Consider the following 576,716-nt stretch of genomic DNA (forward strand, 5'->3'; position numbering starts at 1 on the left):
GTAGTTAGCATTTATAACATACACTCATTGCCTGTACACAAATATTAATAATGCGCTCAATTCCTCTACGCACCTATGACCAATCAGGAGCATAAACATTTTGCAAACACTTAATACTTTATACTTTACACTTACACCCTAGCAGCAAAGAGGTTGTACAAAATTAGGTACAGAGCTAGAATGATAATGACCTGCTACTATGCAAAGTATAACATAAACTAACCCACTCATTGGATGATGGTATCCATGATGTCATTATTGATGTCATGAGTGATGTCAAAAATGATGTAATAGAACATGTCATAAGTGATGTAATATATCAGGTCATACGCAGTGTATGGTGGGTTGCAACTTATAGTTAGCTCTGCTAACTATGGTGAATATCTTTCCTTTTATTTAGTTAAAACGTTATGCTGAGACTGACATTTTCACCTAACTATAACATCACTTTAATCTTTGTTTTTTTCAGAGAATTTCTATGTTTTTTGTTTAAAAACAAAATCAGATCTTATTGTCACACCTAACCATAACATCACTTTAATCTTTGTTTCTTTCAGTAAATAATGGCAGAACCTTGGTCAAAGGGAGGCCAATAGACATTCCCCCTTGAAGAAGACCTAAAAAGGTGTGCATATTCACTAATAATTATGTTTCTACTATTGCCAGACGCACAAAACCCATATGGAGAGGGTGCTCTTTAGACCTCAAAGCACCTCTTTTGTGGTCTCAGCCCACATTAACAGGGAGAAATAAACACATGCCACTGAGGAACTAAGCATGTAATGCTCAGATGCTGGCCTGGCAGGAAGGAAACAATTAACTATATGAACTGGGCCACTTCTTTCAGGTATATTTTAAAGTAGTCCACATCCCATCTACACTCTCAGCACAAGGTACAAGTGAGGACTAGAGTTGTTCCTATTCATGTGCAGAGACTTGAGTACTATGTAGGGCACTCTGTTTATATGTAATTCTGTGAGGCATGTAAAGCCTGTGGTCGGAAAATGCAACACCCATTAAGGTCTAGTAGAGAGGTGTTAGAGAGAATAATGTAGAATTAAAGACAGCGGACCCAGGGTTATTACTCATCTTCATGCCATTCATTAAGTGTGACAAATAACAAAGTAAGGAACCCTCCATTCATCCAAAAATTTAGCCTAATCTTTTACTCTTACTAATGCGCGCAGACTATTCCTACATCAATAAAAAAAAAATTGATAACCTCATTTACTACTCAAGTGGGAACACGACTCATGTTGCCATACATTCTGTTTCCTTAAAGGAATCTGTTATGATGTAAGTTTGGAATGGTTCTAGAGTGGAAGGCGCACAGGAGAGACAGTTGATAGCTGACTCTCAGGGAGGACCAGCACCAGGTTGTGTTCAGGAATAAACTACGTGAAAGGACGCGATTGCGTGTAATCTTTACAATAGTTACAACAATAGCCATAAATTATTGGTACTAACGTCTAAATATACAACTTAAGCAACACCCCCACACAAATATTTGTGCAATTCCTTTACACCTTCCCATGGTAATTTTGTGCAAAATATTTGTGGCTAAAGCATCTTTTTCATCAAATCACATTCTTCTAAAACATCAAATAAAAAGGCATCTATAAATGAGCACCCTTTCCCTTTGAAGGGGAGCTCTTTGTATTTATAGTAGATCTCCCAGCTCACAGGAACCTGATAATAGACACAAATCGTTTTAGCCCCCCCCCCCCACACACACACACACAAGTTGAAATGGGAATTTGCTATGTATGCTAAATCATTAGGGAGTTCATTAGGGAGTAGAGTATGAACAGACATTAATGTAAAGAATGTTATTCTAATTATTTTTACAGTATCTATTAATGAGCTTGTAGAATTACAGCCCCGATGAAGCACTCATGAGCAACCCTTCTCCACAGAGGGGTCGAAATGCAGTGCGTCGAAAATGATCACTAACACACATCGGGAGACAGTAATATTCAAACGGGACCATAATGGAACCATTCTGAACCGCAAACAGTTTCCAAGCCCATTTTAGGACAAATTGGATGAACTCATAGACAGAGTCCCTGCTCCCCAAAAAAACAAAGAGCCTTTCATTTATAGATCCTATTATGATTAGACTTCTAACTTGAAGAATATTTTATAAGTTTATTTCGTCTCTAACATTTTTCATGAAAGCATCTTGGGAAGATTTAGGCCCATATTTATACTTTTTAGCATGCATAAGTGGCGCAAACTTACAAAATACAATTGTATTTTGTAAGTTTGTGCCACTTTTGCGTCAAAAGATGACGCAAATGCGGCACTAAAAAAGTATAAATCAGTCCCTAAATTAGTAAGGAATTACACAAAAAGCTAGCGTGGGGTTGCTTACATTTTGTATTTCGATGTTCTTAATAATGACTGACTTTCATGAAGTAAACACAATATATGGCAAGTCAAGCTTTGTTTATGCTTTAGTAGCAAATTACATTTTACTGACACACTAAATGCCCTGGTGTCAGTATGAGTAAACCATAAGGCTCATATAGCTGTAGGAAAGGCAGGTCAGTTACAAATATATTCCTTAACCACAGCTCCATAAGAGCTCAACCCATTTCTTTACCAACCACGCAGAATAAAATCATCATATGAAAGCAATAACATTCTCTTTGTGGTCACCTGGTACCCGTGAGTGAATGAGGGATGTATTTTGTTTTAGATCGCAGGAGAGAGTGTGGATTTGTATAGTGAGAGTTCCATGTATGTCTGAAGCCTTCTCGCTCCAGGATTCAGGTTCTGACAAGACTTTCATGGGTAGTTTTACCTTGCCTACCTAAATGGCAAAATGAGAGGCAGGTGGGACTCTCGGCAAGGGCCTGAATGCTAGTAAATATGGTGTGCAATTGTGATTGGTCAGGAGACAAGAGAGATATCTGTTCCCACTCTGCATTCATAGACTGAAGGGCTTTGTGCTTTGTGAATGACACAGCACAGTAAAACAATCACTGGATCGGTAAAAGGGCAATATGCTTTAACCACCAAGCAGGTTGTGTAGTTTAGGAAATTTGACCGGACCTCCATATTAGCCTCATGTAAGTGATGCCCCCAGAGACTGTAAAGTATACAAAAAAGTGCATATGGCTGATTCCAAACTGAGGTGGCATGCTGTGCAAAATAGCAATGGATTTGATTGCAGCCTAAGTAATTACCAGTGGCTGAGACTAATTTAAACATCACTATTACATCAGGCATGGTAGCTTATAAGCATTATAGGCTGTTGCCCGGAGTGGGTAAACAGATCAGTGTCCCAAGCAGGGGCAGAACAGGACTTCTGTCCTACTAGATCTTAAAGAAAGCTTTTTTTAATGGAAGGGGAAGCCTCACACGCTTATTTGTGTCATGCTTCTTCATCGGTGACCTCTCCCTACCCTGGTAGAACAATGCCACTAGGGCAGACTCAACCGCCTGACGGACCAGGACAGCAGGGAGTTCTTAATTAAAAGCCATTGGACAGAGGGGGATCCAGGTTAACTAAAAATACCTTGTGGACAACCAGTATACCACCTTTAATAGTGGTGTCCTCAAGTATGTCTAAAAATAAAATGCGACAGTGCTGCTGAGGTAAATGGTTCAGCCTCTCTTAATTAGCCAAAATGTTTCTGTCCTCACAAGTAACCTATACAGGTCTGGGGCATTCTTCAGGCTGAGGATCCCTATCTGGAAAGGCGTACTAATACTAAATTAACTATTTCATCAGTTCTCATCCTGGGCAAGTCCTGAGTGATGATACTGGTGCGATAACACTGTTTATAAATAGAACAGGAGATTAAAAAAATTAAAAATATTTAATGACAATAGCCTTTTCTCTCTAAATTCATATATGCCACAGTGCCTTGGTCATGCAAGTGAAAAGGTCACTGCAAATAACTGCAAACCAAAGCATGTTTAGGTGAAAACAGTGTACGCACATAATAGACATGCCTACACCTACAGCAATTTCCTATTTCTATTGGTGCACAAATGTTTACATGAAGTTATGTAATTAACATCCTTCTACACAACGTATCACTAGCCTGTCAAGTTAATGTCACAAGTATGAATAAATAAGAAAATAGGCCTATCCCTTATCCTAGATTATAGGGAATATCGGCCCCTAGCCTGGGAAGGGGATGGTGTCCTTTGTAGTCACACATTAGTAGCACAGTGATAAATTGAATTCCGTCAGTCCTCAGTCTTAGTTCGGGTCAATTGCTAAGCTAAGTGGTGCTATTACACATAGACGTCTGTCTCATATAAGTCATTCATTTACAATATCAAAGATTCATGCTGGCCAGTGTGGTATCAGTTGCAAGTCGGTTAATCAAACAGTACTCAATGTCATAGAATGTTGAAGTCAGAAAATCATGTACCTACGTCACCGAAATGAAGGGGGCAATAGCTGGGTCATGGCTATTTTAATGGCGAGTGAGTGGAGACTTCATGGCATGCATGTGTGTTGCTTATCATAGCGGAGAGATAGTTCCTTTACACCCACATTTCTCCACTTCCTTCACACATGAAATTAAACACAAACAACATATATATACATATTCACTTAAAAAACCAAAGGTTACAGGGACGTTATAGTTAGGCTCACATTTTAAACGTACCAAACCACAGAAATTCACCTGTTTTAGTTAGAGTTATCTCAAGTAACTCTAACTCGTGTCCGAAGGCAACTATATCTTGCACCCCTATAATGCATAGTTTTTTGTCAAACATGTTACTGCAAATATTACATTGATATTATCAATGATGTTATCAAAAATGACATGAATGCCATATTTTGTGGGGTAATTAGCAGTGCATGGCGAGGGCGCGAGTTATAGTTAGCTTAGGGCCCGGGTGATCCAGCTTAAATATATGTATTTTTTTGGGAGAGGGGGCCTCCCCATCCCTAGGATGATCAGGGGCCTGAGACCCCTTTCCCCCGGCCCGGTCTAATTATTTTTTGGGGGGGGGCACGTGGCCCCCTCCCCAGGGCCTATCTCAGCCCCAGGCACACCATCCCCCAGGGCACAGCCATGTGACCTGGGTGCCCCTGAGGGCAGCCAGTCACAAAGTTGGGGACTGCTGGGAAGCCTGAAGGCCCCTGCGGTCCCAGCTGGCTCCCCACCTCCTGTGGGAGCCAGTATTAATCTCAAAGAGAGGGAGCTGCTATAGCAGTTCCCTCTCTGTGAGAGCAGTTTCCTGTTTCACTGCCTACATCTTTGCAAGCAGGGAAACAGCAAACCTCTATTTGGCAGCTCTCTCTCGCTGTGAGTAGAGTGTTTGCTGTGACTTGGTGGCAGGTGTCAAAGTTGCTGCCAAGCCTCAGCAAAACAGTTATGTCCCGGGGATGGGCATCCCGAGACATAGCAGGATCCTGCCATGGGGGGTGGTGGTCCCCAGGGTTCAGGGGTCTGAAACAGACCCTCTTCACTATCTTTTTGTAGCCCCGGGAAGGTGGTGGTCCCCAGGGCTGGAGGGGCTGTGTGCCCTCTGGTCTGTGTGTAATTACTGCCTGGGGAGGTGGTGGTGGCTGGACCAAAGATGACTTTGAGAGACACCAACCCTGTGGCCAAAATCACCCCACTAGACCATGGACTGAGGAGTACCCCATGAAGACCGCCATTTATCATACAACATCCTCAGCATCCTACAGCATCTTCAGCATTCTGTATCCCTTGCATCAGGACCACCCCATTAAAGTCTGGTGGTTTGCACATAGACCCTAGAACTAGACTTGATACTGCTTTGGTGACAAGTTAACTGTCCTACTTCTCCTCATTGCCCCCTCTGACCAACCGCTTGTCAGAGTTGGTTACCCAAAGTGGGCCGGAGTAGCCAAACACAACTCTTTAAAAGGTTTACAAAGTTTCCAGGTTTTGCAGTTACAATTTGTATTTTTCAAGTGAAAGGCTGTGATTTATAGTTTACTAAAAAAAATTGTATCTCCATAACCCTCCAGTGGATTTTGTTCATTGAGTTTAAAAATTCAATAAAATATTATCTATTTTTATAAATTGGTTTCAGATTTATTTTGTGTTGCGTGACTTTCTTATTCCATTGCCTTGATAATCCTAACTGCTTTACACTTGTTCCTTTGTTTAAGCTTGACTGCTCAAAACCACAGTTTTAGACCAGACACACTGAGGTAGTGTTTTCCCAAACCTTTTTGCTTTTTCCTGCAGGGTTTTGCTGATTCTCTTTTAGTGGCCTTAGGGCCCTGGGCACTTTCCCACTGTAAGGACAGTGTGGAAGTGTGCGCACCTTCCTACATATGTTAGGAAGTGGTGCTATCCCATGTGTGCATTTGAACAAAAGTGTCTTCACATGTTTCCCACCTGCCATTGCAGGTCTGTTTGTGTGGTGTCACACATTAGTGTTTCAACATGTGTCCAACCTGCCATTAGGAGCCTGTGTGTGTGCCCGCTTGCACGCTGGAGTTTAACATGTGACTGGCCTGCCATTGTAGGCTTGTACGTGCAAACTTGCACCAAGGGTGTTTTTTAACATAATGAAGACTACCCATGTGTGTTCTCACTACCGCTGAGTGCTGCCCTCCCCATGGGATAACATGGGGAAATTATTGAAATCACTCCCAACTGCAATAGTGGACTGCAGTGGAGCAGCCTCATGATGTTTCCTATCATTGGATTTGCACTGATAAACCCTTCCCTATGGTAAGGGTGATTTTGTAACTAATTGCTGAGAAGTGCCACTTCTGGAATGTGGGCATTTCTCTGCTTTAATGTTTGTGTGTGCCTTTCTACCTGACTCGAATTGACACCAGCGGTTGGGGGAGCACATCTGTGCATTCCCCAGTGGAAGCTATGAACAATGGGTATGCAACTTGAATGACAGACCTCTGCCATTTGAGGGCCGGGCTGAATAGATTAGAGGGAAAGATATTGATACTTGGCCTCTGGGAGCCATATCATGGCCCTACTAAAGATTTAGATCTGCATTCCATGTCCCATGGCAGATAGGACTGAAATTTAGGGGAGAAATCTGTGGTTCAAAGAGAGAACCTTTGAACCACCCCTAACTTCAAAGGCACTCTACAGTATAACTACTGGTTCCATACTGCAGCTGGGTGGAGATATACTTGCAGGGACTTGGGACTGGAGACCCTGGACCGCATGGTGCACACTGCCAGAGCAATCCTGCAGAACGAGGATTACTGCCTATGGAAGGTACCGTGCACCCTCTCTGAATTGTGGCTGGTCTGGACAGACTGCCTGCTGCTGTGTGGCATCCTGGAGTGTGCTCTCCAAAGGCTTGTCGGCTTGACCCCTATTCTCTATGTGGAGGTCACAGGGACATCAAAGACCACCCGCAAGAGACCACACCATCTGCTTGTGACACCTGGAGAGTGGCGCCCTCGTAAGTGCCCACATCATCCGCTGGATTCCAACTGACAGCACAGCATGAGTGTGACACTAAGAATTGTGTCTGGAGACTGGATTGCCGGGAGCGGAGCCCCAAACATATTTCCAACATCTAAGGAGTGTGGCTGCTGATTAATGGGGCCTCAGCATACATAGGCATCCTATTAGTGGTGAGCAGATTCACCGGTTACTGTACCCCGCGTGGCAAGCTAAGTTGATTGTGCCGCATCTCCCTCATGCTCCACGCAAAATGTATGCTCATTGTGTGTGGTGTCCGATTCACAGGTTGCGACCCCCATAGCCTCATTCTACCTTGTGCAGCACTACTGAACCTGTGCCTTTGTGTCTGGTGCGACCTGTATCAACGCGCACTGGGTGTTGTGCCTCATTTCCGGGAGTTACTGAATTTGTATTGCTTCAATTGTGTGTTATTGAAACTTACTGGTGTGACTCGTATCAACTCGCACCAGGCATTGTGCCTCATTTCTTAGGAGGCATTGAACTGGTAACTCTTCACAGTCAATGATTGGAACTGGCTGGTGTGACTCATATTAAAGTGCACCAGGCATTTGTGCCTCATTTCTCAGGAGGCATAGAATTGGTAACTCTTCATCGTAAGTGATCGGAGCTGTCTGGTGCGACCAGTATCAACATGTACTTGGCATTGTGCCTCCTTTCCAGGTAGGCACGGAGTTTGCAACTCATCGTTGTGTGTGAAACCAGAATTGTCTGGTGTGACTAGGATCATTACACTCTAGACTTTGTGCCCGGATTGCCTGGGTACAACTTTGCTCAACGTGTACCTGACAGGGCGCCTCTACATTCTGAGAGGCTCCCCTGCCACATTCCCCTCTTCATTGATCATTCCTTTTGGGCCCTCTGAGTAGCGAACTACCTACCCTCTCCTCATCCAGTCTCAGACAATAGCATGTGCCTGGTAGTATTGCCTGGCCTGGGTCTGAGTGGAGAGAGTAACTGATTGGGCTGAAGGATCGCTTCAGAGAGTGATCGGAAGTGGGTCAACAGACTGCGCAACCCTTCCTTTCCCTCCCAGTGCTTCGCAGCATTGGCCTGGTGCTGGAAGGCATGTTGTGGAATCTTTTAATTGAACATACTATTGCCCTCAGATGCTTATCCTCCACATTCTGTGGGTGAAGTCCTGAGTGGTGGCCAACCCCCTTTTGTTTGTCAACTGCCTTCTAATTAGACCTGCTACCTACACCCCACCTTCATCCATGAATCCTCAGCTAAGTGCGGCTCTGGCAGTGAGCGGCCTAATTTCAAAGGAGTAGGTGATCTCTCTTTTTAATTAATCCATGGGTGTGAGGTAGTCGGGTGAGACATAGGGTGTAGGAGTGTTTAGGCCAAGGGGTCTGCATTGTGCTACAAATTGACCTGCCAGATATCAGTTGCACTGCATCACAGTGCTGTGTGCGTATGTGTATGTGTGCTCCATCTGGACCCTACTGATAGCCATAGCACCGCTCTGCGGTGCTGAATGAACGTGTATATGTGGGAGTGCCTGCATAAAGACAGCTTGCTAGTGATTACATCAACAGGCAGTGTTGCTTTACAAATTGATTTCTTTCCAACTGGATATTCAGTTTAACATTGGTTTTACCTGTTGCATAGAAACTTTGTTTATCTACCACACAGGAAGTCTTATTTGTGATGCTCAGTTTATTTATTGTGTGCTGTGCCAATGCTTTACACATTGCCTGTATGGTAAACCTGACTGCTCAGTGTCGAGCTACCCAAGGGTGAGCTCATATTATACAGTTAGTGTAATCACCCAACCCTGACGTGAGAGGTAGGTTCTGCATGACTGTGGCCCCCCCACAACCAATCAGAACGTGCCACCTCCAACACACAGCTACCCAGAGTTGAGGTAAGAGTTAGCAAATGAGCCTGGCTGGACTCAAGTTGGTTTTGTGAGTGAATTCCACTATGAGTTTGCACAACCTCTCATACAATACACCAGATTTCCTGACATTCACCAATTATTTAGCCACTCAGTGGTTATTAGTGACATCAATTTAGCTTCTCTACAGATCTTGAGTGGACTCATCCCTTCAATCACAGATTCTGTATTGATCATGTCTACCCAAAAGACATTATCAACATCATTAGTGCTCAAGCTGAATGTTATTCAAAGATATCTTTATGGACTAAACATTTTACATTTCTATAATAGAATGGTAAGACAAGAAGAGGCACAACACAATGCCCCATTTGAATTTAACATTCTCCACACTGGAGGCAGGAAGGAGGCTCCCTCAAAACCAATTTAGCATGTCTTAGTGGGTCTTGGTGTATTGTGACCCATGTTTCCATTATAGCGGGTGATGTTACTGAGGCTGTGAGAAATTTGTAATATAGTAAGTGCTGTTTTTCAAACTTTTTCTCAGAAGACTACAACTGATATTATCCAGTCTTTGGAGTTGCTTAATACCAAGGCTGCGTACAACCTCAAGCCTCTTTCATCCACCACCATACACGCCCTTACCCTTTTCTGACTATTGTAGGTTGTGTCCATCTCTGCTTTTTCCATTTATCATTGTTTTCTGTCATTCTCTTTCGTTGCTCTTTTCTGCTTTTCTCCCTCGTTCTAGGTTAAAGTCTAATGTGGCAAAATAAGTTCCAGTCCCCAAACAAGACTGCCTGTGGGCTCCACCAGCAACCACTGACTCAAATTAAGCACTGTACTCAGGGCAACCAGTAAGGGAAAAAGGGATTTATTCGTAAAGAAGAAATAGTTCTGCTGCTAATAACTGCATTTTAAATATCGTGGTGCCTAACTTCACAGAGGCAATGAGTAAATGTAATACTGTGTCACACGGAAAGTGAAAGTAGAACAATGTTTTTAGTAGCTGTCAAAAGTAAAGATCCTGAATAGCACTGGACTCATTCATGAAGTCTTTTTTACCTTGTGTTGTAGAAATAGATCTGTGTAAACCTGAGGCAGAAGCCTCAGTGAACATTGAACCACTCTGTTGCTACGCAGGAGTGAAGGGCAGAAGGGAGGGGAATTTTCACCTGAATGTTATGCGGGCCTCCATCTCCCTGCTTGATGACAAGTTTGAACGCTGAATTTTCACTAATAACTATTCATGTATTTTGGATTATGAATCTGCATAGAATTTGACTAACATAGAAAATAATGTGCGACATGGAAAATGTGCCCACTTGAGTGGCCGCCATTAAAGTACAAAGTGGCAATAATAAATGCATATTACTATTCATTGAAGTACATATGTTTAGGTTTTTTTTGGTAATATTAATGATTTTGCAATATGTATTTGCTTTATTAATTATAGGCCTTAAGTTAGCAAGGTTTGGGCCTAGTTTTGCACAGCCTCATATTAAGCTGCCCTGTTTAAATAATATTGTGGGAATGTATGTCTAGAGAAATCAATGCATGTATTATTTTCACTTAGCTAACTAAATGTTAGCAGAGGTCTTAAACTTTCTCATGAGAACTGCTTGCTAGAATGTCTTGTATTAGTGGTTGATACATTGTATAGTTTGATGCATGAGACAGCGATGTTCCCAGGAGCTAACAATGGATGCACTGACTGGAGTGGAATGGATGGATACAAAAAATGGTCTCTAGTGAGCCTGATGCTTGGACCAGGAGAAGAGGAGCCAATCACCGACATGTGAAAGACAGATTAGTTATATCTTAGATTTTAGCTTTAAGGGCCATATGTATGAAAACTGGGGTCTGCGAATCGCAAAATGCGAATTTTAAGAAATCGCAATTTCCGAGTCGCAATTGGCCATGTAACAAAATTGCGATTCGTAATTAGCGATTTCGTAAAAATCACTATTTGTGGTTTGCGAGGCCCATTTTCCGAATCGCAATCTGCATTCTCGCAAATTGCGATTTTTTTGCGATTCGGTAAAAAATCGCAAAATGCGAGAAAGTTCGAGAATGCACACCTGGAGGTGATTGATGACTCATCAGCAGGAAATGAGTCATCCCAGGCAGGTACAAAAGCCACACCCAAGCCAGCATCCAGAGTGAGAGCAGCCCAGCCACTGTGAGGAGCACTGTGAAGGAGCAGCAGCATCTGAGCCACCATGGAGCCCCAAGGTCCTGGAGCAGAGAAGCAGGAGAGGAAGTGCAAGCTCAAGTTCAGTGAGCAGGAGCTGGAGATCCTAACAGAGGAGGTGGTGAGGAGCCATGACCGCCTGTTTGGCAAATCATCCCTCCAGGTGCCAGAGAGCGAGAAGAGGAGACTCTGTCTGGATATCCAAACCAAGATTTGCGCCATTGGAGTGGCCCAGCGCTACATAGATGAAATCAAGAAGCGCTGGTATGACCTGCGGTCCCGGGCAAAGGAGAGGGTGGCAAGGCGACTTGCAGAGGCCAGGAGCACAGGAGGTGGACCACCAACGGAGCCACCTGCCACACCACTGGAGGACCTGGTGGAATCAACCCTCCTACCAGAAGCAGTGACAGGGGTCACTGACATAGACACCTCGGCCCAACCAAGTACCAGCCAAGGTAAGTGCAAAATCTGTTGTGTGAACACTGTATGTGCATGCATAAAAGCCCCTTAGGAATTAGCATGTAATGTGAAGTAGTGTGTGAAGTAGTCCACTCCACATCTCATTAGCAGCAAAAACATGCATTATGGGAGTCGTGGTACACAAACTAGAACAGACAGTGGCATGATAATGTTAGCAAGCATAGGGACATCCAAGGTAACACAACACACACTACACCATGTACAGCAGTATGTATAGTATTATTGCCATTTCTGGACAGATAATGTAACATACAGAACTGACATGCTGAATATTGTTGTTGCAGGTGGGCCTGGCACAGCAGCCACAGCAGTGACGGGTCTAGCGGACACTGACACGCAGCTGCCCTCAGACAACAACACCAGTGGGTCCAGCAATCTTCCTACTGTGCGCCGCAGGCCTAGGCCGTTACCACTACCACACCTCAGTGGTGACTCTGATGTCCAGCAGGAGAGTTCCGGCACACCATCTGCATCCGGGATGCGCAGCCAGGTACCGGAGGACAGGGGTCCTGCTGCGCGTCGTCCACATGCCCCAGTGTCAATACAGCAATTGCAGGAGGCAGCTGAGGGTACATCCCTGTTCGGTGGACTGGAGGCTGCAATGTTGCAGCAACAGCGGCAGCAAAATAGAAGGATCCAAAGTTTGGACAGGAGCCTCAGAGTCCACAATAGGAACACGGTCAGACTGCATCGGAGACTGGACACCCTCAATGATAACATCAACCAGCTGCGTGAGGGACAGGTACAGGCCTCCCAGGACACTCGTGAGTTGACCACTGCTGTGCCTGACCTGTGCGAGGAGCTGCAACAAGAACACCTGAGTAGACGCAGACATGAGCACCGTTTCCGCACAATGTTTGCGACATACTGCTGGTCCTCCAATCGCATGGCCAACTCCACCGCCCTCATCGCCTGTCGTGCTGTGGCGGCCCAGGTCGAGGCTTCACACACCAGTAGGGATGTGGTCCAGGCCCTTGTCCAGATCACCACTGTGATCGAACAGGTAATGGGACAGAGGTCGGCCACTCCGAGTGAGGTTGCTTTGGGGGACACGGAGGACACCTCAAGCCTCAGCAGTGTGCACTTACCAGCTCCAGACCACAGACGGCTCAGTGCGAGGCACAGCACTGCCACAGAGCCTGACATTCAGGGTGCCAGTGATGCAACTGGGCACCCCAGTGGTGTGCGAGGAAGGAGGAAGTGACTTCTGCCTCATTGACTCTGGTGTCCCCACTATGGAGTAATAGTGTGGGACTCTGTTCATTTGTTCATTTTCGTTTTGACAATCCCCCTTTAATATTACACATCACAATTCTTAACCTGTCGTAAAGGAATACATTTAATTTCTCACTATAGCTACAGTAGTCAGTAGAGTTTGATTGTACATACTCATGTCTGAAATGGTTGTGTGTGATGTCAGCAGGCCTTTGCCGTCCATCTGCTGCACTGGTCCTGTCTGCTGGCTGTAGAGGTGGTATGGGATCGTCATCCTCAACTGATTCAGACGCCAGAATACCTCAACAGACACCTCAGCTTCTACGTCCCCACCCGCCTCCTCCGCTCCTCTGGCCTCGCACTCGCTACTGTCCCTCGCATCCGCCGCTCCACGTCGGGTGGGAGATCTTTCTCCTTCCTGGCGGCCAAGACCTGGAACTCCCTTCCCACCAGCCTCAGGACCACCCAGGACCACTCCGCTTTCCGGAGACTCCTAAAGACCTGGCTGTTCGAGCAGCGATAACCCCCCCTTTTTCCCCTAGCGCCTTGAGACCCGCACGGGTGAGTAGCGCGCTTTATAAATGTTAATTATTTATATTATATTTATATTATTCAGTGTCACTGATTTCTATAGCTATGCCCCTGGTTGTACCTATATTGTGCAAGATTGCACAAGTATCCACTATCCTACATGTGGTTTCTGGACTGTACTGTAGTGCCCCTCCACTCTTGTGGTGGCAACGGACGCGACTCTTCAGGAGGCCAATTTGTGCGCTCCACCACGTTGCTGGTTGCCATGTGTGCTGCATTGTATCTCCGTTCTGCCGGTGTGTTGGGGTTGAGGTAGGGTGTCATCATGTAGGTGTGCACTGCATAGGCACTGTCTCCTGAAAGGAACAGAAGGTTTGTTGGGTACCTCAGCAATCTGACATGGGTTTGTTACCTATGCGCCAGTGTAAGAAGTGACAACACCTAGTAGATATCCTTCACCAAACTCCCCAGCTAGCAGTCTTGTGTGAATGCCGCTGTGACGAAAGATGTATGAATCATGTGTACTCCCTGGGTACCTGGCCACGAGATCAGTTATGATGTAGGTGGCATTGCATATCTCCTGTTTATTCATGGAATGTTGGTGTATACGGTTTCGGTACACATACTCTGTGACAGTAGGTGGACATATTGCCACATGTGTGCCATCAATGGCACCTAGGACGTGGGGGAACTGTGCTATTTGATAAAAGTCATTTTTTGTCTCCTGTATTTCCTGTGGGGTGTGGGGGAATCTGATGTACTGTTGGAGTTTGCTTAGCATGGCGTTGATAAATGCATTGACAAATCAGGAGAGGGTGCTCTGTGTGACCCCCCCAGCTGCTGCTATAACGCCTTGATAGCTCCCTGATGTAAGTAGGTGGAGGGTGCATGATACCTGCACATGGGTGGGTATGCTATGTGTCCTTAGTGTTCTGCGCTGCAGTATGGGTTGTAGCTCAGCTATGAGATCAAGAATCATGGCTGAGTTCACCCTATACCTCTCAAATATGTCCTCCTCCGTCAGGTCAAATAGTGTAATGCGCACTCTAAAAATGCGCTCCTGTCTCCTCCTCCCTCTCCTCAAACCTGCCAGGATCCTCATCCTCCTCGCCATGACGTAGAGTGCAGCCATTGTGGAAAACAGTCTGAGGCATTCTGGGCCACTTCATATAGGTTGCACCTGGCTACCACCTGCTTTCACTTAGTGGTATTTTGCATGTGCAAAATGCCATTCTGCGAAAAATCGCTAATTGCGATTTTTTTATGCATCTCTGCGATTCGGATTTTGCGATTCTCATTTTGCTCCTCGCAATTTCTTCTGGAAATACCGAATCGCAAAATGCGACTCGCAAAACCAGGTCGCAACGCAAGAAATCGCTAAATTTGCGATTTCTTATTTTTGGTCTGCGAATGCCTTTCATGCATCGCAGACCACGTTTTTGCACTTGCAAACAGACGATTTTTGCGATTCGCACCGTTTGCGAGTGCAAAAACTTTTCATACATCTGGCCCTTAGTTCTATTGGACTAATTGTAAACGTACGATCTTTTGACCAATGGTAATGTGGGAAGTTCTTTAGATGATTTTAACTTAGCCCGACTGCAGAGTTGAGAAGCACTCATTCTATTCTGTCTGAGGAGCTGAACAGTTCCTGATGATTTTAATTCTATCTTTAACACTATTGCTTAAACTTTGATGCTGAATGCTGATCCCTTAGCATTGCTTCTTAAATGGTTCAGATAGCTTAGAGTCTCCTGTTTCTGAACCATTTCCCTTTCACTGCCCGTTGCTGATGCTGAACAAACTGATATCCAACTGACTAAGATAATCGCAGCTTGCTGATCCATTTAAGGAGAGGTATAACAAAATGCTATTGTTCTTGTTGTAAGCTTGTCTTTTGTTTCTAGGTAACAACCACTATTTTGACACAGCCATAGCTAGATGTTTTCCAAATTTATGTTTACTAAATTGTTTTGCATGAAGCCCAAACATGCTATTCTAATCAAAAGGTTAGTCAGGGGGACCCTGAAATGTTAACAGGTTGCTAGTAATGAAAATTGATGTTGCTCAGTTGCTGAACCAAGATGTGTGCTGTTTCTATTGCACGGTTATTTCTGCTATTGCTTTGTACTGTGTCTCTCGAATGTTTAGTGATCAATGAGTTAGTTAAATTGAGATTCTTCAGAAAATATGGTCAACCAGTGTTGTTTTTGTATGTTTACCAGATGGTTTTGAGACTAATTTACATGATATTAGCATTGTTAATCTAGGGGAATAAATATTCCAACTTTACATAAAGGTGTGGTTATTCATGGCCATATGGGTCATGCTGTGTAAAGATTTCTGACTCCAAAGGTATTTGATGTTGTTTATTGATGTTATTGAAATATTGTGTTGTAATTTGGATTTATGGTGGAATCACTCTAAGCGTAGTCAAAAGATCCATCGAACCTCTAACGCGTCCCCTAATAATAAAAGACCAAATAAGGATTGACACGCTCACACAAGTGCCCATTCCATGACAGCGAAAGGGTACTTTTACTGCCAGTAATTTTTCTCAATATTTTCATCAGACTGGTTTTACATGAAGCACATAACTTGGTCAAGTAATAATTAAAGTAAAAACAATTGTAACACCCGCACAAGTTTTCTCATAAAGTTTGCAGTAACTTGCCATGTCACATAATGTTCTGATGTTTGGTTGGATGGTAGAAAGGCATTACCTCAGAAAAGACTAAAATACTCAAGGTCGGTTGCGCTTTGAAACGTTTCTTCTCACTTTCTCCATTTTCTTTCAGGACGCCGCATCTGCTTGGGGGAGCAGCTGGCCAAGATGGAGCTCTTTCTCTTCTTCACCACTTTTCTTCAGCAGTTCACTTTCTTCATTCCAAGGGATCAGCCGCGGCCCAAAGAAGAAACCATTGAGGTCACCATAAAATCCCCCAAGCCTTACCAGCTATGTGCTGAAGTGAGATGAATGAATATCACGCTACATGTCAAAGCATCTCATCGTGAAGATATCTAAAACATTTGGGCCCCAGGTGGCTTTTTCAGGAAATTATGGCTGAAATTTAACAGAGACCATTAATGCACCCTAGATGAAGGCGTCACAAACTAGCTCATGATATGCCATGTAAGAAGCGTGTGCAATAATATCAATTTTTATGATAAAGAACACGACCTTTTCACCCCACAAGGCTCACTCAATCCCAGAATGCCTTATTTGTGCAGCAATTGTGACACAAAAATCTTTTAGCTGGCAAAACCCCCCAAAGGAACAAAGGTTTGCAGTTTTATTCTATGCCAAACCAACTTTTAAATAGCGTTTAAAAAAGATTTTGTGAGGTTTTCAAGATTTAAAAATGTTTCACAAAAAATCTTCCTGACGTTGGAGTGGACAAAGTTTCACAGTTTTCGCCACTTCTAGTGATTGTACCGTGATTTCTATATTTCTGATATTTTTTAGAATAGAGGAAGGTGTGTGTTTCAAAATCATTCTAGTGTACAGTTGGGGCTGTGGAGCTAACACAGAGATGCTGTGTTATTTAATACATCTCTGCTACTTTATACCCTTTCTTTATGCTATTGTAAAAAGGACATGCAAAATTGCAGTGATGATTAATTTCACATGTGCAATTACGTCATTTCTACCTTCACTGTTCACATGGTCAAACATATTAGTGATTACATATGCCCCCTCTGACCCAATTCATCCATGTCAGTATCTGTGCATCTATATCTAAAACAAAAATTTACAAATCATATAAGTATGTTTTTCTTAAAAAACACATCAGTTCTTCATGATGATACATATTCACAGGCAAAGGAGTAGAAAAGCTTTAACTCATTTAAAAAAAATACTTATTTTTGGGATACACTAATGTAAATTCAATTTAAACTATAAAATTGCGTATAGATTTTTCTAAAAATTGAGTATACATTTTTTCAATCTGTGATAATGTCATGATGAATTGTTGACTTGTGTATGATTTGGATTTCATATTGTTCCACTAATAGTTGGTCTTTCCAATGTTTTAAATACACCTAGAATTGATGAGTAAAAAGTATCCAAGGTTTTCTTACAGGGTATAGTTTTGTTTAACAATAGTTGCCATGCTCTGATGCGGATTACATAGGAAAGTCCAATTCATTGTCTTAAGTTTGATTCAGATTTGGCATTTGTTAGGAGCCAAATTCATGTCATCAATATCTGGGTATCTGGGTAACATGCAGTGAGTTACAATATACTAACTTGCTGAAAACGTTAATGGCAGTAATATGGTTGAAACTAGAACATAATAAAGCTGTTCTCCAAGAAGCATCATCATGTGACCTCAGCATCTGTCAAGCCACATGTGTCTTTGCGGGAATCAAAAGTTCTTTTTGGGGATTGGTCTCTTCCCTTTTCAACCACTTTGAATGCTATGTCACTACATGACACTTGCTCTCCACCCACCAAGTATCTCATTGAATTCTAGAAATTCTCAAACATGTGCACATAGAGCTAGATTTTCATTGTGAAGCCTGTAGCACACTGAAAACCCATCCCCACTTTCATTTTCCATAGAAAGAAATCATCTGACTTACAGAAGGATTCTAAGACCTTGGCTGCTCAAATAGTAACTCGCTTCTCATCGAGAAGCAGAGGGAGATAGTTTGTGTTTATCTCAGCAGAACGTTGTGGAGCCTTGTTGGGCTGTACGAATTGGGTAGCTAATTAGCTTTGACCCACATTAGGCAATTGTAGTAAAAGGATGAAATTCCCTCATTCACACTTGGTGATTTGTTCCATTATAGGGGCGCTCCTCACCTGCAACTGCTGTTGCTCAGTAGGTTAGACATGAGCTTTGTTTTGTGGCTTTGTAATACTAGTCAGTGTCAAATTGTCTGCATGTACGAATGGGCATATCCCTGTTAAAATTGTTTATGTATAGGTCACTGCGCTTGTGAGAAATTGGGTTGATGGTTAACTGGGGTATTAGCCCTGGTCAAGCAACAGTCTTTATCCCTGGCAGTGTGAACCACAAAAAGTCACTAGATTAACCTGTACTTTATCCTGGGTAACTTACCACAAAAAGTAGTCAAGCTCAGATTAAAGCTAATGTGTAAGGTATTTATGCAGCATATAGAGAGTAATAAGGTGAAAGTACAACACAAAAAAGATCCACACCAATATAGGAAAATAGGGCATATTTAATAAAATATTTGACACCAAAACCAGTGTGACTGAGTCACAGTCAAAAAAACATGGCTTACCATGATGGAGCACAGGTCGCATATGAAAAGTGGATTAGGCCTGGTTGATGGTACAAAAAAGTTCTGAGAAGGTAATGTTCAGAGGGCAAGGCTACAGGCAGTGTCCTAGGAGCAAGCATCATTGTTCAGGATGTGCTCGATGAAGATGCAGTGAAATTTCTACATTCGGACTTAGTCACTTTTATGAAAGTTGAAAATCTCTTGCGGGATGAGGCAGGAGAATATAGCCAATGAGAGTTCCAGGAGGCAGGATACCCCTTTGGTGAAGGACCACTGAACAGTATTTGCTGCTGCGGAGAAAAACGTAACTGGAGCAGCCTCTAATTCAGGCCAACAGGCCATGCAACATGGGCAATAGACAAGCAGGTTGGTCCCTATCTTCTCTCAGAGCAGTTTTTAGCCAAAAATATTTTAAGTCCCAAGGTTTGGATTTTGGCTCTCTGGTCAGCTTTAGCACCACTACCAAGGGTCCAGGACTGGAGGGCATCACTTGGGGGGTTATACCACGGCATGTAAAACTTAAACATACTTTTCCAACCTTTTAATTGCAGTGCACCATGTCCTTTGGGCTACCTAAGGCCTACCGTAGGGGGAACATATATGTAATAAAAGAGGAATTTAAGGCTTGGCAAGGGGGTTATATTGCCAAGTCAAATTTGCAGTTTAAAACTACATTCAGGCTGCAATGGCAGACCTGGGGCATGTTTTAAGGGGCTACTTAAATGAGTGGCACAATAAGTGGTGCAGGCCCACTAGAAGCACATAATTTACAGTCTCTGGCTAGATGATATACCACTATACAAGGGACTTATAAGTATATTAAATTTATCAATCAGGTGTAAACCAATTTAACCATGTTTACAGCTGTGAGCACAAGAACTTTAGCACTGGTTTGCAGTGGTAGAGTCCTAAGGCCAAAAAACAAATTTCAGTGAAAAAATGGAGGCCAACAGGCAATACATTTGGGGGAAGACCACCCTAAAGCTGACAGGTTTAGCAGCCTTAATACATTATTCCCCCACTATCACAAAGTTAAAAACAGTGTTGATATGCTTGAGTAATTATGGTATTCTCCAGGGGTGGCAAGGAATTCCGCTCTGCTGGCGGAGGTCACAGAGTTTTCCCTACTCTGCGCTGTGCCTAGCAGTCTGAAAAACTCAGCAAAGTGATGCAGAGTGGAGTTTTTTCTCTCGCTCGCCAATGTTAAGTTGGTGAGTGTGAGTGAGAGAAATTGCTAAGTTGGCGAGCAGGATTTCTGAATGCAAGCAGTCGCAGTAGGCCTCAACCACTCATGATGAGAAAGCTGCCACTTGGGTTGAGGAAGCTGCTGCTCGAGGAGAAAATCTGTTCGAGTGGCAGAAAGAAGTAAGTGCCCTCTGGGGCTCCGTGTGATGCCGTTTGCACTCATTTTACAGCACAAGAGAAACTCCTGGCACTGAAAATCAGCGCAACCAGCACGACTTACCCAAACTCTGCTGGTGTCAGAACTCTGCGAAGCGTGGCAGTTTTTTCGGCACTTCGAGGAGTTCCGCAAAGCGGATCTCCGGGTACTCCACCCAAGCCGGGTATTCTCAACTATACTAATCTGTGAATATGTTTCTGACTCTGTCTATCACTAACATGTACATAGCATTCTTCACCAATTCTAGACATTTAGGCACATACTTATACTTTTTGATGCTTGTTTGCGTAAAGATTTTTACCGCCAGCTAATGCCATTCCTACGCGCCAGGTGGGCGCCTTATTTAAGAGTAAAAATAAATGACTCAAACCAGGCAGCGCAGGCATAGGGGAAAATGGGGGTTGTGCGTCAAAAAATGGTGCAAGTGAGGTTAGAGTAAAAAATCATGGCTCAAACCAGACTTGCGCCATATTTTGACGCACAGCCCCCATTGAAATGACTCCTGTCCTAGCAAAGACAGGAGTCATACCCCCTTGCCCAATGGCCATGCCCAGGGTACATTCTGCGCAACCAAAGTATAAATATGCCCCTTAACTTTTTTCTATTTTTTTACTCCGACTTAGGGCCGTAAAAGTTGTGACTGAGTACTCTTTCCACCAAAATCCTTGGTCGGCCTGATTTACAAGAGGCAAAACTTAAGTATGTCAGTGACGTAGCCCACTGAGGCTCCATTGCTGACATACTCCCATTCCCCATCAGAGTTCAGGTGGTTGGATGTATACACATAACACCATCCACCTGGCTTGGAGTGGAAGGTATTATGGTGGTCATTATGACCCTGGCGGTATTACAACTGCAGGGCCAAAACGACTGGAGCACAGCCAACAGGCTGGCAGTGCCTCCCGGCGTATTTTGACCGCGGCGGTAGCGCTGCGGTCGCACTGCCGGGGCCGGCGGTTTCCCGCCGTTTTAGCCCCGGCGGTGATAATCAGCCAGGGCAGCGCTGCCCTGGGGATTATGAGTCCCCTACCGCCAGCCTGTTTCTGGCGGTTTGCACCGCCAGGAATAGGATGGCGGTAAGGGCAGTCCTGGGGCCCCTGGGTGCCCCTGCACTGCCCATGCCACTGGCATGGGCAGTGCAAGGGCCCCCTAACAGGGCCCCGTGCAGCTTTTCACTGTCTGCATAGCAGACAGTGAAAAGCGCGACGGGTGCTACTGCACCCGTCGCACGGCCGCAACACTGCCGGCTCCATTAGGAGCCGGCTCCTATGTTGCGGCTGCATTCCCGCTGGGCCGGCGGGCGTAAACTAGGTTTGCGCCCGCCGGCCCAGCGGGGATGTTGTAATGGGGACCGCGGGAGTGCGGCGCATTGGCGGCCGCACGGCGGTTACTGCCGCCCGCCAATGTTGTAATGACCCCCTACATGTTTTTGTGCTGTTTATCACTGCCACGTCTACCTGGCAGTGAGAGACAGTCATCAAAAAATAAAGACCCTTACGCTATAGAAGTCAACTAATATGGTGTAGGAAGTCATTAGTTTGTGACTTTTTAAAAACGAAGACTATATTTTAGATTTTGTTTTAAAAAAAGCAAAAAAGCAAAAATGTGTTAAATGTTTGATGAGTGGTCATCATATTTGACAGAGCCACCTGTCAAACTTTCAACACATTGACATTAACTGCTGTGACAGTGGTTCCTGGCAATGACTAGACATGTCTTCAGGGCTGGTGCACATCTCTAAATGTGCAGTACGGGAACTCCATCAGGGTGATAGAATATTTTACTCTGTCACCCTGCCATAGTGAATACTGTACGCCGCACTCTAGATTAGGCCCTTCTTCTGTTAATTGGAAAACAACAGTTAAACAATCTGATCCTCCATCCTATTCAATCATTATGCCACTTTTATGTGAAGTATGATGACAAAAGCAATCATGTGTAAAACAAATTCATATCTATATGTATGTCTCAAAACAGTCACATTCATATCTCCATATGTTGTCCCCTCATATTTATTAAACAAAAGCACTTTCACCTCAAAAACATGTTTACATTGTTGTTTTTTACTTTCTAACATGCACTCATCTATCTTTCATTGTGTTTAAGCCTCATGGTCGAAGAGGCATCTAGCTAGTCACTTTGAGGTAATGGTATTTCCCTATTTTTTATTGTAAGAACATATAGTCATGCCACTAGCATTGGTTATGCCTCTAAATATGATCCCTGCACCCTTTCAAGTGTTTTCAGTCACATTCAGGGCCTTGACTTTCCTCTCGTCCTAGTACAGTCAAGAGTAGACATAAGTATTTTTGTTTCTATGGTTTTCGTACATTCATACATCAATCACCTCATTGTGTTCTGTCACTGAGCTGGCAGCAAATATCTGAGCTTCTCCCTATGGGTTTCTGGAAAATGTAGCACTCATATTTATCCTTGTAACTGATCCAAGGATCTTTCTCTATTTTTATTTGTGTTTCTCATTATATCATTTCATAATTACTACCAACTTGGGGGCGGGGGCGGGTGTACTGTGATTTCTCTGTTGTGGTATATCAACTCCTCTCTTCGAGTATCTGTGAAGCCCCAGCTAATTCAAGATATAGGTGTGTGACTTTGTTTTTAATTTTCTATGTCACATCTTCATTAGATCATTTACGCATCCTAGCAGGTAGTGTGTTCTCTAACCTCCATGATCGGATGTCAAGGCTAATACTTCGGATACCAATTGTCTCTGCAACTGGTACCTTAAGAACATTTTTAGTGATTTTATATGCCTTCTTTGGTATCATGTATGTAGTACGTGTTCCTGTTTTAGGCTATGTATAAGTGCATTTTTTCTATAGTCCTCTCTGTTAAAACCAGTGAATCCCGTTATAACAATTAATAGTTTGATTTATTACCCAAACATTGATGTTAGGATTGTGTGCTAGATGGTATATCTAGGTTGAAGGAATGTATAGGTAACTTTACATGTTCTAAACTATTTAATCCTTATGATCTTTGAGTGGACAGTGTGAAAACCTATTGTTGTTCCTTCACAATAATTTGGTGTTTGCTTCATTCTCTGCTGATGTCACATGTTCAGTGATTGTTCAAATCAATTGGCCTGCTGAATGTCCTAATGTAACATAATGGGACACTAGTTTGGTCATTATTTTAGCAGAGTTGATAGTAGTTTTTATGCTGTGGGGTTTGTGTCCTGATCTTTTGTGTGATCATGTCAATGTAATGTAAATTACAAGTGTGTGTAATTCTACACATCATGCTGTTACAATTGCAATTCTTTTAAGTCCTTATTTACCAATAGATTGTAAGGCTTATGTTTATCTGAGGAGCCTGTTTTGTGTGTTTGTGGACACCACTTAAGCCACATTGGAATCATCCTTTTTTAGTTTGGCCTGTTCAACAATGTAACTTGTCTTTGATGTTATTGGGGTCTTTGCCTCACATGTCTGATTTGGTCCCATATGTTATAGCCTCTTTTAAATACAAATCTCAATTGACTTATATTAGGCATGGACCATGTATACCCTTATTTGATAGAGATGGAAAAGTGCAAACATGTCATTTTTTAATTCCAAGGTCTTTCATAAGTGCACTGGAGGGCTTTATTATGATTTCTTGCTTGCCTCTCTGCTTCTGTAATTAACTTCTGTGGATAATGGGTTTCTTCTTATTTTGGTATGATATCTCCTGTTTGTCTATTATATGTAGTTATATCTCAGCAATTTCTATTTGTATGTATGAACTGCATGACTGGTAGTTTATCACATATGGATTTAGAGTAATATCTTCCATAATTTAAAAGGGAACTTTTATTGGTAGGCTTAGAGTACACTTCATTGTGGATCTTGCCATCTTTTTGACATTACTTTTAAGTCCATAAATGTCAATTCATTTACTCTTTTTCATTGTAAACTAGAGATGTGGGTCTTTTTTATTCAACGAATGATGAAATTATTCATTTCCTGATTCTGTACCTTCCAAAATCACTAGACTACCATCTCTGTAGAAATGTCATATGTTTCCCACAAAATAGTTTTACTCTTTAAATATTATATCTGCTTCAAAAGTATGTAGGTAGAGAGCTGCCATACCTGGCATATAGGAACATCCCATGCTAGTACCCCCAATGTGTAGAATCAAATCTTCTTGAAAACAACTAGCCTTGCATACTTTACTATGAACTTTATTGTTCTTTGTTGAATTAGTCCCATTTTGTTTGCCAAATTTCTAAATAACAGTTGAGGTAACTTCCTATGGAATATTAATACATGATGGTTTGACATCAAATGTAAGTATTATTTGTGGTTTCTGATCAAATTCTAGTTACTTGATGAAGTTTAGGGCTTCTTTTGTATCCTTAAAATAGGATGGCATATTACTCAATAATGGTTGCAGCAACAGTTCTCGGATCAATCCAATACTTGATACTATGGGCCTCTGAAGTAGAAGATTCATATTCGTGTGTATTATTGAAGTGTATTTGACTGTCTTTGGCTTACATGAATTCACTTTCCTTTTTCAGCCAAAGTTAAAAGTCTAATTGTCTCTTTCTTTTTTTATTGGATCATATTGGATTTTTTCGAGTTGTTTCTGTCTGCAAATAATCTTTCCGAGGTGGCAGATTCCCATTCTTGTGTATTTTTGAAGTGTATAAAATTGGGCTATTTGAGGGTCTTCTACTTACAGGAATTCACTTTCCTCCTTGAACCAGAGTGCTTGTTTTATGTTATTATTACTAGATAGATCTGTAGGAAATTCTCTATTGTCTATATTTTTCTTAGCCTAAGGAAAAATCTGATAAGCATCTGGCTCCTTTCTGGAGAACAGACACACAAGCCTGGGTCCACTAAGGATCCAGACATTGTATGAATTATTTTCTTAACTTATTAGCAATACTGTTTGTACTTGTTTTAGCCCAACAACAAGTCCAATATTGTCTGCCTCTTTGCTGGGATGCTAACATGGATCTTGGTGTCCAGCAAGAAGTCAAACTCTGATTGACTGTTACTTTTGGTTGAGACTCATGCAAAAACAACAGATGATGGACAGAATGCAGAACAAATCAAATATTCACCCCCGTCAAAGATCTGGGTTTAATCCTTCATTTATTTTTGCTTGCCATGCCATTCCAGTTTGGACCCAGCCAAATGCAAATCAGTCTTGACTCTGTCCTGCAAGGCTCCAGCCACTGTTTGGAATTTCTCATAGTTTAAGAAAACAGAGAACATTTCTATTTTTGTGTTTTATACCTGCTTGAAATCTTTAGAGAGTACAGGTGTTAAATTCACTGGACACCCAAACGGCTATAGACCACTGACAAGTTGACAACATTCATAATTAGGCAAAGGGTCATTTCTGTAGATTACGCAATGGTTTCTCAAATAATCTAACCATTGAGAAAAAACAAATACTGACTACAAGAAGAAGAAAGTGAGGAACAAGGTTGTCACCATTTTGCACAGAACTCTGATCCACAAAGAAAATATACCATTATGTCTTGTAGACACATTCCGTCTCAGACATATATAGTGTTTTCAGTTTATTTGAAAGGTATGATGCCCAGAGCCAACAATCAGGATGTAGTTTTAAATAATTTTTACTTTGTACCAACCATGCATCACTTGATAATGAAAACTCCAGTGAATACCAATTGGAGGAGAATAAAAGCTATGTATTTTAAATGTAAAATGTCCCAAAAATCTGAGTTTATACATATGGCATCATTTTAACCACTCCATACATCTGCTGGTTTCATAAAGACAGTTATGATACCCATTATTGGGAGCAGTTTAGATTATACTAACAGCATCTATTTAGAACTGCCAGAAGGCGACCTGCAGCGGATTCAGCTATGTCAGAATTCAGTGCCAAGGATGATATGTAAGGCTCCATTAAGGACACACACTCGATCACTATTAAAGCAACCTTATTGGCTCCCAGTTGCCCAACGGATTCAATTAAAAAGTGTTCTGTCTAGTTTTCAGGTTTCTCCATGGCTCAGCACTAGATGTCCTTGCTAAATGTTTATTTAGATACACCCTTAAAAGGTATTTGCGGTCTTCTAAGGCCTATCTGCTTGTTGTACTTCAGTTTTCTAAATCTAGGATTGGTGGACACAGTTTCTCAGTCTTGGCTCCCAGAGTAGTGAACTTGCTTGCTTTGCATATTCGCTCATTGTCTTCTCTGGGTGTTTGTAGGCGCTGATTGAAGACCTGACTTTTTTGATGGGCCTTTGGCTTGGACACATACCTTCTTCAGGTTATTTTGCTATCTGTCTTTTGAGCTTTAGCCTCATGATACCTTCTGGTCACTGTGCGCTTTACGAATCCCACAACCATAAACCATATTCTGTGTTAACCATAATGGCAGGCAATTTTGAGGACCTTTTTTGAAAAACTGTTTTTTCAGACTCTAGCTTTCAATTGTTTGCTACAGCAAAAGTATTGGGAAATCCAATTTATAATAACAAAGTGCATACAATTCTGCATTCCCACATTTTCCTTGATTAAAATTGCACTCCACAAGTGTGAATGGGTCTATCCCACAAGACAGGAAAGGCCCTATAGTGTGACCCTGGAAAGTGCATGAAAGAAGCTTGGGATTAGGTTGTTTTTTGGGATGTGAGTAGCTACTGCATTTTGGCTGGCACCAAGGGAGACCTACTAACCCAAGACATTTCTAAAAGCTGCACACCTGGGAGCATTCTGGGTGGTGTAGCTTGTGTAGCTACCACCACTTTTTCTTCTGCAAACTGCCATGCAAACTTCACATTTTGATTAAAGAAACCGAATTCCATTTCTGTGATGGAATGTTCTGCAAATTATGGGGAACACTATGTCACACTACTCAGTGTTACTACGTTTCTACAGAGAAAAACAGTAAATCACATGTTTGTGGGCCCATTGTAATGAAGATGTCTAAAATGTGACCGTGCAAATCATTGTACTGTCAAAGTGCCTTTATACATTGTTTTGGTCTATTCTTGTCCCATGCAAGAGGCCCAACCACAGATGTGGGGTATTGTTTTTATAAGGGGATGTGTGGGCACATTGAATTAACTTTTGCCATTTGCTATGCGTCCCACTGTTTTCTGTGATAAAAAAAGTCAAGAAAATGTGAATTTTGCTTACAAAACGTTGCTATTTGCAGGTCATGCTTTGTAATCATACATGCTGAGACTCAAACAAACCACATCATCATGGCTTTCTGGGAAGCTGTACCTTTGCAAAATCACTGCACTTTGCAGTATTCCCGGGGTGTGAGGTGACTCAGAGTCCAAATACTGTAGACATCTCCTATGGAAGCATCCCTATTAAAGACAGTCCCTGGTGTCTATTGTATGGATTCCTGCCCAACCCCATTGAATACCCATGTATATCTGATTTTCCCACACTCAGAAAACCAGGGTTAAACACCGATGTGGTTCTAGCCTTTGCTGAGATATCTCCTGTATGAGGATACTGTAAGGAATCATCAATTTTTTGCGTAAGAAAGGTTGAAAATCTGACAACATATTCAACATGTTGTGTCAGCCAGCCAGTGAACGAGAGGGAGGTCTGGCACCCAGCAAAATAAATTGTATGATTGCAAATGTGATCTGTTTCACTTTAAGATACTTTCCATATTTCTGTTATGTGCTGCACCCAGTTTATTGCCCATTAAAGACCCACATATGCCTGGTACCCCAAAACTTAAGAGACTGAGCCAAACAAATTTGATGAAGTAGCCTTTGCTTGTACATTTTCCTTCATGAGAGGCAGCAGGGAGATACCATGTTTTGTACAAAATGCTATAAATCTGCCATTTGGTATGTTCAGTATGATCCTACCGATCTGGGTGAGTGTGGTCTGGCATGCGGTGATCAAAACGTTAGAAGAGGTAAATGTTAAAAATATAGGGTTTGGATATCTTTACATGCAGCTCAGAGGGGAAACAAAATACAGGTACCCTTACCTACTATTTTGCTTTCAGTTGCTTTACAAATTTCCCAAATGCACTGCACTCAGTTTACTGATGGACACTCTGCACCCATAAAAACATACGTCTGGTTCCCCGACACTCAATAAATAAATCCACCCAAATAAATGTAGCGATCAAGCTTTGCCAGGTATTTGTTGTTGCGAGAGGGAGACTAGAGGGACTTATGTTTTGGAAAAAAAATCTAAAAATCTTACTATTATTATGTTCAGTCTGATCTTCCAGCCCAAGGAATGTGTGTGTGGAAACGGTCCTGAATTGTGAATTGCATACAGAAATGGACAAGGTAATCCAGAGTTTCACTTGTTTCCCATAGTCCTCACCTTTGGACTCATAATGGTGAGTAACCAGGGTGGAAACATGAAATATTAGCCAGAATTGGTAACTCCAAACGTGTAATCTTGTCCTACATTTACAGGCCAACTCTTAAGGACCACTCCATAGTTTAGGGAAAGGTTATCACTGATTGGCGCTGTTTACACAGGGGTCAGAATTCAAGTTGTGTGGTATTTACCACACCCAGTAAATATCAGTTACAATAAAAACATCACTGTCAGCACCTGTTCAGGAGGCCACATGACAAGCAGAGGCTACTGGGAAGAGCTGTGTGCACTGCAGTGGTTTGCCTGCGATGTGCTGGGGTTTATCCTACTATGGCTGTGCAAACTGGTCCAAGTGCAACCCTTTAGCACTGGACTCACAGTAGTAGAGATGGTGAACAGACACAGGCTTTTCGATGAAGTTAGTGTGGAAGCACATGAAGCTCATCAATCAACAAGCATCCAACAGCATAATGATTTTCCAAACCAGTACTTTGCTTTGATAAAATAAATTAGCTTTCTTACACGGTAAAGGTCAATACTACGCACTACACAAAAGTATCAAATGCCTGGATAACGGGTGCAAAGCTAATTCATACAAATAAAGTTGTCCACCTCCTCACTCTGTCTCCATCAATCTCCCTCCTTATGCTATGATGCACTGGTGTAGATAGTTGTGCATGTGCAGCCCTTTTCCCCCACTTAGAAGTCTTTAGGCAGTAAAAACACTCAATTTTTCACCATTGTTCTAGGACCACAGTAGGTCTCCTGTCGGCCTTCCATGTTTCATTCTGTGATCCTCCCTCACTGTTGACGAGTTGCACTGGCCATTGTCAGTCCAGTCAGCTGCTCCACTTCAATCCGTTGTCCCGGAGACAGCTGAGGCACGCAGCTGTCTTCATAGAGTGGCCCTCTTCTGGGCTGATAATGTCAGCAGCAGATGGGACTCCTCTGTCTAATGAGGGCCTCTTCCTTCTGGATGAGTGGGTCTTGGGTCAGTCCTCAGGCTTACTGAGGATGAAGAACAGATGCAGTCCTCTCGCAGGTAAAAATTGTCCCAGTAGCTCTCTAAGTTCTCTCTGCTGTCCAGGCATGCACTTCAGGAAGTATGCAGCAAGCCAGGAAGAGGCTCTCTGTCTTTCTTAACTTCCTCTGCCAAAACCATGATGTTCACTGTGTAAGCTATCTTGATGTTCATATGGAACACCCTCCTGGGTAACCTTGTGGCACTTGTTGTCCACAAAGTAGTCAGTCTAACCTATATTGGTTCTTTCTAATGCCAGTTTCCTGCTAGGGGCACTTTGTGGGCCAGCGACAACAGGAAGTTCTAGTCCTAGTCTCCCTTCTGAAGTCTAAGTGGGGCACTCGATTTGTGCTTTGTGGAACTCCTCCTGAGTAGGTCCTTCAGCAGGCATCAACTCCTGCAGCTGTGGCAGTGATCCAAACTCCAAGCTCTGGTAAACACAGCTGTTGTGATCCAAGCCATCTAGTCTTCTGGGCCCAGCACTAAACTAGGCGCAAGCAAATCATTGCCCAACAGACCGCACCTTGCTTGTCTCTCACCCCTACATCAACCATGGCTGAATTTCTATTGATTTCCACTGGAGATGAAACTATTGGATACTTCAGATCTTCTCCACAGGCTACTAAACCTGTGCCAGTGATAGCTGGTAGAATCATCTTGAATTTGAGATACTTCGTCTCAGCCATACTTCTATGAGCTCCTGTACCCCTCATAGCAGGAACCTTCTACCCATTGATACTGTCCTCCAGCACAAATCCCATTGGGTGAGGTGAATGTGATTCAGAGCATCTGGAGCCCTCTCTCAAATGTATGTACCCATTAGATTAAGTACTACAGGGCTCTCTCAAGTCCCTTTCCCCATCCTCACTACACTAATTGTGATTGGTGCAGCTGATACAGTCTTTCACCTGACAGTCTTTTATGTGACTTGTGATACAAAACAAGTTATCACCTTGGGCTTGGAGGAACATTCCTATCCTCCCTTCTCCTTCCTTTGTTTCTGACATAGAATCCAATTCCTTTTGTGTTTCTACCTCCCTTTGGAACCTTGGAAATTGCCCTGGCACTTATCCTCTAATTTAAACTTGTCTGTGAAGAGTTATTCTCCCACTTTGGCATAGAGGCATACCTCTCCCGCATCTTGTTAGCCCTGTTACATAACCAACCCAGCAGGCCTCTCTGGAACCCACTTTGTCAGATCTGATAGCTACTGCCTAAGCCAGAACACTCCTCCATAAGTAGCTCGCTAACCATCAATTAATTCAGGACATGAAAATGTTTGGCTTCCATCACTATTACCCATTAGAGCCAATCACACAATACTTCATGAATCCAAGTCTTAAATGGTACGACACCAGTTTACTTGCTATCTTTAAAACTTTACTGAACTGCCTTCACCCCAACCTACTGATCAGTGTTTCCACAAAAACTCAGAATATGCAATAATTATTGCACCTCATACAATCCAAAGGAAACGCCAGATTTTTAGTAAAAGCAGTTTATTATTGCATCCGACTCAGGCGCTCCTAATCAAACCCAAATAAGAGAAAATGCATGACAAGAGAAAGCATGAAAACCCTGTGCATCAAACCAACAGCCCACAGAGAGCCGGCAGAGATAGCTGCCAGCCAGTTTGTTTACACAAAGTAATCAGAGGAGACATAAAATGTACTAATAGGAGTGTGTATCCCACGTTAAATATGTGTATATCTTTGTATGAATACAGAAATATTTAAAAATTTCATATTTGCTGTTTTGTTCATTGGTTATATTTTCTGTACTAACTTTCGAAATACTGGTTTAGTGCTATGTTTTAGTGCATTTTGCGCTAAAATAAACAGTGCAAAAACACAAGTGCTGTGAAAATCAGAAATGTGTTAATTGGTTTTGTTCCTGGGCGCCCGCAATAGGATTTTAAATTGTGCCGCATGGCATAATGGCATAATTACAAGAATTTAAAATAACAAGATTATTGTGAAATCCCGGAAATTATACAAGACTACACTGATATAACATACATTTTGCTTGGTCTTAGTGGATTTCTAAAGGAATCAACAGAAAGCGTCAAAATGGATTCAAGAAATCCCAGCAATGTGTTTCTTCTTTGTAATGTTACAGGCTCTAGCAGTTAAGCAGCCTTCTCTGTTGTTGAACCTGTATAATACAAAAGCTGAAGAAAAACGTCTATTATTCTCTGGCAACTTTGTACCATGCGCGGTATTTGTCACATGGAGAACGTTTCATGATTCCTTTTAATCAGATGCACTTTAAATGATTATTTTCCTGAATAGTTAAACTGAACTGACTACTTTGTTGACATTAGGTACCTATATGGCCCAGCTGGGCCCAGCACATAGAGATTACCTTTTGTGTCTTTCATTTATATATTGTATTTATTTAGTAAGGTTTTAATATAGCTCGTAAAAATTGCACGAAATAAACATTAGGTCGGTCACAGGAAAGAGAACTATTGAAAGAAAGCAATGATTCATCAAAATAAAATTCAAGAGCTAAAATTAAAATAAAGTTAGAAGTTAGGGTCACCCCAAACGAGAGACCCAACCACTGCTGAACAATAAATGGATATAGATTTTGGACCCAGGACCTGGAAGTCCACCTCGAGAGGCAGTGGTATTCAAATGTCATAAGAAAATCATAAATAAATAGTTTGCACATATGAGTGCAAGACTAAGGAGGATGAAGAATGTCCTACCAGTCTCGTTACAGGAAGGGATCATCGTATAGTGAAACAAAGGTTCTAGTTTATAAAGGAGCTGCTGAAAACCTCACATCTTCAGTCAGTGGAAAGAAAAAGAAAATATAGATTAGTGGATTATACATAAAGGCCCAGATGAACAAAACCCTCACACAACACTATCAGGAGTGGGCACAATATTATGTTCTGCTGGGGGAATTGGCAGAATTTTGGTGACCCAGTGCTACTCTTTAATGCAGACTTCTAGCCAAATTCTGCCAATCGCCATGTGGCTGAATTTTTCTCCCACAAGACTCCAGAATATGTGAGCGAGAGTTAGCGTCCCCTAGTGTGATTTTGTAGTGCAGGCGGCTGCTGGTGTCGCAGTCAGGGGACTGCCATTGCCATTCAAGTAGATTTTTTTACTTCAGTGCCAGTAAAATCAGCTCCAGTGGTTGTGTGCTCTTGTGCAATGCTGGTGCCATATGTGCTGATTTTCAACGTTGCTTGCACTACCAGCGCTAAATTGCATCACAAGCTGCATATTTTCCACCATCTGGAATTTGGCAGAACCTCGTAGAGTGGTAGAGTTGGCTCTTTTCTGCTCTCTCCCTCTCATGTAGAGCAGCACAGCAACTTTGGGCATTGTGCTGTGTTTTGTGAACGTTTGCTTATCTGGGCCTAAATTTGTGAGCATTTTGGGTGTGTGCTGCATAGTGCAACACACATACAAAGTGGGAACTGTTAGGAGAAATTAAAGCATTTATCCTTTTTAACGTCTGCTTCAGGGTGGCGTTATTGTTTGTCTCAAAACCCTACCTACTATTGTTAGTAGATATGGTTTTGTGTCAAAAACCATAGGTGGTTGCATGGTAACACCCCTGTATCACCCATGAAATGCCACCTTGATGCAGAAAAATGCAAAGCAGTGCTGCCTTGTGTTACAGACACCTTTCTAGTGCAAGACAGCTTTTGCGCTGGAAGGTAAAGCCCAAAAAATATTTTGTGCAGGTTTGCTTCACTTTTGTGATGGAAACCCAGCGCAAAATGTTTGTTAATCTTGGTCAAAGTGTTCTCTGGGGTTCCATGCTTTACCCTTATGTGAAGTGAGAGAAGACATTACTGGGAAGAAATATTCTTTTTTTTTTTTTTAAACATATCAAGTTAAAGTCCGGTTTCTGGGGAATCAAGTGTTATACTTTGGGGGGAGAGTTTTCTTTTTCCTTGCATGCCCCTGTCATTGCCTGAACATTTAATAGGAGACACAACTATGATTCGTCCAGACTCAATCCCTCAGAGAAGGCTTTGACATTGTCAGACCAAACGTTTTACCTCATCTGTACCTAATTAATATCCCAAATCCGCAGTCAGCGACTAGATAATGACTAGTTAATCATTACAATGGCCCTGTCATTGCTCGACACCAAGGCCCAGATTTATAGGCTTTGTGTCGCAGGGCAATTGCTGCGCTGTCCTGCGTCACAAGTAAAGGGGAAGAATGTGCCGTATTTATCCAATACAGCACATTCTTGTCCTTTCTACCTGCACCGGCGCACAATTGGCTGCCTAGCACCAATGGAGGCACCCTTGCTCCATAGTGCAAGGGTGCCTGCGTTGCATGCAGGATTGTTTATGTGCAGGAAGAGGCACCTTCCTGCACAATAACAATCATGAGAGGCTTTTTCCTCTTTCTTTGTGTGCTGCAGAATGCAACACACATAGAAAGAGGAAAAAATGAAGAGAAATAAAGATTGCTGAAGGGGGGCAGATCCCCACGACATGGAAGGGTGCAGAAATTATCCCCATCCATAAAAAGGGTAACGCAAACCTCCCGACAAACTATAGACCAATCAGTCTAATTGATAACATCCAAAAAATATTTACCAAGCAACTCCTAGGTAGATTAACCAATTGGGCCAAAGAGCAGAACATTCTTTCCCCTCTTCAAGCTGGATTTCGACCAAGGATCAGTACAGTAGACCAGGTTTTTAGACTGGCCATTCTGTACGGGAAATATACAGCCCTGGCTAAACAACCATTATACATCGCTTTTGTTGATTTGAGATCAGTATTTGATCTAGTTCCGAGGGAAAAGTTGTGGGAGGTGCTACAAAAAATAGGGACTCCGGCCAATCTAATCCAACTTTTAAAGCGGTTGCATGAGGACCTAATTATTTTAAGACCATTACTATATTGGATACGACTATGGACTAACCCTGAATTAGACGTTTATAAGACCTCACTCCACGATCTGCTAATGTGCTCCAACTCAACCTCTATTCCTTGGGTTAAACATGTATCTAGTTGGTTTAACAAACTTGGCCTCAGCCACTTTTGGGAGGAACCCCATAAACTAGAAAAGGCTCACTCCATTGTGCTGAAACGCATATATTGGTCCTATGTATGCGAAGACTACATTTCCCACAGAACTTATGGCACCTTAACAAATCGCTTCACAGATTTTAAGTGGTATCCACATTTTGAACCATATTTAGATAATATTCCTGACATCCTCTGTAAATGTTTATATGCCAGATTCCGTTTTGGGTCATTGCCGTTGAAGTCATTGATGTGCAGATGGGGTACAAAAACAGATACAAGTACATGCCCAGTCTGTGGTGCAAAATCAGAAACGGTTGAACATTTTATGTTTTTTTGCCCTGCTTACTCCCTTCCTAGGTCTAAGTGGATCCGTCATATTTGCCGCAAAATGGGGATAAGAGACTGTGCCTCTGCTTTGAGGATTTTAAAAAGTCATCATTCTACGGTTTTAATACTTGCTGTTAGTAAATATTTATTAGTAGCATGGCGAATACGCAATTCCATTGTAAGGACTGAGTTTTAATTCAGAGCCCCACTTTTTACTCTTTCTTACTCTTATAAGAACTGCAGGAGGGGGGTCGAAACTGTATTATGTGTATTATGTGTACTGAGAATTTTAATTGGACTATGCTCTTAGGAATTTATGTTTTATAACTTTTATCTATGTATTATTATTATTATCACTATTGGTTTTATCCTTATTCTTACTACTCCTATTGTATATTGGCTTCGATGATCGATTGATCGAATAAAGCATGTGTTAAACGAAAGATATTTCTCCTTATTACACCTCACCTGAGGCAGAGGATTTTGGCGCATTCCCAGGTTTACCAGAGTTAGTCAATCTGGGAATCCGTCAAAAACCAGGGGAGTGGTGAGGGAACACCTATGCAGCCACCTCGCAAAGCCTCCCCAGCACAGCGTAAGGCAATCCAGAGATTTGCGCTGCTTTGTCCTACTCCATATTTCTTAAGACATTCAAAGCCATGCAAAGTGGCTTTGCATGGCTTCAAAAATATGACTTAGTGGTTTGCGCAATGCGTGTGCCACGCTTGGTGGTGCAAGCATGGTGCAAACCCCTCATAAATATGCCCCTGACTGCGATGATTTGTTTTCAGCACCTTCTGATATATTTCAACTAGTAACAACATTTTTATTGAAACCTGTATATTGTACAGCAGATGGTGAATTTTGGGTGGAAATCACCACAACTACAGAATTATAAAAATCCAGTGGCCCTGGTTATATCCAAGTCGAAAGTTTGAAACAGAAAATAAAAGAAACAGGCTGACAAATGCGGTTATACCTGCATTTATTTATTATTCATGAATTCTGAGTTATGTGACAGTTCAACACCCAGCAGCCTACTCATGGAATGCACCACCACTCTATATGGCACAAGCACCTGTTGTTGGTATTGAAAAATGGACATGGATTGATAGGCATGAGGGGTTGCTAATTAAGCATACAACAAAAACTTCCCAAAGGCTTTGTTCATGCAGGGGTCACTGTTATACTGTTATTTCAATGACTCTGAAGAATGGCAGGGATTATGGCTCAAACAATTCATAAGGCCTGCTATTGGTTGATCCTGTCATCTACCCAACATGGCTATTAACAGCTTAACATTTTTTTTCTGTTTCGGTCACAGGTGACAAATATATTGCCACAATTCCATAATGACTGCTTTTGAGAAACGTTTAGGACCCTTTTCTAAAATCTGCAAAACTCTTTACCCTGCAGGCTGGAATAGCAGACAGAATCGACTCCGAGTTAAAATGACAGTAAGCAGAAATATCAGGGACATTCCAGGGACCCAGTCTCAAGTCAAAAGCACCTAGCAGACCCTTGAATAAGGGTGAGATATGTCAATAGGCACGTACATCTCCTAGCAGATTAACTGACACTACTACTACTAAAATACCACGTTGTTTTAAAGCCAGTCAAAGACCACCACCTTGATAGTTAATCGTCTCCAACTTTGGTCACAAATCTGGAGGTAAAAGGCGACCCCACCTACGGGACTACTCAGGCAGAGAAATCAGTTGTTGACCCTGACACGCACGGAGAAATAATCCTGCTTGTCAAAGCCATTTTTTTCACACTTCTACCTGTTTTTTGGCCAATTTCTTGAAAAACATAGGTTCTCATCCCCAATAGGGCTAATCCAATAGAAAATCCTGTAGCGATTGTCCTGGATGCCTATGAAACTTTCAACATTACAAGTGATGGAGGCGGCCACGTCCTGGAGATGTAGCTTAGATCAATCATGATTCGAGAATCTTTTAGTTTCTTGGCTACTATCAAAATGCTTTTGGGGTATAACATTGAGTGTATACGTTTGGTTTGCAGATATGAGTTTGACATTAACCTCAAGATGATGTTTAAGGATATTGCCAAACTGGACGACTTCCGTGAAAGGAAATTGGGATAGGACATGAAAAACAATAATGATCAACCAGACACTCATTTGATAAAACTGGAAAAAGTTAGATTAGACTGAATATGTACTGTTGGATACATAGAATGGTGTATTTAGCTGTTATCAAAAATATGTTTACATATTGCCAGGACATTTGAAAATATCTAGAAAGACTTTGTGGAAACTATTACTTCGCGTAATGTAATATATTAACATGCTTTAAATCATTTGTCTAATAACCACACAGCTAACTTAGTCACTATTTAATACACAATGTATTCAACAGTGTTATATGTTGCATAATAATTTTGAATTTTTTTATATAATGTGCCTCATTCAAAGAGATTTTTTCAATACAAAAAATAAATATAGAGTTGTTAGATAAAGGCAAAAGTAAAGTGCTTCGCCTTCACTAAAACTATCAGACTGGCAGTAGCATTGAAAAGAATGAGATGCCCATGAGACAGGCTGAGATCTCATAAAAAGGTCAGACAGACTCGTTTAGGAGTTTAGGAGAGGGGAAGTCTCAATAACCTAACTAACTGGGGGACTGCCTGTCTAGAAGGATGCCTTGGCTTTCAGTGGTGCCATCATTGTATTAAGCACTTTTTGTGCAGAGTTGATTCGAAATAATATGTGTGTGTTGTTTGCACTGTTATGTTGACCTGGAGATCTTCTGAAAGGTCTGACTCTGGTCTTGCCACTGGATAACATTTAGACATGGAAGGATCGACATTTCTTCCTCCTTCCAAAGTTGTAGCAGGATTTTCATTTTGTGCATAGGCATATGAGGGAAGGAGCGGTGGTCATACATGATGTATAGGTGATCTTGATTGTTTGGAACAGGCTTCTAGGGAGGAAACTACAGACGTTTCTCCCCATGTTGCAGAATATGCTGCATTTTATAGTCAACAGTACTGTATAAACCTGCTTCATGTCTTTCTCCTTTTCTAACTGAAGGTGATCTGGGAGCCTCCCATTTTAGGTATTTGAGAATGTTTCTCTCTGCTCTGTGACTAGGGCCATTTTCATTTACATCTGGACTCAGGAATTGAGTTCTCCTACCATCACCAGTGGTACATGAAGACTCCCTCTTCCGTAAAACCTGCAGTGTCTTGTGTGGCTTTGCCAAGGAGACTGCAAACAGAACAGTAACCTACATGTCTAAGAATGCCACCCCTTCAGAGTTTTAGTATATGGCTGCCCCCTTCTGTTGCACTTTGATAAACCTCAGCACACGTGTTGAGCTGCTTACCTTAACTATTTCATGCAGACCCCTACAGTTTCCAAGGTGTCGGCTTTGCTGCGGTGTCATTCATTGACTTTGCTCTTGGGAACCTTCTGTTTGCCTGCACACCAGTAGCGTGGCCCACTGGCCAGTACACCCACTTTTGCTGGTTCCGATACCCTCAGGCCTTGCCAGTAGCCCGCAACAAACTACTGCATGGCCTAGTCTACTTCAGAGTGTCCTTTCCTAATTGACATATGGTGAGCTTCATCCGCGTGCCAGATCTTCCAGACCGACACAAAGGGAATGAGGGCTATAGAAAAGGAACAGAGAGAAAACAGCTAGAATGATAGTTTTTTTCCTCCTTTTGTGTCTTGACAATCGGAGGGCAAAGAGGAATCTGTGAAAAACAGGAAAACTAGCAAGGAACATGTCTGTTTTGGGTCTGGTAGGCCTCAGCCAGTAAGGCAGAACTGTAGTCCATTTTACCCTATATATGTCCTGACAACACAAGGGCCAACAGGAATCTATGAGAAACAGGAAGACTATCACGGAATATAGGGCCAGTTTAGGGTGGTGTGACCGGTGCATCCTCACCTGGAGCTGACTTTGGTGGGGGCGCTGCTTTTAAAAAACACATGAACATCTTAATGCGTCCAGTTTTCAGGCAACAATAAAAATGTCAAGATACCTCTGGTGATTAATGTACTTGCTGGTGAGAGAACAGAATTTTGTCTAGTGGCAGTTTTGACTCATCATAGTAGTGTGGTGGGTTAATGTGCCTGACACAAAGCATGTGTACCATGTAGATCACAGAAATGAGTGGCTGATTTAAGAAAAGTGGCGCTGCACCCAGTGCAACACCAATTTCCTTGTGCCCATTAGCGCCTCCGACCATGTGTGCACCTTATTTAAAATACGGCGCACCATGGCGCAGGGTAGGGAGCAACAGCATCACGATTCCTGAAGCTATTTATGTAGTTTTGCAGGAGTAGGGCCAAAATGTTGGTGCTACTCCTGCAGAGTACCTAGGGACCCATTATATTCAATGGCATGCCCCCCTTTTACGCCTGCTCTGAGCAGACATTAAAAGTGCAAAAAAAAATGGCACAAGGAAATCTCTTAGATTTCGTTGTGCCATTTTTTTGCGCTCTCTAAGGGGGAAACACCCCTCTTGCACCACATTATGCCTGCGCCAGTGACTGCACAAGGATTTACAAAGTGGCGCAAAACATGCATTGCGCCTCTTTGTAAATATGGGGCGTGTAAAAAGCCACTTTAGAGCCACCTTAGCGTAAAAAAAATGATGCTATGGCAGCACTAAGGTGGTGCTATGGCCACTTAAATCAGGCCCTGAGTGTGAGTGAACTACAAGTCGCGCTATAGAAAACTGAAATGTATGTAAGAGAGTGTCTGTAGAGAGATGACGGCAGTGCCGGAATAAACCCTGTTGAGGACACTAGGCAGTCGAAATTTCAGGGCCCCCTAGCAAATTATCAAGGGCCACTGCTGGAGGGTGGTAGTGAAGGAATTTGTTGAGAAGGAGGTCATTGAAGTGGGGGGGGCAAAAAAAAGCTACTGCACCAGGCACCACCAGTGCTAAAGCTGGCCCTAACTAAATGTGCCTGCTGTGAGTTTACCAGGTCCAACAGTTTCCGAGAATAAGACTGAAAGAGTATAAATGCCACCAGCTGATCCTGTACATGGGCACAGGGGCTACGCCCCCTTTGCTTTCATAGCTTCCTAGAATGAAAGCTTAACTAAACACAAATAAAACGAGATTATAATATTAGGCATTTTTGCAAGGCATGCCCCTTGATGAGAATGTGCCAGATTCAGCACTAGTATGGCTTATCCACGCACAGCCCTGGTTTTTCCTCGCAGTGCCATGACGTTGCTTTTATTTCTCCTCCTTCATCCAGAGCGCCCATTAAAAACAGCCTCGAACGTTTAGCTTTCAAGCCTGGGCTCTACGAGTTGGCATGCCACTCAACAGCAGTTAACCCACCCTTTCATAACTCGTCACAGGGTGAGGTGGGGCCAGCAAGCTTCACTGATCAAACCCCACCCTGTGACGAGATGTGAAAGGGTGAGTTCATGAAGTTTCACAGTTCGCACTTGACTTAGAGTATTTCTGAGTACATTCATGCTCAGCACATCATGTCAGCATGTATGAGAAGCCGAGATCCCATCCTGAACAACTTAGGAAAATAAAGAGGAGAGTTTCACTTGTGAAGCAGGAAAGGGCCTGGAACGTTTCTCATCCAGTGTAAATGCGACTGAGAAGAACACTGTATTTGAGGTGAGAGATGTACAAACTTTCATTCTGAAGGTCTTAGTTCAGTGAAGATCAGAAAAATGATTGAAACAGGATGTGCTTGTCTCTGTGATGTACCACATGAAAAGCTGTACATTTTTTAAATACAAACAAAGATGTGGTGTAATGTGGTGTAACCTAACCTTTACGAGCAAGAGGAACAGATCAGCAGCTGCCTCAAAATAATTGCACAAGTAAGTTTGGAGAAAGAAGTAAAAATCTGTTTCTTCTCTTGTTTCTTTTTCTTTTTCTTTCTAACTGCTGTCTTCTCTGCAGTACTAATGGGGTCAGTGCAAAACTCTTTACTGCCACAACTACAGGTGGTTGTTGTTTCTCCATTGCAGTTTATATGTGCTTATTGTTGTGACAGTAGGTACCTAGATGTGATCTGCAGGGAGGATAAAACAAGCACTAATGAGGCCACTTAGTGTAACTTTTTATTAGTGTAAGTTCTGGTCACTCAATGATGGTTTGGTGTGTTTGTGTGAATGGACGAGCCATTGAAATTGAATGACAGCAGAAAGCTCGATGTAAACGGTTGAATGTGAGTAGGTAGGTGAATGATACAAGGTGGGAGAAAGTGAAGTCATTTTTTAATAGAGTAGGTAGGGGAATGATGTTGGGTGAGTAACTGGGTGGTTGACTGTTGGGAGGACAACATAGGTAGACAAAAGCTTTTTAAAACACAGTTAATTGACTGAAATGCAACCTGCTGCCTCCAATAACATATTTCAAACACTGAAAATACAACTGTAAGCGGGTAAGGCAATGTGAATTAGGTGAATGAATGGGAGGGTAGCTTAATGAGAATGTATGATTGAGTGTGTGAATGAGTATGAGTGAGTGGGTTAACAGCAGAATGGGCGAGAATGTGGATGGGAGTATATAATTCAGTGGGGGAATGAGAGTATGTAGTTGGATGGATACATGTGAGTTGATGAGAAATTGTGCTGAACATATGTAGGGAATACTGGTGAATGTTTGAAGTGAGTCTGGTCAGTTAGAGGCCTCTTGCCTCATAGCTGGGTTGCAAGGCTCATTGGACTAATTCATCCACTAAGCCTTCTGACATGTCTGATGATCTGTATTTGACCCTATGATTTGAACTCCAGTGCTCCACTCAACCTTTCATCCTCTGAAGGACGAAAAAAAGAAAACTTTTGAGTTGTTAAAAATTAACATGTGTTCAACCTCGCTTCCCTGCCAGATGCTCCCTGAGAAAATCAGGGCTCAGGTTTCCTCTACTGCATGGTGTACTTCTATGTATAGACTTCCGCCCCACCACGTTTTGCAATCATCAGCTGCCACTGATAAATGCTTCCCTAACTTCCTTCATATGCCCGTATATCACATTTGTCAGAATGCTGTGAGGTATTTAATACACATCATAGGGGAGGCTCCAGCCCTTCCCCTGCAGCCTTGGATGGCTGCCCACTGGGGCTGCTGCTGCTGGCAGTGGTGCTGGTGGAGGTGCTAGCGGTGGTGGGGGAGGCTCCAGCCTTCCCCTGCAGCCTCAGATGGCTGCCCACTGGGGCTGCTGGCAGTGGTGCTAGTGGCGGTGCTGGTGGTGGTGCTGGCAGTGGTGGGGGAGGCTCCAGCCCTTCCCCTGCAGCCTCGGATGGCTGAAGCGCCATGGTTGGTGTTGGGGGCTCAGATTCAGTCCCAGCACCAGGCCTCCTGTCCTTCATGCCTGCAGGGCAGGCCCTTTGCTCTTGCAGTCTGGTGGTGCCTCCTTGCCATGTGTTGGTGCGGCCTTGCCTTTGCCATGCTCATCGTTTTGCCCCCTAGATTACAACCGTTGTGGATGAATAGGAGATGGAGACATCCCCCCGTGTACAGGCCCCTGGTGGACTTGGCAACAATGGAGGACAGGCACATTATTCTCACCGACAGACTTGACAGGGCCACAATCCAAGAGCTGTGTGCCCAATTGGAGCCAGACCTGATCTCTGCTATCCGTCACCCCACTGGGATCCCCCCTCTTGTGCAGGCCCTATCAGTGCTCCATTTCTTTGCACATGGCTCCTTCCAAGTGACAGTGGGCTTGGCAGCAGGAATGTCTCAGCCAATGTTCTCAATAGTGCTGACCAGAGTGTTGTCTGCCCTGATGAAACACATGCGCAGCTACATTGCTTTCCCCCAGGTGGAGGATTTAGCCACAGTGAAAGCTGACTTCCATGCAATGGGACATATCCCCAACATTATTGGGGCAATTTATGGTATACATATTGCATTTGTCCACCCCCCCCAGAGAAATGAACAGATGTTCAGAAATCGATAGAGCTTTCACTGGAATGTGCAGATGGTGTGCCTGGCGGACCAGTACATCTCCCACGTCAATGCAAAGTATACTGGGTCTGTGCATGATGCCTTTATCCTGAGGAATAGCAGCATCCTATATGTGATGGCTCAACTTCAGAGGCACAGGGTGTGGCTAATACCTGAGCCCATGGTCCACACCCTGTATTTGGTGTTGTATGGGTATGGGGCAGGCCATAAAGGTTAGTGTCTGGCTAACTGGTATCCCTCGGTATTTGCAGGTGACTCTGGTTACCCCAACCTCTCATGGTTACTGACCCCTGTGAGGAATCCCAGGACAAGGGCAGAGGAATGTCGCAATGAGGCACATGGGCGAACAAGAAGAATTATAGAGCGGACCTTCGGCCTTCTGATGGCCAGGTTTCGGTGTCTCCATCTAACAGGTGGTTCCCTGTGCTACTCACCCAGGAAGGTGTGCCAGATCATCGTGGCATGTTGCATGTTGCACAACCTTGCCTTATGTCGCCAGGTGCCTTTTCTGCAAGAGGATGAGGCTGGAGATGAGCGTGTGGCAGTGTTGGAGCCTGTGGACAGTGAAGAAGATGAAGCAGAGGATGAGGATGTGGACAATAGAACAGCTATCATTCAACAGTACTTCCAGTGACACACAGGTGAGACACTGTAACTTCACCTTCCATTTCAGTTTTGTATCGTACATTTTCACTGGCAGGTTGATATTCCCACTACAATGGCCACTTACTGTACCCTTTGACATGTCTATTTACAGATATCTGTAGCCCACTCTGGCTCCTGGTGTATTGACTGCAGCAAACTACAGGTCATACCTATGTATACATTACTGTACAGTTGAATTGCAATGTCTATACATTGTTAAACGAATACATAGTATAATCACTTGATAGACTCAATACTTGTATTTTTTACAAGGAAGTTTATTTATGTGCTAATAAGTGGATGGGGTATTGCTATAGGCTGGTTGGGGGAGGGGGGGTGGAGGAGAGTCCAAGTAGGAGTTCCAGTCTATTTGTATCACAGGTGCATTGTCCAAGGGGCATAGGAAGGAGACCAATGGCCGTTCAAGGTGGACAGCGTGACAGAGTGGGACACAAGGGTGACAATCAGGAGAGTCTTATTTTCTGGCAGTGGTCTCGGCAATGCTCTCTGGCTTGTGCCTGGATCGCAGGGACCGTTTGTGGGGTGGTTCTCTTTCTGCAGGGGGTGGGGTGCTGGTGGCCTGTTGTTCCTGTGGCGGGGCCTCCTGTCCACTAGTGGCAGCGGACGTGGAGGGCTGTTCATCGGTGTGGCTAGCGTCAGGGGCACCTTGGTGTGCCACTGCCTCCCTCATGGCGTTGGCCATGTCTTCCAGCATCCCTGCAATAGTGACCAGGGTGGTATGGATGTCCCTCAGGTCCTCCCTGAACCCCAGGTACTGTCCCTCCTGCAGCCGCTAAGTCTACTGCAAAGTGGCCAGTATCTGGCCCATCGTCTCCTGGGAATGGTGGTATGCTCCCAGGATGTTGGTGAGTGCCTCGTGGAGAGTCGGTTTCCTGGGCCTGTTCTCCCCCTGTCGTACAGCAGTCCTCCCAGCTTCCCTGTTGTCCTGTGCCTCTGTCCCCTGAACCATGTGCCCACTGCCACTGACCCCAGGTCCCTGATCATCCTGTGTTTGTTGGGTGTCCCAGGGTCCCTATAGTGGTGGGCATACTGCTGATTGATGTGTCCTGGGGACAGAGGTATGGGCCCGCTGGGTGGGTGGTGTGGTGTTGTTTCCTGAGGGGGGAGGCGCTGTGGTGGTATGGGACTGTGGCTGGGTAAGCAACTGTCTGGAGGTGCCTGATAGGCCAGGTTGACAAACGCAAAAAGAACAGTTGATGGACGGAATGTAGAACAAATCAAACATTCACCCCCAGTCACAGATTTGGGTTTAATCCATCAGTTTTTTTTGCTCACCATGCCATTCCAGTTTGGACCCAGTCATATGCAAATCAGTCTTGACCCTGTTCCCCAGCACGAACTGTAACACCAGGTCCTCCCTGGACCAGAAACAAGCATCCTGGGACAAGGTTTTTTTAGTTGATTACGAACAATCCAGTTTTCTTTTTCTTTTCATATTTTGAATATTGCACCACATATCACCAATGCTGAGCCACTTGGTGAGAATATAGGTGACCTCGCTGTTTTCACAGGATGTTGCCTATCAATTCAGCCGAGTATTTTATCAAGAGAAATGTTTTTATCATTTGGGATTTTTCAAAGTAAAAAAATATATTTTATTGCTACTTATCTACAGTACTTAGAGAATGAGGGCAAATAATTTTAAATCACTTTTAATACTCCAACATGATACCAGTTATGCATAGGGATTTGTGTGATTTAATCTTAAAAATATTCATCAATTAGATAATTGGTCAATTCGAAAAGAAAAATCCATCTTGTTTGTTTCTTATATCAATCAAGTGATATCCAAGTTCCATTCACAATAGACCGTTCTGGAGCCAAGATTTAATTTCCCTTCTAGAATCTTACCCACGCATTCCAAGGTTTTGCCAGCTTATTACAAATAAAACTATGGCCCATATTTATACTTTTTGACGCTAAACTGCGGTAACGCAGTTTAGCGTAAAAAAATTTAGCGCCGTCTAACGCCATTCTGAAGCGCCATGCGGGCGCCGTATTTATGGAATGGCGTTAGCCGGCGCTAGCAGACCGGCGCTGCCTGGTGTGCGTGGGAAAAAACCACGTAGACCAGGCAGCGCCGGCGTAGGGGGAAAATGTCGTTAGGGCGTCTTAAAATGGGGCAAGTCAGGTTGAGGCAAAAAAATCGCCTCAACCCGATTTGCGCCATTTTGTTCGACGCCCAGACGCCATTTAAATGACTCCTGTCTTAGTAAAGACAGGAGTCATGCCCCCTTGCCCAATGGCCATGCCCAGGGGACTTATGTCCCCTGGGCATGGTCATTGGGCATAGTGGCATGTAGGGGGGCACAAATAAGGCCCCCCTATGCCACCAAAAAAAAATAAAAAAAATAAAAAATTATACTTACCTGAACTTACCTGAATGTCCCTGGGATGGGTCCCTCCATCCTTGGGTGTCCTCCTGGGGTGGGCAAGGGTGGCAGGGGGGGTCCCTGGGGGCATGGGAGGGCACCTGTGGGCTCATTTTGAGCCCACAGGCCCCTTAACGCCTACCCTGACCCAGGCGTTAAAAAGTGGCGCAAATGCGGGGTTTTTTGACCCGACCACTCCCGGGCGTGATTTTTGCCCGGGAGTATAAATAGGATGCATTTGCGTCGTCGTCATTTTTTTAGACGGGAACGCCTTCCTTGCATCTCATTAACGCAAGGAAGGCGTTCACGCAAAAAAATGACGCTATTTGCCCATACTTTGGCGCTAGACGCGTCTAACGCCAAAGTATAAATATGGCGTTAGTTTTGCGCCAAATTTGCGTCGAAAAAAACGACGCTAATTCGGCGCAAACGGAGTATAAATACGGGCCTATATGCATTAGAGAACCAAATTAACCATCCACTGACTTGGTTTTAACAAGGTGCTAAAGTTCTACGTGAAATGTGCAAGGCCTGCCAAATTGACAAGTAGACTTTTTTTTAACAACATTTGGTATTGATTACCCATAAAATCGGCCTCCAATGACTCTAGTACCTGTTGGGTTATAGCCTTTATTCCAGCATGTCATTTTGTCCATCCGGGAGCTTCCACCTTGTAGCATGAATCAGGAGTCTGCTCAGAGACAGAAAGCATTGCCTTTCACTTGCCAGCACTATGGGCCTCATTACGAGTCTGACGGTCACTAAACCGCCAGACTCGCAGATGGCGGTCAAACCGCTGCCAATGCAGCAGTTCAAACGCTACATTAAAACCCTGGCGGTTAGGCTGCCAGGGAACTGCCAGCTCTGACAGAGATCCTGGTGGTTTGGAGGTAGCAGGTGGTCCTAATCCACCAGGGAATCACTGCAAGCAGCACTGCCTTGGGGATTACGATATCGTTATCCACCAGCCATTTCATGGCGGTAGCACTGACATGAAAAGCAGGCGGAGAAGGGGTGCAGGGGGCACCAGGGGGCCCTTGCACTGCCCATGCACTTGGCATGGGCAGTACAGGGCCCCCCCTGGCCAGCACCATTGCAATGTTCACTGTCTACTTTGCAGACAGTGAACATTGTGAGGGTGCTGGTCACTCTGCTGGCTAAAGCATTGCTGTGGGCTCGATTACGAGCAGGAGACAATGATGCAGCCTTTTTCCCAGTAGGTCAGGGAGCGGAAACTCAGGTTTCCGTCCGCTGACCTAGCAGGAAACTCTTAATAACTCTGGCGGCGAAGTCGTCGCTTATGCGGCAGCCACCCTTTCGGGAGTTTGGGGGATGGAGTTTTCTGTCCACCAAACTCAAAATCAGGCTCTACGTGTTCTTTGGGTGTTTAGCATTAAACCTCACCTCCTTTATTTAGCTTATATAGACTGTAACTCATGGATGCAATGTTTTTCTGCTCATGCTATCAAGGCCGTTTGGCATTTGCCTGTCTTTAAGAATAGGATGCTTGGCATTTCAGCATCCAAGATGTGAAGTTTGTAGTTTAACTTGCTCAGCCAAAATTGTTAACATTTATGTTACAGGTGAAGGCTATTTGCTAGTTCTCTAGAGCACAGTGGGGCAACTGCTTGTATTCTTTTTGTGTTTTTACTCCTGTAATTAATACTATGAATTTATGTGTATTTGGGTATAGGATAGAGTCTTTCTTTCCATCAAAGAGCGTGTCTACCATGCCACTTTGAGAAGCTCACCTTGTGACTCTATGATTCATAGACTACTTATTATTTTTTCCATAGACTATTGATTATTTTTTTGTTTTTCAATAAACCTTCACAGGGTCAACTAGTGCTGAACAGTGCAAACACTCAGTCCCAGTCACATGGGTTTAATCCATCGTTCTTTAGCTCACCATGCCACCCTAGTGTGGACCTGTTTCAGGGTGTCACCCTTCATCAGCCAGGCTAGCTTGAATCAAATGGAACGGTGAGCACGGGACCCACGTCTGGGCATACCCTTCCCACTTAAGGCAACTTTATCAACACAAAAGGATGATGGTTGGAGTGCTGAAAAATGCAAACACTCACCCCCAGTTACAGATCTGGGTTTGATCCATTGTTCTTTTGCTCACCATGCCACCCCAGTTTGGACCCAGCCATGTGCAAATCAGTCTTGACCCTGTTCCTCGTTGGAACAGTCCAGCCCGAACTGCTAAGCCAGGTCCTCCCTAGAGCGGAAACAAGCCTCCTGGGACCGGTTTCAGGTATCACCCTTCATCAGCCAGACTAGCTTGAATCCACTGGCACGGTGAGCACGGGACCCACGTCTGGGCATACCCTTCCCACTTAGGGCAACTTTAGCAACACAAAAGGATGATGGAGGGAGTGCTGAACAATGCAAACACTCACCCCCAGTCACAGGTCCTAGTTTAAGCCATCGTTCTTTTGCTCACCATGCCACCCCAGCTGGGTGCTCCAAGGCAGAGTGGGAGCCTGGGCCTGCTGTCTCCAACCCGGCAACACAGTACTGGGTTGAAGAAAGCCCTGTGCCCATGTGTTCTTTGGCCGGCCCGAGACTTACATGCGCACTGAGGGGAGTGCTCTGTGCACTCCCCTCCATGACTATCATCCACCCATGGCTCCATCCTTTTAAAAATAAAACAATGATAAACATCATTTGTTATAATTTTATTTTTAAAAGGTTGCAGCTTCTGGCGGGGGCGACGCTCCTCCGCAACAGCGGAGGAGCTGCTCCTGATGTACAAAGCAGGAACTTGGGTGATGCAGGACATGTTTTGCAAGCACCATAGCCTGAATATCGACCGACTACAATTAGTACAGTAATTATGGGCATTGACTCTGAATCTGGAATTACCTTCACCATGCTGTATTTCCCTGCCATTATCATGCCATTTCGAGCCTGGTAATGAGGAATAAAATGCAAGTGTGAACTTACTAGGTGTGCTTAAGCAACTCATGCACCATTACAGGGACCTTAGCCGGCCTTGTATTCCTCCTGCTTTTGGCAAGCATATAGGTTAGAGTGCAACAACATGATGAAGAAAATTCAGAAAACGTAGTGTTGGAGTGTACTTTTAGCAATGCTTTTAGTGCACCAGACGTCAGCATTTTGGGACATTTACATTCACATTTAAAAAGCCTAGCGTAGAGAAAAGCTGTACTGACACATATTTTAAAAGTGGCCCTGTTTAGAAAGTGCTGGACATTGTGCCTACCAGAACTGGCAATGTGCTAACATGATTTAAATTAATATCGAATTATAAATTAATTATTACAGCAATAATCATGAATGGAAAAATTAATTTTGATTTATAATGTTGCATGTGTGCAGAAAAATAAATGCACATATCTGCCATACTTGGGGGCCGACATAGAAGAAACTGGCACATCAGCATCACCAGTTTTCTTGCGTTGCCCGGTCCCACCAAACGACACCATGGGTGTGCCCTATTTACTATACAGCGCACCATGGCACACTTTAGCCAATACCGTCAACATTTCTGGTCCATTTGTGCGGGTCTCCTAACACTGGTAAGCCCCCCTTGCATATATTATGCCTGGTGCAGGCAAAATGTGGAACAAGAGGTCGCAAAGTGGCGCAATGCATGCATTGCACCACTTTGCAAATATGGCGCTACGTACATTGTCGCCTTGAACTACATTAGCATAAAAACAATTACGCTAGTGTGGCGCAAGGAGGCGCTAGGGCCTTATAAATCTGGCCCTAAATGTAGGGCTTTAACAAATATTTAAATTATTAACTAAATCTTTTATATTTTTGACAAGGATATTATTAATGCTGAATTTATGAGTTATTAATTACAATATTTATGCAATATTTTTCTTGTGTTAGCATAACTAGGCCTGAAGTTTTCATATTGCAGTAATGTAAAAGTTTGAATTATTTTTTCTCCTCTAACATTACTTTTTCTATTAGGTTGTTTCTCATGGATAGTAAAGATCCCTATTGTTTTGTGTGTAAAACTCCAGTGTCAATCTCCTTGTATTTGTTACATGGAGATCTGCAGACTGAACATAAAGTAGTGCCATTGTTCAACTGAACTTTTCTTATGTTAACGGAGGAAATCAACTTGTACCATGAGAAGGAATGTGGATTGCAAAAAGTGATGTACAAAATTGTTACACTACTGGATTCACATGGAAAGGAGAGACGTCTTCTCACCAAACCTTGGAAAATGACTGGATGTTGCAAGTTTGATTTGTGCCAATAATTTAATTGGACATTGCTCCTTTGCGTAATGTGGACTCATCAAACTGACTAATCAAACATATTTTAGTCTTTCTAATTAGGGATGGATTTTCTAAATTGCAGGCAGTCCCTTTTAGACTCTGAATCTGTTAACTTGTCCCTCGGATCTTTTCTGATTTCTATGTGCAGCTTGTGTTCTGCACATTCCACTGATGCTGTTTCTAATGGACTTTGCTGATGAACGCTGTTCTTTGCTGACAAAACTGAATTGACTGCTGTCCTAAAGGAGAGGTATATTCTAATGCAAATGATTTTTTCCCTGACTTGCTTTTCTGAATGGAAGTTAGCATGCTGACACTTGACTATTTATTTTTCGTAGTTAGTATAACTTAGTCCGAGATAGATGGTTTTCCAAATTACTTTTGATTTTTTCTTTTGTCCGCATGTGTTAGCCTGCTTCCACACATGCATATCCTAATTTGGTTAGTTGTAGGAAATGCCTATGTTCAATTCTGATTCCAAATCTTTGAAAGTTGATCTGATTAATGTATTAGCAATCTGATTTAAAGCATGTTTCCTTATTTCAGGGAATGTCATTAATAATATGCATTATCTTTCTTGAATGTCTAATGGTGATGATGTTGAGTGGATTAAATTTGTTTTGGAGATTTAGTCAACTGATGGTGTTCATTCACCTTTACAATTTGATTCTACACACTATTTTCGTGACTTTGGCTTTGTGGTTATGAAAGTAAAGCTTTGAAACTTTATCCAGATTGGAGTGGCCACATGAATCATGGTGTCTAAATTGTTGATTGTCATATTGATGTCAATTTTGGTTTATGGTTCAGCACACTTCTTACTGGGTGAAAAGGTCTGTCGACCTCAGTGAAGCGTTCTAGTCCTATGTAGGATAAAAAAACATTTGTAACAGCAACCAAGTCAATACAGTTGAAACAACAATGTTCATTACATTTATGTTTCTTGTACCCTCTTTCACAAATCATCTGTCTTCAAGTTCAATAGTTTTTATCCTTTTCTATGAAATACACCTATGTTCTCGTTCTTCATTAATTTCACCGCTGTTGCCACCTTAACCTGTTCTTTATTTTTACTTCATACCTCAAAGTGAAAGGTATTCCTATATTAAGCAGTAAAGAAATATAAATTGACACCAAAGCATACTTTCAATATTTGCTTGTATTCTGACATCCTGGGCCTGGTTATGATTTGGTATGTGTATTCCGACCTATGTGTAAACCTCTCTTTATGCATGGGTTGGAATTACCAGTGGTAAGTTTTTTAACATGTGACAATCAACAGATGACCTAACTACGTCACCCTTGATTGCGTTTCGGCAGGTTAAACATGGCAGAATTTGACCAGGTAAAACAAAAAATATTTACTGTATTATATGTATTTTGGTGTGTTAAACACCCAAATTGCATTTTATTCCCCACAAACTCTTAATAGGTGTTATCTATCACATTCGATAAATAACGTACCCGAGGTATTGTTACTTATAAGGTGTGATAAGAAGCAACTAAACTGTAATCAGGGGAGTTGACTATTAGAGGGCTGTAGGATCAAAAGTGCCTGATGACGCACACTTTGACTAAACAAGCAAATTCTGCATATTCCCTAGATCTTTCTTCTAAAATTGCCACAGAGCTAAAAGTCTCTACTTTTTAAAATGTCCGCTTGCATATTTCTTTTCAACACATGGGCAACAGAAATGTCTGAGACTTCCTGTCAGGATTATGGTTTTAGCAAAAGTAGGTCTTTATAATGCCCTCCTTGAAAGGCTAGCATATAAGGAGGGCCATTTTGACAACATGGCTTATTAGACAAACTCATCACATCTAAGGCATTTATTTAGTGATGCTAATGATGTTGATCCCTCATAATCAATTTAGTAAACTATGTGCATTGTTGGTGAAGACTAATAATGCACAACTGCGAAGTATGGGAAGTAGTACTGCGGGAGTACTCTTCCACATACTCTTACACGCCTTTAGAACTGTCAAATTCCCTATTAGTAAAAGTGCAGTGAGGAAAGTGTACACATTGTATACTAAGATTCCCCGAATATTCACATTTTGTTTTCCCATTTTAGATGTCTTGTGGCAATTAACAAAAGCATTTATGAAGAAAATATGTAAAAGTGGACTACAGAGGTACTGCTTCACATACTCCTAAATGCTTTTGGGAAACAGCCCCATTGTATTTTAATTGTGTTAATCTGGTGAACTGATAAATTGATTGGAATACATTCTCCATTTGTGTTCGTAAAATACAATGTGATAGAGAAAGATGTCAATGAAATACTAAAAGCAATAGACCTTTTAGCTGCCTTTGGGTGAATAGTTGCAGGCAACTGAGGCCTGGATGATTGCAGACCATGTGAACATCTAAAAAACGGATAATACAGACCTTAAGGTGGCTTTTCACAAAGGTACTTACACTTGTGAGTAATTAGCACATTTAATTTACTCTTACAATTTTGAGCAACTTTACTACTTTGGGCTATTCTCAAAATCCGAATGTAAAGTTACTTGAAAGTGTACATTTACATTCCTCCCCCCTGGAACAAGGAGCTGGAGTCAAATTTATAAGTGTAAGTTATTACTGCCAAATAGAAACAGTAGTAAGTACAGCACAACATACATGGCCAACTATTGGTACTGTAACACTTTCTCTTAGGAAATAAAGGAGATAGGGACTTCAAATAAGCCCCCACAGGAAATAATTTTTGATTAAATAAATTATGTAAAGTAGTTAAAAATACAAATTATTATAATTTAATGATAACAAATCCCCAAAATAAAATATATGTATCATTTAATTATGAAACATGTTAACAGCCTTTAAGTATAGGGAAAAGCTAAAAAAAAGGGATATTAACAATTAATTTAAAATATAATATAAATTTAATATGCATATTTAGCAAAATATGTTTACTAATTTATTTTAAAGTTTAATAAACATTTTTAATTATACTTTTACTTTACCATATGGAGATATCCACACTGACTGTGGGGCATCCCTATGGTAAAGTATAATTATTTTATTCTACATGTTAATGTAAAATATAATATAAATATTTAGTAGACTATTGTTACCAATTTATTATAAAGTTTATTAAACTTTTTTCATTTTTCTATACTTTACCAAAGGGAGACTTCCACCCTAAGTGTGAAGCATTCCTATTGTAAAGTGAGGAAAAAGTAAAACGCTTTACATATGTATTACATAACTTATATTATATAGATCCTGTATATACTAACGCAGCAAAGAGGGTTGGTTCATGAACAACTTTATGTTGCTATCCTCCTATATTAGTCAAGACAACTGCAAGAACTGAAATAAAAAGATCCTAGCTGCATGGACTGGTGGAGAAGGGAGACTGCCTTGCAAGATGAGAACTAGCCTTGTGACATCACCTCCAGTCATTATGAATTAGCTGCTTCGAGCTGTGCCTTGATGATCTGTGACTTGTGTTAAAGAATCTGTTTATGGCCAGAGTACTACTTCCACTGTCAAGATTGACCAAAGCATTACTTCAATACAGGAATCATCACTTTCCAACTCTCTCAGGAGAGAGACAGCGTGCAAAAGCATCCACGACCAGAATGATAGAGGGAAAAGCTCAAGAGGCTAAAGAGTGAAATGCTGAAGTTGTTTTAGGTAATTTGGGGCACTCTGTTTCCACCCTGGCCTTTTAATCCCTGTTATCCTTGTTATCTTTGTTTATGTGGTGTCTGCAACCCTCCCTGCGCTTATTTTGCTGCCAGACTTTACCAACACCGTGTCTGTAAAGGTTGCATCGCAACTCTGGCCCTCCAACTCTATGAACCATAGCCATGTAATCACTGAAACATGTACTTGGAGTGCACACATGAGGCTAAAAATACTACCAGAAGAAAAGTTTAAAAAGTGTATTTTACTAAAGCAAATTGTAAAAATATTTTTACATTAAATATTTATAGGAGAGTTAAAGAATTACATTTCTAGGTTTGTCAGTAGAATTTTTGAGTACTTTAGTAATACTATTGTAGTACAACTAAGTATACTACAAAAGGCAGTTTGTGAACAGGCCCCTGATGCATTTCTCCAATTTCAGGCAGTTTATTTCTGCACGTCACAGTGGTCAAAACAGTGAACGTAATGTTCTCTTGGTATTTGGAGAATCTAGGCATAATTTCCCAATCTTTGCTGGGTCAATGCAACATTGGGCAGCTCCTCTGCTGTTTACTAGGTCAGAGTCCTGCAAGACTTTTTATTGGCTCTAAGATAAGAACCTGCACTAGAGAACTGTTTGATCACTTACTTCTGACCGAGGAGTCAAACCAGTTCACATAGTGACTCACCTCATTTGAATGAAGAGTCATCTCAGTGCATACCCTGACTTGTCTGTCACTGATGGCTCAGTCTGATATGCAAACTGATTTCCCCTTTGTGAATGAGAAGTCAACACCATGCATGCTTCCCAGCAGAGTGCTAAACTCTGCTATGACTGGGTTTTTGGAAAGGGAAATTCCTTCCAAAATGACTGAGAATTGTTTCCATGTTGTGGTGTGATTTATGGTCAAAGAGTATACATCTTGTTATCTGCACTTCAGGTTCGGTAGGGTTCCTAATTGCCCTCCCATGTAAATCATGCAGTATGTCATCACAGGGGTCATCACATCCACTGAGTGTGAGATATATGTATAATGGCATGTTTGCATGTAGTTGATAGGTTGGGATTCTCCAGACTGTGAGTCCCCATGCATGTGTGTGGTTGTGGCTTACTATGAAGACAGCTGTAGACTTTGCTTTTACCTGAACCCCCTTAGTTCCCCTGCACTTTTCTGTACAGCTTCTTCTCATACCAGCCCCTGTACAGGTCATTGTAGTGAGGTTGCTGTGTGTCTGGTTGCAATGACTAGATTATTCAGAAGAGTAGAGAGGGGCCTATTATGTTTGCCCCAAGAGTTGCAGCAAGTTAAAACAGGTCAGCGTGTTGCCTGCAAGAAGTAACACCTTGGAAAGAAATAGTACCAGGGTGATGGCAGGTGCTCTTACCTGGATGAAAGTGATGTGTTCTTTGCCATTCCACTTTTCTTTTGCCATCTCTGGAAGATGGGCTGCAGTTCAAGCAACAGCCAATGATTGGCTGAGGCCTGTCTTGAATGAAAAAATATTCATACTAGTATTATGAAATGTTGGTCATCTTCGTAAATTCTGAGACTTCATGCATATTTTGTGATGCCTGGGTATCAGAGTACCCCACTCACCGGTGATAAAATCCACTCAAGTAGGTGGTGTAGCACCTACTCCCACAAATACTGAATGTAATATGTCCCTACCATCTAATCAAATTGTTCATTGTTGACTTTTGTGACGCTCTATACACTGAACAGAGAAAAGGTTTGGGTCATGGACAGCTTTCTCTTGCTGTCCTCCTATAATAGTCAAGGACAGACTCCAGAACTGAAAAAACAGGCTTCCAGCTGCATCAACTGGAGGAGAAAAGACACTTACTTGGAAGTTGATAATTATCCTTGTTACATCACGTCAATCATTACAGTTTAGCTTCTTGGAGCTGTGCCTTGCTGATCTACTACCTATGTTAGGGAACCTATCTATGACCAGAGTACTATTTCCACTGTCAGGATTGACCGAAGCATTTGCTTCAATGCTGACATCATTACATTCTACCACTCTCAATAGTTGATCTAGGAGAGAGACCCAGTGCAAAAGCAACCACGACTAAAAGGATGAAGGAAAAGCTCACAAGTCTAAAGGGTAAAATGCAGATGTTTGTTGAGTATCTTGAAGCACTCTTCCTCTGTTGTGGCCTTTTAATCCCTGTTATCTTCGTATATGTGCTATCTGAGGGTCTCCCTCCATTTACTCTGCTGCCAAAATTTACCAACACTGTGTCTGCAAAGGCTGCATTGCAATTCTGGCCCTCCAGCTCTGTGACCGCATAGCCATGTGATCACTGCAGCATTTACTAGGAGAGAACATTTGAGGCTGATGCAACCTACCAGAAGCGGTCTTGTTTACATGACAAGGGAGGATGAAAACGAGGCCGCTGCATGGCTTAGTTGAATTGCTGCCACTTGTTTTTCTGAACTGTGAGTCTGTACTGTAGCACTAGGCACTTTGAAATAGATCACTTGAATTGCTGAGTTATGTGAATGTTGCACACATTTTACTGCTGCTGTTCTTGATCACTTGAGCACTTAGTTGTTGGGGAGTCAAATTACTCTTTTAATATCAGCATATTTGAAAAATCCAAATCTAATTACTTATTGGGGGCATAGACATCTAAAAGTCGGTGGCATTGTTTTTTTTAAAAAGAATTATGATTTTTAACTGTTTCAGGCAGTGCAGGCTCAAACTAAGCCGAACAGGAAGGGCTGATCATCCAACCCCTACCCTTGTAGATCCGCGGGCTAGTTTACATGACAAGGAGCCATAAAAACCAGGGCGCTGCACAGCTGCACGTTCGGCATGCCCAAGGCTAGCCTGTCTGTGCCCGAATGGAGCATGGACCTTGTCGGTCTCAGCAAAGAAAGCCAGGTAGAAATTACCTATTCTAGTGAAATACTTCTTGCATTAGGCAACCCTCCCAACAGCAGTAAAACACCTTGCTCGAAAGGTTTCCCTGGCCACCATGAGGGCCTATTCTCCTGTTTAAACTACAAACGGGTTGGCTGACCAGGTAAGGAGCCACCCAAATATTTATCAAATAAAGATCCAGATTTAACATTAACATGTCCGTATTTTAAGGCCAGGTCCTTCCCCAAACATTGTTTGGAGATCTGGGATATAATCTCAGACTCTAAACCTGACCTAGTGTTCATTATAGAAACCTGGCTAAAAGACAACATCATTCCTGAAATCACAGTTGCCATACCTTCAGGTTACAAGACACTGAAATGAGACAGAGTCGGCCATACAGGGGACGGCACAGCAATTATTTTTAAAGACATTTTACCTATTCCACAGAACTTAATTCCCATCTAACAAAATGTGAAATACTAGCCTTCCAGTTGTCTTACATAAAACGGAAGCTATTTGGAGGCACAATCTTATACAGACCGCCAGGTTACCGTCTCAAATAACCACTAACCTCCTTTCATGACTAACCCCACTGGGTATTAAGCATGACCAATACTTAGGCCCCGATTATAAGTCTGGCGGTCCTAGGACCAGCAGACTTGCGGTGGTAATCGGACTGCCGTGGACTGCCATGGTTGTGGCCATCCGACCGCCACATTATGAGGTTGGCGGGCAGACCCGCCAACATACTGCCATTCCCACCAGGATCTTAGATCCCAACGGGCTGATGGCGGGGCTCATTACAGCGTTGTTCTCCGCCATCCTATTCATGTTGGTTCCGCCGCCATAAAAAGTCTGGCAGAGAACAAGTGCAGGGGGCCATGGAGGGGGGCCTGCACTGCCCATGGAATGGGCAGTCCAGGGTCCCCCTACCCAGAATCCTTGAAATGCGCACTATCTGCTGTGCAGACAATGCGCATATCAAGGGTGCCGGTGCCTACTGCATGCAGTAGCATTGCCACCGGTGCATAATAGCACCTTTCCCACTGGGCTGACTGGCAGAAACCTTGGTTTCCGCCGGTCAGCCCAGTGGGAAAGTCAATATGGGGCTGGCAGGGAGGTCGCCAGCACTCGAAGACCTCCCCATCAGGAGTTTGGCAGACGGGTGTTTACATCTACCAAACTCATAATCAGCCCCTTAGTCATCAAGGACTTCAATTTACATTTTGAAAACACTGATGACCCCCTTTGCAGACAATTGGAGAAAGATATGAGAGTTCTCCTACTTAAACAATGGATCACTGACCCCAGTCACAGAGCTCAGCACACATTAGACCTCCTTCTATCAAATATTGAGGCCACTAAGATTCTCCACATTGCTCCATTAACCTGGATGGACCATTCTTTAGCCATCTTTTCTCTCATGCTTTTAGGGGGTCAAAAAATACTTTCAGACCCGTCCTTAGCCCCTAAAAGACCCTGGAGTTGTATAGATGTTGATACATTCTCCAAGCACTTCATTCCACCATCTAGCGACCAAGAAAAAACCCTCAACAACTGCACTGAAAACCTTAACGTGTCCATCCTAAATTCTTTAGAGAGCTGCGCACTGCTGAAAGCAAACAAATCTGCCAGACGCTTGCACTCAGAAAAATTATATTCTACTGATTTATGAATAGCAAAAAGGAAATGTAAACACCTTGAGCACACCTGCAGGCACTCAAAAAACTAACTAGATTGCCAAAACTACAAAGAGGAATTGAAAAAAATACCATAAGGCACTAAGAAAAGACAAGAACGGCTATTTTATTAGGAGAATAGAAGAAAGTAGCAGCTCCTCAAAATAATTGTTTAAAATTGTAAAAGAGCTTGCCCAGCCAACATGTCTTTCACAGAAGATTATCCCCACAGCAGGAAATTTCTTTAATGACTAAATTGAGAAAATGTATTCGTCATTCGAAATCCAACCCTGTCTGGATGAGCTCCCTTGGGAACTAATGGTCCCCCATCCAGATGTTGCCAGTCATTTGGGCTCTTTCAAAAGACTTCCGGAAGAACAGGTTGCGAAGTTGACGACAGAGGTCAAGTCTGGCTGTCCTCTGGACCCCTGCCCACACTTAATCTATTCTTGATTAGCCATCATATGGAGTCACCATTTTACCCAAAGTTTTAACCAATCCCTATCTGAGGCAAGTTACCCAGACAATATGGAAGCAAGCTTTAATTTTGTTCCTAGCCAAAAAACTGTGAACCAATGTCTCCATTCTTTCCAACTACCGGCCCATATCCTTGCTTCGGGATGTGTCCAAAATACTGGAAAAATTAGTGAATGGCCAGCTAACCAACTTTCTAGACAACAACAATCTACTGGACTCATCTCAGACGGACTTTCAAGCCACAAATAGCAACAAGTCCACCCTTCTGGCCATACTGGATGACATCAGGTCAGTAGTTGATCAGTGCAAGGCTGCCACCCTGATTCTACTTGACCTGTCTGCAGCTTTTGACACCATTTCCCATAGTCAGTTGATCAAAAACTCCACAAAATTGGACTTCACTCTAAATGCTTACAGTGGTTTGGCTCTTTTATAAAGAACAGAACGCAAACTTTACAGCTGAGCACTTTTGGATCCTGCTCCCACTTATCTAAATGTGGGGTCCTGAAAGACTCCTCCGTTAGTCTGACTCTCTTTAAAATGTATGTCTCCACTTCAGCCAAAATTGGGGTTTTGAGATCTGTTTGCATGCTGATGGCACCCAGTTGGTAAAATCAACTTGGGAGAAACATAACAAAACTCAAGGCAGACTAACTATTTGCCTCTTTTAAGTAGCAATTTGGATTTGGATGACTGATCACTTTTTGATACTAAACACTGACAAAACAGAGATCTTACTTTTCAAGGGGGCCCACTCAATCTGGGACTCCTCCTGGTGGCGGCCTACTTCTCTAGATGTGTCTAAACCCAAAAAATCAACAAAAACTCTCAGGTTCATCATTGATGATTCAAATTCACTGCAGGAACAAGTCAGTGCCACTTGTGCCAAATGCTTTGGTATCCTCCAACTCTTGAGAAGGTTGTTCCTTGGGATACCTTTTGACTGGTGAAGAAAGACAGTCCAAGCTCTTATAACCAGATGATTCAAAATGCTGCTGCCACACAGGTCTGCAACATGGACAAATACAACTCGGCTTCAGCTTGCCTGACAACCCTACATTGGTTTCCAGTGCAAAAAACAGCCAGCATCAAGCTTCTCTGCCATACACACAAGGAATTTAATACCACCGGGCCCAAAATTCTTAAAGATAAAGTGGAATTTTACATCCCAGCGCATGATCTGTGGTCACAGAACTCTGCTCTTGCCAAAGCCAAATGGATTAAAAAGAGTTAGAGGTGGTTGCCTCTTGTTCTCACATCTAATAGCGGCCTGCTGGAACACTTTACCCCTAGAACTTTGCTTTACCGACGATCATTTCTGGCTTAGAACAAACCTAAAAACGTGTTTTTTCAGAGGTTAATGTATTTTCAACAGTTAATCATAAATCTCATTCCAGTGCCCACAGTTGGAAGGACAAGGAGCTTTCTAGCACCGTGATATCCCCTTGGGGATGAATGCGTGTGCTCTATAAATACAGTAAATAAACAGCCACATCATCATCTCCAAAATCCCCCCCTTGCTTGAGTCAATCACTGGATTTCTCAGTTGAACTGTGGAGAGGCCCAAGTAACAACAGCATTGATTTGTGTCTAATTTTGATCAAATAAAATTGAGCTGAATCAACACGGAATGCGTCTGCTCCCTCAAGTGATGCATGCAGCAGCTGGGCTGTGTGTCCAAATAAGAGCACGCAGATGTACTCTGTGGCTGAGCTGCTTCTGCTAAGAGAAGTCAGACTATCCCTGTTCTGGGTAGACAGATATTTAACTGTGTTCATTGTTGCCTGTTTAGTAATCTATTGAACTTGATAGTGAATGAAAGCCTTTGAGCCTGATTTAGAGTTTAGCAGATGCGGGAAATCTGTCATAAAGCAGCAAATGTCCTGCTTGACTTTTTAGAGGGCGTAGGCATAAATACACTAAATAAATGTATGGGGCATCTCCTTTAAATCCACCCTTTAATCTTTTCGATGTCACTGTCTAGACTAACTAGGTATGGGACAAAATGGTGAAATAAGCACGGCAAACAACTTAAAGGAGAAAGGCCCCTTTAATAGAGTAGGCCCTTAAAAAAAGAATCAAATCATTTGTAGAAGCCTTACAACCAAATGAAATACCCACCTCATCCAGGAAATATATTTCTTACCTAACATTCATGGCCCTAAAGCTATATATCCCTTAACTTAAATCCCCCAAAAAACCACACACTCTCCTTTCTTAAATAGTCCTGATACACCATTTGAAATTCCCTGTGGCCTTGCACCACCTCTACAACTTAACCCATCACAAAGGAGGGTAGTTGGGTGCTAAGGACCACTGAAAAAGCTCCTATGGCCTCCTGGTGGGGCTGATGGCGAGAAGACCGTACTAAATTTTGGCCCCTTCAAGCATCCTTAGCTAACCCTGCCTAAAGACATCCTACCATTTCTTGACACTCTTAGGTGAATAGATTGCAGTTACACCACCCAACCGAACAGTCTAGGAGAGATTTCTGCATAACCTCCAGTCCAACTGGGCGCCTATTAAGCAACATTTATTTTATTGTGTCTGGGCTTATAAACCAACATCACCCTCCAAGAGTAAATCCTGACTGTTCAACCTCACCACCCTTTTAAGCCAATGCTTAAAATGATCACTTTCAAAAGAGAGCTCACAGTAGTATCTAGAATTTTAGAGGCAATACGTGGTACGTTACCTGGATTTCACTGTTGCTCCTAAATTCTCAAGGCCCTGGAGAAATGGTTTGACACTGTCCAACTAAAGGCCCGCTGTAGTGCACACAGTACCTTATCCGCTTTTACGTGTGGATAAGAGTAATGTACATGTTGAATTCTCCGCTCCATGAGAAATAGAGTAGTGCACAAATTGATTTCTATTCTCCTATTAAAGGGTAATTCTAGGGTAAACAGTGATTCCTTCTTGCTGACCAAAGGATTCATGCAGTACACATCCTATTTGACTGAGGTAAAGGCGTTACTCTCTGTGACTTGCCATTTCGGACTGAAGGGTCAACTCAGCTCACCCACTAACTTCTGTTGTCTGAATACTGGATTAGTTTAGGGAACAGACTGATTTCTCCTTTCTCTCAAGGACACATTTAGGGCACACAAGAAATGGTCTTCTTTCACTAAGGGTTCAATCAGGGCACAAGTCAGGGGTACATGCGGGAACAAGGCATCCACCCACTATTTCCACAGTGTGGACGCCGTCCACCCTGCAAGAAGTAGGCCCCACTGAAATATGCTGAACATGTCCTGATGTAATTTGCAGACACCAGAACACATTCAGCAGCGCCTTCACCTTGTCTGCTCTCCTTTCGAGCAGCAACGTGCAGGCAGCAAGGGTGCTTTCATGTTTAAGTCTCCCGCTGGGCCCATAACAAAGGCCTAAGTTAAGGGGCCATCAGGCCTCCTTTTGTTCCATTATCCTGACTGGGATCTGTCTGATCCTCACATCTAGATGCAGATACAAGGGACGGGGAAACAAAGGTTCACAACAGCTTGTTGTTTTCACTTCACAAATATTTAAGCGATCCATGTTTTTTACAGTTTTCCATCCTTGCATATAACAGATTCACTCTATGAATGTTAGATGTGTTGGTCTATTCCAGTATTCATACAAATGACAATTTAAATACCACTGGTTTGTTTTATTTCTTTTATAGCGTTACTCTTCACAATACAGGGTGTCAGAGCGCTTTACATCAGAAGTACACATTATACATTGACAATAAATCCTATGTGTTGCATAAGACAGTGAGAGTTACAAGATGTAGGAGTCACATTTCCTTCATAGTTCCCTGAGCTATACTAGAAGGATTACAATTTATGAACTGCATGTAACAAAAGGATGCCTGTATCCCTTGTAAAAGCAGTAACTCACTTACCTAGCGACATAAAATAAAAATCTGTCATCTGCAGATGCTTCGCAGCATACACAGTAACCCTCCATGCTACTTTGAAACAAAACTGTTACTAAAGAAAGTACAGGTCTCTACAGCAAACGCATTGCCCTCCAAAGTTATCTTTCCATTATTATTGTTGCCTGGGATTTATTGTGCACAAAAAGATCTCTGCAGCAGGTGCCTCAACTCTGTAAAATATTTTAAAGTGCAGATATAGCACACAATTAAGCAGAAGAGATTTACTGCTATGTTTCTCCTTGCCAACTTCTTTGTGAGAGGTTTTATTTTTTTAATGTATAAACTGAGGCCCACATATTGTGTCAGGGTTGTGTCACGTTTTGGCACAACCCAGACACAAAACCTCATTTGCTAAATCTCATAATGCGCTCAAAAGTACTCATGGTAGACCTGCAAAACGTGTGTGGAGTTCGGATCTGATGTCACTTCTTGTGATGTCACTTTCTGTGAGGTCACGAGTTGTGATGTCACTTTCTGTGATGCCGTGCTGTGATGTCACGCGCCATGATGTCACTTGCATACTGCCTAGTTGGGTTAGTCCCTCCTCTTCTTTCTTTAGGACTTGTGCCCTGGGTTCAATGCAGTGCTCTGGTGACTACTCCACTCTGGATGACGTGTCCGTGCATTGCATCAGGGACTCCTTTCTGGTCAGAGCAAAGCACGTGTTGGTTTCTCTTCTTTAAACGCAGGGTGAATGCAGTGCAAGCCGCCTTTTCACCTCTCTGAATGGGGACGGGACAAAACCAATGCAGCATTGGCCAATTTGGCAACACTTTCCTGAAGATCAATAAAGAATGAGCACTTTACTTTACAACAGATTATAATCAGGTATGTTTCTTCCAAAGTCCATCATCATTTTGATAACCACTTTGCCCTTTCACCAGTTAGAGTGATAAACCACTTCTAATTACGCACTCCTAGCTTCTGCTCGCTGAGATATACAGCGCTTGTGACGGATATCCCGATGTGCAGGTCAAACACGTTTACATCAGAGGAAAAAAAAACTGCTGTGTAGTTTTCAAACTACTGCTGCAGTGACAGTTACCAAATGCTTGCTATTAATCTGCAAACTGCACTTCCCGAAAAGCAAATTTATTTTGGTCTCAGACAGTAGAACGGCAAGGATGCCGTAGGCCCTGGTGCAAAGAAGGAAACTGGTCCCTTTGACTGCTAGGGTAGGAAAATATAGCAATTATTAGGGCCTACTGGGCTCCTCGAGGATCTGGCCCGCCGTGCCATTGCATCTGCTGCACCAATGGTGGCTACACGCCTAGTCTCAGAGCATAATGTTCCCCTTTTTAGGTCGAGCATAACTTTTCGGACCTCTTGTTATCAATGTGGGATTTTAACCACGCCCCCCACACCCATCACATTCACTCGGTCGTGGGCATGCCTTTCAAAAATCCTTTATCATTGGTACATGCTTCACGTTTGTCCCTCCTTGGAGCGGTTTTGTTACCGCCTTGGGGACTGATGAAGCAGAAATGAAGGTTTTACATTTATTAGCGCTTAAACGTAGTGTTGAAATAATCATGTGTGACTTTAACCGAACTAATAAAGATTGTACGGGGACAAAATGTGCCCTTAGAGTAGTTTGCCAACATTTATAAGCGTGCTTTATATAACGTGATGTATTAGAATTGCACTAATCCGACATAATCGTAAACGTGTGCTATGATTTGCTTGCTTGAAATGCTTTAGCTTAGCATTACTTTAGTGGAGGCTTCGGCCTAGTTGCCTGGTCTCACGGTTTAGATGCTCGTATTTTTCCAATGTGCTAATAAACGTGTATTTTTGCTTGAAGCTGTACTTTTCCACTGAGATCGTTCACATGCTTATCTTAAGGTTTCGTGCCAGCTTGGCATTTTACTCTTTACTCCAAGGTCGATCTGCAGGTGCGGACAATGGAAGCTCTGAAAGTGAGTTAATTGGTATAAAATGTTGCAACTTGCTGACCCATCTCCAAGGATAATGTATGCTTAAGTAAAAGCTTGAGAACTGTCGTTTTTGATTGGACAATTTGAAGCTAACCTATGAACCCTCCAATGGAAGACCCTACTGGATTTGAACTGTTGTCTATAAAACCCAGGTGCACGAGAAGAAAGTAGCCATTACCAGCTCGATACCCGCCATTTTGCAGACTTCGTAGCTATTATGGCCCACCTTGCTGCGACGCCATTTTGAAAGAGACTTTGATGCTTTCTCTAATCGAGAGAAAGAGACTTTAAATGATTCTTGCCCTAGAGACTTTAACTTTGATTTGTCCCTTTGCATGAAGTAGTAGTTTTTTTCCTTGCCCCGTGAGGCAATTGCCCCGTCCACTCTGCCCCTTTGCCCCGTCCCATGCCGATCGAAACGGTACCCATGCTGATCGAGAAACGGTACCTGTGAGACGAAGACTTCCTTGTATGCTGATCGTAATTGGTAAATATGAAAGGAAATTGTACAATTGCATTGTGTTTCTTTTAGGTAACCAACTGCTGATTTTGACAAGATCCCTAGTTAGGAGTTTTTCCAAATTAATGTTGCTAAATTGTTTTGTATGGAGTCCCACATGCCAATGCTAATTTGAGGTTAGATGAGGATTCCTTCTGTTGCACGATGCAATTTGAGACCTTGTTATGCTGACTAAATGTATGCAATTAGCTCGTTACAGATCATAGTATTAGTGATTTGCATTGCTATTATCGAATGCCTTGTTATTCAAATGCTGCATAGATTGCACTTGTTTCGCCGCTATGGACAGCTATTAATGTTCATTTATGTTTATCATTTGGTGTTGAGACACATTTATATTGTGCTAGCTTTGTTAATATAGGGAAATAAATTCACTAACTTTGAATAAACTGGTGTGGTTATTCCTGACTGAAAGGTCAGGGTTCGCCAAAATGTATTCTGGATTAATTGTCAAGTGTTATGTTGATCAGGGTATTGCTTATGTTCGTTATTGATTATTGATTTGATGCAATTGATCGATATAGAGTACGGAGAGTTCCACTTAGTCAAAAGATTCATCGGCCTAAAGAGCGTCCGAATACAGGTAAATTATTAGTACGGACCGCTCTATCAGTAGATGGTAGCAGAGGACAGTTACGTCTTTTGGGACCCCGTACTCTTAAAGTACATGGTGTTGAATTAACGGTTACGCCCTTTGAGACCCCACTCGAGAAGTTGAATTAGATTTTTCTTGGATAAAACTGATTGGGAAAATGATGATGGGCTAGGTCCACCGCGACTTTCCCGGGATCTCGGAGCTTGCGAATGAAGAGAATGGAGGTGTGGGATCAGCGTTGGCGGTACTAGTGATGGTATGAGTGAAATTAGGGTTTTGCGCTTGCACAGCTTATTGCCGCAGATTGGGTGAAAAGGTTGCGAGGAATTTTTTTTTTTCTTTTTTTAGAGGATAGCGGAGGTGCGACTCCGAGTGTAGAAGTAGAGAAGTCGTCGAACTTCATAGAAATAGCGGAGGTGCGACTCCGAGTGTGAGAGTAGGGAAGTCGTCAAACTTCATGTGCGTGTGGCGCTTTGTGCATAAAAAGGTCCACGTGGTTGTTGTTGTTGAGACGGGCCCTGCGAGGTCAAGAGACTCCGGAGTATGTTGATTTATGTTGTGGTCTGGGCGGTTTAGTAGGTTGATCGGGCGTGGTCAACGAGTTGGTACGTGTGTTAAGGGAGTGAAAGGAACTTCGACTTCGGGCTTTGACAAAATTCTAAGTGCACTAGAATAGATCATTGACAAGTTGAGAGTAGGTCTGCGGGTCAGATTTGCTTGTGAACGTGGGGACCGAGAAAGATGGAATAACTGCCGAGGCTAGTGAAAAATCCCTAAGGTCCTGAAGCGATTGTGTTACCCTTCCTGTAGTAAACCGACAGATCTGTTTTATTTTTTTTGGTAGCTCGCGATACATGCAGGAAGTTGTTACGAGAGGAGCTGAGTGAAGGAGGACTAGCCGCGAGGCTTTGTCAGCCGCAGTGTGTGAGTGTGACGTCACTAGGAGCCGCGCTGGGATAGGTTGGTTGCAGAGAAGGGTCGCGCACGGATTGGACGCAGTCCGTGGGGCTCGATTGGAAGGGGAAAGGCAAGCGAAGAGTATTCCGGGAATTAAAGTCACCTATTGATTACAAACTTTGTGAAATAAAAGACGAGAAAATGAAATTTTTTAAAGCATTAAGGAGTGCGATGAAGGGGGAGTCTTACATTAAAGCGAGCGTAGGAGAAGAGACACCACCCGAAGGTACACCAGCTTATATTGTAATGGAGGAAAAAGGGGTAGCTCCGTGCCTTTGGCTAAAACAATGGCACAAGCTGACAGAGAAGCATGGGAGCGTAGCATTCCCGATCCATGGGACATTCAATATAAGGATACTAGAGAATTTGAGATTCACGATGTACGACATGAAGGTACCTCCAAGGCCAGCACAGTTTGAGGCTCTAGCGATTTGGGAACTGATGGCTAGACAGCAACAGCAAAATAAGTTCGAGACAAGGATAAGGAAGGTAGAAAAGACACTAGCGGACGCTAGGTGGGATAATGCACAGAAGGTGTGGAGGTCAGATGTATTGCAGGGGATAAAATTGTTTCCCGCAATTACTAAGGAAGAAGAGGAGACAGGTAAGAAAGCTACCTGTAAGACAAACAGGAGGTGTTCCAAGGATAGAGAGGACTAGGAAAAGTTGAGAAGAGAAGAGGAATTAGAGGATGAGGAGTTAATCATGCAATTGCTGAACGACCGTCCACCACCTTATGCAGAGAGTGGACAAGGTCCAAGTACCAGTTCTGCCCCTCCGGCATCGGTACAGAACAGTGAAAGTCAGAATTCAGGAGCATCATCGGGATCTAAGGACCCGAGTCTACTGTTCACCCTGCAGATACCGCAGGTTAGGAGAATATATCCAGATGTGCCCATGTTGAAACCAGCAGAAAATTATCAGCCGCAGATTCCAGGATACTATAGCAGTGACAACAGTGCAGGAATGATTCTAGATCCAACCGTAAGGGGAGTACAGAGTGGTCACAATCCGACATTGGCACAAGCTGAATCAACTCCGTTTTTGATGCCTCAAAAGCAGATGCAGGGGGGAAATGCACATACTCAGATGACGGGGAGTCAGATGGGCATGCCGGCAATGATGACCCGTAGTGTGGGAATGAACATGCCTCAGAACATGGGAAATGGACAAAACCCAGATGCGATATCCCTACCCATTACTGTAGGTCCACCGGTACCTTTGTACATGCAGCCAAATTCAGGTGTGAGCAGTCAAGGATCAATGCCGCAGAATGGGACAGAAAGAAGGTGCATAGAAAACACTCCAGGGATAACTCCGATAGCGGCTCAGCCTACTGGATCTGGGACCTTGATGGAGTTTAGTCCCATATGTGCTCAGTCAACACTGGTGAGGTCGAGTCCCCCACTGGTGATACCGCTGTCATCGAATACTGAAAAGTTGCCGCAACCATCAATGGCAGTCGATGTGAATGCTACACTGATGGGGTTGAATGCGCAACAGCTGACACAGTGGTTCAACAGTCTGAATTCCACACAAAGTTCAGCCAGTGGGAAGGGAGAAGACTATCTGAATAGGGTCAGGTTGAACATGGAAGCACAAGAGTTGGTGGAAGGGACTATGGGTGTGAATAGGTTGGAGTCCTACTCGGAAGAAGAGCTGAGGTATCTATGTCCCAGGATTACGAAGGAAGTGAATAAGGTAAATAAAAGCTTGCTGGAAATAGCTGACAAAAACGGGGTTGATATAGACAAGACGAAACACTTGAGCAGGAGCTATAGGTTGGATTTCGGGACCACAGATTTTGAACACATGAGGTCAGCAGGTATGAAGGCGCACCTTAGAGAATTGCTGCAGAGTGCACAAGTGTGGAGGTGCTTAGACAAGTGGGAAAGCAGGTGGGTAAAGAGAAAGGAAAAGAGGAGGGACAGTGCTACGGAACTCAATGAGAAAAGACCACAGAGTAGCGAGGCAGTAACCATGTTACCAATGAGGGAGACAGCAGGGGGAAAATTAATACATGTACCATGGCACAGAAGCGACATTCAGTCTTTTATGGATGACTTTCCCAAACTGAGAGAGAAACCGATTGAATGGTATCAACAGACTGACAGGTTTGTGAAGCTTGCAAAATGTCTTTGGGAAGACCTGAACACTCTCTTTGAGATTGTGGTTCCAGCAGATTTGTGGGAGGATTGCAAAAGAACTGTAGGTTGGCCGACAAGTGAACCAGAGAGAGACAGGGAGACGGGTGCACCATCACCTATGGTGATGAGCTTGTACTATAAGGTGATTGAGCATTTGAAGACGAAGGTTGCCGCGAAAAATGTGGATTGGCAGAAGATCGATCGAACGGCCCAAGAGGCTAAAGAGTCGATTCATAGTTACTATGAGAGGTTGTTGAAGGTGTTTAAGAACTACAGCGGCACGGAAACAATAGAGGCGAAGGATATGCTTCATTTTGTATTTAGATTTGTGGAAGGGCTGAGACCAGAAATAAGTCAGATGATAAAGTCGCATTTGATTTGTTGGCAGTCGAAACCTATTGATGAGGTGTCAAATTATGCGAAATACTGTAGCGACGAAATTGAAGTGAAACAGAAAAGGTTGAAAGAGAAGGTGATGATGATGCAACTTAAAGCAGCTCAGACAGGTCTGCAAGGTTTGCAAGGGATGCAAGGGCGACCCTGTTACACCCGTAATTGCACGTTTACCGATATGTTCGAATTTCTTTTTCCTTTTGTGTGTCTCCTTCGCACTCATACTCATGGTGGCCTCGGAACTTTGAATCGGCTCGCTTATGTCAACCGTTTCACTTTTCATTTTTAATGTATGTGGCAAGAAAAGTCCAGTTAGGTATGTACAACGCTAATAGCGCTATCTCGAGCAAATGGGAGACCCATTGCATTGCAAATGCTTGTTTGTGAGGCTCTGATGAGGTCACACACTGACCCTCAGAACCAGGACTAGAGTGTCATCAGCCCGAGCCAGGCTGCCTGGATCTGCCCCTCCTCCCATTAGCCGTAGTACAGAAAAACATAATTCAGGATCACTTAACAGATCATGAGTGAGGGGTGAAGAGTAGATTCTTTTTCAGTCAGTTTTTAAAAAAAGTGTGAAGGAGATGGCGGAATGGATTTTAGCTAGGAGGAAGTTCCAGATCGTAGGGGCCTTTCGTACTATTTTATTTAATTTGTGAAGGTCATGGCATAAGGAGGACTTTCCTCTCAGGTCTGCTTCCTATGGCCAAGGGCAGTTTGCTTGCAAACTCATGGCACACCAGGGACACACTAACATAGGCCCAGGGATTACATCGGGATAGTGGTCTTTGGTTGGCAGTCAGGTTACCCCCTGTCCAAGCAAGGACCCTCACTCTAGTCAGGGCAGCACACCTGGTTAACTCCCACTCACCCCCTAGGTAGTTTGGCACGAGCAGGCAGGCTTAACTCAGAAGCAATGTGTAAAGTATTTGTAGCAACACACACAATATTACAGTGAAAACATTACTATAGTGTGTGTGTGCAGAGGTCTAGGCCTGTCCCTTGGAATGAGTAAAGCTCTAGAACTGTCCTGTGACCTGAAGGGACACACCATATATGCCCTCAAAGACAGATAGTGGACTACTGTCCCTGACATGGGTTTGGCATATACAGTGTTGGTAGTAGTATACCAAATTTTGTATACCAGTAATTGTGAGTAGGCTTTTCTAGAGTGGAGGCCTACTCACCCACTCGTGTAAAATGATGCTTCTATGAGCTACCTGATTCCTAGCACCAACATCCCAAGTGTATTTTGTGTATGGATGTGTGTGTAGCCTGCCTTGCACATGCATTGTGTATGTGATTGAGTCAGAGTAATGGAGATCTGTAGGATACATTTTGGATACTCCAAGCATGGCTTTTTGCACATGATGGACTTGAGACTGTTTTCTCATGAAGCTTATTGCTGATATTCTGAAAGCTAGAGGGAGCAGACCTACACTCTGAAGGGAGGGGAGGAGTGGAAAGAAAGGCTCCTTTGGAAATGTTATTAGGTCTCTTGTTTGACAAGGCTTCATGAACACTATCATTTAGGATTGTGTAGTGAAGAATGAAACTTCATAGTATGTTGTGCAAAGTTAAGGGCCACACATTAATTTTGATTCATGACACCCAGGTGCAGAAACCTCCCTCGTCCTTGTGCCTCTATCGTGGGTGTTCCACGTTGGAATAGACTACCCTACTGTGAGTATCATTAGCCCCACACAAAGGCTGTGTCTGGGGAGCAGTCTGGAAAGAACACTTAACGGAGAACTGCCCCAAGCCAGTTCTGAAGGTGGATACATCTCCTGTCTGATTTTGCTCTATAAAGGTAGGACCCTGTATCCTCTAAGACCAAGGAATAGAGTGCTCTGCATTGTATTCAGAGGACCGCTGTGCAACAAGAGCGGATGTCTGTTATTATGCTGGACACAGTCCTTGATTCTTTGAAGGATAATGCAACATGCATTTTTAAATACAGAATCTCATGAGGAGATGGGTCTGTAGCTCCAGGAGTCCTTTGTGTTACCATTTTTAAATAAAGGTACAGTGACCGCAGCTTTCCATGAATGAGGGATATTGACTGATGTATCGGCATTTAAAACGTTAGTTATCAGAAGCACCCATAGGTGGATATTTGCCTCATAGAGATCCATGGGTACCCCATCAGACCAGAGAGCCTGGTTGGAAGAACTGGCCAGAATAGCGGAAGACACTTCTTCAACCTCAAACAAGATACCCAATGGAAACCTTGGGGTCCCCTCTGCAAGATCTAATGTCTTGCAATGCTGTAATGAATAGATCTGCTTAAAATGCACCACCCATTGTTCAGGATTATTGTTAGAGCCTAAGCCATTGAACAAAGTTGAGGATGGTTATTTACCAGTGACTATCTCCCAGAAGCCCCCAGCCTCTCTGGTATTAAAAGTGTAGACTAAGCACTCCCAGGTTGTCTCATTTAGGGCTTGCTTCCTATTCCTGATAGCCTTCTCATAACCTGATCTTGCTGAAATAATATGTTGCTGTTTTTTGGGCTGTGTATTAAGGGCTTCATGGAGCCTGCAATTGGCGGCCGTACACCCTTTGTCAAGCCAACCAATATTTTGAGTCCCACTAGAGCCAGATGAATCAAGCATAATTGCTCTGTGGTGGTGATTTAGAGTCTGAAAAGCATCTAAGGTAACAGCAGAATGAGTGTCAAAGATTAGTAGTGAGTCCATAATCAGGCACAGGTTGGAATCAACTATGGAATTTAACAGGGTTCGGATAGATATATCTTGCCATTTAATTCAGAGGCACTTATCTTTTTGGATCAAGTCAGTTGGGCCAAGAAAGGTGGCAGAACAAAGAGCTAATCGGTAATCTCAAAACAACCTTGATGGGGTTACGATCGCTTTAGCAGATGTCTAGAACTGCCCCAGAACAGACTAATTGTTCCATGGTCCTAGATGTAAAAACAGAATCAGTGGTACACCCTTGGCCCAAGCCAACAAAGGTAGTTGGTTGGTTTAAGGGGTTCCCCACCATGTCCATCACATTAGAAAGACCCACATAACACAGGGCTTTATACAGCCTCCTCCGCCTGGGATCAGATGATGTAATACAAATTGGGATATCACTAGTCACAAAGGGGCCAGGTGCAATAGAATTCAAAGCCAGTTTAGCATTAAAGTCACCGCCTAGTATCACATTAAAGCAATTAAGCTTGGAAAGGAACCTAGACAGACTCCAAGACCAATAGTACCTGAAATAAAATCTCAATCTGACAATTATAGAAATTAACAAGAAATTCAATTAAACTTGTTAGGTAAGACAATCCAAGAGAAGTGAATCCCCTTGTTTTTGGAGGAGACAGGGATAACCTTAAAATGCTTAGAAATGCAAATCATGATGGCTAGGCCACCCGAGCTCTCTGTTCCAGTGAAACAGTAGCTGGGACAGTAAAGCACTTAACCCTGCCCCTAGTAATAGTCTTCCAGGCCCAGGTTTCTTGGAGCATGACTATGTCACACTTGGTAGTAAAATTGAGCCACTCAGGATCCAACAACGTGGCCCTAATGCCAACAATGATCCAGCAAATGAGCCTGAGGGTAGTGTTATAGTTAGGAACCACAGATCTGGGGAAGGTGCTAAGCATGGGTATCTTAGCAGCACCAGAGCTAATGAGTAGATGATCTGTGAGTCAGTTGTTATAGTCGAGATCCAACAGAGGGAGAAATGTATTAGAAATAGGAATACATGGTCACTCAACCTCCTGCATAAGCGGAGGGGGTCTGTGGTGCCCTGCCAGAAGCCTAGGTTGTAAATATCTCTAAAAGAAACCAAGTGGAAAAATGTTAATGCCCTCATCCAAAGAGTACTGCTTGTTTGCTTTATAAATTAGACATCGGGCCAAACTTGAATGCTTACAATTAATCAACACACAATCCCCAATCCCCCCTCAAATGCGCAACAGTGGGGGCCACCCACCCAACACTCCTCACAAACAAAATATAATTGTATTCACTGATATAACATTTTGAGTTGCGACTTCGCTAGGTCGATTTCCTTGGAGATCAACCCCACAACACGGGCTAAAAAAGAATCCAATGTGGTGCCATTAGGTGGCTTATCTCTACAGTGCCTATCCCTGGGCTGTGCTTGCCCGAGCTACTCAGGGGTTAAATCCTAAATAATTATACTTGTTTTTAAGGATAAAGCTCAGGTTGAAAAATGGGCAACCTTGGTGAAGGTCAGGATCCAGATACATAGAGAACCAATCAAAGCCTTTGGAAAAATAATGTTAACCAATCGTTGTTGAAAGCCAAGGCCAAGAGGGTTGGCCCGACCTGACTTCTTCCGGTCAGTGACGAGTGAAGGCGGGTCTGGTCTTGGCCCTGGTGCCACCCATTCTACTCATGTCCTGCATAGCAGGATAGTGGAATGTGCTTTATAGCGCTGGTGGATTCTCTGGCATCCTTGTCCCTAGCAAGGGCAATTCTTGCAAGAGATTGTGGGTCTGGTGGTCCACCTGCACATTCCTTCTCGTCCCACGCAATTGGGATAGTGGAATGCACTTTATAGCACTGGTGGCGTCTCTGCCATCCTTGCCCCCAACAATGGCAGTTCCTACAAGGGATTGTGGAGCTGGTAATCCCCCTGCACTCTCCTTCTCATCCTGTGCCACAGGATAGTGGAATGCGTTTTGTAGCACTGGTGGCATCTCTGGCATCCTTGTCCTCAACAATGGCAGGTCCTGCAAGGGACTGTGGAGCTGGTGGTCCCCCTGCACCAGTGCTTAATTTGTGCTTCTTGTTTCCGGTGCGGAGCACCTGCACTTATTTTTGAGGGCTGGCACTTATCTTCTGCCTCAAGCATTTACTGCGAGCAAAAGACACAAATGGGAAAGACGGAAGAAGAGAAAAATGAAAAAGCGTCACAATGGGAGAAAGCAGAAAGCTATAGGAATGAGCCGAAGGGGCAGGGAGTGGCTTTAACTGGATTGAAGAGGCCCGAGATGGTTTCAGGATTACGCTGCCTCAGTATTAAGTCCTTGCGCATTTAATTGCAGCAGCCGCGTGTTTAGGAGGAGGGCATTGGGCACCGGGTTGTTTTTATTTACAAATTAGGCACTGCCCTGCACACTCCTTTTCACCCCGCGCAGGATAGTGAAATGCACTTTATAACACTGGTGGCATTTCTGGCGTCTTTGCCCCCAGCAATGGCAGTTCCTGCAAGGGATTGTGGGGCTGGTATTTCCCCTGCACTCTCCTTCTTGTCATGTGCAGTGAAATAGTGGTATGTGCTTAGTAGCACTGGTGGTGTCCCTGGCATCCTTGCCCACAGTAATGGCAGTTCCTGCAAGGAATTGTGGGGCTGGTAGACCTCCTGCACGCTCCTTCTCATCCCACACAGCACAATAGTGGAATGTGCTTAATAGCACTGGTGGTGTTTCTGGCATCCTTGCTCCCAACACGGGCAATTCCTGCAAGGCATTGATGGACTGGTAGGCCCTCTGCATGCTCCTTCTTATCTTTGTATTCTGTTAAATGTGCCACACATAGTGAGAACACACCTTCTGAGCAAGACATGGACATTGACAATGCTAGATAGCTCAGCAGAGGTCACGATAGTTTGCAGGAATCTTCAAGAGATTCTGGTTTTCAGAGCAACCAGTAAATTTGTACAAGATGAAACACCAGATCAGCGGGTGAGCCCTCCTAGCAAACTATATGATTTAGACATTGAAATTGAAGGCAATATAATGCGCACTTTTAAAGTGGTTTTCTGCAAAAATGAACACACAGTTATGACATTCTCTTGGCTGAAGTAGATTGATCTGCTAGGATGTTATGCTACTGTGCTTCCAGAAGCAGTTAAACAGGCGTATGCTGAAGATTGGACTCTTGCACAAACCCCTGCGGTGTATCTCAATTATGTAGGTTGGGACAAAGGATCCCCCTACCATATAATATCCATACCCTGAAGCCCACAGGACCAACCACAATACCCTATTAAACATGAAGCAAAAGCTCCTGTGGGGGAAATTCTCTCACAACTTGAATAATAGGGTGTAATAGAACCCTGTGTGTCTCCTATGAATAATACTCTTTTTTCGGTCATGAACCCTGATCATTCCTATCATTTAATTTTAGATCACAGACAGTTGAACATTCATGCATGCACCTTTGCAATTTAAAAAACACTCAGTATGGCTGTTATGAACAACATAGCACGTAAAAAATACAAAACAACCTTGGACTTTTCCTATGTTTGTTTCTGTTAATACAAAGGACCTGAAAGCAGAGATCTAACCCCGTTCTCCACCCTATATTCACACTGTCCATTTTACAGACTCCCCCAAGGGTATAAGAACAATCCTGGATTGTTTGCTCCCTGAGTAATGTCAATTTTAAATTGAAGCATTGTTCAATGTTGATGACATTTATCTGACAGGCGATGGCTTGAACAGACATTTAGCAAATACGGCTTCAAATTCAGTTTTCAAGAATCAAAAATTACTTTTCTTAGTGTCCTGTTTCTAGGATATGAATTATCCAATGATGGTAAAGCCTTACCCTGCACTTCCTAGGGAAGTGTGCTCTTTTGCAACCAAAAACACCATAAGGAAACTACATTTACTGGTAGGCTTCCTAAATTTTGTTAGAACATACATACCAGACTACGCACAAAGGATTAAAAAGTGTTTTTATTTAATTTGCCTAGATTTTTCTAGTACACATTGGACAGCTGAACACACACAGATACTCAGATCATTACAGGCGGACATGCTAGCATCCAGACACTTACACACTTGTGTGAACACAACTAACTCACTGATACTCTTCATTGCAGGTTTCACTGGTTACACTTATGTAATTTTCAATGAGGGTGACACAGTGGTTTTTGCATACAAATCACATCCCTATTCAAATTTGATGGCTGTCATAAAAGAAAAACCATTGGCTCTGGGGAAAGGCATAATTTTCATAACTCCTGTCCCAGCCCTATAGGGTGTTACCAAGATGAGTGACCTGAACGCAAAAGCCTTACATCCAAGATGGATACTGTGGGCCACTGCTCGGACAACTACTGATGTAGATTATGTCTTTGACCCAACTTTGCAGACTCTAGAATTTCTCCAATATGAACAAGAATACCCTCTGCCAAGTGACGTATTGACTCTTTAACAGTATGATTATGTAATCTATACTAATGGTTCTGCACAACCTGCGACAGGCACCAAACATCAGTACTCCACTGCTTGTGCAGTAGTGCATGATCTCATGGAAAATGGTGAATTCCAGCTAATAAAAACATTCACACAGTCCTTAGGGGACTGCAAAGTCTAGCTGGCTGAATTAAAAGCACTGATTCTGGCACTAGAGAATACAGGTTCGAATCCCCCACCCTGATTGTGTACGATTCATATTACTGTGTCCAGTCCTATAATGAAAACTTGCACTATTGGCACCTGAATTTATTCAGAGCCTTCCAGGGGAATACTATCAAGCATAAATTGCTTTGTGGGAAGGTGGCACATCTCAAAAATCACACACAATCCAAATTATCCTGAGCCCACCCTCTGGTAATTTGGAACTAAGCAGTCAGGCTGAACTTAGAAGGCAATGTGTAAAGTATTTGTGCAATAAATCATACAATAACACCATATAGCACCACAAAAATACACTACACAGTGTTTGGAAAAATACATAATATTTATCTGGATAAATGCAGGTCAAAACGATTAAAATGCGATAAGTAAATGTTGAGATATCACTGGCGAGTGATAAAAAGTGTCTTAAGTCTTTTAAAAGCAAACAAAGGTGGTCATTACAACCCCAGCGGTCGGTGTTAAAGCTGCGGTAAAACCGCCAACAGGCCGGCGGTAAAAAAAATGGAATTACGACCGTGGCGGAAACCGCCAACATAGACAGCCACTTTAACACTCTGACCGCCACGGCGGTACAAACAAACAAGCGGCGGTAACCGCCAACAGACAGGCGGAGGACAATGTACTGCCCACGGAATTACAACTGGCCAATCCGCCACCTTTTCTGGGGCGGATTCACCGCAAACAAAAACACGGCGGAAACAGGACTTCGAAGGGGAAACACTCACCTCTACACATCCCACGAGGAACCAGGACGCCATGGAACCGGAACTTCAGATCCAGCCAGCCCTTATCTTCCTGCTCTTCTACCAGGAGCACGAACGCCGGCGGCAAAGAGCACAGTGAGCACTGCACCTACGACACAGGGGAGGTGGGAGGGAAAAAACAGTGACACACACACGCAACACGCAACACTCCCACCCCCACCCTCATCCACGACAACACACACACAAATACAGCATGATACATCACAGTTACACTCCCCAACCCCCCCTGGAAGAATGCAAGGACAAAAGGAAATTAGTTGAATGATTGTAATTTAATCAAAGTCCGTATTCAAAAATATATACATATATAAAGATATTCACACTATAAACAAATATATACAAGAAGAATACAAGTCCAAGGGATTCCACCATCATAGTCCGTGGACCACTGGGCACAAAAGGCATGGGCAAGGCCCACACTCAATACCCGAACAAGACGGAGAGAGCACTGCTGGGGTATCAGATAGAAATAAAACAGGCACCTCAGGGGGAAGGGAAGGGGGGCACCTCAGCCGGATGAGTGTGAAGTTCTGGGTTTTTCAGAACCCAGTGGTGCCAGGGAACACACCCTAAGACTTCGGGTCCTTCCTGTTTCAGACTACAGAAACACAGAGTCTTCTTGGTGAAGTCAAAGATCTTGTTTATTGGCTGCAGCCAGCAACAGGTATCCTAGAAGTACAACACGGTGTATATTCTCAGGAGACTGCTACCCTTGCAAAGCTAACCTTCTCTTATATACAAAATATTATGCTTTAGGCAAACATTCCTTATTTTACAGTTGACCATTCACATATTTTCACTACAAAGAAATAGCAGGGTTATGATGACAAGCCATATTTCAGTTTGTCCAGCCCTCAATCAATTACCCGGCAAGGCTCAGTACATTCATCAGATATCGACGGATCCCCAATATAAACAGGCACCTCCTCCTTGTAAAGCAAGTCATAAAGAAAGAAACAGGGACAGGTGTGTGTAAGATTAGGCATGGTTTGTGTGTGATTAAAGGTTTTATGATGTGTTGTGCCTTGATACTAATCTCATTCGGCCACTGGGAATGAAACTGGCCGAACAGGTTTGGCTTCAGGCAGTGGAGTCAGCTTGCTCAGGTCACAGAGGAGTCAGCAAAGATGTACGTGTCTTTCAGACTCGTTTTCGGCATTAGTCATTGGCCTATGTGAGGGCAATCACAAAATGGCCGTCGTTTAAATGGAACCTCAGAGTTTCAGGACGGAAACTCTGATATTCGGGTGATTTCGTCACCTGAATATGAATACAATGCTTGTGCATACTATTCTAATCATTCTCGGTCTGCTGATACCAAAATCGTTGTGATACGATGATGTTTATAACACGGGTCCAGAATTTTCAGTACCACAGACCCTCCTTTTGCCCTTACATAGGCAATAACCCATACTCACGCTAATCTGAGTCCAGGTCTATATTCATAAAGTCGCTGAGATTTTGCTGTAGCATCATCCTATCACTTAGCTCGTCTTTTGATATAGGTTTCCTTACACACGATGTAGCACAGAGGCCACATATTGCAGGAGCACACTGTACACACAAACAGGACAGGAAAAGAATGGCTAAGATCATCCCAATGACTACCAGAGTCTTCCATCCCCAGGCGGATATCAGCTCCCAGAACCACCCCATCAATGACCAATCTCCTTTATCCACGTGAATAGATTCGGAGATCTTATGCAGTTTGGAAATGACCTGGTAGACTGTCGGAGCGTTATCTGGGATGAAAACACAACAACTTGATTGGATCACTTTACATACCCCACCTCGGTCTGCAAGTATGACGTCTAATGCGACAATGTTCTGAAGAATCATAAGGCGATCCGACTGGAGCTCAGCAGTCAAATTACTAAGGGCACCGGCGGTTTCAACTACCGTGGATTCAACCACCCTTGTCAATTGTCTTATGTTCCTGCTGTTAACCATAGGACCCCAAAACGGCAGAAAACCCTTTACGAAATCTCCAAATTCTTGTCCTGTAGTGTCTTCTTTACTTATGACACCTCTAACTATCCTTGTCTTATGGTAATCTGCTGCGGCCGTGTAGGTGGGAGGTAACAGGAACTAAACAAAACATGTGCCTGAGAAGTCAGGGGGAAACCATGTATAGGCTCTATTATGGCAGATGAAATAGGTACCCTTAGCTGCTAATAACGAAGGAGAAGTCTGAGACGCAAAAACATATGTTTCAGTGCAGATACTTTTCCCTAACTGAGCTCTGGGATTCTTGCCATTACCTTGCAGACATAGGTGACCCTGATGGGGTACAATCCAAATCGGGGAGGATCTCTTTGCTCGCTGGTTCCCACTCAGAGTAACTCCATATCCTGTTATGTTCCATCCAATATATGCTAGTGTCTCATCTCTCGGGATAGTCTCATAGGAAATATCTTCCCTAATCATATCTACTATACCCTTAGCTAGAGCACTATTCTTAGGATTATCTTTCACAGAACATAGGGGGTTGGCTTCATACGCATATATGAACACCGTTCTATATGCCCACACAGAACCATTATGGCTGAAAGGCAGGACCAGATAAGGGATACCTTTATCAGTAGTATGAGGCATAAGACCACACACCCAACAGTTAGTTGTGTTCACTACTAATTGGTGTTGGTGTAGAAGCTGAATGAATGAATTGTTGACAAATTCTAATCTTCTGGCAGACTCGTGTTCAGGCAGGGGGTGAAAAGAATGCAAGGAAACAGTAGAAGGAGGTATGGGCTGTTTAATGGGTGCAAATGTCACTTGAAAAGAGAATAAAACATATCCTATTAAAAACGTCATTACACTGAGCAACATGAAAATACATAATATAAAAAATCGTTTCTTTGTCATTATTATAGACATTCTGGCTTTAAAATCCATCTGTTTGGCAGGTCTCTCATTCTTGAAAAACTCCATCCTCTCTAATTGCTGCTCGCGGTGGTACGGTGTTCTATGCTAGGGAATGCTTCTGTCAGTCCAGGGCAACTCCCTTAGACTGACCAGAACTGTCGACCTAACGTCTTCAGCTGCACTCCAAAGACTTGGGCAACCACGACCCTACAGCTGAACCCGGATGGCGGTTCGAAAAGAAAAAAATAAATAAAAATAAGAACGTTTCTCAGAAGAGAGACGCACTTTTAAAAAAATAGCAAAGGAACGGAAAAAAAATTATTCGTCCTTAGTTCTTGGTCTCAAATTATAACGGCTTTTTCTAGGTACTGTCTGGTTCTGGAACAAGAGTTCAGGCTCTGTAGTGTTCAATCGAATTGACGGTGGCACAGCTTCTTGCAAATTATTGTCACTTTCTCGTTCAGAAATTGTTCCTTTTACACGTGCATCGCTAAATGGCAAAAAACGAGGCACAGTCTCAGTCTCAGAGTCAGTGATCCCCTCCTGGACCCACCGGTCGTACGGTAGAGGAAAAGGGACCCTCTTGCAGTGTACGCCGTGGATTCAGTTCTTTTTCCCTTCCACTCGAACAGCTGATCTTGTTGAGAGAAGGACGAGGTGGGGGCCGGTTCAACAGGGCTGGTCATTCTTTGTCCGCTGGAAGTTCTTGACCAGCACCCATGATCCAGGATCGATAAGATGTCCTGGAGCTTCAGAGACCTGAGGCAGAGTATTGTGAACCTGTTGGTGTAGAACACGCAATTTAGCCGTCAATTCATACAAATAATCAAGCAGTACAGGGTGTTCGATCTCACTGAATTTTGTTGGTCTTGGCACTCCCCATATGTTGGCCGGGCGGCCGAACACAATTTCATAGGGACTAAGTCCCACTTGTGAATGCACAGTCATTCTTGTTGATAGGAGTGCTAAAGGCAAAGCGTCAGGCCATTTAAGACCAGAGCTCGCTTGTATCTTTGCCAACTTCAGTTTTAGCGTGCCATTATAGCATTCTACTAGTCCAGCTGATTGGGGGTGATTTGCAGCGTGGAATTTTTGCTCGATACCTAGCCCCTCACATACTTTTTTCATCACTCGACCCACAAATTGACTCCCATTATCACTCCAGACCATTCTCGCCATTCCAAACCTAGGGAAGAATTCTTTGGCAAAGGCTTTAGCTGTGGATAAGGCAGTGTTGTCTTTTAAGGGATATGCTTCTACCCATCTTGAAAAGGCACAAACAACAACGAGTACGTATTTCAGATTGTTGCATCTTTCCATGTGGATGAAATCTAGCTGCAAAACCTCGAACGGATACGTTGGAGATGCAAAATGACCAGCTGGAGTTGGGGTTCCCCTACCAGGATTGTATTTCAGACACACCATGCAATTCTTGACCACATTCTCTGCACATTTAGGAATTCCAGCATTTTGCCATACTGGAGCCAACAACTTGCAAATCCCTTTCACACTGATATGGGCCATTCCATGAGCCATTGTCACCACTGTAAGCACATACGCATCGGGTAACAACCATTGCTGATGTTCTGACAAGTCAACCCAACAACCATTTTCATCCAATTTACCCGTACTTTCTTTCCACACATTCAACTCTTTCTCTGAAGCTTCAGCTTGAAGAGACTTCACACCCTCTATCGTATCTTCACACATTCCAACGTCACCAACCCATCTTGCGGGGCCTGCAACATACATTCGATTCATCACATCTTTTGCTGTTTCTTTTGCGATTTCGTCAGCAAATGCATTGCCACGACCGACATCATCAGTAACCTTCTTGTGTGCACTGCATTTCACAATCGCAACTTGTAATGGCAAGATCAGTGACTCAAGAAGCTCATTCACCAACTGACCATGCTGAATTTTAGCTCCATGCGAAGTCAGGAACCCACGTTCTTTCCACAATCGTCCAAAACTATGGGCCACACCAAACGCATACTGGCTGTCGGTATATATGGTCACTTTCATTCCTTTCGATAACGCACACGCTCTCGTAAGTGCAATCAGCTCTGCTGCTTGAGCTGAATTATGTGGTATACGTGCAGCTTCAACAATCGTATGCAAAGTTGTGACAGCATATGCTGCATTCGTATCACCATTCGGAAGCTTGAAGCATGAACCATCCACCCATTAGGTACCATCACACTTTACAAGAGGAGTATCTTTAAGATCTACTCTCCCTTTCGTTTCTTCTTCTGTCCTAAGAAAACAATCATGTTGTTCAACATCATCTGTCTCTACTGAAATCGGCAATAACGTGGCTGGATTCATCGTATTGCACCTCTTTATGTGCACATGACTCGCTAACAGTGTCAACTCGTAACCTGACAATCGAGCACTAGTTAAATGCTGTGTCTTGGTCCTGTTTAACAACGTGTCCACTGCATGTGGAACCATCACAATCAACATATTATTCACCACTAACCCAGCAGACTGTCGAATAGAAACAGCTGCTGACGCTGGGGCTCTCAAGCAACTCGGCAATGCTTTAGCTACTGGATCCAAAGTCGACGAAAAATATGCGCATGGGCGCTGCTTGTCTCCAAAAGACTGTGTCAGCACTGACAATGCACAACCCTCTCTCTCATGGACATACAGTGTAAAGGGCTTACTGTAGTCGGGGGTACCCAACACAGGAGCCGAACACAATGCATTACGCAATTCGTAAAAACTTTTCTGACAATCTTCAGACCACGGAACGGGATTCGGTGTATCTTTATAGGTCAATGCTACCAAAGGTTTGGCCAGCAAAGAAAAATTCGGTATCCATTGTCTGCAGTATGATGTAATGCCCAAGAAAGCACGTACTTCTCTCTGTGTCCTTGGCACACTCAATTTTGCAATTGCCTGAATTCTTTCTGAGGTCAGTTTCCTTCCCTCCTTCGATAAGAGATGACCTAAGTAGGTCACTTCTTGTTGACAATATTGCAGTTTTGAAAGGGACACTTTGTGATGTAAATCAGACAAATGACGCAACAACGACAAGGTGGCTTCTTTACAAATCTCTTCAGTATCTGTAGCGACTAGCAAATCATCGACGTACTGAATAAGGGTAGCGCCGTCAGGTAAAACAATTGCATCAAGCTGTGTTTTTAAAGCCTGACTATATATTGATGGACTTTCACAGTAGCCTTGAGGAGCGCGTTTGAAGCGGAAACTTCGGCCTCCTAAACTGAGGCCAAAAATATCCCTGCTCTCCTCGGCAATCGGGATGCTGAAGAAAGCATTCTTTAAGTCAATCACCGAGAACCAGGTGGCGGAAGCTGGAATCATAGTTAATATGGCAGTGATATCAGGAACAACTGGAAACTGTGGCACAACTATTTTATTTACCTCTCTAAGATCAATCACGAACCTGTAAACAGGTGGCTTAGAGGGGTCAGTACGTTTCAAAACAGGCAGAACAGGACTATTACAAACGTTGCCTCTTGTCTCTTCAATTACATCTTTTTCAATTAAATCATAAATGATCGCTAGCAACGCCTTTTCACCTTCACTAGAGATCTTGTATTGTTGAATGCGTGGTAATTTAACATTGGCTTTCAATGTCACAACATAAGGCGGTATTTCCAAAAGACCCACATCATTAGGACCAGTAGCCCACATGATATCAGGAAGAAACGACAATTCGGTCGGAAGTTTATCCTTCGACAAATACATTGGAGAGACCATTTTCCTACCCAGTGTAAGTTGTACTCCCGAAGGAGAACAATATAATGTTGCATACAATCTTTTCAACAAATCCAATCCTAACAAGTTTTCACCACAACCTGTCGTCAGAATAAGGGGTGCTTCCAATTCACAAGGTCCAACAGAAAGGGACATAGGACTAGAAATCCGGTTCCTAACCGGGGCGCCAGAAAAACCTACTGAAACATTCATCTCGCCAGACAAAGGTGCGCCAGGGAGTTTTGAGTGCATAATAGAACTCTTTGTAGCACCAGTATCCAACAGAAAAGGCTCCGACACACCTGATGTAATCACCTTAACATAAGGTCCATTCTGATCTATTGGAACTAAAAAAACTCCCTCTCTCCGTCTATGGCTGTCCTAGCAATTATTACCTTCCAGGTTCTCATCTTCTGTATAGTAGTCGTCAGCATCGTACTGAGCCGTCCTACCAGACGTGTTATGTTGCTGGTCAAAGCTATTCATTGAGTTTTGAGACGGAAAGGAACGCGTGTTCTTGGGGAAACTTCCACGCCCTCTACCTCTAGGAGCTTGTTGAACACCTCGACCTCTTGCGCCAGAAGCATCATTCGTACGCTGTAACAAAATAGGACAACTATACTTGAAATGACCCTCTTCTTTACAATATGAACACTGATTGGGACCTACAGGAACACGTGGTTGAGAAAACTCGAACCTTTGCGAGTTTCTCTGGAACTGTTGAGGTTGCTGATAGTTACTCTGACCACCACGTGGCGGATACGCCTGTTGTAAAAGAACCTTCGTCTTTAATTCTTTAGTTTTCTTGTCTGCTCTATCCTTCTCATCTTTATCCCTATTTTCGTAGTACTGTGCAGTAGCCAATATTTGTGCTGAAGAGGAAACGGCCCAAGAACTCTCTGAATCCTTCAATTTCTTACACAGCTCGGCAAGCAAATTGTGCACAAACTTGTCGATGAACAACCGTTGACCACCTTCTGTACTCATATCTTGGCCACTGTGGTCGATAAACGTTTCCTCAAACCTGGTGAAGAAATCAGACACTGTTTCATCTTTCTTCTGCTTACACGCAAACAGTTTATCCCAATTCACACGCATCGCAGACATTAAAGTCTTCATGTAAGTAATGATCCTAGCAGGCAGTTCTGCTACCAAAGGCTCAGGCTCAGGCTTGGCACCACCAACTTGTCTATCATTTGCAGCACTAATATGAGCCCATGAGTCACCTAACTCTTGCGCATGATCTGTATGGCGAATCAATCCCCACAAAGGCTGTGGAACAACATTCCCAAATAACATGTCTATGTCGGCTAAATTCATAATGCATGAGTCTGCAGTCTGTGATAATTCCTTATAATGCCCTGCAGGGTTTTTACGGGGATCATGCAAAGTCTGCTTAAAACTTCAGCTCGCTTCCACGGAACATGTACCCAAACACGCTGAAAATGAGCTGGGACAGCATCAATTTGATTAGCAACATCAGCCTCAACGGCGTCCTTCCATACCAGAGGGACTTCTCTCATTGGGTACTGTTGCACCTTTTTTTTAACAGAGGAGTCATGTTCGAACAATGACTGAGAACGATCCTTATTCCTAAAGGACAACAATGTCGCAACTTCTTTCTCAACATCGGAACCCACAATCGTGCCCTTTGCAAACTCAAACCGTACACGGCACAAATCAGGCGGATTTGTTTCCAAATCATTATCCTCCAATTCCTCACAAAGATAAGCACACATTTTCTCAAAAACGTATCTTTGTTTCGGTGCTTCCCATTGACAGAAGACATCCATAACAGACTCTACATCGTATCTTGAAGGGTAAACAACCCATTTACGTGCCATACGGTCAAACATTTCTCTCTCTCTCTCGAGAATTAGGCAGTTGACTACGCGACTGCTTACGCTCCGAATCTGGGGTCACACCAGACGACCAAAGAGAGGAAATATAAGGCTGGAAACAGTATCTGTCATTCTCTGTCGGACAGAAGGAGAAGTTGATGAAAGAACAGGAGGAAAAAACAGAGGGAGGCAAGGCAGAGGCAGACTCAGAGGCAGTATCAGGAAGAAACCAGAAGAGGCAGTCGATGTAGTACATAAAGTCGTAGGAGGTACAGATGGAGCAGGTAGCGAAGTCGGCGGCCCTTGAAGGGGCTGCGCCATAGTAGTAGGAGCCAACTGAAGAGGAGCTGGCGGCTGTGGAAGAACCTGAGGCACAATAAACGGAGGTTGTACAGCTAAAGGTTGCGGAGGTGCTGTAGCATTCTGCGCATAAGGGGGTGGCGACCTCAACAAGTGTGACATTAAAGGATCTTTCTCAAGTTCTTTTGCTGCATCTTGCTGAAGAAGCGGAAAAACTGGATAACATTTATCGGTCACCATTTTACGTTGCCTGTGCAACTGCTCATTTATCTGTTCTTCATCATCTTTAAACTGTATGGCAGCTTGCATTATCGAGATACCCTCTTCCCTCTTATTTCTCTTTGCTAATTTAATTTCCTTCTGTTTGGCTTCCTTACGCCATAGGCGGAAAGAGTCAAACATCGCCGGCCGGGCTTTCTTCTTAAAAAGTTTAACCTCCAGATTATCCAGAATCTCAGTGTCAAAACTACCATATTGGGGCCATTTTAAAACACCATCTTTCCTGGTGTATCGGATCCATACTTCATTATATATGATGGGGCCTATGCCATGTTTCACATATAGTTCATAGGTTGGAGTTCCAATCGGAGGAACCGGACACGAGTCCTCCAATCGGGAATCCCTATTATAACCAAGACAAAACAAATTTCCATGTCTGCTAAGACCAGGCATCTTCGCTCTTCAGTCTAGCTTCAAACTTCAAAGAATTATCGAATACGATAGTCTCGTGAATACACGAATCCCTCGGCTTTGGTACTCGCAAGTTCCAAATCAAAGATCCCAAGGGGATACCAAACTAAGAACCAAACTAAGGACTGGGAGACGCTCCACTTATACTTAACTGAGGTATCGATGACGTCACCAGAAGACTCGTTTATCGTTTCGCTCTACCAAATCATCAAAGGTCCAAAACAGGGCGATAGTCAGGGCAGCAGTCCTTCGTAGCCGTCGGAAAGCGGGGAACCTCGCAGCAAAGACTTTCGGACCACGTCGACATACAGGGGTCGATGAAGTGCCGGCCTCCCTCCAGAATTTTCACACAAAGCTCCTCACAAACCTCTGGCTTGGACCGGTACCGCTGAAATCACCCCACGTTGGGCGCCAACTGAAGTACTGGGTTTTTCAGAACCCAGTGGTGCCAGGGAACGCACCCTAAGACTTCGGGTCCTTCCTGTTTCAGACTACAGAAACACAGAGTCTTCTTGGTGAAGTCAAAGATCTTGTTTATTGGCTGCAGCCAGTAACAGGTATCCTAGAAGTACAACACGGTGTATATTCTCAGGAGACTGCTCCCCTTGCAAAGCTAACCTTCTCTTTTATACAAAATATTATGCTTTAGGCAAACATTCCTTATTTTACAGTTGACCATTCACATATTTTCACTACAAAGAAATAGCAGGGTTATGATGACAAGCCATATTTCAGTTTGTCCAGCCCTCAATCAATTACCCGGCAAGGCTCAGTACTTTCATCAGATATCGACGGACCCCCAATATAAACAGGCACCTCCTCCTTGTAAAGCAAGTCATAAAGAAAGAAACAGGGACAGGTGTGTGTAAGATTAGGCATGGTTTGTGTGTGATTAAAGGTTTTATGATGTGTTGTGCCTTGATACTAATCTCATTCAGCCACTGGGAATGAAACTGGCCGAACAGGTTTGGCTTCAGGCAGTGGAGTCAGCTTGCTCAGGTCACAGAGGAGTCAGCAAAGATGTACGTGTCTTTCAGACTCGTTTTCGGCATTAGTCATTGGCCTATGTGAGGGCAATCACAAAATGGCCGTCGTTTAAATGGAACCTCAGAGTTTCAGGACGGAAACTCTGATATTCGGGTGATTTCGTCACCTGAATATGAATACAATGCTTGTGCATACTATTCTAATCATTCTCGGTCTGCTGATACCAAAATCGTTGTGATACGATGATGTTTATAACACGGGTCCAGAATTTTCAGTACCACAGACCCTCCTTTTGCCCTTACATAGGCAATAACCCATACTCACGCTAATCTGAGTCCAGGTCTATATTCATAAAGTCACTGAGATTTTGCTGTAGCATCATCCTATCACTTAGCTCGTCTTTTGATATAGGTTTCCTTACACACGATGTAGCACAGAGGCCACATATTGCAGGAGCACACTGTACACACAAACAGGACAGGAAAAGAATGGCTAAGATCATCCCAATGACTACCAGAGTCTTCCATCCCCAGGCGGATATCAGCTCCCAGAACCACCCCATCAATGACCAATCTCCTTTATCCATGTGAATAGATTCGGAGATCTTATGCAGTTTGGAAATGACCTGGTAGACTGTCGGAGCGTTATCTGGGATGAAAACACAACAACTTGATTGGATCACTTTACATACCCCACCTCGGTCTGCAAGTATGACGTCTAATGCAACAATGTTCTGAAGAATCATAAGGCGATCCGACTGGAGCTCAGCAGTCAAATTACTAAGGGCACCGGCGGTTTCAACTACCGTGGATTCAACCACCCTTGTCAATTGTCTTATGTTCCTGCTGTTAACCATAGGACCCCAAAACGGCAGAAAACCCTTTACGAAATCTCCAAATTCTTGTCCTGTAGTGTCTTCTTTACTTATGACACCTCTAACTATCCTTGTCTTATGGTAATCTGCTGCGGCCGTGTAGGTGGGAGGTAACAGGAACGAAACAAAACATGTGCCTGAGAAGTCAGGGGGAAACCATGTATAGGCTCTATTATGGCAGATGAAATAGGTACCCTTAGCTGCTAATAACGAAGGAGAAGTCTGAGACGCAAAAACATATGTTTCAGTGCAGATACTTTTCCCTAACTGAGCTCTGGGATTCTTGCCATTACCTTGCAGACATAGGTGACCCTGATGGGGTACAATCCAAATCGGGGAGGATCTCTTTGCTCGCTGGTTCCCACTCAGAGTAACTCCATATCCTGTTATGTTCCATCCAATATATGCTAGTGTCTCATCTCTCGGGATAGTCTCATAGGAAATATCTTCCCTAATCATATCTACTATACCCTTAGCTAGAGCACTATTCTTAGGATTATCTTTCACAGAACATAGGGGGTTGGCTTCATACGCATATATGAACACCGTTCTATATGCCCACACAGAACCATTATGGCTGAAAGGCAGGACCAGATAAGGGATACCTTTATCAGTAGTATGAGGCATAAGACCACACACCCAACAGTTAGTTGTGTTCACTACTAATTGGTGTTGGTGTAGAAGCTGAATGAATGAATTGTTGACAAATTCTAATCTTCTGGCAGACTCGTGTTCAGGCAGGGGGTGAAAAGAATGCAAGGAAACAGTAGAAGGAGGTATGGGCTGTTTAATGGGTGCAAATGTCACTTGAAAAGAGAATAAAACATATCCTATTAAAAACGTCATTACACTGAGCAACATGAAAATACATAATATCAAAAATCGTTTCTTTGTCATTATTATAGACATTCTGGCTTTAAAATCCATCTGTTTGGCAGGTCTCTCATTCTTGAAAAACTCCATCCTCTCTAATTGCTGCTCGCGGTGGTAGGGTGTTCTATGCTAGGGAATGCTTCTGTCAGTCCAGGGCAACTCCCTTAGACTGACCAGAACTGTCGACCTAACGTCTTCAGCTGCACTCCAAAGACTTGGGCAACCACGACCCTACAGCTGAACCCGGATGGCGGTTCGAAAAGAAAAAAATAAATAAAAATAAGAACGTTTCTCAGAAGAGAGAGACGCACTTTTAAAAAAAATAGCAAAGGAACGGAAAAAAAATTATTCGTCCTTAGTTCTTGGTCTCAAATTATAACGGCTTTTTCTAGGTACTGTCTGGTTCTGGAACAAGAGTTCAGGCTCTGTAGTGTTCAATCGAATTGACGGTGGCACAGCTTCTTGCAAATTATTGTCACTTTCTCGTTCAGAAATTGTTCCTTTTACACGTGCATCGCTAAATGGCAAAAAACGAGGCACAGTCTCAGTCTCAGAGTCAGTGATCCCCTCCTGGACCCACCGGTCGTACGGTAGAGGAAAAGGGACCCTCTTGCAGTGTACGCCGTGGATTCAGTTCTTTTTCCCTTCCACTCGAACAGCTGATCTTGTTGAGAGAAGGACGAGGTGGGGGCCGGTCCAACGGGGCTGGTCATTCTTTGTCCGCTGGAAGTTCTTGACCAGCACCCATGATCCAGGATCGATAAGATGTCCTGGAGCTTCAGAGACCTGAGGCAGAGTATTGTGAACCTGTTGGTGTAGAACACGCAATTTAGCCGTCAATTCATACAAATAATCAAGCAGTACAGGGTGTTCGATCTCACTGAATTTTGTTGGTCTTGGCACTCCCCATATGTTGGCCGGGCGGCCGAACACAATTTCATAGGGACTAAGTCCCACTTGTGAATGCACAGTCATTCTTGTTGATAGGAGTGCTAAAGGCAAAGCGTCAGGCCATTTAAGACCAGAGCTCGCTTGTATCTTTGCCAACTTCAGTTTTAGCGTGCCATTATAGCACTCTACTAGTCCAGCTGATTGGGGGTGATTTGCAGCGTGGAATTTTTGCTCGATACCTAGCCCCTCACATACTTTTTTCATCACTCGACCCACAAATTGACTCCCATTATCACTCCAGACCATTCTCGCCATTCCAAACCTAGGGAAGAATTCTTTGGCAAAGGCTTTAGCTGTGGATAAGGCAGTGTTGTCTTTTAAGGGATATGCTTCTACCCATCTTGAAAAGGCACAAACAACAACGAGTACGTATTTCAGATTGTTGCATCTTTCCATGTGGATGAAATCTAGCTGCAAAACCTCGAACGGATACGTTGGAGATGCAAAATGACCAGCTGGAGTTGGGGTTCCCCTACCAGGATTGTATTTCAGACACACCATGCAATTCTTGACCACATTCTCTGCACATTTAGGAATTCCAGCATTTTGCCATACTGGAGCCAACAACTTGCAAATCCCTTTCACACTGATATGGGCCATTCCATGAGCCATTGTCACCACTGTAAGCACATACGCATCGGGTAACAACCATTGCTGATGTTCTGACAAGTCAACCCAACAACCATTTTCATCCAATTTACCCGTACTTTCTTTCCACACATTCAACTCTTTCTCTGAAGCTTCAGCTTGAAGAGACTTCACACCCTCTATCGTATCTTCACACATTCCAACGTCACCAACCCATCTTGCGGGGCCTGCAACATACATTCGATTCATCACATCTTTTGCTGTTTCTTTTGCGATTTCGTCAGCAAATGCATTGCCACGACCGACATCATCAGTAACCTTCTTGTGTGCACTACATTTCACAATCGCAACTTGTAATGGCAAGATCAGTGACTCAAGAAGCTCATTCACCAACTGACCATGCTGAATTTTAGCTCCATGCGAAGTCAGGAACCCACGTTCTTTCCACAATCGTCCAAAACTATGGGCCACACCAAACGCATACTGGCTGTCGGTATATATGGTCACTTTCATTCCTTTCGATAACGCACACGCTCTCGTAAGTGCAATCAGCTCTGCTGCTTGAGCTGAATTATGTGGTATACGTGCAGCTTCAACAATCGTATGCAAAGTTGTGACAGCATATGCTGCATTCGTATCACCATTCGGAAGCTTGAAGCATGAACCATCCACCCATTAGGTACCATCACACTTTACAAGAGGAGTATCTTTAAGATCTACTCTCCCTTTCGTTTCTTCTTCTGTCCTAAGAAAACAATCATGTTGTTCAACATCATCTGTCTCTACTGAAATCGGCAATAACGTGGCTGGATTCATCGTATTGCACCTCTTTATGTGCACATGACTCGCTAACAGTGTCAACTCGTAACCTGACAATCGAGCACTAGTTAAATGCTGTGTCTTGGTCCTGTTTAACAACGTGTCCACTGCATGTGGAACCATCACAATCAACATATTATTCACCACTAACCCAGCAGACTGTCGAATAGAAACAGCTGCTGACGCTGGGGCTCTCAAGCAACTCGGCAATGCTTTAGCTACTGGATCCAAAGTCGACGAAAAATATGCGCATGGGCGCTGCTTGTCTCCAAAAGACTGTGTCAGCACTGACAATGCACAACCCTCTCTCTCATGGACATACAGTGTAAAGGGCTTACTGTAGTCGGGGGTACCCAACACAGGAGCCGAACACAATGCATTACGCAATTCGTAAAAACTTTTCTGACAATCTTCAGACCACGGAACGGGATTCGGTGTATCTTTATAGGTCAATGCTACCAAAGGTTTGGCCAGCAAAGAAAAATTCGGTATCCATTGTCTGCAGTATGATGTAATGCCCAAGAAAGCACGTACTTCTCTCTGTGTCCTTGGCACACTCAATTTTGCAATTGCCTGAATTCTTTCTGAGGTCAGTTTCCTTCCCTCCTTCGATAAGAGATGACCTAAGTAGGTCACTTCTTGTTGACAATATTGCAGTTTTGAAAGGGACACTTTGTGATGTAAATCAGACAAATGACGCAACAACGACAAGGTGGCTTCTTTACAAATCTCTTCAGTATCTGTAGCGACTAGCAAATCATCGACGTACTGAATAAGGGTAGCGCCGTCAGGTAAAACAATTGCATCAAGCTGTGTTTTTAAAGCCTGACTATATATTGATGGACTTTCACAGTAGCCTTGAGGAGCGCGTTTGAAGCGGAAACTTCGGCCTCCTAAACTGAGGCCAAAAATATCCCTGCTCTCCTCGGCAATCGGGATGCTGAAGAAAGCATTCTTTAAGTCAATCACCGAGAACCAGGTGGCGGAAGCTGGAATCATAGTTAATATGGCAGTGATATCAGGAACAACTGGAAACTGTGGCACAACTATTTTATTTACCTCTCTAAGATCAATCACGAACCTGTAAACAGGTGGCTTAGAGGGGTCAGTACGTTTCAAAACAGGCAGAACAGGACTATTACAAACGTTGCCTCTTGTCTCTTCAATTACATCTTTTTCAATTAAATCATAAATGATCGCTAGCAACGCCTTTTCACCTTCACTAGAGATCTTGTATTGTTGAATGCGTGGTAATTTAACATTGGCTTTCAATGTCACAACATAAGGCAGTATTTCCAAAAGACCCACATCATTAGGACCAGTAGCCCAAATGATATCAGGAAGAAACGACAATTCGGTCGGAAGTTTATCCTTCGACAAATACATTGGAGAGACCATTTTCCTACCCAGTGTAAGTTGTACTCCCGAAGGAGAACAATATAATGTTGCATACAATCTTTTCAACAAATCCAATCCTAACAAGTTTTCACCACAACCTGTCGTCAGAATAAGGGGTGCTTCCAATTCACAAGGTCCAACAGAAAGGGACATAGGACTAGAAATCTGGTTCCTAACCGGGGCGCCAGAAAAACCTACTGAAACATTCATCTCGCCAGACAAAGGTGCGCCAGGGAGTTTTGAGTGCATAATAGAACTCTTTGTAGCACCAGTATCCAACAGAAAAGGCTCCGACACACCTGATGTAATCACCTTAACATAAGGTCCATTCTGATCTATTGGAACTAAAAAAACTCCCTCTCTCCGTCTATGGCTGTCCTAGCAATTATTACCTTCCAGGTTCTCATCTTCTGTATAGTAGTCGTCAGCATCGTACTGAGCCGTCCTACCAGACGTGTTATGTTGCTGGTCAAAGCTATTCATTGAGTTTTGAGACGGAAAGGAACGCGTGTTCTTGGGGAAACTTCCACGCCCTCTACCTCTAGGAGCTTGTTGAACACCTCGACCTCTTGCGCCAGAAGCATCATTCGTACGCTGTAACAAAATAGGACAACTATACTTGAAATGACCCTCTTCTTTACAATATGAACACTGATTGGGACCTACAGGAACACGTGGTTGAGAAAACTCGAACCTTTGCGAGTTTCTCTGGAACTGTTGAGGTTGCTGATAGTTACTCTGACCACCACGTGGCGGATACGCCTGTTGTAAAAGAACCTTCGTCTTTAATTCTTTAGTTTTCTTGTCTGTTCTATCCTTCTCATCTTTATCCCTATTTTCGTAGTACTGTGCAGTAGCCAATATTTGTGCTGAAGAGGAAACGGCCCAAGAACTCTCTGAATCCTTCAATTTCTTACACAGCTCGGCAAGCAAATTGTGCACAAACTTGTCGATGAACAACCGTTGACCACCTTCTGTACTCATATCTTGGCCACTGTGGTCGATAAACGTTTCCTCAAACCTGGTGAAGAAATCAGACACTGTTTCATCTTTCTTCTGCTTACACGCAGACAGTTTATCCCAATTCACACGCATCGCAGGCATTAAAGTCTTCATGTAAGTAATGATCCTAGCAGGCAGTTCTGCTACCAAAGGCTCAGGCTTGGCACCACCAACTTGTCTATCATTTGCAGCACTAATATGAGCCCATGAGTCACCTAACTCTTGCACATGATCTGTATGGCGAATCAATCCCCACAAAGGCTGTGGAACAACATTCCCAAATAACATGTCTATGTCGGCTAAATTCATAATGCATGAGTCTGCAGTCTGTGATAATTCCTTATAATGCCCTGCAGGGTTTTTACGGGGATCAGGCAAAGTCTGCTTAAAACTTCAGCTCGCTTCCACGGAACATGTACCCAAACACGCTGAAAATGAGCTGGGACAGCATCAATTTGATTAGCAACATCAGCCTCAACGGCGTCCTTCCATACCAGAGGGACTTCTCTCATTGGGTACTGTTGCACCTTTTTTTTAACAGAGGAGTCATGTTCGAACAATGACTGAGAACGATCCTTATTCCTAAAGGACAACAATGTCGCAACTTCTTTCTCAACATCGGAACCCACAATCGTGCCCTTTGCAAACTCAAACCGTACACGGCACAAATCAGGCGGATTTGTTTCCAAATCATTATCCTCCAATTCCTCACAAAGATAAGCACACATTTTCTCAAAAACGTATCTTTGTTTCGGTGCTTCCCATTGACAGAAGACATCCATAACAGACTCTACATCGTATCTTGAAGGGTAAACAACCCATTTACGTGCCATACGGTCAAACATTTCTCTCTCTCTCGAGAATTAGGCAGTTGACTAAGCGACTGCTTACGCTCCGAATCTGGGGTCACACCAGACGACCAAAGAGAGGAAATATAAGGCTGGAAACAGTATCTGTCATTCTCTGTCGGACAGAAGGAGAAGTTGATGAAAGAACAGGAGGAAAAAACAGAGGGAGGCAAGGCAGAGGCAGACTCAGAGGCAGTATCAGGAAGAAACCAGAAGAGGCAGTCGATGTAGTACATAAAGTCGTAGGAGGTACAGATGGAGCAGGTAGCGAAGTCGGCGGCCCTTGAAGGGGCTGCGCCATAGTAGTAGGAGCCAACTGAAGAGGAGCTGGCGGCTGTGGAAGAACCTGAGGCACAATAAACGGAGGTTGTACAGCTAAAGGTTGCGGAGGTGCTGTAGCATTCTGCGCATAAGGGGGTGGCGACCTCAACAAGTGTGACATTAAAGGATCTTTCTCAAGTTCTTTTGCTGCATCTTGCTGAAGAAGCGGAAAAACTGGATAACATTTATCGGTCACCATTTTACGTTGCCTGTGCAACTGCTCATTTATCTGTTCTTCATCATCTTTAAACTGTATGGCAGCTTGCATTATCGAGATACCCTCTTCCCTCTTATTTCTCTTTGCTAATTTAATTTCCTTCTGTTTGGCTTCCTTACGCCATAGGCGGAAAGAGTCAAACATCGCCGGCCGGGCTTTCTTCTTAAAAAGTTTAACCTCCAGATTATCCAGAATCTCAGTGTCAAAACTACCATATTGGGGCCATTTTAAAACACCATCTTTCCTGGTGTATCGGATCCATACTTCATTATATATGATGGGGCCTATGCCATGTTTCACATATAGTTCATAGGTTGGAGTTCCAATCGGAGGAACCGGACACGAGTCCTCCAATCGGGAATCCCTATTATAACCAAGACAAAACAAATTTCCATGTCTGCTAAGACCAGGCATCTTCGCTCTTCAGTCTAGCTTCAAACTTCAAAGAATTATCGAATACGATAGTCTCGTGAATACACGAATCCCTCGGCTTTGGTACTCGCAAGTTCCAAATCAAAGATCCCAAGGGGATACCAAACTAAGAACCAAACTAAGGACTGGGAGACGCTCCACTTATACTTAACTGAGGTATCGATGACGTCACCAGAAGACTCGTTTATCGTTTCGCTCTACCAAATCATCAAAGGTCCAAAACAGGGCGATAGTCAGGGCAGCAGTCCTTCGTAGCCGTCGGAAAGCGGGGAACCTCGCAGCAAAGACTTTCGGACCACGTCGACATACAGGGGTCGATGAAGTGGCGGCCTCCCTCCAGAATTTTCACACAAAGCTCCTCACAAACCTCTGGCTTGGACCGGTACCGCTGAAATCACCCCACGTTGGGCGCCAACTGAAGTACTGGGTTTTTCAGAACCCAGTGGTGCCAGGGAACGCACCCTAAGACTTCGGGTCCTTCCTGTTTCAGACTACAGAAACACAGAGTCTTCTTGGTGAAGTCAAAGATCTTGTTTATTGGCTGCAGCCAGTAACAGGTATCCTAGAAGTACAACACGGTGTATATTCTCAGGAGACTGCTCCCCTTGCAAAGCTAACCTTCTCTTTTATACAAAATATTATGCTTTAGGCAAACATTCCTTATTTTACAGTTGACCATTCACATATTTTCACTACAAAGAAATAGCAGGGTTATGATGACAAGCCATATTTCAGTTTGTCCAGCCCTCAATCAATTACCCGGCAAGGCTCAGTACTTTCATCAGATATCGACGGACCCCCATTATAAACAGGCACCTCCTCCTTGTAAAGCAAGTCATAAAGAAAGAAACAGGGACAGGTGTGTGTAAGATTAGGCATGGTTTGTGTGTGATTAAAGGTTTTATGATGTGTTGTGCCTTGATACTAATCTCATTCGGCCACTGGGAATGAAACTGGCCGAACAGGTTTGGCTTCAGGCAGTGGAGTCAGCTTGCTCAGGTCACAGAGGAGTCAGCAAAGATGTACGTGTCTTTCAGACTCGTTTTCGGCATTAGTCATTGGCCTATGTGAGGGCAATCACAAAATGGCTGTCGTTTAAATGGAACCTCAGAGTTTCAGGACGTAAACTCTGATATTCGGGTGATTTCGTCACCTGAATATGAATACAATGCTTGTGCATACTATTCTAATCATTCTCGGTCTGCTGATACCAAAATCGTTGTGATACGACAATGTTTATAACACGGGTCCAGAATTTTCAGTGCCACAAGTGCACGACGCCAGATACACGAGGGGGCTCCATGCCCAATGTTCAGTCCTGGGGAGTGCAAAGCCACAGTCTCTCAAGTCTCTACAGTGGGTGGGTTGCCCACTGTTCAATCCTGGGGAGTGCAAAGGCACAGTCTCTCAAGTCTCTACAGTGGGTGGGTTGCCCACTGTGCAATCCTGGGGAGTGCAAAGCCACAGTCTCTCAAGTCTCCCAAGTGGGTGTTTTGCCCACTGTTCAATCTTGGGGAGTGCAAAGCCACAGTCTCTCAAGTCTCCCAAGTGGGTGGGTTGACCACTGCTTTATCCTGGGGAGTGCAGAGCCACAGTCTCACAAGTGGATAACAGTCTTCTCCACTGGTTCTGGAGGGGGCTTTGTGCCCAGAGTGCTTCATCCTGCTCAGGACTCAGGTAGTGGATGTGATTCTCCACTGGTTCTGGAGGGGGCTTTGTGCCCAGAGTGCTTCATCCTGCTCAGGACTCAGGTAGTGGATGTGATTCTCCACTGGTTCTGGAGGGGGCTTTGTGCCCAGAGTGCTTCATCCTGCCAAGGACTGAGGTAGTGGATGTGATTCTCCACTGATTCTGGAGGGGGCTTTGTGCCCAGAGTGCTTCATCTTGCTCAGGACTGAGGTAGTGGATGTGATTCTCCACTGGTTCTGGAGGGGGCTTTGTGCCCAGAGTGCTTCATCCTGCCAAGGACTGAGGTAGTGGATGTGATTCTCCACTGGTTCTGGAGGGGGCTTTGTGCTCAGAGTGCTTCATCCTGCCAAGGACTGAGGTAGTGGATGTGATTCTCCACTGGTTCTAGAGGGAGCTTTGTGCCCAGAGTGCTTCATCCAGCTCGTGGCGGCCTCAGTAGCGTCTGAAACTTTGGTGCTCACTGCCCAGCGGTGCTGGTAGTGGTAGTGTCCTGCGCAGCGGTGCTGGTGGTGGTAGTGTCCTGGGCAGCGGTGCTAGTGGCAGTGGTGTCCTGGGCAGCGGTGCTAGTGGTGGCAGAGTACCCCACACTTGCTGGTTTTCCTGTGCCCCTTCCCCACCTTGGATGGTGGCGCAGCTGTCTCCACACTCCCAACTGTACCCCTGGGAGCGGCTTTGGTGGCTGATTCCTTTCCACTCTCCCGCCGGGCACTGGCCAACTTTTTGTGCTTAACAGGTGGGGGACTGTCCGTGCTCTGGCTCCTTGCCACACTGGCTGCCCTGCTGCTTGGCGCACTCCAGAAGCTGGTTACTACTGGCACTGGTCCCGCAGATGTTGTGGCTGAGGTGCTGGGTTGGGACCTGGAGAGGCGGCCCCTAGGAAATGGAAGGGTTGGGGGAGGGAGGGGAAGAGGTCAAGTTTGGCCAGGAATTTTTTTGGGGAGCACTGGGACGGGGAGATGGAGGGGGTTTGGGAGTGGAGGAAGAGGTAGTGGTTGTAGGAGGTGTACGTTTGCTGACTTGGGGTGAAGGTGCATGGGCTGGAGGCTGTCGTGAGGTGGATGGCTGTTTGCGTTTGTGTACTTTTGGAGGAGGGCTCCCAGACACACTGGTAGAGGACACAGGGGATGTGTGAATGGTAGTGGGGGTGGTGACTGCACGTGAGCGGGGTGTGGTGGTGGGTGTGCTGGTGATGGACGTAGTGGCTGAGGATGTAGTGCATGCAGGTGTGAGTGTAGACGAGACAGGGAGGGAGGAGGGAGACGTGGAGGGGGGGACACAGTGGAGGCAGTGGATGTTGGTGTGTCTGCATGTGTATGGTGCTTGCATGAGTGCCTGTGGGATGTGTGGTGCTTATGTTTGCCTGAGCTTCCCTTGTGTGTTGAGGTGTGTGCATGCTGGTCTGATGGTGTGCTTGGGATAGGCTGAGGTACAGGGGTTTGGGTCTGGGTGGAGGAAGTCGGAGGGGGGAGGCTAGAGACAGGGACAATGGCTGCCATCAGTGCTGATGCCAGAGACTGAAAAGCTCGCTGATGGGCTGCCTGACCAGAATGAATGCCCTCCAGGTATGCATTAGTTTGTTGCAACTGCCTCTCTACACCCTGGATGGCATTCAGAATGGTAGACTGCCCAACAGTGAGGGACCTGAGGAGGTTAATGGCCTCCTCACTGAGGGCAGCAGGAGTGACTGGGGCAGGGCCTGAGGTGCCTGGGGCGAAGGAGATGTCCACCTTTCTGGGTAAGCGGGCATGGGGCAAAAGCTGAGGGGCTGCTGGGAGGGCGGTGCTGGTAGGGGGGGTGGCGGCTGTACCTGTAGATGCGGAGGGCACAGAGGGGCCTGCCACCGCAAGGGAGCTCCCATCAGAGGAGGAGTCCGTATTGCTGGTCTGAGCTCCTGTCCCCGCCGTGGAGCTCCCCTCGCCCTCCGTCCCACTGGTGAAATCAGACTCTGTTGTGTCGCCCACCAGGGCCATGTGGGATGCAGCTCCCTCCTGCTCTGGTGCCACTGCTCCTCTGCCTGATGATGCTAATGCACACAAGAACAGGGAGACCACAAAAAGGGGAGGGAAGACAGAAGAAAGACATGTTCAGTGCATGCAATACCGCTACTGTAGGCGGACACCACAGACACAGCAGCCCTCTGCACTACACCATGCACTTGAAGTTCCCTAATCAATCACAGGGACATGGGGTACAAGGCTACGCACAATTGCTGCACACATGGATGTCACAGGAGCCTGACTAGGTGTAGTTGGCTCTGTACACAGGTGGGGTGGTATGCCACAGGGCCTGCCTTAAGAAGGGACCTTGCCTACTAAACTCGCCCTGGCCTAGGGGAACCCACAGCCCACCTCCCTGACCCAGACACCTCCAATGCACGCGGAATCAGCAGAATGAGAGTATACTCACCCCCTTGTGGCTGATGTGATGCCCTCAGGCGCCCATCCAACTCCGGCTACGCCACCGCCAGGATCCGGAACATCAGGGGGGTCATGGTGCGACGGGCACCCCTCCCACGTTGGGAGGCCATCCACAGCTGAGCCTCCGCCGTCTTCTTGCTCCAGCGCCGAATGTCCTCCCATCTTTTCTGGCAGTGGGTGCTCCGTCTGTGGTAGACCTCCAGGGTCCGGACGTCCTTGGCGATGGCACGCATATGTCCTTCTTCTGGTGGGCGCTGACCTACATGAAGAGTACAGGGGAAAAGGAGATGTTATTACCATCCGCACCGTAACAGTCATTGGCCCGCATCCCTACCCTTGCCATGACCCACATGCATTCCCCGTTGTTTCATGCACGCCTCATTCTCCCCCCCTATCTTTCAACCACACCACTCCACACAGGCATTGCCCATCCAGCATGCTCACAGTGTACTTACCTGTTTGTCTGGAGGACCGTAGAGTAGCGTGTACTGGGGGAGGACCCCATCCACTAGTTTGTCCAACTCCTCCGTGCTGAAGGCAGGGGCCCTTTCCCCAGACACATGAGCCATTGTCTCTTCCAGACTGAGGTCACAGCAGCACTTGCAGTGTAGGTCCTCTCCTGTCGAAGATCAGGTATCAAGTGATTGAACAGAGAGAAAATGGCGGTCACGTCCGCGGCGGTGCGTACCGTCACCGCCGGCGTACATTGTCATTGGCTCCTAGGACCCATAGGGTCCAATGTTAACCAATGCAGGATTGTGCCGTGGTCTTCGACCGGCTACCGCGACAGTGTACAACGCCAGTGCAGTTACCTCATATCCCCTTGTCCCACTTTACAGGTCAGGCAGTCACCATTTCAGGGGGCCACATGGCATTATTTTGGACTGCATCACACATATCTAGGCCTTGCTTAAACACTAATGCAGGCATATGTCGATGTGGTACATTTTTCAAATAAAGCTGCGTTTACGTACTTCAGAGTTGTTTCACTCTTTGCTCGGTGTTCTCATCCATATGCACCGTCCGCTGGGGCATGTGAGGAGATGGCGGAATCCTCCGGTGTACAGACCGCTGGTGGACCTGTCGACAATGGAGGAGCGACATGTGATCATCACCTATAGACTTGATCATACCACAATCCAGGAACGGTGTGCCCAGTTGGAGCCAGACCTGATGTCAGCTATCCGCCATCCCACAGGAATCCCCCCTCAAGTACAGGTGCTGTCAGTACTCCATTTCCTACCAAGTGGGTCTTTTCAAACTACAATGGCCATAGCATCAGGGATGTCCGAGCCTATGTTTTCCAACTTGTTCTCCAGAGTGCTGTGTGCCCTGCTGAAACACATGGGGACCTACATTGTTTTCCCTCAGGTGGAAGATTTGCCCACAGTGAAAGGTGACTTCTATGCCCTGGGACATATCCCCAACATCATAGGTGCCATTGATGGTACACATGTGGCCTTGGTCCCCCCGCAGGAGTAAACAGGTGTACAGAAACCGGAAGAGTTACCATTCGATGAATATGCAGATGGTTTGTTTGGGCGACCAGTACATCTCTCATGTGAATGCCAAGTTTCCTGGCTCAGTGCATGACGCCTACATTCGGAGGAATAGCAGCATCCCTTATGTGATGGGGCAACTCCAGAGGCACCGTGTGTGGCTATTAGGTGAGGACATGGACCCTATACATTGTGACTAGGTGTCTGGGGATGTCCCTATGAGTTAGTGTGTGTCTAACAGTTGTCCCTCGACATTTGCAGGTGACTCTGGTTACCCCAACCTGTCATGGCTACTGACCCAAGTGAGGAATCCCAGGACAAGGGCAGAGGAACGCTACAATGAGGCCCATGGGCGAACTAGGAGGATTATAGAGCGGCCCTTCGGCCTCCTGAAGGCCAGGTTCCGGTGCCTCCATATGACAGGTGGTTCCCTATTCTACTCACCTAAGAAGGTGTGCCAGATCATCGTGGCCTGCTGTATGCTTTACAACTTGGCTTTGCGACAACAGGTGCCTTTTCTGCAGGAGGATGGTCCAGATGGAGGTGTTGTGGCAGCTGTGGAGCCTGTGGACAGTGAAGACAAGGAAGCTGAGGAAGAGGATATCAACAACAGAACTACGGTTATTCATCAATACTTCCAGTGAGACACAGGTAAGAAGACAACACTGCCTGCTACATCTGATTTAAATCTACTACCTCTCATCTGTCTGTCATATTCACCCAGTGTATGGTCACTGAGTTGTCACTTTCCCTTATGTTTTCAGAGCTGTGGGTCCCACTGTGTGACATCTGCTTTGTTTCCACATGGACTAGAGCTGTGTGACATAGGTATGTTGACATTACATTGGATATAGCATTTATCCACTGTTATTGCTAATACACATTTTCGAAAGCACTGACAGACTCCTGATTGATTTGTGATTTAAGGGTGTTTATTGAAGTGCAAATTAGTGGATGGATGGGTAAAATGGTCAGGGGTGATGGTGGAGGAATGTCCATGGCAAAGTCCAGTCTATTAGTCACGCAGGTGCATTGTCCAAAGGGGCATAGGAAGTAGAGCTAGGGCAGTTTAAGGATAGACAGGGTTACAAAGTGGGACAGAAGGATGACAATCAGGGTGGTCTCATTTCTTGGCAGGGGTCTTGGCATTGTTCTCTGTCTTTGTCCTGGATCTCATGGACCACTTGCGGGGTGGTTCTCCATCTGCAGGGGTGGGGTGCTGGTGTTGTGGTCCTGTGGTGCTGCCTCCCGTCCACTAGCGCCAGCGGAGGTGGTGGGCAGTTCATCGTCCAGGCTAGTGTCAGGGGCCCCTTGTTGTGCCACAGTGTCCCTCCTGGTGTTGACAAGGTCCTTCAGCACCCCTACAATGGTGACCAGGGTGGTGTTGATGGACTTGAGTTCCTCCCTGAACCCCAAATACTGTTCCTCCTGCAGCCGCTGGGTCTCCTGAAACTTGGCCAGTACCGTTGCCATTGTCTCCTGGGAATGGTGGTATGCTCCCATGATGTTGGAGAGGGCCTCGTGGAGAGTGGGTTCCCTGGGCCTGTCCTCCCCTTGTCGCACAGCAGTCCTCCCAGTTCCCCTGTGTTCCTGTGCCTCTGTCCCCTGACCCGTGTGCCCACTACCACTGCCCCCAGGTCCCTGTTGTTGTTGGAGTGGTGGGTTAGCCTTGGTTCCCTTTAGTGGTGGACACACTGCTGATTGATGTGTCCTGGGGACAGAGGGATGGGCCCGCTGGGTGGGTGCTGCACTGGTGTTTCCAGAGGGGGCAAGCTCTGTAGTGGCCTGTGCCAGTGTTAGGGGAACCGACTGTCCCGAGGTCCCAGATGGGCCGGGCTGGTCATCTTGATCCAGTTGGACAGAGCTGCTGTCATCACTGTGGGCCTATTCTGTGGGTGGAGTGGACACGTCTGGTACCTCCTGTCCGGTGACGTTGGGTAGGGGTCCTGCAGGGGTGTAAATGCATGATTATTGCATCTGGTGTGCCATGGTGTGCAATGGGTGGGTGACCGTGTACCGCAGTGCTTGCATTCCTGTGTGGGACCTTGTGTGACAATGATTTAGGGGTCTGTGTTGGTATGTGTAGTGGACATGCTTTGGTGATGGGTGTCCATGCTTTGGTGTTACATGCAGTGCTTGGGATGTGTGGTTTGTGATATTGGGACATACGTGAGGGATTGGAGTGATGGGGTGAGGGCGAGGGTGGGGGTATGTGATAGCATGCTGGTGGGTGGGGGATGAAGTAGTTAAAGGTTAGACTTACCAGAGTCCATTCTTCCTGCGACTCCTGCTAGGCCCTCCGGATGCAGTATAGCCAAGACCTGCCCCTCCCATGTAGTGAGTTCTGGGGGAGGAGGTGGGGGTCCGCCGCCAGTCCTCTGAACCGCCAGGTGTTGTCTTGAGACCACGGAACGCACCTTCCCCCGTAGGTCGTTTCACCTCTTCCTGATGTCATCCCTAATTCTTGGGTGCTGTCCCACTGCGTTGACCCTGTCGACTATTCTTCACCATAGCTCCATCTTCCTAGCTATGGTGGTGTGCTGCACCTGTGATCCGAATAGTTGTGGTTCTATCCGGATGATTTCCTCCACCATGACCCTGAGCTCCTCCTCCGAGAACTTGGGGTGTCTTTGCGGTGCCAGGGGGTGGTATGGGTGATGTGTGGGGTTGTGTGTGTTGTGAAGTGTGGGGTGATTTTAGAGGTGTGTGGTGTGAGGTGCGTGGATGTTGTGTGAGTGATGGTGTTGAGTGCCTGTGGATGCTAGTTTGTAGATGGTGGTGTCTCTCTCTGGCCTTCTTTAGCAGTTCTGGTTGTAAGGGTTTGTGGGTGATGTGGGTGTGTGTTTTATATTGTATTGGGTGTGTGGGAGTGGTATGTGTATCAGGTGTGTGTATTTCAAAATGTCCAATGTGGTAGTGTTTTGTAAGTGTGTGTGTATTTTGAGTGCGGCAGTGTGTACCGCCAATGGAATACCGCGGTTGAAAGACCACCGCGTGGATTCGTGTGTCGTGATAGTGTGGGCGTATTCCTGTTGGCGTGACGGTGGAGGTTTTGTTATCGCCAGTTTATCACTGACCTTTGGTGTGGCGGACTTGTGTGGGTGTCTGGATTTTGGAGGATTCCGAGCTGTGGGTCATAATGACTGTAGCGGTCTTCCGCGGCGGTGTGTTGGCGGTCTTCTGCACGGCGGTAAGCGGCTTTTCACACCAATGTTGTAATGAGGGCCAAAGTCTCTTTCAAGCACAAAGTACCTGGTTTGCGTGCAAAATCTCCCAAAGAACCACAGAGGAGGAGATGCATGGAAAACAAGGGGGTGTGTGTCGAATTTTCGGGCCGCACACGGCGATGCGTCGTTTAGTTTCCACGCAGGTATGCCTGTGCATCGATTTCTGGCGCTCGGTCATGGCTCCTCTTCGGGTTGCGGGGTTTTCGGACGCCCTGGGCACAGTGCGTGTATTTCCTGCACTTGCAGTATGAAGTCATAGGAGTTGCATGGATTCGGTGGCCGCTGCGTCAAATTTTCTACCACACAGCAGGCGCTGTGTCGATTCCTCTCTGGAAGTCAGGGATGTGTCATTCCGGTTCGGCTGTGCGTCGATCCAGTGGGCCGTGCGTCGAATTTCCGGTCGCTACGCTGGCGCTGCATCAATCTTCTCGATGAGAAGTCGGGCTGCGTGGTTCCGGTTCGGCGTGAGGTGAAATTTTCACCACGGTGCAGGCTGTGAGTCGGTTCTGGCAGGCTGTGCGTTGAATTTTGCCACACAAGGAGTCCTTCTTGTACAGCTGAAGTCTTTTTGGTCCTGAGACTTCAGGGAACAGGAGGCAAGCTCTATCCAAACCCTTGGAGAGCACTTCTTCACCACAGCCAGAGAGCAGCAAGGCAGCAGGGCAACAGCAAGGCAGCAGGCCTTCACAGAAAGCAGACATGTGAGTCCTTTAGGCAGCCAGGCAGTTTTTCTTGGCAGGATGCAGGTTCTGGTTACAAGTTTCTTCTCCAGGAAGTGTCTGGGTTTTGTAGGGGCAGAGGCCCTGTTTATTTACCCAAATGTGCCTTTGAAGTGGGGGAGACTTCAAAGAGTGGCTTAGAAGTGCACCAGGTCCCCTTTCAGTTAAATCCTGTCTGTCAGGGTCTCAGTAGGGGGTGTGGCAGTCCTTTGTGTGAGAGCAGGCCCTACACCCTCCCAGCCCAGGAAGACCTATTCAAAATGCAGATGTATGCAAGTGCGGCTGAGTATCCTGTGTTTGGGGTGTGTCTGAGTGAATGCCCAATGAGCTGACAACTAAACCCAGCCAGACATGGATTGTAAGGCACAGAAAGATTTAAGTGCAGAGAAATGCTCACTCTCTAAAAGTGGCATTTCTAAAATAGTAATATTAAATCCAATTTCACCAGTCAGCAGGATTTTGTATCACCATTCTGGCCATACTAAATATGACCTTCCTACTCCTTTCAGATCAGCAGCTACCACTTAAACAATGTATGAGGGCAGCCCCAATGTTAGCCTATGAAGGGAGCAGGCCTCATAGCAGTGTAAATACAAATTTAGGAGTTTTACACTACCAGGACATGTAAACTACATAGGTACATGTCCTGCCTTTTGCCTACACAGCACCTTGCCCTATGGGTTACCTAGGGCATACCTTAGGGGTGTCATAGATGTAGAAAAAGGGGAGTTTGAGGCTTGGCAAGTACTTTTAAATGCCAAGTCGAATTGGCAGTGAAACTACACACACAGGCCTGGCAATGGCAGTCCTGAGACAAGGTTAAGGGGCTACTTAGGTGAGTGGCACCATCAGTGCTGCAGGCCCACTAGTAGCATTTAATCTATAGGTCCTGGAAACACATAGTGCACTCTACTAGGGACTTATAAGTCAATTAAATAGTCCAATTGGGTAAGATCCAATGTTACCATGTTTAAAGGGAGAGAGCATATGCACTTTAGCACTGGTTAGCAGTGGTAAAGTGCGCAGAGTTTAAAAACCAGCAAAAACAGTATCCAAAAAGTGAAGGGGGGCAGGCAAAAGGTTAGGGGTGACCACCCTAAGGCTGTCAGGTCTAACAATGGGCTCATGTAATTCATGCACTGAATCATCACTGTGTCTGTATACATGTTGCAGGTAATCCATTGGCTGAAGAAACCACAAAAGCTGCAGTTCAAACTTACGCAATAGCTGTGATTACTCATTCTCAAACAAGGGTAGTTGATGACATCAAGGCAGCAGTCACTGCTTCTCGCAGTGGTACTCCCTTACTTAAAAAACACTATCCAACTAAATACTCCTATCTGTTGAGTGCCCAACACATTCCTTTTGCCCGTATTCCCAGGGTGGGTGATCAAGTGATACCCAACCAGGACCACAGGCTAGAGCTGATAATAGCTGTGCATGATGATTTGGCATCTACACATGCTTGTGTGGGGGCAACAGTTTATTTACTTAAGAAACACTACTGGTGGCATGGTCTGTACAAACATGAAACAATATGTCCTTTGCTCTGATACTTGCCAACAAATTAAGAGTTCCACTACAGCACGCCCACCAGAGACACCCCTCTGAGTTTTCAATAAACCCCTCCAGTGTGTATATTTAGACCATTGTGGGCCCTAAAATTCTGACGGGGCTTTTAAAAAAATTCTACTAGCTGTAGATTCTTGTTCTTGATTCCTATGGGTTTGGCCACAGCGATCAGCTGACGCTTGAACTGTTATTAAAGATTTACAAGTCTTTGTGGGGACATATGCAGTAACAAATTATACTGCAAAACACACTGCTCCTACAGATATTTTCCCAATAGGTATATACTCCAAACAGATACAAGATTATAACAAAGGAAGGGGGTGGAGCCAATAAATACAATTACAAAATGTATTCCATTATTCACATGAATTTATACTACAATTTTCACATGGTCCAAATCCTCAAAAATAATACAAATCCAAATTCATTCTATATTAATACATTATTATTATTCCAAGTGTTTTGCACCACCCCATTGAACCACTCAATATCACTCACGCATCACAACCATCTCATCCACTACCTTTAACTGACATCTAAACCCTTGCTCACACCCACTGCTACTCCTTATTCTAATTGTATTTCTTATGGAGCTATACTCTAAGGTTTTGAGTTTGGCTGGTAGTGTGATGTTGTGGTTACACAACTGTAGTAGTTCTTTGTGGGAAAATGTCAGCTCTTTTCCCTGCTATCTCTGGTCTCATTTGGAGTAACAAAACTTTCTCCAAGTTCATCCAGGTCTTTTTTCACTTTCTCCAATTTTTGACAGAGTTGTCCTTTAGGACTTGCAGTGCTGTCTCAGACCGCTCTAAATAGCTCCTCCAGGAACCCTCTAGAGATTGGTCCATCCTTCCTGAGATGTTTTACTTCCCCCTGTCAGCTATATTTCTATCTGCATGCTTCACGTGTGATGGGGGATGCACTTGTGTATTAGCTAATTTTGCCATTATGTCTTTAATTAATCAGTCCCTCTTAGTCTTCACAGAAGACAGTCTAATGATGTTACTGTGAGAAAGTCTGAATAAGTAATTATCTCCCCCATTTGAGGACTAGAGTTTGCAGGGCCCAGGAACCTGCTGGCTGTTTATCTATGGCGTAAACTTCTCCTCATGGTTACCGCAACTCTGCGTGTTCATCTGTTTTACTGAGGGGGTTGCTTGTGTGGCCCTCGTATTTTCAATCCAAGTTGTGGGCAATGAGTGCAGCTTCATCACTACCTCAATAGCAAACTTCTCAAGGCAGGTATGTCATTTGCAGAGAGGGCTCCATGCAATAGAGACCAAAAAGCTCCACTGGAGAAGTGCAGTCTCTGCGGAGTGCATCCCTCTGTAAAAGAGTGATCTCCCACTTGCGTCCCTGTGTCATCTCATTCGATTTTAACATAAAGCATGGGCTTCAAGGTAGTAGGTGCCAGCAAGTGCCACTTGTGAAAGCTACCTTCTCCCCTTCTTTGGGTATTTAGTAGTGGAACCATTCCCACATCAGTAAGTGCCACGAAGTTGCTTGATTAGAGATTGGGATGCACAAACTCTATGAGTGCTGCTCAGTCTCTCACCTGTTTGTCCTGTCTTCCTCTGTATAGCCAGCAGTCCAGACGTTGCTGCAACCTGCAGTGCTCACTCACGGTTAGCTGGACTCCATGCCACAGTGTTGACCCTCATTTTCTGGGTCTTCTTCATTAGCCACTGCATGCCCCCATGTCTTTGCCTCTGCTTTATCCACTCCAGAGTTCGGAACGATGCCTGACGTGCCACTAACCAGTACTTATTTCAGCATCACCTGATGGGCACTGCCATTTTAAGGTGTTGAAGGCCGTGGATACCCCGTATGAGCCATTCAGTCGAGATGCTTTTTCTTAGGGTTCCAGGCAACAACACACCTACTTGCCTGTTCCTCTGTCTCTCGTGTCCTTGTCATGCCCTATCTGGGTCCAGATGTGGCTCTTGATGTCAAGATTGCAATGGATTAGCTGGCCTGGTGTGTGAAATGGGAAAGAGTCATCCTATCTCACCCCCATCTTGGCAATGCACCAGAGTTTAAACATGTGATTGCTGATCGTGAAATATAATTTTCTCCTAATTCCCTAATATACAATTTCCACATTGAAAAAAAAATTAGGGGCATCTCTTAATATTCTATCGATCTCTGCTTCAAGTAGCGCTACATCACTGCTTCGTCTGTAGATTCAAATGTATACTATGTCAGTACTTTCATACTCCCTGTCACCCCATCAATTAAAAAAGGAAATGTCATGATAGTGCCTGCTTTTGGCTTTCCCTCACAAAAAATCAAAATGGCCTTGTGTACACTAACCCAAGCAACTAAAACAACAAATTCGGCCTTTTTTACCACCAAAAGAACATCAATTGGCATTTGTAGAGGCAGACTGCTTTGCAACTCCCAACCTGTTTTAACATTGATATGAGTTTTTGTAATTTTAGTTTCACAGTTGGAATGTTGTTCCATCATACGCTAAATATTTTAAAATAATGCCAGAGACATTGCAATATACCACTAAAAACATTGTATTTAGCTTCCTATTTGAAAGCTTGATGCACACCTCTTGGGCTTAATGTATGAAATTTCCATTTGCAAACAGTGGATGCAAATTGTGCACCAAATTCTTTTGAGTGGAAAGGAATTTTGGGAACCAGCCTATATACCAATAGGTTGGTTCACAAAAATTGGAATCATGAAGGATCGCAATCCGATCTCCCTCCTCAATATTCATGAGGGAGGTTGCAAATTGTGAACTCACTATAGTTGGATGCTATCACAGCGATGGTGGCCTGCTTCTGCATTTTAATAAAGTATTTTTTTTAATGCAGCCTCTTTTCCTTATGAAAATGGACTACTGGCTATTCCTCCAAAAACTTTTTTTAACATACACAATGGGAATGGGCTTCAAGGGGACCTCCTCCCTTTTGTGGATGAGTTACCATCTTCTTTGAGGTACTGGTAAAATTTAAATATTTTGTGACTGCATTTTGGTTGCAAAACAATTATACATGCTTTAACCATTTGGAAAGGATGGCCTAAACAACCTCCTTCCAAATAGTGATACATTATGGGATTCAAAACCATTTTGTGATTCAGTAACCTAACATTGGATCGCAAAATGGGTTTAGTCCATAACATAACAAAAAGCCCTCCCAAAATCACAGCAAGCCTTGTGAATTTGCGAGTTGCAGACTTTGCAACAACAAAATGGCTTTGTATCATCAGAGCCTGTTTTTTAATGAGTTTTACGCTTGGCTTGATAGTGCAACTGTCTGCAAGAAATATTATTAACCATTCTTTAAACTATACAAACGGTTGGCTTCGGCTCCACACAGAGGAGTGTTGCTCTCTTAGGCCCTTATTTATACTTTTTTAGCACCGCATTTGCACCATCTTTTGACGCAAAAGCAGCGCAAACTTACAAAATGCAATTGTTTTCTGTAAGTTTGCGCTGCTTTTGCATAAAAAAATGAGGCAAATGCGGTGCTAAAAAAGTATAAATATGGGCCTTACTGTGTGCTATTGGCTGTTTGGTGTATCATTCTGCCTCGTATTCTTTGCATTCCCATGCACGTGGGACTATTTTACATGTAACAAATACACTCGGTAATCACAAATCCAAATTATTGTTTACATTTGTTGTAAATTTGTCTAAACATTTTTAAATTAGGCATCATATGTGAAAATTTTGCAAGTTGAAAGTAAATACTCTAATAAAGTCTACTCTGATAGCTGAGAATAGAAGGAGAATTCAAAATATTGTGTAAAACATTTCATTTTTTCGTCAACTTTATTGTAGTATGCAATAAATCACATTCCTCAAGAAGCATGAAAACAAATGTCAGTGAAATAATCAATATCATAAATATACATAAAACGGCAAATTTAACAATGTCTGTCTCCAGTGCAAGTTGGACTGACAGGTTACTCTACCATGCTCCTGATGCTGGTCTTTCAGTAAACAAGACAAGGCATTCTAAGAGTTTTAGTATTCCTTTCAAGTGAACAAACCCACTTGATAAGAATTATTACTACAGGGAAAGGGTTGTGAGACTGAGAAAAATGTCTGAGACAACTGCAAGCATTAATTTATCACTTTTCTATTTCAGCGTGGTCCCCTATGTGCGGTAGATACTCCAAACCTGGGTCTCATAGTCTTGCACTTACTGCTCCATAATACTCAAGCTGCATCTCACTGATGGAGCCTACTGAGGACAAAGGGGATTGAGAGTTGCTTGTGTTCATGTCTGGATGGGACTGGGCATGTCAATTCACGCTGGACAGTTACTATTGGAGAAAGACGAAATCTAGGGGTAGGTTTACTGATATTTGGAGCAACACAACAAGACACCTTCCTGTGCTGCATCATATGAAGAGGGCAGGAATGCACCATATTTACTTACATGTGGCGCATTCCTGCTCTCTCTCTGTGCTGGTGCACTAATGGCTACCTAGTGTCAACGTAGGTATCCTTGCACCCTGCTTTAGAGGCAGGATTGTTTTGTGCAGGAAAGGGCACCTTCCTGCACAAAAACAATCCTCTTAGGCAGTTTCTTCTTTCAATGTGTGCTGCAGAAAGAGGAAAAAAATAGGAAGCATACTTCTCGTTACACCTCACCTTGAAAGGCATGGCATTTTGACGCATTTCGAGGTTTACTATTGTTAAATTTGAGAATGCATCAAAAGCAATGGGTGGATGTTTGGAAACACTCATGCTCCACCGATGGAATGCCTTCCCAGCGCAGAGTAATGCAAGGCAGTGACTTGCTCTGCCCTGCAGTACTCTAGATTTATTATGCCATGCAGAGTCGCGCAGGGTAGCTCTGCGTGGCGTAGTAAATTTAACTTAAGGACTTGCGTCACCTTGCATGATACAATGGAGACGCAAGCATTTAGTAAATCTGGGACTTAATTTATGTATAGTGTGTCCCTCATTGAAGTAGCATAGTAGGGGGAAAAACAATTGACTTTATTAAGATCCAAGTGATTGCCAGTGGCTGAGACTTATTAACATTCCAAGCATCACCTTTGTTTTTCAGGACTAGATACTGAGGCCCTCATGGTTAGCTGACCCGGCTTTGCAGGGAAGATACCGAGAGGCAGGAATTATATTTATCGGCCGAAATCTTCTCTGCAAAGTCCAACCATTATGAGTTTTTAAGCTGAAATAGGGAATAACTGCTCGCACCCGGATTTTCCGGGTGATTTACCCTGCAGTATTTCACCATTTCAGTGAAAACAATGCACATATGCTCCGTCTGGTCCAAACAGGTGGCAAGGGCATTAGGCGCCGCTGTGTGAGGTCAGAGGGGTGAGATGTTGGGGCACTGGTTGTGCCTGCCCGAATGGAGCATTTTATGCTCCCCAAGACTGCTGCAATGGGTGCACAGTCTTCAGGCAATTCTTCTGTCCTCAACCCCTGTCCTGCAACAATTCTTGAATGCATGGTGCCTCCAGGCACAAAATTATGCATGGATGCCTGTAGGAAGCTGTGAATGGGTACATAATTGATTTATCATCGCCTGTCTGAAAGGGTGTTTGTTAGTGTGATAGTCGGTAGGTGAATTGATATCTGTAGGTTTGTTGCTTTGTCTGCATATATGCATTTATGTGTGATCTATGTCGATATGTTCAGGCATACAAAAGCCGAACCTATTGGAAGGTCCATTGAAATTATGCGTTTGTGTGGTTGCTGTGTTTAACGAATAATAATCGATTGGCTGCATTTGTCACATAATCCATTTTCTGATGCATAATCTGCAGATTTTAACCCCAAACAAATGGTTTCTAGCTCAAACAATTCAAGTGACTAGAAACGCAGCGACGAGCGTTATTGCGCAGTGGAAGGCCCTTTGCAAAGTTGACTGGTCACCTTTCTGTTACTTATTGCTATGTTTGGCTGTTAAACTAGTAGTACTGAGGTGCAACCAATACAGACAGTGTTAGCAAGACAGATGGTGTTAACAAGTAATAATGACAGAATAGAGAAGTAATACTATCACAGTATGCGCCACAATATGCTGCATAATTTGCCTTATTTTGGTGCATAATTTACTCAAGTCTGCCGCATAATTTGGACCACCCCGCTATATATTTCCAGTGGCCCTACCTATTGGCTATGTCATTGCTTGGATCACCAACATCGGGAGCTGCCAGAAACTTTTACTGACTCAGCTGCTCTACACTAACCCCCTCCCCCCTTTTCTTTTGTGTCCAATGAGAAGGGAAGATGTGAGTCCAAAAGCTCACGATTGGAGTAACACAAAGATAAACAGAGGAGAGCCGGGCATAAATTGAAGGACAGGGAGGTGAGCCGAGGACAGGCGAGAGAAGGCTGACAGGTGGTGGCTACAACTGGGAGGAGACAAGAGAGGCGAGGAGGGAGAGTGGAAGCTAGAAGCTCAATTTAAAGGCAGGAGCTGGGGAAGGTGCAGGCAGAAACTCTAGGAAAAGCAAGAATAAGAGATGAAAGCGTGGAAGTGAGGTAAAGAGGGGCGGTAGGAACTGGCAAAGGACACATTGCAAGACAGACACTAAGAGAAAAAATTACACAGACGTGGTGAAGGCAAGAGCTCGTGCAGACAAGTAAGAAGGAGGGAGACGGAGAGTGAGAGCAGACTGTGCTGGTATGTTGGCGCTTTACTAAATTCAAAACAAGCACCGAACTTTAAAACACAGAGCGAGAAGAGTGGACACGAGAGACAGATACATTACATTTGGTAGCGAGTCAGAAGGAGCAAGCATGAGTCTACTCTCAGCGCCCTGGTCCCTCCTGCCCTCGGGTACCTTCCTGACGATGCTGGCTCTTTTCTTCACCGTCTTTGCTCTGCTCTTTGATTTCATGAAGCGCCGGAGGAGTTGGAGCCGCTACCCACCCGGACCCACCTCTCTGCCCTTCTTTGGGAATATTCTGCAGGTGGATTTCAAAAGTCTCACCAATTACTGTACTCTGGTAAGTCTGCGTTTACAAAACTCTTTCCACCAATGCATGTTGTTTGAATGTGACGTGCCTTAAAGTGAAGAGCATGAAACATTTTCAATAAGGTGTATCATAAGTGCGAAATGAAGCGCTACTTCCTTATCAATTGCAATCATTTACTTTCCTATCCCAGGTCCCTTCTCGTTACCACGCGCCTGTAATAGGAGCATTACGTCACCATTCACCTGTGATGATGCGCCATAAGCGCGTCATGACGTCACAATTCCTCTGCACTCAGTGACTGCACATGTCTGATCGCAATTTCCCTCAGAAGCTGCGGGGGAAGGACGAAAGCAACAGGCAGAATGTACAGTGTGCGCGCCTCAAGCACAATATGTGCGAGAGAAAATACCACCTGCTAGTGTGTCACGGAGTTTGTGTTCCTGTGCCGGAGAATAACATTCAATCACCAACTCTAAAAAGGAGGAGCTTGTCCTTATGTCTGTCGTGCGGCTTGTAGCTGAGAAAATCAATTGCGTGCGTGGCCAGAAATGTTGCTGTGAAAGGTATTTAAGGAACACCGGTCGTATAGAGTGGGAAAGGGGCAGAGTGGCTGTAGGATGCGGTTAAACATAAACATAGCTATCACGTGGTTTCATGTCGTTTGTGACTTTTTAGGTTAGTACTGTCTTTTTTGTACACCCACAGCAAATTGTATTGGGACATGTAGTTTTGTTTCATAAACCCAATAGGTCTCTTTTGTGAGAACTATTGGCTTTGGCAATGATTTGTATCCATGTTGTACAGCACCATGGCTATTGTGCAGCATGGGTACAAATAAAAATAAAGAAGAGCTATGGTGCGGCTACAACTAATGTGTTTTTCTTTTATTTAAAGAAAATGAAGAAGTGGGATGAGGCGGCACGGAGTGAGAGAGGGCAGGAAAGAAGGACTTGGGTGGAGTGAGAGGAACCCCCCCCCCCAACAAAAGGCCCATTCCCGAAAATACTAAAAGATAGCACATGAATCCGTTTCTTGATTTGGGAAATGTTGGCGCAGTTTACTAATACTGATTTATAGCATGGTTGCCCTTACTTTTATAAGGGCCATAAATCCTTATGTCACATCACACACAGTATGCAAATATTAGGCCTTGAATTGCCATAAATCACATTGTCATCCATGAGAAGGAACGCCCATGAGTTCATTACTTACATTTTGTACATTTGAGTCATAAATCACTTTTGACATATTATCAACCCCATAAATTTCCGACATCTGCTTATCACATGCCCATCAATCAAATTGCCATAAATCAATCCAAGCGTTTAGTCCTTTGGGTATCTTGCCCCTTGGCGTTGACGTTATTCCTTTTTGTGTAGGAGGGTACTCTTTTTCTTTTAGGCTTAAATCGCTACCTTGGTTAGTTCTTGTGTCCAGCTGTCCGGCGGACCCGGGCTGCGAGTGCCATGTTTCATGTACCTCCCCGACTGCTTTACCCTGCCGTGAGGCATCCCAAGGTAAGAAGCCCTTTCACCCCACGGTGTTGGGTGTGGCCTTTTATGTTCTTTAACGCTCTTCTCCGCTGCAGCCCCTTCTGACTCAGCCTGTGACTTCCTGGGTACCTTGTGTTTGGTGTGGGTGGGTGTCTGCTTTGTGTGGCTCCCTGGCCGCCCAGGTAAGAAAGAGGGGTTCCGACCCAGGCAGGCCCTTTTTAAGCCCCCCGTCCCCTTGGGGAACAGAGGGGGGGGGAATTAAACAATTCTTTGGCCCCCATTGGGCCATCCTGGACCTTGCCCCCTTTCCGCTTCCGCCCTGCGCAGAGGGCTCGAGGGAGCAGGGGAGTGAGGGGGAAAGAGCGGCGGGCCACTTCTGGTCCCCCTTTGTTTGTGCGCCACTTTGGTGCGCTTTATTGTGGGTCTCAGAGGGGTTTCCGCTCCGGCCCCTCGAGCCTCCTTCGGGTGCGGGCCTTTGCCCCAAACCACCCCAAGCAGCCCATTCCCAAAAATACTAAAAGATAGCACACAAATCAGTTTCTTGATTTGGGAATGTTGGCTGCAGTTTATTAATATTGATTTATAGCATGGCTGCCCTTACTTTTATAAGGGCCATAAATCCTTGTGTCACATCACTTACGGCATGCAAATAATAGGCCTTGAATTGCCATAAATCACATTGTCATCCATGAGATTGAACGCCCATGAGTTCATTACTTACATTTTGTACATTTGGGTTATAAATCACCTTCGACATATTATCATAACCCATAAATTGCTGACATCTGCATATCACATGCCTGTCAATCAATATGCCATAAAACAATCCAAGCGTTTAGTCCTTTGGGTATCTTGCCCCTTGGCGTTATTCCTTTTTGTGTAGGAAGGTACTAATTTTCTTTTAGGCTTAACTCGCTACCTTCGTTAGTCCTTGTGTCCAGCTCCCTGGCGGACCTGGACTGCGAGTGCCGTGTTTCATGCACCTCCCCCGACTGCCTTACTCTGCCGTGAGGCATCCCAAAGTAAGAAGCCCTGCCACCCGCTGTGTTGGGTGTGGCCTTTCATGTTCTTTAATGCTCCTCTCCGCCACGCCGCCTTTGGGTTACCACCCATTAGGCAGTTCCTCCCAATTCGATCCATTTTATTTGCAGCCTGATAGCTGCAATGCAGCCCATAAGTTGGCCCAAAATACCTCTTTCTCCAGTGTAGACAGGTGCACCTCGTCCTCCCCAAAGTATTCTGGCATCTGCAAGCTGATTAGACTTGCAGGATGCTTTCCCAGCCATCTGCGATGCAAAACTTTTAAACTGCCACGCTTTCTTGATTTGTCTATTGCTCCTGCTGACTTGGTCCCCCTCCACTTCTGCCTGGGGATGATCTCTGACCATATCAGCATTGTACTACCCAGCAGCCTCGCTACCCAAGTGAGGTTCCCCTGATGCTTTCCAGCAGGCCCTTCCTACCTAGCTGCGCCAGGTCGTTGCCGCCTAGGTGTATTATTACCACGTCAGGCTTCATGTGACAGGCGACTAACAGCTCCTCCATTGTGGTAGGTGCTCCCATTTCCAAACCATTCTACGTCTGTTCGCTGTGGGCATCGCTCCCTCCTGAAACCTCTCGCCTCCCACCAGACTCAGGCTCTCTGCACAAAGGAATTTCCAATCACCCATCCGGTTCTGCGTTCCGCACCTGCATTTGGAAGTGACCAGGGGGAAAGTAAGGTTCTTGTTTGTTTGCCCCAGCCTGCTGTTCTGCCCCCACCCCTTACTTTCTTCTGGAGGTGTCAGGCCCCGCCTCTACCAGTGTAGGATGGGGGGGTGTTGGGGTTGCTCGTCGTTGCCTGGTTGTTGCCTTCTGATGTAACCTTTATAGGCGTTTGAGCTCCACCTCCCAATTGTTTTAGTGCCTGCCGCCGCCAGGCCATGTTGGGCAGCCGATGTTGCTGCCCCTGTCCGGAACGAGTGTGTACCAAACTCGCTTGCTGGGAGCCCTGCCTTGGTCAGCACCCTTTTGAGCACTGATTTGTACTGAAATGTGCACAAGCAGTCTCCATTCTCGTGCTTCAAGAGCACCCAGTGCCCCACCAGCCTCAGGTCAAAATACCTCTGTATGTTGCACACTGGGCATAACTCTAGATCATCCAGGCATCTTAGCTCCCCTTTCCCTATATGGGCGGTCTATGATCTCCTTAGTAGTATTTGCATAAGGTTGTGGCCTATTCGCACATCCTGGCTTTGTATGCATGCATGCGTGTTCCCCATTATGGAGGGGGCCACAAGCTTGCTTACCCTAGAAGCCCCAAAGAACGGCAGGGTGAATGCAGCTTTGAAGAGAGTGCTTTCGAAGCTGTTCAGGGATAAACACCCCCACCAGCTGCCTTAGTGTGTGAAATTCTATTGGGCATCGCCTGTCCCTAGAAGGTTCTTCTTGTCTGTGCCACCCTTTCATCACTGGCCTTATATAATGAGAGTCGGTGGGGTCTCTTCCTGCTATGAGCCTACTAAAGTGTGCCACCACAGTTAGATACACCTGCGCCCAAGACTTGGATTTCTTTTGCGTGAAAGCCCACTGTATAAATTGCTCCACTGCTTTCTTCGCTTCCTGGTGGTCCTCAAAGGCCCTTAACCTTGTGACCTCTTCACTGTTCTTGCACAGGCGGCATAGCGTCTTGCTGTCTTTGGGGCTAGGGCATGTTCTATCAAAAGGGACAGGTCCCCTCAGGCTGTATGGGAACGGTGTCATCTCTTGTTCTGCTACTGGAGCCAAGCTCCTGAATCTCTCCATCTGGAATCGAGAGAGTGCATCTGCTTTAGTGTTATTTATGCCTGGGACATGCCTCGCCCGAATGTCTAGGTTGTTTGCTAGTTGTACTTTCACCAGGTGGCGCAGCAATTTCAACACTCTTGCACACTGGAATGCCCCTCTGTTAATCGTGTGGACTACCGCTTGACTATCTTTAGTAGGTTCATAGCAGGAAGAGACCCCACCGACTATCAGACCACCGCATGATCCTCATATCCTTCAGCTGTTTCCTGCCAAATTGTTAGGGCCACTACAATCGGGAATAACTCAAGGAGCGTGATGTTCCTTGTGAGGCCCGCTGCTGTCCATGCCTGCAGCCACTTCTTGGCGCACCATCTGTTTTTGAGGATGGCCCGAAACCTATGCTGCCTGCATCATTAGTGTAAAGTTCGATATGCTTTGCGGACACCCAGCCTGTTCTCCATATTAAGGTTCTATTAAATTCCTCCAGAAATGACAGCCATGTCCTCAAATCCTGCTTCACCCCTGAGCCCAACCTGACATGGTGGTGTTTTTTCTCAAGCCCCCTCGTCAAATGCATGATTTGCCTAGCAAACACCCTTCCTGCTGGGATGACTCTAGCTGCACAATTCAATTTACCAATTAGCCCTTGGAGCTCCACAAGGGTGGCCTTCTGTTTGACCAGCAACCTTTGGATGGTCTTTGCTAAGTCCTGTACTTTGTCCTGGGGCATGCTAGATGTACCTGCTTTTGAGTCCAATTTTATGCCTTCCAATACCAACTTGGTGGTAGGATCCATTGTCTTGTCCTCTGCCAAGGGTACCCCCAACTCTGCCGCTAAAGATTGGAAAGCATTCATCTAAGTAGTGTAGCTTCCCATCCCTTGGGTGTCATTTATGCAGTGTCATTCCATGAAGGTGCTGAATTTTTCAAAATATGCGCATGGGATGGAGCACCCCATGGGCAAGGCTTTGTCAAACTATGTTTAGACTTCAAATTTGAAACCCAGAAGGTGGTAACTCTCTGGATGGACTAGGAGAAGCCTGAATGCCGACTATGCTGTTGCCATCAAGGCAGTGCGCGCCCTTTAGTGTACACCATTTCTACTGCATCCTCCACTGATGCATACCCCACTGCGCATTCGTCTGGGTCAATACCATAGTTCACTGACTCACCCTCAGGGAAAGACAGGTGATGTATAAGCCTGAATTTGCCTTTTTTCTGGGGACCACTCTGAGGGGTGATGTTACCAGACCGGGGGAGCTTGACTCAGAGGGCCCTCTACTCTCTCCAGCTCCTTCTCTTTGTTAATTTTTCTCTTGTTATCTCAGGATTCTAAAACCTTGCTCAAAACCTTCACACAGTAACCTTGCGTCGTTTTTGTTATGATATTCGTAGGCTAGCTGCCTCAATCTGCCTGTGTTTATGGGGGATCTTGCCAACTCCATCTCTCTCACAAGCCAGGCTACGTTGCTGCCCTGATTACTTATTCTTCTCTTTGTCCCTCTTGTGGCTGCTTCCTCTTCCCCTTTTGCATTCAGCTGCGGGATGACCCCCCCACATGTGGAGCACACATGCCTGAACTTGTGAACAGCTCCCCAAGTGCAATCGTCCTTGTCATATTTGAAACATACCGCTGTTGCCCCTTTCCCAGTTTGTGTTCCCTTCCATTGCATGTACTGATGCTGTTTGTAGAAGGCCTTGCCTTCTCTTGCCTTCCCTTCTGATAGTTCCCGCAAAAGGAATGCTCGCTCTTCCCTGCCCAGCTCTTAGCCTCTCTTGCTATCATCATCTTGTGCTTGTAACCTGCCACATCCTCCTCATCCCATTCCACGTCTGGGTGAGCCTGCATTTTAAGCCTAAAACCTTTGTCGTAATCTAGCCAGGCATCCCCTGTGAATTTCTTCTGGGCTTCGTGTATCTTTGACTTGTAGAGCCATAAATCTTTAGCGCAGTGAGGACATTTCTCCACTATAATGCAGGCCATAATGCTGAACGCATCCAGCCAGTTATCGAAATTCCTCTCTTTCCTCACTATTTCTCTCTCTCCTCTCTTCCTTCTTCTTGTCTACTGTGGTCAAATCAAGGCCTTCCACCTGAATCTATAAGAGCCAGAATATGTTGATGAATTCCCAGCGCCAGATACGCTCTTTGACAGCTAGTGGTATCATACTTGCCAAACCTGGTGCTCAGGCTACCACGTAGGGACTCCCTAGGCTGCCTCTTTTGTATGCCTCTGGGGCCAACCCCCAGCTGATGGTCTGTACCGCCTGCACGCCTCCACTTTTGTGCCACTGCCCCAGACCTGTGTTGGTAGTGCCCTAGCACCAGCAGATGTTAACTCCTCCCCCGTCAGGTGACGAGCATTGCTTGCTCAGAGCTTCTGCTCTAGGCGCAGGGGACCCTTTCTCCCGGGTGACGCTGGGGCTCTCCCTTGGGCTCAGCCACTCTGGGCCCATTTGCTTTGCATGCTCCCCCCTGCTTCGCAAATAGCAAAGGCACCATTGACTTTAAACATTCCTGCACAATCATACTGATTTGCTCACCATTGTTTGCCTTCACTTGCTTGCTGAGACCTGGGGCCCCTGCTGATGGGATTAGCTTGCCTCTTTCTTGTCCCCCTTTTTGCCTCCTCTGCTTGTGTTCCACTGCCGCTTATTTGACTCTCCGGGTAGCTCCACCTCGTCCCTGGCTGTGTCGCTACGCCCATCCTCTGTGTGCTCCTCTTGCATTGGCCCCTCAATTGCTCCTCCTCCCCTGATCTGCTTCAGGATCCAGTGTTTGCTGTACGTTGAAGCCGCCTCCCTTGCTGCCTTGATAATTTCTTCAAGGTCGAATACTTGGATGGTGCCTTGGTTCTCCATGCTGAGCTGTGTTGTTGCTAGTCATGTGTGTGCTGCTGGCAGGGTTGCGTCTTCCTGAATGGGCTGTCCCCTCTTTTTGCCTGTTACTCCACACGGGTTGCATTGTCCTGTTGAGTTTTGTGACCGTGGTTGCAGCCAGGTCGCGTCGCCCATATGGCTGTCCCTGGCTGCCCGCTCTGCTTTGCTGCCTGGTCAACTCGGGTCACGTCGCCTTTTAGGCTGTCCCAGGCTGACACCTGCTGTAACCAATAATAATTGAGGGATGGTAGATTGTGCTGCAGGCTTTGAAAGTCCTCCCCTCGCGTTGTTTTTTCTTAATTATTATTATTATTATTATTTTTAATATATATCCGGTTCTCCCGCTGCCCTTCTAGTTTGCTGCCGGTAATTCAAAACCTGTTGCTGCCGCTGTGTCTCTTTCCTAAAGTCAAGTGCCTCTCACATGGGCGCGTGTTTCTTGCTAGACCACTCCAGACCTGTTGCTGGCGGTTGCAGGAGTTAACTCAGCCACGGTGTGAAGGGGGGGTGGCCTCGCACTCCGCTCGCTTTCTGCTGCTGCCGCCTCTCTGCTTCGCTCCCGGGTTAGCAGCGGCACAGCCACTGACACTGCCGCCCAGCCACAGGCCCCATCAATGCTCCCATTCACCTCCTGGATGTTGGCTCGTCGGAGCCCCTTGGCATGGCTCCCTTCCCTTCTGGGCACACCACGATCTCGCATCCTGGATGTGGCTCGTCAGAGCCCCTCGACTCAGCTCTTTCCGGGCACACACGCAAGTTCCCACGATGCCGTGCGGTCTCCTTGCGAATGATGCCTTCCCTCCGCCTGCTGGAAACCTCGCCCTGGACTTGTGGTGCTTTGACTCCTTTTTGCGCATCTCGCTAGCCTCACTGGCCCATGCCTGCACCAAACGCCTCTCCCTCATCGTCGGCTTGTGCACGGTAAGACGCACTCCGATTGTTCTTCCGTCAGGCCTCGCTTTGCTCTATTGTCTCCTTTGTGTGTCTGCCTAGCCGCCCAGGTAAGAAGGAGGGGTTCTGGCCCGGGCAGGCCCTTTTTAAGCCGCCGTGCCTGTGGTGCACCGGTGGGGGGGCGGAATTCAAAAGATTCTTTGGCCCCCATTGGGCCACCCTGGACTTTGTCCCTTTCTGCTTCTGCCCTGTGCAGAGGGTTCAAGGAGGCAGGGGGGGTGAGTGGAAAGAGCGGGGGGCCACTTCCGGTCCCCCTTTGTTTGCACGCCCCTTTGGCACGCTTTCTTGCGGGCCTCAGAGGGGTTTCCGTTCGGGACCCTTGAACCCCCTTCGGGTGCAGGCCTTCGACCCAACACAAGACAATGAAGAGTGGGCAGGAGGAGCTTGGAAAGCAAGCGGTCAACAGAGGGTTATGAAGAAGTAAGTTGACAAAAGAGGATGGGCAGGAGGAGCTAGGCCAGTAAGCTGGCAACAAAGGCTGGATGGGAGGGGCAGGAGAGGAATATGACAACAGAAGGTGGGAGGGAAGAGCTACGGCAGCAACTGGCAATCGAGAGTGTGTGGGAGGGACTGGGGAAGCAGCTAACAATGTAGGGTAGGCGGGAGGAGCTGGGTAAGTAAACTGGAGCGGGAGGGGTGGGAACGCAAACTGACAACCGAGGGTGAGTGCAAGGAGCTGGGGAAACAAGTTAATGATGGAGAGTAGGCTGGTGAAAGGGACTAAAAGAGCACTCTGACCATGGAGGGTGGGCAAAAGGGTCTGGGGCACCAAGATGGCAATAGAGGGTGGCCAGGAGGGGCTAGGGATGCAAGGTGAGAGGCTGGGAAAGCATATGGCAATGGAGGGAGGGCGAGAGGTGCCGAGGAGTAAGCTCACTATGGAGGATGGGTGGGGGATGGGAGAGAAAGCTGACAACAGAGGGAGGGTGAGCTGAAAAAGCAAGCAGATAATGGACAGTGGGCGGGAGTGACTGTGGAAGCAAGCTGACAATGGAGGGTGGACAGGAGGAGATGGGGCTGCAAGCTGACAACTGAGGGTGGCCTAGAAGGGCTTGGGAAGCAAACAACAGAGGATGGGTGGGCAGCGCTTGGGTAACCAAAGGGACAAGTAGGTGGTGGAGAGCCAAGGACAGCAAGGGAAGCTGGATGGGGAGGAAGGAAGAATGGCAGCTGAGTGACGGCAAGAAAGAAGACACAGGGATGGGAGAAATACACAAGGGAGACAACCAGAAAACACACACACATACTCTTGTGGAATGGTTCAACACGAAGCACCTGAAAAATGAGCAGTGGAAGGACACAAATAATGTGTCAGTGCTCCATGGAAGGGACAAAGACCAGAAGAGACCAGAAAGCCTACGGAAGCTGTTGAATAAGAAACAAGGATATGAGAGTGACATTGAAGTGAGGAAATAGTAATGGGTGGACTCTAAGACCAGTGCTGGATAGCCTTATTTGTAATAGACAGCATATATCCTGCCTTAGCAAAACCTAAAAATAAGAAGAAGGACCATGAAGGTGTCACACACGAGTTAGTGCATATTGAACAATGGCATTTCTAAAAGAGGGAAGGACTGTCTGAGCGAGACAGAAAGGAGAAGGATTATGAAGTGTATTTAGGAAGGAAGAACTATTATATTTTTAATAAAGGAAGGCAAAATAGCATATTGGAGAACAAAGGGTAGGAGGAGAGAGCACCAAAAGCCATATCCTAATGGACTATTCCAGTGCAGTGGAGTGCAGAGCCATGTGCCTTTTTTATGTGCCTACAGGGCATAAAGTTAATCCATTTTTTAACCCAATATTTCTCGGAGTTAGTGCCAAGCCCATAAAGGGCAGGACTAGGCATGTCTTCACAAGTGTTGAAAACAAGTTAGTGTTCTAGCCAGGACACTGGCAAATCATGCATTCAGGTATAAAATCCCAGATCATGTAAATTGCACTTGTGTGGGGAAACGTTTAGGCACTTCCAAGCATTTTAAAAATGTTTAAACCCAGCTTTTCATTGACTCTTCACAGATGACTAGTGCAAAAAGAGTACATGCATCAGGAGTCCACTGAAAAAATAACCTTCTGTACTAGTCATTTAGTGCACGCATCAGTCCATGACTGGGGCAAAATTCCTAAACCACCCACTTCCCTAAAAAAGTGCCAAGCTCTTGGGATTATTGACCCCACCCCTTTCTACCACACCTGTTATGTCAATCATGACTTATCAGCCACCGACTAAACCACCCACACTTTTGACCTACGCTCTTAATTTTCTGTCCTAGATATACTGGTCTTTGTTTCTACTTCTACATCTATTGATGCCACCTTATGATCAAGAACCTACTGCTGCTCCTCCTTCTCTGGACCTACTTTAACCATTTTCAGACCTTCAGGGGCTTTAGGCCCTTTGGACCAAATACGGCATTTGGCAGCAGCATTGAGAACAGGAACAGATGTCGCCCGCTCTCTGAGGTGCAGTAAACTCGAACACATTAGCCCCCTTAACCTATGGCACCAGTACATGTGCCCCCATTTGAGTCCTGCAAGGAAAATATTATTTTCTTTGTGGTTACTAAGTGGGGTCTATTTCTCAGTTAGTTAGTCCCCACTCTTGTAAAGTGGTAAATGGACTAGCAGAGAAATTCACAAGAACATGTAATACAATACCTTCTTACCAGGGCAAAGGGGGTTTCCGAAATAATAGGTAAACTGATACGCACATCTTTACAACTTCACTTCAAACAGGGAAAATCATGTGTGATGCCTTATAAGGAAATTCCCCTTTTTGCATGATTACCCTTAAACGTTTGGGCTGATGCTGATGGTTTTTCAACTCCGAAATTGCACTCAGGCCACACTACCAGTGCTTTGACCCTTAAAAGATATATGTCTAATTGTCTCACCCACAATTAGCATAGGGTAATTTAGTTTAAAGTCCCTAGCATATGGTGCCAGGTGTACTAAAGGCCTGTAAGTCAAGTGCCCTTGGTGGACTGCAGCACTTATTGTGCTACTATGAGTATGACAGAGCCATTACAAACTGCACCACAGCTACCTAGGACCAAGCTAAGGTTTTACAAACAAACGGGACTGGACCTGATACAGACTTGTGCCATTAGTACATGGTGAGACTGCACAACCTCACTATATATTAATCCACATTTTTCACAGGCTTTCAGCCATATGTACAGACGTTGCCCCAAACTTATGTGCAGCTATGTAATCTAGCTACAGGGAACCTGGAAATTGTACAACCGCAAGTGCTTCAGATCTCTGACCATAATGCAAACAAGAGTGGAAATCACTTATAGACAAATATACATTTTGATTCTCAGTTAACCCAAGCACACTTTGGGGGTATATCGGTACAGAGTGCTCTTAATAAATACAGAAGATTGGGTGCCCTAGGTGCACACTCTCTTAGTAAGCCTGAGGCCCTCAATTCCTAAATTCAGTGGTTACCTATTTAACTTGGAAATTACAGTGTAGAGTCTTTGGGCCCTAAGAGCACCAGAGCCTATATTATACATTGTCCCCTGGAGGCGCAATGAGTTTGTGTGCCTGCTTTATGGGCCTATGGGCACAATGGCAATAGAGAAGGGGTTGCAGATACTTGTGTGTCCCCTTCTGTAATACTGGTAGTGCTGGTGCACATGGAGCACCAGCGTTATCATGAAAAGGAGTTCCCTGATTTGCATAGGGGCGTGGCCCCATACAAATGAGGGAATCACTTTGTCTCTGTACCTGCCCTGTACTACTGACTGGAGGGGGTGCAGAGACAAAAATGCCTTTAAACGGTGCACTGAAAGGTGGTGCACTTTCAATGCGCCTCCTAAAAGAAGCCCTCTTAAGCGGGTTCCATGGACCCCCCCAGATATCCTCCTGTAGGTGGGTGCAATCACTCACTGCAGTAGCCCTCCTGCAAGGGGATCTCTCTCTCTCCTCTTGAAAGTCTATAATAGGGTGCACTTTCCCTGGTTGTCCCTGGCAAACCCTCTGAATGGTGCGGCGTGGTACAAACAGGGAAAGTGTGCCGTATATATAATGCGGCCCTAGGTGGATTTACGATGTGTCTATTCTTATGTCTCAGCCTCCCTGATGGGAAGGCATCCCTTTTCCAAGCTGGCCTTTCTTCACCTCAGTCATATCCTACTACCCACCCAGTCCTCCGATAGGTTTACGGGCAGCATCTCCAATTCTAATGTTCTTAAATGAAAAGCATATTTACTTTCGATAGTGAACTGCCCTGTGACCAGCCCCAAGCTCTCTAGCCTTGTACTGAGCAGAGCAGCTTGTAAATCAGGTAGGCAAACCTGCATCTAAGGCACTTAGATTCTCCAGTTTTGAATTGACCATGCACTGGGAGTTGTGGATGAAGTATTACATCACTCACTGTGTCTCAGCACCAAGCGTTGCAGAACGATTTCCCTTCCTTGTTCTGCTGAACAGTGTCCAACGGGATTCATGTAAATAAGACATGCATTAGGCACCATGTAGCACACACACTGTTCTAAGCACTTTCAATTTAGTAAAACATCTCTCATAGATTTGGAAGTCAGCAGACTCTCTGCAGTTTCCCATTTGTGTTCCCACCTCCCAGTACAAACTACTCAATAACAGCCACCCTCTGCAGCACAATCAGACCATTCACTGACATTCCCCAGCGATAACAAGCATCCTCCTTTGTTGTCCTCTCTGGAACCAGGCTGATTGTGTTATGCTCAATATCAAAAGCAACCCAAACTAAAAAGAAACTCCTATAGCACCTGCATCAATGACAGCCTGCATCATGGAAAAACACTCCACAGAGGAGAATACTTTTTTAAACTATTTTTTTAATTGAAACACATATACACATATACAAACTTAGGTGCACAAAGTAGTCAGTGAGTAGATGTCTCCATGGTTGTTATTCAGGCAAATCTGAACATATCACAGAGGGCAAATCCCAATACAAGGAAGAATCATAGTAAACTGTTTCAGCACATTGCTTGACAGTGGAATAACAGGAAAATACTGTTAATGAGTGTATTAGGACTTGCATTGCAGAAGTACAATCAGATACATAGTTAATCATTTGTGTCTCCTTCTTCCTCACTTGGTACACTCTCAGGAGCTAGGAAACATTCACACAACCCCACCCACACTTCTACATCCTCCTGTAAATTCTCATTGGTGCTACTGCACTTCATATGTATTTCCTCGGCTAGAGACCAATCAGTGACATCCCTCACTCAGTGGGGCAGCAAGGGTGCCCTTTGCCCCATACATGTAATAGCCACTCATCTTCTAGCCAAAACAGCACAAGCTGCAGGTATTTGTAGGAATGGGCATTTAGGAAATGAAATTACCACCAAATCCAAGTGGGTGGTAACCATGTGCAATTTTTAAAAATGCAATAAAAATGCATTTTTAAAAGTGCCATGTAGTGCACACATGCCCATAGTGCAACAATCATATGGGGTTTAACGCCCATCCTGGGTGGCAGCCTATCCAGATTCACACGCAGCACACAATTAAAGTCCTCCATCCAAAGTAGCAGTACGTCAACATCCCGACCAACCAGCTCTTGCACCTCATAGAAAAAATCCTAATGGTCCATGTTAGGTGCATAAGAGTTAAAAATAGAGCTCTCCTCCCGATTCAGTAAACTCTATAAGTACATATCAGCCCTCTACGTCTGCCTCCAAGTATGTGAGAGAGAAGGGGACTCCAGTTGCAACCCAGATCAGTACCCCTCTAGCGTGATTAGAATAAGAAGCATGGTAGACCTGTCCTTTACATTTCTTAGTGATTTTACTGGCATCCGTATCATTGAGATGCGTTTCTTGGAAAAGAAAACTGCCTGTAACATTTTGTATAAGTACCAAAACCCCATATATTCCACATTAAAAATATACAATTTCCCATGTGATACTATGAGGGAGAGCAAGATACGCCACATGTACAGCATGTCACGACCTTCCAGCACACCTACAACAATATATCATAAACAACAACCTCCTAAACAAAGACATCCCCCACCCACGGATCCATATAGGAGCAACATAAGTTACATACATCTACCCCATTGAAGTGCCAGGACCAACACCTCCTCCCATACCTTGTCCAACTGGGAGAGGTCCCCATTACTCAGTCCCATCCTGCCCAGCCCTGCCCTGGCCCTGTGATAGTCATAGAGGGGGTAGAAAGGAATCAAATGAAGGCATGGAGAGACGGAGCAGGAGGAGAAGGAACGAAAAAACAGTGCAAAAAATAGAGAAGAGTAGTGCATGGAAAGACAATGAGTTTCAGCCATCTGCACAATTCAGTGCTACCAGCATCTATAAGGATAAACACTGCCCCCAAACACAAATACCAGATGGGCATACAGTGGCAGGGTTCTAGTGCCCCCCATAGCAACACTCAATCTGTGTGGCTCCAACTTTACTGTAGAGACATTGATTGCTTGTCCTTGACAACCCCATATACCACACTCAGGAAGCTGTCCCAATCAGAAGGTCATGAGTTCTCCGGGTCAGTCAACAATGTCTCATACACAGTGTCCATCAGAGGCCCCAGTCCTTCAGCAATGGGGTCTAGCAGCATGGCAGGGGCTCCCTTCTCAGCTAGAGCCTGAGTCTCTCCAACTGTCAGGATCTGCATGTTGCCATCCTCCTGTATCGTCATCCTAGTAGGGGGGCGGGGTTTCATCCCATCCAGCCCTCTGCAGGCAGCCCCCACCAGAGCCTTGGCCAATACCTGATGAAGGATCTTCACCACCAAGTCCCTTCCTGAGTCCCACGGAGGCACTGTTCCAAAGCTCCAGCCAGTTCCACACCTCGTCAGGGTGTTTGTCATGGTGTTCGAAGAAGTGCTCCCAACCGTGAGAAATGACTTTGAGCTTGGATGGATACAGGAGCATATATTTCAGTTGCATAATCCACACCTTTTGTTTTACAGCCAAAAAGGAATTGCACTGCTCCTACACCCTCTTGGTATAGTCTGAGCAGATGGCAATCCTGTAGTTCTCAAATAAAGGTATTGCCTGTTCCCTTGATGCTCAGAGGATACTGTCTCTATCCTGATACCTTTTTTGGCAGTCATCGCCCTCAGGAGGGCACTAGGAGGAGGCAGCAAGGCTAAAGCCATGTGAGCCTGATTCACCACAAAAAGCTAAGAGAGCCCAACAGGGCACAGCTGGTGCCGTACCCAGCTCTCCAGGAATTCTTCCACTGATTCTCCTTCCGCCTGCTCCGGGAAACCTAGCACCTGTATGTTATTGCAGTAGGCATGACCTTCTGCGTCCTCCACCCTTTTCTCCAACTCCTGGTTCATTGATGTCAATGTGGCCATGTGAGACGACCCCCTGCAAGCTTTCGAGGTTTCTTTCACCTTCCATCACCTTGTCAGCTACCTTTCTCTGAGAATGTTCATATCAATGTAGACCGTTTCTATCTTGTGTTCCAGTGTCATGTGGGAATCCTGAATTGCAACCAACAAGTGCACATGGGAGGGGTCCCCCCTTCCTCCGGGGATGCACCCCTTGCTGTACCTCAGTTACTGATTGTCAAGGGAGGACTCGCTTTTTGGGCCCATTGGCACTCTCATCTCCCATGTGATCACTGCTTTTCTGGCCTGGGCATTCCTGCACTAATCTCCGTAGGCTGTGCTCCCCACAAAGGGAGTGCCACAATGCAGTTCCCGCATCTGTGGGAGTACCTCCCAAGCAGCGTCCTGGCTCCCAACCTCTACAAGAGGGTCCATTTCTCCGTGCCTGTCGGCACTCTCACTACGCCAAAATTCCCTGCCAGACCATCCCGGGCACCTCCCGCATTTAGTTACGTAGGCGGTGCCCCCAGGATGGAAGTCCGCAGCGGCAGGGTGTGCACACAGCATGGCACTGGACAGCCCGAATGCACCACCCACCAGCGTCTCCCACTTCGCGGGTCAGGCCAGCCGAGCACCATGCCGCCAACCTGACGATACTCTCTAGGTGCCGAAGGAGGGAGGGAGACAAATGGTCCAGCACAATCTCACCCCTCTTCACTCCAACACCTCAGGCAAGTGGTGGGGTAGATAATTTCCGGACCACTGAACCTGCTCCAAGAGGCTGCAGCGTATGCCGACCTCAGGCCACACCTCACCCCACGGACTCAAGAGGGAGAGGCCACAGTGGAATTACAGCTTCTCCCTCAGCGGGTTAAGAATTCTTCTACCCCTGAATATGGGCAGGGGGGTTACACCCAAGGATGTTGTCCTTCAGTGCTTAATTCAGTGGGCACTAAGGTAGGATTTAGTAGGATTAGACTGGATGGGAAGGGGGCAAGCTCGGCTACGTCCTGTCGGCCATTTTGCTCTGACACTCCCCCCCACAAAGGAGAATACTTAACACACATGTTAATGTATTTCCTACTTTTCCTAAAACTGTCTACACCTTCCCTCTGTTAAATGCATATGTAATACATAAATGAGCTGCGCAACATCTTGACAAAATGCCCCAATTATCTTTTACCTTCTTTCATCAGGTGCTACCCTCTTCTTTCCCTGTACCTTTAAATAATGTCTAATCTCTCCCCTCTCAAGTTTCTGATCAGCTTGTCAGTAGCTACTGGTTTGATGCAGCTCTTCATACTCTTCTTTGAGTAGCTGTATTCTTTCTGAACATAGCATAGTATTCAATATGTTCTCTTACATCCCTAAAGTCTCTTTTAGCCTTTTGCCATGCTCACTTTACCCAAATCATTGTCTCCAGTGTGACTGCTGAGCAGATTAAAGATAGCCTCTTTTTCCTTTTACAGCATCTTGGGAATCAATTTCTATCCTCACCTACCACCTTCCTCATTCAGTGCACTGATAATTTATTAAAACGTCTTGCATGTTCGCCACATTATCATTTTAAGCCTACGTTTTTGCCCCCTTAGCCAAAAAAAAACCTTTTTAAGATTTGAGCATCATTTTTCAATGTCCTTCAACCAGTATGTGGGCAGAAAAACAAGCTTTGGAATTATTGATTATGATGTTAGCAAGGGAGTTGGAAATGACACAAATATCCTGTAATAAATCTATTGAAAAAATACTTCCATCAATGAGTCAATGGTCATCCGTCTTCTAGACACCTCTGTGACTGCCCTCGCCCCTAAGGAGCAATTACCCCATATCTTCTCCACTATCCTCAACTTCTTCCCTCATTTCTCTCAACATTATCAACATAGCCAATGAAGGCCCTGAGAGGCACAAAGATAGCTTGCCCAACGCGTCCAATTAAGTGACCGTACAGTTCTGATTTGTCTTTGATCATTACAACCAATACCACAACTTTAACAAATGTACACATCACCCGTCATCTGACACTGAAAAGATGTTTCTTCTTCCTACAAATTGCCTAACGAGCATCCATGAAAAAGCACGCCATAATCATTGATCCTTCGATTCCCTCCACCTGCCCCTAAGAACATCCTTCATATGAAGTTTAAAAGTTCAATTGGCATCAGGTTTCTCAGCCTTTTTTACTCCCCATTTCCCTGATTTAGCCCTTGATGACCATATGTTCAATTGTCAGCTTCCAACTGCAACAATACACACTTTAAAATATTATCCCAGATCAGTACCTAAAAATAATTGTAAGGCAAATGCATTTCTCAGGAAAGTTTGCCAAAAATCCTACTAAAACAGCTCTTCTTTTTTCTGGAAAAACTCTGTTCGGCAATCCTCCTTACCAGTCCAGTATGCAAAAATTACAGCCAAGTCTTAACATACCTTTTAATTCTAAGTCCTGGATGTCAGTGATCCATTCTTGTATCAGCTGCAGAACTCTCACTCCAGACAGCCACATTTACTATCTGTTCCCACCCATTACATCTCTTCCACTATGAAGGAGACACAGTCTACACAATATTTTATTTATCCATGTAACATGCTTTTTTCCCTAAGTGAAAGTTATGTAGAAACGTTTGTGGTCATTTAAAGTATGGCTTGGCGTCCACCAGGTTGGCAGATTGGTGCGGCCAGTGCCTCTCCCATTCTAGTGGAAGACTGCTTTTTCCACGTAGAGAGCTGCACCAAGCAAGTAGGAATATCTTTGCCTTCACAAAAGCCACGGCTTTGGCATCACCATTGAATGCAGTGAAGCTTTTCCAAGTGGGTGCCATATTTGATGTGCCCACTCTGCAAAATGTTTTGGTTTTCAAGAATAAACTCCCAGATTGATAGCTTTTTTGTCAAACAAAAACTGAATGACCCTGCCTTCTACACAAGGAGTATTCTCCTTGAGAGTAGTGCCCATTGCGAGATTTTCCTGCTTGGGACCACCACACCCTGATTGTCAGTCACAGGTAGGAAAATCCAGAGATGGTCATCCTGCCATATATAGAGCAGGATGACCCTCCGTGTATTCTTGTGGCCCTTTGGCAGAGGGGGAATAGGTTAAGGATTTCCACCACTGGAGCCAGCAAAAGTGCTTGTTGTGACTCTAACTAGACCAGGGGAACTGTGAGTTTGCCATGGTAAGAGCATCTCTAATTTATGATGGTGCTTCTGCTCTGCCGAACTATAAATGGGCTACTTTGTTTTCAATTGTTCTATTCTGGTCTTTAACTCACAATCTGGTTATTTAGTCATAATATTTGCTTTAGCAAGTACCGGGGGAAGTGCAAAAATAGTAATAGTGGTTTAACACAATCTTCAGTCTTGATTATCAGATTTGAAAGAAATTGTAAATATTCCAGTGTCAGCGTCCTTAGAGTTGTGTCATGCTATAGCTTCTAGGTGCAGTGAGCTTTGCTAAGTCCTGAGTTCTGGGGTTTTCTGGGATTAATCAGGCTATTACTATAAACCAGTAACCATATCATAGTCTAGCTTCCTGCGTGGGCAGTTGGCATCGTGCCCAGGAATCTCGGTGTTCAAGTTGAGCTTGAAATTGAGGGTAAATGCTATTTGAGGAATGGTTGTCCCTAACCCTTTATTTTATGGGTGAGACTGTGGACCAACACTAGTTTCAGAACTTTCTTGCTACCCCTTCTGGAATTTAGAAAACTGATCCTTGCCTGCAGCCTTATGGGATTGGCATGTGTTAAGTTGTACGAAACTAAGGTCACTGTGGGGTTGAGTTACTGGAAGTATGTGAAAGGCAAGCAATACCTTCAGGGAGAGGCCACCACATTGGGCTATTATTATGTGACTGGCAAGTTTCAGTGATCTTTGGAAACACAGCTCAGTGAAATGAATATGCTGGAACCAAGAAGGCTGGGCCTGTGACAAGTAGGATTTCAAGTTGGGCTGCCTCTGAAGCTATAAATGCAAAGGCATAATCCTTGAAACTTTGCTGCATTTTTTCAGTTTTTTTCTTTTGTACAATACCTTGCTTAAATCTTGGCTTTTGTCTCTTTTTCTCTGCAAGAGGATTAGAACAAATCATGTGGCTTGTATTGCATTACATAATATGAAAACCAGCTTTAATATAGATGTTGTGGCTCAATTGTACCTGCATAAGCTGGTCTACAGGAAAATGTCTTGAGATGTTTGAAAAATAAAACAAATATATGATTCTATTCCTTATGATTATGTGAAATATTTAAAATTCTAATTTTAAATCTGTATTCTTTTAGATGTGCTAACTAACCTTTAGTGATTTAATATACATTCATCTTTCAGTGCTGCTGTTTTAAGCAACTTTTATTGAGAAGAATGACAGATATACACATAACTAGAGACTTTTATAAGTGATTTTAATCATATTAATAGAACGTTGTAGTTGTAAAGTGTATATAGCAGAATCGCACTAATAAACAGAGATGAGGATTACCAGAGGACTAGTAGAGCTAGGTATTTAGGTCAGTGTGCCTTACATTTGAGCTATAAGCCTATGACAAACAATGTAGCTCATTACATACTTAATCAAGGGTAATCAAATTTCCTTGAACATGCCATACTTGCACCTGGCTGGTGGGACAATCTTTTTTATTTGTGTTAGATCCCATGTTTTTGATCACTAAATGCCTGTTTAGGTCTTCAAAGATGGGTTCTGATAACCCTGAAGCATAATCACATTTACAATATAAAGAGTGTAATCAGTTTGCTTGTCCATAAACTTAATATGTATGTGTCATCTTTTCATGGAGCAACTACCAGGATCCTCATCAGATCAGGCGGCAAGAAACATGAATGTGATCATGAACTGTATTTCTTTTCCAAAATTCTGGGCAACAGTACAGGCCCAACAGATATGGAACACATCCTTGTAACAGTCAAGGCAAAATGTTGATGGTACATCAGGGAACAGTTTCCCTAGCCTCAATAGAGTTGGGTACTATTAATATTATACATTTAAACCTATTTCTATTGTGGTGAGGCTTCTCTCAACTAAATTGCAGACCACATGTAACCACGCTATCCCTTTCCATGTTTGATTTCCTTTGGTGCATTTACAATTGAGTATTCCCCTTGAACATGCTGGACAATATCCAGAAGAGATTTGAAAAGCCCTTTCCTTGTATATCTATCTGAAACGGTGGCAGACCTGAAGCATTTTCACCACTCCTCTGTGTGTGACATTCAATTCCTCAATTGGGTGGGGTGTAACCAAAATTATCTTCTGTGAGACCCTAAAATGTTGTACACTGCTCAGTGACAACATATAGAAAATGTGAACTAGGTGTGTATTACCTAGCGATGCAACCTGACGATGCTGAGGCAGTGAATTCCAAGTTGCCCAAAACCGATCTCATTGGTGATGGGTAATGCAACGTGATGAACCTCTTAATTAAAGCCACCTCAAAAACCAGTGTCATGGAACAAGGTTGGGAGTCTTAAGTCTCCGTATTAAAGACGTTTATGCCATGGTGTGTAGGAGTATCCACAAACATGATTATTCTAATTGGGTTCACTGTTCTTGTGGGTTGTTAAGCATCTAGTGGATGGATTATGGCAACCAGGTTCACTGCAGTTACCCAGTTGTGAGTGAACATAAGCACCACAACTACCTTGGCAGAAGGTCGGCAAAGTGCTTCATGGGGAATATTCAGACATCTATTGTCCTATTTCAATTTGGTAATGCGTGGTTGTTCATGTTTACCAATCACACATGTCCTTGTAACACAGGGAAACTGACATGTTAAATATACACATTTTTACACCCTTTTTATCTAGGAGTTTTGCTGTTTGCTCCGTAAATGATGTTCTGTGAATAATTGCTTTGGGATAGATAATTCTAAGTTGTTATGTTTGTATAGAGTCATGTGTGGGATGGCTAGGCTGATTTTAATCTAGTGTCATGCCAAGATGAAGACATTTGATCACAACATATTCTGCATGGCCTCTAATTGCTTAAAGATGTTTTTGTCCATTAGAGAAATCTGCGCCGTGCTTTATGTCCCATTTGGTCTCCTTGGAAAAAGGATGAAAAGTACTTGAAAGGAAATGGAGAAAAAATTCAAAACCTTCCTACAGAACTTCTATCAGACACTATCACATGGAAATTAAGAAGGTACAGGCATCTTATTATGAATCAGTAATGATGGAAGCAGTCCATACACCCAGTGAACTCTTCTGCATGGTTAAGTCGTTGACCACACAAAAAATGGATAAATATTGCCCACCCTGATGTTAGAGTGCTGTAACAAACTTGCGAAGTATTTTCAAGACAAAGTGCCTCATTACAAGTGTTGTGGTAGCGGTCTGGACTGCCACCAAGGCAGCGGTCCGACCACCACATAACAACATTGGCTGTCCGACTGCCAGGCAACCGCCAGCTCAGCCAGGATCTTGGATCCCGGAGGTCTGGCAGTGGCAGAGATCCTAAACCGACAGGGCAGCGCTGCATGCAGCGCTGCCCTCTGATTATGACCTCGTTCTCTGCCAGCCTTATCATGGCAGTAACACTGCCGTGAAAAGACTGGTGAAGAACATGTTCGGGAGGCCATAGGGGGGCCCCTGCACTCCCTATGCACTTGGCATGGGCAGTGCATCCCCCCCGCCCAGCACCGTCACATAGTTCAGACAGTGAACATTTAGAGGGTGCTAATGCACCCTGCTGGCTACAGCATTGCCGCCGGCTCGTTTACAAGCCAGAGACAATGCTGTAACCTGTTTCCCACTAGGTTTCAGGTGGAAACGTAGACTTAATGGGTCTGGCAGGGAGGTAGCCAGTGTGGAGGCAGCCTCCCCGTCGGACGTTCGGCGGATGGTGAAAAACGTCCCCCGAACTTCTAATCAGGACCAAAGTATCCAGCATGAACAGTGATCTTCAACAGTCCAAACAGGTCTTCCCTAATAGGTCAGATAATCAGATGATGCACAAGGCAAGCGCAAGTATCTCAGAATTCTCCCCACTTACAGTGGAAGCAATATCAGACTTAGTTAGCAAAGTCAAATCAGGATCCCTACTAGACCCTGCACCACACCACATTTTGCGACAAGGAGCCCTTGAAATCTTTCCCATTATACTAGCTCTTCTTAATCTGTCCCTCTCCACAGGGAAAGTCCCCCCTGCTTGGAAACATGCAATAGTTAAACCTCTGTTTAAAAAAACCCAGTAGTGATCCACTATGTCCTGGGAATTACAGGCCCATCTCCTTGCTTCCAGCTTTAGAGAAGGTCCTAGAAAACATATTCACCAATCCTTTGTTGCAATATCTGCAGGAAAACTCACTTCTTAACCCTTCCCAGACTGGCTTCCACCCACAGCACAGCACAGAAACCGTGCTAGTAGCAGTCACAGATGAATTGGAATCTCTCCTAGACAAAGGAAGGGTTGCTGCCATAATTCTTCTGGACCTGAGTACAGCTTTTGATACTGTGGACCATGAGATCCGTGGCACAGGATGAATGAGGTAGGAATACAAAAGAGAGCCCTGAATTGGCTATCTTCCTTTATTAATGAAAGGTCCTTTCAAGTATGGGAACCCCAAGTAATTCTGATGTTCTGCCTTTAAACTATGGAGTCCCTCAAGGACTGCACTGAACCCCACACAGATTAATATTTATCTGTGTCATCTGGCAGATATAGTGAAGGAATTTGGCAGGTCGATTATTTCATAGGCTGATAACACCCAACTGGTGGTCTCCCTTGCTCTGGGAACATGCTCATAACAACATCTTGCACAGTGCCTGGTAAAGGTGACAAGCTGGATGACAAATTGCTCACTCAAGCTGAACAGAGATAAAACAGAGGTGAGGATCTTAGGAAACAAACCAACGCTGCAAACAGGCATAGGGTGGCCAGAGTCCCTGGGAAGTCCACCTATCCCCAAATCCCCCATCAAGAGTCTGGGCATGTGGCTTGACAGCCCTCTATCCATGGAGGACCAGGTAAAAAAAAAGAATTGCAGCTTCCTATTTTGGCCTGACTAGAACCTTACAAAAAAACATTAGATCTCCTACCCCCTCATACAAGGAAAATAGTGGTTTAGGCGCTGATTCTTTCTTGACTATACTATGGGAACTCCCTGTATTTGGGCTCACCCAAATTCATCATTAAGAAACTGCAGGTAGTCCAGAACTTGGCTGCAAAGGTTTTCCTTTAAGGTTCCCATGCACCTCTCTACGAAAAGGGCACTGGCCTCTCTCCACTGGCTTCCTTTAGCGAAAGGATCAAGTTTATGGCACTCTATCTGGCTCACAGGGGTATGAATCTTAAAGCCCCCCCCCCCCAATTAGTTACCTTGTGGCCCCTTAAATCCCCAGTAGAACCCTAAGATCCTCAAAGGTGCAGCAATTTAAGGTGCCCCGAATTTAAAGGGCCAAATGGGGTGGTAGATCCTTCTCTCTTCTGACCCTGAAGCTGTGGAATTCAATGCAACAGGAGTTGAGAAATGAAAAAAAGGAGCTAGGGTTTACAAAAATGTTACAAACCTGGCTATAGCCCTATTAATTTGAGCAAGGGCTAGTCATTTCATGTGCATAAGCTAAGAAGAAAGGTGGCTATGCTTTCAGGTTAGCACTTCCTATATGTGTTTCCAATTTATAGGGTAAGTAGTGTTTAAAGGTCGCAGATAGTCCTCAGAGGGTGCCCTACTGGTACAGCACCCAACCACCTCTGGTGCGGTTGTGCCGATTGAAGGTCCAATCAACATTGAAAGGTATACTACTGAATTACTAAGGCACACCAGAATAGTCCATAGAGTCCATATCGTAGTGGAGTACATCAATCAAAGTTCTGAACACCTATCTGTGATTAGTTGGAATTTATTTATCCAAGGCACGATTAATCCAAAGAACAACAGCCGACACGTGTTTCGTCATCAAGACTTTCTCAAGGCTGCAAGATGGATATGCAAAAATGAGTAAAAATAAGATAGCATGATGGTAACAGGGAATCATGATTGATGTTTAAGGTTCCACCAAAACCCTTGTAAAGTTTCCAATCGTGTGAAAACATTTTGAAAAAAGAGAGAGGGGGAATAGTACAAGACTCCCTCGAAGGTGTTGGTTTAAAATCACACGAGAAGACAGCACTTAATTGTTGTGTCATGCTTGTGTACGGCAATGCTGAAAAAAACAATTGTAAAAACCCCGTGTACATGCAAAATAAGCAATGGTGTTGCAAATCTGTAGGGCCGTGATACTTGTATGTCACCGAAAAGCAAGAAAGAGTGATGTTAGTCATAAGCAAACCACACCAGTCCCTAATAGTAAGTGTAAAATCCTCATAGTGTAAATCAAGTCAGAATAGTTATTGTATATGATAAAAAGGGACATACCACAAGATCGTAAGAGCAATATCTAAAAAATAAGGCAACATTCATGCTAGCAAGAGTATGTTCTATAATAGGCTGTCCTGCCAGATACTGAAGGGTTATAAAGTGTTCCATGCATACATGGCCATGATAAGCCTGTAGTAAAACAAAATACCCACAGTAAAAAGGGCGAATGTGGTTGCAAAAACACACTCATCCCTTATGGCAGATGAATAAAGCATCTAGCATTTCCCATGGGTATACAAACACAAATATTAGGGTGCCCTAAACCGAAAGGTAAGGCAAAAAACAGTCATCCATGCCTACTATAAGAAAGGCCCCAGTACATCCAATCCCGTTTCTCATAAATGAATCCAAAGTTATAGGTATAGCCAAAAAAAGTCACAAATCTAACATCGGTATTGCTAGGAAGTTGACAAGGTGATTAGAAAAGGAAAGTACAAAACATGAAATAATAGTATCTTAATAAGTATGTTTGATGAGAAAATGTTAGCAGTGCCTCCACTTGAAGCGCCCTAGTTTATGCCCATAATATGATAGAAGTTGTGAATCATAAATGAGTCCAACTGTAAAGCATTTCCCAAGCAGGATATCATGCATATGGCTTTCGAGGTGCTCATTTAACCATGTCTGACTCACAGGTAATATAGCGCTAAGTAAAGAGAAAAGTGGGCAAGGCAAGAGGTGATTTGCATTATGATCGAACGTTTCCGGTAATGGTGAACCCGGAGGAGAAGAGTGCACTGTTATTAAAAAACCCCGGGGCAGGAAGATGTAAAAGTAGTCAGTCAACATGGAGATATCGCGTTCGTACAATGAAGTGTCGTCAGCAAAGTCATAAAGATACAAAAAATGTAAGGACAAAAAAAACGAAGGACTTACCACAGAAAGTTGGTGCTGTGTGAAAAGAGGAGATGTATTGTGGATGTGAGGGAGATGCCATTGTGCAGGTGTGGTTATATGCGCCATAGTAGTGAAAAGAGGACTTAGGCTAGCAAAGGGACCCATGTAGTCGGTTCATGAGGGCAGAGACACCATGTTGGTATGTGCCCAATCACATGCAGGGCTATAATTATGTATCATAGGTTATAAAATTAGAGAATGTGCAGCAATGTCTCTCGAATATATTGCACCAAATAACAAACAGGTGCCCATGTTACTCGTAATTTGTATCAACAAAAAATGAATGCAAACAAAGGTACCTCAAACACAAAGAGCATATTAAAAGCATGAAAAAAACGAATGAGAAAGCGTACATCTTTAGAAAGCATTCTAGGTATACAAAATTGTGAAGACCTGTTAATTGCACAAATCGTTGTAGTAAGTAAGCAGTACTCATGTGCTACGTTTAACTGTGTGGCAAAAAAAGGGGTAGAAAATGGTAGTGTACACATGCATACGTATGGAAAATTGTAGGTAACATAGAAAATGACAAGAAATTGTCCCAAGTGTGATAACAGAGCAGTAATAACATGAAAAATAACATACACAATGTGGCATATAAAAGGACGGAAACTAATAAAATAGTTCTTAGGGTTCATTACTACAACCAGTAAAAATGTCTATCTATGATGAAATATCTGTGAGTCCTCATTGCAACATAACATGAAATTGTAATGACAAATAATGCTAATGCGTGGATTCTAACACATTGCGTCACTTGTTATGACTGTTACAAAAAGATAATGTCAGGGCTGAAAATAAGGTGACATGTAACAGAAAACATACATTGCTGGATATACAATTTATATGCTTCATAGAAACACATGTAAATCTCTCTCAATGTTAAGACCTGCTTCAACTGCTCTGAGTTTAATGATCCATTTACTTTCCATACACCTCAAAATTAAAGTCCTGTATCCACCCCGTAGACAGACACCTATTGTGTTGATGCCATGAACAGTAATCCCCAAGACCTCTCTTTGTCCATGGACAGAATTGTAATGTTTTGCAAAGGGATAGTCTGTGTTGTTGTGCCTAATAGCCCTTATATTTTCTTGAATTCTTTCTTTGAAAGGCCTAATTGTGCTGCCCACATAAATGAGAACACAAATACATATTAAATAATAAACCAAATATCTGGTGTTACAATTCATAAATTTTGGGATGCTATAGGAAACCTTGGCATTATATTGAAAGGTAACAGTTTTGTCGTTGGCATAATAACAAATATTACAGTGTCTGCATTTGTAAAAACCACATGGTGGTTTAGGTAACCATGTTCTGTTGTTCTCAGGTGGTAAAAAATGGTGGCATAAATAGTTCTGTAATGTGAGGCCCCTACTGTATGTAATACTCGGTCTAGCGTGATCCCATTTTTTAGGGTGTTGTCAGCTAATAAAAAGGACCAATGTCTGAGAAGGATCTTGTAAACCTGAGGACTAAGGCCACTTGTAGGGGGCAATAAGGGACAAATTCTTGTATTCCTTATGTTTGCATTTACTCAGGGCAGCGAGGAAAACATCACATTTTGTTTTTTTGATTCTGTTGCAAGAGTCCATTAAGAGGCCCCTGGGATAGCCCTGTGTTATGAAGCGCTGTTCCATCAAATGTAGTTCACTTAGGAATTCATTATCCTGACTGCAGTTTCGTCTAATCCTTATGGCTTCTCTATAGGGGATGGCCTTGATTTGTGAATGAGGATGAGAACTCTTAGCATGTAGTATAGAATTACAGGCTGTCGGTTTCCTATACATCTTCGAACATATTCTGTTGTTACTAATGTACCGGGTAATGTCTAGGAAGTCAACTCTGAGTAGTTCTATGTTGACTGGAGAATTTGATATTAAAAACATTATTGTTTAGGTGTTGAATAAAATTACATAAAGAATTGGAATCACCAGACCAAAACATGAGTACATCATCTATATATCTACCCCAGTAAACAACATGTTGAATTAGTTCTGGAGGGCAGTTCTGCCATAAATGTACATTCTCAAAAAAGCCCATGTACAAATTAGCGAAAGATGGAGAGAATTTCCCCCCATAGCTACTCCTTGTATTTGACAGTACCATGAACCATTGTGTGTAAATACATTATTGTCTAGAACAGTTTCAATGAGATCCTTCAACATACTAGAATGTTCCAGCAAGGTCGCATCCTGTTTGTCTAGATAATGTGGCATGGCGACTGTTAGACCTGACAGCCTTAGGGTGGTCACCCCTAACTTTTTGCCTACCTCCCTCCCCTTTTTAGATACTGTTTTTGCTGGTTTCCAGATGCTGCGTGCTGTACCACTGCTAACCAGTGCTAAAGTGCATATTCTCTCTCCCTTTAAACATGGTAACATTGTATCATACCCCATTGGACCATTTATTTAATTTATTTATAAGTCCCTAGTAAAGTGCACTATATGTGCCCAGGGCCTGTAGATTAAATGCTACTAGTGGCCTGCAGCACTGGTTGTGCCACCCACTTCAGTAGCCCCTTAACCTTGTCTCAGGCCTGCCATTGCAAGGCCTGTGTGTGCAGTTTCACTGCAATTCGACTTGGCATTTAAAAGTACTTGCCAAGCCTAAAACTCCCCTTTTTCTACATATAAGACACCCCTAAGGTATGTCCTAGGTAACCCATAGGTCAGGGTGCTGCGTAGGCAAAAGGCAGGACATGTACCTATGTAGTTTACATGTCCTGGTAGTGTAAAACTCCTAAATTCGTTTTTACACTACAGTGAGGCCTGCTCCCTTCATAGGCTAACATTGCGGCTGCCCTCATACATTGTTTGAGTGGTAGCTGCTGATCTGAAAGGAGTAGGAAGGTCATATTTAGTATGGCCAGAATGGTGATATAAAATCCTGCTGACTGGTGAAGTTGGATTTAATATTACTATTTAAGAAATGCCACTTTTAGAAAGTGTCAATTACAAACCACAGAGGGCGACCCCAACAAAAACCCAAGGGGCTGGGTAAATTATAAATACAAAACTACATTGCCCACTCGGCAACCAAATTAAATAACACATACATCCGTAAAAATCACATGCAGCATTGATATATGATCACTTAGAAAACCTCCTTTATTCTACATATATATAATTAAACATAAATTCTCTATTTATAAAAATTCCTATTTAATATCCCCTATCAAACCACCAAAGTAGAAGGAAATAAAGAAGTGCAAAAAGATCAAGTGCTCGTGATAAAAGGAAAAATGGAAAAAGAGCATGAATCACAAACCTATCAAACCAAAAAAGAAACAATAATTTTCAACAGTTGCCTGCTGGTTGATCCTTTTACGCATTGAATCATTCCATGTTTATAAAAGTATCAAATCCCCAATAGAGTCCATCAATCCTGTATATACAAAACACATCCAGGCATAACCATCATCATCGACGTTTCGAACCCCACTGGCTCTCGGGCTGATTCCGGGCTCACATGCGTGTCTTCTTCAGGACTAGCAATGATAGGGGACCTCTAAAATAATCCAAAAACAATTTTAAATCCCTCAACTAGGACCCCTCTTATTCTGAAATATCACACTGCTGCAAAACTAATAACAGATATTCTCACGCTTAATACACATCTTGCCTCTGATAACAATCTTCATCAAATACCCCATCACATCGCCTCCAATCTACAAAATAAAACCAGATAACCAGCCATCTATGTTAAAAACTCACATGTACCCAAAAATTATTACCATCTCAAAACCTCACAACAACACACTTTTACCCCAAAGAGTTATGAATCTCCTCCTTCAGACATGGGCTTACATTTAACCAATGCTGTTCCATGATGCATATCTGCAACTGCCACTTTTTCCTTAAACAGAAACAAAACTTCAAATATGTATTATTCAACCTACACCTTCTCAAAATTAACTCCACTTTATATTATATCAATATCCAAAATCCTTATTTATTAGCCCCCAAGAAATATCATAAATCTCATTAAATTCATTCTTGCTCAAAATATTCTCTTGTTGCTTCCTATTCCATTCACAGATCCAAATGATTACAGCCCCAAAATTCACACTCTACTTCCTCAAGGGACTGTAGCTAGACTTGCGCGTGCACCCGAATACCTTTGAACAGCCATCAGCGGCTTCGTTTGTCTTCCACGGCTTTACTCCCCTTGTAATGAAAATAGCCGGCCGACTCAAGGACCTTTTATATAATGCCCTAATTGGGTAAGTTCGAGGGGACAAAGGATAAACCTTTAGATAAAACCTGTTCTTCTTCCGGTGATAGACAGTGAGTGGATAAATTCACCACCGGATTCGGTGGATTCACCACCTGTAATGCTGTCTCCATGTTTGAATTTCCCCATGTTCTTCCTTTTGAAAGCGGGAAGATACAGAGGCAGGAAACAGGTACTCTTTCAGCAGGAAGAACATGGTGGTGAATTTATCCACTCACTGTCTATCACCGGAAGAACAGGTTTTATCTAAAGGTTTACCCTTTGTCCCCATAAACTTACCCAATTCCTTTAACCTTAAAATGGAATTACACCAATTCTTTCGGAAGGTCAGATTGAGATATCATTTTAAGAAGACTGTATACTGCCCCCCCCTCCAACTCTGTAACTGGTCTACAGACACCATCTATTTTTTCTCCACCTGCCCATTTAATGTCACATAAAATCTTGTCCTTCGAACAGGTGGTTATGAGAGATACGATGGATTTGATCTCTAAGGGGAGATATGTTAAATACAACATCACGAAAACAGAGAAGGATTCACTATCTGCTTTGAAATCTAATAAGGAGATAGTGATCAAAGCGGCTGATAAAGGAGGGGCTATTGTAGTACAGAATGTGAAAGATTACAAGAATGAGATTCTTATGCAACTGGCGGATACAGGAAGTTATTCCAAACTTGAAAGAGATCCTACTAATGAGTTGAAAGATTTGATTAAGAGAATTACTAGTGAAGGTGTAGTGAAGGGTTTCCTTCACAATTTGGAATATGACTTTTTGAATAAGAAGAACCCGCCTACCCCTACGATCTTTACCCTTCCTAAAATACATAAGAATCCATTAAAGCCTCCGGGTCGCCCGATTATATCAGGTTGTGGTTCTATTTTTGAACCAATTTGTAAGTATGTGGATTTCTTTTTGAAACCTCTGATACCGATGACAGAGGCCTATTTAAGGGACACAATGGAGACTATTCAATTGGTTGATAATTTACAATTTGATTGTGAGAAACAGATTTTGGTGACAATGGTTATTGTCTCATTATATACCAATATTCCCCAGGGTCATGCTTTATGGGCGATTAGACAAGTATTAGATGAAAGGGTACAGCCAACACAAGTGCCTACCAGCTTTATAGTGGATGTACTAGAGAGAGCAATGACTAAGAATTTCTTCTATTTCCAGGGAGATTTCTTTATGCAGACGAAAGGAGTGGCTATGGGTGCAACCTTTGCACCAGATATAGCGATTCTGTATATGGATGACTTTGAACGACAATATATCTTTGATAGAACATTACCATATTCCACCCAGATAACCTTATGGAAATGATATATTGACGATGTACTAATTATTTGGTCAGGTACTCAAGATGACCTGTCACAGTTCCGTAAATGGCTAAATGATAGATCGAGTGATATTCAATTTACGATACAATCCAGTCCTTCTGAGATTGATTTTTTGGATATAACTATTAAGGTACAAAATAATCAGTTATATACCACCCTCTATAGGAAGGAAAGTAAGAGGAATTCATTGTTACGAGATACAAGTCATCATCCTCGTAATTTGAGAGATAATTTGCCTTATGGCCAATTCCCTCGTCTTAAGAGGAATTGTTCTCGTAAACAGGATTATTTTGAAGGATCTGAAGATCTGTCTAAGCGTTTAATAACTCGAGGTTATCCCAAAAGTGTAATTAGGAAGGCATGAAAGAGAGCTTGGTTCTGTCACCGTGAAAATTTGCTTGAATCTAAGGGACATACAGATGGTGGTAGTAACAGAATGATATGTGTCACAACATATTGTACTAGGAGCACAAAAATAAGAAAGATTATTAACAAACATTGGAATTTGGTCTCTGATGAGTTGGAAATATATGAACCTCCGATGCATGCTTTTAAGAGGGGTAAAAATATTAGAGATTTGGTAGTGAGTTCTTTGCTAGCAAGACCACCGAAACCCTCCCTCGTATTGATGTTGAATTTGCCAAAAATTGTGGGACATTTCAAATGTGGTTCATGTAAAGCCTGTACACAATGCTTGGAGATGAAAACATTCAAGTATAAACATGTATCTGTGACATTTAAAGAACATACTAATTGTAACAGTACAAATGTAATCTATGTGATTAAATGCCTTTGTGATTTGATTTATGTGGGTCAGACTAAACAGAAAGTGATGGCACGGATATTACAACATTGTAGTTGTATCAGATGTAAAATACAGGGTGCACCGTTGGTGGCTCAATTTACTGTGATGAATCATTCAGTAGAATCTTTAAGATGGGTGGTCATTGATAAGATCATGGTCAATCAGCGAGGAGGTAATGTGACAGATTAATTGAATTTACGAGAGTGTAAATGGATCTATCTTTTGGACTCGGTTGCTCAGGGCCTCAATGAATATGAGGAAATAGCCAGACAAATAGCAAGTTTATCCAATGGCTAAAGGTCTCCCTCTAAAGATCGTGAATTTGAGAGTTCTATGAAGATTAGGGTCTCATATATCAACCTTGACCATTGGTTTCTATATCCACTTTTGGGAGATTATAAAAATTACCATGGATTTGGATATGTATTATTTTGGGAATGGATTTATTGAAAGACTAAGGAAAAGTATATGACCTTTTAATTTTATTATAGGAAATTTATAGAGAGATGGTGAAGTATGATATGCCCAATCCTTTATTGCCCCAGGATATATCATCTTTGTAGTAATAGTGAACTGTTCGAATGGTCAAATTGTTATCTGATATGCCTGTATAATTAATTAGAGGCTAAAACGATTGAATATAACATCTCCACATGTTCGCTGTCAGTGATTTAATTTTGCTTGATGTTAACAATATGTATATACATTTGATAAAATTTTAGACGCCGGATAATTAGCGAACCGCCACACATCGGGTTGTGGCTGTAGATAATGACAATGATGCGTGCAGACTGCAGTTACAAATGACTGGGCTGTCTGTTTATTTAACTAGATCGGTGAATACTTGTACGAAATGCTTTTGTTTATTTCCCGTGAATTTTTGACGTGAGACACAGCTCTTTCCTTAGCCGCCGTAGAGACATTGATAGAAGATAATTTGTTTATTTCGTGCAGACCGAAGAGGAACACGCTTTAGACATTGTTGACGTTCCTCCGGCTGTCGGAAGTACGTCAATTGAAGGGCGTTATATAAACGGTCCTTCAGTCGGCCGGCTTTTTTCATTACGAGGGGAGTGAAGCCGTGGAAGACAAACAAAGCCGCTGATGGCTTTTTTGAAGGTATTAAGGTGCCCGCGCAAGTCTAGTTACAGTCCCTTGAGGAAGTAGAGTGTGAATTTTGGGTCTGTAATCATTTGGATCTGTGAATGGAATAGGAAGCAACAAGAGAATATTTTTAGCAAGAATGAATTTAATGAGATTTATGATATTTCTTGGGGGCTAATAAATAAGGATTTTGGATATTGATATAATGTAAAGTAGTGTTAATTTTGAGAAGGTATAGGTAGAATAATACATATTTGAAGTTGTGTTTCTCTTTAGGGAAGAAGTGGCATTTGCAGATATGCATCATGGAACAGCATTGGTTAAATGTAAGCCCATGTCTGAAGGAGTAGATTCATAACTCTTTGGGGTAAGAGTGTGTTGTTGTGAGGTTTTGAGATGGCAATAATTTTTGGGTACATGTGAGTTTTTAACATAGATGGATGGTCATCTGGTTTTATTTTGTAGATTGGAGGCAATGTGATGTGGTATTTGATGCAGATTGTTATCAGAGGCAAGATGTGTATTAAGAGTGAATATTTATGTTGTTATTTTAGCAGCAGTGTGATATTTCAGAATAAGAGAGGTCCTAGTTGAAGGATTTAAAATTGTTTTTGGATTATTTTAGCCGTCCCCTATCATTGCTAGTCCTGAAGAAGACCCGTATGTGAACCTGGAATCAGCCCGAGGGCCAGCGGGGGTTTAAACGTCAACGTTGATGGTTATGCCTGGATGTGTTTTGTATACACAAGATTGAAGGACTCTATTGGGGATTTGATACTTTTATAAACATGGAATGATTCAAAGCGTAAAAGGATCAACCAGCAGGCAATTGTTGAAAATTATTGTTTCTTTTTTGGTTTGAAAGGTTTGTGATTCATGCTCTTTTTCCATTTTTTCTTTTATCACGAGCACTTCATCTTTTTGCACTTCTTTATGTCCTTCTACTTTGGTGGTTTGGTAGGGGATATTAGATAGGAAATTTTATAAATAGAGAATTTGGCCCTAATTACAACATTGGCGGTAAATCATGCTTACTGCTGTGCAGAAGACCGCCAACACACCGCTGCGTCGGCGGAATTCCGCTACAGCTATTACGACCCACAGCTCAGAATCCGCCAAAATTCAGACACCCACACAAGTCCACCACACCAAAGGTCAGTGATAAACTGGCGAAAACAAAACCAACACCGTCATGCCAACAAGAATACGCCCACACTATCACGACCCGCGAATCCACTTGGCGGTCTTTCAACTGCGGTATTCCATTGGCGGTACACACCGCCGCACTCAAAATACACACACATCTCCAAAACACCAACACATTGGACAATTCGAAATACACACACCTGAGACACATACACACCACTCACACATACCCAATCCAATATAAAACACACACCACATCACCCACAAACCCTTACTACCAAAAAATCGAAAGAAGGCCAGAGAGAGACACCACCAGAAACAACACTAGCATCCACAGACACACAACATCATCACCCACACAACATCCATGCACCTCAGACAACACACACAAACACATCCCCTCACACATCACAACACACACACCCCCACACATCACCCACACCACATCATGGCACCTCAATGACACCCCAGGTTCTCGTCGGAGGAGCTCAGGGTCATGGTGGAGGAAATCGTCCAGGTAGAGCCACAGCTATTTGGAGCACAGGTGCAGCAGACATCCATTGCAAGAAAGATGGAGCTATGGCGGAAAATCATCGACAGGATCAAAGCAGTGGGACAGCATCCAAGAACTAGGGATGACATCCGGAAGAGGTAGAACGACCTATGGGGGAAGGTGCGTTCCGTGGTCTCTAGACACCAGATTGCAGTGCACAGGACTGGCGGTGGACCCCCACCTCCTCCCCCACAACTAACAACATGAGAGGAGCAAGTTTTGGCAATACCGCATCCTGAGGGCCTCGCAGGAGTAGCAGGAGGAATGGACTCTGGTAAGTCAAATCTTTACTACTTTATCCCCCCACCCCACCTGCATGCCATCACATACCCCCACCCTCACCCTAACCCCCATCACCCCAACACCTCACAAATGTCCCACTATCACAACCCACCCATCCCAACACCAAGCCCTGCATGCAACAACAAAGCATGGACACCCATCACCAAAGCATGTCCACTACAGATACCCACACAGACCCCAAACCAACCATCACACAAGGACCTAGACAAGAATGCAAGCACTGGAGTACAGGGTCACTCACCCATTGCACACGATGGCACACACAGATGCAATAACCATGCCTTTACACCCCTGCAGGACCCCTACCCAATGTCACCAGACAGAAGGTTCCAGACATGTCCACTCCCCCCACAGAAGAGGCCCACAGTGATGACAGCAGCTCTGTCCAACTGGATCAAGATGACCAGCCCGGCCCATCTGGGACCTCTGGACAGTCGGTTCCCCAGACACTGGCACAAGCCACCACAGAGCCTCCCCCTTCAAGAAACACCAGCACAGCACCCACCCAGCGGGCCCATACCTCTATCCCTAGGACACATCAAGCAGCAGTTTGTCCACCACTACAGGGAACCCAGGCAAACCCACCACCCCAAGAAAATCAGGGACCTGGGGGCAGTGGCAGTGGGCACATGGTTCAGGGGACAGAGGAACAGGAAAACAGGGGCACTGGGAGGACTGCTGTGCCACAGGGGGAGGACAGGCCCAGGGAACCCACTCTCCATGAGGCCCTCTCCAAGATCATGGGAGCGTACCATCATTCCCAGAAGACGATGGCAACAGTACTGGCCAAGTTTCAGGAGACCCAGCGGATGTAGGAGGAACACTATCTGGGGATCAGGGAGGAATTGAAGTCCATCAACACCACCCTGGTCACCAGTGTAGGGGTGCTGCAGGACCTTGTCAACACCAGGAGGGACACTGTGGCACAACAAGGGGCCCCTGACACTAGCCTGGATGATGAATAGCCCACCACCTCCGCCGGCGCTAGTGGACAGGAGGCACTGCCACAGGACCACAACACCAGCACCCCCACCCCCTGCAGATGGAGAGACACCCCGCAAACAGTCCCTGAGATCTAGGAAAAAGACAGAGAACATTGCCAAGACCCCCGCCAGGAAATGAGACCCTCCTGAATGTCATCCTTCTGTCCCACTTTGTCGCCCTGTCCAACCTTAAACTGCCCTAGCTCCACTTTCTATGCCCCTTTGGACAATGCACCTGTGTAACAAATAGACTGGACTCTGCCATGGACATTCCTCCACCATCTCCCCAGCCCATTTTACAACCTCCTCCACTTATTAGCACTAAAATAAACGCACATCAACCACAAAACAATCTGGAGTCAGTCTGTGCTTTCACAAATGTGTATTTGCAATAACTTTAGAATATAGCATTGTCAATTTCATTGTCAACATACCGATGTAACACAGCTCGAGTCCATGAGGAAATATAGCAGGGGTCAGACGGTGGGACCCATATCTGTTAAATGGAAAGGCAAAGTGACAAGTCAGGGTCCATACACTGGCGGAAAGTGACAGACCTAGGATAGTCCAAACAATAGTATGAGATGTGTGAGGCAGTGACATCTTCTTACCTGTGTCTCACTGGAAGTATTGCTGGATAACGTTGTTTCTGTTGTCGATATCCTCTTCTTCTGCCTCCTCTTCTTCACTGTCCACAGGCTCCACAGCTGCCACAAGACCTCCAGCTGGACCATCCTTATGCAGAAAAGGCACCTGTTGTCGCAAAGCGAGGTTGTGCAGCATACAGCAGGCCACGATGATCTGGCACACCTTCTTTGGTGAGTAGTATAGGAAACCACCTGTCATATGGAGGCACCGGAACCTGGCCTTCAAGAGGCCAAAGGTTCTTTCTATAATCCTCCTAGTTCGGCCATGTGCCTCATTGTAGCGTTCCTCTGCCCTTGTCCTGGGATTACTCACTGGGGTCAGTAGCCATGACAGTTTGGAGTACCCAGAGTCACCTGCAAATGTCGAGGGACAACTGTTAGACACACACTAACCCGTAGGGACAACCCCAGACCCAGACAACTATTCACAGGGTAGAGGGCCCTTGTCCTCACCTATTAGCCACACACTGTGCCTCTGGAGTTGCCCCATCACATAAGGGATGCTGCTATTCCTCAGAATGTAAGCGTCATGCACTGAGCCTGGAAACTTGGCATTCACATGGGAGATGTACTGGTCGGGCAAACACACCATCTGCACATTCATGGAATGGCAGCTCTTCCGGTTTCTGCACAACTGTTCACTCCTGTGGGGGGGGTACCAAGGCCACATGTGTCCCATCAATGGCACCAATGATGTTGGGGATATGTCCCAGGGCATAGAAGTCACCTTTCACTGTAGGCAAGTCCTCCACCTGAGGGAACACGATGTGGCTGCGCATGTGTTTCAGCAGGGCAGACAACACTCTGGACAACACGTTTGAGAACATTGTCTGGGACATCCCAGATGCAATGGCCACTGTTGTTTGAAAGGACCCACTTGCCAGGAAATGGAGTACTGACAGGACCTGCACTAGAGGGGGTATCCCTGTGGGATGGTGGATAGCTGACATCAGGTCGGGCTCCAACTGGGCACAGAGTTCACGGATTGTTGCACGATCAAGTCTGTATGTGACTATTACGTGTCTCTCTTCCATTGTCGACAGGTCCACTAGCGGTCGGTACACAGGAGGATGCCGCCATCTCATCACCTGCCCCGGCGGACGTGCCCTATGGACGAGAACAGCGAGCAGAGAGTCACCCAACACTGAGGTATCACAATATGTTATCTGCAGATAAATTATTAATCCCCAATGTGCCTGTTACTGTGTGTATGCAAGGCCTCGATAGGTGTGACACAGTTATTATTATTACCATGTGGCCCCCTGAAATGGCAGCTGCCTTACCTGTAAGGTGGGACAAGGGGATATGAGGTAACAGCACTGGCGTTCTACACTGTCGCAGTAGGCGGTCGAGGACCGCTGCGCAATCCTCCATTGGTTAACATTGGACCCTATGGGTCCCAGGAGCCAATGACAATGTTTGCCGGCGGTGGCGGTACACACCGCCGCAGACGTGACTGCCATTTTCTGTCTGTTCACTCACTTGATACCGGACCTTCAACAGGAGAGGACCTACACTGCAAATGCTGCTGTGACCTGTGTCTGGGAGCGACGATGGCTCGAGTGTCTGGGGAAAGGGACCCTGCCTTCACTTCGGAGGAGTTGGAGAAGTTAGTAGATGGGTCCTCCCCCAGTACACGCTACTCTACGGTCCTCAAGACAAACAGGTGAGTACACTGTGAGCATGCTGCATGGTACATGAATGTATGGAGTGTTGTGGATGTAAGATACATGAGGGGGCATGGGCCCTGCATGAGCGGACGGTGAGTGTATGTGCGTCAGGGCAAGGGTGGTAACGTGGGCCAATGACTATGACGGTCCTGACGGTTAAAGATTTTCCTTTTCCCCTGTACTATTCCTCTAGGTCAGTGCCCACCAGAAGAAGGATATTTGGCGTGCCATCGCCAAGGACTTCCGGACTCTGGGGGTCCACCACAGACGGAGCACCCACTGCCGGAAAAGATGGGAGGACATTCGCCGCTGGAGCAAGAAGACGGCGGAGGCCCAGCTGGGGATGGCCTCCCAACGTGGGAGGGGTGCCCGTCGCACCATGACCCCCCTGATGCTCTGGATCCTGACGGTGGCGTATCCGGAGTTGGATGGGCGCTTGAGGGCATCACATCAGCCACAAGGGGGTGAGTACAGTCACATTCATCTGACTCTGCGTGCATTACGAGGTGTCTGGGTGGGGGAGGTGGGCAGTGGGTTCCCCTAGGCCAGGGCGAGCTTGTTAAGCAAGGTCCCTTGTGAGGCAGGCTCAGTGGTGCCCCAACCTAGTCAGGCTCCTGTGACTTCCATGTGTGCAGCAATCGGGCATAGGCCTTGTACCCCATGGCCCTGTGAATAATCTAGGAACTATAAGTGCATGGCGTAGTGCAGAGGTCTGCTGTGTCTGTAGTGTCCACCAACGGTAGTGGTATTGCATGCACTGAACATGTCTTTCTTCTGTCTATTCCCCCCCCTTTTTGTAGTCTCCCTGTTCTTGTGTGCAATAGCATCATCAGGTGGAGGAGCAGTGGCCCCAGAGCAGGAGGGAGCTGCATCCCACTTGGCCCTGGAGGGCGAAACAACGGAGTCTGAAGCCACCAGTGGGATGGAGGGTAAGGGGAGCGCCACGGCGGGGACAGGAACAGAGACCACCGATAGCGACTCCTCCTCTGATGGGAGCTCCCTTGCGGTGGCGGGCCCCTCTGTGCCCCCTGCATCAACAGGTACAGCCGCCACCCCCCCTACCCGCACCACCCTCCCAGCAGCCCCTCAGCGTCTGTCCAGTGCCCGCTCACCCAGGAGCGTCGGCATCTCCTTCACCCCAGGCACCTCAGGCCCTGCCCCAGTCAGCCCTGCTGCCCTCAGTGAGGAGGCTATTGACCTCCTGAGGAGGTTGGAGGCGGGAGGCTGGACACAGGGACAATGGCTGCCATCAGTGCTGAGGCCAGAGCCTGAAATGCTCACTGTTGGGCAGTCTACCATTGTGAGTGCCATCCAGGGTGTTGACAGGCATTTGCAACAAACAAAAGCATACCTGGAGGGCATTCATTCTGACCAGGCAGCCCAACAGCGAGCATTTCAGGCTCTGGCATCAGCACTGATGGCAGCCATTGTCCCTGTGTCCAGCCTCCCCTCTCCAACCTCCTCCACCCAGACCCAATCCCCTGTACCTCAGCCTATCCCAAGCACACCATCAGACCAGCATGACACACATCAGCAGACAAAACTGGCTCAGGCAAACATAAGCACCACACATCCCACAGGCACTCACACAAGCATCATACCCATGCACACATACCAACATCCACTGCTTCCACTGTGTCCCCCTCCTCCACGGGTCCCTCCTCCCTCCCAGTCTTGTCTCCACTCACACCTGCATGCACTACACCTTCAGCCACTACCTCCATCATCAGCACGCCCATCACCACACACCGCTCACGTGCACTCACCACCCGCACTACTATTCACACATCCCCTGTGTTCTCTCCCAGTGTGTCTGTGAGCCCTCCTAGAAAAACTACACAAACGCAGGCACACACCCACCCAACAGCCATCCACCTCACAACAGCCTCCAGCCCATACACCTTCACCCAAATTCAGCAGACGTACACCTCCTACAACCACTACCTCTTCCTCCCAAACCCCCTCCATCTACCCATCCCAGTGTGTCAAAAAAACTTTTCCTGGCTAATATTGACCTCTTCCCTACACATCCCCCCCATCCGTCCCCTAAGGCCAGGCTTTCCAGGTCCCAACCTAGCACCTCAGCCACCACATCCCCAGGCACTGTGGAGCCAGCAACTGCGGGCTATTGGAGTGCGCCAACCATCAGGGCTGCCAGTGTGCCACGGAGCGAGGGCAAGGACATTCCGCCACCTGCAAAACTTAAAAGGTTGCCCACATCCCAGAGGGAGAAGCAGAAAACCCCTGCCACCAAGGGCTCAGGGAAAATGAAAGGGGATAGTGGCAAGCCTGCAGCGCCAACATCCAAGGTGGGGAAGGGCCAAAAAATGAAGGGCAGGTCAGGAGAGGGCATGGTGGCACCGACGGAGGGACCAGTGTCACACCTTCTGTCCACGTCGACGCCAACCTGTACGGCAGAGAAGAACGCCACCTGCACCGCCATCATCACCGCTACAGAGCCCGCCACCAGCACCGCTGTCATTGAGGCTGCCACAAGCACCAATGTCATTGAGGCTGCCGCCAGCACCGCTGCCACAGAGCCCGCCGCCAGCACCATTGCCACAGAGGCCATGGCCAGCACCGCTGCCACAGAGACCACTGCCACAGAGCCCGCTGCCAGCACCGCTGAGACAGAGCCCGCTGCCAGCACCGCTGCCACGGAGCCCACCGCCAGCACCGCTCCCACAGAGGCCGTCGCCAGCACCACTCCCACAGAGGCCGCCACCAGCATCGCTCCCACAGAGGCCGCCACCAGCACTGCAGCGACTGACACCGCTGCAAGCACTTCCAGCGGCCCAGTGAAATCCTGGGCCCGTGGCAACACCGCAGCCATGGCTGCCATCCCCAGTGGTCAGTCGTCTGAGGCTGGTGGTGAGTTCCAGGACCCTGGACAGCCTCCATGGTGCATCACTGTCAGTGGAGAAAGGCATCCACTACCCCAGTCCTTGGCAGGATGAAGCACTCTGGGCACGAAGCCCCCTCCAGAACCAGTGGAGTATCACATCCACTACCTCAGTCCTTGGCAGGATGAAGCACTCTGGGCACAAAGCCCCCTCAAGAACCAGTGGAGAAAGGCATCCACTACCTCAGTCCTTGGCAGGATGAAGCACTCTGGGCACAAAGACCCCTCCAGAACCAGTGGAGTATCACATCCACTACCTCAGTCCTTGGTAGGATGAGGCACTCTGGGCACAAAGCCCCCTCCAGAACCAGTGGAGAAAGGCATCCACTACCTCAGTCCTTGGCAGGATGAAGCACTCTGGGCACAAAGCCCCCTCCAGAACCAGTGGAGAAGGGCATCCACTTGTGAGACTGTGGCTTTGCACTCCCCAGGATAAAGCAGTGGGCAACCCACCCACTGGAGAGACTTGAGAGACTGTAGCTTTGCACTCCCTAGGATACAGCAGTGGGAAAACCACCCACTTGAGAGACTGTGGCTTTGCACTCCGCAAGGATACAGCAGTGGGCAAACCACCCACTGGAGAGACTTCCGAGACTGTGGCTTTGCACTCCCCAGGATAAAGCCGTGGGCAACCCACCCACTGGAGAGACTTGAGAGACTGTGGCTTTGCACTCCCCTGGATAAAGCAGTGGGCAAACCACCCACTGGAGAGACTTGAGAGACTGTGGCTTTGCACTCCCCAGGATACAGCAGTGGGCATGGAGCCCCCTCGTGGAGCAGTGGCGTTGTGCATTCATCAGACTGAGGTGCCCCCCCTTCCCCCTGAGGTGCCTGTGTATTTTCAATCTGATGCCCCAGCAGTGTTCTCTCCGTTTGGAGTCAGGTATCTGTGTGGGCCTCACCTATGCATTTTGGCCCAGTGGTCCACGGACAATGATTGGTGCACTATCCGGACTTGTGTAGTTGGTGTACATAATTGTATCTACTGTATATTGCGTTTTTACTACTGGATTTCTATTGATTACATTTGTTCGACTCATTTCCTTTTGTCCTTGCGTTCTTCCAGGGGAGGTGGGGGGGTGTATATGTAATGTTGCAGCATGTATTTGTGTGTATGTTGTGTGTGAGGGTGGGGGTGTTGCGTGTGTGTCACTCTCTTTTCCCTCCCCTGTGTTGTAGGTGCAGTACTCACCGTGGTCGCCGCCGCCATCTTCGGTGCTCCTGATACAGGAGCAGGAAGACCATCGCTGGCAGTATCTGAAGTTCTGGCTCCATGGCGTCCTGGTTCCTCGTGGGGTGTGGAGAGGTGAGTGTTTTCCCTTCTGTGTACTGTTTCCGCCGTGTTTTTGATCGTGTTGGTTCCGCCCCGAAAAAGGTGGCGGATTGGCATCTTGTAATAGTGTGGGCGGTACATTGTCTTCCTCCTGTCTGTTGGCAGTTACCGCCGTTCTGTTTGTTTGTACCGCCGTGACTGTCGGAGTCTTAAAGTGGCTGTCTATATTGGCAGTTTCCGCCACGGTCGTAATTCCATTTGTGTGCCAGGGTTGTAATGAGGGCCTATATGTTTAATTTTATATATGTAGAATAAAGGAGGTTTTCTAAGTGATTATATATCAATGCTGCTTGTGATTTTTACGGATGTATGTGTTATTTAATTTGGTTCCCGAGTGGGCAATGTAGTTTTGTATTTACTTTTAGAAAGTGAGCATTTCTCTGCACTTAAATCTTTCTCTGCCTTACAATCCACGTCTGGCTGGGTTTGGTTGACAGGTCCTTGTGTGTTCACTCAGACACACCAGATACTCAGCCTCACTTGCATACATCTGCATTTTGAATAGGTCTTCCTGGGCTAGGAGGGTGGAGGGCCTGCCCTCACACAAAGGACTGCCACACCCCCTACTGGGTACATGGCAGATAGGATTGAACTGAAAGGGGACCTGGTGCACTTCTAAGCCACTCTTTGAAGTCTCCCCCACTTCAAAGGCACATTTGGGTGTATAAACACGGCCTCTGCCCCTACCAACTCAGAAACTTGAACCAGAACCTGCATCCTGCCAAGAACTGCCTGGCTGCCCAAAGGACTCACCTGTTTGCTTTCTGTGAAGGACTGCTGCCTCGCTGTTGCCCTTCTGCCTTGCTGCTCTCTGGCTGTGGTGAAGAGGTGCTCTCCAATGGCTTGGATAGAGCTTGCCTCCTGTTCCCTGAAATCTCAGAACCAAAAAGACTTCATCTCTACAAGAAGGACTCCTTGTGCGGCGAAATTCGATGCACAGTCTGCCAGAAACGACGCACAGTCTGCACCACAGTGAAAAATTCACTGCACGCCAAACCGGAATGACGCAGCCCGACTGCGCAATGAGGAGATCGACACAGCAGCAGCGTAGTGACCGGAAATTCACTGCACGGCCCATCAAATTGACATACAGCCAAGCCGGAACGACGCAGCCCGGCTTCCAGAGAGGAATCGATGCACCGCCGGCTGTGCGGTAGAAAATTTGACGCAATGCCCACCGAATCAACGCAGCTCCTGTGACTTCGTCCTGCCAGCGCAGGAAATCCACGCATCATCCCCGGGGCGTCCGAAAACCCTGCAACCCGAAGAGGATCAACAACTGAGTGCTGGAAATCGACCCACAGCTGTCCCTGCATGAAAACTAAACGACGCATCGCCGTGTGCAGCCCGAGAAATCGACGCACACCCCTTTGTTTCCACGCTTCTATTCCTCTGCGGTTCTCTGCGGAGATTTTTCATGCGATCCAGGAACTTTTTGCTTGAAAGAGACTATGGCCCTCATTACAACCCTGGCGGTCGGTGTTAAAGCAGCGGTAATACCGGCAACAGGCCGGTGGAAAAAAAATGGGATCACGACCACGACGGAAACCGCCAACAGAGCCAGCAACTTTAGCACTCCGACCACCACGGAGGTAGCATCAAACACCACGGCGGTAACTGCCAACAGACAGGCGAAAGTCAATGTGAAGCCCACCCCATCACAACCCGCCCATCCGCCAAATTTTCCAGGGCGGTGCCAACGCCATCAAAAGCACGGTGGAAATAGTACTTGGAAGGGAAACTACTCACCTCTCAACACTCAACAAAGAACCAGGACGCCATGGAGCCCGAGCTGCATGTCCTGCCCATGCTGGTCTACCTCCTCATCTACCAGGAGTATGAACGGCGGTGGCGACGACCACGGTGAGTACTGCACCTAGTACACAGGGGGGGGGGGAAGGAAAAAGAGAGTGACATACACACACGCAACACCCACCCCCTACCCTCACCCACAACACCATACACACAAACACATGCATCAACATTTACACCCCGTAAACCCCTGGAAGAACGCAAGGACAAAAGGAATAGAGTCAAATCAGTGATATTTCAGAAATAGTCAGATATACTTAATAATTTGAAAAACAGTATTTACAAAAATGTACATAAGGCGGTACATTGTCCACTCAGAATGTCCGTGGGCCACTGGGCCAAAACTCATAGGCCAAGCCCACACTTGACTCCTGCCTCAATACGGAGAGAACACTGCAGGGGCATCAGGTCAAAAACACATAGGCACCTCAGGGGGACGGGGAATGGGGGGCACCTCAACCAGAAAATGGAATAACGCCACTGCTCCTGGTGGGGGCTCCATGCCCACAGTGATGTCCTTGGGAGTGCAAGGCCATAGTCTCTCTAGTTGGTGGTTTGCCCACTGCTTGGTCCTGGGGAGTGCAAAGCCACAGTCTCTCAAGTGGGTGGTGTAGGAAGTTGGCTCTGTATGCACTATTTCAAAGTAAGGAATAGTATGCACAGAGTCCAAGGGTTCCCCTTAGAGGTAAGATAGTGGCAAAAAGAGATAATACTAATGCTCTATTTTGTGGTAGTGTGGTCGAGCAGTAGGCTTATCAAAGGAGTAGTGTTAAGCATTTGTTGTACACACACAGGCAATAAATGAGGAACACACACTCAGAGACAATTCCAGGCCAATAGGTTTTTGTATAGAAAAATATCTTTTCTTAGTTTATTTTAAGAACCACAGGTTTGAATTTTACATGTAATACTTCAAATGAAAGGTATTGCAGGTAGGTACTGTAGGAACTTTGAATAATCACAATAGCATATATACTTTTCACATAAATCACATATAGCTATTTTAAAACTAGACAGTGCAATTTTCACAGTTCCTAGGGGGAGTAAGAGTTTGTTAGTTCTTGCAGGTAAGTAAACCACCTACGGGGTTCAAGTTTGGGTCCAAAGTAGCCCACCGTTGGGGGTTCAGAGCAACCCCAAAGTTACCACACCAGCAGCTCAGGACCGGTCAGGTGCAGAGGTCAAAGTGGTGCCCAAAACACATAGGCTTCATTGGGGAGGTGGGTGTCCCGGTTCCAGTCTTCCAGCAGGTAAGCACCCGTGTCTTCGGAGGGCAGACCAGGGGGGTTTTGTAGTGCACCGGGGGGGACACAAGTTAGCACAGAAAGTACACCCTCAGCAGCACGGGGCGGCCGGGTGCAGTGTGCAAACACACGTCGGGTTTCCAATGGAAATCAATGGGAGACCAAGGGATCTCTTCAGCGATGTAGGCAGGCAAGGGGGGGGGGCTCCTCAGGGTAGCCACCACCTGGGCAAGGGAGAGGGCCTCCTGGGGGTCACTCCTGCACTGGAGTTCCGATCTTTCAGGTCCTGGGGGCTGCGGTTGCAGAGTCTTTACCAGGCGTCGGGATCTGGGAGTCAGGCAGTCGCGGTCAGGAGGAGCCTCGGGATTCCCTCTGCAGGCGTCGCTGTGGGGGCAACTCTGGCCACTCACGGTCTCGTAGTCGCCGGGGAGTCCTCCCTGAAGTGTTGTTTCTCCACAAGTCGAGCCGGGGGCGTCGGGTGCAGAGTAGCAAGTCTCACGCTTCCGGCGGGAAACGCAGTTGTTTTAAAGTTGCTCCTTTGAAACAAAGTTGCAGTCTTGGGTGAACAGGGCCGCTGTCCTCTGGAGTTTCTTGGTCCTTCTAGAGCAGGGCAGTCCTCTGAGGATTCAGAGGTCGCTGGTCCTGGGGAAAGCGTCTCTGGAGCAGTGCCTTTAGAAGGGGGGAGACAGGCCGGTAGAGCTGGGGCCAAAGCAGTTGGTGTCTCCGTCTTCTCTGCAGGGTTTTTCAGCTTAGCAGTCCTCTTCTTCTTAGGTTGCAGGAATCTGAGTTCCTAGGTTCAGGGGAGCCCCTAAATACAGTATTTAGGGGTGTGTTTAGGTCTGGGAGGGCAGTAGCCAATGGCTACTTGCCCTGAGGGTGGCTACACCCTCTTTGTGCCTCCTCTCAAGGGGAGGGGGTTACATTCCTATCCCTATTGGGGTAATCCTCCATCTGCAAGATGGAGGATTTCTAAAAGTCAGAGTCACATCAGCTCAGGTTGCCTTAGGGGCTGTCCTGACTGGCCAGTGACTCCTCCTTGTTTTTCTCATTATCTCCTCCGGCCTTGCTGCCAAAAGTGGGGCCCTGGCCGGAGGGGGCGGGCAACTCCACTAGCTGGAATGCCCTGGGTTACAGTTCCTGCAAGGGGGAGGTGATAAGCATCTCCACCCAGTACAGGCTTTGTTACTAGCCACAGAGTGACAAGTGCACTCTCCTCATGTGGCCAGCAACATGTCTCGAGTGTGGCAGGCTGCTAAAACCAGTCAGCCTACACGGGTAGTTGGTTGAGGTTTCAGGGGGCACCTCTAAGGTGCCCTCTGGGGTGTATGTTACAATAAAATGTACACTGGCATCAGTGTGCATTTATTGTGCTGAGAAGTTTGATACCAAACTTCCCAGTTTTCATTGTAGCCACTATGGGGCTGTGGGGTCCGTGTGTGACAGACTCCCAGACCATATACTCTAAGGCAAAAAGTCAGGGGGTAACCATGCCAAGGAGGCATTTCCTTACAGGTGGTTTGCCCACTGCTCGGTCCTGGGGAGTGCAAGACCACAGTCTCTCAAGTGGATGCATATATCCACTGGTTCTGGAGGGGGCTCTGTGCCCAGTGTGCTTCATCCTGCCAAGGATAGAGTGAGTGGATGCATATCTCCACTGGTTCTGGAGGGGGCTTTGTGCCCAGTGTGCTTCATCCTGTCAAGGAGGGGTGAGTGGATGGCTTCTTCCACTGGTTCTGGTGGGGGCTTTGTGCCCAGTGTGCTTCATCCTGCCAAGGATAGGGTGAGTGGATGCACATCTCCAATGGTTCTGGAGAGGGCTTTGTGCCCAGTGATGAAACACTTGGGGTGTGGCAGTTCACAGTCCCTTACCTGGGTGTCTGAGGCACGAGATTTGCAGGGACCAGGTTGCATGATAGTCCATGGAGGCAGGGCTACACTCTATCCGGCAGCGGCTACACCTGCAAACTGGTGGTAGTGCCGGTGCTGGTGGGGGTGCTGCCAGTGGTGTAGGGAGGCTCCAGCCCTTCTCCTGCAGCCTTAGACGGCTGCCCACTGGGGCTGCTGGTAGTGGTGCTACTGTCAGCGGTGAAGGTGGCGGTGGTTATGGCGGTGCCTGCGGCGGTGCTAGCAGCGGTGCAGGTGGCGGTGCTGGCGGTGGTGCTGGCCGTGGTGCAGCTGCTGGTGCTGCTAGTGGTGGAGGGAGGCTCCAGCCCTTCTCCTGCAGCCTTGGACGGCTGCCCACTAGGGCTGCTGCTGACAGTAGTGGTGTTTGCGGTTCTGCAGGTGGCGGTGCTAGCATCGGGGCTGCTGGTGGTGCTGCCCGCGGTGCAGGTGGCAGTGCTGGCGGTTGAGCTGGTAGCCACCAGGCCCTCACCTGCAGCCTCAGACGGCTGAAGTGCCTTGCCTTGTGTTTTGTGTCCCTTCCTCACCTTGGCAGATGGTGGTGTGACCTTGGGTCTGGCAAATGGAGTCTTTGAGGTGGACTTGCGGGGTGGTTGTGGCTCCTTCCCCTTGCTGGATGCTGTCCCCCTCTTCACCTTGCCAGGTGGTGGAATGGTTTTGGCCTTGGTAGGGGTTGGTGGCACACTGGCTGGGCTGACGGGTGCACCCTTTGAGTCTCTGATAGCTGCAGGAACCACAGCGGATGTCGACTTTGTGGCTGAGGTGCTGGGCTGGGTTCTGGCCACCCTGGCCTGAGGGGAAAGACGGGGTAGAGGGGTAGGGAAGAGGTAGGGAAGAGGTCAATGTTTGCCAGGAAAAGCTTCTTAGAGACCCTGGGGTTGGAAGAAGGTGGGGAGTTAGGAGTGGAGGAAGAGGGAGTGGTTGTAGGGGGTGTCTGCTGAGTTTTGGTGCCTGTGCATGGGCTGGATACTGTTGTGAGGTGGATGGCTGTTGGGTGGGTGGGTGCTTGAGTTTGTGTACTCTGGGAGGAGGGGTCACAGACACAGTGGGAGAGGACACAGGGAACCTGTGCATGGATGTGGGTGTGGTGACTGCCAGAGAGGGGTGTGTTGTGATGGGCGTGCTGGTGATGGAGGTAGTGGAGGAGGATGTAGTGCATGCAGGTGTGAGTGGAGACGCTACTGGGAGGGAGGTGGATGACGAGGAGGAGGGGGACACAGTGGAGGGAGTGGATATTGGTGTGTCTGCATGGGGATGGTACTTGTGTGAGTGCCTGTGAGATGAAGTGTGGTGCTTGAGTTTGCCTGAGCCACTTTTGTGTGTTGATTTGGGTGAATGCTGGTCTGAAGGTGTGCTTGGGATAGGCTGGGGTTGAGGGGACTGGGACTGGGTAGAGGAAGTTGGAGGGGGAGGCTAGGGACAATGGCTGCCATCAGTGTGGAGGCCAGAGTCTGAAATGCTCTCTGTTAGGCCGCCATGCCAGAGTGAATGCCCTCCAGGTATGCATTTGTTTGTTGCAAATGCCTCTGGACACCCTGGATGGCATTCAGAATGGTTGACTGCCCAACAGTGAGGGATCTCAGGAGGTCAATAGCCTCCTCACTGAGGGCAGCAGGGCTGACTGGAGCAGGGCCTGAAGTGCCTGGGGCGAAGGAGATGCCCACCCTCCTGGGTGAGCAGGCACGGGAAACTCTCTGAGGGACTGCTGGGATGGCGGTGCTGGTAGGGGGGCGGCGGCTGTACCTGTTGTTGGGGTGGGCACTGAGGTGTCCGCCAGGGAGCTTCCATCAGAGGAGGAGTCACTGTCTGTGGTCTCCCCTCCTGTCCCTGTTGTGGTGCTCCCCTCGCCCTCCGTCCCACTGGTGCCCTCACCGTCGGTGGATTCGGCCTCTAGGCCCATGTGGGATACAGCTCCCTCTGCCGCCGGTGCCTCTGCTCCTCCGCCAGATGATGCTAATGCACACAAGGAGAGGGTGACAAAACAAAAAGGGGGGGAGAGACAGAGGATACACTTGGTCAATGCCAGCAACAACACTACCGTTGGCATACAAAACACACAGGGAGCAGCCTTATGCACTAGGCCATGCACTACCAGTTACTAAGATAGTCACCAGCCCATGGGGTACAATGCCTAACGCCATTAGCTGCACACCTGAAACCCACAGGACCCTGCCCAGTAGTAGATGCCCACTAACACTACTGGGGTAGGAGTGCTTCAGAGCCTGCCCAACAAGGGATCTACTCTGCCATGTTCACCCTGGCCTAGGTCATGAATCAGAATTTTTAGTCACCCCCTTGTGGCTGCTGTGATGCCCTCAAGCGCCCATCCAACTCCGGATAGGCCACCACCAGGATGCGGAACATCAGGGGGTCAGGGTACGACTGGCACCCCTTCCTCATTGGGAGGCCAGCCCCAGCTGGGCCTCCGCCGTCTTCCTTGCCCAGCAGCGCAGGTCCTCCCACCGTTTGCGGCAGTGGGTGCTCCACCTGTCAAAGACCCCCAGGGTCCACACCTCCTTGACGATGGCACACCAAATACCCTTTTTCTGATGGGCTCTGACCTGCATGGAAAAGACAGCAGAAAAGGGAATTCGTTAACCGTCCGGACCGTCACACTCATGGCCCACCAGATCCACCCATCCCCTGACGCACATACATTGACCACCATACATGCAGCACTCTGGCCAGGACGCCTCAGCCCCCACTACATGTGGCTTACACACACAGCAATCCATACATTCATGGCCCACGCATCATGCTCACAGTGTACTCACCTGTTTGTCTGGAGGACCGTAGAGTAATGTGTACTGGGGTAGGACCCTATCCACCAGGTTCTCCAACTCCTCCGCTGTGAAGGCAGGGGCCCTTTCCCCAGACGCATGAGCCATTGTCGCTTCCAGACACGGTCACAGCAGCACTTGCAGTGTAGGTCCTCTCCTGTTGAAGGTCAGGTAGCAAGTGAGTGAATAGATAGAAAATGACGGTCACGTCCGCAGCAGTGCGTACCGTCACCGCCGGCGTACATCGCCATTGGCTCCTGGAACCCATAGGGCCCAATGATAACCAATGCAAAGTTGTGCGGCGGTCATCGACCGCCTACCGCAACGGCGCGCAACACCAGCGGAATTACCTCATTTCCACTTGTCCCTCCTCAGAGGTCAGGCATCTGCCATTTCAGGGGGGCACAGGGCATGGAACCTAACTGCGTCACAGCAGACATTGGCACAGCAACTGACTCTTGGATTCACATACAGGTTCTGTAAAGGGAAAGATGCATCATTTTTTTAATTGATGTGTGAATATGACCCTCTGCTCACTGTTTTCATCCAACCGCCGAGGATGAATATGAGATGGCGACATCCTCCGGTGTACAGACCCCTGGTGGACCTTGCTACAATGGAGGACAGACACATTATCCTAACCTACAGACTTGATCGGGCCACAATCCAAGAGCTGTGTGCCCAATTGGAGCCAGACCTGATGTCAGCTATCCGCCAGCCCAGAGGTATCCCAGCTTTAGTGCAGGTCCTGTCAGCGCTCCATTTCCTGGCAAGTGGTTCCTTCCAAACAACAGTGGGCATGGCATCAGGGATGTCTCAGCCAATGTTCTCCAACGTGTTGACCAGAGTGTTGTCAGCCCTGCTGATACACATGCTCAGCTACATCGTATTCCCCCAGGTGGAGGATTTGGCCACAGTGAAAGCTGACTTTTATGCCCTTGGACATATCCCCAACATCATTGGTGCCACTGATGATACACATGTGGCATTTGTTCCCCCCCCCAGAGAAATGAACAAGTGTTCAGGAATAGAAAAAGTTATCACTCTATGAGTGTGCAGATGGTGTGTTTGGCAGACCAGTACATTTCCCATGTGAATGCAAAATATCCTGGCTCAGCGCATGACACATTTATCTTGAGGAATAGCAGCATCCCATATGTGATGGCTCAACTCCAGAGCCATAGGTGTGGCTAATAGGTGAGCCCAAGGTCCCCACCCAGTATAAGTTGGTGTCTGGGTATGGGGTTGTCCCTAAGGGTTAGTGTGTGTCTAACAAGTATCCCTCAATGTTTGCAGGTGACTCTGGTTACCCCAACCTCTCATGGCTACTGACCCCAGTGAGGAATGCCAGGACAAGGGCAGAGGAACGTTACAATGAGGCACATGGGCGAAGAAGGAGGATAATTGAAAGAACCTTTTGCCTCCTGAAGGCCATGTTCCGGTGCCCCTATCTGACAGGTGGATCCCTGTACTACTCACCCAAGAATGTGTGCCAGATCATAGTTGCATGTTGCATGTTGCACAACCTGGCCTTGAGACACCAAGTGCCTTTTCTGCAGTAGGATGAGCCTGAAGATGGTCTTGTGGCAGCGGTGGAGCCTGTTGACAGTGAGGAAGAGGAGGCAGAGGAAGAAGATGTGGACAACAGAAGTAATATAATACAGCAGTACTTCCAGTGACACACAGGTAAGACACTGTAACTTCAGTTTACATTTCATTTTTCTGTTGGACATTTTACATGGCAGCCTGATTTCCCTATGCCTATGGCCACTTACTGTACATTTTGGCATCTCTATTTTCAGATCTCTGTGGCCCAGTCTGCCTCCTGGTATGTTTACTGCTGCCCACTAAAGGTCATTCCAATGTAAATTTAACTGTACATATGACTTGCAATGCTTTGATAATGTTGTACTAGTACATATTTGAATCATTTGACAGACTCCAGATTTGTATTTGTTCCAAGGGTGTTTATTTAAGTGCTCATGAGTAGAGGGAGATGTGCAATGGGCTGGGGTGATGGTGGAGGAATGTCCAGTTAGAGTCCAGTCTTTTGGAATCACAGGTGCATTGTCCAAGGGGGCATACGAAGGAGGGCAATGGCAGTTCAAGGTGGACAGGGTGACAGAGTGGGACAGGAGGGTGACAATCAGGACAGTCTTATTTCCTAGTGGGGGTCTTGGCAATGTTCTCTGGCTTCTGCCTGGATCGCAGGGACCGTTTGTGGGGTGGTTCTCCTTCTGAAGGGGGTGGGTTGCTGGTGGCCTGTTGTTTCTGTGGCGGGGCCTCCTGTCCACTAGCGCCGGCAGAGGTGGAGGGCTGTTCTTCGGTGTGGCTAGTGTCAGGGGCCCGTTGGTGTGCCACTGCCTTCCTCATGGTGTTGGACATGCCTGCCAGCACCCCTGCAATGATGACCAGGATGGTGTAGATGTGTTTGAGGTTCTCCCTGATCCCCAGGTACAGTCCCTCCTGCAGCCGCTGGGTCTCCTGCAATTTGGCTGGTATCTGGCCCATCGTCTCCTGGGAATGATGGTATGCTCCCAGGATGTTGGTGAGTGCCTCCTGGAGAGTGGGTTCCCAGGGAATGTCCTCCCCCTGTCGCACAGCAGTCCTCCCAGCTTCCCTGTGCCTCTGTCCTATGAGCCGTGTGCCCACTGCCACTGACCGCAGGTCCCTGATCGTCCTGGGTTTGTGGGGTTGCCTCGGGTCCCTGTAGTGGTGGACACACTGCTGATTGACGTTGCATGGGGACTGTGGCAGGGTAACCGACTGTCCAGAGGTCCCTGATGGGCCAGGTTGGTCATCGTGATCCAGGCGTGCAGAGCTGCTGTCGTCACTGTGGGCCTCTTCTGGGGGGGACTGGATGTTGCAGCCAAGTCCTCTCCGGTGACGTTGAGTAGGGGTCCTGTGGGGATGCAAATGCAGTGTTATTGTATCTGCGTGTGCCATCTTGTGCATGGGTGTGTTTCCCTGTATGGTTGTGATTTCCCTGTCAGCTTTGCCTTGTGTGCAGGGTGATTTTGTGGGCTAGGTGATTCTCTCTACTGGGCATGCTGTGGAGATGGGTGTCCATGGAGGTTTGTGATGGAGGTCCATGGAATGTTGTGGCATGCAGGGCTTGGTATTGGGATGGGTGGGTTGTGATAGTGGGGTATGTGTGAGGTGGTGGAGTGATGGGAGTGAAGGTGGGGGTATGTGATGGCATGCAGGTTTGGGGGTGATAGTAGTAAAGATTTGACTTACCAGAGTCCAGTCCTCCTGCTACTCCTGCTAGGCCCTCAGGATGCATGATCGCCAAGACTTGCTCCTCCCATGTTGTTAGTTTGTGGGGGAGGAGGTGGGGGTCCACCGTCAGTCCTCTGTACTGCTACCTAGTGTCTTGCAACCACAGAACGTACCTTTCCCCGTAGGTCGTTCCACCTCTTCCTGATGTCATCCCTTGTTCTGGGGTGCTGTCTCACGGCGTTGACCCTGTCCACGATTCTCTGCCATAGCTCCATCTTCCTTGCAATGGACATCTGCTGCACCTGTGATCCGAATAGCTGTGGCTCTACCCGGATGATTTCCTCCACCATGACCCTTAGCTCCTCCTCTGAAAACCTGGGGTGTCTTTGGGGTGCCATGGATGTGGTGTGAGTGGTATGTGTGAGGGTGTGTGGGGTGATGTGTTGGGGTGTGTGGTGTGAGGTGCGTGGATGGTGTATGGGTGATGGTGTTTTGTGGCTCTGATTGAGTGGATGCTCTTGGCTTGTCTCTCTCTGTTTGCTATCTTTTTTCGTAGAAAGGGTGTGTGGGTGCGGTGTGTGTATGTGTGTCAGGCGTGTATAGTTTGAATTGTCCAATGTGGTGTAGTTTTGTAAGTGTGTGTGCATTTTGAGCACGGCGGTGTGTACCGCCAATGGTTTACCGCGGTTGAAAGACCATTGCGGTGATTCGTGGGTCTTGACACTGTGGGCCTATTCCTGTTGGTGTAACGATGTGGGTTTTGGTACCACCAGTTTATCACTGACCTTTGGTCTGGCGGACTTGTGTGGGTGTCTGTATAGTAACGGATTTCTCAGTGTGGGTCATAATACCAGTAGTGGAATACCGCCGTGGTCACGGTATGTTGGCGGCTTTCAGCGTGGCGGTAGGCGGCATTTACCACCAGGGTTGTAATGATGGCCTATGTTTGGTTTTAAAAGACTTCAGACACTTTACATCACTTTTCAGTGATATCTCAACATTTACTTATTGCATTTTTAATCGTTTTGACCTACATTTATCGCGAATGATAGCGAAAATATTTTTTCAGAGCAGGCAGTGGTCCCACAGACCCCTGCCTGCTCTGAAAAAAGAAAAAGAAAACTTTTCATTTTTAATTATGGAATGCATCTCATTTTCCTTGCATACAAATGGTTGTAGAAAATTATCAATGCATTCTGAGAGTTTTGCTGTGGGAGATCCTATCTCTGTGATGATAGGCCTGCCTGGTGGGAAGGAGTCTGTTTTGTGGTTTTTGGGAAGAATGTAAATGCACGGTGATTTAGTTGTGGGATTATAGATGTACCGATATTCCATGTCTGTTAAGGCAGTGTTCCCCTAACCCCGGGCCGCGGACCGATGCCGGTCCGTGGATCAATCGGCACCAGGCCGCCCCACTGTGGCGGGCGGTAAATGTTTGATAATTTTTCCGTGGCCCGCTTGTCACACAATGGGACAAGCGGGCCACGGAAAAATTATCAAACATTTACCGGTCCGGGGCGATAAAAAGGTTGGACAACACTGTGTTAAGGGACACATGTCTCTCCAATGGCAAGCTTTTCCTTGTATTGTACTGTTAACTTCCTTCAATGGATTGTGAGTAAATCTACAATATGCTGAAGTGTCAAAAAGTTGTCAATTAATCTCCCTAATGTAGTCCCCTTTATCCCTCAGGACTATGTTCCCCCCCTTGTCTGCCTCCTTAATGATAATATCATGTGCCTCAGACAGCGAATGTAGTGCTTCATTTTCTTCTCTAGTAATATTATGTACGATGGTCTTACATCTTGTCACATACAAATCCTCCAATTTATAAAGGTCCATGGTTACCCATTTGTGAAAAATGTCAATAATATTGTCAGAAGGTAGACATGGAGTAAATTTAGAAGAAGTTTTAAGTCCACTATCTAATCCAAGGTTAGAGTCTATACCCAAATCATCTAGAATATCTAAAAGTGAAGGAGACAGGTCTGAGGTGTGTTCTAAGGATAGTATTGTTTGTACATCTTTTATGTCTTTGATGGTCCTATCACTAGGTGTAGTATTAGTAGAGATGGGAGAAGCTGATTTATTTTTCTCTTCAAAGAATTTGTATAGTTTACATTTATTGAATTTATATAAGTTCACATGTAGTTCAGAGAAATCAGGCAATGAACTAGGAACAAAGCCCAAACCTTTGCAAAGAACCTTTATTTGTTGTATATCAAGTTTCAAGTTAGATAAATTCACAATGGAAATTTCATTATGTGAGAAAGCAGGGTCCTGTGAACTATGGTCTAGTTCCTCTGATTGTGGGAAATTGATCTCGTGGTGACACCCTCCCGTACTTTCTCTGTTCCTTTTGTTCTTCCTTTGCCCTCTTCTGACCCTCTTGTTTACGTTTCTTGTCCTTTGCGCGGTTGTTTGTAACCCTTGCAATATCTCTCTAGTTCTAATAAAAAAGGAGATTTGTTAGAAATGGCAACAGTCTGTTGCCTAGCTGAGCTACTCGAATCGTCGCTTGTTGCGCTCGAGATACTAGATAACTCAGTGTCGCTAGTAAAAGCAACTGAGGACAGGTCGGTAGTCAGTCTCTGGTAAGTATCTTCATGTTTGTAAATTTTTATATTAGCGAATTTCGTTGCATAAGTGAACACCCTCCCACTTTTATAATAATTCGCAACACCTGTGAGTTTATGTAATTTCTTCTCCTTAATGTATTGTTGGTGTTTCTGGAGAACATCCTTAAGTATTATGTAGTTTTTCTCTATTGCCTCTGGAAAGTTAGTGTCCCTAATCTCCTTTTCCAAGGTTTGAATGTCCTGTAGCAGTTTGTCCCTCTTATTTATGGCATCCCTGATGAGGATATCTATCATCCCAAAAGAGGATGTTATTAAAAGTTGTTCCCACTCTTTAAGGAGTTCGGGACTAAGATTCTCAAAGGAGGGAAAGAGGACCACACGTAACCCTGTAGGAATTAGTTTATTCTCTATGTATTTCTGTAGGATAGTAAAGTCCCACCATCTGGGTAATTCCTGTTTTTTCACACACTCTAGCTTTACAAACTTCATTTTTAAGCCTTTTTTATTGAGACTATACATACTTGTTGAGGCTACTCGTATGTTAGTCTGGAACAGTTCTTCCAAAAGGGTATCCCTGTTTTTTTTTTAAACCAGATTTTATTGGTGTTTTATCATTTCAATGGTTCTTATACATATTCTTCTTGCGATACATTGTTTGCAATAGTGTATCTTAGTCTCAAATGTACATGATCTGGTTAATGTTACTTATTTAGTATACAATGCAAATTCTCATATTAACAATGTTCAACGCCCCCCCCGGTCCCTCCCTAGCCCTTTCATCCGAGAACCTTGATTCAGCACTGATAAGGGTATCCCGGTTATCATCAAAGGTAGCCATAGCTTGATCTTGACAATAAATGTTTAGTACAAAGTGTATATATTTGTATATAATCCCCGATCAAAATGGAAGGAATGCAGAACCACACAACATACATAAGCTAAGAAGAAAGGTGGCTATGCTTTCAGGTTCACACTTCCTTTATGTATTTACAATTTATATGGGAAGTAGTGCTTAAAGCTCACAGATAGTCCTCAGAGGAGGCCCCACTGGTACAGCACCCAACCACCTCGGGTGCAGTTGTGCCGATTGAAGGTCCAATCACCACTGATTGAATTACCAAGGCACACCAGAATAGTCCATAGAGTCCATATCGTAGTGGAGTACATCAATCAAAGTTCTGAACATGTATCTGTGATTAGTTGGAATTTATTTATCCAAGGCACGATAAATCCAAAGCAACAGCCGACACGTGTTTCGTTATCAAGACTTTCTCAAGGCTGCAAGATGTATATGCAAAAAAGAGTAAAAATAAGATTGAATTACTGTAACAGTGCATGCCTGTTTGTACTCACATAGTGCTGGGAAGCTTTCGGGTAGCTACTCGCTTTATCAGTTCACATCACATTACATCACATCACTTTAGTGTTTTGAAGCTGTACACTGCTTTGCAACCCTTTGGTACGGATACAATATGTGGAAGTGTCATAGCTGTATTCTACATGAGACATTTGATATTGTCAACAAATAGGGCTGGATCATTTGGGATCCAGGAGAGGATAGACTATAGTTGTATTGCTGTTCCTAATGGCCTCTGCTAATAACCACTAAAGTCAGGGCAAATATTATCAGGGTTATTAAACACCTGTGTTAGGTACCTATTAACAGTGTAAGTTTAAGTGAGAGATGTAAGACTTTCACATGTGCTGACAAGCATGAATAGTTGGTTGTAGTTGGTTGTAGAATTTTAATAAACCTTGGGCTAGATACTGCACTGTACTTATTTATTTATTCATTCCTTCCCTTGCTAATACACCATGGACACCCGACGACATCCTTCCCTGGCAGGCCCTTTGCTCCCTACCTCTTCCCTCTTACACAGGAATTGTTGTCCATGGTGAGATGGTCAGCTGAAGAGCCTGACATGGCATAGTCAGATCTGTGCTTCTGCAACACTAATTCTATGAAATTCCAGTCAGCTTGCTCAAATGCCTTCTCAGTTTACAGAAATATAACTACGATGGGGAGGTCAAATGTGCAGGTACATTTATTGCTTCTAGACACTTGCTAATATGGCTTCTCAAACTGCCATAGTGCATAAAGGCCATTCGATCTGTGTGGATCTGAGTGTGAAGTATCTCCTCTACAGGGGTGACAATATTTTAAAGTATACCTTAGTGCAAAAGCTAGACAGAGCTATAGACTGACAGGAGGAGGAAGTTCTGGATCCGGGGTGATGTAGCAAAAACTTTACTGCCCCTCATGTAACAGTGATAATCTATACGTGACAATTTATGTATAATGTTAATCAAAGTACTAATAGTTTGACTGTAGAGTGATGCACTGAGAAGCCATTATAGTGTGCATTCTGGTGGACTAATGATTTAAAACTTGGAGGTATCAAGATCAAATTACATGTTTGAAGAATTTAACTCACATTATGTTTTAGTTTGGAGACTAAATTAATAGTCTGTTTTGAAACAATATTAAATTTCTAATAATTAGTTTTTTAAAATATATGTGCAAATATAGAGAAATACAGTTCTGCATTGTGCTGACTGAAGTGTTTTAACAGTTATTTCATTTAAAGTAATTATAACCTGAATGCCAAGAAGATTTATCATTGCAGAATTTATAGTTTTCATATTAAAATGTGTTTTATTTAATGTATTTATATGCTGTTTAATTTACTCACATTAGCCTAAGTGAGGCCTGCTAGGCCCTGTAGTTTGTGACTGTGCAGAAAATGTCAAGTCATCTTGCTAACGTGTACCTTACTTTCAGACTTCATTCCCACAAGAAGACTAGTTTGGTAATAGATGTCTATTGTATTAAATAGAGAGTTGTGAGAATCTGACCTTGGACGTACAACATCCTGGACTGTGGACCAGCAATTTAAACAATTGTTTCAATCTGTTTTTGAGCTACGTGGATGGACGCTGTTCTCATAACAGGACTTGAGAAAACATGGAGATGTTTCAATTTGTAGTCATATGATCGATTTCAATTTGATATTGCCTCTTCAGCATCAAATGAACTATAGAATTAGCTAACCAGATTGCAGTATGAACATTAATATGTCAATACCCAGCTGGACTTTGGTGTGAATCCAGACAGTATCCTGTCAGATGAGAATCCATGGAGTTCCCAGAAGAATCCTTTTGCCTCACATGCTGAGCACCTTGGAGAGGTATCTTCCTCTCTGCCATTGCCCCTTTAAAATGTCTTGCTGAGACTTTGAGATTTTCTCCTTAACCCTTAAAGAAGACTCTTGACCGAGCTTCTGATATGCTGATGCTTTCCTTTTTTCTTACTTTTTGCCCACCTTAGTTAGTAACTGGTTGCCATATATTACCTTTTACCAAATTCCTTTTGTCCCTTTTGTTCTTTTTGTCTTCTGTCTACATGTGTCCCACTTGCACATGTTATACCCTGATTGGCTAAGCTGTAGGTATTTCCCCATGACCAGCTAAATTGAACTTTGATGATTTGAATTGCCTTGATGCTTATTAACTGAGCAACGATTGTGTTCCACGCATCAGATTTTCTTATTGATGTTTTGTATTGTCTTTGAGTGCCTAGTTCTCCTAATATTGTCTGCCTCAATCTATTTTGTCACCTTGGACAACCCTTGGTAATTCTGCATCTTTTTAACTTTGTCTCGCAAATTGTCTACATGACTCTGAGTTTGAGTTTGAAATATCCCTCTTAAACCTTTGGATTGGTTTGGATGCTAAAATTGTTGTATGGTTTCTACCACATCCTATGCAAAGACCAAAAATCCATTGACCTTGTTGAGCATTTATTCCTGTGAAGGATGAAAGTGCTTCAGCAAGGGTCAATTAGGACCTACCAACATATCAGTGAGCTTTCCCATGTCTAGAAAATAGTTAAACAGAATTGCAAGGAAATTGAACAAGATGTTTTGAAAGGTCCTGAATTAAGGGGGGCATCAGGAAGAAGACTTTTTAGTTGATAGGGACATAATGACTGTCCTTACTTCGTCGCTAGGTGGTGATGGTTTCAGTTTTTTTTTTAAGGTCTCAGTTTTTCAAGGGAGTGTCATCCAAGTTACGTGTTCAGAACACTAGTGTTGTAGGTCCGAGGTCACTACTACATTGTTCATTTGATGTTTCATACCATGATAAGTATTCTTACAAAGAAATAATGATTCAATGTTTTTGTAAGGAAAAAGCAGCTCAGTACAGCTTACCCTGCTTTATAACAGTGCTATAATCTGATTGTCGTGTTAATCTGTCATGCTGTTTTGATTAGCATAATATTAGTTGGGATTTGGAACGCAGCTATTGTTATCTATTGTGAATCACACTTATTTGATGTGTCACAATGAACTTTATGAGTGGTTTGCAAACTTGACAGATGTTCCAAGGTCTCCAATGGTTTTTAAAGACTATCATTGGGGTCTGAGCTGTCTTTAACCATTCCCATAAGACCCTGTCTCGGACCAAACTCTCATTGGTTGCAGTGAGCTCATTTTTATCTGTGTGGTATGGTCTCACTCATGGGAAATAGGCAACCTACCGCAAGTGGATACATTACCCAGCATGCCCTACACCTATGGGTGAATTTAAAGGTATATTCAACAATTATCTTTAAGGAACGGATGTCACCCTATTTGTGTATGTGTGCTAAAAAGGCAATACTGTCCATTGTAGGCAGCTGTCAATTTTCTTCCCATACTGACACAGCCAGGGCAATGTGGCATATTGCAGAGACTCATCTTAATGATATTTGGAGGCAGACTTTCAATACTATCCTTAGAGGCACACTTTTTGCCAGAATTTGATTTGTACATTGTATTTGAGAAAGTCACACGTAGTCATGTTAATGTGCAGTAGCTGACTGTGGTGTGCTGACTTTCCCTAGTATTAGCACATTTTGCTCTAGTGGCATTTTTGTCACAATGTGTATTTTCTTCAAAAGCAGGTTGGAAAGATTAAATAAAATATATGAGTGTTATGTTGGGGGGTGGATGCAGGGTCATATCTTGATCACTAAAACCGAGGTGGGAGGGTGAGCTTCAGATTTTCCGACAATCACTCTGGCATAAAATGTTTAAATACATTATAGATAAGTAGGGTGCATGAGAGGGGCTTTAAGGGCAGTGGAAAGGGAGAAGAATATGGATTGGTAGGGGGAATACTAGATGAGTGACAACACAATATTTGGTCAAATAACCAACACTTTTGAAGGCTTCCAAATCAGAGTGAGGTAGAGAATGTGTGCCTTTTTGTCTGTGTGTATGTAAAAATTCCTTGTGAAATCTGACAGACACCTCACCATACCCGACTGAAAGCAACTGTACCCAACTAATAACCAGAACATACATTTACTAGGCAGGTGTAACACCCCAAACAATCCCACTGAAGCTACGCCCCTGGGTGGGTGAGGCAGCAGAATTCCCAGAAGCATCAAACTGATCTCCAAAATCTGCAGCTCCACTGATAAGGTCTTCAAAGTCACATTTGGCTAGCCACTGTTCATACAATATGGTGCATCAAATGAGTTAGGTAATCTCTCCAGGGTCCGTATAATACAAACCAAGACAGCTTTATCATGGGCAAGGTTTCTTACTTCTCTAGTTATGGGTATTTAATTTACGTTAGAATACATTTTCTATCCACACTCTTTGTTTCTATAAAAATCATATCACCATTACTTATTCAAAGCGTGTACTCCACAGCCACGTGTCCATTTACTGGCCTTTCAAATGTCGGCATGATCATTATCCAGTTGCTAACCAAATGTGGTAGTCTAGATCAATTTACTAAAAAGACTAAGGGAGGGTTTTTAATGTGATGCGAGTGAAACCTGATGTTAACCTTAAGAGTAGGGTGACAATTTAGAACTATTTTGATGTTGATGTTGTGAAACTTTATTGTTTACTTAATAAAAACCATTACGATCAGATAAAATCAAATACAGTGCATTAAAATATTTAAAACGTTCTGTGCAATAAAGCTATGTGCAAATAAAGTGAGCAGTCAATGTGTTACAGAACCGTTAAGTAGTGAGGGGCCAGCCTCCTAGTATCAGAGTCGGGCAGCAGGCCCAGCTCTGGTTTCCTGCGCTGGTTGAAGAGCCTTACGCCCTTATGGTCTCAGGTTCGGCATCTCTGGTTAACATTCACCCGGCTCTACTCAGCCAGCATATTTTGTTATTAATTTTTGCCCTTGCAAGTGACCGCCCACAATGGGTGGGAAGGGTTGCTGCTTGAGTATATTGACTAATTTGTCACATCTCGCCAGTGCGCAAGGAGCAATGTCCTTAAAACAAGTTGAAGATGCTTTCTGGCACGTTCGCACTCCTAGTGCCAGGAAGACTGGTCTGAGCGTGTTTTCACATTTATGACTTCCAAGAAGTACGATATGGTTTTCCTACAAGGTAAGTGTCATACCAGTGGCAAGTTATATACTGATAATGAGTCTTGTTTTGTTGAGTTCACCTTTAATTGTTGCTTTTTTCCTGGTGGTGTATGCAACGTCCCCAATTTGGAGAGGTGTTTCTTTGATCTGGAAAGTTTTTGTTGCATTCCTTACTTGATTGAACCAAGGATTACCTTGGATTTCAAAGATTAATTTTAGGTTGCCCTTTATTGATCTTGTCTGGGCCTTCTGCTCCTGATGTAGAATTTTAGCATAGAGTCCTGACAATCTAGCGTTTGAATCACAAGACCCAGTTCCAGCCTTAACCTCGGAACAATGCACGTATCGCGGTTGTTGGAAGATTTTTCTGTATGCTTTTCAGTGGCTTTCCCCCAAGACTAAATCTAGAGCACCTGAGTAAGCGTGGTGCCCATACTGTAAGGCTGGTAGAAGTGTCTCTGCATTACCCTTATCAATGGGGAAACTGAGGCACTGCTTAATAACCAATTCAGTTGTCCGATCCCATACGTGATGATGGTACCTTTGTTTTTAATAGCGTTTGCATGTGCCACTGATGTGCTGCTTTCTCTGAACCATAACCCAGGTAATAGTTCTTCCTAGCTGTACTGATTGTGTTACTGCCCTAACACCAGGAGATATTATTTTTGTTCCTGTACCTCCCAATTATTAGGACTTTCGTTTTATCCTGGTTTATCTGAAAGTGGTTGGCCATGTTGAATGTGTTCAGATCATTCAGTGCCCGTTGTAGATGGGTTTTGGTGTGATCCATGATCACTATGTTGTCCGTATATTGAATTATTCACAGTTTGGCATTTCCTACCTTAGGAGGGGCCAGGCAGCCGGACTCCAAGGTTTTCCTCAAAACAGCAGTGAACAGATTAAACACCACGGGGGTCAAAACGCAGCCCTGCTTTAGGACGCGATTTGTATAGATTTTATGGGTAACCATACAGGGCCCAGTTTTCACTCAGACCCATGTCCCTGAGTACAGGAAAATTACAGCTCTTAGCAGCATTGGGGGTATACGCCATGCATCTAGCTTTCTCCATAGGGTTCCCCTTTCAACCCTATCAAATGCCGCACTGTATTCAATGAAGCAACAAAAAAGATAGTCTGTTGTTTTGGGTGGCTTGATACTTCAAAAAGGATAATGCGAGGATGTTATCCGCGATTGGTGCCGTGGCCATTAAGCTAGATTGAAAAAATGGTAACAAATTCTTGCTCTCAGACCCACATCTCTAGCTGCTCCAGCAGGACACGGGCATAGGCTTTAGTGTCCACGTCAAGAAGCGTAATTATACAATAATTTGAGGCCATTGACCAGTCCCTCTTTTTATGTATAGGGCAGAGGAATGACCCTCTCCAGGCTTCAGGGACGGTTGCTGTTTGGAGTGCAAAGTTGAAAAGTGGAGTCCGCATCTTTGCTCAGTTGTCAGCGGCACATTTAAACAACCTCGTGGGTAGACCATTGGGACCAGGAGCCCCATTATTTCTCATATGCTTGATGAGGCAGTCAACCTTTTTGCTGTTTGTTTGTTCAACTACTGCACACTGGGCCTCATCTGGATGAGTTGATAGGCTGACTCCACAGCGGATGGGACAAGAATGGAGGTTTGTTTGTAGTCTGTTACCATGGGCTGGCTGGTTATCTGAATGCCTCTATATAGCTCTGCTACATATCTAACCCAAGCTGCTTCTGAGACTTCCTTGATTCTTTCATGTTCTTTAGTTTGTTAACATACTCCCAGAAGCACATGCGGTTTGGATCTTTAAGCAATTGAAACATGGTGACCCATTCCATTTGGTTCCCTTCCTCCTTATTTTCCCAGACTGTTTCTTGTTGGTTAATCTCCTGCGTTTTACAGCTGCTGCCATAAGTATTTAATGTTTTTGTTTGTGAATCCGCTGATCATTGCGGAGGGCTCTTGAGGTGATGATAGCTTTGTCATGCTGCCAGGATGCTCCCCTGACCTCACCAGATCGTACAACATTAGGCCTGATCCCATTTCCCAACAGGAGAGATCTTATGTCATCCACGCAGTTTCCCCACCACTCAAGGGCTATATCCGATGCGTCAATTTAAATGCAGGCTCCTGTTTGCTTAGCCAGGCAATAACTGTTGCTGTATGGTCTTATCTCCACTTAATTCTTTTGACTTGATTCACTGTCTCTTTCACTGTCAATATGCCCACGTGTCTGCTCTCTACCAAGGGTTGTGCTAGTAGGTTCAATATGCACTTTAGTGGGTTGTGATCACTTTCTGGTCTTTCTGCAATTTCAAAGTTTGCAACTGCGTAGCTAGGTGCTCGGAGAGAAAGACATAATCAATAGTTGATCAGCCTTTACAAGTCAGGGGAAATGGCTGTTCCTTCTCTTTTACTACCGCCTCCTGTTGGGCTGACACCAGTTTAGAGGTTGACAGAAATTTCTGTATGGCATGCCTCACTCTCTCCCGGGTAACACTGTCAGGTGATGCCCCCAAAGCCACAGGTGTTAAAAATCTACTATGGTTATAATTTCATGACCAGGATGATCAAAGAGGAGTGACTCAAGACTGTCAAGCAGTTCTCTGACAATATATTTTTTGCGGTGTTGAAATAATAGTTGACCAGTATCAGGTCAGTGGCTTTTCTGTTGAGTTTGAGGCCATTGATGGAGACAATTTGGGCTGCAGTGCTGGCGAGATCCAGTGTACTGGCTTCTAGGTTACTTGAGCACTTGATAAAAATGGATAGCCCCCCCTGACAGGTGCCCCAACAGGCCTGATCGTAATGCAAGTGTAAAAATCTCATAGAAGCCTGGCAGAATTGTAGGGGCAGGAACCCAGTTGCCCTGGAGGCAGAGGATATTGCTTGTTTCCAGGTAGGTCATTGCTTCCCTGCTTAGTCTGATACTTTTGAGGCCAGCCACATTCCAAGAAACTACTGACAAAGGAGTGCTTGATCTTGAATCAAATGACCACGACATCTCTCTGGGCTCAGAACTATATCCCAGTCTTTTAGTTGTGGCAGTCACCTGCACCCCCAGCATCCTGTTTGCATCTCTTAGGGTGTCAGAGAATAACTCTCTCTGATTATATGGGCATACAGTTGTTTTCTTCTAGGTGTGCCCATGAGCACTCTTATGGCTGTTTGTCTTGAGTATGGATTTAAAAGTACATACAGATATTTTACTGTTGAGGGAATAAGAAGATCAATGGCCCATTCTGCAAAGATGGTTCTTTCATTTCACACTGCATCCCTTTGGGACTCTTTCTACCATACTGACATGGTTACTTCCCCGTTTGAGTTTAAAAGCAGCAGGTCAAATCTCACCCAATCGAGGGCCTCTAATGTTATGCTTTAATGCAGAGATACGGCAAAACAGCCTCCGCAGGTTTCCTCTGTTGAGAGTATCCATGGAGCCTTTTGGAATGTATCAGGGGATGAAAAGCAGTTCTGATGCCTGTCCTCCTTTCTTACGGACTGGATACCGGATTAATGCTCAACAGGGTGAGTGATATATAGCCCTTTGCAAGTCAGCTCAAAGCTAAATTGCTATTAAGAGTGGTACCTTTGTGCTCACGCCCCTGTGGATGACTTTATAGAGCACCCCTGCAGATGGTATCCAATTGTAGACCGTAGTTCTCTGTGGGTGATCTCTTGCTACCCAGCCACAATAGTTCAACAGCATTCCTGCCTTTCGGAAGGCACCTGGATGTACCCCCTAGGTTTTAGACTAACAGCGTTTCTGAGCATTTCCAATCGAATGGTGTACCTTCATCTGTGACTTCTCTTTGTATACCTATGGGTCCTGTCAAGTTGGTTATTTCTCTTCCCTGTGTTGTGGGGAGGACCCCTTGTTCGGCTACTACATCCCCGAGAGATCCGTATGTCCGATCACGTATGAGGCCATCTGACCGGCAAGCTCCGGGGTTCCCCTTTTCAGGTACTTCTTCTTGTCATCCCTTTGCAATGGTGGGGTTGCATTGGGGGGGTGTCGCGGGTGGTTGGGGACTGGAACTTAAGCTTAGTCACTGGAGCAAAGATTGGATAGAGTCGATGGAGCGACGATTGGAAAGAGTTTGACTAGGTTCATTTCCACCTGTGCATTGGTGACGTTAGGGGGTTTAGGCATTATCAAGTTTGTTTGCAGTAAGCGTTGTCTCTTTGATTGTTGTTTTAGTCTTTTTTTGGCCCTTCTTGATAGACTGGATGTTGAAAGAGTATCAGGGGCTATCATAATACTGAGTCCTCATGAGGCCCTCCTGTGTCTGCCGGTTCTTTAGATGACTGAGTCCTTCTCCTGTTGGGCTCCCCCTGATATTCTGTGGAGTTTGAAGCTGCCGGCCTGCAACTTGCATGATCCGGAGCATCGGGTAGTTGCGTCCTGGGTTTTGAGGCAATGACTGCTGTACCAAAGCCAGGGCTGCTTGGACTACAGACCTTCCCATGTTAGAATTCTGTTCTTGTTGTATTCACCTTAATTGTGCCCTCTAATGTTCCTAGTGTCTCAGGTAGAGAACTTAGCTTATCAATGATTGGGGAGCATTTGCAGGGTTTGTGTTTCTCGAGTGCTTTTATATGGGACTCCAGGTGGTTCAATTTAATCCCAAATTCTGCCAGATGTGTTGCCAGTGACTGTATCAGGTCTAATTGTAATTCCATTTTATTTGATTGCCGGAGGAAGGCCCTGCCCATGGCATCCTGCAAGGATCTTACATCCACCCCCGATTGTATACTGGATGTGGACAGTGTGTATGAGGCAGGCCCGAGGTCCTTTTTCTGCTGATCCCCGCCCTATGAATGGGGTTTGCTCAAGTGCTTCATTTATCTGTGCCTCTTTATTGGAGAGAAAGCGATCCAACAGGTTCCCCAGTTCTAGGTCAGTGAGGTTCTCCGTTCTGGGCAGTATGACAATGTTATTTGTGATTGATGGCATTTGACTGGTTTGCTGTTTTGGTTTCCTCTGTTCTCAGCCAGATTCCACTGAAGAGAGGTGACCTCCTTACTTCCAGTACCATTACCTCACACAGCCTACACCATCTTACAACAAATTCTATTCATTGATGCACACAGACCCTCAGTTTCAGAAACACCAGCACTATAAAGAGGGCCCAAATTCTTTAATATTGGGGGAGTTACAAGACATGACAAAATAGCCGATGGGCTTGTCAGTTTTGGAGTTCACTCTAGAGCTTAATAAACGGACACTGTGATCCCATTTTGGTTTGGTTCTGTTTTTGTTGGATCTGTAATGATAGGTATTGTCATAGAGGGCAGGGGGCTATGGGCTGTCTGATCCCCATTGATGCAGCCGTACCGGTTAGCAGGAGCATTCTTTGGCGTGTGAAATTGTAAAAGTGGCTCTGCTACTGGACCGCCTGCTCTTAAGCTAGGGCATGACTGCAACTAATGGATTTTTGATTCCCCCTGGTCAGTGCTTTATTGCCTGAAATTTGAGTAACATTGTGAGGGCTGCTGGCTAGGCTGCTGGCTGGACTGATTGTAAGTCAGAGCCGTTTGGGCCGTTATAAGGTACTTCATCCGGAGTGACATTTTGAGCTGCATTCTGGGGCCACTTCTGTTGCTTTATGGAGCAATTGCCTGATCGTGTACTTTTAGGAGGGCGGCTCCTGTAGCGGAGGGGACGGGGGCATTGGAGCTCCAACTCAATTCCACCTGGCCTAGGGCATCAGTGCCAGGAGATGTGAGAGGAACAAAGAACAAGGACAGCTGCGTCAGGTCATCTACCAGTCCCCTTTTACGAGTTGGCTGGTTCTATCTCAGCATATTCAATATGGTTAGGCCTTGTCCAGGTTTAACACAAGTTCTGGATCTCTACCAAACGGCTGCCCGTAACAGTATTGTCTTGAGTTGACTTAATTACTCTAGCTGTACCGCCACACCTTCTGGGGGCTATACAGCAGTGGAGGGGCACGAGCACAGAGCAGGACTTTGCTGGATCCGCTCTCCAGGCAGTTAAGCAGGATGCACTGCTGCAGCTCGTGCTGCGGGGGGAGCTTGCCCAGTCCGCAAGCCACACTCGCCCTAGGCAGGCTGCTTCAGCGGACCTCGGGGCTCAACCACTACTGTGGAGCCTGACCGACTCTACCCTCTCTGCTCCTTTTGTTTCCTTCTCAACCCTGCCACCAGCTCACTTCTGAATAAAGTCCAGAATTGTTATTGTTTGGGCTGGGTGCCCCAGTGCCAGCTTAATTACTTCTTTCTTTTAGTGATGAACTGTATTGATTTAATGTGGTTCATGTCCTGTCATGTCTTATCCGACCTCCTGTCACTAAAGTGGAGTATTGTGGGAGCACTATAAGTGCTATAAGCACTATAAGTGAGAGGTGGGGTTTCACTGATAAGTACCTCTCCTGGCTCCGTGTTCACTGTGCATACAGTGCACGGGAAGGCCCGCGGGCGGGTACGGTTGGTGCAGCAGAAATGGTGGGAATGATGAAGAGCTGGTCGGTCTTAACCTGCTAGATGCCGTATTTCAATGTATCTCACCTCTTTTTCCCAGGGGCCCGCCATAGACGCCGCATGAGTTGTGAGTGGCAACAAACAGTTGCTGTGCAGCACCCACAGCCCTCTGATTTTCCACGGCTTGGCTCGGCTCCTCGCTCCTCCTCCTGGCGTCAGGAATAGATTAAGAGAACAGTAGAGTTCCTGTAGTTGTGTTAACGCGTCTGACCTTATTTGGGTTCTTATCTTTCATTTATAAGGGGACGCATTAGAGGTTCGATGGACCTTTTGACTGTGCTTAGAATGAATCCCACTACAAGTTACAGCTTCAATACAAACCATCAAACAATATCGATCAGCAACATTAATAATCTGTAGAGACAGTAATCTCACGCACCATGACCCTTTTGACCTTGAATAACCACACCTCTAAGTAAAAGTTAGAAGGTTTATTTCCCTATATTAACAATGGTAATATCACATAACTTAGGCCCTGATTTATACTTTTTTTGTGCTGCATTACCGTCATATATTGACGCAAAAGAAGCGCAAACTTACAAAATACAATTGTAAGTTTGCGCAGCTTTTGCATCAATAAATGACGGTAATGCGGCGCAAAAAAAACATAAATCAGGGCCTTAGTCTCAAAATCAAATGGTAGACATACAAAAACAACACTGGCTGACCAAACCTTCTATAGAATCTTAATTTAACTAAAGCATGAATTACTAGGCACTCTAGAGTTACAGTACAGACCAATAGCAAGAACAACTGTGCAATAGAAATAGCATACATCTAGATTAAGCAACTGAATAACATCAATCATTTTAATATAGCAACTTATTAGCATTTTAGGATTTCCTGTACTAATCTTCTGATTAGAATAGCATGTTTGGGCTTCATGCAAAACAATTTAGTCAACATAAATTTGGAAAACATCTAACTATGGCTCTATTAAAATAGCTGCTGGTACCTAGAAACAAAAGACAAATTACAACGAGAACAATAGCATTTTATTATACCTCTTCTCAGTATGGATCAGCAAGCTGTGATTATCTTCGTCAGTTGGACATCTGTTCGGTCAGCATCAACATCGGGCCATGAAAGGGAATGGTTCAGAACCAGGGACTCTAAGCTATCTGGACCATATAGAAAGCAATGTCTAAAGGATCAGCATTCAGCATCAGAAGTCTAAGCAACAAAGTTAAAGATAGAATCCTCTAAGTAGGAGAATCAAAAGGCGAGTACACCTCGTCGGTGGAAATGGAAATGAGAATGAGCGCTTCTCTCTCTGTGCAGTTGGGCTAAGTTAAAATCGTCTAAAACACTTCCCCTGTCGCCACTGGTCAAAGAATCGTACGTTTACTTTTAGTCCAATGAAAGTAGAACTTAAAATCTAAGATATAACTAAACTGTCTTTCACAGGGCGATGATTGGCTCCTCATCTCCTGTTCCTATTGTCTGGCTTGTCAGGTATCAATTTTTTATCACTCCGCTCTCCAGTCAGTACATCCACTGTTAGCTCCTGGGAACATTGCTTTCTCACACACTAAACCATACAAAGTATCCGTAACCGTTACACCATATTCTAGCAAGAAGTTCTCTGGGAAAAGAAAAACATCTGCTAGAGTTTGGTCAACTCAGTCGAAAAGAACAATTCACGTATTAATTTCTTCAAGCAAACATTTCTCACAGCGTTATCTTAACAGTGCAGTTTAACATGAGGCTGTGCATCTAGCCCAAGACTTCGCTAACTTAAGGCCTACAATTAATAAAGCAAATACATAATACAAAATCATCAGTATAACACACTACTACATTAAATTAAACATAAGCACATCACTTCATTTTAATGAGCAATTAATAAGGACACTTCGTGATTACTGATGGCCACTCAAGTGGGCACATTTTCCAAGTCGCACATTACTTTCTATATTAAGTCAGTTCTATGCAGTTTCATAATTCAAATACATGAATATTTATTATTAAAAATTCAGCGTTCACAGCTGTCACTCACTGAACATGCATATTAAATTGGGAGCAAGGCTAACGAACATTAAAAAGATGAAGCCATGTGAAGCTTAAGGACGTCCTTCTGTTGCTTAAAATTCACCACTGTATTGAAACCTCACAAACACAGTAAACACTTTTCCATTCTATACCGCTTGATTGGAATATAGTGTGCTGTGTGGCACTAAACAATTCAAGAGAGTACAGAACTAGTTACTGAGAGCTCAGAAGAACTTCTGTTGAACAACAAATGCGTTTCAAGGGTCTGTGCACTCCGTAAAAAGCATTCAGGCCCAGCAGCCAGCTTTCCTAAGGAAGATGGCTCCAAACACATTCGGGACATACATGACGCTCTTGTTGGTGTAAAAGGTCATTTTATTAGAACAGGATTGAAACACAAACAATACTTTTAAACCTTTAACTGTATATCTTTTAAGGCAGACTTTAACTTTTACAAAACTCCCTCGCCTTCATTTTCTCCTCGAATGTCTCCCGTCAATTTTCCTGCCGTATATGCTCCCCTATTCCGCCCATGCCTTCCTTGCCTGTAGCCTACCCCTCCCCGCTCTGATGCTTCACCTCCTTGTTTTCCCCCTGGAAGGGTGGACAAGCCCGCACCTGGCTCTCCACCCTCCCCCATCTCCTGCCAACCAGAGAAACCCGTGAGGCGTTTCGCTGCCCCACCCCTTTTATTTCCGGGTACTCAAATTTGTACCCCATACGCTTTCTAGCATCAGTCTCAACTCTGTGATATAATATACCATACCATACTGAGATAAATGGACCCCATCGTCTCGAAACAAAACTTGTTCTTGTTCTTTTATGTCCCCATGTCTCAAAACTTTAATCCCCTGGGCCCAGCAGAAGACTCTCATAGCTCTGTTCAATTTTTTCCGAGCCCGCTCTATGGCTCCATGATTGATCGCCCCTCTCCATACCCTTCTAGGCACAAATTTCGTCCATATCAAGCATGTTCCATATAGTTTCTGTTTTAAAAGTTCCAAATCCCTCTGCATCAATTGAATCAAAGTGAGCCCCGATAGCTTCACCAGATCATTCTCCCCCAGATGTATCAATAACAAATCTGGGCATCCCCACTGAGGCAAGTTACTCGTGATAAATGGAAGCAGGCTCCCCCACCTCATACCGCTCTTGCCCCACCAACGAACTTCATGGCTTCTGCTGGGCAGTCCCAATGATCTGCCGTAAACCTGCTTCTCTGCAAATTTTGCTGCCCAGTGCACAAACGAATGGCCGACCAACCATGTCGTCATCTTTCCCGTCTCCGGCCCGGCCACACAGCCTGTAAAGAAAAAACATTGTAACAAATGCCTGAAATACACAAACCCCCCCCCCCTCCTTTTTCTCTTCCTTCTATCTGCTCCATGTTCTTCAAGGCCTAACATATCTCTCACAGCACCTAGACTTCCATCTCCCTATAGCCTTGATCTTAGCCCAATCCCATCCCAAATGTGCTGCCTCCGTTGCCGCGCCAATCCTAAATGAGTGTGTTCCGTAGTCACCTGCGCGCCGCCCTATCCTTCCTAGGGCCATCCTCATGACTTGTAGAAGTTGATAACTCATTAGCTTCTTCCCTGACGCATGTATGAAAACCCCTGTTTCACCTGCCCCTGGCCATCTCTCTTTGAAAATTACCCATTCCTCAACCGGACAAGCTAACTCCACACCCCCTTTTCTCAACCATATCCACTTGCCTTTCCCCAGCTGGTCAGTTTTTGACCGTCTTAGCCATATCCCCAACCTGTCTCTATGCACGCATACCTCTTTTCTTCGTACCCTGATTTCTTTCCCCACCCCCAACAACTCTGATACTCTAAATGCGCCAAAAAACATCCACAACATACATAGCCTAAATAAACTCGCCTCGTAGTCATCCCTACAACAAACTGGTAGCACCTGTACCATCTCTACCAACATTTCAAACGTAATGGGTTCCCTTGCTGGCTTGTCACCGCTCGCTCTAACCCTGCTCCATCCCTTCAGCATTTTACCCAATAAATCATTGCGCGCTGGGTCATAACCGAAAAACAATTTGCCATAAAAAGACACACCAGCCAGTTTCCCCCCAATTGTGGCTGGAGATAAACCCTCCCCAATCAGAAACAGCACGAAACGTCTAGTCCTGGCTTCCAACATTGGCAGGCTTTGTGCCCAAAAATTGCCCCAAAACTGTTCAAAAGATTGAAACTCCAACCATGCCATTCTGTAATTACGCCGCGTGGATACTGCTATCTCCACCAGCCCCGTGATCATCATGCCCCCCATTCCCAGATGTCTGCCGGGACCACAGTCTTGTTCTGATCTGCTCCAGGTGCCGATTCGCGGAAACGCCGCCACTGTGAATGAGATAGTGAGTCTGCAATCTCGTTGTAAATCCCTGGTATATGTGCAGCTTTAAAAATAACATTCAGAGACAGGCATAACAACATGAACTGGCGCAACAAGCGCAAAACTCTGAGGTCCCTTGCTCTCTGTCTATTGACTAATTCTACCACTGCCATATTGTCTATCTGAAAAATCACTGTCCTGTTAGCTAATTCTTGTCCCCACACTGCCAGCGCAACTAAAAGGGGAAAAAACTCCAAAAACGCAATGCTTCTTCCTTGCTGCATCCAAGATGCCGGCCATGTCTCCGCACACCACCTCCCGTCCCAATACAAACCAAAACCTGATGCACCTGCTGCGTCTGAAAATATTTGTACTTGCCATACCGTGTCCGACTCCCCAAAAAACATCGGCACTCCATTGAAATGTCTCAGAAAAAACTCCCATACTCTAATGTCCTCTCGTAACGTCAATGATTCTCTTATCCTGTGGTGCGGAAGTACAGCACCTGACATGGAAAGTCCCAAACGCCTACAAAAAGTTCTACCTCCCCTAACTACTCTGCATGCAAAATTAAGGTAGCCTAATAGCCTCTGAGCCATTCTCAAGTCCATTTTGTGCAAAGTGCGTACCTCCGCTAGGCAATCCAGCATTTCTCCCACCTTTGCCGCTGGCAACCGGGCGACCAGTTCTTTCGTATCCAGTTCAATGCCCAAAAAAGTTACAATCGCCACGGGGCCCTCCGTTTTTTCTGGAGCCAAAGGCACACCTGCCTGTTGTGTCAGCCTCTGGAAAGCATCCAGAGCCCGCCCACAAGCCCCAGATGCCGCTGGCCCCACGAATAGGAAATCATCTAGGTAATGCGTCACCCACCTATGTCCGCTCGCCCTTACAAAGACCCATTGTAAAAATGTGCTGAAAGTCTCGAAAAGAGCACATGATATCGAGCAGCCCATGGGCAGCACCCTGTCCACGTATATGTTGCCGTCTAGCTGCATGCCCAAGAGGTCGAAATCTGCTGGATGAATAGGGAGCAGTCTAAAAGCTGATTGAATGTCGCATTTTGCCAATTCCGCCATCCTGCCACATTTTAGGACCAGCTTTATCACATCATCAACTGACGCGTAAATTACTTTAGAGTCCTCTTGGGCAATAAAATCATTGACAGACGTCCCTTCCGGCCAAGACAAATGATGAATCAAACGGAATTCGCCCTGTGCTTTTTTGGGTACCACTCCCAAGGGGGATATCATCAAGGTGTCACTTGGCCACCCGGAGAATGGGCCTGCTATTCTGCCTAAAGCTACCTCTTTCGCCAATTTGTCCTGTACTATCTGCGGGCGTTCTTTGGCTGACCGCAAATTGTCAGCCCATCTCCGTTGCCGAGGGCCCTGGTAACCTATTCTAAAACCTTCTCCAAAACCCCATTTGAGTAGACGCGCTTTATCCATGTCTGGGTATCTATGTAACCATGGTAACAGGAATTCCAGTCTAACTGGTGTAGGCCCCTTTTTGCGCAGGAGTGCCATGTCCCCCTCTCCCTCTGGCGGCCCTCCACTGTTCAGCTGGGCTGGACAAGGAGAAACATTGGGTGACTGGATGACGGCCCCCGCACTTGGAGCAGTCGTGCTTGAACCTGCATTGTGCCTGGAACAAAAACCTTTGTTAAAGTTCCAACAATCCCCTGCCGTTGTACCTGTTGTCTTAGTGGTATTGCCCGCCCCTCCCTGGGCGGGGCGAGCTTGAAAGGGCTTGTAAGTCACTGGCCGGCCACTCGCAGTGTGAGTGGACGCCGCTGTCTGTGCCGATGCCATCCATTGCATCCACAATTCGGGGTCCACGTCACCCCATGGTTTTTCCGGATTGACACTCACCCGGGCTCTGAATTCCTCATCATAACTGAGCCATGCGAAACCTCCAAAATGCATTTGGGCCTTCCTAATTATATCCATGTATTTAAAAAGTGCAATGGCCCTGTCCGGGTATTTCTCGCAGTATATACTGGCGAATATCAAAAAGGCCGATGTCCAGTTGTCCATTGTTATCGGTACCCGAGGCCTACGTGCTAATTCCCATTCTTCCTCTTTGGACCCTTCCTTTGCCTGTATGTCCCTGTGTAACAGTTTAAACACATCTACATATTCGTGTTTCCATATTTTGTTTTTTGTTTTCTCGGCCACATGCGAGCCTAGTGGCATGGCTAAACCCATGTACGGCAATCTCTTTCTGTACCCTCCCCCTTCCTTGTCGTCTCCCGTCTTTTCTCCTGTATCCCCCTTCTCTGTTGTGTCCGTCCCACTCGTGGCGGTGCTTTCTTTATCTTTGTTCTCTACAGTCTTCTGAATGTCGCTATCACCTGCCTTCTCTAAGACTGACCCGTCTCCCACCCCAATGGACCTTTTCGTGTTAGCCTCCTTAGTTAACCCACTCCCTTCGCCCCACACTGACCACCAATTCTTACCTCCAGCGGTGTCTCCCAGACTCCTTGGTATTCTTTTTAGGCTTCTGCCACGCGGCGTAAGTTGCTGAACACCAGTGGGGCCTTCCAGCGGAGCTGTAACCTGCAAAACAGAGCAAGAAGAAGAGGTTGCGCCGCTCTTGCGCCCTCGCCCGCCACCCTTTTTCACAGCGCTCACCTCCCAATCGCGTATTTCACCATCCTCCCATTCATCCCCTTCCTCCTCGTAATCCAATTCCAACTCATCTTCGCCTTCCCACTGGCCTTTGCTTTGACCCACATCTCTCACATTGGTTGAGGCACTCTCGTTTGCCTCCCTGCCCGCAGAAAGTGTGTCCTCTTGACGTTGTCCTCGGTCCCTCGGTGTGGAGAAGGCCGCCGTAGACCCCTCCAGTGCTTCGTGCCAACGCGTTTGGGCCGTCTTGCGCCCAGTCGGCGTGTACCTCCTCTTGCCAACCTCTGTCGTTAGTATTGCTGCCTTGCTGTCCCTGTGACTGTCTGCGTCACCGGGCTTCCCCGCGCCAACTAACCCTTCGGCCGCTCTAGCCTCCTGACCCTGTTCTCCTCTTACCTGCGGCACCCATACCCAGGTTCCTCTCTCTTGCCCTGGCTGCCGCATACCTGGTTGCCCGCTGGCCTCTCTAGTTTTATGAGTTGTCTCGCTGTGGGCGCTCACCTCTTCCCTGTCTTTGCACAGCTGTGCCCACCTGGCCTCCGTCTCCAATACGGCCCTGCGCTGTTCCCTGATTCTGGCCTCTAGGTCCCAGGTATCTGCCTGGTCCCAGTTCCCCTGTGTGTGCGAACTCTGGCTCACCACGGCCCTTGGTTCCTGTGGTGACTTAACTTTCCCCCCCCTGGCCTGGCGGGGCGCCGTCTTGGCCCTCCCCGGCCCTCCCCTGTTTTTCCCGGCGTACTTGCCTCTTTTCTTTACTGGCGCCCCGAACCAACCTGTGTTGGGGGCCTCCCCTCTGTGGTAAGCCAAATCTAGGGGGGCGCAAACCCCGCTAGTCCCCGGTATGGGCTGCTCTGCCTCCCTGCCTTGCCCTTCAAAACCGCCTCCGCCCGGGCCTGCGGGGTCCAAATCTGCCTGTGCGCTGTCTGTGCCCTTAGCCTGGGAAGCTTGTGTCCCCTCGCCGAACATCAGCGGGCTCTGTGCACCGTAACGTGATTGTTCCGACGTGCCCTGTCCGGGGGGTATATGCCCTTCATCTTTTTCCCCCTCGGATTCCTGAGACTCACAGGCCGCAACTGCGGCCGCGACCCTGCCAGATGCCGCCCTGGTGGGGCGTGCCATCCCGACCCAAGCCTGGTCTAAAACCCCTGGCCTGAGCAAATCTGCCCTGCCTGCTTCGCCGAGTACGCGAAGCGCGGCCATCACTGCCTCTGCGTCGTGACCTGTGGCCATACCGCCAGCCGGCCCAGCCCAACGCCGTTCTAATATGGTCCTGTTCTCCCTTCCCCGTGCTCTGGGTGGATATATCTGAGGTCTTCTATATATAACCCGGGGTGGGTATTTTACAGCTATTTTTATTTATTTCTTAATATTATTAAATATGTGTATTTTTTTCTTTTATGTTTTTTGGCCTGTCCTGCCCTCAATGCTTCTCCCAGTGGCCCCTCGCTTGGGGGGGGGGGTGGGGGGGGGGGGCTGAATCTTCTTTTTCCAAGGCCTTGAAAAATATATGTATTTTTCTTTTTTTTTTTTTAAATATAACTTTTTATTAGGGGGCCCACGCCGCCCTATGTGCTTTTTCCTATTCTGGGGGGCCCCCTCAGGGGTGTGGGGGCCGCTGGCGCCGCTGGGCCTGCCGCAGCTGGCCTTCAAAAATAACGCGGCCTCCTGGTGTTGGCCTCGATCCAGGGGGCCGCCTCGTGCTGTTCCGCGCGCTCTCCGTGCGTTGAAAATTGAATTGCCCGAGGGGCCGGCTCCCTCCGCTGCAGCGCTGTTCTTGTGGGCCCAAAGGAGTGGCTTCCACCGCCTCCCGGCTTGAAAACGCCGAGAAAACTTGCCCGCAGGGCCGTCCCACCTTCCCTCCGGTGCTCACCTTTTGTTACCGGCCGCGGCTCCGTTCCCTGGCAACCGGACAACACCCACGCCGCTCTGGGGCCTAGCTGGCCTAGCCGTGAAGCCCCTTTCCTCTACCTAAAATAAACCTCTTTCCCTCCTAGTCGGCGCGCAAAAGGGCCGACCCCACCTTCCACCCCCCTTATAAACCTAAACTAAAACCCCGCCCCCACTTACCTCCTGTCCAATCGGGCGCCTTGCGCGCCACTTCCCCCATCCCGAATCAACCCGCAGAGAGACTAGACTGCGTCTCTCTCTCCGCGGGTCCCTTCAGTGCGAATTTAATCTGAGATGAGACAACGCCAAATCTCGGTATTCTATGTTGTCCCTTCCCGTGAGTGAGTGGGTGCCCCAGTGCTCGGTATAATTTATGCAATCAAGTCACAGAGTTTCACTTGGTGTGTCTTCTACTACTATGAGTTAGTTATAAGTGAGAGAGGGCATGAAGGCTAACCTGATAATATCTTAACCTCCGGTCGGTTTTTCCAGCATATCTGCTTGCATACCATGCTTCTTGCTTGCAGCCATGTAAAGCCCACTGAAGATAACTTCTATGTGCTAGTGATTTAGCCTATGTCTATTTCTGTTTTTTGTGACACAAATTTATGATGAAACTAAACACAGCAGCATGTAGCACAGACGTAAAACTGTAAGGGCTCTGTGCTCAACTCTGATACTGATACTCTGATACTGAGGGCTTTTCCCTACTTGGAAGTCTTCCAGAAAAAATAACTTCCATTTATTTCCAGAAAAATTGAAAAAAACTCCTCTTCAATTAATCGTATCTCAACCAGAAACCACTGAAGAGAGGTGGCCTCGTTTCTTCCAGCACTATTACCTCACACAGCCTACACCATCTTATGACAACTTCCATTCATTGACGCACACAGACCCTCAGTTTCAGAAACATCAACACTATAAAGAGGGCCCGAATTATTACATATTGGGGAGTTACAACACATGACAAAATATAAATAAATAGAGCAAATGCTGCACATCTGCTCCATTATAGTTTTTACATACTCTCATAATTGGTAGAACACTATTTGTCATTATGAACACCCAGTTACTTATTTTTCAGAAGCCTTGTGATTTTGGTGAAAGGATGCCACAGGCCTGCACCCTATTCTGAAAGTGTTCAGGCTCCAGTGCAGTTCACCATCTGCCAATTTTATGAGCAGATCAATATCTTGGCCATAGTCCAATAAAGAATTATTGAAGGGCATGGTCAAGGTTGTGACATCTACAAATGATTGTTGTTAGAGAGGAATACAAAAGAGTGTGTTATTTTGGTTAATCACATAACTTTCAAAGTGTGGCTACTTCAAAGCATGGTTTTGGAAGGTGTATGATACGAATTACAGAACTGTGAAAGTGTATGTAAAGGACACATCTCAATATCATATTCCTTTACTACCCTTGCCCCAGTTAAGGAGAAAGCAATGCAAATTACTTCATAATTTGGTGTAGGCCAATTTAAATATGACCAATTAGAAAAATATTAGTGGTGCAAAATGAAAAGGCGCTGCTCGACAAAACAATGAGCTAGAACTGTAATTAGCTGGAAGTCGTCATATAGCTCAGTCTAACCGTTTTGAAGTTTTGCCAAAAATTAAAATCAACAAACATGTGAAAACAATTTGATCAAACAGAACCTGAAAATAGTATACAGATGTGAACCATGTTGTGATGCAAGTGGATGTGTTGCATCACAACGTGTTTCACATCTGCCTGTGTCGTACATCATAATGCTGTCACAGGCCATCCTGAATTCAGAGCAGCTGCAACTATAATGGTGAAGCATTAGTGAGTTCAACAAAGCAGTCATTCAAGAATAGAGAGCTAGCTACCACTGTTGATGTGGAAGAAACATCAATACCACACTGAAAAAGTGTTACAAACATAAACCAGTCTGGTGACAAAGTTTTTGAAAGATGAAGAAATGTCAGTTGTGTTAGATGCACCGAAACCTTTGAAATGACAGTCTTCAAAGTGCTTATGACGCACAGGTTGAAGAATGACTAAGATTTTTATAGCTGTAAGCGCAATTCCTGGAGTGAAACTTTTCAGAGGATCTGAGAATAATACGTAATTTGGGTAAGAAATCCAATATGTTTACGAATCTATCATATTTAGCTTTACCTTATTCAGTGTACGACTGATCCAGATTTTTAATTGTATCAAAGGCGATGGAAATAGTTGAACCAGCACCTTGGACAGGAGCTGAAACACTTATTGCATAGGCTATTCCGATTTTAAGGCCGTGTAATCAATCATTTGAACAAAAAAGAATTTAACTACACACTACAACATGAGATCATGAGAAACTGAGTGAACATTTAAACCCTCTTTTGTCAAATTCACATTGGAATTAAGAGTAATTCGCTGCACGTCAAAGTATGACCCTTTGGACTTTCACCATCATAAGTGCTAATTGAAACAGATTTATCTTCAGATAAACTAGATACTGATAAAGTAAATCCATGATCGTGCGTGGAGGTTTCAATCACAAGTCTCTCATACTGTCTCTTGCAAAGTCCTGTGCATTTTATACAAACACTGGGAAGGAAATCTCAGCTGTGTTTCAGCCAGAACCTTGTTAATATTTACCCCGCATTCAAATCAAAGTCGAATTGCTGTATAGAAAACATAGACACATCCGTGCATGCCACGGCACACGGACTGATTGGCATTAAGAGTGTTTAGTGCAAATGAAGAGGGATCATGCATTCAATTTCAAGTTATCTCGTAGATTTTAAAGAATCATAAAGCCTAACTCTTCTTTGTGATTGCAAATTTACGCAGTTGTTTCACTCTAAGTGCCAGATGCCCTCTTTCGCATCATCAAAAATAGCATATAATATTGCCTGAGAATCTGCGTCTCATTGTCAGTAACAGAAAATGAGTGATATAAAGAGTGTCAATTGATTTCTCTGCCACACTCCAACATCTGACTCTGTGATCGTCCCAATTTCGCTTTGTTGAGTGTGAAAAAGTGTAGACTGCTCGAATGCCGGCTAGAGTCAGTGCATCACTAGTGCCCACTTATGGGATGAAAGGGGAGAGCTAACAGAGTTAAGGTTCTTTAACAAGGGGCAGTCATAACGCATTGTGAGGTCTAGTGTGTCGAGATTGGGTCTGCAAATGACTGAAACTAAAAAATTTGACCTGATTCTGAAAATGGAGGAAACAAATGACACCCCTTGTTAGTAAATCACTTGTAGCTTCAGGAAGGTGCACCGGGATGGCTGAATGAAAGTGTGTTTACTTTTCTTTCTAGTCATAACCCTGATTGACACAATTAAGATATGCCAGCTGCTGGTGCATCTCCATTTGAGCAGATGTAGGCTCTGCAGTATTGTCCAAAGGCAACGGCAAAGTGCAGCAGTCTTCTGAGCACATGGCATTGATGATGAATGGGTTCCAGGTCGCAGCAGGGCCTCATTCCTCCTGGACTGAGTGAGTCATCAGTTCAGTGAGTTGGTCCTCCATGGGTTGAGGCAGCAATTTAGTCCTCTTCTGATTATAGTTACTCGCCCTTCAGCTGAGTTGCCTGAAAATGCTTTAGTGCAGGTCCAGGAGAAGTCCAGGAGTACATCTGACCAGATGTAATCCTGGTCAGCACCTCTGCGCCTGCACAGTCACTCGGGCATGCAGTGGCAAGTGCCTCATTTCAGTCACTTTACTTCTAGCTCGGTAGTCAACAGAGCATGCGTTGGGCAGGTGCCAGGGCTGTGGCCTACACAGACTTCTTCTTCAGCTGCCCAGTACACTTGGCCTCACTTTGGACTGATGCCATGCCTGCAACAGCAACATATATTCAGCTACACTTGATGAGTGCCATGATTTAGCAATAGTTTTCTCTTCAGGGGTGCAGACCACTCAGGCACACCTTGATGCAAGTGTTATTGCTGCAACAGCAATGTCGGCAGGGCGACCATCTTGGACACACTTTGGCAGTGCCATGAATCCTCAACTTTACATGTTAGAGACTGGCTCTGAACTTGGATAATGCTAGGCATGCTTCAGTGTGTCCCTGTCGACAAACCTAAAGTTCTAGTGTTCACTAATATTGTCCACTCAAGTAAGCCACTCCAGCAGGGTTGACTCGCTCCATCACACGTGTTCCTGACAGGCGTCTCAAGGCATTCCAAAGCAAGGAACATCTCTTCCTTCAGGTCAGACTCCAGGTTATGGCCCCTCACCTGAGGGGGGGCTGGCAGTTAGGCAAACACCAGCCCTGGCTGTGCAGTAGCCCACTGGGTACTCTGCGGACCAGCCTCCTTTGCAGAAGAGACTTAGAGCTTTCATTTTTCTGAAGGCACAGCGAATAGTGAATGTATATTCTCTGTCTGCACTTTCAGAACCATGTTGGGTCAGTTTTTCATGTTTTGCTCATTAGAGCAGAGCTGTCACCAGCTTTGGAGTGGTCACAATAACGGCACAAAAGGGTGTGAGCATTTTGCACCTGGCTATCACAGCCACACCTGCCAGTAATCAGGAAGAGAAACTAAATGCTCTTCCCTTTTTTCAGGGATCCTTCACACTCTCCACTGCTAGAATCCACCAAGTGGCAGTATTTAGGGAGACTAACCAACAGCTCTCTACAACAAAAGGACCATGTTGCATTTCTAAGGAGACTTGTCTCCAGCAATACATTTTCTTTGCCTAGGAATGTAATCTCACCTTCATCTTCACATGAACAGATCTGTGACTTCCAAAATGGAACCCACAGGCCTCCTTCACTCTGGTTCACTCACGTATGCACAATATGTGTAACTTACAGACTAAACACATATTCACATGCACTCAGGCTATCAGTGCAGGGTTTGTTTATTGCAGTGGAAATTTACACCAGTGTGTCAGTCATCTAACACTCCACTGTATTAGATATTAAAATTGGCTACTCTAATCTATGCAACCTAGAAGACCTCAATGCCTATTTTACCAGATCTGAATTCCACCTCACTGCAGGGATTCTTGATAACCCTAAATTGCTCAACGTACCACATGGACAACCTATGATACAGGCTGTACTTTTGATGCCATATTCAAGTCAGAGGAACTTATCCCAGTGAAAGGAGCACCGTCCATCATACAGTTTACTTCAAATTAACAGTCTCAATGATGCCACCTCTACCAAAAACACCTGATGACACAAGGACAACGTTCCCTTTGTTTGTCTGTTACAACAGCTTTGAGGTGTCCATAACTTTTCAAAGGTTTGGAACCACAATTTCAGTCCCAAGCCATTGATACATTTCACGGCTATTTGCGATTTGGTAGCAACATCTCTTTCACACCTTCTCCTATTTGCAAATCTTATTGATTTGCAAAATACCCTTGGTGTTGGAAAGGCTGTTCTGGCTCATTAAAGGGGTTTAATACATACTTCAATGACATTCTGTGGTCGAAAACCCTATGATTCTTTTAATTTCAGGGTTTATAAATGTAAAATGACTTAGGGGGTGATTCTGACATTGACGGGCGGCGGAGGCCGCCCGCCAATGTTCCCCCGTCAAAATACCGCTCCGCGGTCACAAGACCGCTGAGGGTATTTTGAGATTTGCCCTGGGCTGGCGGGCGGCCGCCAAAAGGCCACCCGCCAGCCCAGGGCAAATCTACCTTCCCACGAGGACGCCGGCTCCGAATGGAGCCGGCGTAGTGGGAAGGTGCGACGGGTGCTGTTGCACCCGTCGCGTATTTCAGTGTCTGCAAAGCAGACACTGAAATACCTTGCGGGGCCCTCTTACGGGGGCCCCTGCAGTGCCCATGCCATTGGCATGGGCACTGCTGGGGCCCCCAGGGGCCCCGCGGCACCCCCTACCGCCATCCTGTTCCTGGCGGGAGACCCGCCAGGAACAGGATGGCGGTAGGGGGTGTCAGAATCCCCATGGCGGCGGAGCGAGCAGCGGAAAGTCGGCGGGGGACCGCCGACTTTCCGCTTCTGACCGCGGCTGAACCGCCGCGGTCAGAATGCTCGTGGGAGCACCGCCAGCCTGTTGGCGGTGCTCCCGTGGTCGGTGGCCCTGGCGGCCACCGGCCGCCAGGGTCAGAATGACCCCCTTAATTTGTCAGGTGCATCGTTCCCTAGGGAGATAGCTAACTCAACCCATTTGCATTTACATGGTTTAAAAGCAAAGCAGAACCTTTAAAAGTCACAACAAAAGTCTGGTGATAAGAACTCTTCTACTTAAAAGGGAAGAGAGTATATAGCTACAGTAAGAAAAAATAGTAATTTTTCAAAAATCCTACCAAGGAACAAGGATTTTCAGATTCTTTTTACTTGAGACCCTGAACCTGAGGCTTTACAGAAGCTAAAAGGTTCTGGTTGAAGTCAGTTACCTTGCTAAACACTGAGGGCCTGATTTATAGTTGGCAGAGAGGGTGACTCCGTCACAAACGTGACAGATATCCCGTACGCAATATTACAATTTCATTATAGCTTGTGGAACTTGTGATACTGCGTACAGGATATCCGCCGCCTTAGTGATGGAGTAATCCCTCCGCCAAACTGTAAATCAGGGCCTGAGTCTCTTCAGTGATATTGAAATCATTCAAATTGTTTTCTTTCAGGATTTCTCAGGTCAGATCTCCGATGAATGGCCGTGTCTACTTGAAGCAAATGTTCTTAAGGGTGTCTCAACAAAAAACACAGTCCCCACAGGACTACATCACCCTATTTGACTAAATGTAGTCCGCTTAAGGTGTCCAGCACACCCAGGTATCTGAACATCAAGGCCACCCTGTGCACTCCCACTTCCTTTCTTCAATTTTTTAAGGAGTTGAGGTGATACCTATTTTCTCAATATGCTAAGTTACAACGTTCACGTGCCTCTTTATGGACTTTGCAGAATGCACCAGCACTCCTGGGGTGTTGTCCATGTCTTGTAAAGCTTTTGTAAGTCAATGAAGGGATATTATCATCGACATATGTAGCATTGATTTTTATTGGAAATGAATGGCCCTTTGGGACACGTTGCCTGTCACAACGAACATGGATTTTCATTTAATGTCTGGTGAAGGCGCCCACTTTGCATTCCACTGCTTTTGCCCGAGCATACAAGCTCCATTTGAGTTAACAACTTACTGTTACTAAAGTATATGTAAAACCTGTGCTTGTATCTAATGGTGAGGATGCCTTTCTCCCTTGTCTATTCTCCTTTCAGGACCTCATTCAGTTTCTATATCCGATCTCTACACATGCCATAATGTGTGTGTCTCTCGCTTTCTTTGTTTGATCCACAGATCACAAGTGATCACTGAAAGTGCTTATTTAAGACCCGTTCCTGCTATAGTTTTGTGCACAGAGGTGTCTTAAAGCTGGAACAGTGGCAGTTTAGTACATTAGACAGTGGTAAATGTGTGTTGTCCCTGGAACTCAAAATGAATGTGATGCTTTTGCTGGAAATGTAGCAGTATTTTTTGAAAATGCTCAGTAATTGCACAGCATAACAGAAAACAACACAGTAACAAAACACAAAGCAAAATAACACAACAAAATCATAGTGACGAAACAAACACAACGCAAATACAACCACACAATAACACAGCAATAACGCAGCACAAAACACAATAGTAAAATAAATCACATCACCACCACCACAAAACTCAGCACAACAAATATGCACAAGTATCTTCGTCGCACACTCCCACCTCTACAAATCTGCTTTCAAAATATGGTGGTAAAAGGCGTTTGCACCGCGCACTGCCTCAGTTAACATTCAGGAAATCCAGTAGCATCATTCTATTATCTGGCCGTAATGTCCTCCATTACATTTCTTCTCTTTCTTCTCTGCAGCTGAGGAAAAAGTATGGCGATGTCTTCAGTATGCAGTTCTGCTGGCAAAACGTGGTGATCATTAATGGGCTGGAGGCAGTGAAGGACGGGCTCATTACCAAATCCGACGACACTTCCGACCGTCCGCATAATTTATTCAACAAGAAGTTTGGCTTCAAGGAGGACAGTGCAGGTGCGTGTCCGCACTCCACAGCTGTAGGAAATTGTGAAATTGTCTAATGTCTTCAGTAGTAATTTTGCCATTAACATAACTACCATCATTTATCAGCTCGCTAAACTTGGTGGGATCGATCAAAAAAAACACAATTGGTCTAAGGAATTACTTATGCAAACATTTTCGTGTAAGAAAAACAACCATAGGCCTGGAGTATATGCTCCAGAGTTGAATTGAGCTGGAGATTTGTGCAATGTGATAAACCGACACATTTGTAGATCTATTCATAAGTTTCTTTCTTAATCATTTACAACATAGAAAAGGTCAGAAATTTGCATAAACCCAGGGTGCGAAGTAGGGAAATCCAGAAGAAAATTTACCTTGAAGGAAAAAAAATGTTACTTGCCACAGAAGCCTAGACCACATACGATTGTCACTGGAAGTAATGCACATTTCGCTCAGCTTCTTAAAGGAGATTAGGATTTAAGTCCTTAGTGCATGCATTCCATTATTAGTTTTAGCAATTGCTAGTGCTCATCTTGCTGTGTCCAAAATGTAGGTGCCTTAGCAAAATCACCAAAAACTGTCAGAGTCAGCATTACACACCAAACTCTGTTATAACATGACCGACTGGAGCACCCGTCTATTGCCAGAATCAAAGCCCAGTTCTATCTCAATCTCAAAACACTTGACTGGAATAATAGGATTGAATTTGTAACACTAAGCGCATTTTTACAAGGAACTGGCCTATCTGCTCCGATGCGCGTTTCCTTTCGTCACCCTGCGCCCCCCTAGCAACACCATTGTAGTGCTGTATTTACAATACCATGGCCCACGTTAGGACAATAGCATCGACATTTTTGACACTATTGTGGTGCTTGGCTGACTAGTCCAGCAAAGCACAGCGAGGCCCATAGGATAATGCACTAGCATCACTTTCACACTTGCACTGAGCATGCCTTAAAAAATGATACTAGAATGGCACAGTGAAATCTTATAAATTTCACTGCACCATTTATTTGGGCCTCCCTGTGGAAAACGACCCCCCCCAACTCGCATACATTATACCTGGCACAGGTATAATGTGGTGCAAGGAGTTACAAAGTGGTGCCCCCTTGTAAATATGATGCAGGGTGGGAGACAAGAGCCCAAGTCAGTGGGCATCAAGACAAGCCCAGCATCTGTTGTAAGGGTCCCTGGGTCTGTTACAGGGTTTCCCTTCAGTCTGAGGCACAGCTGTGAAACCACTAAAGGCACTATATACTGGTCCACATCTTCTCTCCCTTCTAGCCCAATTTGTGCTACTCAGAGTCTAAATTCCTGGTAGATGAGTGCTCTGTGATGCTTGCTCAGGGAGCACTAGATGCCCCATGGCCAGCACAAGCCTCTACAACACTTGGGAGTTCCCTGGCAAGCACTACTCAACTTCTCTGGCAGGATACAGTCAGCACTTCTTGAACAGCAGCGTGCCCTGCCACAGCCCACCGGTAACCCAATGGGAGGGCACTTCCATCACATGAAATGCTATTTCATGCCCTTGAAACAGTGCCTGTGGGAGCTGTTTAAGCATCCTATAAACATTGCTATCAACTCCATCAAAAAAGCGGTCTGAGAAGCCAAGCCATAGCAGTGATTCCAGAGACCCTTGTAGAGCAACCCTGAGCATCATCTCCTCTTTGCATGTTGCCGGTACTGCCTAGACCCTTCTGTTTATGCAACAGCCCATGCCTAAAGAATTTAATATACTCCTTATCAATGGCCTTGCAGTAAGTACTCTTGGACTATTATATTTTGCTTACCTCATGTGTACACTGTCCTGTCTACAATTGTCAGGCTCTGTCCTGGCAAGATATATGTCTGCTCTTTACCTTTAGAAATATAAAAACAAGCATTTTCATTGCAACGGGTCTCACATTTGTTCGAGTTAGAGCTATTATCTTTGTAAACTCCTAACCGGACTTTTCTTGCCAGATAAATTGAAAGAAAAAAACGAGCGTGCTATGTAAAACCCAGCGCAATCGCACTGAAATTGAAAAACAAAAAACCAAGGGCAATCGCGCTATGTAAAACCTAGCTCAATCATGCTACGTAGAAAATAAAACGATAAAGTAGTGCAGAAACCAGGCTGAAAAAATGGAGCCTTGTTTGTTTTCAGTAGTTGTCCGGTGCGCTTGAGGAGGGCTAAACACCGGAAAAGGAATGATGTATGGATGCCTTTCACTAATGAAATCAAGCAGATTTTTAAAGGCAAGTCCACAAACCAATGAAAGTGACAGGCAAGACATGGGTGTGGTTGAAAGCCCAAAGAGACATTACAACGCTTGACCCTAATGACTTTTCCAGAAAACACCACGATGTAGCAACACTTCTCAGAGCATGTGAAGCAATCCAGAATGTGTTAAGTTTCAGGGCTGTAAAATGTTTCTGAGCCACTTACCCAGGTGGAAACCAATATGAAACACTTGTGCCTTTAGCCTTTTGAGGGAAAACAACTCCCAACTATATCTGCAGTCTCACCTATTTTTTTTAATTGCCTGATGTCACACTTCTTATTATGACTGATTTGGTTTTATTGCAAATGGAAAACAGTTGCTCCAACCCATGCCCAGTAATACAAACTATTCAAAATGTATCATTAAAAAACATATGAATGGGACACTTAAGCTACACCAACGTGGCCTAATGGAGGTTTTGAGTTTCGCAGGCGTGGATTGGCCACTGTGCTCATTTCCATTAGTGTGTTGGATTGTGCAAATTTAGAGCACAATGTCACCAGTTGCTGGGAAAGAGTATAAGAAATGTAGGTGGCACAAGGCATGAAGCCTGCTCACGTGAAATGAAGGATAGTAAGCAACACTAAGTAATGCACACAGTACTTCAGTGTGCAATTGAAACTAGCCTTTTTCTCCTGGGAAGAGAAACACATTTCAAGAAGCTTCTCACATGTTTTGACCCTGTGTGCATTGTGATTCTTTATCTTAATGTGTTTCTATTTAGCACGTGCTACCTGACAATGCTTCTCTCCAGTTGACTGAGCTATATCTGACTTGTTTGAAACTTGTTTTCTTCCATTCAGTGTGCTTTGATTTTGGTGGTCTTGCGCATGACGTGGAGCCATTTCCCCGGATGCTCATGCATTGTTTTCCTTATACTTAATTTCAGATCTGATGTGGGCGACTAACACCACAAATGCCACCATAGCGGCCTAGTGAACATCTAAGTCCTTAAGGGCATATTTATCAAGGTTTTGTATTGTCCTTTGGGACAGTTTGCAGAATCTTCATGAAACTTTCCCAAAAAAAAAAAGTTCATCCACCTCAGTTCCTTCCTGGAAAGTTACAGGGTGATCCAAGCGAAGGCCAAGAAAAAAGGGAGGGGTCCCAAAATGTAAAATCCCCATGCATTTTCCCTAGACTTGTTTAAAACAGATTATAGCAAAAACTGCTGAACAGAATTACACCAAATTCTGCAGGAAGCTAGATTGTGCTTTTTGTGATTTGGGGTAAATCCATTCAGTAGTTATCAAGCAATTAGGGTAAAAAAATAATTGTATATTTGGCTGTTGGGCTCGTGAGAGTCTCTGAGAATCCATTGGAGTGCCAATTTAAAAATAGAGGGATTGATTGGTTCACGGATCTTCTTTTCCCTTGCGCCATCTTGCTCCCTCAGGAGTCAGGCTCCCTTAAGAACAAGTGCTCTGATTGGCTCCCAGCAACATGAGAAAAATGTTGCTAGCAGCCATTACAGTACTCAGGAACTTAGCCCCCTGTCTGAAGTTGTAAAAAATAAAGATCTATGGGAGGAGGGTAGGGATATCATGACCCCCTAGGCCCCATGGGGGAAGAACAAAAAAAACAGCAAAAAAAGCAACAATCCACAAGACTATTCAGGATCAAAAATAATAAAACCCAAAGTGGTGGCCAGGCTATTTAATATATGCCCCAGGGAGCCTACCCCGAGGCCAAAAACAATTGTTATGGAGAGAAGACATGCAACCCCCCTCCCTGAGCCTCAAAATGCCCCTGGGAGCACATCCCTGTGACTAATTCCTTTAAGGGAGGAGGGCAACATGGCCCCCCACTCTGAACCATTACTGGCCTCCAAGAGTCCAGCTCCGGCTGGGGCTGACTCAGCAGCTATGTATTGGGATGACCACCCCCTGGGAGATGGCAGTTTCCCACCCTGCAGCAGCGCAGGCAGGAAAACCTGTGTTTGCTCTCACTTGGAGGGAGCATGTTTAAATCTCCCCCCAAGCAGGAGGATTCACCAAGGGCCAGATTTACTAAAAAGTGGCGCAGACCGTGCTGTGCTGAAATTTGCTGCACAGCACTGCGTCACGTTAGAAAAGCAGGGATGCACTGTATTTTCTAAATACGACTCTAAATTTAGCTGCCAACGCAAGCACCCTTGCACCATAGTGCAAGGGTGTCTGCATTGAGGGGATTGATTGTTAATGTGCAGAAAGATGTCCCGTCCTGCACATAAACAATCTACAATTGCAGTTTGGCACTTCTAGGTGTTCTGCAGGATGCAGCACACATAGAAGTAGCAAATCGTCATTTTTGAATAATTATGTGCAGGAAGGGACACCTTCCTGCACATAAACATTCATTTATGGCCTTTTGTTCTTTCTATATGTGCTGCAGAATGCAGCACACATAGAAAAAGCAAAAACGAGGAGGTATAAAAGTATTCCTCCTCATTGTACCCTACTAACACCACCTCTGGGTGGCCTTAGTTTTTGGTGCTACCACAGATTTACGCCTTCTTGTAAACCTGGGGCAGCGTCAAAAGCAATGGGTGTTGCGGTGGAATGCCCATAGCAACATCCATTGCATGCCCCTCTGATGCATAAAATTGCATCGGAGGGGTCTATATTTACAAGGTGGAGTTAAGCCACAAAAAGTGGCTTAGCGCCTTCTTGTAAATGTGGCGCACTGCACAGCACCACCAGAGCGGCACAAAAAGTGACGCTTCAGTGGTGCTAGGGCCTTGTAAATCTGTCCCCATGCTGCTCACAGCTGGCGGGAGCTTGAAAAATGCTCCCTCCCACTGGGAATGGACTTTAGATTTGTTCCCCTGCCCGTGCTTCCGTCCTCAGGGAGCAATTCTGGGGATGAAGGGAGCCGGCTGGAGCCTTGGGGGCCTTGGGCCTCTTCCTGCAGGCCCCAACAAGGATCTGGTGGGTGACCTTGGTGGGCCCCAGGACATCCACCTTTTGTTGAGTTGAACCCTGGGGAATGAGGTCTGAAATCTGCCTGGGGAGGGTAGCTGTGTGCCCCCTCTGCCGGACCCGGGGGATGTGCTCCCCCATGGTACAAATTGGCCCCTGGATGGGGGGCCACATTCCCCTTCACTATACTGCCAGGCCCTAGGGATGGGGTCCCTGGGTCCGAAATTGGCCAGTTGAGGGGAGACGTATGCCCTCCTCCCACTTCAAAATGGTGCCAGGCCCCAGGGGATGTAGCCCCCGGGCCAAAATCAGCCTGGGGAGGGGTTCCTGCCCCCTCTTCAAAATGGTGCCAAAATCGCACGGGGAGGGAAGCCACATGCTCCCCTGCCCCCAAACAAGCACACCAGGCCCCTAGGGATGGGGATAAAAGAGTGGCCCTGGGGCCCCCAGTGCTTAACAAGGCTTGGGGTTGGGGGGCACACCGTCCTCCTACCCTTTATTTAAATAGGTGGCCCGAGAGATAGGGTCCCTGTGGCTATTAACTGTTTGAGGAGGGTGCTGCGCAGCCCCTCTCTCCTTTAAATAAAAAAAATGCCCTGGGGGGATGGGGTCCCCAGGGACAGGCACTATGGCAACCCCTAACTGCTCACAAAGCTACATTTACGTATGGTAATTTATTATTATTTTACATTTTAAAAAAACCTAGAAATTCTGTGAAAAAAAATAAAGCAGAAAGTAATGTTACAGTTAGGTGAATTTATCAGTGTCAACATTAGATTTTTGAACTAAAAAGTCACAGAAATGCACAAGCTATAGTTAGCAGCACTAACTTGTGCCCCACCATGCCTGATCCCATAGAACATGTCATAAGTGATGGCATATTTGCGGTCATAAGCAGTGCATGGTGGGGGCACAAGTTATAGTTAGCACTGCTAACTATTACAGGTGAATTTCTGTGTTTTTTCAGTTGAAAACGTTACTGTTGGCACTGACAAATTCACCTAGCTATAACATTACTTAGTTTGTTTTTTTCGGTGAAGTTCTATGCTTCTTTTTTTAAAACAAGATCTTTTTATCACACCTAACTATAATGTTACTTCCACCTTTGTTTTTTTTACAGTGACTAGATAGATAGATAGATAGATAGATAGATAGATAGATAGATAGATAGATAGATAGATAGATAGATAGATAGATAACGCAGTGGCGGGGTCGCCACTGGGTAGTTATAGTTAGGATAGCTTCTCCATGAAAAAAGTGTTTTTTGTGTTGCTAATAACTTTGGCACAATTTGATGAATCTCCACAAAACTTGCTAAAAAGGTGCTACTTTTTGACTAGTTTGCAGATAGAAAGTTTAAGGATGGTTGTTGGAAATGGCCATTTCTCCAGGGCTATTCCAAACATTTTACCTTTCCTCCTTTTATATTTCTGACCCTCTTTTTGTTGGCTTTAGGACTTTGGGCACTTTACCGCTGCTAACCACTAAAACTTGTTATAATCAGCTTACGCCTGTTTGGCTTATTTAGTTTACGTGTAAATCCCTTTTAAAGTGGTATACCATATACCCAGGGCCTGTAAATTAAATGCTACTAGTGGGCCTGCAGCGCAGATTACCTCACCCGCAGAAGTAGCCTTTTAAACCTGTATGTGCAGTTTACTGCCACATTGACGTGGCAAGTCAAACTACTTGCCAGGGCCTAAACTTCCTTTTTACTAACCCAAACTCACCCCTAAGGTTGGCCCTAGATAGCTCTATGGGGAGGGTGTGTGTATGTAAAAGGTAAGACATATATATTTTGTGTGTTACATGTCTTAGTAGTGACAAACAGTCTATTTTGTTTTTCATTACTGTGCGTCCTGCTCCTCCCCCAGGTTTGCATTGTTATTTCCCTTATATATGTCTAAGTAGTAATTTCCGATCTGTAAGGAGTAGCGTGGGCATGTTCGGTATGTTTGGAATGGTAGTGAGAAATCCTGCTTATTGGTGTAGGTGGATTTTACATTACTATTTTGGAAATGCTACTTTTAGAAAGTGGGCATTTCTCTGTGCTTATAACTCTGGTGTTTTGCAGCCAGACTTTGGTCCACGTTTGGGGCAGAGTGACAGCTACACTTTTTGCATACTCTCCAGACAACCACCAGTCTGGGTGTTAGGTGTGTCAGAGTTACATCTGCATTCATCTACATACTGATGGCCTTCCTGGGCTGGGAGAGGCAGAGGGCGTTCACACTTTAAGCTGTATAGGCTGTGTCCTGCCCTTACATAAATGGCTCTTTTGCCCCCTACTAATGTCTGGAGACAGAGTAGGGGAGGAAGGAAACTCCTGGAACTGGTCAGACCTTGCTGGAAACTTCTTCCACTTTCTAGAGGCAGGGCACCAGGGTATAAGTACTGGGCTCTGACCCCATGATTTTTAGAGCACTTTTGGGAAATTGGACTGAACCTCTGCCACAACGACTACTGGACTGCAAAGGGACTCATCTGGACTGCTCCTCTGCTGCTGCTCTGCTACCTGCTGCTGCTGAGTGGCATAAAGGACTCCCTGGATTGCTTTTCTGATTGTGGCCCTTCTGCCAACCTGCTCCCTGACTCTGGACTACCGAGGCACTGCTGGACTGCCAGGAGGAACCACCCTTAATGGCCCTTATGGTGCTGGCCTCCCCGCCCACAGCTTCCTGTCTTGGGTTCCCTTCAGTGCTCTCCCATGGGCCATCGTGGATTTGCTGTTGTTCATTTGCTGCCTCTGGTCCTGCAACTATAGTGCTTGGAGAGCGCTGCATTTTTTTACTTTACTTGAGCACGGGACAACAAGAACCAAAACTAGCACTGGTGCTGAGCACGTCATTTTTGTCCTTCTGGAGATCAACTGCTGGTTTCTTCAGCTGTGTGCTGGTTGGGATCTTCACCGCCTTAGAAGGGAGACCAGGTGCTGGGATCCGATCCTAGGTCAGCGTTGTCCCCCCTGTAGATCCATGCTGCCAAAGAGATTCTAGCCGAGGGAAAATGAGTCATCTTTCAGCACAGCCGTCCCCAGCATGTTGCCAGGCAACCAGGAGCGACCTGGTTATGCAAGACACATCCACCCTTCCCCGCCTCCAGGATGTCAGCAGAAGGAGATGCCACAGGTCCTGAATGCGAGGCCGCCAACCCGACTGTGGCAGCCTGACCCAGCTGACAAGGAGTGCTGAGGGTGAGTCAGGCCCCAGGGGAGTGTGACCGCCGACTTGCGCTTCCAGCTAATGGCTGCACTTGGGCAAGTAGCTGTTCAGTGTGTTGCAGGCAGCTGACTTGTATTAACTTATACGCAGGAGAGGTCTTCCTGTGAAAACCTACAGGTTAAATGCATTCCCTCTCCCCTGCACACAGACACCTACCTCAGCAGGGCCCGAGGACATCTGCAGAAAAACCGAGAAGTGTTTGGGCGTCCCATGGGAGAGGCGTGGGGTTGCCTTCTAAAGAGCATAGTCATTACAGGTACTATCGTAAATAAAAGCACAGGTGCTCCTGCTCCCCATGATCTCTCATAGGGGACTCTCACCACGAGTGCTGCACAATGTTTAGGGCTACCTGGAGATCGGCAGCATCTACACTAAATGTCTCAGCACACTATTGCCAGAGAGTTGCTCCAAGGTGTAGTGAGTGCGCAGAATTCCCTGGTCCCTACATTTGAGTGATACATGCAGTTTGTCAAAAGAAACCTCTGATTATAGTATATCATCTAATATGAGTGCAGGAATGCCACACACTATGGTCTGGTGGGGATTCTTTCATTATCCATGCATTTTACTGGGATTGGTAGTGATTCATGTGTTTTCCTGTAGTATTTATGCCCTACTGTTTTAACCTATGTAGTTTTGCCATGCATTGTCAGGATAACAACTCTATCATGATAATTGCATAATGTGCACAGTCTGTGTGGTGCATGGTTATTCATTGGTAATCTGCTGTGTTTCAATCCCCAATGTTGTGATATGTGACAATTTCCTTCCTGCTAGCCGGATAATCAGTACTAACTCCGGATGTGTATAGGGCACACAGTATTTATGAATAATGTCATTTGTGGTTGATGATTATGCACAAGATACAATACCTATCTATACATTTTTATAAAACCTTGTGTGGAGCCTCTTTTGTGGTGCATTTATTGTGTCACTGGTGTGAGTGTGTTGCGCAAACGCTTCATACATGACCTCTGAAGATAAGCCTAACTGCTCTGCGCCAAGCTACCGGGTGGTGAGCACAGGTTATTTTTCATGTGTAACTGACTTGTCCTGACTAGAGTGGTGGGTTCTGCCTGGCCGAGGTGTATACCCTAGCCAACCAGAAACCCCATTTCTAACAGTAATCCATCAATTGAGGTGGTCAAGAAAAATGGGGGCCAGGGGGGAATCCCAAAATGCAAAATCACCATGCATTTTCCATAGACTTTTTTTAAGACGGGCTTCCGCAAATACTGCTGAACGGAACTACACCAATCTTGATCTGCGGATTGATCTTTGTGTGATTTGGTGTAAGCATGTTCAATCATTTTTGAGAAATTAAGGGTAAAAATAGTTGTATATCTGGACGGTAGAGTCCACAAGAGGCTTGAGAGAATCTCACAGGAGCACCTATCTAAAAACTGAGCATTCTGATTGGCCCAGGGAGATTTATTTCCTTTGGGCCATCTTGCTCCCATGGGAGTCAGACTACTGCAGGGGCAAGCCCTCTAACTGACTGACCCTGACCCCCTGGGGCCCATGATGGAGACCCAGAGGCATCCCCCACCGGGGCCAAAAACAAAAGAAAATCAGCAACATAATGCTGCAATCCTGCCGGACTTCAGTGTGATCGAAAAAAATAAAAAAATCCAAAGTGGGGGCTAGTCCACATTCATTAATTATAAGCCAGGGGACCCACCCATGGGCCATATTCAGTAAGGTGGAGGGGGCCCCATGGTCCCCTTCTCCAAGCCACTAAGGGCCCGGGAGCCCCCCCAGGTGAAATTTGCAAATAAGGGGATGGAGGTCGCGTGGCCCTACCCCCCAAGGCCCCAGGACCCCATTCTCTTGGGGCCAAAATTACTTAAAATCGGGAAGGGGACCGCACCCTCCCCCTCTCTGAGCCATTAAAGTCCCTGTAGGGCCTACCCCATGTGCCAAATTTTGGAAATTAGGGGAAGAGGGCCATGCAGCCGCACTCCCCAAGCCTCTAAAGGTCCTGTGGAGCCCACTCCCACGGTTGAAATTACTTATAATAGGGAGGGGGACAGTGTGACCTATCTCCCCAAGCCTTTAAAGGTCCTGGGGAGCCCACCACAGGGTCTGAAATTTGCAAATAAGGGGAGGGGGCACACAGACCTACTCCCAGAGCCTTTAAACACCTGGGCCGAAATTACTTAAAATGGATTGGGGCTGGCTCACTAGCTATGTCCAGCGGAGCCCTGTGTTTGCTCCTGCTTGATGTCCTGCGTGATGTCATCAATGATGTCACATGAGATGTCATCAGTGCTGTCATAAATGATGTCATTGAACATGCAATGGGTGATGGACTATGTGAGGTCATAAGCAGTGCATGGAGGAGGCGCAAGTTATAGTTCACTCTACTACTTATAGCTGGTGAATTTCTGTGTTTTGTTTAGTTCCAAACGTCAATGTTGTCACCAACCTTAACTATAACGTTACTTTAACATTTGTTTGTTTCAGTGACTTTCTAAGGGTTTCCTTTTAAAAACAGATCTTTTTATCACACCTAAATATAACTTTTCTCTAACCTTTGTTTTTTTCTGTGAATATATATAAATATGTATATATGGAAAATGGTTACAAGGGAACATAATACTTGTAGAAGGTGGTCAGGGTGAGCCATATGGATATGCTTATTAGAGGGAAGGCATGGCAGGAAATTGAATGAATACTATCTATTCTGAGGACATGTGACTAAGCACTGAATGGACACATGGAAGCAGAGTAGTTTGATACCACAGTAGCATGGCTTTGTAATATGGAGTAGCATGGCTGATGGATGGCCCTTAGCTGGAAAGTAAGAAGAAAAGCCTAAGGAGCAAAGTTTATTTAATCGACTTTTGGACAGCTGTACAACCAGTCACTCCATAGTGAATGCATAAATGATGCAGTGCCTCACACGAGTGAGGAGAACAGGAGCTGATTCTATGTTAAACCTTGAGTTGTAAGAATAGACAAATTTGCAGATGAAAGACTACACAGAGAAGTAGCAAAAGATAGCTATGAAAGCAAGAAGAAAATGAACAAGAGCACATCAATAACCCACAAGGAGGGCAGAATGAATGTTCTTCTTACCTCATTGTCCTTGATAAAAACAATTTCTCTGGGCTAAAACTAGAAAAATGTTAATTTTAATATATGACAATGAGATGGCATGATATCCAGATTCAAAGCCCACTAAGTATTAATTTAGCAATGCAGCCTTGCTTACTTCATTCAGGAAGAAATTCCTGAGGGACCAGCCTGCAAAGGAAAAGTATGAAAGATATTCCAAGAAAGGGGGTGTGGTCAACCACTGAAATTGTCAGACACATAAAGTGGGAGTTTCTGGGCTCGAGACCAATTTCCCCATTTATGAGGATAAATACATCTGCCATGGAGTGCCTTGACTGACTCCCACAGGCGGAATAGATTGCAGCCATTGACCCCCCCTGGATTGCCAACTGAGGGGGATACCAATGCAGCTGGGCCTACCTGCACACTGCCTGGGCTTGAGATCAGCGGCCTAGCATCAGCGGGGAAGTCCTGCATGACCGAAGTATTTCACAACTGGCCGAGTGCCAGCACCTGCTCCAGAAACAGTGCTAATGATGGGGAGCCCTGCACCTGCTGTTGAGTGGGCCCCCGATGCGGGACCATCTGATGACAAATGGTGGCCACAACTTCGGGACTGGCCCGGGAGTGAGTATAAACCCTGAACTCTGCTGAGGCTTTGTGCTCCTACCTGCAAAAGAGTGAGAAGCAGACTGAGAGAGGCAGTCCCTGCTTAGACCAAGGCAGCCTGGTAGCACCAATGTGACGAGCAGCGGACAGCACCTTACTTGCGCTGACGCTGTGAGTACTAGCAGCCAATGCAGAAGACGTGGAGCAGTGGCAATAAGAGTAGGGAGGCCCCTTGAACCGGGGAGGAGAAAGGGCATTTCTGACTTGTTCACAGTAGAGAGAGCGCACGGGCTTCCTGCAAAGAGACCACCCCCAGGGCACCACTGCGACCAGTCATAGCCCGTATCCTGAGCTACAGAGATTGAGATGGCCTCCTCTGCAGTGTGGGAGAAACAGCTCTTATTCTGATGGATAAGGCCAGAATATCACTGATTCCAGACTATACACTCGCTGCCCAACATCACAGGGCCTCCTTCCAGGCAGTGAAGAGACAGCTATGCATAGTGGGCCTCTCCTTTGCCCTGATGTTCCCAGCTAGACTTAAAGTGATCCATGAAGAAAGGAATATTTTTTTTGATTCTCCCGAGGCAGTGTGGCATTGGCTAGAGCAGCACTTTCTTAAATCTCGTAGACCTGGAACTTCATAATCCCTACCCCCACAAGACACTGTGTCCTCCCCAGAAGAGATGGCGAGGAGCTGTCCATCAAATGTAGATGAGTGCGGCTACCTCACCACAGCAGGTTCTGTTCTCCTCAATTATCCGAAAGACAGCTAATAAACTACTGGGATAAAATCTTTGTAAGTACCTCAGCCATTGGGGTTACCTTATCCCATGGGGTGAATGGCAGACTTCACCTTCTCAGAAGACTATCGGGCATGGCACCTTGATCAATCAATCAATCAGGGATTTGTAAAGTGCACTACTCACCTGTGAGGGTCTCAAGGGGCTGAGAAAGGGAGGCGGAGAAGGTGGTGGGGTGCTGCTACTGCCCGAACAGCCAGGTCTTGAGAAGTTTCCTGAAGGTAAGGAGGTCTTTGGTCTGGCGCAGGTGGGTGGGAAGAGTGTTCCACGTTTTGGCGGCGAGTTGTGATAATGATCTACCGCCGGTTGTAGTTCTGCTCACGCGTGGGACGGTTACGAGGGCGAGGTTGGCGGAGCCGAGATGCCGGGTCGGGGTGTAGAAGGAGAGTCGTCTGTTGAGGTATTCTGGTCTAGTGTTGTGCAGTGCTTTGTGAGCATGGGTGAGGAGTTTGAACGTGATCCTCTTGTTGACTGGGAGCCAGTGCAGATTTTTCAGGTGGTCTGTGATGTGGCAGGGGATGTCTAGGATGAGGCATGCAAAGGCGTCCTGGACGCGTTGCAGCCTCTTCTGGAGTTTGGCCGTGGTTCCTGCGTAGAGGGCATTACCGTAGTCCAGTTTGCTGCTTACGAGGGCTTGGGTGACTGTTCTTCTGGTTTCGGTGGGTATCCATTTGTAGATCTTTCAAAGCATGCAGAGGGTGTTAAAGCAGGAGGAGATGGCGTTGACTTGCTGGGTCATGGATAGTGAGGGGTCCAGGATGAATCATAGGTTGCGTGCGTGGTCAGTGGGAAGCGGAGCGGTTCTGAGAGTGGCAGTCCACCAGGAATCATCCCATGCGGAGGGGGTGGAGCCGAAGATGAGGACTTCCGTCTTGTCTGAATTGAGTTTGAGGCAGCTGCTCTTCATCCATTCAGTGATGGCCTTCATTCCTTCGTGGAGGTAGGTCTTGGCAGAGCCCTTGGTGAGGGAGAGGATCAGCTGGGTGTCGTCAGCGTATCAGATGATGTTGAGGTTGTGGGATCAGGCGATGTTAGCGAGCGGGGCCATATAGACGTTGAAGAGGGTCGGGCTGAGGGACGAACCCTGGGGTACGCCGCAGATGATTTTAGTGGCCTCCGAGCGGAATGGGGGAGGCGAACTCTGGGTTCTGCCGGTGAGAAATGAGGTGACCCAGTCCAAGGCTCTGTCGTGAATTCCAGCATTGCTGAGGCGTGAGCGTAGGGTGTGGTGGCAGACGGTGTCGAACGCGGCGAGAGGTCCAGGACGATGAGGGCCGAGCTTTCGCCGCTTTCGGTGCTGTGGTTGCTGCGGAATCCGGATTGGGAAGGGTCCAACGGTGCGGTTCTCCTCTAGGAAGTGGGTTAGTTGTCTGTTGACGGCCTTCTCGATGACTTTTGCCGGGAAGGGGATCAGGGAGATAGGCTGGAAGTTCTTGAGGTCCTTTGGGTCCGCCTTGGTTTTTTTGAGGAGAACGATGATCTCGGCTTGTTTCCAGCTCTCTGGGATGATATCCAAAAGGGCGGGGTGCGTGGCCACCCTAAACGAGGAGAAATGCTTGCACAAGTAATTTGTCACCATATCCATAGAGATGCTGATGTAACGGCCTCTAGAACTGGTTACCATCTTCTGTGTGTCCCCCCTCTTATAGTGATATATTCAGCTTCAATTGGATGGCAAGTCCCGAGCCTAGTTGGACATCAGCTCCTAAAGAACCCACCCATTTTATCCTAGAAATGTTTGCAGACTTAATGCCATGCACCCCACAGGCGATTGCATAAATGGTTATGTTGTTTGCATGTTTTTTTCACAGGTTTTGTAAAACTAGTGCCAAGCGATGAACCTTAAATTGGGGGTTAATAATGTTTATGGTTCTGTGACGTCGACCCAAATAGTGTATGATTATCATGCCACTAATTGTCTGCTCATGTATGATTTCGCTCCCACATGGAAAGTGGAAATGTCTGTTACAACACACTATTGCATAATTACCTGGAATGTATGAGGTATGGGATCCATACACAAAGATACAGGATACTTGCCCAGCTACACCGCTGGCAATCACAAATACAATGCTTACATGAGACCCATCTCACTACCCCTGAAGGCCTGAAATTGTTGGAGAAATGGAGAGGTCAAATATTCCATACTACATATTCTGCATTTGCATGAGGAGCGGCAATATGGATCCGCTCTTGGGTCTCATTTACAGTTCTAGACTCTAGGATTGATGTGCATGGATGATATACCCTTCTCCGAGGTAATCTAGATGGGATGCCTGTGGTGCTGGGGAGTAATTATGCCACAAACAGAGAGCAGAATATATTCCTAGCACACTTGGCTACGGTCCTTGTGGACTGGATGCACTGCCCGTGGATACTGGTTGGGGAGTTTAACCCAGTACTTGATGTGGACCTGGATCGGTCACACCCAGTTTATTGGGCACTGGCTCCAGTCAACAATCCAAGGTCCTCCACTACTGGGTGCATGAATGGACACTGTTGGATGCCTGGTGCAACCGTAATGAAGGCATGTGCAAATATTTATTCTTCTCTCCCTCACATGCACTACATGCGTGACTTGACCAAATCCTATGTACAACCTTGCTTCAAACTCACCTAAGGTATGCAACATACTTAAGGAAAACCCTATCAGACCATAATCCCTTGGAAGTGACACTGTCAAGGGGCTGTGTGCCGGTCCCTGTGCACACATGGTGTCTACACCTATGGCTCTTGGAGGATGGAGTATTCCGTGAAACCCTGGCTAATACGATACTTACTTTGTGGAAAACTATAATATGGTCTCCTCTCCATTAGTGGAATGGGAGGCATTCAAAGTGGTAGTACGAGGGACATCTATAAGGTCAATAGTGGGCACCTGCAAAACGGTCCTCCGTGAGCTTACCTACGTCCAAAATAGCTTGGGCTCTCTAGAGACAGCAGCAGTGGAAGATGCATCTCATACCTTAGAATTATAGGCAGCCAGAATTGAATATGCGGAACTTCTTGAGCACCTGCGCATCATTGATTATAGGGCTGAAGTGCAGAAATCACATACTGAGGCAGATAAATCCAGTACGCTATTGGCCTAGATGATTTGATCATCACCACCACCACCCACTCCTATCCTTAATATAATTTCTCTCAAGCAGACCCAGATCACTAATCAACTCGAGATAAATACAGCATTCTGTGATTTCTATGCGGACCTATACTCAGCTCCCCTCCCGGCTGGCCCTCCGGCAATTCACTCCTTCCTGCAAAGACTGACATTTCCTGAAATACAGGTCACAGACAAGGAGACTTTAGGAGCTCTAGTGAATCCTGGTGAAATACATTAGGAGTTAAAGAATTGGTCCTTAATAAAACCTCAGGTCATACAGCCTTCCTGTGGAGTTTTATGTTACCTTCACTAGTCAGCTAGTCCCATAATTGGAACAATTGTACAAGACCTTCTTGGAAGAAGGCATGTTGCCCCCTACCATCAGACAGGCATTGGTGACCTCTGTATTGAAACCCGGTATAGCCTGCTCAGATATGTCTTCCTATAGACCATTGTCGCTACTTAACACCAAGTACAAGATCCTAAGTAAGCTCCTGGTGCATAGGCTCCTCCCCCTGCTCCCTAAACTCATAAATATGGATCAGTGCAGCTTTGTCCCAAACCCCAGCATCTCCCTTAATACACGCCGGTCACATCACATCATGGAAGCCGCTCAACGTCATTAACCACTGGCCGGCTGTCTTTCCTTGGACCTCTGGCAAGCTTTTGACATGGGGTGGGACTATATGTTCGCTACTCTCAGGCGCTTTGAGATCTATCCTAATAACATGTGCTGGGTGAGATTGTTATATACCTCTCCCCCAGCAAGGGCGTAGACAGGTGTATACATTTCAGATTCATTCCCAATATTTGGTAGCACTTGACAGGGTTGCCTATTGTACCCATTACTATTTGTGTTAGCATTGGAACTATTAGTGCAGCTGGTTAGGCAGGAGGCACAGGACTGGAGGATACCTATAGGACTCACGACTCATGCAAGGAGAACAGCCTTAACAATGCGGGCAGTGCCATGCATGTTGTTTACCCACAAGCGCAACAACGCTTGCCTCAACAACAACTGTGCCTTAACCATGCATGAGCCAGAACCACGCATATGCATGCTTAAGGCATAGTGAGCGGTCTGGCTGTCCAGGCAGAACAGGAAGGAGCAGTGAAGGGTCTAGCTGGAAGGAACAGGAGAGGTAAGTGGGGCTGGTGCTGGTTCTGGTGGTTAGTTTTTAGGGGTGGGAGCCTGTTTTAGATCTCAGGGCGGGTGGGGGAGTCAGGGTAGTTTCAAGGGGAGGGCAATGTCTGTTTTGGGGTTCGGACGGGGGAGTCGGGGGAGTTTTAAGGACAGGGACCTGGTTGTGGGTCTGAGGGCAGGGGGGTCGGAGTAGTTTTTAGGACAGGGTGAGTCAGTTTTAAGGTTCAGGGCAGGGGGGGTCTGGGTAGTTTTAAGGGCAGTGACTGGGTTTTAGGCCTCAGGGCGAATAGTTTTTAGGACAGGCCGTGGTCAGTTTTAGGGTTCAGGGCAAGGGGGTCGGGTAGTTTTAAGGAAGGGATTGGGTTACTGGCTAGCTGAAAGGAACATTAGAGGTAAGTGGGGCTGGGTTTGGGGGGTAGTTTTCATGGGTAGGAGGCCTTTTTAGGGCTCAAGGCGGGTGGTGGGATCAGGGTAGTTTTAAGGGCAGGGTGGGATCTGTTTTAGGGTTCAGTGTGGGGGGTCAGGTTGTTTTAAGGACAGTGGCTGGGTTTTAGGCCTCAGGGTGGGGGGTTGGGGTAGTGTTTAGGACAGGGCAGGGTTGATTTTAGCGTTCAGGGCGGGGGAGTTGGGGTGTTTTTAAGGGCAGTGACCAGGTTTCAGACCTCAGGGTGGGGTGGGGGGGTCAGTATAGTTTTTATGACAGGGCAGGATCAGTTTTAGGATTCAAGTCAGGGGTGTTGGGGTAGTTTCAAGGGCAGGGTGGGGTTCATTTTTGTGTTCAGGATGGGGGGATTTAAGGCTCTGTGCAGGCAGTGGAAGGGGCAGTTTTAACAGTTGTAAGGGCTGGGGAGGGTGGATTGCAGGGTAGGGTGTCAGGTGTTAGGGGGTAGGATGGGGGTGGAATTTGCCACACATGTTTCTTTACCAAACATACTTTTACAATGAAATGTTTTCTAAAGGCATACGTGGTAAAGATGCTGTCATTATTGAGACCGCATTGTTAAGGCATGCGTGGTTTAAGCATGTGTAATTCCATCATACGGCCCTCATGCAATATCACTATATGCTGATAATATGATACTGTATTTGAGAGATCTCGTATGAACCTGACTGTGACGGCTCAAATATTCTCCGATTTTGCAACACTTTCAGGCATTTGTATTAACATCTATAAGTCATGCCTTTTCATATGAAGACACGTATATAGGAACCTCCCTACCTTTTGGAGATGTGAATATTCAAGCCATGTCTAATACCTTTTGATACTTAGGGATACAGCTCTATAGAGAGCCGATCAATTTAATAGAAGGAATTCTTCAGAAGGCAATTACATCTCTTAGGTCACAAATGAGTTCCTACATCAAACTTCCACTATCGGTGGTGGGCTGGCTGCACTCGCCAAAATGGTTATGTCACTGTATCTACTTTATTACTTTGTAAATTCACTAGTGATGACTCCAGTCCGTTTTTTTCAAATCACTAAATACTCTCCTGGTAGACCTGGTGTGGGCAGTGGTAGACAAAGAGTCAGCCTAGTCAAACTGCAGTTACCTTGTGACTGAGGGGGGATAGGTGCTCCAGATTTCAAATCCTTTTGCCTGGCAGGTCAACTGCAATGGCTTTCCTACTGGCTACCCGGATGCAAACTCAGGGAAATTGACTACACAAAATCTATGGGCCTGACTTAGATCTTGGCGGTCTTACTGCCAATCCTCTGCGGCGCCGAGAACACCATCAAGTCAGCGGTGTCCTTCTCACCGTATTTAGATGCATTGCGACTGAGCCGCTGACTGCCACGCCGCAGTGCTATTCCTAGCCGTCAGGAGGGCGGGTTACTGCCGACCATATTTAGATGTTACAGTCCTGCAGGCGGTGTACTGCCAGCGGATTGCTGATGGAGGGAGACCATCACTGGACTCAATGGACTTTAGACAATGGCAGTGGCTATGGAATACAGGTAAGCCACACACACACACAAACACTGTAACTCGCCCATATGTGTACACCTATCACACATGGCACACCACACCACAAACACGCTCGTATCCATTGCCATTCCATCACAACACAACATGTACATGCCGCAAACACACACTGACGTACATACATGACACAACATACACACTCTATTGACATTACCTCCACACACATCACAATCACAACCGCCAATCCAACTACACAAACACACTGACACAAAGGCACAACTACACACATCAAGAAAAATACCGCCAGACAACAAAACCCACATGAATGTTGCATGTAGGAACACAACACCCCATACACAACATCAAACCCATATGCAAGTGGCACATATACTGACACAACCACATCACCCACTCCAGATCCCTCCACCTCAATCAGCCAACTGCATCGCACACACACATACATGTACTGACTCACATACACAACTGGAAGCACAAAATGACAGGCCCCCTTGCAATGTGCACACATGGGCACAGTTGACAAGTGTGAGTGCACTGTCATTTTGGTGACAGCGTTCATTTGGCAATGAATACTGACACCAAAATGACGGTTGTGTATGTGTGCGATATGTGTGATGTACAAGTGTGTCCCCATCCATGTCTGACCTAATCTTGTCCCCAACATATGCATGTCACAGTAATTTAAAAAAATCACTGTGACTTGTATATGGCTGCCGTAATCCCAACCTCATAGGCATTGCCCACACAACATACATTGGCAATGCGGGTTCCCTACCTTGAAATTTGGAAATGGGTGGGGTAGGCTTGTGTTTTCTCTGTGGTCCAGTGCCACCAGTGATGGAAGGTGTTGTCCAGCCATGTCAAGTCGAAAACAGAAGTAGATACTGGAAAAACTGTACGTTTTTTTTTTTACCCATTTCCCCCCACCCCTCCACTCTCCCCCCCACAAATCTGCCACCTCCGATGTGGCGGTTAGAGCGCCACAGATGGCTTGGCGATAAGGCACGTCTAATTCTACACAGCAGTAAGGGTAGTTGGAGTCCCGCCATCAGCCTCTACTTTCTATGGTGACATGGATGGTGATCCTTGGCAGAGTCAGCGGGATTCGGGCGGGCTTTTACCTACGGGGCCGCCAACATCTAAATCAGGTGAGTGGACTGCCAAGGCAGTGGACGGGTTTTCAGTCAGAAAATCAACAGTAGGACCGTTACCACCAAAATCTAGATCAGGCCCTATGTTAGAACAGGGCAAACTACATATTCTGATCGGCCTGGGTGCCTCCATACCCCATTCAGCATCCCTATTGTTACGTATCGCTGTTGCATATTGGAAAATTACCTTACACTACACCACCTCAATAGTGCCATATGCCCCAAACATACCCTTGCTGGGACTTCCCATGACAGCTGGCATTCTCAGGATGAGATGAATGCTGGGTGTGGTCACGATGGTTAGAACATCATTGGGTGATAACGTCCTTTTGAGTCACACAGATTTTACCAAAGTTCAGGGCCTGCAGGACTCCCTATTTCTGGCACATGCTAGTATTATACAATATGTACAACAACATTGGGCTCCTGATGGTGACATTTCTTACCTAGAAAGCTAAAGGTTGAGAAAAGGAAAGATTCAATCAAAAGGAGAGGAGAACATGGATGAAATGACTAAGGGGCATGTAAGAGGGAAACATTAGCCCCAGAGGAAAACCTGAAGGACACTTGCAAGAAAGCAGTAAAGTAGAACTGGCAAGTATCCCCAGAGCAAGCGAAACACCATCTTTTATCTTTGGCCCTAAGCCATACACAACTCCACACTTATTTCAATCAACAACTGTACCAACAAGACCGAAAAGAGCAAACGGGAGGGGTGATGCTTAAAAAGAGGGGAAAAGAGAGAGTGAAAAGAAGCTGACCAAATTGTTGACAAGCAGGTACTGAGGACGACTCTCCTCTCAAACACTAACATGAACTTGTAGAGAATCAGATCAGCAAAGAGTCCAACATGCAATTATTCTACCCGAGTGCGGGGACTCCCCCATGACTGCGAGGCTTCTGCCACAAGTGCGAAGGCGCTTTTGTGAATCAGGCCCAGATAGAAGAACAAATGTAAATAAAAACAGTTTGTACAAATTTCCACTGAGAGGGAAGTAAAACAACAGAGAAGCAGTAAGACGGGTGGAACAAGAGGAGAGTTGGACATGGGTGGGTTTTCACTTGGATAGTATGACCGAAGAGGTGTATAAAGACATACAGGGCACTATTCTGACCATGATTTAACATACAAATAGGGTAATTAATGCAATCCTAGCCGGAGAAGGAGCAGTGGGGACACTCTGTGCGTAGAGCACTGATGAACATGACATGAGTGGAAGGAATCTAGGCTTGTCTCAGCCTAGCAGGTCAAGCATCAGTGTCTCTTTCCAAGCTAGTGTATCTGAAGAGTATGACACATAAGGGAGACATTTGGACGGAACAAGCATGTCAAATGTATCTTGGGAAAAAATAAAATCACAATTGAAGGAAAAGAGAAAGCAAGCAAGAAAGCAAAGCAAGGAAGGGCGCCCTCCAGTATATATAATTTTTTAAAAAGTACTCCTTGCCGAAAATATAGATTTTCAGTGGGCTGTAGGAAAGTCCTCACCCACCCAGGGGGTGGCATGGTGGGGAAAAATGGCATCTCCAATATAACTATCAGTCGAAGGCAAAGTCTCACTAGAAGGGCTTCTTCATCAACATCATCTTCCTCCATGATACGGGCTCAAAAAACCTCCAGCATTCATTGAGATGCCTTACTGTGCTTTTCCAAAGAACGTAACCAGGTGGAGGTGCCCTTTCACCTCAAGAGCAGGGTCTTGCAGCTGCTTGTGTTTACAATCATCTTTCCCAGATCTCCAGCTATACTGAAGACAGACATTAGTTTCTTGGTGGCAGAGTCCAACACAGTTCAATGATGACCGAGAACTGGCAAAAGTTCAACACAATCCCATATGGGAGACAGAGACAGCATTACAACATTTACACCATGAAAACACTGTTAGTTCACTTCTGAGGGAAGAATTGCAAAAATTTAGTAAATTTAAGGGCACCAAAATCTCTCTTCTGCCTCCAGGACACACCTTACAGAAGGAAAGCACATCCTATGCAGCCTTAAATGATTTTAAACTCGGAGTAAGTATAGGGCTTGGGAAAGCGTAGAGAAACAGAGCAGAGTGGGTTGGGATAAAAATAATTAATACATTTATTAGAAGTGTTTAGAAAGATTTTATCAGGCTATACATTCTCGCATAAATTAACATTTAGGTGAATTGCTTTGCTATCCTGTCTTTGTCAATGAGGTTTGGTATTTATAAAAAAAAAACATGTTTCAATAGAATGATTCCCTGGTTTAACTGTAGCATGAGATTACAAACCCACATCGCATTGTATACCAGTTTACGTTGAATTGCTTTCACTGCTTACATTCATAGCCACTCATTATAGATGAAGATTCAGAATATCGAGGATGAAATATTGAGCGGCCACAATATTGTGACCCAAAGATCCAGGGCCAAAATTCAACAGGTAAATATGTATAGATTTTTTATATTTAGCTCCACATACATGTGCTTTGACCTAAAGGCCAACAGATTTGCAGGGAGAGCCGATCCAGAGCTAAGCCAAGGATGTGGCTCAGTCTCAGATCTTAGATCCCATTGCTGGTTTTTTTACAACTTGTTTCTGAACTCACATATTTGAAAGCACTTTCATACGCGCGATAATGAACAAAAAATAGATATGGTGAAATAAAATATTTGCATAAGGTCACAAAATTTAAGCAGGGAAGCCGCTATTTATCTAGATTTTCTAGTTTCACTTTCAAAATCAATCGGGAAATTGGTATTATTTGTCTTTCCTTATGGTAAGACATTGTTTTTACCTCTTTGTGCATTTTTCTGCAATTTTTATATAGCGTGAACTCGACCTGAATGTACTGGAGTGCTTTACACAAGTGTTAGGTACAGCACACACGGTCACATTCATGGGTTATAGGCTGGGGAGATAAGTAATTTGCCCAGAAACACAGGATGTTGAGCCAAGACTCAAACCAGGTTGGCAGTGCTGGCCATAACGCAACATCCTGGGTATGGGGAGGGAGGCAGATACAAGCCATATGAAAGCTCGGCTCGTTATAGGCTCAGGACTTCCAACAAGACCTCGGGTTGAGCCAGAGTTTGGAATGAGCAAAACCAACCCCAACACGTTTTTTGTTATCATAATAGCTCTTCAGAGAGATTTAGCTTTGTTCAGACACAAGGGAGCACCCATTCCAGGAAGGCTTGGATGGTAATTAACCAATTCAAAGTTGTAATATTGTGCCTGTAGTGGTGAAAGGTTTTTGTCATTTTACAGCTCAGTGTGGATGGCACTGTGCTACTCCTATGCTTAAAGACTTTGCTGTATAAATGGAAATAGACTTTGGGCCTGATTTATGGTTTGGCGGAGGGGTTACTCTGTCACAAAGGTGATGGAATTCTGTTATAGCCTATGGAACTTATAATATTGTGGGTGGGATATCCATCACCTTTGTAAAGGAGTAACCCCTCTGCCAAACTCTAAATCAGACTCTTTGTCCCTTTATAGCTCGGTGTGGCTATGCTAATCCTATGCTTAAAAACTTTGATAGAAAAGCAGATATTTGATGTGAGCAAATCTAGAGTGTTGCTAGTGTAGGGTGTTCTATACTGGAGCTGCTCTCAACCTAACTTGGGAACTTCCCATGGTTCCTTCTTCTTTTTTTTGCACAATTTATGCATCACTGTAAGCCTGAAAGTGTGCAATTTTGAGCTAGATAGATGGATAGATAGATAGTACTCACCTATATACATTTACCTGCTAAATATTAAGTTTTTAAAAATATTTTGGTCATGGTATTTGTTGGACTTTCTTGCTTATGCAGGGTCATCCCCAGTCTTTTTGCCTCCTGCCTCCTATTTTTTCTGACCTGTTGCTGTTGGCTTTTGAACTCTGAGCGCTTTACCACTGCTAACCAGTGCTAAAGTGCATATGCTCTCTGTGTAAATTGTATGTGATAGGTTTATCCATGACTGGCATATGTGATTTACTAGTAAGTCCCTAGTAAAGTGCACTAGAGGTTCCAGGGCCTGTAAATCAAATGCTACTAGTGGGCCTGCAGCACTGGTTGTGCCACCCTCATGAGTAGCTCTGTAATCATGTCTCAGACCTGCCACTGCAATGTCTGTGTGTGCAGTATTAACTGTAAATTCGACTTGGCAAGTGTACCCACTTTCCAGGCCCACCTCTTCCCTTTTCTTACATGTAAGGCACCCCTAAGGTAGGCCCTAGGTAGCCCCAAGGGCAGGGTGCAGTTTATGGTTAAGGTAGGACATATAGCAATGTGTTTTATATGTCCTGACAGTGAAATATTGCTAAATTCGTTTTTCACTGTTGCAAGGCCTGTCCCTCTCATAGGTTAACATGGGGACTACCTTTAAATCTGATTAAAGTGTAGATTCCCTTTGGGAGCGGATGGACATGTGGAGTTTGGGGTCTCTGAGCTCACAATTTAAAAATACATCTTTTAGTAAAGTTGATTTTAAGATTGTGTGTTTGAAAATGCCACTTTTAGAAAGTGAGCATTTTCTTACTTATACCATTTCTGTGACTCTGCCTGTTTGTGGATTCCCTGTCTGGGTAAGTTTGACAGTTGGGCTGGTTGCACCTCCCACTAGACAGTGACACAAAAGGAGCTGGGGGATAGTCTGCATTTCCTGATGAGCCATCTGTGCTAGGACGGGGTGGGGGGAGTGGTCACCTACACCTGAAAGAGCTGTGCCTGTCCTCACACAATGCAGTCTCCGACCCCCTGGTGAGTGTCTGGGGCCTGGGCAAGGCAGGATTTCACATTCAAAAGAGACTTTACTTTGAAGTAGGCCTACTTCAAAGGAAAAATTGGGTGTAAGAAGGGCACCCAAAACCACAGACTTTAGATCACTTCTGGACATCAAGAGGAACCTCTGCCTGGAGAAGAGCTGAAGAGCTGAGGAGATGTGCTGCCCTGCCTGTGACTATGATTTGTGGAGCTATCCTGCAGTTGCTGCTTCTGCCAGAGTAAGAGGGCAAAAACTGGACTTTGTGTGCCTTCCATCTTCTGAAGAAATATCCAAGGGCTTGATTTAGAGCTTGCCTCCTGTTGTTTGAAGTCTCAGGGACAGCAAAGACTCCTGCTCTGACAAGTGGTGCCCTATCCAGTCCCAGGGCCCTTGAAAGGAAAGCTGGTGGAAATCCAAGGAAATCGACTTCAGAAAACTTCGGACCAATGCCGTTGCTGAATCCGGTGACGTCGAATGCAACCAACTCTGTGATCTTCCCTGGAACGCGACGACCTTCGCAGGCCCGACGCCGCTGCAGCCCCGCTGAAGTCCGCAACTCCATGGAAGTCGCCGCACCACGTCGTGACCGATGCTGCTTGAAGTGCGTGGATTCAATGTTTCGCACAGACACCACGATCCCCGACTTCGCGCATCAACTTGTTTTCACTCTTCACCAAAGGTACTGTACTTGGGGGTCTACGCGACTCCGTGTCCGGTGCCGCTGGTGTCGGCTTGTTGGGAACGACTCCATCATGACGCCGTGTTAACACCTCATCGAAGCATTTTGTGTTTCTAAGTGCTATTTTTGAGTTTAATCTTTAAAAATTCATAACTTGAGTTGTGTATGTCGGATTTTTTTTCATTTTCGTTTTGCTCTTGTTTTGTTTAGATAAATATTTCCTATTTTTCTAAACTGGTGTTGTGTCATTTTGTAGTGTTTTCATTAAGTTACTGTGTGTGTTGGTACAAATACTTTACACCTAGCACTCTAAAGTTAAGCCTACTGCTCTGCCAAGCTACCATTTCTAACAGTATTGTAGTCACTTACAATTCCATCCTTAATATTCCTGACTACAATCTTCAATATAGTTGTTTATTTTAACAAAAACGTATCATGGCATGTCTGAGCAAAGTGCCATAATGACTCCTAAAATAGATTCTACAGTTTAAAACAACGTGTTTAGACTAAAGTGTCAATTAAATGCTTCTGACAAATCTAAGGAAGAAACCACGCAATTCATTCCAGGAGTCTCCTACCATGCTTTTACAATTGGAGTCAGGCAGCATCAGTAACAGTCATTTTTCCTACAAATTAAGGTTTTTATAAGAAAAGTGAAGGAAAGTTGTTTAGTATATCATATGCTTATTGGCTCTGTCAATCTATATTGTGATAGTTATTGCTAGGAGGCAACTTCGGTAACATGGAATGTGCAAGTGTGACAAGAGAGCACATCACAAAGGTGCACAGATAGGTCATGGAGACATAGAGCCAAATTCTTATTGGCTGTACCAGTAATTGTGTAACAGAACCACTGCTGCAAAGCATGCTGGGTTACCATAGCGGAGTGCAAGAGTGGCAGCAGAGCGAGGCAGAAAGGAATAAAAGTAGGACAGGCAAGTTCAAGCGAAAGGCAAAAGGTAAGTACATAATAGAATATAAATAAATTGGCCTGAAATCAGGTCATCAAAATGAAAGGGGATGGGAGAACACCAAAGATGTTGTGCAAAACGGGGAGAAAATAGAAACAAAAGTAAACAAGTAGGTGAAAAAGAGGAAAGCTGAGAGGTAATAGAGATCAGAAAACCCCACACACCAAACTTGAAAGAGAAAGAAAAATACAAAATACAAAAAGGGTATTTATTTACTATACCCAGTATTCACATGCATGTAAAAATGTACAAAGCTATCTACAAAGATATTGGTCTTTGTTTCATAAAAAGGGCTCTAATGTGCAAAATATTATAATATGTGGAGTAACTGCAAAATCATCACTTACACTGCACTAAATAAGCAAATATTTACTAAGAGAGAACATTTTTTTTAAAACAGGAGAAAATTCTCCAAAGTGAAAAGAAATTTAACTGAAAAAATAGAGCTCAAAATAGCTAATATTCAAAGCGATGCATAGGATGGTGATCTCTTACCATAAGCAGCAATAAGGGCTGAGGTTGTGCGTTAGGGCTGTCTCTTAAAGCCAGAAAGTGACATGCTTACTTTTCATGTGTCAGATGTGAAGACAGATTGCTCTTTGATCACGGTAGGCTAGCACAAATACTTCTGGCAATGGTAATTTAGTTACTTATGATTTATTTTTGCAATTTTATATAGTACGGACATGACCTGAAGGCATGAGAGCGCTATACAACACACAGGATACAGGTTTACAGTGGGTTACATTAATAGTTGTTAAATTTGGATGTTTACATCAGTGTATGCATACAGGAGTTACCACAAGAGACAGGTACAACAATAAGGCAGAGGGCATGAACAGTTAAATGAAGGCAGATTAGGGTGCAGTGAAGAAAGTAAATAGGTCTGGTTGAGGATCAGTTAACCAAGATGTCTATCACATAGGAGGAGCTTGAGGTCATTTTTGAAAGTTTCAAAACTGGCGGTTAGACGCAGTGGGGGAGTCAGAGAGTTCCAGATTGTAGTGGTGCTACCAGAGAAACTGGTTCATGTATAGTTCTCTCCTGAAGGTGGGGGGGGTTCCACCTATTTGCTCCAGAGATCCCCATTTGCTCCAGAGATTTTCAGTTTTTCGTTTAGATAGGAGGGTGAGGAGGAGTGTAGCATTCTGTTTGTAAAGCAGGCGATTTTGAATTGGGCTTGTGCTTCAATGGGGAGCCATTGGTGGGTTAGCAGGGCAAGGCAAATGTGTTCAAATTCAGTCGCGGCTCGCGGGGGGGGCGGAGCTAGCCTGCTAGCAACATGGCCAGCACCTCGTGAGGCTCTGCTGGGCGTAGGGCCTTATCCTAACATTTATCCTGTCAGGGCGGGATTTTTTTAGCTTCCCTGGCTGAGCAGCCCTGTGGGACGCTGGTGCCCTGGCCGTTGTAGTGGAGATTCGGCCGGGGCTTCGAACGTGTGGATACCCGCGGCGGAGGTGAGGGCCTGGTCCACGCTGGACCCGGGGGGCTGAGGACGTGCTGCAGCGGCCTTTCCAGACGGGGCTAAATTTCCTGGTGAGGCGTGCGGCGTCGCTGTTGTGGCTGAGAGTGGGGAGCTTCTTGCGGAGGGTCGGATCGGCGGTCGGGTCAGACCGCGGCCCCCTGCGACTCCCGTCGGCCGCTGCCTCTGAGGCTCCCGGGATTGGTGCTGTCTGCCCCGCAGCTTCTGCGGACTGGTCGGCCCACGGGGCTTAGAGGCCTATTGCGGCCTGCTGGGCCTGCCGGCCCTGTGGTGGTGCTGACTGGCTGGACCCTGCGTGGAGCGCTGACGCGGACGTGCTGCAGGGAGCGGCCGCGGATATTGCTCCCCTGTGCCCTGCGGAGCTGGGGGGCTCCAGCCGAGGGGCTGCCTGCCGGATTTGCGGCCCGCTTCTGAAATTGCTGGCGAGAGGTCCATATGACGGACCTGTTGAGTGGGGCCACGCCGGCTGGATTGGGCCGGGGCTGACTGGGGGAGCCATTCTAGGAGCCGGTTGAGGTGCTCTGCTGGCACTGTGGTGCAATTCTGCGAGCGGTGTGCAACATTGCAGGGCCCGGCTCTCTTACCTTTGGAGACGGGCAGTTTGGACTGGAGCCGTGCCGGGCCCGGTAGCTGGGCGGGGAAGAGCTGGTGCTGAGGGGGCCTGGCCGGATGGGGGAGGCCTATGGTGTATGGAGGCCAGTGCTGCGAGGCCACTATACGTGTGCTACAAACTTTGTTGAACGTGTGGAGCGCCCTTCTTGAAGAGTCTTGACAGTTGCACGATGGGGAAGGTGGATCAACGACAGGTGAAGATCTCCTTTGATGGAAGCCGGAAGAAAGGGGGGAGTCCCTACCTCTCAGTCCAAAGAAAAGGTAGTGGAGAAGGGGTCATCAGACATGTCGGTCAAAGCTATGTTTCTGGATCTGAAGAACAGCTTGGCAGGTATTGATGCCAAGCTTGACCACTGAACTGAGCAGCTGGACCACATCAAAGCCAGGGTGGATGATCATGACTCCCGTTTGGATCAACTAGAGGCGCACACTTCCGGACTGGAGGATCAACGGCATGGTGAGCGAGAACAAATGCTGCGCATGGAGAGGGTGCTGGAAGTAATACGCAATAAAACGAAGACTTGGAGGCACGCTCACGCCACAATAATATTAGACTGATTGGCCTCCCGGAGTCCACTGATATGGGTAGGATGGAGGATTTGGTAGAAGGTATGCTTTCAGAACATTTTCCTGATCAGCTGTCTCGATTGCTTGTGGTGGAGAGAGCGCACAGGTCGATGGGACCCCGGCATACACCTGGGACCCCTCCTCGCCCCATCATTATCCGGGTATTGAAATATTGTGACAGAGATGCGGTTCTCGGACTGGCTAGAGAGCGCCACCCAGTGTTATATAAGAATACTGAACTAAACTTTTTCCCGGACTACACCCCTGGTGTGCAGGCGGCGCGCAGGGCCTTCTTGCCGATCAAACGCTCCCTTAGCCAGACAGATGCCAGGTTTTCCCTGGGAAACAGAAAGTGCAGTATGGGGGTAAACTCCACTTCTTCACAGACCCAAAGCTGGTGGCTACATTTGTTAAGGCTCTTCCCCGAAGATCTGCGGTGGTGGCCTCGAGCGAACATGGTGCGGAGCGCGAGACCCTCAGCGATAATGACTGAATGGCCCTGGCTGCTGGTGGATTAACTGGCCGTATAGATATAGTGCTTGCTGCACTGTTTGCTGTCCTGAAGTTGTATCCCTCTTTGGGCCATGTGCCTGCCCTTCACAGTCTTGGTCGGGATGTTGGGTTGGGTGGCTAGCTGTACGCCCTTTGGATGAGTCTTGTTACAATGACCGGTTGTGTTCATGTGGTTAAAGGGGGGTGGGTTCTTGCTTTGACCCGGTTGGGGGGTCTGCATGGGTGGAGGGCGGGCTTTTGTATATGTTTGTTGTTTCTTGCTCTTCTGATTCTTCCTTACTGTTTTCTTTGTCTGAGTGTGGCTGGCTGGCTGGGGGGGGGGGTGGCAGTGCGGAACTATGTTTTGGTAGGAGTGTTACGATGACGCAGGAGAAGGGTGACATTAATCTGTTGTCTTACCTGGAATGTGCGGGGCTTGAATGATGGATGCCAGGTACGACTCATGTCTGCGTATGTTAAATGCCAGAATATAGATATATGCATGCTACACGAGACTCACCTGGTGGCGACTACGATCCACCGGTTGAAGGCTGCGTGGATTGGTGAATGCCATGGTGCTGTGTATTTGCGCTATGCCAGAGGGGTGGCAATTCTGCTGCACAAAGGACTGCAATGGTGTACTCAGAGGTCAATAGTTGATCCTAATGGACGATATGTGCTGCTGAGCGGATTGCTGCTGGACAGGCCTTGCAGACTTGTGTCAGTATACGGTCCTAACACGGACGACCCAGAGTTTTTCAGTGAGGTCTGGCAGCTGGTTGAGTCGATGGGGGGAGGTGCTGTGATCTGGGGGGGGACTTTAATGTGATCTTAGATCCAGAGCTGGACCAGGAGAGCCTGGCAAGGGTGCAACATGTGGCTGCAGCTAGGGCTCTGTCTACGGTTATTGCTGATGCGGCTTTGGTGTACATATGGCGGGTGAAGCATGGTGATGAGAGAGAGGGTACGTGTGTTAATTATGTACAGAATAGCTGGTCGCGCATTGACCGTTGGCTGGGCTTGTGCGATGTGGCGCTATGGACGCGGTCGGTGGATCACTTGGCACGTACGTTGTCGGACCACTCCCCGGTTAGGTTGGAGTTTGCGGTGCCTGGTGGACCCGAGCGTGCTTTCGCGTGGCGTCTGCCTCAGGGTGTGCTTCGGGATGAGGCGTTTCACGAGGAGATTCGTTGGGATAGTGTCCTCTACTTCGAGGAGAATGGCGGTTCTGTGAGTTCGGCTGGAACGTTATGGGAGGCCTTTAAAGTGGTTATCTGTGGGATCTGTATTTCGAAACAGCATCGAGTGCTGCAGGCGCTGCGATGGGAGTTGGCTGATCTGGAGGCGCGGATAGCGGACTTGGAGTCTCGACTAGTGGTGGATTGGTCTGGCGACACGCTGGTTGCTCTTCGAGGGATAGTCTCTTTGTATGAGGAAGCCTCTATGAGGGAAATGTGCTTTTTGGGGAGGTTTGCCAGAGCGAGGTGCTATGGTGAGGGAGAGAGAGCCGGACGGACGCTAGCGAATATGCTGCGTAAGCCCTAGGCCAGTAGCTGTGTTACTGAGGTTGATGAATCGGAGGGTGAGCACGTGGAGGGCACGGATGGCGTCATGAAGGTATTCACTAAGTTTTTAATGGATCTGTACTCCGAACCTGCTGAATTGCCTGCTGAGGTGGTGCAGGACTATTTCTCTGAGATCAGCTTGCTCTGGTTTGAGGATGCACATAGGGCGTATTTTGACGCTCCTTTCTCGGAGGAGGAGGTAAAGGCTGCGATTCGTGGCCTGCCTGGAGACAAGTCCCCTGGCCTGGACAGCCTGACTCCTGCGTTTTATAAGGAATTTTCTGATATCCTTGTGCGCCCCACTTGCTTGAGGTGTATGCCGAGGCAATGAGGATTGGGATCCTCCCTGCTTCCCTCCGGGAGGCACTGATTGTCACAATTCTTAAGCCTGGTGAGGATCCGCATAGCTGCGATTCGTACCGCCCACTCTCTGTAATTAACATAGATAATAAGATCTTGGCCAAGATGATAGCGGCACGGCTGCAGCCATTGATGACGAGGCTGGTGTTGCCGGATCAGTCAGGGTTTGTCCCGGGCCGGTCTACGGTGCACAATTTGTGGACGTTCTTTGCGGCCACCGGCTCGGTTGCTGCTGAAGACGATGCTGCGGCGGTGTTTTTAGACACCACAAAGGCTTCTGATTAGTTGGTGTGGAAATATCTATTTGCGCTTCTTGGCAGGGTGGGTTTGAGCGAGCGCTTTGTGAATTGGATTCGCCTGCTGTACACAGAGCCTGTCGCTCAACTACGGTTGAAAGGAAGCATGTCGGCCCCCTTCCCGGTGGCTCGGGGGACCAGACAGGGGTGCCCTTTGTCCCCGTTGCTTTTTGCGATAGCGATGGAACCGCTTGCGGCCTTCCTGCGTCAGCACCATGGTGATAGAGGGCTGCTGTTCCGACTGCGGTCTATCCTGATCTCTATGTATGCTGATGACATTGCGCTGTATGTGCGTGAGCCTGGTAAAAATTTAGATGCTTTGCTGGATGAGATCGTTAGGTTTGGCGAATTTTTGGGAATAGCGATCAACTGGTCTAAGTCCGTTGTGCTACCTCTTTCGTCGGGACGGTGGATTTTGCGTCCCAATACCCAATTGAGTGGGCAAGTGGCCCGGTTCGGTATCTGGGAGTCTGGCTGAGCTGTGATGTTGAAACGCTTTGGATGGCTAATTACGGTAAAGTTATGTCTTGGCTGGAAGACAGGATTGAGATGTGGCGCTCCCTGCCATTGTCATTAATAGGGCGGATTGCTATCGTCAAAATGGTAGTATTACCTAAATTCCTGTACCTGTTTGTGAATCTTCCTCTTGTTCTCACGGCATGCTTTTTGCGCCGCCTTCGGTCCGCTATGATTCGATTGGTCTGGGTCAACCTAGAATTGCATGGGAGAAATTGATGTTACCGTTTGAATTGGGCGGCCTTCTGCTCCCCATCTGGAGCTTTATTAATACTGTGCGCAGGCCCACTTCGCATACTACTGGATCCGCCCTGTTCGTTACATGCCGCATCTCGCCCCTGAGAGTGATGCGGTATGGCCGGATGGATTGGTGCACGTATTCGGGTGCTTGTCTCAGCCCCGTCCCCGGGGGGTGGACACGGTGACGTGCACCATCAGGGCCTGGACGGCTTTATTCGATCTGGGGTGTGCAAGCCCTTTGCACCATCGATGTTGGTGGCGGCTGTGGCTGATGAGGTGATATTCCGAGACTCACAGTTGCGGAACTATCTTCGTGACTCGGACCTGTCTCTATTGGGGGCTGGTTTGTGGATGGGAGACTGATCTCTCCTGAGGTGGCGCTTGGAGATGGAGCTGATAATGCGCTGCATCGGCTGTATGTATTGCGTGTGTGTGCAATGCTCCGTGCGCGCTACTCTAGTCTTCCTGAGAGTGTGCAATGCTCCGTGCGCGCTACTCCAGTCTTCCTGAGACTCCGCTGATATGTTGCGTGCTGGGAGTGCTATGGGGCGCACAGTAGCCGAGGAAGCTCATCACCAAATTGTATGGCTGCCTGCAGGAACAACGGGGTGGGCTTGCGATGTCTGCTAAAGTAAAGTGGGAGGAGGCTGTAGGTGAGGACATCTCGGATGTGGCATGGAGGAAGTGTTGTGCGCATATGAGGGAGCTATCACCGAACTACAGAATGCACCTCATTCATTTTAAATTCTTACATCGTCTATGGGGCTGCGCGCGGATGCTAACTGTGAAAGATGTCATGCTCTGGATGCCGAATTTCTTCATTTGGCTTGGCACTGTGGGGAAGTATGCAATTTCTGGCAGGAAGTACTGCATGCGATTGAGGAGATGACTGGCTCAGAACTGACCCCCTTTCCTGTGCTGGCGCTACTGGGCAGGGTGGATGAAGGGCCTATAGCTATGCGGAGATTGGTGGGCATGTTGCTGCTGTTGGCTAAGTGCAGGGTTGCGATCTGCTGGGGACGTGGCCGGCCTCCTCGGGTTTCTGACTGGCTGCGTGAAGGCCACGTTCTGTCAGGAACAATTGACGTTTTATTGGGAGCTGGCTCCTGAAGGCTCTAAGCCGCGGACATTTGGGTGCCTTTGCGCTCCTATTTGGAGTCTGCTTTCTAAATAAGGGGCGCTCATTCCAATTGGTTATACATCGGGAATTGTTTTGTGTTGCTGTTCCTGTGTGCTGCTGCTAGCTGTGATACTTGATGATGGCGCTGCCCGCTTCCTCTACCAGCTGCCTTTCTATATCTTTGTTGGTTGCAGATCTGTTTTCTGCCCTTCGAGTGAGAGCACTTATTGTGACTGGCCCAGATCTATGCTCTCCGAGGACTGACATTTTAGTACTACTGCTGGATTCTGCTACACTTGAACTGAGCAGGGACACTTCCTCCCGGTATCCTTCCTCTTGTGAGCGGTCGGAGACGCCTTCGTAGATGTACACTGATGAGGCTATGTCTGCGTTAATGTTGTTTGGGCTGAAGGGTATCTTTGTTGTATGTTCATTTAAAATGGATAAATAAATAAATAATTTAAAAAAAAATCTGTTGCGGTTCGCGGGTGTAATGGGGGCGGGGAATCCCTTAGGCGGTGGGAGGAGTATGAGGGTGGTGGGGGTAAATATTAATAAAATTTAAAAAAAATAAACAATAAACTTTCCTGCACGCTGTGCTCCGCCGCCGCTCCTCCATCTCCTCAGCAGGCTGCAGCCACAGGCTCCCAGCCTGCCATGCAGTCAATTCTGATGCTGCCAGGCAGACTGGGAGCCTGTGCCAGCTCTCTCCAGCCCGGCAGCACAGTAGCAGGCTGGAGAGAGCCTACTGCACATGAGTGTTTGGCTGGCTGAGACGGCTGGCCAAACATACATGCGCACTGAGGGGAGTGCACAGTGCACTCCCCTCGTCCCTGTCATCCCCAATGCCCCACCCCTTTAACAATGAAAGGATAATAAACATAGTTTATTATCCTTTCATTGTTAAAGGATTTGTAGTGGTTGGTGCTGGCGGGAGGGGCCACACTCCTCCCCCATAGCGGAGGAGCAGCCACTGGTCAAATTTCTTTAGACCTAAGACAAAGCGTGCTGCAGCATGTAGTGTTGCTCTAAATGGGCTTAGGTGTACTTTGGGAATGCCTGAGAGAAGGGCAATTCCATAGTCTAGTCTGGAGAGGACGAGAGTCTGCGCTACTGTTTTGAGGACTTCTTCAGGAATCAATTTTCTAATACTCCCAAAGCTGCCTAAGTTGGTGTTGTGCACTGTTGGCCATGGCTGCTACGTGTCTGTGAAGATTGAGCGATTATCAAGGGTGATGCCGAGTGATCTGGCACTCCTGACAATAGTGGGGCAGCCCTCAAAGGCAGGAAAGTTGCCCATCCACTCTTGTACTGGCGTTTTTGCTTCCAGAGGTGAGATCAAGAGAAATTCTGTTTTAGTTGGGTTGAGTTTTAAAAGGTGTTTGGACATCCAGTTTTGAATCTTTAAGAGTGTATTAGAAAGCAGAGCAACATTCTCAAAGATTTACATTTTCAAGTATATTTGGGTATTGTCGGCTTAGAGTTGGAATAGAATCCTAAAGTTTCTGAGAATCACACATAGTGGTTCCAGGTATAGGTTGGGGAGAGGGTTGAACATTGAGGGACACCTTGGTGAATGCTGACTGGTCTTGAGAACAAATTTCCCATTTTCACTCTATGGGGACTGGTTGAGTAGGTAAGAGGAGAACTAGTTGAGGACAGGGCCTCCACATCCCATGCAAAGATCAAGAATATGAAGGAGGCTATGATGGTTGACAGTGTCGAATGTGGCAGATAAATCCAGGAGGACTAGGAGGTCGGAGTTGCCTGACTCGAGCATTCTAAGGGAGTTATCAACTATCTTGAGGATCGCAGTTTCTGTACTGTGATCCTGGCAGAAACCTAATTGGAGAGTGTCTAGGAGGTTGTTTGTTTTAATTTGTGAGGCTAGTTGAGATGTTAAGCAACTTTCAATGACTTTACCTGAAAATGGGAGTGTGGAGACTGGGCAGTAGTTGTTCAGGCTCTCTGGATTGAGAATTTGTTTTTTTAAGAGCGGAGTGATTTGACCCATTTTTAGTCATTCAGGGAAGAGGCCCTGTTTAAGAGAGGAATGGACCATGGTGGTCCATATGGGGAGTAGGTGTGTGGAAGAGATTTGCTGATAGAGCCTGAAATAACGTTCTGATGATGATTTGAGGGTGTTACTTTGGAGATAGTTTGTTGAGCTCCCTGCTCTGAGATTAGAGAGAAAGATGACAATGATTGCAGTGCTTTGCATGGTAGAGACTCAACCGCTTCAAGGGAGTCATTGATGGGAAGCAAAATATGGATGTCTCTAACTTTTTTGTCAAAGGAATCCACAAAGTCGTTGCAAGAGGCCAAGGATGGCTTAAGTGACAGAAGGGTTAGTAGACTATGCAATAATCTTGAACAGATGCTTTGGTCTATTCTTTGCAGAATTCACAAGGACTTTGATATGGCAGAATTTGGTTCTGAGGATTTGGTTTTTGTATTGTTTTCTAGCTTTGCAAAAGTTGGTCATACTCACCTTGTCTCCATTCTTTCTCCTTTTCTCTGATAAGTTTTTGTTCTTCATAAAGCTTTTTAAAGAACCAGGGCCTAGAGGGTTTAGGTCTGGATAATTTCCACTTCAGGGGTGCACTTTTGTCAATAAGGGATGTCATGCAGGAGTTGAACTTGTCGGTGGCTTCATTGATGTCAGGATAAGGTATGATCGCAATTAGGGTGGGAAAGACCATGATGGCCATGGCTTCTGTGTCAAGGTTGGCTGTGTCTCTAAACCAAATTTTCTCTTTCCTGGGTTGCCCATATGTTTTGGTGTAAGAGCCGGTTGGAGAGAATGGGATCTGCATGTGATCAGCCCAGTCGACTGGTATGGGGTCATATGTCTTTAGGTAGGGGGAATTTGAGATTATCAGATCCAGAATGGTGCCTTTGTGGTATGTAGGTTTATGGCAGTGTTGTTGAAGATCATTGATGTTAAAAAAGGAGATAAAAGTGTCCACATAACTGTTGCCCACATATCCTCAGTGGGTGTTGAAGTCACCAAGGAAGATATTGTTGTCAGAGCTGATAAGTTGAGAAGTGAAGAAATCGATGTGTTCCTCGATGAAGGTGTTGGTTTGACCCAGTGGGTGGTAAATCACATTCAGTCTGAAGTTGGAAGTAGTGGATGTAGACAGTTCCACCAGCAAGCTTTCGAAAGACTGATAGTGGTTCGGTGGGAAGGTTCGGCATTTCGGATAGTTTTGCTGAATAAGTGTGAGACCTGCACTGTGTCTGTCTTCCCAGTTGCGATGTAAAATGGAGAAGTTGGGAGGAAGAAGAAGGTCTAGTCTAGAGCTGTCGTAGTTTGGACTCTTGCTCTGGGCAAGACTGCTAGTTAAAGGATGACAGTACTTTTGTTTGTAGGCGACTATGCCTATCCTACAACAAGTTGCAACTGTTGTCCCAACCTTACCGGCTCACTAGCAGCGCCTCACCAGAAACACAATAGTAAAAGGTGATTTGTGGCAGCCTTTACGCATGGACTCGAGAATAAGACATCTCAGGGAGTGTCGTGGTTAAACGGAGATTACCCCTTTCTGACAGATATATCATGTCTCATACAAACATAGGCAATGACAAAGATGCAGTAAAGTTTCAATAGTTTTTATTTAGCACAACTGCAATTTGCGATATGTTGCATGGGCTGCAGTGATTAGGATAATGAATAATGCAAGAAACAGAATTGTGAAGACGAGAGTCATTATTACAAAGACCCCCACCATCTTGCAATGCATGAAAAAGACATACAAGATGTAATATGCCCTTACACCCTAATGTGATAGGCCTAACCTCCTTCCTAAAGGAGAGCTGGGTGTGCTAAACCTAATTTGCCAATGCCATGTCCATGAGAGGAGCCCCCAACCCTCGTTACCTTGGAATAAGGTCTCTATCTCAGACTCCGCAGGGACACGAAGATTGGGTCAGCGTCAAGACGACGTGCAGCATCGATATCAGCGATGGTGCCGATGCCCCCTGGTCAGAATCCCTCTGATTATCTCTCTAAAGTGCAATGTATTTATACAGATCTACCAGGATCCCTGAGGTAGGTGTGTTTCCAAACAATAGATAACAGACATGCTTGGGACAGCAATTATTATAAACAATCCCTTGAAAGTATAGAGAGGGAAAATCCCTAAGTGTGAAAACCTACTGTTTGTTTGTCTTTGTTGCCTGATCTTGACGCCTTAGCGCGGTGGCACTGATAATGCAAAGCATAACAAGCGGCCTAACTATCAACAAGGCAGCCATCTTAGATGAATTAAATAATTAAAAGAGCTAAGACAGAGCAAGCAAGCTAAGTAGGTTAAAAGTCACTAGGTGACGGGGCCACACGTCTGCAAGCCAAAGGCGAAACTAACTCCTATAATCCCATCAAAACAAACTAGGATTCACTACACCCTCCCCATTGCCGTAACAGGTATGATGAAGGTACAGGAACCCAAACGTTAACATTGCTCTGAACTAAAAGCTAAAAGCATAAAATCTAGCTAAAAACTCTTTAAAATGTGAAAAAAAAACAATAAAAAACTGTTCATCTAAAATACATACAGAGATATTAATGTCAACCATGACAAGCACAGCGAGCCAATGCAAGTTAATTTGGATATATAATTGAAAACGGGAATGGCAAGCCAATTCATCAAATTAAGGGCCAGATGTAGGAAGAAACCAAATTGCGATTTGCAATTTGCAAGTCCGTGCGACTCGCAAATTGCAACTCGCAATTTGGTATGCAGAAAGGTGTCTCAGACACCTTCTGCAACTCGCAATGGGGTCGCAAAGACCCACCTCATTAATATTAATGAGGTGGGTCGCAGTTTGCAACCCCATTGCGAGTATGGGCACTCACGGGGATGGTGGGCTGCTGGAGTCGGCAGACCACCATGTCCGTGACTGCTTTTTAATAGAGCAGTTTTTTTTTCCATCTGCAGGAAAGGAAAACGAGCTGCACTTGGAAAAAAAAAGCGAAACCTTTAGTTTCGGTTTTTTTCAGGGCGGGCAGTGGTCCATTGGAGTACTGCCTGCCCTGACATTTTTTTTATTTTCCATTCACAAAGGGGAAGGGGTCCCGTGGGGACCCCTTCCCGTTTGCGACTGGGTTACCATCCACTTCAAGTGGATGGTAACTGCGATTTCATTTGCGACCACTTTCGCGGTCGCAAATGAAATTGCATTGCATTGCGAGTCGCAAATAGGAAGGGATCCGACATTTCTGCATACCAGTGAGGCTTTTGCGCATCGCAAACTGTGTTTTTCGCCGTTTGCGACTCGCAAATGCCTTATTACATCTGGCCCTAAGTGCTGTACGCGTTATCTCGAAGAGTGTCATCAAAGTCACCAACCAAGGACCTAAAAAATGAGTCCAATTTGGATGCCAAGTCGAGTGCTGGGCGGACAAACGGATCCACAGAGCAGTAGTGAACAGTACTTTCTGGTGTAAAGCCATTCGTTGCAGTGCCGTCGTCCATGGTAGATCTCAAAATGGAAGGCTCATAGGTGGCCTCGCGGAGCAACCTCAGTCTCAAGGGGCATGACCGTGTATGAACCCTCTTCGGGGACATCAGCAGTGCGTGGTCCACAGGAGATGGTGCAACAGCAAGACAGACCATAGGCAAATGTTCAATGAGGCACCAGATGCAGCGGAAAACTGGTTGCACGCACCAGAGAAGGGGCCGAAATGACAACGACCAATCATGCTCCAGTTCCACCAGCAAAGGTGCACCGAAGATCCGAACCATGCGTTCATAGCACAGCGGAGTTGGTGGGAGCAGCTCCATTGCTCCGTGTAGCTGGAAAGAAACAACCACTGCGAATCAGAAGAAATAGCAGTAGTAGTCCCCCAATCAACGCCAAAATAATTGGAAAGCCACCAAACACACTTGAAAAGAGCGAATGGATGGCCGATGGGATGGCTCCGAAGACAGTTTGGAAGATAGACACGAAACCAGGCCCGACAGCCTTAAAGAGACGGACAATCCCAGTAGTGCTCGAAGCATTGAATATTCTGGATACCAGTTCTCCAAAGTGCTTGGGGAAGTTGGTATTTAATAGGGATTGTATTTTGGCTGATAATCTCGCAATCTGGAAAGCATACGTCTCTTTTGCGGATGTCAAGGCGACCTGTTTTTGAAACAATAGCGCCTTTAGCCTGCTCAGCTTGTCATAGTTCACATTAATAGTATCTATGTGAGGCCACATGTCAGTTAATTTTATCTCTCATGTGGGGGGGAATAAAACATGTCCACAACACGTAACGACCTTCGAGACCCAGATTGTGTAGGCAATTCCTGGTCTCATGCCGCAACAACTTTGATCGTTTAGTACTGCATAACTTCCATTGGGAAGTACATGAAATACCGGACGAACCAAAGCGACGGGAGTACCCTTCAGAAAACAGGCCAAGTTTGCGACCCCCGCATTGCAAAGACCGTGAAGGGACACCTGCTTACATATCATTGAATGACGAACAGCAGTCTCACATTCGCTTCAGCTAAGAAAGACCTCTGTTTCGCCGTTCATACATTTATAATCAAAGGGCAACTCCCACTCTTCCTTAATATAGCGATCTCCTAGTCGTTCATACGGTCCCACTGCAAGATGTTTCAGGCAGTCTGAAAAACGAAAGGTCGAAATGGGTAAATTAATTATGCCATGTAAGAGCCAAATAGTTAAAGGACTCTCTGCTACCTTGAAAGGCAACTTATCTATTTTTTCTACATGAAGCCTGGTGAAACTAGCCTCTCTTTTAACCATTGTCTGTTGTTCCCTGGAAAGATTAAAGGCAGTGAACAATTCACTACCGTTAATATACTTCCATGGAATGCAGCCATTTTTCAATGTCTGCAATGTCCAACCCAGCTGCATGACGGAACGTAGCTGTGTCTGTCCACGATATAACCGGGACAAGTCTGTCTGAGTGATATCGATAACAGACTACACTATATTTGAAAGTGAATAAATCTTATTGGACAGAGTGTTCATGCCGTTGTCGACAACTGCTAAAGCCTTTTCCAAATTTTCCTTATCTAATTGCCTTAAACGCGCAGCAAGCTCAATCTGCGAAAGTTTCAGATCTCATTATACATAGCATACAGGAAACTTTTAGAGCGCTGCTTCCTAGGACACAGCAGAAAATCCTGCAAGTCTATATCTTCAGAAAGAGTGTTCAGATGTTTCTTAACTGCGGCTAACGTGTTAGTCTGTACTCATTGCTGGCACAGTTTACCCACCCTGTATGTTATAAGTAAACCTGTGTGTTGACCCGATACAAAGCGAGGGTCTGGCCTGTTAATTGAAAAAACCCCTGAAGAGTTCAAGAAACGTAATTGACACTCATTAGTGTCAGTGGGCCATATTAACCACCCGCCGGGATTGGAAAGTGAAGAATTATAGGTACCAGCCTTAACCACTGCATCTAGCTTTTCCCCAATGATATTAAGGAAAAGTTGCCAATCTTGAAACCTCGCCGGTGTGGGGATACTGGGCATGTTTGAGTCTTTAATTTTTGCTAACCCCATACCTGACGTCTGCTGAATAGTGTCATTTAAGAAAATCATTTGCACAGGAATCAGGCATGCTCAAAATAAAGCTTCCCTACCCTGTATCTGCCAATCTTGTGTCCCCCATACACTTTTTAAGTCAACAGTGCTCTTCTAGTATTCGCAACCTTCAACTGCGAGCCGGGAAACAAAGGAATCTGAATAAATCAGTTTTGTGTCAGTTAGCAAAAATTTTATAATTTTTGCTGCAGGTCTTTTTAAAATAATACGACTCTGCTTTTTTTTTTTGCATTATGCCCAGAGAAAAATGTAAATTTATCACTATAGTATTTTGGGCTCCCCACTGGTGGTGTAGAATAGTGTTCCCACTGTGTGTAGTTTAATACTGGTCTATATCTAGTGGCACAGTGTAGGTAGTAATGTCCCCAATTGTTATAGCAGAACATTTCCCCATAATTAATTGTATGTTCATATACATCATCACTTTCAAAAGCGGAAGATTCCTTCATTTCAGTTAGCATGGAATCCACTGTGTGGACATCCCAATCATCAGAGACAACATCAGGTGTAATTACATCCGTCATAGAAATTTTGAACACGTGTGGTATTTGAATAATCTCTGTAGGCCCGTATATTTCAAAGGAAACTTTGTCCCATACAATCCCATCAGAAATCGGTATTGCTGTAACATTTACAGGGGACAAATCTCTTCGGACCTTATGTGAAGAATGATATGGAGTTAAAACTTCATGTACAGGTTCAACAGAGGAGCGATCAGGAATATAGTGACCATTTATGAGCAAGAAGAAAACAGTCACAAAACCAATCCATAAAAACAATGCTGAAAATGTCAAAGAGAACCATAAATAGTTCCATGGGCATTTCAAATAGTTCCTTTTAAGCCATTGATACAGCTTACTTCTTGTGGAAACATTGTCAATCACACCAGTGGATGCATCTGAAGAAAAGTCATCAATGTAAATGAAATAGCCAGAGGCAGTCTCTGCAAATACGGGAGCCGGTGCATTATCTGTACTTTGGTCCACTTCACGTGGAGGCTCTTGGTAGACGGTGTCAACAGTCTGTGAGGTGTTTGAGTAAAAAACAGCCAAATCTTGGACAGGAGTGATCACTGGAGTGGCGACTGGAACTAGCAAGAGTTCATTTTCCACCCTCTCCATGGTTGAAGAGGTATCTGGAACAGCATTGGACATTGTTGCATAGTCCGTAGTGGTGTTGTTCATTCTACTATGTAGATGTATGTCCTGTTGGGTAGTGAGAGGGGGTCGGAACCACCCAAGGGACCTCTTGGTCTACTGTGAAGGATCGGCCACATGGTGTAGCTTGGTGTCATCAATGGAAATGAATCTGTTCGTTCGAGAGCCAGACAGCGGTGGTAAGATGACAGTCCTGGTACCTTGAATTCCCAAGACCGGTACAGGTACTCTGTATGATGGACCGAATTCCTTCTTCACAGAGATCTTCTCATGAACCAGATCCCCAATTTTAGGAATCCAGCCAGTCGAAGTTCTCGCTAAATCCCTTATTCCTAAGGTGGCAGCACTGGTGGATGATTTATCATCACAAAATTGTTGAAGCTCCTGTAAGACAGTGAGACGTTCATTTATGTCAAATGGTGTTTCTGCTGCCACCAAACCAGAGGCATCAAGAGCTGGGACATACATAGGTATCCCAAAGAGAACCTCATATGGAGTGCGTCCCCCCAATGACAATCTTGGCAGATTATTCAGTGCTCTCTGGACCCCATATAGGTGATGTAACCAACTGCGGCCTGAACCTAGTACTCGAGCTGTTAAGGACTGTTTTAGATCACGATTATGCCTCTCCACGACCGAATGTCCCTCGGGATGGTATGGTGAGGAGTAATGGAGTTCAACACCCATCGTCCCCATGGTGTCCCTGAATGCCTTAGAGGCAAATGCAGGGCCCTGGTCCGAATGGAATGCTGCAACCGCATATGTACCGACAAAGATCAGCAAGTCTTTTATAACAGTTTGAGCGGCAGCCGACCGCTGCGGCCATACCCACAGGAATCTAGAACAAGATCCTACAGCGACTAAGATGTATTTGTATGCACCATCAGGTTGGAGTGGACCGCAATGGTCCAGGTACACACATTGTAGTGGCCTACAGGACACTAAGAGGGATGTCTGTGGTGGGCGTTTGATATTGGAGCCCTTTATTTGCTGGCAAATGTCACAACAAAGGACGTACTTCTTTTTCTGTCTGCATAGACCAGGCCACCAGAAGCGTTTCTGTAAGAGTGTTATTGTGGCCGATATTCCAGCATGTGCAGAAGCGACACCCTCATGCGCTGCTTTTACTAGATCTCATCTCTGGTCTTCATTGGGGATCACTCGATCTCCAACCCCAGGAATTGTTGCATAGGCAACATTCTGTCCACTGATATGGTAAGTATAGTTTGTAGGGTATCCCTTTGGAAGGGGCTTGCCTGCAGCCAAAGCTTTCACGGTAGTCAATATTTCATTATCCAATCTCGTTTGTGAACGAGTCACTGCAGCCACAGAAGCCGTAGCTACTGCTGCTTTGGCTGCCTCATCAGCCAATATGTTGCCGGCAACGTGTACTCCTACACTTTGGTGGCCCAATGTATGTACTACATGGACACACAGTAGCTTATCCTTAAGATCAGCCACCCTCCTCCATAATGTCTTGAGTTTAATGGTGTTCCGTTTCGTATCTCTAAACCCGTTCAACTTCCAATGATTAAGATAATCATTGTATGACTTAACGCAGTAGTAGAGTCGCAGACTATTAAAGTCAGGCTTCCTGGCTCAGTATGTTCGAGTGCTAGTATAAGAGCTTTAAGTTCAGCCAACTGGGCTGTGCAGTCCCCTAAGGTCTGCGTGTAGGTATTGTGAGGGTGGAAGATTCCGTCTTCCATCACTCCGCTCACTGCTGCGCAAGCTGCTGAGTATTGATGTTTAGTACCTACAGCCGGTTGTGCTGAACCATCAGTATATATTACAGTATTGTATCTGTCTAATGGCAAGATATTTAGAGGAGAGGGGTACTCTTGTTCGTACTGGAGAAACGTTTGTGTCTGAAGTTTTGGATAAAAAATGTAATCGACATCAGTGGCGGTCAGAAAAGTTGCCCATTGTATCCAAAGTGGATGTAATGCTTTTGCGTTGGGAACGCTTGCTTTGGTGACAGCCTCTAAGGCCGGCACCGGGGAGACAACAATAATACGTTTTCCCAGGGCAAGTGGCCTCTCTTTCATGACGGCCATCTGACCTGCCGTCAGAATCTTTTCTGTAGGTGCAAAAAGCTGTTCTGCATTAGAGTATAAATGGGATTTATAAGCGATGGGTACTGTGTCAACTTCGTTGAAGGTGACATAAGTAAATCCAATGGCCCCAGCAATTATTCTGATGACCAAATTTGTTTTATTGTCACGTGTGTGCAAGTGTTTGGCTTCTAGCATGTCCTGTTGCAGTTCCCTAAGGATATGTGTATGTTCAATTGTCCAGTGTATGCTAGAAAATTTAGGCTGAATCAAGTCATGAAGTGGCTTGATACGTTGTGCATAATCTGGAACGTATGTTCTTCCAAAGTTAAAGAAACCTAGTAGTGGCTGTAGTTTCTTGAGTGTGTTAGGAGGGTGCAGCTGTGGACATTTCTCCAGAAAGTGCGGGGCCAGGGTCTTGCCCTCATTCGATAGCTTGTATCCCAGGAACAATACACTGAGAAAGGCAATCTAACTTTTCTTAAAGTTAAATTTATAACCGAGGTCTGCAAATCCCAAAATGATCCGATCAACCCTTGCAAGATGAATGCCGAGGTAGTTGTCCGTGAGATATATGTCATCCACGTAGGATAATGCCTCTGGATAAATGTCATGTAATATTGATGTTACACGGGCTGAGAACAGCCCTGGGCTGTTCTTATAGCCTTGAGGCAAACAACAAAAGCGTTTCTGTGAGCCAAATTAGAATGCACTCAGGTCCCGACTTTCATGTGCTAAATTCTGTCAGAAAAAGCCATTAGATATGTCTAATGTTGTTTTATATTTTTCACGCACTATATTATTTATTAGTGCTGTGCTATGTGAGTTTTGTATAGCATTATGTGTGTGTATGACCATTTCAATGTCTATAATCAATGACTATTCTGTATGAATGGTCTGGCTTTGCAACGGGGAATAACGGGTTATTCATTGCAGATGTACAGGGCTCTAATACTCCCTGGTACTCAAGCTGGGTGAGGATGTCCCTCACCGGTGCTTTTGCTTCATGTTTAACAGGATATTGTGGCTGCGGTTGGGGTGTAGACCTAATAGGAATTACATGACAAGGAGGCTCCTTGTCCCAACCTACATGATTGCGGTATAACAGAGGTGCCTGTGCAAAAGCCCATTCAGTAGCATAGGTTTCTTTTTCTGTCTCCGGAACAAGATCGGAGAAAGAAGGCAAAATGACATCTTCCCCATGCAGGAGCTTACGGACGTGTTCAGGTGGCCAGTCTCTTTCGGCCAATAGGATTTCACTTGTAAGTTCATCCCAAAATATCACACTAATAGTGTGCTCCACATATCCCTCTATCTGAATCTTTAAATCATAAACCCTATTGGGTGGGAGAACGCGGCCGTCCGCAGTTTTAACTGCGATAAAATCGCTAGTTGCTGTCGCATCCAGATGATCTTTCAGACTCTGGCGACATATTGTGACCTCTGCTGCGCTGTCTAACAGAGTCACCGCCCACGTCTTGTTCCTCAACAGTGTTCTCAAGTGTACTGGCATTCTTAGCTGTCAGTGCTGCCACCTTTTTCTTTTTAAACTGTGGCTTTTGCTTAGGAGTCTTGTCTTTTTTTTAATGGTAGACTGCGGAAAGTCTTTCTTTTGTTTCACTTATTCAGGTCGTCGATCAGGATGGCCCCCTCTCTCGCTACGTCTATCCGGTGCGTCCTGAAAGGAACGAGAGGGATGTGAATCAGTATATCTGTCAGGAGTTTTTATACTCTCCCTATTTCTGAGATTGTATCTCCTTTCGGAGTTCTCCTGGTGTGGAGAATCAGCTCTCTTATTTCTTCTATCTTTTAAATCTTTTTGTTTGTCCCAGCGCTTCTTAGGGCCCTCTTGTGCCTGCTTTGTACCCTTCTTATGGGCGGTACTTTGTAACTCCAATTTCTTTGGCTTGGCTCCCAAACTATCCCACCCTATACTAGTATAGGTATCGGAAATAGTTTTTGGTAGCTGTCTCTCCTGTTCCAAGTGTGGAGTTTCTCGGAGACGCTGGTGTATTGCCAGTGCTACCGCTTCCCCTTTAATATTACTGAGTAATATTTGAGGAAACCGCGTCAAAATTACGCATTAATTTAATCCCGAAATCCAAGGCTGGAGAACCCCGTGCTCATTTTGTATTTGCTTTAACACCTCCGGTAAATTGGCAAGTGTCGGGGTACCATGTGTGGTAGTATATATGGCAGCGAAGTCTGTACCCCATTGGCTCAGTCTTCCACCGAGGGAACCATCCCAAAGGGCAAGCACATAGCGAGCAGTCTATGTTTTTCCTGTGGTCCCGTATGGGGAAACACAGCTTCCATCTGATTAGTTTTCTGGGAAATCCAGAACGGTATTTTTTCCCGTTCTGTGGGTACCTTGCCCATGATAGTATGCACTGTTTGTGGATTAATCCCAGTAGCCAATTGGTAACCACCAGGTGCTGGCGGTGCTGGACGCGCTGGTGTGGTGTTCAAATTTCGCATTACGAACTGAACTAATCATCTATGTAATGCCACTAATTCATTATCTAAATCTCGCAGATCTGCTATTGTCATGTTTGGTATGTCTGGGTAAGGTGTGTATGTGGCAAACATAGGCCACGTTGGTCCATCATTTCTTAAGGGACCTAGTCTACCTCTTTGTAGTTCATGTGGTAGGGCGCCTTCAAACCAGTTCTGATGCTCCTGGTATGTGAGCGATATTTCATGATACTGGTATGCTCGGTACCGTTGAGGTACGTTCCCAATTTCATATGTGTGAAATGTATGTGATCTTTGGTCCACCTCAGGAAAGGTGACCCAACAATAAAAAATTTCTGTTTGGTATGCTTCATTTGCCTCTATTATAAGAGTAACATCCCGCCCTCTTCTGTAAGGCCATGCATTAGTGAGTGTTGTGTTAGTGCTTGTCTAGCATTTTCAGGAATGACAATGGCGTTAGCCATATTTTGTTTAGAAAAACGGAACACCAAAATGGGGAGAAAAGTCCTTTTTTAAAAGTTCGAGCTCGAACAACCTACAGCCTAATTAGGTGTTACCTTTTCAGCTGAGGAGGATTTTCCCAAAGACCACGGACGTCTCCGTAAAATGGTACTTAGGGTACCTGTTGTCTGTGAGACAGTGATAGTCGAGGTATCCATAAATTAGTGCCTAAACAGCATTGTTGGTGGCGCCATGTCATAGTTTGGACTCTTGCTCTGGGCAAGACTGCTGGTTAAAGGATGACAGTGCTTTTGTTTGTAGGCGACTATGCCTATCCTACAACAAGTCGCAACTGTTGTCCCAACCTTACCAACTCACTAGCAGCACCTTACCAGTAACACAATAGTAAAAGGTGATTTGTGGCAGCCTTTACGCATGGACTAGAGAATAAGACATCTCAGGGAGTGTTGTGGTTAAACAGAGATTACCCCTTTCTCACAGATATATCATGTCTCATACAAACACAGGCAATGACAAAGATGCAATAAAGTTTCAATAGTTTTTATTTAACACAACCACAATTTGCGATATGTTGCATGGGCTGCAATGATTAGGGTAATGAATAATGCAAGAAACAGAATTGTGAAGATGAGAGTCATTATTACAAAGACCCCCACCATCTAGCAATGCATGAAAAAGACATATGAGATGTAATATGCCCTAACACCCTAATGTGATAGGCCTAACCTCCTACCTAAAGGAGAGCTGGGTTTGCTAAACCTAATCTGCCAATGCCATGTCCATGAGGGGAGCCCCCAACCCTCATTACCTTGGAATGAGGTCTCTATCTCAGACTCCGCAGGGACACAAAGACTGGGTCAGCGTCAAGACGACATGCAGCATCGATATCAGCGATGGTGGCGATGCCCTCTGGTCGGAATCCCTCTGATTATCTGTCTAAAGTGCGATGTATTTATACAGATCTACCAGGACCCCTGACGTAGGTGTGTTCCCAAACAATAGATAACAGACATGCTTGGGATGGCAATTATTATAAACAATCCCTCGTAAGTATAGAGAGGGAAAATCCCTAAGTGTGAACACCTACTGTTTGTTTGTCTTTGTTGCCTGATCTTGACGCCTTAGTGCGGTGGCACTGATAATGCAAAGCATAACAAGCGGCCTAACTATCAACAAGGCAGCCATCTTAGATGAATTAAATCATTAAAAGAGCTAATACAGAGCAAGCTAAGTAGGTTAAAAGTCACTAGGTGACGGGGGCACGATTCTGCAAGCCAAAGGCTAAGCTAACTCCTGTAATCCCATTAAAACAAACTAGGATTCACTACAGAGCGTGATTAGATGGGAGATTGAACCACGCTTCAGCAAGGATCAAGATGAAAAGATTATGGGTCAAGATCGAGTCTGATAACTCTAGGCAATGTTTGACTGCAGATCTGCAATTGTGAAGCAAGCAGTTCAGGGAGAAGCCGTTGTCTTTCTGACTTGGTTGATCAGGGAGGGTGCTTGGGATTTGCATCAAGTTAGGAGGGGATCAGTGTGCACTAGTGTGTATGAGTTTTAATGTGGTCAGAGATGATGGTGGAAATCTGGTAGCACCCTACGGAAAGATAGGAGGAGGGGATGGCAGCAAGATACAAGGAAGGGGTAGCGGAATTTGAAGCTGTGTAACTCTTTAGGAGATGGAGTTTTCAAGGGGAGGTTTTGTCCATTTGGATCTGGGTAGGCGGCTGGTCTCAGTATGCTGGAAACGTGTGGAGGGAGGGTCCGCAGGAGGTGATGGGAATAGAAGTGATGGGAAGAAAGAGTCACTAATCTGGAATAGAGCTGAAGTGAGGATGGCTGTTCCTCGAGAGAGGTGTGAGAACAAGAAAGGGGCTTGTTGAAAAGAGGCCAATTATGTTCAGTGATTGTGGGAGGATTAGGGTGAACTGTCAGGAATGGACTCTGAGGGGTTGAGGTTCAAGGGGGGGAGGTGCAAGTTGTTGGTGTATGGTGTTTGGATATGTTAGGGCAGATGGCGAAAAAGGAAGAGAGGCATATGGACCGTTACCATATTAGTTTTTGCTTTCCCTGCAGTCTTAAGTTGCCACTTTAAATTCTCAATAGATGAGGAAAGTACTAGAGGAGGTGGCTTAGAGGGAGATTTCTTAATGCACATTTTTCCATGTAGGATCCAAAGGTGGTGTAGGAAGAGGCATTGCCTTTCCAGAATTAGGAGACACTTTGTGGATAAAGACTATTTTTTTTGTCACTCTGGGAGCTTGAAGTATCATGAGGGTCTTACCTTCATTCCAGGTGTGTAGAGCTATTGTCGTGCCCAAGCAAGATTCTGGATCATTCACAGAACCTACAACAAATCACTTTGTTCCTTTGCTTCCAAATGATCAGACTCCTGAGGTAAGGCAGTCTGCATCAGAACGCTTAAACCAGCCACAGCTTCCTTGGCAGGTGGAGCACTTTGAAGGTGAGGATCAGTAGTATCTAAATATCTCATCAGATCCAGCCCAGGTTTTGCAGAGAATGGATGCTCTTTATCCCACTTAGCTGATACTTCGAGTCCAGCACCATAGGTACTTTCCAACATGCACTGCTAAGAGGCCCACCGCAAGCTGGCCCAATATGTAAAAAGAATATAGGATTATGGCTTCCTCCCATGACACAGTCAAATAGTAATAATGGTGGCTTGAACCGTGGACAAAATTTCTCATCAATTTAGTAATACTACAAAATGGTGAAAGCTTTTAATATGTGAGGGAATATGCCAAGGAGAGAATAGTAGCACATGGCTATAATAACAGTGTCTGTTGACCACTATCTTTTTGCCTATAAATTCTTTTTATACTAGAAAGCAGTTCATCTGTGATTGTCACTCTGACATTTTTTGTCCTCTCTTCACAGCTGTATTTTAGAGACTGATGACATGCACATGTTTATGCTCTGCCCCACTTTAGTTCTCAGTATTGGGCTGCTATATCAGATAGATTAATGATAATCTTACAATAATGCTTTGTGCTTCTCTCAGGGTAGTGAGTCTCATGAACAAAATATTTCATCTAAAATTTAAATTGCATGTAACTTTCATATAACCGGAAGCTTTAAATTCATAAGTTCTCTTCCCAGCTACGATTCTGGGTTGTTCCTTACGATAAAAGGTCAGGGAAATACAGGCTGTCATCGTGTGATCAAACCTGCATTTCAATAAGCATGTCTTGTTTGTAAGGGAAGTGGTTTGACAACTTTACATAGAATTGCACTATCAGGGTAATCCTCATTATTTAGTACTTCATCTGACATTGGACTTAAACCTATAAAAAAGTAATTTACAGACACAGTTTGCTTGCATTCTAATGAATGTGCAGTGCATCTGTCCTTTTTCAATTATTTTAAATCTTTGATCATCTCTCTTGACAGCAGTTACCTGTGGCTGGCCTCTTCAAAGCCTCACTAATGCACATGATGACCCTAGCCTGAAGTTTATCAAAATATATGAATTACCTATGATTACATATCTGTGTTTCCATATGTTATCTTCCTAGATTATCTGATAAAGTTATTTATTTCATTATCACACAGGGGATAGTGCAGCACTCTAATGTGCCCTGAAAGGACTGAGTGCTTGTACATTGACTATTGTGCTTTGTTTTAAATCTACAGGAGTGGTAATGGCAAGATATGGTCAGTCATGGAAGGATGTTAGGAGGTTCTCGCTCTCTACTCTGAGAGATTTGGGTCTAGGAAAGAAGTCTCTGGCAGAGAGAGTGACAGAAGAGGCTGGATTTCTCTGCTCTGCCTTCAAGTCCAAAGGTGGTAAGTTTCTATTTTTGAAGAATAACACATCGTCCAGCAAATCAATAGGTTGTATGGCTCCCTCTGGTAGAAGACTGTTGCAGGAATACCATTTGGGTCAAAAGAAAATGGAACTAGTAACTATGATTCAACTGATGGTAAACCTTTTATTACAGCTTGCGACTTCAGGTTCACCGATGACAAATGCAAGGACAAAAATCAAACTGGTCTTTCCTAGAGCAGAGTTTACTTTCTGAATTTTTGTTCCCTTGTTCCCCAGCTGATCATCCTCAAATAGGAGGATTTTGTGGGACAGGCCTCAAGAGCTTAGGCCTTTTCTTTTGTACCTGTGCTGCAGTTGCATCAAAATGAAAACCGACCTACTGAGAGTTCCTCTGCGCCTGTCGCTCGTCCTGCTTGTCCTACTGCCATTCAATATTGGAATGCACTGGAGAAGCTCTCAACCTCAGCAGTGCCACCCATACTGGAGTTTGTAGGGGGAAAGATAGTAATGCTGGTTGAAGAGCTACACTAATTTCTACTCTGCCTGTCACTATCGCAGGCTTCCGAAGGCCTTTCTGCTCAGGATCCATAGGATCTGCTGGGACGTGGAAGGTAAAACATGGATGAATTAAGCTCCTGTGATTTTAAGGTTGTGCTTGGGCATTTGATGAGGTGCTGTACAAGTGGCTATACCTGTGTATAGGCCTGTATGCCGGCATAGGTAGCTATATCTGGGTGTTAGAGGCCTACATGAGGTATAATAGGCAATTTTTGCACACAACTGTAGATCATTTGAGGGTGTATGTAAACTAATAAATATGCAGATGGACATATATGATGGTTGTGTCTTGACATATCAGTGTTTTGCCTACCTCTTTGAAACAGAGACTGGGTAATGAAGCTGTGCCTATGTGTGTGATGCTGAAATTTACTATTTGCCATACAGTGGTGTACTTGAGGATTTAAGGTATTGCCTGGTGTTATATGCTCATGTCTGGTACATGATGATTGCATTTAGCTGTATATGATTGCTGTGCTACCATATTAAGACTGCACCTCAAGAGCATTATGGGAGCATCTTACCGTATGTTTGTCAACTTAAGGATACATTATCTGCTTTATAAAACTGGTGGTCTTAATTTATCAACAGTATAAGTATAATAGCAGTTTTTACATTTAGTGATGTCACGTCCCATGATATTATTAGGCTCAAAGAGTAAAGAAATATGCACCCTGTAATGAGATTGGAAAAAAAGATAATGAAATTTAATTTCATGAGATGTCATCATAATTGGCTGGGGTGGTACAGGGCTAATGAGACCACTTCTCCTACCTCCAGCTGAATTCACATTCATGGATTATTGTATATCACATCATGGCTGCATGATTTGTTTTTTATTTGGGATGAGTCAAGGATTGAGCTTTCTGCGATCCATGCTCAAATGTGCTCTAGTAACAGACCAACCTTTGCTGTGCTTTCTTGGGGCTATGACAGCACAAACAATGGAGGGTAAACATGTTTCATTGCTTCAAACAACCTAGTTTTCTTCTTAGGGCCTCATTATACGTTTCTCAGTTTTAGGTGCAGTGATACTGTTGGGCTGGAATCTGTGATTCTGGCTGGTATTGCTGAACCTAAATATAATGATTACATGTTATTTCCACTGGTACTGGGATTAACACATGGATCCAAATCCACATCCACTTACCACCACATTGAAGCAGGTGGTAAATGGGAGAGGGGGATTTCATTAGATCCGTTGTGTAACTGGTGCTGGTGGCTAGGGGCCAGAGGGAGAGCAGAGCTGGTGAGGGTAGAGCAGGCTGGAACATCTGCAGTTGCCGCACTGTGCAGGAGTAGTATAGCCCAATCAGGATGAGTCTAGTCTGGTGTCCAGGCTAGGAAATACCACGTCTTGAGTTTGCTGATCTGGTACTTTTGGGGCCGGAGAAATGGTCCATAGCAGTATCCTCCCTGCCAAGATACTGCTCCGGACCACTCGCTGTGGCATAATTATGATTGGAGAAGGCATCATATGACACTATAGATGAATGGTGTTCCAAACTTCTAAGAGAGAACTTACAGAGCGTAGCATTCAAGTTCTGTAAAGAAAGGTTGATTTAATTGAGGCAGAACAGAGACGTGAATTCACAGACATACTTGGTATTTTAAAATGCAAACTAAGTAAGCTACTGAACAGCTAACTAATATGTCAATTTTTGTGCCTCATCCTCCGCTTAAACAATTCCTCCTCTACTTTTGTGTGGTATTTATTTGTTCTTTCACTCGCCTGTTCTATTTTTGAACTTCTACCTCTAGTTAATATGCCAGTCAGTTAGACAAATGCTGTTGTATTTGCTCGTTGTCTTTGTCTCTTAAGAAAATCTCCAATTAAATTGACATCACACTGACTTTAAAAGCCTAAGGGCCTGGTTTACAGTTTTGGCACACAGATGAACGGCAAACATGGTGGTAGAGGACTTTGTTTCTGCCACCCTGCCTTCAGTTTGCATGCTAAATGTAAAGATGTCTGCCAGGCCTGTGGGCATCTTCATACATTCTCTGGAACCTGTCTAGGTAGGAAAACTTGACTGACACCTCCATTAGACGTGAAGGCTGGCCGCCAGACTTTTCCAACGTTTTTTTATTTCTCACAAGCATGTTCTCAAACCAGTCTGTTTTTGAAAATAAAAACGAATGCGCCCACACCATGGGAATTTTCTCAGATGTTGTAAGGTAATTTTTCTTTTTTCACTGTCCCTCACCACCAAGATATACCACACTTTGACAGATGGATGTAAAAAAAACAGGCTGGATGGCTTACCTCTGATGGCTTGTATTTACGCAGATGGAGTAAGTTTTACTCTATCAGTATACACTGGTGGTCCGCCCAACCTCTAAACAAGGAAGGCGGACTGAGAGTTTGGCAGAGAGGGTAATCTATTGCTATTGTGATGGAGTATTCTCTTTGGCAAATTCTAAATCAACCCATAACGTTTCTTGCTGTTTGAATCTTTACCTCTCTGCTTTGTACTATCTTCTTGCCCCTTCTCTGCAAGCTTCAGTTGACATTTTTGCTGTGTGCACCCTTCATTCAATTGAATTGTGGGTCTGGACTGACATACCTCATGTTTTCCCCTCCCTCATTCCGAAAGGTACATAAAACACTGTGGTGGATGCCCCTACCCCAAGATCCCCTTTGGAAAATACAGTGATGTATTTACAAAAATAATTCTCAAGGTAAAATCTTTTTAATTTTGGCAGGCCAGACTTTGCAAGTCACTAAGGGCCAGATGTACGAAGCATTTTTCAAGTCACAAAGGGGCTGATTTGCAGAATGGGCCCATTTGCGACTTGAAAAATGCTTTTTGGGATGTACAAAGCCCAATGGGTTTTGCGATTCGGCATTAGGAAGGGGCGTGTCAAGGGCGTCCCTTCCTAATACTGAATCCAAATGGTATGTATGATTTTTTTGTGACCGCGAATGAGGTCGTAACACAATCGCAGTTGGCAGGGGACCCCTTCCCCTTTGTGAATGGCAGCACTGCCTGCTCTGAAAAAATGAAAAGAAAACTTTTAATTTTTGATTTTGAAATGCATCTCGTTTTCCTTTAAGGAAAACGGGCTGCATTTCAAAACAAAAAAAACTGCTTTATTTAAAAGCAGTCACAGACATGGTGGTCTGCTGTCTCCAGCAGGCCACCATCCATGTGAGGGAGGCCATTCCCAATGGGGTCTTAAATTGCAACCAACCTCATGAATATTCTTGAGGTAGGTCATTTGCGACCCCATTGGGAATCGCACACAGTGTAAAGTACACTGTTGTTCATCCTGTATTGCGACTTTCAAATTGTGAGTCGGTAAGACTCGCAGTTTGCAAGTCGCAATACCGGATCTTTGTACATGCGGCCCAAAATGTATTGTCCTATTGCCATGAAAACCAATAAAACCACTCAATAGCAAACTGGAAGGAAACAGGCCATTAGGTGTGTGGTCCACACAAGTAATGGGTCCATATTTGCCCTGCACTGGGAACCAAATCCCCTATTGTAGCATTGGACTCTCTCAGGGAAGCGGAGAAGAGCAGTCTAAGGCCAACTCAAGGGAGATTTGGTGAACAAGTAATCATCATTTGCTGGAACGCAATAGTAACACTCAATTAATGATTGTCCAGCCTGTACTTTTCTAATGAAAAAGGAAAAGCGCATTTATTACACACACACTACTCAGTACTATGCAGTAATTTACAAATATACATAAAGTTGATGAAAATACCTTGTGATGACATTGTCTGATCACCTCTGACCTGCGAAAGGGGTCAGGTCCAACCAACAGCCACATCAGGGAAGTACATTGACTTGGTCAAAGGTTCAAGATAAAAAACATGTCAAAATATCAGCATTTTAAGAAAACATGCAATAATCAAAAATAACAATGTGTAAAAGCATATACCTTTTGATCAGTAATCACTGTGAACATTACTCTTTCAGTAAAGCATTATTAAAATGATCACCATGTCTGTGTGCTTTTTATCACTTTTAACCAGTGAAAATGCAATCATAAAAACAGCCCCTAGAAGACATCACATTTAGTTCACAAAGCATGTAACCATAAACGTTGCCACTAGAAAGCTCTTGTACAGAATGTATATTTAGACACCTTCAGGCAACTTAGCCCTTAGAAAGTGCAGCACTCCTTCCTATAGAGCACATGCACCAGCCATAGGAATACTTAAAAACTTAAAAGAAATCCTGGGTGGGACAACCTTTCATGGACCCTTCAAACTTAGGGACAACACTTAGGGGAAAACTTCTTTAGGGGAACCGAGGTGCTTATGCATCTCCCCTCGATTCCTTTTTATGTAATTGGTGGTGACCCCTTCGTCCTAAGGCCCCCACAACAGCAGAAATGTTTATTGCAGGTCAGGTCCTGCAGGGCATTATGTGGTGCTACGCCAGAGCAGTGAATATTTAATGAGAGGCCCTCCTGCTGAAGCAGTGAGAGGCGCTGCCTTTCTTTTCTTTTTGTTCTTGTCGCCACACACCTTGCACCGCACAGCTTTTTCTTTTCTTTTTCATGGAGGGTGTTGGGGGTGCCTGGTCCACCTGGGCACCCCAAAGGCAGCACTTCATTGGGGAACCCCTGGGGACCACCAAAATGTTGCTTATAATCAAGTTAAACACCAATAAACATTTTTGACCTTCTGGCCAAATGGGCACCAATAAATACGTCTGGATTCACCACCTTGACTTGGAGTACTAATTCTACACCACAAATCATAACAAGTTGCAAGCTGGGAATCTTACACTTGGATAGAATGTGGGTTTTCAACATTCCATTACCTTATGATATTGATTTGGGGCAAATTGGTCCACACTCCATCTGACAACCCACAACATGGATCAAACTTGGGCATTCTTAAGGAAGAGAGAGGTGGGCCACATAAACTTCGTCCTTTGAACTACTTTTGTCTCTCTGCCGCTAAGCCCGCAAGGCGGAAACTTATCCATACAAATCAAAAAATATGGCGGATTATCAAAACAGACACAAACAAAGAAATACCAGACTCAACCAAGTATTTAACACACCTGGAGCTGGCATGAATCGGTCTAAAACCCCAAACCCGTCCTCTGCCAAAAATACTTTTCAAGCTCTGGAACGAGCTGTTAAAAAATAAACATCGAAATGGTGGGAGGCAGCCTCACTCAAAAAATATGTAGAACATGACCTTATACCAAGAGGCTTCAGGATTCTGATCTTCCCACCCATTGAAACCACTTCCCAAGAGAGGCTCAAACAATGGGAAGCTGACTTACAGACAGCTTCAAACAACATGTTACAACAACTAATAGAAATAGCATAAGAGGAATTTGAAAAATAGTGGAAACAAGTGGACATGCTTAACAAACAAATCGAAGAAGCCAACTGGGGTGATATTTCGAAAAGAAACTATGACATTCTTAACAAAATCATTGATGAATATGAAGAAGACATAATCCAAAGGAAAAACAGGAATTCAGACGAGACCTTACTGATTACCAACTTGGCAGAGTATATACCTTTGGTAAAAAATATGACAACATGAGGACATCAAACTCGATCACGGCGTTACCTAGCTGTTCTGAAAAACTGCCATCATCAGAGATAGAATCACCGGAGGAAACAGAAACACGTCAGACACCTACACCAGGAGTACATTTTTATGAAGAAATAAGAAGACATCCTCTGGGCACAGCACAAGACAATCTCACAAGACCACCAAGTTCTACAATCCCAGAACCAAGTACATCGGGAATACAGACAAGGGCTCGCAGCAAGGAAGCCAGGAAAAAAAACAAAATACAGAACTGATTGTTAATCTGTCTGACAAAATTCTCTCCAGATCTCAAACTGAGATTTTCACAAAGGGCCTCTCATTTTGTCCTACCTCAAGCTGGGACCTAGTGCAAACCAAAATTGACCTGTCTAAATTCACTAGGAAACTAACACTTAAATCTCTTTTTTCCATGCAAGAACATGGCAAAACCTTACCTCTCCAACAACACACTATGAGTGATCTCAGAGTCCAAGACCTAGAAACAATACAACTACTCTGTAACCTTTCCAGTACCAAGGAGCATGAACAATCACCTACAGAGATAGCATTGGAACTAAATATTGACATATCATTCTCTAAGCAATCCAGACTACCAATTAAATCGAGCTTCACACCCGTACTACCATCAGGCAACTCGATTGATCTGTTTCTCACAGCTATGATGGAGGACCTTGATCAGGAATACAAAAAATATGTTAAAAAACAGAAATATCTTCCTCTGTATAATAATTTCAAACAAAGGCAGGCAATCCGAGCACTACAAGAAGATAATGCAATCTTGATCAAAGGAAGCAGATAAAGGGGGTAATATAGCCATTCTCAACAAAAAAGATTATCTTCAGGAAGCTTACAGACAAATTAATTATACCACATGTTATAAAAAGCTTTTGCAAAACCCAACACAGGAGGTTCAAGCTAAATTAAGGGAATTACTGGATCACTGGTGATCAAGAGAAATCCCTACTCCAGAAGAGAGAAATGTTCTTTTCATCGAACATCCGACTACACCCACCCTATACCTCCTTCCCAAAATACATAAGGGGGGCTGTCCACCTAAGGGGAGACTTATGATCTCAGGTATCAATTCCATTTGCTCCAACTTGGGCATCTTCATTGACTTTGAATTACAACCTTTTATGAAGAACCTACCCTCCTTCATTAAGGATACTAAGGACATACTTCAGAAACTCCAAAACATTGACTGGCAACCTGACTACATACTCGCAACCATAGATGTGGTCAGCCTTTACACCTCAATCAAACATCAAGATGTCATTGAGGCAGTTCAAAGATGCCTATCCACACGATCAGTACATCTTCTTGAAAGAATTGAAATGATCATGACGATGCTGTCATTCTGTCTGACAAAAAATGTCTTACTTTTCAAAGGAGAATACTATCTCCAGCAACAAGGTACTGCAATGGGAGCTCGCTTTGCTCCACCGTACGCCTGCATCCGGATGGGTGCAGTTGAAAGACATTGGCTCTGGAATGAAGATTCTGAGTATCTTTCACAGCATATTATCTTCTGGGGTCAATACGTTGGTGACATTCTCCTTATCTGGCAAGGCCAGGAGTCCTTTCTTCAACAATTTCTACATTCCCTCACACCCAACAAGTGGGATATTGAAGGGACCTACCAGATCTCGAGGAAAACACTTGAATACTTGGACCTCACACTCTATATTGATCAAAACCGGTTACATACCTGCTTTCACAGAAAGACAACAACGGCCAATTCCATTCTACATGCAACTAGTTGCCCCCCACAAAGCACAATACGAAATATACCAGCAGGCGAATACAGACGGGCCAGACTTAACTGTAGCAATATGGAAGACTATGAGACAATGTCCTTAGAAATCTCAGAGGGTTTTTCCAGAAGAGGGACCAACACCTCTAGATTGAATCATACCAAAGAGCACTTTGTCAAAATAGACCGCAACGAAATCTTGAACAAGGGCAAAACGACTAATAAGCCGACACCTATCCACTTCATTACTCAATTCAAAATTGTCAGCAACGTACCCACAAATTGCTCCACAAACATTGGTAGTTGCTTAACACAAACCCCTCAATCGCACAGAACATCCTACCAGTTCCACAGATGGGCTTCAAAAGAGCACCTAGTCTCAGAGATAAAATATGCTCCTCATTTAACCAAGAAAAGAAAACTGTCAAACATTTCTTGAAACAAACCACAGGCTTCTACACTTGCACAAACTGCTCTATTTGCAAATTAGGTCTGACAAAATCAAAAAGTATTACATTTAATGACCAACACTTTACAATACGCAACTTCATCAACTGTGAGAGCACCAACACAATCTAACTTATCATCTGTCCTTGCTTACAGAGGAAGTACAACCAGAGCACTGAAAGTAAGAATACAGGAACACCATCGAAATATACAAAAGGATGATTCAAGACTCCCATTGGTTGAACACTTTGTAAAATGTCACCCCTATACACGAACTTTCAAATTATGTGCTCTAAAAAAACTAAAACAACACCCTTGGAGTGGTGACCTCAAACTAAATTTATGACAATCTGTAAGTACCTTCACCATCCGCTTTGACATAGTTCGCCATGGCCTTAACAAAGATGCAGAATGGCATTACTGGCTCCATTAATGGACTGAAAGATACTGACATGTCAATATTGGCTCTTTTTATGTACATTTGGTATCATTTTTGTCTGTTTATTTTTAGAGGCTAAAATTACTTTCTAAATATTATTTGCATGCAGGATGTCAGATGTATCATTCTGACTCACAGGAATTTGTTGATATCCACAATATCTGATTTGAGACAATACACAAGTAAATTTCACCATCACTTGATTTAAGACACATCTCTTCCGTAATTATAACTTCATACTCCACTAGATACACTCACAACACAGTGCTTGAACCCTTCATCTACATCTTGAGTTCAAACAACACCTAGATCTATCATACATGGGCTTCATCATCCAAGCATATGCATACTCACATAATTAATATGAAAAAATTGGAGCATATCAAAACAGGGGCCCACTAATTACGGACACATACTACACTAACGCCCATATTTATACTTTTTTAGCACCGCATTTTCTATGCTTTTTAACGCAAAAGCGGTGCAAACTTACAACATACAATTGTATTTTGTAAGTTTGCGCCGCTTATGCGTCAAAAAATTATGCAAATGCAGCGCTAAAAAAGTATAAATATGGGCCTACGTCTTCTTCTAACACTGGACGTTTAACTTGAATATGAGCAATATTTTGCCACCCACATATAGTGCAACTCAGCCCGATCTTCCATCTTCCTCTTTCTACGACCTCTCCAGTATGGCCGCCGTAAGGTCTCCACATTTCTGTTAGCCTGTCAGGGCCATGTAAATAGAAGTAGAATTTTTTTTCTCAATACAACATCAATATGGCACAGAAATAAAGCGTTGACCATAAAAATAGCAGTAGGACACTTGACCGTTAACGCAACCAATATGGCGTTGGACTAGAATGCCGTACAGCAACAAGGGATTTAGCCTGTTATATGACCTATCGAAACACAACATCCTCTGCACTCATAAGACCAGTAAGCGATCGGAAAACGGGCAAGCCATCTGCAAGCTTTCTCCTTTTCTATATAGAGACATAAGTATGTTTATCCGGTTAATCGTCACTTTTCTCACATGTCTTGATCAATTCCAACAGGAATCACCACCTAGGTCCCGACTGAACTCAGAATACCTATCATCCTAAATGATGCTCCATGCTAAATATGGCCTAATGAATTACTGTGTACGCTCTACGATGTATGAGCACGCTCTCCTGTGATGTCTTGATCCGTTTTGAATCTTTCTGCAGAATTTGAAACCTCTTAAATCAATATACAATGCTTTTAAGTTATTTGTACAATAGCCAAGTTTGCTAATTACGCTAGATAACAAGCTCCGTAATAATCTTTTCTCTCAGAAACAGACAAGTACAAGACTATGGGGGTTATTACAACATTGGCGGTATAAGGTGCTTACCGCCGTGCAGAAGACCGCCAATACACCGCCGCGGCAGCGGTAGACCGCCACAGCTATTATGACACACATCACGGAATCCGCCGAAATTCTGACACCCACACAATACCGCCACACCAAAGGTCAGCGATAAACATGCAGAAACAAATCCTCCACCTCCATGCCAACAGAAACACGCCCATGCCATTACGACCCACGAATCCACGCGGCGGTCTTTCAACCGCGGTATTCCATTTGCGGTACACACCGCCACATTGGACAATTACATATACACACACCTGATACACATACACACACCACTCCCACACACCCAACACAATATAAAACACACACCCACATCACCCACAAACCCCTATGACCGCAATTCACAAACGAAGGCCAGAAAGATAGCACAGAACAGACAACCCCATCACACAGAGGCACACAACACCATCACCCACGCAACATCCAAGCACAAAACACCACATACCACTACACTCACCACACTCATCAACACATACACCACCCCACACATCACACACACCACCCCATGTCACGCCAAAGACACCCCTGCTTCTCCGAGGAGGAGCTCAGGGTCATGGTGGAGGAAATCATCCGGGTAGAGCCACAGCTATTTGACTCACAGGTACAGCACACATCAATAGCCAGGAAGATGGAGCTATGGCAAAGAATAGTGGACAGGGTCAACGCTGTGTGACAGCACCCAAGAAATAGGGAGGACATCAGGAAGAGGTGGAACGACCTACGGGGGAAGGTGCGTTCAACGGTATCCAGGCACCACATCGCGGTCCAGCGGACTGGCGGCGGACCCCCACCTCCTCCCACTCAACTAACAACATGGAAGGAGCAAGTCTTGTCCATCTTGCATCCTGAGGGCCTCGGAGGAGTCTTTGGAGGAACGGACACTGGTAAGTCTAATCTTAAACCATCATAAACCCCACCCTACCTGCATGATATCACACACCCCCACCATCACACCCTCCCCTATCACCCCAAATCCTCACCTATCTACCCATGACACCAACCACCCATCCCAACCCCAAGACCTGCATGACATAACTAAGCATGGACACCCATCACCAAAGCATGCCCACTGCACAGACCCAGAACACCTCCCAACCATCAGCACACAAGCCCCCCCACAGGAATGGCTGCACTGGGGTTCACGCACACCCAACCATTGCACACCATGAAACACACACATGCAATCATCATGTACTTATACCCCCGCAGGAACCCGAAGGAACGTCACCACACCAGAGGGTCCAGACAACAGCACTCCACCCCCAGAAGAGGCCCACAGTGATGACAGCAGCTCTGCCCCACTGGATCTTGATGACCAGCCCGGACCATCGTGGGCCTCAGGACAGTCGGTTCCCCTTGCCCAGCCACAGCCCAACACTGAGCTTACACCCTCTGGTAACACCAGCACAGCACCCACCCAGCGGGCCCAAACCTCCCTACCCAGGACAGGTCAATCAGCGGTGTGTCCACCACTACAGGGCACCCGGGGTAACCCACCACCCCAACAACAACAGGGACCTGGGGGCAGTGGTAGTGGGCACACGGTCCAGGGGACGTAGGCACAGGAACACAGGGGAACTGGGAGGGCTGCTGTGCGACAGAGGGAGGACAGGCCAAGGGAACCCACTCTCAACGAGGCCCTCTCCTCCATCATGGGAGCATACCACCACTCCCAGGAGACGATGGCCACGGTCCTGGACAAGTTGCAGGAGACCCTGCTTCTGTAGGAGGAACAATATTTGGGGTTCAGGGAGGAGCTCAGGACCATCGGCTCCGCCCTGGGCACCATCGTAGGGGTGCTGACGGACATTCAAAAGACCTTGAGGAACACCGTGGCACTCCAAGGGGCCCCTGACACGAGCCAGGACGACGAACTGCCCACCACCTCCGCCGGCGCAAGTGGACAGGACGCCCCGCCACAGGACCACCACACCAGCACCCCATCCCCTGCAGACGGACAACCACCACGCAAGCAGGCCCTGAGATCCAGGAACTGGACAGAGCAAGATGGCAAGACCCCCGCCAGGAAATAAGACCACACTGATTGTCCTCCCACTGTCCCACTTTGTTACCCTGCCCAAATCGGAACTGGCCCAGCTCCACTTCCAATGCCCAGATGTGCAATGTACCTGTGAGACTAATAGACTGGACTCTGCCATGGACATTCCTCCACCATCACCCATCACCATTTTACAACCCCCCTTCATCTGTTTGCACTTAAATAAACACCCTTGAAGCACTAAAATAAAATGGAGTCAGTCTATGATTTGTAAATCTGTATTATCAATTACAGTTTCATAATGGGTTACCCATTGGAAGGCTAACATACCTATGTCACACATCACAAGCCCTTCAAGGATGCAAACAGTTGACACGTAGGTTACCACATTTGTGAAACTGAAATGGAAGGGGACAACTCAGTTAACAAATAGTGAGTGAAATGGAGGTACAGGATAGAGGTAGATGTGTGAAAGTTAATGTAATGGTAAAAAGAAAATGTTCTCACCTGTGTCTCACTGGAAATATTGCTGTATGACTGACTCCCTGTTGTCGTTTTCGTCTTCCTCAGCTTTATCCTCATCACTGTTCACAGGCTCCACAGCTGCTACAACACCGTCATCTGGATCATCCTCCTGCAGAAAAGGCACCTGGCGTCGCAATGCCAAGTTATGGAGCATGGAGCAGGCGATGATGATGTCGCACACCTTCTTCGGTGAGTAGAATAGGGATCCACCTGTCATATGGAGGCAACTGAACCTGGCCTTAAGAAGGCCGAAGGTGCGCTCGATAACCCTCCTAGTCCGCCCATGGGCCTCATTGTACCGTTCCTCTGCCCTGGTCCTGGGATTCCTCACTGGGGTCAATAGCCAGGAAAGGTTGGGGTAACCAGAGTCCCCCAATAGCCATACATGGTGCCTCTGGAGTTCACCCATCATATCAGGGATGCTGCTATTCCGCAGGATGTAGGTGTCATGCACAGAGCCAGGGAACATAGCATTTACCTGCGAGATGTACTGGTCTGCCAAACAGACCATCTGGACATTCATCGAATGATAACTCTTCCTGTTCCTGTACACCTGTTCACTCCTGAGAGGGGGACCAGAGTTACATGGGTCCCATCAATGGCACCTATGACGTTGGGGATATGTCCAAGGGCATAGAAGTCACCTTTCACTGTAGGCAAATCCTCCACCTCAGGGAAAATGATGTATCTCCTTATGTGTTTCAGCAGGGCAGACAACACTCTGGACAACACGTTGGAAAACATAGGCTGGGACATCCCTGATGCCATGGCCACTGTTGTCTGAAAAGACCCACTTGCAAGGAAATGGAGCACTGACAGCACCTGCACGTCAGGGGGGATTCCAGTCGGATTGGTGACATCAGGTCTGGCTCCAACTGGGTACACAGTTCCTGGATTGTGGCACGGTCAAACCTGTAGGTCATGATTAAATGTCACTCCTCCATTGTCAACAGGTCCACCAGCGGTTGGTACACCGGCGGATTCCGCCATCTTCTCATATGTCCCAGCTGACGGTGCCTACGAAGGACAACAGCGAAGAAACAGTCACTATTTCTCCAGGTATGTACCCACAGTCACACACAAGAGTACACCAGACAATAAGCCCTTCCTGTATGTGTGTTGAGTGTAGGCCTCAGTATGTGTGACGCAGTTGAAAATGAATCCATGTGGGCCCCTGAAATGGTGGCTGCCTGACCTCTAAACTGGGACAATGGGATTGTGGGGTAACTGCGCTGGTGTTGCACACCGTCGCGGTAGGCGGTCGTAGAGCGCGGCGCAATGCTGCATTGGTTAGCAATGGACCCTATGGGTCCCAGGAGCCAATGAACAGGTGCGCCGACGGTGATGATGCGCACCGCCGCGGACGTCACCGCCCTTTTCTATCTGTTCAATCACTAGATACCTGACCTTCGACAGGAGAGGACCTACACTGCTAGTGCTGCTGTGACCTCGATCTGGAAGCGACAATGGCTGCTGCGTCTGGGGAAAGGGCCCCTGCCTTCACTGCACAGGAGTTGGAGAAACTTGTGGATGGGGTCCTCCCCCAGTACACGCTACTCTACGGTCCTCCAGACCAACAGGTTAGTACACAGGGAGCACGTTGTAGGGGCTAGGCCAGGGTGGACAGGGCTGGGTGGAAGAGGGAAGGGGGCAGAAGTCATACTACAGTAAAGCATGGGAATAAATGGGCCACATGGTCAGAGTATGGAGGGGGCCACACACATTGATGGTGCAATTGGTAATGACTGTTCCTCTTCCCTTGTGCATGTCATGTAGGTCAGCGCCCACCAGAAGAAGGACATTTGGCGTGTCATCGCCAAGGAGGCCCGGACCCTGGGGGCCCACCAGAGATGTGGCACCCACTGCTGGAAGAGATGGGAGGACATTCGCCGCTGCAGCAAGAAGACGGCAGAGGCTCAGCTGGGGATGGCCTCCCAACGTGGGAGGGGTGCCCGTCGTACCATGACCCCCCTGATGTTCTGGATCCTGGCGGTGGCCTACCCGGAGTTGGATGGGCGCTTAAGGACATCACAGCAGACACAAGGGGGTGAGTACAACCTCATTCTGCGGACTTTGCGTGCAGTGGAGGTGTCTGGGTGGGGGAGGTGGGCTGTGGGTGTCCGTAGCCAGGGCGAGTTAGTTAGGCAAGGCCCCTCCGTAATGTAGGCCATGTGGCACTCTACCCCACCTCAGAAAATTAGCAAGTTGAGGTATAGTTGCCCCTGTAGCATCCATGTGCGCAGATTTCCACCATTGCCATGTAGGCCATATCCATTAAATTGCATGTGCAGAGGGCAGGAGCGTGGCGTTGTGCATGGGGCTGCTGCGTCTGTCTTGTTCGCCAACGGTAGCGGTATGCCATGCACTAAAACTCTCTTTGTTCTGTCTCCCCCCCTTTTCCTGCTCTCCCTGTCCTTTTGTACATCAGCATCAACAGGCGGAGGTACAGTGGCACTGGAGCACGAGGGAGCTGCATCCCACATGGCCATGGAGGGCCACACCACAGACTCTGAATACACCAGTGGGACGGAAGGCGAGGGGAGCTTCACGTCGGCCACCGGATCACCAACCAGCGACACAGACTCGTCCGCCGATGTGAGCTCCCCTGTGGTGGCAGCACCATCTGTGCGCCCCACTTCTACAGGTACAGCCGCCAACCCCCTACCAGCACCGCCCTCCCAGCAGTCCCTCAGCGTTCGCCCCGTGCCCGCTCACCCAGGAGGGTGGGCATCACCTTCGCCCCAGGCACCTCAGGCCCTGCCCCAGTCACCCCTGCTGCCCTCAGTGAGGAGGCCATTGATCTCCTCAGGTCACTCACTGTTGGGCAGTCTACTATTGTGAATGCCATCCAGGCTGTAGAAAGGGCGTTGCAACACGGTAATGCATTCCTGGAGGGTATTCATTCTGGTCAGGCTGCCCTTCAGCGAACCCTGCAATCTCTGGCCTCAGCACTGATGGCAGCAATTGTCCCTGTGTCCAGCCTCCCCCCTCCAACTTCCTCTACCCAGACCCAATCCCCTGTACCCCAGCCCATCTCAAGCACACCTACAGACCAGCATGCACACAAGTCAACACACACAAGTAGCTCAGGCAAACATAGGCACCACACATCCCACAGGCACTCACACAAGCATCACACCCATACAGACACAGCAGCATCCACTGTCTCCACTGTGTCCCCCTCCTCCTCTTCTCCCTCCTCCCTCCCAGTCTCGTCTACACACACACCTGCATGCACCACATCTACAGGCACTAGGACTCGCACCAGGACACCCAGCACCACACGCCGCTCACCTGCACTCACCACCTCCACTGCCATTTACATGTCCCCTGTGTCCTCTCCCAGTGTGTCTGTGACGCCCCCTCCCAAAGTACCCAAACGCCGGCAATCACTCACCCAACATCCATCCACCTCACGACAGCCTCCAGTACCTGCACCTGCACCCAAAACAGCTAAAGTGATACCTCCTACAACCACCTCCTCTTCCTCCACTCCCAGACCCCCTCCAGCTACCCATCCCAGTGTTCGTCAGAAACTGTCCCTCTGTCAAATTGACCTTTTTGCCCCCACCCCCCCTCCAATTCATCAGTCCCGTCGTAGCGCCTCAGCCAAAAAGCCTCCAGTACCAGTGGTGCGTGTTCCAGGTTTTTGGAATGCACTGGCCACCAGGGCAGGCAGTAGGACCCGGAGCCAAGGCACTGGCAGCCCACCCCCTGTACAGGCTCCGAAATTGGAGAGTGGACGACGGAACGTGTCAAGACTCCTGGTGGGACAACAAGTGAAATGGGATCGAAGGCGATTGGTGAGTCAGCTGTAACTCCAAAAAAGGTGGGGAATGTCCAGAGGAAGTCTGTCCAGCCTGTTGTGAGTGTCACGGGGGAGAAGTGCGCCATCATTTCCGGCGGTCCAGACACAACCGCCAGCACCGTTGTCACTGGTCCAGAGACCACCGCCAGAGTCAGTGCCCAGGAGGGCTCAAGTATCGTCACTGGTCCAGAGACCACCACCAGAGTCAGTGCCCAGCAGGGCTCAAGTATCGTCACTGGTCCAGAGACCACCGCCAGAGTCAGTGCCCAGGAGGGGTCAAGTAACGTCACTGGTCAAGAGACCACCGCCAGAGTCAGTGCCCAGGAGGGCCCAAGTATCGTCACTGGTCCAGAGACCACCGCCAGAGTCAGTGCCCAGGAGGGCTCAAGTATCGTCACTGGTCCAGAGACCACCGTCGGAGTCCCAGCCCAGGCGGGCCAGGATGCCACAGCCCCGCTGGGCAATGATGGAACGTCATGCCACACACCAATGTCCAGTGTGGAAATCGTCATGCCACACACCAATGTCCAGTATGGAGATCGTCATGCCACACACCAATGTCCAGTGTGGAAATCGTCATGCCACACACCAATGTCCAGTATGGAGATCGTCATGCCACACACCAATGTCCAGTGTGGAACTCGTCATGCCACACACCAATGTCCAGTATGGAGATCGTCATGCCACACACCAATGTCCAGTGTGGAACTCGTCATGCCACACACCAATGTCCAGTATGGAGATCGTCATGCCACACACCAATGTCCATATCAGAACCGCCATGTCAAAGCACCGCTGAACAGGGCAAAGACCGCCATGGCAAAGCACCGCTGAAGAGGGCAAAGACCGCCATTTCATAGCACCGCTGAACAGGGCAAAGACCACCATGGCAAAGCACCGCTGAAGAGGGCAAAGACCGCCATGTCATAGCACCGCTAAACAGGGCAAAGACCGCCATGGCAAAGCGCCGCTGAACAGTCCTGAACCGCCATGTCAAAGCACCGCTGAACAGGGCAAAGACCGCCATGGCAAAGCACCGCTGAAGAGGGCAAAGACCGCCATGGCAAAGCACCGCTGAACAGTCCTGAACCGCCATGTCATAGCACCGCTGAACAGGGCAAAGACCGCCATGGCAAAGCACCGCTGAGCAGTCCTGAACCGCCGTGTCAAAGCACCGCTGAACAAGGCAAAGACCGCCATGGCAAAGCACCGCTGAAGAGAAGAGGGCAAAGACCGCCATGGCAAAGCACCGCTGAACAGGGCAAAGACCGCCATGGCAAAGCACAGCTGAACAGGGCAATGCACCGGGTAGGAATGAATGGCCCACCACATCAGGCATCCTTATCCCATGTGCAGCTGGGACAGTGACAGGACACCACCTTTCACGGGGAGACTCATCCAGTCTGGGCACCAGTCACCCCCCAGTACCAGTATGGACCTGCATCAACTTGTGAGACTGTGGCGTTGCACTCCCCAGGATTGAACAGTGGGCAACCCACCCACTGTAGAGACTTGTGAGACTGTGGCTTTGCACTCCCCAGGATTGAACAGTGGGCAACCCACCCACTGTAGAGACTTGTGAGACTGTGGCTTTGCACTCCCCAGGATGTAACAGTGGGAAACCCACCCACTTGTGAGACTTGAGAGACTGTGGCTTTGCACTCCCCAGGATACATCAATGGGCATGGAGCCCCGTCGTGGAGCTGGCTTTGCATTCATGTGGCTGAGGTGCCCCCTCTTCCCTTCCCCCTGAGGTGACTGTAGTGTTTCTATCTGATGCCCCGGCAGTGTTCTCTCCGATTTTGGTCAGGTATCTATTGTGGGCCTCGCCCATGCATTTTTGGACTGTTTGTGCATGGACATTGTTGTGTACATATCTGCACTACTTCTCGGATTGTATATGTAAATAAGAGTGATTTTAGAATAAATATATTTGTCTATTTTTGTATGACATGTATAGTGGCACATTACAAAGTTTGACCGAAATTCGCATTGTCTTTGCATTCTTCCGGGGGGATTGTGGGTTGTTACTGTTCTTTTTGTGACTGCATTGGTGTGTATGTTGTAATATGCGAAGGTGGGGGTGTTTGGTGGGTGTCCCCCTAACTTTTGTCTCCCCCCTCCCCTGTGTCGTAGGTGCTATACTCACCGGTATCTTCTGCGCCTACGTCGCTGTTGGTCGTGAAGGAGCAGAAAGACAAGGGCAGGGAGTATTTGGAGTTCCGGGTCCATGGAGTCATCATTCCCCGTGGGATGTGTAGAAGGTGAGCGTTTTCCCATAGCAAAAGCTGTTTCCGGCGTGTTTTTATCCACGGTGAATCCGCCCCAGAAAAGGTGGCGGATTGGCCTGTTGTGATACTGTGGGCGGTACATTGTCTTCCGCCTGTCTGTTGGCGGTGACCGCCGCGCTGCTTGTCTATACCGCCGTGGCGGGCGAAGTGTTAAAGTGGCTGTCTTTGTTGGCGGTTTCCGGCAAGGTCATAATTCCCTTTTTTTGTCCGTCTGACTGTTTGCGGTATTACCGCATCTTTAACACCGTCCGCCAGGGTTGTAATGACCACCTATATCAGTTTACTAGTGAATGCAATATTTATCCTTGAATGAAATATTTATTTGTAAACTGATAAGTTTAAGAGAACATTTGTTTATAACCTGTCATTTCTATCCAGACTAAATATACTGACTGGCAAATACTCGTCCCAAATAAAGGACTCGCTCTGATGAGTATTACTAGGTATGAGTTACCCTTTTTACCATTCACCTCCTGGTGTCATAACAACTATATACTAACCTACACTAATGTACATACATTAAGCAACGTTACTAACTACCTTTGACATGACTCACTAACATCCAGTAAAGAAAATCAGTAATCGCCTTTATATCTTAATGTGAGTGACTCACCGATAACATTAATTGGAAATCGGGTTACAAAAACTCTTCTCGGATCTCTTTGATACTCTTTTCCACAGGTGGTGCTACTTATCATTTCTCCTATCTTACAACCACACTAGGCTCATGAGGTACATCCAGGTACTTTGTCTATTTACACTACACTGCAGTGCATGCCCAATTAAATCTGCCTGCTCTGAGATTACTCTAGTTCATTACTGATTTCACTATTACACATATTTTACAGCCTTATAGGACATCAATAAACATTTGTGACCTTCTGGCAAAATGGGCACCAATAAATACATTTGGATTCACTACCTTGACTCAGAGTACTAATTCTACACCACAAATCATAACAAGTTGCAAGCTTGGAATCTTACACTTGGATATAATGTGGGGTTTCAACTTTCCATTACCTTATGATATTGATTTGGGGCAAATTGGTCCACACTCCATCTGACAACCCACTACATGGATCAAAATTGGGCATTCTTAAGGAAGAGAGAGGTGGGCCACACAAACTTCATCCTTTGAACTACAGGAAGTGGGCCAATTCTGCCACAGGTGAGGGGCATGCAGTGGCAGTTCCCCTTCCTCCTTTCATTGTCAGAGCCCAGAGGTGGGAATCCCGGGCCCAAGGGTGATTTCTCAGAAGTGGGTTGGTGCTCCCGTATCTCTGCAGTGGTGGGAGGCCCAAAGTTGGGCATCCTGGGCTCCGTTCCATTAAATCAGGTAAGGAGGTTGGGATCCCCGAACCCTCTTAGCTCTGGTAATGTGGGCCCCACACATACACACACCCTCCCAGGGAAAAATTTGGTTTCACTCTTCGTGGTGAGCCCTAGGCTCTGTCCCACCCCAGGGGTAATATTTAGAACTAGCAGCAGAGATCCATGTGCTACATCCAGTGTCAATGTAGTCAGTCTAGTCTTCCACGTGCCATAACTCAGGCTCCATTGGATAGATTTGGGTGGTTTTGGGCTCATTTTAGTCCTGATGGCAATCCCTCACAACCAGTAGCCATTTCCACAGGCCTATTGACCTCTAAGGTGGTGAACTCCACTGGAAGCTGGTTCCACGTGCTCCCTGCACCAGCCTTTGTCCTCAGTTTCCTCTGCAGCTTCTCCCTTCCTTGGCGCAGAAGCCCAATCTTTCCTCCAACTAGTCTCAGGGGCTGTAAGGTGACCAGCTTCCCTGGTCCTGGAGAGTGCCTCACTGTTCCTGGGCTCAACTGAAGTTAAAGTCCTTAGTCCAGATGAGAGCAGGGAGTTCCTCCTTCCAGTTGTCCATGGCTGCTGCCTCCAGTCCCAGTGTGCAGCAGAAAATCACAACCAAGAAAGAGCTGTCCACCTTGCCCAAGACCTTTTAACTGGAGATGGAAGGTTTCAGAAGCGAGGCACCTCAGGTCTATCCTTGGGTGCCACATCACCTCTCCGCTCCTGTCTAAACCATCCTTCACAACCTGCTGGGACATTTCAAAATGGTGTCACTCAGAAGTCGCTTGTCACATCTGCTCTGGGGGCCTCAGCTCCACCCCTCACTGACATCACAGCCTAGTGCCTTTATCACAAAATGTTTAAAGGGAGCCCCCTCCTGTGTTGGCTACAGAGGTCTGGGTTCCCTCACTTGCTTATTGGGCTTGGGCAGGCCCATCCTTGGTACAGTGTGACAGCTGACTGATTGATGCAGATCCTTCATAACCACCCCTTCCCTTTCCTCCTCAGAAGCTGAGTCAAGTAATGTTAATTACTCACTTTGGGTGGAGAGGCCTTTGTTCCTGCAGCTGGAGAGAAAGGTAATTAATTTAGCAGAGCAGGGTGACAGAAGACTTGAGCTCTGATCCTGAGCAGAGCCAGAGAAATATGACACTCCATTATGACCTATAATCTGTTTGTAACTTGCCGAATTGATTTCATGTACGGGTTATGTCCCAATTTGATATGTCACTGGTCTCTGTAGGCCAAAGGAAAGTGAAGCTGCGCTTTAAAGCAGCCTTCCCAACAGGTGTGTCACTGTAGACAAGACAGTACAGTAAACCACACTCTTTCCCTATGAGTGTACACTACCACTATGAGACCTACTCCTGGTCAATATCTAATCCTGCAGAGTTCCCTCTGCACTAGGCTACCTGTGTGCAGTTACTGGGCTGCGCACGACTGGAGTTTCCCACACGCAGCCCTCACACTTGTTTGTACATGTGTTCACGTGTAACAAGCCAAGTGCCCCTACTCTTTCTGCATCGTAGCTGCCTTATCTTAAAAGAAGGAGACTTGTGGTAAAACATGTGCAGTCCATTTACCATCAGTTTACTCACCCACAGTGAAAAGGTCACATACCAGGTGGTCAAAAAGTTTTTAAAAAGCGTGCCGATTTGAAGGGCAGAACCCATTTCCTTACACAGAATAATAAATCAGTATACCTAGATCCCTGATGCATGCCAACATGTCAAAGAATTGGCCTTTCTTTAGTTTTCGTTTGTCCCACACAGAAGAGAAAATAGCGTGGGTATCACTGACCCACTCATTTAATGTGGGTAGGTCAGTATTAAGATTGCTCACACTTGCCTGAAACCCTTTTAGGGCATATTTGGTGGCTCCCCCACTCGGTACTGAAAAGTCACAAAAACACCCCATTTACATATCAATAAATATTTATTAAGCAGTACCCTAGGTATGAGGACGGCAAGCAAATATTGTAGTGATTAATAGAGTATTAGCACAGGCAAATCATAAAAAATATGCAACAAATGGCTAACACAATGGTGTACAGTCTTGTTCCCCTGCCTTGGATGTCCTACTGCAAATACTTGGATTTGATTTTTGTCCTAGCCTCACACCTGTCTGGAGACTTGGTGGGGGGGCACCAAGCGTGCCCCATTATACAGTGGATTACTGTTTCTTTTGTGGGTTTATTACAGAAAGTGGTGGTGAAAGCATCCCATATTTTGCTAATCCATAGTTGCAGCTATACCTTTTTATCTGGCCCACTCGTATATTTTTCTGCTTCAATGTGCTTAACCAATTTTTTGTGCGTGTTTGTGTATGTGGCCTGCTTGGTACATGCATTGTGTTTATTAGTGAATCAAAATAATCTACCTGTGAAATCCATTTTGGATTCCCTGGCCTAGCCTTATCGATGTGATGAGGTGTGGTTGTTTTCCCTAACAGTTTAAGTGCATTGCTGAAATTCCTAAAGCCAGAGTGAGAAGACCTGGACACTGAAGTTTGGAACGAGGAAACAAATTACCTTTAGAAATTAGATTAGGCTTTTTGGTGAGAGGAGCTACTGATTAGTCTTCCTGTAGTACTACTATTTGGTAGATGGATGGGTTGAAAGTCAGGACTGATGTTTCTGTTTTTCAAGATGAAAGGAACACCTTTGGTGAGGCCAACCTTTTGTCTTTCTCCTGATCTCTCTGATGACAGCCAGGAGCAGAAAATTCACACCTCTTTGTGCCTCTTTTGTGGCTCCTTCACGCTGAAAACTATCGTCCTGTGAGGAGCATCACATTAAGCAAATGCTGTATCTGGAAAGCAGCCTGAAAAATACATTTGAAAGGAAATCTGCTGACTCCTTTGACTGCATAAAAGTGAAACCCTCTGACTCACTTATTGCTTCAGTTACAATTTCTCTTGAACCAAGGAAGGGAAAGCTTTGCAGAGTATTTGAAGGACGGCTGTGCAACCAGATAGTATCTGCCTGATACTCCGCTTCTCAGAAGTGAGTAGTCATCACCTGTGTCGAGTCATTGCTGCAAGAGCTGATCATCTTTGTGGAGTGAATAGAAGCCAGCCTACGCATTTAGAGAGGGAAGGATCCTGCTAACCCTAAAGGAGGAGTAACGGTCCAGGAGGAGTGAAATTCAGTGTATCCTATGAGTTGGGTCAACACAAGCAGAGGATTATAGAAAGTAATCTGTGTGACCTGAAATCAGTGGGCTGCTGACACTCCTGCGATTACTGTTCAGAATCATGATCATGGTAGACTCTGCACATAGGGGCACTGTTGTCTTGTGCCCAGTGTATGTGCTCTGACTGATAAAACATGTAGAAAGTTGTTAATCAATGTTTGGTTTATTTAACGTTTCTGTAAAGCCATAATATATGATGCAGAAATAATCCCATGGCATGAAAGGTCACCTGTGGAGTGCAGCACTCATTGTACCATCCATGAACGTGAAAAGGAAAACAGCTTCAGGCACTGTAGAGTGATTGCTGCAGTGTCAATTGTTAAAATTACCCCTTTCAATAGGTAAAAACCTTCCTTCTAAATATTAGTATGTCACCCATATGTAAGCCTTATAGCGCACAAGGTGGGGCACATGGTATTTAAAAGTAGGACATGGAGAAAATGTATGTTACCACGTCCCTACAGTGACAAGGAAAGGCACTAAAAGCTATATTCAATGTGGCAGGCCTGGCTGTGCTATGTACAAAACCATAGTACAGATTAAAATACTAATACTGCATCTCAGGACTTAAACCAGCTAAAAAAATAATTAAGAAAATATTTTTAATAGTTATTAAAAATCTAATTCAATAGGGAAGTTGGATTGTTAATAAATATTATCAAAAAGTAACTTTTAAAAATTTACCATTTGACTGCCAAAACGCTAATTAACATAAGTCTGACCTGAATGGGCATAGGTGACTTTTCTGAACTCCACGGAATATTCAGAGTGGATGCTGTTGGCAGGCTTGACAAGCCTATTGAGCCACTTGGGGAGCTCTTGAAAAGGGAGAGAACAAGGCTCTAAGACAATTCTTGTGTATCCCCTGCCTAGTTGCTGATGGGCCCTGCTTTTATCGTACCAGACTTCTGTCTCTGTGTTTATTTCTGTCTCTGTGTTTTGAGGCATCAATGGACTCTAGTCCCAGGGCACTACCTTGAATTCTAATTATATCTGTGAGCGGTGTTTAGTCACATACTGGGTTGTACAATCCTTAATATGGGTGTGTGTAGATTACACCAGGGTGGAGCGCGCAACGCAGAGTTTATCGTAGCACCCATTCATGTTGCGCTTGGCAGCAAACGCAAAGTACATACTTGCTTTCAAAATCACGCATGAATGGCACCATGCGGTTTGCATGGGTGTGGCTATCTTGTTTTTAGCTGTTTATGGCGCTGGGCCTGTTTTTCATCCCCAATTTATCTTTGCAATCCTCCAACCTCCTAATTAATCTACCCGTCATTTTTATTTATTTTATTAGCGTCTCTTTTTGTGCTTCTGTATTTTTACGTTTTTTCTTTTTAAATGTGAGTGTTTTTCATGACTTTTTCTACTTTTGTTTATTTTTTTCCCTTTTCTTCCTTCCTCCTCCCTTTAAATTATTTTCTTCTTCACCCAGCACCATGGCAGAGCAGGGTGGTTTCGGCGATCAGGGAGCGGCAGCACCAGGCCTCCCGGACAGCCAGCAGTTGCCTACCTTGTGTGGGGTGGCACCGCCAAGGGGTGCAGCCCCGACCATTCTTTTTGGAAGTGGCAACACTGGTCTTTTATGTGCAGCACCACCTCCTCTCTATGCTGGCAAAAAGCGGCAGGCCTGGCAGTGGTTACCCCATGCAGGAGCATTGGCTGCGCTGAGCTAGGGTGTGCTGGTGTGTCACGGCCACCACCCAGGTCCAGCACACCACTCAGCAGCTGACTCACCACTGGGCAGATATGATCAACTGCGAGCAGGACCTGCTTGACCTACGTTTAGTTTATGTTAGAATATTATTTATTATGTAATCCAGTTAGAGCTAGGTAGGTGCTCAGTGCTACATCATCATACTCGTAGGCACTCGCTTTGGCTGATTATTTAATAAGCCATTGCAACGCAGACTTCTCTGTCCTCCTGTCTCCATAGTGAATTAGTGATATCAGCAAGTTAGCTTTCTCTGTGACTTTATGTAGCATGTACAGTCCCAAGCAATTTTACTGTGATACAAGTATGCATCTTTGTATTGCAAAAAACAGAGATTGATCTGGTCCATCAAGGTGTTGAGAAATGAGAATAAAATCAAAGGTCATTCTTTGCAATGCATTAGTTACAAATGTAGTTTTTGTTATGGAAATCTGGAATAGGGATTTTAGGAGTATAGCCAACTCAACGATAGTTGATCATAATAGTACCATGGGCGATCTGATTTAAGTACAATGTTATTGTATTTGCTTGTTATGTAATAATTTTGTGGAGATAAACGGTACCACTAATGTATTTTTTTAATATACTTTATTTCTTAAATCAGCACTCAAGGGCAAGAAGAGGGTCACTTCATAGGTGGATCTAGCAGGATCTCGGGAGGCAGCTGACAGCTCTGCTCATACCATTAAGTCTTATTATTTCATATTAATATTATTACCCTAACTTTTACATCTCCCCACTTTTACACTACTTTTAATTTTGCCTTGTTTACATTTTTTATACTGTCTCCCTTTTTCCAATTCCCCTATCCAAGTTTTGTTTAATTCCTGCTATCCCTGCATTATCTTTTTTTCTGTCTTTCATTGACCATTTTGTATTCCATCCCTTCATTGCGTCAATGATTCCCAGTCATCATCATCATAGGCTATAGCTCTGCCCCTCCATTAAGCAAAGCTTTTGGTTGGCTTGACTACTTGGCTTTTCTAACATTCTAAAAAAAAATCCCAGAGTGATATTTTTGATAGAAGATACTGCAGTGCTACCCGAACTGTAATGATGTATTGCATCTGAATTTGTTTGATTAAAAAAATTAAGAAAGGGAGGTGTACCTGACATTTAAAAACTCTTTACTATTTTTGGAGCTGGCTCAAGTTCAGCCGCTGCACGGAGCAGATGGAGCATGGGGACGCGGGGACAGGGACGGGCGATGGTAAATCATAATCCTTGCTTATTGACAATTACTATTACTCACTAGCTACAAAGGCATCGTCATGATCAGATTCGTTAACCCACCCCCCCCTGCATTACAGCTACAGCTGTGGTTGGGCTACTTATGGCTTCTTCTATCTGCAACTCAGCAAAAGCACACATAATGTACGCTAACAATGATGGCTTGATGGAAACTTGAACGAATGGAAGGTTAAAAGAAAGGATGGGTGAAAAGAGTGAAAAGAAAGGATGCATGAGTGGATGAAAAAGGATATGAGGGTGAGTATTGGGAAAATGGATGGGTGGGTAAAAGACTGATTAAAAGAAATGGTGAATAGTGGGTACTGAATGGATAGATAAAGGATTGTAAATTTGGGTGGAAGACTGGATGAATGAAAGTAAAACTTAAACCATGGTGGCTATAGGTGAATATAGTAGAAAGAATGAAAGAATGATTGAATAATTACTTGGATGAATAAAGAAGGGAGCTCTTCTGTAGAGGGGCATGCTTCTCACCTACTTCGCTTACTTTGTGTTTTATCATTTATGGTTATCAAAGCTGTTGTTAAAAGTGTTTTTTTTTTAAATTTGTGTTCTAATCCCTTGACTCACTGTATTTGTTAAATGAGGCAGACATGTAGCCCATCATCATTCATCAGCCCCCACCCTGCCCATGGCATTTCTCTACCCATGACCTAAGAAGTGCAGTCCAGTATTCCCATAACAGATTTATTTTACTCCAGTTCAGATTTTTCCCTTAAGACTTTCACTATACAGTGACTGAATAAGCTAAAGCTTAGGCATATAATGAATTGATGATAAGTGATGCTCCTCTATTCTTATTTAGCAAAATCTCTTCCTACCTACCTACTCCCTCTTCCTTACTCTGCAGAAGAGTATGTCAAGTTTCCTTTCCTTACTGTCCAGTCAATGAATTTGTTGGGAAGAATTTGTGATGGCGGACAAGGCCAAAGACTAAAGTCGGACTAGTAAGTGCCCAATTGATTTTCAAGTTTAGTGTAAGGGATACTCTGTGGCGAACGTGTCAAATACAATCTGCATAGCCCATTCCTTTCCCTGCAGTGCACTGCATCATTTTTCCCACCATCTACTTACGGCGGACAGGATAAATATATCTGCATTTTATACATGACATGCATGACGTATCTTATTTATTCTTCTGCCTCTTTGGAGTCAGGGTAGAAACGAAGGGAACGGCATTTGGGGAGGGGCAGGGCCATGGAATTAAAGATAGATAATTGTCAGCTACAGCTGCCCCAGCTGTAGAGAGTAGCAAAGAACTCAAAGCGCTGGCTAGCATGCCTCCAATAATTTGGCACAACAACTTGTACTCCATAGTACATAATCCTTTACTCATCATAAATGAGAGGTAATTCATTTTTATTTTTCCACCAAATGTGTCTGTTTAGTTACCGTGTAGTCAAGCCAACTTTAAAAGAAAAAAAAATGAAATCACAGTTTTTTTTACATCTGGTGTTATTCTGCATTAATTATTTCCTACCAGACAGCCAGTGCTTTTCATAATAGGCATGTGTGGGTAAACAAATAGTAAATAGCCTTGTGACTCTCCTAATAATACTCATATCAAATTTAAATGTCTCTAGGGGAACAGCAATGTAGTGCTACTGCACCACCCACCACCTACTTTCGAAGAAGTGTTTGTTCAGAGCATTGTTTACAATTTGTCTTTTTTCTTTTTCTTTTTATTGATATAGCTACTCCTGCACAGTGACCACCACCAAGCAGGCAGGAGATAGCACACTGTCTGCAGCAGTAGAGGCTGGGGAACATCCAGGCCAAAATACTGGCAGCTGGTGGTCCTGGAGGAGGAAGGGGCCAAAACAGCTGTCTCGGACCCAGCACAACAGCATGCCAGCCCCCAGCCTCCCGGCCAGTACATTGCCGGCATCACCGCAGTCAGGGTCCCTGACTGCACCTGATGCTGTACCCTCCCGCTCCAACAGGGCATTGCTGAACCACATCCTGCAGCAGATGGACCACATGGAGAGCTGGCTCACCAGGATTGAGCAGAGCCTGGACCAGCTCCAGACCCATATTGACATTGCCCTCTTCTAAGCCCTTTTTTTATTTTATTTTTTTGTTTTGTTAGGAGGGACTGGTTGTTAGTGGAGAGGGTGGGGAGGAAGTTGGGATGGAGTTTGGACTTTTTGTTGGACTTTTCAGGGATGGGGTTATTGTTTGGAGAGAGGGGTGGGACTGTTGTGGGTGGAGAGGGAGGTTTTTCTATTTGTAAATAATTACAGGGGATAATTTATTTTACTTCATTTGCACCTCAAATCTTTATTTTTGTGTTTTAGTTTGCACTGCTGTCTTTTAGTGTGGCCTGTTTTATAAATCTGTTAAAATAAGTGTATGTCATTTACTTATACCCATGCTCTATTGCCCTATGCAATTATATATTGGCCACTAGGGGATGATAGCCATTGCCTGTTTGGCCTACAAAAACCTAGTACACACAGGCAACATCTTCAGTAGGAGTTAATTACTAACTAAACAAGTTCACTTCTATCCATAGTTCTTCTCTTACCTGAATAGCTAAAGCGAGGGAGCCTTCTTACTGCAGGGTTTTTCCTAAGGTGGCATCCTAAAGGGGTTGTATGTAGTAGTAATAGTAGGCTTACCTGCTGACAGGGAAGACAGAAGGTGCCACTCCCACCTATGCAAATTCCAACTGCATGATTAATCAAAGGGTTCTCCATCACTGTCAACTAGATCAAAAGAAAGTACAGAGTTAGTGGGTCATATATCATAACTTTAGGAAGACTGAGAGCAGACTACCACAATGACAGCATTAGACACACAACAAAGAAGAAGTGATATGATAATAAAATCTAGCAATACCAATTTCTTCTGAGCAATGGTGGGCAGCTATAAAACTAAGCTTAGGAAATTAAATCATGGAGTCAGGAGAAGTGGGCTGAGACTCAAGAGTGGTTGGACCAGGTTAAGTGTTTACGGAACACACATACAAGGCATGAATGATGTTGTTGATGGGGCCAGCGTGGAATATTGCTCAGATAATAGAATGTTATGTCATGAAGTGAGTTGGTGTCGCTTTCACCACATCTGCCCCAGTTTGTGTTTCATTTATGGTGTAAAATTAAGTCACACCTCAATAAATCACACAGACCGGGGGAAGAGAGTAAGGGGCTCGATGAGTGGATGGGAAAGCATATTTTGGGAAAGGTGTGACAAAGACAAACACTACAGAAAAGAAACCACACCAATATTCATTTGTAACCAATCTGTTGTGGAAGGAAATGATGGGATAAGTATGACACAGTTAAATGCATTGCAAACAGTCCTTCTGCCCCAGAGAGACCCCAGATAGTATATCCTAAATGTTATGTCTTCTGGTTTTGAAATATAAAAATTATGGAAGATTGCATTTAACCCACCCATACAAAATTATGATTGTTAAAAGGAAAATTACACTGTATTGCAAAGTTGGGTGATGCTTCTCCATTCTTCTTGGAATTTCCATCACTCTTGGGTGCCTGTCTGAACCTGTCCGGTAGGTAAGCTGGAGTCTTCAGCTTTCCCCAAGTTTTGTAAGTGCAGGAGAAGACTAGGAGAAAGCCTGTGTATTAATAAAAACAGTAGCTGTATTATAGATTAAAGGAGAAGGGCAAAAGGAAGCAAGGTAATCTTTATGAGGAGTCAAGCGTGCACCAAGAAGACTCAGAGGCAGAGCAAGAACATAAGAGGAGTTTTATGTTTGAGCCAGCAATGCAGCAAACACAGACCCAGCAGTATTTCCAAATCAACCCACCTCTCTTCAGTTCACAGAGCTGAGTAAGTACTAGGCATCAGGGTTTTCACCATCATCATGGTTTCTCTATCTAGCTGTTAAACTAGTCCGCCCCGAGTCCTTCCATCCTCTTCCTCTAGATTCTGAGTAACTCCGTTCCAGTCCCATACCGAGCAAAGTAGACCTGTGAAGTGCACTGTTGTTGAAGAACAAATAGAGACACAGAACTAGAGTATTTTGTATAGATTTCTGTTTGGTAACTAAAGTATCTGGTCTGTTCTGAGGAACTAGAAAAAAGGAGTGGTCTCTGCAAGTAAATTTCACTAAGTTTGAAAGGCCAATCTCTTTCAGGAAAAAATTATCACCCATCAGCCCCCAAACATTGCAAATCACAGGAAACAAGTTTACAAATTTGTTGAACTCCCTCCCTCACTGTCAGCCACCACATACATCACTCACAAATTCACAGTCAGTCAATATATTGCCACTCATTGGCGCAATAGTTACTTAGTAGTTACCACTTCCAATTCAAGCATGGTGGTTGAACAATATATCACCTCTTTGATGGTATAAACACATTGGAATTTGGCATTGGCACTGACAGTCTTTTAATCAATGATCTTCTAGGGCAACCCTGTTAGGTGATGTAAAAAAAAATAGATTAGGCAATGGCATGTGAGGGAGGCAGGCATTGTCTCCAATGTCCTGAAGGGTGGTGGGGGCTTCTTCACTGCGCACAGGTCCAACTCCAATCCAGGCTTATATGTGATTGTAAAATGGTGGGGCAGCATAAATCCGACACAAGCATAATGTTCCACTAGCATTTCTTTTTGCAGAGAAAGAAAGAGAAAAAGACGTTCAATGAGAAACAATAAAACATTTCTATGGTGGCACTTGCACACTCAGGCCGGGAAGTAGAGTTCATCCTCAAACTCTGGTGGTTCACCCAGAAGTTGGTCAGCTAACACACTTGATTTCAGGAATGGTGTAATCAGGTGGTATAAAATGCTACTTCAGTTTCATCACAGTTAATCTCGCCACATTTTGAGGCAAGAGACTGGTCCATCTCACTGTAACAACTGCACCAGCTGCAGTGAACAGACGTTCAGTAGACACCCTGGCTAAAGGACAAGCCAGAAACTTTATCGTCAGCCTGCTGAGCTCTGCCCATTGGCGCATCTTTCCATACCAATACACCAATGGGCTTTGATCCACATACACCTTTTTCAGGTCATCCAGATACTCCTGGAACATCCTCTGAATCACTTGCTTGACCGCTTTTGCTTTCACCTCTGCACTTGACTTAAGACCTGTCACAGGAAACCAAGCCAATGCAGAGGTTGGGTGTGATTCTTCTGTTTCTGTTGTCACTGGTTTTCTTGTTGGTGGGGTTGGCGGATGTGAGACAAGACTGCCCTCCCTGGAAGTTGAAGGTGGCCCCCCAGAACTGTGAAGTGGGGCTCTAAGTTCCAGAAGTTCTTCTTTCAGTTCTCCTGCTTGCTCAACAATCTACCTCTTGTATTGTGAAACATAAGAAGAAGAAGAAGGAATGAAAGTGGGAAGAATTTGTTTGTAGCATAGATCAAGTAGGGTGGCACAGATGTACCATTTGGAGGAGATAATGTAATTTTGCAGCCTTGCATAACAAGTCAAGCTCTCAACCAAGGCATGTGCTTCTGGGTTTTCGTTCGCACCCCTGAGTGGGAACATTTCAGACAACTTCTTTAACTGCTCCTGTAGCAGATGCAATAACGGGATATCTTGGCCCATTGTACTGTCCTCCTTGCTAACTTCCAAGGTGAAAACCTCAAAAAGGAGCAGCATCTCTGTGAGGCGTTTGACAAGGTCCCATTTGTCCGCATCCATGGTCATAGTTTTTCCAATTGCATCTCCTCCTTTTTCCTTTTTGAATTACACAGCCATTCATCTGTTTGTACTGCTCAAACAGATGTTGCAACATATAATAGGTTTAGTTCCAGTGTGTATAATAGGTTTAGTTCCAGTGTCCTGTATCAGGGCCTTAACTGGTACTCTGTTACCACGCTGAATAATCTGCGGCTGTTTCCGGCTTTTAAAAGAATGGCTGAAATGAGTGCAGATGTGTCTGCAGGTGGTCATTATATTGATAACTCTAGCGGTCGGTGATAAAGCGGCGGTAATACCGCCAACAGGCCGGCGGTAAAAAAAATGGAATCACGACCATGGCGGAAACCGCCAACACAGACAGCCACTTTAACACTCCGACTGCCACGGCAGTAGAAACAAACACCGCGGCGGTAACTGCCAACAGACAGGCGGAGGACAATGTACCGCCCACACTATTACAAGGCACCAATCCACCAGCTTTTCTGGGGCGGTGCCAACGCCATCAAAAGCACTGCAGAAACAGTACTTGGAACGGAAACCACTCACCTCTTGACACTCAACGAGAACCAGGACGCCATGGAGCCCGAGCTGCAGGTCCTGCCGATGCTGGTCTACCTCCTCATCTACCAGGAACATCAAAGACGGCAGTGACGACCATCGTGAGTACTGCACCTAGTACACAGGGGAGGGGGGAGGAAAAAGAGAGTGACACACATACGCAACACCCTCACCCTCACCCACAACACCATACACAGTAACACATGCAGCAACTCTACATGTACACCTCGTAACCCCCTGGAAGAACGCAAGGACCAAATGAAATGATTGTAACGAGTGTAATAATCGAAAATGCAGCTAGGGCAAGATAACTTGAAATGATCAGTATATACAAATATTTACAGCAAGTACCCAAGTCCGTATACTGTTCCATTAAATGTCCGTGGACCAGTGATCCCAAAAAGCATGGGAGAAGCCCATGCATGACACATGCCTCAAAACAGAGAGAACACTGCAGGGGCATCAGGCTGAAAAAAACATAGGCACCTCAGGTGGAAGGGGAGGGGGGCACCTCAGCCGGATGATGGGACGATTCCACTGCTCCTCGAGGGGGCTCCATGCCCACTGCCTGGTCCTGGGGAGTGCAAGGCCACAGTCTCTCAAGTGGGTGGTTTGCCCACTGCTTGCTCCTGGGGAGTGCAAGGCCACAGTCTCTCAAGTGGGTGGTTTGCCCACTGCTTGCTCCTAGGGAGTGCAAGGCCACAGTCTCTCAAGTGTGTGGTTTGCCCACTGTTTCAGGAGGGGGCTTTGTGCCCAGAGTGCTTCATGCTGCCAAGGACTGGGTTAGTGGATGCTGTCCTCCACTGGTTCGGAAGGGGGCTTGGTGCCCAGAGTGCTTCATCCTGCCAAGGACTGAGGTTGTGAATGCTGTTCTCCACTGGTTCTGGAGGGGGCTTTGTGCCCAGAGTGCTTCATCATGCCAAGGACTGGGTTAGTGGATGCTTTTCTCCAATGGTTCTGGAGGGGGCTTTGTCCCCAGTGATGCTGCACCTGGGCTGTGCAAGTTCCCATTCCCTCACCTGGGTGTCTGAGCCACGAGATTTTCAGGGAACTGGTAGCATGATACTCCATGGCGTCAGAGACACACTCCAACCTGCCACAACTTAGCCTGCAAACTGCTGGTAGTGCAAGTGCTGGTTGTGGTGCCTCATGTAGTGTGTGCAGGGTCCAGGACGTCTCCAGGAGCCCGGACGGCTGCCCACTGGGGATGCTGCTGATGTCCGCTGTAGTGGCACTGGCTGGGCATGCCGTGGGGCAGTGGGTGTGGCGGTGTCTGCGGCGGAGATGCTGCCGGTGGTTCAGGTGACTGCACTTGTGGATGGAGACACCGGACCATCTCTTGCAGTCTCGGGTGGGTGCCCACTGGGGATGATGCTGGTGACTGTAGTAGAGGCAGCAGACGTGGAGGTGGTGGTGCAGGTAGCGGTGCAGGTGGCGGTGCAGGTGGCGGTTGTTGCAGCGGTGCCCACCACTGTACAGGTTGCTGGTCTGTATTGCAGAAGGGGTGACACCAGTCCCTCACCCGGAGGCTCCGTGCCCTGAGCTGACTTCCCTTTGCCCTTGGGTCCCTTCCCCACCTTGGAAGTCACTGCTGGGACCTTGCCACGGTCCTCTTTGGTCCTGGAAGAGGCCTTGTTGGGTGGTTGGTGCGGCTTCTCTTTTTGGCATGCGGGCCCCTTCTTTACCTTGGCAGGTGGCGAAATAGGGTGGTCCTTGGCCTCACTAGGTCGCACACTGGCAGCCCTGATGGGTGCCTGCTTCGATGTTCCCGGACTTGCAGGGACCACACTGGATGAGGATTTGGTGGCTGAGGTGCTGGGCTGGGATCTGGGCATCCTGGCCCTAGGGGAAGGATGGGGGGGAGGTGTAGGGACGAGGTCAATGGCAGCTAGGAAAGGTTTTTTAAACACACTGGGACGGGAAGATGGAGGGGGTTTCGGAGTGGAGGAAGAGGTAGTGGTTGCAGGAGGTGTACGTCTGCTGAGTTTGGGTGAAGGTGCATGGGCTGGAGGCTGTTGTGAGGTGGGTGGCTGTTGAGTGGGTGTGTGCCTGCGTTTGTGCACTTTGGGAGGTTGGTGCTCGTGTGAGTGCCTGTGGGATGTGTGGTGCTTATGTTTGCCTGAGCTACTTTTGTGTGTTGATGTGTGTGCATGCTGGTCTGATGGTGTGCTTGAGATAGGCTGAGGGACACAGGGACAATGGCTGTCATCAGTGCTGAGGCCAGAGCCTGTAATGCTTACTGTTGAGCCGCCACACCAGAGTGAATGCCCTCCAGGTATGCATTTGTTTGTTGCAAATGCCTCTCGACACCCTGGATGGCATTCAAAATGGTTGACTGCCCAACAGTGAGGGATCTCAGGAGGTCAATAGCCTCCTCACTGAGGGCAGCAGGGCTAACTTGGGCAGGGCCTGAGGTTCCTGGGGCGAAGGAGATGCCCACCCTCCTGGGTGAGAGGGCACGGGAAACACGCTGAGGGGCTGCTGGGAGGGCAGTGCCGGTAGGGGGGTGGTGGCTGTACCTGTTGTTGCAGTGGGCACAGAGGTGCCTGCCACCGCAAGGGAGCTCCCATCAGAGGAGGAGTCGCTGTCGCTGGTGTCCCCTCCTGTCCCCGTCGTGGAGCTCCCCTCGCCCTCCACCCCACTGGTGCCTTCAGACTCTGTACATTCACCCTCCTGGGCCATGTGGGTTTCAGCTCCCTCCTGCTCCAGTGCCACTGCTCCTCCGCCAGATGATGCTAATGCATACAAGGACAGGGTGACAAAACAAAAAGGGGGGGAAGACAGAGGAGACACATGGTCAATGCCAGCAACACCACTACCGTTGGAGGACACAACACACAGGGAGCAGCCCTATACACTAGGCCATGCACTAACAGTTCTTAGAAAAATCACCAGCCCATGGGGGACTATGCCTAATCCCATTTGCTGCACACCTGGGACCCACAGGAGGCTGACTAGATGTAGATGGCCACTACCACTATTGGGGTTGGAGTGCCACAGAGCCTGCCTTACAAGGGACGTACCCTACAAAGTTTGCCCTGGCCTAGGAGAACCCACAGCCCACTTCCCTCACCCAGACACCTCGTAAAGCGCACAGTCAGCTGAATGAGACTGTACTCACCCCCTTGTGGCTGCTGTGATGCCCTCAAGCGCCCATCCAACTCCGGATATGCCACTGCCAGGATCCAGAACATCAGGGAGGTCCTGGTGCGACGGGCACCCCTTCCACGTTGGGAGGCCATCCCCAGCTGGGCCTCCGCCGTCTTCTTGCTTCAGTGGTGCAGGTTCTCCCATCTCTTGCGGCAGTGGGTGATCCGTCTATGATAGACCCCCAGGGTCCGCACTTCCTTGGCGATGGCATGCCAAATACCCTTCTTCTTGTGGCCGCTGACCTACAGGAAAGGGAAAGTAAGAATGGTTTTTACTCCCCTGTCCAGTTAATCTTACTCATTGGCCACACCTTCCCAACCATGCCCTGAAACACATACACTAACCATCCTCACATGCAGGCCACATCCGCCCCCCACCCCCGATTTATCTTCCATCCACGCCACTCCATACATTAATGTCACATCCACCATGCACACAGTGTACTCACCTGTTTGTCTGGAGGACCGTAGAGTTGCGTGTACTGGAGGAGGACCCCATCCACCAGGTTGTCCAACTCCTCCGCGGTGAATGCAGGGGCCCTTTCCCCAGACACTGTAGCCATTGTCGCTTCCAGACTCAGGTCACAGCAGCACTTGCAGTGTAGGTCCTCTCCTGTTGAAGGTCAGGTATCAAGTGAGTGAAGAGTTAGAAAATGGCGGTCACGTCTGCGGCGGTGCGTACCGTCACCACCGGCGTACATCGTCATTGGCTCCTGGAACCCATAGGACCCAATGATAACCAATGCTGAATTGCGTTGCGATCTTCGTCCGCCTACTGCGACTCTGCACAACGCCAGCGCAGTTACCTCATTTCCCCTTGTCCTTCCTCACAGATCAGGCAGCTGCCATTTCAGGGGGGCACATGGCAGGGCACCTAACTGTGTCACAGCACTTTTGGGCAGGAATACAGACAGACAGCGCCACACACAGATGAAATCACAATAGTGCAAAACACCCTTGTGCTACCTATGTGGTATATGACCCTCTGCTCACCCTTCTCCTCCATAGGGCACATCCGCTGGGGCAGATGATGAGATAGCATCATCCTCCGGTGTACAGACCCCTGGTGGACCTGTCGACAGTGGAAGACAGACACATCATTATCACCTACAGACTTGATCGTGCCACAATCCATGAACTGTGCCCAGTTGGAGCCAGACCTGATGTCAGCTATCCGCCATCCCACAGCAATCCCCCTCTAGTGCAGGTCCTGTCAGTGCTCTATTTCCTGGCCAGTGGTTCCTTTCAAACAACAGTGGCCATGGCATCAGGGATGTCTCAGTCAATGTTCTCTAGTGTGTTGCCCAGAGTGTTGTCTGCTCTGCTGAAACACATGCGCAGCTACATCTATTTTCCCCCGGGTGGAGGATTTGCCCACAGTGAAAGGTGACTTCTATGCCCTGGGACATATCCCCAACATAACTGGTGCCATTGATGGAACACATGTGGCATTTGTCCCACCCCGCAGGGATTAACAGGTGTACAGAAACCACAAAAGCTATCATTCCATGAATGTGCAGATGGTGTGTTTGGCAGACCAGTACATCTCCCATGTGAATGCCAAGTATCCTGGCTCAGTGCATGATGCTTACATTTTGAGGAATAGCAACATCCCTTGTGTGATGGGCCAACTTCAGAGACACTGTGTGTGGCTAATAGGTGAGGCCAAGGTCCCCACACAGTTTGAATAGGTGTCTGGGTATGGGGTAGTCCCTAACGGTTTGTGTATGTCTAACAGATGCCCCTCGATATTTACAGGTGACTCTGGTTACCACAACCTGTAATGGCTACTGACTCCAGTGAGGAATCTCAGGACAAGGGCAGAGGAAAGCTACAATGAAGCGCATGGGTGAACTAGGAGGATTATAGAGCAGACTTTCGGCCTCCTGAAGGCCAGGTTACGGTGCATTCATCTGACAGGTGGCTCCCTATACTACTCTCTGAAAAAGGTGTGCCAGATAATCGTGCATGCTGTATGTTGATTAACCTGGCTTTGCAACGCCAGGTTCCTTTTCTGCAGGAGGATGGGCCTGTTGTTGGTCTTGTGGCTGCTGTGGAGCCTGTGGACAGTGAAGAAGAGGAGGCAGAAGAAGAAGATATAGACAACCGAAACATCATCATGCAATACTTCCAGTGAGACACAGGTAAGAGACTGGCACTGCTCCTCTAATATCAAACTACTGTAGGACATTGCATGAATCTGCCTTTTTACCTCTGTGTATGGACCCTGACAGTTCACTTTGGCTTTCCTTTTTACAGATCTGTGTACCACAATCTGCCTTCTGCTATGTTTACTGCTGCCCAACAACTGTCATACTTTGGTATGTTCAAATTAACATTGTCATTGATATTTGTCAGAGATGTTGTAATAATACATTTGTGAAAGTACAGACTGATTCCAGATTTTTATGTGAATCAAGGGTGTTTATTTAAGTGCTAATCAGTGGAGGGGTATGTGGAAGTGGCTGGGGTGATGGTGGAGGAATGTCCATGGCAGATTCCAGTCTATCGGTATAACAGGTGCATAGTCTGAGGGGGCATAGGAATTGGAGTAATGGCAGTTCAATTAGGACAGGATGACATAGTGGGACAGAGGGGTGACAATCAGGAGAGTCTTATTTCCTGGCGTGGGTTTTGGCAATGTTCTCTGTCTTGTGCCTGGATCGCAGGGACCATTTGCGGGGTGGTTCTCCTTCTGCAGGGGGTGGGGTGCTGGTGGCCTGTTGGTCCTGTGGCAGGACCTCCTGTCCACTAGCGCTGGCGGACGTGGAGGGCTGTTCATCATTCGGGCTAGTGTCAGGGGCCCGGTGGTGTGCCACTGTCCCCCTCATGGTGTTGGCCATGTCTGCCAGCACCCCTGCAATGGTGACCAGGGTGGTGTTAATGGACTTCAAGCCCTCCCTGATCCCCAGGTACTGTTCCTCCTGCAGCCGCTAGGTCTCCTGAAACTTGGCCAGTACCGTGCCCATGGTCACCTGGGAATGGTGGTATGCTCCCATGATGTTGGAGAGTGCCTCGTGGAGAGTGGGTTCCCTGGGCCTGTCCTCCCCCTGTCGCACAGCAGTCCTCCCAGCTTCCCTGTTGTCCTGTGCCTTTGTCCCCTGAACTGTGTGCCCACTGCCACTGACCCCAGGTCCCTGATTGTCTTGGGCTAGTGGGTTTTCCTGGGGTCCCTATAGTGGTGGACACACTGCTGATTGACGTGTCCTGGGGACAGTGGCATGGGACCACTGGGTGGGTGCTGTGGTGGTGTTTCCTGAGGGGGGAGGTTCAGTGGTGGTTTGGGACTGTGGCAGGGGAACTGACTGTCCAGAGGTCCCTGATGGGCCGGGCTGGTCATCTTGATCCAGGCGTGCAGAGCTGCTGTTGCCACTGTGGGCCTCTTCTGTGGGGGTACTGGATATGGCTGGCACCTCCTGTCCGGTGACGTTGTGTAGGGGTCCTTTTGGGGTGTAAATGCATAGTTATTGTATCTGTGTGTGCCACCTTCTGAATGTGTGAGTTTCCCTCTACTCCTGTGCTAGCATTATTGCCTGGGCCCTTGTGTGAGGAGTGATTTTGTGGCGTGGGTGAGTCTCTCTACTGGACATGCTTTGGTGATGGGTGTCCATGCAGGTCTGTAATGGGTGTCCATGCATTGGTGTTACATGCAGGGCTTAGTATAAGGATGTGTGGGTTGTGATAGTGGGGTATCTGTGAGGTGTTTGGGTGATGGGTGTGAGGGTAGGAGTTTGTGATGGCATTCAGCTAGGGTGGGGGGATATAGTAGTGAAGATTTGACTTACCAGAGTCCAGTCCTCCTGCTACTCCTGCGAGGCCCTCAGGATGCATGATCACGAAGACTTGCTCCTCCCATGTTGTTAGTTGTGGGGGAGGAGGTGGGGGTCCACCGCCAGTCCTCTGTACGGCTACCTGATGTCTGGATACCATGGAACGCACCTTCCCCCGTAGGTCATTCCACCTCTTCCTGATGTCATCCTGCGTTGACCCTGTCGATAATTCTCCGCCATAGCTCTATCTTCCTTGCAATGGAGGGCTGCTGCACCTGTGATCCGAATAGCTGTGGCTCTGCCCGGATGATTTCCTCCACCATGACCCTGAGCTCCTCCTCTGAAAACCTGGGGTGTCTTTGAGGTGCCATAATGTGGTGTAGGTGATGTGTGAGGGGATGTTTGTTGTGCTGTGTGATGTGTTGTGTTGGGGTGTGTTCTTTGAGGTGCGTGGATGTTGTATGAGTGATGGTGTTGTGTGCCTCTGGATGCTGGTGTTGTGTTTGCTATTCTCTCTATCCCTGCTTCTTCCAAAAAAGTCATTGTAAGGGGTTGTGGGTAATGTGGGTGTGAGTTTCATAGGGGTGTGGTGTGTGTATGTGTATCAAGTGTGTGTATTTTGAATTGTCCAATGTGGTTGTGTTTTGTAAGTGTGTGTGTATTTTGAGCGTAGCGGTGTGCACCGCCAATGGTGTACTGTGGTTGAATGACCGCTGCGTTGATTCGTGGGTCTTGATCGCGTGGGCGTATTCCTGTTGGCGTAATGGTGTAGGTTTTGCTATCGTCAGTTTATCACTGACCTTTGGTGTGGCGAACTTGTGTGGGTGTCTGTATTGTTCCAGGGCCAGACTGAGCTTGTAGGTGACCCGATATTATCGGCGAAACGCCAAGCCGTAGTGGCCTGATGTCACCCCGATGAGGCCCTATTATTAGACTTTGGAGGGCTTGTGTTTTCCCAAATACGGAACACAAATTACTCTTTTCCTAGAGCTTATTTCTATAAGGATTAGGTACGTATTAGGTCCTGAAGAATCGCACAAGATAATTTTTTACTATGAATAGCGAGAAACATGTTGACCTCCTGTTTTTGATTGAGTGACAGAAGAACTCTGAGTTACCCCACTTCGTACCATTTTTTCAGCAAGATTTACGAACTGTATGTTTCTTTGTTGAGGGATTGTAAACATTATTTTGCCATATCCCTATACAGTGTTTTTAACCATGTCAGAGGTATTAACATCTGAATAAATTATCAGTTTTTTCCTTTAGACATTTTTATACATCTCTTTATACCAATCCTTCCTTTTTTTGCATGTTTTGACCGGCCAATACCATCCTCTAAAAGATCTCCGGCAAAGAGCCCCCTTGAGGGGCCCGTCAGGCATTGCAGTGCCGGCCTGACGAGGAGCATGGCCCAATGATGAAGCATGTCACCAGCTGGTGAGTGAGGGCTCTTGCTCTAAAGCAAATTGCTTCTTCTGGTATACCGTCTTTTCAAGAGAACCTTTTCTATGTTTTGGAACCGTGGGTACATTATTGTTGTTTTACCTATACTTGGGAGACCTACACACGGGACCAGGAGTGCCTCTCTCTTTTTCCTCCGAACCTCCCTTACTGCCCCCCGCTGTGATTGTTTGGTGTCTGTATTGTGGCAGATTACGAGATGTGGGTGGTAATACCTGTAGCGGATTTCCCCCACGGTATGTTGGCGGCTGTCAGCACGGCGGTAAGCAGGATTTACCGCCAGGGTTGTAATGAGGGTCTATGTCTTCTTTTTTTTTTAAAAGGTTGATGCAGTGCACCAAACACAGGACCCTGAAATAGCTACCATCTGCCATGGCCTAGACTTTGTTACTGCCATAGCCTGTGGCAACAAATCCAATTTGAAGACCTCTGGGTCACAACCATTCAGTCACCTTGCTATTAAATTTGTCCAAGATGTTTGCAGCTGTGCGTGATTTCTCTATGGCGAACATGGTTACTGTTGCATGCTGCCTAGCGCTCTTAAAAATTTCTTCAGGGCCAAGACCTGTAGATAGCTTTTACTTTCTCCCCACAAAAGAGATCCGGTGTGCAGTAATGCACATATAATCATTCATGTGACAACTGGTTCACATGTCTGTCGCCAGGTGGATAATGTTGACAGCCCTTTGCTGCAAAGCTTGTCCAACCAACTGCAGCACATCATGTTGCAGCGCTGGAACAGCAATTCTGGCAAAATAAGCCTGACTTGGAACCTTCCATTTCGAGAAGATGGCTGCCAGAAACTCCAAAAATCCTTCCTACTCCTTCCACATAAGAAAAAGGGAGAAGATCCAGCGCTAACACTTTTGCCAGCTTTCCATTGTACAAATGTGCCATTGGGTGGTTGCAGTCGTAGGCCCTCTCCTGCCTAAACGTGCCCGTATTAGTAGCCTGGATTTTCTTTTTTTCTGGGACCACTGACACAGGCGACTTTTGAGGAGTAGTTGGTGTTGGAAGACTCAATGTGTGTGGTGTCTCCATCTGACTCTGAGTTTTCTTGTGCCATTCTGAGCAGGCTGAGGCAGGTTATTCTGGTACACTGCTGGGGGCTGGGCTCCTGTGTGTGAGGATGATGTCAACTTCTTGTTCCTCACCTTCCACCGTGATTTGACTATTTGTAGCTGATGTTTTCCTGCTCTCTTCACCTCCACCACTGCCACCACGTTCAGCCATTTTTTAAGGTGCTCCTTCCACCGGATTGCACAATATTTTTTCATGTGGGTCATCTGGCTTCCAGTACCATAATGTGAACCAGGCTTACCTCGACCAAAACTCGCATGACGAATGGAGCATATCGCAATGTTCTCCTCCTTTTTCCTAATCATAAAAAAGTCCCAAACTGGGGAGGAGTACTTTCTTATTGGGCCAATGCCTGAGGAAGAACTGGAGGTAGGTAGGTGTGTCAACTGCCTTTCTGCTGTGCATATTTCTACGGTGGTACGGGTTGTTGCAGGTCTCTGCTGGGGCCTTACAAATATGGGAGCTGGTAGTGCTGCCTGTGCCACATCCCTCAGAACATGGTGGATAATGTTGGACTCCTCTGTACCAGCTTCCACAATCACTGGCTTGCTGTCATCATCTGTCTTCTTATCGTCTTTTATGATTCTAAGGCTTTGTGGAACTTTTCTATTCCCTTGCCCCTCCTGGCATCTCCCAGACTCTGCCAGGGTCCACTCTATGTTCCTATCATCGTCATCAGAAGTGGTGCTTGGAAAAGATGGTGAAGTAGTACCCTTCCTTTTTCTTGCTGGAGATCTGGGAGCCATTGATTCTAAACTAGAAGGTTCTTGCTCGACAGAGAGGCTCAACCTCCTGTTCTGCTCCTACTTCCGGAAGATCTTCTATTGCTGGCTGCGGCTGCTGTCCACTTTGCTCTGTTTCCTGAAATGATTGGCTACTACTTTGCGAAAGGGACAAATCCAACTCAACATCAGCGTCACCATGATTGCAGTGGCTGCCTCACTGATTGACTTAGTTTTGGGCTTAGGTTGGGGTGGTGCTGGTGATATGGGAGTGCTAATCCCAGGTTCCTCCCCAGAGGCAGATGTGGCAGGCACATGTCTCCCGAAAAAGATTGTGGTTGGCACGCCACTGGCGGAAAGCTGCTACTTCTCACTAGCCACTTTCTTGGGAGCAACTTTCTTTGGGGTCAGCTTAAGGTCTAGGCTGGCAGTGGCACCAAGATGCACAAGCGAAAGAGTTTGGAGGACTGAAGTAACTGTAAGGCCTTCACTTTGGCAGTACTGCGGGTGATGTGGGGTCTCTTCTCTTGTGCACCTAAAAACAACCAAGCAAGAAACACACGTAGTTAGTGAAACGTGCCATTGTTGCAGGTTGAAATAGTACAGGCAAATGCAATCTTAGTGCAGTTGGTTACTTTTGTAATAAATATCAATTTAATCAAACACTGTAAAGTCAAACCAAACCACCACATCATAAAAAAATTACATTTCAAATCAGTGCAACATGCAGATCTAGCTCTTTGCTTTATCTCCATCTGTTTTAAAGGAGACACTTGGGGTAGTCTGAGAGGTGCATGGGTAAATGGAATAATCATTTAAAAAATCTATGGTGGCAAGGCGGTCCAGGGGAAATGGAATAATCATTAACAAAATTAATTATGCTGTTGATTTGTTTGCAGTGCTCCTCAGCCAGGATGTCCTGGAGGAAATGGAATTACACCTAAAGAAAACGAATGCTGTAGTACAGCTGTGCATCTTTGTGTATGAATGGATGGATCAAGTCAAAATGCAGAGTTAAATAAAAATATAAAAACCCTAAAATATTTAAAAAAGAAATAAAAAAAGAAATTTAAGAAATTAAAATGAAAAATAATAATACAAAATTGAAATTAAAAAAGAAAAAAATGTGAAAAATAAAATAAAAAATAAAACTGAAATAATATGAAATAAAAAGTAAGTGAAATAGGAAATAGAAAATTAAAATAGAAAATTAAAATTAAAAATTAAAAACAAAAAAATAAAAATCGAAACTTAAAAAAACAAATGATCAATAATTAACAATGTTTGTATGTAAGCCTATGGCAAAGACACCCTGGCTGCATGCACAAAATGGCTGCCAGCCAGTCACATGGTCAAACAACAAAGAGCAAGGAGGCATGGCAAACAAAGGACACATGCAAGCCTACTGCAAAGAGACACTGGCTGCATGCACATAATGGCAGCCAGCCAGACATATGTTCAAACAGCAACAACAAGGAGCAAGGAGGAATGGTAAACAAGGGACACGTGCAAGCCTATGGCAATGGACACTGGCTGGTTGGGCAAAATGGCCGCTAGCCAGCCACATGGTCAAACAACAATTGTGAACAAGGAGGAATGGGGAACAAAGTTGACATGCAAGCCTATGGCAAAGGGGCACATGCTGGATGGACACAATGGCCACCAGCCAAACGGTCAAACAAGAACAACAAGGTGCAAGGAGGCATGGAGAACAAGGAACACATGCAAGCCTATATCAAAAGAACAGTGGCTGGATGGACAAAATGGCTACCAGCCACATGGTCAAGCAACAACAAGGAGCAAGGAAAACAAAGAAGAACACATGCAAGCCTATGGCAAAGGGATACTGGCTGGATGGACAAAATGGCTGCCAGCCACATAGTCAAACAACAACATCAAACAAGGAGGCATGGGAACAAGGAACACATGCAGGCCTATGACAAAGGGACACTGGCTCGGTGGACAAAATAGCTGCCAGCCACGTGGTCAGACAACAACTGTGAACAAGGAGGCATGGAGAACAACAAACACATGCAAGCCTATGGACAGAAAATGGCCCCTGGCCTCACTGCATGGAGAACAAAGAGAAATGGTGGACCGCGACAAACACACACACACACACAATGGCCATAAGGAGGCATGGTGGTGGTAATACTGAAGAAAAGCGACCAACATTATTTCAGCATACAAAACATGAAAACTGACTGAGCTGTACAAATTTCACAACACACATCCTCCTATACCAACAAATATTGCCCCAGAACATATACAGTTATTGCAAAAAAAAACATGAAATGCAAACAATAGCCAACATTTTTAATTAATCCAATGCCAGCCCTGCCCTAAATAAAGTTTTAAAAACATACCCTTGAAACATTTATTTAATACACTGATGCTTACTAGTGCTGGATCCTACTGGCTAGATGGCCCTTTGGAAATCTAGGATACATACTAAAATAGTATTGCAAATGTTACAAACATGTAGAAAAGGTACTGAGCTGTGTAACAATTTTCCTTCACAAAAGGTGAAAAATCAATGAAATACAAAATAAAGAACTAGACCTGTGCTAAAACTCCAGGCCAGCCACCACTATAAAGTTTTAAAATCTAACTAAAGTACAAAGAAATACTGGCGCATGTCCAAGCATAAACAACAGGGCCCTTATACAATAGTTTTTAACTTACTTGTGTGATTCAACAAAAACAAAGTCCTTAAAACCAAAGGTATTTCCGGGAGATAAAGAGAGTGATCCTTCCACCTCGAAATCCAAGTGAAATGTGACCAGGAGATGGACAAAACACTGAGAGGAGCCTGCTGGACAGGACCAGGAAGTTGGAGTCTCTGACGCACTACCTTGCTGTGTGGAATTCGAGAAGTCCCCACTACTCTGTGTAGCGCGAAGTGCACAAATTTTGCAAACTCCGCCCAGGCCTAGTATAGATCGAATGCTGAGCTCAGGTACCCCCAAACTACCTCCCTGTGACTGCTCGCTATCGCTACCACTGAGAGTCAAGTGCTGAAGGGGTTGTACTTAGCCCAGTGTGCAGAAATGTGAGTGGGATGGTCTCTAGAACATCAGAAGAAAGTGAACTCAACACGGTTGATAGCCCTGTAGCCTCTACTTGCTCCCTAACCCATGAACGGGGTCTGACAGCCATGTTGTAGAAATGTTCCAACTAATGTATACCTATCCTGAGCCTAGCACTGAAGAATGTCTAATGTTTCTTAATCAATTAATGGAAGATTTACAGCTTAGTGAAGTTTGAAAACAATTATTACTTTCTCTTCTGGGATGTAGAGGTATTTTGCTAGGTTATGTTATTTTCTTTTAGATTTCTAGTAGCGAAAACAAAAGGAGTTAGACACTCATCAGTGGATCTGTGGGAATATGTCACAGCAGAGAAGGAGGTTGGTGTCAGGAAGGATAAAAAGGAAAGGGCAAGTATTACTCTGGATTGGTCTTACCTATTAGGAGAGTTTAGGGAGCATGTCAGTTGCCATTTTGAGAAGTTTTTGAGCTCAATGCTCGACAGCTACTTCTGATGATAGATAGGATGTATTCAAAGCCACCTATAGGGACTCTATAAGCTATATCTACATTAACAGGGGAAAGCAAAGAAAGGAAGAATTCAAACAATTGAAAATTATATTATAAACAGGCAATTAGAACTTGTGAGATTAGCTTCTTAGATCAGATCTCCACCCCGCAACACTGCATTGTAAAGTATAGAGAAAAATTGAAAAAACTTAAAAATAAATGGGAAAGTAGTTTTATATTAAATAATAATATAAATTATTCTAATGAATTTATTTGAAGTTCAGGGCAAAAGAAAAAATCTACGGCACTAGCAACTTAATTTTGAAAATTATCTTTAATTAACGCAAATATATTAAAGTAAATTTAAAAAAAAACAGAAATTTAAATTAATTTTTAAATTTAAAAACTACATTTCCACCTAAAAATGTTTGTTTAATACGCATAAATGATATTTTTACATGTATACTTAAATTCAAAATAGGTTATTTCACTTTATAATTCATAATATGGATTCTTTTTAGATACTATTAACATTAAATTACTTATTCATAACTCTATTAAATAATAGTCGTTTAATTTGATTTAACTTTATTATTAAAAAGGGTTTTATTTAAATTCCCTGGCTCTAATATTTTCCATGGGAAGGTGTTGCAAGGCCAGTGGTTGGCCATGTGTGATGCTGGATTTACTGCTGTTTTATTGTTTTTAGTAGTAACTTACACTCAGATTTTGTGAATAAACAAAACATACTAAATTTAGTCAAAAGTTTAAATTATTCAAGATTATAATTTACCTTTGTGAATCAGGCCCTGGATCTTTTTGGTTGCTGTTTTTAGAAATCAAAGTTCATCACAGTAGGATGAATTAAATATATTTCTTTATTGTTACAATCTATTTGAATGCTATGTTTCTTAAGCCATGTGATGTCCAAAACTGGAAAGCGTCAATTACGTCCAAACAAATCTGTTCCATGTGTACCATTCTGAGTGGCCATGAGTAACAGAAGAGTCTCAAAGTATACTGGCCTAGAGGTGAGGCTGTTCCAGCAATTCCTCAAATTGTTTAATTTACTTTTTTTTTTTTTATTAAAGTCTTTTGGGCTGCTTAAAGCCTATTGTTCATAAATCACTTGGAAACTTCAGAATCAACCAGGGCAAGGACCATAACTGAACCTTTAGATGGAGATGGCATTACTTGCAAGAAATAATGAGTTTGATCTGTAACAGACACTTCATTAATCTGAGATCTTACCCAGGGTCCATTATTCAAGGATGAACTGACTCATTTTCTTCCACATGAGGGAAAACTCTCACATTGTCCTTTCTTAAAAAAACTTTTACACATCAAAGTTATGATTTCCTACCACACTCCTCCTCTTTTATAGACAGGGCCTTTTGCAACTCTCCAATCTGCATGGGTTCTTCTGTGGTGTGGGGTGCATTTTCACTGCCTTCAGGGTATTTGACATCAGGTTCATGTTCCAGCTACTGCCTCATCTTTCCAAGCAGCTTCAGATCTCAGTTGTTGAAGATCATTGATGTAACTCACTAGGTCTTGACAGCCTTGTTTAAGAGTTAAAAAGCTGGTTTAGCTGATTGGGCTGTATGATCCTTACCAAAAACAGCAATGATCTGGGACATGAACAGGATCTAGCTAGGCAACAAGTGGTTCTGATTCAATATGTAAGGGGGGTTCCCACAACAACGCATCTTTATTAAAATACAAGATCACAAACATAACTTTGGCTGTGCCATCTGGGAATAATTGTAGTCTTGCCAAACACTGCAGTGACACTTTGAAATTTATGAGGATCCCCTCCGAATTCCGTCCGATGGAGCTAAAGCCAAATTAGGAGTGACAAGTTGATTTAGTTCTGTTCTTATGTTACTACTTACATGTTTTTTCTGGGTTAGAAAACTCTTGCATAGAGATGTCATTATGAGGGCATAGTAGTGTTGCCTGAACTAGGCTTTAATTTATTCAATCAATTAAGCATAATGGCTAATCCCTGCTGAAAGACCTCAAGCTCTTCATGAATTCTATTAAATGCTTGGGCCATCATGTGAATTGGACTATCAAACATGTCCATTTGTGGCCTGGCGCAAGCTTAAGCTTAGGTTTTTGAAATTGCGAATCCACTGAAATCCCCTGCCATCCCTGAATCTGTTTCCTGTGTGCATAATAGAATGTGCCATCAAACACAGTAATCTGGGGAGAACAACAGAGAGAGAGTGAGAGAGAAATCAAGGATTGAAGCCCACTCTACTTTGAGTTTGTCTGTTTAGAGGGACAGCACCGCTATGTCTTGATGTTACATGGGTAGGTAGATTGGACTAGCTGTAAGACAAATGACAGATGGTAGATTATCAAAACAGGCAGAGTACATAGCGCAAATAAGAAATGTAACAAGACTTACTAGTTCTAGCTGAGGATGCGGCCATTATGAGCCAGGAGCTGACCAAGAATCCGGCAAAGGATCCTGGGAACTGCTGAACTCAAACTGATAAGACTCTACGAAGAAAGTTAATAAAAGCACAACCAAAAGACAAGGCATGAAAGGGACTAACAGGGACCGACGGAACCAAGAGTGTAGAAAATAACAGTGAGGTATGCGATACAGGAGCTAACTACTGTTAACCACTTAACTGATGGGCCTTATCCCACCCTTCCCAGCAGAGCCTTATTTGGCTATTTGAGGTAGTTTGCACTTTGGCCTCCATAGTTTTTTTTTGTCCACATTAGGTATCCATGAAAAGTTTTCAACTTTTTTTCCAATATCCCGGGGATTCTAAAGGTACCCAGGGTTGTGGATCCCCCTGGAAAGGATGAGAAAATATAGCTAAATTATGAGATTTTGGGGAAAAACAGGAAAAGGATCACTCATGATAAAAGTGTATGTTTTTTTTCCTAAAAATGGCATCAACAAATTGTTTTGTGTGCTAAAGTCACCATCTTCCCAACTTTAAGGAACATGAAGAGTTGAATAAAAAAACAAATTTTTACCTCAGTTTTGGCATTCTTTTAAAGAGGTAGCCATTTTTTCCTATTTTTTCTACTTTTAACCTACTTTCAGTTTGTGGTGAAACCAGTGTGAACCCCATCGATGATCCAGGAAATCTATACATTTTTTTTTTAAGTTTTCAAAATTTTGAATTTTATAAGGGGTCATCTGTGTAGGTTTCCCAAGGTTTTCACACAAAGAAACTGACTGATAAAATAAAGAAATACTATAAATATGTAGGAAAAATGCAATTTGTGATAATGTTTTCATCTGGAACTGTTTTTCATGATGGCTGATTTACAAAAGCAATATACCATCAGGATCAGGTGTGTGCACAGTTTCTTATAACAAATGTTCATTTTACTTTGCATTGTATGGGTGAAAAACCTGGTCATTCCTATCCACTCCACCAAATAAATGAATCAATGAAAGCCTCTCTCAAACGGGGGCCTGCTGATGACATTTCGACCCATATCTTACCTTGACCTTACAGTATAGAAGTCCTGGCACCCAGTTGTCCTGTCCTGTTGCGATTTCTTCCCACAGTAAGTTCTTGTCTCCGCATGCCCTGTTTATTTCTGACACACCCTAAACATCAGTGTTTGTTCACTCAGGTTCTCCCCTTATTGTACTCTGTACCTCTGTACTCTGAAGCCTAAGCCTTTCACTTCAATTACTGCATTTGAAGCTTTTATGTATGTGGATAACATCAAAAACCACCAATTGACACCTGTAATATTGAAGTCATCAACTTATCCCGTCCACTTCTATCTCCCGTCGTTAGCAAATACAGTAATGCTTTCTTAATCATTGGTCAGATCAGCAAAACAGAAAAACATGCAATAATCAAACCCCATCTCACATGGCAGACAAAATTCAGACCATGGATTGTATTGCAAAAGCTGTGGATAGAGCAGTATTTGCACAGCAATCCCCCCATTGCCATCCTATGATTTACTGATTGATGCCCGGTCTGCCTTTCACCCTCGTCATTGTATGGGAACCACACTTGTAAACATGAGAAAATAACTATTTACTGCGTGGGACAAAAGACGATCACATGTCTTGATCTTAATTGATTTATTTTCAATTTTCGTCAACATTGACCTCAAAATTCTGCTTGAAAGATTGGTGTCATGTGCTTGAGTAGTAGGGACAGCCCTGGGAACATTCACTACATTGGTTAGGGAGCAGCCTGGAGTTCCCTCCGCCCAGAGTCTGTTGCCACACATAACTGTTACACTCACAGTGCACTCCTCAGAACCACCTAGACACAGTACAGTCTTTGGTGCAAAACTCTCTTTGCTGGGTCCAGGAAACAGCAGGGCAGTCCTTCTTCAGTCATGGTCCACATGCCCATGTCTTGCCCTTCAGGGATATGACAAATACTAGCCAATGGACTACCAGGCTCCCTCGTGCCTAGTGATAGCTTCCAGTGAAATATGTAATTTGGCTAGCCCAGAATGCACCTTTCTGACCACTTCTGCCAGAACCCTTCTCTTGGTGTTTGGAGCTCCCTAGTCTATCCCAGATGGATAGCTACCTAGGGACCACAATCCCTTGGAAAAAAACTGGTCTGGCAATGGCTTCTCTCCCTCTGTCCAAGATCCCAGCCTGTCTGCTAGAACAAAAGGGCAGCCTCTCTCATGTGTGACTACCATTTGCCTTTGAAAAGCAGCATACCCTTTGAAATGTGCTTTTAGGGCTCACACCCTGTTTGGCCATCCTAGCAGGAGGAGGTGACACCTCTTCCCTCTGCAGATCCTTTGTCTTTCTTTCTGATGGTTGTTCACATCTCTCTCCAGGAGGGCAGCAGCTTTTGTGCAACTGTAATCAATCACTGGAAACTTTGGGAAAAAAGTGGCAACTTTTTAATGCTACCATTTGTGCAAAAGTTACATTAAATTTGACTTGAGCAACAGGCCGGGTTTAATGCAGCAATTGTTTAGCTACTTTGAAGTACCATATTTAGCAATCCCATTCGGAAGTTAGCATTGTTGAGTGTGCAGCGTGTAAGTATGTACTTGCCAATGAGACTACTAACCTTTCCACAGTAAAAACAACAATGCAGAGATTTTACTGTCAGGACAAGTAAGTTATTAATGCACATCCTTTTAATGTAATGCACTCTGCCTTTAGGGCTCAGTAAGCCTGGCTTAGGGGGACATACGTATTAAAAAATAAGGTTTGGGTTTTGCCATATTGCCATTACCTTGAAAGGCAAAATCAGAAACAAGATAAAAACAGCTCTGTTAGTTGACAATGATGGACTTGGAGTCATGCTTTGCTTTGCCACACTCGTGCTACAGTCTACGAAGGGCACTTTAACTTACAGTCTAAGAGTACCTCTAGTACCGGATATGAGGGACTTAAAAGGAAGTTGATTTATGCTGATTACTAGTGAGCCAGTAAAATATATACCTTTTTAAGGATCAGAGCACAGGCACTGAGGCCTGTTTGGCAGGACTCAGTGCACTTGCAAAGTTGAAAGACCAGCAGCAGCAGTCCAGTAACTTGGGTGTTGCGAGAAAGTTTTTAGTTAAAACTAGTGCCTAAAAGATGAAAGTGCCAACCGTGGACATCAATTTGCATCAAAGCCGAAAAATATGGCTGACTGCGATGGACTGCAGTTCAGATATAAAATGAAGATTGGGCCCAGTCAGCGCTTACCCTCTGATTAACAAGAAATTCTGAGAAAAAGTGTCTAAGAAGGTAAAGTTCACCAGGGCGAGGCTGCTGGAGGTGCCTGAGGAGGGGATGTTGGAAGATGACCTGGGGGTGAAGCCATGGTGAAGATTTCTATATTCAGACTTAGGGCCGGTTACGACTATGGCACACACATTGCCAGCCCACGGCACTCGAGAACAAGCCACCAAGCCCGCGGCATCCCGACTGCTGCATTCTGACTTTCCCGCAGGGCTGGTGGTGTCCTGGAACTGCAGTCATGGTGGCTACGCGCTTTGGCTCTAGTAAGAGCCCGAAGCCAATGCTGGCCATACTGCAGAGATGGCAGCTAGTCAGGCACAGTGTGTCTTTGCAGTTTTTTTTGCAAGTGACACAGTGAGTGTACCAAACAAGCCGGCATTGGGGGGCACAAATGTGAGCGACAGCTCACATGACAGCAGAGCATAATCACCCTGGAGCCATCAAAGTGGCTCCTCACCTGCCTTTCCACTGATTGTTGTATGACAGGCCCCCCACCAGGAACAGGTCGGCAGAAAGGCAGGTTGTAATTGGGCAGGTGGGGTGATGGTCAGGACCCCCTCCATGGACCGCCTCTACTGCCACTGCCGCCCCCACAGCTGTAGCAGTAATGTCACTCTACCAAATGAGGCAAACCCAAGTAACCCTTGAACTTGGGTAATTAAATCAAATATCAAAATTCATTGGTCCTCAGGAAGAAGTATAAGCCTACACTTCCACAGCACCTTTTAACTTTCTGTTAGGAAATTATTTGTAACCAAACATACCATTGTTAAATCAATATACATTACCTTTTATTTTTATCATCCTTGACAAAAACATTTTTTCAATTGTAAGAAAATATTTCATTTCTAGATCATAAACCTAAGGTGCTCACAAATCGTAACGACGCAGTGCAGTGATAGTAGTGATAATTTAAGTGAAAAAGTGTTTAATACAATATTTACAATAATGTGGTTAAAAACCAAAACAAAACAGTGAGCTTCAAAAGGACCCCTTCATTTCCAGGTGTCTTGAAGTCACGTTATTTGCTAAAACACATTTAATAGTCAAGTTTCGACCCTATCAATAATTAATTAGAGGGTCATCTTCAGGACTAAAAGTTTTTTTGGCGGTAGCACCTAGGTAGAAACAAAGATAGAATTGTTTTCAATATTTTCTCCTTTGGTATAATCTGTACTCTTTTTACTTTTTACTTGCGAGTCAAAAGATATCACTCACCTATATTTATAAGGTTTTTCTCTTTAATTCCAATGATTTCTTCAAGGCAGTGAAATGTTTCTAAAATCTAATAATGTAATAAAATTATATCTCATTCTACTTTCAACTAATATGCAATTTTAATCTTTTTTTTAACCCAAATTATTTAATTAGTCTTTTTTGTCATCTAGTGACTAATAACTTAATATATTAAATTATCCAATATTATCTCTTACTCACTTGATTTTTACTGTGTTGAATAAAAAAGCTAGTCATGTAAATGTCCACTTGTCATGGCGCAGAATCATAGGTGCCCTAGTTTCCTTTTTTGTAGCACTTTGAAACAAAACCGAATAAAACTCCATATTTAACTTTCAACTTCCTCTATTGTTTCCAAAATTTAATTAATCATTTTATTTATACATTTAAACACGAGCATATTGCCTCATTCTAATAAAAAGGGAAAAGATTTTGTATTTTACATGAAATTTGTCTTTTATAGAATCTAGCAAAATATTCCTGATACAATGTAACAACTTTCTGTTACAATAGGAAACTCTTGAGTGGTATATCTAGGTATTTAGTTTAGAATTTACTACATCCAAATCAGACTGACAGCGCTTATACGCTGATGCTCTGTAACAGATTCAAACTCGGTAATGTTATTCAAAAACTACAAAGCGTCCAATATCCTATTTATTTATTTATAAACTATAGCAAAGTATTCCTGCTACAATGTAACATCTTTCCGTTAGAATAGGAAACTCTGAAGTAATATACCAAAGTACTTAGTTTAGAGTTTAATTTGTCCATACCAGAACACCAGCGCTTATACGCTGATGCTCTCTAACAGATTTAAACTCAATAATGTTTCTCAAGAACTACAAAGTATCCAGTTTCTTACTTACTCATTTATTTCTTTGCCGTGTGTGTCTTAGTACAGTCACCTCTCATCTAGGCAACCGAGCGCGTCACTGTGTTCGGTTTAAATAAACACCGACCGACGTGACGCGCGTCATTCTCTTTACCCGCGCTTCGGTTTAAAGGGAACAGAGCCTTACTGTTTGTTTATTTTAGATCGGGCACTCAACCTGACGTCCTGGAAATGTAAACTAATCAACATGTTGCTGTTATATCGATTTTCATCAAATCATCTAATCATCTAAGCACAAATTAGAAAAACAGTTGTTTGCATAAGGTCACTAATCATATTTAGAATTATTCATAGAGTCGTAAACCATCAAATTAATATTACCTGTAAAGAATGACAAATATTCAACTAAAGGACTACAATAAACAAGCTACATTGTCAATTGTTATCAAAGCTTAAATTTCTCATTCACCATATTTAGATAAAACTTTGATGTATATAGAAAGTCCATGATTCATTCAAAACGATGAAGCTTCTTTAAAGTCCTCTAAATTATTCAATCCATTATTTATTGTATTGCATTTCTCCATCCAAAATAATTCACGTCGTGACAGAAGTTTACTTTTGTCTCCTCCTCTGGGACTCAAGTGTACTTGTTCTTTTACTTGCCATCTGATTTCCTCAACATTATGTTGAAATTTTTCAAAATGTTCAACCATCGGGGCTTTAGCTGTTTTGCATTTAATTCGGCTTTTATGCTGCAAAATCCTACTTTTTATTTTCTGGATCATTTGTCCCACATAAAGCAAATTGCAAGGACACCAAAATGCATAGATTACATCCTGTGTATTACAATTCGAAAAAGAAGTCAATTTGTAAACAATGTCACCATAACAACTCCATTGTATTGAGACTGTGTTTGCATGCTGTGCAACATCCACATTTGTATCGCCCTGTACCATGGGGAGACCCCAAAGTGTATTACATCCCCCTTTGGGTTTTTGAGGTAAAGCAGCCCTCACTAAAGTATCTTTTAAATTTCTTCCTCTCTTAAATTAAAAAAACGGACGATCTTGCACGGAGAGGTGATCTTTTATTATCCCCAAATGACTTTTGATGATTTTCTTAATATCTGTGCTATGGGAAGTAACTATTTCCGATTTGATGGTGTCTTTTATTACCAAGTGAAGGGTGTAGCTATGGGAGCAAGCTTTGTACCAAATCTAGCGAATCTTTTTATGGCTGCCTATGAGACACAAAATGTGTGTAATTTGGTGAATCCATATCTAAAATACATAAGGAAATGGTGTAGATATATCGACAATGTTTTTTGTATTTGGCCTGGATCTAGTGCAGAATGACATGCCTTTTGGACTTGGCTGAACACAAGATCAGCCGATATATACAGTTCACCTTGGAACACAATAGAGACAGCATTCCATTTTTGGATTTGTTGATACAGGCTGAAGATGATAAGCTATTTGTTTCTCTTTATAGGAGGCCAACAGAAAGAAATACATTATTGCATTATAAGAGCAATCACCTGAGAAGTCTATGGGACAATCTTCCTTTTGGTCAGTTCCTTCGAATTTGGAGGAATTGTACGAGGAGGGCAGATTGTTTCAAAGAATCAGATAATTTGATAAAAAAACTAATTGAAAGAGGCTATCCTAAGAGGTTGGTGAAGAGAGCGAGGAAGAGAGCCTGGTATAATCATAGAGATAATGTAATGGATCCTAAATCAGTGAAGGATGATAACAAAAGATTAGCTTGTGTCACTACTTTTAGTCCAGCCAGCACAGATATTAAGAAAATCATCAAACACCATTTGGGGGTAATAAAAGATCACCTCTCTGTACTATACCTTCCGTTTTTTTCATTTAAGAGAGGAAGAAATTTAAAAGATACATTAGTGAGGGCTGCTTTTCCTCAAACACCCAAAGGGGGATGTAATACACTTTGGGGTCTCCCCATGTTACAGGGCCATTACAAATTTGGATGTTGCACAGCATGCAAACACAGTCCCAATACAATGGAGGTTTGTTATGGTGACATTGTTTACAAATTGACTTCTTTTTCGAATTGTAATACACAGGATGTAATTTATGCAATTTGGTGTCCTTGCAATTTGCTTTGTGTGGGACAATCGATACAGAAAATAAAATGTAGTATTTTGCAGCATAAAAGCCGAATTAAATGCAAAACAGCTGGAGCCCCGATGGTTGAACATTTTGAAAAATGTAAACATATTGTTGAGGAAATCAGATGGCAAGTAATAGAACAAATACACTTGAGTCCCAGAGGAGGAGACAAAAGTAAACTTCTGTCACACCGTGAATTACTTTGGATGGAGAAATGTGATGCGATAAATAATGGATTGAATAACCTAGAGGAAAGGAAAGAAGCTTCATCATTTTGAATGAATCATGGACTTTTTATATATATCAAAGCTTTATCTAAATATGGTGAATGAGAAATGTATGCTTTGATAACAATTGACAATGCAGCTTGTTTATTGTAGTCCTTTAGTTGAATATTTGTTATGCTTTACAGGTAATATTAAATTGATGGTTTACAACTGTGAATAAATCTAAATATGATTAGTGACCTTATGTAAACAACAGTTTTTCTAATTTGTGCTTTCTTGTTTGATGGGAATCGATATAACAGCAACATGTTGATTAGTTTACATTTCCAGGACATCAGGTTGAGTGCCCAATCTAAAATAAACAAACAGTAAGGCTCTGTTCCCTTTAAACCGAAGCGCGGGTAAAGAGAATGACGCGCGTCACGTGGGTCGGTGTTTATTTAAACCGAACACGGCGATGCGCTCGGTTGTCTAGACAAGAGGTGACTGTACTAAGACACACACAGCAAAGAAATAAATGAGTAAGTAAGAAACTGGATACTTTGTAGTTCTTGAGAAACATTATTGAGTTTAAATCTTTGAGAGAGCGTCAGCGTATAAGCCCTGGTGTTCTGGAATGGACACATTAAACTCTAAACTAAGTACTTTGATATATTACTTCAGAGTTTCCTATTCTAGCGGAAAGTTGTTACATTGCAGCAGGAATACTTTGCTATAGTTTCTAAATAAATAAATAGTTTATTGGATGGTTTGTAGTTCTTGAGAAACATTACCGAGTTTGAATCTGTTACAAGAGCGTCAGCGTATAAGTGCTGTCGGTCTGATATGGGTGTAGTAAATGTTAAACTAAATACCTCAATATACACCACTCAAGAGTTTCCTATTGTAACGGAAGTTGTTACATTGTAGCAGGAATACTTTGCTATATTCTATAAAAGACATATTTCAAGTAAAATACAAAATCTTTTACCTTTTTATTAGAATGAGGCAATATGCTTGTGTTTAAATGTATAAATAAAGTGATTAATTAAATTTTGGAAACAATAGAGGAAGTTGAAAGTTAAATATGGAGTTTTCTTTGTTTTTTTTGCAGAGTGCTCCAAAAAAGGAAACTAGGGCACCTATGATTCTGCACCATGACAAGTGGACATTTACATGACTAGATTTTTTATTCAACACAGTGAAAATCATGTGAGTAAGAGATAATTATAGATAATTTAATATATTAAGTTATAAGTCACTAGATGAAAAAAAAGACTAATTAAATAATTTGGGTTAAAAAAAAGATTAAAATTGCATATTAGTTGAAAGTAGAATGAGATATAATTTTATTATATTATTAGATTTTTAGAAACATTTCATTGCCTTGAAGAAATCATTGGAATTATAGAAAAAAACCTTATAAATATAGGTGAGTGATGTCTTTTGACTCGCAAGTAAAAAGTAAAAAGAACAGATTATACCAAAGGACAAAATATTGAAAACAATTCTATCTTTGTTTCTACCTAGGTGCTACTGCTAAAAAAACCTTTAGTCCCGAAGATGACCCTCTAATTAATTCTTGATAGGGTCAAAACGTTGACTATTAAATGTGGTTTAGCATACAACGTGACTTCAAGACACCTGGAATGAAGGGGTCCTTTTGAAGCTCACTGTTTTGTTTTGGTTTTTAACCACATTATTGTAAATATTGTATGAAACACTTTTTCACTTAAATCATCACTGCTATCACTGCACTGCGTCGTTACGATTTGTGAGCACCTTAGGTTTATGATCTAGAAATGAAATATTTTCTTACAATTGAAAAAAATTTTTTGTCAAGGATGATAAAAATAAAAGGTAATGTATATTGATTTAACAAGGGTATGTTTGGTTACAAATAATTTCCTAATAGAAAGTTAAAAGGTGCTGTCGAAGTGTAGGCTTATACTTCTGCCTGAGGACCAAAGAATTTTGATATTTGTAGCAGTAATGTCATTGGTGGCGGAAGTCCTGAGGCGGTGTCACCACCCAATTCATATTCAGGCTGTCGGACTGCGGAGGAAGTGGCAGTCGGTCACTAAAAAACTCAGTGGCAGAACAGTGCCCGCCATAGTTGTAACCGGGCCCTTAGTCTCTGAAATGGAAGTCGAAAATCTCTAGCAGGATGAAGGCTGTAGACAAAGACAGTTTCACAAGGTGAAAGGCTGCTGAAAAGGATTTGTTGCTGCAGAGAAGAACATAGTGTGAGAAGCAGCAAAGTCAGTCCAACCAGCGATGCACCTTGGGCGGGTAGATGAGCAGGTTGGTCCCGATCTCCTCTTGGTTTTTGGAGGAAAAAAAAATCCAAGTCCTCAGTTTTGGGATTTGGCTATCTGAGCACCTTTAGCACCACACCCAAGGGTCCAAGACTGGTGGGACTCCTCTTGGGGGTTCAGAACTCCTTTAGGCTAGGTCCACATGTGGGTTCAAGCTGGGAGCCTTTTGTGTCCCTGTGGCTCTGAACGGGAGGCCAACCAACTAGCCCTTGGAGTCACCCTGGGAGTCCTGGGTTCAGGAGAAGATGCAGGTCGTAACAGCAGGGTTGGCGTCTGATGGTTTAAGGGAGGCTCCAGACAGAAAATCAGTCCTTCCAGGTTCAACAGCCTTGCAGAGGGCACAGCAGGTTACAGCACCAGCCAGCCCTCTGAAGGTTCTTCTGCAGGTCTAGGAGGGAACTGAAAAGTGGGTCTGGAGGTCCAGTCTTATACGCTGGTGCCCTTTTTTCTGGAGGGTAGCAGAAGCTTATAGAAAGGTTCTTTGAAGTGCATGTAATTTCCTGACTCCCCTGCCCTTTCTCAAATCACTGCAGTGCAGTGGCAATGTGAGTTTGTTAGGCCCTTTAGGTGAAGGCAGAGCACACCCTATTCAGTTGCGCTTAGGGCTGTGCTCAGTTCCACCCCCCAATCCTGCCAGCAGATGGCCCATTAAGACACACCTAATCCCTCTATTGTTTGACTGTCAGGGAGAAATTCACAAAGTTCAACTGTCAGCTACACCCAGTCATGTGACCAAGACAGGCTGCAGGCACAAAGGGCTAAAGGCAGGAAAATGCAAACTTTCTAAAAGTGGCATTTTCAACATTGTAATGAAAATTCTGTCTTTACCATTAAAGAGGGTTTAGCATTACAATTTCATAGATACCAAACATGCATTGCGACCTGCTCCCAATCGGGAATTACAGCGTATTAAATGCAATAAGGAATCTCCAATGTTATTCTATGGGAGAGGTAGGCCTCACAGTAGTGAAAAACTAATTTAGACGTTTTTCACTACCAGGGCATGTAAAACTTTATAGTACATGTCCAACCTTTTTTTTACACAGCACCCTCCCTATGAGCTACTTAAGGCCTATCTTAAGGGTGCCTTATATGTAATATAAGGGGAGTTTAAGTCTTGGCAATGGTACTTTAATGCCAAGTCGACATTGCAGTTTAAAACTGCATTTAGGCTTCAGTGACAGGCCTGGGGTAGGTTTTATAGTGGTACTTGAGTGGGTGGCACAATAAGTGCTGCAGGCCTACTAGTAGCATTTAATTTACAGGCCCGGGTTATATGGTATACCACTCTACGAGGGACGTATAAGTAATGAAATATGCCAATCAGGTATAAACCAATCAAACCATGTTTAGGGGAATGAGCACAAGCATTTTAGTACTTGTTAGTAGTGGTAAAGTGCACAGAGTCCTAAAGCCAACAAAAAAGAATTTGAACACCAACAATGTAGGTAAGCAGGCTAAAGGTTTGAGGGAAGACCACCCTATGGCTGATAGGTGTAACAAGTGTGATCATGCCAAAAAAGGCATTTCCTTACCATTAGCCTTTATATGCAAAATATTTTTTGAAATTTGGATATCTAAGCATTTCTGTACTTTGAGTCTTATTGATGGTCGTGGTTTATTTGCAACTTCCCCAGCCTGTCTAAAACTGGTACTCATCTTTAGTTCAACTACTGATAAGCCAAACAATAGTTCAAATACTGATGAGGCAAAGGATACTAAGTCAAAAGTACTCTGTTCATTCTTCCAAAGGTTTGGAGCCTGGGGCTGTCTATCCCTATTCCCAGGGAATTAAGTCAATGTTTCTTATTTTTCCAAGCTAAGGACTGCATGCCTATGTCCCATCTGGTTCAGAGCCCAGAGCTGTTGTTTCTTCAGGGCTCAGATCAGAAATTCATGTCCACATCTTGATCAGGTGCTCTTTTGTTACTCTAGGCCTATAAAGTCTGTTTCATGTGCTTTCTTTTTCTAGGCCGTCCATTTAATCCACATCTCATGATAAACAATGCTGTGAGCAATGTAATCTGCTCCATCGTATTTGGGGATCGCTTCGAGTATGATGACAAAAAGTTCCTAAAAGTGCTGACACTATTTGAGGAGATATTTAAAGCAAGCACTGGAATACTTACACAGGTGAGTGGATAATACCATTAGAGCACTGATTTGCGCAGCCATTACTAAATGTTTTAAAGCCGTCCTGTAAGTTTTTAATTGCCATTATTTTAGTAATTCAGTGATAACATGTTTGGCAAACACAGTGAGTATAAATGTGCAATATTGGTAACTGTAGACAAACAATATGGCAATAGAAGTTGCAGAAACAAATCATTTTCATTAAACTGCTGTTCTAATATTCTACTAACACATTGAGCAGTAGTCAAGAATCCCCAATGCTCATGATGTTTTCCTGGATCTCCATTTTGAATGTTATATATCTGATTCAGTCACATAGTGTGTTGTAACAAACTCCATGGACTGATTATTATCCCAGGAAATCAACCTATTGTGGAAAATTGTAGACAATATAAACAAGAATGTCTGGCTATTACTTCTAAAACTCATGCATGCTAAAAACTTGAATTATGACTATCTTCTCTGCGGTATGGTGTAAGTGAAATGAAATATAACATACCTTTTACATTATAGCTGAATGAAGCATTTTTGCATATAGGACTGGGTCCAGATATTCTGCCTATTTCTTTACACAACATTTTCTCCATTATCTGTGACCCTAGAGTAAATTTGAAAAAAACTAAATATAAATAAAATGCACAATTTTCTGTGTAATAAATATAAACTAAAATTAAAGGACTATTTCCCAATATTTTGTGGATCAAGGATGCCTATGAAGGACTTTGCTCAGATTCAGAAAATTGAGAACATTTAGTGGGGATGGAGATCTAAGGTATCAAAATTAAGGAAACATAAGCTGTTCCTTAGCTCTAAAATACCTTTTTCTACTTGGACCACAGATGTCAATTGACCAGTTTAATTTCAATCTTGTATTTAATTTTGAAATCTGGTGATATTAGTTCCAATATAAGTGTTCCTGGGGGGACGTGGCTTGAGGCCGATGGAATAGCATGCTTAGAGCGGAGCTCCCGGCGGCCTCCGGACATCTACGATTATCCTGTACCCCCAGCCGCTGAAACCCAAACCAGGGCACCGGATTGCAAGGCGCATCCAGTGGGCACCACAAAGTAGTACTTCGAGGGCTGGTGGGGCCCTGGCGAACCTGAATGGCGATGCGTGGTGGATGTCCACAGCACAAAATGGTGCCTAATACAGGGAGAAGTGCGGAAGTCCTGTGACGGAGTCCGGGCCTGGGTGCGGAGTCACCCAGTGTGCCGCGGGGGTCTGAGTGCAGAGCCCCCCCCGAGCCTTGACAAAGCGGCTGTGGCAGCAGCGTTGGGGTCTCCCTCCCATTGTCAGTACCGGGGACGACCGGCAACCAGAGTGAGCAGCTGCCGGTGAAAGTGTGGAGGAGCTGGGAGGCCAAAAAGTGAAGGAACAACTGGAGAACGACTCAGTGGCTGCTGCGATGAAGGCCTACAATTTACACTAACACAGAAGGGGCTCCAATCCAGAGGGGAGAACACAGAGGCTGCCCCCCCCCTCGAAACAGGTGAAATTGGTGAGAGGTGAGGGGAAAGAGGGCCCACACTAAGCAAAAAAGAACTCTGAACGATGCAGGCAGATAGAACTGAGGGGCCCACCCTGACCACCCCTGGGGACCCACGTGGACCACAAGGGCGGAAAGAAAGTTGAGGGGGCGAACAGTGGACTTGAGCGCTGGGGCCCGGTGCTGCGGCACTCTGGGGCGAATAAACGCACAAACACTCAGAACGACTCGATGGCTGCTGCGATGAAGCCTTGCAATTGACACTAACACAGAAGGGGCTTTGATCCAGAGGGGAGAACACAGAGGCTGCCCTCCCCCCCTCCTTGAAACAGGTGAAATTGGCGAGAGGTAAGGGTAAGGGGGCCCACACTAAGGAAAGAAGAACTCTGAATGCTGCAGGCAGATAGAACTGAGGGGCCCACCCTGACCATCCCTGGGGACCCACGTGGACCATGGGGCCCAAAAAAAAGTTGGGGGGCCAAACGGTGGACTTGAGCGCTGAGGTCCGGTGCTGCGGCGCTCTGGGGTGAACAACACACAAACAAACAATCAGAATGCCTTGCCTACACCCGGGGGGATTCTCCACCGCCCTCCCCTTGTAAGCACATGTACGACAACATAATGGGCAAGTTAAAAAAACGGGATGGCGCAGATAGGGGAGCCTCGGTGGGTACCCCCCCCAGGGGAGAGTGAGATTGGCCAAGCGACTTTGAATCAGGACCTGACCCAGGAGACCACTCTCGACACTATACTTTAGACTATAACGGTGTCCCGAGAAGTCCTGGAGTTGAAGATAGATACGTTGGCCGTGGACCTGACCCTTCTCAGAGATGACCATCGCCGTCTAGAGGACAGAGGCGCCACGAACGAAAGGTCTCTGGAACAGCTCGCTCTGGATTGTCAACAGCTAACAAAGAATATGTCCAAAATAATGTCTTGTATTAAAACCCTAGAGACGCAAGCGGAAGACGCAGAAAACAGGGCACGAAGAAGTAATCTGAGACTAGTGGGTCTTCCAGAAAAAGTGGAACAGGGTGTGACAAATATGACAACATTTTTAGAACACTGGATACTGAAGGATTGTCTCCATATTTTGGGATTGAGCGTGCCCACAGAGTACCGGCTAGGCCCCCGGCTGCCAGGGGCAAGACCACAACCAGTGGTCGCCAAACTGCTCCACTTCCAGGACAGAGATAACATCCTTACCCAGGCAAGACTAAGGGGAGAGATTAAGATAGGGGACCACCACATAATGATCTTTCCGGACTTCACCAGAGACACTTAGAAGCAAAGGGCTTCTGTTGCTGATGCCAAAAAACAGCTCCAGGAGCGAGGAATCCAATATGCTATGCTATTTCCAGCCAAACTAAGGGTGTCCACGAGCAATGAAGTTCGTTTTTTCACCTCACCGCAGCAAGTGTGGGAATGGTTAGACTCAATGGACCCAGCCACGGCAAAGACAACAAGAAATCCAAGTCTTTCACACACCAGAAACACAACGGAGAACTAGGCGACCAACGACAAACGCGGCACTGCCGCGTACGCAGCACTGCAGGAAATGCAGGAAGCAGTGGACATCACAGCATCCCTGTATGGACAGGGCCCGGGATCATCACACCCCTCAGAAGTCCTTTTGGACCTTGAATCTGCGTCTGGAAGTGCATCTTTTTCGGCCCAAGACACCTCGAACATTCTACCAAAAGTAACTCCGGGGACCTCGGATGAAATAATATAATAGGTGCCAGACTACTATCATCCGGATAAGTCTTCCCACACCAGGAGAGTGGGTAAGCATAACCGATCACTAAGGATGGCACTGAAAGAGCTTTGACCTAACGATCCTGAACCAACCGAAATCATACAGACTTTTGCAGTGATTGGAAAGGGAGGCCCAATCACCAACACTACATGATATCACGTCTTGCTCTGGATCTGAAAAGGAACCTCCTGCAATACAGCGAGGAGACAGAGACTTAACCTTGATCAATAGATGGCAGAGGGCACGCTAGGAAGAGCCTGCTCTTCGTCTCTTGCACTTCACCCCCACTTGTAATGTTGACAAAGTTACTGAAAGTTTGGACGGGGATAGTTGCGATGCCGGTCCTGGGGAGAGGGAGTTGGGGTGTTGGGGAAATTGTTTTGTTCACTATTGTTCTGACCTCTAAGGAAGTATCTGCTCAACCACATCCACTGCTATACAAGGGCAGCTCCTTGCTGGTTCGCAGAGGCGGGGCGCAGGGGAGGGAGGACAGGTATTCTTCGCTTAAGAACAATGTTTGGAGAGGCCCCTAACCCATAAGTTCCAAACCTGGGATGCCAGGGAATTGAATAGCATAAATAAGAGATATAAGATCCACTCTCAACTTAAAAAAGACAGGGGGTACACATAGCTGTCATCCAGGAAACACATCTTACGGGCCCGGAGGTTAAGGCTATAACCAAAGGATGGCGCGGACAGATATATGCCACAACCTATTCGGAGTATGCCAGAGGGGTCCTCGTGTGGATTTGACCGGGAGTCCCTTTCCAAAAACCAAAAGAAATAATAGACAAAGAGGGCCGCTGTGTTCTGGTATCTGGGAAATTAGAGGGCAGAGATATCACACTAGGGGGGATCTACGCACCTAATAAGGAGCAGGGTACCTTCCTGACATTGCTATCACATACACTGGGGCCACATCTCACACAGGCAACCATCATCAGCAGCGATTTTATTGTGTTGCTGATACGGAGCTTGATAGATCACACCCCCGCTACAGCGTTCCCCCACACACAGGGTGGCTAAGGCTTTCACAAACTGGCAACAGCACTGGGGTTTCACAGATTGTTGGAGACACCTCCACCCCGAAGAGCGGGACTACTCCTTTTACGCGCACTTGCACGACCTGCATGTCCGACTTGATGTCTTCTTGGCATCACCTGAAGTCAATAGCACAGCATTGGCAGCAGAGTACCTATGCCGCACGGTCTTGGACCATAACCCTTTATTACCTATGCTAGCCTGGCATAGGGAATGCGCCTGAATACCTGACTGGTGACTCAGAGTGGAAACGCTTGAGGATGGGGCTATCCGGCAATCGATTGGCGACACAATCCAAACTTACTTTGAAGACAATCGGGGAACTCCGTCATCCCATGCGACAGAGTGGGAGGTCTTTAAGACGGTCATCAGAAGCCAGTGCATGGTAGGGGTGATGGGGGTCAAAAAGACACTGGAGAAGGAGGTCGGAGAGAATGAGGGAAAACTCAGAGAACTGGAATGGAGGAGACCTGGTGCTCCGGAACTGTCCCCACTGATTACTGAGGCTAAGGAAAAAGTTGCGGTAGCGGTAGAAAGATTACGGTGCTCCGATTATAAAAGCTATATGACCCGACAGCACGCAGATGGGGACAAAGCCGGGGCTTTACTAGCTTGGCTCTCGACCTGCCCCCGACAGCATTCTCTAGTGATGGAAATTGAGGATGACAAAGGAGTCTGGCTGTTTAGGCAGGAGGAAATCAATGAAAGATTTACTAACTATTATTCCTTACTGTATGCTTCCCTGAGGGAGGCTATATCCCTGACACAGTTGCGGAGCCTGGAAGAACTTCAGCTCCCTCGACTAGGGGAGGCGGTTCAACAGGAACTGGAGGAAGCGATCTCCCCCATCGACATTGCCACAGCAGTGAAGGTAATGGCCAGGGGGAAAGTGGCGGGGGCAAACGGACTTCCCATGGAATTTTATAGTGCATATATCGACTTACTAGCCCCTTAACTCAGCGCACTCTACTTGGAGGCGCTGAAGGCCGGAACACTGCCCCATCCACAAACAAAGCTATAGTCATACCACTCCTAAAACCAGGACGCCCAGAACTGATGTGTGCTCGTACCGCCCCTTGTCCATGTTAAACATGGACTATAAAATACTGAGTAGGACCCTGGCCACACGATTTCTGCCTCATATGCCCACACTGATTCACCCGGACCAAACAGGGTTCATACCTTTCCGTAGCACGGCTATTAACATCAGACAACTGGTCTCGATCTTACAATATAGGTCCCCGGATTTACAAAACGCGGCAATCATAGCGGTAGATATCGAGAAGGCCTTCGATAGTCTTCGATGGGATTTTCTGGGCCATGTGATGGGGCAGATGGGCTAGGGCCAGGGCTTTATTAAGTGGACAAAACTGTTAAACATGAAACCAACAGCTCGCGTCCGCACAGGCCGTATGATCTCAGAGCCATATGTGGTTGGTAGGGGCACCAGACAAGGTTGTCCTCTCTCGCCGCTATTATTTGCCATAGAAATGGAACCAATGGCACAGATGGCAAGAACAGGCGCCTACTACCAGGGGTTATGCATTAGGGGGCAAACTCACAGAATTGTGTTATACGCGGACGACGTGGTAATCTTCTTGAGCGATGCAAAAAAAGAACTGCTGGGCGCCATGGCTCTCCTGGAAAAGTTTGGGGACTTGTCAGGGCTACGGATTAACTGGCAGAAATCCCACATTTTCACCCTGCGGAGGGGGACTCCACCGGTGGGAAATACACAGGGTCTTGGGTGGATAGCTTCTACCTTTCGATACCTGGGAGTCCTTATATACCACGTACCTGAGGATCTACTTGAGGGTAACGTGGGCCGGGCGATCGGGAGGTTAAAAGTAGATGTCCTGTTTTGGAAAACACTTCCATTATCGGTGGCAGAGCGAATCGCACTAATGAAAATGGTGGTCCTACCTAGATTAATGTACTACTTCACAACCCTACCATTAATCATTCCTCATTCCTTATTCCGGGAAATCAACACCATCATGATCGGTTTCATCTGGGGGCGTGGGTAGACGCAGGATAGCACTGAATAAGCTCCAATGACTCACAAATGAAGGGGGGATGGCAGCACCAGATGTGGAACTCTATTATCTGGCATGCCAATTACAATGGCTTGCAAAGGAAATACACACAGCAACGTCAGGCCCGAACATGGAACATCAAACAGAGCACTCTGTAAAAGACCTCTTTGGGGTCCTGTTGAACCCCAGAGGACAACGCACATTGAACCAGCCAGGTTTACTCACACTGCGCAGCTGCTGGCTGCGCAGTTTACAATGCACAAGAACCGCCTCACCATATGCACCGGACATACCACTAAGGCTAACAGCGCTCCCGGGAGGCCAGGCCATAACGGGAATATCGAGACTAGCAGAGCACAACATTACCAAAATGGGGGATCTATTTAGCAACGGGGAATTACTGATCTTTGAAACTCTAATAGAAAGATTTGAGGTTTCCTCAGTGCTGTTTCTTATGCGCAGATTAATGGTAGCCCTCATACAACATCATTGTAAACAGGGGCTGCTTGAACCGCCCGCACACAAAGGATGTCAGGCCATTTGCACGGTCGCCGGGGAGGGGAAAGCTGTATCTATTCTATATAAAGCATTAAGGAAGAACACGCTACTCCTGTTAGATAAGCTGTGAATGGCATAGCAGTGGGACATAGAGGCACCCATAGATGAACAACAGTGGACCAAAATCACAGCACATATATACACGGTATCTAGAAATGCCCGCTTCAACCTGATTAATTTCTACATATTCCATAGGACATACTTCACCCCCCACAAGCTAACCAAGATGTTTGAAAATATGGATAGTTGATGTCCCTGCTGCACTGAATTGGAAGTAGGCCTCACACATATACTATGGGGAGGCACTGTTGGGAGAGAGTGTTCCAGAGCATTACTGAAGTAACAGAACGAATGCTTAATGCCTGCCCGGTGACTGCCCTACTAGGAGGGTTCTCCCGCCCTAGCACCAAAAAAATTACAAATAAACATATTGACCTGGCACTGATATTGGCTAAAAGAGAAAGCACACTACACTGGAAAGACCCAGGGGGACCACAATTAAATAGATCGAGGGGCACATTAATAAAATGGGACGAAATGGAAGGACGGGCCCTACATCATGAGGCAGCAACGGGCTGCGGCCCAATAGAGACAGCAAGAAAATGGGGCTATTTGCTAGATTGTTTAAAAGAACCAGACATCGAAACAGAGGACCTGCCCTCCCAGTGAGCCCAACAACGATGAAGAGCACGCAGAATAGAAATGAAGAACCTTGCCTCTGAACTCGACCAGTCAATGCAGGGTATCCCGAAAGAGCCAGCATGGATAACACAGGACGGGGAGCAGATACGTGGGGTATGGCGGGGGGGATAGATCTAACAAGATGTTGCTTGTGTCTGTTCTTGTTTCAAAACAATATATATATATATATATATATATATATATATATGTTTCTGATTGAGAAGGAATGTTCTATGAGTGTGTCTTAGTCCTAGGATTTATTGAGTGATTCATAACTAAGCTACAAATGAGATATTACTACTCAGAAATATTTTGCTGTTCAAACCAACTGTCATTAAATGAAAATTTGAAGAAAGGCCTATGTGAGAATTTAAAAAGAAAATTATTTCATTAGTAGAGATCCGTCATAGCCTCATGTAATGAACAAAGTATGAAAACTCAGGCAAGGGGATTAAAAATAAACTTGTTATCTTTAAAGTGGTAGTCAAAATAAACCATATACCCTTCTCATCATCACATCTTTCTTCAAGTGCTCAGCAATGTTTTGTTTCCCCAGACATGGGTATTTAAAGACAGTTGTAGTTAAAATATATTCAGGACTGCCACAATCAGTACCTGAAATACAATCAACTAAAAATGGTAGTCTCACAGTTTCATAAATGTTTCTCATAAAAGATGGAATAAATCTCATATTGAGATACCCCGATTTAGTCAACTACATCATTTTGCATATTCAACATAATTAAAGCTTGACGTCTGGCAATGTATTTAGTCAATAAGCATTTACAGTAATTCACAGTTTTCATAAAGTGAGTATCATTCCAAATGTGGCATACATTATTTTGTGGTATAGAAGTTGCTGGTGGGTCAGGGGCAGTATATTTTCAAAGGATATGTTGTCCTCATGAGCAATCACATTGTTCCTTTCCTGTAGATGCTGATTGTGAGTTTTCTATAAGCTATGGGCTTGATTAGTAAGTTGAACCTCTGTCCCCTTGATGTTTCCTGTAGTTTGGAAGTCATTAATTTTGAATGGAATGTCTTGAGCCAACTCTCGCGTAACGAGAACAGAAGAGGCGGTCAGTTTTGCTGATTCCAGGGTTTTTGCTTCAAAGGAGATCTACAATTAGTGCAGTAGTGTAACCAAACTGGAGGGGGCCCCACTGCAAAGAACATGGAGGGGCCCCCCTCTGGGCTCACTCAGGCCAGGTGCTGTGCTGAGTCCCCCCCCGCGGAGCTCGGGGGGGCCCCCTCCACCACAGGGCTGTGGGGGCCTTTGTTAACACCACTGAATTAATGCCTCTGTATTGTCTTTGGGAATGGTAACCTTAAGTCTTTTATTGCTTGTTTATATGTTGTGATGTGTGTGTGTTTGTATGTGTGTGAGAAAATTAAAGAATAGCCAGAGGGAATTACCTAGGTTCTGTGTCAAGTGATTGAATTGTAACATGGTGATGATGAGTGATCAGATAGTCTGGACTTGAGATGGTTTCTGTTTCAGACTAGGATTTTACACCAAAGCAACACTTGCTTTTCAAGCAAGGTAGGCTTAGCATGATGTCTCTCCTTTTTTAGCTTTTCAGTTGGTCCCCATTAAAGAGTGGGTGGCCTTTAAGTAGAAACTTACAGCATTTATGGGCATTTGCAGTGCTCCGCAGAGACTTCAGCTACATCATCTAAATCATTGAGTCTAAAAATCTTTCTCACACATGTCATGTTCATGGTTATCAATCTGTTCACTATCGCATACTCTTTTTTTTTAGATTTATAGACTCATTCAATCAATCAGTTTCAATTTCAACTTTATTTAGTCAAATTAACAAGACCATAAAAGAACAATCAACAAACATACTTCACAATAAAACATCATTATGTAGTAAAAAAACTAAGATCACTTTCAAAACATTATCAAATTACAATTAAAAATATATCCACTAAACATTTAAAAGGCATATCAAGCGTATAAAAACTTTGAATCACATCACATGGTCCAATCAATTTCATAATCATTTAAAGTACATATTTTTCCTTATAGGTAGTGCCATTAATAAATTATTTAACACCACTGTATAGGTTTCCATGGGCAGCAAATGCTGCAAATAAAACAGTTCTTCTTTTTGCAAGAAAAACCCCTTATTCAAAAGGACCGACAGAAAAACCTCCATCTTATTGAACAATACAAAGAACAGAACAACATAAAATGTACTGTGGGTTGCTCTGATATTCCATCACAGGGACACAGTGGTAAGGATTTGTGCCACGTTTTAGCCACAAGGGAGGTGAAAAGGTGATGGACAAGATTTAGCCTTAATCGGGTAAGATAAAACCTATGCTCATGCTTAGTCATCCATGTTAAGTATGGCTCTAGGGCACATGATGAGGTTATTTGCTTGTATCTTATTACAGAGGACATATTTAAAACACTTGCTATCCTTAGTTCCTCACTATTAGACTGATATAGTTCAATCACCTTCACCTTACCAGTTACAGTAATTCTTTCTGGGTTTTCAAACAAATGCCCGCACGCAATATTATAAAGTGTCCATTTTATATGGGCTATCCATGGAAGTGACGCTCTATGATCTAATTTCAGGCAATCGGACAAGACTCATCTGGAGAAAACAACCTGAGGACTGCTCCATATTTTTACCCATAAAAGTAAAGGTGCCATCTTAACACGATCCTCAACAGATCCTACCCCCAGTTCAGTGTGGGTAATGAAGCTGGCCATAGCTCTAGAAAGAGCTAAAAGCCTACAAAAAACATTTTCCGTGGCCTGCAATTTCTTTTCCCAGAATACCCCCACACTCCAGCTCCATAAGTCCCCACTTTTGGGCACTTGCTAGTATAAAACTGAACTAAGTCTCAGACCGACCTCTGTCCTAGTCTTTTTGAGAATCTACATATGGCATCACATGTAACCCTCATTTTCTGGGCCTTCATGGATACTAACTTGTCCCATTTCCTATGTGAGTCAAAAAGTATATCTAAATAGTTGAACGTTTGTGTTTTTTTAATAGGTTCCCCCAATATAGAAGCCCTTATTCTTATTCTTAATGGGGCCATAAGACATTGTAAAGGACTTTTGGTTATTGACCTTAAGCTTAAGTCCATTCATAAAATTATTAAAACCTTCCAAAAGTTTTTGCAAGCCAACAGCTGCCCGTGCCAACAAAACCGCATCATCCATGTATAATAATACCGGCATTGTTTGACCACCTATCTTTAGAACGTCGTCCGTACATCCAGTTAATACCTTATCTATAGCACTGATGTAAAACAGGAACAAAAAAGGTGCTAAAAATACATCCTCGTCTAACCCCTTTAGCTACATTAATTGGGGCTGTGCAATGGCCATCACTTGTAAAGTGCACGCTACTGGTGGTGTCCTGATGAAGTCGCCTTAGTAGATCAAGTAAATTCATGTCTATACCAGTATGTTCCATCATTTCCCATACGATTTCTTTATCAACCATGTCGAACACGCCTGAAAGTTCCATAAAGTCCTGGTGTAGGACACCACAATTAGCGGCCACATACTTTCCCAATATAAGTGACAGACTTAACACCTGTTTTGTAGTACCTAACCCACGGCAAAAACCATATTTCACAAGACTGAAAAAATTATTTTCCTCGGCCCAAACTTCAAGTTTATAGAGAATAACCTGACCCGGAATCTTCATAGATGAATTTAACAATGAAATCGGCCGATCACATAAGGGCAATTTCTGATCACCATTCTTAAAAATAGGTAGAAAAACTGTTTCCTTCCAAGAGGAGGTCAAGTCTGCCTTAATAGCAGCCCTCAAAACATTTGTAATCAAAGAGGCCCAGAGATCCATATTTGGTTTAAACAGGTCAACTGGGACTCCATCTGGGCCAGGTGCCTTGTCCAAGGACGCACTACGTATTGCATTTTAGATGGAGGCTGAATACACAAGGTCAGCCACCCAACTGTCATCTCGACCCAGGCACATACTGTTCCAACCCACTTTCCATATCCCAGGGGGTGGTATTTGTGGCTGCCTTAAGTGCACGTAGTGCAATTGTGCAGTCATGTGAAAACAAAGAGCAAAGCAGACATTCCTTGGGAGGTTTTTTCCTAGCTAACCCTTATGACACTGCATTACACAAATCTACAAAACTGTTTAAGATGGACATGGTGTCATCTAAAAGAGAGAGGCAACCCAAAACATCTCTTTTGTTTTTTTAAATCAGCCTTTTCATAAGGTCTGGGGAATTGATAGCCTCCCACCTCAGTCGAACGCTCTTATTTACAGAATAGGAGACCGGTAACTAAATGCCACTGTGACAAACTCTTAACCCCCTGGAACGCCAATGAAAGACATCTGGGATAATGGTCACTAAAGGGAAGAGTGAGGACTTCAAACTGTGACAACTGGTCAAGGTCTCTTGACAATAAAACAAAATCAATTGTTGAGCCCCTTCCCCTCCCTATAAAGGTTGGGAGATTCTTCTTATTGTTGCCTAGAACTTCTGAGGAAAATATTAAATTCAGGGGCATGACTCATCCTGTATGCACAAAATGGCAAATTTCCCTGTCCAAGATATGTGTAATCCCACAAGCTTGCCGCCCATCCATAGTGCATTTTGTAATGTTAAAATCACCTGCCCAAATAATGGAACTAAGGGTATTGCCTCTAGTAATACATTCTACATTCTTCCTGCCTAGCTTTTCTATAATATATATCGGCTGTGAGGTGAAAAATTAAAATAAAAGTTAATTAAAAACATTGGGCTGTGCGGTCAGATGTAGCTTTAACATTTTATAACAGGGCCTTCACTCAATAATTTTGACATTCACTATCCCAACAGAGTTTGATACAAAAACCATTAAGTCCCCCTTGCCCCTTCTGGCAGCCGCCGGGGTGGCATGGAAACAGTAAGACTTAAATCCATTTAAAACTGTTTTATCCAGTGCTCACGTTTCTTGGCAAAAAGAACATCATAACTCCCAACAAGTGCCAACCAATTTTCATCATTGTGAATCCCCATGATGTTCCAGGATAAAAGAGACACACCCCCGCCCATCATATTTGATACTAACGCACTTGAATTATTAGAAGAAGGTGCTTGCCCTGTGCCATCACCAGTGTTAACATATTAGAATTCTCCCTAAAATGAGATTGAACTAGACTGACAGAATCATACATACCTGTGGCCAATGTCTAAGTTACTGGTGGACCATTGTAAGATTTTCAACATGACACACTTGTGGGGGCACAAGATGGATGTAAGAAACTGTATCTCTTTCTTCCTTGATATCTGGCCCACAAGGTCTTCCCTGGAGAAGTCAATCATTTACAACTAGATCACTCAAAACAGAGAACCAATTGGCCAGAGGGAACAGAAGGGTCGGTTGTCTATCTCTAGTGCTTGGATTTGAACTCGTTAACTCACTTACTCTATGTGGGGCAGGCTACAAATGCCTGTAGAAAAAAACTAACGGCAGGATCAGCATGGGGTCAGCTCGAATCAGGCCCACCCAGACTTGCAACAAAATATCCCTCACTATTACAGCTTTACAAAAGTTTACAATTATAGAGGGCCAATTCCGCCCACTCGTCTGACGAGTAAGATCTCTTCTGCCAAATTCCATTGAAAATTTGATCTTTCATTTATCCACAAAACAGCCAGGATTTTAAGGGATAGTGTAGACTCAGGCTGGGCTGCTGGCAAAAGTAAGACTTTAGCCATAATATACGGGCCTGAGGCTGAGGGGAGGTTAATAACAACAGGATTCTATATACTGCTTGGATTACACTTCCTTCGTGACTTTTGAGCAGATACCAAGTTAGGTGGTCTTTCCCCTGTTTGAACTTGACACTGTTCAAACAGATGTAATGATGGGTCAGTGAGCAAAGGTGTACCACCCGAGATTGCCCCCAGATCCCTAATGCAGGGGTTACCAAGAGGACACTCCTGGTGTGTTGAACAATGGGGGATAAAAATAGCTGTAGGAGCTCCAAAACCCGAGGGGGTAACACAATGGTTTTCAGGATGTGTTGATGGTTCTAATATGACAAAGACCCTCTCCCCCATTTCATTTTCCTCCCCACGTTTTAGACCTGAAGTTTGTCTAAACAATCACAAATTGGGCAAAGTTTGCTCTCCAACATTTTGCTTAGACATCCTTCACCAAGTCCAAGGGCTCGCATGGGGGGGCTTGAGGTTGCACTCCATATCTTGTATCTGGTGTCCCTTGTTTGACACCCCCTTGGGCACCTTTTTCCATCATTTGACAACTCTCTCCTCCTCTGGTTCAGTGTCTGCCACATTTGGGGTAGGAACAGTCCCCAATCGTCCTCTTTCTTGGCCCTCTACGTGGGAGTCATTCTGCAGGTGCAAATGCACTAGCAGTCCAGTGCCCTCTACACCAACCCTATGGCCTCCTTGCAACTCAGGGACGAGGGTGGGTCCCGATGTTGGGGTTAAAACATTTACATTACATGCAATGATGGTACTGCCTTCCCCCCTTGGTGATAGTACGGGCATCTCCATCAGGGTATAAGAAGTTAGGGAGAGTTGGCATTCCGCGAGCGTGGTTTCATTTGCCCTCAATAAAAAAGTAGAAGCTGGATGTTTAGGCTGAGAGACTACCCCCACCTAAAGCCACATTTCGTTTCCCCATAGTATCAAAATACTAGTGGCTTTGTTAATCTCCCCAGCAGTAAAGTAGTGTCACAGTCAAAGGCTTACCTCTTTTCCCTTTTACTCCAAAGCACAATGGATACAAAAAAGAAAGGCGGGGGACCCGGCCTGGCCATTTCCGGCTATGAGGAGCTAAGATGGGCCCGTCTTGGCCTGATCTGCACCCAAACAAGGACCCGGACGCGTCCCGTGCAGCAGCCTGTGATGGAGCGCTATATAGTGCAATGAAGATTTATGGACTCATAAGAGATATTTGGGTGGTGAAGATTAAAGCATTATTTGCTTGTAGGAATAGATAAGACAGGAAGTGACTGGTCTGGGTTAAGAAAAGTTCAAGTAGTTAATCATTTGTTTAACATTTGACAACAGGACCGGGTTTAGGGTTGTGTGACTGGTGCAGCTGCACCTGATGCTGACTTTGCTGGGGTTACTGTGTTTAAAAATAACTTATGGGCTTAAAAGCTGGTGAATTTCCCTGTGCACTTGTGCATCCAGCAGTTTCAGGCTACAATAAAATGTCAAGATAACTCAGGTGATTCACGTAATTGCTGGTGAGAGATGGACTTTGTCTAGTGGCAGTTGTGACTCTTAATAAAGTAGCATAGAGGGTTAATGCTGCTGCAAAGACGTGCACCATGCAGATCACAGAACTGAGTGAAGTATGAGTAGAGCTTTACAAAAAATAAAATATATGTCAGAGAGGGACTATGGAGAGATACGGGGCACTGTTTGAGAGTGGTAGTGAGGGAATTTGTAGAGAAAGGTGTCACGGGGGACGCCAAATAAAGACTGTCACACCGGGTGCCACTAGGGGTAAAGCCGGCCTTGTTTGACAAGAGGTGTACAGGATATGCATGCCTCGAGAAAGCTGTGCACTAACTGTGTCCTAATTATGAGATTGACCAACTCTGGGGTTGATTAATTGAATCTGAAAGGAAATGGAATAAGTTAGCTTTTGTGGGTATTTCCAATATGGCAGCACGTTGGATAGCTGGAAGACCTGATGCAATGGAGGGAGCTTTTTGTTGGCCCAACATTGTACCCTCATGGTAACCATGTGGTTGAGTTGCATTCCTTGATTAGAATTAATGAAGCACGTAGAGCATCATCACATCCCTCCCGCAGTGGTGCTGCTAAAAGGTCAAGCTACTCTCCCAAGTTCAGCAATGAAGCCAAAGGAACAGCAGGTCGACGCTCCAGCTGCTGGTCCTGCAGTGTACGAAGCGAGCATTCTTGTCCACGTTACGTAACGCTCTTGCCAGGGTCACAATCTGTCATCCCAACATTGGAGAGAATATGGCACATAAAGTGCAAAAGAATCCATGCCACTGTAAAGGCAGTCTTACATCTACCAGCAATTAGGTTAAGGTTTTAACACAACTTTTTCTCTGAAGCTTTTTCTTGAAAAGCTCACATTTGAGAAGGCACAGTAACTGCCCCCAGTGGCCACTTTAAAATGCGGCTCAAAAGGCCAAACATGCCCTGTCACAGCAGTAATTGTCTCATTTCCATTAACCACAGTCTGTAATCCACGTGACACGTACATATTTTTGCAATGCAGGATTTCACCAACAATGTTTTGTTAGCATACGCATACCCTTGTACTGATCGCCATGAACACACAAAGAAGATACCCGATGATCTCATGTTTAGAACTATTAGAACATTAAAATGATATCATAAGGTTAGATATACTAATGTGTAATGTAATGAATCGTAAATTGCGACTCTTATGAAATTACATTTTTCTATTTGGTAAATGACATGCACTAGTGAGTCCATGTTCTGAATAGCTATTTCTTAAGATTCTCTTTCCTCAAACACCACACCGCAAAAAAGCGATGATTTTGCATTCACAAAACACAAATGTTGCACAGAAACAGTGATGATCTCAGAATCAGGAAATGTGATAAAACTGGAAATCACAAGAGCTGCCAGGAAACAGGTCCAGGGCATACCGTCGACTGCAATCTACAAGAATGGCAAATCACAAAGTTCAGCAAGAGGAATCAGGAAGGAAAAGCAAGCAGACATTTTCAGATTAGAAAACAGAGATACTTGTGGAAAAATGTGTGGCCAACAATGAACAGCATTTTCGAGAAAAAAAACTTTTTAACAGTCCCAGAAGCCTCAGTAAAGAATCTGTAGTAGAATTCAAGAGTGCATTCATGGAGTGGGTTCAACCATATGCTGTGTTGCAAAAATTAGAAAAAGGTGGTATGACCTTCTCTCCAGACTAAGGGCACGTTTGCAAGTCAGAGGAAGGACCCTCTGAAGCTGGAGGAGGGTCCATCCCACACGGCCACCAACCAATGCTTTGGGTGAGGCAATTGAGAGCACTTTGATATTAGAGGCTATATCAGGACTAACTTCAATTGACATGTCTAAGCCACCTCAGTCACCTTCAGGTTAGTTTCTAAAAAATACAAACCATTCCCTATGTTGTGTTTAAATAACAATTTCCTATATAAGAAATGTAACATGACATGCATTATGGGATCTGTAGTCTATCATATTTAATGTCATGCAGTTTATTTATACTTTTTTTTAAACTTTCCTATATCAAAGGAAAACACTATACATTATACATGCTTTTTAAAAATGTGTGTTCAACTATATACTAATAATGTAGCAAATGCGTTACCTTTCAAAATGGAAACATACATTAAATGTAGAAATCTTTTTTATTATGTCAATATGGCAGTTAAACACCAATCAATTAAATGTATATTATTCATCCATCCTTTCACTACAAATATTGAGGTAAACATATCTGATCTCTATGAGGCAGATAATCAGGAAGGTCAGAATAGTGGCATAACTAATATTCCTCCACCAAAGGATATTACAAGTCCTGTTAGTGAGAGAAGAGTGCCTCCTAGAAGATGAACAAGATCTTCTTCACACGTACATTCATCTGCATGACATACAACACATTTCTACATACAAATACTTAAAAGGCAAAGATTAGAATTATTATTAGCATGGGCTATTTTACACACAATGAGACAGGCGCAGCACACTCAATAGGTGAATTTATACAGATAGAAGTATCAATGCTGTATCTACAAAATGAAAAATGGATGCTCTAAACATTATTGGCAGAAACATGAATGAAGGATTAGGATTTTCTTCCATTATTAATAGCATTCATAATTTAACTGATTAAATCTTTAAGTGGGACAACTTGGGAAGAGACAGCAACAGAATAAAAGATATTGCCATGCAGATTTCAGAATGCAAAACTATGGCGAGAATGTGGATTAATAGACTACTGCTGTGGGGCTGCCTAGCAGAAGATCTTGCATATCCAAAAGGAAATGACACACTGTAGCAAGGATGTACCTAAGGACCTGGGATAGGTTACATTGTCACTGGAATTGCTGCAACCTATGCAAACATGTTCCACCGTCCAGGCAACCCTTGTGCTAAAAAGTACGGACCTTTCAGCCACAGTAATTTGTCTATGGCTGATGTGATAAGATGTAGGCATTCTCATAGTCCGGCTGCTGAACGAGAATGGGAAATGTAGGAGACAAATACAAAAAAAACGATCAACTCCTGCCAAGACCTTACAAGATGTTTGGGAAAAGCAAAACAAAACTTTCTGGTGCTCTCTTACATCGTAACATCGTTATCATTATACATTATACTGCACTTATAATGTAGTTCCCTTAGAAAATGTTTATTGTTATGTATGTATGTCGATCCCTTCCATCAGCCGCCCTCATGGCATTATGAATTGGGTTGTCTGGCCCATATTTATTCTTCATTAGAGCTGTCAGCATCAGGCTGGATTGGAAATGCCTTTTTAGTTGCAATATTGTGCAGCACTGCACACACTGCTACTATCTTGCAGGCCACTTAAGGTGGCTACATGTTGTAGCATTCGGGTATGGGTTACACATACATAATGTTGCATTTTAAATCATTGCAAATGTATATGTAAAAACATAAGGTACATTAACACAAATACGTAATAGAAAGTAATCACCAAAGTCTCCTGTTGAAAGGCATTTGTATAGGCACAGTGCCTGCAGATGTGTGAATAATGTGTTGATACTGCACATTTTGCTACTAGGTGTGCCTGCATTGCATGTTCAAAGAGTGCTGTTTTTTCTTGTCCCTATCAAAATATTCAGTGGTACTTAGTGGACAAATTAAAACGCGTTCCGTCAACAAAACCTATAACTTGTGGGAAATGAGGCATACAAAAAAAAAATAGTTTGATGCAAATCTTAGGGATTGTTAGGAAATGCAATATGCCTGTTAATCTTAAGCAGCATTGCATCCAGGAAATTGCAGAAGAAAGGGGAAAGTGAGCTCTGGAAAACACCTCCTGTTGTGGCTACTACACCCTGATAGCTTCCAGGGATTAAAAGGTGAAGGCAGAAAAGTACTTGCATGTGTGTGGGGATAGACACAGACCTGTGTGTGACCTGGGACAACACTGGGTTTGATTCAAAATAACATTGCTACTCAGCCTAATCTTATCATAAATCTACTTCTCAGTCAGCTGGAGTAAAATTACTTTGACTCTGAAAATGTATTCCTGACCTTGGTCTTCTCCTCTGCTTGTGTGGAGCAAAAACTCTCATCCTCCTTGCCAGAGCATACAAAGCTGCCAGTTTGGAAACAAAAGAGTGCTTCCTCCCCTTTTATAGTTGGCACCTGATTATGATCTACTCCCACTTGATGCGAATGTAATACCTATTTTTGCGACCTTTCTCAATTAGTGAATAGCTAATCCATGCCATTTAGAAAACACAATTAGGGATTCATAAATAGGTAATCAACATTTCCAATCCTAAATTAGTGAGTTGATAAGATTCGGTTCACATCACTATTTTGCGAATGGAACCAAAAAATGTTCAATGCATTTCATACTTGCATTTCTGCAGCGTCAAACAATCTTGCGACTGATTTAGGAGTTGCAAAAACGTAATGCACCTGCCGCATAATTAAGCAGAAGACTAGAATCGCCATCACCTTGATCATCCAGTATGCCTGTTTCCTTCTTTGTCGTCCCACAACCTATGAAGTTTTAGCCATCAGATAAACTCTTTAAATGTTTTTATAGAAGTGAAAACAACTGGGTGCTGGCTACCTTTCTGCAAGAACTATTTGCAGGCATATTCTCTTTGACAGGTGACTTAATTGTAATTGTAATAGTATTTATATAGCGATTAGTACCCCTGACGAGGCGTCAACGCGCTTTTTGGCAAGTAGCACGCTACTCTGGAACCCAAAAGGAATTAGTGGTGGATTAGTATAGGAAAATATGAATACAGTGTTACTATCATTATGAGTTAATTTGAGCCGCGAATATGTGAGTTTGTTAGTTGGATTGACTGGAGTAATGGAGGGGTGGAGGAGGGAAGAATCCAGAAGTGTTAATTGGGAGTTTATGGTAATAGGATTTAGGCTTGGGATGAGTAAAGGGGGGATGGAGGAGGGAAGAGTCTGTGGAAAGGGTTAGGGAGATCATAGTAGCAGGGTGAGATAAATGAGTGAGAATATAGTAGGGTTGTTTGGGAGATCATGGTAGTAAATTGAGGTTTGGGTGGGTTAGATGTGGAAGCGGAGGGAAGAGCTTAGACAGAGTTATTTAGGAGATGAAAGTAGTAGAATGGATTTGGGATGAGTCAGAGTGGGAATGGAGGATAGATTGATATAGACATGACATATGGTGATGGGTAGATAAGTGTGATATAACATGAGAGCAGGGATTCATAAGTATTTAGTATAAAAACTTATCTAGGAGTTATGCAATGACCTATGAACATGTTAAGCATAGAATGACATACACACACACATATATATATATACACACACACACACACACACACATACATACACACATGAATACACACACATATGCACACATATATGTACATACATATACATATTTAAACCATAAGCTAATATACATTAGTTAAAGAGGTTTAAAGAGTGTGTGTGTAGTTTATTGTTATGACATAGTAGCAATACATATTTTCTAAAGCACTATACATAACTAGAATATACACTTAATCAGAAAAATAATATTTATCAACATAGGCATATGCAGTCTATAGCTGTTTGAATATGGTGGTTATGAAGAAAAGAGCCAACTCTTGAGTAGTTTTCTGAAGACAAGATAGTTATCTGTGGCTCTTATAGTTGGGGGTAATGAATTCCATAGTTTGGCTGCTTGAACGGAGAACGATGTACCACCTATAGTCTTTTTATTGTATGGTGGTGTTCTAAGGCGGGGTGCCAATCTTGAGCGGAGGTTTCTTTGTTGAATGTATTTGGTTATTTTGTTTCTGATAAATAGCGGTCCTGTTCCATGTATAGCTTTGTGGGTGATACGAAGCAGCTTGAAAGTGCATCTTCTGGCAATGGGTAACCAGTGTAGTGCTCTCAAGGCAGGGTAGTAGTGGGCTTGTGGCTTTACATGTAACACTAGCTTGGCTGCGGAGTTCTGAAAACTTTGTAATTTTTTCATAATAGATAGAGATGATCCATGGTAGAGGCCATTGGCATAATTCATTTTAGATAGTACAAGCGAGATAGTAGCTTGCACCTTGTGTGGAAATCCGAGGTGGGGGAAGATGCGTCGTAGAGTCTTCAAGGTGATGAATGTTGAAACATTGTAGGCTGATAATGTACAATCAAAGAGCTTCTTAGAAATAAATGTTGCAGGTTGATGTGGAGAAGGACCAATCGGTTTATTTTCAGGCTCGAGCACCAACAGTTCCTTTTTTATAGATAACTAATAGAAGTTAACCGCAGATGTCTTAAAAGTACCAATGTGCCACATTTTGGTAAAAGGAGCAGTGGTGGAAGATTTACTATTATATTTGGCTGGGACTTAGTCCAAACAAAAATCAATCTTTTTCAACTCACAAGGAAATTAAAACTAAAATCTTTATTCGCCAGTAAGGACATGAATGTGCCAGTGTCCTCCTACCAACTAACCAACTAAAAACAAGTGACCTTACTGTTCAAAGCCTGAAAACAATCCATTTACTGAGCAACCTATCAAGCACATTAGAGGCAGACCAACCCATATCGCAGATGACATCTAAACTTTACATTGATATTTCTCATTCTAAAGGACAGAAATGTCATCCTAAATCTAGTTTTACGCATGTATTATCACCAGGGAATACAATTGACTTATTCTTTACAGCCATGATGAAGGACTTGGGCAAAGAATATCAGAAGTTTATTTCCAAGCACAAATGTCTTCAACACAATACCAGTTTTAAACAGAGACAAGCTTTATGTGAACTCTGTGAAGACAACAGCATCATAATCAAAGAAGCAGACAAAGGTCGGAGCATTGTCATTTTGAATAAAGAGAATTACCTCTATGAAGCATATCGACAATTGAATGACACCTCATGTTATACTAAACTACCCAACAAAGGATATACAAAACAAACTTACCCCAGAGATCTCCTCACTGTGGTAGAGAAACTATACTTATTTGTGAAACATCCTACCACCCTGACATTATACCTTCTACCTAAAATCCATAAAGGAGGACCCCTAGTGAAGGGCAGACCCATAATTGCTGGCATCAATTCAATCTGCTCCAATTTGGGGCAATTCATTGATGAGGAACTACAACCATTTATGAGGAATCTGCCCTCTTTCATTAGGGACACTAAAGACACACTCCAAAAACTCCAGAATGTAGACTGCCAATTTAAATATGTATTAGCTACCATAGATGTAGTTAGTCTCTACACATCCATTAAACATCAAGACGGACTGGCAGCAGTTCACAGATGCTTATCAACATGGTCAGTACACTTTTTGGAAAGAAATAACATAATTCTTGACATGCTGAATTTCTGTCTGAAAAATAATTTCTTCCTATTCATGGGCGAATATTATCTCCAAGCACAAGGGACTGCGATGGGAGCTCGCTTTGCTCCTCCCTATGCCTGTATCCTGAGGGGGAAGTAGAAAGACACTGGCTATGGAATGAGAACGCAGAATGTTTCTCAGACAACATCATCTTCTGGAAATACTATATAGGCAATATCCTCCTAATTTTCCAAGGCCCAGTTACCCAACTACAAACATTTCTCAGAACTCTTGCACCCAACAAATAGGGGATTGAGGTGACTTACACTATCTCAAAAGATTCAATAAAGTTTTTAGATCTTGCTCTATACATTGACCAAATCAGCTTCACAATAGAATCCATAAGAAACATACAGCCGGTAATTCCATCCTTCATGCATCCAGCTGCTACACATAGAATACAATTATTTACTTCCCTTCTGGAGAATATAGACATGCAAGACAGAACTATAGCAAGCTTGTATATTACAATTTGAAAGCAATAGAAATTACTAAACATCTGTCTAAGAGAGGATACAACCCATCAGAACTGAAGAAAACAAGGACACACTTTGTTAAAACTGACTGAAATGAAATTCTGAATAAGCCTAAAAATATGGAAGCACAAACACCAATCCACTTCATCACTAACTTTAGCAATGGACACCATCATACCTGGAAACTACTACATAAATATTGGTCGCTCCTTACTCATAATCCATCCATTACAAAGGACATTCATCCGTGCCCGCAGAGGAGCTTTATAAGAGCACCTAACCTCAGGGAAAGATTATACCCTTCTTTTACTCATGAAAAGAAAATAATCAAACAATTTCTTCCTCAGATGACAGTTTTATACCTTCACCAAACGTTCAAGATAAAAATTAGGAAGGTCCTAAATCAAACAAGCCCTAATCAATGGCCACAGGATGCCAATACGGAATTTCATTAACTGTGATAGCATTAATGTGGTCTACCTCATTATTTGTCCCTGTAACCAGCATTACATAATCAGTACTACTAGACCATTGAAAATAAGAATTCAGGAACGCTGTCGTAATATTCACAAAGATGACTTGAAATTGCCATGGACCGCCAGACTCACGGTTACTACCATGGCGGTCCGCCCACAATATTATGACTGTGGTGGAGACGCCAGGCAGTAACGCTGCCACCGCTATGCTTTCGCCACCAGACAGCCTGGCGGCGACGGTGTTTCAAATCTGACAGAGCAGCGCTGCCCTGTGGATTCTGAGTCCCATTCTGCCAGCCTTTTCTGGGCGGTTTTCACCACTAGGGAAAGGCTGGCAGAATGGGTGAGTTGGGGTAACCCATGCACAGCCCCGTTGTGCATTTCAGTGCCTGAATTACGGGCAGTGGAATGCGTGCCGGATGCTGCTGCACCCGCCGCACTGCCACATTGGTGCCGGCTCCAATGTAAAGGCCCTGTTTCCCTGCCCTGTTTCCCGCTGGGCTGGTGGGTGGAAACACTGTTTCCAGTGGGAAAATCATAATAGGGCCGGCGCGGGCTTCACCGCAATGGTGGTGAAGTACACCAATCATCAACATCAACAAACGTTTAGCATCTCTGTGCTCATGAAATTACAACAGCACCCTTGTGGTGGGGACCTTTCATTAAAGCTGTGGTGAATCCATTTTAGTTCCACACTCAGCACCGAAGTTAGCTTAGCCATCGGCTTGCAAGCCTGGATCCCTTTTTACCTTGTAACCTTTTACCCACTTAGCATGCTCTGTTTTATTCTATTTATTTTATTATTTCTTTTAGCACTTCGCAGCTGCCTACATTTTATAAGAATTGGTTTGCTTTTGCTTATCAGTGCGATTCTGAGAAGGTGTCCCTATCACTGGTGTACGTAGGTATTGTCGCCATGACCCTTTCTCACTTACGTGTGACAGGAACATAATGCGCACTTGTTAGGAATTGTTTATGTAATTGCAGACACAAGCCTGCCACAATATCAGTTGTTTAGGAACATATCTGTGTCAGGGATCCTACATGAGCCGTATAATTACACCTCATGCGGTCAAGGTCGTTAGAGAGGATCCTTCCAGATGCCATGTATGCTGTACGTCACCTTGCTGCAGAACTCAGCCTTTGTGTCTCCACAGAGTCTGACCTAGAGACCTCATTCCAAGGTAACGAGTGCTGGGGGCTTTTGTTATGGACATGGTACTGGCAGAATAGGGTCGATCACACCTAGCTCTCGTTAGGGTAGAGATGAGGTTTTCTTTGTTAGGAATTTCATATCTTATGTTTATTGCAATATGATGGGGGGTTTAATATTCACAACTCTCATTTTCACAATTTTGCTGTTAATATTGCTGATTATCCTAATCATTGCAATTCATGCATTTTACCTTAGATTGCATTATTTTCAATAAATATATTGAAAACTCTCCTGCATCTCCTTCATTGCCTATGTGTGTATGAGATTTATTGCTAACGAGAGAAAAGAGTAACTTCTGGTCCACCACAACTCCCCTGAGAAGTCACATCTAGAGTCCATGCATAAGGCTGCCAGAAATCACCTTTACTCTCTGAGTTTTGGTGTGGTACTGCTTGTGAGCCGGGAGGGTTGGGCTGACTGTTGCTACTTGCTGTAGGAGTGACTCAGTTGCCTACAAACAAAAGTGCTGCCGCCCCTAAACCAGCAGTCTCACTAAGGAGCAAGAGTCCAACCACGAAATGGCACCACCAACAATGGTGCTTAGGCACTAATTTACGGATAGCCTGAGTATCTCTGTCTCACACACAGCGGGTACCCTAAGTGCCATTATACGAATATGTCCGTTGTCTTAGGGGTAATCCGCCTCAGCTGACTAGGGAGCACCTATCTGGGCTGTCGGTTGTTCAAGCTTGAACTTTAAAAAGGATTTCCCCATCTGGTGTTCCTTCTCTGTACCGATTTTTCAACATGGCTAACGCCATGGACATTCAAGAAAATGTCTGAGACACATTAAACATCATCTAGTAGCCCATGGCTTACCAGATGAGGGCGGGGATGTCACATTTATAGTTGAAGCGCATGAAGCTTACCAAACAGAAACATTTTATTCCTGGGTCACCTTTCATGAAGAAGACACTTCAACATATACATTTCACAGATATCAAACAGCAAACGTACGGCAGCGATGCCAAGCTTACTGGTATCTAGAGATACTGCTTTCTTATCAAGAACATCAAAACTGGTTCACAGGCACCCTACCACATGTAATACAACCAGTGAGATTAGGTACCTTAAGTAATGACGGACCAACGTTGCAGGTAGCTGATGTCGCACACTTTATAATGAGCTGGTAGCACTTTACAGACAGCTGGTAGCATTCGCTATGTGTACCTTGAAAACTGCCCCAGCACGGGCTGCACCAGCTGGTCTCCAATTCGTAGTTATTGAGATTAACCTACAAACAGTACATTCTATAATGGGCAAGGTGCCCTTGGAACGTGAGAAAATTCCGTTCTGGGTAGCACAAAACGTAAGCAGCTGAAAGCAGTGTTTCCCCATACAGGAAACAAAGATAAACATAGAATTCTTACAATGCGTTTGCCATTCGGATTGGTACCCTCAGTGGATGACTACATCACATGGGGTACAGTCTTCGCTGCAATTTACACTACAACGCATGGTACCTCAACATTTGCCAACTTACCGGAAGTGTTAAAACACATTAAAAATGAACACAGGGCTGCTCCAGCCCTGGATCTTGGGATGAAACAGATGCGCAACTTCAACACAGTCTCCTCAATAAAGCCCAGTAACACTAAAGGGGAAGCAGTAGCGCTGGATATATGCCAGCGGCTCCGGGAGATTCCACAGTTGGAACAGGAGAGTCCACTACAGAAAATAATTTCCGAAACCTATACTAGTACAGGACAGGCTATTTTGGGAGTCAAGCCAAAAAAAATGGAAATTCAGAGTACCACCCCTAAGGACGGTACTAAACAAGCACAAATGAATACTAAAAAACACTGGGATAAATAAAAACAAAATAGAGGCAGAAGTCAGAGAGCAGACTCTCTGTATCCGGAGAGCTCCGAAAGGAAATATAATCTCAGAAGTAGAGAAACTTTAAAAACTCCTGACAGATATACTGATACATAGCCCTCTCATTCCTTCCCGGACATGCCGGATAAAGGGAGTGAGAGAGCAGGCTGGTCAGAGCAACGCACTGACTACCTGAAGCAGAGAAAATAAATCTCCCCAAAAGAAGGCCCAATTTAAAAAGAAAAAGGTGGCTGCAATAACAGTTAAACATTCCAGCAACGTTGAGGACGTTGTTGAGTAACAAGACTTGGGCAGAGACTCTGCTAGACAGCGCAGCAGAGGTTAGATTTGTCACCAGTGATCATCTGGATGTGACAGCAGCTAATAACGTTCTTGTAGTCGAGACTGTAGATGGGCTCATCCTCCCACGCAACAGGGCTTATGAGTTAAATATCCAAATTGAGGGAGACCTAGAGCGCACTATTAGTGCAATCTTTTGGGAAGAACTTAATTGCGATATCCTTTTGGCAGAAAAAGCTTGGCCACCTGAGTACGTCCACAAGCTCCCACATGGGGAAGATGTAATTTTGCCTTCTTTCTCAGATCTTGTTCCAGATGCAGTAAAGGAAGCCTATGCTGTTGACTGAGCTTTGGCGCAGGCAGCCGCGCTGTACCACAACTACATAGGGTGGGATAAGGATTCCCACTACCATATCATACCTATCAGGTCTACACCCTAGCCGCAACCACAAAATCCAGTCAAGCTTGAGGCTAAAGCCCCAGTGAGGAAAATACTCACTCAACTAGAGAATCAGGGTGTAATAGAGCTCTGCATATTTGCAATGAATAATCCGTTATTCCCCGTTGCAAAATAAAACCATTGATATAGAATAGTCTTAGATTATAGACACTTAAACAACTGCACACATACATACGTGATGCAAAATGCACACCGCACGACACTAATTTGCAACATAGTGGGTAAGAAAAAAAAACAACCTTGGATATTTCCAGCGTTTTTTTCTGCCAAAACTTAGTGCTTGAAAGTCAGGACCTGAGTGCATTCTCATTTGGCTCACAAAATAGCTTTTGTCATTTTCAACAGGGCTATAAGAACAGCCCAGGGTTGTTTTCTGTCTGTGTAACATCAATATTGCATGATATTGATTCTGAGGCATTGCCCTATGTGGATGACATCTATCTCACAGATGACAACCTCAACATTCATCTTGCCAGGGTCGTTTTGGGATTTGCCACCGTGGGCTACAAATTCAAATAAAAAAAAAACTAAGATAGTTTTTCTCTGTGTATTGTTCCTGGGATACGAGCTATCAGATGAAGGCAAGAGCCAGGCCCGCACTTTTTAGAAAAATGCACTCAGCTTCAACCACCAAATACCATCAAGAAACTGCAGACGTTATTTTGTGTCTTTAACTTTGGCAGAATTTACATTCCAGATTATGCACAACGCATAAAACCACTCTATGATTTAATTTGCCCAGATTTTTCAAGGAAACACTGTACAGCAGAACCCACACATATTCTTAGAGAAATACAGCATGACATGCTAGAACCAAAACACTTACACACATGTGACAACAAAACAAATTTGGTCATCAGAATAATTGCTGGTGTCATCGAGTTCACCTATGTCCCCTTTAATGAGGGCGACACAGTGCCCATGGCATACAAGTCACATTTGTACTCAAACACAGAACATTTTGCATCCACAGAAAAGATTCCGACTGCCGCACAGATGGCTGTCATTAAGGAGAGGCCACTTGCCCAAGGGAAACGCATTATTGTGCTGACCCCGGTGCCGGCCTTAGAGACTTTCAACAAAGCAAGCGTTCCTAATGCTAAAGCATTCCATCCACATTGGATTCAATGGGAAACCAATACAAACAGGAGTACCCCGCACCTACTAATATCTTGCCGCTTGATAGATACCAAACTGTAATTTACACTGATGGTTCAGCACAACAGATGTAGGTACAAAATATCAATACTGGGCTACTTGTGCATCTGTGAGCGGGGTGATGAGGGAAGGTGTATTCCACCCTCAAAATTCCTACACGCAGACCCTGGGAAACTGCACAGCACAGTTGGCTGAGCTTAAAGTCTTGGCACTGGAAAATATGGATCCAGAACAGCTCACGTGGATTGTGTGTGATTCATACTACTATGTTCAGTTCTACAATGGTTATCTCAATCATTGGTGGTTGAATGGGTTGAAAGACTCAAAGGGGAACACCATAAAACACAGAAGTCCATGGGGGACGGTAGCTGATCTAAAGCATAAGCTACCAGATGCTCATTTAGTACATACACTGGGCCATCAACATGTAGAAGTATGTGTAGAAGTTCACATAGGAAGTACTTTAGCTGATGAAGCTGCCAAATCCGCAGTAGCTATGGCTTCTGTTGCTGCAGTGACTCTTTCTCATACAAGATAGGATAATGAGATTTAGGCTGCGTGAAAGCTTTGGCTGAGGGTAAGCCTCTTTCAAAAGCATACCCTGCAAATTATTCCTACCATATCAGTGCACATAATTTTGCCTTTGTGAAAATTCCTGGGGTGAGAGTGATCCCCAACCAAGACCAGAGAATAGATATCATCAAAGCAGCGCACGAGGGTGTCGCATCTGCTCAAGCTGTTGTGGCTGCCACAATATCACTTTTACAGAAATGCTTCTGGTGGCCGTGTCTCTACAAATAGACCAAGCAATATGTCCTTTGCTGTGACATTTGCCAGCAAATAAAGGGCTCCAACATCAAACACCCACAGCAGACATTCCTCTCAGTGGCAAATAGGCCACTACAGTGTGTGTACCTAGCCATTGCTGTCGCTTACAACCTCATGGTGCACACAAATAAATCTTAGTCACTGTTGATTCTTGTTCGAGATTCCTGTGGGTATGGCCATGGGGGTCAGCTGACACTTAAACTGTTATTAAAGACTTGCTGGTATTTATCGGTACATATGTGGTTGCAGCATTCCACTCGGACCAGGGCCCTGCTTTTGCCTCTAGGGCATTCAGGGACACCATGAGCACAGTGGGTTTTGAACTCCATTACTCTTCCCCATATTTTCCTGAGCGTAACAATGTTGTGGAGAGGAGGAATCATGACTTAAAACAGTCCCTAACAGCAAGAGTATTAGGTTCAGGCCTCAGTTGGCTTCATCACCTATATGGAGTCCAGAGAGCACAGGATAATCTGCCAAGACGGTCCTTGGGAGACGCACTCCTCTTTGGGATACTTACATATGCCCCATATCTATATGGCCCTGGTATGGTGGCGGCAGACACACTATTTGACATAAATGAACGTCTCATTTTCTTACAGGAGCTTCAGCAATTTTGTGATGACAATTCATCCGCCAGTGCCACCATTTTAGGAATAAGGGATTTACCAACGACTTCTTCAGGCTGTATTCCTAAAGCTGGGGATCTGGTTCATGAGAAGATTGCTGTGAAGAAGGAATTTGGCCCATCTTAAAGAGCACCGGTTCCAGTTCTGGGAATTCAAGGCACCACAACTGTCATTCTACCTCCGCAGCCAGATTCCAAAGGAAACAGTCTCCATTGACAACATCAAATTTCAGAATTTGTTATAGGTGAGTTCCCAGGTGAGTTATTTTTTCTGTAGCAACTAGTTGCATACGTACAGACTTCCTGTTTAAGCCTGACTTTATGATGTCCTTTACGCTCAATAGAAGAGAACAACGCAATGCCAAACTGGACCAAGTCTTTAACACATCTGATACTGGCACTCCTAACTCGGGTAATATTAATTTGACTTCCGCAAAAAGCACTTTCTTGGCATTGGAAAAATCACTTAAAAAGGAAACTGCTAAATGGTGGGAGGTGGCCTCGCTCAAAAAATATCTGGACAACGATCGTATCCCCCGGGGGTTACGCATTTTGATTTTTCCACCTATTGATACCACCTCCCAAGATACTCTTCAGAAGTGGGAAGCTAATCTTAAAATGGCTTCGATGAACATGATCCAACAACTTATTGATATCTCCCAGGAACAGTATGAGCGTCACAAACAAGAAGTTGATCAGCTTACTCAACGAATAGATGAGGCCAATTGGGGTGATATTTCAACAAAGAATTATGCCATTCTCAATAACATCATTGATAACTATGAGGCAGATATCATCCAGAGAAAAAATCGCAAATTTAGACGTGATCTCCGTGATTATCAGCAGGGGAGAGTGTACACATTTAGTAAGAAATATGATCATGTACAGGATTCCAATTCTCAAGTCGAGACTATCAGCTGTCCAGACACCATTCCTTCTTCAGAAGTTGACACATCTGATGAATCAGACAAGGATCCTCCTACCAGGCCCATGGTTAATTTTTTAGAAGAAGCAAGGCGATTTCGCCTAGGAGCCTTACAAGAATCCCGATCAAAACCACCAGATACTACAATAGCTATGCCGGGTACCTCCGGTATACAAACAAGGGCACGCAGCAAAAATCTTCGGCTTCCAAACACAACGACCAACTAGTAGTGAATCTCTCTGATCACTCTCTTTCTCCATCTGAAATACACATTCTTAATAAAGGTCAGTCCTATTGCCCCACAAATTTTTGGAACCTAACCCAAACAAAAATTGATTTTTTTAAGTTCATACGTCAACTCAAACTCAAGTCTTTCTTTTCCAGATTCACCCCTCCTTCTCTTCGACCCACTTTCTCTCCCTCACGACCGTTACAAGAAATTTCTGTCCAGGATCTTGAAGACATAGGACTTCTTTGCAATTTGGCTAACACTTCTGAACCTGACCTTCCCCTTCACACACTTGCCGAACAACTCGAGCTAAATACTAATCAGCATTACCCTTCGGGTATGAAACCGAAATCTACTTTTACCCCTACCCTACCGGCAGGCAATTCCATTGATCTTTTTGCTCAAGCTGTTCTGAATGATTTTGATAAAGAGTACAAACGATACAGCAACAAACGCAAATTCCTTCCTCTCAATATTACACGCCAACAAATCTCAGCTCTGACTAATTTAAGAACGAATCCTAACATAACTATTAAGGAAGCAGACAAAGGAGGAAATATTGTCATTTTAAACACCTCAGACTATCTTTTAGAGGCCAATCGCCAACTACAAGATTCTCAGTGCTACAAACGGTTAGACTCGAATCCCACAGCACATATACAACAACAACTTTCAGTACTCCTAGACCACGGCTGTTCCTCCTTCAAACATCGCTACTCAATTACTTTCTCAACTTTGGTTTGATCGCTTTATTATTTGATTGGACTACGACTTTGTTGACCTTTGGAACCTATTTTCAACTCAAAGACTGTCATTTAGTATTTGGATTACATACCTATGGAACTGAACTTTTCATTCTGATGCATTAAACAATTATTTAAGCATTGGGCTTACTAATTGTAATTTTTGCAGTGGGAACTCACCTATAACAAATTCTGTACTATTTCTATTGGGAGGCATAGAGTCCAGGCCTTCCGGTTTAGAGTTCTCACATTTACCTTATAAATAACGGCATTCTAAGGAAGTCAACTGGCTGGACTCATTTTATTATTTTTTCTGTAGCAACTAGTTGCATACGTACAGACTTCCTGTTTAAGCCTGACTTTATGATGTCCTTTACGCTCAATAGAAGAGAACAACGCAATGCCAAACTGGACCAAGTCTTTAACACATCTGATACTGGCACTCCTAACTCGGGTAATATTAATTTGACTTCCGCAAAAAGCACTTTCTTGGCATTGGAAAAATCACTTAAAAAGGAAACTGCTAAATGGTGGGAGGTGGCCTCGCTCAAAAAATATCTGGACAACGATCGTATCCCCCGGGGGTTACGCATTTTGATTTTTCCACCTATTGATACCACCTCCCAAGATACTCTTCAGAAGTGGGAAGCCAATCTTAAAATGGCTTCGATGGACATGATCCAACAACTTATTGATATCTCCCAGGAACAGTATGAGCGTCACAAACAAGAAGTTGATCAGCTTACTCAACGAATAGATGAGGCCAATTGGGGTGATATTTCAACAAAGAATTATGCCATTCTCAATAACATCATTGATAACTATGAGGCAGATATCATCCAGAGAAAAAATCGCAAATTTAGACGTGATCTCGGTGATTATCAGCAGGGGAGAGTGTACACATTTAGTAAGAAATATGATCATGTACAGGATTCCAATTCTCAAGTCGAGACTATCAGCTGTCCAGACACCATTCCTTCTTCAGAAGTTGACACATCTGATGAATCAGACAGGGATCCTCCTACCAGGCCCATGGTTAATTTTTTAGAAGAAGCAAGGCGATTTCGCCTAGGAGCCTTACAAGAATCCCGATCAAAACCACCAGATACTACAATAGCTATGCCGGGTACCTCCGGTATACAAACAAGGGCACGCAGCAAAAATCTTCGGCTTCCAAACACAACGACCAACTAGTAGTGAATCTCTCTGATCACTCTCTTTCTCCATCTGAAATACACATTCTTAATAAAGGTCTGTCCTATTGCCCCACAAATTTTTGGAACCTAACCCAAACAAAAATTGATTTTTTTAAGTTCATATGTCAACTCAAACTCAAGTCTTTCTTTTCCACATTCACCCCTCCTTCTCTTCGACCCACTTTCTCTCCCTCACGACCGTTACAAGAAATTTCTGTCCGGGATCTTGAAGACATAGGACTTCTTTGCAATTTGGCTAACACTTCTGAACCTGACCTTCCCCTTCACACACTTGCCGAACAACTCGAGCTAAATACTAATCAGCATTACCCTTCGGGTATGAAACCGAAATCTACTTTTACCCCTACCCTACCAGCAGGCAATTCCATTGATCTTTTTGCTCAAGCTGTTCTGAATGATTTTGATAAAGAGTACAAACGATACAGCAACAAACGCAAATTCCTTCCTCTCAATATTACACGCCAACAAATCTCAGCTCTGACTAATTTAAGAACGAATCCTAACATAACTATTAAGGAAGCAGACAAAGGAGGAAATATTGTCATTTTAAACACCTCAGACTATCTTTTAGAGGCCAATCGCCAACTACAAGATTCTCAGTGCTACAAACGGTTAGACTCGAATCCCACAGCACATATACAACAACAACTTTCAGTACTCCTAGACCACGGCTGTTCCTCCTTCAAACATCGCTACTCAATTACTTTCTCAACTTTGGTTTGATCGCTTTATTATTTGATTGGACTACGACTTTGTTGACCTTTGGAACCTATTTTCAACTCAAAGACTGTCATTTAGTATTTGGATTACATACCTATGGAACTGAACTTTTCATTCTGATGCATTAAACAATTATTTAAGCATTGGGCTTACTAATTGTAATTTTTGCAGTGGGAACTCACCTATAACAAATTCTGTACTATTTCTATTGGGAGGCATAGAGTCCAGGCCTTCCGGTTTAGAGTTCTCACATTTAACTTATAAATAACGGCATTCTAAGGAAGTCAACTGGCTGGACTCATTTTATTATTTTTTCTGATGTAATTACACCTGGTGTTGTTTCTGATAACTGGGAGGTTAAAACAGTTGATTCTATGCTGTCTGAACTACAGGATTTCACTGTATTTAAAAGTGAAGATGTGTAAATTAATGCAGCGAATTATGGGATAAAGTTCTGTTATGATCATTGGGGCATTACTTTCAGCACCGAGCTAACAGACCCAGAGCAGTATTTAATTACACACAATGGGAATATTGTTCAACTCCACCTGTGGTGAGCCCCAAAACGTATGTAGATAAATTTGCATATTTCTCTGGGCATGACAACACAAAAGCAGAGTCATATTATTTTAAATTACCACCTTCTAAAATGCGGAAAAGTTTATTAGCCGACATCAAATTAATCTGTTCAGATTCCTTTGTTTCTGGGCTTGCTATTGTTGGTTATGAATACTGGAAAAACAATATTGATGTGAAAATCATAGGAAGAACACAAGATTAGCAAATTCAGGGTAGAGAGGATTTGTTTAGAACACACCTTATTCCTGTACAAATTCTATTTTTAAATGACACAGTTCAACAAACATACTTCTTAGGGTTAGCAAAAGTAAAAGAAATGAACGAGCCCTGTATCACCACACCAACAAAATTCACCAATTGGCAAAAATACTTAAATGCCACTGAAGAACTGAATGCTCGGGATCAGAATGATACCTTTAATTCCACACTTTCAAGTCCTAGTGGGTGGTTATTGTTGCCTTTGGACATGTTTTGTTAATTCCTCAGGGGGTTTCAAGATTAGCTGGCCAGACCCTTGCTATGTCTTGGGTTAATACTCTGGTATGGTTACGTCATACAGTGTGGGAAAACTGTGCCAACAATGGTTACGCACTAACAACTTAGCAGCAGTTAAAGAACATCTTAGTCTCCTATCGGAGGAAGTAGACTTGCAGAATTTCTTGCTAGGTCCAAGAAAACCCCGCTCTAAATGATTCTTGTATGCCATATACAATGAGATCTGGAAGCTTCCTCAAGTGGATGCGGCTGCACGTTTAAGGCAGATAGATAAGGAAAATAGGGAAAAGGCTTTGGATGTTGTCGATAATGGCATGAACACTCTGTCCAACAGAATATATACACTTAATAATATTGTGTCATCTACGATTGACATCATTCAGAATGACATGTCCCTTTAACAACATGGGCAAAGTCAGCCTCGTTCCATCAGGCAGTTGGGTTGGACATTGGAGATTCTGAAAAATGTCTGCGTGCCTTGGAAATATATAAACAGTAGTGAATTTTTTGCTGCTTTTAATTTGTTGAGGGAGCAACAGGTAGTGGCTAAAAAGGAAGCAAGTTACTCCATGCTTAACATTGAAAAGTTAGAAAAGCTTCCTTTCACTGTAGCAGAGAAACCATCAACAGTATGGTTAGTACATGGGGTTATAAGTCTGCCGTTTTAACCTTTCATTTCACAAAATGTTTGAAACATTTTGCCAGTGGGCATATACGGGTGGCTAGGAGATAGCTATATTAAGGAAGAGTGGGAGTTGCCTTTCGAGTTCAAATGTATGAACAGCGAAACTGACCTTTCTGAGTGGAAGCGAATGTGAGACTACTGTTAGTCATTCAATGATTTGCAAGCAGGTGTCCCTTCACAGCTTTTGCAATGCGGAGGTCGAGAACTTGGCATGCTTTCTGAAGGGTACTCCCTCCCCTTTGATTCGTGCAGCATTCCATAAACTTTCGAATGGAAGTTTTGTGTTTCTGAACAATAAGAGTTATTGCAGAATGGGGCCCGGAATTGCCTACGCAATTTCAGTTTCTCAAACGGTAACTTGTTGCAGCCATTTTTTATTCCCCCCACACAAGTGATAAGGGTAGCAGACAGGTGGCCTCACATTGCTACCGCTAATGTAAATTTGGACAAGCTGAGCAGACTAAAGTTGCTATTGTTTCAAAATCAAGTGGCGTTGACATTGGCCAAAGAGACATACAATCTCCAGATAGCGAGATCATCAACCGAGATACAATCCTTATTAAATACCAACTTCATCAAGCACTTTGGAGAACTGTTCTGTAGGATTTTCATCGCCTCGAGCACTGCAGGGATTGTACACTTTTTTAAGGGTGTTGGTTCTGGATTTGTTTCCACCTTCCAGACTGTCTTCAGAGTCATTCCTTCAGCTATCCATTCACTCTTTTTGAGTGTGTCTGGTAGATTTCCTATAACCTTGGCGCTGATTGGCAGAATACTGCTACTGCTATTCCTGATACTCAGTGGTTGTGCTTTCTCAGCTAAGCGGAGTGATGGAGCTACCACCAACCCAGCTGTGTTGTGACCGCATAATGCAATACTTTGGCGCTCCCTTGCTGGAAGAACTGGAGCATGATTGGTCATTATCATTCCAGCCAGTCCTATGATGCTTGAAACCTGTCTTTCATTGCATCTGGTGCTTCTTTGAATGCACGCCGATAGTGTGTCTTGCTGTGCAGTCAGTGCCTCCTGTGCACAAGGAACTGTTTATGTTCCCAATGAGGGTTATTCACGGTCGTGCTCCATAAGACTGAGGTTGCTTTGCGAGGCCACTTGTGAGCCACCGCTTGTGAACTCCATGGCTCCTTCAACGTGTGGAACAATGGATGGTGCTGCCTACGTGGGTGATCTGGTGTCTGGAGCTTCAGCGCACTTCTGCTCCATGGATCCTTCTGCAAATCCTGTGATTAATTTGTCATCTGCTGATGTGGAGCCCTTCCAGGATGCACTACCATTTTCAGTGACTTACTACAGGACCACACACATTGTTGAAATTCGACCCTTGGCTTTTTTCAAGAATATAAATTCTGATACCAAATTGCTGTATCAATTCAGCTTGTGTTTGGCCTACCTTGTTGTCATGGTTGACATAATATTTCTTTTGTATGTTTTAGCTTAGATTTTAGGCTTTTAGTTCAGAGCATTTTTTAGACATGGACTCGTGCACACTCGCTAGGGAATTCGCAACCCTGTTCCAGCAATGAGGAGGGTGTGGGGAATCAATTTTAGTTCCCCACTGGGCACAGGAGTTAGTTTAGCCATCGGCTTGCAGGTCTGGTGCCCTTTTTACTAAGTAACCTTCTACCAACTTAGCATGCTCTGTTTTATTACATGTATTACAGTATTTCTTTTAGCACTTTGCAGCTGCCTACATTTTATAAGAAATGTTTTGTTTTTGCTTATCAATGCCATTCTGAAAAGGCGTCATTATCATTGATGTCGGTAGGTATTGTCATCATGTCCCTTTCTCACTTACGTTTGACAGGAACACAATGCGCACTTGTTAGGAATTGTGTATGTAATTGCCAACACAAGTCTGCCACATTATCAGTTGTTTAGGAACATACCTGCTTCAGGGATCCTACATGAGCCGCATAAATACACCTCAAATGGACAAGGTCATTAGAGAGGTTCCTTTCAGATGCCATGTATGCTGCACGTCACCTTGCTGCAGAACTCAGCCTTTGTGTCTCCACGGAGTATGACCTAGAGACCTCTTTCCAAGGTAACGAGGGTTGAAGGGGCGCTCTTCATGGACATGCTACTGGCAGATTAGGGTTTATCACACCTATCTCTCAATAGGGTAGAGATTAGGCTTTCTTTGTTAGGAATTTCATATCTTATATTTATTACAGAGAGAAAACAGTAATTTCCATTCCACCACGACTCCCTTGAGAAGCCGCATCTAAAGTCCATGCGTAAGGCCGCCAGAAATCCCCTTTACTGTCGGAGTTTTGGTGTGGTACTGCTTGTGAGCCGGGAGGGTTGGGCCAACAGTTGCTACTTGAAGGAGTGACTTAGTCGCCTACAAAGAAAAGTGCTGCCGCCCATAAACCAGCAGTCTCGCTAAGGAGTGAGAGTCCAACTACAACAAACTACGACAACAGGAAAGTAACCTCATCATCCGTTTCAATACAGTGCAACATGGCTTGAACAAAGATGCAGAATGGCATTATTGGCTCTGACCTTCCTGACACAGATCACTCACAGCTCGTCGGAAATGTAATGGAGTGACGGCCTAAGGACGCTCCCTTGGACCTTTTTGCCTTTTGCCTTTTTCCCTTTACAGTTCCATTTATAGTTCCTCCAGACCCTGGAGACCCTTTTAAGGATCGGAACCCAGGCTCATATACCAGTTGCAATGCTCCTGGGGATACTACGATTTGTTTTTGGTTGAATACATTGAGTAGCTCAGACAAATGCTTGATTGTTTGTTATGAAATCTTAAGGGAAATACATTAATTACAATCTGTATGTATCCTGCATCCGATCTCTTCTACTAATACCCTCACTACCTTTGCATTCTCCTCTTAATCCTCTGAGTGCAACTCTCTTGGCCACACTAGATATTTTGTGGTTGGAAACATTGAGTAGCTCTGAGAAATGCCTGATTGTCTGTTACGAAATCTTAAGGAAAATACATTATTTACAATCTGCATGCAACCTGCATTTGATCCCCTTTACTAATGCTCTAATTTTCCTCTAAATCTCTTGGTTCTCATTTCAGCAACCAATCTACTCTTTTTATCTTAATTGATATTAATATAAGAATATCACATTAGGACCCTCCCCTTTCTCCCAAATGGACCTGATTACATTGGTATAAGCCACAGACATCTACCATTTTTCGATCAGAACCCCAGCAAGTGCTTTGACACACTCTTTGTCTTTTTCCGGCAACAATATTATCCCAGTTATATGCCTTTATTGATATTTCAAGTTAGCGGTGTCCCTTATCCCTTTACCCAATTTAATTTCACCAGTTACATATTCTCTGAATATGGCACTGTTGTCAATAGTTATAATCTCAGGTTTGAGTGTTACATTGTTTGGGTCAACTTTTACCACACCCATTTCCCAGATGACAACTAGGTAATGGATTTTCGACGAAGATATGAGGCACTCTTATCCTGTCGCCCATACAAATCCTTTCCAGGTGAGACCTTGACCTTTTTTAACATCTGGATGTTTACCTCAAGATGACAGCACCATGCATGTACGTGATCTGGCCCCTTTAGTCGGTCTATTGAAACTGAGGTAGGACTTTGGAGACCCTGGATAAAAGACCAGACTCTCGATAGGGCGCCCGACAACAATGCCCTCAGGTTTTGCAGTTTCACACGGGATTTAGCCTGGGACCTATATAAGTTTTGTTTGTCCTTTTTATTCCTATCGGTCATTTTGTCTGCTTACACTTGGCTGCTTTGGGCTATGAGTCCGCCTTGATCATTCACTTTTAATTTATTTTGTTTTCTCATGGCAGTCCAGGGCTTTGATTCACGCAGCTTTGCGTGCTTTTTTTAGCCCTGTTTTTACTTTATACGCTCATGCACGAATATGTACAAAACTGCCTGCTTGGTGGCTCCTTCCTGTCTTTGTCGGGTATTAGTATGCTTTAGCATATGGTATATCTGTACCTGGTCCGTGTTACAAAGAGTATGGGCATCTATTCGAGACACATTGTCTATCTAGTGCATCACTGCAACTTGTTTCTATTTGTGACCCCGTGTGGCGCTTTTTTGAGCGTTCCTTAGAGCAATAATAATGCCCCGGCCACAATTGTGAATGAGACTGGGTCCCGCGATGCAATATATGGATCCAGTCTCTCATAAGTGGGAATGATAATTTTCTCTATACTTTGGGCATGGGTTTCCCACCTCTTTTTGACCTATGATTCCACTATCTAAGTATTACATTAGGAATACTATCCAATCTTTTTCCCTACCTTCCAGATTTATACTCTCAATAGTCTTACTAAGATTATGGGGGTGATTACTGGTTTGCCAGTCTCATGACCGCCATGTTGGCGGTGGCAGTCGTACCGCCAACAGGCTGGCAGAGAAGACTGCCAAATTATGACCATGGCGGTATTCCCAACAGAATACAGCCAATCCACCGCCAGCACCGCCACTGCGGTCAGGACGTCTGTAGTTACCTGCAGGCCGGCGGAGGCCATGTTCCAGCTGGACAGATTACGAGGCTGCACACCGCCAAGGTTTCTGCCGCGGTCGCACCACCACGGAAACCCTGGCAGAAACCAACACTGTAAAAGGAGAAACTCACCTGTAGGAACACATACCCGTCTGGAGCTGCCATGGAACCTGAACTACACGTCTTCCTGCTGCTCCTGCTCGTGCAACGACTCCGGAACCAGCGACGATGACAGCAACTGTGAGTGCACACACTTACCTGTCATCATTGCAAAATCCCAATGTACCTACGCACACACAAAATACACAACCGGAACAGGTGGGGAGGGCGACACACACATGTAACCCTACACTGACAAGCACACTCACAGACAGCCACATACACACACACTCATACATGTATGTATGTAGTGGGTAGCAGAGGGGGGTTTGGGCTTAGGTTTGGGGGTCAGAAGGGGTGGGAGAGGAGTAGGAAAAAAGGTTCACCTCCAAGAGGAAACATTTCTTAGACACACGGGAACGGTCATGGCAAAAGTGTTTGGGTGTGGATGGAGAGGGAGAAGGAGTGGTTGTCTGAGGTGGGGGTGGATGTCTTGGGTGCATGTGTGTGCAAGGTATGCTTGTGGGTATGTGTCTGTTGGGTGGGTGAGTGTGGGGGTTTACATGTCTTGGAAGAAGGGTGGGTGGAGGTGCTTGGAGATGCCATGGTGGATGGGTGACTGTCTGTTGGGGTGGTGACTGTAGGGATAGTGGATGTGCTGCATGTAGGTGTGTTTGTAGTTGTGGTATCTGTGGATGTGGTGGCTGGGGTAGATGTCTGAAGGTCTGCTAATGTGCTGACTGTGGGTAAGATAGGAGTTGTGGCTAGATCGGTGAATACTGGTGTGGTATCTGCAGGTGTGTCCGGTGTTGTGTCTGTGATGCTGGGGTTGGTGGGGGAGTCAGTGCAGGTAGTGACTGTTGGTGTGTGTCCAGGTGGGTGTTGTTTGTGTGCATGCCGGTGGCGCTTGTGGTGCTTGTGTTTGTCAGCAGTTTGTGGATGCTGAGGTGGATGCATGCTTGTGTGCTTTGGCTGGGTCGGTGAAGAGGGGTTTGGGATTGGGAAAGGAAGGAGGAGGGGGGACGGAAGACAAAGGGTGACTGGCTGCCGTCAGTGTGGAAGCCAGAGCCTGAAAGGACCTCTGTAGGCCAGCCAGTACACCATGAATGCCTTCCTGGAACGCATTACTCTGCTAGACTTGAGTTGCCAGTCTCTGAATGGTATTCATGATGGTTAACTGACCCACAGAGATCGACCTTAGGATGTCAATAGCCTCCTCACTGAGGGCAGCAGGGCTGACAGGGGCAGGTGCAAAGGTTCCTGCGGCGAAGGAGACGCCCACCCTCCTAGGTGAGCGGGCATGGACAACTGGGTGGGGAGCTACAGGGAAGGCGGTGGTAGTAAGGGGTGTGGCGGATAAAGTTGGTGATAGGGTGGTCTCAGATGGGTCCACCACTGCCAGGGAATGTCCACTGGAGAAGGATTCCGAGGATGATGATGATGATCTTGTCTCTCCCGTGCCACTCCCCTTGCCCTCCAGGCCACCGGGTCCCTCACTGTTGGTGGTATCAGCACTCCAGGTCCCGTGGCCAGCAGCATCCCCACCCGCCTGTGCCCTGTCTCCTTCGCCTGCTGATGCTGATGCACACAAATAGAGAGAGAGATAGAGAGGGAGAGAGTGGGTCATCACATTCTTCACATACACACATTACAACATGCACGACCGTGGGTATACATCTCCTGGCTAGGCAATCCCATATAGGAAACCACAGATCCTACATCATGTCACAACATGTTACTTCTATCCACCGCTTTGTGTCATCTCTCTCACCGACATCATAATCCATGTAAGGTAGCACAACTGGAGCATTCCATCAAATCACCTGTAAATCTATGTCAGCTTGCTCATCATGCCCTGGCTAAAGCTGAAAATCCATCCTAATCCTGATAATAACTTTCCCTACTCCTATTACCTTTAGGAACAGCAATTGACTGATCACACCATATCATGCATGTTCCGATTCAACACCTGACCAGTCCATGTCCATAAGTTATGTCCCATGCAAGTAAAAACAACTCTTTTCACAGACGACATAGCACCTACTATTCCAATCACATGCCTAGCTGAACCCTCTGTACATATATGCCATAATGGATGCAATCCCTGATGAAGGCACAACATGTGGCAGTCCTATACAGGTGCCATCTGATGTTTAGAATCCATATATGGGGAACAGCCATGTCACCACATGTACCAAATCCCAGAGGAATATCTGCAGTAACTATACACAGATACACCACATCACATCATACATGCATGTACAGCTACAGTGGCCTACATAGCACACATGAGACATCCACTGACAATCACAGAGAGCAGTCTAAGAACAACTAAACAAATGCCAGCCACCTAAATCATAATAAGGCACATAACATTCCACCTGACATGCAGATACAGTTCCATGACATGACAACATGAGTAAACCAAATCATTCACACCATTCCTAACATGTGATTACCTGTACCTAAGTCCAGACAACATTCATATCCGACTGAAATGACATATACACATGCTGTACACATGGTCCTACATGACTGTCATTGCACTTACAACATATCCAACAACAACAACAGCTCTATGACAAAAAGTGGTTCAGCCAAACCATAACATCTCAAAGTAAGAAGTGACCCACAACCACTTTTTTTTTCATAGTTGGATGTCCTTCCGTTACAACCTTCACATACCCCATTGTATGAATATAAAGGAACAATGGGGACACCTCCACAAACCCATGTGTACAGTCCTATACTGGCCATATCTGTTGACTGATTGAGATGCCAGCCTCACACTGAGTCAATACCTGTACCAGGGCAAAAGGTAACTAGGCCCTGTACCAAATATGTCAGGTACTCAGAAGCAAATACAGGTGATCTGCACCAATGGGAGTGGTCTGACACCTTAGAGCTACATAGTCACATATTCAGATGTATGGACTTGGAAATACTGGATGGGTAGGATGATACAGCAGCTTACATACATATATATGGCTGGGTGGAGTCACACATGTGGCAATGTCAATTGTGCATCTCCACATGCAGTCAAAAATATACTTGACACAGGTGATCTAAACATATACATGGCCAACCCTAATGCCACATCTCCATCTATTAGTCAGGCAATGTGAGTACTATGAATTCCCACTAGTCTACATACATGTAGCACCTACTACAGTGTTACAGCTGCCCAAGTGTGACAGCAAACACCATACTACCAGAGCCAAGTACAAGGATATAATCAGTACTTACCCCCTTCTGGCTGCTGTGCTGCCCTCAAATGCCCATCCACCTCAGGGGAGGCCACTGGCAAAATGCAGGCCATTAGGGGGGTCAGGGTCCGACGGGCACCCCTCTCTCATTGGGAGGACATCCACAGCTGAGCCTCAGCTATCTTCTGGCTCAGTGTCTCAGGTCCTCCCGCCGCTTCCTACAATAGGTGCTCCGCCGGCTATGGACCCCCCAGGGTCCGCACTTGCTTAGCGATGGCACGCAAAATCCCCTTCTTCTGATGGGCGTTAACCTGCATGGATTATGCAGACAAAAGGAGAAAGTCATGTACACATGCACCATACCATCAGGAGTGGTCAGTACACATCAGTCACAGCAAGTAGGCATACATACCCATCCTCTCTGCTCACATGCCTTCACATTATGCCATCTGCATGCATCTACACCCTCACAAGTTCACATGCCCGACGCAGCGTCACACACAACACCTATCACACATGGCAAGGGCATTGGGCTCACCTGCTCCTCTAGTGCCCCATATCTTTCCATAAAGTTGTAGGACCTCCTCCACTAGCCTATCAATGTCTTCCAGGGTGAAGGCAGGGGCCCTGTCACCTGCAGGACATAGCATGATGGCTCCTAGAGGCAGTACACAGCAGCTTATGTCGTGGAGGTCTTGCTGGCAACAGTGTCAGCAGTCAATTGAGCAATACTGCAGAAAATGGCGGTCACGGCGGCCACGTACAGGACCGTCACCGTCGGCGGTCATGGTCATTGCCCAAAACTGCCAAAGGCAGCAATGTTAACCAATGGCAAGTTGCATGGCGTTGCGACCGCCTACCGCCATGACAACTTCTGCTGGCGGACTTAGCTCACTTCCAGCTGTCCACTACTGTAGGTCAGGCTCCTTCCTTTTTGGGCACATCATTGATGGATGTACTTGCTTATATGCGTCAATCACTTACTCCCCCAAAATGCTGTGTACCCGTATGTAGTGCCATCATGGTTGTGCAGAGGGAGTATATATGGTGAGAACTATGTAAAGCTACTCTGAGGTACATAGGCCATGGGTAGATATTGGTAGAATACAAAACGTGTGATTAGTGCAGGACAGCTAAGTCTTACACACATGTGCACTAACATTAGTTTCATATGTACAATCCCAGTTAAATGTTAGCCAATGTGCAGCAATGAGGGTAAATGAGGTGCATACCTATGGGTTGTACTGTATATGTCAGAAGTGCTACGCATCCTCTACAGATGTTAGGTGTCAGGTAATGTACACTGTGTTACTGATGTGTGCATACTGCATTCCTTATAGTATGTTCTCATCTCTCAACATAGTTATCCTGCCATGAGGAGAGTGAGACAACCACCAGTGTATCGTCCACTAGTAGACCTGGAAACCATGGAGGAAAGGCATGTCATCCAGACATAGCATCTGAATCGTCATACCATCATGGATCTTTGTACTTAGTTGGAGCCAGATCTGATGCCTGCCATTCGCAATCCCTATGGCACACCACCCATTGTTCAAGCCTTGTCAGTGCTACACTTCCTGGCCACAGGGTCTTTTCAGAATACTGTCATCTTAACAGCAGAGATGTCTCATCCCATATTCAGTCTGGTGTTGAAGGATCTACTGTGCGCATTGCTGAAACACCTGGACAGCTACATCAGTTTTCCCCAAGGAGCAGATTTGGCCTATGTGAAGGCAGGCTATGAGATGGGACACATTCTTCATGTGGTAGGAGCCATTAATGGTGCCCATGTAACTCTGGTCCCTCCCAGTGCCAATGAACAGGTGTATAGGAACATGAAGAACTACCACTCAATCAACATGAAGGTGGTGTGTCTGGCAGACCAGTACACCTCACAAGTCACAGCCAAATTTTCAGGATCTGTGCATGATTCCTACATCATGCTGAATAGCAGTGTCCCACATCTGATGCCACGACTACAAACAGAGAAGGCCTGGCTGCTAGGTAGTTTTGCATTGTAGTGTGTGTTTGTGTGTTATGTCTCCTGTCATCAAAATATAGCCAGTGGCACGAACTATTTATGAGTTGTTCTATCATTTTGTTCACAGGTGACTCAGGCTATCCAGACAGTCCTTGGCTGTTGACACAAGTGAGGTACCCAGTCACACCAGGGGAACTCCGTTACAATGAGGCCCACGGGAGGACAAGGCGTGTAATTGAGCAAACATTTGGGCTCCTGAAGGCAAAATTCAGGTGCCTGGACCGATTTGGAGGAGCCCTCCTGTACTTCCCCACAAGGTATGCCAAATTGTCGTTGCCTGCTGCTTGCTTCACAATCTAGCCCTGAAACATCAGATACCATTAATAGCAGATGAGGGGGAGGCAGCTGGACAAGTGTCTGGAAAAGCTTATTTGGCAAGTGATGACGAGCCAGAGGAAGAAGAAGCAGGTGACTCTAGGGCAGATCTCATCAATCAGTACTTCCACTGACATACAAGTATGTGAAGTGGATCTTTTGATGTGCACAACCTGAAGTAGATGGCTGCTATTACACCTCCTGACTTGATTCATCAGTGGGGGTGTCATGAATTCCAATGCCTATGTGTGAGTTGTGGATGCAGACTGATAGACTGTGAAGTGTACAGTACAATATGGTCTGCTATATATCATATATTGTTATATCTGATCCCAACATACGCTTCTGTAATGGACTACTCAATATTGAGGTATGTTTCTTGCATTCTCCTATCCTCTTTTCCTTCCAATCACTGAAATTGTTATTTCGTGTTTGGCTCTGCAACCTATGGCTTGAGGTTTTCATTGTCAGTAGCCAATGGTAATTGCTGACAGTCATGAGAGGTGTACCTGACAGATAGCTGGTAAAATGGATGTAGTTACAGTGGGATGGTACCTTGTTAGTACTTCCTTCATACAAGTGAGGTGATGATTGGATCATGGCCTCTGGCTTCATAAAGGGTGAAGCCCATGGGACCTAGCTGTGTTTGTATTATGACGTTGCTGTCCAAGGTGCAATCCTACAGGTATGGGGCCTATGTTAGTGTATGGTTAGTTAAACTACTGGGTTCCTCAGTGATGTTCTTTGTGGGCCCCTTGGGATATGTGATCATGTAGCTATGGTATGGGTCTGGGAAGAGCCTGTACCTGGTGATATATAGGTCCAATCTGGATGCCCCTGCTTTGTAGGTAGTTTATCATGAGTATGACTTCTATGACCTGTATATGTGAATTGTATGCCACCATGCCTTCCATCCTGATAGTACTCTCTGTCATGCTCTATTTGCAGATTAGAATACTCACTATACTATGGTTTTGCCTTGGATTTCAACCTCCCTGACATCTGTCCTGTGACATTTCTGTTGTCATGTGTATCCTGCTGAGTTAGCCTCTATCTGATTACCATTACACTGGCCGTTCGATGCAGGGGGACATGACCAGATCACAGTTGGCAAGCATGGCAATTGTTGACGTATTATAAAAGACACATATACAGTAGCTGTGTTCAATTGTGATTTATTGTGCATATCAGAATACTACAGGTCAAAATAAAAGTGCATAAATGAAAATGAAGGTGATGAGTGAGGTCATGGTAGATGGAGTCATCAGAGCAGCTGCTACACCAGTTGGTTACACAGGTCCAGTGTCCTTATACCATGGGAAAATTGTGTTATGCCTCAAAACAAACTACAGGGTGTCAAATCAGGAGAGGTTCACTTACTGGCAGTGGGTTTGGTTTTGGCATCTGCTCCAACCAGATATCTGGATGGACATTCACGTTTGCGGGGGGTCTTTAGCTCCAGAGTGGGGGGTGCCTGAGGCATGTGGTTCCCCTGGCAGGGCCTCCATTCCACTAGATGCCACAGATGTAGATGGGGCAGACGTTGCTAGTGGAAGGGGCCTGATGGTGTATTGATGTCCCTTAGCACCCCTGCATGGTAGCCATGGTGGCAGTATATGTCTGCCACTGCTTCATGACTTCCTGGTGGTATTCCCTCTGCAGCCTATGATTTTCCCCCAGCATGGTGATTATTTGGCCGATCCTGTCCTGGGAACTTTGGTATGCTCCTAGGACTTGGGAGATGGTTTCCTGGTCAGTGGACTCCCTTTGAGCTCCCATCCTCTGGCCAACGTCATCTCTCCACGGCACCCTAACCCCAGGTGCGTGTGCCCCTGCATGGTGTGCCCACTCCCAGTGGTAGCAGGTACCAGTGGTAGCAGGTCCTTCATTGTCAGGGATGTCAAGGTTCGACTCAGGTCCCTGTACTGTGGGGCACACAATTGATCGAACAGTCCTTGGGACACAGGCTTGGGGGCAAATTGTTGCCTGTGATTTGGGTGCATATGATATGGATGGTGGGGGGGGTTGATGTGGGCAGGGTGAGGCAGGGAGTCGTTGACTGACCAGGTGTCTCAGATTGGACAGGTTGTTCATCATTGTCCAGACATCCAAGCGTGTTGTCCTCACAGGGGCCTTAATCCTGAAGGGGGCTGATAGTTTCAGATATCCTCTCCTTGGTGGCAATAGAAGGTTTACCGGTCAAGGAAGTGAGATACAGAGTTCAGGTTACAATGTGTGTTTGGTTACCTCTTTGTGAGATGGAGACAGTGGCTTTACAAGATTACCTGCAATTACATTAATAGAGTCTGCACAGTATTCCTTTGTTGTACATACAACTCTGTGACTTGATTTCTATACTCCATGTTGGGAGCTGTCACACAAGTTTGGTACAGATTACACTGCAGATGGGATCTGGTTTTGTTTGATAATTGATATGACTGTTCCCCTCTGTTACCTAGTGAATAGTCAGGCTTGGTAGATGTCACATGTTAAAGCTGCACAATGCACAATGGTGTCCTAGTGAGAACACAGTATGTGATTATGCAAGGGTAATGGTTATGAATCTAGATGTTGTGCATGTGCATCGACTCAGCCATCTTACTTTCCAACCCAGGTCAGTTTATTTCTGGTTTGGGATATTTGATCTGTGGCCATTAAGAATGGTCACTCAGCTGTAGCTGTGTTTTGCTTTGTTTGCTATTGTGAGTGTGCCATTGCATTGCTGTCGTTACCATGTACTGGTCCTCACCAGAACAATCTAGATGGTGTAGCCAGTACGTTAGTTGTACATGCATTACATGTGATTTGTTGTGCACATTCCAGGTTTTCACAAAAATGGGTTAGTGCATTCTGGGAGTTGTAGTGATATGATTAACCAGTAGTTAACCTGCCATTGCCAAGTGCTGTGAGGGCAGTTGGGCTGAGTGGAGTGGTGGCATGCAGGAGAGGGGCATTAGGTGATTAGGTGGGAGGTGTAGTAGGACATTTGGTTAGTTAGGAAGTATTTGGGTGGTGGGGAAGCATGCAGGAAAGGCCCTCAGGATGCAGTATGTCTATGACCTTCTCCTCCCATAATGTGAACTGTGGGGGAGAAGGTGGGGGCCCACCTCCAACTTCTGCAGTCTGGTGGCGTGATGCCATAGAACGCATCTTCCCCCTGAGGTCATTCCACCTCTTCCTGATGTCCTCCCTTGTGCATGGATGGCTGCCTACTGAGTTGACACAGTTGACTATCCTTTGCCACAACTCCATTTTCCGGGCAATCGATGTTTGTTGGACCTGTGCTCCAAACAGTTGTGGCTCTACCCTGACAATTTCATCCACCATGACCCTCAACTCGTCATCAGTGAAATGTGGGTGTTTTTGTGGTGACTTGGTAGTGGTTGTGTAGACGGTCTGTGGGGGTGTTGTGAGTGTAAGGGTGCAGTGTTGAGTAATTGGTGAGGTATGGGTGCTACATTGTGAGGGTGAGACGGTTGTCGCCAATTGTGTGTGCTAGTGATGCGCGTATTGTGTTAGTTGCGCTGATGTGGGGTGTGTGCTGAGTGTGATGTGTATGTGTGCCTATTGTGTAATGGTGCTATATCTATAATATGGGCTACTCTCTGGGTATCTGAATGGTGTTTTGTTGCAAAGGATTGTGGGTTGTGTAGGGGCGTCATATAGTGCAGTGAGTAGGTGTATCGGGTGTGTAGGTGTGTGTCAGGTGTGGGGTATTCAAACTATCCCATGTGGTGTGGTATTCTGACTGATATGTGTTCTGACCGCAGCAGTTCGCACCACCAATGGTTTTCCGCCATGGAAGAACCGCTCTAGTGATTTGCAGCTTGTAATCTGGTGGGTGGATTTTTGTCAGGCTGGTGGTGCTGGTGGTGGGACCGCCTCTTTCCTGCCCTCCAGTGTCCTGGCGGTGTCGGATGTTTGGCTGAATTTTGGTGGTCTTCACAGTGTGATTCTTAACACAGCGGTCGGATTACCACCAATATGCCAGTATTTTGGCGGCCGCCACCTCAGTGATCTTCCCAAAAGACTGTCAAACTTTTAATGAGGCCCTATATGTCTTGTGTCTGTACCTGCTCTTTGACACCATGGGACTGACCTTTCGACTTTTAAATTGTACCATTCATAATGTATTCTTCATATGGGTATGAATTGTAAGTGCAGAGATGTCTGTTAGGGCATTTTTGATTTGATGCACATTATACATATATATTTTCTAGACGTGACTTGGATGAAATACTTGCTACTTTTGATGGGACGCTTGAAAGATTTTACCAAGGGACTCCAGTGTTTGAGATAATGTTGATTTGTACAACATTGGTGCATGTCACTTTCTGTGTGGGGTCTTTTCATTCACTTTTTAATTTTTTTAATTTTTCATTTCTCCACTGCTACACCTTGCACTTAACTTTTCTTATATTTAAACTGGTCCAGCTTCATGTCCTATCCACGCATGTTCTAGCTTGTCAGTTATTTTTGCCCGAGACAAGTTCTGGGATTTGACCCAAAATTATCACTTGTTAAATATATCAACTGCAATTTTGCTCTGCATGCCAGATTTAATTTCTTTGTTTATTTGGCCTTTTCTCTTTATAACGTTTAGTTATTGTTTCCACAATGCACGATTATAAATCCATATGCCACCACAATGCATGCCTCCCCCTCAGCCTGGAGCTGCTACCAAAGAGATTCACGCATGACTGAGGTTCTTTTGGCAATATTATTCTGGATCACATGGAGTAACCATCTGATATGTAATTCAGTATGTTTGAAATTTCACTGAATTTGTTCACTGGGTGCTCATTAACCTCAGTTAATTGCCTCAGTTTTTTCACAAAGGGAATTGGTAACAAGTTGTATCTATTAAATTCATTTGTAAACCAGATTTCCTGTTTTTCTCATCCTACAGCGTTGAGAAAGCCCCAGGTTTTCAACCACGTAAGGGGCAAAATATGTGTTGGCTGTCTCAAATCAATAAAAGGATATTTGGATGAATAATGTGACTACGACCATGTTTTCAATGTTCCTGAGCACCTGAATGAAATTTTCAACTTGAGTGGTCTCACCTATTTTTCTCTAGTATTAGGAATAATTTTGAGGAACAAGTGGTCCAAACCTCACTTGGTGACTTACTGCCCACACTGAATATGAGTATTATGCGACAGAAGAGGAGTGTTATACTTAACTATTATATTTGTAGGAACTGTTTTCAGTGTGCTGGTATACAGCAATATAAACAGCTAATCAGGTGAAAAATATTCACTGTAATGTCCAAGTCGAGTAGCCATTGACTAATTCTCAATAGAACCCTGGTATTTTTCATTAGTATGCACTGAGAATGGCATTGTGAAAATTCCACTAAAGTTCTTCGAGCATAAATATTTCTTCTTATTGTGGCTTTCAGTTGACAAATGTGATCCCTACCTTGATCCATGTCCCTGGAGTGGCATCTGAACTTTTCAGAGCACAAGACAATATCTTTACCTTCCTGAGGGGCATCATCACAGAGCATAAAGCGACCTGGGACCCAAACCTGAAGAGGGACTTCATTGATGCCTTCTTGGAGGAAGTGGAGAAGGTAAGGGATGAACTCTGACATGGATCTGCTTTTTACTAGAGATAGGCCCCACCTTTATGTTATATTACTGGGCTGTTTATTGTGTTTAAGTATACAGAATGCCGACAGTGCTTATTCAGTAATTTTACTATTACTGCAAGCACACCCATATGCACCACCTATTATCATTTTATCCATTTCTTAACTTTCTCTCTTTGGCATCCCTTGTGCAGCAGTCCATCACACTGTTGATTAGCCAGCTTACTGGATCCTGGGACCCTTGTGGTCCACTCTGTGCCATGTGCGCTCTTAGATGGTTGCCCTGGTATGCCCATGGCGATCACTGACGATGGCATGCCTTCACTGTATACATATATACAAGCATGAACTTCAAGACAATGTCCCTTGTTTTTCAGGTACCTAAGATGTGTTTGTTTCTATTGTGTAAATTGTTTTGTTCTCTTATTCTCATGTTCAGGAACACTTAGGCTTAAACACACCTTTAACAAAATGAAGATGATGCAAAGTATTTAGTGTATGCAGGAATGGTTAATCATCCTCTATTTGAGCAAACAGTGTCTGTATCCTTCAGAGTTAACAACAGAAGCCAAAAGCCAACCAACATCGAATATCATATTAGTATTGAATTATGTTGTCCCTTACCTGTTTCAGGTTGTTCTAGGCTTATTCCTAGGGTCATAAACTTTACTTTTCACAAATAGAACCGCATGAGCATAGCATAACATGTTTAGATATGCACCCTGGTTTTAAGAACACTATGTTTTATCATGTCTCAGTGTGTCCAACGATGCAATATGATAACTCCATTCTCATAGTGAATGCACGTTATCCTTGCTGTGCAACATTTGCATTGCATTTACTGTACTGTTGTGTTCAATGTATTGTGTTTTTCTATGCCTTGTCCGTGTTTATACTGTGTTTTAGTTCAATATATATATGTGTGTGTATGTATATATATATATATATATATATATATATATATATATATATATATATATATATATAGATATATATATTCACTTAAAAAAGCACAAAGGTTATGGAGACGTTATAGTTAGGCTCACATTTTAAACATACAAAACCATAGAAATGCACCTGTTAGAGTTATCTCAAGTAACTATAACTCTTGCCCCAAGGTAACTATAACACAGTTCTTTTGTGAAAAAGTATACTGCAAATATTACACTGATATTATCAATGATGTTATCAAAGATGTCATGAGTGCTGTAATTTGTGGGATAATTAGGAGTGCATGGTAAGGACACGAGTTATAGTTACTAGAGACAACTCTAACAGGTGAATTGCGACGAAACCCCTATGATCACCCAACTCTGTGTGGCACACAGCCTTCGGGCGTGCGTGGCTCCAGTTGGGAGTAGTGCCTGGCCTGCGGCCAGTCCCTGGGCCATCTCGCTATATTCAGTTGCGCACGACCTTTGGTTATGTGTTGCGGGGATTGGCCACAGGCCTGGCCTGCTGCCATTCCCTAAGGCCAACCCTGTATAATTACCCAACCCCATCGTCGCACTGGGGGTTAGCAATAGGACCTGGCCTGCAGCCAGTCCTTGCGGCCAACCCCCTATAATCACCCAACCCCATGTCGCCCACGACTTTCGGCTGTGCATGTTGGAGGTTGGCTGTAGGGCCTGGCCTGCGGCCAAACCCCATTATCACCCAACCCTGCATTGCACATGACCTTCGGCCGTGTGCAACCCAGGGTTGGGTCTCAGCAGCAGTTGACAAGAAAGAACTCACTCGCCATGGTCACCAAATGAGAGATTGCGCTCAAAAAAGGCAAGGATGCACTCACCTCCATCAAGGATTGTAGACACCTTTTCAGGGTGGAAACGCAGAGAAAACACACTTTCTTTGCCTTGGCCATGCACACAAAGTTAGGCTGATTAGTACTACACAGAAGTGGATCTTGAATGTGGGCATCTGTTTTGTTTGCATCTGTAAGTGCTTGCCGCTGAGATTTAATTTCTGTAAAATGACCACTGTACCAGAATGAATCCTGCCATGTGTATTTATCCAACAAGCGGCCCTCTTTTTGTGCTAAATATCCACCCAACTGGAGTAATTTCTACTGGCTAATTAGTAAGTTCCACCTCGTTGGATAAATGTATAGTGCATCTCCCACACTACAACTGTGTAAAGGACAGCGAGGAAATGTCTCCATTGACCTTGTGTGCTTGTAACTTTGTCAATGTGATTGTTCCTTAAGCGTCTTCATTAATACATTTTCAAGGTGGAACTGCAAATCTGCAGTTCCACCTTGATTTTTTATTTTATTTTAAAATTTGGTGGGACTGCTGGGGGAGCCTTAAGGCCCCCACAGTCCCACCCAACACCTGACTCCTGCGGGAGCCAGCATTGCTCCTCCAAGCAGGGAGCTGCTTGAAATAGTAGCTCCCTGCTTGCAGGAGCAATGTTTTCATTTGTTTCCCTGCACGCATATTTCTGTGCAGAGAAACAGATGAAAACTCAGCTTTCTGTAAGCTGGAGCTGCTTGGCAGCACCCGTTTGCAGAAAGCAGAGTTATGTTTGGTTTTTCTTGGTGGGAGCCCTGGGTTAAAATAACAGTACTCTGCCCCCTTTTCTTTCTTTTTCCTTTTTTTTGCGACTCAGCTGAAGCCGAGTCTCAAAACGGCTGCCAACACTTCCTTGTTGAAGTGTTGGCAGACAATCAGAGCTGTGCATTTCCCTGCACGAGCTCGTCTTTTTTTGCGAATACCAAGTGGCCAGAGATTTCTCAAAAACTACTGAACAGAATTACACCCAATAAGCAAAAGCACAATCTGTGTATTGAAAGCTAGCCTTCTGCCAAATCCGTCCAGTGGTTCAGGCTGTAGACGTGTCTAAAGGTTCTATGGGACTTAACATGGGAAACACAACTTTTTTTGCTTCCTCTTTTTCATGGCCCCACTTGACGGATCACCCCGAAACTTTCTGTGTGCAACAAGAATGACCGCAACACTTTTTTTGAAGATTTAGTTAAGATTTGTCAAATGATGTCAAAGATATGGCCAAGTCAAAAAATGCTTTTTTTAATGGAAACATAGTCCTAACTATAACTACCTAGTGACGACTGCCACTAGGATATATATATATATGTATATATATATATATATATATATATATATAGTTAGACTTTTCATCCTTGGCGTGGTCTTCCTTAACTTTTTGTCTCTGTTTCCCAGGTTGTTGATGTGTGCTGGACTCTGATTTTGCTGTTTTTGTTACTCTGGGCACTTTACCACTGCTAACCAGTGCTAAAGTGCTCCTATACAAAATTTGTATGTAAGTGGTTCATCAATGATTGGCATATTTGATTTACCAGTAAGTCCCTAGTACAGTGCACTAGAGGTGTGCAGGGCCTGTAGATCATATGCTACTAGTGGGCCTACAGCACTGGTTGTGCCACCCACATTAGTAGCCCTGTAAATATGGCTCAGACCTGCCACTGCAGTGTCTGTGTGTGCAGTTTTAAACTGTAAATTCGACTTGGCAAGTGTACCCACTTGCCAGGCCTAAACCTTCCCTTTTCTTACATGTAAGGCACCCCTAAGGTAGGCCCTATGTAGCTCCCTGGGCAGGGTGCAGTGTATAGTTATGGTAGGACATATGGTAACGTGTTTCATATGTCCTGACAGTGAAATATTGCTAAATTCGTTTTTCACTGTTGCAAGGCCTGTCGCTCTCACAGGTTAACATGGGGGCTACCTTTAAATATGATTAAAGTGTAGATTCCCTTTGGGAGCGGATAGACATGTGGAGTTTTGGGTCTCTGAACTCACAATTTAAAAATACATCTTTTAGTAAAGTTGATTTTAAGATTGTGTGTTTAAAAATGGCACTTTTAGAAAGTGAGCATTTTATTGCTTAAACCCTTTCTGTGACTCTGCCTGTTTGTGGATTCCCTGTCTGGGTCAGTTTGACCGTTGGGCTGGTTGCACCTCTCACTAGACTGTGACACAAAGGGAGCTGGGGTGTAGTCTGCATTTCCTGATGAGCCATCTGTGCTAGGAGGGAGGGGAGGAGTGGTCACTCACACCTGAAAGGGCTGTGTCTGCCCCGCACACAGTGCAGTCTCCAACCCCCTGGTGTGTGTCTGGACCTGGCCTGGGCAAGGCAGGATTTCACAATCAAGAGAGACTTTCCTTTGAAGTAAGCCTACTTCAAAGGGCAAAATGGGTATAAGAAGGGCACCAAAAACCACAGACTTTAGAACACTTCTGGAAACCAAGAGGAACCTCTGACTGGAGAAGAGCTGAAGAGCTGAGGAAGAAGAGCTGTCCTGCCTGTGACTGTGCTTTGAGGAGCTATCCTGCAGTTGCTGCTTCTGCCTGTGCTAGAGGACAAAGACTGGACTTTGTGTTGCCTTCCTTCTTGTGGAGATCTCCAAAGGCTTGATTTAGAGCTTGCCTCCTGTTGTTTGAAGACTCAGGGACAGCAAAGACTTCTCTCTGCCAGCACCTGGAGCCTCTGGAGAGACTCCTACTCTGCCAAGTGGTGCCCATCCGGATCCTGGGACCCTGAGAAGAGAAGCTGGCAGCCCAAGAGTGAGAAATCCACGCACAGACCGCCGTGCGGGGAAAAGATCGACGCAACTCCGATCTGCAGTTGAAAAATCTGCGCACCGCCGGCTTTGTGGCTGAAAATCTACGCTTGCCTGCAACGTGACCGCAAGATCGACGCCCGCGGCTGGAGAAACGACGTGCAGCATCCTGACGGAGGCTGGTGAGATAGCAACCCGCGCTGTGTGGTTTTCGGACCATCGTGCGGCTGAATTTCTGACGCAAGCACCGCTGGGTGTGTAAAAACAACGCAAGGGCTGCCCAGACCTGAGAGTGCTGACAGGATCGACACATCGCTCTCCCGCGGAGAGAAGAAACGACGCACACCAACCGAACTAAAGGCGAAACGACGCAAGGTCTCGCTCGTGAGTGAAATCGACGCATCACAAGCCCTTTTTGTCGCACACTCGCCCATGCTGGGTTATTATTGACGCACCCAAGGTACATTTTCACGCTAACAGCATTAGCGCTGTGTTTAAAATTACATGAAGACTCTTTTTGCATTTTTAGTGATAACTTGTGTATTGTGGATTTTTGTCGTTTTGGTCTTGTTTTGTTTAGATAAATATTTTCAATTTTTCTAAACTTGTGTTGTGTCATTTTGTGGTGTTTTCATTAAGTTACTGAGTGTGTTGGTACCAATACTTTACACCTAGCACTCTGAAGTTAAGCCTACTGCTCGTGCCAAGCTACCAAGGGGGAGAGCGGGGGTTAGCTGAGGGTGATTCTCTTTTACCCTGACTAGAGTGAGGGTCCTTACTTGGACAGGGGGTAACCTGACTGCCAACCAAAGACCCTATTTCTAATATGTATATATATATATATATATATATACATATATATGTATATATATATATATATATATATATATATATATATATATATATATATATATATATTGTGTGCCCAAGGGTCTTGTTGTGCATGTAAAGTTTCAGGGTGATCTATCTAGCAAGGGCAGAGAAGTAGGGGGGTAAAAAAGTGAGTTTCCCATTTTAATTCCCATGGAGATTTTAGACATGACTACAGCCCAAAACGCTGGATGGAATTACAACAAATGTGGCACAAAGGTAGCTCTTTGTCCAGAGAGTGCCCTTTTTCCTTATTGGGTGTAAATCCGTTCAGTAGTTTAACCCCTTTGCTGCCAGGCCTTCCCCCCCAGGTGCCAGGCCTTTTTTTGGCTATTTGGGGCAGTTCACGCTTAGGCCCTCATAACATTTTGTCCACATAAGCTACCCACGCCAAATTTGCGTCCCTTTTTTCCAACATGCTAGGGATTCTAGAGGTACCCAGAGTTTGTGAGTTCCCCTGGAGGAGACCAAGAAATTAACCAAAAAACAGCAAAAATGGGAAAAAAGGGCTGCAGAAGAAGGCTTGTGTTTTTCCCCCTGAAAATGGCATCAACAAAGGGTTTGTGGTGCTAAAATCTCCATCTTTCCAGCTTTCAGGAACAGGCAGACTTGAATCAGAAAACCACATTTTTCAACACAATGTTGGCATTTTACTGGGACATACCCCATTTTTACTATTTTTTGTGCTTTTAGTCTTCTTCTAGTTAGTGACGAAAAGTGGTGTGAAACCAATGCTGGATCCCAGAAAGCTAAACATTTCTGAAAAGCAGACAAAATTCTGAACTCACCAAGGGGTCATTTGTGTAGATCCTACAAGGTTTTCTTACAGAAAATAAAAGCTGAAATAAAAAAATATTGAGATGAAAAAATAACAGCCATTTTTCTCCATGTTTTACTCTGTAACTTTTTCCTGCCATGTCAGATTTTCAAAAGCAATGTACCGTTAAGTCTGCTGGACTCTTCTGGTTGCAGGGATATAGAGGGCTTGTAGGTTCATCAAGGACCCTAGGTACCCAGAACCAATAAATTAACTGCACCTTGCAATGGGTTGTTCATTGTATACCGGGTTTGCAGCAATTCATTTGGTGAAATCTAAAGAGTGAAAAATAGTTATCAAAGAACCTTTGTATTTCCAAAATGGGCACTAAATAAGGTGTTGAGGAGCAGTGGTTATTTGCACATCTCTGAATTCCTGGGTCCCCATACTAGCAAGCGAATTACAGGGCATTTCTCAAACAGATGTCTTTTTTACACACAGTCTTACATTTGGAAGGACAAAATGTAGAGAAAGACAAGGGGCAATAACACTTGTTCTTCTATTCCGTGTTCCCCCAGGTCCCCTAATAGAAATGGTGCCTCACATGTGTGGGTAGACCTAATACCTGCGACAGGAAACGCAACATGAACACATCACATTTTCCCAAAGAAAACGGACCTGTTTTTTGCGAAGTGCCTATCTGTGGATTTTGGCCTCAAGCTCATCCGGCACCTAGGAAAACCTCCCAAACCTGAACATTTCTAAAAACTAGACATCTAGGAGAATTCAGAATGAGGTGACTTGTGGGCCTTTTACCAGGTTCTGTTACACAGAATCCTTTGCAAATCTCAAAATTTGGCAAAAAAAACCTTTTTCCTCACATTTCGGTGATGGAAAGTTGTGGAATCTAAGAGGAGCCACAATTTCCTTCCACCCAACGTTCCCCCAAGTCTTCCAATAAAAATGGTACTTCACTTGTGTTGATAGGCCTAGTGCCCGCGACAGGAAATACCCCAAAACACAACATCGACACTTCACATTTTCCCAAAGAAAACAGACCTGTTTTTTTGCAAAGTGCCTAGCTGTGGATTTTGGCCTCTTGCTCAGCCGGCACCTAGGGAAACCTACCAAACCTGCGTATTTTTGAAAACTAGACACGTAGGGGAATCAAAGACAGGATGACTTGTGGAGCTCTCACCAGATTATTTTACCCAGAGTCCTTTGCAAACCTCAACATTTGGCATTTGGCGCCTCAGTGCCGCAGTCAAGGACATAACCATTACGTCCATGGTGGGGAAGGGGTTAAGAGATATTAAAGGAACACCAACTTTGTATAGCTGGGCTGAGCCTAAGTACAGATCTCACAGTGAGATCTGATTGGCTGTCTGCACTTCAACCAGAAAGTGATGGCAGCCATTGTGGGACCAATGTACATGATAACACCCCACTGAAATGCATTGTAGTGAATGGCAGGTTTTGAGGGTCACAAAAAGGAGAACAAATGAAGGGTGATAACAAAGGTTAGCTACAATATACATTATTTTTTTATGGTACCATACTAATTTTGGAAATTGTGGTGTGTTCTACGTTGATTTTACCCCGCTGGGACTTTATGAATCATGTTTGAGAGAAAACTGTTTTCTCTTGATTTTCCCATAGAGGTTATGGAAGCTGCTACAGGAGCTAAAATTAGAGTATATGTTCTGTAAATTCACACTATCTTTCTCAGCCATATGAGAATGAAGACTGGCTTTCTCAGTAACACATGTACTTCCCACAGGAGCAGCCTGTGAGCTGATTCCCCTGTGTTCTACTGCAGCCTCCCAGAGTGTTCTAAAGAACAACTAGATCACTAACAGTCTTACTTATGGCAAACGTGTGGTACACCTGAAGCCATCTTGATTGAATACAACTGGTAAACCTTAAAACATTTAACTTAGAAAGGAACAAAATGAGAGGGTTCATTTTATCATAGAAATTATAGTTAGTGCTACGTTTCAACACCAGCAGCAGACTGGCAGTTAACTGACCTATTTTGGCCAGGTAACACACTCCCCGCGCGCACAGCACCACCAAACCGTGCCCGTGTCTCTTCCCCCGCCCTCTCTGCTTCTAGGGATAGAGGCCCTCCGGGCCCCGATCCGCTAGAGTGTCTCTCTGGTCTCTCTGCCTTTCCTCAGCCTTCACTCTTTTGCCTTTTTTCAACTTTGACTCCTTTGCCTTTTCTCAACCTTTGACTCCTTTGCCTTTTCTCAGCCTTTGACTCTTTCCTTTTCTTGACCTTTGACTCTCTTTCCTTTTCTCAACCTTTGACTCTCTTTCCTTTTTCCAATATCAGGCCTTTTTTGCACTCTCTTGTTTTTGCGCCTTTTTGCCGCTCTTTTTCCCGCTCCTCCCGCCCCCCCACACCTCCATTCGCCCGCTCATCCCGCCTCTCAGCTGCTCCTCCCTCCCCCCTCCCCTCTTAATGGCGGTCACTGCGCGCTAAGGTGAGTGTCTCCTGACCTATTTTGGCCAGCTAACACACTCCCCACGTGCACAGCATCACCAAGCCGTGCCCGTGTCTTCTCCTCCCCGCCCTCGCTGCTTCTAGGGATAGAGGCCCTCCGGGACCCGATCCGCTAGAGTGTCTCTCTGGTCTCTCTGCCTTTCCTCAGCCTTCATTCTTTTGCGGTTTTTCAACCTTTGACTCCTTTGCTTTTTCTCAACCTTTGACTCCTTTGCCTTTTCTCAACCTTGACTCTCTTTTCTTTTCTCAACTTTTGACTCTCTTTCCTTTTTGCAACCTTTGACTCTCTTTCCTTTTTCCAATCTCGGGCCTTTTTTGCCCTCTCTTGTTTTTGCGCCTTTTTCCCGCTCCTTTTTCCCGCTCCCCCGCCCCCTGCGCCCCCCTTCGCCCGCTCCTCCCGCCTCCCAGCTGATCCTCCCTCCCCCCTCCCTTCTTAATGGCGGCCGCTGCGCGCTAAGGTGAGTGTCTCCTGACCTATTTTGGCCAGGTAACACACTCCTTGCGCGCACAACACCACCAAGCCGTGCCCATGTCTCCCCCCGCCCTCTCTGCTTCTAGGGAAAGAGGCCCTCCGGGACCCGATCCGCTAGAGTGTCTCTCTGGTCTCTCTACCTTTCCTCAGCCTTCACTCTTTTGCCTTTTTTCAACCTTTGACTCCTTTGCCTTTTCTCAACCTTTGACTCCTTTGCCTTTTCTCAACCTTTGACTCTCTTTCCTTTTCTCGACCTTTGACTCTCTTTTCTTTTCTCAACCTTTGACTCTCTTTCCTTTTTCCAATCTCCGGCCTTTTTTGCCCTCTCTTGTTTTTGCGCCTTTTTCCCGCTCCCCCCGCCCCCCACACCCTCATTCGCCTGCTCCTCCCGCCTCCCAGCTGCTCCTCCCCCCCCTTCTTAATGGCAGTCGCTGCGCGCTAAGGTAAGTGTCTCCAGACCTATTTTGGCCAGGTAACAACTCCTGTGCGCACAGCACCACCAAGCCGTGCCCGTGTCTCCCCCTCCCCGCCCTCGCTGCTTCTAGGGATCGAGGCCCTTGAACCCGATCCGCTAGAGTGTCTCTTTGGTCTCTCTGCCTTTCCTCAGCCTTCAATCTCTTGCCTTTTTCAACCTTTGACTCCTTTGCCTTTTCTCAACCTTTGACTCCTTTTCCTTTTCTCAACCTTTGACTCTCTTTCCTTTTCTCAACCTTTGACTCTCATTCCTTTTCTCAACCTTTGACTCTCTTTCCTTTTTCCAATCTCGGGCCTTTTTTGCCCTCTCTTGTTTTTGCGCCTTTTTCCCACTCCTTTTTCCCGCTCCCCCGCCCCCCCTGCACCCCAATTCGCCCGCTCCTCCCTCCTCCCAGCTGCTCCTCCCTTCACCCTCCCTTCTAAATGGCAGTCGCTGAGCGCTAAGGTGAGTGTCTCCTGACCTATTTTGGTCAGGTAACAGACTCCCCACATGCACAGCACCACCAAGCTGTGCCCGTGTCTCCCCCTCCCCACCCTCGCTGCTTCTAGGGATCGAGGCCCTCCGGGACCCGATACGCTAGAGTGTCTCTCTGGTCTCTCTGCCTTTCCTCAGCCTTCACTCTTTTGCCTTTTTTCAACCTTTGACTCCTTTGCCTTTTCTCAACCTTTGACTCCTTTGCCTTGTCTCAACCTTTGACTCTCTTTCCTTTTCTCCACCTTTGACTCTCTTTCCTTTTCTCAACCTTTGACTCTCTTTCCTTTTTCCAGTCTCGGGCCTTTTTTGCCCTCTCTTGTTTTTTAGCCTTTTTCCTACTCCTTTTTCCCGCTCCCCCCGCGCCCCCATTTGCCCGCTCCTCCAGCCTCCCAGCTGCTCCTCCCTCCCTTCTTAATGGCGCTCACTGCGCGCTAAGGTGAGTGTCTCCTGACCTATTCTGGCCAGGTAACACACTCCCTGCGCGCACAACACCACCAAGCCGTGCCCATGTCTCCCCCGCCCTCTCTGCTTCTAGGGATAGAGGCCCTCCGGGACCCGATCCGCTAGAGTGTCTCTCTGGTCTCTCTGCCTTTCCTCAGCCTTCACTCTTTTGCCTTTTTTCAACCTTTGACTCCTTTGCCTTTTCTCAACCTTTGACTCCTTTGCCTTGTCTCAACCTTTGACTCTCTTTCCTTTTCTCGACCTTTGACTCTCTTTCCTTTTCTCAACCTTTGACTTTCTTTCCTTTTTCCAATCTCGGGCCTTTTTGCCCTCTCTTGTTTTTGCACCTTTTTCCCGCTCCTTTTTCCCGCTACCCCCGCCCCCGCACCCCCATTCGCCCGCTCCTCCCGCCTCCCAGCTGCTCCTCCCTCCCTTCTTAATGGCGGTCGCTGCACAACTGCGCAGCGGGCGCGCCACTGGCGCACCGGGAGCGCGCCCAAGAGTCAAGCCGTCTGCGTCCATCCGTGCCTGGACTGCGCCCAGCGCCAGAACCCCTGGACCCACAACAGCCACATCCCCAGCATCCGCTACGACGCCGACACCCTCCGTGCACTCAACACTGGCCAAGACACCACCTGTTTCCAGGCCTCGCCGAAGAGCACACACTGGCCTTTCGCCTGCCACAACTGCAGCTTCACCTGCACCAGAGCCCACAAACCTCCCAGGACCAAGACATACCACCTCCGCTGCATACTCCTCAACACCCGCTCAGCACGCAAGCACGCCATCGAGTTCTGGGACCTGCTCAACTCCACCACCCCGGACGTGGCTTTCCTAACCCAAACCTGGTGGAATGACTCCTCAGCACCCGACATAGCCATAGCCATCCCTGACGGGTAGAAGGTCTCTCCCAGAGACCGCACCAACAGAACCGGACGAGGCATAGCCATCATCCACAAAGCCACCCTTGAAGTCAAGACCCTCCTGGACGACTCCTTCAGCTCCGCCAAACTCCTGCACTTTCAATTCCACACCGACCCCAACACCACCCTCAGAGGAACGCTCATCTATAGACCTCCTGGTCCCAGGGCACCGTTCAGCAACACCATCGCTGACCTTGCCAGCACCCACGCACTCGTCTCCACGGACTACATCATCCTCGGGGATCTGAACTTTCACCTCGAAAACAACAACGACACCAACGCCACCACCCTGACCGACAACCTCATCAACCTCGGCTTCAGACAGCTCATCAACGCACCCACCCACTCAGCCGGCCACACGCTTGACCCCATCTTCTCCACAAGCGACCATGTCACCTTCAATCACACCACCGAACTCTACTGGACCGACCACCACTGCATCCATTTCACCTTCAAGAAACAAACAGAACACCATCTCACCGAACAACCACCCCGCCGACGCTGGGGCAAAGTCACCGAAGATCAACTAACCACCGCCCTAGCCCAGAAACCACCCACCAACCCCACCGACTCCGACATCGCCGCCCACAACCTCAAGCTATGGATCAACGACTGCGCCAACCGCCTTGCACCACTCAGGAACCCCTCCAACAACCAAGTCAACAAAAATGCCACCTGGTTCACCAAAGACCTCCAAGCCTCCAAACGCAACTGCCGGAAACTCAAGCAAAAATGGCTACTCGAACGCGCACCAAACAACCACACGGCACTCAAGGACGCCACACGCAGCCATCACCAACTCATCAGGCTGGCAAAAAGATCCTCCTTCAAAACCTGCCTAGAAAACAACGCCCACGACTGCAAAGAACTTTTCAACATCGTAATAGAACTCTCCAGCCCAAGTGCCACCGTCAACAACATCACACCCTCCCAAGAACTATGCGACTCCCTAGCCACCGCCTTCCACCGAAAAATCACTGACATCACCGACAGCTTCAACACCCTCCACACCTCGGACACACCTACCCCGCCCTCCACGAACTCTACCCGCTCCAGCTGACTGACCTCCTGGACCAGCATCAGCGACGACGAAACTCGCAAGACCATGAATTCTGCCCACTCTGGATCACCATCAGACCCCCGCCCACACCACATCTTCAACAAAGCAGACACAGCCATCGCACCACACCTGCGGAAGGTCATCAACATCTCCTTCGAAACCTCAAGATTCCCGGAAAGCTGGAAACACGCCGAAATCAACGCTCTACTGAAAAAACCAAAGGCGGACCCCAAAGACCTGAAGAACTTCCGGCCCATCTCCCTGCTCCCTTTCCCGGCGAAGGTCATTGAGAAAATCTTCAACACACAGCTCACTCGGTACCTCGAAGACAACAACATCCTAGACACCTCCCTGTCCGGCTTCAGATGAAACCACAGCACTGAGACCGCCCTCCTCGCCGCCACAGACGACATCAGAAGCCACGTCGACGATGGAGAAACATCAACTCTCATCTTCCTAGACCTGTCAGCCGCCTTCAACACTGTCTGCCACCACACTCTGAAAACCCGCCTCTTCGAAGCAGGAATCCAAGACCAGGCCCTCGACTGGACCACATCCTTCCTCTCCGGCAGAACCCAGAGAGTCTGCCTCCCCTTGTTACAATCCAAAGCCTACAACATCATCTGCGGCGTACCCAAAGGCTCATCCCTCAGCCCGACGCTGTTCAACATCTACATGGCCCTCCTCGCACAAGTGGCCCATCAACACAACCTCAACATCATCTCCTACGCCGACGACATCCAACTCATCCTCTCCCTCACGAAGGACCCACACACCGCCAAAACCAACCTCCACGAGGGACTGAAAGCCATCGCCGACTGGATGAGAGGCAGCCCGCTGAAATTGAACTCGGGCAAAACAGAGGTTCTCATCCTTGGGCCCACCCCCTCCGCTTGGGACGACTCGTGGTGGCCACCCTCGCTGGTGTCCCCACCGACACCTACCGACAACGCACGGAACCTCGGCTTCATCCTCGACTCCTCCCTCTCCATGTCAAAGCAAGTCAACGCCGTCTCCTCTTCCTGCTACAACACCCTCTGCATGCTTCGCAGAATCTACAAATGGATCCCAACCGAAACAAGAAAAACAGTAACTCAGGCCCTCGTCAGCAGCAGACTCGACTACGGCAATGTTCTCTATGCTGACATCCCATCCAAACACCTGCAACGCATCCAAAACGCCTCTGCCCCACTCATCCTCAACATCCCCCACCACAGCCACATCACCCCCACCTAAGAGACCTTCACTGGCTCCCCATCAACAAGAGGATCACCTTCAAGCTCCTCACCCACGCACACAAAGCACTTCACAACACCGGACCGACCTACCTGAACAGCAGACTCAGCTTCTACACCCCCACCCGGCAACTCCGCTCCGCCAACCTCGCCCTCGCCACCATCCCCCGCATCCGGCCCAGATCCTCCGGTGGCAGATCTTTCTCTTACCTCGCCGCCAAGACCTGGAACACCCTCCCGTCTGACCTAAGACAGATCCAGGACCTGCTTTCCTTCAGAAGATACCTCAAGACCTGGCTCTTCGAGCAGTAGCAGCACCCACTCCCCCTTCAGCGCCTTGAAACCCTCATGGGTATGTAGTGCGCTTTATAAATAGATTGATTGATTGATTGATTGGTAATCAGCAGCTTACAGTGTTCTAATGAGCAACTAGAGTGCGAACATTCTGAATTTATGTCAAAAGTGTGACACATTTGAATGCCATCTTGATGGAATCGAAGTGGAAAACTGAAAGCACTAAATAAGTAGATTAGAGAGCCAGGCCCTACATCCAACCCCGCACCATTCATTGGGACGGGCAGCTTATTTAATGTTTTAAAAAAAAATAGAAATTCACTGAAAAAACAAAGGTTACAGTGACATTATAGTTAGGAAATAGAATTTAAAAAACAAACCTTAGAAATTCACTAAAAAAACAGAGGTTACAGTGACATTATAGTTAGGTTCAGTTTTTACACGCACAAAACCATGAAAATTCCTCTCTTGTAGTTAGGGTTACTTCAAGTAACTTTAACTCGTGCCTTCGCCATGCACTGCTAATTACCTGAGATATTACATTACTCATTACATCTTCTTTTACATTATTGATGATATCACTGTACCATTTGCAGTAAAATTATAGTTACTAGAAATAACTCTAACGAGAACAGCTGAATTTCAATGGTTTTTTGTGTGTAAAATCAGAACCTATTACATCCCTGTGACCTTTGTTTTTTTCAGAGAATTTCTAAGTTTTTAAAAAAATTCTATCTCCTAACTATACCGTCCCTGTAACTTTTGGTTTATTCAGTGATATATATATACACACACACACACCTAGACACAAAACCAATTAAATCAATGTAAAAAAGTATTGTGAACACACAAACTTCAGCAGGACAGCTATACTTCATTGGATCTTTGACAGTAGTATTGCACTGCATTTAGACAACAAACACATCCTTGTTTGAATCAAGCCTTGGACTTCTCCCACATGACTACCCAGAGAGCAAAGTATATTTATGTCACTCGACACTTTCTGTTGCACACTGTGTACCTTCGCTTCTCATCATTAGAGGCCTTGCTCTCCCTTTCATTTACACATTTATAGCCACTATCGTCTATTTTGAGGAAACCAACCTGACAAACCCATGGTTCAAAGCAATCAATAGGTTGTTTAAACACATGTGGAGTATGAAATTAGAGATTAGACCAGGACAGCTGAAATCGATACATCTGCCAACCATGCATCTTGAGGCCCTACAGTACTACTGGACAGCCTGGGGAAATTAAATGGCTCCCTTGTAAACACTCAGAAATCCTCGCATCTCTTGTTCATTTTGTAGGAAAGTGGTAGAGTCCACTAGGAATTACCAGAATACATCTCAAAGCAAACAAGATACAATGAAGCTGGAATTTACTGAAAATAATAACACCCTTTGAGATGCACAAACTAGTTTCAGCCATTGGAGAGACAGAAACGTCATCTTTTCCGGTATGTTATGGATGAATTTGGAACACATTCCAGTTCAAACAGAGCTACCACTTTATTCCTTTTACACCCCTCTCTTGGTTTTGAAACAGTCTGTCACTCAGAATGGGGATAGTCACAAAATGCTTTTGCTTTGATTCACTTCTTTTTATGTAACCAGAGTCACATCACCTCCCTACCAACATACACCTCATCTGGATTAAGAAACGTACAACACCATCTATTGCTAAATAGAAGTGTGTCCTATTACCCTCTTACATTTGCATTAGTGGGTTCCTTTGTTTTTCGGATGGCACTTTGTATAATGCTGGCTGCTTGCAACACCCTCCCTTGGACTATAGGATCAGTGCTTAATAGGTGAGCCTGAGGGTAACGGGTGTGGATAGGAGACTCTGCAGTAGGGTCCTTCCCTTTCCTAGATACAGTCGTGAAAACAACATGAAGTAGTGTAGGAGGCTGGCCTGGCTTGTAGTGGGTACCAGAGGTACTTACACCTTGTGCCAGGTCCAGTTATCCCTTATTAGTGTAGAAGAGGTGTTTCTAGCAGCTTAGGCTGATAGAAGGCAGCTATGGCAAGGCAGCTTAAGCTGAACTAGGAGACATGCAACGCTCCTACTATACCACTTATATCATATGCACAATATCATAAGGAAAAACAATACACAGAGTTACTAAAAATAAAGGTACTTTATTTTTATGACAATATGCCAAAAGTATCTCAGTGAGTACCCTCAGTAAGAAGGTAAGTATTATACACAAGTTGTATGTACACAAATCAAAATTAGGTAAGTAATAACAAGAAAAGTAATGCAAAAAGTGTAGAATCACAATAGGTTGCAATGGGAGCACATAGGTATAGGGGCAACACACAACATATACTCCAAAAGTGGAATGCGAACCATGAATGGACCCCAGACCTATGTGAGCTTGTAGAGGGTCGCTGGGACTGTAAGAAAACAGTGAGGGTTAGAAAAATACCCCACCCCAAGACCCTGAAAAGTAGGAGTAAAGTGCACCTACTACCCCAAGAGAGCACAGAATTTGTGATAGGGGGATTCTGCAGGAAGAACACACACCAGCAGTGCACTGACAACGGATTTCCGGACCTGAGTACCTGTAAGACAAGGGGACCAAGTCCAATAGTCGCGACAGTGTCGAGAGGGGGCAGGAGCCCAGGAAATGCCAGCTGAATGTGCAAGGAAGCTGCCACCAGTTTGAAGAAGCTTGGAGTTCTGCAAGAAAGAAGAGGACTAGGAACTTCTCCTTTGGAAGATGGATGTCCCACGTCGCGACGAAGCTTGCAGAGGTGTTCCCACGCAGAAAGACCGCAAACAAGCCGTGCTAGCTACAAGGGTCGCATTAGAGGTTTTTGGGTGCTGCAAGGGACCAGGATGTCACCACTTGGAGGAGGAGGCAGAGGGGGTGCTCAGCAACTCAGAGAGCCCTCACAGAAGCAGGCAGCACCCGCAGAAGTACCCCAACAGGCACTTAGAAGTAAAGTGAACCAGAGTCCACGCGAAGTCACAAAAGGGAGTCCCACAACGCCGTAGGACAACTCAGAAGGATGTGCACTGCAGGACGGGGTGCTGGGGACCCAGGCTTGGCTGTGCACAAAGGAAATCCTGGAAGAGTGCATAGGAGCCGGAGCAGCTGCAAATCACGAGGTACACAGTTTTGCAGTCTAGCGTGGGGAGGCAAGGACTTACCTCCACCAAACTTGGACTGAAGAGTCACTGGACTGTGGGAGTCACTTGGACAGAGTTGCTGTGTTCCAGGGACCACGCTCGTCAGGATGAGAGGGGACCCAGAGGACCAGCGTTGCAGTCTTTTGGTGCCTGCATTAGCAGGGGGAAGATTCCGTCGACCCACGGGAGATTTCTTTGGAGCTTCTGGTGCAGGGTGAAGGCAGGCTACCCCCAGAGCATGCACCACCAGGAAACAGTCGAGAAGGCCGGCTGGATTAGGCGCTACAATGTTGCTGGTAGTCGTCTTGCTACTTTGTTGTGGTTTTGCAGGCGTCCTGGAGCAGTCAGCGTTCGATCCTTGGTAGAAGGTGAAGAGGGAGATGCAGAGGAACTCTGGTGAGCTCTTGCATTCGTTATCTGAAGAATTCCCCAAAGCAGAGACCCTAAATAGCCAGAAAAGGAGGTTTGGCTACCAAGTTAGGAGGATTGGCTACCAAGAGAGGTAAGAGCCTATCAGAAGGAGCCTCTGACGTCACCTGCTGGCACTGGCCACTCAGAGCAGTCCAGTGTGCCCCCAACACCTCTGTTTCCAAGATGGCAGAGGTCTGGGACACACTGGAGGAGCTCTGGGCACCTCCCCTGGGAGGTACTGGTCAAGGGAGTGGTCACTCCCCTTTCCTTTGTCCAGTTTCGCGCCAGAGCAGGGCTGGGGGATCCCTGAACCGGTGTAGTCTGGCTTATGCAGAGATGGGCACCATCTGTGCCCATCAAAGCATTTCCAGGGGCTGGGGGAGGCTACTCCTCCCCAGCCCTTCACACCTATTTCCAAAGGGAGAGGGTGTAACACCCTCTCTCAGTGGAAATTCTTTGTTCTGCCGTCCTGGGCCAGGGCTGCCTGGACCCCAGGAGGGCAGAAACCTGTCTGAGGGGTTGGCAGCAGCAGTAGCTGCAGTGGAGACCCCGGAAAGGCAGTTTGGCAGTACCCGGGTTCTGTGGTAGAGACCCGGGGGATCATGGAATTGTCCCCCCAATACCCGAAAGGTATTGGGGTGACAATTCCATGATCTTAGACATGTTACATGGCCATGTTCGGAGTTACCATTTTGACGCTATACATAGGTAGTGACCTATGAATAGTGCACACGTGTAATGGTGTCCCCGCACTCACAAAGTCTGGGGAATTTGCCCTGAACGATGTGGGGGCACCTTGGCTAGTGCCAGGGTGCCCACACACTAAGTAACTTTGCACCCAACATTCACTAGGTGAAGGTTAGACATATAGGTGACTTATAAGTTACTTAAGTGCAGTGGTAAATGGCTGTGAAATAACGTGGACGTTATTTCACGCAGGCTGCAGTGGCAGACCTGTGTAAGAATTGTCAGAGCTCCCTATGGGTGGCAAAAGAAATGCTGCAGCCCCTAGGGATCTCCTGGAACCCCAATACCCTGGGTACCTCAGTACCATATACAAGGGAATTATATGGGTTTACCAGTATGCCAATGTGAATTGGTAAATTTAGTCACTAGCCTGTTAGTGACAAATTTGGAAAGCAGAGAGAGCATAACCAGTGAGGTTCTGGTTAGCAGAGCCTCAGTGAGACAGTTAGGCATCACACAGGGAACACATACAGGGCACATACATATGAGCACTGGGGCCCTGCCTGGCAGGGTCCCAGTGACACATAGACTAAAACAACATATATACAGTGAAATATGGGGGTAACATGCCAGGCAAGATATTACTTTCCTACAAGTAGTAAATACAATATAGGATACGTAATTTGTGTATTAGAAGTCACAGCCTACCTTCTTTCACAAGGTACCAGTGGCTCTGGTAGCAGAGATCCTTTTGACTTTGTAGTAAGTATCACAGTTTGCTGAAGGGCAGAGTCCAGCAGTTGTCTGGTTGCCTTGAGCTAAAAGGCAGGAGTGTAAAAGTGTCTGTGTTTGCTGTGTGGCCACCAAGCTGCGAACCAAGAGAACTTGGCCCAACAAGGTCTTCGGACTTGCTTGTGAGTATATGAAGTACATGGAGTGAGCAGGGTACACACCCCGTCTATATTTTACTAGGACCTCTGTTTGAAATGATTGTCAGCAAAAGCCAAAATTCCTAGCTCAGCTAACATTAGTACATCATTTGTAATATTTTGCTCAGTGTTACTGATTCTCTCTGTCATCTATATCGAATCAATATGTGCAACAATACTACTTGATGATGCTCTGTCTTTGTTAACACCCTTCCAGACGAAAGAGGACCCCAGTAGCGCCTTCTGTGAAATCAATCTCCTCATGACAGTGAATGACTTGTTCTCAGCGGGCACAGAGACCACTTCCACAACTCTCCGCTTTGGGCTGCTGTACATGATGCTGTACCCAGCCATTCAAAGTAAGTGTCAACTTTGTTTTCTAATATTATTGGTTCGGAAGGAGTAAATTATATTAGTGCATGTCAGGGATCCATCTCTCCTGTTGCAAAATAACATTTTGATCAAAAGGTTTATATCAAACATAGCTACCAAAGATCTCCCTGCACTGATTGAGATTAGTCATTCATCTAAATTGCCTATCTAATGAATTATATTTAAGTGAGGCTACTGGCTATCAAACTCCGTTAACTCACAATGGGAATTTACCCTGTTTAGCCAATTATTTAATTTCATATGTAATGTATTCACATAGTTTGTACAACTATTACGAAACCATAAAATTCATGTAAAACATGTAAGACACCTGTTTATGTGAATCCCCTCTATTCCCATGACCGGATGCATTCTCAACCCCAGCAATAAAAAATAAAATTATATATCGGCACTTAAGGGTGTCACACTAGGTTTATACTCCTGAAGTTGTAATACTTCTGAGTTAATCATACATTATTAAATCATACTTTCTAAAGGTCTCATACCTTTTACCAATCTAACCAGCAGCTGGGATGTTTTCTCGTTCATTATACTGTTAAACTTAAAAGTAAAGCCCAACCTTTTAATTACAATGCACCCTACCCTCTGGTTTACCTAGGTCCTACCTTAGGGGTAACCGATATGCAGTAAAAGGGAAGTTTAAGGTTTGGCAAGGGGGTCATATAGCTAAGTCGAATTACACTTTACAACTGCTTTCAGGCTGCAATGACAGGCCTGGGACAGGTTTTAAGGGGTTGCTTAAGTTGGTGGCACAACATGTGGTGCAGGCCTACTAGTAGCATTTAATGTACAGGCCTGGGGAAAATGGTGTACCGCTATACAAAATGAAATATGGCAATCAGGTGTAAACCAATTTTACTGTGTTTAGAGGAGTGAGCACAAGCACTTTAGCACAGGTTAGCAGTGGTAAAATACACATACTCCTAAGACCAACAAAAATAAATTTCATCAAAAAAATGGAGGGGAGAAGGCAAAATGTTTAGAGGGACCCTGCAGATAGAGCTCAGTGTAGCAACCACAAACACTAGCCCCTGGCAGTCAACAAAGAAACCTTCATCGGTGACAAATACAATAGTCTCAGGGTGTAGTCAGTTAAACCCGATCTACTCACACCCTCCTGAAATTATACATTATGGTTTCTTTATTGAAAGTTTCAAAGAGCCCAACAATCCGTTATGGGAATAAATTTACTATCCTAGGTTGCAATGCCCAGAAAAGTGAATTACACATCACCCTGGCTGGAAAATGGGAAGGGCATTATCCAATTGTTGAATATTAATCAATACATCTTTATTGCAGTTTTATACCATAGAGGCCCTATAGCCGTCTTCCATGGCTAGAGCTACTAACACTAATACCACATGTATCATTTCCCTGCTCATTTTCTTACTTTAGCCACTTGGTGCCTGCTGCCTGTCTCCGACCACATGATTGGTGGGAGGTGACAGCTGGGGTTTGTGTATTCCTTCTAGCAGTCACGCACAATAGGAGCTTAGGTGTGAACTGATGGGCCTTGGTGGGCTATCCTCGGCACGATGGGAGGGAGGAGCTGGACACAGACTCACATACAGCTAAATACGCTGTCCTGTCCGAACACAAAGTGCTGCATAACTTCCTGTAGTACGTCTGGTGCCAGGCCAGCAAGGGTGGGGGCTCTGTGCACCTCAAAGGCATGTCTCTGAAGTCTCCCTCACTTCATACGCCCAACTGGGTATATGTACTGGACCTCTGACACCACCACTGCAGTACACTTCTGGATCTGTGGATACACTGCCAGGAAGAAGGACTGATGTGCTCCTGAAGGCCTGCCACTCTGTTGGACTGTTGTTTGCTGGACTTCTACTTTGCTGTGCTTACCTGTGCCTGCTGCCTTCTTGCAAGGGAGTGAAAAAGACCGGATCTACATCTCTCCAACCCAGAGTGACTTCAGGGGCTAGCCAGATAGCCTCCTGATCTGGAGTCTCAGGGACATGAAAGACTTCCAACCAACCTACTTCTTTACCTGGACTCTGGTATCTGTGAGTTTGCCCTTCCAAGTGGTGCCACCCAAGTCCTGGAACTTTGGATGTGAGGTCTAAGGTGCTTCCTCTTGCAGAACCAATGCATCCTCTGTCAACCCAACATAACACCACTGCTGTGTGGATCGGAACGGACGCACCGCTCCTCTTGCGTGGATTTGAACCAGTGCATTGCTCCTGTTGCGTGGCTCAGAACCAGTGCATTGCTCCTGCTGCGTGGATCAGAACTAGTGCATAGCTGCTGTTGCAGGGACAGACCTGGTGCATCACCTCCGGATCTCAGACCGCATTTCAGAACCAACGTATCACCACCGCTGCGTGGAGAAAATCTGCGCACTTCCTCTACAGCATGGGGAGAATCAATGCATCTCCTGTGGCGTATAGCTTCTGCTGCACCCTGCATCTTCAATGTTGATACAAGCAGGATTAAGGTTCTTTTGTTCAGCGGGCCTCACTGGCTCCTTGTATCCGGCCCACACTACATCACGGTCGGCCTGATTTGTTTACTTTATCGCTGTCTAGCGTGACCAGATATCCCTGATTAGCGCTTATTGTTTCTGAGTGCTATTTTACAGTTTAATCTTTAAATACTATGTTTTATTTGTCTAACCAGGTGTGGTATCTTTTTTGTGTCGTGGTTCCATTGTTTTACTGTTTGAAGTGTTGCACAAATACTTCACACATTGCCTCGTAAGTTAAGCCTGACTGCACTGTGCCAAGCTATCAGAGGTTGAGCACAGGTTAATTTAGAGCGTGTTTGTGCCTTACCCTGTCTAGGATTGTGGTTCCTGCTTGATCAGGGTGCATACCTCTGTCAACCAGAAACCTAATTTCTAACACCTCCATTGCCCCATTATCATCTACACACTTCTTGGGAACTGAAGCCTTTCAACATATTGCCAACTTAAATCAAGGAAGTAAGGACCAAAAACCAGGAATAAAGTTACTCCCACACAGACTGAAATCATGTCAAGTACCACATCCACAGCCCTCTCAATACCCACCAACTTTCCTACCCCACCATACAATCTCCTTTTATCTGCATAACTTCTTCTGGTCCAGTTAGGGGGTGGAGCTAACCGTCATGCAGTGAGCGGCACTTTGTGTAAGCTCCCTGAAGGCTTGTGACCCCCTGCCTTTTTTGGCACTCTGACTCTGCAATAGGCAGAGTCTGCCAGATTCGGGGCCCCCAGACTGCTGACGCACTGGTGGTAGTCACAGGCAGTGAAGCAGGCAAAGGAGACCTGGGGTGCTTTGAGTTGCCAAGCACTGCATGGGTGGCTTCCTGGTGATGGTAAGATGGTGGCTCCATAATCGAGAAGCAGTGGCTGCAGCGCTTGCTGTTCCTGCACCTGTAGCAGTCGGTGGTCGTTCGGCAGGGTCGGCCATGGTGCCCTCTGCGGGGGTGGTCCTCCCCCCAAAACTGGTGAAGGAGAGCTGGGACAACACACATTGGACCTCCAGCTGGGGAGGGAAAGGCTCCCCCGGCATGATTCCATCGGCTGATCATGTGAGAGACGAGTGAATTGTGGCAGCCAAGGACTAGGAGTACCCCTGGATCACTCTGCAGTGAATGTTTCCATTAGTGGCTACCCTGGCTCGCTGTAGCCCTACTGGTTGAACCTGTCGAATTCAGGGGCTCTTGAAGTGGCCCTACGGCAGTGCTGAGTAGCCCTGTAGTTGGCGATTGCTGAAACCATTTGGGGACTCAGGGTCCCCCCATAATTTACTGGCTGAAGCACTCCCCCTGGAGTGGGTTTTGCTGAACTTCGCCCTACCTCTGAGGAGTGTTGGCATCATGCCCAGTGCCTGGATACACTCCTTTTTGGGACCTGCATCTCCTTTGTCTAATTGGGTGAAGCCTTGACTGTGAGCTGCTGGGGATGATTGGATGGTAAACACTTCTGATTCCCATATGGAACTTACTTTATATGACACTTCCGTCACAGTCCGGAGCTGATAGACACCTCCTGCCCCAGTCCTTGTGGTAATCTTGGACCCTACTGGCTTAACTACATCTCTCAATTTCTCTCTGGGTTTGGCTGGCAGTGCTACACCTTCTGGGCCTCCCACTGGTGACTCCTGGTTACTGGGCTTTGTCATGTTATTATTTTGCTTGTTCATCTACACCATGGGTCGCACTCAGAGATTTAAAGACAATGCTTCAGCGAGCGCCCTCCAGGAGGGGATCCAGTGGTCAGTGGGTGAGGGGATGCCTCTCAATTCAACTTAAGTTTCATAAACTGCTGAATGCGATTGATGCCACTGGAACACAGTTAGTGAGTAAGATAGACTCTTTAGTGAACGAACTGGGCCTCATTCATGAAGATTCTACGAAAATGTTGGAGTGAGTGTCTGCCTTGGAGGCCTCGATCCAAACCCTAATGCTTGAGACATTGAATATGGAACATCGTCTCACAGACTTGGAGGCTCACACCCATCAATTGGGGCAAAGTTTGAAGATCAAGAGGGGAGAGCTCACTGCAATAATATTAGAGTCATTGAACTATCGGAGAGAGTGGAAAGCAAATCTATGCTTAGATTCCTGGAGGACTGGCTTCAGGAGGTTGTAGCCCTGGAGGACATGTCAAAGTTCTATGCAATAGAACATGTGCATAGGGTCCCTACTTGGCTGCCCAAACTGGGCCCCCCAAACCAGTATTTGCCTGCCGACTTCATTTCCGCAACAGGGACTTCCTACACCTACAGGCCTGCAACAATGGCCCCTTCACAGTGAAGAATGTTAGGGTCTCTATGCAGATTTTTCCACTGAGGTCCAAACTCAGAGGGCTTTGTTTACCGTGGTGAAGAAGAGGCTGTGCGAGCTGGTGTTACTTTATTCTTTGCTATTCCCAACCCACGTGAGAATATAAGAGGAGAACAAGTCCCATTTTTTCACAGATCCTGCTCAGTGTTGAGCTGACTGGAACTTTACGACAAGGGAACTGTGTTTCCGGATGCTCCAAAACAGCATCAACCTCAGCGTCTGAGGTGACAGCACTCTCCTAGAAGTGGATGAATATACCTACTAGGCAACAGGTGGGGAGGAGAAAATGAGGACAGTGGAGATGGTGGCCTCTTTGAGATTGGGAGGGAGTTTGCCGCATCCCGGGTAGGCAGTCCCACAGAGCGTCCATCCCAAGCTTGGCAGGCTTCACGGTACCGGGTCTGGAAAACACCCTTTTGGGGGTTACCCTGGGCACGGCTGATGATATAATTTGACCTTCACCTGGGACGCACCTGGGTTCTGGGAGGCATGGACCCTGCTTGTGGTGCTGAACTGAACTATATCCTTATATATTCTATTATGTCTCACTGTTTTGCTAGGGGAGTAGCTGGGCAAGTGTGGGGAGCTTATGCTGTGTGTAACTATTTTACTGATTCACTGCTTGTTTGATTTCTAGGCTGGATGGACTCTTTATCCTACAGAGTTGACCGTTATGGAACCCTTTTAGCCTGTTTTGATGGGCTTTAGTTTGTTGGCTGTTTGCCTATTGTTGTTTGGACAGAATGTACCCATATCACAGTCCAGGTGGGCATTGTGTGGAGTTTTGTTGTTATTTCTTGACTTTTTCCTTTGTTTTCTTCTTTGATTATATGTGTGTGTGGTTGGTGAGACTGCACTAAGTGGCTGGCTGCTGGCGTTCCAACTGAGTGCCCGGCATGTGATGCTCTGGTACATTGGGCTGCGCGTACGCATGCTTCACTTGCTGACAGGATCAGATTTATTACCTGGAATATGCACGGCTGACAACATCCTTCAAATGCTACAATGTTCTGGCCTATATAAAGTGAATGTGGGTGCAGCTAGCATTTCTTCAAGAGGTGCAATTGATGAATTCTGCGGGCAGGACTCTTCATAAGAGGTGGAGGGGGGCAGTTATACTATTCAACTTACTGTGTGTTTGTGAGGGGGGCCCTTATTTGGAACAGAACTAGGGTACCAGCCCAATTGCATAAGGCGGTCATTGATCCGGAGGGTTGTAATGTCCTGGTGCTGGATGGCAAGAATGGCAAGAATGTCACACTGCTTAATATTTATGTCTCAAATATAGACCAGCAATCCTTTCTGACTAGCCTTAAGCCCCTCCTAGCATTAGATTTCTTACTTAAAGATTGTTGGTGAGTGATTTCAACTGCATGGTGCACCTTAATTTAGACAGGTCTCATCCCCTGTTATCTCATTCCCTGTGCATAAATTGGTGGGAACATTCTGCGCTTGGATTCAGCAGTGTGGCCTTATCAGTTGTTGGAGAGAGCGGAACCCTGGGGTCTGGGCTTACTGCTTTTGATCTGGCCTGTATGATTTAAATGTCTGCCTGCATGGGGTGCTCTTTTGTGACATAGTGTATGAACAGGTGGTAGTTATGGAGTATTTGACGACAACTTATTCTGACCATAACCCCATATTATGCACTTTCTGGTGATTGCCTCGCAGATTAGTGTCCCAAGTTGGTGGCTGGACTCGGCCCTGCTTGATCACCTGGCTTCCTGGGCCTCGCCTTGAGAGGTAATTAATAATTTTTGGTTGGAGAACTCTGAGACAGCGCCATCACTGGGGATTGAACGGGAGGTCCTGAAGGTGGTTTTGCCAGGTCATTGTATCTCCAATAAGTTTTCTATTCGCAACCAGCTACATGCTGACATTAGGTGGCAATGTATTGAATGGTTTACCCCCAGAACATGGGTAGATGACAGAGGGCAGGGAGCAAAGACTTGATGAAAGGTTGAAACAGGTTGAAACAGTTTCACTGGTGGAATGCTTGAGGCAATATGACTACAAGGCCTACATTGCATTGGCCCACACAGATAGATATAAGTCGAGGAGCATGTTGGCTTGGCTTCTCCAGGAGGAGACTAAGGGGCACACTATTCTCCATATTTGAGATTCTGATGGTCAGGATGTGTTTACACAGGAGGAAATTAATATTAAATTCACTCACTACTATTGCGAGCTGTACTTCGTGGGAGCTGAGGTTAATGAGGCTGACATATTGTGATACATTGTAGATTTCTTTCCTTTGGTCTTGGACCCATCTGTGGCACAGTGGCTGGGTGCAGATATATCTGTCCAGGAGGTGCAGGCACAATTAAGGAGACGGCCCGGGGAAAGGTCCCTGGATCTGGATTAAGTTTATGTCACCTATTCTGCTGCCCTGACACCTAAATTGATGGAAGTCATTAATGGGGATAAGACACAGGGACTGATCCCGCCTTCTTTGCAAGAGGCCACTATTGTATTCTTACCGAAGAAGGACAAAGACTCTGTGCTAGCTGATTCCTATTGCCCCCTCCCTATGCTTAATGTGGATTATAAAATCCTGAGTAAAATCCTGGCAAATGAGATCTTGCCCTGTCTTAGTGAACTGATACACATTGATCGAACAGGGTTCATCCCTTTGTGTAGCACCTTGCCTAATATAATCCAGTTGATTTATATCTTAGACATGCAAGAGCGACTCCCACAGGATTTGCTAGTATTCTCTGTCAACATTAGAAAGGTGTTTAATTCCCTCCTTTGGGAGTTTCTGTATTCCACTTTACTTGGAATGGTGTTCGGGTATGCATTTGTTAAGTGGCCCAGGTTGTTTATTATTTACTGGTGATGAGGGTCAGAACTGGGTTGATTATATCGGACACCTGTATGGTTGAGGGGCACCAGACAGGAATGCTCATTGTCCCCCCTGTTGTTTGCCTTCGTTACGGAGTCATTTGCACTTTCTGTATGGCAGGGTTGGTACTATGGTGGTCTTCAGATCACGGAAGAATGTCTTTATTTTATTAGATGCTGATGACATGTTGTATATGCGCTACAAGACTTCTGACTTGAAAGGGTTGATTGTGGCCCTTTTGGCATTTAGGGAGATGTTGGGTATTAATGTTAATTTGCATAAGTCTTGCACCTACTCTCTGCGACCTGCATTGTAGGGTCTCGGGCTTCTGTGGCTGCTCAGGCAGTGCTGATTGGCTTTTCGAAGGTAACTTTGCCCTGGCTATTTCTGCTCTGTGTCAATCAGTCGCATTATGGAGTACCCTCCCCATTTCCCCCAGTGGCTGGATAGCCATTTCTAAGATGGTGAATTTGCCACAACTTCTTTACTTGTTTCGCAGCCTTACCAGTGGAACTTCCTAGATCATTTTAGGGAATTGGGTAACATTCTTCTTACATTATGTTGGGGATCTTTGAGGTGTTGAGTGGCCTTGCAGAAATTGTGACTACCAGTGGATGATGGGGATGACTGCTCTGGACTTTGAGCTTTACTACCTGTCCTCCCAGTTACAGTGGGTGGCTTGGGGGCGATTGATTACCTGGGGTGCTATAGGTCATGGGGAGTGTGAGCTGCCTTCCTGGGCTCTTTTGACCCAGATCCTGCTGAAATCTATCCCTACTGTGGTGGCATTCAGCAAGAATGTGTTAGTTAGGATGGCAACATGTGTTAGGGTGAGGGAACAGTAGCGGACGCACACCAGGGTTCATACACCTACGAACTCTCCCTGATGATTGCTCAGAACTGGCAGCATCCACATGACTGGAGTGGTCTGCAGTTGTGGACTGAGGCAGGGCTTTCTATTGTGGGTAATTTGTTCACAGGTGGAGAAGCTAGTACCTTTCTGGATCTGAGAGAGAAGTATGGTGTCCCACTTGGACACTTTTGCGGTTATTATGACCCCGGCGGTGAGTGGTAATGTGGCAGTAGTACCACCAACTGGCTGGCTGTACATACTGCCACATTATGAGAATGGCGGGTTGGCTGCAGCCGTCCCGCCACTTCTCCACTCAAACCGCCATGGCGGTAGCAGCCGCCGGGCCGGAGATATCAATCTCCAGCCCAGCGGCACTATAGTACCACCGGCGACATTATGAGCCAGCCTATCGTCATGGTTTTCGTGGCGTTAGCAACGCCACGAAAACCATGGCAGTAGGCCCTACCAGTGACAGGGAGTTCTTTCCCTGTCACTGGTAGGAGGTTCACCCAATCCCCCAAACACTTCCCAGACACCCCTCAGACTTCCCCCTTCCATCCATGCTCCCCTCCTTCCGATCTCCCACCCCCATACACGCACACACCTGTAGAAACGCACTGCGCATACACTCACAGTAGCATACACACATTCATACACGCATACATCCAGTCATGCTCGCACACATCCGTACACACATTCACACTGACATGCAGACACACATTCACATTTCCATTCTTACATGCATTCACACACATGCATACACCCATGCAAACAACACTACACACACAGACGCATTCATGCACACAACCCCACACACACACACACACACACACAACACCCCCCATCCCCCTCCCCTGTCAGAAGCCCAACTTAACTTCATCCAGGTGGTCTTCCGTCAGGGAATGGGGCGGGCGCTGCTACTGCCAGCAGAACACCACCAGGCTGTATCACAGGTCATGATACGGCTGGCAGCGGTCTACTGGGATGGCGGAGGTCCGACTGTGGTCATAATCTGGCAGATGGATGGTAGCCACGGTGATGGTCTTTTGGCGGCCGTCACCGCAGCGGTAGGTGGTTTATACCACCAATGTCATAATGAGGGCCTTTTACACCATGGGTCCCTTCTGGGTAAGATTTGTGCATGGTGAGGGCTAGGATCAGCGGATTCCCCGGAACATGAGTGCCTTTGCTATCTGTTTCTCATAAAGGGTAGTACAAGGGCTATTACACTTCTCAATAGGGCCCTGCTGAAGGGGGCACAGGTAAATCTGTCTCAGTTGCACCAGCTTTGGATGGTGGATTTGGGGCAATCGTTTGATGACTCAGCTTGGAAGAAGATTTTGGCCTACACCCCCAAGGTATCTTGTAATTCTATGTTTAAATTGATCCAGTTTTATTTGTTGCACTGGGTGTACCTCACCCCTTGTCACATCCATGGCATGTTCTCTAGGGCTTCATCGGTTTGCCCCTGATGCAGCGTAAATGACACAAGTTTTTATCATGTGGTCTGGGCCTGCCCAAAGCTGGCTCCAAATTGGGACACTGCCCTGCAAGTTATCCATAAGACCACAAACATAGGCCCTCATTATGAACACGGCGGTGTTTACCGCTGTGTTCAGGCTAGCAGTCATTTAACTGACTGGCAGCCTCCCTGGGACCCTGCCGGCGCATAATGAACATTCTGCTGGTCCGGCGGGTGGAAACATTGTTTCCGGCCGCCGGCCCAGCAGAATGCCTGGCCGGGACATGGAGCCGCCGTCAATGCCTCTGTGCGGCGGGTGCAGCTGCACCTGTCGCGCAGATCACTGCCACTAAATCGGGCAGTGACCTGCGCAATGGGGCACTGCACAGGGGCCCCTGCACTGCCTCCAGGGGGGGTTCCGGAGCACCGCTTCCGCCAGCCTTTCCCTGGCAGGGGAACCCGCCAGGGAAAGGCTGGTGGAAAAGGGATCAATATCCAAGGGGCAGCAGCACTGCCCTGTCGGATGATGATTCCTTCCACCACCGACAGGCAGCCTGGCGGTGGAGGAGGGCAACCTATGTTGGCCCTCCATGTGTACATTATATGGCGGTTCAGCCCACCATGCCAGTGGAGGGCTTTTCACCCGCCTCCGGCATGGCGGGCTGAACCACTGGGGTTCATAATGACCCCCATAGTCTTTGAATGTTCTTCACAGTTGTGCTTCCTAGACTTTCATAGTAGTAGTGCTGCCTGAACGGTGACAGACAGGTTTGAAGGCCTGCCACTTATTCTCGCCTGTAGGCAATTGACGATGAGCTGGAAGTCTGCTGGAGGCCCCAACTTGTATAGATGGAAAGCGCTGACCAAGTGGGCGGACAGTGAGAAGGAGGCAATTTAGAAGGAGGGGGCTAGAGGGGTGCACAGGGTGCCGATTTTACCTGCACAGAATGCAATTTTGTCGGCCTGCCCCAGAATGGATGCCCAGAAGAGGATCCTGGTGGAGGAGGGACTCTTGGTGGTTTCCTTACTGGACCCTGCTGCATTGCCGTTGTTGACTGAGGTGCTGACATCATCAGACGCCACTGGGGGGGTCGGGTGGAAGGGGAAGCGATTCCCCTTCCAGCACTGTCCTGAGGGGGTGGAGGGGCGGCCCTCTGGGGGAGTGCTAGCGCTTCCCTCGAGGGCCGGTACCTGGACGTAATGGTTACATCCGTGGCTCCTGAGAGGCACAGCCACGGACGTAACCATTACGTCTGTGGCGGTCAACAGGTTAACACAACCTTTCCATGCTAAACCAGTGTCGAAAACAATCAAATGTTGAGTCTGGGTCTAGAATCTTCAAATTAATTATAACAAGCATTGGCAAACCCAAATTTGTAACTTTAAAGTGATAATCGTGTAACCACAGGTATGCAAAAATGCAAGCAGACTATTTGATATATAATAATAGCCCTCCTGAGAATTCCCACATGATTTACTGAAGTAGTTATGTTGAGGCCAAGTAGTTTACTTTTCAGCCATATTTGTACCTTTGCCTAGATAATTCTCCCTAATCTAAGGCTGGAAGTGTTTACTAAGGTAACAAGGAAAGGAGTTGAATATTCTACCCACTGCACTTATTCTACTTTCTTATTGGCAGATTCAGATAATTTGACTTAGGCATAGTGTCATAATAAGGAACATTTGTGAGTCTTCAAGAAGGAACATCAATTGCCAAAAAAACATGTTGAAAAAAATGCTTAATCCATTACCCCTCTGACGGTAAAAATGGAGGCAAATCATTTGTTCTGAACTGAGCTGTAGTGTCAAATGCCTAAATCAGACCAAAGGTTTGACCTTTTCGAGTAGCTGTACTTCCCTTTTTGTCACTCTTTTGCTTACTTGCAAACCGAGGGCCCATGCCGCTCTCCACTTCTTCTCTACCTGAAAGCAAACAAGTTATTTGCTTTTCTTAATTGGTCCATGTTCTGCTTATTACAGAGATGCTTTATTGCACGGGGCATCCTTCCTGCTTTCATTTTACCGGAGGAGAGTTCACTCTCATCCACCTGCAGGTTAACTCCCAAGTTAGGGGTTTCTGCGGCAGGCACACAAGTAGAGTAGGACCTTTTTACAACCCCAACAGATTAAGCACAATTGTGCATTCTTTCTTACAGTTGAGGATATGGGGAATTGTGAGCACAGCTCAAACGTGCAGTGCAGTTGTTTCTGCACTCAAACTCCTCCAGCATTTATTTACACTTTTCACTGCTGAATTCCACCAAATTACCTCTGGGAAGCCTTTACTCTTCGGATACATGCCATAATTAACATTTAGAACTTTCTCTTTAATGTCCCCAGTTATACCCAAGCAGATCTGTTCGTCACTCGGCACACTGGCCAGCAAGAGCTATAGGTTATTGTCGTATGACTTGGAATAGCAGACTTCTCGATGTACTTCACCCAACAGTGCTGTGATTTGTTCTTTAATGTCCAGCAGTGGGTTAAATGATTGGATGCAGAAGAATCTGTAGCTTACACATAAATGAAAGCTCATTTCAATTCAGAGTGTGTTCGGTGTTATGTTAAACAGCATGTTCTTCCTCCTGAGTGTGCCTCTGTTACAGTGATCCTGACCTATTTCTCTTTTCTTTGACATCAGCTGAAGATTTCCAGCTCTCTAGTACAGTGTTTCTGATGCCTTAGCTCAGTTCACTAATAAAATTCAACACATAATCTCACCCACCAATACTGGAAAGCCAAAAATGAGCAGGACTATTATTCAGTGCAACTGTGTAGAATCAAATTGCACCAAACAACACTTCTTTCAACATGCTGAGGGATCATGGGTTTAGTCCAACACATGGGTGCAGCTGTAAGCTCGAGCATTTTGACGCTCCACAGTATGCTTCCATTATCTCAAAAAAATACAATCTTCAATGGGAATTTCTGCACACATGCATTCTGATAGCACCAGGATTGTGTAGGGTAAAATCTAGTCACCAGCAAGGCAACAGCTAAAGCAGTATTTCTTTAAAATATAAATAACACCTACAATATTCAGAATACTGTGGCTCAGCAGGTTACATCTCACACTTAGGCCCTCAGAACGAGTGCGGCGGTCTCAAGATCGCCACACTCGCGATGGCGGTCGGATGCCGCAGACAGGGGGGTCCGATCGCCCTATTATGACCGTGGGAGATGGGCCACGGTCCGACCGCCAGGTTGGTGCCTGTCGACAGCCTGGCGGTCACTGCGGTCGCAATCTGCCAGGGCAGCGCTGCCCTGGGGATTATGAGTTCCCTTTCCACCAGCCTTTGCATGGCGGTCCAACCGCCATGCAAAAGCTGGTGGAAAGGGGGCATTGTGGGCCCAATGGGGGCCCCTGCACAGCCCATGCACTTGGCATGGGCAGTGCAGGGGCCCCCATGGACAGCCCCATTGCGCATTTCACTGTCCAAATCACGGGCAGTGAAATACGTGAAGGGTGCTGTCGCTCCCAATGCACCACAACGTTGTCGCTGGCTCAGTTACAAGCTGGCGTCGATGTTATGGTGAGTTATCCGATGGGCCAGTGGGCGGAAACGCTGTTTTCGCCCGCTGGCCCAGCAGAAAACTCCTAATAGGGCGGCCAGCATACCGCCAGCACTGGTGGAATGCTGGCTGCAGGGGCTTCGGCGGTCTTGAGAAAAGACTGTTGAAGCCGTAATGAGGGCACATTGAATGCTGTCAAGAATTCTATTCAAAGTCATGTAGGTTTGCTATAATACTTTGTACATAACAACTGAAGGTGATACCTATTTCACTTACTGCTCCCTCTATGTCTAGTCAGAGTCCAGGAAGAAATCGATCAGGTGATCGGAAGAGAGAGGAACCCTACCATGGATGACCGTGCTAACATGCCATACACCAATGCTGTGGTCCATGAAATTCAGCGTTATAGTGATATTATCCCCCTTGGTGTACCTCACAAGACATCAAGGGACACAGATGTCAATGGCTTCTTCATACCGAAGGTAATTCCAGTTGTAAATTTAAGATCTAAAATCTCCTCTTAAGAGAGTACAGTCCTATTCAGATACTCCCCTTCAAGGACAGCCAACCATTTTCATGATAGATCAAAAGCTAAGGTTGACGATTGACAGTCATTGTTGCTCATTAGCAGGATGCACAACAATACACCAGTGCCATTGTTAAATGATCTTGTGTGTACCATTCTCTGTATTTGAAGCTCAAATGAAATCAGAATTACCTACTACTTATTTACTTCATCCTCTACAGCTGCTTATGTTCAAGACATATAGATGCTCTAAACAATGTCAATAAATTATCCCTTCCAAATACTACATCAGTGACAAAACATGAATCCAAAGGGCTTCCACTGGATATGGAAAAAAATCGACATTGTGTGCCTTACTAAAATACACGAGCCCTGATGAAGGACAGATGGTAGTCCTCTATTATAAAATAACGTGGCCACCCTCAACACCTCTACTGCCACAACCAACCCTTTCTGAGCTAGGTGAAGAACTAGTGGCAAAGTAATTTTTTTCCTTCCATCATGTTCAACTTGGTGCACTACTATCTCTGACAAAGCTGGAGCAAGTACAGTTGCCTCATCTGTAATGTAATATCTGCTACAACAAAGTGAGTGACGAGTGGCAGTGACTGCCGTGGAAATAGTGGTAGACTTTTGCAAAAAAAATTGTATTGTGTCTGGGAAACATACCTACATTGTCCGACATTGTATGCAGCCTTTTATAAATGTGCGTCAGAACTGAGTTAGATGTCTTCTACCTACTGTGAATGATGGAGTTTTCCCTCTCCAGGCAGCTTTCCCTTTAATAGCAGCTGCTATTTTGGTAGAGGAGCACCTGCCTTGACAGATGCCTCTAATTGTGGCAACATTTTCACTGGAATCAACACTAATGTTTACCACTGTCACACCTGCGGTTGTAAACCTCCCTTTTCAAACCTTTGTGTACAATTCCTGGGTGTGTGAGATGTAGAACTAATGTGATAAACCTTCTCACTAATCCCCTCAGTCTCTCTTTTAGTCCCTTTTGGGGAGTACTGTCCGTGAGGATGGCAAGAGACAATACGTCTCTTGGTATATAGATACATTTATTTTTTCCTGACAATTCATTCACATAAAGAAAACGCTTAGGGCCAGATGTATCATCATCCCGGTTTGCATTTCCTAAATAGCGATTTTTAAGAAATCGCTATTTAAGAAATGCAAAATGGGATGTATGAAAATTGCGATTTGGTAATAGCAATTTCTTATATGTTGCAGTCGCTATTACTGAATCGCAATTAGGGAATGGGACTCCATTCATCCCTATGGGCTGGTGCGAATGGTTTTGCATGACCTCGCAAATTAGGTCGTGCAAACCCCAGGGTGCTGGGGGTCTAAGGCCCCCTTTGATGCACCCCAAAAAAATATTTGTGGACATGTAAAGCGCACACATACCCAAGGGGCATGAGTGCGCTACATGTCATTTTTAAAAATGCATTTTAAAAAATTGCACATGCTTACCACCAAACTTGAATTTGTGGTAATTGCATTTCCTGAATGCCAAATTCGCATTTAGGAAATGCATGATACATGTGAAAAGGTAATCACAAATAGGTATTCCCTATTTGCGATTACATGTTTAGGGAATCGCAAATTGTGATTCCCTAATCAGAGTTGCAATTTTAAAGAATCTCTATTTTTACGATTCCTTAAAATTGCACTGCGAATTCCTTTCATAAATCATGCAAGGCGAATTTGCATTTGCACACGGTGGAATTTTGCGATTCGCACCGTTTGCGATTGCAAAATCCTTTGATACATCTGGCCCTTATACTCTACCTGCAGTTTAAAACCATCTATAATCTAGTATTAAGTAATCACTATAGTTGAATTATTTCCGTAGTGCAGGGTCTTTCTCAACACAGGCATTGATACTTTCTCAAAACACATTAAGAATTCGCATAGCTGACATAAAAAAATACTATGAATCCATGATTGTGGCAGAGAGACTTTTTCAGTACACATGTTTCCCAACAAATAATTTTACTTTAACATAAAAATCGCACCACTTTTGTCTCTACATACTGTGAATAATTTTAGCTAAGTAGATATTCTTAATTACTTGATCTTTGCAAGTTTCTGATATACATTTTCCGAAAAACAGTTGTTGAGTTCAAAATAGGTTTGCTATCAGTTCATGGCACTAAAGTAGGCTAATTCACTGACTTCTCCCACCCATTAATGTATATTGCAAGATATTTTATGCTTCTCAAACTCATTACTTAACAATAACTGCTTACATTTGATTAACAAATCTACATCTATATTTACATATGTACATTCTAAGGGCCTGATTTATACTTTTTTAGCGTCGCATTTGTGAAATTCTTTTACGCAAAAGTGGCGCAAACTTACAAAATGCAATTATATTTTGTAAGTTTGCACCGCTTTTGTGTCAAAAAATGACGCAAATGCGGCACTAAAAAAGTATAAATCAGGCCCTTAGTGAGCAGCCAATTTTCAACAACAACATATCCATTGCGCAATATCAAGAAAAGGTTTTTTTTAGTGTAAGTGTGCAAAAAAGTTCTAAATCATCACCCCTGACATTTTTCAGGACTCTGACAAATTGAATTTCTGTTGTTACTGGAGTAATTTGCCTTGAAGTGTCTTGCCATAGGAGACATCACATCCCGTTTAATGGCCCTTACTGTGTTTATTAATAGAATAGGTCTTGTTGGCCACATATATCCTCTTGCATGTACATTCCAGGCCATAAAAGGTGAAATAAATTATACTTGCTATTTATTTATTTTTTTCAATTTTGTGTTGTCTCTTGTATTTTTTTCTGTCAATTGATTTTTTGCACGCTTTTCAGTGATTGAGTGGTGAAAACCTATGGTCTCATTTAGGGCTTGGAAGATGGCTATCCTGTCTGCCATATTACAAATGAATTATATCCTACTGCATTTGTAAACTGGTCAGATATCCATCATGTTTGTGACATGTTAGCAGGCAGTCAAACTCTAAATCAGGCCCTAATCTGTTTTTCTCACCCAATTATACTTCTGGGTATCATTGGGCAAGTAGTAGTGTACCAAGTTGTCTATACTGTCGTAGTTTGACTCTTGCTCTGGGCAAGACTGCTGGTTTAAGGATGACAGTACTTATGTTTGTAGGTGACTATACCTGTCCTACAACAAGTTGCAACTGTCGTACCAACCCTCCCAGCTCACAAGTAGCACCTCACCAAAAACCCAAACAGTAAAAGGTGATTTGTGACAGCCTTAAGCATGGACTCAAGAGTGTGACACCTCAGGGAGTGTCATGGTTAAACGGAGATTACCCCTTTCTTACATTAACAACATGTCATAATCAAACACAGGCAATGAAGGAGATGCAGTAAAGTTTTCAATATGTTCTTATTAACAAAACTGCAATCTATGATAAATTGCATGTGTTGCAATGATAAGGATAATGAACAATGCAAGAAACAGAATTGCGAAGACGAGAGTCATTAGTACAAAGACCCTCCACCATCTTGCAATAACATAAAATGACATGAGATGTGAAATATGCCCTAATACCCTATGTGAACCTAATCTCTAATCTAAAGAGTGCTCGGTATGTTAAGCCTAATCTGCCAATGCCATGTCCCTAAGCCTCCCAACCCTTGTTACTTTGGAATGAGGTCTCTAGCTCAGACTCTGTAGGGACAGGAAGACTGGGTCAGCGTCAAGGCAACATGCAGCATCGATAGCAGCGATGGCATCTGGTCGGAATCCCTCTGACTATCTGTCTATGTGAGCTGGATTTATACAGATCTGCTTGGACCCCTGACGTAGGTTTGTTCCCAAACAATAGATAACAAGACATGCTTGGGACGGTAATTTATGTAAACAATTCCCTTGAAGGAGTGAAGGGGGAAAGTACCTCATGTGAATACATACCTACAGTTTGTTTATCTTTGTCGCTTAATAGTGATGCCTTAGCGCAGTGGCATGGATAACATGAAACTAAAACATTGGCCTAACTAGAAACAAGGCAGCCATCTTGTAAGATATAATTAAATAAATGTGCTAAAACAGAGCAAACTAAGTAGGTTAAAAGTCACTGGGTGACGGGGGCACAAGTCTACAAGCCAGAGGGCTAAGCTAATTTGTGCTTCCCATTAGAACAAGATAGGATTCACTATACCCTCCCCATTGCGGTATGAAATATGACACCTTAGGAGGGCGCCATTGAAGGTGAATGAATTCAAGCTAAAAAATGCTCTGGACTAAAACAAGCTAAAACCATTAAAAACACTAGCTAAAACCTTATCTGAAAACACATTAAAAACTAATAGCTAAAAACATACAAAGAGACATAATGATGACCGTGACAACCACAGCAGGCCAAAATAAGGACAATAAATGCAAACTTTGGATTTGGTAAGATACGCCAATCATCAAATCTATTTAACAGTAGTCATGATCGTGAAGAGCATCTTCAAAGCCATTGAACGGAAAGGACCTCAGGAAAGAGGCCACATCGTCAGATGTGAGATCGATGACAGGATAGGCAGACGGATCCAAGAAGCAGTAGTGCGTAGTAGTCTCTTGTGCAGGTCCACCTGCAGGAGTGGCACTCTCCACAGCACCAAAGAGAGCCAGATCGTTCACCAAGGGCGGCTCATAAGTGGCTTTGCGAATCAGCCTGAGTCTCAAGGGGCACGACTGTGAATGAACCATCATCGGGGACATCAGCAGTGCTTGGTCCACAGGATGCAATGGCGTAACAGCAAGGCACACAGGAGGCAAATGTTCGAAGAGGCACCACACGCAGTGAAAGACAGGCTGCACGCACCATAAGACTGGTCGGAATGGCAATGACCAATCACGCTCCACCTCTTCCAGCAATGGAGCATTAAAGACCTGAACAATGTGTTCACGGCACAGCTGGGCTGGTGGTAGTGGCTCCATTTCTTCGTGTAGCTGGAAAGATACAACCACTGCGAATCAGAAGAGATAGCAGCAGTATTCGGCCTATTAATGCCAGAATAATAGGAAAGCCACCAGAAATACTGGAAAAGAGTGGATGGATGGCTGAGAGAATGACTCCAAAGACAGTCTGGAAGATCGACACAAATCCAAACGCAACAGCCTTAAAGAAATGGACAATCCTTGTAGTGCTCAAGGCGTTGAAAATTCTGGATACCAGCAATCCAAAGTGTTTGGGGAAGTTCATATTTAATAGGTATTGTATCTCGGCTGATGATCTTGCTATCTGGACAGCATATGTCTCTCTAGCCGATGTCAACAAGATTTTTTTCTGAAACACTAGCGCCTTTTGTCTGCTCAGCTTGTCATAATTTACATTAGTAGTATCAATCTGAGGCCACATTTCTGATACTTTTATCTCTCGTGTGGGGGGAATAAAACATGTCCGCAACACGTAACGACCTTACAGACTGAAATTGCATAGGCAATTCCTGATGGTATACCACAACAGCTTTGGCCGCTCAGCACCACATAACTTCCATTTGAAAGTACATGAAATGCTGGTTGAATCAAAGGGATGGGAGCACCCTTCAGAAAAAAGGCCAAGTTTGCGACCCCCGCATTGCAAAGGCCGTGAAGGGACACCTGCTTGCAGATCATTGAATGACTAACAGTAGTCTCACATTCGCTTCCGCTGAGAAAGACCTCTGTTTTGCCACACAGGCACTTGCATTCAAAGGGCAACTCCCACTCTTCTTTAATATAGCTATCTTCTATCCGCTAGTATCTGCCCACTGCAAGATGTTTCAGGCATTTCGAAAAACAAAAAATGGAAATGGGCAGATTTATAATACCATGTAGGAGCCATACTTTTGACGGACTCTCTGCAACTGTAAAAGGCATCTTCTCTAACTTTTCCATGTGAAGCATTGTGAAACTTGCTTCCCTTTTAGCCATCGTCTGTTGCTCCTCGGATAAATTAAAAGCAGCAAACAAGTCACTACTGTTAATGTACTTCCATGGAACTTGGCCATTTTTCAGATGCTGTAATGTCCAATCTAACTGCATGATGGAACGCAGCTGACTTTGCCCATGATATAAAGGGACATGTCTGTCTGAATGATGTCTATTGCAGATGACACTATGTTTGTCAGGGAACAAATCCTGTTGGACAGAGTGTTCATGCAGTTATCGACAATAGCTAAAGCTTTTTCTAAATTTTCCTTGTCTATCTGCCCTAAACGCAGAGCAGCTTCTATCTGAGAAAGCTTCCAGATCTTAATATATATGGCCTAGATGAATCTTTTAGAATGTGGCTTTCTAGGACCTAACAAGAAGTCCTGCAAGTCTACATTTTCAGAAAGTGTGTTAAGATGTTCCTTAACTGCAGCTAACATGTTATTCTGTACCCATTGTTGGCACAGTTTACCCACACTGTATGTTGTATCTATGCCCCTGTGTTGACCCGAGACAAAGCAAGGGTCTTTCCGGCTAATCTTGAAACCCGGTAAGGAATTCACAAAACGTGCCTGACACCATTTTGTGTCTATGGGCCAAATTAACCACCCACCGGGACTGGAAAGTGAAGAGTTATAGGTACCAGTCTGAACCTTTGCATTTAGTTCTTCTTCAATGACATTCAGGAATAATTGCCAATTATTAAACTTTGCCGTTGTGGGAATCCTGGACGTATTCATTTCTTTCATTTTTGCTAACCCCATACAAGATGTCTGCTGAATGGTGTCATTTAAAAAGATAATTTGCACAGGATTAAGGCATACTCTAAATGAAGCTTCCCTACCCTGTATTTGCCATTCTTGTGTTCCCCATACACTTTTTAAGTCAATAGTGTTCTTCCAGTATTCGTAACCTTCAACTGGAAGACAGGAAGACTAGTCTGAATAAATCAATTTTGTGTCAGTTAGCAACATTTTCCTAATTTTGGAAGGAGGAAACTTGAAATAATATGACTCTGCATTTTTTTGTGCCATGCCCAGAAAAATAAGTGAATTTGAATAATGTTTTGGGCTCCCCACAGGTGGAGTAGAACAGTGTTCCCACTGTGTATAGTTAAATATTGATCTATGTCTAGTTGTACGCTGCAGGTAGTAATGTCCCCAGTTGTTATAGCAGAACATTTCCCCATAATTCTATGTGTTGGTGTACACATCATCACTTTTTAGTTCTGAATAGTCCTTCATTTCAGTTAACATTGAATCAATTGTCTGGACATCCCAATCATCAGATACAATACCAGGTATAATGACATCAGTCATAGAAATTTTGAAGACATATGGAATTTGAATGATCTCAGTAGGCCCGTATAAATCAAATTGAACTTTATCCCACACAATCCCATCAGCAATTGGTGCAGCTGAAATGTTCACAAGGGACAAGTGTCTTCGGACCTTATGTGAGGAATGATATGGAGTTAAGACTTCATCCACAGGCTCAACAGAGGAGCGTTCAGGAAGATAATGACCATTTATAAGCAAAAAGAAAAGAGTCTCGTACCCAATCTTTAGAAACAATGCAAAAAAATGTCAAGCAGAACCATAAATAGTTCCACGGGTGAAATAAATAGTTATTTTTAAGCCATAAATAAGCTTATGTGTCTTTGAAACATCTTCAGTTGCAGGAGTGGATGAATCTGAAGAAAAGTCATCAATGTTGATGAAATAACCAGAAGCAGTCTCTGCAAACGTAGGAGCAGGTGCATTACAGTGGATGGACCCACTTCACGTGGAGGCTCATAGTAGACGGTGTTGGCAGTCTGTGTTGTGTTGGAATTAGAGAACAGCCAAATCTTGGATAGGTGTTGTCGTTGAAGTGGTAACTGGAATCAGCAAGAGCTCATTTCTGGCCCTCCCCATGGCTGAGGAGGTATTTGTAGCAATGTTGGACATGCTTGTGTAGTCAGAAGAAATATTGTTATGTCTGCTTTGAAGAAGTATGTCCTGTTGGGTAGTGAGAAGGGACTGGGAACTATCCAGGGGACCTCTGGGTCTGTTGTGCAGGATTAGCCACATGGTGAAGTTTGACGTCATCAATGGAAATTATTCTGTTTGCTTTGGGACCAGGCAGCGGTGGTAAGATGACAGTTTTGGTACCTTGTACTCCCAGGACTGGGACTGGTGCTCTGTAGGGTGGACCAAATTCCTTCTTCACAGCGATATTCTCACGAAACAGATCCCTGACTTTAGGAATCCAGCCAGTGGAAGTCGTTGGTAAATCCCTTATTTCTAAGGTGGCAGCACTGGTGGATGATTTATCATCACGAAATTGCTGAAGCTCCTGTAAAACATTGAGACGCTCATTTATGTCAAAAGGTGTATCTGCTGCCACCAAACCAGGGCCATCAAGATCTGGGACATACATAGGTATCCCAAAGAGAACCTCATAAGAAGTGCATCCCCCCCAAGGACCGTCTTGGCAGATTATTCAATGCTCTCTGGACCCCATATAGCTGATGTAGCCAACTGCGGCCAGACCTTATACTCTAGCTGTTAAGGACTGCTTTGGATCAGGATTCCTCCTCTCCACGACAGAATTTCCCTCGGGTTGGTATGTTGAGGAGTAATGGAGTTCAACACACATCGTCCCCATGATGTCCCTGAATGCCTTAGAGGCAAAGGCAGGGCCCTGGTCCAAGTGGAATGCTGCAACCGCATATGTACAGATAAAGATCAGCTAGCCTTTTATAACAGTTCGAGCATCAGCCGACCGCTTTGGCCATACCCACAGGAATCTAGAACAATAATCTACAGCGACTAAAATGTATTTGTATGCACCATCAAGTTGGAGCGGACCGCAGTGTTTCAGGTACACACATTGTAGTGGCCTGCTGGACACTAAGAGGGATACCTACACAGGTTTCCTGGATGCATAGACCACAATGCATCAGAAGTCTTGAAACTGACAACAAAAATATTTGAGTTTTCTTCCCTGAGAAAATTGGGAGGATTGTTTCAAGAATACTTTGCACAACTGAGAGTTAAAAGCAAAGTAGGAGCACCTAAGTTACATAACATGCCCTTTAACTCTACATGCCAATAAAACCAGTACTCATTTGTGGCATGTTAACATGCAAGTTGCAGTCAAGAATTTCATTGTTGCCAAACGTTTTTTAAGAAAGTTCTCACTTTCACATTAAGAAATTGTGCTCCTATGAGAAAATGTGTCACAGCATAGGACACAACAGCTAGTTCACTTTCAAGCAGATGAATAGGATATTTAATGTTCTGTCTCAAATGTGGATTTTCAGAATGCAATCTGGTTGATCTCAATGATCATCGGTGAACAGATGTGGAAAACAATGTGCTTCTAAAGTTTTTTTTGCCATAAATCAAAAATAACTCACTGTTTGCCTGTCTCTTTTAATATAACTCCAAATGATCACCCATACCATCTCTGGTGTGCAATGGCGTTATACTAAAATGCTCAAAGATATCTTCATCTTTATCAGAATCTACCCTCAGAAACTGACCATTATCTTTTGACATTGGAACTTGTGCACCAACTCAACGTATGTTTTCATAGCAATCAATGTATTTGTAATGCTTATTTTCTGCTTTCATGTGCTGTAGGGCTTATTTACTATGTTTTTTCTTTTCTTTTATTGGCAGTCTATTCACTAACAGAGCCAGTGGTTTTTCAGTTTCTGGGTCCACACCAAGAGTTTCAATAATTTCCTTTAATTCGAGAGGAAAATCAACTAACTTTTCTTTCATGTTTTTCAATATTTCACTTAGAGGTGGCTATAGTTTGAAAATGATGTAGAGTTTGGACGATAATGCAGTCATAAACAGTCAAATGCTGGAGTTCAGCAGGAATAATAGAAATCTTTATTTGGTATGAATGCCTCTTGCATGCATGTTATTATCATCCAATTTACTAAGGCAGTATTTGCAGACAGTGTGGTTTTCACATAAATCAAAAAGAGCCCTCGACTATTTAGTAACACACTGTAACTGATCTCCGTCTTCAGTCCTGATGTTGGTGTCTACCTTTCTAGTCTGTGCCTTGTAGTTTATACAATGACAACATACAAATAATTAATTTGGAATTTTTGCAGAGATTGCTCTGAATTCTGCAACCTCTGCAAAAAACGGTCCTATACATCCACTGAAGTGAACGTCTCATTGGTCACCTGTACTTCAACCACATTTTCTTAATTCCCTCTTTGTGGTCCAAATTATTTCCTTTGAATTTTCATGTAATATTCTTGTACCACTAGAATGTGGCCCATGCAATAGTGCACTATTCATTTCCTATAGTTGAAGAGCAGGACTTTCACAAAGTTCAACTTCCTCAGTAGATTGAACTTCTTACTATGGTGAACTGGCAGCGTTCGAATATGATGGAAAGTACTGTTGAACACCTTTTTTGAAAGGCATGCCAAAGAACGTCCAGGCAAATTTGGAAGTTTCCTAACCCTTCATGGATTGAGCTTTTGTAAATGTCTAAGTTTCTTCTTAACTTTTCCTCTTCTGTACTTATTTAAGAAGATTCACAATTTATCTATGGACTATTCTCTTATGTTGAAAACATTGCTGCACTGCCAATCATGCACAGGTGCAGCAGAATGTCTTTGCAGAACCTGATCCATAACTATATCTTCTTTCTTCACTGGCACTGGTGTACCTTCTTTCACTTGATAAGCACATGCATCAATGGCAAAAGCGAAAATATGTTTCTGTTAGTAACATTCCTCAATAATAAAAAAAAGTAGAAGTGGGTGAAATGCGCATAATTTGCTTTTAAATAATTATGCAACATATCAGCAAAATTAAGGGAAATTATGCTTAATTACACAAAATTCGAAACTGCTGTTTGGTGCTTTATTGTAGGACATAATGCATTACGCCCACTGTGGATGCTTAGATGCATTTCCTGCTAGAAAAACTGTGCAAAAAATTGAAAGCACCGGCAACAACAGCTGTTTGTGCCGTGTCATTTATGTTGTTCCCATAAGTTTACATTAAATTTGACTGTGAATCTTGCATTTGAAGTTAACTTTTACCAGGAAGAGTGCATGCATCATTAAGCGATGTAGCATAATACCATAACATTGGGAATTTCATATAACAAGAGTAAAGTGAAATTACCAAAAATCAAAAAAATATGCCAGCATGAAACAAATTCCGTCTGGTCCTAAAAACAAGATTCTGCACAAGAAGTATGTTTTCAACCTTCCTCAAATATGACACACACGTTTGACTTGGTTAGGCTTTGCTTTATTTGGCATTTCATTTAATGAGCTCACTATCTTATTTAAAGTTTGTATTCTGTTTAGAATGAGAACTTCATTTTTGGTGCAATCAGCTTTTCTTCACAATTTTCAAGAAACTGTTTTTTCTGTGTCTAGTAATTCTCCTCTTCACTTGTTTCATTGATTTCATAATTTTAATTATTGCTCTATTCCAAAAAATGCACAGCTGTCAGAATTTCTTTCTAGTTAACTATTGTTCTTGTTTAGTCCTTTTGGCAATTCTTTGATTTCCCTAGTCTAGTCTTATGTTTTTATGATCTGACTCTCACTTTTTGTCTCATGATCAACTTTATTTCTTGCTTTTTGTTTTCCTTCTACTTTTTATGAATGCTCAACTTCTCTCAACAAGATTTAATTTTGAATCTGCTCTCTTACCTAAATGTTTCTCTGTTATAAATGCAGCATGTCTTTCACAACTATATTATCCTTTCTTCTTTTTCTAGAACTTTGCAGTCATAGTATCTTGAAGAAATGTGAACCTGTAGCAAAACTGATGAGAAAATAAAAAGAAACATATTTTTATTAAACATTTCAATAATATATACTAATAATTATTCAATTTTATAAAAAAAAGTGAATATGAACTTAAAAAACATACTTTTATTAGTAAACACATACTGCTGTCTGTGTGCTATTAAATTCATGACTTTACCAGTTTTTCTGTCATTTAATGTTAGCATAGTATACTTCCACCTTTTATGACACTACTTTTCTATGTGTTACACAGTCTCATGGGATATAGTCTGTTTCATGTAGCTTTGCAGGGCTGCTTTTTGGCTTGATGTTATTGTTTTTAATGTTTTGGACATGTTTCAACTTATTTTAGACCTGTTCTTTCTGTTTGATTTGAGCATTTATTGGGTGAATTTGGACTGTCTTTTTCTAGTTTCCTCTGAAATTACATCTTGTTGTCAGTTATAGATATGTGAAACATATACTTAAAACTAACATTCTGAATTTGTTTCATAAAAGAGTTTCCAAAATGACTCTGTTTTAGAAATTGGGTTTCTAGTTGACAGAGGTATACACTCTCTCCCAGCTGAAACCTCAATCCTAGACAGGGTAAGCACAGACACACCCGCAAGTAACCTGCGCTCGCCCCCAGGTAGCTCGGTGCAGAGCAGTTAGGCTTCACTTAAGAGGCAATGTGTAAATTATTTGTGCAACACTTCAAACAGTAAAACAGTGAAGCACCACATAAAAAAAGGTACCAAACCTGGTTAGAAAATTAGAGCTTAATTTAATTAACAAAATAAGACCCAAGTGACAAATATCCAATAAGTAGAAGTTGAGATATGAAGTTTTAAAGAACAAACTTAGTAGTAGTGCTTAGAAGCATAAAGCGCCAATCAGGGCTGTCAGGCCACACTAGCCTGGAACCAATCTGAATAGTAAGGCCAACCATGATGGAGTGCAGGTCAGATACAGGGATCAGCCTTGGCCCCCTGAAACAGTACTTTGGTTCGGAGTTGCATCAACATCGAGGACAAGATCCAAGGAGCAAAGGAGTGACTGTTGTCGATCCCAAAGATGCAAGTGATGTGTTGACTCCAAGCAGTGGAAATTCAGGGATGCATCAGGAATGGAGGTGATGCATCGCACAGTCTGCAATGCGGTGTTTCTGATCCTTGCAGCATCAGTGATGTGCCGGCATTGACGGTGATGCGGTATCCTCGATACTCGCAGCAGGTGATGCATCAGCATTGATGGAGATGCGCGAGTTCCAGGCAGTGCAACGGCGTAGATGCATTGATTTTGGAAGTGGAGCAGCATTGTATATCCACTTCCAAATGCCCAAGACTGGATTGCAATCACTCTCAGATGGTAGAGTCCAGGTGCTGTAGGTGATGAGTTGGAAGTCTTTTGTGTCTCCCTGAGACTTCAGAAGAACAGGGGGCAAGGCACAAGCCCTTGAAGTCACTCTGGATCTGGGTTCAAGTGTTGTGGGTCCAGTTCTTCCGCAGACCCAGAGATGTACTGAATTGGTATGGCCAGCTGCCCAGGTCTTGTACCCAGGGATGCCATTGACGTGGGGGAGGCTTTAAAGAAAGGCTTTGAAATCCACAGAGGTCTTCCCTTCCTGCCCTGGCTCCAGACTTACAACAGTGGCGTATGCAACCCTTTGTGTGGGGTCAGGACACAGCCTCTTCAGGTGTAAGTGTGAGGCTGTGGCCAGCTCCTCCCTCCCATCCTGCCCAGGGTGGCCCATCAGGATGTTGATGACCCATTGTTAGAATTGGGGTCTTTGGTTGGCAGTCAGGTTACTCCCTGTCCAAGGAAGGACCCTCACTCTAGTCAGGGTAAATCACACACAATCCAAATTATCATGTGCCCACCCGCTGGTAGCTTGTCACTGAGCAGTCAGGCTTAACTTAGAAGGCAATGTGTAAAGTATTTCTGTAATAAATCATGCAACAACACAGTAGAGCACCACAAAAATACACCACACAGTGTTTAGAAAAATATATAATATTTATCTGATAAGATGCAGGTCAAAACGATTAAGATGCAATAAGTATAGGTTGAACTATCACTGTAAAAATGATATAAAGAGGCTCATTCTGAGCCCGGCGGGCGGCGGGAGCCGCCCGCCTGGAGGGAGCCGCCAAATGGCCGCTCCGCGGTCGAAAGACCGCGGAGGCCATTCTGGCTTTCCCGCTGGGCTGGCGGGCGACCGCCAGAGGGCCGCCCGCCAGCCCAGCGGGAAACCCCTCCCCACGAGGAAGCCGGCTCCGAATGGAGCCGGCGGAGTGGGTATGTGCGACGGGTGCAGTGGCACCCGTCGCGTATTTCAGTGTCTGCACAGCAGACACTGAAATACAAAGTGGGGCCCTCTTACGGGGGCCCCACGACACCCCTCACCGCCATCCTGTTCCTGGCGGTCAGAGCCGCCAGGAACAGGATGGCGGTGAGGGGGTCGGAATCCCCCATGGCGGCGCAGCAAGCTGCGCCGCCATGGGGGATTCCCAGGGCAGCGGAAAACTGGCGGGAGACCGCCGGTTTTCCTTGTCTGACCGCGGCCAAACCGCCGCGGTCAGAATGCCCTGCGGGGCACCGCCAGCCTGTTGGTGGTGCTCCCGCATCCCCGGCCCCGGCGGTCCTTGACCGCCGGGGTCGGAATGACCCCCAAAGTGTCTTTAGTCTCTTAAAAAGCAACAAGTGTCTCTTGCAAGCACAAAGTACCTGGTTTGTGTTCAAATTCTCTGCAAGGACCCGCAGTGGAGGAGATACGTGGAAAATGGGGAGGTATGTGTCTAATTTTCTGGTGCACACAGTCGATGCATTGTAGAGTTCTCACACAGGGCAGGCTTTGTGTCGATTTCCGGCACCTAGACTGGGATCCTCTTCGGATTGCGGGGTTTTCGGACGCCCCTGGGATGATGCGTTGAAATCTGGCGCTGGCAGGACAAAGTCACAGGGGCTGCATAGATCCAGTGGGCGTTGCGTGGAAATTTCTACCACACGGCAGGCGGTGCGTCGATTCCTCTCAAGAAGTCAGGCTGCATCCTTCCGGCATGGCTTTGCATCAATCCAGTGGGCTGTGCGTCGAATTTTCGGTTGCTACTCTGGCGCCACATCGATCTTCACCTTGCGAAGTTGGGCTGCGTCATTCCGGTTCTGCGGACAGTAATTTTCTTACTGCAATGCAGGCTGTGCGTCGTTTCTGGTAGGCTGTGCATCGATTTTCGCTGCACCAGGAGTTCTTCTTGCAGGAATGAAGTCTTTTTGGTCCTGACACTTCAGAAAAACAGGAGGCAAGCTCTATCCAAGCCCTTGGAGAGCACTTCTTAGCACAGCCAGAGAGCAGCAAGGCAGCAGGGCAACAGTAAGGCAGCAGTCCTTCTCAGAAGACAGTCAGGTGAGTCCTTTGGGCAGCCAGGCAGTTCTTCTTGGCAGCTTGTAGGTTCTCGTTCAGGGTTTCTTCTCCAGGAAGTGTCTTGAAGTGTCTACCTCAGAAGTGTCTAATTTGGTAGGGTCAGAGACCCTGCTTAAATACCTAAATATGCCTATGAAGTGGGGGAGACTTCAAAGAGTGGCTTAGAAGTGCACAAGGTCCCCTTTCAATTCCATCCTGTCTGCCAGGGTTCCAGTACGGGGTGTGGCAGTCCTTTGTGTGAGGGCAGGATACTGTCCTTTGACATGTAAGTGTCAGGCCCTCCACCCTCCCAGCCCAGAAAGACCCATTCAATATGCAGATGTGTGCAAGTGTGTCTGAGCATCCTGTGTTTGGGGTTTGTCTGAGTGAATGCACAAGGGAGCTGTCATATAAACGTAGCCAGATGTGGATTGGAAGGCGCAGAAGGATTTAAGTGTAGAGAAATGCTTACTTTCTAAAAGTAATATTTCTAAAATAGTAATATAAAATCCAACTTCACCATTAAGCAGGATTTTGTATCACCATTCTGGCCATACTAAATATGACCTGGCTACTCCTTTCAGATCGGGATATACCACTTAAACAGTATATGAGGGTAGCCCTAATGCTATCCTATGAAAGGAGCAGGCCTCACAGCAGTATAAAAATGAATTTAGGAGATTTACACTACCAGGACATATAGAACACACATGTTCATGTCCTGCCTTTTACCTACATAGCACCCTGCCCTATTGGCTACCTTGGGCCTACCTTAGGGGTGACTTATATGTAGAAAAAGGGGAGTTTAAGGATTGACAAGTACTTTTAAATGCCAAGTCGAAGTGGCAGTGAAACTGCACTCACAGACACTGCAGAGGCAGGCCTGAATAAGCCAATTGGGTATGAGCCAATCTCACCATGTTTTAAGGAGAGAGCATATGCACTTTAGCACTGATTAGCAGTGGTAAAGTGTGCAGAGTCCTAAAGCCAGCACAAATGAGGTCAGAAAAAGAGAAGGAGGAAGGCAAAAAGTGTGGAGGTGACCCTGCAGAAAGGCGATTTCCAACACCCATCAGTCAAACCTAAGCTCTCTTTGTGTGTGGCTGTCTAGAGGGAATGCACAAGCCCAGTGCCCCCTGACCCCCACCCCCATACGTTTATTGAGACAGGCTGCAGGCACACAGAGCTAAGAGCAGGAAAATGCCAACTTTCTAAAAGTGGCATTTTTAAAATTGGAACAATAAATCCAACTTTACTATTAGAGAGGATTTATCATTACAATTCCACATGTAGTAAACATGGCAGGTCTACCCCTTCCTAATCAGGAATTACAGCTTATTAAATGTAATAAGAAATCATCCCTGTTATCCTATGAGCGGGGTGGGTCTCACAGTAGTGAAAAACACATTTGAGAGTTTTTCACTACCAGGAAATGTAAAACTCAAAAGGATATGTCCTGCCTTTTATTTACATAGCATCCTGCCCTATGGGCAACTTAGGGCCTACCTTAGGGGTGATTATATGTAATAAAAGGAGAGTTTAAGGTTTGGCAAGGGGCTTTAAATGGCAAACTGACATGGCAGTGTAACACTTACTGTGGAAGGGAATGGGAGGATGGAGGACAGTGGAGAGAGAACACAGCAGAAACATGAGCCAATATTGGACCCCAACTACTACACTACAGAGCTTATTTATAAATTGTATTTTGTAGTACATTTGTAGTGCTACATTAGTACTACAAACATACCACAAAATCATATTCATTTAAGTGTGGGTGTTGCAGATAAGCCTCTCTTAACTTTTTCTGTGCACAGATCTCTGCTTCAACTGCAGAGTCTTCTCAGATCGAAATATATGTTTTAGTAGTAAATGTGAGACGGACAGAGGGAGTGGCTGGAAAATGGGAAATAATTATTACTAGAGGGGAACGGATTAGGAACGAGTAAGAGCAGGGTGTATGGAGCTTCATGGAGGGGTTTAACGATGACATGCACCCACTCAGAAGACTAAGCCCAATGCTATTCACAAACTGCCCTTCTAAAGTTACAACAGCCAAAAGTGATCCAAATGGTAGTAAATTACTCCAGCTCAGAGCTGAAGCAAGTCCAGCACCACACATGTCCAACCACTAGTACTGCAACATCCTTCTATAGAAATCAGTGGCGGCAGGGACTTAAAATAAACCCCAATAATAATAATGTTAAATTAATATGGATTGTTTAGAATATTTAAAAATAAAAAATAAGTATAATTTGATGTAAAATATATATCAAACACCTGTATTTAATTGCAAAATATCTTAACGTTTTTTAATTTAAAAATGAATCCAAATCATATTTTATGAAACTGTTATTAATTTAATTTTCAATAAATGTACGCACTAATCTTAATAATTAATAATGTGCGATAAAAACATGTTTTTGCTATTGGTGATAATCTATTTTTTTATTTAAACTTGAAAAAAATATTTTATGTATTTAGATTAGTTTAATTTTTAACTCAAAGTGAAAAGTAGCATTTTTTAAATACTTTGCACTTCATTTACAATAAATATATAAAATTAATTTAGCATAAAATAATTTTCCTACTTTTTCCCAGGTAAACCTTTTACTTTTCGTCGGCTGCTTTTTACTAGTTAGAAGCTGACAATAAAAAAATGTTAAATAAAACAGGCAAGCTTTTATTTAAAGGTTGATTGGTGTCAAAGAAAAGAAGCAACAATTGAGTCTTGCACTACTTAACTTTAGGAACACCTTTGTTTTTAAATAGATCTTTAAACAAAAGTGTAGCAATATGATAAAGTCTCTTCAAAATTACAAAAGTGTATTTATTTAGCATGCAGCACCTTTTCATTTAACAACATCAAATTATATCAGTGCATTGAGAAGTATTATTTTAAAATTTATAGTTTTCAAACATGAATTTAGAAATGTTAATTCTTCCCCCGCCCTGACACAATGCCAATAGTCAACTAAAAAGGCAAGTTAATTGTGTTTCGCACTCTTTGGGTGATCTGGGTTCCTATTATACATGAAAAACATTATAGTTTATTAAATCGAACACATGAGAAGATTTCGTACACCATGCATCCTGAAGTCATGTATTTCGAGGTCCTCTTACATTAAAAAAAGGGAAAATGAAATAAAACAATTACGTAGGCTCACCCAATTTGGTAGCGCGTGGAAGCCAGGATTAATCCCAGGTTTTCCAGTTTCACATTGTGCAATTCAGTAACTAAATGTATATGCTTTGCTTCCCCTACATCCATCTTCGCTCCAACCTACTCCCCATCCCCCTAAGCCTGACTGCACCCCTCGGGCATTAATGCAGCCCTCGATCACATCACAGACCAAACATTTTGGCCCCTGGGAAAATATTTGTGAGTACCCATGTGACAGAGCATAGGGAAAATATAAAAAGCTTAGTCAACTTGGAACAAAAATAGTAAAAACTTTTTTTTTAAAGCATGCTCATCCATGTCTAAATAATACCATAGGACCCAGTCATTGAAAATGAAGTCAAAATCCTCCAGTGGGGCAAGGTTGCAGACTTCATTCAAGGAAGTCCTCTTGAAGCCGGATAACCAATAGACAAGGTCACCCCATGGAAGTCCTTTCGTCAGACAAATACTTTTGCCTTTGTCTGGCCAATATATCTTCATTTTGACTTAGGGGCAATTTAGTTGTTGACAGGGAGGCAACTCTGTTGTAACAGTGATAGAGTTCCCTCCCTGCCCTCACAGTGGTCCACCCACCTGATTGATATGCAGACCAACCATAGTTTGTATACTGCGATGAATGCTCTGTCAAAGGTGTTGCCAAATTTCTCCAATGGCCTGACAAAGTAAGGGCTGTTTCAGAACTGGCTATATGTTGGTCTGTAAAAAGGGGGATGGGGAGGAATTATGGTCCAGTGTATATCCTCCCAGTAGATACGTCAAAAAATATATGATACACTGCTACAAATAGAAGAAGAAAAAGGATACAATAAAGGGGGTCCTACAATTTAGGAACAAGAAACCTCACACATCCAGAAGGATGTCATGCTTCATCATCGGAGTTGCTCCTCGTCAGACCGGTACTGCAATGTCTGACGGGCACCACCCCAAATGGGGGGGCTCTTTGCCGGAGATCTTTAGAATGATGATGCCACGACCCCAAGAGTGAGTAAGCAAGGAAGGAGATCAAAGAAGGGGATTAAAATTGGCTCTCAAAGCCTACAACGGGTAATCAATTTATTAGACCAGATGAGGGGTGGAGGCCAAGGTTAAAAAGTAGTCACAAGAGTGAAACAGAGATAATGATCAATCACTCTATATCAAAAGAGAAATTAGGGTGGGGAATTTCCAAACCATCCCTATCAAGGGTCAACATGTTTCACTCCCTGGTAGTCCATACGGATCCAGTGATGCTTCTTCAGGACCTAATGACTATGTGTATCTCCTAATCGTAAAGATGTGTGGATTGCTATTCACCTGAAATTCTCATAAAAAGTATCCAGTCACTTACATTAGTCTGGGAAAAAGGTTATTCCTAACTGTCGCCCATCCCAATTAGGGAGCGCTTCCTAGGACCACCCAGACCAGTGGTCAGGCGCAAAGTTAATTTGTCGATGCTGCCGCTGCCGGTGGGTAACCTACCCGGGTCCGTGAATCCCATCATTTGGGAAACACGGACCATTATCTCTGTTTCACTCTTGTGACTACTTTTTAACCTTGGCCTCCATCCCTCATCTGGTCTAATAAATTGATTACCCGTTGTAGGCTTTGAGAGCCAATTTTAATCCCCTTCTTTGATCTCCTTCCTTGCTTACTCACTCTTGGGGTCGCAGCATCATCATTCTAAAGATCTCTGGCAAAGAGCCCCTCCATTTGGGGTGGTGCCCGTCAGACATTGCAGTGCTGGTCTGACTAGGAGCAACTCCAATGATGAAGCATGACATCCTTGCGGATGTGTGAGGTTTCTTGCTCCTAAATTTTAGGACCCCCTTTATTGTATCCTTTTTCTTCTTCTATTTGAAACAGTGTATCATATATTTTTTGACATATGTTGGTCTGCCCATTTAGGATAGACAAACATATGGTCATTTTTTACTGCCTATCACTACCGAGCAAACCCTGTGATAAGGAACAATGAAAAACATAAAATGGAGGGTGTGGCTAAGCCACGGATCATTGCAGCCGCATCTTGAGTCAGCTCCCTTCTGTTGTAATAATCCTACCCAATCCTCATCTCATTGCCCCATACAAGGCCTAAAACACAGCAGTTTGAATATTGCTGGCTGTCCGGGACACAGAGGACTGTCTTGGGGCTGATTAAAGTGTCTCCGTATGCGTTGTCCCGTGCGCAGACCAGAGACTGCAACAGGGCCTGCTGAACAACATGGCAAGGCGGCCGAAAGGAGCTGCGACGCTTTCTACTTTGCTGCCTGCAGTAAACCTCCCAGGGATGGCTGGGGTCGGAGGGGCAGTGGCGACATTCTGGATCACAACGCACTGCTAATAAGGTGAGCTCTGCCTAATCCTGCCTCCCGTCTGAGACTCGATCGGGCTGGCGGGTGTGCGTGCCGCCGCACCAGTGTAGGGGGAGGAAGGCTCAAGTGCCTGAAAGGCTGGGAGGAGCGCAGGCCGACCTGGGGCCCTGGTGTTGTTGCTGGGCCCACCGTCAGATCTTACTGTCACAGATGCGACCAACGGGCTTGATGGTGCAAGCTGGGCCTCAGGGATACCAAAATTGAAATGTGCAGTATAAAATACTGGCACAGTGGGACACTTGGTGGGGCCGAGCAGCCTGCCCGGTCGCCAGGTTCTGTGGCTGTGCCCCTGGAGAGTTCAGCACTGGTGGACTCTGGCGTGTGGGAGTGAGTGTTGGCCCTGCCTTTTGGCTTGGAGCAATAGTACTCATGGCTTCAACTGGATTCCAGTGGGGCAGTGAGTGAGGAGTTGGCAACTCCTGCTCCTACAGACTGATCAGTGGCGGCCTGCCGGCATGCCAGTCCATCAATTTGCCAGTTGTGACCCGGCTTGGAAACTCATCAGCTCACTAGTTCCTCACCAGTTCCTTGCTGATCGACTGCTCGTGCCGCTCCAGTTGATTCCGGGGGGTTTGGCGAGTCACATCAGGGTTCGACTCACCTCTCAGGGGACGGCACAGCTACGTAGATGGAAGGACAAGGACAGACCAACGTCCACCACTAAACAAAGCACCATGGATAAATTTGTGCAGCTCAATGACACTGTTTAGGGGTCTGGGGTTGCTCCTCCAGCATCTGGGATACCAGACAATGCAACCATCCTGGAGGCCATAGTGCAGTCACAGGATGCCCTTGACGCAAAAACAGGAGCAGTGGGCTCATATGTGACGGTTCTCTGCCAGGACCTCAGACGAGTGGTGGAGAGAATAACGGAGGCAGAGGCGCAAGTCTTGGAAGTGGAAGACTCAGAGACTACCCTCCAGAAGAAAGTAACCAAACTTGAGGTGGCTATCAAGGAATTGGCCTTGAGGGCTGAAGATACTGAAGGCAGGGCCTACCGGAATAATCTGTGATTCGTGAGCTTCCTGGAGGGCTGCAAGGGCTGGTCCATGGACACCTTCTTGACTCATTGGCCCAGGTCAGTCATTCCTGCAGAAATCCCTCTCATCATGCTTTGTTGTGGAATGAATGCACAGGGACTTAATGCAGAAACCTCCTTTCAGGGCCCGGCCAAGGTCTGTAATTGCCTAGATTCTGACCTATATGGATCGTGATGCGATACTTCAGTATGCACATCCGCAAGATAAAATACTATATCAATTTAGCTACATTATGATCTTCCCTGATTATACTAAATTGGTGCAGCAACAGCGTCAATTCTTTACTGCGGCCAAGCAGGGCCTCTGTGATCTGAAAATACAATACATGCTCCTGTACTCGGCCTGCCTAAAAATGATCTTTAATGGAAAAACACTCTTCTTTGAAACTCCAGAGAAGGTATTTCTCTGAGCGGATGAGAAAATGACACTGAGACTCCATACTCCACCTCGCATAGACTCTGATGCATCGCACAGCGAAAGGAAGGGTTGCACCCCAAAGCCAGCCCGGAAACAGCAACACTACTCCTCATGCTCTTGGCGACCCATTAGGCAGAACAATGACCCTAAATGATGTGCATACCGGCAGTTCAATAGATTTAAAGCCATATAATGTTAGGCTGACTTATAAGGGGAATGTAATCTAAAGAAATATGCTGTGCTAATATTGCAGTGAGGTCACCTTTCTCGAACTTTACCCCCACCATGGGATGTCGTAAGCTTCTCCAGGGTTAATAGACTATATGAGGATTTGGGATCCATTGGCAGCGGTGCCAAGGGTTCCGGGATGGGGCCACCTACCACCGCAGTTCACAATAGGTACTTCTAGTTTTATGAGGTATGAGGAGGGGGAATTTTTATTTTTAATGGTTGTTCGTATGCACAGACTGACCCTACACACACACCTACGCAAAACCCTACTGCCATATATCAACCCTACACACAGCACGAGAATGGCTGAACCGGCTGAAGAAAGGGGTAATATCCATGTCTTGTCGTGGAATATCAGGGGACTCTTGCACAAGATCAAGCAAGTTGTAATTTTGAAATATTTTAAAAGACAGGGGGCTAATGTTGTGCTCCAAGAAACTCATCTCCTTTGCAACAAAGCACCCTGCCTCACTAGATTTGGTTACTGACAGGTATTCCATTCTGGTTTCATGAGAGGGTCTAGAGATACCTGTATCCTTCTACATGGGATTCTTCTATACTAGGTCACTAACACCTGGCTCGATTGCCTGGGCCGATACACAGCAGTCACTGGTACCCTATATAGTGAATCTGTTATGCTGTGTTGCATATTTGTTCCCCCTCCCCTGGGATAATCATTTGTGCATCAACTTGTGCAGTTGTGGAAAGAATTCCCTCACTGCTTGACAGAGGTAGGAGGGGACTTGAACAATGTCATGGACCCCCAGGAGAGTAAATGGCATCCACAGGGCACTGTCGCACACAGTGTTGCAACTAAGCTTGTTCCCTGAAACCACACTGGGGCTCTCTTATGCCTGGAGGGTGCACCATCCATGAGATTTATCCCATACCCCTCCTTAACATAGAGGCTAAACTCCTTGCAAAGACTCTCCCGAACAGGCTAGTGAACCATAGCTGCGATTTAGTTCACCCAGACCAGGCCAATTTTATGCCTGGCAGAGCCACTCAGCACAACATCCGCCGTGAGTCTAATGCCCTCGCAGACCACCTTGGATGACCGGCAGCGATATTATTGGCTGACATTGAGAAGGCATTTAATACTGTTAACTGGGACTACCTGTTCATACTGCTAACCCAACTAAACTTTGCCCCCAGATAAGTCCGGTTTGTATATTATATGAAGGTCTGATGGCCACAGTGAGGGTGGCTGGCCAAGTATCGTATCTCTTCCCAATCCAACAGGGAGCATTCCAAGAGTGTCCCTTCTCCCCACTATTATTCGCCCTGGTCATGGAGCCCCTGGCAGTCTAGGACTGAATGGATGCACACGTGCAGGGATTTGCTCTGCCCGAATTGCTCGGACAGACTTACCCTTAATGCAGACAACCTGTTATTCTTTCTTGCTGCCCCTGAGGAGGTGGGGCAGAGACTTCTCAAAATATTGCATATATTTGGTGCGACGGCAGGCTCTACATCAATACCTCCAAATCTGTAGTGTTCCCTGCAAATGGATTTACAGGACCAATAAACTAGGCTTCAAGCTTATGGGTGGAGACTGATGGTTTCAAGTATCTGGGGGTATTAATCACACTCAGGAATCATTTCTCCTGGATGTACAATTTGGAGTCAGCTCTGTGTGGGTGAGAAAGGAGACGCTGACTTGGTTGCTTCTGCAATTGTCACTTACCAGCCGCTCAGCGAATTTCAAAACAGTGCCATTACCCCGACTACTTCATCAACTGAAAAACCACCCTCATCTGGTCCCCACGTCATGGTTTTTGAAATGGGCCACCCACCTGAAAATTAAATCCTCCTTTTGCATCTTTTTTTGAGCTCAGAATCTCCTATTGGGGCAAGGCTGTATGCTGTTTCTGTAAAGGTTGAAACAAAGTTAGACCAACTTGCCACGAGGGTTTACTGAACAGGTTGTTTGAGTGGCAAAAAGATCAGAGCTGGACCAACTGAAAGCCTTTGTGCCTGGATGTCCAGAATTTTTTTAAGTCCCAAATGTTCAATGATTGTTGGAGAAGTCCAGATGGGTGCAGTTTGTGGCCAGTACCTACTACAGGTGAGGCACCCAACAGGGGTCAGTCTAGGTCCAGTTGCAATTGCTCAGGTGGGGATTTCAGGAAAAAGACTTCTTTCAGCTTGTTGTTTCCCTATCGTGATACAGGAGGTCACCTAAATGACGTTTGGAGTCTACTTCTTTATCCTAGGTGTAAGTGGGAGAAGGCCCAGTCCTTCACCTCTCCTCACAGGTCTCAAACAGCAGGTGCAGCCCTTCTTGTGTTATTCTAGATGCTGGTGGTGAGTTCCAATTCTGTAGAGGGATCAAAAGGTTTTTCCTCTTGTACCCACCAAAACTAGTTTAGGAAAGGCGAGTGATCCCACCACTTGGTTAGAATTTTGGGGAACTTGGGAGAACTCCTTCTTTTTATCCTTGTGGCTTCCCTCTTTCCCTTGTGGAGGGGCTGAATTCCCTTTATTGGGACCATGTCTTTGATACTTTTTAAACATCCTAGTGCTTACCCACCCATCAGCTGCCTTACCAAATTGCTTAGAGTCAGACAAGTTGAAATCCTTTAGATTCTAGTGTAAAGCTGAATGACAACTACTCAAAATGTGCTTCTTCGTGATCAAATTATATAGCCTATCATATGTATCCACTGTATTGCTTTTTACCCATCCTTCTGCTGCCTTTAACGAGACCAACAAAATCATCCCAAGACTGTTGTGATGAATTGTGTGACCTGGAATTTCTTCTGATACTTCTCATGTCTAAGATCAAACTTCAGCACATGGTACTTTCATGTGTGTAGGCATGTCAGTTACCCTTTCTTCTAGAGTTGGGACTATTGCTGATACCAACTCCCACAATAAGGCTTCACAGTGCGGCTTCTCTGCCCTGTTTATTCCCAATGCCCTTTTATAGGAGCCAAAGTATTTGTCAATGTCACCACAAAGCTAGGCACTGTACCTTTTGGCAGGCGAAGGGCATGTTGTCCCTCTGTGCAGACCTCACCAGTGCTGCCATCATCTTCACTCAACCCAATCTGGCCTTCTTCTCCTCTAAGGCAAGCTTATTTTCCTTCAGTACTAGCTATTGAGGGCTAGTTTGACCTGAAGCTCCCTTGCTGACTACTTGTCACTGTGCACCATCTGCTGAATGGCCAGTTCAGAATAGCTTAGACTGTCATCTTGCATCACTCCCAACCCTGGAAGGTGCACTAAAGAGTCCATTTTTGGACAGATTATCCCCTATCCCCTATCCCCTCATCTTCTTGGGTTTCCTCAATCTTTCCATCTTCTTCTGAGGTGGTCTGTGACTGGCAGACCTCTTCCAAGGCCCTAAGGGTTTTGTGGAAATCTCCCTTCTTGGCTTCCCTACCTTGAATGGATTGACTTGCGTAGTTAATCCCAGTCCGACCAAAACCTGGAAGTTCTAATTTTGTTTAAGTCCCAACTAGTCAAAGATTTTTGAAGAAGTGCAGATGGATACAGCCAAGGGTCCCAAGACATCAGAGATGGCACTATGTCGTCTGAACCTATTCTATCAGAGGCCACCAGTTGGATCCAGTCCAGGTTCAATTGTAACTGGTTAGGTGGGCATTCCAGAAAGAATGCTTCATGTAGAGCGTCCCTCTAGCCTCCCAGGAGGTTTGTCAACTGTTCTTTGAAGGCCACTTCTTTGTCCTGGGTGCAAGTGATAGCAGGCCCAACCCTTCTCCTCTCCTCACAGGTCTCAAACAGCAGGCCCAGCTCTTCTTCTGTTCTTCAAGGTACTGGTCGTGAAGTCCATTTTTGTACAGCTCTGTACCCATCGAGGGTGATTCCTGGACACTCCCCAACGGATAGGGAAAATGTTCCCAGGGACAACCTTAACCACTTTTGCAGCAACTCGTGTTTGCTTTACTGCAAATTGGCCCCAGATTGCAGTGTTCAATGGGTAGCCCAAGATGACACACGCCTTCTACCCTTGGAGGGAACTTGTGTGCCAGGCAAGGATATGTTAAGGATATGTTACTTTAGACAAAGGCCCACCTATGCAAACCAATGCAGACCCTGCTCCTCATGGGAACAATCTGTACCAAACTGCTAGGTGAGGCCCTCTCCAGCAGAGACCACAATCATCTCCAGAATTGTTACATCCTACTTGGGACTAAACAGTAGTTTGTAGTTTGAGTACTATAGCACAGTGAACAAAGGACCCACGTCTTGTATAACAGTTGGACTTACGGCATCAACAATTGAACAACAAAATCTTTGGATGAAATGCTTGTATTAATCTCAGTCACTCAAACTGAGTAATTACCATTTTCTGAGATCAATTCAAGCATTTCATCCATTACATTTTTTTGTATACTTCAAGGTGACACCCTGACAGGTATGCCCATACGTGGGTCCTGTGCTTACTATGACTCTGAGTAAAACTGCACCTAACAACCTCCAATGAGGGTAAAACTGCTTTCGGGTTGCTTGTGTTTTGGTTCAGGGAGGACCTAGCAGTTTGAGCAGAATAGTTCCTACTACAGCAGGATCAAGCCCGATTTGCCTATGGCTAGTACCAAACTGGGGTAGAATGCTGTACAAAATTACAATGGAATATAATGCAGCCCTGAGTAATTACCAGTGCCTGAGAATAATTCAAACATTCCATCCATCATTTTTGTATACCTCAGTGTGACAACTTAATTGCAATCGGATATGCCCAGATTTCGATCTGTTGCTCACAGTGCCAGTGGGACCAAGCTACATCCTACTGATTAGCCCGAGTTACGAAGAAATTAGTCTTGGGCTTCCTGTGTCCGGCTTCAGGGAGGACCTGGCCTGGACGTTCAGACTGCACTGTTCCAACTGGAGCAGAGGAAGAATGATTGCATCTGATTGGGTCCAAATAGTGTACCAAAAATAATGGACTGAGAGCCCTGAGTATTTACCAGAGGATGAGATTAATTCAAGCATCCCATCCATCACTAATACCTCCAGTTATCTACTGCAGTTTTAGGAAGTATACTATTGAACAACCAGAGAGTTACCATTCTTTATTTATAACAAAAGTGTGGCACACCTAAAACCATCTTGATGGAATCAAAGCTATAAAATATAAATCATCTTCTTTAGAAATTAACAAAATTAATTGTATAGTTTTGCATAGAAACTATGGTTAGTGCTCTAGAAAGCTAAAACACATGTTCTATGAGTTATCAACTATTTTCCTCATCCATTTCAGTAAAATATTTTAACATGTAGAGTGAAACACAGACTTTTAACACCAGCAGCACTCTCACAGTTAACTCCAGAATAATCATCTGTGGTTTATCACAATGGCCTCATAAACAATTAGATCCGTACCATTCTGGAATTATGAGAGAAGTATGGCACACCTGAAACCATGAATGACTTTGCATGCAAATCTTCTATTAATCCGAAACGATCACAGATTACTAAGAGTACACCTGGGTGTTTTTTTTAATTCTACTATTAGTACTAACACCATGGGTGTGAGCATTCTTGGATGAATATCTACCTTTCATAATGGGAGATTTTTTTAATTAGACCTTAGAATCTCAGTGTAAAATCTTAACTGCAATGGGTATGCCCAGATGTGGGTCTCATGCTCACAGTGCCACTGGGACCAAGCTACACTCTACTGATGAGTCCCAATCAGGATGAAACCAGTCTTGGGTTTCTTGTGTTACATTTCAGGGAGGACCTGGCCCGGATGTTTAGGCTGGGCTGTTTCTAGAGGAGTAGAGAAAGACTGATTTGCATATGACTGAGTCCAAGCTGAAGTGGCAAGGTGTTAAAAAAACACAATGGACTGAGAGTTCTGAGCAATTACCAGTGGCTGAGAATAATTCAAACATTCTATCCATCACTCTCTTGTATACTTTATTGCGAAGCCCTGAATGTAACAAGTATCCCCAAACATGTGTCCTATGCTCACTGTGCAACTGAAACCAAGCTGCACCTGAATGATGGGCACCTATCAGGGCAGAACCTATTATGGGTTGTTTGTGGTCTGGTTCATGGAGGGTCTGGCTTGGCAGTTTGGGTTGGGCAGTTCTTATTGGAGCAGTGTCAAGACTGATTTGCATATAGCTAGGTTCAAACTTAGGTGAGATTGTGTGCAAAATAACAAAGGAATGGTATGCAACCCTGAGTATTTACCAGTGGCTGAGATTAATTCAAGCATTCATCACTTTTTTGTACGCTACAGTACCAGTGGTTGGCCATGTATGGTGCTGGGCTTACTTCTGATCCATTTTCGTTTGTGGTAACTTTACACTAGTAAATTTGTCTTCATCCTGTTTCTAGGGGTGGAGACACATAAGTCTACCCTTTGTAGTGAATTTACATTCAGAAATACTGAATAGCCAAAGCGTATGAGCACATTTGCACCCGTAGTTTTGCTTATGTGTAGATGTATCTTTGTGAATAGGACCCCCCACGAGGAGCCATGTGAACTGCCATAAATGGCTGTATTTTCAGAGATTGACAAAGTCCCTGGCGAGGAAATTTTATTGACAACTTCTTATAAGAACCTCGAACATCACATGCAAGAGCCAGAATATTCAGCATTTATTCTGATCTCCCATCCCTATTCCATTAATGTTTCCAATTTACCGTGCACCATATGTTAGCCCCTTAAGAGACTCTTTGCTGTATTATATTAAGTAAAAGTTATATTTAATATTTAGGTTGAGGGGAGCGTGGTGTTACAAGACTGGCTGAAGGAATGACATACACATCATGATATCTTCCAGTTCTCGACTTCTGGAAATTCATGGTGCAAAAGAGCCAAGCTTAAGTAGTTAAAAGCCCACTGAGAAGCCAAGCTGTTGAGCTACCACATTCATTCTGTCCTTCATATGCTTGGAGTTGCCACTCTCAATTTGTTGTTTTTGGCTAGCTGGCACAATAAAGTAATGTATTTCACTAAAATTAACTTCTACATTGGGGTTCATACAGACTTGATAGGTGCCGCTTTCCAGGGACTGCAGAGCAGCACAATGACTATGTGAGTGCCCGAGGACCTGCCCCTCCGCTATAGCCACAATTGGCTGATCAAGTCTCAGCACACGACCAGTGAGACGACAAAACAATCTCACTGAGTCATACTGTAGGTATCTCTTTTTCAAGGTTAACACGTTAGCAGCTAGTACACCAGCCCATGCTCCCAAACACACTTCCATTGTGGAATCCACAGACTGTATTGCTCCCAATGCAGAAATTGGTCAGGTTAGAAAGTATGAATAGAATGTGAAGAACGTGTTACTTTAGTCTGCTTTTCATAGATCTGTTCTTCATGCATTCATGAAGGGCTACCTCACAGTGCGTGGTTGACAGGACCAAATGGCACAGTAAATATGACACATGACAACGTACTTTCTCCCTCTGAAAGAATTAGGGTCATCCCCAAACAGAGTAGTGTAGTTATGAAGTAAGAGGAGCTCTGTTACACCATAAACCAGAAATGTTCTTTCTGTGTTGTTCATTTATTCCCATGTGTTCCTGCAGAAACAGAGAAGAAATGGAGCATCTACCTTGTCTAACATTTTGGCTATTACTTCTAGGATACCTTGCTCATGTTCAACCTGTCGTCTGTCCTGAAGGATGAGTCTGTATGGGCAAGGCCATACCAGTTTTATCCAGAGCACTTCTTGGATGCAGATGGTCAATTTATCAAACAAGATGCCTTCATGCCGTTTTCTGCAGGTAAATATATGCTCATTAGGCTACGCAGTTGTAGATTAGCACAATTGGGTAGAGAGGGGAAACTTGTCAAATATAGGCTGGATGACCATATAACATACATTTATTTGTAGATGGGGAAATTGTTGATAACAGATACAGAGGGGCATATATATGAGAGGCCTGCGCCGCAGGAGTGTGCCATTTTTTTATGCTGCAGTGCCACAAGCACCTCAATCATATCTACGAGGCCACGCAAAACCACTTTGCGTGGCTTTGCATGGCTTCATAGATATGGAGTAAGACAGAACAACGCAAGTCTCTGCATTGCCTTACTCTGCACCAGGGAGGCATTCATGGGTGTTGCGGTGGGTCTTCCCATTGACGTTGTCTTGCATTTACTTAATCACGTAAACCTCGGGCAGCACCAACACCTTACACCTCCCTTGAGCAAGTGTAACGAGGAGAACATTTTTCATTTCTCCTAGTTTTTACCTCTTTCCATGTGTGCTGCATTCTGCAGCCTGCACAGAAAGAGGAAAACGCCTCTCAGGATTGTTTTGGTGCAGGAAGGTTTCTGTTCCTGCACAAAAACAATCCTGCTTGCAATGCAGGCACCCTGGTACCATGGTGCCAGGGTGCCTGCATTGGTGCTAGGCAGCCAATTGTGCACCAGCGCAGGGAGAATACATTGTATTTATTAAATATGGTAAATTCCTGCCCTTTCACAATGGCGTAGGGCAACGCAGTGCCGGGTTGGAGGGAGCCTAGTGCGCATTGTGTTTGGCCTGCTCAAGATGGCCGGTCAAACATACATGCGCACTGAGGGAGAGTGCTGTGCACTCCCCCTCCGTCCCTGTCATGGTCTGTGCCCCACCCTTTTTACATGAAAACGATCTGCTGCTGGTGGGGGGGGGGGGCGATGCACCTCCGCCACAGCAGAGGAGCCAGCCCTGGTTGCATGGGTAAACCCACTGCAACACCCATGGAACGCCTCCCTGGTGCAGTGTAAGGCAACGCAACGACTTGCTCTCCCTTGCCTTACTCCATATCTATGAGGCCATTTAAAACCACACAAAGGGGGTCATTCTGACCCTGGCGGCCACCACCGACCACGGGAGCACCGCCAACAGGCTGGCGGTGCTCCCACGATCATTCTGACCGCGGCGGTTCAGCATGGCATGGCATGGGCACGGCAGGGGCCCCCGTAAGAGGGCCCCGCAAAGTATTTCAGTGTCTGCAAGGCAGACACTGAAATACGCGACGGGTGCAACTGCACCCGTCGCACCCCTGCAACTACGCCGGCTCAATTCTGAGCCGGCGTCCTCGTTGCAGGGGCATTTCCTCTGGGCCGGCGGGCGCTCTTTCGGAGAGCGCCCGCCGGCCCAGAGGAAATGTTTAAATGGCCGCCGCGGTCTTTTGACCGCGGTGCGGTCATTTCACGGCGGTACCTTGGCGGACGGCCTCCGCCGTCCGCCAAGGTTAAAATCACCCCCAAAATGTCTTTGTGTTGCCTCATAAATATGGTTGAGAGGTGTACGCTGCTGCAGCGTCACTAAAAGTGACACAACGGCAGCGCAAAACTCTCATAAATATGACCTATTATTTTTTATGTAAGGTCTCTTCATACAATAGGATTATCAACAGTTAGACCATGTATATTAAGGAAATGAAGAAGATGTTTATCATTTTTAACTTCATCATAGACATATCTCCCTTTGGAATTACTATGTTCATGTAAAATTTCAACATTTAACTTTTTAGAAATATTTATTGTAATCCCATTACCCAACCTATAGCTGGCAAGGACACTTTGGACCCTATTTAGATATTAGCAGAAAAGTTACTCCAGTGATGGATATCCCGTCTTCTGAAATCTAAATGCCATTGTATCCTATGTTGTTACAGAGTAACTCATCCGCAAGTATTTAAATCAGGCCTTACGTCACCAACCCAGCCATTATTGTTGATTAATGAAATGTTGTCATTTATACGCTTTTCCTGCCAAAAACATATATAAACTTTATGTCCAGCCAAATACTTAGCCATGTTTTTTTTTTTTAACTGGATGTCATAAATCTTTTACATTAAGAGAAGTAGTGTTACAATGGTATTAACAGCCATAATTAAAGTGAACCACGTGTAAGTGAAACACTTCGCAGGGAGCAAAATCTGTATGTCCCTGTTATGCTTAATGAATATAATAAGGAGGTTTCATACTATCACATAATCTTTATAATGCATTGAATCATTAGTTCATTTCAAGCAGATCATGCTGATCACAATATACAATTAAGTCTGCAGGAGAAATAAAGGATTTAAATATATCATTCTCCCAGATGGTTTTCATCAATTGGTCAAAAAGACCACATTTGCAAAAACCATCTTTCAAACCGGGTCTAAACGCAGAAAATTCCCTATGTCTAGAAATTGTTTCTTTAGCAGAGGCTTGGTATATATGTTTGATTTCATTCACTACCAAATAAGGCACTTCACAGATCACTTTCTTAATCATGACCGGATCATAATGATGATGATGACAAAATATTTTGAAGTTAACTTGCCTGGGTTTAGATTGATGAAGTTTACAATATGATGGAATCCATGGAGCTTTATCAATTTCAAACTTCTCTCCAAACTGTAACTTTATTACTATTGGAAAGAAGGTTTCCAAATGAATTCTGAAACTTTATCCTCCAACATTGTCCGCCAGATTATATTGCTTGTTTCTATTCTGAAGTTCTAAAAGACATTTCTTATTTGAATAACGTGAGCAGCAACAGGAGTAGGTTGATAAAGCAAAGTTATAGTGTCCTTACATTTAATTTAATTGTCAAATATTCTCACTGATAAATCAGCAGCATCATGTTGAATGGTCTTGATGTTGCAGCTAATAGCATCTAAATTCACATAAATTGCAGGTATTTCCTCCAAAGGTTTTTCTGAAGATGGTTCCTGAGGTTCAAGAACTCTGGGTTTCATTTGTGGCAATGAAGCAGCCAGTTTCCTTTTATTAGATATTGTAGTTTTAGATTCAGATGAGATAGTATCCATTAGAGGAAGAGAGAAGTAATGCATTTGCATCATAATGAATGTTTCTGCAGAGAAATGACCAAAGCTGACATCAAGCTTCTGCTTAGAGCAGATTGAAGCAAGCCCTTTAATGAGACCCCAATTGCAGCCCTTTCCTTATAGCTTGGGCTTGAAGTGACGACTAAAGCGTTGCAGGAATCCAAACAAAATACCCCCCTTTTCTTCCTTTTGTAGTTTTAATGTAACATGATCTTTACATGAGCACCAGATTAGGTCAGATTGTTTTTTAGGGCACAGAGAAATTAAATGATTTTCCCAGAATCACCTGATGTTGAGCCTACATTCGGAATGGTGACTAATGAGGCAATCCTTCTTTCTCACCAGCAAATATATAGTTCCTTGAAAATAGCAAGAATCAACTATATCTGAAACTTTATATTCAGATGACCATTTTTTTCTTTACAGGAGGAGGAGCTACGAAAAGTCAGGAGGAAAGATCAGAAACAAAAGCTTTTGTTACGAAACATGAAAGATCAGAAATACTTCCCAAGCGGTGCGCAGCTTTAGATAGACAGTCACAGGATTAATCTTATGAGTGATGGGAAAATGATCTAGGAGTCGGGGTCTAAGTTCAATCGACCACATTTAGGTGGCAAAAAATCATGACGATAACCACATTTTATCCCTTATCACATACTATGGATCATGTTGTCTATGCTTATCTACATTCTCCTTCCTATGGTCTTGGGCTTCTTGCAGGTTCTTCTTAACTAGATCCCTGACTGCAGCCAGTTCTTACAGGCAGTGGTACTAGTTGGTGATCTAATTATTTCACAGCCAGTTCTTGGGTGGAACCCTTGTCTGCAAAACAACAGAGTAATTTTTAGGAACAATGAATGCTATTATTATAAGCAAAATTCGGCATAAGGTAGTGGAGACGCCCAATTATTGCAGGTTGTGTCTCAAAAACACCAGAAGTTAGGCTCAAGAATTAGACTGGACCAAGCTCTAAGTGAAGTTTTTTTTTATTTTCTAACTGAATTTTATTAGGCTTTCAACAAACAAAAACAGCAAGACAGTACAGTATTGACCAATATACATCAATCATGCGGCGTGCATTGAAACAAGCTACAGAGTCTGCCTTGTAATACAAAACCTGGGCAAAAGCCCAGTCCAGCCAGTACACTGCCCCGTGCTGCCATCAAATCGCATTCCCCAAAACAGACCACCAAGTGCACAAAACAATCCACTCTTCGAACCACCCAGTCCTAGCTGTCCAGTATGCAGGTATAGTGACCATACTGCCATGAAACCCCAGCGATGACACCTCAAACAGGGAACAGTAAAAGCAACAGTCGAGGCCAGGGAGCTCCCACCCGCCCACTCCTCCATCTTACATCTTGGTGTGGCAAATTAGCCAAAGAGGAAGGCTCCTGTTCCTTCAGATTATCTATCAGATTATCCCAAGCCTGTGCCATGTCTATGAATCCATGCCCACCCTTCATCTCACTCAACAACACACCACTCTCATACCCCACCCACTATATCATCATCATCAATCAATTTTTATAAAGCACAAAGACTCACCTGTGAGGGTCTCGAGGCGCTGGTGGTGGGTCTGGGCCTCATTCGAAGAGCCATGTCTTGAGGTTCTTCCTGAAGATGGTGAGTGATGGGCTTTCCCTGAGGTGCATGGGTAGGTTGTTCCAGGTTTTAGCTGTGAGGTAGGTGAAAAATCTTCCTCCGGTGGTGGTTTTCCAGATGCGTGGGATGGTGGCTAGCGCCTGCTAGACAGAGCGGAGGGGTCTGGCGGGGTTATTGAATGAGATGCAATGGTTCAGGTAGGCTGGTCCATTGTTGTGACGGGCCTTGTAGGTGTGGGTGAGTAGTATGAAGTTGATTCGCTTTTCCACTGGGAGCCAAAGGAGGATCCTCAGGTTTTGGGAAATGGGTTCCCTGGTAGGGGAGGTTCAGGATGAGTCTGGCGGCAGCGTTTTGGGTGAGTTGTAGTTTCCTGATGTTCTTTTTTTGTTGTGCAACAGTCAAGCTTGCTTGTGACTAGGGTGTGGGTGATTATCTTGCGGCAGTCGACCGGGATCCTTTTTAAGATTTTGTGGAGTTGGCAGAGAGTGTGCCAGCAGGAAGAGGTGACTGAGTGTACCTGTTGGGTCATTGGCAGTGAAGAGTCGAGGATGAGTCTTAGGTTGCGGGTGTGGTCAGTTGGAGTAGGTGGTGCGCTGAGCGATGTGAGCCACCAGGAGTCGTCCCAGGCTGAAGTGGAGTTTCCGAAGATGATGAGCTTGGTCTTGTCTGAGTTGAGCTTGAGACAGCTCTCCTCACCCAGGCGACGAAGGCTTCTATTCCGGTGTGAAAGTTCCTCTTAGCTTTGTCCAGGCCTCAGTGAGGGATATGATGAGTTGTGTGTCATCGGTGTATCCTGTGCTCTCTGACTATGGCTGCAAGCAGTGACATGTAGATGTTGAAGAGCGCTGGGCTCAGGGAGGATCCCTGAGGGACTTTGCAGCTGACTTCTGTTGGTTTGGACATGAAGGGTGGGAGCCTGACTCTCTTCCATTGCAAGGCTTTTCTGCAGATTCCTATGTTGTTGGGTGGGTTCTGGGGGCTGGGCCAGTCGTAGGTTCTGATGCTGGGCAGGCTCTGTGGGAGAGAGCTGTCATAGATATCCTTAATCTTGCGGTGGAGGAAAGTGGTCAATTTGTCGTAGAGGTGTCGCAACAGGGGGATTTCGGTGGCTTCGGAGGGAAGATTGGTAACTTTGTTGATTACTGTGAAGAGTTCTCTCATGTTGTGCGGGGAGGTGTTAATACGTTTACGGAGCGCAGCTTTTTCCGTTCTTGATGCGTTGGTGATGGGTGGCTGTGGCTGCTCTGAAGGAGGCAAGGTATTTGCTGGTTTTGCTGTTTCTCCATTCCTTCTCTAGGCGCCTGCAGGTGCGTTCGGATCCTTGGAGTTCAATGGTGAACCAGCTGGCTTTTTTTGGGATGCGCCAAAGTTGATCGGAGGGGGGCTAAGGAGTTGCCGCAGTCAGTGATCCAGGAGTTGAAGTTGCGTGCCGCAGCGTTGGCGTCGCTGGTGGGAGATGGGGTGATTTGGCAAGGGTTGTGGTGAGCTGGGGACGTGGAGGCAGCTGTTGGGTGCGGTGATGGTGAAGTGTAGGCAGTGATGGTCGCTCCACTGCAGGGTGGAGATATTCTTGATGGTGATCCAGTTGCTTGAGGTAAAAATGGGGTCTAGTATGTGTCCTGCAGCATGCGTGGGCACGGTGACCAGTTGTCTCAGGCAGAGGGTTGCAAGATTGTCGAGTAGGGAAGTGGTGTTTCGATTGTTGAGGTCCTCGAGGTGGAAATTCAAGTCGCCCAGGAGGAGACAGTCAGTGGACACCAGGGAATGGGGGGGTGGCGATGTCTACAATGGTGTCATTGAAGGCTGGGCAGGGCCAGGCGGTGCGTAGACCAGGGTGCCGCGGAGGGAGGAGTTGTGAGTGGCATGGATCAGGAAGTGTAGCTGTTCCATTGTGGTGCAGTGTTCATCTGTGTTGACCGTGATACAGAGTGAGGACTTGTGGACGATGGCCAGTCCTCCACCCGGATAGGAAGTCCGGTCTTTCCTTAGGATGTTGTAGTCATCCGGGATTGGGATGGCAATGTCTTGTCGGGCAGTAAGGTAGGTCCAGGTCTCTGTTAGGAAAGCGATGTCTGGACAGGCGAAGTCGATCAGGTTCCAAAGTTCAGTGGTGTGCTTATGGAGAGAGTTTATATTTAGAAGCAGGCAGTTGATGAGATTGTGTCAGTGGTTTCAGGTTTGGGGTGTTCCAGTTGTTTGTTGTGGCTGAAACTGAGGTTGCAGTTCCACTAGGGAAAAGGTCCATGGGTGTCCTTAGGAGATGCAGTGCAGCAGGCGCTGAGATGTCAGGTGTTAAGGCGGAGGAGGGTCTTGACGTTGTAATAGAGGGTGGCCGTGGACTGACTTGTCGGAGATTCAGTGTTCCTGGCGATGGGCGCGCTCCAGGTGCGGACTGGCTTGCCTTTGGCTCGCCATCAGTGCTGCCGTGCTGCGGCCACCATTAAGCAAAGGAGGGAGGCCGGGGTGTTTGGTCAGCTGGGAGGTGGGAGGGCAGGAAAAGTGCTTTTCAGGGGAGCTGCAGGGGCAGCACGGGAGGGAGAGGGGAACAGAAAAATAGAAAAGTAAGAGAAGAGACAGCAAAAAGGAAAGAAAAAAAACTAAGTAAAAAGAGAGGTAAAGGGCAGAGGTATAGGAACAGAAGTAAGGACAGAAAGAGAAAGAGACAGAAGATACTTACTTGTAGATGGCCACTAGACCACCAGGGATGAGGTGCAGGCAGGAGCCTGCGGGTGGTGGAGGGCCTCGAACTGAGAGTCAGGCAGGCTCTTAGTTCGATCCAGAGGCCGGAGCAGCAGCAGCAGGAAGAGCTGAGGAGGGCAACAGACGATGACCAGGAGGACAGTGGAGTCGACCACTCACAGCGCTGCGGCCACTGTATAACCTCTTTGCGCCAGTTGTCCGCTCTGGGTGCACTGGTGGCTTTCCACTGAAGTGTTATCTCGCAATAAGCTAGGAGCAAAGCCAGCTCTATAAATCTGCTTGTGATCTTACTCTTGGCCGGGCGCAAGTACCAGCCCAGCAAACATATTCTTGGGAGACATGAAACATTCTGGTGTGTAACATCATTAACAAAGTCAATCACCTCCACCCAAAACTCTGAGAGGGAGGTGCAAGCCCATACCATTTGAAACATCTCTGCTCCTTCCTCCCTACATCTGGGACATGCTGCCCTTGTCCGCGTGGTAAAAATGTGTTGATCTTAACCAGCATAAGATAGGCTCCATGAAGGAAATAGAAGTTAATTAGTTTAAACCTGGCATTCCTAGAGACCTTTGGTACCTGATCCTAAATCTTTGACCAATCCGCATCAGGAACTGGCTCGCCAAGATCTGCCACTTATTTATCCTGTAACAAAGTTAATGGAGCAATGATGTCAGCCCGGAGTGCCATATATAAAGCTGTTATTGTCTTATGAGTACCCTAGGTGGTACAAATGAGATGGAAGCCCTGGTGCCTGGGTGGGTCTGCCAGCCCAGTTCCCCAGTGTTTTTCTATCATCATCAAAACCATTCCATACAGGAAGAATTGCCTCAGCGGTAGGTCAAACTCCGCCCGCAGGTCCTTGAACATAAATAATTCCCCCACCCGGAACAAGTCACCCACCCTGTCAATGCCATAAGCCACCCACTTTGCAAGTTCCTGCCAATTTTCATTGTGCTGCAGCACCATAGGTGCTATAACAGCAAATCAGGAGAATATGGGAACCGTCTTTGGGATTTCTGCAAACAACGCAACCAGCAGTGTCTCGTAACCACCAGTAGACTATTGCTCACTTGTGCAGTGTGTTTGGGGGTCAGGAGCAACTGGAATAACTTGCAGTGAGTTGGCATGCATGGATCTTCAATCACCCTATTGGTCTTCCTAACATCTACCCCCTTTGTGACCCATTGCATCTGGGCCAATGGGGCACTGTAGCTTGGACAGCACTGGCTGTCACCTGCCGCTATCCCATATTAAATGAATCTCCATCTCAATTTCTCAATCTCCCGAAATGTTCTCCTAGGGATGATTAACGGCAAAACCGAGAAGTACTAAACCAGCCTAGGGAGGGTCACCATCTTAGCACTGGAAATGCTGACTGTCACCGAAATTGGCAGTGTTTTACAAAACTCTATGCCAGACCTCATGGCCCTCTCAGCCGCTCCCTCATTAACCTCCAGCAAATCCCAGTTATCATGGTACATCTCCACAGGCAGATACTTTAAGCATGTGGAACAGCAGTTCCAGCAGAACTGGGGTTGTTACTCACCTTTCACAGATGGGAAACAGGCTAGTTTTTTGCCACTTTATATGCAGATGTGAGAATTTGGGGTGTACTATATGGTATGGCTGGTAGCCCTACCATGTAGCACACTCACAAATACCATCTTGGGCCCAGTCAACTATGTTTACTTAATCTTATGCTCAAACCTGTGTAGCTATGGCTAAAGCAGTAAGGCTTAGCAAAGGAACAATTTGTAAAGCATTTAACAACACCAAACAAAAGAATAAGAAAGTCACACGACACGAAAGAAAAAAGACACCAGGTTAGAAAAATAGATTAGATTTTTATGAATCTGTATAGGCGCTCATCATCAAAATCCACTGGAGGGTCCCGGATCTATAGAATTTTAAAGGAATAAATACGTTTTGCATCTACCACAAACAAGCATTGGTCAATAAAACCTTTGGAAACTTTTGAAAAGTTTGGAGAAGTTAGTTCAGCAACTCCGGCAGAAGTTGGGTGACCAGGTCCGGCAGGACAGAGGTCCAGCGGGCCGAAGAGGATACTTGGAGAAATATCTGTCCACCAGAGCATTTTTAGAGCATTATCCAAACTTTACAGGATGATTGTCATAGAGAATAATGGAGTGGTCCTGATGCTGGGGGATTCATGCTCAACGATGCTCTGGATACTGTGCGGTCCATGGGGTGAAGTCTGATAGAGTCCTTGGTTCGCAGGTGAGCAGGGGCAACTCCATCCACGGATTTTGGGGTCCCACTAAGTCCTCTTTGCAGGGTTCCAAGAGCTGCTGATGCAGACCTTGTGCTTTTGCAACACAGTGCTAATGGTGCAAATCTTTGGTGGAGGCTGGTGTCTATCTCAAGTGATAAATCCAGTCACAACCAACACTCGTGGGTCCAGAAGAGACAAGTGCACCTTTTAGCTATCTCTGACATGGCATCCGGTAGTGGAAAGACTTCTGCAGTGACTACCAGAGATGCGACTTGGGCTTCTTCAGCTTTAATGTTCCCAGTGCTGTTCTGGGGGGGAACCAACTGACCCTTTTTGTCTCTGCTTCGAACTGGGGTCATGGATCAGCGTTTCCCTGAGCTAGGTATGCAGAAGACGGTCTAAACTCCACTAGCCGCAAGTGCAGCAGGTGAAAACGCATGCATCACAGCCTCTCTTTTTTGAGCTTCCAATGGGTGCAGAGTGATCTCCTTCTCATCCTCTTTCCAGCTTCAGTGAATTCTGAGGTATTGGGTGCCAGGGGTAACCATTATATCCCATTAAAGTGCCCTGAGGAGACAACACAGTCACTAGCCAATGGGATAGTTGGTCCCCATCTCTCTGGTGACACAGTTTCAGTGTTGTGTGACATCTGTCTATCCCAGGGTGCAACATTCTTGCCACAACCAACATAGCAGAACCATTCCTTGACTGTAAGGGCCTTGGTACCCCACCCTCAGAGATGTGGCTACGCGCAACTGGAAATCCGGTTTGTGAACTGGTTTTCCCTTCTCTGTCCCTGGATCTACTCTGTCTGCAGGAAACCAAAGGCATCCTGCACAGAGTGTTATCACAGTGGCCCTTCAAAGGCGGCTTCACCTTTGAAGATCGCCTTTTGGGCAAACACCCCAGCAAGCCATCCGGTGGGACGAAGTCACACCTTCCACTGAGGCAACAGCCTTTGTTTCTGGCCTTGGAGACATTCACATGTCTTCCCAGGCAGGCAGAAAGCTGTCTATGGCTAGTGCCTTTGTGAGGACACTGGGCTAGATGGGGCGCAGAGTGGGAACTTTAAAGTTTCATTAATTTTGACTTGCTGTCAAGTCACATTTAATGCCACAATTTATTTGATACCTTACATGACCCACTTTAGTAGTCCCAGTCAAACCTTACTCAGATTGGGATGCCAGCTGGTAACTCTGTGTTAGCCAGTGGGGCTACCAATTTTACCCACAGCAAAACAACAATTTGAAAGTGTTGCTGCTAAGACATATCATTAACACATTTCTACTGAATAAAATGTAGCTCCCTGACATAGGAATCCATAGTCCTTCCTTAGCGGAGATATATATATATGATGTTATGGGATAGGGTGGCTATGCCATAGGTCTAAATGGGAAAGTCGAACTGGCAATGAAAACACTGCTCTTTCAGTCTGCAGTGGCAGGCTGAGGCTATTTTGTATCCTGTCACACGAAGGGTGACACAAACAGCGCTGCAACCCTGAGTGGACACTCTGGACCTGATTTAGAACTTGGCAGAGGGGAATATTCTGTTCCAAATTAGATTAATACCCTGTACGCCGTATTACGATCCCATCATCTCCTATGGGGATCGTAATATGGTGAGCGGAATATCCATCACGTTTGTGATGGAGTATTCCATTCGCCAAGTTCTAAATCAGGCCCTCTGTCTTAAATACCCCGGGTACCATATACTAGGGATGTCAGGCTTTGCCAATTGGGTGTATCCAATTTGACATGCTATTTGTACAGGGTTAAAACTCTGGCACTGAGGTCTGATTAGCAGGCCTCAGTAAATTCTCAGAGTTGAAAACCAGGAGATAATAGTTCAAAGGAGAGCAAAAAGTGGTGGAGAACATGCAAAAAGCCTGTTTTCTTACAGTAGCCCTGACAACACCTCAAAGCGATCCAATAGCCGAATGGCCCTTTTCGGTTCTGACTGCGTATCATTCAGAAACAGAAGCATGTCATCTGCATACAGAGGAATGTAATGGATGGACCCCTACACACCGCTAGGCTTTCATAATGGGTGCCAGATCTTCCACTACAAGCCAAAGGGTCTACCGCCAGTGCAAAGAGCAATGGTGATAGCGAGAATCCCTGTTGGGTTCCCCGCCCCACTGCATACACCTCAGAAATCACACTGCCTGTTTTAAAAAGGGCCATGGGGCCTGTGTATAGATGTTTTAGTCTAGCCAACAAATCTGCTTCCCAGACTCACCTTCTCCATTACCCCATTGGGATACAACCAGTCCAGACTATCAGAGGCCTTCTTGAAATCTACTGCCATCATCACTGCTGCCCATCCAGCAAAGGTATCATCCATCAACAAATTGAGGAGTTGCGTATATTGGTGTCCGTGTTGCACCTTGGCATAACGCCAACCTGGTTGGGAAGTATCAGCCATGTCATGTAAGGCAAGAGCTGCATAGCTAGATTACGTCTAAGAATTTTGTAATTGACTTTCAGCATTAGCAGATGTCGGTAGGCCTTCATGTCATGGTGTGGGTGTTGAGATTATAAAAACAGGATCATCAATGCCTCACAGGTAGACTGCAGTAGGTGGCCAAGCTCCCTCTCTGCACTATAAACCTCCACTAGTTTGGAGATGATGAGATCAAAATAAGTGACATAAAACTCAACTGGGAGGCCATCTGGTCCCAACACCTTCCACTGGGCCATATTGTTCACCACAATCATAACCTCGAATAGCGTGACATCTCCACCCAACAACTCAGCCTCCTCCAAGGTGAGCCCCGGAAGGAGCAGCATCCCCAAGAAGTCAGCAATCTCCCACTGCACCTGATAATGAGTCTTCGTTTACAGGGAATTATAGTACTTTTGGAACCTGTGATTAATAGTCTCATACCCATACACCCGATCCTCTCTGGTCCAAGTTTCAATATCAGGGAGCTCAGCTTTACAAGATTAGCCATCCACATCATCAGGGACCCAGTGGAATATAAAGAATAGGATATCACATTATGGTGTTTGCGGAATCAATAGTTAATGATTGGTATTTGACTTGGAACGCCCTGAAGAACGTCAAGGTTGTGAGCAAAATGTGCTGGCTGTGGCTGCAACAATTTTGAATTTGAATAATGAGAATATATAAGCTTTCGGAAGTACAAAATAAAGAGGAAATGGAAAAGTTGACAACTTGATTGGACTTTGTCAGTTTTTGGGTGCACCACTATGTTTGTGAAATTTTATTTTCTGTGTATCTGTGCTATCTAGGAGCGGTGGATACTGGCATGGTGTGCACCATATATAATTTCTGGGGCAAGAGGGTGGTGCGAGATGTTTTGCCTGACACTTTCTATGGAGTAATTGCATTCAAGAAAGTGTGTGATAGAAATAAAAGATAAGTTGTTCTTGGTTATAATCTTTCTGGTCTTGTAAAAGCCCAACCCTTAATTAAATTCTAAGGCATCGGTTTCAACCTGGAATTTCTTGCTTGTGTTTGGATGAGGGCGAAATGGTGCACTATTAAAGACAGCCTTTGACATTTTGAATGCTTACTGAACTCAGGAATCCCAGCAGAATCTGTTGTGTAATTGTTCCTGTTGGACCTGGTCGTCTCTGCAGGCCCCCACCAAACTTTTTGCCTTTTACCCTCCACTTTTTGCTGAATCTGATTCAAGCTTACCTTAGGACTCTGTGTGCTGTACCACTGCTAACTAGTGCTTATGTGCTTGTGCGCTCTCTCTCCTGAACATAGTTTAATTGGCGTACACCTGATTGTCATATTTAATTTATTTATAAGTCACTTGCAGAGTGGTATACCATATACTGAGTGCCTGTAAAGGAAACACTACTAGTGGGCCTGAAGCTTTTAATGTGCCACCCACTAAGTAGCACTTTAAAACATGTCCATGGCCTGTCACTGCAACCTAAATGCAGTCTGAAAGTGACACGTAGACTTGACATTGAAATCCTATTGCCAAACTTTAAACACCCCTTTTATTACATATAGGTCACTCCTAAGGGAGGCCTTTGGTAGCCTATAGGGCAAGGGGCTGTGTAATTAAAATGTTAGTGTTAATGCTAAGCTTTACTTATACTGGTAGTGAGCAACTCCTAACTTTGTTTTTCACTACTGTGAGGCCTACCCCTCCCATTGGATAACATTGAAGATTCATTTTTACAATTAATAAGCTGTAATTTCCAATTGGGAACAGGTAGTTATTTCACGGGTGGTGTATTTTGAACTGTAATAAAAAAACTCTATTGTGGTAAAGTCAGGCTTTTGATTAGAATTTTGAAAGTGCTACTTTTAGAAAGTTGGCATTTTTCTGTCCTGAGCCCTTTTGTGTCTGTAGCCTGTCTTAGGTCACATGACTAGGTGTAACTGACAGTCAGACCTTTGTAAATTCCACCCAGACACTCACACAATAGAGGGATTAGGTGTGCCTGAATGGGCCATCTGTTGGCAGAATGAGGTGGAGGGCGGACCGGAGCAATTGAACAGCCTGTGCTCTGCCTTCACACAAAAGGCCTAATGAGTAACAACCTCACATTGTCACTGCAGCCAGCTTGGAGCCATGGCAGTGGAGTCAGGAAATTCCATACACTTTAAACGCACTTTCTAAAAGTTTCTCCCACCTTCCAGAAGGAGGGCACGTGAGTGTAAAAGGGGACCTCAGACACCAACTCTTCAGTACGCTTCTGAACCTGTAAATTCTGTGTCAAGAAGAAGGACTGCTGTGCTGCTGGAAGAACTGTTACTCTGCTAGACTACTGCTCTGATTGACTGCTGTCCTGCTGACTGCTGGCCCGTTGTCCTGCTGGTCTACTACCGTCTGCTTGGGTACAATGACTGGATCTTTATCTGTCCCAGGACTTCCAGAGTGACTCACGAGGACCTCCAGCCTTGCAGTGATGGTCAGACCACCCCACCTGTAGTGGTCCGACTGCCACATTACACCTTGGCGGTCAGACCGCCAGGGGACCACCGTCCCCACTGGGAACATGGTTCCCGACAGTCCGACGGCGGTCTGAGTTGTACTCAGCCAGGGAGGCGATGAGTTCAGCGCCGCCTAGCTGATTACAACTCTACTTACTGACAGCTTTTCCATGGTGGCATGACTGCCACGGAAAGACTGGCGGTAAGCCTGTCCTGGGGGCTCCCTTGTGCAACGGTATTGGCCTCGGCTCTGTGTGGAGCCCAGACAATATCGCAGCACAGTTTCCTCTGGGATGACCAGCAGAAAACTTGGTTTCCACTGGTCAGCCCAGTGGAAATCTTGTAATGGGGCTGGTGGGGAGACCGCCAGCTCCGCTGCAGTCTCCGCACCACAAGTCTGGCGGTCGGCAAGTCTGCACATAGAAATCTTCACCATGGCTTTGCCACAAGGCTATCTGATGATGATGCTCCCTCCTCGGACCACTCCTGCAACTTTGCTCCACCAAAATTTTGACCGAGCCCAATCCACTTTTTATATCTGAACCATGCTCCATTGCAGTCAGCTATATTTTCTGACTTTGACAAGTTGCGTAACTACATGTCCACAGTTGGCGCTTTCATCTTTTAGGTTCTAGTAAAAACTTTAAAAATTCATAACTCTGAATCTACTGATTGGATTTTTGTTATTTTGGTGTCAAATAATTTAGGACAATTTACTGAGTTCCTCTATATTGGTTTGGGATTTTTCTTGTGTTGTGTTTTTACTTTGTTGCTGTTTGTGTGCTACATGAATGCTTTACACATTGCCTCTGAGTTAAGCCTGACTGCTTTTTGTGTCAAGCTACCCAGGGGTAAGCACAGGTTAATTTAGTGACTTTTTGTGGTGCACCCTGCAAGGGACTGTGCCTGTTGCTTCACAAGGGCTCACACCCAAGTCACCCAGCAACCCAATGCCTCACAGTTCTCTATTTAGGGCTCTGGTTATTTCAATTTAAAAAGTGTTGAGCAACAGTTATGAGTCCTAAGAAGCTGATTGCAGATGGTGATGACAACATTTTCATTGTGGCCATCTGCTACCCGTAGATAGAAAGCTTTCAAAAGACATCCCGTTTGGGAGTGAATGAATGCCAGGTCATAAGGGAGTGTCTAGATTAATAGGTTGAAAGTGCTCGATATGACCGATCCCTGACTTTTGTAGGCACCATAGAGGACAGTGCTACAAAAAGCCCTACAGAAGATGGTAAAACTGTGTTTACCCGATGGCAACAGGAGGGACAGGTGAGGCACCCAGGATCGCATTATATATAATATATAAATATGCTTAGTCTGTAAACTGAGAGGAAGTTTGTGGGGTGTGCTTGAAGAGTGGTATTTTGTGTGTTAGTCAGTTGACTGGTGAAACAAATGGTTGCTAGAAAAGAGGTGCTGTGCTCTTACCATCCAGAGAGTGCAACCCTGGCAGGGTCTGGCTGGAATGTTTCTTCAGAACTGGGACATTCTCCTTTGCATCCAAAGATAGGACAGAGAAGCACTTGACCTTCTCTAGATGCTAGCAGTTGCCTCTTGTGATGTCTGTTCCCACTCTTCTTTGATAGACCACAACAGCCTTGTGCTTTGTAGAACGCACACAGGAAAAAAAGATTAGTACGCCAGTAACATGCTTCTGCCACCAAATAGGGCAGTTTGAGTAGTTTAGAGTGTTTAGCCTCATATAAGTCATGACTCTAGAGAATAGTCACATGCCGTGCTCTGTAAGTGGGAACCCATTTTAGGGCTTATGGCAATCTGGTTGGTTAGAGCACCCACAGTCAAGAGTGTGAGAGTAGCCTCCTTTGATTGCCCACTAGCCCAGGCACTGAAGCTCACGATGACTCCCTCCTACTTTAAATTTCTCCTAGCCAAGTAGGGATGAGGAGCACACCAGTGGCAGATGAGATTCAAGCCCTGAGACAGTGTAGAGGTACCTGTTTCTGACCTCAGCTTCTCAAGTTGTTTGGACATTCCTAATGCCTATCCTTAACATATCTTTGAGAGTTCATTAGGGCTTGACGTGGTTGAAGTATATGAATGTTACCACTGTGCCAGTAGTAATGTAATGCTTCTCCATCTTTATATAGTGCATGCATAGCAACTGTTTTGATTTTTAGTGCTTTGGGTTAGTCTATAGATCCTATGTGGGACTCACCATCTAAAAAGATTACATTTTAATTCATAGATTTTGTATTTATGTCCATCACAAAGACATTAATTAGCGTCCTTGTGCTCCAGCTGAGTGTGGATCAGAATAAAGTGGGGGACTTGAAAATGAAGAACAAATCACACCACAGCACATTAAGATTCTCCACACCATAGACACAATGAAGTATCTCACACAACAAATTCAATATATCTTGCAAGTGCTTTGTGAACCATGACTTACCTTATCATAGGTGTTGCTACTCAGGGGAACCGGGGGTATCCTGGGCTGTAGCAGTAAACAAGAAATAGTTTTGATGCTAATCATTCCTGGTACTTTACATATATTGAAGACTAGTTTACAGGAGAGGAAAGTAAGTTTGAATTTGATACTGCATCACACAGATCCGCAATGTTTAGTGTAAAGGTATATTAAAGTTTTTAATAGCTTACAAACGGAGTCAAAAGTTGACACACTGTCTAGAGTTGCCTTTTCTCACCACAGGGGAAATTCTAAATACAATCAGTGTCTGTCGCTCATCCGTTAAGCACCTTTTTCCCTGTAGTGATAGAAAAAGATCTGTGTAAACCTGTGAGCTGGAGGTAGAAGTGTAATTAAATCTTGTACTAATGAACTAGTGTCAAGGAAGTGGGAAAGACAAGTATGCCCACCTCAATGCTTATGTGAGTAACCATCTACCTGTTTGATGACAATAGTATCTCTCTGAGAGGAAATGGGTTTATGATACAGTGTGGTTGTGCAAAATCAACATGTAATAAAGGCATAATTCCATGTCAGGTCCAGTCAAGTTTGTTTGTAAAACCTTAGTTCAGTATTGGGTAGCTGCAGCTTAGAGCAGTCAGGCTTTATCAAAGGAACAAGTGTAAAGCATTTAGAAGCACTAAAACAGTTGAATAAAATGGAAATGCAACACAATAAAAATCCAACACCAATTTTTTTTAATGGATTTATGTTTATCTTTAAAAAGACATCTCAATTACTAAAATCCACTAGAGGGTTCCAGAGATATGCATTTTAAAAGAAACAATGAATCATAGTGTTTAACTTAGCGCAATAAATCATTGTAATCTAAAGTGACTTCAAGTTTAGAGTTAGCCAAGATAAATAAGTTGAAAATGGCCATAAAGGCACACTTGTGGCAACTAACTCTGGAAGGGCGTCAGTCACAGGGACTAACAAGGTCCAGTAAAACGGTTACATCAGAGTCAAAAAAGATTTCAGTCCAGTTCCAGGATCTATAGTAGAACCGCAAAGACATCAACGGATTGGTAGTGTTGCAAGAGATGCAGGATGCTGAAGATGCTGTAGGAAGCTGAGAATACTAAATTGTGTTGGGGTTTTCCAGAGGCCACCCTTCGAACCACAAACACAGTGGGGCAAATTTGACCACTGGGTTGATGTCCCTCAAAGTCCGGGTGAAGTTCTACCAAAAACTAGCTGCCACTGGTCCTCTGGTCTCCAGATACAGCCAAACCAGTGGTCCCCTTAACTTGCAGTAACTTCCTTGCTGGGTGACCAAACTACACTCGGATGACTCTCCCAGGGCCAGCAGACCTGAGTGCAACTTTTAGGGTTGGGACTTGGTCACCCATGCTGCACTTTGGCGATCAGCAGTAATCAGTCATTCTTGGTTACCAACTTGCCATGGCAGTCTTTTTCAGCTTTTATGACCCTGAGGATGTAGAAAGGAGTGAGCCAACTGGCTTTTGGAGTCACCTTCTCCTTCTGGGGCTTGGGATGACTTATTCTTGAGCGGGGCACCACAGGCACAGTCCTTTCTTTGCTAGCCCCAAAGTGCAGAAGGTACGGTCCAGTCTTTGGTGCAGCCTCTCTTTGCTGGGTCCAGGGAACAGCAGGCAGCTACATGCCATTTGGCTACAAGGTCCTTCCTGACTGATGACACTTTTCTGCAAAATTTGTCATCTAGCTATTTCAAGGTACACTATGTACTGACTTCCCCTTTGGTGTCAGGAGCTCTGTAGCCCGTCCCAGAGGTGTATTTACTTGGTGGCCACCCCCACGCGGAAACACCGCTTAGGCAACGGCTTCTTCTTCTCTCTCCAAAATGCCAGCCTGTCTGCTAAAAGAAAAGAGCAGCATCTCTCATGCGTGACTACTATTTGCCCTTTAAAAGCAGCTCCCCCCTTGAAACTTGCCTTATGGGCTCACACCCTATTTGGCCTTCCTGCCAGGAGGAGATCACACCTCTACTCTTAGCACATCATTTTTTCTCCTTACTGATATTCATTTACACCTCTCCCAAAGAGGACAGAAGGCAGTCATGGGGGCAATAGCTTGTGTGGAACCATTACCTGTAACTGGAAACTTTTGGGCAACAAAGTGGCAACTTTCTAAAGTTGTCATTTGTGCAAAGGTTACATTAAATTTGACTTGAGCAACAAGTTGGCTTTAATGCGGCAATTCTTTTGATACCTTGAAGTACCATACTGAGTAGTCCCATTGAGAAGTTAGCACTGCTGCATTGTTGGTGTGTAACCCTGTACTTTCCAATGGGGCTTCTATCCTACCCACAGCAAAAAAATGCATTGTGGTGTTTTTACAGTCAGCAACATCACAAAATAAAATGATGGAAGGAGTGTTGAAGCTTTTTCATCACTCACCCCCAGTCACAGTCCTGGGTTTAATCCATCATTATTTTGCTTGCCACATCACCCCATCATCCTTTTGTGTTGCTAAAATCACCCCAAGTGGCCAGGGTAAGTCCAGACTTGGTACCTTCTCACTCTGCCACTGGATTCAAGCTAGCCTGGCTGATGAGGGGTAATACCCCGAAACTGATCCCAGGATGCCTGTTTCTGATCCAGGGAGGACCTGGCCTTGCAGTTCGGGCTGGACTGTTCCTATGAGGAGCAGGGACAAGACTGATTTGCATGTAGCTGGGTCCAAAATGGGGTGGCATGGTGAGCAAAAGAACAATGGGTTAAAACCAGATCTGTGACTGGGGGGTGAGTATTTGAAAAACGTCAACACTCCATCCATCATCCTTTTGAGTTTTTACTGTCAGGACTTCAAAAAACACATGTCCCACTTTTTAATATGCAGCACTCTGCCTAACGGTCATTAGGCCTGCCTTAGGAGTGACATAAATATTAAAAAGGAAGGCTTGGGCTTTGCCATTATTTTAAATGGCAAAGTCAAGTTAGCAGTTTAGAAACTGCTCTGCCAGCCTGCAATGGCAGTCCGGGTATCATGTTTTACCTTGTCACACTCTTGGAAGCACAACCAGTGCTGCAATCTACAAAGAACACTTAATTTACAGACCCTAGGTACCCCTGGTGCTATCTACTGGGTAAGTTAATTTATGTCAATTGTGGGTAAGCCAATTAGACCTATACCTTTTAAAGTATAAGAGCACTGGCACTGAAACCTGTTTAGAAGGACTCAGTGCACTTACAGAGTCCAAGTGCAGCAGCATCAATCCAATGATACCAAGTAATAGAGCAAAATATCTAGGATGAACCCTGCAAAAAGCAATTTCTTTACACTCCTGTGAAAGCTGGATGGTACTTTAAGTGGGTAGGGTGTTGAAAACTTTAGTTGTGTGATTATATAATGTTCTGATGCTTTATTAGATGGATGAAAGCCATTATCCCAGAACGGATTTTAATTTTTACGGTTGTTTTCATGTTTTGAAATATTTATTTTCTCTTTCACCCTTGTCTTGCAGGGCGCCGTATCTGTTTGGGGGAGCAGCTGGCCAGGATGGAGCTCTTTCTCTTCTTCACCACTTTTCTTCAGCAGTTCACTTTCTTCATTCCAAGGGACCAACCAAGGCCAAGTGAAGAGACCACCGATAATTTTATAAGAGCCCCTGTGCCTTACCAGTTATGTGTTGAAGTAAGATGAAGGAAAGTCATTATACATAGCAAGCATCTCACGATGATGATATCTGAAACAATGGATCCACTGGTGGCTCTTTCAGGAAACGATAGCTGAAATGTAAAACAAATCATTAATGCACCCTTAAAACCCCCTCTGTGTGATGATATAAAAAGAGCATGTAAAGTTGCAGTTACAATTAATTTCACAGAGGTTAATTTAAGATTTCTGTACATTCACAACTGGGTTGAACCCCTTATTGACTACAAATGATATGAGTTACTGCTTGAACATCAAAGTATTCATAACACTTCTGTAAGTCGTCTGCCTTCTGTAAGCCACATGATAGGAACAATATAATGTATGTTGGACTCAGAGCAACGTCACGAATGACTAAAAGGACCAAACATGATTTATGTCCAGGGCAAAGACACATTCATATATTTGAAGAGTTTAGCCATAGCTTTTAGAACAATAGAAGTGATCTATTACATATCTAATCACCCTCTCATGTATGACTTCAATTAACTGCAGACAATCTTGGAGGGAAAACGTGATCAAAATTGCTTCTTCCTGCTACATTTTTGTTTGCAATGGATAATGTCCCAGTAGCAATATAGGAACATGTTGCATGCTACCGAGTGTGTTTTATATGTGCTGTATGGTCATTTTTGTACAATGATCATGAAAACAATACTGAATTGCAAACAGTGTAATTTTGACTGAAAGTCATTAAATACCTGTCCATATATACTGTGTGACACTCAGCAGTAGAAAGAAGTGAAAAGGATACACGATTGGTGTTTATTTCAATATGCACAATCAGGTTCAGCTAATTAAACCATAGCAAATGGCGAACCTTTGTAAAATAATTTAAGTATATCCTAACTAAAGGCATTGTCATGCTAATGAGATCAAAAGCCCTATAATTTTAATGGCGTCGATGAAAGAAGATGTGCGATCCGCGCCTATGTACGCCTGCACATCCTCGTGCAATATGATGTCCAAAGAAGAGCGATATGTTGCAAACTGTGGATCATGTGTACACTTAAGTAATTGTTCAATTCATTGTGCAGCATTGTTTCTCTATTTTAATGAGATATGCGAGCCATCTTAATTTTGAATGTAACAAATGACACTTTCATTTTGCCTATAAAAATATAGAAAATGTTTTCTCTTTTCTCGTGCTTTGTATCCGTGGCCACTTTGTGTTCAAAAGTATTGTTTTAGAAGATAAACATCTACGCAACAGGCTCATTCTGGAGGCGTTTGCTCAAGACGTGAAGATTTGGAGCTAGGACCCAGAGTATTTTCGTACTTGAATTCCACGTGCCGTTGCCTAGAGGAATTTGGGAAGGAAAACGGTTTAGAAAAGAGGAAAGCATTTAATTTTACCTACAGTAAAACCAAAACCACAGGCTATCTTTGTCTTGACCTGTAAAACTCGTAATCACTGGTAAAATGGATATGGAGAGTAATAGCGCCACCATGTGGTGCCAGTATTTCCCCAGACACTTTTACCAGGCAATAAAGGGCATATAGGTTTCCTAAGCACCTCATTCTGATACAGTTGTCTGTGTATTAAACGATAATCATCATTTCCAGAAATATCGTTCACTAAAATTCACTGGAGTGAAAAGGCGCACTTCCGTTTTGCCTTTACTCCAATGACACAATGCATTATCCGATTTTAGTGCGATGATGGAACTCACGGCTGCATATGCTTGAAAATGACCCAGTTACTTACTGGTAAATCTTCATTATTCGTGACTAATGTATTTTAATTGTCTCGCTCTAGTGGACGGTCTGATTATTGCGTTTATCCTCCAAACGCCTCCTATAAAGGGCGAGAACACCATGAGTGAGGACTGGGAGGAGGAACAGTTGAGATTAATATGTTCAGAAGTGATGAGAAATGCTGACGGGTGATGAGTCATGGGGTGACAAACAATGGCACTCCAGACTATAAATATACTCCTGAATATGCAAATGAGGTATATTACAAAATGTAGTGTATTAAATGAAACACACTGACTCCTAAATTCAGTTTCATATAAATACTATTGCACATTTTAGTGCACAAAACAGATGTGATTATGCACTGAATGTGGTAAGAAAAAGTGTTTTTTATCTCATCGTAAGAATTGTTTTCCTTCTTGGTATGATCGCGCATATTTTGGCAGAAATGAAGGTAGTAAATTGATGCTTAGGTTGCGGACAGACTTCAGCTGGCACAGGGAGTGGCAGTCAGGGCCGGCTTTAGGACTGGTGGCGCCCTGTGCGACAGTTTATTGTGGCGCCCCCCACCCCATGGCCTCCTCCTCGGTTTCACTCACTACCACCAGCAAATGTGCCCCTCATCTCTCCATCGCTCCCCTTACATACATTCATGTGTTTTAAAGCACTTGTAAAGACTGGCTTTACTAATCCACTCAGCTAGCCACATAAAATACAGGGGCATTTTTAAGAGCCCCTAGCGGCATTCTAACGCTACATTTGTGAAATGTTTTTCTGTTAGGGGATTCCATAGTATTGGTGGAACAATTAGTCTTTGTTTTGTGGAAACTTGAAACCATGGATGTGTGTTCTCATAATAGTTTGTAGATTGCAGGTGTGTCTAAAAACTGTAAAAATGTATATGATACATTACAATATAGTCCAACTTAACAATTTAGCAAACTGGCCACCTTATTACAATTCTGTATTGTTAGAAATGAGGTCTTTGGTTGGCAGTCAGATTACCCCCTGTCCAAGCAAGGACCCTCACTCTAGTCAGGGTAAAAGAGAATCACCCTCAACTAACCCCTCCTTACCCCCTTGGTAGCTTGGCACGAGCAGTAGGCTTAACCTCAGAGTGTTAGGTGTAAAGTATTTGTACCAATACACACAGTAACTTAATGAAAACACTAAAAGATGACACAAATCAGGTTTAGAAACATAGAAAATATTTATCTAAACAAAATAAGACCAAAACAACAAAAATCCACAATACACAAGTCAAGTGATAACAAAAAATGCAAAAAGAGTCTTCATGTAATTTTAAACACACACTAACGCTGTTAGTGTGAAAACGTACCTTGGGTGTGTCAAAAATAACCCTGCACGGTTGAGTTTGGGTCAAAAAGGGCTTGCGATGCACCGATTTCACTCACAAGCGAGACCTTGCGTCGTTTCTCCTTTCGTCGGGTCGGCGTGCGTCATTTCTTCTCTCCGCAGGAGAGCGATGCATCGATCCGGTCAGCACTCTCGGTTCCAGGCAGGCCCTGCGTCGCTTTTACATGCCCAGCGGTGTTTGCGTCGGAAATCTAGCCGCACGGTGATGCGAAAACCATGCAGCGCGGGTTGCGATCTCATCAGCCTCTGTCATTGATGCTGTGCGTCGTTTCTCCAGCCCCGGGTGTCGTTCTTTGGGTCACGTTGCAGGCGAGCGTCGATTTTCAGCTGCGAAGGCGGCAGCGCGTTGATTTTTCAGCCGCAGATCTGAGTCGCGTTGATCTTCTCCACGCACGGCAGTCAGTGCGTGGATTTCTGCCTCTTAGGCTGCCAGCTTCTCCTTTCAGGGTCCCAGGAACTGGATGGGCACCACTTGGCAGAGTAGGAGTCTCTCCAGAGACTCCAGGTGCTGGCAGAGAGAAGTCATTGCTGTCCCTGAGACTTCAAATAACAGGAGGCAAGCTCTAAATCAAGCCCTTGAAGAGTTCTTCACAAGAAGGAAGGCCACACAAAGTCCAATCTTTGTCATCTAGCACCCAAACTCCCCATGTCTATCCGCTCCCAAAGGGAATCTACACTTTAATCATATTTAAAGGTAGCCCATATGTTAATCTATGAAAGGGACAGGACTTGCAACAGTGAAAAACGAATTTAGTAATATTTTACTGTCAGGACATATAAAACACAATACTAAGGCCCTAATTCTAACCTCCGCCGTCCGCCAAGGTACCGCCGTCAGAACACCGCACCGCGGTCGATAGACCGCTGCGGTGATTCTGACATTTGCCCTGGGCTGGCGGGCGGCCGCCAAAAGGCCGCCCGCCAGCCCAGGGCAAATCAACCTTCCCACTAGGATGCCGGCTCAGAATTGAGCCGGCGGAGTGGGAAGGTGCGACGGGTGCAGTTGCACCCGTCGCGTATTTCAGTGTCTGCTAGGCAGACACTGAAATACTTTGTGGGGCCCTCTTACGGGGGCCCCTGCCGTGCCCATGCCATTGGCATGGGCACGGCAGGGGCCCCCAGGGGCCCCGCGGCACCCCCTACCGCCATCCTGTTCCTGGCGGGCGAACCGCCAGGAACAGGATGGCGGTAGGGGGTGTCAGAATCCCCCATGGCGGCGCAGCAAGCTGCGCCGCCATGGGGGATTCCAAGGGCAGCGGAAAACCGGCGGGAGACCGCCGGTTTTCCTTATCTGACCGCGGCCGAACCGCCGCGGTCAGAATGCCCTGCGGGGCACCGCCGGTCTGTCGGCGGTGCTCCCGCCGACCCTGGCCCCGGCGGTCTGAGACCGCCGGGGTCAGAATCACCCCCTAAATGTCCTGCCTTAACCATACACTGCACCCTGCCCTGGGGGCTACCTAGGGCCTACCTTAGGGGTGCCTTACATATAAAAAAAGGGACGATTTAAGCACATTTGCCAAGTCGAATTTACTGTTAAAAACTGCACACAGACCCTGCAGTGGCAGGTCTGAGACATGATTACAGAGCTACTTATGTGGGTGGCACAAGCAGTGCTGCAGGCCCACTAGTATCATTTGATTTACAGGCCCTGGGCACCTCTAGTGCACTGTACTAGGGACTTACTAGTAAATCAAACATGCCAATCATGGATGAACCAATTACGTACACATTTTGTAAAAGAGCACTTGCACGTTAGCACTGGTTAGCAGTGGTAAAGTGCCCAGAGTAACAAAAACAGCAGAAACAGAGTCCAGCACACATCAACAACATGGGAAACAGAGGCAAAAAGTTAAGGGAGACCACGCCAAGGATGAAAAAGTCTCACATGTATTTAGTTGCTTGAAGCCTAACATTGGCATTGTGTTATTCCTATTAGCATGTGTTAGCATTTGAATTGTTTTGTCCAATTATTTACTCAGACCTCTAGTTTCCTCTCTGTGTGATGTGGTACTCTGGTACCCTGTACAGTGACAGTGTGTCTTGACCTTCTATTTATTTGTTATTGCTATCTTAGCAGTGAATAAGGATAAATTTACAAAGATTGCTTTTACCTTGTGAGTTTTGGCTCCTCTAAAAAGCCCTTGAATACAACTGTCCGTATCATGTATAGGGTTGCTTCTAGTCATGGTTGATACTAAGTTAGTGACTCCTAGTCAGTATCTGGTTATCTTGAGGCAATGCCATATCATGTCTTTGAATATAACTTGCGATTCATGAAAGCTAGGCCATTCAGAGTTGGCTCCAGGGAACAGTCTAATGATTTTGCTTCACATGAGGTAGGCCCATGTAGATGAGATTAAATTGAATACCAATAAATCTAGAATTTTGGGTACCCCAGAACTCAATCCATGTCCTTGTCATGCAATGCAATCCTTGTTTCCTTCAGTCTTAGGTTAATTAGGTATAGTCCTGCAAGGGTCTGAGTGGCCTTCTTATGCCAGATGATCTGCTCCAGTTATGTTCTCACATGTTTAGGATTTGTTATTGTGTCACACACACTGCAAAACAGAATTGCTTCCTGGCAGTGTTTATGTACTGGGTCAAATGTACGGAGCACTAATGTAACAAGCATTGGTAAATGCATTAGGTTTCGTCTTTGTGATTTAGCTTGGTGAGCTATGAGATCACTCCTCTAGATAATACAGGGTCTCCAATTGCTATAGTAGATGCTATTGTAGATAGCTACACAAAACTAGAGAGTTGACAGACCAAGGGCAAATGTTAACTATTTTTAGTTTGGCAGGTAATTCACTTACATCCACAACAGTAATGTCAGCTTGCTTCTTTACAGTGTCAAGCAGGTATATTTAGTTTTCTTTAGGATGAACAACCTTTATTTGAATCAAAAAGATGTCCACAAAATTACACCCTAACAACAGGCATACCATAAAATCTATAGTGTGTTCACGAAAAAAGATGATTAAGGAGAAATTTGAACTACCTTTGAAGGTTTCGCCTACGTGAGGTCTACTGGCTTTTGTTGATGTGTTTTTTAGACATGTTGCACGGCAGAAATGGGGTGAGGTACAAAACAGTGGGAGGAGGTCGAGTTACCAAACGGACTGGGGGAGGTTGGTGGGGGCTGGGGAACATGACAGACAGTGGGAGGAGGGCAGAGATGGGGAACTAACACAAGAGACAGGTAGGGCAGGAGTGTGTGGAACACAGCAGCCAGTGGGAGGAGGTCAGGGTGGTGGAACATAGACCGAGGAAGGAGGGTGGGTGGGCGTGGAACACAACAGACAGAAGGAGGAGGGGGGTGAGGAACACCACAGTCTGCATGAGGAGGAAAGGGCGGACTGGAACACAAGAGTGATGTGGGGGGAAGAGCAAATATAGACAGCAGGAAGAGGATGGAGGTGGGGAGACCATGTAGTGCATCGCAAAAGGTTTTTAAAAAGTAGCTGTTATAGGTCTGTGCCCCACGGCAAGGACAGAAGTACTGAGTAGAAGAGGGGGTGAGCAGCAGGCAGGAGGCGTGCTCAGTAAGAAACAAGGAAACAAGAGTGATGTGGAAGTCAACCAATGGTAAGCACTAGTAAGTATTGGGAGGGCTCTAAATCTGTTTTTAAGCTTTTTTCTTTCTTTGACAATAGCTTTTGCTGACATGCACGTTGGAGGTTAACCCTAAAGTGTTAAGGGTGCATCATATTTTTTTATGCCAGATGAGGGGGAAAAGGCAAAACAGAACAGGAGGGTGCGGGTGGAAGGGATGAGGCAAAATGTACATCAGGGAAACAAGAAGCAACACAACCGGTGAGGAGTGGGAGAGTAAAAATCAATGAGAGAATTAATGAAATAGTATTTGAAGCAGAGTGAGCCCTGGATGGACTGTGAAACAACACTCCTAATATTAAACCAATAAGTACTTGGTCGCTGCTACAACCTGCCGAACAGAAGTGACATCTGCAAGCGCTGGCCAATTAGGAGGCAGCAAATATGAGTAACAGCAAAGCCAAAAAAAATGATAAGTAATGATTGGGATCCTAGCCCCTTAACAATAAACAATACAACTTACATCAACAGTGCATGTGCTGCAGCAGGTGAGACCTAAAAATGAAAAATGTGCCGGCAGGTCAACCAGGAACTCATGGTAATTACGTTCTGGAATAAGTGGTAAGCTGACATCAATAAGAGTCATGATAGAGGGGGTTGGAGACCACAGGTCATCTGTGAACAGGGGCCCAAAAATGATGCGGCAGGAGAGGGTCAAAGTATGCAGCAGGGTTTAGTCAGTTATGAGGCAAGGAAAGCCAAAATATGTAGCATAATGCAGCACATTTTATAATGGTATCACTTCATTATTTCAACTTTTTTATACTTGATAGCACTGTATGGGCATTAGTTGTATTTCATTAGTAATGGTTTAACACCAAAACATAATAATAAGCAACAGAAGGTGACCAGTCCAGCTTTGTAAAGGGTCTTCTGCTGCGCAGCAACACGTATTGCTGCATTTTTAGTAACTTATCAACCGTTTGAGCTAGAAACTTTTTTTTTTAAATCTGCAGACTATGGCCCTCATTCTGACCTTGGCGGGCGGCGGATTACCGTTTCGCGGTCGAAAGACCGCGGTGGTAATTCTGACTTTCCCGCTGGGCTGGCGGGCGGTCGCCTTCAGACCGCCCGCCAGCCCAGCGGGAAAGAGGCTTCCACGATGAAGCCGGCTCGGAATCGAGCCGACGGAGTGGAAGCTGTGCGACGGGTGCAGTTGCACCCGTCGCGTATTTCACTGTCTGCGCAGCAGACAGTGAAATACATGTAGGGGCCCTCTTACGGGGGCCCCTGCAATGCCCATGCCAGTGGCATGGGCACTGCAGGGGCCCCCAGGGGCCCCGCGACCCCCCCTACCGCCATCCGGTCGGTCCGCCGGGATCTGGATGGCGGTAGGGGGGGTCGGAATCCCCGCGGCGGTGCAGCAAGCTGCGCCGCCGTGGAGGATTCAATGGGGCGGCGGTACACTGGCGGGAGCCCGCCAGTGGTGCCGGTCCGACCGCGGCTTTACCGCCGCGGTCGGAATCCCCATTGGAGCACCGCCGGCCTGTCGGCGGTGCTCCCGCGGTCCTCCGCCCTGGCGGTCAAAGACCGCCAGGGTCAGAATGACCACCTATGTGTCAAATGTTGCATTATGTTTTGAATGCGGCAATTTTATAATTATGTAAAAATTAATGCAGCAGCACAATCGCATAATCCCAGTTGCACTGCCTGTGAGATTCAAATACAGGAAGCAATTATGCACCGTATGGAGAGGCATCCACAAATTAAAATGTGTAATAAAACTTTTCAAGTCAGAAGCTTCAAGAAACAGACCAGGCACCCAGAAGTTTGAAGCTGTGGCCATGAACCACTGCTCAGATAACCGGATGGTGCCCTTTGACATTTGGTCTAAAAGTAAAGCAGAACATGCAGGAGGTCTGCAGAGGGTGAAAAAACAGCAGGAACGCCTGAGGCCTGCAGCACTGCTGTGATGCTCCTGGTGGGATGAGACGATGCACGCACACAACACAACCAAGAGAGCAGACCTTCCTAAGGTCTTTCACCTGGTGTCATTGGACGTTTCCACAGATACATAGCTAACCCACCAAGTTACACATTTTCCATGGATGCTGCAGCCAGTGCAGGGATTACGATTAGTGTGCAAAAACTAGTGTTCCCCAAACGTGCTCAACCTCCATCACAGATTAATTGGAGATGAAAGAGAACCTAGCACCCTACCTCTCAAAGAAGTGTGCCAGAGTTACAAATTCTTCATAAACAATGTCCTATGTGCTCTCAAAGCAAACTCGAAACCCTCAGCCCACAAATCACATTATGTGCTCTGCGAGAATGCAAGGCCTTTTCTTGGGGTTCCACAGCAGTCAGAAATCTCTGCCCATTCATTGGAAAAATGATATTTGTTAATTACCGCATTTTTCACACAATAAAATCAGTATTGTTATTTGGACATTTCTGTTCAGTTGCTGGTCATCTTGACAGTGGGCTGCGACCTGCACCATGTGGTTCATTTTATCAGTGTCTGAGCATTACTCGAGAAAAACAGTTATTCAAGGGGTTTGAGCTGACTTCTTTTTCACTGGCATGTTTAACACGAAGATTTACATTTAAATTTACTGTCCTGTAGTTGTCTGCTAATATGGTTTAACCAAGAGGTTTACTGTCCCTTTTGGTTTTTAATGTGATGTAGGCAATGCACAGTGTCTGTTGGCATTGCTTGACATACGTAAGGTTGGCACTGGGTAATGCATTTTATTTGAGGTCCACCTTAAATAAAATTAATTACTCAGTGCAAACGTTAAGTTTGCCAAGCACTGCCAACAGGCACTGTGCAATGCCTACATAACATTATAAACACATTTTATTTAAGATGAACTTCACTGTGTTCACCAGAGGGTGAGGTGTACTATGCGGTGTTATAATAATTTAAATGTAAAGTGACACAATGCCCCGTAGGAGCAACTTCTGTTGTCCCGTTTATCACAGAAATAAAAACAGCACGTGCAGTTCACCAATATTTCAAGTTCAAGATCTACTAACTAATCTGTAGTGTTTTGTATGAGCAGTTGGGCATTTCATCATATCATTTGACGCCAAAGCTGTTCATGCAGGACTGAGACAAAAAAACATACAGCAAGGCAGCTGTGCTTTGAATCTTAAATCTTAGAATGATAAAATCACAGCGAATATCTGTACATAATGAAGGATTGTGAAAAAACATTCGGGAAACGTGAACGATTTGACTGCTAGGTGGGCGAGCCTTTATTCACAGAAGACTGTGATTGACTGGGTGCAAAGCACTGATAAGGAACGTTTCACACACTCTGGCCAATATTTATACTTTTTGACGCAAACCAGCACCAGCGCAGGTTTGCGTCAAAAAGTTTACCGCTGGCTAACGCCATTCCCACCAGGCAGAAGAGCCCACAGGTCCCTTAATGCCTGCCCTGACCCAGGCGTTAATTTTTGACGCAAATTAGGATATATGCCATTTTACGGCTCCGGCTACCAGCCAAGCGCCTGTTTTTGCCCAGTTGGATAAATATGGCACACAGGTGTTTAAGTAATTTTTTGGATGGGAACGCCTACCTTGAATGTCATTAACGCAAGGCATTTTCATGCAACTAAAAAATGACGCACACTGAGAAATTTTGACGTTAGCGGTGTCTAATGACAAAGTATAAATATGGTGTTAGTTTTGCGCCGAATTTGCGTAAAAAAAAGGACTCAAATCCGGCGCAAGCAGAGGATAAATATGCCCATCTGTTTGGCACGTTTCCTCAGTTAACAGCAGACTCAATAATTCACACTTGGTCTGCTAGCTGCTCACAGCCGGCAGCCCAAATGCAAACCTTCATTTGAACTAAACTTATTAAATTGCGTTCAAAGCATTTCAAAGCGGATGAACACAGTCCTGGGACCTCAGGACACTGATAAGTGCAAACACAGAGGAACAAGCATTGGTAAATGCAAGAACTAGTGCGACAGCCAATAGAAATGGAGAAAAGTAAGTGGCAAGCACAGGAACCAATGAAAAGCAAGTAAAGGAATGGGATGGGTTGTGAGTCCCTTTTAAGATTTATATTAAATACAATAGATTTTACATGCACAGGGCAAGTGCTGTGCAAGCGAAACCTAAACAAGCACAGCACAGGCTCTGTGCAGGTGAAACCTAACAAGCACAGCGCAAGCACTGTGCAGGCGAAACCTAAAAACAGCTTACTCAAATATGAAATCATGTATGAAACAGTTCTAGGTTTTAGGGAGTAACATAGAAAAAAAATCCATCCCAGTGCTGAAGACATTAAATAAGGGTATTCATGAGATTTGTTTACATGCGGTCCGAGTTAATATGTAATACAAAATTAATGCTCTGTGGCACATGCCAGGGGTAGGAGGTCCCGAGCTGAAGGCAAATTAAAATAAGATATAAAAAACATACTTGCCATTATTCTTTGACCAAATAGAGCTAGAATTTTACACTTTTTCGAACCACAATTTAGCACAAAGAAGACATAGTCGGAAAATGTATGCATTGACGTTTGTCCAGACAATGGCATCTCAGAAAACAACATGAAGGGCTTAATTATGAGTGTCCCGCAATCTCCTTGTTAGTCGCCCCCTGTGGAAATCCCAGTTACAAACAATGCATGTCCTTGACAGTCCCCTTAGAAATGAGGATCGACTAACGTCAGTCCCGGTGATTATTTGTCATTTCTCATTGATATTTCACCAAGGGACTCTGGCTGATTTTAACAGCCAAAATTATCCAGGTGAAAGACTGACACCTGCGATGTTACCTCAGATCATATCATCCCATTGAGGCAACTAAATCCTGCTACTGGCCACACTGGGGCTTACAGAGACTTCATATTGGGGCCTGAAATGGCAGATGCCTTTATGAAATATAAATGAGTTAGATGAATGAGTCTGCTTTGATACCTTTGGCCAACCTTAACCTTCAATACACTGTGGCACCCTGAGATGTTTTTTGGTACTTTTCACCAAGCTGTCATAGAGAGCATTTATCACTGTTTGTCACTGTTTAACTGTTTTAAATTCACAACTTTGCCAAAAGCCACTGAGGGACTTAACTAAATCTAGAAGTGTTGGTTACCCAAAAAGGAAGATTATCAGAAGGCCCATGATATCATGGACACAGTTCCTCACTCATGGGCACAACACCTCACTCATGGTTAGGTTGAGCATAAGTGTACGATCTCTTGTATACTTTAGTATTTTTCTCTTGTGGGCTTAAAGCCATTTCATTTGTTTGTTTCAGTGTCCTTTAAAAATCCTTTCTTCCTAGTGGTCATCCTGTCGCTTTATCCCTTGTTTCGACTTTTGTTTCCTCTCAGGAGCAGGAATCAACTACTGTATATTTACACCTTGGTTCTTTCGCTATTCCTTTGGATACAATTTTTTTATTTGTTTCCTGCTCATGTGAATGGTTGACAGTGTTTAGGTTTGGCACCCATAGCTGCTCGTTTCTTTTGTTTGTGCACGGGAGCATGGTAAGGCTCTCCTTCACAGAGCTTCTCCCCCTACCTTTCGAATTCCATTGTGATTAAAAACATGTCCGTAAATATTTCTTTTATTAGCGGGCGACCCCTTTAATGCTTAACCTGGCTCTCCCCCCACAATCTGGAGGGCTCCTAGGCCAGCCCTGCCTGCCCATCGCATTTTGTGTTAAAAACATTTGTATTTCTTGGTACCCTTACATCTTTGTATGACCGCAGCTGCACTTTACACGAAAACATTGTGGTTTTATAGATGAAGCACTTTCCCCGCCCCCACCTCCCCGATATCCTTTTACAATGATTGTATTAAATTGTTCTGTCACAGCCTGCACAGGGGATGTAACCATCCTGCGTGCTCTTTCAGTTTTTAATATGAGACCTTTTTGGCAACTAGTAATAATTAAAAAAATAAGGGTGAACAGTCAGGGCTAAAGAGGAGGAGAAATAAGAAACAATGGCTGGGAACTGGATAAACCATGGTAAAAAATTGAGCTGCCTGCCGCCTGCTCTTCGCTGGTTTCCTTTGCCGAGTTAGGAAATGGATGCCGGCCCTGAGGGAGGGAGGAGCCGGCTCTGCCTCCTCCCCAAGGCCACAAGTATGTTTCTTATTTTATGCCTTCCCGTGTTTCACCTCCTGTCGCCCCGTGCCCTTGCTTTCATTTCGCGCACATATTGGTCTTGCAGCAGGGATGTGAGGATGGCTGCATTTGTTTGTGTGTACTCTACTGCTGTTACAAGCGACTTCCAGAGACACCTAGCCTCATTTTAATTTGCAAGGAAGCGACAGCACCGAGCCCAGGGTGATGCCTCTGTCCCTTTTACACAAGTCAGAGTGACTAACCGAGGTCAGCCCCCTGTCTTTTGTTCCATTGCATGCATAGCTTTCGAGTATTTATGCAGTATTGCCTTTTAATAAACCTAGGTCATCATACTCTAGCAAGAGCTCCTGCCTGTGGTGTTTTTATGTGTCCCTGAAAGGGGCACAGCATGCTAGCAGGTGTGTTCAACCATGCCTTTTTGCCAAGATTTAACTGTCTGATTTTTCTGCTGTGAGCTGTCAATAGAGCCATTGACACAGTACTGGCAAATTGTGATGGTTTTTGACATTGGACACTTGTTGTGATTTGCAGTTATTTGTTACACTTCCTGGCTTTAAGCGTTTTTGGGGGTTTGTGATTGGCTCCTGCATTAAGAAGCATCATCTCAAATCTCATCCTGACTGTCGTGGCAAAGATGCATGCCCACTGGGCTTTGGGCATTAATACTGGTTTTAATTGGTCCTGCGCCGTTGATAGCAAGCATGGGAGGCATGGGGAGAGAGTGGGGCAGCTTTGCATATTCAAAACAGGGAATCTGCAAAGCAACCCATGATTTTTTAAACAGAGAGCTCCCTAACCCTCTTGGTTGAGATGTATCTAGCTGAGGTGAACCTATTTGGAGTAAATTCTGTTCAATCATCATTCAGCAATCATGGGAAGCACACTTGTTTTATAGCCGCTCCGCCAGAAGCCTTTGAAAAACACGCTTTAGAAATAGCAGAGCACCACCTAGCTACTAACTGGATTTATTCTTCTGTGAACATAACTGGTCCTACAAACACCACAGAACCATTTCCCTATTACAGTTTATGAGACATGGAAGATTGTGTCTCTTCTGAATGTGCTCTATTAACGTGAGCCAACCGGAGGCCCCTCACTCATTTCTTTATAAAGACATTTCAATGATGTTAGACCTGGCATTTTTGGCGTGGTTTCCCCTCTCTTTCTGCCTCTGCTTCCTGCTTCCAGCACTGTGTGCTGGACTTCGTTTGTGCTGATTTTTTGTCCTCTGGGCACTTTACCACTGCTGACCAGTGCTAAAGTGCAAGTGCTTCCTGTGTAAATTGTGATTATGATTGGTTATCCCTGATTGGCATATTTGGTTTACTAGTAAGTCCCTAGTAGAGTGCACTAGAGGTGCACAGGGCCTGTAAATCAAATGCTACTAGTGGGCCTGCAGCACTTATTGTGCTACCCAAATGAGTAGCCCTGTAAACATGTTTCATACCGGCCACTGTTGTGTCAATTCGACCTGGCAAGAGTACCCACTTGCCAGGCCCAAACACTTCCCTTTTACTACATGTAAGCCACCAAAAAGGGAGGCTCTAAGTAGCTCAGTGTACAGGGTGCAGTGTATTTAAAAGGTAGAATATGTACTCGTGTGTTTTACATGTCCTGATAGTGAAATACTGCCAAATGTGTTTTTCACTATTGCAAGGCCTATCTCTCCAATAGGTTAACATGGGGGCTGCCTTTTAATATCTTTTAAGCGCAGTTTCCCATTGGGAGCTGATAGAGATCTGGAGTTTGGGGTCTCTGAACTCACAAATTAAAAACACATTGTTTGGTAGAGTTGGTTTTTAGATTGTCTGTTTGAAAATGCCACTTTTAGAAAGAAGGCATGTTACAAATGGGGTTTCTGGTTGGCTAGGGTATGCACCTAAGACAGACAGAACCCACCCACTCTAGTCAGGGCAAGGGAGTTACACGTCCAAGATAACCCCTGCTCACCCCCTTTGTAGCCTGGCACGAGTAGTCAGGTCTCACCCGGAGGCAATGTGTAAAGCATTTGTACAACACACACACCACACGTGGCGCAAAGTGTACACCACAAAGTAAACACAACACTCAGCTATGTAAAACTAAACTGTATTGCACAAAACATAATTAGATCAACATTACACGTCAGAAATACCCTGCTACCTTAGCAGTTGTCAGAATGTTACACAAGTTACTAAACCTCTGCAGGAATACGCAGTTGTCACATTAGAACACGTAAGTACTCAGGATTCTGCAAAATAAGCAGTAGTCAGGAATCACGGTAACTAAAGGTATGCACTTGTCATAAACACATCCCAAATGTCCATAATAGGAACATTATAGCACCCTTGGCAAAGTAGCAGTTTACTTGTGAAGAGAGGGCACTTCTAGTGCCTAGAAGATGAGCATGGGGGTTCCCGGCACTCCTATGTGCGGAACGGGGGCCATGTGGTGCTCCTGGGGTAGAGGGGCGGTCTGCAACCTCTCTGTTGCAGAAAACGAGTCCCTCTTGGGGCCTGCGATCCCTGTGGGGGCCTACCTTGGCCTTCGCACGTCCTCCGACATAGGTGGGGGCCAGGCAAGGCCAAACAACCACAAGGTTAAGTAACTGGGCTGATCGCGCCCCTGAGGCAGTGGCCAGGAAGAAAGGAACTCTCCTTCCGCTCCCCGTGCCCTGCGTGGTGCACAAAGACGAACCGCCTCGCAGGAGGATGAACCTACTGAGGCTGGAATCCCCTCTGGTCAAGAGGGAAAGGAGATGGTGCACACCATGAGCTCATCAGAACCCTGCACTGCACTGGCTTCTGGCCCCACCACACGAGTCTGGTGCGTGAACTCCTCCTGGGCCGTGGCGGTGACTTGGGCTTCAGTGTAGGTCCTCAGTGGTGCCCCGGGGGTGCTCCTTAGCGCGACCCTTACCCCAGGGGCACCAACAGGAGCACGCGGGCTCCGATTTACTCTTCCTCCTGCCCAGAGGACACTGATTGGAGCGCGAAGCAACACGCTCATTACGAGGGATGTCCGGGCTGCGGCGGTGATCTTCTTTGGCAGTGAGGAGCGCTTATGAGCGCAGACGACCCTGGGTCACGGCGGTGATCATTTCAAAAGAGCACGTAGGAGCGCACCACAGACAGCTTCAAAGCACTGTGCCCGGGCGGCAGCGGTGATCGCTTTTCACAACCACAACCCTCTTCACACAGCGCAAAAGGTACCATGTGTATCCTGGGCTGTGGCGCTGATTTTGGGCAGCCAGGAAACGATTCAAAAGTGCGCAGGGCACACAGGAGCGCTCTCCCAGCGTTAAATCATCAAAGCAGCACTCCTTGTGGTGGAGTAAGTTACAGAGGTCAGGGACCACAGCACCCTGCCTCTGGAGACAAAAATGAAGAAGGGGGCACAGGGCTGGCAAACCCAGCAGCAGGCCAGCGCAACAAGTGGGTGCAAGCAGTGGCAGTTCCTCCTAGTGACCAGGCAGGTCACAGGTCAGCACAGCAGCAGCAGTCCAAGGCGGTCCTGGGGAGTCCTCTCAACAGCGTCCTGTGTCCAGTTCCAGGTAGGGTTTCTGGAGTCCCAAGAATGTCTAAATTGTGGGGAAAATTCCCCTGTACTTATACTCAGTTTACAGTGTCTTTGTCAATGGAAAGGGGAGGGGGTTCCAACCAGTTACAACTGGTTCTGGGAGTGCCCCTTCTCTCCTCCAGCACAGGCTCCAAACATCAGTGGGGGGTAAACGACCCTATTGTGCGAGGCCAGGGCACAGCCTTTACAAATGCAGGTGTGCCCCGCCTCTCCCTTCTCTCAGCCCAGGAAGGCTATACAATATGTAGATGCACCTCTGTGACACCTTCACCCTCCCTGTGTACAGGCTGTCTGAAAATTATGCACAAAGCCCCAACTGAGTTATAAGCTCAAATAAATGCGCACTTTCTAGAAGTGGCATTTCTGTAATAGTAATAAAAAATACACCTACACCAGTAAGCAGCATTTCTTATCACTATCACAACCATACCAAACATGCCTATGCTACCCCTCATAAATCAGACAATACCCTTTACACATAAGGCAGGGCATTTCTAATGCAATCCTATGAGAAGGCAGCACTCACAGCAGTGAGACACCAAGATAGGCTGTTTGTCACTACCAGGACAGACCACGCAACCTGGCACATGCCCTGCCTTCTACATACATGGCCTTCTGCCCATAGGGCTAGCTAGGGTGTACCTAAGGGGTAACTTGCATGTAGTAAAAGGGGAGTTCTGGGGTGTGTGGCCTGGCCTGCCGGCAAGATGGCCGTCACTGTGTGAGGCTCTGCCGGGCTTAGGGCCTAATTTCTACATTTCTCCTGGCGGAGTAGCAGATCGAGCGCAAGTTTGGCGCTGCTGGGGTTCTTTTCGCCCCAGTGAAGGCATCGGTGCTGGCAGCGGGCCTGGGGCGGGCTTCCTGAGGAGTTTTTTCACTGCCCGTTGGAGTGCGGCTGAGTGACGCTGCACGGCCTGCTGGCGGGCATCCCTCCTTTTCGGCTCGGGCGCTTGCTGGGGGGTCCGGTGGTCACGGAGCTGGCTTGAGGTGCGGAGAGGCTCGGAGGGGGGCGGCCTTGTCTCCTCGCTGTGGTTTATCGGCGGCTGTGTCGGGCTGCGGCTGGGAGCAGTCCTGGGAGCCAGACCACTGGACAGGCGGCCGGCAGTGGCCTAGCTTTTGCATGGCCGATGGTCCGGATACATCGGACAGCGATCCTAGGTAGGCCCGTGCTGTTGGAGCGCTTGGACCGCTGGCGGCTGACAGGTGGTGGTCGCTGGCGGTCTGGGGGTGTTCTGGGGCACCCCACGCTGCCCAGTGGATGCGCTGTGGGCCCCTGGGAACAGTTCTGGCCCCAGCTTTCTGGAGCTTTCTGCAGACAGTTGCTGGCTGGATCGGCCCGGAGGAGGAGGTGAGGAGGGTCCGCCACTTTGCTCCAGATGTGGAGTGCACTTTGGCCCTGATTGCTCAAAAGGCAGATACGCCTGTGAAAGGGGTGGCCAGTATTGTGGAGTGTGGGTCTGGGGCCTGCCCTAGCTATCTGCTCTCCTTTTCGGACACTACATTTGTGTATGCCCTTGCTGGGGGGGCCCTGCGCCACACTTGGACTCTTCTGATTGGCGCCTTGTGAGTGTTGGTGTAGCGGTCTGGTGCCTCGTTTTTGCTGTGTCTGGAAGGTGCGGACGGGCCCTCTCGCACCTCTGCAGCGGCATTTGGTGGTGAGGATTCCTTGGATTGCTGCTTCGTCGCTCTGTTGGTGGTGGATTATTTGTGGCTGGTGTAGACAGAGCATGGGCAAGTCCGAGCAAAAACAGTCCAGACTTACCTTTAATGTTGGGAAAAAGAGAGGGGGCTCTTCCTCCTCGCTACCTGGCGGTGAGAACTCTGAGGCTGGGGGCTCGGAAGCCTCGGTCAAGGTGATGTTTCTTGATCTTAAAAACAGCCTTGCAGGCATAGACGCTAAACTTGATCACATGACGGAGCAGCTTGACAGCATCAGGGCCTGGGTGGACGATCATGACTCCAGGTTTGAACAGCTGGAGGCACGGGCGTTGGATCTGGAGGATAGTCAGCATGGTGATTGTGAACAGTTGCTACAGCTGGAGAGAGTCTTAGAGGTTATTTGCAACAAGAATGAGGATTTGGAGGCGCGGTCGTGCCGCAACAACATCTGTATAATAGGCCTGCTGGAGTCTACTTATATGGGCCGGATGGAGGACTTTGTGGAGGGCATGCTTTCTGACCTTTTCACGGGTGAGATTTCTCGGCTGTTGGTGGTTGAGAAAGCTCATAGGTCCCTGGGACCTCGGCCTCCGCCTGGGACTCCTCCACCCCTCATTATTGCTCGCTTGATGAACTATTGAGACAGAGATGTCATTCTCAGATTGGCCCGGGAGTGACGACCTATGATTTATAATAACTCTGAACTCACTTTCTTCCCCGACTATACTCCGGGCGTGCAGGCTGCGCGGCGTGCCTTTCTACTGGTCAAGCGCATCCTGAGGCAAACAAAGGCAAGGTTTTCGCTGTTATACCCTGCTAAACTAAAGGTGCGGCATGATGGGAAACTGCTGTTCTTCACCGACCCGAAGCAAGCGGCAAAATTTGCTAAATCAGTGCCAAAGCGGTCGAAGGATTTGAGCCCGGAGGGCACTCGGGCTGAGAGAGCTGCCTGGAGTGACAATGACTGATTCATGCGAGATTGGTGGCTGGGGTTTCCTTGGTGTGACTGCCGGCGTTTTGCATGAAATGCTCCTTTTCTGTTATGGCTGCTCCGCCGTTTTTTGCTTTGCTGTTCAGCCCTTTTGCCCTTCCCCCCATTCCTGATGGGATGGTGGGTTGGATGGCCTGGTCTACGCCCGTGGAATGAATCCTGACTTCAGTATTTGTATTGTAAAAGGATTTTTGGTTGTTGGGGGGGTGAGATTTTGCTTCAGCCCGTTTGGGGGGTCTGTGTGGGTGGGGGTTGGGGAAGTTTGCAATCTGTGATTTCTTTTCTTCTTTTTTTCTTCTTCCTTCTCTTCTTCTATGTGTAAGGCTGGCGTGCAGATTGGGGCACTATGGAGGCGACTTTCATCTGTTGGTAGATTGCGATGGGCTCAAGTAAGTTGGCAGCTGTTCGCAGTCTAACCTTGAATGTGCGTGGGTTGAATGATCGGCGTAAGGCGCGCTTCATGTCTGCCTATGTAAAGCGCCACAAAATAGATATTTGCATGCTTCAGGAGATGCATCTGGTTGCTTCTACTAGGGACAGGCTGAGGGCTGGTTGGGTCGGGGAATTCCACTGCTCTGTGTTTTCGCGCTATGTGCGTGGAGTGGCGATCTTTCTGCGTAAGGGATTGCAGTGGTGCCTGCAGAAAGTTGTTCTGGATCCGAATGGTCGCTATGTGGTGCTGACTGATACGTTCCTCGACAGAGCTTGTAGACTCGTTTCTGTATATGGCCCTAATACAGATTATCCTGTGTTCTTTTGCGAGCTGTGGTGCTTGGTGGAGTCGGTGGGTGGGGGTGCGGTGATCTAGGGAGGCAATTTTAATGTGTTTCTGGATCCCGCAGCGGATCACGAGAGTGTGGCTAGAGTGCAGCATGTTGCGGCCGCCAGAGCGCTACAGTCTGTGATGGATGATGGTGCTTAGGTGGACTTGTGGAGGGCGAGGCATAGTACTGAAAGAGAGGGCATGTGTGTGAACTATGCGCATAGCAGCGGGTCGCGTATAGACCGCTGGTTGGGTACAAGAGATGTGGAGCTCTGGACTTGTTCGGTTGATCACCTGCCTCGTACTTTATCGGATCACTCGCCGGTCCGGTTGGTGCTGGAGGTGCCTTGTAGACTGGGGCACGCTTTCCTGTGGCGATTGCTGCACGGGGTGCTTCGGGATTGTGCATTCCGGGAAGAAATGCGTGAGGCCATACTCCATTTCTTTGCTGACAACTGTGGGTCTGTGAGCTCAGCTGGCACATTATGTGAGGCATTTAAGGTGGTGCTCCGTGGGGTGTGCCTCTCAAAGCAGCATGGGGTGCTGAGGGTGCTGCGTCGTAAGTTGACGGATCTGGAGGGGTGGATAGCGGATCTGGAGCGCAGATTGGTGACGAACTGGTCAGGTGCGGTCCTTGCGGAACTGCGGAAGGCAATGTCCCAGTATGAGGAGGCCGCACTTCGGGAGCTTTGCTTTTTGGGGCAGTACGCCCGGGCGCAGCGATATGGTGAGGGGGAGAGGGCTGGTCGTACATTGGCGAACATGCTACGCAGACCATGGGCCAGTAATTATGTTCCTGAGACTGATGGCCCTGGGGGTGAACATGTGGTTGGGACACAGACTGTGATGCAGGCTTTCACCCAATTTTTCTCTAGTTGGTATGCCGAACCGACGGAGTTAGACGCTGCTGTTGCTCAGGCTTACTTTTCTGACATTGCTCTTCTCTGGTTTGATGACGCACATCGTGCTTACTTTGACAACCCTTTCTCGGTGGAGGAGGTTGTTGTGGCAATTCGTAGTCTGCCGAGTGACAAGCCGCCTGGGTTGGATGGTTTGACTTCTGCGTTCTACAAGGAGTACTCGGATATTCTTGCACCTTACCTCTTAGAGGTGTATGCTGAGTCCATGGAGACCGGGATCCTTCTTGCCTCTCTTCGTGAGGCTCTAATTGTCACGATACCCAAACCTGGCAAGGACCCGTATAGCTGTGATTCGTATTGTCCACTTTCCATGATCAATATCGATACAAAAATTTTGGCCAAAATGATTGCAGCATGGTTGCAGCCGCTGCTTCCGAAGCTGCTGCTTCCGGATCAGACTAGGTTTGTGTCGGGTAGATCCACGTCTCATAATCTGCGCACATTTTTGCGGTGGCGGGCACGCGGGGGATCGGGGAGGAAGCAGTTGCGGTGTTCTTGGATGCTACTAAGGCTTTTGACTCTCTGGCATGGGATTATATGTTCGCGCTGCTGGCTAGAGTGGGACTGAGTGCTCCTTTTGTGAAATTGATAAGATTATTATATTCATCTCCCACTGCTATACTGCGACTAAACGGGTCTATTTCTGACTCTTTTCCAGTTGCCCGCGGAACTCGCCAGGGGTACCCTTTGTCCCCGTTGCTCTTTGCCGTGGCAATGGAGCCTCTTGCGGCGTGGCTACGTCAGCATCATGGTGCTAGGGGTTTGCCTTTTAGACAGCGGTCTATTCTGATATCCATGTATGCTGACGATATTGTGTTGTATGTTCGGGAGCAGCGTGGAAATCTAGATGTTTTGTTGGATGAAATAGTGCGCTTTGGTTCCTTTTCAGGGATCAAGATTAATTGGTCCAAGTCAGTGGTGCTGCCGTTGTCCACCGGGGTGATGAGGTTCCCCTCCCAGTACCCAATTGAATGGGCGGATGGTCCAGTTCGATATTTGGGAGTCTGGCTTAGCTTAGATGAGGATACCCTCTGGATGGCTAATTATGGCAAGGCACTATCATGTTTAGAGGAGAAGGTTGAGGCATGGCGCACTTTACCGCTCTCGCTGATGCGGCATATTGCGATTGTGAAAATGGTGATCCTGCCTAAATTTCTACATCTGTTTGTTAACCTCCTTATCCCGCTCCCGGCCAGTTTTCTCCGTCGGCTCCGTTCAGCTCTGATACGAGTGGTTTGGGCCGGGGGACAACCTCGTATTGCCTGGAAGAAGCTGACGCTGCCCTTTGAGCTGGGTGGCCTTGCTGCCCCTGATCTGGAGCTTTACTATTTTTGTGCCCAGGCGCACTTCGCGTACTACTTGCTGCAGCCCATCCGATATTTGCCACATCTTGCGCCTGAGAGCAATTCAGTGTGGCCAGATGATTTGACACGAATCCTGGGCAGTTCTTCTCTGCCTCGTTCGCGAGGTATTGACACGTTGGCGTGCACTGCTCTGGCCTGGACGGTACTGCATGCCCGCTCCAGGGTGAGCTCTGCCTTTGCCTCTTCGCTGCCAGTTCTTTCGGTTGCAGATCTTGAGATGCTCCGAGACAGGCCGCTGCACGACTTTCTTCGGGACTCAGGTTTGGCTAACTTAGGGGATTGGTTTGAGAATGGGCGATTGATTTCCATTGGGAATGTGTTAGAGGGTCGATGCGCTACTGTGCTGCAGCGGCTGTACGTGCTGTGTGTCCGCGCAATGTTGCGGGTGCGATTCTCTGGACTTACGGACCCTCTATCAGAGTGTCGGGCCTTGGAGGCCCTGTGCGGAGCTCAGTCGCCGCGTGAACTTATTACTAAATTGTATAATTGTATGCAGGAGCAGGGGGGTGACCTTGGTGCGTCTGCTAGAGTGAGATGGGAAGTAGATGTGGGCCAGCCTATATTTGAGCAGATGTGGCGAGGATGTTGTGCTCAGATGAGAACTTTGTCCCCTAATTACAGGCTTCGCCTGATTCACTTTAAATTCCTGCACCGCTTATATCATACCCCTAGAGGCCTTTGCTCGATGGGCCTGCGTGCAGATGCAAGTTGTGAGCGGTGTTGTGCGCCCAAAGCTGGTTTTTTTGCATCTCGCGTGGGAGTGTGCCGAGGTGTGTGTCTTTTGGGTGGAGGTCATGAGGATAATTGAGGAGATGATCGGACTGGAGCTGCCCTTTTCCCCTAGACTAGCGTTGCTGGGATGTGTGGACGAGGTGCGGTGACCTTATCTGCAGTTGGTGAGCCTTCTTTTGTTGCTAGCTAAGCGCAGAGTTGCGATGTGCTGGGATCGGGCCCCTCAGGGCTCTGATTGGCTGTGCAATGCCTCCTTTTGTCAAGAGCAGCTGATTATATTTTGGGAGCTGACCCCGGAGGGTTCCCGGCCCAGGGACATTTGGGCTCCGCTGCGCTCTTATCTGGATGCCTTGAAGGATGGCTGAGTTGGTACTTCGTGACTGAATGCACAGCTAGGAGCTTGGTGTGCATTTACTCTCTCTCGGGGTGTGGGAAATGTGACATTGGTTTGCCATAGGCGCTTCTGTGCTCTTCTTCTGCCTGCCTTCTTTCCTTTTCTCTTCTTCTTTTATCTGGGAGTTTTGTATTTGGCTATAGCCCGATGGATACGTTGTGGACCGCCTTGAGACAGCTCAGTGGCAGTTGTGCCTATTCTGCGGAGACTGGGGCCACTAGTGATTTGTGGTGAGGCTTGCTATAGCAGATGAACCTATGACTTATTTGTAATTCCTTTCAACAGGTGGCGCCCAGGAATTGTGCTGAGCTTGGACTTGGTTATTCTTTTGTGTCTAGATTTTCGGGCTGTCTTGTTTTGTTTTGTTATATGTTGTCTTTTTCTATGCACAATAAATCACAAATAAATATTAAAAAAAAAAAAAAGGGAGTTCTGGGCCTGGCAAATGAATTTAGATGCCAGGTCCCTGTGGCAGAAAACTGCGCACACAGGCCCTGCGCTAGCAGGCCTGAGATAGGTTTGAAAGGCTAATTCAGTGGGTGGCGCAAGCAGCGCTGCAGGCCCACTAGTAGCATTTAATTTACAGGCCCTGGGTATAGGGATACCACTTTACAAGGGTCTTATAGATAAATTAAATATGGCAATTAGGTATAAGCCAATCATACTAATTTTACAAGGGAAAGCACATTCACTTTAGCACTGGTTAGCAGTGAAAAAGTGCTCAGTCTTAACGTCAGTCAGCAAAGGTCAGAAAAATAAGGAGGCAAAAGGCAAAAAGTCTGAGGAATGACCCTGTGAAAGGGCCAGGTCCAACAGTGCATTTTCTTGCTCAGCCATTCTGTGCCTCTGCCTGCCTGTGGATTCCACGCCTGGGTCAGACTGACAGTTGGGCTGTTTGTGAATTCTCTCTAGACAGTGACACAAAGAGAGCTGAAGTGTATCTTGCAAATCCTCATGAGTCTCCTAGGCTAGAGGGTGGAGGGGAGGATTTGACACTTACACCTGAAAGGGCTGTGCCTGTCCTCACACAATGCAGTGTCAAACCCCCTGGTGTGTGTCTGGGGCCAGGCCTGGTCAAGGCAGACTCTTGTGAACAGAAGAGACTTTCCTTCGAAGTTTGCCAACTTCAAAGGCAGAAATTAGTATAAGTAGTGGACCCAAAACCCCAGACTTTTAGAACACTTCTGGATCAAGAGGAACCTCTGCCAAGGAGAAGAGCTGAAGAGTTGGAGGAGGAGTACTGCCCCTTTGCTGTGTGTGCTTTGCTGGTTTGGCCTGCAGTTGCTGCTTCTGCCTTAAAGAGGACACAGACTGGACTTTGCTGCATCTCCTGCTTGTGCAGTTTATCCAAGGGCTTGAACTGAGCTTGCCTCTTGTTAAAAAGTCTCAGGGACATCAAAGATTTCATCTGCCAGCACCTGGGCTCTCTTGCTGAGACCCCCTGACTTGCCAAGTGGTGCCACATCCAGTCCCTGGGCCCCTGGAATGAGAAGCTGGCATAACCAGAGTGAAAATCCACGCACCGGAAATTGATGCAGCACCTGCACCGCAGATGAAAAATCGATGCAGCACTGGTGAAATCGATGCATCGTCAGCTCAGCGTGGATTAATTGCTGCCGTGCGTCCAGATTTTCCATGCATCATTCCTGGGTGTCAAAATCTTCAAAACCACTGCACGGACCTGAGGCTGCTGGTCTGGAAACCGACGCACCGCTTGCCTGGTGTAGAAAGAATCGATGCACTGCCTCACTTGCAAGTAAGGAATCGACACATCGCTTGCTTTTTTGATGCACACTCGCCCGTGCATCTTTATTTTTTATGCATACCAGGAACTTTGTGCAAGAACAAAGCATCCATTGATATCTACGGATTAAGACTCATTTTACTTTACAAATTCATATCTTTGCTTGTGTATGTTGGATTTTTGTTGTTTTGGTCTTTTTTGATTTAGATAAATATTGGCTATTCTTCTAAACTGGTGTGGAGTTCTTTTGCAGTGTTTTCATTGTGTTACTGTGTGTGTTGGTACAAATACTTTACATATTGCCTCTGAGATAAGCCTTACTGCTTGTACCAAGCTACCAAGGGGGTGAGCTGGTGCTATCCTATGTTTGTATCTCCCTACCTTGACTAGAGTGAGGCTCTTGCTTGGACAGAGTGCAAACTGACTGCCAACCAATTTCTAACAAATTATATGAAATGTATTTCTGGCTAATACAATTCACATGTTGATTTGCATTAATGAAACACATGGGAGACATACATACATGTGCTTTATAACACCTCACATATTTTATCTTTATGTACAAAGGAAATGTTTTTTACCCAGACAGGGCCAAGATATTGTGCCTGGCAGCCAGACGTGTTATATAGAAATAAATTGGATTTGCATAGCACTTAGTACCCCTGACGAGGTGTTGAATAACTTTACGGTGAGCAGCATGCTACTGAGAGCCTAGTTGGTGGTCTGTGAATTGGTTGTTGGGGTTAGTTTTGCATGCTTATTCCATGTATTCAATCCAGTTTCTTTGTGGTAATTGTTGACATAGATGTGATTATTAGAGGGGGTTACGTGAGGCACAATTACTAGCTAGAATTCATATTTTTATGGTTTCCAAAGAGCTTTATGGCAGATAGGCATGAGATTTTTAAAGTAACTTGTATACAGAAGAAGGAGACAAAAGATAGAAAGCATAGGTTGATTTGAAAAACGTATAAGTGATGGAAGGTCAGTTTTTCATGCAGGATTTTAAGGGTTATAAGAGGTCGAGAATTTTTGCATGCAATTTGTGGATGTAAACATCTTGAAAGAAACAGTTTCATTCAAAGATACTTCTCACATTAAAAAAAGGAAACACAGTGTGACAAATAAAAGCCTCTTTTTATATACCCACTACACCATGGGGGTGATTCTAACCCTGGCGGTCGGTGTTAAAGCGGCGGCCAACCCGCCAACAGGCTGGCGGTAAAAAATATGGAATTCTGACCCTGGCGGGAACCGCCAACATAGACAGCCACCTTAACACTCCGACCGCCACGGCGGTACAAACAAACAGCGCGGCGGTCACCGCCAACAGACAGACGGCAGACAATGTACCGCCCACACTATTCCAACTCACCAATCCGCCACCTTTTCCGGGGCGGGAGCACCGCCGATAAAAACACGGCGGAAACAGACTACGGACGGGAAAACGCTCACCACTACGCACTCCAGGAGGAAGGAGGACAGCATGGAACCCGAATTAAACATCCTACCTGCTCTCGTCTACCTTCTCATCTACCACGAGTACGAAGTCCGGCGCAGACGACAACGGTGAGTACTGCACCTACGACACACGGGAGGGGGAGGACGAAAGGTTACGGCCACACACATATGCGACCCCCCCCCCCAACTACGTACTCACCAATGCAGCGCACCAAGTCACAGTGACACCACCCAAACACCCCTGAAAAATGCTAGGACATAATCATATTTGGAATAAATATTTATGTACCAAAAAGCTCCAGAAAATTAGCGTACAACCATGAAAGATATCCACAACAAAACTAATTACACACACATCAGTGTATAACTGAAGTACCAAGTCCTGCACAACCTACGATTTCAGCATGTCCGTGGGCCAAAGTCTTGCGAAACAAGGGCAAAGCCCACACAGGAGACCTGAGTCCTTTGGAGAGAACACTGCAGGGGCATCAGATGTAAAAACTACAGGCACCTCAGGGGGAAGGGAAGGGGGGGGCACCACAGCCACATGAGTCCACGACGCCAGATCCACGAGGAGCCACCATGCCCACTGGACCATCCTGGGGAGTGCAAAGCCACAGTCTCTCAAGTCTCTGCAGTGGGTGGATCGCCCACTGGACCATCCTGGGGAGTGCAAAGCCACAGTCTCTCAATGTCTCTACAGTGGGTGGGCTGCCCACTGGGCCATCCTGGGGAGTGCAAAGCCACAGTCTCCCAATGTCTCTACAGTGGGTGGGCTGCCCACTGGGCCATCCTGGGGAGTGCAAAGCCACAGTCTCTCAATGTCTCTACAGTGGGTGGGCTGCCCACTGGGCCATCCTGGGGAGTGCAAAGCCACAGTCCATCAGGTGGATGACAGTCTCCACTGGTCAAGGAGGAGGCATGGTGGGCACAGTGAACCATAAACGGTGCTTGCGACGGCGGTGCCCAGCGGAGCGGTGCTTGAGAGGAAGGGCCCAGCGGAGCGGTGCTTGAGAGGAAGGGCCCAGCGGAGCGGTGCCTGAGAAGAAGGGCCCAGCGGAGCGGTGCTTGAGAGGAAGGGCCCAGCGGAGCGGTGCTTGAGAAGAAGGGCCCAGCGGAGCGGTGCCTGAGAAGAAGGGCCCAGCGGAGCGGTGCTTGAGAGGAAGGGCCCAGCGGAGCGGTGCTTGAGAAGAAGGGCCCAGCGGAGCGGTGCTTGAGAGGAAGGGCCCAGCGGAGCGGTGCTTGAGAAGAAGGGCCCAGCGGAGCGGTGCCTGAGAAGAAGGGCCCAGCGGAGCGGTGCTTGAGAGGAAGGGCCCAGCGGAGCGGTGCTTGAGAAGAAGGGCCCAGCGGAGCGGTGCTTGAGAGGAAGGGCCCAGCGGAGCGGTGCCTGAGAAGAAGGGCCCAGCGGAGCGGTGCTTGAGAGGAAGGGCCCAGCGGAGCGGTGCTTGAGAAGAAGGGCCTAGCGGAGCGGTGCTTGAGAGGAAGGGCCCAGCGGAGCGGTGCTTGAGACGGCGGGGCCCAGCGGAGCAGTGCTTGAGACGGCGGGGCCCAGCGGAGCGGTGCTTGAGACGGCGGGGCCCAGCGGAGCGGTGCTTGAGAGGAAGGGCCCAGCGGAGCGGTGCCTGAGAAGAAGGGCCCAGCGGAGCGGTGCTTGAGAGGAAGGGCCCAGCGGAGCGGTGCCTGAGAAGAAGGGCCCAGCGGAGCGGTGCTTGAGAGGAAGGGCCCAGCGGAGCGGTGCTTGAGAAGAAGGGCCCAGCGGAGCGGTGCTTGAGACGGCGGGGCCCAGCGGAGCGGTGCTTGAGAGGAAGGGCCCAGCGGAGCGGTGCTTGAGACGGCGGGGCCCTGTTCAGCGGTGCTCTTCTCCACGGCGGGCCCTGTTCAGCGGTGCTCTTCTGCACCGCGGGCCCTGTTCAGCGGTGCTCTTCTCCACGGCGGGCCCTGTTCAGCGGTGCTCTTCTGCACCGCGGGCCCTGTTCAGCGGTGCTCTTCTCCACGGCGGGCCCTGTTCAGCGGTGCTCTTCTGCACCGCGGGCCCTGTTCAGCGGTGCTCTTCTGCACCGCGGGCTCTGTTCTGCGGTGCTCTTCTCCACCGCGGGCCCTGTTCAGCGGTGCCTATCTCCACGGCGGGGCCCTGTTCAGCGGTGCTCTTCTGCACCGCGGGCCCTGTTCAGCGGTGCTCTTCTCCACCGCGGGCCCTGTTCAGCGGTGCCTATCTCCACGGCGGGGCCCTGTTCAGCGGTGCTCTTCTCCACCGCGGGCCCTGTTCAGCGGTGCTCATCCAGCAGGTCAAGGGAGCCAGACCTGGCCTCGACTCCCTGCTCAGTCGCCCTCGGACCGTGACGTTTCTGGACCCTTCGGGGACGGACTCCTGGCCTCCTTAGTGTCCTCCTTCCCAGCTGGGATGTGGCATGTGGGGTCCACCTTCTCCGCGCTCCTGCTGCCCTTCCGCTCCTTTGATGGGGCTCTCTGGCCCTTGCCTCCCCCAGATAGTGTGGGTGGTGAAGTGGCCGCACATTGCTCCTTGGGGGCAGCCCTGTCGGTCCTCGCACGGCGGTCCTTGGTTTGGCGGGTCCTCTTGCGGGGGGGGGGCTGGACGTGTCCTTGCTGCAGCTCGATGTGTCACTGCTGGCAAAGGGTGGGCTCCAGAACCCAGGCACAACAGTGACACCCGAAGCTGGGCTGGTGGTGGCTGCGGTGCTCTTGGGACTCCTTGAAGATGGATGGGGGAGGTCATCGGGGGGAAAGAGGTTAAGGTTAGCCAGGAAAAGTTTTTTAGGGCCAAGGTAAAGGTAGGAGGAGTGGAGATGGAAGTGGAGGTAGAGGAGGTGGTTGTAGGAGAGTCAGGTGTGCTGTCATTGGGTGAAGGTGCTGGTGCTGTAGGCTGTCGTGAGGTGGATGGCTGTTGGGTGGGTGGCTGCCTGCGTTTGTGTGTCTTGGAAGAGGGGGTGACAGACACAGTGGGAGAGGACACAGGGGACGTGTACATGGCAGTGGGGGTGGTGACTGCACGAGTGTGGACTGTACTGGAGGGTGAGGTGGTGATGGAAGCACTGGCTGATGTTGGGGTGCATGCAGGTGTGAGTGTAGACGTCACAGGGAGGGAGGAGGGAGACGAGGAGGAGGGGGACACAGGGGTGGCAGTGGCTGTTGGCATGTCTGCATCTGGGTGTTGCTCGGGTGAGTGTTTGCGGGATCTGTGGTGCTTGTGTTTGGATGAGCTGCTCTTGGGTGTTGAGGTGTGTGCAGGCTGGTCTGATGGTGTGGATGGGATAGGCTGAGGAACAGGAGACAGAGACAGGCTGGAGGCAGTCAGAAGAGGGAGGCTGGAAACAGGGACAATGGCTGCCGTCACTGCTGAGGCCAGAGCAGTGAACGCTCGTTGATGGGCAGCCTGACCCGAATGAATGCCCTCCAGGTACGCATTGCTCTGTTGCACCTCCCTTTGCACACCCTGGATGGCATTCAAAAGGGTCGTCTGCCCAACAATGAGCGTCCTTACCAGGTCAATGAGCTCCGCACTGAGGGCAGCAGGGGCAACAGGGGCAGGGGCTGAGGTGCCTGGGGTGAAGGAGACGCGCGCCTTCCTGGGCGAACCGGCACGGAGCGAAGGCTGAGGGGCTGCTGGGAGGGCGGGGCTGGTGCGCTGGGTGGCGGCTGTACCTGTAGAGGCGGGGGGCACGGATGTTGCCGCCACCCCTAGGGAGCTCCCATCCGAGGACGTGTCGCTTTCGCTGCTCTCACCAGCGGTCCCCGTCGTGGTGCTCCCCTCGCCCTCCGGATCACTGGTGCCCTCGGTGTCTGTTCCTGGGCCCACCGGGGCCTTGTGTCCTGCAGCTCCCTCGTGCTCCGATGCCATATCTCCTCCGCCTGATGATGCTAATGCACACATGCACAAGAAGATGAAGAGAAAGGGTGGGGGGAGAAAAAAGAAGACCAGGTTGAGTGCATGCAATGTCAACACCGTTGGCGGAGAGGACAGACACAGGTGCCTAATGCACTAAGCCGCGCATTCGGGGTACACTACTCAGTACTACTGACTAGGACAACAGGCCAAGAGACGTCAAACGCGCACATGGGAGATGCTGGACCTTCAATGGCTGTACTTGTCACCCTACAGAGGTGGGGGCCGGGGGCACAGGGCCATGCCTAAGGGAGAGGACTACACTACAGAAAGCGCCCTGGCCTAATGTCACCCACAGCCCTCCTCCCCCACCCAGACGCCTCCACTGCGCAGAAAGATAGGAGAATGTGCTGATACTCACCCCCTTGTGTCTGCTGTGATGTCTTAAAGCGCCCATCCAATTCAGGGTAGGCAACCGCCAGGATCCGGGACATCAGGGGGGTCATGGTGCGACTGGCACCCCTCCTAGGTTGGGAGGCCATCCCCAGCAGTGTTTCTGCGGTCTTCCTTGTCCCGCGGCGGATGTCCTCCCACCTCTTGCGGCAGTGGGTGCCCCGTCTGTTGTGGACCCCCAAGGTCCGGACTTCCTTGGCGATGGCACGCCAAATGTCGATCTTCTGATGGGCGCTGACCTATTAGACATGTACAGGGTGGAAAGGAGGAACTCATCAATGACCTGCAGGTTAGATGTAATTGGCCCCCCCCCCACCCACTTTGCCATATGGCACATGCTCTCATCTGTCGGGCGTTGCACTCCTCATTCGCCCCCCACCCCACCAACTTACATCCACCCCAATCCACACAGGCATAGCCCATTCCATTAGCACCCGGTGTACTCACTTGTTGGTCTGGAGGACCGTAGAGTAGCGCATACTGGGGGAGGACCCCATCCACGAGCTTGTCCAACTCTTCAGACGTGAAGGCAGGGGCCCTTTCCCCAGGCGCAGCAGCCATTGTATCTTCCAGACCGAGGTCACAGCAGCACTTGCAGTATAGGTCCTCTCCTGTGGATGATCAGGTCTCGAGTGATTAAGCAGATAGAAAATGGCGGTCACGTCCGCGGCGGTGCGTCCCGCGGCGGTGCGTACCGCGACCGCCGGCGCACTTCGTTATTGGCTGCTGAAACCCATAGGCTTCAATGTTAACCAATGCGGCTTTGCGCCGCGGTCTGCGACCGCCTACCGCCACGGTGTGCCCCGCCAGCGCATTGACCTCACATCCCATTGTCCCACTTCACAGGTCAGGCAGCCGCCATTTCAAGGGCCCACATGGCTTAATTTTGACTGCGACACACAGGCCTAGGCCTTGCATTGCCACACATACACGCCTTTCAACCCATTGCCATTCTTTAACTGTGCAAGCTGTCTGTACGTACCTGTGTTTTGGCTGACTCTGTGCTCCATGTTGTCCTTCCTAGGCACCGTCCGCTGGGACTTGCGATGAGAAGGAGGAATCCTCGCGTGTACCGACCGCTGGTGGACCTGTCGACAATGGAAGAACGCCATATAATACTTTGATACAGTCTTGACCGTGCCAATATCCATGAACTGTGTGCCCAGCTGGAGCCAGCCCTGATGTCCCCCATCCGCCAACCCACAGGGATTCCCCCTCTGGTGCAGGTTTTGTCAGTCCTCCATTTTTTGGCCAGTGGGTCATTCCAGACCACAGTGGCCATGTCATCTGGAATGTCTCAGCCTATGTTTTCTAAGATTTTGAGCAGAGTGTTGTCTGCCCTGATGAAACTCATGCGGAGCTACATCATTTTCCCCGAGGAGGGTGACTTGCCTACAGTGAAGGGTGATTTCTATGCCCTTGGACACATCCCCAACATCATTGGTGCCATTGATGGGACCCATGTGGCTTTGGTACCCCCAAAAGACGATGAGCAGGTGTTCCGAAACAGAAAAAATTATCATTCGATGAATGTCCAGGTGGTCTGTTTGGCTGACCAGTACATCTCCCATGTAAATGCCAAGTTCCCTGGGTCAGTGCATGACGCGTATGTGATGCGAAATAGCAGCATCCCCTATGTGATGGAGCAGCTACAGAGACAACGTGTGTGGCTAATAGGTGACTCTGGTTACCCCAACCTGCCGTGGCTACTGACCCCAGTAAGGAATCCCCGGACAAGGGCAGAGGAACGCTACAATGAGGCCCATGGGCGTACTAGGAGGGTGATTGAGCGAACCTTTGGACTCCTGAAGGCCAGGTTTAGGTGCCTGCATATGACTGGTGGATCCCTAATGTACTCACCAAAGAAGGTGTGCCATATCATCGTGGCCTGCTGTATGCTTCACAACCTGGCTTTGCGACGCCAGGTGCCTTTCCTGCAGGAGGATGGTCCAGATGGTGGTGTTGTGGAAGCCGTGGAGCCTGTGGAGAGTGAAGAGGAGGAAGACTCAGAGGACGACACAGACAATAGGGATAGAGTGATACAACAGTATTTCCAGTGACACCCAGGTAAGATTCACCCACGCCATTTCCCAATTGCTTGTAGCCTCCTGCATCTGTACTTTCTGTAGTTCCCCACAGATGTTTTTCAGTAATTTTTGCCTTTCCCTTCCCTTCTCAGTGCTGTCTGACTCAGTACCTGACTTCTGCTTGGTTCGCCCATGAAATACAGCGTATTGACATTGGTATGTTGTCATGACTAATTGACAGAACAGAAATTGAACAGTGATATGTAATACATTTGTTAATAAGACAGCATGACTCAAAACAGATTATTGTGCAAAATGTGATTTATTTACAGTGCTAGATATCGGTACATGTGATTCTAAGGGTGATGGGTGGGGGTGGAGGAATATCCATGGCAGAGTCCAGTTCTCAGTCTCACAGGTGCATTGTTCTTTTGCCTGGGGAAGGATGGAGCATAGGCAGTTCATGGTTGGACAGGGTGGCAATGTGGGACAGTGGGAAGAGTTCAGGGGGTATGTCCTGCTGGCGGGGGTCTTGACATCCTACTCTGTCTTTTTCTTTGGTCTCAGGCTCCTCTTACGGGGTGGTTGTTCTTCAGCAGGAGGTGGGGTTCTGGGGGCTGTCGAGGTGTTGGGACCTCCTGTCCACTAGCGCCGGCGGAGGTGGTAGGCTGTTCCTGGTCCGGCCTAGTGACAGGGGCCCTGTGTGGTGCACCATGGTCCCGCAACGCGTCCTCTATCCTGTGGAGGGCCAGGACGATGGTCCCCATTGCGGTCCCGATGATTCTCAGCTCCTCCCTGAACCCCATGTAGCGTTCTTCCTGCTGTGCCTGGACCTCAGTGAACCTGGCCAGTACCGTCGCCATCGTTTCTTGGGAGTGGTGGTAGGCTGCCATGATGGTGGTGAGGGCCTCTTGGAGAGTGGGTTCCCTGGGCCTCTCCTCCCCCCCCTGTCGCACAGCAGCCCTCCGAGCTGCCCGGTTTCCCCCGGCCTCTGTCCCCTGGCCGGTGTGCCCGCTCCCACTGCCCCCAGGTCCCTGTTGTTGTTGGGGTGTTGGGTTAGCCTGGGTGCCCTGTAGTGGCAGACACACCGCTGATTGAGCTGTCCTAGAGACAGAGGCATGGGCCCGCTGGGTGGGAGCTGTGCTGGTGTCGGCAGAGGGGGTCGGGTCTGGTGTGGCCTGTAGCTGCCTGAGGGGAACCGACTGCCCAGAGGTCCCCGATGGTCCGGGCTGGTCATCAGGTTCACTGTCGACAGAGCTGCTATCCTCAGTGTGGGCCTGTTCCGGTGGTGGGATGGACAGTTCTGGACCCTCCTGGCTGGTGTGTTGTCGTTCGGGTCCTGCATGGGGTAAGAGAGTTTGGTTATTGTTTCTGTGTGTGCAATAGCGTGCCCTTGTTCCCCAGTGCAGGCATTCCCTTGAGGGAGGTGTTGTGAGGGTATTTAGTGGGGGGGGAGGGGTTGGTGCAGTGGTCATGCATAGGTGATGGGTGCCCATGATTTGTGTTATCATGCAGGAGTTGGTGTTGGGATGGGTGGGTTGTGCTGGTGAGACATTGTCAGGGAGGATATGTGCTGGGGGGTTGGGGGTGAGGGTGGGGGTGTGGGTTGGCATGCTGGTGGGGTGGGGGGGATATAGTAGTTGAGATGGGACTTACCAGAGTCTATTCCTCCGGCTACTCCAGCGAGGCCCTGAGGATGCAGGATGTTCAAGACCTCTTGCTCCCACGATGTAAATTCGGGAGGGGTGGGTGGGGGTCCGCCGCCAGTCTTCTGGACCGCGATGTTGTGCCTGGAGACCATCGATCGGACCTTCCCCCGTAGGTCGTTCCATCTTTTGCGTATGTCCTCCCTATTCCTGGGATGCTGTCCCACCGCGTTGACCCTGTCCACGATCCGCTGCCATAGCTCCGCCTTCCTGGCTATACTGGTGTGCTGCACCTGCGAGCCGAAGAGCTGGGGTTCCACTCTTAGGATTTCCTCCACCATGACCCGGAGTTCTTGGTCCGAAAAGCGTGGGTGCCTTTGGGGTGCCATGGGGTGGTGTGGGTGAGGTGTGGGGTGGTGTATGTGATGAGGAGTATGTTGGTGTGTGGTCCTTTGTGCTACTATGTGGTGTGTGTGATGGTGTAGTGTGCCTCAGTGTGTCTTGCTAGGGATTGTCTGCTGTGTCTCTCTCTCCTTCTCTCAGTAATTCTGGTCGCAGGGGTTTGTGGGTGATGTGGGTGTGTGTTTTATAGTTGGTTGATTGTGTGGGAGTGGTGTGTGTATGTGTATCAGGTGTGTGTATTTCAAATTGTCCAATGTGGCTGTGTTTTGGTGATGTGTGTGTATTCTGACCGCGGCGGTGTGTAGCGCCAATGGAATACCGCGTTTGAATGACCGCCGTGTGGATTCGTGGGTCGTAATGGCATGGGCGTATTTCTGTTGGCGTGACGGTGGAGGTTTGGTCATCTCCAGTTTATCGCTGCCCGCCGATGTGGCGGGCTGCAGTGGAGGACGGATTTTTGGAGGTTTGGCCGTTGTGGGTCAGAATGGCCGTGGCGGTTGACCGCGGCCGCGGCGGTGTTATGGCGGTTTTATGACCGGCGGTAAGGGCATTTTACCGCCGAGGTCAGAATCACCCCCCATATCTAATACTCTACTGTAAAGTATTGGAGTCTATGCAAGTTATATGCACCATAAACAATATATTATAAAAAATGTTTATAAGCATCCACCAACTTAAAAATATAACAAGGCAATTAATATAGACACATTACACTAACCATTAGTATATTCAGTGCCATGTTTGTCACTCATTCAATGTCTGGCTTGGAAGGCGCTGCCCCCTTTATCTTCCTGAATCTGAAGAACACCCCCAAGGAACAGACACCATGTCCAGCAGAGTGGATATGTCCAGGGTCACCTTCTCCTTCTAGGATGCACCTTGTCTGGTAGTGGAGCACACAAGGAACACTCATTCCATTACAGGGTGTTCTATGTGCCTGTGCATGTGGTATTAAACAGCTGGCCTGAGATTGGCATTTTACACAGTCTAAAATAATTCCACCAGGGTCTAGAAAGCAATAATTAAATTGGCCATTTAAAGCCCTTCTTATGCACGTTCCATTTTGATTGTCGGCTCATCAGCAGTGGCACATGTTTACCTGAAAAAAACCTCAGAGCCAGACCGTTATTTGCTTCCCTTTGCCACAGCCCAACTGAAACAACAAAACTAGTCAGACAACTTCCTAACTACTTTGTACCAGATTACTCCGAGGAAACAGTGGTAGAGAGCTGCAGGTGTCCTGCACTGACACTCTGCTTGACAAGTGGCCGGGTTACTTTTTAAAGTGTGTAATATTGTTTATAAATCGTGGTCACAATAATCTTACAAATATTTTAACTAAAGTTCATGGTTATTGTTAGTATTAAATGAGTGCTGGTGTTCAAGTTCTCAGAAGGTGTCTTTCATTCTGTTTCTGAGGTTTGCAGGAGAGATATCCTGCTTAAAAAATTATTAAAAGCATTTTGATTGTCAGAGCCTATAGTTTTACTTTTCCTATTATAAGCATAGACCTTTAAGGTCCAAAATGCAAAGTGCAGTTGGGTAAAGCATCATAACTGGCTAAAGGGGTCACACAATGCCACAACAAACAAATCTATGACGCATAAATCCACTACACACAACACATGTTGACATCCCATGAGAACATGCTACACACTTCATAAAATAAACTCCACATATTTCAACTCCGCTCCATTCTACAAAATTCCATTTCACATAATACCACTATGCTACATAATTGCATTCCACTCAAAACAATATAATTACACTCCACACAACAAACTTCAACTCCAGATAATTCTACTGCATATAATTACCCTCCAACCTACATTTACACTCCACATATCTCAAACTAAATTCCAAAACACATAATTATACTCCACAAAATAAATTCAAATTTGCAGCATGCCACATAATTTCACACCTTATAACAGTATTCCTAGCCATCCCACATAATCCCACACAACACCACACAATTCAATGCCACACAATTCTGCACCACACAACATAATCACACTCCATATAACACTCAGCACCACATAATTACACTCTACTCAAGACTACATAAAAACACCCCACATAAATACACTCCATGCCACATACCAACAAACTACAAAAATGCATTACACACCATGATACACAATTCCCATAAGCATATTTTCACTCAATGTCACACAGGTCCATGCCACACAATTCAACTCCACACATATCCAAAACATACCACATAATTCACACCAAACTACGTATTTCAACTACACAACACAATTTCACAATATTCCACATACCTCCAATACACACCAAATATTTCAACATCACCATTCCACATAATTAACTTCATAACAGCCAATCTCACTCTACGTAGTTCCACTGAAGTTAATACCATTTAATTACTATCAACAAAATTCCATAGCATACCATGCCACATATTTCCCATACACCACTCCACACCACACCACACCACACCACACAATTCCACAATAAACAATTCAAATACAACGCATCTCTACAGTGTACTTCCACCAACTCTGTCATCCCTCTCCCTCACAACAACAGCCCCTCTCATCTCTCCCTCACGCTCTCACTACCCCTTATCTCACAATTCACTGCCCCCTCTCATCCAGCACTCACACTCTCTGTCTCCTCTCTATACTGCCTGCTCACAAATGCTACCTTCATGTAGCTCTTCAGCTGTGCACTGGTCCACCTCTGGCCTTCCCCCCTGGGTGCCCTTTCCACTTGTCCCTCTTTCTCCCTTTCTCTCTCTCCCTCTCGTACTCTTTCTCACACCTCTCTTTCGCTCTCTCACACACTCTTCCCGCCACTTTCATATTGGTTTGATTCAGGTCTTAAAGCACAGTTTCTTTCCAATGCCTTTTCGAGATTTCAGTCCCTCAAACCCACGCTCCCCTCCTTTTTTTGGAGTGTCATCTGTATACACAGGTGCACCCTCTTTATGCATCTGTGGCCTGCTCTCCTCTTCTCTCTCACACACTGTTTCTGCTCCTCTCTCTGGAGTTCATTCACCACTTTATGCACAATCTACCTACCCCTCTCTATCTTTCTTTCTATCGATTCTGTGCAGCTCTCACCCCTGTCTATTCACCATACCACAAAATTCCACTACACAAATATACTACACACCACACAATTCTACAACTAATAATTCCAATTCAACTCACATAATTCCACTCCAAACCAAAACACATGGGTAAAGGACATTGGGCGTGATTTAGGAAAAGTGGTGCTGCACCCAGTGTGCACTTTCCTTTTTTCCCTACGTTTGCACAGACACACGAGTTTTCTCATTTTGTATACTTAGGCACACCTTGCTTAGCTTTCATCAGAAGGGCTTTGTACCTGTGTCGTGTTGCTAACTTGTGAGAGGTTTATACACAAGTGAAAACCTTGCTGAATATGGGCATGAAGTAGTTTTGAAAGCCCATGTTTTCACGCAAAAGCACAGCTTTACGATTTGCGATCTTCATGTCATTTTAATAGATTTTGCAGAAATACCTGGAGTTTGCAAAACACCTTCGCTTACCACTATTCCTAATCTCAATTTGCTGTAAACACCCTTGATACTCCAGTTCTATGACCACTATGTAGTTCTGACAGGCAGGATTCCTAAATGACGACCTGCCTCAACCTTGTTTTCCCATTACTAGGTTCTCCACATTCCTCTTCCAATGCACCCCGGCCTACATTCACTAAGCTTTTGCAGGGCCCAGGCATCAACGCAGAGCAATACAAAGGCTTATTTGGAATTCATGAATTGCATTCTGCAGCACACTTAGAGGAAAATGACTCTAAGGATTGTTTTGGGCAAAAATGGAGTCCCTGCACAAAAACAATCCTGCCTGCATTGCAGGCACCCTTGCAATATGGTGCAGGGTTGTCTACACTACTGCTGGGAGCATTCAGCGTACCAGAGCAAGTAGAGGACAGAAATGTGCTATGGATTTGTAAATATGGAGCATTTCTGCTCTCTCCCTTTCACGCAAAGCAGTACAGTAACTTTGCTTGCTGCCTTGCGCTGGGTGAAACGTTAGTAAATTTACCCCTTTGTTCCTGGGCTGAAGATACTGATGCTATACAATACTAGGCCCTCAATACACCTCTTCCAAGACACTTCTATCATGAGTTTCAGTCCCTTTCTACTGCAGAGCTTGAACCAATATATACCTGTGCTAGGGCACCTCTTTCCTGACCTGTAACAGACAATCTATTTGCAACACAGGGAACCAATGCATCCCTTGACCGATCCATCTTATTCCAAAGCTAAGCACTGTCTAATTTGCTCATAGTTGTATTACACTGCAACAGAATCCCTGCCCAAGCCTGATTTTTACACCCATTTTTCAAGACTCACATCTCACACATTGCTCTGACAAGGAATACTAATTGTGACAAGGCTCACCCCAGAAGAATTTCAATGTCCTTGGGTGACCTACTTCTGTATCAAAATACTGAGTGGAGTTTGAATAATGCAGCAGTCAGACAAGAACAAAACTCAGTGTCTGCAGTTTTTGGGAACACATACCCACGGTAGAGGGACCTCTCTTCACAACATCACTGCCATGCAAGAAGCATCTGTACATGCTGTTCATTTTGTCCGTTCACACCTCAGTTCTCTTCCTCAGACACTCTCACTGCAGACCTCAGAACATTGGGTGCTTCCCCCGCAGTCTTGTCTTGCATCAGATTGAGCACTATGGGTTTGAGGGCAGGCCAGGTGTTTCAAACTTGTTGAGTCCCTCAGGCTCTGATGCATCAACTCACGCACAAAGTGCTCCATCTCAGGCCAGACGAGGTTGTATAGGTCTAATGCTGCGGGATGAAATGTGAGTCTCTGAGGGAAAGAGCTCAAGGGCTCAAGGAGTTATAAAGATGCGTGGCACATGTATGGCTCCCAGAACCTAGGGGAATACGCTCCTCCTGAGCTACTGCGAATGTCAGATCTACCATAGGGAATATGGGAGAAGTTGGAGTTGATTTCAATAGGACTAGTGCTCAACACTTCCCACTTGTAAGCAAGAAATTGACTGATTTCCCAGACGTCATAGTCTTTCTAAATGCCTTGGCTGAGGTATTATACCTGCCATGAGTAAAGCTTTCTCCACTTTTTGAATACTGGCTGCAGTCAACTCAGATAATGGTGCTATGTCAGTGGCTTCTACTAGGTTGCTGTCTAGGTTTTCACCATTAAAAAATCACTTCTCTGTGGCTTTACATCAGTGGCATTGTGAATCGATTTATGGCCGCTTTAAAAAGGCTGGGAATGCTGTGAAGGCTATGAGGTCCCCCATTTCAGAGACTTTGTGTGAGGACCTGAGAGACTCTGTCAAAGATATCAGGTGCCAATTCACTCCAAGCGCACATGCAAAGATGATCTCTATTTTGGCTCGCAGTCTTGCCTAATAACTGACCTGAAAGGCTCATGACCACTGCTTGGATATAAACTCATATGGTCATAGGTAATTTGTCCTATTTCGTCATGCTCAGTGAGGACCCCTGTGAACTGCCATCAATGGATGGTGTATCAGAGATCAACAAAGTCTTTGGTGAGGGAGCTTGTATTGAAAATCACTTTTCAGAATCTGACAGCCATCCAAACCCATCTTCTGTTTGTATCCGATGGACACGCAGGTGAAAAAAAAGGAGCAGTGGGGCTTAAATAACAAGAAGGCCCACGATAAATCAAGCAAATGAGCTATGCTATGCTACTTTTGCCCATATATATATATGGATTTATCTCTTGTGTGCTAGTGTGTTTCACTTTCCATCACTATATTTCTCTATGTGCCATGTTTGGAGCTGTTTGGTTAAGCAATTCTGCATCACGAATAAAGGAATATATCCCATGGAATTCTGCAATCCCTGTATAAATCCCTATCTCTAATTTCTAATTAATGAGTTATGATGCACCCCGTCGCGGATTATAAAGAAAATACATCAAAACTCATCTATAATAATTTATTGCGGTTGAGATCTTAAGTCACAATTCCTCCTGCCAGATCCAGGAGCCAAGATGAAAGGCAGGTCAGGTCATGGGGCATAATTAAAGCAGCTACCTAAACAGTAAAAAAAAAATATATATATTTTTCTTTCTTCTGCTCTATTTCTCTAGCTGTTAATTGACAAGAAGATATGAGATATCTCTGACAACATGTTTATTTTTTGCACTCCTTGGTTAATTATGGAAAAGTTAGAATATTCCTGCATATTACTTCACTTTTCAAACCACTGTGTTTTTGAAAAAAAGCTAGCTTGTATTAAACTGCTTCTAATATGTTTTTGAAACAAATGTCTAACAACTTTTTTGATGTGTTTTATTTTGCACTAGAAATTGAATTTGTATTCTTGATGTTTGCAAACAAGCTTTCTCTATTATATGAAATTGTTACGCACCAAGAATTTAGGTGGCTTGTTGGGAAGGTGATATTGTGACCATATATTATAAGTAATAAAGTACCCCCTGTTGCACATAATAAGGATATTGCAGGGGTTACTTTATCCCATATATAATTCACTTCAATTGACTCCTGCATTGGTGTTCAAACAGACTTATCAGGTACACCAGCTCTGGAATGGCAAAGCAGCACAATGACAGTGCAAGTGATGGGTGATCACCCCTACCCGTACAGCCACCATTGGCTGATTAAGTCAGCACATAAAATGTGAGAGGATAATATGGTCTTGCTGATTCTCATTCTTTTCGAGGTCACATGTGGACAGGAAGTACTCTAGCTCAGACTGCTTAAAAATATAATTCCATTGTAAAAACAATCCACAGGTAGTAGTGCTCCCAGGGCCCAAATCAGTAAGATAAGACATTTTGGAGATGATAACAAGAATTTGTTATGCTAGTTTTCTTTTCTTAGACTTGGCTTCTTGTGCATTCCAGAAGGCCTACCTGAGGGTGCCTTGTCCAAAGGACTGGATTTAAGAGTATATATAAAAGAGTCAACCAACCCTGGCCCACTTCATGATTTAGGATTATTGCTCATGAATAGAGTGATGTAGTTTTGGAGTAAGAATAGATGTGTATGGCCTACAAGTGAATAATTTTCTTTTTGTGTTGTTCATTCACTCCTTGCATGTTCATAAAGACACTGTGAAGAAATAGAGCACATTCTCTGTTTAACATGTTGGCTATTATTTCTAGGCAACTACACTCTTTTTCAGCCTGTCTTCCGTCCTAAAGGATGAGTCTATTTGGGCAAGGCCATACCAGTTTTATCCAGAAAACTTCTTGGATGCTGATGGTCCTTTCATCAAACGAGATGCCTTCATACCATTTTCTGCAGGTAATAAAATGCTCCTCACGCTATGTAGGTGTAAAGTAGGACAGCTGAGTAGACAATTGAAATATCATAAAATGTAGGCCGTGTGATTGTGACAACCATTTATTGGAAGATGAGGACAGTATTGTAAATGTTGTGTAAATTGATGACTTAGGTGCATATAGTATACAATTGTATATAGATGGAATGAGTGCAATATTTTTGGCAATTTTGCTATTGTTAGATGTTCTCTTGGTAGCCAAGGTAAGTCAGTACAATGAGGAACTCTCTATATAACCTCAGTCAGGTTAAGTGAGCAAAACATAAACAATAAAGTACATTCCTGACACTCGTTATGGTTATAAGCATCCCTGCATAGCCCTCAATAAGAATTTTATGTGGCTGATGTATGTCATTATGTTGAAAGTAAAAATAATGCCTAAAATAAATATTGCTTCACAGGTATTATTTACAAAAATATTGTACCTTAGGGTGTAGATTTTATGCAAATTATATTTACAACATGATGTGTATGTCAGACAATACTTTAGTTACAACTTTCTGGGATCATACCAGTTGAGATATGTTGCACAAGTTAGATTTGTAAACAGGAACTATCCCACCATCTCGTGCCTAGAAGTATCACAAAAAGCGTTGTTGATGCCACTCCCACCTTTAGCCCCTATGTCATACATGTGTAAAACATTTTCAATAAAACTTGTGAGATCTAATTCAGGTGGTCTCAGGGTAGTCAGCAATTATGAGACTCCAGTTGTGATATTTGCCACTCCTAGCCTCAGCCTGCTGTACTATTGGCCTCCTGTTTAGCACATGACTCGCAATCGTAAACAAGGCAGAGAGCAGTCAAGGTTTACTCAAGACATGAGGGTTTAGATCAGGGGGCTGCAACATTTCCTATAGTGAGAGGTACTTGTGATTACTGAATAACATCTGGAGCAACTGCCTAAGAAAAAGAATTTAAATGGATACATGAAGGCCGAGTAACTTAAACATCACTTTTGGAGTACCCCAGTCTAATTTAATGACAGATGAACTGCATCTCAAAAAGTTAACTGTGAAGTTCTGAAGAATCAGTTTGCTTTTTGAATAAAAAAATTATTGCACTAGCTTAGGTCCCTGACACACAGGTAGCTAACTACTACAGTTTACTTATATAGAGTCCTCTCTATCAACAAATCAAACACAAACTAAGCCCCCTAATCGATAATTTTGAAGACATGTAGGTTGGCAGACCGCATCGCTCTGGACACAGACGCCAACCCAAATTCCGAATACCATGGTGGAATGTCTACTATAGCACCATGACACAGGAAGTCAAAACAAACAACACAGTGGAAGGATGGCACAATGCCTTTCAATTCACACCATACATTTTAGAAGCCCTACAAAATGAACAAAGTTGCCAACAACTGCAAACAATCCGTAACCCAAATTAAACCAGAGATTATCACACAAACCTATAGAATGTAAGGCATGCTACAATGTAAAGTAAAACTCTTCATAAACAACAAAGCAGTACACTACTTAGTATCTATACTAACATAAATATTAACCCTCTAAGACCCAGAAAATGAAAAACATAATCCAAGCCAGCATAATAAAATAACCTTTAAATAAATAAATCACATATTATTTTTGACACTAGCCAGAAAATAAATAAAACTAAAATTTCAAATAAGACTAATAAAGAAAACTATTGTGTACATTATTTATAACTTAGATAGAAAATATAGGTCTAATCCCATCAGTCATAAATCTCATGAACCACAAGCCTAAGATAACACATCAAATGTTGTCTAAAAAATAATTACAGTACATGTAATCAAAAAGTATAATCTGCCAAAAATGGAAAAGAAACTTTAAAAGCCCCCAAAAATGCAAACATAAACTAATCCTATAAAGATTTATTGAAGAAGCCCAAAGCCTTAATAAACCATAAGAAACCCCAAAAAGTGTTTAAAAAGATACACTTCTGGAAAACCAAAAAACGAAAGGAAATCAAAATAAAAAATATTGGTTTACTAGAAACCAAAACAGATTTCCCTCAAACAATACTATTCCAGATGCCTATAGAAGTCATTGGTAATTGAATACCTGTATAGTAAAAAATAGCATCTACAGCACATGTAATCTTCAAAAAGAACATAACATATTATAAAATAACATAATAATGCATTACCAACAAAATCTATCTAAATGTAGGCCAACAAAATAGTGAACAACACTACAATAAATACAACAACGTCTACACAAAACCCACAAAGGACACTATAACTAAAGTCTACACCTCCCCCTTATGTCCTCCTACCATCAAAACCCCAACAAAACCTATAAGGTCTTAATATACTGACAAATAGGAGCTCCTTTCCTAGACCTCCTTACAGGAAAATAGACTGAAAAAGAAACAAATAGCCTACAAAATAGACGGTAACAGTAAAAATAAATGGCCACTAAATGAATCTAAAAAAGACACAGATTATCTCCCTCTTGAAAACAAATGGAATTTAAGAAAAATTGTTTACAAAAATAGATAAAAAATGTGACGAGGTTTAAAACAAGATTGGCAAAATATGAGAAAAAAATATTTTATGTTTACTAAATATGTTCTGTAAACATTATGTGAAAAATGTATTTGAAAGAACTGTATTAATGTAAAAAAATAAGACAATGGAAAAAACACAGAAAAATGTAAAACATAAAAAACTGTTTAAATATAATGGACATTGTTTTGAATACTAACATTTAATTAAAATAGCGTTTTGTATAAGTACCATTATAAATGTTCAAAATGTAAATATACACTTTAAATAAATATGTGAAAAAAATAAAAATTACAAATTGAGTTACGTAGCTTTATTATAATAAAGAAATCTAAATATTAACATGATATATAACAAGTGCACATCTAACTCCTTCCTATGTGAATTATTTTGAGAAAATCTAGGATACTAATTAAATTACATTAGCTACTCATGCTGCATACAAAACCATTTTAACAAAGGTATCAGACACTAAAAGGAAAAAATGTATTATTTACATTCCAATCTAAACCATTTTGGGAATGTTGAACACTAAGGCCCTCATTTTGGGTTTGGCAGACGGGAAAGCCCGTCCCCCAAACCCCGACAGGGTAGCCGCCGCCTTGGTGGCGACCACCCCACCGGACCTATTTGGAGTTTCTTGCTAGGCCGGCAGGTGGAAACCTCGGCTTCCACCCGTCGGCCTAGTAGGAAACAGGTTACATCATTGTCTCTGGCTCATAATTGAGCCAGCGGAAATGCTGTAGCCCTCAGGGTACACCAGCACCCTTGCAAAGTTCAATTTGTGCAAGGCAATCAGTGAACATTGTGAGGGTGCTGGGCAGGGGGACCCCTGCACTGCCCATGCCAAGTGCATGGGCAGTGTAGGGGCCCACCCGTAGCCCTGTGCACCTGTTCTCCGCCAGCCTTTTCATGACACTGAAACCCCCATGAAAAGGCTGGCGGAGAATGAGGCCGTAATCTGCAGGGCAGTGCTGCATGCAGGTGGAGACTGCGGAACCCTGTTGGTCTGACTGCCAGGGTCCTAATGTGGCATATGGACCGTCAGAGCAGAGGCCGACCCGACTGCCACAGCAGCGGTGGTCCTGACCACCACCGCAAGGCTGGTGGTCCAATGACCGCCAGCCTCATAATGAAGCCCTATATATGTCACATTCCCTATTCCCACTCCAACGTAACCCATTTTGGGGAAAGTGTTAATGGGATCACATTGAATATTCCTTCTCCGGTGTAACCTATTTTGGAGAAAGCTGTATCACTCTAAAGTGCTTACATTTACTATTCCCACTCCAATCTGAGCCATTTTGGGGAAAGTGGTGGACACTGACTGGGGAGGTCACATTTACTATTCACACTTCAAACTAAACCATTCTGGGGAGAGTGTTAAACACTGAAGGGGTCACATTTACTATTCCCTTTCAATCTAAACAATTTTGGAGAACATGTTGGACAGAGAAATGGTACTATGTTCTATTCCCACTCCAATCTAAACCATTTTGGAGAAAGCGTTGGCCAGTAAAGGGATCACATTTACTATTCCCACTCAAACATAAACCATTTTTGGGAAAGTGTTGGACACTAAAGAGGTTACATTTACTATTCGCGCTCCAATCCAAGCCATTTTGTGGAAAGAGTTGGACAGTAAAGGGGTCACATTTACTATTCTCACTTCAATTTAAACAATTTTGGAAAAAGTGTTGGACACCAAAGGGGTAACATTTACTATTCCCAGTCCAATTTAAACCTTTTTAGGGGATGGACTAAAGGGTTAACATATAAAATTCCCCCTCTCATCAAAACCAAATAGGAAACTACTGGACACTAAAAGAGTTACCTACAGAATACATACTCCATAGTAAAGCATAATACTTATTTATTAATAATATAAATAAAAACATTAATTATAACACACTATTAGCAAAAAACGAATCTATATATTTAACATGAACCAAAAGTATATTAAATCATCTACTAGTAATTTAAAAAAAAATATTAAATTACACATGCTGTTTAGTAATGTAACAAAATTGAAATAAAAAAATAAATATAAATATATACATAAAAAAATCCTAAAATATATTTACATTGCATGTAAAAATACGATTAGAATGAATAATAAACATTAAATATATTAATTAAACATCAGAAAAAAATGTAATGTATTTTTTAAAGTACATGTTTTATAGATAAACATAAACATGAAATTTCTCATTACGAATAAAAATGTATTTAAAGTTGTAAAATATAGTAAATATACAATATAAACATAACTAAGATTCTAATAAGCTCTAATAAGTTTCTCTACCTAACATAGGCAGAGGCACAAACTGCAAATAAAATGGTCATCTTGTGTATAAGTCACTCAATGGGCCAAATTATCTCCTTCAAAACATTCACACTGTGCACAAAAGACAAATCTGCCCTGTGGTACACCCCAACCCCTACCTCCTAACTCTAAAGAAATGCAAAAAAAAGTTGAAAGCATATGGAGGAGAGGTTACGGGGACGTTAGCAAAGCAGATTATCGAGAATGCCTGAGGAACTATCACTCAGAAATTAAGAGGGCACAAGCAGCTTACTATGAAGCAATGATTAATAATGCCTCTAACTCCCCTCGCAAAATGTTTCAAATTGTAAAATCTCTAATGGAAACAGCACTATACAATATATCCCCTGAACCAACAGCAGCACGATGCAATGACCTTGCAGATTTGTTTCTGAAAAAAATCACAGATGTATATGTAGCACTCCACAGATCTCACACACACCCTATTCCCAATGCTTTTGACCAGAACCAGCCAGTGGAGAAGGACAGGATCGCGAACTTTCACACTCTTACTCTGGAGAACTTCACACTGCTTTCAGCAAAGTTAAATTGGGATCTCCCTGTGATCCAGCTCCACTGTATATTTTGTCCAAAGTAGTGGAGATCATTTTTCTGATCATGTTGGAGATGGTCAACCTCTCTCTCACAAAAGGCTCAATACCACCAAACATGCAGTGGTTAAGGCCCTCTTAAAAAAAGCAACCTGGACCCCATTTGCCCAGGATATCAGTTCTTAGCTCACTGAGCTAGATTATGATTGTAACTTTTGATTTGTACTCTAAGCAGCAACAAAAGGATCTCTGTGACAAAAGGACTATCCCACTGTTGTACCTATAAGTACTTTTTTGTTTACATTTGCTTTCTGCTCTGATGCCGGCATGAGCGACTGGATGTTCTGAGCTCGAGCTGAACACCAAAGCACTTCAACATTTATATCCTTAGCAATGTGTATATATTTGAAGTCAGAATGTGTTATGACTTGATATGTTCTTGTGCATGCTGTTATAAACATGTAGTGTTTATAAGTGTACAGAGGTTTACCTGTGCACTAACACCTTGGTTGAGTCAGTTTCATCTGACTGTCTGAGGCGCAGGTCAACCACTGGTGTTTGTCCATTTGTTTTACTACGCAGAAGAATTCCAAGATGCTCAATTTGTCCTAAATGGGTTAGGGAATTAAATAAAAGCAAATGTGTTGAGATGATGTCCCATCAGGCCAAGGCCAATGGCTGCCAAACTCACACTAAGAAACTATTTGGCAAGAAGCATAGAGCAAAAGAAAAGGAATTTTCAAAAGGTGATTGGGCAATGGTAAGGTTACCCATAAAGATTAAGAAAGAAGTCTCAAAATGTTCAAAGTGATTGTCAAAGGGTTCACTTTAATTACAAAACAAAGGATGGTGAAGCAAAAGAGATGGCATTAACATCACAAAGGAGCAGGCAAGGAAAATTGAATCTATAAAAGGGGTAAATGCTGAGAGTAGTTATGATTTTGTAGGAGACTGTTTACACCAGTCTTTTCACAGGAGGGAACAGAATGTAAGCATGCCTTCTGAATGTAAAGATCACTATGCCAATTAGTTGGAATTGCTTCCTATATCTGTGTACTCAGAGTACTTATGATCTCTTTTATTTTGTTTAAAAGGAGGAAGATGTTGTACCTATCAGCACTTGATGTTTACATTTGCTTTCTGCTTTGGTGCCAGTGTGATCACTTCAACATTTATGTTCTTAGCCATATGTATATATTCGAAGTCAGAATGTGTTATGACTTGATATGTTCTTGTGAATGCTGTCATAAACATGTTGTGTTTTAAAGTGTACAGAGCTACACCTGTGCACTAGCGCTTCGGTTGAGTTAGTTCCTCTGACCATCTGAGGCGCAGGTCGCACTTGCTGGGGCTTCTACTCTTGGAGTAATAAATACATGTATTTTTACACCCTGGGAGGCCTACTAGTAGCCATGCGCTCTATAAATGCAAATAGACTAGAATCATTTGTAATACATGCATCATAGCTAATACAAATTTATTATAATTTGTTACTCAAAATTTACATATGAAAGATTATTTATAGTTATTAAATTATGTAAGTTAAAATCTAACTATTATTTTACATGCCTTATTAAAAATGAAAATAAAATATTTCAGATTAAAAAACAAAACAAATATGACACACTTAGGGCCTAATTAGGACACTGGCGGACACACCTATGCTGCAGGGAGGATGCCACTGCCATGCCGGCGGCATGACCCTCAGTTGTATTACAATGTTCCTGCTGGGCTGACCGGTGGGAATATTGTATTACGACATTTCTTCTGGGCTGACTGGCTGGAACAGTGCTGCAGTATTGGCCTTGTCTCCCTTAAGGGAGACGAGGCCAGTACCACAGCACAACAGCACCATCGGAATACGCACTGCCTGCAAAGTAGACAGTGCGCTTTCTGATGGTGCTGGGCAGGGGCTCCCCTGCACTGCCCATGCCTTTGCCTTTGGTATGGGCAGTGCAGAAGCCCCCCTGTGGCCCCCGGCACTGGCTTTCCCCCAACTATGGCGGGGTGACTGCCATGGAAAAGCTAGTGGAAAGCTGAGTTGTAATCAGCACAGCAGCGCTGAGTTCAGTGCCTCTGTGGCTGAGCACAACTCAGACCATCATCAGCCAGTCAGGAACAATGTTCCTGGTGAGGGTGTGAGGTCTTTGGGCGGTTCTGCCTACCATGGTCATAATGTGTCAGTGGGACCGCTTGGAGTGAGGCGGTCCCACCGTCACTGCAAGTGTGGCGGTCTGAAGACCGCCACACTTGTAATGAGGCCCTTATTTTTACAAAAATATATTTATTAGTTTTATATTTTAAAATTAAGAATTAGATAGATTTTGCATACATATTTACATTATACAATCAAAAATGTAAATATTTTAAATTTCCAATTTATGTAATTAAGTAAAAATACTACATTAAAAACATTTTATTCTGTTTACATTTAAATTAATAATAACATTTTTTAAAATAAGTAGCTTATTTTAAAAATTAAAACAATCATTTTGAAAATGTTAAATAATAATTTTGCATATTCATAATAATTACACATAACAAGAGATTAAAATATTCTCTTTTTAAAAGATATCCCACACTTATCCCAAAACCCAACATCCTACTACTAAAACACAATAATATAAAAAATGATTATACACATTAATAAAACTTTTAAAAATCACAGTGTACATAAATAAATAGTTTGTCTAAACACACTAATCAAAAAAGTTAACAAACAACTCAAATATTACAAATAATATTACAAATAAAAGAAGATATATATATAAAATTACACATAAAAATTATATTCTATACAAACATATTTGATCTAATAATATGTTTTTACAACAATTTAAAAACAACACAATTTTCTTACCTTTGCTACAACTGTCCGCAACATTTTTGACATTCTGATATTGTTGGTGTAATATTTTGGTATCCTGATATTTTGTAATCAATATTTTGTCCAAACACCAGAAAAACAGTGAAATATAGAGGAGAAAGAGGAAAAAAGACAGTTCAAGAGTAAATGAGTGAAACACAGAAGAGAGAAAAGATAATAAAAAAGGAAAGAGTGAAAGGAGAACAAGGAAATCACACAAAGGAAGAGACAGACAAAACGTTACAAAAGAAGGGAGTAAAGAAGGAAGAAATACAATTAAAACATAATGAAAGACAGGAACAAAAATGGGAGCTGAAGGAAAGAAAGGGGAAAAAGGGACAAAAAGGAAAAGGGGTAAAAAAGAAAGACCCAGAGAAGGAGTGACTGAAAGAAGAGAAAGGGAAAATAAAGGAAAGAAAGAACAGAAATAATTAATAAAAGAAAGTAAAAAAGTAAGGAATGAGAAATAGAGACAGAAAAATAGAAAGAAAGGGAAAATAAAAAGACAGAGAAAGGGATTAAAAAGGATTAAGAAAGAGACAGAAAGGAGGAGAGAGAAAATGAAAAAAACGAAATAGAAAGCAAGGGGAAAGAAGAGTGCAGATGAAAAAAGAAAGAGAAAGAAGCAGAAGACAAACCAAAGATGCAAAGAAGCAGACAAAGAAGGCGGTGGAGAAAAAGAGCTAGGAGGAAAGGAAAGAAAGACAAAAAATTTGAAATCAAGAAAGGGGGTGATAAATGGAGAAAGAATGAGAGAGGAAAGGAAGAAAAGAAAGAGCAAGCTAGAGAAAGTAAGGAGAAGAAAGAAGTAATTAACAAATAAATAATTAATAAGAAAGAAGGAATTTTCGAGAAGTGGGTAGGCTGCAAGGCCGTTCACTGTCAGTTTCCTACTTCAACAACCTTTACAATGCTGTCTTCACAGATAAACAGCTGTAAATTATGAGACCTGCAGGCAATTGTGTGGGGCTACTCAGAAGCAACCAGCTACTGGTATCTCAAGACTGACATGTTGGAGACCCCTGGTTTGGACACTAAGAAGGAAAGTTAAATTTCACAAACATGACGCAAATCTTCACAAAATGTTACTTTTATTTACTTTGCAGTGCAAAGCTAATTTTGCTCTTGAAAGTTGAAAATAACAGAAAGAAGTGCAAAGTGATGCTTTGCGTTTCTCTGCATCAAGAGGGCTTTCCATCAGTGATATATAAGTTTTTACACAAAACCTTATTTACTAACAATAGTAGACAGGGTTTTGCACCAAAAAAATAACTCCACTTGCAAGTAGGCATTAAAAAGGAGAAATGCTTTTATGTCTCCTAACTTTTCTAACTTTGCATATGAGCTGCACTGTACTCCAGACATTCAATGGAGGAAACAGTTTTAAAATTAGTCAAAGCATAGTACTTCTTACTGGAAGTGTACCTTTCCAGTACAAAACCTATGCTAGGCTCATGCAGATTCATTTGTATTATGGCGCAAAGGCATGTGCATGGCGCTTGGCAGCCTATTTGTGTTGCAGTGCTAGGGAGAGATCAGGATAGTGCCATATCTTAATAGATATTATGCTTTCCTGTCATGTTCTCTCCCTGTCATGCAATGCAGCACATCAGCTTTAAATGCTGCACTTCATTGTGTGTCAGTTTTGAAAGTCTGGACCTCAGAATACAATAAAGCATCGCCATACTCTTTAGTAACTACACATTCAGTCAGTGCTTTACTCTTATTCAAAACCAGCACTCTCTAGGTACTTACTGGCCAGAGATTTGACCTAAAACGTTATTACAATTGGAATGCCGAAGTGATAAAGTTTCCTTTAATGTTGAGATCCATGGCTAAGATTACATTTATGGCAGTGCTATCGATCAGTTCCTGACTTGCAAGAAAGGAATGGGAGTACGGAACCAGGTTCACAGATCACTGTCCTGTGAAAATAATTGAGACAGTTCACAGAATGTGCTCACGAGCTGAGTCCTAGCAGTAAAAAAAGCAGTGCACGATATCTTAATACATTTCAGCATGGCCACCAACCTACCACTGGTCTGTCTTTCATACTAATGCTCACAATTGCAGTGTTTTATAAGGTTTCAATATATCTGCAAGAAAACTGCTCATGTCCAAGGCAATGCCCAGCAGCACTTCCAAAAATAACTAGAAGCCTTCTGAAAAAAATAGTAACATGGGGTGAAAGGGGTAACGTCCACTTTCCAGTGCCTAAACACAATACAATAGATGTTCAATAGTCCTTTTGATATGGTGTGGAGCTGTAGCTGGTTTCAATCCCTATCCACCGTAATTACAGTTTTTCCCCCAAATAATTCTCAGTACTGTATCCTAAAATCTCCTAGTCACACCTGGATTTTCACAGTGGCACGCAATTTCCACCAGGAAAGTATGTGGCAGGCTAGAACATGGAGTATGGTCCAGGATTTCAAAGAGTCCTATCTCTGCAGCTATTGAACCGATGTGCATGTGCTCAGTGGTTCTTGGATCAGTTCCCTCAATCCACCTACCTGTCAAATAGCTTCAGACAATAGAATCCTAAAGACACCATTGAAGGAACTAAAGGGGGTGCACAGGGTACTCTACAGCACACAGTGTTTAGGAAGAAGGCAGACTTGTCACAGTTGTTTTAGGTGAGAACTCTTCCTTTGGGTTCTCTGCTGAAATAGGCAAATGACAGGTGTTTTGATCCTCAGCTAGTCGGGGAGAGTGCAATTTATGCTTATGTGTTGGTGCAGTCCCACAACAACTCCCACAGATCTTGGAGATAAAGATGATCCAGCTCCCCTGACCAGGTGTAGTCTGGCATATCCTCTCTACTGTCAGTAGCCCTCTTGGCACAGGGGAACACAGAAACTCTTCTTGAGTTCAAGGTTGAAGATTATCCCAAGCTTGGTGAAGCAGGACTGCCATTTGCAAAGTACTGCCACCAGAATGCAAGTTTCTTTGTTGAGCTCTACTGTGAATTTAGGAAAAATCATGTAACAAAGTAGTGAGTCAAGAGGACCAGTACTTCTAGACAGAGTTACCAAAATCAGTTGCATCAGTTGAAAGGGTTCAAGTACTGGTGGTGTGCATCCAGTCAAAGACTGCAGGGTCACTGCATGATCAGATCATGCAAGGGCCGTGGATATTAGGAGCCTCTTCTTGGCTGGTGTTGGACTTTTTCCCTTTTGCAGGGTCATCCCCAATAGTTTTGCCTCCTGCCTCCTATTTCTTCTGACCTGTTGGCTTTTGAACTCTGAGTACTTTACCACTGCCAGTGCTAAAGTGCACATGCTTTCTGTGTAAATTGTATTGTTGATTGGTTAATCCATGATTGGCATATTTGATTTACTATTAAGTCCCTAGTAAGGTGCACTAGAGGTGCCAGGGCCTGTAAATCAAATGCTACTAGTGGGCCTGCAGCACTGGTTGTGCCCCCACATTAGTAGCTCTGTAATCATGTCTCAGACCTGCTACTGCAGTGTCTGTGTGTGCAGTCTTAACTATAAATTTGACTTGGCAAGTGTACCCACTTGCCAGTCCTAAACCTTCCCTTTTCTTACATGTAAGGCACCCCTAAGGTTGGCCCTGGGTAGCCCAAGGGCAGGGTTACAGTGTATGGTTACGGTAGGACATATAGTAAGGTGTTTGATATGTCCTGACAGTGAAATATTGCTAAATTCGCTTTTCACTGTTGCAAGGCCTGTCCCTCTCACAGGATAACATGGGGGCTACCTTTATATATGATTAAAGTGTAGATTCCCTTTGGGAGCAGATAGACATGTGGAGTTTGGGGTCTCTGAGCTTACAATTTAAAAATACATATTTTAGTAAAGTTGGTTTTAAGATTGTGTGATTGAAAAGGCCACTTGTAGAAAGTGGGCATTTTGTTGCTTAAACCATTTCTGTGACTCTGCCTGTTTGTGGATTCGCTGTCTGGGTCAGTTTGACAGTTGGGCTGGTTGCACCTCTCACTAGACAGTGACATAGAGGGAGCTGGGGTATAGTCTGAATTTCCTGATGAGCCATCTGTACTAGAAGGGAGGGGAGGAGTGGTCACTCACACCTGAAAGGGCTGTGCCTGCCCTCACACAATGTAGTCTCCAACCCCCTGGTGTGTGTCTGGGGCCTGGCCTGGGCAAGGCAGGATTTCACAAACAAGAGAGACTTTTCTTTGAAGTAGGCCTACTTCAAAGGGCAAAATGGGTATAAGAAGGACACCCAAATGCACAGACTTTAGAACACTTCTGGAAACCAAGAGGAACCTCTGCCCGGAGAAGAGCTGAGGAAGAAGAGCTATCCTGCAGTTGCTGCTTCTGCCAAAGTAAGAGGACAAAGACTGGACTTTGTGTTGCCTTCCTTCTTGTGAAGATCTCCAAGGGCTTGATTTAGAGCTTGCCTCCTGTTGTTTGAAGTCTCAGGGACAGCAAAGACTTCTCTCTGCCAGCACCTGGAGACTTTGGAGAGACTCCTACTCTGGCAAGTGGTGCCCATCCAGTTCCTGGGACCCTGAAAGGAGAAGCTGGCAGCCCAAGAGTGAGAAATCCACGCACAGACAGCTGTGCAGGAAAAAGATCGACGAGACTCCAATCTGCAGCTTAAAAATCGACACGCTGCCGGCTTTGCGGCTGAAAATCAATGCTCGCCTGCAACAGGACCCAAAGATAAATGCCCAGGGCTGGAGAAACGACGCACAGCATCGCTGGTGGTGGTTTTCAGGTCATAGTGCAGCTGGATTTCTGACACAAGTACCGCTGGCCATGTAAAAACAACGCAAGGCCTGGCCAGATCCGAGAGTGCTGACCGGATCGACGCATCGCTCTCCTGCAGAGAAAAGAAACAACGCGCCCGACCCGACGAAAGGAGAAACAACACAAGGTCTCGCTCCTGAGTGATATTGACGCATCGCAAGCCCTTTTTGACGCACACTCACCCGTGCGTGGTTATTTTTGATGCAGCCAAGGTACATTTTCACGCTAACAGTGCTAGTGTGTGTTTAAAATTACATGGTGACTCTTTTTGCATTTTTAGTGATAACTTGACTTTTGTATCGTGGATTTTCTGTTGTTTTGGTCTTGTTTTGTTTAGATAGATATTTCCTATTTTTCTAAACCTGTGTGGTGTCATTTTGTAGTGTTTTCATTAAGTTACTGTGTGTGTTGGTACAAATACTTTACACCTACCACTCTGAAGTTAAGCCTGCTGCTCGTGCCTAGCTACCAAGGGGGTGAGCGGGGGTTAGCTGAGGGTGATTCACTTTTACACTGATTAGAGTGAGGGTCCTTGCTTGGACAGGGGGTAACCTGACTGCCAACCAAAGACCCCATTTCTAACAGCTGCTTTTAACAGGTCCAGACAGAATGTGTTTTTTGACCCAAAGAGCAGGACAATCACATCCAAATACGGAACACAGAGGAAGGGGTAGAGCTGGAAGTGCTGTGACTAAACCTCTGTGGAAATGGGCTTAAAAGTGAAGAGGCCCTACACCCTCACCCATAGGATACATTGTAATATCGTACTGCAGCTTGTTGGGAGGGGATACACAAATGGCAGGCTCCCAAAGTCAGCAGTGACCTGGGCTGCATCACACAAAGTGTTATACTGCATTTAGTTGCCATGCACATGTGGAAAGTAAAATATATTCCACCATGCACTTTCATTAATGCAAAGCTTAAAGTGATGTTACAGTTAGGTCAATATTTTAGTCTCAACGTAAGGTTTTGAACTTAAAAAAACACAGAAATGTACCACTCACAGCTAGCTGAGCAAACTATCATTTGTGCCTTCACCATCACTGCGTATGATCTTGCATGTTACATCACCTATATGTTCTATGTCATCATCTATGACATCACTGATGACATCTCACATTACATCATTGATGAAATCACTGATCATGTCACTGGTAACATCATTTTTTTGCACACATTACTGTAGGAAAGTGGGATGTTATGCAGTGAGGCTGGTTGACTTCACGATGTAATACTGTCATGCAACCTCCAACTGGGTACTTGAATTCACACTATTAAATCAGTTGCTCAGTCCTGGTAGTGTGGCACAGAGCAGTCAGGTTTTAGTAGAGGAACATGTATTAAGCATTTCAGAGCACCAACATAGACGATACGTAAGTGACACGTCTCGGTGAAATTTTACACCAATTAATAAAAAGAATGCCGATTTTTATTTAATTTTAAACACTAAAACAAAGTGTCAGAGTCACCAGATCCTCGGGGTCTGCGCACGTTCCCAACACGTCCACCACTGAACAGCTCCAAGACTCTGATAGATAAATCACAGAGGCTAAGAGAGTTCAAGAGGGGAAGAGGGGATTAGGAAGGGAAACAGCTGGGAAGGAGACCTGTAGTAGGAAAAAGGTTAGAACACACAATATGAAAATTATATCTCCTGAAATCAATACTAGACTATGACTCTAAGCATAGTCATTCTGAAAACATGAACAATCTAAGAATTAAGTTTAAAATGACTAAGTTTCAAGATGGCCGGATACCTGTAAGGGAATCAAGATGGATTAAATTAAAACTTTCTTATTCAAGTACTTTCCTTTACATGAGAATCAGAAAAACATTCTGACTAAATTTTAAACCAGTCTTATAAATCTTTTTTTGAGAATGCATACTAGGACCATAGAATATTGCATCTAGACACTCTGATCTTCTGTGTACTCTTAAAATGTTTCAACACAAATTGCGCATATTGTAGATTTTTATATATATATATATATATATATATATTATATATATATTAAACACCATAAAAGGATTGTGCACCATGAATAACACAATATGGATTCAGGAAAAACAAATCACATAACTTGTCAACTCGAATATTACATGATAAATATCTTAGAATAGTGGCATACAATAAACAACATGAATTAAACTCGAGGAGAGAATCGTGCGTCTTTCCGATTCGAGTGTCACCATGTGAAAAGCCAAGAAATGGTAGTACGCAATGAATATCAAAGTCAAATCATCATTAAGCGAATTGCGCGTCTTGCCGATTCGTAAACCACGATGTAAATGCCAAGAAATAACAGCTCACAATGAATAACAAGATCAAAGTACAATGAAACGAATCGCGCATCTTTTCCGATTCTTAAGCCACCATGTAAATGTCAAGAAATGGTAGCGCGCAATGTACAACAAAGTTAAAACACAATAAAACGAATTGCGCATCTTGCCGATTCTTAAGCCACCATGCAACTGTCAAGAAATGGTAGCGTGCAATGAATAACAAGATTAAATTATCATGAAACGAATCACGCGTCTTGCCGATTCGCAAGTCACCCTGCAAATGTCACAAACACTCAAGCGCATATTTCAGACGCGCAAAGTACTCTGTCAAATCATAAAAGAATTAGGCACAAGAACATGAGAGTACTCAATAACGGCGTCGGGAGGCCAGCCCAACCACCGTCTTACCGCCCAGAACAAGGATCTCCAAATGAAGAATGAAAGTCAGATGTCTGGAAGATCAAATAGGCCACCGGGACAGGAGCTCAGGAAGTAGCTGCTGCTCTGCACCGGGACCTCTGAATAGTGAGCACTTGGAGCTGGGCTGGCTCCTTTTTATAGAGTCTTGGCCCAGCCCACAACCACACCCAGGCATGTTGCAGGGAAAGTCTCTAGAAAGCCCTGGAAAGGGACCACACCCTAACACACTCTAAAAACCTGCAGCAATACATTGCAAATGAACAGCATTTGTAAGCACATTAAAAATAAGTCTTCAGGATTGAACTCTGCAATGCAAAAGGTTAAACAACAACAAATCAGCACAATACATAAATTATGTTGTTTTGAGAGTGCTGGGTTTTTGCATTCTAGTCGCCAATAGAGCGCGCACTGCACTGGTGTTGACACAAAGACAATCGGATGAGTATGACCGGAATTATGGATTTTTAAAGGAAAAAAACAATAATCATTGCATTTCACTCTTGCAAAACTTTAACATTGTGGTCGATGGAGAAATGAACTAGTGACAATTGGTCACTAGCAGATCAAGTTCAGTGGAACCCACTGAGGGTAAAGTTGATGTGGGTTCATGAACCAAGGTCTAACAGTCAGTACACTTTTAGCTGGCTCCTACAGGCTGGGTGCAGAGTTGACCTCTGTGAGAGAACATGGCTGATTGCAGAGGTCCCCTAACTTTTTGCCCCATTTTCCACTTTTTGCTGGTGTTTTCCTGACTCAGATGGCACCCTGGGTACTGCTAACCAGTCCTAGGGCCTGTGCTCTGTGTAAAATCAGTATGCAAATTAGGCTAATTATAATTGGCTAAGTCAACCTACCTAAAAGTCCCTAGTATATGGTAGGGCATGTAGATTTAGGGACCCCAGCATAAGTAGTGCACCCATAGGTGCACTGCTGAGGTGCCCAGTGTCATTTTAAAGGCAGGCCTGCCTTGCTGGCTGCTTTTAAATTAAAGTTCTATGCAAATTCGACTTTGGATTTAAAAGTAGTTTCAAAGTGTTAAACTACCTTATTTTGACATATAAGTCACCCCTAAGGAGTGCCCTGTGTGCCCCTAGGGCTGGGTGCCATGTAACTATAAGCAGGGACCTTATAAAAATAGTTTTATAAGCCCTGGTGAGGTAAAAACAGCCAAATTAATTTTTCCCTCATTATAGTGAATGGCCTCCATAGGCTAGAATATGGAGACTTTATTTTAATTTTAAAAGTCCCCTTAAGTAACAGATACCAAGAGTTTGGTATCAAATTAATTGTTATAATAAATCCCACAACTTCCAGTTGTTGGATTTAATATAACTTGTTCAGGGAAAGAGTTTTAAACTTTACCTGAAAAGTTGCCAACGTCGGCCCTGCAGTGTTTTTACTGCTGTGCTCTGATTGGCCAGCCTCTGGCAGCCTGGCCAGGCAGCCTTGATGAGTTGTGAAGTGGCCTGGCTTCACACAAAGAGATCTGCCTGTGGGAGGAGATCTCCCCTCAGCAGATGGTGAGGCAGGAAGGGGGAGGGCTGCCAAACTGGTCTTCAAAGACAGAAAAGGACATTTGGAGCAACCCAGCAACACCTCCACATCCTGCAAACCAAGACAATAAGGTGCCCCCTTGATTAGATTAGGAGAGGGCAGGAGAGGGGTGTGTTTAGGATTTGTAGCCACACCAGTGGGTGGGCTCAGCCAGATGCAACCTCCAAAAATCACTTTCAGCCTTGATGGATTTTTGAGGAATGTTGCTCCCTGGGATTGATTTTTGCCACACTACCCAGAAAGTGGTCATCACAGGGGGAAGGACCCTGCACCTGATTGGAGAACCAGGACCCCCCTGTTTTTCACCCAGGAGCAAGGATAAAACTGGCAGACCTGCACCCACACCTCAGTTCCCTACCAGATCCCCATCAGATTCCAACAAGGAAGAACCACAGGACAAGAAGGACTGCCCTGCTGGACCCCTGGCCTGCACCTGGACCCTGCACTATGAAGGACTGCACAAGCTGCACACTTGGGCTTCACCACAAGAAGGTCTTTGCCTGGCTTCAACTGGTTTGAGGAGGGACTCCCTGTTTGCTACAGGTGAAAAATTGCTAACCAAAGTCCCCTGCGCCAACTCCTTAAGAAATCAACCAGCTGACCATTGCCCAGTGGCCAAAAAGGAGTTTGCTCCAGGTGCATTCTGGGAGTTGTAGTCCACACCCCAAGGATCATCTCAGAGCTTCTGGAACCTTGGGGTGAGCTGTGGACCCCAAAAGAACCTTAAAGGAACATCTGGGAGAACATCCAGAAGTTTGGAGAAGTTTGGAGAACTTTTGAAAAAAAGCTCCATAGAGGGACCGACCTGCCGCGGCAACTCTAGCCGGCTTGCCTCAACCACGACCCGGCCTGACTTGCAGGTTCTTCCCGGTGAAGAAAATCTCCAAAAAAGAGACTAAGGGGGTGATTCCTAGCTTGGCGGGTGGCGGGAGCCGCCCGCCAAGCGGGAACCGCCAGAAGACCGCGGTAATTCTGGGTTTCCCACTGGGCTGGCGGGCGACCGCCAAAAGGCCGCCTGCCAGCCCAGTGGGAAACACCCTTCCACGAGGAAGCCGGCTCCGAATGGAGCCGGCGGAGTGGAAGGGGTGCGACGGGTGCAGTAGCACCCGTCGCGATGTTCAGTGTCTGCTAAGCAGACACTGAAATTCAAAGTGGGGCCCTCTTACGGGGGCCCCTGCAGTGCCCATGCAGTTGGCATGGGCACTGCAGGGGCCCCCAGGGGCACCACAACACCCCATACTGCCATCCTGTTCCTGGCGGCCGAAACCGCCAGGAATAGGATGGCGGTATGGGGGTCGGAATCCCCATGCAGCGGGAAACTGGCAGGACACCGCCAGTTTCCCGTTTCTGACCGCGGCTGTACCGCCGCGGTCAGAATTGCCCTGGATGCACCGCCAGCCTGTTGGCGGTGCATCCGCGGTACCCTACCCTGGCGGTCTCGGACCGCCAGGGTTGGAATGACTGCCTAAATCCGAACGTAGGAAGTTGACCGGGACCTCCCAGCCAGCGTATCCGAGGAGGGCTCCAAGGACGTCGGATCAAGATCCAGGTTTGCCCCGGTCGAAGGATTTTCATCTTGAAAAAACGACTAAGTCCGAAGGTAAAAGTCTCCACCGAGGGTTCCCGTGACGCGTATCCGAAGAAGAGTTCCAGGAGGTCTGATTGGACTGGTAGATTCGTCCCACTGAAGAAAATCTTAAGAAAAATGACTAAGTCCAAAGGTAAACTTTTGACCGAGGCCTCCCGCGGGCTCTAGCCGAGCCGGGCTCCATCGCGGTCGGCGTTAAACTTTGACTTTGCCCTGGTCGAGGTGCGACCAGATGACCAGATTGACGCTTTTTGTTTCTAGGCGCTAGAAAACAATTATTCTTTAAAAATTCATATCTCCGGTTCCCCTTATCCGATGTTATTTGTTTTTGTGTCATTTTAAAGATAAAAATATAATCTATTTTTATAAATTTGTTTTGGATTTTTAAACTGTTTCCTGTGTTTTATTTAATTACTGTTTTGTGATATTTGAATGCTTTACACTCTGTCTCCTAAATTAAGCCTTGTCGTCCGTTGCCAAGCCACCAAGGGTTGAGCTGGGTTTAATTTACTGAGACCTAACTGGACCTAAGTGGAGGTTAGTGGCCTATTGCTAAGTGTAGGTACCTACCTGCCCTTACCAATAACCCATTTTCCAACAACCTTTCTGTCCTTAGTGCTGAACACCAGAGTAGCAGGTGCTGGTTTTGCTGCTTGGACAGTGCTGATTGGCAAAGGGATGCAGAATCTCAACAACAGGGCCACTGGAGTTATGGGTTGAGGATGTTGCAAGGTTCCCTTGAGGTGCAAAGTAGAACAAAGTTAGTGTCAGTCCGACTAGTCACCAACAACCCTTGACAGGAGCATACTCAGCTTTCAGTTATTTCACTTTCCTGGACTCCGAGGGAAAACAGTTGCCACCTGAAACTTGCCAGAAGTCAGGACTACGTTTCTCACAATGCACTAGACAATTTTCTTTTGGCGATCCCTTGGTGGGCCCGATGGCCAGTGATTTTTTAGTTCTGGGAGTGTGAGTTGCCTGCAGGCTGCAGGGGACTAGTGCCTCTTGTCCAAAGGAGTTCTTGAGTGGCCTTTGGGTCAAAGAGTGGTTTCTCTTTCCTTTGAAGCCAGTTTCTGATCCAGGACGATTCATGGTTGTGCAGTTGCAGGATGGTTGCCACAGGTGCAGGTTATCGTACCTTTGCTTTGTGCAGGTCCTGAGGTCACAGTTATAGATCTCTTGTTTATCCTTTGTTGCAGATTCATCAGATCTGAGGTTCTGGTGCCAGGGGAGTCTCTTCAATCCTAGCTTTAGGGGCGTTAGGGGTGTGGGTGCTAGTAGCCAATGGGCTACTAACCTCAGCGGCTAATCCGCCCTTGAGGTGATCACTTCCTATGCACGGCGGCACCTTTTCTTCCTAGAAGCCTCTATTCTGCCACTTTTCAAACTGGTGAACCCATTCTCGTCTGTACTGACCATATAGCTCACCCTAGGAGTGTGGCTAGCCTTCTGGGGGTGTACGCCTCCTGACTACTTAATTTTCCCAACTGCCTGGGTGCAAATGTGCCTCGGGCAGGGGGATGGTGTTGTCCTCTTCTGGGAGGCTGCCTACTTGGATATCAAAGGCAGTTTGTGTTTTGAAGCTCACCGTGCTGATGTGCCTCTTCACTAGCCATCCTGCCAGGGAGGAAGATGACACCTCCTGCCCAGACAGGCCTTTGTTTCTGACTCCTGAATGTTCACACCTCCTGGTAGGGATCAGATTTCTGTCTTGGTGCCAACAGCTGCAGGCTTTCAGCCAGGGCACAGGAAAGCCTGGGGCAACTAGGTGGGCAACCTCTACAGTAGCCACGTGGGTGCATGTCACATTAAACCTCACTTGGGGAACAAGTTGGGTTTGATGAGGCAAGTTGTTTGATACCAAACATGACACTTTTCAGTGGAACCATAATGGATCTGGCAACCTTGGAATGCCCAGGTGCCAGCCCATATTAACCTATGGCCCCCTGAACACTTATAGTAACCCTTAATGGAAGGAGCACATTCATATCTACATATTCAATTTTAAGGCACCCTGCTGCCTGGGCTCAGGAAGCCTACCTTAGGGGGGACTGACATACATTAAAAATAGTGCTGTGACCTTGCCACTCTTGGTGAGGGCAAGGTCAAACTTGGGCAGTTTGCGCTGCTCATGCAGTCTGCAATGGCAGAACAGCTGACATATTTTTCCTTAGGTCCCTCAGGGTGGCACAATCAGGACTGTAGGCCCTGGGGACCCCTTTAACTCCCAAGCCCTAAGTACCACTGGTCCCATTTACCAGGGGGTTAAATTCCTTGCCAATGGGGCTACCAACCTATATTTATCATATTTAGGGAGAGACCACAGGCAGTGGGGACTGGTTAGCAGGCACCAGTGCAATTTCATAGTCATAATCATCAGCACTGCGGAAAAATGTGTGGAGGTGACCATACAAAAAAGGGCACTATTCTACAGTTATTCTATAAAGGAGAATGGCATTAGAGGTATGAAAGTACAAAATAGCTCAGAATAAAATAAAGCATCATTAATCCCATCAAACATAAAACCCCCTTAGGTGACCAAGCTTCTGTTATGTGCAACATTGAGTCTATACCATGAACTTCATGGGTAACTGAGCTCATGCTGACAGTCAACCATGCATAGATGTTTAATCCCTATTGCACATGGTCTTCAATCTCTGTACAATATTTCAGAGAAAACCAACTTCCACTAGACACTCAAGCCCTGTTACATAAGCAATGCTCTACTACAGGCAGCATTTAGTCCAGATCAGTCACTTCACAGTTGGCAATCCTCTCATGAGAAATGAAGCTGACATGAGTAGAAAAGTGGGTACTATAAACAGTGTGCACCCTATGAACAGAATCTATCCTGTACCACACTATTTGCAGACAGCCAAACTCTCATGCGGAATATACCACAGATTATTAAACAGCATCTAAGAACAGTGTTCACTCTGCAAAATCTCTCCATTGAGAGACTACTCATCATAAACACCCAAGGTCTGAAGGTGCTGAAACTCATACTATCCACAGCCTTTATATTCTGCTGAAAATGTTATAGATAGATCAGCTTCAGTGGCTTATCAAGCACATATACATGTAGAAGTACTTAGAGCACACAGTTCTATGTCATATATGGAAACTATCATGCTGAGTCGATTCCCTTAAAATACTCAAGGGTGCTTACAGTAGTTAGCATTTATAACATACACTCATTGCCTGTACACAAATATTAATAATGCGCTCAATTCCTCTACGCACCAATGACCAATCAGGAGCATAAACATTTTGTAAACACTTAATACTTTATACTTTACACTTACACCCTAGCAGCAAAGAGGTTGTACAAAATTAGGTACAGAGCTAGAATGAAAATGACCTGCAACTATGCAAAGTATAACGTAAACTAACCCAATCATTGGATGATGGTATCCATGATGTCATTATTGTTGTCATGAGTGATGTCAAAAATGATGTAATAGAACATGTCATAAGTGATGTAATATATCAGGTCATACGCAGTGTATGGTGGGTTGCAACTTATAGTTAGCTCTGCTAACTATGGTGAATATCTTTCCTTTTATTTAGTTTAAAACGTTATGCTGAGACTGAAATTTTCACCTAACTATAACATCACTTTAATCTTTGTTTTTTCAGAGAATTTCTATGTTTTTTGTTTAAAAACAAAATCATATCTTATTGTCACACCTAACCACAACATCACTTTAATCTTTGTTTCTTTCAGTAAATAATGGCAGAACCTTGGTCAAAGGGAGGCCAATAGACATTCCCCCTTGAAGAGGACCTAAAAAGGTGTGCATATTCACTAATAATTATGTTTCTACTATTGCCAGACGCACAAAACCCATATGGAGAGGGCGCTCTTTAGACCTCAAAGCACCACTTTTGTGGTCTCAACCCACATTAACAGGGAGAAACAAACACATGCCACTGAGGAACCAAGCATGTAATGCTCAGATGCTGGCCTGGCAGGAAGGAAACAATTAACTACATGAACTGGGCCACTTCTTTCAGGTATATTTTAAAGTAGTCCACATCCCATCTACACTCTCAGCACAAGGCACAAGTGAGGACTAGAGTTGTTCCTATTCATGTGCAGAGACTTGAGTACTATGTAGGGCACTCTGTTTATATGTAATTCTGTGAGGCATGTAAAGCCTGTGGTCGGAAAATGCAACACCCATAAAGGTCTAGTAGAGAGGTGTTAGAGAGAATAATGTAGAATTAAAGACAGCGGACCCAGGGTTATTACTCATCTTCATGCCATTCATTAAGTGTGACAAATAACAAAGTAAGGAACCCTCCATTCATCCAAACATTGAGCCTAATCTTTTACTTTTACTAATGCGCGCAGACTATTCCTACATCAATAACATTTTTTTTGATAACCTCATTTACTACTCAAATGTGAACTCGACCAATGTTGCCATACATTCTGTTTCCTTAAAGGAATCTGTTATGATGTAAGTTTGGAATGGTTCTAGAGTGTAAGGCGGACAGTGTTCCAGGAGAGACAGTTGATAGCTGGCCCTCAGGGAGGACCGGCACCAGGTTGTGTTCAGGAATAAACTACGTGAAAGGACGCGATTGCGAGTAATCTTTACAATAGTTACAACAATAGCCATAAATTAGTGGTACTAACGTCTAAATATACAAGTTAAGCAACACCCCCACACAAATATTTGTGCAATTCCTTTACACCTTCCCATGGTAATTTTGTGCAAAATATTTGTGGCTAAAGCATTTTTTTCATCAAATCACATTCTTCTAAAACATCAAATAAAAAGGCATCTATAAATGAGCACCCTTTCCCTTTGAAGGGGAGCTCTTTGTATTTATTTTCGATTTCTTCTGAAAAGTAGATCTCCCAGCTCACAGGAACCTGATAATAGACACAAATCGTTTTACGACACCCCCCCCCCCACACACAAGTTGAAATGGGAATTTGCTATGTATGCTAAATCATTAGGGAGTTCATTAGGGAGTAGAGTATGAACAGACATTTATGTAAAGAATGCTATCCTAATTATTTTTACAATATCTATTAATGAGCTTGTAAAATTACAGCCCCGATGAAGCACTCATGAGCAACCCTTCTCACAGAGGGGTCGAAATGCAGTGCGTCGAAACTGATCACACACATCTGGAGACAGTAATATTCAAACGGGACCATAATGGAACCATTCTGAACCGCAAACAGTTTCCAAGCCCTTTTTAGGACAAATTGGATGAACTCATAGACAGAGTCCCTGCTCCCCAAAAAAACAAAGAGCCTTTCATTTATAGATCCTATTATGATTAGACTTCTAACTTGAACAATATTTTATAAGTTTATTTCGTCTCTAACATTTTTCATGAAAGCATCTTGGGAGGATTTAGGCCCATATTTATACTTTTTTAGCATGCATAAGCGGCGCAAACTTACAAAATACAGTTGTATTTTGTAAGTTTGCGCCACTTTTTGCGTCAAAAAATTACGCAAATGCGGCACTAAAAAAGTCTAAATCAGTCCCTAAATTAGTAAGGAATTACTCAAAAAGCTAGAGTGGGGTTGCTTACATTTTGTATTTCGATGTTCTTAATAATGACTGACTTTCATGGAGTAAACACAATGGGGGTCATTCTGACCTCGGCGGTAAAAGGCGCTTACCGCCGGTCAGAAGACCGCCACAACACCGCCGCGGTAAACCGCCACGGTCATTCTGACCCACAACTGGCAAACCGCCAAAACCCAGACATCCACACAAGTCCGCCACACCAAAGGTCAGCGAAAAAATGGCGATGACCAAACCTCCACCGCCACGGCAACAGAAATACGCCCATGCCATTACGACCCACGAATCCACGTGGCGGTCTTTCAAACGCGGTATTCCATTGGCGGGACACACCGCCGCGGTCAAAATACACACACCTTTACAAAACACAGCCACATTGGACCATTTGAAATACACACACCTGATACACATACACACACCACTCCCACACACCCAACACAATATAAAACACACACCCACATCACCCACAAACCTCTACTACCACAATTGCGATTCAAGGTCAGAGAGAGACTGCACAGCTTAGACTAGACCATAACACAGAGGCTAAACACAACATCACCCACACATTTTCAACGCACAAAACACCATACACCACCACACACATCACACTCCACAACACATACAACTTCCCTCACCTCATCCACACCACCCCATGGCACCCCAAAGACACCCCAGGTTCTCAGAGGCAGAACTCAGGGTCATGGTGGAGGAAATAGTTCGTGTAGAGCCCCAGCTATTCGGGGCACAGGTGCAGCACACCAGCATTGCCAGGAGGATGGAGCTATGGCAAAGGATAGTCGACAGGGTCAACGCGGTGGGACAGCATCCACGCAATCGGGACGACATCAGGAAGAGATGGAACGACCTACGGGGGAAGGTGCGTTCCATGGTATCAAGGCACAACACTGCGGTGCAGAAGACTGGTGGCGGACCCCCACCTACTCCCCCAGAATTCACAGCATGGGAGGAGCAAGTCTTGCACATCCTGCATCCTGACGGCCTCGCAGGAGTAGCTGGAGGAATGGACTCTGGTAAGTCAAATCTTAACTACTACTTCCCACCCCCACCTGCATGCCAGCACATACCCCCACCCTCACCCCCACCCCATTACAACAACTCCTTGCAAATGTCCCACCATCACAACCCACCCATCCCAACACTCAGACCTGCATGTGACCACAAACCATGGACACCCATCACCAAAGCATGCCCACTGCACACACACATCACCCCCACAAGCCACCCTCACAAAAGCCCCCACAAGGGAATGCCTGCACTTGGGTACACGGACACCCACCCATCACACGAAATGCCACACACAGAAGCTATAACCATACCCTTATACCCCTGCAGGACCCGAACGCCACCACACCGCCACGGAGGGTCCAGAGATGTCCATCCCACCCCAGAAGAGGCCCCCAGCGATGACAGCAGCTCTGTCTCCCTGGACCCAGATGACCAGCCTGGCCCATCGGGGACCTCTGGACAGTCGGTTCCCCACACACAGCCACAGGCTACACCAGACCTAACCCCCTCTGGGAATACCAGCACAGCTCCCACCCAGCGGGCCCATGCCTCTATCTCCAGGACACGTCAATCAGCGGTGTGTCCGCCACTACAGGGCACCCAGGTTGACCCACCACCCCAACAACAACAGGGACCTGGGGCCCAGGGAAACAGGAGAACTGGGAGGGCTGCTGTGCGACAGGGGGGGGACAGGCCCAGGGAACCCACTCTCCAAGAGGCCCTCACCACCATCATGGGAGCATACCACCACTCCCAGGAGACGATGGCGACGGTACTGGCCAGGTTCCAGGAGATCCAGGCACAGCAGGAGGAACGGTACATGGGGTTCAGAGACGAACTCAGGAACATCGGTTCCGCAATGGGGACCATAGTCCTGGCCCTCAACCAGATAGTCACCACATTGCGGGACCATGTGGCACCCCAAAGGGCCCCTGTCACTAGCCAGGACCAGGAACAGCCTACCACCTCCGCCAGCGCTAGTGGACAGGAGGCCCCCACACAACGACAGGCCACCAGAACCCCACCTCCTGCTGAAGAACAACCACCCCGCAAGCGGAACCTGAGATCTCACAAGAAGACAGAGTAGGATTGCAAGACCCCCGCCAGCATTAGATACCCCCTGATGTCATCCCACTGTCCCACATTGTCACCCTGTCCAACCTTAATCAGCCCCTGCTCCATCCTTCCACAGGCATATGGACAATGCACCTGTGAGACTGAGAACTGGACTCTGCCATGGACATTACTCCACCCCCACCCATCACCGTTTTACAATCATGTACCTATATGTAGCACTTGAAATAAATCACTTATTGCACGTACAATGACAGGAGTCTGCGTATATTTTAATAATATGTATCACACATAACGGTGCTATTATGTTCTGTGACATTGTGATGACAACATACCAATGACAACAAGGTGTAGTCCATGGGCAAACAAAGCAGAAGTCAGGCAGTTGGTCAAACAGCTCTGAAAAGTGAATGGAAAGTCACAATTCAGTTAAAAGGAAATGGTGGGGAACACAGAAAGTAGAGATGCAGGAGGCCTGAAGTAAATGTAAAATGGTGTGGGTGATTCTTACCTGTGTGCTACTGAAAATACTGTTGTATAACTGTGTCCCTGTTGTCTGTGTCGTCCCCGTCGTCTTCCTCCTCTTCACTCTCCACAGGCTCCACAGCTGCCACAACACCACCATCTGGACCATCCTCCTGCAGGAAAGGCACCTGGCGTCGCAAAGCCAGGTTGTGAAGCATACAGCAGGCCACGATGATATGACACACCTTCTTCGGTGAGTACATTAGGGATCCACCTGTCATATGCAGGCACCTAAACCTGGCCTTCAGGAGCCCGAAGGTCCTTTCAATAATCCTCCTAGTTCGCCCATGGGCCTCATTGTACCGTTCCTCTGCCCTGGTCCGGGGATTCCTCACTGGGGTCAATAGCCAAGGCAGGTTTGGGTAACCAGAGTCACCAATTAGCCACACACAATGTCTCTGTAGCTGTTCCATCACATAAGGTATGCTGCTTTTTCGCATAACATACGCGTCATGCACTGACCCAGGGAACTTGGCATTTACATGGGAGATGTACTGGTCAGCCAAACAGACCACCTGGACATTCATCGAATGATAACTTTTTCTGTTTCTGTACACCTGCTCATTGTCTTTTGGGGGGACCAAAGCCACATGAGTTCCGTCAATGGCACCAATGATGTTGGGGATATGTCCAAGGGCATAGAAATCACCCTTCACTGTAGCCAAATCATCCTCCTCAGGGAAAACAATGTAGCTCTGCATGTATTTCATCAGGGCAGACAACACTCTGGACAAAACTTTAGAAAACATAGGCTGAGACATCCCTGATGACATGGACACTGTTGTCTGAAAAGACCCACTAGCCAAAAAATGGAGTACTGACAGAACCTGCACCAGAGGGGGAATTCCTGTGGGTTGGCGGATGGGGACATCAGGTCTGGCTCCAGCTGGGCACTCAGTTCATGTATAGTGGCTCTGTCAAGTCGGTATCGAAGTATAATATGTCGTTCTTCCATTGTCGACAGGTCCACCAGCGGTCGGTACACGGGAGGATTCATCCTTCTCCTCGCAAGTCCCAGCGGACGGTGCCTAGGAAGGACAATATGGAGCAGAGTCAAGCAACCCACAGGTTCGTTCACACAGCTTGCACAGTAATTGAATCGCAATGCAGTGAGAGGCTTGTATTAGTGGCAATGCAAGGCCTAGGCCTGTGTGACGCAGTAGAAATTAAGCCATGTGGGCCATTGAAATGGCGGCTGCCTGACCTGTGAAGTGTGACAATGGGATGTGAGGTCAATGCGCTGGCGTAGCACATCGTGGCGGTAGGCGGTCGAAGACCGCAGTGCGAGGGCGCATTGGTTAACAATAAGCAGATAGCCATTTTCTATCTGCTTATTCACTCAAAACCTGATCATCCACAGGAGAGGACCTATACTGCAAGTGCTGCTGTGACCTCTGTCTGGAAGAGACAATGGCTGCTGCGACTGGGGAAAGGGCCCCTGCCTTCACTTCTGAAGAGTTGGAGAAACTTGTGGATGGGGTCCTGCCCCAGTATGCGCTACTCTACGGTCCTCCAGACCAACAGGTAAGTACACTGGGTGCACGTTGAATGGGTAATGCCTGGGTTGAGTATGGTGGATGTAAGATGGTGGGGAGGGGAGCGAATGAGGAGTGCAAGGCACGACAGATGAGAGCATGTGCCACATGGCAAGGTTGGGGAGGGGGGCCAATCACATCTAACATGCAGAAAAATGAGGAAATTTCCTTTCCCACGCTGTACATGTCAAATAGGTCAGTGCCCATCAGAAAGTCGACATTTGGCGTGCCATCGCCAAGGAAGTCCGGGCCCTGGGGGTCCACAACAGACGGGGCACCCACTGCCGAAAGGGGTGGGAGGACATCCGCCGCGGGACCAGGAAGACCGCCGAGTCACTGCTGGGGAGGGCCTCCCAACGTAGGAGGGTTGCCAGTCGTACCTTGACCCCCGTGATGTCCCGGATCCTGGCGGTGGCCTACCCTGATTTGGATGGGCGCGTGAAGACATCACAGCAGACACAAGGGGGTGAGTATCAGCACATTCTGCTATCTTTGCGCGCAGTGGAGGTGTCTGGGTGGGGGAGGAGGGCTGTGGGTGACTTTAGGCCAGGGCGCTTTCTGTAGTGTAGTCCCCTCCTTTAGGCATGGCCCTGTGCCCCCGCCACCCACCTCTGTAGGGTGCCAAGTACAGCAATCCATGGTCCAGCATCATCCATGTGTGCATTTGTTGTCCATAGACCTGTAGGCCTAGTCACAAGTACTGAGTAGTGTACCCCGATTGCGCGGCGTAGTGCAGGAGGCTCCTGTGTCTGTCCTCTCCGACAACGGTGTTGACAATGCATGCACTCAACCTGTCTTTATTTCTCCCCCCACTCTTTTTCTTTATCTTCTTGTGCATGTGTGCATTAGCATCATCAGGCGGAGGAGAATTGGCATCGGAGCACGAGGGAGCTGCAACTCACATGGCCCCGGTGGGCCATGCTACAGACACCGAGTACACCAGTGATCCGGAGGGCGAGGGGAGCTCCACAACAGGGACCCGTGGAGACGTCAGCGACACCGACACGTCCTCGGAAGGGAGCTCCCTAGCGGTGGTGGCAACATCCATGCCCCCGCCTCAACAGGTACGGCTGCCACCCAGCGCACCAGCTCCGCCCTCCCAGCAGCCCCTCAGCCTTCGCTCCGTGCCCGCTCGCCCAAGAAGGCGGGCATCTCCTTCGCCCCAGGCACCTCAGGCCCTGCCCCAGTTACCCCTGCTGCCCTCAGTGAGGAGGTCATTGACCTCCTCCAGACCATCATTGTTGGGCAGTCTACCCTTTTGAATGCCATCCAGGGTGTAGAAAGGGAGGTGCATCGGAGCAATGCATACCTGGAGGGCATTCATTCGGGTCAGGCTGCCCATCAACGATCGTTCAATGCTCTGGCCTCAGCACTGACGGCAGCCATTGTCCCTGTTTCCAGCCTCCATCTTCTAACTGCCTCCACCCTCTCCCAGTCTCCTGTTCCTCAGCCTATCCCATCCACACCATCTGACCAGCCTGCACACACCTCAACACCCAAGGGCAGCTCATCCAGACATAAGCACCACAGATCCCACAAGCATTCACCCAAGCAACATCCAGATGCAGACATGGCAACAGTCTCTACCACCTCTGTGTCCCCCTCCTCTTCGTCTCCCTCCTCCCTCCCTGTGACGTCTCCACTCACACCTGCATGCACACCACCATCAGCCAGTACTTCCATCACCACCACACCCTCCAGTACAGTCCGCACACGTGCAGTCACCACCCCCACAGCCATTTACACGTCCCCTGTGTCCTCTCCCACTGTGTCTGTCACCCCCTCTTCCAACACACACAAACGCAGGCAGCCACCCACCCAACAGCCAACCACCTCACGACAGCCTACGTCACAATCACCTGCACCCAAAGACAGCACACCAGACTCTCCTACAACCACATCCTCTTCCTCCACTCCCATACCCACTGCACCTACCCTTCCCATTGCTCCTAAAAAACTTTTCCTCTCCAAAGTTAACCTCTTTGCACCACCTGACCCACCCCCTCCTTCTGGTAAGAGTCCGAAGAGCACCTCAGCCACCATCAGCCCTGCATCAAGTCTGACCATTGTGCACGGGTTTTGGAGTCCACCTTTTCCCAGTACAGATACATCGGCCAGCAGCAAGGGGACAGCCAGCCCACCCCCTGGAAAGAGAACCCGAAAAAACAAGGCCCGCCGCGAGAAGGCTGACACGGCTGCCACCAAGGAGCAAAGTCGTGGTTCGTCACCTGCCACAACATCAAGGGGAGGCAAGGGCCAGAGAGCCTCATCGAAGGAGGGCAAGGGCAGCAGTGCGGAGAAGTCAGCCAGCAGGGGTGCGGACCAGGAGGGCCCCACAAGCAGCCCCATCCCGGGTGTGAGGGAGGACACCCACGGGCCCCGGACTCCGTCACAGGAGGGTCCAGCAACTGCACGGTCGGAGGGCGACTAAGCAGGGAGTCCTGGCCAGGTCTGGCTCCCTTGAAAGACAAGACAGGCACCGCTGAACAGGGCCCCGCTGTGCAGAAAGGCACCGCTGAACAGGGCCCCGCCGTGCAGAAAGGCACCGCTGAACAGGGCCCCGCCATGCAGAAAGGCACCGCTGAACAGGGCCCCGCCGTGAAGAAAGGCACAGCTGAACAGGGCCCCGCCATGCAGAAAGGCACCGCTGTACAGGGCCCCGCCGTGAAGAAAGGCACAGCTGAACAGGGCCCCGCCGTGCAGAAAGGCAGCGCTGAACAGGGCCCCGCCGTGAAGAAAGGCACCGCTGAACATGGCCCCGCCGTGAAGAAAGGCACCGCTGAACAGGGCCCCGCCGTGAAGAAAGGCACCGCTGAATAGGGCCCCGCCGTGAAGAAAGGCACCGCTGAACAGGGCCCCGCCGTGAAGAAAGGCACCACTGAACAGGGCCCCGCCGTGAAGAAAAGCACCGCTCCGCTGGGCCCTTCCTGTCAAGCACCGCTCCGCTGGGCCCTTCCTGTCAAGCACCGCTCCGCTGGGCCCCGCCGTCTCAAGCACCGCTCCGCTGTGCCCTTCCTGTCAAGCACCGCTCTGCTGGGCCCTTCCTGTCAAGCACCGCTCCGCTGGGCCCTTCATCTCAAGCACCGCTCTGCTGGGGTCTTCATCTCAAGCACCGCTCCGCTGGGCCCTTCCTGTCAAGCACTGCTCCGCTGGGCCCTTCCTGTCAAGCACCGCTCTGCTGGGCCCCGCCGTCTCAAGCACCGCTCCGCTGGGCCCTTCCTGTCAAGCACCCCTCCGCTGGGCCCCGCCGTCTCAAGCACCGCTCCGCTGGGCCCCGCCGTCTCAAGCACCGCTCCGCTGGGCCCCGCCGTCTCAAGCACCGCTCCGCTGGGCCCTTCCTATCAAGCACCGCTCCGCTGGGCCCTTCCTATCAAGCACCGCTCCGCTGGGCCCTTCCTGTCAAGCACCGCTCCGCTGGGCCCCGCCGTCTCAAGCACCGCTCCGCTGGGCCCTTCCTGTCAAGCACCCCTCCGCTGGGCCCCGCCGTCTCAAGCACCGGTCCGCTGGGCCCTTCCTGTCAAGCACTCCTCCGCTGGGCCCCGCCGTCTCAAGCACCGCTCCGCTGGGCCCTTCCTGTCAAGCACCGCTCCGCTGGGCCCTTCCTGTCAAGCACCACTCCGCTGGGCCCCGCCGTCTCAAGCACCGCTCCGCTGGTCCCTTCCTGTCAAGCACCGATCCGCTGGGCCCTTCCTGTCAAGCACCGCTCCGCTGGGCCCCGCCGTCTCAAGCACCGCTCCGCTGGGCCCCGCCGTGTCAAGCACCGCTCCGCTGGGCCCTTCCTGTCAAGCACCACTCCGCTGGGCCCTTCATCTCAAGCACCGCTCCGCTGGGCCCTTTATCTCAAGAACCGCTCCGCTGGGCCCTTCCTGTCAAGCACTGCTCTGCTGGGCCCTTCATCTCAAGCACCGCTCCGCTGGGCCCTTTATCTCAAGAACCGCTCCGCTGGGCCCTTCCTGTCAAGCACCATTCCGCTGGGCCCTTCCTGTCAAGCACCGCTCCGCTGGGCCCCGCCGTGTCAAGCACCGCTCCACTGGGCCCTTCCTGTCAAGCACCGCTCTGCTGGGCCCTTCCTGTCAAGCACCGCTCCGCTGGGCCCCGCCGTGTCAAGCACTGCTCCGCTGGGCCCTTCCTGTCAAGCACCGCTCCGCTGGGCCCTTCATCTCAAGCACCGCTGGCCCATTGACAGTGCCGGTTCTGTGTCGAGCTAGTGTTCACGCTGCACTCTGGGCACCCTGCCTCCTCCAATACCAGTGGAGTCGGGTATCCATCCGATGGACTGTGGCTTTGCACTCCCCAGGATGGAACAGTGGGCAACCCACCCACTGTAGAGACTTGAGAGACTGTGGCTTTGCACCCCCCAGGATGGCACAGTGGGCAATCCACCCACTGTAGAGACTTGAGAGACTGTGGCTTTGCACTCCCCAGGATGGCACAGTGGGCATGGAGGCCCCGTCGTGGATCTGGCGTCGTGGACTCATGAGGCTGAGGTGCCCCCCCTTCCCTTCCCCCTGAGGTGCCTGTAGTTTTCTCATCTGATGCCCCAGCAGTGTTCTCTCCAACGGAATATTGGGTCTCCTGTGTGGGCTTTGCCCATGTGTTTGCTGGACATTGGCCCACGGACTGTGGATATTTGACACACTGAGCAGGACTTATTGACTATGTACATAGCTTTCGCACTGTTCATTATTTTTGCTTTTATATTTCATATCGATAATTTTCCATGACTTCAATGAACCTAATTTATACATAAATTTAATTTAACATTTTTATTATGTCTTTGCATTTTTCAGGGGGGTTTGGGGAGTGTCACTATGAGTTGTTGCTCTGCATTGGTGTGTTGATAGTTGGGGGGGTGGGGGGGTGTATGTGTGTGCCCGTAACCTTTCGTCCTCCCCCCTCCCCTGTGTCGTAGGTGCAGTACTCACCATTGTCTTCTGCGCCGGAGTTCGTACTCGTGGTAGATGAGCAGGTAGACAATAGCTGGTAGGATGTTTAATTCGGGTTCCATGCTGTCCTCGTGGAGTGTATAGAGGTGAGCGTTTTCCCGTTCGTAGTCTGTTTCCGCTGTGTTTTTATCGGCGGGGCTCCCGCCCCGGAAAAGGTGGCGGATTGGTGAGTTGTGATAGTGTGGGCGGTACATTGTCTGCCGCCTGCCTGTTGGCGGTGACCGCCGCGCTGTTTGTCTGTCCCGCCGTGGCGGTCGGAGTGTTAAAGTGGCGGGCTGCGCCGCCATGGGGATTCCCAGGGCAGCGGAAAACCGGCGGGAGACCGCCGATTTTCCTTTTCTGGCCGCGGCTGAACCGCCGCGGTCAGAATACCCTGTGGAGCACCGCCAGCCTGTTGGCGGTGCTCCCTCCAACCCTGGCCCCGGCGGTCCATGACCGCCGGGCTCAGAATGACCCCCTAAATGTCCTGGTGTCAGTATGAGTAAACCATAAGGCTCATATAGCTGTAGGAAAGGCAGGTTAGTTACAAATATATTCCTTAACCGCAGCTCCATCAGAGCTCAACCCATTTCTTTAGCAACCAGGCAGAATAAAATCATCATATGAAAGCAATAACATTCTCTTTGTGGTCACCTGGTACCCGTGAGTGAATGAGGGATGTATTTTGTTTTAGATCGCAGGGGAGAGTGTGGATTTGTGGAGTGAGAGTTCCCTGTATGTCTGAAGCCTTCTCGCTCCAGGATTCAGGTTCTGACAAGACTTTCATGGGTAGTTTTACCTTGCCTACCTAAATGGCAAAATGAGAGGCAGGTGGGACTCTCGGCAAGGGCCTGAATGCTAGTAAATATGGTGTGCAATTGTGATTGGTCAGGAGACAAGAGAGATATCTGTTCCCACTCTTCATTCATAGACTGAAGGGCTTTGTGCTTTGTGAATGACACAGCACAGTAAAACAATAAATGGATCGGTAAAAGGGCAATATGCTTTAACCACCAAGCAGGTTGTGTAGTTTAGGAAATTTGACCGGACCTCCTTATTAGCCTCATGTAAGTGATGCCCCCAGAGACTGTAAAGTATACAAAAAAGTGCATATGGCTGATTCCAAACTGAGGTGGCATGCTGTGCAAAATAACAATGGATTTGATGGCAGCCTAAGTAATTACCAGTGGCTGAGACTAATTTAAACATCACTATTACATCAGGCATGGTAGCTCATAAGCATTATAGGCTGTTGCCCGGAGTGGGTAAACAGATCATTGTCCCAAGCAGGGGTAGAACAGGACTTCTGTCCTACTAGAACTTAAAGAAAGCTTTTTTTAATGGAAGGGGAAGCCTCACACGCTTATTTGTTTCATGCTTCTTCATCAGTGACCTCTCCCTACCCTGGTAGAATAATGCCACTAGGGCAGACTCAACTGCCTGACGGACCTGACAGCAGGGAGTTCTTAAGTAAAAGCCACTGGACAGAGGGGGGATCCAGGTTAACTAAAAATACCTTGTGGACAACCAGTATACCACCTTTAATAGTGGTGTCCACAAGTATGTCTAAAAACAAAATGTGACAGTGCTGCTGAGGTCAATGGTTCAGCCTATCTTAATTAGCCAAAATGTGTTTCTGTCCTCACAAGTAACCTATACAGGTCTGGGGCATTCTTCAGGCTGAGGATCCCTATCTGGAAAGGCGTACTAATACTAAATTAACTATTTAATCAGTTCTCATCCTGGGCAAGTCCTGAGTGATGATACTGGTGCGATAACACTGTTTATAAATAGAACAGGAGATTAAAAAAATAAAAAATATTTAATGACAATAGCCTTCCCTCTCTAAGTTCATATATGCCACAGTGCCTTGGTCATGCAAGTGAAAAGGTCACTGCAAATAACTGCAAACCAAAGCATGTTTAGGTGAAAACAGTGTACGCACATAATAGACATGCCTACACCTACATCAATTTCCTATTTCTATTGGTGCACAAATGTTTACATGAAGTTATGTAATTAACATCCTTCTACACAACGTATCACTAGCCTGTCAAGTTAATGTCACAAGTATGAATAAATAAGAAAATAGGCCTATCCCTTATCCTAGATTATAGGGAATATCGGCCCCTAGCCTGGGAAGGTCAGTCCTCAGTCTTAGTTCGGGTCAATTGCTAAGCTAAGTGGTGCTATTACACATAGACGTCTGTCTCATGTAAGTCATTCATTTACAATATCAAAGATTCATGCTGGCCAGTGCGGCATCAGTTGCAAGTCGGTTAATCAAACAGTACTCAATGTCATAGAATGTTGAAGTCAGAAAATCATGTACCTACGTCACCGAAATGAAGGGGGAAATAGCTGGGTCATGGCTATTTTAATGGCGAGTGAGTGGAGACTTCATGGCATGCATGTGTTTTGCTTATCATAGCGGAGAGAGAGTTCCTTTACACCCACATTTCTCCACTTCCTTCACACATGAAAGTAAACACAAACAACATATATATATATACATATTCACTTAAAAAAACAAAGGTTACAGGGACGTTATAGTTAGGCTCACATTTTAAACGTACCAAACCACAGAAATTCACCTGTTTTAGTTAGAGTTATCTCAAGTGTCCGAAGGCAACTATATCTTGCACCCCTGCAATGCATAGTTTTTTGTCAAACATGTTACTGCAAATATTACATTGATATTTTCAATGATGTCATCAAAAATGACATGAATGCCGTATCTTGTGGGGTAATTAGCAGTGCATGGCGAGGGCGCGAGTTATAGTTAGCTTAGGGCCCAGGTGATCCAGCTTAAATATATGTATTTTTTTGGGAGAGGGGGCCTCCCCATCCCTAGGATGATCAGGGGCCTGAGACCCCTTTCCCCCGGCCCGGTCTAATTATTTTTTTGGGGGGGGGCACGTGGGCCCCTCCCCAGGGCCTATCTCAGCCCCAGGCACACCATCCCCCAGGGCACAGCCATGTGACCTGGGTGCCCTTGAGGGCAGCCAGTCACAAAGTTGGGGACCGCTGGGAAGCCTGAAGGCCCCTGCGGTCCCAGCTGGCTCCCCACCTCCTGTGGGAGCCAGTATTAATCTCAAAGAGAGGGAGCTGCTATAGCAGTTCCCTCTCTGTGAGAGCAGTTTCCTGTTTCACTGCCTACATCTTTGCAAGCAGGGAAACAGCAAACCTCTATTTGGCAGCTCTCTCTCGCTGTGAGTAGAGTGTTTGCTGTGACTTGGTGGCAGGTGTCAAAGTTGCTGCCAAGCCTCAGCAAAACAGCTATGTCCCGGGGATGGGCATCCCGAGACATAGCAGGATCCTGCCATGGGTGTGGTGGTCCCCAGGGTTCAGGGGTCTGAAACAGACCCTCTTCACTATCTTTTTGTAGCCCCGGGAAGGTGGTGGTCCCCAGGGCTGGAGGGGCTGTGTGCCCTCTGCTCTGTGTGTAATTACTGCCTGGGGAGGTGGTAGTGGCTGGACCAAAGAGGACTTTGAGAGACACCAACCATGTGGCCAAAATCACCCCACTAGACCATGGACTGAGGAGTACCCCATGAAGACCGCCATTTATCATACAACCACCTCAGCATCCTACAGCATCTTCAGCATTCTGTATCCCTTGCATCAGGACCACCCCATTAAAGTCTGGTGGTTTGCACATAGACCCTAGAACTAGACTTGATACTGCTTTGGTGACAAGTTAACTGTCCTACTTCTCCTCATTGCCCCCTCTGACCAACCGCTTGTCAGAGTTGGTTACCCAAAGTGGGCCCGAGTAGCCAAACACAACTCTTTAAAAGTTTTACAAAGTTTCCAGGTTTTGCAGTTACCATTTGTATTTTTCAAGTGAAAGGCTGTGATTTCCAGTTTACTAAAAAAAATTGTATCCCCATAACCCTCCAGTGGATTTTGTTCATTGAGTTTAAAAATTCAATAAAATATTATCTATTTTTATAAATTGGTTTCAGATTTCTTTTGTGTTGCATGACTTTCTTATTCCATTCCCTTGATAATCCTAACTGCTTTACACTTTGTTTAAGCTTGACTGCTAAAAAACACAGTTTTAGACCAGACACGCTGAGGTAGTGTTTTCCCAAACCTTTTTGCTTTTTCCTGCAGAGTTTTGTTGATTCTCTTTTAGTGGCCTTAAGGCCCTGGGCACTTTCCCACTGTAACGACACTGGGGAAGTGTGCTTACCTTCCTACATATGTTAGGAAGTGGTGCTATCCCGTGTGTGCATTTGAACAAGAGTGTCTTCACATGTTTCCCACCTGCCATTGCAGGTCCGTGTGTGCGGTGTCGCACATTAGTGTTTCAACATGTGTCCAGCCTGCCATTAGGGGCCTGTGTGTGTGCCCGCTTGCACGCTGGAGTTTAACATGTGACTGGCCTGCCATTGTAGGCTTGTACGTGCAAACTTGCACCAAGGGTGTTTTTTAACATAATGAAGAATACCCATGTGTGTTCTCACTACCGCTGAGTGCTGCCCTCCCCATGGGCTAACATGGGGAAATGATTGAAATCACTCCCAACTGCAATAGTGGACTGCAGTGGAGCAGCCTCATGATGTTTTCTATCATTGGATTTGCAGTGATAAACCCTTCCCTATAGTAAGGGTGATTTTGTAACTAATCGCTGAGAAGTGCCACTTCTGGAATGTGGGCATTTCTCTGCTCTATCGTTTGTGTGTGCCTTTCTACCTGACTCAAATTGACACCAGCGGTTGGGGGAGCACATCTGTGCATTCCCCAGTGGAAGCTATAAACAATGGGTATGCAACTTGAATGACAGACCTCTGCCATTTGAGGGCCGGGCTGAATAGATTAGAGGGAAAGATTTTGACACTTGGCCTCTGGGAGCCATATCATGGCCCTACTAAAGATTTAGATCTGCATTCCATGTCCCATGGCAGACAGGACTGAAATTTAGGGGAGAAATCTGTGGTTCAAAGAGAGAACCTTTGAACCACCCCTAACTTCAAAGGCACACTACAGTATAACTACTGGTTCCATACTGCAGCTGGGTGGAGATATACTTGCAGGGACTTGGGACTGGAGACCCTGGACCGCATGGTGCACACTGCCAGAGCAATCCTGCAGAACGAGGATTACTGCCTATGGAAGGTACCGTGCACCCTCTCTGAATTGTGGCTGGTCTGGACTGCCTGCTGCTGTGTAGCATCCTGGAGTGTGCTCTCCACAGGCTTGTCGGCTTGCCCCCTATTCTCTTCGTGGAGGTCACAGGGACATCAAAGACCACCCGCAAGAGACCACACCATCTGCTTGTGACACCAGGAGAGTGGCGCCCTCGTAAGTGCCCACATCATCCCCTGGATTCCAACTGACAGCACAGCATGAGTGTGACACTAAGAATTGTGCCTGGAGACTGGGTTGCCGGGAGCGGAGCCCCAAACATATTTCCCACATATAAGGAGTGTGGCTGCTGATTAATGGGGCCTCAGCATACATAAGCATCTTATTGGTGGTGAGCAGATTCACCGGTTACTGTACCCCGCGTGGCCAGCTTAGTTGATCGTGCCGCATCTTCCTAGTGCTCCACGCCAAATGTATGCTCATTGTGTGTGGTGTCCGATTCACAGGTTGCGACCCCCATAGCCTCATTCTACCTTGTGCAGCACTACTGAACCTGTGCCTTTGTGTCTGGTGCGACCTGTATCAACTCGCACTGGGTGTTGTGCCTCATTTCCGGGAGTTACTGAATTTGTATTGCTTCAATTGTGTGTTATTGAAACTTACTGGTGTGACTCGTATCAACTCGCACCAGGCATTGTGCCTCATTTCTTAGGAGGCATTGAACTGGTAACTCTTCACAGTCAATGATTGGAACTCGCTGGTGTGACTCACATTAAAGTGCACCAGGCATTTGTGCCTCATTTCTCAGGAGGCACAGAATTGGTAACTCTTCATCGTAAGTGATTCGAGCTGTCTGGTGCGACCAGTATCAACATGCACTTGGCATTGTGCCTCATTTCCAGGTAGGCACGGAGTTTGCAACTCATCGTTGTGTGTGAAACCAGAATTGTCTGGTGTGACTAGGATCATCACACTCTAGACTTTGTGCCCGGATTGCCTTGGTACAACTTTGCTCAACGTGTACCTGACAGGGCGCCTCTACATTCTGAGAGGCTCCCCTGCCACATTCCCCTCTTCATTGATCATTCCTTTTGGGCCCTCTGAGCAGCGAACTACCTACCCTCTCCTCATCCAGCCTCAGACAATAGCATGTGCCTGGTAGTATTGCCTGGCCTGGGTCTGAGTGGAGAGAGTAACTGATTGGGCCGAAGGATCGCTTCAGAGAGTGATCGGAAGTGTGTCAACAGACTGCGCAACCCTTCCTTTCCCTCACAGTGCTTAACAGAATTGGCCTGGTGCTGGAAGGCATGTTGTGGAATCTTTTAATTGAACATACTATTGCCCTCAGATGCTTATCCTCCACATTCTGTGGGTGAAGTCCTGAGTGGTGGCCAACCCCCTTTTGTTTGTCATTGAACATTAGACCTGCCTTCTAATTAGACCTGCTACCTACACCCCACCTTCATCCCTGAATCCTCAGCTAAGTGCGGCTCTGGCAGTGAGAGGCCTCATTTCAAAGGAGTAGGTGATTTCCCTTTTTAATTAATCCATGGGTGTGAGGTAGTCGGGTGAGACATCGGGTGTAGGAGTGTTTAGGCCAAGGGGTCTGCATTGTGCTACAAATTGACCTGCCAGATATCAGTTGCACCGCATCACAGTGCTGTGTGCGTATGTGTATGTGTGCTCCATCTGGACCCTACTGATAGCCATAGCACCGCTCTGCGGTGCTGAATGAACGTGTATGTGTGGGAGTGCATGCATGAAGACCGCTTGCTAGTGATTACATCAACAGGCAGTGTTGCTTTACAAATTGATTTCTTGCCAACTGGATATTCAGTTTAACATTGGTTTTACCTGTGCCACCTTGGCCCACAGTGCTGCTAAAAGTGCTGTCATTATCTGTGTGTACATATTCCTGATATCGTTGTGACCTGGGGTGCATCCAATAAATTTGTGGTATTGCATTATATTAATTGCCTTGGTGGGCATAGTTCTAATGATATACTGCACCGCATAAGGGTGCTGGGGGGAGGGTAAATGTAGGATTTATCCCAAGTGGGCATGCTACTGATATCATGGTTGGCCTGAGTACCGCTAGTAATATTATAACTTGTGATTCATGTACAGAAGTCATAATGTATATCTTGTGTTACATAATGTGTGTGTTGCATAGAAACTTTGTTTATCTATCACACAGGAAGTCTTTTTTGTGATGCTCAGTTTATTTATTGTGTGCTGTGCCAATGCTTTACACATTGCCTGTATGGTAAACCTGACTGCTCAGTGTCGAGCTACCCAAGGGTGAGCTCAGATTATACAGTTAGTGTAATCACCCAACCCTGACGTGAGAGGTAGGTTCTGCATGACTGTAGCCCCGCCACAACCAACCAGAACGTGCCACCTCCAACACACAACTACCCAGAGTTGAGGTAAGAGTTAGCAAATGAGCCTGGCTGGACTCAAGTTGGTTTTGTGAGTGAATTCCACTATGAGTTTGCACAACCTCCCATACAATACACCAGATTTCCTGACATTCACCAATTATTTAGCCACTCAGTGGTTATTAGTGACATCAATTTAGTTTCTCTACAGATCTTGAGTGGACTCATCCCTTCAATCACAGATTCTGTATTGATCATGTCTACCCAAAAGACATTATCAACATCATTAGTGCTCAAGCTGAATGTTATTCAAAGATATCTTTATGGACTAAACATTTTACATTTCTATAATAGAATGGTAAGACAAGAAGAGGCACAACACAATGCCCCATTTGAATTTAACATTCTCCACACTGGAGGCAGGAAGGAGGCTCCCTCAAAACCAATTTAGCATGTCTTAGTGGGTCTTGGTGTATTGTGACCCATGTTTCCATTATAGCGGGTGATGTTACTGAGGCTGTGACAAATTTGTAATATAGTAAGTGCTGTTTTTCAAACTTTTTCTCAGAAGACTACAACTGATATTATCCAGTCTTTGGAGTTGCTTAATACCAAGGCTGCGTACAACCTCAAGCCTCTTTCATCCACCACCATACACGCCCTTCCCCTTTTCTGACTATTGTAGGTTGTTTCCATCTCTGCTTTTTCCATTTATCATTTTCTGTCATTCTCTTTCGTTGCTCTTTTCTGCTTTTCTCCCTCGTTCTTGGTTAAAGTCTAATGTGGTACAATAAGTTCCAGTCCCCAAGCAAGACTGCCTGTGGGCTCCACCAGCAACCACTGACTCAAATTAAGCACTGTACTCAGGGCAACCAGTAAGGGAAAAAGGGATTTATTCGTAAAGAAGAAATAGTTCTGCTGCTAATGATAACTGCGTTTTAAATATCGTGGTGCCTAACTTCACAGAGGCAAAGAGTAAATGTAATACTGTGTCACACGGAAAGTGAAAGTAGAACAATGTTTTTAGTAGCTGTCAAAAGTAAAGATCCTGAATAGCACTGGACTCATTCATGAAGTGTTTTTTGCCTTGTGTTGTAGAAATAGATCTGTGTAAACCTGAGGCAGAAGCCTCAGTGAACATTGCACCACTCTGTTGCTACGGAGGAGTGAAGGGCAGAAGGGAGGGGAATTTTCACCTGAATGTCATGCGGGCCTCCATCTCCCTGCTTGATGACAAGTGTGAACGCTGAATTTTCACTAATCACTATTCATGTATTTTAGATTATGAATCTGCATAGAATTTGATTAACATAGAAAATAATGTGCGACATGGAAAATGTGCCCACTTGAGTGGCCGCCATTAAAGTACAAAGTGGCTATATTATATGCATATAACTATTCATTGAAGTACATATGATTACGTTTTTTTTGGTAATATTAATGATTTTGCAATATGTATTTGCTTTATTAATTATAGGCCTTAAGTTAGCAAGGTTTGGGCCTAGTTTTGCACAGCCTCATATTAAGCTGCCCTGTTTAAATAATATTGTGGGAATGTATGTCTAGAGAAATCAATGCATGTATTATTTTCACTTAGCTAACTAAATGTTAGCAGAGGTCTTTAACTTTCTCATGAGAACTGCTTGCTAGAATGTCTTGTATTAGTGGTTGATACATTGTATAATTTGATGCATGAGACAGCGATGTTCCCAGGAGCTAACAATGGATGCACTGACTGGAGTGGAATGGATGGATACAAAAAAGGGTCCCTAGTGAGCCTGATGGTTGGACCAGGAGAAGAGGAGCCAATCACCGACATGTGAAAGACAGATTAGTTATAGCTTTGATTTTAGCTTTAAGGGCCATATGTATGAAAACTGGGGTCTGCGAATCGCAAACTGCGAATTTTAAGAAATCGCAATTTCCGAGTCGCAATTGTCCATGTAACAAAATTGCGATTCGGAATTAGCGATTTCTTAAAAATCGCTATTTGTGGTTTGCGAGGCTCATTTTCCGAATCGCAATCTGCATTCTCGCAAATTGCGATTTTTTTGTGATTCGGTAAAAAATCGCAAAATGCAAGAAAGTTCGAGAATGCACACCTGGGGGTGATTGATCCCTCATCAGCAGGAAATGAGTCATCCCAGGCAGGTACAAAAGCCACACCCAAGCCAGCATCCAGAGTGAGAGCAGCCCAGCCACTGTGAGGAGCACTGTGAAGGAGCAGCAGCATCTGAGCCACCATGGAGCCCTAAGGTCCTGGAGCAGAGAAGCAGGAGAGGAAGCGCAAGCTCAAGTTCAGTGAGCAGGAGCAGGAGATCCTAACAGAGGAGGTGGTGAGGAGCCATGACCGCTTGTTTGGCAAATCATCCCTCCAGGTGCCAGAGAGCGAGAAGAGGAGACTCTGGCTAGATATCCAAACCAAGATTTGCGCCATTGGAGTGGCCCAGCGCTCCATAGATGAAATCAAGAAGCGCTGGTATGACCTGCGGTCCCAGGCAAAGGAGAGGGTGGCAAGGCGACTTGCAGAGGCCAGGAGCACAGGAGGTGGACCATCAATGGAGCCACCTGCCACACCACTGGAGGACCTGGTGGAATCAACCCTCCTACCGAAGCAGTGACAGGGGTCACTGACATAGACACCTTGGCCCAACCAAGTACAAGCTAAGGTAAGTGCAAAATCTGTTGTGTGAACACTGTATGTGCATGCATAAAAGCCCCTTAGGAATTAGCATGGAATGTGAAGTAGTGTGTGAAGTAGTCCACTCCACATCTCATTAGCAGCAAAAACATGCATTATGGGAGTCATGGTACACAAACTAGAACAGACAGTGGCATGATAATGTTAGCAAGCATAGGGACACCCAAGGACAACACACACTACACCATGTACAGCAGTATGTGTAGTATTCTTGCCATTTCTGGACAGATAATGTAACATACAGAACTGACATGCTGCATATTGTTGTTGCAGGTGGGCCTGGCACAGCAGCCACAGCAGTGACGGGTGTAGTGGACACGGACACGCAGCTGCCCTCAGACAACAACACCAGTGGGTCCAGGAATCTTCCTTCTGTGCGCCGCAGGACTAGGCCGTTACCACTACCAGACCTCAGTGGTGACTCTGATGTCCAGCAGGAGAGTTCCGGCACACCATCTGCATCCGGGATGCGCAGCCAGGTACCGGAGGACAGGGGTCCTGCAGCGCGTCGTCCACGTGCCCCAGTGTTAATACAGCAATTGCAGGAGGCAGCTGAGGGTACATCCCTGTTCGGTGGACTGGAGGCTGCAATGTTGCAGCAACAGCGGCAGCAAAATACAGTAGAAGGATCCAAAGTTTGGACAGGAGCCTCAGAGTCCACAATAGGAACACGGTCGGACTGCATCGGAGACTGGACACCCTCAATGATAACATCAACCAGCTGCGTGGGGGACAGGTACAGACCTCCCAGGACACTCGTGAGTTGACCACTGCTGTGCGTGACCTGTGCGAGGAGCTGCGACAAGAACGCCTGAGTAGACGCAGACATGAGCACCGTTTCCGCACAATGATTGCGACATACTGCCGGTCCTCCAATCGCATGGCCAACTCCACCGCCCTCATCGCCCGTCGTGCTGTGGCGGCCCAGTTCGAGGCTTCACACACCAGTAGGGATGTGGTCCAGGCCCTTGTCCAGATCACCACTGTGATCGAACAGGTAATGGGACAGAGGTCGGCCACTCCGAGTGAGGTTGCCTTGGGGGACAAGGAGGACACCTCAAGCCTCAGCAGTGTGCACTTACCAGCTCCAGACCAGACGGCGCAGTGACAGGTTCAGCACTGCCACGGAGCCTGACATTCAGGGTGCCAGTAATGCAACTGGGCGCCCCACTGGTGTGCGAGGGAGGAGGAAGTGACTTCTGCCTCATTGACTCTGGTGTCCCCACTATGGAGTAATAGTGTGGGACTCTGTTCATTTGTTCATTTTCGTTTTGACAATCCCCCTTTAATATTACACATCACAATTCTTAACCTGTTGTAAAGGAATACATTTTATTTCTCACTATAGCTACAGTAGTCAGTAGAGTTTGATTGTACATACTCACGTCTGAAATGGTTGTGTGTGATGTCAGCAGGCCTTTGCCGTCCATCTGCTGCACTGGTCCTGTCTGCTGTCTGTAGAGGTGGAATGGGATCGTCATCCTCCACTGATTCATTGTCACTGATTTCTATAGGTATGCCCCTGGTTGTAGCTATATTGTGCAAGATTGCACAAGTATCCACTATCCTACATGTGGTTTCTGGACTGTACTGTAGTGCCCCTCCACTCTTGTGGTGGCAACGGACGCAACTCTTCAGGAGGCCAATTTGTGCGCTCCACCACGTTGCTGGTTGCCATGTGTGCTGCATTGTATCTGCATTGTATCTCCGTTCTGCCAGTGTGTTCGGGTTGAGGTAGGGTGTCATCATGTAGGTGTGCACTGCATAGGCACTGTCTCCTGAAAGGAACAGAAAGTTTGTTGGGTACCTCAGCCATCTGACATGGGTTTGTTACCTATGCGCCAGTGTAAGAAGTGACAACACCTAGTAGATATCCTTCACCAAACTCCCCAGCTAGCAGTCTTGTGTGAATGCTGCTGGGACGAAAGATGTATGAATCAATTATGATGTAGGTGGCATTGCATATCTCCTGTTTATTCATGAAATGTTGGTGTTTACGGTTTCGGTACACATACTCTGTGACAGTAGGTGGACATATTGCCACATGTGTGCCATCAATGGCACCTAGGACGTGGGGGAAGTGTGTTATTTGATAAAAGTCAATTTTTGTCTGCTGTATTTCCTGTGGGGTGTGGGGGAATCCGATGTACTGTTGGAGTTTGCTTAGCATGGTGTTGATAAATGCATTGACAAATCAGGAGAGGGTGCTCTGTGTGACCCCCCCAGCCACTGCTATAACCCCTTGATAGCTCCCTGAGGTAAGTAGGTGGAGGGTGCATGATACCTGCACATGGGTGGGTATGCTATGAGTCCTTAGTGTTCTGCGCTGCAATATGGGTTGTAGCTCAGCTATGAGATCAAGAATCATGGCTGAGTTCACCCTATACCTCTCAAATATTTCCTCCTCCGTCAGGTCAAATAGTGCAATGCGCACTCTAAAAATGCGCTCCTGTCTCCTCCTCCCTCTCCTCAAACCTGCCAGGATCCTCATCCTCCTCCCCATGACGTAGAGTGCAGCCATTGTGGAAAACAGTCTGAGGCATTCTGGGCCACTTCATATAGGTTGCACCTGGCTACCACCTGCTTTCACTTAGTGGTATTTTGCATGTGCAAAATGCCATTCTGCGAAAAATCGCTAATTGCGATTTTTTGATGCATCTCTTTGCGATTTGGATTTTACGATTCGCATTTTGCTCCTCGCAATTTCCTACTGGAAATACCGAATCGCAAAATGCGACTCGCAAAACAAGGTTGCAACGCAAGAAATCGCTAAATTTGCGATTTCTTATTTTTGGTCTGCGAATGCATTTCATGCATCGCAGACCACGTTTTTGCACTCGCAAACGGCCCAATTTTGCGATTCGCACCGTTTGCGAGTGCAAAAACTTTTCATACATCTGGCCCTTAGTTCTATTGGACTAATTGTAAATGTACGATCTTTTGACCAATGGTAATGTGGGAAGTTCTTTAGATGATTTTAACTTAGCCCGACTGCAGAGTTGAGAAGCACTCATTCTATTCTGTCTGAGGAGCTGAACAGTTCCTGATGACTTTAATTCTATCTTTAACATTGTTGCTTAAACTTTGATGCTGAATGCTGATCCCTTACCATTGCTTCTTAAATGGTTCAGATAGCTTAGAGTCTCCTGTTTCTGAACCATTTCCCTTTCACTGCCCGTTGCTGATGCTGAACAAACTGATATCCAACTGACTAAGATAATCGCAGCTTGCTGATCCATATAAGGAGAGGTATAACAAAATGCCATTGTTCTTGTTGTAAGCTTGTCTTTTGTTTCTAGGTACCAACCACTATTTTGACACAGCCATAGCTAGATGTTTTCCAAATGTATGTTTAATAAATTGTTTTGCATGAAGCCCAAACATGCTATTCTAATCAAAAGGTTAGTCAGGGGGACCCTTAAATGTTAACAGGTTGCTATTAATGAAAATCGATGTTGCTCAGTTGCTGAACCGAGATGTGTGCTGTTTCTATTGCACGGTTATTTCTACTATTGCTTTGTACTGTGTCTCTCGAATGTTTAGTGATCAATGAGTTAGTTAAATTGAGATTCTTCCGAAGATTTGGTCAACCAGTGTTGTTTTTGTATGTTTACCAGATGGTTTTGAGACTAATTTACATGATATTAGCATTGTTAATCTAGGGAAATAAATATTCCAACTTTACATAAAGGTGTGGTTATTCATGGCCAAATGGGTCATGCTGTGTAAAGATTTCTGACTCCAAAGGTATTTGATGTTGTTTATTGATGTTATTGAAATATTGTGTTGTAATTTGGATTTATGGTGGAATCACTCTAAGCGTAGTCAAAAGATCCATCGAACCTCTAACGCGTCCCCTAATAATAAAAGACCAAATAAGGATCGACACGCTCACACAAGTGCCCATTCCATGACAGCAAAAGGGTACTTTTACTGCCAGTAATTTTTCTCAATATTTTCATCAGACTGTTTTTACATGAAGCACATAACTTGGTCAAGTAATAATTAAAGTAAAAACAATTGTAACACCCGCACAAGTTTTCTCATAAAGTTTGCAGTAACTTGCCATGTCACATAATGTTCTGATGTTTGGTTGGATGGTAGAAAGGCATTACCTCAGAAAAGACTAAAATACTCGGTTGCGCTTTGAAACGTTTCTTCTCACTTTCTCCATTTTCTTTCAGGACGCTGCATCTGCTTGGGGGAGCAGCTGGCCAAGATGGAGCTCTTTCTCTTCTTCACCACTTTTCTTCAGCAGTTCACTTTCTTCATTCCAAGGGATCAGCCGCGGCCCAAAGAAGAAACTATTGAGGTCGCCATAAAATCCCCCAAGCCTTACCAGCTATGTGCTGAAGTGAGATGAATGAATATCATGCTACATGTCAAAGCATCTCATCGTGAAGATATCTAAAACATTTGGGCCCCAGGTGGCTTTTTCAGGAAATTATGGCTGAAATTTAACAGAGACCATTAATGCACCCTGGATGAAGGTGTCACAAACTCGCTCATGATATGCCATGTAAGAAGCGTGTGCAATAATATACATTTTTATGATAAAGAACACATCCTTTTCACCCCACAAGGCTCACTCAATCCCAGAATGCCTTATTTGGGCAGCAATTGTGACACAAAAATCTTTTAGCTGGCAAAACCCCCCAAAGGAACAAAGGTTTGCAGTTTTATTCTATGCCAAGCCAACTTTTAAATAGTGTTTAAAAAAGATTTTGTGAGGTTATCAAGATTTAAAAATGTTTCACAAAAAATCTTCTTGACGTTGGAGTGGACAAAGTTTCACAGTTTTCGCCACTTCTAGGGCCAGATGTACCAAAGGATTTTACCTATTCTGTGTCTATGGGAAAAAGCTTTCGTACATATGGCCCCTAGTGATTGTACCGTGAATTCTATATTTCTAATATTTTTTAGAATAGAGTAAGGTGTGGGTTTCAAAATCATTCTAGTGTACAGTTGGGGCTGTGGAGCTAGCACAGAGATGCGGTGTTATTTAATACATCTCTGCTACTTTATACCCCTTCTTTATGCTATTGTAAAAAGGACATGCAAAATTGCAGTGATGATTAATTTCACATGTCCAATTACGTCATTTCTACATTCACTGTTCACATGGTCCAACATATTAGTGATTACATATGCCCCCTCCGACCCAATTCATCCATGTCAGTATCTGTGCATGTATATCTCAAACAAAAATTTACAAATCATATAAGTATGTTTTTCTTAAAAAACACATCAGTTCTTCATGATGATACATATTCACAGGCAAAGGAGTAGAAAAGCTTCAACTCATTTAAAAAAACACGTATTTTTGGGATACACTAATGTAAATTCAATTTAAACTATAAAATTGTGTATACATTTTTCTAAAAATGTAGTATACATTTTTTCTCTCTGTAATAACGTCATGATGAATTGTTGACTTGTGTATGATTTGGATTTCATATTGTTCCACTAATTAAATAGTTGGTCTTTCCAATGTTTTAAATACACCTCGAATTGATGAGTAAAAAGTATCCAAGGTTTTCTTACAGGGTATAGTTTTGTTTAACAATAGTTGCCATGCTCTAATGCGGATTACATAGGAAAGTCCAATTCATTGTCTTAAGTTTGATTCAGATTTGGCATTTGTTAGGAGTCAAATTTATGTAATCAAGATCTCGGTATCTGGGTAACATGCAGTGAGTTACAATATACTAACTTGCTGAAAACCTTAATTGCAGTAATATGGTTGAAACTAGAACATAATAAAGCTGTTCTCCAAGAAGCATCATCATGTGACCTCAGCATCTGTCAAGCCATATGTGTCTTTGCAGGAACCAAAAGTTATTTTGGGGGATTGGTCTCTTCCCTTTTCAACCACTTTGAATGCTATGTCACTACATGACACTTGCTCCCCACCCACCAAGTATCTCATTGAATTCTAGAAATTCTCAAAAATGTGCACATAGAGCCAGATTTTCATTGTGAAGCCTGTAGCACACTGAAAACCCATCCCCACTTCCATTTTCCATAGAAAGAAATCATCTGACTTACAGAAGGATTCTAAGAACTTGTCTGCTCAAGTAGTAACTTTCTTCTCATCGAGAAGCAGAGGGAGATAGTTTGTGTTTATCTCAGCAGAATGTTGTGGAGCCTTGTTGGGCTGTAAGAATTGGGTAGCTAATTAGCTTTGACCCACATTAGGCAATTGTAGTAAAAGGATGAAATTCCCTCATTCACACTTGGTGATTTGTTCCATTATAGGGGCGCTCCTCGCCTGCAAATGCTGTTGCTCAGTAGGTTAAACATGAGCTTTGTTTTGTGGCTATGTAGTACTAGTCAGTGTCAAACTGTCTGCATGCACGAATGGGCATATCCCTGTTAAAATTGTATATGTATAGGTCACTGCGCTTGTGAGAAATTGGGTTGATGGTTAACTGGGGTGTTAGCCCTGGTCAAGCAACAGCCTTTATCCCTGGCAGTGTGAACCACAAAAAGTCACTAAATTAACCTGTGCTTTATCCTGGGTAGCTTGCAAAAAAAAGTAGTCAAGCTCAGATTAAAGCTAATGGGTAAGGTATTTATGCAGCACACAGAGAGTAAAAAGGTGAAAATACAACACAAAAAAGATCCACACCAATGTAGATAAATAGGTCATATTTAATAAAATATTTGACACCAAAACCCGTGTGACTGAGTCACAGTCAAAAAAACATGGCTTACCATGGTGGAGCACAGGTCGCATATGAAAAGTGTATTAGGCCTGGTTGATGGTACAAAAAAGTTCTGAGAAGGTAATGTTCAGCAGGGCAAGGCTACAGGCAGTGTCCTAGGACCAAGCATCATTGTTCATGATGTGCTCGATAAAGATGCAGTGAAATTTCAACATTCGGACGTAGTCACTTTTATGAAAGTTGAAAATCTCTTGCGGGATGAGGCAGGAGAATATAGCCAATGAGAGTTCCAGGAGGCAGGATACCCCTTTGGTGAAGGACCACTGAACAGTATTTGCTGCTGTGGAGAAAAACGTAGCTGGAGCAGCCTCTAAGTCAGGCCAACAGGCCATGCAACATGGGCAATAGACAAGCAGGTTGGTCCCTGTCTTCTCTCAGAGCAGTTTTTCGCCAAAAAAGTTTTAAGTCCCAAGGTTTGGATTTTGGCTCTCTGGTCAGCTTTAGCACCACTACCAAGGGTCCAGGACTGGAGGGCATCACTTGGGGGGTTATACCACGGCATGTAAAACGTAAACATACTTATCCAACCTTTTAATTGCAGTGCACCATGTCTTTTGGGCTACCTAAGGCCTACCGTAGGGGGAACATATATGTAATAAAAGGGGAATTCAAGGCTTGGCAAGGGGGTTATATTGCCAAGTCGAATTTGCAGTTTAAAACTACATTCAGGCTGCAATGTCAGAGATGGGGCATGTTTTAAGGGGCTACTTAAATGAGTGGAACTATAAGTGGTGCAGACCCACTAGAAGCACATAATTTACAGTCTCTGGCTAGATGATATACCACTCTACAAGGGGCTTATAAGTATATTAAATTTACCAATCAGGTGTAAACCAATTTAACCATGTTTACAGTTGTGAGCACAAGAACTTTAGCACTGGTTTGTAGTGGTAGAGTCCTAAGGCCAAAAAAACAAATTCCAGTGAAAAAATTAAGGCAAACAGGCAAAACGTTTGGGGGAAGACCACCCTAAAGCTGACAGGTTTAACAGCTCTAATATATTATTCCCCCACTATCACAAAGTTAAAAACAGTGTTGATGTGCTTGAGTAATTATGGTATTCTCTAGAGGTGGCAAGGAATTCCGCTCTGCTGGCGGAGGTCGCAGAGTTTTCCCTACTCTGCGCGGTGCCTAGCAGTCTGAAAAACTCAGCAAAGTGATGCGGAGTGGAGTTTTTTCTCTCGCTCGCCAATGTTAAGTTGGTGACTGTGAGTGAGAGAAATTGCTAAGCTGGTGAGCAGGATTTCTGAATGCAAGTAGACGCAGTAGGCCTCAACCACTCATGATGAGAAAGCTGCCACTTGGGTTGAGGAAGCTGCTGCTCGAGTAGAACATCTGTTCGAGTGGCAGAAAGAAGTAAGTGCCCTCTGGGGCTCTGTGTGATGCCGTTTGCACTGATTTTACAGCAGAGGAGAAACTCCTGGCACTGAAAATCAGCGCAAACAGCATGACTTACCCAAACTCTGCTGGTCTCAGAACTCCGCCAAGCGTGGCAGAGTTTTTTCAGCACTTCGAGGAGTTCTGCAAAGTGAATCTCCGGGTACTCCACCCAGGCCGTCTCAACTATACTAATCTGTGAATATGTTTCTGACTCTGTCTATCACTAACATGTACATGGCATTCTTCACCATTTCTAGACATTTAGGCCCATACTTATACTTTTTGATGCAAACCAGCGCCGGCGCTGGTTTGCGTAAAAAAATGTACCGCCAGCTAATGCCATTCCTACGCGCCAGGTGGGCGCCTTATTTAAGAGTTAAAAAAAATGACTCGAACCAGGCAGCACCGGCATAGGGGAAAATGGGGGTTGTGAGTCAAAAAATGGTGCAAGTCAGGTTAGAGTCAAATCATGGCTCAAACCAGACTTGCGCCATATTTTGACGCACAGCCCCCACTGAAATGACTCCTGTCCTAGCAAAGACAGGAGTCATACCCCCTTGCCCAATGGCCATGCCCAGGGGACTTCTGTCCCCTAGGCATGGTCATTGGGCACAGTGGCATGTAGGGGGGCTCAAGTTAGGCCCCCCATGCCACTTTAAAAAAAAAATACTTACCTCTACTTACCTGGGATGGGTCCCCCCATCCATGGGTGTCCTCCAGGGGTGGGCGAGGGTGGCAGGGGGTGTCCCTGGGGGCAGGGAAGGGCACCTCTGGACTGCTTCCATGGTCAGAGACCATGGAAGTGAGCCCACAGGTCCCTTAACGCCTGCCCTGAGCCAGGCATTAAAAAACGGTGCACATCAGGCTGTGCACCGTTTTTAAGGCCCCTTCCTTCTGTGCATCATAATGATGCAGGAGTATAAATAAGGCGCACAGGCCTTAAAGTCATTTTAAGACGGGAACGCCTAGCTTGCATGTCATTAACGCAAGGCGGTTTCCCGCATCCAACAAATGGCGCACACAGAGGATTTTTGACGTCCGCATCATAGTATAAATATGGGGCAGGGTTTGCGCTGAATGTGCATCAAAATTTTTGATGCACATTCGGCGCAACCAGAGTATAAATATGCCCCTTAACTTTTTTCTATTTTTTTACTCTGACTTAGGGCCGTAAAATTTGTGACTGAGTACTCTTTCCACCAAATCCTTGGTCGGCCTGATTTACAAGAGGCAAAACTTAAGTATGTCAGTGAGGTAGCCTACTGAGGCTCCATTGCTGACATACTCCCATTCCCCATCAGAGTTCAGGTGGTTGGATGTATACATATAACACCATCCACCTGGCTTAGAGTGGATGGTATTATGGGGGTCATTCTGACCTTGACGGTCTTGGACCGCCAGGGCAAGAATGACGGAAGCACCGCCAACAGGCTGGTGGTGCTTCATTCCCCATTCTGACCGCGGCGGTACCGCCGCGGTCGCACCGCCGGGGCCGGCGGTTTCCTGCCGATTTTCTCCCGGCGGTGATAATCCGCCAGGGCAGTGCTGCAAGCAGCGTTGCCCTGGGGATTATGACCCCTTTACCGCCAGCCTGTTTCTGGCAGTTTACACCTCCAGGAAGAGGCTGGCGGTAAGGGGTGTCTTGGGGCCCCCTAACAGGGTCCCTGCACTGCCCATGCCACAGCATGGGCAGTGCAGGGGCCCCCTAACAGGGTCCCGGCCTGCTTTTCACTGTCTGCATGGCAGACAGTGAAAAGCGCGACGGGTGCAACTGCACCCGTCGCACGGCCGCAACACCGCCGGCTCCATTAGGAGCCGGCTCCTGTGTTGCGGCCTCATTCCCGCTGGGCCGGCGGGTGCTAACTTGGTTAGCGCCCGCCGGCCCAGCGGGAATGTTGGAATGGGGGCCGCGTAATTGCGGCCGCATGGCGGCCGCTTGGCGGTTTCTGCCTGGTGGGCGGCGGAAGCCGGCCGCCAAGGTTGGAATCACCCCCATATGTTTTTGTGCTGTTTGTCACTGCCACGTCCACCTGGCAGTGAGAGACAGTCATCAAAAAATAAAGACCCTTACGCTACAGAAGTCAGCTAATATGGTGTGGGAAGTCATTAGTTTGTGCCTTTTTAAAAACAAAGACTATGGGGGTTATTACAACTTTGGAGGAGGTGTTAATCCGTCCCAACAGTGACGGTAAAGTGACGGATATACCACCAGCCGTATTACGAGTTCCATAGGATATAATGGACTTGTAATACGTCTGGTGGTATATCCGTCACTTTACCGTCACTTTTGGGATGGATTAACACCTCCTCCAAAGTTGTAATAACCCCCTATATTTTAGATTTTGTTTTAAAAAAAGCAAAAATGTGTTAAATGTTTGATGAGTAGCCATCATATTTGACAGAGGCACCTGTCAAACTTTCAACACATTGACATTAACTGCTGTGACAGTGGTTCCTGCCAATGACTAGACATGTCTTCAGGGCTGGTGCACATCTCTAAATGTGCAGTACGTGAACACCATCAGGGTGACAGAATATTTTACTCTGTCACCCTGACATAGTGAATACTGTACGCCGCACTCTAGATTAGGCCCTTCTTCTGTTAATTGGAAAACAACAGTTAAACAATCTGAACCTCCGTCCTATTCAACCATTATGCCACCTTTATGTGAAGTATGATGACAAAAGCAATCATGTGTAAAACAAATTCATATCTATATGTATGTCTCAAAACAGTCACATTCATATCTCCATATGTCGTCCCCTCATATTTATTAAACAAAAGCACTTTCACCTCAAAAACATGTTTACATTTTTTTTTTTTATAATTGGTGTTTTTTACTTTCTAACATGCACTCATCTATCTATCATTGTGTTTAAGCCTCATGGTCGAAGAGGCATCTAGCTAGTCACTTTGATGTAATGGTATTTCCCTATTTTTTATTGTAAGAACATATAGTCATGCCACTAGCATTGGTTATGCATCTAACTATGACCCCTGCACCCTTTCAAGTGTTTTCAGTCACATTCAGGGCCTTGGCTTTCCTCTCGTCCCAGTGCCGTCAAGAGTAGACATAAGTATTTTTGTTTCTATTGTTTTCGTACATTCATACATCAATCTCCTCATTGTGTTCTGTCACTGAGCTGGAGCAAATATCTGAGCTTCTCCCTATGGGTTTCTGGAAAATGCAGCACTCATATTTATCCATGTAACGGATCCAAGGATCTTTCTCTATTTTTATTTGTGTTTCTCATTATATCATTTCATAATTAATACCAACTTGGGGGGGGGTCGGGTGTACTGTGATTTCTCTGTTGTGGTATTTCAACTCCTGTCTTTGAGTATCTGTGAAGCCCCAGCTTATTCAAGATATAGGTGTGTGACTTTGTTTTTAATTTTCTATGTCACATCTTCATTAGATCATTTACGCAACCTAGCAGGTAGTGTGTTCTCTAACCTCCATGATGGGATGTCAAGGCTAATACTTCGGATACCAATTGTCTCTGCAACTAGTACCTTAAGAACATTTTTAGTGATGTTATATGCCTTCTCTGGTATCATGTATGTAGTACGTGTTCCTGTTTTAGGCTATGTGTATGTGCATTTTTTCTATACTCTCCGTTAAAACCAGTGAATCCTGTTATAACAATTAATAGTTTGATTTATTACCCAAACATTGATGTTAGGATTGTGTGTTAGATGTCATAACTAGGTTGAAGGAATGTATAGTTAACTTTACATGTTCTAAACTATTTAATCCTTAAGATCTTTGAGTGGACAGTGTGAAAATCTATTGTTGTTCCTTCACAATAATTTGGTGTTTGTTTCATTCTCTGCTGATGTCACATGTTCAGTGATTGTTCAAATCAATTGGCCTGCTGAATGCCCTAATGTAACATAATGGGACACTAGTTTGGTCAGTATTTTAGCAGAGTTGATAGTAGTTTTTATGCTGTGGGGTTTGTGTCCTTATCTTTTGTGTGATCATGTCAATGTCAATGTAATGTAAATTACAAGTGCGTGTAATCCTACACATCACGCTGTTACAATTGCAATTCTTTAAAGTCCTTATTTACCAATAGATTTACCAATAGATTGTAAAGGCTTATGTTTATCTGAGGAGCCTGTTTTGTGTGTTTGTGGACACCACTTAAGCCACATTGGAATCATCTTTTTTTAGTTTGGCATGTTCAACAATGTAACTTGTCTTTGATGTTATTGGGGTCTTTGCCTCACATGTCTGATTTGGTCCCATATGTTATAGCCTCTTTTAAATACAAATCTCAATTGACTTATATTAGGCATAGACCATGTATACCCTTATTTGATAGAGATGAAAAAGTGCAAACATGTCATTTTTTTTATTCCAAGGTCTTTCATAAGTGCACCGGAGGGCTTTATTATTATTTCTTGCTTACCTCTCTGCTTCTGTAATTAACTTCTGTGGATAATGGGTTTCTTCTTATTTTGGTATGATATCTCCTGTTTGTCTATTATATGTAGTTATATTTCAACAATTTCTATTTGTATGTGGGAACTGCATGACTGGTAGTTTATCACATATGGATTTAGAGTAATATCTTTCATAATTTAAAAGGGAACTTTTATTGGTAGGCTTAGAGTACACCTCATTGTGGATCTTGACATCTTTTTGACATTACTTTTAAGTCTATAAATGTCAATTAATTTACTCTTTTTCATTGTAAAGTAGAGATGTGGGTCTTTTTTTATTCAACCAAAGATGAAATTATTCATTTCCTGATTCTGTACCTTCCAAAATCACTAGACTACCATCTCTGTAGAAATGCCAGATGTTTCCCACAAAATAGTTTTACTCTTGAAATATTATGGTGGTCATTACAACCCTGGCGGACGGTGTTAAAGCTGCGGTAATACCGCAAACAGGCTGGCTGACAAAAAAAGGGAATTACGACCCTGGCGGAAACCGCCAACTAAGACAGCCACTTTAACACACCGCCCGCCACGGCTGTACAGACAAACAGCGCGGCGGACACCACCAACAGACAGGCGGGAGACAATGTACCGCCCACACTATCACAACACACCAATCCGCCACCTTTTCCGGGGCAGATTCACTGTGGATAAAAACACGGCGGAAACAGCTTTTGCTATGGGAAAACTCTCACCTCAACACATCCCACGAGGAACGAGGACACCATGGACCCGGAACTACAAATCTTACCTGCCCTTGTATTCCTGCTCATCTACGACCAACAGCGACGTAGGCGCAGAAGATACCAGTGAGTACTGCACCTACGACACGGGGGAGGGGGGAGGCAAAAGTTACGGGGACACCCACCAAACACCCCCACCCCCACCCTTGCATATCACAACATACACACCAATGCAGTCACAAAAATCACAGTAACAACCCACAATCCCCCCGGAAGAATGCAAAGACAAAGCGAATAGCAGTCAAACTTTGTATTGCGCCAATATACTACTCATAAAAAAATATACGGATATATATCACGAAATCTATCAAAAATACATGTACAATACAAGAAGTAGTGCAGATATGTACACAACAATGTCCGTGCAGCAACAGTCCAAAAATGCATGGGCGAGGCCCACAATAGATACCTGACCAAAATCCGAGAGAACACTGCCGGGCATCAGATAGAAACACTACAGGCACCTCAGGGGGAAGGGAAGGGGGGGCACCTCAGCCAGATGAATGCGAAGCCAGATCCACGACGGGGCACCATGCCCATTGATGTATCCTGGGGAGTGCAAAGCCACAGTCTCTCAAGTCTCTACAGTGGGTGGCTTGCCCACTGTGCCATGCTGGGGAGTGCAAAGACACATCTTCGCAAGTAGATGCAGTTCTCTACTGGTACTGGGTGGGACTGGTGCCCAGACTGGATGAGTCTCCCCGTGAAAGTACATGTCCTGTCACAGTCCCAGCTGCACATGGGAGAACGATGCCTGATGTGCCGGACTATTCATACCCACACGGTCTTTGCCCTGTTCAGTGTTCTTCACCATGTCGGTCTTTGCCCTGTTCAGCGGTCTTCACCATGGCAGTCTTTGCCCTGTTCAGCGGTCTTCACCATGGAGGTCTTTGCCCTGTTCAGCGTTTCTTTTCCATGGCAGTGTTTGCCCTGTTTAGCGGTCTTCACCATGGCGGTCTTTGCCCTGTTCAGCGGTTCTTTTCCATGGCGGTCTTTGCCCTGTTCAGTGGTTCTTTTCCATGGCGGTCTTTGCCCTGTTCAGCGGTCTTCACCATGGCAGTCTTTGCCCTGTTCAGCGGTTCTTTTCCATGGCGGTCTTTGCCCTGTTCAGCGGTTCTTTTCCATGGAGGTCTTTGCCCTGTTCAGCGGACTTCACCATGGCAGTCTTTGCCCTGTTCAGCGGGCTTCACCATGGCGGTCTTTGCCCTGTTCAGCGGTTCTTTTCCATGGCAGTCTTTGGCCTGTTCAGCGGTGCTTTGCCATGGCGGTTCTGGTACGGATATTGGTGTGTGGCATGACGATCTCCACAATGGACATTGGTGTGTGGCATGACGAACTCCACACTGGACATTGGTGTGTGGCATGACGAACTCCACACTGCACATTGGTGTGTGGCATGACGATCTCCACAATGGACATTGGTGTGTGGCATGACGAACTCCACACTGGACATTGGTGTGTGGCATGACGAACTCCACACTGGACATTGGGGTGTGGCATGACGAACCCCACACTGGACGTTGGTGTGTGGCTTGACGTTCCATCATTGCCCAGCAGGGCTGTGGGATTCTGGACCCTCCTGGGCTGTGACTCCGGCGGTGGCTGTGGTCTCCTGACCAGTAACGATACTTGAGCCCTCCTGGGCTATGACTCTGGCGGTGGTCTCCTGACCGGTAACGATACTTGAGCCCTCCTGGGCTGTGACTCCGGCGGTGGTCTCCTGACCAGTAACGATACTTGGGCCCTCCTGGGCTGTGACTCCGGTGGTGGTCTCCTGACCAGTAACGATACTTGAGCCCTCCTGGGCTGTGACTCCGGCGGTGGCGGTGGTCTCCTGACCAGTAACGATACTTGAGCCCTCCTGGGCTGTGACTCCGGCGGTGGCTGTGGTCTCCTGACCAGTAACGATACTTGGGCCCTCCTGGGCTGTGACTCCGGCGGTGGCGGTGGTCTCCTGACCAGTAACGATACTTGAGCCCTCCTGGGCTATGACTCTGGCGGTGGTCTCCGGACCTGTAACGATACTTGAGCCCTCCTGGGCTATGACTCTGGCGGTGGTCTCCTGACCAGTAACGATACTTGAGCCCTCCTGGGCTATGACTCTGGCGGTGGTCTCCGGACCAGTAACGATACTTGAGCCCTCCTGGGCTATGACTCTGGCAGTGGTCTCGTGACCAGTAACAACAGTGCTGGCGGTTGTGTCTGGACCGCCGGAAATGATGGCGCACTTCTCCACCGTGACACTCACAACAGGTTGGGGAGACTTCCTCAGGACCTTCCCCACCTTCTTTGGAGTTACAGATGACTCACCAATCGCCTTGGATCCCAATTCACTTTTTGTCCCACCAGGAGTCTTGACACGGTCCCGTCGTCCACTCTCCAATTTCAGAGCCTTTACAGGGGGTGGGCTGACAGTGCCTTGGCTCTGGGTCCTACTGCCTGCCCTAGTGGACGGGGCACTCCAAAAACTGGGAACACGCACCACTGGTACTGGAGGCTTTTTGGCTGAGGCGCTACAACGGGACTGATGAATTGGAGGGGGGGTGGGGGCAAAAAGGTCAATTTGACATAGGGACAGTTTCTGACGTACACTGGGATGGGTAGCTGGAGGGGCTCTGGGAGTGGAGGAAGAGGAGGTGGTTGTAGGAGGTGTCACTTTAGCTGTTTTGGGTGCAGGTGCAGGTACTGGAGGCTGTCCTGAGGTGGATGGATGTTGGGTGAGTGATTGCCGGCGTTTGTGTACTTTGGGAGCGGGCGTCACAGACACACTGGGAGAGGACACAGGGGACGTGTATATGGCAGTGGAGGTGGTGAGTGCAGGTGAGCGGCTTGTGGTGCTGGGTGTCCTGGTGCGAGTCCTAGTGCCTGTAGATGTGGTGCATGCAGGTATGTGTGTAGACGACACTGGGAGGGAGGAGGGAGAAGAGGAGGAGGGGGACACAGTGGAGACAGTGGATGTTTCTGTGTCTGTATGGGTGTGATGCTTGTGTGAGTGCCTGTGATGTGTGTGGTGCCTATGTTTGCTTGAGCTACTTGTGTGTGTTGACTTGTGTGCATGCTAGTCTGTAGGTGTGCTTGGGATGGGCTGGGGTACAGGGGATTGGGTCTGGGTGGAGGAAGTTGGAGGGGGGAGGCTGGACACAGGGACAATGGCTGCCATCAGTGCTGAGGCCAGATATTGCAGGGTTCGCTGAAGGACAGCCTGACCAGAATGAATGCCTTCCAGGAATGCATTTCCGTGTTTCAACTCTAGTTCTACATCCTGGATGGCATTCACAATGGTAGACTGCCCAACAGTGAGTGACCTGAGGAGGTCAATGGCCTCCTCACTGAGGGCAGCAGGGGTGACAGGGGCAGGGCCTGAGGTGCCTGGGGCGAAGGTGATGCCCACCCTCCTGGGTGAGCGGGCACGGGGCGAACGCTGAGGGACTGCTGGGAGGGCGGTGCTGGTAGGGGAGGTGGCGGCTGTACCTGTAGAAGTGGGGTGCACAGATGGTGCCGCCACCACAGGGGAGCTCCCATCGGCGGACGAGTCTGTGTCGCTGTTTGGTGATCCTGTGGCCGACGTGAAGCTCCCCTCGCCCTCCGTCCCACTGGTGAAGTCAGAGTCTGTGGTGTGGCCCTCCATGGCCATGTGGGATGCAGCTCCCTCGTGCTCCGGTGCCACTGTACCTCCGCCTGTTGATGCTGATGTACAGAAGGACAGGGAGAGCAGAAAAAGGGGGGAGACAGAAGAAAGAGAGTTTCAGTGCATGGCATACTGGGACCGTTGGCGGACAAGACAAACGCAGCAGCCCCCTGCATTACGCCGTGCTCCTGCCCTCTGTACATGCAATTTCTGGTATATGGCCTACATGGCAATGGTAGAAATCTGCCCACATGGATGGCAAAGGGGCAACTATACATCAATTTGTGTTTTTTTTTAGCTGGGGTAGAGTGCCACATGGCCTACATAACGGAGGGGCCTTGCCTACCTAATTCGCCCAGGCCTAGGGACACCCACAGCCCACCACCCCCACCCAGACAGCTCCACTGCACACAAAGTCCATAGGATGAGGTTGTACTCACCCCCTTGTGTCTGCTGTGATGTCCTTAAGCGCCCATCCAACTCCGGGCAGGCCACCGCCAGGATCCGGAACATCAGGGGGGTCATGGTGCGACGGGCACCACTCCCACGTTGGGAGGCCATCGCCAGCTGAGCCTCCACCGTCTTCTTGCTGCAGCGGCGAATGTCCTCCCATCTCTTCCGGCAGTGGATGCCCCGTCTCTGGTGGGCCCCCAGGGTCCGGACTTCCTTGGCGATGGCACGCCAAATGTCCCTCTTCTGGTGGGCGCTGACCTACATGACATGCACAAGGAAAGAGGAACAGTCATTACCTACAGCACCGTCGTTGTAACTGGCCCCCTCCCAACTCTATCCCTGTGGCCCATTCATCCCCATGCATGACTGTTCTATGTACTCTGCCCCCTTCCCTCATCCACCCAGCCCTCTCCACCCAGGCCTAGCCCATACAACGTGCTCCCTGTGTACTAACCTGTTGGTCTGGAGGACCGTAGAGTAGCGTATACTGGGGGAGGACCCCATCCACAAGTTTCTCCAACTCCTGTGCAGTGAAGGCAGGGGCCCTTTCCCCAGACGCAGCAGCCATCGTCGCTTCCAGACCGAGGTCACAGCTGCACTAGCAGTGTGGGTCCTCTCCTGTCGAAGGTCAGGTATCTAGTGATTGAAGAGATAGAAAATGGTGGGTGGTGACGTCCGCGGCGGTGACGTCTGCGGCGTGCGCATCATCACCGCCAGCGCACCTGTTCATTGGCTCCTGGGACCCATACGGTCCAATGTTAACCAATGCAGCATTGCGCCGCGCTCCACGACCGCCTACCGCGACGGTGTCCAACGCCAGCGCAATTACCCCACAATTCCATTGTCCCAGTTTAGAGGTCAGGCAGCCGCCATTTCAGGGCCCCACATGGCTTCATTTACTACTGTGTCACACATACCGAGGCCTACACTCAAAACCTTTCCCGGATGGGTTAATTTTCTGTTGTAGTCTTTTGTGTGACTGTAGGTACATACCTGGAGGAATGCTGACAGTTTCTTCGCTGTTGTCCTTCTTAGGCACCGTCAGTTGGGACATATTGGAAGATGGCGGAATCCGCCGGTGTACCGACCGCTGGTGGACCTGTTGACAATGGAAGAGCGACATGTCATTGTGACCTACCGGTTTGACCATGCCACAATCCAGGAACTATGTACCCAGTTGGAGCCAGACCTGATGTCACCGATCCGCCATCCGACTGGAATCCCCCCTGACGTGCAGGTGCTGTCAGTGCTCCATTTCCTTGCAAGTGGGTCTTTTCAGACAACAGTGGCCATGGCATCAGGGATGTCCCAGCCTATGTTTTCCAATGTGTTGTCGAGAGTGTTGTCTGCCCTGCTGAAACACTTAAGGAGATACATCATTTTCCCTGAGGTGGCGGATTTGCCTACAGTGAAAGGTGACTTCTATGCCCTTGGACATATCCCCAACGTTTTAGGTGCCATTGATGGGACCCATGTAGCTCTGGTCCCCCCGCAGGAATGAACAGGTGTACAGGAACAGGAAGAGTTATCATTCGATGAATGTCCAGATGGTCTGTTTGGCAGACCAGTACATCTCGCAGGTATATGCAATGTTCCCTGGCTCAGTGCATGATGCCTACATCCTGCGGAATAGCAGCATCCCTGATATGATGGGTGAACTCCAGAGGCACTGTGTATGACTATTGGGGGACTCTGGTTACCCCAACCTGTCGTGGCTATTGACCCCAGTGAGGAATCCCAGGACCAGGGCAGAGGAACGGTACAATGAGGCCCATGGGCGGACTAGGAGGGTGATCGAGCGGACCTTCGGCCTCCTGAAGGCCAGGTTCAGGTGCCTCCATATGACAGGTGGATCCCTATTCTACTCACCGAAGAAGGTGTGCGACATCATCATCGCCTGCTCCATGCTCCATAACTTGGCATTGCAACGCCAGGTGCCTTTTCTGCAGGAGGATGATCCAGATGACGGTATTGTTGCAGCGGGTGAGCCTGTGAAGCCTGTGGACAGTGATGAGGAGGAAGCTGATGAAGATGAAAACGACAACAGGGAATCAGTCATACAGCAATATTTCCAGTGGGACACAGGTGAGTACAATTTCATGTTTCACATAATATTACATTTCACACGTCTACCTCTATCCTGTACCTACATTTCACTCCCTATTTGGTAACTGAGTTGTCCCCTTCCATTTCAGTTTCAGTAATGTGGTAACCTACGTGTCAACAGCTTGCACCCTTGAAAGGCTTGTGATGTGTGACATTGGTATGTTGGCCTTCCAATGGGTAACCTTTTTTAACACTGTAATTGACAATACAAAGTTCACAATCATTGACTGACTCCAATATTATTAAGGTTTCAAGGGTGTTTATTGAAGTGCATAAAAATGTAGGGGGGTTGTGAAATGGGGATGGGTGATGGTGGAGGAATGTCCATGACAGAGTCCAGTCTATTAGTCTCACAGGTACATTGCACATCTGGGCATTGGAAGTGGAGCTGGGGCAGTTCCAATGTGGACAGGGTTACAAAGTGGGACAGTGGGGGGACAATCAGGGTAGTCTTATTTCCTGGCGGGGGTCTTGCCATCTTGCTCTGTCCTGTTCCTGGATCTCAGGGACCGCTTTCATGGTGGTTCTCCGTCTGCAGGGGGTGGGGTGCTGGTGTGGTGGTCCTGTGGCGGGCGTCCTGTCCACTAGCGCCGGCGGAGGTGGTGGGCATTTCATCGTCGTGGCTAGTGTCAGGGGCCCCTTGGAGTGCCACGGTGTCCCTCAAGGTCTTTTGAATGTCCGTCAGCACCCCTACGATGGTGCCCAGGGCAGAGGCAGGGTCTCCTGAAACTTGTCCAGGACCGTTGCCATCGTCTCCTGGGAGTGGTGGTATGCTCCCATGATGGAGGAGAGGGCCTCGTGAGAGAGTTGGTTCCCTGGGCCTGTCCTCCTTCTGTCGCACAGCAGCCCTCCGAGTTCCCCTGTGTTCCTGTGCCTCCGTCCCCTGGACCGTGTGCCCACTACCACTGGCCCCAGGTCCCTGTTGTTGTTGGGGTGGTGGGTTTTCCTGGGTACCCTGTAGTGGTGGACACACCGCTGATTGACCTGTCCTGGGTAGGGAGGTGTGGGCCCGCTGGGTGGGTGCTGTGCTGGTGTTACCAGAGGGTGGCAGCTTGGTGTTGGGCTGTGGCTGGGCAAGGGGAACCGACTGTCCTGAGGCCCACGATGGTCCGGGCTGGTCATCAAGATCCAGTAGGGCAGAGCTGCTGTCGTCACTGTGGGCCTCTTCTGGGGGTGGAGTTGTGTTGTCTGGACCCTCTGGTGTGGTGACGTTCCTTCGGGTTCCTGCGGGGGTATAAGTACATTATTATTGCATGTGTGTGTTTCATGGTGTGCAATGGCTGGGTGTGCGTGAACCCCAGTGCAGGCATTCCTGTGTGGGGGCTTGTGTGCTGATGGTTGGGGGGGGTTCTGGGTCTGTGCAGTGGGCATGCTTTAGTGATGGGTGTCCATGCTTAGTTGTGTCATGCAGGTCTTGGGGTTAGGATGGGTGGTTGGTGTTATGGGTAGATTAGTGAGGAGTTAGGGTGTTAGGGGAGGGTGTGAGGGTGGGGGTGTGTGATGTCATGCAGGTAGGGTGGGGGTTATGATAGTAAAGATTTGACTTACCAGTGTCCGTTCCTCCAACGACTCCTCTGAGGCCCTCAGGATGCAAGATGGACAAGACTTGCTCCTCCCATGTTGTTAGTTGTGAGGGAGGAGGTGGGGGTCTGCCGCCAGTCCGCTGTACCGCGATGTGGTGTCTGGATACCGTGGAATGCACCTTCCCCCGTAGGTCGTTCCACCTCTTCCTGATGTCCTCCCTATTTCTTGGATGCTGTCCCACAGCGTTGACCCTGTCGACTATTCTTTGCCATAGCTCCATCTTCCTGGCTATGGATGTGTACTGTACCTGTGAGCCAAATAGCTGTGGCTCTACCCTGATGATTTCCCCCACCATGACCCTGAGCTCCTCCTCGGAGAAGCGGGGGTGTCTTTGGCGTGACATGGGGTGATGTGTGTGATGTGTGGGGTGGTGTATGTGTTGATGAGTGTGGTGAGTGTAGTGGTATGTGATGTTTTGTGCGTGGATGTTGTGTGGGTGATGGTGTAGTGTGCCTCTGTGTGATGGTGTTCTCTATTCTGTGCTGTCTCTCTCTGGCCTTCATGTCTAATTTGTGGTCATAGGGGTTTGTGGGTGATGTGGGTGTGTGTTTTATATTGTGTTGGGTGTGTGGGAGTGGTGTGTGTATGTGTATCAGGTGTGTGTATTTGGATTTGTCCAATGTGGCGGTGTTTTGGAGCTGTGTGTGTATTTTGAGCACGGCGGTGTGTACCGCCAATGGAATACCGCGGTTGAAAGACCGCCGCGTGGATTCGTGGGTCGTAATAGCATGGGCGTGTTTCTGTTGGCGTGGAGTTGGAGGGTTTGTTTCCACATGTTTATCGCTGACCTTTGGTGTGGCGGTATTGTGTGGGTGTCTGAATTTCGGCAGATTCCAAGATGTGTGTCATAATAGCTGTGGCGGTCTCCTGCCGCCGCCGCGGTGTGTTGGGGGTCTTCTGCACGGCGGTAAGCGGCTTTTACCGCCAATGTTGTAATGACCCCCTATATCTGCTTCAAAAGTATGTAGGTAGAGAGTTGTCATACCTGGCATATAGGAACAACCCATGCTAGTACCTCCAATGTGTAGAATCAAATCTTCTTGAAAACAACTAGCCTTGCATACTTTACTATGAACTTTATTGTTCTTTGTTGAATTAGTCCCATTTTGTTTGCCAAATTTCTGAATAACAGTTGAGGTAACTTCCTATGGAATACTAATACATGATGGTTTCACATCAAATGTAAGTATTATTTGTGGTTTCTGATCAAATTCTAGTTACTTGATGAAGTTTAGGGCTTCTTTTGTATCCTTAAAATAGGATGGCATAATACTCAATAATGGTTGCAGCAACAGTTCTCGGATCGATCCAATACTAGATACTATGGGTCTATGAAGTAGAAGATTCATATTCTTGTGTATTATTGAAGTGTATCTGACTGTCTTTGGCTTACATGAATTCACTTTCCTTTTTCAGCCAAAGTTAAAAGTCTAATTGTCTCTTTCTTTTTTTGTTGGATCATATTGGATTTTTTCTAGTTGTTTCTGTCCGCAAATAATCTTTCAGAGGTGGCAGATTCTTATTCTTGTGCATTTTTGAAGCGTATAAAATTGGGCTATTTGAGTGTCTTCTACTTACAGGAATTCACTTTCCTCCTTGAACCAGAGTGCTTGTTTTATGTTATTATTACTAGATAGATCTGTAAGAAATTCTCTATCGTCTATATTTTTCTTAGCCTAAGAAAAAATCTGATAAGCATCTGGCTCCTTTCTGGAGAACAGACACACAAGCCTGGGTCCACTAAGGATCCAGACATTGTTTGAATTATTTTCTTAACTTATTAGCAATCCTGTTTGTACTTGTTTTAGCCCAACAAAAAGTCCATTATTGTCTGCCTCTTTGCTGGGATGCTAACATGGATGTTGGTGTCCCAGCAAGAAGTCAAACTCTGATTGACTGTCACTTTTGGTTGAGACTCATGCAAAAACAACAGATGATGGACAGAATGCAGAACAAATCCAATATTCACCCCGTCTAAGATCTGGGTTACATCCTTCATTTATTTTTGCTTGCCATGCCATTCCAGTTTGGACCCAGCCAAATGCAAATCAGTCATGACTCTGTCCTGCAAGGCTCCAGCCACTGTTTGGAATTTCTCATAGTTTAAGAAAACAGAGAACATTTCTATTTTTGTGTTTTACACCTGCTTGAAATCTTTAGAAAGTACAGGTGTTAAATTCACTGAACACCCAAAAGGCTATAGACCACTGACAAGTTGACAACATTCATTATTAAGCAAAGGATCATTTCTGTAGATTACACAACGGTTTCTCAAATAATCTAACCATTGAGAAAAAACAAATACTGACTACAAGTAGAAGAAAGTGAGGAACAAGGTTGTCACCATTTTGCACAGAACTCTGATCCACAAAAATAATATACCATTATGTCTTGTAGACACATTCCGTCTCAGACATATATTGGGCCTCATTCCAACCATGGCGGGCGGCGGTTGCCGCCCGCCTGGCTGGAACCGCCATATGGCCGCTCCGCGGTCGAAAGACCGCTGGGGCCATTCCGACCTTTCCGCTGGGCCGGCGGGCGCTAACAATGTCCGGCCCAGCGGGAAGGCTGCCTGCAACACAGAAGCCGGCTCCGAATGGAGCCGGCGGTGTTGCAGGTGTGCGACGGGTACAGTTGCACCCGTCGCGATTTTCACTGTCTGCTATGCAGACAGTGAAAATCATGCTGGGGCCCTGTTAGGGGGCCCCCGCACTGCCCATGCCAGTGGCATGGGCAGTGCAGGGGCCCCCAGGGGCCCCACGTCACCCGTTCCCGCCATCCTGTTCCTGGCGGTGAAAACCGCCAGAAACAGGCTGGGAGGATTAGCCCAGCCAGGGGTAATCCGGCGGGAAACCGCCGGACCCCCTTTTCTGACCGCGGCTTTACCGCCGCAGTCAGAATGGGTTATGAAGCACCGCCAGCCTGTTGGCGGTGCTTCAGTCATCCGTGGCCCTGGCAGTCATGGACCGCCAGGGTCAGAATGACCCCATAGTGTTTTCAGTTTATATGAAAGGTATGATGCCCAGAGCCGACAATCAAGATGTAGTTTTCAATAATTTTCACTTTGTACCGACCATGCATCACTTGATAATGAAAACTCCAGTGAATACCAATTGGAGGAGAATAAAAGCTATGGGGGTCATTCTAACCCTGGCGGTCATTGACCGCCAGGGCTAAAATGACGGGGGCACCGCCAACAGGCTGGCGGTGCCCCGCAGGGCATTCTGACCGCGGCGGTTCGGCCGCGGTCAGAAGTGGAAAACCGGCGGTCTCCCGCCGGTTTTCCGCTGCCCTTCTGAATCCTCCAGGGCGGCGCAGCTCGCTGCGCCGCCATGGGGATTCAGACACCCCATACCGCCATCCTGTTCCTGGCGGTTCGCTCGCCAGGAACAGGATGGCGGTATGGGGTGTCGTGGGGCCCCTGGGGGCCCCTGCAGTGCCCATGCCAATGGCATGGGCACTGCAGGGGCCCCCGTAAGAGGGCCCCACAATGAATTTCACTGTCTGCATTGCAGACAGTGAAATTTGCGACTGGTGCCACTGCACCCGTCGCACCTTCCCACTCCGCCGGCTCCATTCGGAGCCGGCGTCCTCGTGGGAAGGTTGTTTTACACTGGGCTGGCGGGCGGCCTTTTGGCGGTCGCCCGCCAGCCCAGTGTAAAACCCAGAATACCCGCAGCGGTCTAATGACCGCGGTGCGGTATTCTGGAGGGGGGAACTCTGGCGGGCGCCAGAGTGAGAACCACCCCCTATGTATTTTAAATGTAAAATGTCCCAAAAATCTGAGTTTATACATATGGCATCATTTTAACCACTCCATACATCTGCTGGAGTCAAAAAGACAGTTATGATACCCATTATTGGTGGCAGTTTAGATTACACTAACAGCATCTATTTAGAACTGCCAGAAGGCGACCTAAAGCGCATTCAGCTATGTCAGAATGCAGTGCCAAGGATGATATGTAAGGCTCCATTAAGGACACACACTCGATCACTATTAAAGCAACCTTATTGGCTCCCAGTTGCCCAACGGATTCAATTAAAAAGTGTTGTCTTGTTTTCAGGTTTCTCCATGGCTCAGCACTAGATGTCCTTGCTAAATGTTTAATTAGATACACCCTTAAAAGGTATTTGTGGTCTTCTAAGGCCTATCTGCTTGTTGTCATTCAGTTTTCTAAATCTAGGAGTGGTGGACACAGTTTCTCAGTCTTGGCTCCCAGAGTATTGAACTTGCTTGCTTTGCATATTCGCTCATTGCCTTCTCTGGGTGTTTGTAGGCGCTCATTGAAGACCTGACTTTTTTGAAGGGCCTTTGGCTTGGACACATAGCTTCTTCAGGGTATTTTTCTATCTGTCTTTTGAGCTTTAGCCTCATGATACCTTCTGGTCTCTGTGCGCTTTACGAATCCCACAACCATAAACCATACTCTGGGTTAACCATAATGGCAGGCAATTTTGAGGACCTTTTTTGAGTAGCTACTGCATTTTGGCTGGCACCAAGGGAGACCTACTAACCCAAGACATTTATAAAAGCTGCACACCTGGGAGCGTTCTGGGTGGTGTAGCTTGTGTAGCTACCACCACTTTTTCTTCTGCAGAATGCCATGCAAACCTCACATTTTGATTAAAGAAACAGAATTCCATTTCTGGGATGGAATGTTCTGCAAATTATGAGGAACAATATGTCACAATACTCAGTGTTACTACGTTTCTACCAAGAAAAACAGTAAATCACATGTTTGTGGGCCCATTGTAATGAAGATGTCTAAAATGTGACCGTGCAAGATCATTGTACTGTCAAAGTGCCTTTATACATTGTTTTGGTCTATTCTTGTCCCATGCAAGAGGCCCAACCATAGATGTGGGGTATTGTTTTTATAAGGGGATGTGTGGGCACATTGAATTAACTTTTTTCCGTTTGCTATGCGTTCCACTGTTTTCTGTGATAAAAAAGTCAAGAAAATCGAAGAAAATTTGATTTTTGCTTACAAAACTTTGCTATTTGTCATGCTATGTAATCATACATGCCGAGACTCAAACAAACCACATCATCATGGCTTTCTGGGAAGCTGTACCTTTGCAAAATCACTGCACTTTGCAGTATTCCCGGGGTGTGAGGTGACTCAGAGTCCAAATACTGTAGACATCCCCTATGGAAGCATCCCTATTAAAGACAGTCCCTGGTGTCTATTGTATGGATTCCTGCCCAACCCCATTGAATGCCCATGTATATCTGATTTTCCCACACTCAGGAAACTAGGGTTAAACACAGATGTGGTTCTAGCCTTTGCTGAGATATCTCCTGTATGAGGATACTGTAAGGAATCATCACATTTTTGCGTAAGAAATGCTGAAAATCTGACAACATGTTCAACATGTTGTGTCAGCCAGCCAGTGAAAGAGAGGGAGGTCTGGCACCCAGCAAAATAAATTGTATGATTGTAAATGTGATCTGTTTCACTTTAAGATACTTTCCATATTTCTGTGATGCGCTGCACCCAGTTTATTGCCCATTAAAGACCCACATATGCGTCGTACCCCCAAACTTAAGAGACTGAGACAAACAAATTTGATGATGTAGCCTTTGCATGTATATATTCCTTCATGAGAGGCAGCAGGGAGATACCATGTTTTGTAAAAAATGCTATAAATCTGCCAGTTGGTATGTTCAGTATGATCCTACCGATCTGGGTGAGTGTGGTCTGGCATGTGGTGATCAAAACGTTAGAAGAGGTAGATTTTAAAAATATAGGGTTTGGATATCTTTACATGCGGCTCAGAGGTGAAACAAAATACAGGTACCCTTACCTACCATTTTGCTTTCAGTTGCTTTACAAATTTCCCAAATGCACTGCACTCAGTTTACTGATGGGCACTCTGCACCCATAAAAATCTTACTATTATTATGTTCAGTCTGATCTTCCAGCCCAAGGAATGTGTGTGTGGAAACGGTCCTGAATTGTGAATTGCATACAGAAATGGACAAGGTAATCCAGAGTTTCACTTGTTTCCCATAGTCCTCACCTTTGGACTCATAATGGTGAGTAACCAGGGTGGAAACATGAAATATTAGCCAGAATTGGTAACTCCAAACTTGTAATCTTGTCCTACATTTACAGGCCAACTCTTAAGGACCACTCCATAGTTTAGGGAAAGGTTATCATTGATTGGCGTTGTTTACACAGGGGTCAGAATTCAAGTTGTGTGGTATTTACCACACCCAGTAAATATCAGTTACAATAAAAACATCACTGTCAGCACCTGTTCAGGAGGCCACATGACAAGCAGAGGCTACTGGGAAGAGCTGTGTGCACTGCAGTGGTTTGCCTGCGATGTCCTGGGGTCTATCCTACTATGGCTGTGCAAACTGGTCCAAGTGCAACCCTTTATCACTGGACTCACAGTAGTAGAGATGGTGAACAGACACAGGCTTTTCGGCGAAGTTAGTGTGGAAGCACATGAAGCTCATCAATCAACAAGCATCCAACAGCATAATGATTTTCCAAACCAGTACTTTGTTTTGATAAAATAAATTAACTTTCTTACACGGTAAAGGTCAATACTACGCACTACACAAAAGTATCAAATACCTGGATAACAGGTGCAAAGCTAATTCTTACAAATAAAGTTGTCCACCTCCTCACTCTCTCTCCATCAATCTCCCTCCTTATGCTATGATGCACTGGTGTAGAAATTTGTGCATGTGCAGCCCTTTTCCCCCACTTAGAAGTCTTTAGGCAGTAAAAACACTCAATTTTTCACCATTGTTCTAGGACCACAGTAGGTCTCCTGTCGGCCTTCCATGTTTCATTCTGTGATCCTCCCTCACCGTTGACGAGTTGCACTGGCCATTGTCAGTCCAGTCAGCTGCTCCACTTCAATCAAGTAAGTGCAGGCCACACATCGTTGTCCTGGAGACAGCTGAGGCACGCATCTGTCTTCATAGAGTGGCCCTCTTCTGGGCTGATAACGTCAGCAGCATATGGGACTCCTCTGTCTAATAAGGGCCTCTTCTTTCTGGATGATGGGGTCTTGGGTCAGTCCTCAGGCTTACTGGGGATGAAGTACAGATGCAGTCCTCTCGCAGGTAAAAATTGTCCCAGTACCTCTCTAAGTTCTCTCTGCTGTCCAGGCATGCACTTCGGGAAGTATGCAGCAAGCCAGGAAGAGGCTCGCTGTCTTCCTTAGCTTCCTCTGCCAAAACCATGATGTTCACTGTGTAAGCTATCTTGATATAAGTCCCCAGCCGCTTCATATGGGACACCCTCCTGGGTATCCTTGTGGCACTTGTTGTCCACAAAGTAGTCAGTTTAACCTATATTGGTTCTTTCTAATGCCTGTTTCCTGCGAGGGGCACTTTGTGGGCCAGTGACAACAGGAAGTTCTATTCCTACTCTCCCTTCTGAAGTCTAAGTTGAGCACTCGATTTGTGCTTTGTGGAACTCCTCCTGAGTAGGTCCTTCAGCGGGTATCAACCCCTGCAGCTGTGGCAGTGATCCAAACTCCAAGACATGGCCCACTTCACATATCCTCCTCTCCTTTAGGAGCTGAAACAATGAGTGTCACAATCAATACCTTCTCTAAATCTGTCCTGAGTAGTGTACTACACTGTGGTGGACTAGGCCAACCTGGAATAGTCCCAGTCTCACCCTGAGACTGACATGCAGCCTGTGCTCTGGTAAACACAGCTGCTGTGATCCAAGCCATCTAGTCTTCTGGGCCCAGCACTAAACTAGGCGCAAGCAAATCATTGCCCAACAGACAGCACCTTGCTTGTCTCTCACCCCTACATCAACCATGGCTGAATTTCTATTGATTTCCACTGGAGATGAAACTATTGGATACTTCAGATATACTCCACAGGCTACTAAACCTGTGCCAGTGATAGCTGGGAGAATCATCTTGAATTTGAGATGCTTCGTCTCAGCCGTACTTCTATGAGCTCCTGTATCCCTCATAGCAGGAACCTTCTACCCATTGATACTGTCCTCCAGCACAAACCCCATTGGGTGAGGTGAATGTGATTCAGAGCATCTGGAGTCCTCTCTCAAATGTATGTACCCATTAGATTAAGTACTACAGGGCTCTCTCAAGTCCCTTTCCCCATCCTCAATACACTAGTTGTGATTGGTGCAGCTGATACAGTCTTTCACCTGACAGTCTCTTATGTGACTTGTGATACAAAACAAGTTATCACCTTGGGCTTGGAGGTACATGCCAATCCTCCCTTCTCCTTCCTTTGTTTCTGACATAGAATCCAATTCCTTTTGTGTTTCTACCTCCCTTTGGAACCTTGGAAATTGCCCTGGCACTTACCCTCTAATTTAAACTTGTCTATGAAAAGTTATTCTCCCACTTTGGCATAGAGGCATACCTCTCCCGCATCTTGTTAGCCCTGTTACCTAACCAACCCAGCAGGCCTCTCTGGAACCCACTTTGTCAGATCTAATAGCTATTGCCTAAGCCAGAACACTACTCCATAAGTAGCTCGCTAACCATCAATTAATTCAGGACATGAAAATGTTTGGCTTCCATCACTATTACCCATTAGAGCCAATCACACAATACTTCATGAATCCAAGTCTTAAATGGTATGCCACCAGTTTACTTGCTATCTTTAAAACTTTACTGAACTGCCTTCACCCCAACCTACTGATCAGTGTTCCCACAAAAACTCAGAATATGCAATAATTATTGCACCTGATACAATCCAAAGGAAACGCCAGATTTTTAGTAAAAGCAGTTTATTATTGCATCCGACTCAGGCGCTCTTAATCAAACCCAAATAAGAGAAAATGCATGACAAGAGAAAGCATGAAAACCCTGTGCATCAAACCAACAGCCCACAGAGAGCCGGCAGAGATAGCTGCCAGCCAGTTTGTTTACACAAAGTAATCAGAGTAGACATAAAATGTACTGATAGGAGTGTGTATCCCACGTTAAATATGTGTATATCTTTGTATGAATGCAGAAATATTTACAAATTTCATATTTGCTGTTTTGTCCATTGGTTATATTTTCTGTACTAACTTTCGAAATACTGGTTTAGTGCTATGTTTTAGTGCATTTTGCGCTAAAATAAACAGTGCAAAAACACAAGTGCTGTGAACAACAGAAATGTGTTAATTGGTTTTGTTCTTGGGTGCCCGCAAACAGGATTTTAAATTGTGCCACGTGGCATAATGGCATATTTTCAAGAATTTAAAATAACAAGCGTATTGTGAAATACCGGAAATTATACAAGACTACACTTATGTAACATAAATTTTGCGTGGTCTTAGTGGACTTCTAAAGGGAATAAACAGAAAGCGTCAAAATGGATTCAAGAAATCCCAGCAATGTTTTTCTTCTTTGTACTGTTACAGGCTCTAGCAGTTAAGCAGCCTTCTCTGTTGTTGAACCTGTATAATACAAAAGTTGAAGAAAAACGTCTACTATTCTCTGGCAACTTGGTACCATGTGCGGTATTTGTCACATGGAGAACGTTTCATGATTCCTTTTAAACAGATGCACTTTAAATGACTTTTTTCCTGAATAGTTAAACTGAACTGACTCTACTTTGTTGACATTAGGTACCTATGTGGCACCGCTGGGCCCAGCACATAGAGATTACCTTTTGTGTCTTTCATTTATATATTGTGTTTATTTAATAAGGTTTTTATATAGCTCGTAAAAATTGCACGAAATACACATTAGGTCGGTCACAGGAAAGATAACTATTGAAAGAAAGCAATGATTCATCAAAATAAAATTCAAGAGCTAAAATTAAAATAAAGTTAGAAGTTAGGGTCACCCCAAACAAGAGACCCAACCACTGCTGAACAATAGATGGATATAGATTTTGGACCCAGGCCCTGGAAGTCCACCTCGAGAGGCAGTGGTCTTCAAATGTCATAAGAAAATCATAAATAAATAGTTTGCACATATGAGTGCCAGACTAAGGAGGATGAAGAATGTCCTACCAGTCTCATTCCAGGAAGGGATCATCGTATAGTGAAACAAAGGTTCTAGTCTATAAAGGAGCTGCTGAAAACCTCACATCTTCAATCAGTGGAAAGAAAAAGAAAATATAGATTAGTGGATTATACATAAAGGCCCAGATGAACAAAACCTTCAAACAACTGATATCAGGAGTGGGCACAATATTCTGTTCTGCTGGTGGAACTGGCAGAATTTTGGTGACCCAGTGCTACTCTTTAACACAGACTTCTAGCCAAATTCTGCCAGTCGCCATGTGGCTGATTATTTCTCCCACAAGACTCCAGAATATGTGAGCGAGAGTTAGCGTCCCCTAGTGTGATTTTGTAGTGCAGGCGGTTGCTGGTGTTCATAAGTGGTCGCAGTCAGGGGACTGCCATTTGAGTAGACTAGCTGCCATTCAAGTAGATTTTTTTACTTCAGTGCCAGTAGAATCAGCTCCAATGGTTGTGTGCTCTTGTGCAATGCTGGTGCCATATGTGCTGACTTTCAGCGTTGCTTGCACTAGCAGCGCTAAATTGCATCACAAGCTGCATATTTTCCACCAATTGGAATTTGGCAGAACCTCGTAGCGTTTTCTGTAACTCAGCGGAATTCTGCAGAGTGATACTCCACAAGTTACTACCACCACTAGTAGTAGAGTTGGCTCTTTTCTGCTCTCTCCCGCTCATGTAGACCAGCACAGCAACTTTGGGCATTGTGCTGTGTTGTGTGAACGTTTGCTAATCTGGGCCTAAATTTGTGAGCATTTTGGGTGTGTGCTACATAGTGCAACACACATACAAAGTGGGAACCGTTAGGAGAAATTAAAGCATTTATCCTTTTTATGTCTGCTTCAGGGTGGCGTTATTGTTTGTCTCAAAACCCTACCTACTATTGTTAGTAGATATGGTTTTGTGTCAAAAACCATGGGTTGTTGCATGGTAACACCCATGTATCACCCATTAAATGCCCCCTTGATGCAGAAAAATGCAAAGCAGTGCTGCCTTGTGTTACTTACATACAACTTTCTAGTGCAAGACAGCTTTTGCGCTGGAAGGTAAAGCCCAAAAAATATTTTGTGCAGGTTTGCTTCACTTTTGAGATGGAAACCCAGGGCAAAATGTTTGTTAATCTCAGTCAAAGTGTTCTCTGGGGTTCCATGCTTTACCCTTATGTGAAGTGAGAGAAGACATTACTGGGAAGAAATATTCTGAGTTGGTTTTTTTAAACATATCAAGCTAAAGTTCGGTTTCCAGGGAATCAAGTGTTATACTTTGGGGGGGAGAGTTTTATTTTTCCTTGCATGCACCTGTCATTGCCTGACCATTTAATAGGAGACACAGCTATGATTCGTCCTGACTCAATAGCTCAGAGAAGGCTTTAACATTGTCAGACCAAACGTTTTACCTCATCTGTAATATCCCAAAACCGCAATCAGTGACTAGCCCTGTCATTGCTCGACACCAAGGCCCAGATTTATAGGCTTTGTGTCGCAGGGCAATTGCTGCGCTGTCCTGCGTCACAAGTAAAGGGGAAGAAGGTGCCGTATTTATCCAATACGGCACATTCCTGTCCTTTCTACCTGCACCGGCGCACAATTGGCTGCACCAATGGAGGCACCCTTGCACCATAGTGCAAGGGTGCCTGCGTTGCATGCAGGATTGTTTATGTGCAGGAAGAGGCACCTTCCTCCACAATAACAATCATGAGAGGCTTTTTCCTCTTTCTTTGTGTGCTGCAGAATGCAACACACATGGAAAGAGGAAAAAACGAAGAGAAATAAAGATATTTCTCCTCATTACACCTCACCTGAGGCACAACCCCTCATTAATATGCCCCAGACTGCGATGATTTTTTTCAGTACCTTCTGATATGTTTCAACTAGTAACAAAAAATGTATTGAAACCTGTATATTGTGCAGCAGATGGTGAATTTTGTGTGGAAATCACCATAACTACAGAATTATAAAAATCCAGTGGCCCTGGTTATATCCAAGTCGAAAGTTTGAATCAGAAAATAAAAAAACAGGCTGACAAATGCGGTTATACCTGCATTTATTTATTATTCATGAATTCTGAGTTATGTGACAGTTCAACACCCAGCAGCCTACTCATGGAACGCACCACCATTCTATATGGCACAAGCACCTGTTGTTGGTATTGAAAAATGGACATGGATTAAAAGGCATGAGGGGTTGCTAATTAAGCATACAACACAAACTTCCCAAAGGCTTTGTTCATGCAGGGGTCACTGTTATACTGTTATATCAAATGACTCTGAAAAATGGCAGGGATTATGGCTCAAACAGTTCATAAGGCCTACCATTGGCTGATCCTGTCATCTACGCATCATGGCTATTAACAGCTTAACATTTTTTTTCTGTTTCGCTCAAAGGTGACAAATATATTGCCACAATTCCATAATGACTGCTTTTGAGAAACTTTTAGGACCCTTCTCTAAAATCTGCAAAACTCTTTACCCTGCAGGCTGGAATAGCAGACAGAATCGACTCTGAGTTAAAATGACAGTAAGCAGAAATATCAGGGACATTCCAGGAACCCAGTCTCAAGGCAAAAGCACCTAGCAGACCCTTGAATAAGGGTGCGATATGTCAATAGGCACGTACATCTCCTAGCAGATTAACTGACACTACTACTACTAAAATACCACGTTGTTTTAAAGCCAGTCAAAGACCACCTCCTTGATAGTTAATTGTCTCCAACTTTAGTTACAAATCTGGAGGTAAAAGGCGACCCCACCTACGGGAAATCAGTTGTTGACCCTGACACGCACGGAGAAAAAATCCTGCTTGTCAAAGCCATTTTTTTCACACTTCTGCCTGTTTTTTGGCCAATTTCTTGAAAAACATAGGTTCTCATCCCCAATAGGGCTAATCCAATAGAAAATCCTGTAGCGATTGTCCTGGATGCCTATGCAATGTACAACATTACACGTGATGGAGGCGGCCACGTCCTGGAGATGTAGCTTAGATCAATCATGATTCGAGCATCTTTTAGTTTCTTGGCTACTATCAAAATGCTTTCGGGGTATAACATTGAGTGAATACGTTTGGTTTGCAGATATGAGTTTGACATTAACCTCAAGATGATGTTTAAGGATATTGCCAAACTGGACGACTTCCGTGAAAGGAAATTGGGATAGGACATGAAAAACAATAATGATTAACCAGACACTCATTTGATAAAACTGGAAAAAGTTAAATTAGACTGAATATGTACTGTTGGATACAAAGAATGGTGTATTTAGCTGTTATCAAAAATATGTTTACATATTGCCAGGACATTTGAAAATATCTAGAAAGACTTTGTGGAAACTATTACTTCGCGTAATGTAATATATTAACATGCTTTAAATCATTTGTCTAATAACCACACAGCTAACTTAGTCACTATTTAATACACAATGTATTCAACAGTGTTATATGTTGCATAATAATTTTGAATTTCTGTATATAATGTGCCTCATTCAAAGAGATTTTTTCAATACAAAAAATAAATATAGAGTTGTTAGATAAAGGCAAAAGTAAAGTGCTTCGCCTTCACTAAAACTATCAGACTGGCAGTAGCATTGAAAAGAATGAGATGCCCATGAGACAGGCTGAGATCTCATAAAAAGGACAGACAGCCTCGTTTAGGAGAGGGGAAGTCTCCAATACCCTAACTAGCTGGATGACTGCCTGCCAGGTTCAAAATGAGCTTGTGAGTCTAGAAGGATGCCTTGGCTTTCAGTGGTGCCGTCATTGTATTAAGCACTTTTTGTGCAGAGTTGATTCGAAATAATATGTGTGTGTTGTTTACACTATTATGTTGACCTGGAGATCTTCTGAAAGGTCTGACTCTGGTCTTGCCACTGGATAACATTTAGACATGGAAGGATCGCCAATTCTTCCTCCTTCCAATGTTGTAGCAGGATTTTCATTTTGTGCATAGGCATATGAGGGAAGGAGCGGTGGTCATACATGATGTATAGGTGATCTTGATTGCTGGGAACAGGCTTCTAGGTAGGAAACTACAGACGTTTCTCCCAATGTTGCAGAATATGCTGCATTTTATAGTCAACAGTATAAACCTGCTTCATGTCTTTCTCCTTTTCTAACTAAAGGGGATCTGGGAGCCTCCCATTTTAGGTATTTGAGAATGTTTCTCTCTGCTCTGTGACTAGGGTCATTTTCATTTACATCTGGACTCAGTTGAGTTCTCCTACCATCACCAGTGGTACATGAAGACTCCCTCTTCCGTAAAACCTGCAGTGTCTTGTGTGGCTTTGCCAAGGAGACTGCAAACAGAACAGTAACCTACATGTCTAAGAATGTCACCCCTTAAGAGTTTTAGTATATGGCTGCCCCCTTCTGTTGCACTTTGATAAACCTCAGCACGCGTGTTGTGCTGCTTACCTTAACTATTTCATGCAGACCCCTACAGTTTCCAAGGTGTCGGCTTTGCTGGGGTGTCATTCATTGACTTTGCTCTTGGGAACCTTCTGTTTGCCTGCACACCAGTAGCATGGCCCACTGTCCAGTACACCCACTTTTGCTGGTTCCGATACTCTCAGGCCTTGCCAGGAGCCCGCCACACACTACTGCATGGCCTAGTCTACTTCAGAGTGTCCTTTCCTAATTGACATATGGTGAGCTTCATCCGCGTGCCAGATCTTCCAGACTGACACAAAGGGAATGAGGGCTATAGAAAAGGAACAGAGAATAAAAAGCTAGACTGGTAGATTCCTTCCCCCTTTTGTGTTTTGACAATCGGAGGGCCAAGAGGAATCTGTGAAAAACAGGAAAACTAGCAAGAAACATGTCTGTTTTGGGTCTAGTGGGCCTTAGTCAGTAAGGCAGAACTGTAGTCCATTTTACCCTATATATGTCCTGACAACACAAGGGCCAGCAGGAATCTATGAGAAACAGGAAGACTAGCACGGAATATAGGGCCAGTTTAGGGTGGTGTGACCGGTGCATCCTCACCCAGAGCTGACTTTGGTGGGGGCGCTGCTTTTAAAAAACACTTGAACATCTTAATGCGTCCAGTTTTCAGGCAACAATAAAAATGTCAAGATACCTCTGGTGATTAATGTCCTTGCTGGTGAGAGATCAGAATTTTGTCTAGTGGCAGTTGTGACTCATCATAGAAGTGTGGAGGGTTAATGTGCCTGATACAAAGCATGTGTACCATGTAGATCACAGAACTGAGTGGCTGATTTAAGAAAAGTGCCGCTGCACCCAGTGCAACACCAATTTCCTTGTGCCCATTAGCACCTCCGACCATGTGTGCACCTTATTTAAAATACGGCGCACTATGGCGCAGGGTAGGGAGCAATAGCATCAGGATTCCTGAAGCTATTGATTTACTCTGCAGGAGTAGGGCCAAAATGTTGGTGCTACTCCTGCAGAGTACCTAGGGACCCATTATATTCAATGGCATGCCCCCTTTTACGCCTGCTCTGAGCAGACATTAAAAGTGCAAAACAAATGGCACAAGGAAATCTCTTAGATTTCCTTGTGCCATTTTTTTGCCCTCTCTAAGGGGGGAATACCCCTCTTGCACCACATTATGCCTGCGCCAGTGACTGCACAAGGGTTTACAAAGTGGCGCAAAACATGCATTGCGCCTCTTTGTAAATATGGGGCGTATAAAAGGCCACTTTAGAGCCACCTTAGCGTAAAACAAATGACGCTTTGGCAGCACTAAGGTGGCGCTATGGCCTCTTAAATCAGGCCCTGAGTGTGAGTGAACTACAAGTCGCGCTATAAAAAACTGAAATGTATGTCAGAGAATGTCTGTGGAGAGATGACGGCAGTGCCGGAATAAACCCTGTTGAGGACACTAGGCAGTCGAAATTTCAGGGCCCCCTAGCAAATTATCGAGGGCCACTGCTGGAGGGTGGTAGTGAGGGAATTTGTTGAGAAGGAGGTCATTGAAGTGGGGGGGGGGGCAAAAAAGTCTACTGCACTAGGCACCACCAGTGCTAAAGCTGGCCCTAACAAAATGTGCCTGCTGTGAGTTTACCAGGGCCAATAGTTTCCAAGAATAAGACTGAAAGAGGATAAATGCCACCAGCTGATCCTGTACATGGGTACAGGGGCTACGCCCCCTTTGCTTTCATAGCTTCCTAGAATGAAAGCTTAACTAAACACAAATAAAACGAGGTTACAATAGTAGGCATTTTTGCAAGGCGTGCCCCTTGATGAGAATGTGCCTGATTCAGCACTAGTAGGGCTTATCCACGTACAGCCCCGGTATTTCCTCGCAGTGCCATGACGTTGCTTTTATTTCTCCTCCTTCATCCAGAGCGCCCATTAAAAACAGCCGTGGACGTTTAGCTTTCAAGCCTGGGCTCTACGAGTTGGCATGCCACTCAACAGCAGTTACCCCACCCTTTCGTAACTCGTCACAGGGTGAGGTGGGGCCAGCAAGCTTCACTGACCAAACCCCACCCTGTGACGAGATGTGAAAGGGTGAGTTCATGAAGTTTCACAGTTCGCACTTGACTTAGAGTATTTCTGAGTACATTCATGCTCAGCACATCATGTCAGCATGTATGAGAAGCTGAGATCCCATCCTGAACAACTTAGGAAAATAAAGAGGAGAGTTTCACTTGTGAAGCAGGAAAGGGCCTGGAACATTTCTGATCCAGTGTAATTGCGACTGAGAAGAACACTGTATTTGAGGTGAGAGATGTACAAACTTTCATTCTGAAGGTCTTGGTTCAGTGAAGATCAGAAAAAGGATTGAAACAGGATGTGCTTGTCTCTGTGATGTACCACATGAAAAGCTGTACATTTTTTAAATACAAACAAAGATGTGGTGTAATGTGGTGTAACCTAACCTTTACGAGCAAGAGGAACAGATCAGCAGCTGCCTCAAAAAAATTGCACAGGTAAGTTTGGAGAAAGAAGTAAAAATCTGTTTCTTCTCTTGTTTCTTTTTCTTTTTCTTTCTAACTGCTGTCTTCTCTGCAGTACTAATGGAGTCAGTGCAAAACTCTTTACTGCCACAACTACAGGTGGTTGTTGTTTCTCCATTGCAGTTTATATGTGCTTATTGTTGTGACAGCAGGTACCTAGATGTGATTTGCAGGGAGGATAAAACAAGCACTAATGAGGCCACTTAGTGTAACTTTTTATTATTGTAATTTCTGGTCACTCAATGATGGTTTGGTGTGTTTGTGTGAATGGACGAGCCATTGAAATTGAATGACAGCAGAAAGCTCGATGTAAACGGTTGAATGTGAGTAGGTAGGTGAATGAGGTGGGAGAAAGTGAAGTCATTTTTTAATAGACTTGGTAGGGGAATGATGTTGGGTGAGTAACTGGGTGGTTGACTGTTGGGAGGACAACATAGGTAGACAAAAGCTTTTTAAAACACAGTTAATTGACTGAAATGCAACCTGCTGCCTCCAATAACATATTTCAAACACTGAAAATACAACTGTAAGCGGGTAAGGCAATGTGAATTAGATGAATGAATGGGAGGGTAGCTTGATGAGAATGTATGATTGAGTGTGTGAATGAGTATGAGTGAGTGGGTGAACAGCAGAATGGGCGAGAATGTGGGTGGGAGTATATAGTTCAGTGGGGGAATGAGAGTATGTAGTTGGATGGATACATGTGAGTTGATGAGAAATTGTGCTGAACATATGTAGGGAATACTGGTGAATGTTTGAAGTGAGTCTGGTCAGTCAGAGGCCTCTTGCCTCATAGCTGGGTTGCAAGGCTCATTGGACTAATTCATCAACTAAGCCTTCTGACATGTCTGATGATCTGTATTTGACCTATGATTTGAACTCCAGTGCTCCACTCAACCTTTCATCCTCTGAAGGTAAAAAAAAAAGAAAACTTTTGAGTTGTTAAAAATTAACATGTGTTCAACCTCTCTTCCCTGCCAGATGCTCCCTGAGAAAATCAGGGCTTAGGTTTCCTCTACTGCATGGTGTACTTCTATGTATGGACTTCTGCCCCACCACGTTTTGCAATCATCAGCCGTCACTGATAAATGCTTCCCTAACTTCCTTCATATGCCCATTTATCACATTTGTCAGAATGCTGTGAGGTATTTAATACACATCGTAGGGGAGGCTCCAGCCCTTCCCCTGCAGCCTTGGACGGCTGCCCACTGGGGCTGCTGCTGGCAGTGGTGCTGGTGGAGGTGCTGGTGGCGGTGCTAGCGTGGTGGGGGGAGGCTCCAGCCTTCACCTGCAGCCTCAGATGGCTGCCCACTGAGGCTGCTGGCAGTGGTGCTGGTGGCGGTGCTGGTGGTGGTGCTGGCAGTGGTGGGGGAGGCTCCAGCCCTTCCCCTGCAGCCTCGGACGGCTGAAGCGCCATGGTTGGTGTTGGGGGCTCAGATTCAGTCCCAGCACCAGGCCTCCTGTCCTTCATGCCTGCAGGGGCAGGCCCTTTGCCCTTGCAGTCTGGTGGTGCCTCCTTGCCATGTGTTGGTGCCGCCTTGCCCTTGCCATGTGGTGGTGCCTCCTTGCCATGTGGTGGTGCTTCCTTGCCCTTGCCATGTGGTGGTGTCACCTTGGCCCTGCCATGTTTTGTGCTTCCTTGCCCTTGCCATGTGGTGGTGTCTCCTTCCCCTTGGCAACTGGTGGTACATCCTTGCCCTTTCTCTTGGCAGCTGGTGCAGGCACATTGTCAGTGCTGATGGGTGTTTCCTTGGAGTCTCTCACACCTGCAGGAGCTGCCAAAACAACTGTGGCCGTGGACTGGGTGGTTGAGGTGCTGGCCTGGGTTGTGCCTACCCTGGCTCGACGTGAAGGACGGGGGAAAGGAAGAGGTCAACGGCAGAGAGGAAATGCTTCTTAGGGACACTGGGGGGAGAAGAGGGTGAAGGTTTGGGAGTGGAGGAAGACGGAGTGGTTGTTGGAGGTGTCTGTCTGCTGTGTTTGGGTGCAGGTGCATGGGCTGGATGCTGTTCTGAGGTGGATGGCTGTTGGGTGTTTGAGTGCTTGCGTTTGTGTACTTTGGGAGGAGGGGACACCTACACAGTGGGAGAGGACACAGGGGATGTGTGCATGGATGTGGTGGTGACTGCCAGTGAGGGGCATGTAGTGATAAGCGTGATGGTGATGGAGGCAGTGGGTGTGGATGTAGTGCATGCAGGTGTGAGTGGAAACGCTACTGGGAGGGAGGTGGACGACGAGGAGGACGGGGACACAGTGGAGGCAGTGGATGTTGGTACGTCTGCATCTGGATGGTTTTTGGGTGAGTGCCTGTGGGATGATGTGTGGTGCTTTTGTTTGCCTGACCCACTCCTGTGTGTTGTCTTGTGTGCATGCTGGTCTGCCTGTGTGCTTGGGATAGGTTGGGGTTCAGGGGAATGGGACTGGGCAGAGGAAGATGGAGGGGGAGGCTAGAGACAGGAACAATGGCTGCCATTAGGGAGGAGGCCAGAGCCTTGAATGATCTCTGTTGAGCCGCCATGCCAGAGTGAATGCCCTCCAGGAATGCATTTGTTTGTTGCAAATACCCTGCCAGCCCCTTGATGGCATTCATTATGGTTGACTGACCAACAGAGATGGATCGCAGGAGGTCAATAGCCTCCTCACTCAGGGCAGCAGGGCTAACTGGGGCAGGGCCTGAGGTGCCTGGGGCGAAGGAGATGCCCACCCTCCTGGATGAGCAGGCACGGATAACTTGCTGAGCGGCTGCTGGGAGGGCGGTGCTGATACGGGGTGGTGGCTGTACCTGTAGTTGGGGTGGCCACAGAGCTGTCCGCCACCACTAGTGAGCTTTCATCGGAGCAGGTATCACTTTCAGAACTGCCCCCTCCTGTCTCCGCCGTGGTGCTCCCCTCGCCCCCGTCCCACTGGTGCCCTCACAGTCGGTGGATTTGGCCTCCTGGGCCCTGTGGGATGCAGCTCCCTCTGTCGCCGGTGCCTCTGCTCCTCCGCCAGATGATGCTAATGCACCTAAGGACAGGATGACAAAACAAAAAGGGGGGAAGAGACAGAGGATACAGTTGGTCAATGGCAGCAACAACACCACCATTGGCGTACACAACACACTCACACACAGGGAACAGCCCTACGCACTAGGCAAAGCACTACCAGTCACAATGCTAGTTGCCAGCCCATGGACAGGAATACCTAACCCAATTTGCAGCATACCTTAGACCGACAGAGCCCTGCCCAGTAGTGGATGCCCACTAGCTTGGTTGGAGGTGGAGTTCATCAGCCCCTCCCCAACATGGAGCCTACCCTGCAATGTCAGGCCTGGCCTAGGGACACCAACAGGCCCACATCCCCCACCCGGATACCACCTTACCACGTGCAAGTAGTATATTAGGAAACTGTACTCACCCCCTTGTGGCTGCTGTGAAGCCCTCAAGTGCCCATCCAGCTCCGGATAGGCCACTGCCAGTATGCAGAACATCAGGGGGATCAAGGTTCGACGGGCACCCCTTCCTCGTTGGGAGCCCATCCCCAGCTGGGCCTCCGCCATCTTCTGTGGCCAGCATCTCAGGTCCTCTCACCGTTTGTGACAGTGGGTGCTACGCCTGCCGTAGACCCCCAGGGTCCGCACATCCTTGGTGATGGCACGCCATATACCCTTTGTCTGATGGGCGCTGACCTGCAGAGGATATACACATAGAAAAAGGGTATCAGTCATACCGTCCGGCCTGTTACACTATTGGCCCACCATATCCTTCCCATCCCCTTACGCACATACATTGCCCACCATACATGCAGCACGCTGCCCAGGACCCCTCAACCACCCCCCCCACACGAGGCCCTCACATACAGCACTCCATGCATTCATGCCCCATGCATCGTGCCCACAGTGTACTCACCTGTTGGCCTGGAGGCCCATACAGAATTCGGTACTGGGGTAGGACCCCATCCACCAGTCTCTCCAACTCCGCAGCGGTGAAGGCAGGGGCCCTTTCCCCAGTGACTTGAGCCATGGTCAGTTCCAGACACAGGTCACAGCAGCACTTTCAGTGTAGGTCCTCTCCTGTTGAAGGTCAGGTAGCAAGTGAGAGAACAGATAGAAAAAGGCGGTCACGTCTGCGGCGGTGCGTACCGTCACCGCCGGTGCACATCACCATTGGCTACTGTAACCCATAGGGCCCAATGACAACCAATGAGGAGTTGCACGGCGGTACTCGACCTCCTCCCGCAACGGCGTACAACGTCAGTGGCATTACCAACTTTCCACATGTCCCTCCGAACAGGACAGGCGGGCGCCATTTCGGGTGGGGGGCAGGCCATGGCACCTAACTGCGTCACAGCACACATAGGAACCATTTCGCCCTATACAACAACATACTGTTTCTGTCACAACTTGCAATGCACTGTACATTTTGGAAATGTTGAATACTGACCAGATGCTCATCGTTTTGCCCCCTAGATTACAACCGCTGCGGATGAATAGGAGATGGAGACATCCCCCGTGTACAGGCCCCTGGTGGACTTGGCAACAATGGAGGACAGGCACATTATCCTCACCTACAGACTTGACAGGGCCACAATCCAAGAGCTGTGTGCCCAATTGGAGCCAGACCTGATCTCTGCTATCCGTCACCCCACTGGGATCCCCCCTCTTGTGCAGGTCCTATCAGTGCTCCATTTCTTTGCACATGGCTCCTTCCAAGTGACAGTGGGCTTGGCAGCAGGAATGTCTCAGCCAATGTTCTCAATAGTGCTGACCAGAGTGTTGTCTGCCCTGATGAAACACATGCACAGCTACATTGCTTTCCCCCAGGTGGAGGATTTGGCCACAGTGAAAGCTGACTTCTATTCAATGGGACATATCCCCAACATTATTGGGGCAATTTATGGTATACATATTGCATTTGTCCCCACCCCCCGGAGAAATGAACAGATGTTCAGAAATCGAAAGAGCTTTCACTGGAATGTGCAGATGGTGTGCCTGGCGGACCAGTACATCTCCTACGTCAATGCAAAGTATACTGGGTCTGTGCATGATGCCTTTATCCTGAGGAATAGCAGCATCCCATATGTGATGGCTCAACTTCAGAGGCACAGGGTGTGGCTAATACCTGAGCCCATGGTCCACACCCAGTATTTGGTGTTGTATGGGTATGGAGTAGGCCATAAGGGTTAGTGTCTGGCTAACTGGTATCCCTCGGTATTTGCAGGTGACTCTGGTTACCCCAACCTCTCATGGTTATTGACCCCTGTGAGGAATCCCAGGACAAGGGCAGAGGAAAGTCACAATAAGGCACATGGGCGAACAAGAAGAATTATAGAGCGGACCTTCGGCCTTCTGATGGCCAGGTTTCAGTGCCTTCATCTAACAGGTGGTTCCCTGTGCTACTCACCCAGGAAGGTGTGACAGATCATCGTGGCATGTTGCATGTTGCACAACCTTGCCTTATGTCACCAGGTGCCTTTTTCTGCAGGAGGATGAGGCTGGAGATGGGCGTGTGGCAGTGGTGGAGCCTGTGGACAGTGAAGAAGATGAGGCAGAGGATGAGGATGTGGACAATAGAGCAGCTATCTTTCAACAGTACTTCCAGTGACACACAGGTGAGACACTGTAACTTCACCTTTCATTGCAGTTTTGTATTGTACATTTTCACTGGCAGGCTGATATTCCCACTACTATGGCCACTTACTATACCCTTTGACATGTCTGTTTACAGATATCTGTGGCCCACTCTGGCTCCTGGTGTATTGACTGCAGCAAACTACAGGTCATACCTATGTATACATTACTGTACAGTTGAATTGCAATGTCTACAGATTGTTAAACAAATACATAGTTCAATCAC

General features: G+C 45.6%; 2 protein-coding genes across 3 annotated transcripts in view; both read left to right on the forward strand.

Annotated features, from left to right (window-relative positions):
• Window positions 1-17,985, forward strand: part of LOC138292687 (cytochrome P450 2D15-like) — a 404,725-nt gene extending 386,740 nt beyond the window's left edge. The window contains exon 9 of the mRNA XM_069231408.1: window positions 16,474-17,985. Within this exon, the coding sequence (XP_069087509.1) occupies window positions 16,474-16,652 (179 nt within the window). The 3' untranslated portion in view covers window positions 16,653-17,985. The remainder of the gene's footprint in view (window positions 1-16,473) is intronic.
• A 95,675-nt stretch (window positions 17,986-113,660) lies between these two features.
• On the forward strand, window positions 113,661-448,375 carry LOC138292689 (cytochrome P450 2D15-like). Of its 2 annotated transcripts, XM_069231409.1 has the most exons (9): window positions 113,661-114,305; window positions 200,036-200,207; window positions 251,392-251,544; window positions 312,078-312,238; window positions 362,844-363,017; window positions 382,471-382,612; window positions 396,399-396,586; window positions 426,495-426,636; window positions 447,037-448,375. In XM_069231409.1, exons 1-9 carry the CDS (start codon window positions 114,096-114,098, stop codon window positions 447,213-447,215), a joined length of 1,521 nt encoding a protein of 506 aa, XP_069087510.1. In that variant the 5' UTR covers window positions 113,661-114,095; the 3' UTR covers window positions 447,216-448,375. The 2 variants fall into 2 exon arrangements, with proteins under 2 accessions (XP_069087510.1, XP_069087511.1); XM_069231410.1 differs by lacking the exon at window positions 251,392-251,544.
• The last annotated feature ends 128,341 nt before the right edge of the window (window positions 448,376-576,716 follow it).

Source organism: Pleurodeles waltl, chromosome 4_2 (genome assembly GCF_031143425.1).
Source record: "Pleurodeles waltl isolate 20211129_DDA chromosome 4_2, aPleWal1.hap1.20221129, whole genome shotgun sequence".
In the NCBI taxonomy this organism is placed as follows: Eukaryota; Metazoa; Chordata; class Amphibia; order Caudata; family Salamandridae; genus Pleurodeles; species Pleurodeles waltl.

Excerpts from the sequence above, each read along its gene's own strand:
- LOC138292689 (XM_069231409.1), top strand. The coding sequence starts at position 114,096 with ATGAGTCTACTCTCAGCGCCCTGGTCCCTCCTGCCCTCGGGTACCTTC. Across the intron at positions 251,545-312,077 it reads TGCCTTCAAGTCCAAAGGTG|GCCGTCCATTTAATCCACAT; the intron begins GTAAGTTTCTAT and ends TTCTTTTTCTAG. Across the intron at positions 396,587-426,494 it reads ATGGCTTCTTCATACCGAAG|GATACCTTGCTCATGTTCAA; the intron begins GTAATTCCAGTT and ends TATTACTTCTAG.